Below are 412,263 nucleotides of genomic sequence, written 5' to 3'. Positions count from 1 at the left end.
GGTGGTTCAATCGGTATTTCTCAACCTTTATTAAAGTAAGTGCAGATATCCACACAGCCACAGGCACCCAAGCGCTTCCCGCAATCTTACATTTTTTTTTTGCTCATGGTAGAGTGTGGGGATCTTTTAAAGATTGTACATGAACAAAATAGTTACTGATCTTCCCATGAATGTTGCAAAGCTAACTATCGCTATAAAAAGGGGGAATATAGCATCTGTTCAATTATTTGAACATCTCGGATGGCATTGGAGCTGTAGTCACAACTGAGTTCCCAAATGATCTAAAGTGGGCAATTTGGGCCAATTTATTGAATTCCAGCTAACTAGGGGTTTGTTTCTTTCTAGAGGGGGATTCTCACCATTTTGGGAATGAGCCAAGCATTATTTCATCATGATGATAACATCATGTCCAAGCCACATTTGGTCATTTTATGATGGGGGAGGGAGTTAATTTCTTCTGGTCGTGCACTGGTTAAATAGTTTACTTAAAAACATTTTCTGTGCTACTTTAACACAGCTCTCAACCAGTTTAAAATAAATGGACTCACAACTGCATTAAATAGCTCCAAAAAATTGTGGGTCATGTTAACTGCTGTGCTGCTAGAGGAGATTAAGTCCAGTGTTTCACTGCCATCTCCACATGAACAAATGTTATTGCTCTCAGTATGCAAACTTGATCCCTGGATATGTTTCTTGGGGCTAAAGGGATCAAGGGATATGGGGAGAAGGCAGGGACAGGGTACTGAATTTGGATGATCAGCCATGATCTCATTGAATGGCGGAGCAGGCTCGAAGGGCCGAATGGCCTACTCCTGCTCCTATCTTCTATGTTTTTATGCCCCAAACCTTTCTATGCCATTAGAAGGCTGATAATGCCCTATTAAAGTGCCCCCATTACAGGGTAAGTAACACAATGTCCTGGGTACATGCCTTGTGTTGTGTTCTTTATCCCACTGTTGTTGAGTAAGTAACTGCTCTCTATGATTAGTGCTAGAGCAACAAATGTATTTTAAACAAAAATACTAATTCTTCATTTATTTTATTAGAACGGAGGAAACTCAACTTGTTGGTGATCCTTGATTTTAGTGCGGGCAGTCATCTCTTGGTTGCAATAGCAGCATTTATGTCAAATTCATTGTTACAACATTTCCCCCTTTTAATGTACTTTTCCAAAAACAATCCTTGACAGCCGAGTGGCAGATCTGTGTCTGATTTGTTGGTTCTGATGGTGGATTAGTCAGTGTCAAGTGGAAGAATCTATAATATTGTTGAAGTCTGATCTTTTCAGACCTAGGTCACTAGGTGTTCCTTCTTCATAGTGGGGGTGGAGATAAAGAAAAATGGGAATTATACTAGCAGGGATCAAGCATACAAGGGTCTGTTTTATAGACATCAGGTTTCAGATTCAGAAATACTGAAGGTTTACAAGATTTGATGCTAAAGGTAACACAAAGGTGGTCACCTGTTGAAAATTTCTCTTCTCGGTTTGAAATAGCAAACCTGCTTGGCAATGTGAACACAAAATGAGTTGATTCACAATAGAATTATGAAAATGAATAATGTTCCTCATTTGATATATGAGATGCAGGCACTGAGACCAATACATTTTCAAACTGACATATCACTGTGTCTTTATTCATACATGTCTCTAACTTCAACTTGCACAACCTCCCAGGCTGCTCACTCCAGCTAAATCCATTACTGCAGAGTTCTTTCAAACTTGTGCTGAGATTTTTGCTTCATATCTGGTCCACCTTCTTCTGCTTCCTTTTAGATATGCCCCTATCTCACCCCGCCCATTGAAAGACTAAGCTATGCCTTAAACCATCTCCTCTTCAGCCTCTCTGCCTCCCCTGACTTCAGATAATCCAGAAATATTGTGCCCAAGTCACCTTCTGTAGAAACCCATATGTGTATCAACCTTGCTCTTGAAAAGCTTCACTGGGTCCCTATGCCATAGTGAATTGAATAAGGTTCTTGTTATTTTTGAATCCCGCCACTAACTTCTCCAACAATACATCTCACTCCGCACCCTTCAATTGTCTGACTCTTACTAATGCTCATTCCCTATTCTGTACTATTGAAGGTCACACTATCAGTCACTACAGCCCTCCCTAGAATTTTCTCCAAAAACCCCTATGACTGGTTAACTTTCTCCTCATCCTTAAAAGCCTCCTAAAAAAGCATCTCTTTGACAATGCCATTAGTCTTCTAAATTCCCCCTTTCCTTTCGTAAAGTAGTCAGGCACTCTTCAATATATGAAATGCTACATAAATGTAGTTGTTGTTGTTACTACTGAGTTTATCCCCGAGTTGGGCTTATACTCACTGGAGTTTAGAAGATTGAGAGGGGATCTCATCGAAACCTATAAAATTCTGTCAGGTCTGGACAGACTAGATGCAGGAAGGATGTTTCGGATGGCGGGGGAGTCCAGAACCAGGGGTCATAGTCTAAGGATAAGGGGTAAGCCATTTAGGACTGAAATGAGGAGGAATTTCTTCACCCAGAGAGTGGTGAACCTGTGGAATTCTCTGCCACAGAGGGCGGTGGAGGCCAGTTCATTAAATATATTCAAGAAAGAGTTGGATATATTTCTTGAGGCTAAAGAGATCAAGGGATATGGGGAGAAGGCAGGGACAGGGTACTGAATTTGGATGATCAGCCATGATCTCATTGAATGGCGGAGCAGGCTCGAAGGGCCGAATGGCCTACTCCTGCTCCTATCTTCTATGTTTCTATGTTAAATGGCGGTGACCATGGCCTTAGTGTAGAGAGGCAAGGACAGGAGTACTATTAAGTAATTATGAAACATATAAGATAAGGTTGTACTCCACTGATTGTGGTCATTAATTGTTTGACTGAATTGCTCTTGGCTGATTCTTCAAGCACTTTGTACAGTCATCAATCAAGAATAGACTCAATGTATTCAGATCACTCATCTGCTCTTCTGAGAGAAAGCACTGCAGAAGAGCTTCTAATGAAGTCCACCGCACAATGAATGTAGATTAGACAGGGCTGACTAGAGGGTTTGAGACAACTAAGAATCAATTTGGTGAATTAGGTAAAATGAGCTGAGAACAAATGATGAGTGGTACGATACTGGTACATAGGTCTGTACCCAGGTTTTACCATTGAGCCGAGTTCCCATTCTGTAACTCCAATGGGGGGAAGTGAGTGAAGGACATCTATTAAAGGGCGAGTCATCACTCGGATTCACTTGCGCACCTGCTACAATTCAAGTTCAAAGCAACATGACAGAGTCTTTAGATTAGGCAACCCACCTTTAAGGCCAGCCGTGATAGTACTTACTGGAGGAAACCCATTTGGCAGGAAAAAGGAGCAAGTAACTAAATAGGTGGAGTGTTACCTAAAACGTTCAAGGAGCAAGTAAGCAAACCAATGTATTCCACCAGAATTTGAAAATACTGGGAGAAATAAAAAGATTATTGTAATGATAAAAACCACCTGGCCCGTTTTAATTTATCCAATCAGAAAAATCCCCTGGTCCCTGCTTTGTGGCATCCAATTGTTTCTTAAATAATTCCAGGGTTTTCACTTCTACTACTGCAACTGGAAGTCCATTCTATGCATTGATCAGTCCTTATATGAAGAACTTCCTAACATTAGCCTTTTACTACTTTGAACCTGATTCCCCTTGTCCTACTCTCGTGATTTATTTTGAAGTAATTTTCTGGATTTATCTTTCTCACGCTTTTAAGGCTGAGAAGCCCAAGTTTCTGCAATGTTTCCTTACACCTCAGGCCTCTGGGACGAGGGATCAGTCTCACGTTTCTTCTCTGAACTTTCTCAAACAACTGAGTGTCTCCTTTGTACCTTGATGACCAAAACTGGATACAATACTTAAGATGTGGCCTGATCAAAGCACAACACTGTTTAGGCATGACTTTGTCTGACCAATGCTTTACAGCTTTGGTATTTGCTTCATCATTCCATTTGCTTTGTTGATTGCTGTTCTGCAGTGGGTTGGACATGTTAGGCATCAAATTTGTTAAGACTCCTAGATCTCTTCCAGGGTCATCCATAGCTATTTCATTTTTTAAATTCGTTCGTGGGATGTGGGCATCGCTGGTGAGGCCAGCATTTATTGCCCATCCCTAATTGCCTTTGAGAAGGTGATGATGAGCCACCTTCTTGAACCCCTGCAGTCCGTGTGGTGCAGGTACTCCCAAGGGAGGGAGTTCCAGGATTTTGACCCAGCGATGATGAAGGAACGGCGATTATGTTTCCAAGTCAGGGTGGTGTGTGACTTGGAGGGGAACTTGGAAGTGATGTTGTTCCCATGCGCCTGCTGCCCTTGTCCTTCTAGGTGGTAGAAGTTGCGGGTTTGGGAGGTGCTGCCGAAGAAGCTTTGGTGAGTTGCTGCAGTGCATCTTGTAGATGGTACACACTGCAATCGTGGTGCACCGGTGGTGGAGGGAGTGAATGTTTAAGGAGATGGATGGGGTGCCAATCAAACGGGCTGCTTTGTCCTGGATGGTATCAAGCTTCTTGACTGTTGTTGGAGCTGCACTCATCCAGGCAAGTGAAGAATATACCATCACACTCCTGACGTGCTTTATAAATGGTGGAAAGGCTTTGGGGAGTCAGGAGGTGAGGCACTCACAGCAGAATACCCAGCCTCTGACCTGCTCTTGTAGCCACAGTATTTATGTGTCTGGTCCAGTTATGTTTATGGTCAATGGTGGCCCCTGGGATGTTGATGATGAGGGATTCGGCAATGGTAATGTCGTTGAATGTCAAGGGGCGATGGTTAGATGCTCTCTTGATGGAGATAGTCATTGCCTGACACTCGTGTGGCGCGAATGTTACTTGAGTATGTACACACTCATTTTTTTCCCCCCAATATGCAGTACTCTACACTTTTGTCCATAATTTTCATCTGCTGTTGTTCCACCCACTTACATATTTTGCTCAACTCATTTTATATTTTCTGAACTTCCTCCTCAGATTCAAATGCCCCTTCTATTTGATCAATTTGAGAAAAATGCAAGCACCAGTCTGCTCATTATGTGTTCACATTGGACATAGCGAAAAGGTTTCTCAGAGACTCTTTCTAATGAAATGCAACAGGTTTATGATTTTGCTACAAATAACAATCAGAGTTGTCTCCCTTTGTGTCTACACAGGAGAGGAGACGATAGATGCTTAACAGGTATGTGATGCAAAACACAAGAGAACAGGGGGTCAGAAATAAAAATGCCAAACAATATGTTCTATTATACAATTGTAGTTTGTAAAACAAGAATGTAATTTACACAAAATCTATAAATGTATAATAAATGGTACATCTCGGACCTTTCGCCTGTCATATTTCAGGTATCATGTAAACACACAGGCCTAGAAATTCACTATAGCCCCGTTTGGGGCGCCAGCCTCGCCAGGGCGCTAAAAGTAGTGTCCCGGAAGCATTCGCGGCCGCCTGCCGGAAATTCAGTTGGAGCGCCCCAAAGGGAAGCGCGGCGCTACTGGAGGCGCCTCGCATCCCTCTTGGGGCGCTGCGACTGAATATCGTTGCACAACGTGCCGCAGCGCCACATGCTGCGGCACGTCGCGCTGCGGTACTGCAGGCCTTCCTCCCCTTCTTAAAGGGGAGGGGCCTTGTTCAGCGCGATCTGGGGCCCAGCTGGGCCCCCGAGGATCACGAGTGCCGGCAAAAGAGCCCGGCACCGAGGAGAAGTGCCGGGCTCTTGGAACGCAGCTGGCACTCCGCGGGGGTGGCGGTCAGGAGGCCGGGGACGGCAGCGCTGAGAGGTGCTGGCAGGCGGCCAACAACAAAAATGGCCGCCGCACCTCTCCTTTAATTTGCGCCTCTACCGCCGCAGGTAGGTCCCCCTGAACCGGTCGCACATAGCGTCCGGCGGTAAAGCAGGGGGCGCTTCCAAATATCGTGGCTGGGGCGTCAGTGGGGCGCTGCGCACACCGATGAAGTCATCGGTAGCGGCGCAGCGCTAACGGCTAGCGCCACCACTAGCGTCCCGCTGAATTTAGCGGGAGGCGTGGCCAGTGGCTTCCGACCCACTTAGCGCCCTCTTAAGGCGCTAACGAACTGAATTTCTAGGCCACAGTGTCACACTGGCACCTAATTGGAGCCAAACGGGTAAGGAATGTACCATTCAGCAAGTAGTAAGCAGGAATTAAAACACCAGTCATGATGTTCAAAAAGTTAGCACCAAAAATGGACAGTGAGCAGCAGCTATCAATAAAAAAGGCAAACCAATCAAATAACTCAAAATATTTTTTGAAAATCCCTTTGGCTGCCATCGCGGGTGCTCTGCCAAGCTGAGCACTTATCACTGAAGGTAAGATTCATAACATAAAACAAAAAATACAAAACTTACAAAAAAATGTATTAAACCTACCTAATAGCATTAGGACATTAGACATTTTTGTAATAGTGTTTTCAGTCAGAGACCTGTGCCTAACTGAAAAGCTTGAGTCGGGCAGGATTTTCATTGGGCCGGGGAGGCGGGATTGGAGGCGTGCGGGTGGTTAAAATTGCAACGACCCCGCCTCCACGCAATTTTCAAAAATTCGTGTCTGATGGTCCCGTCCCACCTCCAAGAGGTGGGATAGGCCATTAAGGCCCTTAACAAGCACTAAATTGCCGCTATAATGCCATTTTGAATGGCCATTGCGATTTTAACCCTTTTCCCACGTGAAACACACCTGTTCTGAAACACGACAGTGAAACCTGGCGGGAGCACAATTGGATTGCTGACTATCAGCTGCAGGTCAACCATTAAAGAAGAGATTTGATCAGCCATCATTTGCAGGTGGCAGGACTTTGTAGTCTCAGGTCTGGGGGAACTTTTAGACGGCATAACCACAGCTGTGGAAGTTTGGAGCCTGACACCCATCACCAGTGTGACCTCCTGGGAAACCCCTCTCGCCACCTTCACTGAGCGCTTCCTCAACTGAGGCATCTACCAGAAGCTTGGGAGCCATTTATTTCCTTCCCTTCTGGATATTAGATGAGGCTGAACAACAACAGCAGCCTCAACAGCAGCAGCAACAACAACAGCAGCAGCAGCAACAACAACAGGCGCGCCAAGCTGCTGCTCACCCACCTGAAGATGCACAGGCCAGAAGGGGCCAGCGCATGGAAGCCCGTCGGCGCAGGAGATACCCCCCAAACAGGGTCTACAGACACAGGGTCAGCTATCTCAACATGTCTGAGCAGCAGTGCCAAAGGCGGCTCCGACTTTCGCGAGAGGTAGTGGGTGACATCTGCGCAATGCTGCAACAAGACCTGCAGGCCAGAGGACCAGGTGGACAACCCTTACCAGTGGCCGTCAAAGTCACCACCGCACTCAAACTTTTTGCCTCAGGCTCATTCCAGGGATCAGCAACAGACATCAGCGGCATCTCCCAGGCGGCCGCACACACTTGCATCACGCAGGTAACCGATGCCCTCTTTGCCCTCACGCACAATCACATCCATTTCACCAGGGATCAAGCAAGTGTCACGGCGCGTGCGGTTGGATTAGCTCATCTGGCAGGCTTTCCAAGGGTGCAGGGCGTCGTTGACTGCACACATGTGGCCCTTAAGGCACCCCATCGCAATCCAGGTATTTTTGTCAACCGCAAGGGCTTCCACTCACTTAACGTTCAGCTGGTGTGTGACCACAAGAAGGAAATTTTGCATGTTTGTGCCAAGTACCCTGGCAGTTGCCATGAATCCTTCATACTGCGCCAGTCTAGTGTGCCTCCGCTATTCAGTCCACTAGACCAACTTAACGGATGGCTACTTGGAGACAAGGGCTATCCCCTGAGGACGTGGCTAATGACACCGTTGAGGAGACCATCCAAAGAAGCTGAGGAGAGCTACAACTCCAGCCACATGTCCACCGGAGCCATAATTGAGCAAACCATCAGTTTGCTGAAGATGCGCTTCAGATGCCTGGATAGATCAGGTGGAGCCCTGCAGTACTCAGCAGCCAGGGTCGCCAGAATCGTCGTGGTTTGCTGTGCACTTCACAACATGGCACAACATCGTGGCTTGCAGATTCCTGAGGACCAAGTGGCTCCTCACATATCCTCCTCAGATGAGGAGGAGGAGGAGGAGAGCGAAAACGAACATCCTGCAGAGGCCCATCAACCAGCGGCAGCAGTACGCGAGAACATAGCTGCCTGGGATGCAAGGAACGCACTCATCTTGGCGAGATTTGCTTAGCCTAGCCACTCGAGCACTTTTGCCTCGCATCTTCTTACCTGAGCATCGACAATGGCCACGAACCAGCTGATTCCTAGCAATTTGACCACCATACTGACACTTGCAAGTAATCCTAAGCCCTCAATATGGAAGTCCCATTCACGAAATGACACACGCCACAACTACAGCAGTAGCCATCAGATTTTTTTATGTACATGATTCATATGATGGCTTTTACACACTAAACATCAAATTTCACCCAAGTGACTACCCTTGTGACTGTGCAGTATCTTTCTCTTACGCGTGCTCCTACATGGTGCTTCCCCTGTGGCTTCAGCAGATGTGGATGTCCCTTGCTCAGTTTCTTGCTGCTGCTGTCTCGACACCTTTAACATAAGAACATAAGAAGTAGGAGCAGGAGTAGGCCATACGGCCCCTCGGGCCTGCTCCGCCATTCAATAGGATCATGGCTGATCCAAATCTAGACTCACGTCCACTTCCCTGCCCGCTCCCCGTAACCCCTAATTCCCTTATCTGCTAGGAAACTGTCTATCTCCATTTTAAATTTATTTAATGTCGCAGCTTCTGCAGCTCTCTGGGGTAGCAAATTTCATAGATTTACTACCCTCTGAGTGAAGAAGTTTCTCCTCATCTCAGTTTTGAAAGGGCAGCCCCTTATTCTTAGATTATGCCCCCTAGTTCTAGTCTCACCCATCAGTGGAAACATCCTCACCGCATCCACCCGATCAAGCCCCCTCACAATCTTATATGTTTCGATAAGATCGCCTCTCATTCTTCTGAACTCCAATGAGTAGAGTCCCAACCTACTCAACCTTTCCTCATACGTCAACCCCCTCATCTCTGGAATCAACTGAGTGAACCCTCTCTGAACCACCTCGAGAGCAAGCATATCCTTTCTTGAATATGGAAACCAAAACTGCACGCAGTATTCCAGGTGTGGCCTCACCAATACCCTGTATAACTGCAGCAAGACTTCCCTGTTTTTATACTCCATCCCCCTTGCAATAAAAGCCAAGATTCCATTGGCCTTCCTGATCACCTGCTGCACCTGCATACTAACTTTTTGTGTTTCATGCACCAGGACCCCCAGATCCCTTTGTACTGTAGCATGTTGCAGTTTCTCTCCATTTAGATAATAACTTGCTCTTTGATTTTTTCTGCCAAAGTGCATAACCTCACACTTTCCAACATTATATTGCATCTGCCAAATCTCTGCCCACTCACTTAGCCTGTCTATGTCCTTTTGCAGGTTTTTTATGTCCTCCTCACTCACTGCTTTCCCTCCCATCTTTGTATCGTCGGCAAACTTGGATATGTTGCACTCGGTCCCTTCCTTCAAATCGTTAATATAGATTGTAAAGAGTTGGGGTCCCAGCACTGACCCCTGCGGAACACCAGTAGTTACTGATTGCCAACCCGAGAATGAACCATTTATCCCAACTCTTTGTTTTCTGTTAGATAGCCAACCTTCCACCCATGCCAGTATATTACCCCCAATCCCGTGATTTCTTATCTTGATCAGTAATCTTTTGTGTGGAACCTTGTCAAATGCCTTTTGGAAGTCCAAATACACCACATCCACTGGTTCCCCTTTATCCACCCTGTATGTTACATCCTCAAAGAATTCGAGCAAATTTGTCAAACATGACTTCCCCTTCATAAAACCATGCTGACTCTGTCCTATTAAATTATGTTTATCCAAATGCTCTGTTACTGTTTCCTTAATAATGGACTCCAACATTTTGCCAACCACAGATGTTAGGCTAACTGGTCTATAGTTTCCAGCTTTTTGTCTACTTCCCTTCTTAAATAAGGGTGTTACATTAGCAGTTTTCCAATCTGCCGGGACCTTTCCTGAGTCCAGGGAGTTCTGGAAAATAATCACCAATGCATCCACAATCCCTACCGCCACTTCTCTCAAGACCCTAGGATGTAGGCCATCAGGTCCGGGGGATTTATCCGCCTTAAGTCCCATTATTTTACTGAGTACCATCTCCTTAGTGATTTTAATTGTGTTTAGCTCCTCCCCCCCCATTGCCCCCCATTTGTCCAGTGTTGGGATATTTTTAGTGTCCTCTACTGTAAAGACTGATACAAAATATTTGTTCAGCGTCTTTGCCATCTCCATGTTCCCCACCACTAGTTTGCCGGTCCCATCCTCTAAGGGACCAACGTTCACTTTAGCCACCCTTTTTCTTTTTATATAGCTGTAGAAACTCTTGCTATCTGTTTTTATATTTTTTGCTAGTTTACTTTCATAATCTATCTTCCCTTTCTTAATTAATCTTTTAGTTATTCTTTGCTGGCTTTTAAATGCTTCCCAATCTTCTATCCTCCCACTAGATTTGGCTACTTTATATGCCCTTGTTTTCAGTCGGATACTATCCTTTATTACTTTACTTAGCCACGGATGGCTGTCTTTTCTTTTATTCCCCTTTTTCCTCAGTGGAATATATTTATCTTGAAAGATGTGAAATATCTCCTTGAATGTAGACCACTGTTCTTGTACCGTCTTACACTTTAATCTGTTTTCCCAGTCCACTTTAGTCAATTCTACTCTCATACCTTCATAGTCTCCTTTATTTAAGCTCAGTACGTTGGTTTGAGATCCAACTCTCTCATCCTCAAACTGAATTTGGAATTCAATCATATTATGGTCACTCATTCCAAGGGGATCTTTTACTAGGACATTTTTTATTAATCCTGTCTCATTACACAGGACCAGATCTAAGATTGCCTGCCCCCTGGTTGGTTCAGTTACATACTGCTCAAGGAACCCGTCCCTAATACACTCTATGAACTCTTTGGTGGGCGTCCTCTGGGGTGGCGAACCTGTGAGGGCTCGTCAACAGTCTGCTGCTCCTGTGGCTGTGCAGGGGTTGAGACGCCGATCTCAGTTGGGTGTGGACTCTGGTGGGGCTCTGACCGAGGGCTCTGCAGTGGCATGGAAGTGTGAGCGCTTGGAGAGGAGCCCCCACTTCCTTGATGTCTGCCACCAACTTCCCTCTCATGGGTCAGGTCCCCTTCAGCATTTGCAAGTGGCTTGAGTGCACTTTGCTGCACATCAGGGGGGTCGTGGGGACCCGTATCTGTACTGGCAGTCCTACTCAGAGGGACTGCCATGAAGGTCTGGGTTCTCTGTTCAATAGCTGACCATCGCTCCTCCAAAGATGTCAGTCTATTCTGAACACTCACCATGTTTTCAACACTCTGGCGACTTAGCTCCTCCATGGCCGTAGCCATCCTCTTATCTACTGTAGCCATCCTTTTCATGGAGGTTGCCATCATTTCCGTGGTGATGCGTTCATGCGCCAATGACTCCACAAAGGCTCTGCTCATGTTCGCAATGGACTCCTCCATTCACTCCACACTCACAGCGACCCTGGAGACAAAACCTGCCAGAGGCTCCTGCATCTTTTCCTGGAGTGCCATCACCGCTGATACTGTGGATGGACCCAAAGGCAGAGGGTCGACATGCAGCTGAGCCGAGCTGGCAGAGTCCTGTGCCCTCCGACCAGGACTCTCCACTGCTGTCCCTGTCTCCACAATCTGCTGATGCTCACTTGTGAGCTGTGATACACCAGGTGACAACACTACTCTATGTCCTGAAGGTCCCACCGAGGTGTGAGTGTCTATGCTGGTGCTGGGTGTGCTGAATTCTGCTGACGGTGCACCCTCAGAGGTTGCAGCTTCCTCTGAGGAGTCTGGAGGATCAGCCTGTTCCTCCTGGCTAGTGGGGACGGGTGCTTACGATGGTCCTGTGGGGGAGTAAAGGAAAGAGTCAGAGATGTGATGCCAAGGTTACATGCACATTGCATATTACAGATGATCATTAGTCCATCTGTTAGAGCTTCTGAAACATTATCAGCGACTCATGCAATGTCAACGAGAGAGATGGAAAACTATTCTGTCACCAGCTGGGTGTGATGCACCCGTCTGTCCGTCCCCCCACATGCGCGTCGTCCTCCACTCCTACGATCTCCAGGACCGCCTCCTCCCAGGGGGTGAGGTGGGCTACTGATGGTGGCCCTCCTCCTGTCCTCGCTTGTTCTCTTTTATTGTGACCTCTCTTTTCCTGCAACGAGGGAGACAAGTGGAGGTTGAGTGAGAATGAAGGAGTGAGTGTAGAGAATCCAAAGCATAGATGCTTAGGAGATAAAGATGGAGTGAGGTGGCAAGACCAAGGGCCCTCCCTGTGTGTTGTCAGTAGTTTTCATAGCATCAGGAGTAATAGGGAGTGTGATGGCTGCATAGTCGAATATTTAGGTGAATGTGACCATAGAGAGAGAGGGAATGGGTAAGGGTGCATGGATGTCAGTGTCAAGTGGGATGTGGAGGAAAAGATTGCTAAAGCTGAGTGCTGGTGAGGAAAGGCAATGGGGATCAGATTGAGAGTGATGGGAAATTCATACTCACTTTTCCAGTGCGCTGAAGGTCATGAAATCTCTTCCTGCACTGTATCCAGGTTCTGCGGGTAGCCGATAAGGAGTTGACCTCCTCTGCCACTTGCAGCCACGCAGCCTTTGTCTGCTGGGGAGGCTTCTTCCTCCCTGATGAAGGGAAGAGCACCTTTTTGTGAGCTCTTGCACCCTCCACTAAAGCCTGCAGGGCAACATCGTCAAAACGGGGTGCAGACCTCGGTCTTTCTCTGGCCATTTTGCTTCCAGCTCAGTGCATCAGCAAATGCCAAAAGGTTGGCAGTCTGCAGAAGAAGCAAGGCTTCTTGCAGACCTTAAATGCAGCAGCAATGATAACATCAGAGGCGATTTTCAGACCGGAGAAATTCATTTGCCATGGGTTCCCAAACGCTGGAACTCAATTGGGCAATTTAGTTAAAATAGCATCAATCTCCCACATCGAATTAGATTCGTGTGGATAACACGAAATGCGGATTACACGACACCAACCCGCACCTGAATGAAAATCCAGTCCATATGTCAGTCACCATCTAAATGCAAGTTATTGTATAAACTGAATGGACTAAATGATGATTCAAGTTTAAAGGGAGCTTCTGAATAGAAGTGCTAAATTTGAAATGTTTTATTAAAAGGCTCTGCTGATCCTACTTGGTACTAGTCAGTGCTGTTTGGTAAAGAAGCAAATAAGAAAGGATTGATCTAAAATGTTGTATTTCTTGGCTTTCGTTGTAAAAGACACACCCTAAACAGATGGATGGTAAAAAGCTGCTCCCCTATATTTCATGCAGAGATTTAATTATTCATGCAAGTATAGCATGTGAGAAACAAATGTATTTGTTTATATTTACCTGCAGTTGGTAAAGAATTTGCTATATATTCATTTTTCAGGAACCAGAAAAGTGCTTATTTCACAATTTTTGAGGCGATTTCTTATAAACCTCTTTCCAAATTCCTTCACTGGCTATGCGCAAGCCTTCTCTCCTTGCAATACTGCAACCTCTGACTCATCATGAATCACGACATTCACACAATAAGTACCAGAATAAATACTAACATTTTTACAGATCATTACGGGACACTTATCCATTTTCCTTCTGGATTCAACATAGAGTTCAACAATTTCAGATCATAACCTCGGCCCCATCATATATATTTTTTTTTATCCACACTTTTTGTTTGTCTTTTCTTCTCTCCCACATGGCAGCTGTCTTTCATTCTGCCAGCGCAATTCACACTTCATCGAGAGTCATCCTTTGTTTCTTAACCTGTCCCATTACCATCTCCTTTTGCCTTGAATATCTCTTAATGTCTCTCAACCTCTCCTGCCTTCTATCCTATCAAAGACCTTCCCTATTGTTCTTTCATCCCCTCCCCACTTTCCCAGCCCCTGCACTTGCTTAAAATCTGTTCCATTTACTGCTTTTTTCCAGTTCTGACGAAAGGTCATCGACCTGAAACGTTAACTCTGTTTCTCTCTTCACAGATGCTGCCTGACCTGCTGAGTATCTCCAGCATTTTCTGTTTTTCTTATCCATTTTCCTCGTTAGCTGAGGTGGAGCTGTCCTTAACCTTCTTGTCACTTTAAGACTATTACTTAGACACTCCCTGCGGGCAAGTGACCCAAATCGATAAGTCCTGAAGTCAATTAGAGGGTAATTGTTGAGCAAAGTGTCTGTAGATTGGAAGCTGTTTGTAAATTCCCATTTCTTGCCCTAGCAGAGCAGCCAGGTTAGCAAAGTCAGAGAAACCATCAGGAAATGACTGGCCTTTTTCCTCTTTTAAATATAATACTTTTGACTGTCTGAAATACGGTGGGTGGACACACATAGAAACAAGAATTGTATTTGGCTATAGATATTATAGAGAGTAGCAAAAGTCAGACTCCATATAATTGGAGCTTTAATTATTACCGCCCTCATTCATTATATTGCACTTTAAAATACCAGCACAAAAAGTAGCTTAATTAGCTACAGATCCTTCACTGAGAGTTAATCAAAATAATTCAGATTGGTCTCTTGGGCACATTCTGTCACTGGAATGTTTTAATAGTTCAGAGCACAATGATGTCTTCAGTTCTTTGCAACTTTGTTCCATTGATTGTCCAGTTGATATTGGGATTTGGTATATGGGGCAACATTGCAGCAAAGTTCAATTTTAACTAGTTTATACTTAAAAATAAGCTGAATGATTAACAATAACAAAAATCTTTGCTTGGAACCTGCAATTTAAGCAAGAACATAAATAATTCTAAGTTAATATCAGCTTATGAAAGACAGATCAAATAGATTGATTCCAATCTTTTGGAGGGGCATCATAATTGGTGATGAGAATGTAGCTGATGTACATTTTGACAGGCAGAAAGCACTTAATAAGGTCCCTCATAACTGTCTTGTGGCTAAAATGGGACAAAGGAGGATGGTATAAATTCAATATTGAATTTGCTAGTTAACAGGAAACAGATAGTGATCAGCTCCAATTAGAGAACCCCGACCAAGAGAATATCCCAGGGTTGAGTCCTTAAATGCATACTGTTCATAATCTGTGCATGAATTTGATGTGGATATGGCAATCAAATCTGATTCTACAAATTGTAGAAGTTGTATGGTAAGAGAATTTGGGTGACCATTAATTTATCAAAGCATCAATCAGGAGCTTTCTGACTGGGTCAGTGTAGAGTCGTGTTTAATTTTTGATTACTCTAGTATCTCCACTGTTTATGATACTACTGTTAATGATTAGAAATAACTAATCACATTCCACCAAAAATGTTGTGTTCTGCCTTTGCCCTGAATGCCATTAAACAGGTAGATTATGTTTACATTTTGTTTTTATTTATAAAAGTAATACATTTATTGAAATGACTAAATATAACTTTCAAATTAATATTCTCACCTGACCAACATCCCCTGTGCAGCACACAAACCTATTCTCTTCCCCTGTTGATTGCCTGCTCTTTCCACTCAGTTCCCAGCCTGCTTGGCCACTTGCTGCTACTCTCTCCCTACTCCTCAGCTGACTGTAGCTTCCCCAATAGCCACATGCTATCTCACCACTGCTTCCACACACTGCAAGCAATATGACAGTAGATCTACTAGTAATATTTAATACTGAGAAATTTCCAGAAATGTACATTGGTTATAAAAGCTGCATAAGTTAATATGCAGTAAAAGTATTTCATTAAAAAGAGAATAGGAAACAACCTGGATACGATAATTGCCAATATTGAAGTATCATCACACTGCACAAGAAAGGTTATAAAGTCTGAATTGTTTAAGGAAGTGGTGCTTGCACACGATAAAGCATTGGTGTGACCAGATGTGTCAAATGTGGGTGACTGAATCTACAGCAGTTTTACTGGGTGAACCTCATGGTAATTTCAACTATTGAGTGAATGAAACCTTCAGGTTTGGTTTCTGTCAACACCCACCCATGATTCAAGTGAGTTCTTACCACACAGAAGGTGGATTGCAGCCATTTAAAAACCAATTTCACTTTCAATGTGCAAGATAACTAAAAGAATGATTCGACAGCTAAGATGCACTTCAGTAACTCCTTCAGAGAGTCGTTAATTCATGGAATAGACCGCCACCTAGTGTAGAAAATGACCCAGCTGAAACATTCAAGGTGGGCCTTAGTCAAACTTTTGATTCGGAACAGAGAAATACAGGTATGGAAAAGCAAAATGCTCATCCAGAGTCTGTACAAGAGACTAAATAATATGACAGTTTCAGTCAGTCCTCCTCTTTCCCTTCATTTTTGGGTTCTTCTATGACAATCTGGAGTTTGGACTCCCCTCTTGCTCTCTTTGGGCTTCAATTTCCTAGTTCTTGTGGTAGTTTGATTGCCACCCTTATGTCTGTATGAGGGTTCACTCCTGCAATATTTGATAGAAGGAATGTTACTACATTGCACATTCCTTCTGTACTGGGTAAATGTTTCCACTACTACAACAGTGGCTACACTTTGAAAGTACTTCATTGGTTGTGAAAGGCGCTATAGAAATGCAAGTCTTTCTTCTATTAAGGAGTTGTTTTTCTTCCAATATTCTCCATTTCCTTCCCAGAAACTCAGCGATAAATCTGCAGTACAGTTTCCTAGATGCCAGCAGCCATTTGGTCCTAACCCAGGTGTCCATTTTCCATGCATGAGCTTAGGCATTTGACCATCAGCAGGTTATTTGACCATGGGAAGCATCACAGCTGAGTCTAATTCTGCCCTCCCCCATTATCCACATGCTCCAGCAGGAGTCATTGCTGGAACAATCAAAACAAAACAATTAATAGCAATCAGAAGCAAGATCTGTTGCCAACCCCACCCCCACCTTCCAGGTACAATGGTGCTTATTGCACTCCTGCATCCCTACAGAAAACCGGGATCAAACCCGAGGCCTTCCTGGTCGGTTTGGCTCAGTACTGCACCAAGCTATGCATTTACACACTAAGGCACAAGGCGAGCTCATTGAAATCTTTATTAGTTCTCCAACTGAATTTACTTTGGGTCCTGCTTTTTATCCTGTCCACCACCCAAGTGGTCCCACAAAGGGATCTTATGTTCGCCCTCAGTGAGGGTTGTCAATGTTATATCCCCTCAGTGAGGGTTGTCAATGTTATATCCCCCTCAGTGAGGGTTGTCAATGTTATATCCCCCTCAGTGAGGGTTGTCAATGTTATATCCCCCTCAGTGAGGGTTGTCAATGTTATATCCCCCTCAGTGAGGGTTGTCAATGTTATATCCCCCTCAGTGAGGGTTGTCAATGTTATATCCCCCTCAGTGAGGGTTGTCAATGTTATATCCCCCTCAGTGAGGGTTGTCAATGTTATATCCCCCTCAGTGAGGGTTGTCAATGTTATATCCCCCTCAGTGAGGGTTGTCAATGTTATATCCCCCTCAGTGAGGGTTGTCAATGTTATATCCCCCTCAGTGAGGGTTGTCAATGTTATATCCCACAGATTTTATGGCTTCAAAAGAAGTTATAATCTCTGGAAAAAGTTCCTTATCAACATATTGTTAATGTAGACTTCAATTAGTTGTAATCAAAGGAGCCCTTTGTAGAGGTATAACAACTTGTATTTAGATAACATTTTTAATGTAAAAAAAAATCCCACAGAGCTGAAACAAAAACCAAGCATGTGTGGAAGAAGAGATAACCCAAAGCATTGTTCAAATTCAGAAGCATTTAGGAGAAATGTCTTTACCCAGAGAGTGGTTAGAATGTGGAACATGCTAACACATGGAGTAGTTAAGGTGACTAGCATGGATTCTTTTAAGGGGAAACTAGACAACGACATGAGGGAGAAAGGAATAGAAGCATATACAGATAGGGTTCGATGAAGTAGGGAGGAGGCTGAAACACTGGCACAGAGCAGTTGGGCTGAATGGCCTATCTCTGTGCTGAACATTCTATGTAAAAAGATAAGGTCTGAGGAGAGTTTTTAAAAGGTGGAGAGGGGAGTGGTTTAGGGAGGGAATTCCAGAGATAGGGCCAAGATGGCTGAAAACCTTGCCAATAACAGTGGAGTGGAGGGAATGCACAAGAGGGATGGGTGTTTAATTACTTTAATGCAAAGAATTAGATTTCAACATTAACAACACGGAGGCCTTTTGTTATTTGGGGATGGAGTTCTATCCTTTATATGATGGCAACTAGGATTATGCTATCTTAGTAATTTATTGGAGTTGCATTTAATACTCTCACTTCACGCTTCTGTAGAAGTAAATTTGTTTTGCTGGGATGCTTAAGCTCCCAAAAGACCGGTACAAGCAGTTTCATCTACACCAATAGATGTACAAATAGGAGCCTTTTGAGCATCAGACCTTCACTGTTTCTGTGTGTCACGATATCCATGGTAATGATGTTTATTAAATGTCAATGCTAATTATGGCCCCAAAAATGAGATAATCATGGTTTTGCCAAAGGAAATGTTTCTTTTCAGACCAGCTTGTTCAGTCAAGAATGAATAGATCCAGTGGCACATGCACTGGTGTATTAACGTGCCACAGAACGGTAGAAGGGGTGTTCAGGACTGTGCTTCTTGTTACTGTGAATTCCTTTACTCAGCTAGGCCATTGGAGGGAGTGGTATCCCCACCAGTTCAGGGCAAGGGGTGTGAAGTCAACCTGTGCCACTCATGGACTTGCTGCGCTTACCTCTAGAGTAACATAGAAACATAGAAGATAGGAGCAGGGGTAGGCCATTCGGCCCCTCGAGCCTGCTCCGCCATTCAATGCGATCATGGCTGATCATCCAAATTCAGTACCCTGTCCCTGCTTTCTCCCCATATCCCTTGATCCCTTTAGCCTTAAGAAATATATCCAACTCCTTCTTGAATATATTTAATGAATTGGCCTCTACTGCCTTCTGTGGTAGAGAATTCCATAGGTTCACCACTCTCTGGGTAAAGAAATTCCTCCTCATCTCTGTCCTAAATGGCTTACCCCTTATCCTTAGACTGTGACCCCTGGTTCTGGACTCCCCCACCGGGAACATCCTTCCTGCATCTAGTCTGCCTAGTCCTGTTAGAATTTTATAAGTTTCAATGAGATCCCCTCTCATTCTTCTAAACTCCAGCGAGTACAAGCCCAATCGACCCAATCTCTCCTCATACGTCATTCCTGCCATCCCAGGTATCAGCCTGGTGAATCTTTGCTGCACTCCCTCCATGGCAAGAACATCCTTCCTCAGATAAGGCGACCAAAACTGCACACAATACTCAAGGTGTGGTCTCACGAAGGACCTGTACAACTGCAGCAAGACATCCTTGTTCCTGTACTCAAACTCTCTCGCTACGAAGGCCAACATACCATTTGCCTTCTTAACCGCCTGCTGCACCTGCATGCTTACCTTCAGCGGCTGGTGCACAAGGATGCCCAGGTCTCATTACACTTCCCCTTCTCCCAATCTATTGCCGTTCAGATAATAATCTGCATTCTTGTTTTTGACACCAAAGTGGATAACCTCGCATTTATCCACGTTATATTGCATCTGCCATGCTTCTGCCCAATCACCCAACCTGTCTAAGTCATCCTGGGGTTTCTTGGCATCATCCTCACAGCACAGAGTGGCTGGGAACTAAAGAAGAGGACAACAAAAATAATAATATACTCTCATCCAGAGAGCCTCAATTCAAATTTTAGTAAACTCACACTCAAATGTTATGTTGCTGGACTTTGAAGCGATTGGTAGGTTGCGGTGCAATAAGTAGGGTTTTATATCTATGCACACCTGGTATGAGATAATACAGACACACTAATGGTCCACAGTCCAGACCTCCACCTTCCCAGTTGAAGGAAAGCAGCATGGAGATGGCGGAGAGGGATTGGCTGAATCCACTTCCTCCAAGATTAGCAAGACTCCATTGTATTATAAATAGTAAATTAGAACAAAAGATGTTACACTGAACACTGACTTTATTTTCTGAAAAGATAGATTAACATTAAAGATTAACATTAACGTTTTCAACCGAGGAACAACATTTGCAAACATTCACAGTCACAGCAAAGATTTCAGAGCTTTTCACACTACAACAATTTTTGAAACTGTCATTGTTAAAACTAACAGTTTCATTGCAAATCCATCAAAAGCTGATAACTATCTACAAGTTAACTGACAAAGAGGATCTGGCACAAAGGGTGTATGCGGAAAATCTAAATCGCAAAGTTATTATTACTGTAAAAACACAGTTTCAAAAGTTGTGCTAAATATTCCATTGGGTCTAAATCTTTATTGACCAGTTGTACTTCTGTATAAGTTTGCAAATCTGTCTTTAGATCCCAATTGAAATATTTTTCCAGGAGGGAAGTAACATTCTGACATATCCTGGCTGCTCCTGGGATACCTTCTGCTGAAAGAATCTCCTGAGGCTCTTCTCGCTTGCCCATAGTGAGAATGCCAGTAGCCTGGTTCTCTAAGCCATGAAGAAGGTGGTACAGGCGGCTTTGGAAGGGCTGAGCATTTGTTTCCCTCTTGCCCAGAGTGAGGATGCCAGCTGCATGATTTCCAGTTCCATGCAGAAGATTAATAAGTCGGCAGGAGCAGGTTTGCTGGCGGCAACACTTGGGGACATTGGGAGAGGCAAAGACTAGGGAGCAGAGCAGGACCAGAGCCAGAATTGCACACAGTTTCTGCAAGAAGGATAAAAAGTAAGAACATTTAGTCAGAAGAAGCCATTTTGAGATAGCTCTAAACCCCTGTTACCCAACATGTTAGCTATTAGTCACAAGTGGATAATTAGGAATCAAGATGTGGTGGATTGCATTTGTTAAATTAGTTTCGCTCCCCGCAGATGCTGCCTGACCTGCCGATGTCGCCAGCATTTTCTGTTTGTATTTCAGATTTCCAGCATCTGCAGTGTTTTGCTTTTGTTGTTTGGCTAATTGCACATCCGATTAGTAAACAAAAATGAGCAATAGACACTATCATTGGGCCATGTGATCTCAATACTCGTAGTCGCGTATGCATGTGTACTTTAAGCTTTTTGTACGTTTGTTGGTAAAATAGGGCGATGTAATGTAGGGTGCCCAAGAGTTTTTTGATCATTGTGCTTTACTTTGTTGATTACTGAATGGTGCTAGACATTTGTTCAGTAAATATACACATGTGAAGTACTTTACCTGCATTGTAAGGAAGGCGGTTTCTGCTAAAATTAGTGCATGTGACTAAAACAGTGTCGTCATCGCCACATCTGTGGCTAGTCAGCAATTTCTATTGGACAACACTACACCAATCACTTGTATTTTGTGTCCATATAGTTATGACTGCAAATGCATTGAAATCTTTTTGTTCAAGATTTAAATTGTTCTTTTCAGAAGGGTTAAGTTCAAGCTTTCATCTTTATAATGTTCCCAACAATCGCTCCACTTCCATTATAATGGAATCGTTTTTGGTTGTCATTTGACATTTTCCCTGCGATGAGCACATTCAAGTTGAGTATACCTAATAATAATGTGAAAATCCTTGACTCACTACAACTATGTTATTAATGACAGTGGAGATTAAGCCAAACCAATGGATCGTGGCAGGAATGTGTCATCAACATATATCTCGTGGGGAAAAGGATGAACAAAAATAAGCAAACTGGAACACAGCCAGGGCTAGGAGGGTAAAGAATGACCGCATGAAGATGTAATAATATTTAAACGAGAAAACCAATCTAAATAAAAACAAAGTTCATCGGCACAGACACACAGGAAAATGAGAACTGGACAAATAGTCTCAGAACTGCCGTTACACAGTGGGTGAAGCTTAGAAAGTGAATGATGACAGCATATTACAAATAGAGGAGGAACATTGGAGGGAAAAAATCAGTAAAGAAGCATGCAAGATAAAAGGAAGGGGCAGAACGGCAGGCTGACTGAATAAGTTATGCACAGGGCAAATGATTCATTATCACGTAGATGCGCTCAGAAACTAACATTTTCAGTGCCTCTAGATCTTTTTATCTAAAATTGCAATATTTAGACTACCAGCCATGCTACACACATCTAGCATAGCAATTTATGGGATGCTGTGTTACACCAAATCACTTGCCCCACTCACAACTAATTAAATCGCAAACAAATTATACTCAGTCTCATATCTCACAACTGGTTAGAACACATTCTGGGTATATACATAATTTTATAAAAAGGATTTAAAACTCACTTTTTTTTAAACTAGCTATAAGCTGCGACTTAAATCTTCTGGCGGGGGAGCTATTATGCCCGCTGCCCGCACATGTTAAAAGCAAACTAAGAGAATCAGTTGAAGCTGCTTTGTGATTTCTCACTGGTGGAAATATCATAGAACCTTACAGCACAGAATGGGGCCATTTGGCCCATCTTTGAAAGAGCTATCCAATTAATCTTTCCCCATAGCCCTGCAATTTTCTTTCTTTTCAAAGCATATCTCCAATTCCCTTTCGAAAGTTACTATTGAATCTGCTTCCACCGCCCTTTCAGGCAACGCGTTCCATGATCTTTGTTACCATTGATATTACATCACATTCATGCAGAAAACACGTAAATGTAGGGCAACAATTAAAACGCAAAGATTTTGCTTGTGCTTCCGTGAACAGCCAGTGATTCTTGCCGACATCTTATGCAGTGACCGTCCAGACTCAGCTGGGCTAACTGCAGTCGGTGCTAAGTGGGAGACAGGTGACTTTCCAACAAAAAGAGAGAATGGAAAAATAGGAGGAAGGTTCACGCAGCAGTGATCTCCCAGTGAGTGCTTCTTCAGAGTGGCCTCATCAGAGGCCCAGTGACAGCTCGTCCGCCTGTTCTCATCCTCAGAAGGAGGATTTAGGACATGAGGAACTTAAAAGAAAGACGGGGGTAAAATACATTTTAAACATCTGCAAGGAATTATATTTTAATTCCTGACAAATAAACTGCATAACATAGAGGTGATTCTGACAGCAAAAGGAATCAAGGCAGATTCGGTTCAAACACTTACAGGAATCAATTGTCTGAAAAACTAATAAGGAAAGAAAGAAATGACAGTGACATTGGGCACAAGACCTCGAATAACCACAGGAAAGACGGATCTATTTTGGCAAATGAAGGCAAATGCATTCAAACAAAACATGGTTGAAACTCAAAATGGACAATAAAAATCAAAAATCAAAAAAAAGTTGCTTTCAATTTTCCCTTCGACTCCCTCGTTACACCTGGCTCCTTTCATTTTCTACAAAAGCAAAATTCTGCGGATGCTGGAAATCTGAAACAAGAACAGAAAATGCTGGAAATACTCAGCAGGTCAGGTAGCATCTGTGGAGAGAGAAACAGAGTTAACGTGGGCTTGATTTTAACAGCCCTGAGGAGGCGGGTTTGGAGGTGGGTCGGCAGCAAAAATCGGAAAAACTGGCTTCAGACATCCAACCCGACTCCATCCCGCCCCCACCCAATTTTCGTGAGTGTCGGGTCAGCCGCTCCCAAACTGACCCGACTCCAACCGGAGGGACAGGTAGTTAAGGCAGTTAACAGCCTGTTAACTGCCTTGATAATTCTATTTTGATAGAGGATTCCCATTTTTGTGCTTCTGGCTCCTGTTTCCCGTCTTGTCAGAAACAAGCCAGCTGCAAGGAGATGAGTTGCTGGAGGACATGATTTGTAATCATCGGTGCAGCACTTTAAAAGCGCTCCTGTAACATGGCTGACATTCAAATGCAACAACCTTGTTGTTGGAGGTTTGGGATAAGATTTTGCAGATCTACTGACCTTGTCACTGTTCAAGCTGACACCCATCTGCAGTGTGACCTGATTGGAATAATTTCAGGCCACTTCGACTGTGCACTTGTAAGCTTCTTGCCTCAAATGAAATCTATAGCAACAGGATGGGGACCATTTACATCCTCTCATCCTGGTCTTCAGATTCAGAGGAAGAGCAGCTGCAGCAGCACCACAACCAGCCCCAGCACCAGGAGCGCCAACCTCCTCCTCACCCACCTGATGATGCACAGGGCGGAGGGCCTCAGCGCAGGGCTGCACCTTGCCGCAGGTGATACCCCCAACACAGGGTTTACAGGCAGAGGATCAGCTTCCTCAACATGACTAAGCAGCAGTGCCAAAGGAGGCTGAGACTTTTGAGAGACGTAGTCACTGACATCTGCGCAATGCTGCACCAACACCTGGAGTCCAGAGGAGCGTGTGGACACTCCTTACCAGTTGCTGTCAAAGTCACCACCGCACCCAACTTCCTTGCTTCGGGCTCCTTCCAGGGATCAGCTGCAGACATCAGCGGCATCTCCCAGTCAGCCGCGCACACTTGCATCACGCAGGTCATCGATGCCCTCTTTGCAAAGACGCACAATTACATCCACTTCTCCACGGATGGCCCAAGTGTGATGTCGTGCGCGGTTGGCTTTGCCAATATGGCAGGCTTGCCAATGGTGCAGGGCGTCATAGACTGCACATTAGGGCCGCCTATCACAACCCAGCTGTATTTGTCAACCGCAAGGGATTCCACTCCCTGAACGTCCAGCTGGTGTGTAACCACAGGAAGATTATCATGCATGTTTGCGCAATTGCCATGACTCCTTCATCCTGCACCAGTCTACTGTGCCTTAGCTCTTCCATCCGCCAACCCAACTTTCCAGATGGCTTCTTGGCGACAAGGGCTATTCCATGAAAAAGTGGTTTATGACACAGATGAGGAGGCCATTAAACGATGCTGAGGAGCGGTACAATTTGAGCCACATATCCACCAGAAGCATCATCGAGCAAACCATCGGCTTGCTCAAAATGCGCTTCCGATGCCTAGACAGATCTGGAGGAGCCTTGCAGTATGCACCAGCCAGGGTGTCCAGAATTGTCGTGGTCTGCTGTGCCCTGCACAACATCACACAGCAGCGCGGCTTAGTGCTGCCGGATGACCAAGTGGCTCAGCACACAGCCTCCTCGGAGGAAAAGGAAGAGGACGAGGATGAGGAAGAGGACGGGGAGTGATGCCTTGCGGGACCAGATGTGGCCAATCCAGCAGCAGGCGACCACATTGCTGGCCGTCAGGCAAGGGATGCACTCATCCATGCCAGATTTGCGTAAGCTAAAGCTTCAACCACAGGTGGCTGGCACATGGAGATTAATATAAGTCTGACATTCTCAAAACCCCAGGCATCATCTGTCTATTAAACGGTGGTTTGCGCTCAGTGTCACCACCAACATTCTACATGGAAATCGCCCTGAGCCCTCACTCGTGAACTTCCATTTCCCAGAACACAGAGGCCGCACTTTAGGTGATCTCAGCAGATCATTAAACCTTTTTCGATACTGAACCCATGTGCGTCTGCACACAGACCTCGAACTCACCTCCTCAGCAATTTGCAGCCAAGCTGCCTTGGTTTGCTGAGGAGGCCTCCTCCTTCTGTTTCCATGGAAGAGGAGCTCCTGACGTCCTCTAACTCCCTCCACAAGAGCAGGGAGAGAGCCCTCATTGAATCTGGCTGCAGCCTTAGTTTTTGGGGCTGCCATTCCTGCAGCTCCCAGCACCTTTTAGGGAAAAAAGCATTAATTTTACTAAGCCAATGATTGGAACACATCTGGCATCTTTTTCATTTGTTAGTCACATACTAAATTGATAGATAAAAATGTCTTTCTGGAATAATATGACCAGCAATTTCATTCAATGCATTGTGTTCAGACCAGCTGCCGTCAACTCCCCTTTCTAGATAATACAGCACCAAGCCGTCTCATCTACATTTTTTGCAAAGGGGACATGGCTCCTTTAAATTTTTACTCAAACAACACGTCATCAGAGGCGAGAATCTAACATGCTCCAAGCAATTGCCTGGAGGGACCTGCTCCACATCGGCCATAACGAGGCCAATCAGGCAAAAATCAGAACTGCGGGCCGACGGCATCCGGGAGCGGGTCCGAAAGCTGCCGACCAGCTGACCCGCCCGCATCCCGCCTCCAGAATTAAATTCGTGGCCGGAACGCTTCAGGTCGATGACCTTTCATCAGAACTGAAAAAAGTTAGAGATGTAACAGGTTTTAAGCAAGTACAGAGGCTGGGAAAGGGGGGCGGGGAGGAAAGAACAAAAGGGAAGGTCTTTCATTTTCTACCTTCTGCTCATTTCTTACTTTTCCTCTCTCCGATACCTACGCCCGCTCTTCTTTGCATGGAAATATTAGTCCCTTTTATTCTATTTTTATTTTACTTCCCCCTCTATATCCCAACTCCCCACCCTTCTTGCTTCTCGTGCAAACACACATAAATATTACTTTCACTGCAGAGGTTTCCATCTCCGCGAATTCTTTACAGCACCGAGCAAACGTACAGCATATTCTTGACACGGGTGTTTCAGTCTTTCTGACAAACTGAAGAGGAGCGGGTTTCTAATCCCTTATTTATATTATCTTTGATTCCTAATATATATCAGTATCTTTTGTTCATGGACAATGGTGCTATTGAAACATGCAATGCCACATCAGTGATTCACATCATGTTTCTACAAAGAAAGACTCTCATTAGTTGTTAAGCCATTCATTTAAAAAAAAAGGGAAAAGGGGACAGGAAAACCTGTAAAACTTGGATATTATCTGGAATAACAATGTTACCGGAGAATTTGTGCTGTTAATAGGGTGCCAAGCCTTTGAGGACGGACCCAATTTGTTTCAGCTTTTAGCTTGCCTATTCTTCTCATCAAATTAGTCTCATTTTGCTTTACCTGAATAGACTGTGTCTGTAGCCTGGCACTAATTAGCTTCTGACCACCAAAGGAATGTTCTCGCCTTCCTGGCGACAAGGCTCATTCAGCTTTTTGTATTATTTTTTTTAAACACAACTAGTTATCCAGCATTTGCTGGCAGGGCCTGTGTTTTAGTCCTTTTAATGGCATCTCATTATCCGAAATTTTAATTACAGGCTACATAACAATTTTAGTCCTAATTTAAGTCTAGTCACTTGTTCCCAAATTTCAGTCATATTTTATTCTCAGTCTTGAAAATAATTTTTGTAAAAATTTTGATTTTTGCATTTCCATATTTAGGTTTAATCATTTCAAGGATTTTTTTTTCCAAAATTAGCTTTTAAAAAAAATTGGCTATGTTGACACTGCAGCAACTCGCCAAGGCTTCTTCGGCAGCACCTCCCAAACCCGCGACCTCTTCCACCTAGAGGGACAAGGGCAGCAGGCGCATGGGAACACCACCACCTCCAAGTTCCCCTTCAAGTCACACACCATCCTGACTTGGAAGTATATCGCCGTTCCTTGATCGCCGCTGGGTCAAAATCCTGGAACTCCCTCCCTAACAGCACTATGGGAGTACCTTCACCACACGGACTGCAGCGGTTCAAGAAGGCTCACCACCACCTTCTCAAGGGCAACAAGGATGGGCAATAAATGCTGGCCTTGCCAGCGACGCCCACATCCCAGGAACGAATAAAAAAAAAGTTGTTCTTTCATTTCTCACACAGCTCACGGGGAGCAAGAAGTGTCGAGAAATAAGATACTGGGGCTGGACTGGTAACCGAGGCCCTAAGGCTGATTTTTGCATTTGTGCAGCTGTGGGAGGCAGGGGGAGAGGGATGGTGATGGGCAGGGGAAGCGAGGGAGGGGAGATAATCGAGGCGTGCTGCCCTTGATTTTCAGACATGTTCAGGTATCTGGTGAGGTTCCCTTCCCCCTAACCACCTTGGCAACATGAACTTGGTAAACGAGACCCTTTCTTGGTCCATTTCCAGCATTTGTTCCAAAGGATGTACTATTACCCAGTATGATAGCAAAATACTGCGGATGGTGGAAATCTGAAATAACAACAGAAAATGCTGGAAAAACTCAGCAGGCCAGGCAACATCGTGGAGAGAGAAATAGAGTCAACGTTTCGGGTCAAGACCCTTCTACAGAACTATTACCCAGTGTTGTTCTAGCATTACAGGTAATTGTACTTTTGTCCCTTTATTTCAACGTGTTTTATGCTCCTGCTGAAGCTGAAAGTTTCGCCTTTTATAAACTTAAACAGAGTGTTCTTTTTATAAATGTTTTGGCAAAGTGGCTGTGGAACGGAGTGGATCATGCCTGGAAGCACAAATACTTCGAGCTCTCTCCCAGCAACAGCAATGTGATTCACAGCCAGGTACTTCGACAGGGGCCTTGTTGACTGTGAACCAAACTCTGCACCTACCTGTCTCAGGCTGATAGCACAATATAACAGCAGCACATTGTATAAGCAGAGACAGCAAGGAAGAGAGAGAGAGAGAGAGGTATAAATATTGCAATTGTTATTTTTATGTGCCATTCATAATATTTATATCCCTTATCCTGGCACCCGTAGGCAACAAACTATTTGCAACTTCTGGTTGTGGCTGCTGAAAAGGCTATCTATCTAAAGGAATCCCTTATAACTATTACTTGCCTTTTCTCTGGTCTTTCACTTCTCTCCACTGCTCAGGTAGCCACACGCTCCATGGTGCCATGACGTGGCTTAGGACTTCCCTCCATATCACATCATCTGCATCCCAGGTATGCTGCACATCAGCCAATTTCAGATCTCCAAGAGTTTCCTGCCGTACCTCTTTCAGAGTTTCCCATCTCCCAGTGGCTGGTCACCCACTTCCCTTTCTCTGCTTTTCTCACTGTGGGATGACCATCCCCTGCCAGGTTCAGGTATCCGGTGAGATGCCCTTCCCCCTAACCACCTTGGCAACATGAACTTGGTAAACGAGACCCTTTGTTTAAATTGGGTCTCAATGACCAGTCCAGCCCCAGTTTCTTATTTCTCGACACTTCTTGATCCACCGTGAGCTGTGTGAGAAATGAAAGAACAACTTTTTTTTATCTCCTACCTCCTCCCATGTAATGCAGAGTGTCTCCAACTTGTTACCAAGCTCAGTGAGTTTCAGCTTGAGCGAGTGCACCTGGCAATACTTCTTACACCTGCATTTGCCCCAGACACTGACAGTTCCTGTTGTGTATGTACCTTTAAGAGAAGAACTGATTTTATACTGCAGTACCGGCAGTGACCACACCTGTATAAAAAGCCCTAGCAGGCTTCTGTACTTCAGTCCGACGTTTACCCTCTGTTCAGTAAATACCTGTTTTATTGTTCTCCTGCAGTCCGTGTATTATTGATACTCGGACACTACACTGGCGACGGGCAGGTTCAAACTCACCTACAGTACTGCATCACCTCACAGGGATCTTTCACTGAGAAGAAGCTTCTTGGAGGTCGAAGTCAGGTCAACGGGCGTCGACCGCGGGCAACCACCCAAGGATCCATCGGTGTTCGGAGAATTGCGGGAGAGGCTGTGGAGAGCTGGGCTTGGCTCCCCAGTCAAGGTGTTCCAGCAAATCGTGCTGGTAGCAAGTAGTGCGCTGACCCTTCCGGACTGCGGCGGGCTCGAGCTCGATCGAGCGGCTCTGCAAAGGGGCCGCGCAGCGTCGTCAGGAGGAAAGAGAGAGAGCGAGGGTGGAGCGCACAGGGCGTGGTCGGTGCTCAAGAACCGGGCAGCGTAGAGAAAATAAAACGAGGGGAAGGAAAAGTGAGACGCGCCGAAGCCGCGGGTCGCCGCCATTACCCTGTAGAACGCTAGGAGCAGCGTGGCAGCAAGGGGAAGAAGGAAAAGCACGGGAGGCGCCATTTTATTCCATTGGGGAAGAAGGAAAAGCGCGGGAGGCGCCATTTTATTCTATTGGGGAAGAAGAAAAAGCGCGGGAGGTGCCATTTTAAATCACCCAAGATGCCGAAGAGTGGCAGTGTCACTGCTTTCGACAACGAGGTAGAAGACTGGACCACGTATGTGGAAAGAATTGAAGTGTACTGCAATGCCAATGAGGTGGCCAATGGAAAGAAGGCGTCGGTATTATTAAATTTGATGGGCGCGAGAACGTACGGCCTATTGCGGAATTTAATTACCCCAGCTAAACCAATGGAGCAAAGTTTTGAAGAGATTGTTAATATCTTACAGGAACACCTAAACCCTACACCGCTGCTGATAGCAGAAAGATTCAAGTTCCATAAAAGAAACCAGCACAAAGATGAGAACAATGCTGACTATCTTACGGAACTACGCAAGTTATCGAAGCACTGCCAGTTCGGAGCAGGACTGGCAGACACCTTACGGGATAAGTTTGTCTGCGGGCTCCAGAGTGAAGGAACCCAGAAACGACTACTTTCGGAAAAGGACCTGACGCTAGAACAGGCTTTCAGCGTGGCAGTATCCTACGAAGCAGCAGCACGGGGTGCTGCGGAAATACAACAGAAACCACAAGAATACAGCGCTAACGAAATGGCGTATGGAGCAGAAAAGTGCTATCGCTGCGGCAGAACAACCCATGATCAGAAGGACTGCTGGTTTAAGGACAAAGTATGCAGGCAATGCGGGAAAATGGGACATATAGCAAGAGTCTGCAGGTCGGGAAAGAAAACCAACACTACAAGAACTACTAAGGAAAAGTACAAGAAAGTAAAAAAAATGACAGACAGTAGTTCGGAAGATCAGGAGAGTGATAATGACTCCGGGAGCAGGAGGCTAAGTTGTCTAAAGTTACACAACGTGACCACAAAGGAGGATCACCGAACCATTTGGGTCACCCTCATGATAGCAGGGTCCCAAGTAAAGATGGAATTGGATACAGGAGCAGCCCTAACTGTCATGAATCGACGAGACTATGAGCGGCTATTCTCACACATACCCTTACAGGACACGTCCATTGTATTGAAGACATACACGGGGCAAAAAGTCTACCCCAGAGGAAAAATAAGGGTGCCAGTTAAATACAACGGCAAGGAAACACAGAAACTGTATCTATATATACTACAAGATGGAGGACCACCATTATTGGGATGTGAATGGATCCGAAAAATACAATTGGATTGGCATTCCATTCAGGCGCTAACTGTGACTGACAAAAAGGATGATGACATCACACCTGGACGACTGTCAAAAATTCTAACTGACGCGAAAGAGGTGTTCCAACAAGGACTTGAGACTCTAAAAGGAGTAAAGGCAATGATAAAAATTGAAGATAACGCAAACCCAAAATTTTTTAAGGCCAGACCGGTACCATACGAGATCCGCCCAGCTGTTGAAGCAGAACTGGAGAGTCTGGAGCGTTCGGGTGTGCTGTCCAAGGTGGACTGGAGCGAGTGGGCCACACCCATCATTCCTGTAATGAAGAAATCATTGAGCAGCACGCCTGGGGAGCCGAAGAAGGTTCGCATCTGTAGGGACTTCAAGGTAACTGTGAACCCAGTCCTGCACACAGTACAATATCCACTTCCACAGATAGAAGATATTTTTGCCTCACTATCTGGAGGGAAATGCTTTACGAAGATTGATCTGGCCCAAGCGTATCTACAAATGGAGGTGGAAGAAGCATCTCGGAAATACCTCACGATAAACACTCACAAAGGCCTTTACCAGTACAATCGACTGGTATTCAGGGTAGCATCAGTCCTGGCTATTTGGCAGAGGGCGATGGAACAAGTCCTGCAAGGGATCCCGGGGACCCAATGTTATTTGGATGACATCCTGGTTACAGGCGAAAATGACAGTGAACACCTTGCCAACCTGGAGCAGGTGCTCACTAGATTGCAGGAATATGGGCTACAAGCCAACCGCCCCAAATGCGAGTTCTTCAGGAGACAAATCTCGTATTGTGGCCACATGATTGATGAGGAAGGGTTGCATAAGTCGCCAGACAAGATTGAGGCTGTAGTCAAGGCTCCAGCACCGGAAAATGTGTCGCAACTGAGGTCGTTTCTCGGGTTGGTGAACTACTACCATAAGTTCTTGCCGAATTTATCTACAATTCTGCACCCACTGAATGCCCTGCTGCAAACTGGAGTAACATGGAAATGGAGTGATGAGTGTAAGCGTGCCTTTCAGAAATGTAAATGCCTAATCACTTCAAAACAAGTATTGGCCCACTACAACCCAACACTACCGATTCGGTTGGCATGTGATGCATCTCCCTACGGCATTGGAGCGGTGCTGTCACACAAATTCCTTGACGGTTCAGAGAGGCCAATAGCCTTTGCGTCGCGCTCGTTAACCTCAGCCGAGCGTAACTACGCCCAGATTGACAGGGAGGCCCTCAGCCTGGTGTGGGGGGTGAAGAAGTTCAATCACTACCTGCACGGGCAGAAATTCACCCTACTGACTGATCATCAGCCCCTGGTCTCCATTTTTAACCCAAAGAAGGGCGTTCCGGTGATGACGGCGCAACGGCTGCAAAGATGGTCACTTTTTCTAGGGGCACATCAGTACGACAAAGAGTACAAGGGTACGAAACAGCATGGAAACGCTGATGGGCTGTCGCGCCTACCGTTGCCTATGGTAGAGGAAGCACCTGCAGTGGACCCTGTTGAGATATTCCATGCGACCATAGTCGAATGTCTGCCTGTTACAAACTCAAGTATAGAGAAGGAAACCCGAAATGACCCGACACTCTCTCGGGTCTATAATTTGACGGTGAAGGGATGGCCAGCACATGGCAACTCACTGTTGCCAGCATTCTCGCCAAGGAGAGAACAGCTGTCAGTGTGCCGGGGGACCTTGATGTGTGGATCCCGAGTGGTAATTCCACCCAAGTTGAGAGACAGAGTGCTCAATGAGCTTCATGAGGGTCATCTGGGAGGGGTAAAAATGAAAAGCCTAGCCAGGGCTTATGTGTGGTGGCCGGGAATCGATAAACAAATCGAGGACCTGACCAAGAGCTGCTCAGGATGCCAGAAAGTCCAAAATGCACCACCACAGGCCCCTCTACACCCATGGGAGTGGCCCTCATCTCCATGGCAACGGGTACACATTGATTTTGCTGGTCCATTTATGGACTCAATGTTTCTGATCGCCGTGGATGCCCATTCAAAATGGCCAGAGGTCATCAAAATGTCCTCCACCACCACGGAGAAAACTATTGCAGTCCTACGGACCATCTTCGCCAGGAATGGCTCACCAGAACAGATTTGCTCCGACAATGGGCCACAGTTTGTGTCCGAGGATTTCCGGAGGTTTCTGAGGAATAATGGGGTGAAACATTACACATCTGCCCCATATCACCCAGCCACAAATGGATTGGCTGAGAGGTTTGTTCAGACCTTTAAAAAGGCAATAAACGCGATGTATAACGACGACATACCACTACAACACAAGGTAGATAACTTCTTGTTTGCTTACCGGAATGCGACACATGCAGTCACCAACCAAGCTCCAGCCATAATGTTCTTCAACCGAAGGCTAAGATGTCGCCTGGATTTGCTCAAACCAAACATAAGACGAGATGTTGAGGATAAGCAATTCCAGCACATCAATGAGAAGCCAACCCGGAGCTTCAAGATAGGGCAACCAATCTTGGCCCGCGACTACCGAACAGAAAAATGGCAGCCAGGAATGATATGCACACAGCAGGGACCACTAATGTACACAGTGGACGTTGGAGAGAGCATCGTGAGATGCCATGCTGACCAGATTCTAGAGTCACAGGAACAAGCCAAACCTGTACCACGAGCACGGTAATGAACCCAAAGTACAGATTGCGTCTACCTCAGAAGCAGTGGTATTGGAAGCTGACGAACCAACCAATGACAATGAGCCAGAATCGACTCCGCCGCAAGAACAGGATACTCGAGAAAGGCGCTATCCAGTCAGGATCAGGAAGCCTCCTCAAAGACTGAACTTATAAATAATTATTTCAGTTGATGTATATAGTACAGAGAAAATTGTAATTGTAATTAGTTATTATTTAGTTGTTAAATGAATGTTATGTACTGTTTATCTAAAAGGGGAGGAATTGTTGTGTATGTACCTTTAAGAGAAGAGCTGATTTTATACTGCAGTACCGGCAGTGACCACACCTGTATAAAAAGCCCTAGCAGGCTTCTGTACTTCAGTCCGACGTTTACCCTCTGTTCAGTAAATACCTGTTTTATTGTTCTCCTGCAGTCCGTGTATTATTGATAGTCGGACACTACAGTTTCCAGAATTTCCCAATTCGTGCAAGTTCCATACAGCACTGGTTTCCACTTTCTTGCTATAATAAAAGGATTTGGAAACTCAAATAACTGAAAATAGTTTCAGGCCAAATCCATTTCAGGCCAGACTCGCTCTATTCACTCGACTGCCTTCTCACTGCTGCCCTCTTGCAATCTGATTGTCTCTTGTTTGCACAGTATAATTACATCCATTCAAACACCAGTCAGCACAAACAAACAACCAATTTAAACAAAGGTATGACTTTGAAAACTGCTAATCAATTATAATCACAGCCAACCACCAGCACTTTCACATATAACTAAAGATTAGTTGTCAATCAAACTAGTCCAGTCAGTATTTGCAAAAAATATTGGTCCAGACTTTGCGGTGGTAATGATGGCAAACTGTCAGCGTTCACTGTCATTACCCCTCTGAAACTGACCGTAATTTCAGGATTTAGCACACGTACAGATAAACGCTGAAATCCTGAAGTTGCGATCAGTTATTTACTGCTCAGACACATGCTGCACTGCGGAACTTCCCATAGCCAGCAATTAGTGAAATCAGTTGAACTGGTGGAAACGTAAGCTTTTCCAATCTAATTATATGGTTAAACACCCCATTAAAAGTTATGCCTAGTTGGAATATGTGTACCTGGGGTTTTAATGGCGTATTGACTGCTTAACTATCATTCTGGCCCTTAAAAACAAATTTTATATTTGTGGAATGTCCAATTTCTCCTTACGATAGAAAATTACTAGATTTTAAAAATAATAAAAAGATATATAATTTTTTTTTTAAGTTTCTTTTTGATATTTCAGCTTCTACTTTAACCCCATGTGTATGTCTCAATCTTTATTTCACACTCTGTAAACATTTTAAAAAGTGAATTGAATCAGTGCCTTTTATTTGCTGGTTTGCTGTCTGTGAGAATTCTTCAATGTGATTGGTTACTTAGACAGCTTGATGACATCACTGTTGTTCTATGCTATGAATCCCCTTTTGACAGCGTTACAATCAATTTACAGGAAACTTTCGATTAACCGGCCCCTAAATAACCGGAACGCTCTATCCACTGGCAAAATTCAGGAGTCGGTTCAGATAACTTCTTTTACTTTTATTACTTTTTTTACTCCATTTGTTGCTGTGCAAGGGTATAGCTGAAGCTGTTGCTAAGCTACAGAGATGCTTGCAACTTGTGCCGATTGTTTTGAAGCTGTTGCTACAGGGTGTGTTGCTTTATTTGGAGCTCTGATCTCCGTATCTTTCACTATAGCGTTCGGTTATCCGGAATTGTTGATGAACCGGCACCACGTCGGTCCCGTCCGTGCCGGACACCAGAAAGTTTCCTGTAACATCGAGAAACCTAAAGTTTTCATCACAGAGATCACAAGATCTTTGTGGGCAGCTTTCTTAGAGGTCAACGGCAATTGCTGCTGACCACAAATTCTGGGCCAATGTGTTAACAGATAACATATATAAAATAACGAATATCTATCCACTCACTCACTTTAAGGCCAAACTCTCTCTACTCACTCTCCTGAGCTTTTGCAAATCAATTGTCTCCCACTTGTCCAATCTACTTAAAGTTGGCCGAATTATTTACTTTTATTCTAGCAGAAAGCAAAAATATTACACTAGTTAAATGATTCTTATTAATAAATATTTTAGTGCTATTTACTCTCTAAACAAATTACTCAATTTTATGATAAAAATATTTAAAACAAATTATTTTTTTTTAAACACTCACTCTATATTACAATGATTTCCGAAAAGACTTACGATTATGAATTTCATGAAATCGCACAAGTTCCACTCAACACTGGTTTCCATGGTAACTACACTTCAGTGCAGTACTGAGAGAGTGGTTTTTTTTCATCTGACAACACTCCTGTGAAGTGCCTTGGGACGTTTTACTACGTTAAAGGCGCTATATAAATACAACTGTGGCCCCCATCAGCCAGTTCGGGTGGGTGTTATAGATCTCATGGTACTATTTGAAGGATTTTGATAATCGGGGGGCAGTACTGTGTGGCGGGGGCAGGTTGGTAGAGGACCTTTGTCTTACGGATGTTTAGTGTAAGGCCCATGCTCTCGTACGCTTCGTTGAAGGTGTTGACGATGGTTTAGAGTTCGATCCTCGGGAGCCTACTGTCAACAAGGGCAGACGTTGACAACAAAGTCCAACACCGCCTTCATTGTGCCGGTGCAGCCTTCAGTCGCCTGAGGAAGAGAGTGTTTGAAGACCAGGACCTCAAACCCGGCACTAAGCTCATGGTCTACAGAGCAGCAGTGATACCCGCCCTGCTGTATGCCTCAGAGACATGGACCATGTACAGCAGGCATCTCAAAGCATTGGAGAGGTACCACCAACGCTGCCTCCACAAGATCCTGCGAATCCATTGGCAGGATAGGCGCACCAATATCAGTGTTCTTGCTCAGGCCAACATCCCCAGCATCGAAGCTTTGACCACGCTCAATCAGCTCCGATGGATGGGTCACATTGTCCGCATGCCCGATACGAGACTCCCAAAACAAGCGCTCTACTCGGAGCTCCGGCACGGCAAGAGAGCCCCAGGTGGGCAGAGGAAATGCTTCAAGGACACCCTCAAAGCCTCCTTGAAAAAGTGTAACATCCCCATCGACACCTGGGAATCCCTGGCCCAAGACCACACAAAGTGGAGGAGAAGCATCCGGGAAGGCGCCGAATACCTCGAGTCTCTTTGCCGGGAGCAAGCGGAAGACAAGCGCAGGCAGCGTAAGTAGTGCACGTCAACCCAAGTACCCCACCCACCCGCCCCTTCAACCACCGTCTGCTCCACCTGTGACAGAGACTGTAGGTCCCGCATTGGACTCATCAGTTGTTATGTATTGTGTGTTCTCCTCCCACCTGTGGTGGCGCTGTCGCAGGAGATAAATGGTTGGGTGTTCTCTGTTAAGTTTTGCTCTCTTTGTTCGGAACTTGCCAGAACTTCCTTTCCTTCCAATAAAGCACTTCATGTTTGAATCTCTGAGTTCTGAGTCCTAAATTCTGTCTAGGTAGAAAGGTACCGACACAACAAGTGGCAACGAGGAGCGGATGAATCTGCGTACGTTACGGGTGCAGTGAGTAAACAGAAAATTTAATTTGAAACGTGAGATGGCTACTATATTAGTGATTTTGATGAAAATGTGGAGCAATGGAGCGCATATACGGACTATTTTGTATTGGCGAATGCGGTGGCAAATGAAAAGGTTGTGCCTACCTTTTTGAGTGTAATCGGGCCGAAGACTTTCAATTTACTTCGCAGCCTCGTGCAGCCAGATAAGCCAGGAACTAAAACATATAAGCAACTAGTGGAAATTCTTGGAGCACATTTTTCACCAAAACCTCTGGTTATTGCTGAGAGATTTAGATTTCACAAACGGAATCAAGAGGAGGGGGAATCAGTGACGATGTTTATTGCTGCTTTAAAAAGGTTGTCGGAACACTGACAGTTCAAGGAGGTGCTGAATGACACCATTAGAGACAGGCTGGTGTGTGGTCTGCAAAATGCAGCCACACAGAAGCGCCTTCTTACTGAGGACAACCTTACTCTTGAAAAGGCCATTGAAGTTAGTGTCTCCATGGAGATGGCGGAAAAGGAGGCTCACCAGCTGAGTTCAACAGGGAGAGTTCACAAGGTGTCGTCTGAGCCTAAAGGTGCACGGAACGGCACATGTTACCGTTGTGGGAAAACGGGCCATCACGCTGGTGTACGGAGCTGGAATGCCGAAATTGTGGCAAAAAGGGTCACATTGAACGCGCCTGTAGAGGTAAAAAAAGAACAGACAGAGCTGGGAAGCATGGAAGCAAAATGTCTGTATTTGGACAAGAGAGGAAAAAGAGTGTTCATTCAGTGCAGTATGATGGAACAAGCAAAACAGAGGGGAGCGACACCTCTGAGGAGGAAGAGGTGCACATACTGATGGTTGCAGGTGGTTCAAATGGCTACTGGGTGTCACCACTGGTGGAGGGACAATCAGTGCGGATGGAGGTGGACACAGGCGCGGCTGTGTCCCTTGTTTCAGACACTGTCTACAACAAAATGCTAAAGCATCTTACCCTTCAGCCAACAAACATTGTGCTAAAGACGTATACCGGCGAACCTGTGGCCATGAGAGGCGTCATTGAGGTGACAGTTAAATTGAACGGACAGACTGCAAAACTGCCACTATATATGGTAAAGGGAAATTACCCATCGCTACTGGGACGTGCGTGGCTAGAGAAAATCACGCTGGACTGGCCTGCAGTCCGCATGATGTCAAAAGGGGAGTCAGGTCTGACTGCAGTGTTAAACAAACATGCAGAACTCTTCAATGGGGAACTTGGGAGCATGAAAAAGATTAGCGTGAGACTGGACATTAAACCTGACAGCAAGCCGAAGTTTCACAAAGCCCGACCTGTACCCTATGCAATTAGGCCAAAAGTTGAGGCTAACTTGGAGGCCTTAGTCGAGAATGGAGTCCTGGAGCCCGTGAGCGTGAGCAAATGCGCCACACCCATTGTTCCTGTCCTGAAAAAGGATGGATCTGTTCGAATCTGCGGGGATTTTAAAGTGACTATTAACCTGGTGCTGTCTGTGGAACAGTACCCTCTTCCCCTCATTGATGATCTTTTTACGGGCCTGGCCGGAGGGCAAAAGTTCAGCAAAATAGACTTATGCCAGGCTTATCTACAAATGCATGTCGATGACAAATCAAAGGAGCTGCTGACAATTGTGACACACAAGGGGCTATACAGGTACTGCCGCCTTCCGTTTGGAATTACGTCAGCCCCTGCTCTATTCCAAAGGGCAATGGATCAGATTTTGAGTGGACTGCCAGGAGTCCAGTGCTACCTGGACGACATCCTTGTCACTGGGACAAATGAGGAGGATCATCTTCTGAACCTGGATGCGACACTACAACGACTGAAAGAGTACGGACTCAGAGTTCGTAAAGACAAATGTGAATTCTTTCAGTCTTCAGTTGAGTACCTGGGGCATGTGATTGACGCTACTGGCCTGCATAAGGCACCGCCAAAGGTCAAGGCGATCGTGGAGGCCCCAGCACCCCAGAATGTGAGCCAGTTACGTTCATTTCTGGGGCTACTTAACTACTATGGGAAGTTTATTCCAGACTTAGCAACATTGCTGAAGCCGTTACATCAGTTGCTATGTCAAGGCAAAACATGGAAATGGACTGAACTGTGCAACGAAGCTTTCGCCCAAGCAAAGAAAGCATTGTTGAATTCGGAGGTCCTGACACACTTCGACCCAAAGCTACCCGTGCAGCTAGCATGTGATGCATCACCATATGGTGTGGGAGCAGTCATATCCCACATCATGCCTTCGGGTGAAGAGAAACCTATCGCCTTTGCATCACGCACCTTGAACAAGGCCGAGAGTAACTATGCGCAGATCGAGCGCGAGGCCTTGGGAATCGTTTTTGGAATTCGAAAATTTAATCAGTACCTGTTTGGGAGAAGGTTCACACTCCTGACGGACCACCGTCCATTGACTTCAATCTTTGGGCCCCACATCGGAATTCCGTCTCTCGCTGCAAGCAGGATGCAAAGGTGGGCTTTACTGTTGTCAGGACACACATACGACATCAAATATCGCAAATCAGACTTGCACGGCAACGCAGACGGTCTCTCGAGGCTACCCTTGCCTGTTACTCCCCCAGAGCCTCGTCAGATAGACATCTTCTACTTTAGACAAGTGGAGGGAGCATCTGTCACTGCAGTTCAGGTGCGAAGGTACACCCGCAACGATCCAGTCCTGTCTGAGGTAATGGACGATGTCATTCGAGGGAGAGCGATAGGAGATTCTCCTAGTTTGAAACCTTACGTTTCAAAAAGAAATGAGCTCTCCGTCCAGGCAGGTTGTCTTCTTTGGGGACGCCGTGTCATCATTCCGCCACCTCTGAGGGAACCTATACTGCAACAACTTCATACAGGCCACAGTGGGATTGTTTGGATGAAGGAAATGGCAAGAAGCTACTTCTGGTGGCCAGGTCTCGATGGGAATATTGAGGAGAAAGCCAAAACATGTTCCCCATGTCAAAGGGTCTGGAATGTTCCACAGCTGGCAACCCTACACCCCTGGGATTGGCCTGCAGAAGTGTGGCAGCGAGTACATGTGGACTTCGCCGGCCCTTTCGAAGGGAAGATGTTTATGGTGGTTGTGGACACTCGTAGCAAGTGGCCGGAGGTCGCTGTGATGAGGTCTACCACGGCAGAGAAAACAATTGAGAAACTTGGTGAGATGTTCAGCCGTTATGGCTCACCAGAACAACTCATAAGTGACAACAGTCCACAATTTGTATCACAGGAGTTTGCAACCTTCCTGCATGTGAATGGTGTCTGTTGTGTATGTAATATGTGTGCTACTTTGAACCTATGGACAGGACTGCACTACTTGTTGGGCGTAGTGATACGCAGTACCACTCCTGGCCATAGGGGTATAAATAGTACTGTGGGTACTGATCCCCCTCAGTTCCCGCCTGTGGGCATGAAGTAAAGACCTATGTGTAGTCCCTACCTCCAACCAGTAAAGACCTGTTTGAGTTATACGTTTAAGTCTTTGTGTTAATTGTTCAATACAATACACATACTTAACAGTGTCCAACACATCAGGTCTGCGCCCTATCATCCCTCTACTAACGGCCAGGCAGAAAGGTTTGTGCAAACTTTGAAGCACGCCTTGAAGGCATCGCAAGGTCAGGGCTCAATTCACCAACGTCTGAACAGCTTCCTGTTGTCCTACAGGAACGAGCCGCATGCCACAACCAAAACTTCCCCCGCTTCGCTCATGATGAAGAGGCAGTTGCGGACAAGTTTTGACTTACTCAAACCTCCAAGGGCAGTGAGGCTCAAAGTTAACTGGATAAAACAAGGCTTTTATTAGCAAAGAAAGATGCCTGTGTCTTCACCTAGCTTCACCTAGCATTCTGCTGTTCTGCTGCAAGACAAGCCTGGGCTTGTCTTAAGTAGGGCCAGGTATGGGCGGAGCCGACACACCCAATGGGGAGAAAGGGGACGGTGCACTATATACAATACAAGGTAAAACACCGGAGCAGGCAATACAATATATGTAGTTAAATACAGAGTCTGATGAATGACATATTTCATCACATTCACCCCTTCTACAGATTTAGTCTGTCCGGGGGTGTGATAGTCCTCTGTGACCGACGTAACGGTTGCGGTGCCGCGGGTGCCGGCTGGGTGTCCTGGGTGACCTCCTGGGTCTCTGCCGGGGGCGCCACCGGGGTTGTTGAAGGAGTAGCTGGTGGGGATACCGTTGGCTGGTGTTCTTCCGGGGGTGATGAAAGAATAGTGGGTGGAGTGGGTGGGTAATAGTTGTTGTGGTTGTTGTCGTTGTTGCTGTTGTTGTTGTAGTCATTGTCGTTGTTGCTGTTGTTACCGGCTGGGGCGAGGTCTTTTATGGACACAGTGTCCTCCCGTCCGTCGGCGTGCCGGACATACGCATATTGTGGGTTGGCGTGGAGCAGGTGCACTGGCTCCACGAGAGGGTCCGTCTTGTGGCCCCTCACATGCTTCCGCAAAAGTACCGGACCTGGGGTGGAGAGCCATGATGGTATGGATACGCCTGAGGTGGATTTCCGGGGAAACACAAACATTAGCTCATGAGGCGTGGCATTAGTGGCGGTACACAATAGTGACCGTATTGAGTGGAGCACATCTGGGATGACTTCCTGCCAGCGGGAGATAGGGAGGCCCTTGGTCCTTAGAGTTAGGGTGACTGCCCTCCATACTGTCCCGTTCTCTCGCTCCACCTGACCGTTACCCCGGGGGTTGTAGCTGGTGGTACGGCTCGTGGCATTCCCCTTGGACAGCATGTACTGGCGTAGCTCTTCACTCATGAAGGACGCCCCCCTATCCATGTGGATATAGCTTGGCATAGCGAACAGGCAGAACAGGCTGTTGAGGCATTTAATGACCGTGGCGCTGGTCATGTCTGGGCAGGGGAAGGCGAATGGGAAACGGGAGTATTCGTCCACAATGTTCAGGAAGTAAACATTGCGGTCGACGGACGGGAGGGGGCCCTTGAAATCTAAGCTAAGCCGCTCAAAGGGCCGTATAGCTTTGATTAGGTGGGCTCTATCAGGGCGGTAGAACCGAGGCTTGCACTCAGCGCAAGTGCGGCAGTTCCTGGTCAGGGACCGAACTTCCTCAATCGAGTAGGGTAAGTTGCGGGACTTTATGAAGTGGAACAGCCGTGTGACCCCTGGGTGGCAGAGGTCGTTGTGGAGGGTCTGTAGCCGATCCCCGGTGGCGTTGGCACACATCCCTCGTGCGAAGGCGTCGGGGGATTCGTTAAGGGCCCCCGGCCGGTATATGATGTCGTGCTCGAAGGTGGAGAGCTCGATCCGCCACCTAAGAATCTTATCATTTTTAATCTTCCCCCTCTGTTTATTATTGAACATAAACGCTACCGACCACTGGTCGGTAAGTAGGGTGAAGCGTTTGCTGGCTAGGTAGTGCCGCCAGTGGTGCACTGCCTCCACGATGGCTTGGGCCTCCTTTTCCACGGAGGAGTGTCCGATCTCGGGCCCCTGGAGGGTCCTCGAGAAGAAAGCTACGGGCCGCCCCCCCTGGTTGAGGGCGGCCGCCAAGGCAAAGTCAGACGCATCACTTTCCACTTGAAAGGGAGTGTTCTCGTCCACTGCCTGTAGCGTGGCCCGCTCAATATCCTGCTTAATGCTTTTGAAGGCAGCATAGGCCTCAGCAGAGAGCGGGAAAGAGGATGCTTTCAAGAGGGGGCGGGCTTTATCGGAGTAGTTAGGGACCCATTGGGCATAATACGAGAATAACCCCAGGCACCTTTTCAGGGCTTTGGGAGTGTTGGGCAGGGGCAGCTCCCGTAGGGGGCGCAATCGGTCGGGGTCTGGTCCGATTTCCCCATTCTCCACCACGCTGCCTAGTATGCAGAGGCACGTGGTGTTGAAAACGCACTTGTCCTCGTTGTAGGTGAGGTTGAGTTTTTGTGCGGTTTTCAGAAACCTCGCGAGGTTTGAGTCGTGGTCCTGTTGGTTGTGGCCGCAGATGGTGACGTTGTCGAGATAGGGGAAGGTTGCCTGCAAGTGGTGGTCATCGACCATGCGGTCCATCTCCCTCTGAAAGACCGAGACCCCATTCGTCACCCCAAAGGGGACTCTGAGGAACTGGTAGAGGCGTCCGTTTGCCTCGAAGGCGGTGTACGAACGGTCCTCTGGTCTGATAGGGAGCTGGTGGTACGCTGACTTGAGGTCGATAGTGGAGAACACCCGGTATTGGGCGATTTGGTTCACCATCTCGGATATGCGGGGTAGCGGGTAGGCGTCTAGTTGGGTATAGATGTTGACTGTTTGACTATAGTCAATCACCATCCGCTTCTTCTCGCTACCCCTCACCACCACCACTTGGGCGCGCCACGGGCTGTTGCTGCGTTCAATAATGCGCTCCCTCAGGAGCCTGTCTACCTCGGTCGCGATAAACCGCCTGTCCTCCCAGCTGTACCTCCTGCTTTTGGTCGCTATTGGCCGGCAGTTAGGGGTAAGGTTCGCGAATAGCGAAGGCGGCTTTACCTTCAGGGTAGCCAGACCGCACACTATGAGGGGCGGCTGGGTCCCACCGAAATTGAGCGTGATGCTTTGGTGGTGGCACTGAAAATCCAGGCCCAAGATCACGCTCACACATAAATCCTTCATAATTAACAGTTTAAAATTATTATATACAGTGCCTTTAACGGACAATCGTACCGCGCAGTAACCCGCAATAGTCGATATCTGGGTTTTGTCGGCCATAGAGATCGTGCCCTGAGTAGGGACTATAGTTAGAGAGAGTCGTTGTACCAGATCAGGGTGAATGAAGCTCTCCGTGCTCCCGCTGTCAATTAAACATTTAACCTTGCACCCGTTTACCTCGATGTCCACCATCGATTTGGATAGTGGGTGCGGTCTGGACTGATCCACTGTGATCGACGCCACTGTAGGGCCCTGATCGGGACAAGATGGTGGGCCACACGAGGCCGGGTAAGATGGCGTCCACAATGTCTGCTCGCGAGATGGCGGACCCCACGAGGTCGGACAAGATGGCGTCCAAGATGGCCGCTCCCACGGCGCGCACGCGGCGGTGGCGGGTTTGCCTGCGAGGTTCCCTCTGCACACCTTCCCAAAGTGCCCCTTCTTACCGCACTTACAGCAGGTGGTGCCTTTCGCCGGGCACAGGTTCCTGGTGTGCTTCGGCTGCCCGCAGAAGTAGCATTTGGGGCCCCGATGCGTTGCGGCGGTCGTAGGGCTTCTGGGGGGAGAGCAGGGCCCCGACGGTGTTGGGCTACCGGGCGGGGAAGCAGAGGCGGCGTGGGCCGCGCGGCCTGACGAGTAGGAGTCAGAGTTCTTCTGAGCCACATCCAGCGATCGCGCTGTGTCCACAGCCTGTGTCAGATCTAGGCCAGTTTTCTCTAGCAGTCTCTGCCGGATGTAATTAGAGCTAAGGCCTGCGATAAAGGCATCCCGAATAAGCTCGTCTGTGTATACCGTGGCTTTCACGTCTTTGCAATTGCAGTCTTTGCCAAGCACTTTTAGGGTGACTAGAAAGTCCTCTAGTGACTCTCCGGGTCGCTGTCTGCAGGTAGCAAGCAGATGCCTGGTGTACACCTCGTTGGTAGGCCGCTGATAGTGGGCCTTTAGAATGTTGCAGGCATCCAGGTAGGTGGCGGCGTCTTGGATGAGTGGAAAAACCCGGTGGCTTACCCGATTCTGCAGGATCCCGAGTTTCACATCTCTGGTGGCTTTAGAGGCTGTGACGGCTTCAGAGTTGGCCACAAAAAATTCCAAGCACTGGAACCAGTGTCCAAACCGTGCTGATGCATCCGAAGCATGCGGGTCCAAATCCAAGCGTTCCGGTTTCAAAAGTTGATCCATCGTTAAAAGTTTGCTAATAAAATTGATGCGCCTCAATAACTTCAAGGCTCAAAGTTAACTGGATAAAACAAGGCTTTTATTAGCAAAGAAAGATGCCTGTGTCTTCACCTAGCTTCACCTAGCATTCTGCTGTTCTGCTGCAAGACAAGCCTGGGTTTGTCTTAAGTAGGGCCAGGTATGGGCGGAGCCGACACACCCAATGGGGAGAAAGGGGGCGGTGCACTATATACAATACAAGGTAAAACACCGGAGCAGGCAATACAATATGTGTAGTTAAATACAGAGTCTGATGAATGACATATTTCATCACAGGCAGAACAGATTGTCCATTGTCAACAACAAGCTCAAGTTGAAAAGAGAGAGAAAAGAGCCAAGGAGAGACGGTTTCATCTGGGAGAGCACGTCCTAGCTCGAAACTACAACACTGGACCGAAATGGGTTCCTGCTACGGTGATCGCGCAGACGGGCCCTGTGTCTTACACGGTTGAGACTGCTGAGGACGTCATCTGGAGAAGACACACAGATCAACTGTTGCTAGGAGCAGAGACAGCCACAGAGGCTCCAACGGCTGGTTGGCCTGAACTGTTTCCGGATGATACCGCAAACCAGCATCCTTTGCCACAGTGCTCTTCTCCAACACAGGAAGTCAAAGAGACGGTTCCACCTGTGCAAGCTCCTGACTTTCAACTGACACAGGCACCTTCTCCATCCAGGCCTGTGTCAATGCCTACTGCTGTGGAAGCCAGCGATGACCGCCGGTATCCTGTCAGAGAGCGGCGGCCTCCAAGACGCTTGGATCTGTAGGGTGAGTGACTTACCCACAAGACTGGGGCAGAATAAACCCTAGGGTAAAGTCAGGGTTTGAGGCAGTCTACCTCTACCCTAGGTTCGTTGAGTGCATTGAAAGTAACTTACCTGTTGAGGAATAATGTGGACCTTCCATTTAAGAGGGGAGGAAATGTTATGTATTGTGTGTTCTCCTCCCACCTGTGGTGGCGCTGTCACAGGAGGTAAATGGTTGGGTGTTCTCTGTTAAGTTTTAGCTCTCTTTGTTCGGAACTTGCCAGAACTTCCTTTCCTTCCAATAAAGCACTTCATGTTTGAATCTCTGAGTTCTGAGTCCTAAATTGTGTCTAGGTAGAAAGGTACCGACACAACATCAGTCACCTGCGAACTCATTTTTAATGTGGAAGCAAGTCATCCTCGGTTCCGAGGGACTGCCTAAGAAGAGAGACTATTTGAAGAAATTCAGAGTTCTTCTGGTGTCCTGGCTAAACTTCTTCTCTCACCCAACACTGCCAAAAACAAATGAACTGGTACATCACTGCCTGAAAGGGTGGTAGAGGCAGGAACCCTCACAACATTCAAAAAGCATTTAGATGAGCACTTGAAACGCCATAGCATACAAGACTACGGACCAAGTGCTGGAAAATGGGATTAGAATAGACAGGGCCTGATGGCCGGCACGGACACGATGGACCAAAGGGCCTCTTTCTGTGCTGTATAACTCTATGACTCTATGACTATTATTTCATTTAACATTTTTGAAACTTGCTGTGTACAAATTGGCTGCCACGTTTGCCTACAAAATAATGACCACTCTTCAAAAGGTAATTCATTAATTATGAAGCATTTTGGAACATTTCGAGGACAGGATCAGGCAGTATTGAAATATAGGTTCTTTCATAAATAAAAATGTTGAGATGTTACAGCTTCAGGAGAATTTAGCATGGGACCAAAGAAATATTATCAAAACAGTTAAAAACAAAACATAATTACTGTTCTAATATATGGAAATTGGTGCTGTAGAAAGAGGCAACCTGTCAAATGAAATGAAATGAAGTTATTTTCATCTGTTGAGAATGTAGGTCATAGTGACCAGTGTAAGCTATTGATTGTACCTCACACCCTATCGTTAGATTGTTACACAGCACCCCCTGCTGGATGTGAGCATACACACACACACACACTGACTGCCTGTCAGCGGTGAGAATGATCGCTCCAAACTGAAGGGGGGAAAAATTGAGTCGCGCCCCCTTTGGGGCGCTAACTTCACCGGGGCACTACTTTTAGCGCCCCGGAAAAATTACCGCACCAGCAGCTGAAATTGAGTGGTAGCGCCCCAAGAGGGAAGCGGGGTGCTACTGGAAGCGCCCCGCCTCCCTCTTGGGGTACTGTGAGGGAATATCGCGGTGCTACGTGCCACGGTATTGCAAGCCTTCCTCCCCTTCTTAAAGGGGAGGGGCCTTGCACAGCGTGACCCGGGGCCCAGCTGGGCCACCGGAGCTCTGAGTGCCGGCAAAAGTGCCCGGCACGCAAGAGAAGTGCCGGGCTCATGGAACGCAGCCGCCACTCCCCGGGGGGCGGGTCAGGAGGCCGGGGACGGCAGCGGAGACAGGCGGCCAGCAACAAAAAAGACCGACCGGCACCTCGCCTTTAAATAGCGCCGCCCCGGCCGCAGGTAGGTCCCCCCTGACCCTCTCGGACATAACGTCAGGCGGTAAGTCAGGGGGCGCTACCGAAGATCGTGGCCAGGGCGCGAATGGGGTGCTGTGCACGGCGCTGACTTCATCGCCGGCGGCGTGGGGTGCTAACGGTTAGCGCCACCGCTAACCTCCCGCTGAATTTCGCGGGAGGCGTTGGCAGCACCGCGCCTGGGCGCTAGTTGCTTTGTGCCCCATTAGCGCTGGGCGCTAACGGGAGGCGCAAAGCAACCGAATTGCCCCCCCACAGATTACAATTTTCATTTGTTAAAAAAACCCAGATGGTATCACTACTAACTGAAGCTACCAGCAGTGACTAAATGTGACAGCTTCAACTAGGAGGGTTGAACATTTTTACATTTAGTATTTGCTGAAAATAAATTCTGCTAGTGCTTTGCTTTTTTTTTTAAAAAGAAAATTATTTTACTAATCACTGATCCATAAAAAAAGCAATATTGTCAAACACTCTGATGATGATGGTGGTGCACCATAATCCGGGAACCTGAAGTGTCAGCGTACATGGTATGGCACAACATAGCTTCCAATTACATTTGTCCATGAGGAAGTATAGTCCCTTCCAACATGAGAGAGGAGCTTCCCCAAAGTGAGGGCATTGCAGCATCAGTGTTGTCCTTGTCCCTGGCCAGTGGTGTGTTATAGTACAGGGCTGAGGAGCATAAAAAACAAGGGAGCCTCCACCGGTGATAGTGCAGACACATCACCATTGCTCTGTTACACGCATCTCCTTTTGTTACATCTTTAGCTTCCTGCCCAATAGAACGAATGTAGCCCTGGTGTACCAACTAACCCTAATTATAATAATTTACTTGTAGAATTCTTACAAAGTCTACAGTCTTTCAAAAAAATGGAGAGTACACCAGCGAATTTGGCTAGGATAAATAAAATTAGAGAGTTAAATGCGTGGCTCCAAGACTGGTGTGGGAAAAATGGTTTTTGCATCTTGGGACACTGGCACCAGTACTGGGACAGGAGGGAGCTGTTCCGTTGGGATGGGCTTCACTTGGCCAGTGCTGGGACTAGAATCCTGGCAAATCATATAACTAGGGCTGTAGAGAGGGCTTTAAACTAATTAGTGGGGGGGAGGTTTCTAGAGAGCAAATAATAAAAATGACTACAGAGAAGGTCATAGACTTAGGTAGCAGTGGGGGAATTAAAAAACAGAGCGTGTCAGGAAGGGACAGAAGGTATGGAGTAAAAGGTAAAGTAGTAAAAGGGGAAAAAGCAGGAACTAAGTGTCACAAAACATATTTGAAAGTTCTTTATCTGAATGCACGTAGCATTCGTAACAAAATGGACGAGTTAATGGCACAAATAACTACATATGGGTATGATCTTGTGGCCATTACAGAAACATGGCTGCAGGGTGACCATGACTGGGAATTAAATATACCAGGTTATTTAATAATCAGGAAGGACAGGCAGGAAGGAAGGGGAGGTGGGGTGGCTATGTTAATAAAGGAAGGAATCACTGTAATACAGAGAAATGATATTGGGTCAAAGGATCAGGATAGTGAAACAGTTTGGGTGGAGATACGGAATAATAAGGGGAAAAAAACACTAGTGGGCGTAGTCTATAGGCCTCCGAACAGTTGCAACTCTGTTGGACAGAGTATTAATCAGGAAATAGTTGAGGCTTGTAATAAGGGAACAGCTATAATTATGGGGGATTTTAATTATCATATTAACTGGACAAATCAAATTGGGCAGGGCAGCCTTGAGGATTAGTTCATTGAGTGTATTAGGGATGGGTTTCTTGAGCAGTATGTAACTGAACCGACCAGGGGGCAAGCAACCTTAGATTTGGTCCTGTGTAATGAGACAGGATTAATTAAAAATGTCCTAGTAAAGGATCCCCTTGGAATGAGTGACCATAACATGGTTGAATTCCATATTCAATTAGAGGGTGAGAAGGTTGGATCTCAAACAAGCGTGCTGAGCTTGAATAAAGGAGACTATGAAGGTATGAGAGCGGAATTGATTAGAGTGGACTGGGAAAATAGATTAAAGGGTAAGACGGTACATGATCAGTGGTGTACATTTAAGGAGTTATTTTACAACTTCCAAAAAATATATATTCCACTGAGGAAAAAAGGGTGTAAAAGAAAAGATAGCCATCCATGGCTAAGTAAAGTAATTAAGGATAATATCCGACTAAAAACAAGGGCATATAAGGTAGCCAAATCTAGTGGGAGGATAGAAGATTGGGAAGTCTTTAAAAGACAGCAAAAAATAACTAAAAGATTGATTAAGAAAGGGAAAATAGATTATGAAAGTAAATTAGCAAAAAATATAAAAACAGATAGCAAAAGTTTCTATAGTTATATAAAAAGAAAAAGGGTGGCTAAAGTAAATGTTGGTCCCTTAGAGGATGAGACCGGGAAATTAATGGTGGGAAACACGGAGATGGCAAAAACGCTGAACAATTATTTTGTATCAGCCTTTACGGTAGAGGACACTAAGAATATCCCAACACTGGACAAACAGGGGGCTCTAGGGGGGGAGGAGCTAAATATGATTAAAATCACTAAGGAAGTGGTACTTGGTAAAATAATGGGACTCAAGGCGGATAAATCCCCTGGACCTGATGGCTTACATCCTAGGGTCTTGAGGGAAGTGGTGGTAGGGATTGTGGATGCATTGGTAATAATTTTCCAAAACTCCCTGGACTCAGCAAAGGTCCCGGCAGATTGGAAAACTGCTAATGTAACACCCTTATTTAAAAAGGGTAGTAGGCAGAAGGCTGGAAACTATAGACCGGTTAGCCTAACATCTGTGGTTGGTAAAATTTTAGAGTCCATTATTAAGGAGACAGTAACAGGACATTTGGATAAACATAATTTAATAGGACAAAGTCAGTATGGTTTTATGAAGGGGAAGTCATGTTTGACAAATTTGCTTGAGTTCTTTGAGGAAGTAACATACAGGGTGGATAAAGGGAAACCAGTGGACATAGTGTATTTAGACTTCCAAAAGGCATTTGACAAGGTGCCACACAAAAGATTATTGCTCAAGATAAAAAATCATGGGATTGGGGGTAATATTCTGGCATGGGGGGAGGATTGGCTATCTAACAGAAAGCAGAGAGTTGGGATAAATGGTTCGTTCTCAGACTGGCAATCAGTAACTAGTGGTGTTCCACAGGGGTCAGTGCTGGGTCCCCAACTCTTTACAATCTATATTAACGATTTGGAGGGGGGACCGAGTGCAACATATCAAAGTTTGCAGATGATACAAAGATGGGAAGGAAAGTAGTGAGTGAGGAGGACATAAAAAACCTGCAAAGGGACATCGACAGGCTAAGTAAGTGGGCAGAGATTTGGCAGATGGAATACAATACTGGAAAGTGTGAGGTTATGCACTTTGGCAGGAAAAATCATAGAGCAAGTTATTATCTTAATGGCAAGAAACTGGAAAGTACTGTAGTACAAAGGGATCTGGGGGTCCTGGTGCACGAAACTCAAAAAGTTAGTATGCAGGTGCAGCAAGTGATCAAGAAGGCCAATGGAATGTTGGCTTTTATTGCTAGGGGGAAGAATATAAAAACAGGGAGGTATTGTTGCAGTTGTACAAGGTATTGGTGAGACTGCACCTGGAATACTGCATACAGTTTTGGTGTCCATACTTAAGAAAAGACATACTTGCTCTCGAGTCAGTACAAAGAAGGTTCACTCGGTTAATCCCGGGGATGAGGGGGTGGACATATGAGGAGAGGTTGAGTAGATTGGGACTCTACTCATTGGAGTTCAGAAGAATGAGAGGCGATCTTATTGAAACATATAAGATTGTGAAGGGGCTTGATCGGGTGGATGTGGTGAGGATGTTCCCAGTGATGGGTGAAACTAGAACTAGGGGGCATAATCTTAGAATAAGGGGCTGCTCTTTCAAAACTGAGATGAGGAGAAACTTCTTCACTCAGAGGGTAGTAGGTCTGTGGAATTTGCTGCCCCAGAAAGCTGTGGAAGCTACATCATTAAATACATTTATAACAGAAATAGACAGTTTCTTAGAAGTAAAGGGAATTAGGGGTTACAGGGAGCGGGCAGGAAATTGGACATGAGTCTATGTTCGGAACGGTCATGGCCCTGTGGGTAACGGAGCGGGCCCAGGGGCCGTGTAGCCTGGTTCTGCTCCTACTTCTTGTGTTCTAATTATGTGTTAGATTTCAGGAGATGGTTTTATTCCTGTTACTGGCTGGGGTGGTGATCACCTTTTACAGAAGGTAAGTACTGTAGAAAATATAGGGACAGTGATCTCCTGGACGAGTTTCGATCGCCTAGATGGGTCAGAGAGGAATTTCCCAGATTTTTTTTCTCCCAAATTGGCCATTGGGTTTTTTTATCTGGTTTTTCGCCTCTCCCAGGAGATCACATGGGTTCGGGAGGGATGTAGAGTGATAGTAGATTTGAGGTTAGGATCAGATCAGCCATGATCTTATTGAATGGTGGAGCAGGCTTGAGGGGCCGATTGGCCTACTCCTGCTCCTATTTCTTATGTTCCTATGTTCTTCAAACTAAAACATCTATAAGCAAATTTATTTACAAATAATATTTGACAGCAAGGATATCAGGCAAATAATATACAGCACAAGTATATTAGTAACAAAGGGTTTAAGTCTTTTCAAAAAGAACTCAGTCTAGCAAATACTTCCTTTTGTAAACGTTTCCAGTCTAGAACTGTAGCTAGTTTAATACCTCAGCATCTGCTAATCGGATGACTGTCACACCTTCTGATAACAATCTCACAAAAAACAGTCAAAGATTACACCTAGAATATAGGGTTATGTGACGTAGGTTGGCCATTTTAGATTTTAACTAAGAAAATAGATTCTGGGCCAATATGCTCCTATCAGAGAACTAATTAGGGAATAGCAGTTCAACCCTTTTGCAGCGTAGACCATACAGTGAAAACGCAGAGTTGAGGCGAATCGCATAGATACACTTAAGGGGAAGCTGGATAAACACACGAGGGAGAAAGGAATAGAAGGATATATTGCTTGGGTGAGATGAAGAGGGGTGGGAGGAGGCTCGTGTCGAGCATAAACACCAGCATGGACCAGTTGGGCCGAATGGCCTGTTTCTGTGCTGTAAATACTATGTAACTACGTATGTGTAAATGCATAACCTAATTAACCCCTCGCTAACTATAGCTGCTTTTAGTTTTACACTTTGGAAATTAACTTAGTAAATTTTGTATTTTGTTTCATCCTTTCTTGTAGTGGATTCTTTTTTGCCGTTTTCCATAAATAAACAAAAATTCTGTTCATTGGGGAACTGCACACTTCAGAATAGTCACATAATCCTGAGTGTTATAAAGGGAGATATGAATCCATTTAGCATCTCTGCAACATCCCTTCCTGTCCTATTTTATGCTTTAAAACTGCTGAGAGTCGGCCTGAGAAAAAACATGTTGTATAGAACTTTCCCACTTGTGGCATCATAAAATGGTGTTGCCCTATATTGTGACGGCAGTGTGCAGGCCACTAGGCTGAATTGTAAAGGTACTGTACTGTCATTATTTAAATTGCATGAGAGTTTACAACGTGTGCTATACTAACATAATTTGTGTATTTTTAAACAAAAAACTAGCAGGCCTCCCACGAAACTGCTTTTAACAAGTCAGATAAAGCGATGTGTTGTTTTGTAAGGACAGGGACATTATACCATGTAACAACACAGAGTATTATTCTGCTGCTAAAGGGTGGTTGTGTGTAATTGAAGTGAATCTTGAAGACGATAAAGTGAAATTGTTCTGCATTAATCAAATCAGAAATACACATCTCAGAAGAGCCTCAGATCAATTAGAGGTCTCATACATTTCCAAATCACTAAGAAGGTATTTTCACTGCTCCAGTCAGTTAGTTGGAGGCTGGTTGACTGAAGCAGCTGCTAACACCATTTAGAAGTCAAACTGGCTTTTCTTATACTTTTAAGCATGACACAGAAATCTGTATTTATGTCTGACACAGCCATGTATTAAATACAGCATTTCATAGAATGGTTACAGCACGGAAGAAGGCCATTCGGCCCGTCGAGCCCGTGTCGGCTCTCTGCAAGAGCACTTCGGCTACTCCCACTCCCCCGCCCTTTCCCCATTGCCCTGCAAATTTCTTTCCTTCAGTTACTTAGCCAACTCCCTTTTGAAAGCCGTGATTGAGTCTGCCTCCACCACCCTTTCAGGCTGTACATTCCAGATCTTAACTACTCTTTGCGTAAAAAAGATTTTTCTTACGTCGCCTTTGGTCCTTTTGCCAATTACCTTAAATCTGTGTTCTCAGGTTCTCGCCCCTTCTGCCATTGGGAACAGTCTCCCTCTATCTACTCTGTCCAGACCCCTCATGACTTTGAATGCCTTTATCAAATCTCCTCTCAATCTTCTCTGCTCCAAGAAGAACAACCCCAGCTTCTCCAGTCTTTCAATGTAACTGAAGTCCCGCATTCCTGGAATCATTCTCGTAAATGTTTTCTGCACGCTCTCTAAGGCCTTCACACCCTTCCTAAAGTGTGGTGCACAGAATGGGACACAGTACTCCAGTTGGGGCCAAACTATTGAATCCGTTGATTCTTAAAGTATGATGTTTTCCAATAACTAGACGGAGGCTGTAAATTAACAATCAACAGGTGTTTACTGGAGGAGGGTAGTCTAAAGACTAACAGTACAGAGGCATGCTCAAGGCTTATATACAGGTGTGGTCACTGCCGGTACTACAGTATACAGGAACAGTAAAAGTAGTTCTCTCTTAAAGGTACATACACTACAATTCCTCCCTTTTTAGATTAACAGTACCCATAACATTCAAATAACAGTTAACACTTTAACATGCACATTAAACTGAAATAGTCCATTTATAGATTCAGTCTTGGGGCGGCTTCCTGATCCTTTCTGGATAGCGCCTTTCCTGAGGTTCTTGTTCTTGGTGCGGAGGCGATTCTGGCTCCCTTTCATCGGTTAGTTCATCAGTTTCCGCTGCTACTGTTTCTGGGGTAGATGCTACCGGTATGTCGGGTTCATCCCCAGGTACGCGAGACATGGGGTTGACTCGTTCCTGTGACGCTAGGATCTGGTCGACGTGGCGTCTCACAATGTTCTCCCCGACATCCACTGTGTACATTAGTGGCCCCTGCCGTGTGCAAATCGTTCCGGGTTGCCATTTCTCTGTTCGGTAGTCGCGGGCCAAGACTGGTTGTCCTACATTGAAGCTCCTTGTCGGCTTCTCATTAATGTGCTGGAATTGCTTATCCTCAACATTCCTTCGCACATTTGGTCTGAGCAAATCCAGACGAGATCTCAACCTTCGGTTAAAGAACATCATGGCCGGGGTCTGGTTGGTAACTGCATGTGTCGCATTTCTGTAGGCTAACAGGAAATTGTCCACCTTATGCTGTAGTGGAATTTCATCATCACACATGGCCCTTATCGCCTTTTTAAAGGTTTGTACGAACCTCTCAGCCAATCCATTTGTGGCTGGATGATACGGGGCGGATGTGTAATGCCTTACCCCATTCCTTTTCATAAATTTTCGAAACTCTTCGGACACAAACTGTGGTCCGTTATCAGAGCAAATCTGCTCTGGCAAGCCGTTCCTGGCAAAAATGGTCCGTAGGACTGCAATCGTTTTCTCTGTAGTGGTGGAGGACATTTTGATCACCTCAGGCCATTTCAAGTGCGCATCCACTGCTATTAAGAACATTGAGTCCATGAATGGACCAGCAAAATCAATATGCACCCGTTGCCATGGAGAGGAGGGCCACTCCCATGGGTGTAGAGGGGCATGTGGTGGTGCATTTTGGACCTTCTGGCATCCTGAGCAGCTCTTTGTTAGGTCCTCGATTTGTTGATCGATCCCCGGCCACCACACATAAGCCCTGGCAAGGCTTTTCATTTTCACCCCTCCCAGATGGCCTTCGTGAAGCTCATTGAGCACTCTCTCCCTTAACTTGGGTGGAATTACCACTCGGGATCCACACATCACTGTCCCCTGGCATACTGACAGCTGTTCTCTTCTGGATGAGAATGCTGGCAACAGTGAGTCGCCATGTGTTGGCCATCCCTTCACCATCAAATCATATACCCGAGATAGTGTCGGATCATTGCGGGTCTCCTTCTCTATATCCGCGTTAGTTACTGGCAATCGTTCAATTATCGACGAATAAAATATTTCGATAGGGTCCACTGCTGGTGCTTCCTCCACAGTAGGCAGTGGCAGGCATGATAGCCCATCAGCGTTTCCATGCTGTTTCATGCCCTTATACTCTATTTCATATTGGTTCGCCCCTAGAAAAAGGGACCATCTTTGTAGCCGTTGTGCAGTCATCACCGGAACGCTCTTCTTTGGATTAAAGATGGAAACAAGTGGTTGGTGGTCAGCCAGCAAGATGAACTTCTGCCCATGCAGATAGTGGTTGAATTTTTTTACTCCCCATACTAGGCTGAGGGCCTCCCTGTCAATCTGGGTGTAGTTGCGCTCGGCTGAGGTTAGTGACTGAGACGCAAAGGCTACTGGCCTCTCCAACCCGTCTGGGAATTTGTGCGACAGCACTGCTCCAATACCATAGGGTGATGCATCACACGCCAAGCGAATTGGTAGTGCTGGGTTGAAATGGGCCAACACCTCTTTTGATGTGATCAATTCTTTGCACTTCTGGAAAGCTCGTTTACATTCGTCATTCCACTTCCATGGTACCCCCGTTTGCAGTAGGGTGTTCAGTGGGTGTAATACTGTAGACAAATTTGGTAAGAACTTATGGTAGTAGTTCACCAGCCCGAGGAACGACCTCTGTTGTGACACATTTTCCGGTGCTGGAGCCTTGACGACTGCCTCAATCTTTCCAGGGGACTTATGTAACCCCTCTTCATCAATAACGTGGCCACAATACGAGATCTGCTTCTGGAAAAACTCGCAATTGTGGCGATTAGCTCGTAGTCCATATTCCTTTAATCTAGTGAGCACCTTCTCCAGGTTGGCGAGGTGATCACTGTCATTTTCGCCCGTGAACAGGATGTCGACCAAATAACACTGGGTCCCTGGAATCCCTTGCAGGACTTGATCCATTGCCCTTTGCCAAATAGCCGGAGCCGATGCTACCCCGAACACCAGCCGGTTGTATTGGTAGAGACCTTTATGAGTGTTGATCGTGAGGTATTGTTTCGAGGCTTCTTCCACCTCCATTTGCAGGTACGCCTGGGCCAGATCAATCTTGGTAAAGCGTTTACCTCCAGATAGCGAGGCGAAAATATCCTCAATCCGTGGAAGTGGATATTGTACCGTGTGAAGGACTGGGTTCGCTGTCACCTTAAAATCCCCACAGATGCGGACCTTCTTTGGTTCCCCAGGCGTATTACTCAGCGTCCTCTTTATTACAGGAACGATGGGTGTAGCCCACTCGTTCCAGTCCACTTTGGACAGTACTCCTGAACGTTCCAACCCTTCCAGCTCTGCTTCGACGGCTGGTCGGATCGCATAAGGCACCGGTCTGGCCTTAAAAAACTTTGGGCTTGCATTTTCCTCTATTTTAATCATCGCTGTTATGCCTTTTAGTGTTCCGAGTCCCTCCTGGAACATTTCTTGTGCGTCAGTTAGCATTTTTGACAGTCATCCAGGTGTGATGTCGTCATCCTTTTTGGCCTCAACCTTCAGTGCCTGTATGGAATGCCAATCTAATTGTATCTTCCGGATCCATTCACGTCCTAGTAGTGGTGGTCCTCCATCTGGCAATACATACAGGTCCATTTTGGGTATTTCCTGGCCTTTGTATATCACGTTCACCCTTATTTTTCCTTTGGGGTAGACTTTTTGCCCCGTGTACGTCTTCAAGACAATCTCTGTAGCTTTCAAGGGTATATGTGAGAATAGCCGCTTGTAGTCCCTTTGGTTTATGACTGTTAAGGCTGATCCTGTGTCCAATTCCATTTCCACTTGGACTCCGTCTATCTTGAGCGTGACCCAGATAGTCTGGTGATCCTCCATTTTGATTACCTTATGTAGTTTCAGACAACCCAGCTCCTTGCTTCCGGAGTCTGTATCACTTTTCTGTTCGTCTGAACTACTGTCCATCACCTTATGTACCATTTTGTACTTCTCCTGTGGAGATTTCTTGCTGCTGGTTTTCTTCCCTGACCTGCGGACTCTTGCTATGTGTCCTGCTTTTCCACACTGTCTGCACACTTGGTCCTTGAACCAACAATCCTTTTGGTCGTGTGTTGTTCTGCCGCAGCGATAACACTTCCCTGCTCCATATGACATTTCATTGGTGCCATATTCTTGCAGTCTCCGTTGTATCTCTGCAGCGCCCCGTGTGGCTGCTTCGTGTGATACTGCCATGCTGAAAGCCTTGTCCAGCGTAAGATCCTTTTCTGATAGAAGCCTTTTCTGGGTTCCTTCACTTTGAAGCCCACACACAAACTTGTCCCTTAACGTATCTGCTAGTCCCAATCCAAACTGGCAGTGTTTCGATAGCTTGCGCAGTTCCGTTAAGTACTCAGCATTACTTTCGTCCTTATGCTGGTTCCTTTTGTGGAACTTAAATCTTTCTGCTATCAGCAGCGGTGTGGGGTTTAAGTGATCCTGTAGGATTTCCACTATGCTTTCGAAGTTCTTATCCACTGGCTTCTCTGGGGTTATTAGGTTTTGCAGTAAGCCATAAGTTTTTACACCCATGGAATTTAACAAAACCAGTTCTTTCCTAGCATCTGGCTCTTCATTCGCCTTGCAGTACACCTCAATGCGTTCCACATATGTCGCCCAATCTTCGACTTCATTGTCGAACGCAGTGATACTGCCACTCTTCGACATCCCTGGGTGTGATTAAACTGTCTAAAATGGCGTCTTCCGCGCTCTCCCTTCTTCTCCGCTGGCACAAAATGGCGTCTCCCGCGCTTTCCTTTCTTCCCGCGCTCGCCCCTCTTCTCCGCTGCGGCTTCTAAAATGGCGTCTCCCGTGCTCTCCCTTCTTCTCCGCGGCTCAATGGCGTCTCCTGCGCTTCCTTCTTTTTTTTTTTCCACGGATGCTGTTCAGCCCTTGAGCCCTGGCTGCGCTCTGCGCATTCTCCTGTGCTTTACCCACTCTCTCTTTTTGTTTTCCGTCGACGCCGCTCAGTCTTCAACCCCCCCGGCTGCACCCTGTGCGCTTCACCCTCTCTCTTACCCCGTGGTCGGCTCCAGCCGCCGCTGTCCGGGAAGGGTCTGCGCTGTACCTGTTGCCAGTCTGTTGCTGGATCGTCGTGGCTGGAGAACCAAGCCCAGCCCTCAACAGCCTCCCCTGCGATGTTCACTCTCTGCCAGATGACTGGGCGGTTGCTCGTGGTCGACGCCCGTGCTTCTGGCCTCGACTTTCTTCCACCGTCTTCCCGGAGTGAATCCTTGAAAGGAAATGCAGAGTTGCAGGTAGATTCGAATCGACCTCATCGCCACTATTGAATCCGTTGATTCTTAAAGTATGATGTTTTCCAATAACTAGACGGAGGCTGTAAATTAACAATCAACAGGTGTTTACTGGAGGAGGGTAGTCTAAAGACTAACAGTACAGAGGCATGCTCAAGGCTTATATACAGGTGTGGTCACTGCCGGTACTACAGTATACAGGAGCAGTAAAAGTAGTTCTCTCTTAAAGGTACATGCACTACACAAACTCGTGTTTTATACAGGTTCATCATAATTTCCACACTTTTGTACTTTATGGCCGCGATTGTGCCGACCGCGGCAGGTCCAGGGCGGCCAGGGTCGGTGTTGCGGTCCCAGTCTGCTGCCTACTGCAGCCTGCTCTCTCCAAGTGATTTTATATGTTGATTTGGCTTGTTAAGCCCACCCTGCGAGGTTCCCGGACAATTAAAAGGAACTGGCCCTGCCATCTTCAACGATTTGTGCAAACATACCCCCAGGTCTCTCTGTTCGTGCACCTCCTTGAGGATTGTACCATTTAGTTTATATGTCCTCTCCTCATTCTTTCTAGCAAAATGTATCACTTCACACTTTTCTGCATTAAATTTCATCTGCCACATGTCTGCCCATTTCACTAGCCTGTCTATGTCTTCCTGAAGTATATCACTCTCCTTCTCACTGTTCACTATACTTCCAAGTTTTGTGTTATCTGCAAATTTTGAAATTGTGCCCTGTACACCCACATCCAAGTCATTAATATACATCAAGAAAAGCCGTGGTCCTAGAACCAAGCCCTAGGAAACACCACTGTATACCTTCCTCCAGTCTGAAAATCAACCGTTCACCACTACACTCTGTTTCCTATCACTTAGTCAATTCCATATCCATGCTGCCACTGTGTGAGATCAATCTACAGTATATATTAATCATGCATCTGTACACACTTCCAGTCTACAAAACCTTACTTCCTGTTCTCTTCTATTATAAATTCCTACATCTACATCTATAACAGAAACTACATATGTAAGCTTGTCACACTGTAATTACACTCTGCCACCACTACTGGCACTGTAGCACCTCAGTTCTCCATCTCCCAGCTTCTACTGCAGAGAAACTCTTCTGCTCCAAACAGCTCTACTTCTGTTTTTTTATTCGTTCATGGGATGTGGGCATCGCTGGCAAGGCCAGCATTTATTGCCCATCCCTAATTGCCCTTGAGAAGTTGATGGTGAGCTGCCTTTTTTGAACTGCTGCAGTTCGTGCGTTGAAGGTACTCCCACAGTGCTGTTAGGGAGGGAGTTCCAGGATTTTGACCCAACAACGATATATTTCCAAGTCAGGATGATATGTAACTTGGAGGTGACGGTGTTCCCATGCGCCTGCTGCCCTTGTCCTTCTAGGTGGTAGAGGTCGTGGGTTTGGGAGGTGCTGTCAAAGAGGTCGTGGGTTTGGGAGGTGCTGTCAAAGAAAAACAAGCCTGTTTCCCAAACTGCAGTAAATTTCACTATATGATTACAAATAATATAAAAATCGGAATAGGACTTTCAAATGAAGAGTATTACATTTGCACACCTTTGTTCAGTTATCCCCCCACCCTCTAACTCCACTTCACCCAAAGACTACATTTTATCTTAAATGTCCCATGTGCAACACCGTAGGAGACCAATACATATAATTTGAGAAAGATAATCAAGAAATATTTACAGTAAGTCCCCATAAAGATCAAACAGAGCCCATCTCCTGACTCCGTGTGAGTATGGATCAGGCTTACTTATGTCTCAATGCACTGGAATACTCCAAAAGGCCTCAGTGCAAAAAAAAAATACTGAGTTAGAAGGGGTTTCTCAGCTTTGAAGACATTTTAAATAGTGAAACACTCCTACTTCTGTTCTGCTTACCCAAATGAAATAGTAGGGGTATTGCTACTGAATCTACACATCAGTTTCAGAGATGAGGCAATCAATTCTAGCTATAAGCATCCATTGAATAGAATTGCTAAACAACACTGCACACACACCTGGACTCATTTTGCACTCTGGTCTCATCTGGAATACAAGTGCATGTTGTATTTGCACACAGCAGGCATAACTGGGCATTTTCTATTAGGATTGCTAATTAGATCATTACCACATGAAAAGCCTTTCTAAGGAGTTCTGTATATTTTGTACAATCCAGCCCCACTGGTTTGATTTCTTTCTATCCGGCTCTGGATTTTCTTTTCTTTCCTTCCCCCGCCACTGCCAAGATACATTTAATCAGAAAAATAGTTTGCACGAAGAGCTAATTACATTTAACTGGGTCCAATTACTAATATACAGTTGAAGTCATAATTGTAGCATTTATGTTCTCTTAGACCCATCCAAAAATATCAACTAATAATGAGATTGCTGTTGTCAACTCTTGAGAGAGAAAAAAAAGGTAATTGCTTGACAATATATGAATTGATCAAGAAAATCCAAATAGCAGTTTGAAAAACAACTTTTATAAACCTGGTTTGTTTCTAATCAAGAGAGATTTACGGATCACTGATCGCGAGCCAGACTTCTTAGCAAAGTGAATCATAGCAATTTACAGCACGGAAGGAGGCCATTTCAGCCCATCGGGTCTGCGCCGGCTGACAAAGAGCTTTCCAGCCTAATCCCACTTTCCAGCTCTTGGGGTTACGGCAGTTCAAGTGCACATCCAAGCACTTTTTAAATGTGGTGAGGGTTCCTGCCTCTACCACCCTTTCAGGCAGTGAGTTCCAGACTCCCACTACCCTCTGGGTGAAGAAATTTCCCCTCAAATTCCCTCTAAACCTGCCACCAATTACTTTAAATCTGTGCCCCTTGGATGTTGACCTATCTGCTAAGGGAAATAGGTCCTTTCTATCCACTTTATCTAGGCCCCTTATATTTTTATACACCTCAATAAGGTCTCCCCTCAGCCTCCTCTGTTCCAAAGAAAAAAAACCCAGCCTATTCAATCTTTCCTTGTAGCTAAAATTCCCCAGCCCAGGCAGCATCCTCGTAAATCTTCTCTGTACCCTCTCCAGTGTAATCACATCTTTCCTGTAATGTGGTGACCAGAACTGCACGCAGTACTCTAGCTGTGTCCTAACTAATGTTTTATACAGTTCAAGCATAACCCCCCTGCTCTTGCCTTTATTAGCCGAGGCATAGAATACAAGTATTCCATATGCCTTCTTAACCACCTTATCTATTTGGCCTGCTGCCTTCATGGATCTGTGGACTTGTACTCCAAGGTCCCTTTGTTCCGCTACACTCCTCAGTGTCCTACCATTTAATGTGTATTCCCTTGCCTTGTTAGCCCTCCCCAAATGTATTACCTCACACTTCTCCGGATTGAATTCCATTTGCCACTGCTCTGCCCACCTGACCAGTTCATTGATATCTTCCTGCAGTCTACAGCTTTCTTCTTCATTATCAACCACACAACCGATTTTAATATCATCTGCAAACTTCTTAATCATACCCCTTACATTCAAGTCTAAATCATTGATATATACCACAAAAAGCAAGGGACCTAGTACTGAGCCCTGTGGAAAAAAGAGCTCTAACTTTCTATTCGGTCTCCCTTCGACCTGCATTCAATGGAAGTTATTTATGGAGGAACAGGTGACCTTAGTGGAGTAACATCTAATTAGTCCCTCACAGGATAAAAAATAGTCATGTTATTTAGTTCCCATGCTGTATTGGTGGATTAAATACCAATTAAGATCTGAGCCTTCAGTTGCTAATAGGGACCTCTGGGGTTCACTTTCCTGAACACAGATCCAAAGGTAAGTAATGCTCCATGTTTTTCCCAGTTGCAGTTTTTCCGATTTCAACACTACAAGGAAACAAATGTAATAATAGAACATGGACATGCACAGCGGGAGGATATAGCTTCAATGTCCTGCTCCACTCACTTGCCATATGTCCGTATGCAAGCCACAATTTGCAGAGAGATACCTCCCTGAAATTGAGAGTGAAATATAACAAGATGTCCTAGCTACTGATGTTGAGCAGTAATGGTGATGGTCTTGGAGCAGACCATCTACGCACTCTCTCAGTGGTAGAAGGTGTGTCTCAGGGCAGGATCAATCGTTGATGGGTTTACAATTTAACCAATAGCTGAAACAATATACAGGTTTGTCACAATAAACATGTTTTATTCAGCTGATCCAAAAAAGGTAATGAAAAAATCTGCTAACATTAACCTAAAGAAGGTGCAATTACATAGGAAAGTTTTCTCCCTCCCAATCTTGGTATAAGTGACTTGCAAGACAACATGGAGTGCATGTCACGTTCAAAGACTTAATCAATGTTCTAATTCCTTTAGGCTGATCAATGTTTAATGATCAACTATTCTTAAGCAACACCCTGTAGGCGGTTTGGCGTGTGCCCAGTCAGCTCTGCCCCTGACTGCACCCCCCCTTGCGGTCAGACCTCGCTAAAACCTGGCGCTACGGGTGGTGGTCGCGGGACCTCCTGTTCCTCAACTGGGTCGCCCCTTGACACTACCTGTGGTGTTTGAACCGTTCTCCCCTCGTTCCCTGTGAAATCCGCCTGGCCTGCCTTCGGGCTTATGAGGCACACCATGCCCTTTGCCTTCCTTAGGGCCAGGCTCAGATTTTCTATCTGTTTCTTGCAGGGGCCATGATCTGCGTCTTCAAACCCCTGTTCGCTCGCTAACTTGTAAGCTGCCTTTACTTCCTTTACCTTCTCCTCCTGCTCCCTTACTTGTCTCGCTAGGCGGGCGTTCTTTTCCCGTAACCTCAACTCGTTACCCTTGGCGTCGGTGACTTGGCACTGTAGGTATTCCAACCTGGCCTTATGTTCTCCCATTAACTGAACCCTTTCCTGATTCAGGGCCTGCAATGCTACCAGTAACTTCTCCCCTGCTAGAGCCTTGTCCTGGATCTCCAGGGCTGACTCCTTTATCTCGGCTGCCTGTACCGCAACGAGCCTGTCCAAAAGCTGGACCTGCTTTTTGAAGCACATCAGCCAGACTGCCTTCTCTAGGGACTTCTTGTGCTCCTTTCCTTCTGTCCACTTAGCTGCGGCATCTACCGGACGCCCAGCCTTTAACAGAGTGGTGATCCACTTCTTTGTGATATTCACCTTACTAAACACATAATCAGAAATCCTTTCCTCCATCATGGTTTGCTCTTCCGAACCATTGTCTACTGTATCGCACTCCTGTTGCCGGTGTCCTGCCGTTGTCGCCATTTCTGTAGGGGGTTTGGCGTGTGCCCAGTCAGCTCTGCCCCTGATTGTCTCTGAGCGGTTCGAATCGCTCCCACACCCCCTGGGTTCTAGACACTGGACTTAGGTACAGGCAGCGATACAGAAAAACGAGTAGACAAGTGGTTTGGTGCAAGAAAACCGTAATTTTTATTAAAGGCAAAACAAGATCACAGTACTGAGAATTACTAAGATGATTACAGGCATATAAAAATAATACACTTATTTGGCAATGGGGAACACCCGGCACATCGAGGGAACAAACACATTAAAATCCCCCTATCCTTATCCCACCCCCTATACCTAGCTAGATTAAGCTATGAGAGGCCAGGGATTTATGCTCACCAATTCGAAACCTGTTGACTTTTTAACAGTTGTGAGTTTTGGGGTCCACTCTTGCTGTCCTTTGGGGTATGTTGTTGCCACTGTTCCTGGGACTAGGGACAGTGTCACTGGCAAGGCTTGGAAGCTAAGCAGAGCCAGGCCTGGTTAGTACCTGGAGGGGTGACCATCAGGGAAGACCAGGTGCAGAAGGTCACGGAAGGAGCCCCGAGGAGGGGCGGTTGGTGCGAAGGTCATGGAAGGAGCCACGGGAGGAGCGGCTGGTGAGCAGGCCTGGGCGGTGGGCTGAAGATTGTCGGAATGGTGGAAATGGAATGGCGGCGCGCACTGATGCAGCAGCTTTGCTTCTCCCAGTCATGGGAGCTTGCAAGATCACATTTCATTGTTCATGTACTTGTGCAATGACAATAAAGTTGAATTATTATTAATAATTACAGGGCGCGGCGATGGAGTTGTTTGTGCGAAGCACCCTCCTTTTCCTCAGTTAATGTCTTCGTCGAGTCGCGATGGGTCTTCTTCTTCCTCGGGCGGTTTGGTTGCTGACGGATTTTATAACGGTTGGGGCTCGGTTGGCGGTTTATATTGTCAATATGCTTTTACTACCCATGCTTTGAACGCCAACTTATTCTTCATTGACGCTGCTATCCATGCTTCAAACGCCAACTTATTCAGCAAACGCCAGCTTATAACTAGGCCATTTGTCCCCCAATGTGTCTTTCCAATGACCTTCTCTGCCTTTACTGGTTTACCGTTTTCTTCGTCTCGTCTCGTCTGCCCATTTGTGGCCCTGTATGTCCTGTGTCTTTTCGAATCGGGTCTCGTTCTCCTCCCGTGTTCGGCCCTCGGTGTAGTAATGGGCGTCTTTGGTGTTGAGCGGCGCGGGGAGCGAGAAGAGAGCCCGCCACAAGGCCAGGGCATGAGAGTCGAGAAGCAAGCCAGAGAGGCAAGAGAGAGAGCTTGGCTACCGGTGGGCCTACAATTATACCCAGTTCTTCATCCCTTATCTGCGCGCCAAATCAGGTCAGTCCTTTGTCTAACTTTTGGCGGGCTCGTCCAAAATGATTACAGCCATTTACTTTAACAGCTTTTGGGGCAGTTGTCTCCTGGTTTAATGGCTCTGATATCCTGGCTGTTTGTTATTTATTAAATTTAATTGTCCTTATCCTGGCTTGATGGCTACTGTGAGCTGTTACCGATTATGTATGCAGAAACTTAATGGCCTCGATTAGGCCCATTCTGACTTGATCTGTTCCAAGATGAATGAATGCATATTCTGTGTTTACCTAACTGTCTGGCTTCACAAAGTCTTTCACAGATTCATGCATTTTAGGTTTCGTTTCAGGTTTTGAAAAGTGCCTGCCTTTTTGCAGGACCTTGCTTTTAAAATCCTGTACTTTTGGTCACGAGGTTGCAGAAGCCATTTTGGGTACCCTTTTTTAAAATAACTTGTCCATACAGGGTCCCTTTATCCATAACTTTTGGGGAATGTGGGAATTTTGAGAACCCTACACCCACATCCCTGTGAATGGCCCAAGGAATTGAAATATGATCAGTGTTGTGTCATCGAGCACAGTGCATATTTGCGCAATCATGTTTTGGTGATTCCTTTTTTGGTAGATCCTATTCATCATTGCAATAGTGCAGTTTGAAATTCTGCACACAAACATCAGCAGTAGGGATGGCAGGGGTGGGGCAAATTAGCGTCTGAATCCCAGTGGATCTTTATTGAGCTTTCTACATTTCTAAAACAATATTCTTCTAAGATGTGCTAAAACACACTACCCTCACTTGGCTTGACAGATTATGTTTTTGGATGTAGTTCAATACACTTTCTAATTCAAATTTTCATCCAGCTATTCTCATTCCATGGTAATCTGGTTAATTAAATCTTTAATTTTTCAATTGTTCTAATGAGGAGAATCCATCCATTTTTCCTAATGCCCAGGGCAGGGAGGCTGCTTTCCCTGGTGTTCCAATGAGGTAATGCACTTAATTTTCCTGGCAGACTGGTAGTGGAAATTGATATTTTTCTTTCGTTAGTCTAATGAGGCTATGCCTGGGATCTCTGGAAGACTAATACCGGGGCTGTATATGTATGTAATGGTCTGCAGGATGAGCCTGACTATCTCAACAGTTTGGAAGCCTTACATGACTTTGATATTTGGCTGAATTATCCAAATTCCGAGGGTCCTGAATCCATGTCTTCTTACATAATGAGCAACCTTTTCAAATACTTCTCTGTTTTCCAGTTCTTCATGACTTCTGATCTACTGTCTCATGCTTAGATTAAGGAACAGTGGAGTTATTTCCAATATCCTCATGAGTTCAGATGACCCACTGTTGCTATGGCGTTTGTTAGATGGGGACTGAAGCAAACATGGCACAGTTTCATCAACTTCTAAGTTAGCATCTAATGTACTTACCTAAGGTAGAATGAGAGTCAGTGCCTTCGTGATACCTCACTGATGAAGACCAACTACATTGTTGAATGTTTTTAGCTTGAGGTAATATTTCAGAGGTCTTATGGGATAAGCCAAACATTCCAAACTTTTTAGCTGTCTGTAACATTTTTACAACACATTTAGTTTGCTGTTTATGTGGCAGGCATTTCAGGAACCTGATTTTTATTCTTAAGAAAAAATAGTGGACAAACTTTTCTTTCTTGGCATATATTTTTCTTTTAAAGTTCCCATGTTATCAGCAATATCTTATTCCCTCACAGCGCCCCAAGAGGGAGGCGGGGTGCTTCATGTAGCGCCCCGCTTCCCTCTTGGGGCACTACCACTCAATTTCGGTTGCGGGGGTGCTAATAGTAGCGCCCCGGCGACGTTAGAGCCCTAAAGGGGGCGCGACTCAATTTTTCGCCCTTATTTTATTATTGATGACCCTACTCGTCACTTACCTATACAATGCCTGGTTAACTGTCCCTTAGAAAATTGCAGATGTCAATAGCTATCACCTCACTCCCTCTCCTAATCCACTTAGTTGCTCCAGCTTTCCAGACCAAATCCAGCAGATCTACTTGATCTGCCTTTCCGATCTCCATCGCAATGTAAACATTCAGGTAGCAGCTGCTTGTGCCATCTACCACTCTGTTCGTGTGTTGTATATAGCCATTGCACTAAAAAGGCTACAGACAATGTTGTTTGCTGTAACACTGTCCTGAGCCAATCAACACTTGGCCTGTGTTCCTCGAGTAAAATCTACACAGGATACTTCTACCTGTTGTTCCAGTGGGTTGGCAGCTACAGTGCTCGAAGTGTCAGCCGTGGCTCAGTGGGTAGCACTCTCAAGCCTCTGAGTCAGAAGGTTGTGGGTTCAAGTCCCACTCCAGAGTCTTGAGCACAAAAATATAGGCTGACACTCCAGTGCAGTGCTGAGGGAGTTCGGCACTGGCGGAGGTGCCATCTTTCTTAGGTGGATGTAAAAGATCACATGGCACTACTTCGAAGAAGAGCAGGGGAGTTATCCCTGGTGTCCTGACCAATATTTATCCCTCTATCAACATAACAAAAACAGATTACCTGGTCATTATCACATTGCTGTTTGTGGGAGCTTGCTGTGTGCAATTGGGTGCCTTGTTTCTTACATTACAACAGTGACTACACTTCAAAAGCATTGGCTGTAAAGTGCTTTGGGATGTCCTGAGGTCATGAAAGGATCTATATAAATGCAAGTCTTTCTTTCAAGTATTGGAAGTTTATGGAAGATTCAAAGTTACTATAAAGAAGTACCCAGCCCACATAGGCCGTCACATTCTCCAAGCTCGGATGGTGACATTGTATGAAGAGGTCTGCAAGTAGAGATTTAAAAAATAAACTTTAGTCCTTCCCAGACCTCAGATGGTCCATAGGGCAGTAATAAAGTGACGTAATCCATTTATATTCTGGAATTTTTCATGGCACTTCATCTGCTTTGGAATCCTGACTGTTTATATATCTCAAGATTCAACAGTAGCTAGGCCTAGAAATTGTGTATAGCCTCGCTTGAGGCGTTAGAACTGGCGAAGCGCTAAGTTTATAGCCAGACGAAAGTTATCGCTGCCTGGCGAGATATTGGGTTGCATCGCCCCCAAAGGGTCTTGAGGCGCTAATTCAGCCGTTGCACGGGGCTCCTAAGGCGCAAAAGGTCAGGCGCTACTCAATATCGACGCGGACGGGCGCAGCGCAGGTGAACTCAATTACGGGAAAGCACGAGACCTACAGGCGCCGGCCGGCTCTTAAAGGGGTGGGTCAGTCAGACTGAGCTTCAACACCCAACGCCCTGTAGGCCTCAGATTCGGCGCTCGCCCTTGTCTGGCGGCACAAAGTTGATCATTATGGAGAAGGTTAGGCAGAGAGCAGAGCGCTTCAGCACTGAGGCTCTGGACCACTTGGTGGCTGCAGTTGAACACCGTCGGGAGGTCCTGTACCCGGATAATGGCAAGAGGCCAAATCAGAAGGCTTACCGACGATCTTGGAGGGAGGTTGCTGTGAGGGTGAACTCCAGCAGCATGGCGACCAGGACCCCTGTTCAGTGCAGGAATAAATTCAACGACCTCACACGGATCGTTAGGGTGAGTGATGGTTTACCAAACTTGTGCTTCCCTCCATCTGCAGCTGACTTCGGGCACCCTGCTGCAATGATGCGCCAATGGCCATCTGTCAGTATGCACCCATGGCCCTTTCTGGCCACACACATGGACAGATGTCTCAAGGCCTCATGTAAGGGCTCTTGCACAATGGGGGCATGCGAGGAGGTCTCAAGGCCTCATGTAAGGGCTCTTGCACAATGGGGGCATGCGAGGAGGTCTCAAGGCCTCGTGTAAGGGCTCTTGCACAATGGGGGCATGCGAGGAGGTCTCAAGGCCTCATGTAAGGGCTCTTGCACAATGGGGGGCATGTGATGATGTCTCAAGGCCTCATGTAACAGAACCTCCCCTTCTTTCCCCTGCAGTCCAAGATGGTGCAGATTCGAAAGGAGTAGCGTCGAACCGGTGGCGGATCTGCACAAGTGGTCACTCTCACGGATCTGGAGGAGAGAGTGCACCAGATACTTGGAGGACGTCTTTCTGGTCCAGTGACCACTGCATCTGCCGACCCCATTACCGACAGCGAGGGTAAGACTCTCACCTTTTCCACCTGTTGCCTTCCACTTGGTCCCCTCGCCAGCATGCATCCTCAGTGTGCAGCCATGTCAGAGCCTTGCCGCAATCTGGCATGCCTTTCAGCAAACCTGTCCTTCTGCTAAAGCCACTCTTCCACCTCCCACTTTCAGATGAAGCAGCACCAACTCGGGCTCAACGCGCTGAAGCTGCCAGTGCCAGTGCCACCGGAGGCGAGGACCAGGAGGAATCCGGACCAGCCGTTGCAGAATCCGGGGAGCTGAGGCATCTGCAGACTGGGGATAGTAGTCCCCTGGAGGGGAGGGCTGCGGCTCTGAGGATGAACCAGTTGCCGGACCAAGCGGCATGGAGCAACGCAGGGGGGATAGGCAAGTTCGGCCACCGTCTCCCAGCAGGGCAAGGCAGGTCGTCATGACTGCTGCACAGAGTGCAGATGAGGTCCGTCGCCTGGCAGAGAGGAGCAAACAGGCCCGGGTCAGACACACGGAGCTGATGGCTGCAGTGGAGAAGATGCCTGAGTCAATAGATTCATTGGCTAGGAGTATGCTGGACTTCGGGGCAACAATGGAGAGGACTCTGCAGGGCTTTGGCGCAACAATGGAGAGGACTCTCCAGGTGTTCGGGGAAACAATGGACAGGTCTATCCAGGGCTTCGGGGCCACAATGAACAGGACTATCCAGGGCTTCGACCCAACAATGGAGAGGACTGTCCACGGCTTTGAGTCGGCAATGGAAAGGACTGTTCAGGGCTTCGGACAATCCCTGGAAAGGTCTGTGCAGGGCTTGTCCGAGGCAGTGGAGCGGTCGGCTCCTGCCTTGTCCGAAGCCATGGGAAGAACTGTCCAGGCCTTCTCTGAAGCACTGGCACCTGGCACACAGGTCCTCACTGTTGCCACGCAGTCACTTGCTGGGCTCCTCCACAGCCAGATTGACGCAACGCGATGTCTCACTGCAGCCACCCTCTCTGCATCAGATAGGATCATCCCGGGCCCTTCCACTCCCGTACAATGCCAGGAATCCGTGGAGCCTGCGATTGTGGCGGATGAGCCGAGCCGCTCCCCTCAGATAGCCAGTGTGTCGTCCGACCATGGTGCAGGTGTCCTCTCTCGTCAGGAGACCATTGCACATGCCAGCGCTGGGACGCCTGCATTGCAGCTGCCACCACCTGCAGCCCACACTGCTTCCAGCCATGCTCAAAGCAAGCATCCTGCATCCGCACCCTCCAAGCCCAGAGGTCAGCCAGGCCGTACCTCAGGGGCTCCTGCGCGTCCAGACAGTCAGCAAGCGTCCCCCAGCCATGAGCCCGCCACTGGGGTGCAATTACGTAGGAGCAGCAGGGAGGGAAGGGGCCGGGCGCGAAAGAGAAGTCGTTCTCCCTCAAGGGGCCAGTTGTAGAGGGAGGTGCTGAGATGTTTGTTTGTCCAAATTCAAGGACACCCTCAGCTGCTGTTATAGTTGCAGATTTTTGTTGAGTTTTGCGGCTTGGCCAAACAGGTCACATTTTTTTTGCAAGTTATGGTTTCTGCTCACTTTATGTTGTGTAGCTGTAATGAAAGACTTTTGTGTCAATAAACAGAAGTTTCAATGTTGCTTGGTGCATGTGACTACTTTCAGTGATGCTGGCATGCAGAGGCCCTCAAACATCCAAAGTGCGCATGAGGTAAGACTCTCATCATTCCGCCACAGGGGTGTCGAGACGAGTCCAGAGGAGCCTCTGACGTATGGACCTTCCACTTTCAGCAGCCCTTCCATCTTCCTCCTCCTCCTCCTCCGCCTGCTCTTCCTCCTCCTCCTCCTCCTCCTCCTCATACTCCTCCTCCTCCGCCTGCTTGTGCAGGGTCCGAGGGAAGGTAATGAATGGATGCGTTCGCCTATAAAGGGCATCTGTCACTTGCCGGATGCAACAGCGGACTGCAGCCTGTGCGTCAGTCGCATTGTCCCCAATGGCTGACTGAAAGGATCCGTTGGCATAAAAATGGAGGCCATCAGTCAGTGTAGCCATCACGGACAGAGAGGTTCTGCAGCGTTCACGCGGCTGCAGATCCTGACCAAGCAGGTGGCACAGATCAGTAACAATGTCCCTCCAGATTCAGAGCCTTCGCTAACACTGCTCCTCCGAAATGTCAAGGCTTGTCACCTGCTGCCTAAGGACCCTCGCAGCATCCCGTCGGATTGGCCGACCTCGATTGCCCCTCCTCCTTCTGGCCAATCCCTGCCCTCTCTCCCGCCGTCTCTCTGCCCCTTCACAGTGTTGGGCGATGAGGCCGTCGCCCTCCGAACAAGCTCCCATTCCAATGCCAGTTGGTCAAAAGGCTTTTAGGTGTAGTGGTGCAAGTGCTTCGGACAGGGTTGAAGGTCCCAAGTACTGTGAAGCTCAAATCCCAGAACTCCGCTCCACATTAGCTCGCCAACTCTTTCTAGCAGCGATCGCAATGAGCAGGCCAAGTGGCAGAAGATTCTGCACTAGAGCTGTCCCCTTTAAATAGCGCCGCCCTACTCCAAGAAGGGCCTGTTAGCCCTCCCTCGAACTGTCACTAATAGCGCTGGGCGCTAAGGCTCCGGGCGCCACCCAATATGCGCTCAGGCGCTCCTAAAAGGTGATGCACACTGAAATGACGTCATGAGCTGCTTGCGCGCGCGGGTGCGCGCAAACACTTAGCGCAGGCACTAAATGTATAGTCAATTTCTGAGTCGGCACTATCTTCATAGCGTCCGCCCCAACATAGGGCTTCGCCCCAATTCTAGATCTCTTTAGGCGCTCAGCACCGGCGCTACCAACCCAATTTCTAGGCCTAGATGTCTACTTAAATAAATCTTGTTCTGGCAACCTCAGACCGAGAGATATGACGTAGAGAATAATGAGTAAAAATAATCTTTGCTTGACGTACAATACTGCTATGATAATATCTTGCATTCATCAGGGTAGATGAGTAAGAGGGTTAGCTTCGAGTTACATATTAATAATGTGAAATTTATTTCATAATCTAGTTGATTGTTAGCTCGAAGCAATAACAGAATAAATGTTACTGGATAGCTGCAGCTAGCCTCAACATTTACACTTAATTCACTGGCATCATGTGTATCACATATCCCTCATTAAAACTAACCAACCCTTGTTCTGGTAAGCCCAGGGAAGTCCAATATACAGAAAAAATGGAATATCAACCAAATGGAAAAGAATGTTATGATAAAATGGGGTGGGGAGCTGGCCCTATACTGTATACTGTATGTAAGCATTGTTATGTGGCTCAAGGAGCAATGGGATAAAAGTTTGTTCCTCTGCTGTGTCTATCATTCTAGATCTCAGCCATTTTGCTGCAAGGGAAGATGCTGAGGAGAGGTCTGGTGTATCCTTGCATAATGGAGGAAAAACTGAATGGGATGTCTCTACCCAAGTGTTCTTCTGCACTGCCTAAAAATTAGTCCAGAGTGATATTGACCATGCCCTGGACCAGGCTGCCTGCCCTGACCTCTGGGCCACAGGAGCTATATCACACCGGTAGCCAACGTGGGGAAGAGAATCAGGAAAAAGAGCAGTGCAGATCCTCATCAGTAATGAGACCCAGGGCGCGAAATTCGGTAACTTTTAACTTTTTGAAAAGTTAGCGCTTGGCGAAAGCCATTGAGAAATGTTGCAAAATTGGGTGTTTTCACCCCAGGAGTGAAGCAGGGCGTTAATGAGGCGCTAATGGTCTCAGTGGAGCGCTGCAGGAGGCGCTATTGCCAGAGCGCTATCCAATCTCAGCTGACTTGCGCTCAGCAATCAGCCTTCAAGCCTCGACTCGAGCTTATTCCAGCTCTTAAAAGGGGAAGTCATCTCTGTTGTGTCTGGGTATAATAAGATACAGACTGCAGCAGAAACGGTACAACAGGTGTTTACTCAACGTGGCTCACCGTTGAACTGACTGTACAGATTACTACTCAGGGCTATATACAGGTGTGGTCACTGCCGGTACTACAGTATACATGAGCTGTAAAAAGTAGTTCCCCCCCCTTAAAGGTATATACATTACAATTCCTCCCCTTTTAGATTAACAGTACCATAACACTCATTTAACAATTAAATATCAAACTAATTACAATGAACACTTTTAACATGCAACATTAGCTGAAAATAGTCTATTTATATATTCAGTCTTTGGGGAGGCCTCCTGATCCTTTCTGCATAGCGCCTTTCCCGAGTGTCTTGCCCTTGGTGCGGAGACGATTCTGGCCCCCTGTCGTCGGTTGGTTCATCAGCTTCCGATGCTACTGTTTCTGGGGTAGATGCGACCTGTACGTCGGGTTCATCACCAGGTACGTATGGGCGAGGCATGGGGTTGACTTGTTCCTGTGACTCTAGGATCTGGTCAGCATGGCGTCTCACGATGCTCTCCCCAACGTCCACTGTGTACATTAGTGGGCCCTGCCGTGTGTATATCGTTCCTGGCTGCCATTTTTCTGTTCGGTAGTCGCGGGCCAAGACTGGTTGCCCTACATTGAAGCTCCTTGTTGGCTTCTCATGGATGTGCTGGAATTGCTTACTCTCAACATCTCTTCGTACGTTTGGTCTGAGCAAATCCAGGCGAGATCTTAACCTTCGGTTAAAGAACATCATGGCTGGGGCCTGGTTGGTGACTGCATGTGTCGCATTCCGGTAGGCGAACAGGAAATTGTCCACCTTGTGCTGCAGCAGAATGTTGTCATTGTACATAGCCTTTATTGCCTTCTTAAAGGTTTGTACGAACCTCTCAGCCAATCCATTTGTGGCTGGATGATACGGGGCGGATGTGTAATGCCTTACCCCATTCTTTTTCAAGAACCTCCGGAACTCTTCGGACACAAACTGTGGTCCGTTGTCGGAGCAAATCTGTTCTGGCAAGCCATTCCTGGCAAACATGGTCCGTAGGACTGCAATAGTTTTCTCCGTGGTGGTGGGGGACATTTTGATGACCTCAGGCCATTTCGAGTGCGCATCCACGGCTATTAAAAACATTGAGTCCATGAATGGACCAGCAAAATCAATATGCACCCGTTGCCATGGAGATGAGGGCCACTCCCATGGGTTTAGAGGGGCCTGTGGTGGCGCATTTTGGACTTTCTGGCATCCTGAGCAGCTCTTGGTCAGGTCCTCGATTTGTTTATCGATTCCCGGCCACCACACATAAGCCCTGGCTAGGCTTTTCATTTTTACCCCTCCCAGATGACCCTCATGAAGCTCATTGAGCACTCTATCCCTTAACTTGGGTGGAATTACCACTCGGGATCCACACATCAAGGTCCCCGGCACACTGACAGCTGTTCTCTCCTTGTCGAGAATGCTGGCAACAGTGAGTCGCCATGTGCTGGCCATCCCTTCACCGTCAAATCATATACCCGAGACAGTGTTGGGTCATTTCGGGTTTCCTTTTCGATACAAGCGTTAGTTACCGGTAGGTATTCAACTATAGTCGAATGGAATATTTCGACAGGATCCACTGCTGATGCTTCCTCCGCAGTAGGCAGTGGCAGGCGTGGTAGCCTATCAGCATTTCCATGCTGTTTCGTGCCCTTATATTCAATCTCATAGTGGTGCGCCCCTAGAAAAAGTGACCATCTTTGTAGTCGTTGCGCAGTCATCACCGGAACGCCCTTCTTCGGATTTAAAATGGAGACAAGAGGCTGGTGATCAGTCAGCAAGGTGAATTTCTGCCCGTGCAGATAGTGATTGAACTTTTTCACTCCCCACACTAGGCTGAGGGCCTCCCTGTCAATCTGGGCGTAGTTACGCTCGGCTGAGGTTAGTGATCGTGACGCAAAGGCTATTGGCCTCTCTGAGCCGTCCGAGAATTTGTGCGACAGCACCGCTCCAATGCCGTAGGGTGACGCATCACATGCCAACCGAATTGGTAATGCCGGGTTGTAATGGGCCAATACCTCTTTCGATGTGATTAGTGTTTTGCTCTTCTGGATAGCTCGTCTACATTCGTCACTCCACTTCCATGGCACCCCAGTTTGCAGTAGGGTGTTCAGTGGGTGTAGTATTGTAGACAAATTTGGCAAGAACTTATGGTAGTAGTTTACCAGCCCGAGGAACGACCTCAGTTGTGACACATTTTCCGGTGCTGGAGCCTTGACTACTGCCTCAATCTTCTCTGGGGACTTATGTAACCCCTCTTTATCGATAACGTGGCCACAATACGAGATCTGTTTTCTAAAAAACTCGCATTTGGGGCGGTTAGCTCGGAGCCCATATTCCTGCAATCTAGTGAGCACCTGCTCCAGGTTGGCAAGGTGATCACTGTCATTTTCGCCCGTGACCAGGATGTCGTCCAAATAACACTGGGTCCCTGGGATCCCTTGCAGGACTTGTTCCATTGCCCTCTGCCAAATAGCCGGAGCTGATGCTACCCCGAACACCAGCCGGTTGTATTGGTAGAGACCTTTATGGGTGTTGATTGTGAGGTATTTTTTTGATGCTTCTTCTACCTCCATTTGCAGATACGCCTGGGCCAGATCAATCTTAGTGAAGCGTTTCCCTCCAGATAGCGAGGCGAAAATATCTTCAATCCGCGGAAGTGGATATTGTACGGTGTGAAGGACCGGGTTCACTGTTACCTTAAAGTCCCCACAGATGCGAACCTTCCTTGGTTCCCCAGGCGTGCTGCTCAATGACTTTTTCATCACAGGGACGATGGGTATAGCCCACTTGCTCCAGTCTACCTTGGACAGTACACCTGAATGTTCCAGACTCTCCAGCTCTGCTTCGACGGCTGGGCGGATCGCTTAAAAAAATTTGGGCTTGCATTTTCTTCAATTTTAATCGTCGCTGTCATGCCTTTTAGTGTTCCGAGTCCTTGCTGGAACACTTCTTTCGCGTCAGTTAGGATCTTTGACAGTCACCCAGGTGTGACGTCGTCATCCTTTTTGTCAGCCACAGTCAGTGCCTGTATGGAATGCCAATCCAGTTGTATTTTCCGGATCCATTCACGTCCCAGTAATGGTGGGCCTCCATCTTGCAATTCATACAGGTCTAGTTTTGGTGTTTCCTTATCGTTATATATAACGGGCACCCTTATTTTTCCTTTCGGGTAGACTTTTTGCCCCGTGTACGTCTTCAAAATAATTTTTGTGTCTCTCAAGGGTATGTGTGAGAATAGCCGCTCATAGTCCCGTCGGTTTATGACTGTTAGGGCTGATCCTGTGTCCAATTCCATCTTTACCTGGACTCCTGCTATCTTGAGAGTGACCCAAATGGTTCGGTGATCCTCCGTTGTGACAACTCAGTTCCCTGCTTTCGGAGTCGTTATCACTCTTTTGTTCGTCTGAACTATTCTCAGTCATCTTATGTACCTTCTTGTACTTTCCTTTGGTAGGTTTCTTATTGCTGGTTTTCTTTCCCGACCTGCAGACTCGTGCTATGTGTCCTACTTTTCCACACTGTCTGCACACTTTGTCTTTGAACCAGCAATCATTCTGGTCGTGTGTTGTTCTGCCGCAGCGATAGCACTTCTCTGTTCCATATGACATTTCATTTGTGCCATATTCTTGCGGTCTCTGTTGTATCTCTGCAGCGCCCTGTGCTGCTGCTTCATATGATACCGCAATGCTGAAAGCCTTTTCCAGCATAAGGTCCTTTTCAGATAAAAGCTGTTTCTGGGTTCCTTCACTTTGAAGCCCACACACAAACTTGTCCCTTAAGGTATCTGCCAGTCCCGCTCCAAACTGGCAGTGTTTCGATATTATGTGCAGTTCTGTTAAATAATCAGCATTGCTTTCATCCTTATGCTGGTTCCGTTTGTGAAACTTGAATCTTTCTGCTATCAGCAGCGGTGTGGGGTTTAAATGTTCCTGTAGTATCGTTACTATGTCTTCAAAACTCTTTTCCATTGGCTTCGTTGGGGTTACTAGATTTCGTAATAAACCATACGTCTTTGCACCCATTAAATTTAACAATACCGACGCTTTCTTGTCATCTGACACCTCATTTGCCTTGCAGTACACCTCTATTCGCTCGACATATGTAGTCCAATCTTCGACTTCATTGTCAAATGCGGTGATACTGCCACTCTTCGGCATTTTGGGTGTGGTTTAAAATGGCGTCTCCCAATGGCTTAAAATGGCGTCTCCCGTGCTTTCCTTCCTCCCCCGCTGCTGCCAACACCACACTCGGTGGTCCTCGTGGCAATGGCGGCGCCTCGCGGGTTTCTGCGCATCTCTCTCTCCCTCTCGCCGACGCTGCTCGGCCCCTGAACACCGGCTGCACCCTGTGCGCTCTGCCCTCTCTCTCTCTCTCCCCCGTCGACGCTGCTCGGCCTTTTGCTGTGCCGCTCGGTCGGGCTCTAGCCCGCCGCTGTCCGGGAAGGGTCTGCACACTACCTGTTGCCAGCCCATTTCGCTGGACCACCTCAACTGGAAAGCCAAACCTGACTCTCGACAGCCTCCCCCGCAATTCTCGAGTCTCTGCTGGATGACTGGGCGGTTGCCCGTGGTCGACGCCCGAGTCTCTGGCCTTGACCTCCAATCCACTGATCTCCAGGAACGAATCCCCGGGAGGTGATGCAGAGTTGCAGGTAGGTTCGAACTTTCCTCGTCGTCAATGTTGTGTCTGGGTATAATAAGATACAGACTGCAGCAGAAACGGTACAACAGGTGTTTACTCAACGTGGCTCACCATTGAACTGACTGTACAGATTACTACTCAGGGCTATATACAAGTGTGGTCACTGCCGGTACTACAGTATACATGAGCTGTAAAAAGTAGTTCCCCCCCTTAAAGGTATATACAAAACAATCTCAAGCTTCAGCTGCTCATTATCAGCATTGCTGCACTTGAGTGCGAGCTCTCAGCGACTGAGACAGCTTTGTGCCCTGGCTGCTGCAAAGGAGAGGGAGAGGGCTACTCGATTCAGCGACGTGGAATTGGATATGTTCAGCAGCTTGTCTGACAACGTCTCAGCAGAGTTATGGCCGGCAAAAAAGTTTCCCCAAGATGGCACCTTTAAATAGCTGGCACGGAGCCAAGTCCCGACTGCAACTCGACAGCTGTGCTGTCGTTGTTAGCGCCAGACGGTAAGTGAGGGGGCACGGCCGAATTTTGCATCCGGGGCGCTACGCACGGCGATGACGTTATCATCGCCGGGTGCAGCCGAATAGGGCAGTACCTACAGGAGCGGGGCGCTAATTCTTAGCGCCTCTGCAAAAACTCGGCCCAATTTAGCGCGGGGCGCTAATATCACCGCGCCCAGGCAAAAACCCATTTGTGCCCCATTAGCGCCCCATAGAGGCTAACGGCAGGTGCAAAGCAGCCGAATTTCACACCCATATTCTCACAAAACGCACAGCTTAAATATAATAGTCAATTCTCTTTTAAATTAGAGGTGTAACAGTTACAGCTACAATATTTTTGGGGAATTTCCATTCTTGATCCTATAGTTTCTGATTTAAATTGGCATGAACAATTGTTTTTTACTTTCCTTTTTATAACTTAGATCCATCCAGTTAACCTTCTGCACACACGTACCCCACCCACATTGAGAAGGTCAGATAATGCAAACTGTGGTGGTGAAATTGGTCGTCGGCGAAAGCAGCAATAGCGAAACAGCAGCTCGTTTTACACCACGCCCGATTTACTTTACCCATTGACTTCAATTTTAATAAATATTCACAGCTCCAGGTTCAAATTCCAGCCAGTTCAAGGAAAGAGATGAATGGTCGGAAAGCTCAAGCGATTTATAAACATATTATAATGGCCCAATCTTGTGGAACACCCTCAAATGCATTTGCAACTTTTTAGAGGGGCTTTTTAGAATGAACATTTTTTGTGTTTAAGATTTCCAATTGGAGCTTTCTGCAGGAGCTCATATCTTCCATGATTGGTATGATTTTCCTCACATCTACTAATCTATTGTGTGTATTCATGCCACTGATTAGAATGTTACAATATAACCATTCTAGAGGAGGGCTATGCCAGCATCAAATTACTGCAAGAGCTTTAGAGTGTTTTACTGAGAAACAACATAACATTACAATGGATTACATTGGATATACGGCTCAGAAACAGGCCATTCAACCCAACCAGTCCATGCCGGTGTTTATGCTCCACTCGAGCCTCCTCCCGTCTTTCCTCATCTAAATCTATCAGCATAACCCTCGATTCCCTTCTCCCTCATATGCTTATCTAGCCACCCCTTAAATGTATCTATACTATTCACTTCAACCACTCCCTGTGGTAGCGAGTTCCACATTCTCACCACTCTCTGGGTAAAGAAGTTTCTTCTGAATTCCCTATTTGATTTCTTGGTGACTATCTTATATTGATGGCCTCTAGTTATGCTCTTCCCCACAAGTGGAAACACTCTCTCTGTATCTACTCTATCAAAACCCTTCATAATTTTAAAGACCTCTATTAGGTCACCCTCAGCCTTCTCTTTTCAAGCGAAAAGAGACCCAGCCTGTTCATCCTTTCCTGATAGGTATAACTTCACATTTCTGGTATCATCCTTGTAAATCTTCTCTGCATCCTCTCCAGTGCCTCTATACCCTTTTTATAATATGATGACCAGAATTGTACGCTGTACTCCAAGTGTGGTCTAACCAAGGTTCAATACAAGTTTAGCATAACTTCACTACTTTTCAATTCTATCCCTCTAGAAATAAACCCTAGTGCTTGATTTACTTTTTTGAAAACCTTGTTAACCTGTGTCGCTACTTTTAGTGATTTGTGTATTTGTACTCCAAGATCCCTTTGTTCCTCTACCCCTCCTAGACTCCCACCCTCCAAGTAATATGTGACCTCCCTATTCTTCCTACCAAAATGTAATACCTCACATTTATCTGTGTTGAATTTCATTTGCCAATTATATGCACATTCTGCAAGTTTATTAATGCCTTCCTGTAATTTGTTGCAGTCTTCCTCAGTATTAACTCCCCCTCCCCCCCCAATTCGGTGTCATCTGCAAATGTAGAAATTGTGTTTTTGATTCCAAAGTCTAAATCATTAATGTAAATTGTGAACAACAGTGGTCCCAGCACTGATCCTTGTGGAACACCACTACCCACCTTCTGCCACTGTGAATAGCTACCCCTTACCACTACTCTCTGTTTTCTGTCTTGAAGCCAGCCAGCTATCCATTCTGCTACTTGTCCCCTGACTCCGTATTCTCTGACCGTATTCATTGGTCTATTATGTGGTACTTTATTGAAGGCCTTTTGAAAATCTAGATAAATTACATCTACTGCATTATCCTTGTCTATTCTGTCTGCTACCTCTTCAAAAAATTCAATGAGGTTGGTCAAGCAAGACTTTCCCTTTTGAAATCCATGCTGACTATTCATGATTATATGTTTGGCTTCTAGCTGTTCTTCTATTTTCTCCTTTAGTAGGGATTCCATTATTTTTCCTACCACCGATGTTAAGCTGACTGGTCTATAGTTCCCTGGACATGTTCTATCTCCGTTCTTAAATGTAGGTATTATGTTAGCTATCCACCAGTCCTTGGACACTACACCTTTTTCTAATGAATTATTAAATATGTGTAGCAATGCCTCTGCTATTGCTTCCCTAGATTCTTTTAAAATGCGCGGATGTAATCCGTCTGGACCAGGGTTTTTTTCCTCTTCAAGTTTGATTAGTTTATTTAATATTTCTCCTCTTTTTATTTTAAATGCAGTTATTTCATTACTAACCTCATGATCCATTGGGCTGGATTTAGCCAGCCCTGGGGAGGCGGGTTTGGAGGCGGGACTGCCAGGAAAATGGCAGAATTTGGGGGCGGGTGCCCAACCCGCCTCCATTCTATCTTGCCAGGAGGCGGGTAGCCGACCCATGCCAGGTCCCGCATCCTCGAGGCGGGAAGGGGATTAATGCCAATTAATTGCCTGTTAACAGGTAGTTAACAGGCAGTTTTTTGGCTAATCCCTATTTTGAGCCCTGAAGTGTGGGCTTCCCGACGGCTCCGAACCTCGCCAGGGTCAGCGAGACGGGCCGTCAGTCTGCGGGGGTCGGAGGGGCTGAGATGTCCGGTGTGCAGGTGAGTAATGGGTGCATGTGTGCAGAGGTAAGTGTGTGAGGTGTGTGTAAAGTGTTTTAATAAGTTTTACTTACCTTTACTTCTTCCTGCAGGCTTCCTCCCTTCAGGTCTCGGGAGTCCCTCAGCTCACCGGCACAGAAAGCAGAATGGCCGCTGAACTGTCAAAAGCTGCAGCCTTCTGCTTTCTGGTCAGGAAGGCTTTCTAATTGAGTCTTGAGTAAAGACTCAACTTAGAAGACAGCTTGTCAGTGTTTGACAGCTTCACAGAGCTGTCAAACGATGACATTTCATCTGTCAAAAGCTCTTTTGTACCTGTCACCTGTAACTGGCTTTCCCTTAATTGGCCTGCTGAGCCCGCTGGGCGGGCTTAACAAGGTCAATCAAGGGAAAATAGCGTGGGTTGGCCACAAGTCAATGGAGGCGGGACTAAAACCCGACAAGTGGGAGTCCCGCCTCCAAAAGCTCCCCATTGACAAAATCCAGCCCAATGTCACCAGTTTATGATACTCCAGCACATTTTAAACATGATGCCACATAATCCACAATTGATATCATAGAAGCTTTTAAGGGCCATGGAAATTATTGGATTTAATTCAACATACTGGAACAGCTTAAACTTTATTACAAGATTTAGATAAGTAATGGACATTGTGCAGGTTTTAGTTCTGAAATACACTGTTTTTACAGGAAAACAAAAGTGATACCATCTCTTCAAATTATATACTGCTAAATAAAGGAGTAGTTCACTTGGGGGGGGGGGGGTGGCATCCGTAGGTGAGTTTCTCCATAACTTCAGAGTACATTTGTGTCCACATATTATTCTTTAGCCACTACATTTGCCTACATAACAACAGTCACCACACCTTAAAGAAATCCATTGTATGTCAAGCAGTGAGCGATATAAGGCGCTATGTAGATGCAGGTTTTGCTTTATATCTCTTTGTTACACCAATGTTGTGCAGTAGTTCTAGGCCTACAGTAAAACACAAGAAAGGCTCATCAGTTGTCTAGGGAGCATCTATACTTTGACATTTTTCTGCACTTTGTTGCTGATTCACATTGAGTAAGGACCAAGATCACGTCCGGATTTCATTCACAATGTGGCACTGTGAGGTGACCAGACCTGCTCTTTGAAAGGCCGGAGCTGTAGTCGTACTAGCATTTTGAGCCGAGAGTCCAAAAATCTATCTCAGCCTTGAATATACTCAACGACTCCTCATCAGTTTTATTAGAAATAGTTATGCACATCCAGCTTTGATTTACCTACTTGACTGGATTAACAAAGTAGATACGGGAAAAAAATGATGAATTCTTCAGTTGTAACCTTTGGAATACCAAGTGTTGGGTTTAATAGTGGGAAGTATCTGAGGAAGGGTGTTCTTGCCATGGGAGGGAGTGCAGCGAAGATTCACCAGACTGATACCTGGGATGGCAGGAATGACGTATGAGGAGAGATTGGGTCGATTGGGCTTATACTCGCTGGAGTTTAGAAGAATGAGAGGGGATCTCATTGAAACTTATAAAATTCTAACAGGACTAGACAGACTAGACGCAGGAAGGATGTTCCCGATGGCCGGGGAGTCCAAAACCAGGGGTCACAGTCTAAGGATAAGGGGTAAGCCATTTAGGCCAGAGATGAGGAATTTCTTCACCCAGAGAGTGGTGAACCTGTGGAATTCTCTATCACAGAAGGCAGTGGAGGCCAATTCATTAAATATATTCAAGAAGGAGTTGGATATATTTCTTAAGGCTAAAGGGATCAAGGGATATGGGGAGAAAGCAGGGACAGGGTACTGAATTTGGATGATCAGCCATGATCTCATTGAATGGCTGAGCAGGCTCGAGGGGCCGAATGGCCTACTCCTGCTCCTATCTTCTAAGTTTTCTGTGAAGTATCATTTAGTTCGGTGGAGTGTGAGTTGAAGATAGGTTTGTCAGCTATAAAAGAAATGCTGGTAAGTAACCTGACGTAAGAAAACTACTAGGCACTTGGTCTGAGTATTAAACAAGGCTTTAATCAACTGTTTTTCAACGTGGAGAGCTAGTTGTGTCCTTCACTAGTTCCTGTTAAAGAAGTCCTGAGCAAGCTGGGCCCATGCCCGAGTATTTATACTCTCCCTGGACAGCGCCACCAAGTCTTTCCACATGAATGACAAGATTCATGTCATAACCTTTTGTGCAAGTAGACAGAATGTAAAACAATCACTTTAATGCAAGTTAGTTTTGGTTTCAAATTTGTAAAAGTTTGCTGTAGTCATTTCTAAATTTCAGGAAACCTTCACCAGAAAAGTGAGAACTCACTTTATGTTGATGAAAGTACAGCCTCTCACCATGACCAAATCCTACCTTCGTCACTGTGGAGAAGTGGTCATTAGAAGCTCCAAATGGGTTTCTGACGAATTGGAGACCTTGATTTAACTGGGGGTGAGGGGCTAGGGTGGGGTCAGTGGGACAAGCGTCAGGTTCACTCTGGTTTGGCGACATGAGGTCCAGGCAATTTTAACTCCCGGGGCTCCTGTAAATATACCAGGTCTGACTCCCGCCCGAACTCGACATCAATGATGATGGGCGGGAGTCGGGCGAGTGTGGCAGTAGGCCGCAGGGGTGGTCGCCGGCAGTCAGGTAAGTGGTGGAGGGGGTAGGTTATCGCTATCGGGGAAGGGAGGCCCGGGGCCCTCGGTTTCCGTTTTTTAAAGGTTTCCTTGTGGGGCCCGGAGGAACACTCCTACTCCTCTAGGCCCCACAAGGAAAAAAAAAGTTACCTACTTTTTTGGCCCTCTGCACCTTTAAGACTAATGTTCCTGGCGAGGCTGGTACCGGGCACTGAACAGAGCTAACCAGGGTTAATATATAGTTGGGGTCCGAATCACATCATTGGACACCAACTGTAGTATTTAAGAACATGAGAACATAAGAATTAGGAGTAGCAGTAGGCCCCTCACGTCTGCCCCGCCATTCAATAAGATCATGACTGATCTTCAACCTCAACTCCACTTTCCGACCCATGTCCCTTGATTCCCCTAGAGTCCAAAAATCTATCTATCTCAGCCTTGAATATACTCAATGATTCAGCAACCACTGCCCTTTGTGGAAGAGAACTCCAAAGATTCACAACCCTCTGAGTGAAGAAATTCCTTCTCATATCAGTCTTAAATGGCCGACCCCTTATCCTGAGACTATGGCCTCTAGTTCTTGACTCTCTAGCCAGGGGAAACAACCTCTCAGCATCTACCCTGTCAATCCCCCTCAGAATCTTATATGTTTCAATGTGATCACCTCTCATTCTTCTAAACTCCAGAGAGTATTGGCCCAATCTAAATAGGAGCAGGAGTAGGCTACTTGGCCCCTTGAGCCTGCTCCGCCATTCAATAAGATCATGGCTGATCTTGGGCTCAAAGCCATTTCCCTGCCCGCTCCCCATAACCCTTCACCCCCTTATCTTGCAAAAATCTATCTATCTCCACCTTAAATGTATTTAATGACCCAGCCTCCACAGCTCTCTGCGGCAGAGAATTCCACAGATTTACGACCCTCTGAGAGAAGAAATTCCTCCTCATCTCAGTTCTAAAAGGGCGACCCTTTGTTCTGAAACTATGCCCCCGAGTTCTAGATTTCCCCACGAGGGGAAACATCCTCTCTGCATCTACCTTGTCGAGCCCCCTCAGTATTTTATATGTTTCAATAAGATCACCTCTCATTCTTCTAAATTCCAATGAGTATAGGCCCAACCTATTCAACCTTTCCTCATAAGTCAAACCCCTCATCTCTGGAATTAACCTAGTGAATCGTCTCTGAACTGCCTCCAATGCAAGTATATCCTTAAATAAGGAGACCAAAACTGTAATGCCCTGCTACTACTTCCTTAATGAAGGACTCCAGCAATTTCCCAACGACAGATGTTAGGCTAACTGGTCTATAGTTTCCTGCTTTCTGTCTCCCTCCTTTCTTAAATAGGGGTGTTACATTTTCAGTTTTCCAATCTGCTGGGACCTCTCTAGAGTCTAGGGAATTTTGCTATATTGCAACCAATGCATCCACTATCCCTGCAGCCACTTCTTTTAAGAGCCTGGGATGCAGGCCATCTGGTCCAAGGGACTTGTTATCTTTTAGTCTCATTATTTTACCGAGTACTATTTCCTTAGTGATAGTGATTGTCTTTAGTTGCCCTCTCCCTGTGGCCCCTTGATTATTGGGATGTTGTTAGTGTCTTCTACCGTGAAGACAGATACAAAATATTTGTTCAGAGTCTTTGCCATTTCCCCATTCCCCATTATTAATTCCTCAGTCTCATCCTCTAAGGGACCAATGTTTACTTTAGCTACTCTCTTCCTTTTCATAAACCTGTAGAAGCTCTTACTATCTGTTTTAATATTTCTTGCCAGCTTACTCATAATTCATCTTCTCTCTCTTTATTATTTTTTTAGTCATCCTTTGCTGGTTTTTAAAGATTTCCCAATCCTCTGGTCTCCCACCAATCATGGCAACGTTGTATGTCTTCGTTTTCAATTTGATACCACCCTTTACTTCCTTAGATAGCCATGGATGGTGCTCCCTTCTCTTAAAATCTTTCTTTCTCACTGGAATATATTTTTGTTGAGAGTTATGAAATATCTCCTTAAATGTCCGCCACTGCATTTCAACTGTCTTACCCTTTAATTTATTTTTCCAGTCCACTTTAGCCAGTTCTGCCCTCATGCCATTGTAATTGCCTTTGTTTAAGATCAGGACATTGGTTTGAAATACAACTTTCTCACCCTCCAACTGAAATTGAAATTCAACGATGCTATGATTACTCTTTCCTAGAGGATCCTTTACTATGAGATCATTTATTAATTCTGTCTCATTACACAGTACCAGATCCAAGGTAGCCTGCTCCCTGGTTGGTTCCATTACATACTGTTCTAGGAAAACATCCCGGATGCACCCTATGAACTCCTCCTCAAGGCTACCATAGCCAATTTGATTTGTCCAATCAATATGGAGATTAAAATCACCCATGATTATTACTGTACCTTTTTTACAGGCCTCCATTATTTGTTGATTTATACTCTGTCCAACAGTATTGCTACTGTTCGGGGGCCTGTAGACTACGCCCACCAGAGACTTTTCCCCTTATTATTTTTTATCTCCACCCAAACCGATTCTACATCTTGATCTTCTGAGCCAATATCACTTCTCAGCACTGCACTGATCCCATCCTTTACCAGCAAAGCCACCCCACCTCCCTTTCCTTTCTGTCTATCCTTCCGAATTGTCAAATACCCTGGAATATTCAGTTCCCAGCCCAGGTCACCTTGCAACCATGTCTCTGTAATGGCGATCAGATCATACCCATTTGTATCTATTTGTGCTGTCAACTCATCTATCTTTTTACAAATGTTGCATGCATTCAGATATAGAGCTTTTAACTTTGTCTTTTTACCATTTCTCCTTGTTTTGGCCCCATTTTCTGTTGCACTCTTATTTTTAAACATTCTGGCCTAGAAATTGGGTATAGCCCCGCTTGGGCCGTTAGAATTGGCGCAGCGCAAAGTTTATAGCCAGACGCAACTTATCGCCACCTGGCGCGATATTGGGTTGCATCGCCCCTAAAGGTGATTGAGGCGCGAATTCAGGCATTACACGGGACTCCTAAGGCGCTAAACTTCCGGCGCAACCCAATATCGAAGCGGACGGGCTCAGCGCAGGTGCTCTCAATTACCGATGACCACGAGACTTCCAGGCACCGGCCAGCTCTTAAAGGGGAGGGTCAGTCAGCTTCAGCATCCACACTCTGCGCCTTGCAGGCCTCAGAATCAGTGCAGGCCCTTCTCTGGCGATAAAAACTTGGACCAGATGGAGAAGGTGAGACAGAGAGCAGAGCGCTTCATCAATGAGGCTCTGGAGCAATTGGTGGCCGTAGTGGAGCGCCGGCGAGATGTTCTCTACCCAGACAATGGCAGGAGGCCGAATCATAAGGACTACCGACGAGCTTGGAGGGATGTATGCCAGAGGGTCAACTCCAGCAGCATGGTGACCAGGAGCCCTGTCCAATGCAGAAAGAAATTCAACGACCTCACTCAGGTCGTGAGGGTGGGTGTTGTTCCTGCAAACTTCTGCATCCCTTCATTTGCACCTGACTTTATGGCTACAGGGTGGCCTGTGCCCCATTGGCCATCTGCCAGCAAGCACCCATGGCCCTTTCTGGGCACACACATGCACATTTGACTCAGGGTGTCATGTAAGGGCTCTTGCACCATGGGGGGCATGAGATGATCACTCAGGGCATCAGGTAACATAACTTCCCCTCCTTTCCCCTGCAGTCCAAGCTGGCGAGGATTGGCAAAGACCAGCTTCGCACCGGTCGAGGACCTCCACAAGTGATCACTCTCACGGATCTTGAGGAGAGAGTCCACCAGATTCTTGGAGGACGTCTGAGTGGTCCTGTAACCACTGCAGCTACCGACCCCATTGTCGACAGCGATGGAAAGGTTCTCACCTTTTACAACTGTCTCCTTCCACTTGTTCCCCCCGCCAGCATGCTTTCTCACTGTAGACCCATGTCATAGCCTTGCTGCAATCTGGCATCCCTTGCTGCCAACCTATCCTTTTGCTAAAGCCACTCTTCCACCTCCCTGCTTTCAGATGCTGCATCACCAGCTCGGGAGCCGGGCCCTCAAGCTGCCAGTGCCAGTGCCTCCGAAGGCTCAATGAGAAAATTACTGTCCAACAGAAGGTCAGCAACTCTCTCCAGCAACGATCAGGATGGCCAGCCCAAATGGCTGCAGCTTTTATACTAGTGCTGTCCCCTTTAAATAGTGCCCCCCGAGTCCGAGAAGGGCCTGGGAACGCTCCATCCAACTGTCACTAATAGCGCCAGGCGGAAAGGTTGCGGGCGCCACCGAATATCCGGTCCGGGGCGCAAAAAAGGCGTTGCACACTGAAATGACGTCATGATCTGCCTGCGCCCGCGGGCGCGCGCAAAGAGGTAGCGCCGGCGCTAAGATCATACTCAATATGGGAGGTGGCACTATATTCACTGCGCCCGCCCGAAAATTGGGTAACGCCCCAATTCTCGGGCTCTTTAGGCGCTAATCGCTGGCGCTACCAACCGAATTTCTAGGCCTCTGTCCCTTCCTGTCACACTCTGGTTATTATTTCCCCCATCTCTATCCTGCTCTATTGCTTTCTCATTTCTCATTGACTTTTTAAATTCCCGCTCACCTGGACTCTCCCCCCCCCCCCCCCCCCCCCCCACTATTTAGTTTAAAGCCCTAGTTATTCGATTTGCCAGGACTCTAGCCCCAGCATGGTTCAAGTGAAGCCTGTCCAAGCGGAACAGCTCCCTCTTATCCCAGTACTGGTGCCAGTGCCCCACAAATCAAAACCCATTTCTCCCACACCAGTCTTTGAGCTACTCGTTCATTTCTCTGATCTTATTTACCCTATGCAAAATCGCTCGTGGCTCAGGTAGTAATCCAGAGATTATTACCTTTGTGGTTCTGCTTTTTAATTTAGCCCCTAGCTGCTCATACTCTCTCAGCAGAACCTTTTTTTTGTTCCACCTATGTCATTGGTACCTACGTGGACCATGACAACTGGATCCTCCCCCTCCCACTCCAAGTTTCTCTCCAGCCCAGAGGAGATGTCCTTAACCCTGGCACCGGGCAGGCAACACAGCCTTCGGGACTCATGCTCTCGGCTGCAGAGAACAGTATCTATCCCCCGAACTAGACTGTCCCCTATCACTACAACATTTCTTTTTACTCCCCCCGCCACCGCCCCCCCCCCCCCCCGCCCCGGCCACTTGAATGGCTCCCTGTACCACGGTACTGTGGTCAGATTGCTCATCCTCCCTGCCCTCGTCCACACGGGGAGCAAGAATCTCGTACCTGTTGGACAAGGCCAAGGGCTGAGGCTCCTCCATCACTACCTCCTGGATCCCAATACCTGCCTCGCTTGTAGTCACACCCTCCTGTCCCTGACCATGGGCCAAATTGGAAGTAATTAATCTAGTGGGTGTGACTGCCTCCTGGAACTTAGTGTCCAGGTAACGCTCCCCCTCCCTAATGTATCGCAGTGTCTGAAGCTCGGACTCCAGCTCATCAACCCATCCAAAGATGTAACCCATCCATTCCTTACAGTCATTGCATCACACTCATTCAACCTTCTCTTCTTTCTCTCCTTACAGGAAAAGAGAGCCCACAATAAGAGGGAGAGGGATAGAACCGGAGGTGGAACGCCACCATTGGCGACCCTAACATCAGCAGAGGAGGCTGCCTTGGAAGTTTCTGGAGTCGCTGAGCAGCTGGAGGTGGGAGATGGAGAGAGGGGGACATCTCAGCAACCTGGTGACAGAATTACATCTCATACAGCTACATGACATACATCAGTCAGTCATAGGGGGACTGATGTCAGCAGCCACCGAATGGTCATAATGTGCATAATGGTATGTGTACCCATTCTTCATATGGCATATCTAACTCATCTCTTTACTCTCCCACAGGTCCATCAGCTAATGCCCCACTCACAGAAGCACAAGGTCTCTATGGTGAATAGATGGTAGAGGCGCATGGACCTCCTCTCTAGGAGGGATGTCAATGTAGAAGTGGGTCCTCATGGCCCCACTGATGTGCAGCAAGGTGCTCTCCAGTTCCTTGCTAGCAGGGAAGTGCGGGTGGCCCATGAGAAGGATGATGGTGAGAGGGGACATGGAAGTGGGGGCTCCTCTCAAAGTGCTCACACTTCTCCCTCGTTGCCACCCCCTCAGTCAGACCCCCAGATGCCTCCTCAGATCGCGATGGCCGATTCTGCCCCTGCACAGTTGCAGGAGGAGCAGACTTTAGCGGGACCATCAGAGGCTCCAAAACCCAGAGGACGTCTGTCAAAAGCATCTAAACAGTCGCAGCAGGGAAGTGACCAGGCAGCCTCTACCTTGCTGAGGCCACGGGGTAGCAGCTTGTAGAAGCACGTGTAAGAGAAAGATGACACACAAATAGTTTCACAAGGGCAGCCACTTGGGTGTTTTGTTAAATGATTCTGTAAAGTTCCCATTACTGTAATGTCACACATAAAAATCTTTATTTTCACCACTTTCCGGTCAGGGACAAATTTGTGTGCACCTTTGGAAGTGGCTGAGTGAGTTGGAGTGAATGGTGAGACATAATGTTACCTCCAGCAATGGTGGTCAGTGTAAAAGGAATGGCTTGGTCATTGTAGGAATGCTTTATGGTGTTGCTGTGGAGTGGTGCCAACCTGGCACAGCATGTGGCAGCCATATTGGTGTACAGCGTAAAGTTAAATAAATCTGGCCATGATGAGCCCATCCCTGGCCTCCCGGGCAGCAATGTGCTCGGGTACTGGTGGGACCTGGCTCGCAGTTTTTCCTGCTCCTGCTCCTCCTCCTCTGAAGAGGCTGTGCGTTCAGTGCCTTGCTCCTTGTGCAGCACTAATCCTCGCTGCTGTGCTATGTTGTGCAGGGCACAGCACACCATGACAATTCTGGAGAACCTGGCTGGTGTGTACTGAAGGGCTCCTCCAGATCTGTCAAGGCATCTGAAGTGCATTTTCAGATGTCTGTTCTATGACACATCTAGTGGAAATGTGCCTTTCATTACATCTCTCCCAGGCCTCAGTACTCGACCTCCTCAAGGGTGTCATGAGTCACATCTTCAATGGATAGCCCTTATCTCCAAGCAGCCAGCCGGAAAGTTTGTTTGGAGGAGTGAAGAGCTGAGGGAGGGTGGACTGGTGCAGGACGAAAGAGTCATGGCAGCTGCCAGGGAATTGGCACACACATGCAGGATGCTCTTCCTATAGTTGCAGATGAGCTGCACATTGAGGGAGTGGAAGCCTTTGCAGTTGACAAACGCTCCTAGGTGATGATGTGGTGCCCTAATTGCCACGCGTGCAGTCGATGATGCCCTGCACCCGTGGGAGGCCAGTCAGAGTGGCAAAGCCAAGCGCCCGCTCAGTAACACTGGCTTCATCAGTGACAAAGTTGATATAATTGGCTGACTTGTCAAACAGGGCATCCGTGACATGTGTGATGCATCTGTGGGTGGCCGATTGCGAGATGCCACAAATGTCTGCTGCAGATCCCTGGAAAGTGCCTGAGTCGAAGAAGTTGAGGGCACTGGTGACTTTGACAACCACTGGTAAGGAGTGTCCACCCGGTCCTCTGGGCTGCAGGTCTTGCTCCAGCAATGTGCAAATGTCTGCGACGACCTGAGGCGATAGCCTGAGCTTCCTTTGGCACTGCTGCTCAGTCATGTTGAGGAAGCTCATCCTCTGCCTGTATACGCTGTGTTGGGGGTATCGCCTCTGGCACGGTGCAGCCCTGCGCTGATGCCCTCTGTCCTGTGGAGCATCAGATGGTTGAGGAGAAGGTTGGTGGTGTTGTTGTTGGTGCTGCTGGTGTGCCTGCTGCTACTGGTGTTGGGACTCATCATGGTCCGATTCGGAGGACCAAGGTGAGACAGTATATATGGCACCTATGCTGATGGAATAGATGGCAGGTGACGTTGATATGACAGAAGCAATCTGTCAATGGTGTGATAGGTTCTAACAATGAGTTGAGACTGGATGGTGACTTTGCTGGAAGCACTTGCCACCTGTAGAAAGCTAAATCTGTGCTGGGAATGCAGTCAGCAACAGCTTCTGCCTAAGGAAAGTGATCAGCTGTGAGGTGGGAGTTTTTATTGTACTTTCCATACTGTGGTTGACAGACGTGGTTCCCGAGCTGCGTGATTCCCGTGGTCATCCAGGGAAATTTGAAAAGTAAGGTTAAAAAGACTCGCTAATGATCTGACAAGTACCTAATAATGATTAAAATTAGCTCACCAGCCATGCCGTTCGGGTCGCTGCCCTACCGGCAAACACACCCAAGGGAAAGGCGCGTGGGAGCGGGATGACAGTGGGTGCCCGACCCACTGCAAGATTTTTCAAATTTCCCACCCAACCCAGAGCTTCCTGGATGACGAAAGAGATAGAGAGTAAGTTGAAGCAGAAAAAGGGGGCATATGACAGATGTCAGGTTGAGAATACAAGTGAGAACCAGGCTGAATGTAGAAAGTTTAGAGGTAAAGTGAAAAAGGAAATAAGAGGGGCAAAGAGAGAGTATGAGAATAGATTGGCAGTTAAAATAAAAGGGAATCCAAAAGTCTTCCATAGGCATATAAATAATCAACGGATAGCAAGAGGAGGGGTGGGGCCGATAAGGACCAAAATGGAAACCTACACATGGAGGCAGAGGGCATGGCTGAGGTACTAAATGAGTACTTTGCATCTGTCTTCACCAAGGAAGAAGATGCTGCCAAAGTCATAGTGAAAGAGGAGGTAGTTGAGATACTGGATGGAATAAAAATTGATTAAGAGGAGGTACTAGAAAGGCTGGCTGTAATTAAAGTAGACAAGTCACCAGGACCGGATAGGATGCATCCTAGGATGCAGAGGGATGTAAAAATGGAAATTGCGGACGTACTGGCCATAATCTTCCAATCCTCCTTAGATACAGGGGTGGTGCCAGAGGACTGGAGAATTGCAAATGTTACACCCTTGTTCAAAAAAGGGTGTAAGGATAAACCCAACAACTACAGGCCAGTCAGTTTAACCTCAGTGGTGGGGAAGCTTTTAGAAATGATAATCCGGGACAAAACTAACAGTCACTTGGACAAGTGTGGATTAATTAAGGAAAGCCAGCACGGATGTGTTAAAGGCAAATCGTGTTTAACTAACTTGATTGAGTCTTTTAATGAGGTAACAGAGAGGGTTGATGAAGGCAATGGGGTTGACATGGTATACATGGACTTCCAAAAGGCATTTGATAAAGTGCCACATAATAGGCTTACCAGCAAAGTTAAAGCCCATGGAATAAAAGGGACAGTGGCAGCATGGATACGAAATTGACTAAGTGACAGGAAGTAGAGAGTAGTGGTGAATGGTTGTTTTTCGGACTGGATGAAGGTATACAGTGGTGTTCCCCAGGGGTCGGTACTAGGATCACTGCTTTTCTTGATATATATTAATGCCTTGGGGGGGAATTTTGCCAGCCCTGGGGAGGTAGGTTTGGAGGCGGGACTGCTGGGAAAATGGCAGAATCTGGGAGCAGTTACCCATCTAGCCCTCAACCCGCCTCCGTGCCATCTTCCTGGGAGGCGGGTAGCCGTCCCGCGCTGGGAGCCGCCTCCCTGAGGCGGGAAGGGGATTACAGCCACTTAACTGCCTGTTAACAGGTAATTAATAGGTAGTTAAGAGGATTATCCCCATTTTACCCTGCCAGGGTCACCGAGGCGAGCAGTGGGTCTGCGGGGGTCGGAGAGGTCCAAAAGTGCGCTGTGAAGGTGAGTGATGGGTGCAAGTGTGGACAGGTAAGTGTGTGAGGTGAGTGTAAAGTGATAGAAAATGTTTACTTATCTTTGTTTCTTCCTGCAGGCTTCAAGAGTTGGGTATGCGGAGAGTCTCGCATCTCACCGGCAGAGATGAGATGGCTGCTGCATTCTCCGATGTAGCATCCATCTGATTTCCGCTCACAAGAGAGTTGATGAGTCTTGAATACAAGGATTCATCAAACAACAGAGAATGTCAGTGTTTGACAGCTTCACAGAGCTGTCAAATGATGACAATTCATCTGTCAAAATTTTTGACAGATGAAAAGTCATACGCTGACATTCTCTGTAACCGGCTTTCCCTTAATTGGCCTGCTAAGCCCGCTGGGTGGGCTTAACAAGGTCAATCAAGGGAAAATAGCGTGGGTTGGCCAGAAGTCGATGGAGGCGGGACTGAAACCCGACAAGCAGCAGCCCCGCCTCCAAAAGCTCCCCATTAGCAAAATCCAACCCTTGGACTTGGGTGTACAGGGCACAATTTCAAAATTTGCAGATGACAAAAACGTGGAAGTATAGTGAACAGTGAGAAGGATAGTGATAGACTTCAAGAGGACATAGACAGGCTGGTGGAATGGGCGGACATGTGGCAGATGAAATTTAACGCAGAAAAGTGCAAAGTGATACATTTTGGCAGGAAGAGCGAGAAGAGGCAATATAAACTAAAGGGTACAATTCTACAGGGGGTGCATGAACAGAGAGACCTGGGGGTATATGTGCACAAATCGTTGAAGGTGGCAGAGCAGGTTGAGAAAGCGGTTAAAAAAGCATGCAGGATCCTGGGCTTCATAAATAGAGGCATAGAGTACAAAAGCAAGGAAGTTATGATGAATCTTTATAAAACACTGATTCGGCCTCAACTGGAGTATTGTGTCCAATTCTGGGCACCACACTTTAGGAGGGATGTGAAGGCCTTCGAGGGGGTGGAGAAAAGATTTACAAGAATGGTTCCAGGGAAGAGAAACTTCAGTTATGTGGATAAACTGGAGAAGCTGGGGTTGTTCTCCTTAGAGCAGAGAAGATTGAGAGGAGATTTGATAGAGGTGTTCAAAATCATAAGGGGTCTAGACAGAGTAGATAGTAAGAAACTGTTCCCATTGGCAGAAGGGTCGAGAACCAGAGGACACAGATTTAAGGAGATTGGCAGAAGAACCAAAAGCGACATGAAGTCAAAGCTTTTTTACGCAGCGAGTGGTTAGGATCTGGAGTGCACTGCCTGAAGGGTGGTGGAGGCAGATTCAATTGTGGCTTTCAAAAGGGAATTGGATAAGTACCTGAAAGAAAAACATTTTCAGGGCTACGGAGATGCAGGAAGGATGTTCCCAATGGCCGGGGAGTCCAGAACCAGGGGTCACAGTCTAAGGATAAAGGGTATGCCATTTAGAACAGAAATGAGGAGGAATTTCTTCACCCAGAGAGTGGTGAACCTGTGGAATTCTCTACCACAGAAGGCAGTAGAGGCCAATTCATTAAATATATTCAAGAAGGAGTTGGATATATTTCTTAAGGCTAAAGGGATCAAGGGGTATGGGGAGAAAGCAGGGACCGGGTACTGAATTTGGATGATCAGCCATGATCACATTGAATGGCAGAGCAGGATCGAGGGGCCGAATGGCCTACTCCTGCTCCTATCTTCTATGTTTCTATGAAAGGGCGGGGGAGTGGGACTAGCTGAAGTGCTCTTGCAGAGAGCCGGCACAGGCTCGACGGGCCGAATGCCTCCTTCTATGCTGTAAGATTCTATGATGGTAAGTAGATGAGCCATAGGAACCAGACACACTCAGCTTCAATCCCTATTTGAGGTGATCTCAGCTGGGACAATGGTAAGGGTGCTCCTGTTGGCCACGGGGTTAGGGAGGGGGAAAGAAAAGAAAATTAGCCAGGCTTTTTGCTTCTGATAATCAAACAACGCCAGCTGAAAATGCGCACATGGACATTGGATCAAGACAGGATCAGACCTGGTGGTGATGTCCTCACGCAGGAATAGCCTGCCCATATTCATCGTCAAGGCTCACATTTAAATAACGGGCGATAGCAAAATACTGCGGATGCTGGAAATCCAAAATAACAACAGAATTGGAGCCATCTTTTGTCTCTTTACCTGTCCTACTACTATCTCGTCTTGAATATCTCTTAATGTCTCTTCACCTCCCAGACCTTCCCTTTTGTTCTTTCATCCCCTCCCCCATTTCCCAGCCCCCAAACTGGCCTTTTTAATCTGTTTAATTTCCTGCCTTTTTTTTCTCAGTTCTGAAGAAGGGTTTCGACCTGAAACGTTGACTCTGCTTCTCTCTCTACAGATGTTGCCTGGCCTGCTGAGTTTTTCCAGCGTTTTCTGTTGTTATTTTAAATAACGGGCACTTGGGCAAGGTGCCAAAGGACAATAAGCAGGGCACCCCATAATACTGAATCCCAGCAAGGAACCAACATCTTGATGAGAGCAGGGAAGAAAGATGGCAGAGAAAATTAAGAAAAAAATGATCCTGTGTTTTGTCTCTTAATAATTGGATATTTCCCAACTTTTTAAACCTTCCACTCATTGAGGTCAGGGATACTCTGGTTGGCTCTTTTATTTGTCTATCCAATACACAATGGCCATCCATTACACCCATTAAACAAGCATAATACACTTTCCACTGGAGTAATCAGTGTTAATTCTATGCTGCCCTCAGGCGTATATATTACTATATAAAGATCCTCCTTTTAGAGCACCAGTCCACAGTACAAAGACATGACCACCTTTGATTTTCTATATCTTCATATCAATGAATGTAGTTTTACACCTGCTAATCTGCAAGATACGGAGTAATATAACTCAGAAAACAGGGGAGATATGCATCCAGGAAATGCAGTGATGCCACTAGGATACAGAATGGAGACTGTGGGGATGAAATTGGTCTTTGGCGGTAGCTCAAAATGGGAGATAGCAAATCGGCAGCCCGTCTTACACCTCGCTCGATTTTCTTTTCCACAACGGAAGAGAAAAATAAGACAGAGTATAAAGCGGGCTGCCGATGCACAATCTCCAGTTTTGCGCTCCCACGGAAGACCAATTTCAAGCCTGATAAGCCTACATGAACGTCCAAAACAGAGCAGGAAGTGGTTAAAAGAGCTCTGCAGGAGGTCCATGATATAAGGATGATCTCAAATTCAGAACCAAACCATATTCAGATACATTCAGGTAAACCGTAATTTCTCAGATTTTGTTTCAGAGCCCTTCACGCTCAAGCTTTGTGCAAAAACAGGAATAATCCCATGATTACTGGTTCACACATTAGCCCTTCACAGTTTCTTTTAAATTCTGGTCATCCAAAAATTGAATCAACACAGCTCTGCTCCTCACTTCCAACAAAGACTCTAAATTTATTAGTATGTACTGGAGAGTTCAAGAGCATCCGGCACTAACTTTCTCTGGGAATGATGTTGTGTTGAGCCATATTTATCCAACAATCTGCTGGGTGGCACACATTCCAATTTTTTAAAATTTGTCCATGGGATCTGGGCATCGCTGGCAAGACCAGCATTTATTGCCCATCCCTAATTGCCTTTGAGAAGGTGGTGGTGGTGAACCGCCTTCTTGAACTGCTGCAGTCCGTGTGGTGAAGGTACTCCCACAGTGCTGTTAGGGAGGGAGTTCCAGGATTTTGACCCAGCGACAATGAAGGAATGGTGATATACTTCCAAGTCAGGATGGTGTGTGACTTGGCGGGGAACTTGGAGGTGGCGGTGTTCCCATACGCCTGCTGCCCTTGTCCTTCTAGGTGGTAGAGGTCGTGGATTTGGGAGGTGCTGCAGTGCATCGTGTAGATGGTACACACTGCAGCCACGATACACCGGTGGTGGAGGGAGTGAATGTTTAAGGTGGTGGATGGGGGGCCAATCAAGCGGGCTGCTTTGTCCTGGATGGTGTCGAGCTTCTTGTGTTGTTAGAGCTGCACTCATCCAGGCAAGTGGAGAGTATTCCATCATACTCCTGACTTGTGCCTTGTAGATGGTGGAAAGGCTTTGGGGAGTCAGGAGGTGAGACACTCGCTGCAGAATACCCAGCCTCTGGCCTGCTCTTGTTGACACAGTATTTGTGTGGCTGGTCCAGTTAAATTTCTGGTCAATGGTGACCCCCAGGATGTTGATGGTGGGGGATTCCGGTGATGGTAATGCCGTTGAATGTCAAGGAGCGGTGGTTAGACTCTCTCTTGTTGGAGAGCCACTATAGAAAGGATCAAAACCATCCAATTGGACCACCTGCTGAAACTACGCAAATAAAACATACTAAGATTCTCCCACTATGTCATAAACACTTTTATTGACCACCATCAATGCGATTTCTGAGCGGATTCTCCTGATTGGCCGCTGTAACTTCAGAGGAAGATTGGCAGAAACCCTGCTTACACGGTTTCTCCGCAGTTAATCCCAGGTTTCCTTCGATCTTCCACTGAAGTTATGGCTGCTGACCGGGAGAACCTCCAAGGAAATTCTCAGCGCATATTTTTAAAAACATACTAAAGGTATGTAGGGAAAGAAAGACATAACTGTATCAATCTTTTTCTTTCAAATCCAATACTGAACTTCTGAAGTTGAAATGGAATCTTAGTTTGAGATTTCTAGATCATCGATGTTTGGGAGAATCAATACAGATAAATGGTTCCACCATATAACTTCGAACAGAATGCACAAATGACAGGACCCTTCTTAAGAATCACTTGATAAATAATCTCTACACAGGCTGTCTTTGACACAAGGGTCACTGTCCAGAAGCATCCATTATTCAGATTTCAATCCAGAACCTTTTGCAGATTGAATAACCAATGAGCACAAAAAGCAGAATGCAACTGATGCCTTTCTGCTAGTGTTGACTTGTGCCAAGTATCACACCTCATATAGCTGGAAGAACAGGGTGAAGTAAGATATTAAAAAATTGGGTATAACAGGGCAAGACAACCAGGATTCAATTGCAACACCAATGTACAAGGCGGAGGTAATGGGTTAATTCATACTCTGAGTTGAACAATAGAGGTTTGTATATTGCATTTACCCAGCTAAGTTTTAAACATGATTAAGTGACTTCAAATGCTGAGAGATTAAACTGCAGAACAACTCATGGGAAGATTGAGGAGGATGTGTGTTTGGTCAAGCGGGGCGACACATATGCACCTAAGAATTCGTTTATTGTAAATCACAACAGGGTTCCATTCTTCAAAATATAGTGGGGCTAATTAGAATGTGTTTGCTTTGCAGAGATGACCCGAAGTGAGACCGAAAGTCTGTGCTTTGCCCGCCTTAACAAGGACCGGTATCTTAAGAAAACACTTAACAAGCAAAACCATCTGACTACGGGCAAATGGATGGTTGTAAAGTAATTAAGATGAGGCCCATGGTCACAAGAGGTGACGGGACCAACTGATAACGAAATGTGGGGATTGGGGGCGGCAAGAAGATGAACTGTCACGGTTTTATAATTACAATTTAGCTATAACTCTATATGCTGATAAGCTTATCCCCGCCCCTAGGGCAGGGCCTTAATTTTTGTATAACTGTGTGGACTTTGAGAGGCTCGTTGGAGTTGGGACTCTTGTAGGGACATGAGGAGCTCTCCCCAGGCCTGAATAAACCATTTTGACTTCAATTATTGGGTCTGTCTTTTTTTCAACAAGCCAGTGACGTTGACCTTGTATATCACTTGGTCCGCACTTTGGGGGCTTACATCACAGGGTTAGTAGTAGAACATTGTTACATAGAAATTGAAAGTAAGGAAGTTAGAATGCAGCATCCAGTAGGAGATATGCACACAAACGAAAGAAGAGGCAGCATGACCCAGTATTCAAAAATCGATAATTGGTGTAGTTAATCCGATTGCTCTTCATGGTTTAGAATCAGAGAAACCTACAGCACAAAAGGCGGCCATTCGGCCTGTCGCCCCTGTGCTGGCTCTTTGAAAAAGCAGCTGTGCTTAGTCCCACTGCCCCGCTTTTGTCCGTAGCCCTCATCCACAAGGGCCTGTCCAACTCCCTTTTAAAATTATTGATGGAATCAGCTTCCGCTGCCTTCTCAGGTTGAGCGTTCCAGATCCCGACAACTCTCGGAGAGAAAAAAATTCTCCTCATCTCCTCTCTAGATCTTTTGCTAACGATTTTAAATCGATGACCTCCTGCTTCATTTAATGGTCAATAATAACTCTTCAACCCTTCCCTGGGCAAAAGACAGATTGGGACAACACATTTTTTCACTCAAAATTTGAAAAGAAGCCTCCTGCCTCCATTTTGCAGCCTATGATTTCCATTTCCTTAAATAAAAGTATTTGCATTTTTTCCAACTAATCACAGCACAGTTGGCTGCAGCAGTGACTGCACGGCAATCACTCATTTTTCAACTGATTCCTTTCTGTTAACGTTGAATTGTGCCAAGTATCACACCTCATAGAGCTGGAAGAACAGTTAGTTTATTTATAATGCTTTTTCTTTTATAGCAGCATAATGACATCACTGAGAAACTCAACAAAAAGTACTAAAATAAAATCCTTCTGCCCGTCTTTTTTACACATGGGGAGGGCGGGGAAATATGAGTGCTGTGTCAAGTCCAGAAACATGAACCAGTATTGGAGTTTATTAGTTGCATTAATCGTCACGAACTTTAAAAAGTTCTTGCTTTCGGTGGTAAATGACTTTCTTTCATTCCTGATCAACAGCTGAAGATAAAGAGACAAATTAGTTTTCAAAAAACAATTTATGTAGAAATTTAGAATGAGAAACATAAATATTATTTTGCATGGCTTTATTACACAGACACACATTATCAGGTGGGTGGTAATGAGATTCTATTGTAACTGCCTAGTCACAATAACTGGAAGTGAGACAGTGATTTGGATCTGACAAGTCCCTTTGAAGTGAAGCTAAAATACAGTGACTGTTTTACAGCGAGGGCACGCATTGTTCCGCTTCACTGAAATAATGATTGTTTTACATTACTGGTGATGAAAAGTAGCTTGAATTCCAATCTCAGTTTGGAAGCGACGTAAATATTGGAGGAGTTTGGTGCAAATGTTTGACCTACAATAAAGCGCTCAGCCACAGTCCGGCATCACCACTTGGGCTAGATTTCCACCCATTCACAATCAACAGGCTGAACATGTACCGTGTGTTCTGCGATTTTTAAATCACAGCCGCTCACCTGCTTAATGAAATATGGCTGAAAAATATCCAGAACATTGTGGGGCCCTTGACCTGTGACCTCCAGCAGACTTGCTGTTCCAGGCGTCTCTGGGCCTCCATTCATGGACTGTATCCCAGCTTCCAAACAGCAGGCAAAAGGATTTTGCTAAAATACAACTATTTAACAGAACTATTGATTCTATGGGTATTTTTTTTCTCTCTCTCCCTATAATTAACCTGCACTTGGCAAATGCCCACAGAGGCACAATCAAGATTAGGAGCTCACTGTGTGAGGAACTGCAGGCCTAGATCCACATCCCACCACTACAGCAATCTTGAGAGCAACGCTTGAGCAAGACATTGACTTGGACTGTGGCCCTCAATGAAACGTGTGTGAGGAGCGCTGCTCTAAAGTATTGAGTAGTGATGATTCAGTAAAAGCAGCATTGTTGCCAAGTATGTGACCTTGTTTCTAAAATGAAATGCTATTAGATGACTCTGTCAAATCCAATTCATGTCTAACAAAATGACCTGTCAGTGGCTGAAGGGAGAATGTGTGTGTGTGTGTGTGTGTGTGTGTGTGTGTATTATTTACAACTTCTCGTCATTCCCGCGCCTGCTGGGGTCAGCAAGACCCATTGTCACTTGTGCTTTCACTTTCGGGAATGCTCTGCAGAGTTCCCCGTGTTCTGAGTAGGTCTGGAGATGTTGAGCCGTTCTTACTGATACCACAGGACTGTGCTGCGTAGTGGATCTGTCTCAGGTTATCCAATGCCTCGTTCTTTGCATGCTTCAGGAGATCTGCTTGACCCTGAAAGAGACAAATGCACAGGGGTTACTCACACCGAGATTCTTTACGCTATTCTGTTAATATTACTCCCAATTGCCTCAGCAGAGTCAACACACCAGGCATTTTTAACGCTTAGTGTTGTTGGAGAATGGAAAATCCTGAATGTAAATGCAACAGTCCAGCTGCTACATTCAAGAAAGGTGGTGGACTAGAGTTACAAGATCATAAGAACCATCAAGGATGTGGAAAGGCCAATTAGCCAAATCAATCCTTCTTCCGCTAATACCCTATCTCTCCCAGCCTAGAGCCCAGCTTCATTTTGAACACCCCAATTTTCTTTGTCACCACTCTTACCTAGCAGGTAAATATTTATCATCCTTTGAGTACAGCAATGCAAGTCCACCATAATCTTTTCTATTACAAAAATAAAATACTGCAGATGCTGGAAATCTGAAATAAAAACAGAAAATGCTGGAAATACTCAGCAGGTCAGGCAGCATCTGTGAAGAGAGAAACAGAGTTAACATAACCTCAGCCCCTATTACATTTTTACTTATATATATTTTTTCCACCCCTTTGTTTTGGGTTTTACCTTACCCCCCCCCTTTCCTTTTTTTTCTCTCTCCCACATGGCAGCTGTCTCTCGTCCTGCCAGTACACTTCACACCTAATCCGAGCCGTCTTTTGTCTCCACTGTCCTATTACCATCTCGTCTGGTTTTGAATACCTCTTAATGTCTCTTTACTTCTTTTGTTCTATCGCAGCCTTGCCTTCGATCTATTTCATTTCCTTTCCAGTTTTGAAAAAGGGTTTTGACCCGAAACGTTGACTATAATTTCTCTCCACGGATGTTGCCTGGCCTGCTGAGTTTTTCCAGCATTTTCTGTTGTTATTTCGGATTTCCAGCATCTGCAGTATTTTGCTATCGTAACAGACCTTAACGTTTCGGGTCAATGACCTTTCGTCTGACAGATGCTGCCTGACCTGCTGAGTTTCTCCAGCATTTTCTGTTTTTATAATCTTTTCTATAACTGGCAATTTGGAGGGATTACAGAATATGGTCTTCAAGCAGAAGTAATACCTGTCCATGTATCCCTGGTGTTAGCACCGAGACTGGGGATTACAGATACGATCATGAGGGGAAAGTTGATCGAGTGGATGTGAGAAGTTCCTGGTATTGAATTTGGCCATGATTAATAAGCTAGTGAAGCAGTAAACAACTCATAACTTGAATTCTTAATTGATGAAATAGGCTCGTACCAAGCACAAAAAGAAAGCTGCCTCAGGTGAGGCCTTCAAACGGAAAATGTACAGATGCCAGATTCAGCAGAATAGTATGGGCTTAACATCAAGACTGGAAAGGAGGTGGAAGTAGGCTGTAGGGTCTCAAAGTGTAACTAATGAACGGGAAGAGCTGGATGGACTCAAAGGCCTTTTCATTCATACGAGTGTCTCTTCTTGCATAGAAATCAATGGCTGTATCCTACATGCACTTCCTCCAACATCACTAAATGGAAATCAACTCCTGTGTAACTCATTCTTTCCTAGCAGCTCAAAACTTGAAGTTTTATCTTCTTCAGTCTTTCTTTCCTAGTACAAATCTGCAGGCTTTAAGAACCCCAAGCTTAGTGTGACTTAATCAGTATTTCTGATTTATCTCGTGTTTTCTTCACCTTCTTTTCAATTTTGCTGACGTCCCAGGCTATGGGCCTGTGGCTCTTCACCTCAGCTCCTCAATTAAAACAAGAATTGGAAAAACACTGTTTTCTGGCAGGGAGCGCAAGCAATTCTAGTGCAGCGCTTAAAGTGACTGCAGCTTGCCTGCTCGCTGACACAATATACTGTAAAGCAAGTAATCTCAACAACATGGTTTAACTGCACTGACCTGCAAACCATGAATGGGTCACAGCATCATTCAGGGAGTCACAGACTTCAATGCATTAACCCAATTTATTTTCAGGAGGGTTTATTTTCAGTTTTTCTTTTAAAAAAAATTACGCCCCTACAAAATGCCTTTGGATGTTACATAGAATTTACAGCACAGAAACAGGCCATTCGGCCCAACTGGTCTATGCCGGTGTTTATGCTCCACACGAACCTCCGCCCCCCCTACTTCATCTAACCCTATCAGTATATCCGTCTATTCCTTTCTCCCTCGTGTACTTATCTAGTTTCCCCTTTAATGGTATCTATGCTATTTGCCTCAACTACTCTATGTGGTGGCAAGATCTACATTCCAACCACACTGTGGATAAAGAAGTTTTTTCCTGAATTCTTTATTGGATTTATTAGTGACGATCTCTTTTGTATGGACCCTAGTTTTGGACTCCCCCACAAGTGGAAACATCTTCTCCACGTCTACCCTAACACCCCTCAGCCTTCTCTTTTCGAGGGCGCTATATAAATGCGAGTTGTACGCAGCGTAAATTAAGTGCTCCCCGAATCAACAGGGAGACCAGTCGCTTCAGCGGCATCATTGATATTTCGGAGTTTTATTGGGGTTAACCCAAATTCTGGAATCTACCTTTTGGGAGGTAATTATCACATTTAAATTAAGCCTAACCTTAAAATCAGAAGGCTAGCTCACTCTCAAAGGCTTACGCATAAATAATAGCCAGTTGGGCAAGGTAACCCCACAAAGGGTTAATACCTTAGTAGGGAAAGAGGAGAGAAAAAGAGAGAAAGCTGGAGAGGAAAATATACACTGTCAGCAAGTGAAGTACTTGCCTGGGCATCGTATTAAAGTAACCTTCGAGATACAAGGGCGCCAAAAAGAGAAACCGCACAAAAAGTGTGTCTTGTTAAAACTGACTGAAGGGCAGCAGGACAGAAGCAAGAGGCAAGCAGGGCTGGTGACCAGCATGTTACTTCATTGCCACAGATTGAACTGTGCTCCATTTATTGCAGCAGTAACTCTGCATTTAATAACTCAGTACTGTTCTGTTTATTCCGATCAGTGTATGTTTGCAATGTTTTAGAAACCAGAACATTGTCGCCTGCTTTATTTTAAGCATTGTGGCTTCCTCTTGCTGCTGTAAACAGCCCCACCTTCATTTTAAAAGTACAAACTCAGGAGTGCCAATGTAGGAATGGTCTAATTCCTATCAAGAGACTGAGGTCGTCTCAGGTGATCAATCAAAAGAAGTTTAATGTAAAACTAACTGAGTTTAACAGACAAATGCAAAAGAACTACGGATACAGGTCTTTACAGTTCGAGGGCTCCACGAGCACTGCCAGGGCGGTCCCATGGACGGCGTCATGATGTTTTTGCCGCCGTTGGAGGATCACGTGATTAACGGCATGACGTCATCGCGTTTGCCCGTGCTCTTAAAGGGACCGCGTTCTGTACATGCAAACAGTATATACAAAGATACAGGTTCAGGCTGTAGCTAACAGATTGTTAAAGGGAATTATGTACAGTTGTTCAGAGTCCCTTAGTGGCTCTGCCACACCAATGTATTTTTCACTGGCCTACTTTTTGGTCGAGATGAGACACTTACAACATGCCAGCAAATCTCAACCTTGAAAGTCTCGTGCCTGATGTGTGCTGCTAGAGCAGGGGACTAATTTCACACCTGCCCTTGGCATAAACTCGCTCTGCATCCGTTCCTGAACATGTTAAAAAAAAAAAGCACATTTGATACTGAGCAACAAAGACCAGGAAGTCCCTGGGTTTGAGGCCCAGCCTGTGCAACGCTAGTAGGTCTTGGCCAGGGCAGCAGTAAAGAGTGTTACAACTGGCCTCAATCACCCTTGGGCTAAGGGGCAAAAGGATTTCATCCAAGATTCCCGCTCCTCAGCTGTGATTTCGCCAACCGAGGCGGGTCCAGGGTGGTTGGGGTCAGTAACACGGTTCCAGCCCCCTGCCAGCTCCAGCCCACACTCTCCAAGTGATTTTATGTTGATTGTGCTTGTTAAGCTCGCCTAACGAGGTTCCCGACCAATTAAAAGGAAGCGGGTCTGATGATGTCATTTGATGACGCGTCATCGGTCGGTTTCCTTAAAGGGGCCATGTCCAAATTGATTTTGATAGTTCTGGTGCTGCAAACACTGACAAGCATTGCACAACGGTGCACGGCTGCACCCAGGCTCTCCCAGGACTCCCTCCATATGCTTATGGAGGGAGTCACAGCACACAGGGAAGTTCTCTTCCCTTCCAATATGCGGAAGAGACCTCCCCAGGAGACCAACGCAGCCTGGTTGCACATTGCATAGGAGGACACAAGCAGGGATGTGGTCAGGAGTACCTGGCTGCAGTGGCACAAACCTTTCAATGGTCTCAGTAGATCACGAAACGTTACTGCCAAGCCACACTCAACCTCATCCTGCTGTGCCACTCATCACATCCCCATCACTCTGCCATCCCTACCCTACACCTGCACATCCTTACTCACACCAACTTACCTTGCACATCTACCCATCCCTCTCTATCTACATTATCACTTTCCTATTTCACTAGCCACCCCTCACACTCACCCTCATCCTACTGCAAGCATACCAACTAACACCACACAAGGGTAGGCACTTGGGTGGTTTAGTCAATGTTCATGTGAAGTTTCTGGTAATGTGCTGTCAAACATTGAAATCTTTATTTCAACACTTTGCGTTCTTGGACAGATGTGTGTGCGCCTTTGGAAGTGGCTTAGTGAGTTGCAGTGAATAGTGAGACATAACGGTACCCCCCGCAATGGTGATGAGTGTGAAAGGAATGGCTTGGGCATTGTAGGGATGCTTTATAGTGTTGGTGTGGGGTGCTGCCAACCTGGCACATCAGCCAGAGTGTGCAGCATCAAGTGAAGTAAATCTGGCTATGGTGATGCCATCCCTGGCGTCCCGGACAGCAATGTGGTCGGGTGCTGATGCCCTGTGTCCTTTGCAGTATCAGTTGATTGCAGAAAAGGTTGATGTTGATGTTGGTGCTTCTGGTGTGCCCGGTGATGTTGGATTTGGGGCTGATCGTGGTGGGATTCTGAGGACCAAGGTGAGATTATTTCAAGGGCGCCGATGTTGATGTAATAGATGGCAGGTGAGGTTGAGATGACAGAAGCGGTCTGTCAATGGTGAGAGAGGTTGTTCCAATGAGGTGACACTGGATACAGAGTTGGCTCCAAACACTTGAAAGCTGCATAAAGCTCAGTCTGTCTTACAAATGCATTAAGCAACAGCTTGCTTGGAAAGTAAAGCCCTATGAAATGGGAGCTTTTATAGACCATTTGCAGCTGTCAAGTTAGTAAATGATCCCGTTCTGACACAGTACCCGACCTCCCTAGCAGATGTGATCCCCGAGCAGCGGGGAAGCCGTTGGCAAACTCAAAATCTAAAGGTAAGCTTAAAATAGGACTTAATTACCTCTTAACAAGCCATTTAAAGATCTAAATTGTCTCCCCCGCCGCTTGGTGTCGAGTCTGTTCAGCGCGGACAGACCAGACACCTGAAGACTCGCATGGAGGCGGCTTAACAGCGGGTTCCTGACCCGATGGGGTAGATTTTCATAAAGCTGTCGGGAAGGTTGAAGTCCCGCCTACATCGACGTCCGGCCAATCCGCGCGATTTTCCCTTGATTGACCCAGCGGGCTCAGCAGGCCAATTAAGGGCCACCCGGCAACAGGTGACGTCACAGACTGAAATTTCATCTGTCAAGAGTTTTTGACAGATGAAATATCAGTGTTTCACAGCTGTTTGAAGCTGTCAAGCACTGACAGTCTGACTTCTAACCTGAGTCCTTCTACACAGACTCAGTTAGAACGGTCACCGGCAATGAAAGCTGCAGGCTGTCACTTTTGACAGATCGCAGCCATTCAGCTTTCAGTGCCGGCTGAGTGATGGACCCCCCCACCCCCACCCACCTGAAACCCCGCCTGACGGCTCCAGGAAAATCTACCCCATGTCAATTTTTTCTATTTTGACAGCCGACTCGCCTCCGATCCCTCCCTCCCGGTAAAATTCCGGCCCTCATCACTATCCAATGACCCATAATGGCATGTGTCGTTGGACGAAGATGCAAGATCAGGCACGGCTGTGATGCCCCTGCAGTGGAATAGCCTGCCAACACTCACCATCTAGGCTCACAGGTCAAGAACGGGTATAGGAGTGCTGGCAGCACCCGTGAATCCGTAATCCCTCCGCGCCCCGCCACCCTACTCCCAGTGAGCGCCCTCACCTTGATGTCACAGCGCCCATGGAACCACCTCATGAATCCCCGTCTTCAGCAAGTTAATTCTGCAATGCGCGCATCACCAAAATGTAAATTAAAGTGTCCCCCTCAGGTCCCAGCCACACCCTGCAAAGGATCTAATGTTGGGATTTCACTTTCACTTGCTAATACCCACCTGTCTAGCTGCAATGATTCAATTTCCATTCACACTTTTTAAATCGTGGTGACATGCAACAGCTGGAGTCTTGTCTTATTTTTGTAACTTCATCCATTTGATTCTTCGCATCTTTCCCACAGATTTACACGGACTCCAACTGTAACTGCCACTCCCCATCACAAAACCTCCATCTATATCAGTCTGATATATTGATCAAATTACATCTCTGATTTTCTTCTTCTGTCCTCTTACAGGCTCCCTCTGCCCTATAGTTACCCAGGCAACAGTCTGCACCTGTCGAGGGGGTAGAAATACCTCCCTTTCCTCCCCCCTCTGCCCCCCAGATAACCTGCCCGAGTTCAGCAACTCCTCGTGGAGAGGAGGTGACGGAGGGAAGGGAGAAAGAGAACAGCGAATACACACTCACAGCCTACAGTGCTGTGATACCACACACTCGTGCGCTCCCATCTGCAAGTTGGACCATGAGTCAACTGGAGTGCATTAAATCCGTCCCATTGCCCACAGGCAGTTGTGAAGGAATGGAATAAATGATCAGCCTTGTCGGGGCGGGGGGGGGGGGGCAGCATTTATCTGATCTGCCAGTAACAAAAGCTTTTTGAGGGAAACAAAGTCCACATCCAAACAAATATGTAGGCACACATCTGGAGCACCCGCCTGCCCAGCAGCCTAGTTGTCCAGGCATTTTACTCTGATCTCTCTCTCTCCTGATTTAACAGCTGACAATGGTCATCTGTATTAGTGTTAGTTCGGGGACTTTTGGAGCAATGCTGCTTCGAACTATATTACAGACTGGATGCAGGGCACAGAAGAATGAGAGGTATGGTCTGTAATATGTTAAACTCACCACAGAGGGGCACCACACACACTATAAATTCCCAGTTCTGCACGTCCATCTTCAATTTAAAAAATGATGGATATTTAGAATTTTTCGATTTTCTTTTGTTGCAGCGTTCCGTGTTCCAGCTGCGAACTGGGCCATGGGGAAGCAATAATAACATGGTACACTGTACCTCCGTGTTGTATATGTTGTACAGCTAGAATGATTCTTTTTTCTTATTTTTTTTTCACACAAGTTCCTCACACCCAGGTTTCTTTTACTCAACAGCGAAGGCTGCTGCAGTGCCGACGACGGTCCACCATTCACATGGATCTATGCAAAGCATTTGTTCCATGATTTTCCTCAGTGCAGACCAGGATTTCAGAAAAATAGGGGAGGAAAAAACCCTCAAGTTCCTTGTGAAGCACCCTGGGGATGTTTTACGGTGTTAAAGGCGCGATATGAAAGTTGTTGTTGAATAGATTCCTAAATTAAACAGTAAGCGGGGCCTGCAGGAAATTTATTGATATTGGAAGCCTGCTATCCCCAGGTGTAAAATATTGTTAATTGGACTAAATATTTATTCACCGTCGATACTGCTGCCTTTTAAAAAAAATTATTTGAAAGCTAGAAGAGTCAACTCCCATCCCTCAGGCACCGAGCTCCATGTTCACTCCACTGTGTTCTGTTGTGAAGGAATTGCTGCTTTGCTGCAAATCATATCTTTATTCTTAGCCATCCCTCCACATTCATGGGTAGCTTTGTTCAGATAGCTCCACCATGATGGTGTTAAAGCATTGCCGTCCCCTTCCCTATGATCAGATTCTGTGCTAATTTGGGCATAGATTGAAAGACAGCTTCGTGAGATCCACCCAAATTAGAACATGTGGGAAATTGGACTAGAGTACCATAGTGTAATTCTCTAACCTGTGCAGGATCAGTAAAGTCCAGAGCCAAGAAAGGTCATTTGGTCCAACCATCCAGTCCATGTATAGTTATTCTATTACAGATTCCACCCTCCCCCGCCAGCCCTCCCTCCACCTGCAACCCTCCCCCCACCTTTCCCTCCGTCCCCACCAGACAGACACTATACGATGCTCCACTACTTTAAGGAACACCAAGGCCTAGAAAGTAGTCTCGGCCTGTTGTTGGGCCCAGATTGGAGCTGAGCGACCAGCGATCGCTGCTCAGGAAATCGCTAGCCCCAACTGGCAGAATTTCTGTCCCTCAACGAATGGAAACTCCGACATTGCAAGCCCGTGATTTCTCAGGTACGTAGGAACAGGAGTAGGCCATTCAGTCCCTCAAGCCTGTTCCGCCATTCAATTAGATCATGGCTGGCTCTCTCACACAGCTCCATTTCCTGAATAGCACTCTCTGTGAGCAACACTCCTCACCAGGTACGTCTGATCGGGCGACCAGCCCTCCTTGTATGTTCTCACCTCTGGACTCCAGCAGGATCAGTTCAGAGATTTGCATCCAATCAAAGCCGAGCAGCAGCACGAGCTACAGCTCAGCAAACATGGTTCTAAATGAGGAAAATACTGGGGGAGGGGATTACATTTATTTTATTGTGTGGCAGCACAGCTTTTCTGGTGAATGCGGTGGGTTTAAGTGAAGTTGTGTAAGCTACTCTCCCACGGGTTGGATCGTCTCCCATTTCTGTGTTACATTCCACAGTTTTTTCTTCTTCTCTGGGCTCTTGGAAATGAGCCAAGCAACCCGGACCCCCTGCTCACTAATGTTCTCTCACAAACTTCGCCTCCTCACCCTACCCAAAACCCATACCCCCCCGCCCTGCCCCTCCCTCAGGCATCCTCTGAGAGAAGTATGTAAAGAACGACAAACAGGCACAGCCAGTTACACAAGAGAACAGATAGGCTGAGGTGCAGATACAAAGATAAAGCAAGATACACAGCGATTCATGGGTTAGACAGAAATATATAGATAACAAAGTATAGATAAACAGAGACCACAAACACTGCTATTAGAGGAAGCAATTAGACAAAACACAAGCATATCATTTCCAAATACAAATAGAATAATCTCAAGAGAAAGAATATCAATACTCTTTTTAAAATGATCAATGCTGTAATATCCTTTTCTCATCTGCATTGTATTTGGAACATGGGGGGGGGGGAATTTTCACTTTCACTACCCGATTTAAATAGGATGCAAATTGGGTGGTTTCTATAATGGGCATCAATCTGCTCTGCCAGGTCACCGCCCCTGTGGTGAAAATGAAACTTTACCCGTGGTTTCACAACTAAATGCTGTCAAACAACGCTTTTTGTAAATGACAGTGGCCAGGCTACACTCATTGCCCACCCCTAGTTGCCCCGAGAAGGTGATGGCGGTTTGACCACTGTACTCCTTGAACTGATGGCGTTCCTGCCATGGAGTTAGGTAGGGAATTTATGAGAACCATCGCGATCACCGAAGCATCCTGCTTCACCGCCCGTGTTCCTGTCAACGTTAACTTGGACACAGCCACATCTTCAAATACTGCAGATGCTGGAGACAGAAACACATGTTGGAAACACTCAGGTCAGTCAGCATCCGTGGAGAGATTGGGACCGGTTTACCTTTCGGAAATGTCTGCACCCAAAGCGTAAACTTCGATCTGTTCTCTCTCCACAGATTCTGGCTGACCTGCTGAGTGTTTCCAGCGTTCTCTGTTTTTGTTTCCATTCAAGACAGTTCACCAAGTAACTGAAGCTTATTAACAGAAGGAGTCCTTCTGTCAGAGTTAGTTCACCAATTTAGGTTAGGAGTCGTCTTGCGGAGCAGGCCCGCATCACTACAAGCTGGGTTGTGATTGGTCAAATAAGGTCCTCAGCGCTCGCTATTTAAGTAATAAATTGAAGTATCTAAATCAGCAAAACAAATGAAAAGGATGTTAATCAGAATGCTTTGTAACAGTTGATTTTGAACTTGTGCCCTTTGATGATGAAACTCTCCTTAACTGGAGTCATGGGGGGAAAAATTGGGTCGCTTTGCGCCTCCAGTTAGCGCACGGGGTGGGGGGGGGGGAGCGTTAACGGGGCACAAAGCCCCTAGCGCCCGGGCGCGGCGCCGCTAACGCCTCCTGCGAAATTCAGTGAGAGGTAGAGGTAGCGGTGGCGGTAGCCATTAGCACCCCGCGGCGCTGCGCCTCCAGTGATGACGTCATCGCCCCGGCCGCAAACTTCAGTTGCGCCCCGAGCTACCGCTGGACGATATGTACGACAGGGTCAGGGTGGAGTTTTTGCGCCGTGGCGGTGCAAATTAAAGGGCAGGTGCTGGGCCGCCTACCAGCACCTGCCCCCTTTCGCCGCCTCATACAGGGTGCCGGCTGCGATCGGTCAGCCTGGCACTCCCTGGTGGTGCAGCGGGGACCCGGTGCATGCAGCACTAGGCCACTCCCCTTTAATCAGGGGAGGGAGGCCTGTAATACCGTGACGCGCGTGGCGCTGTTGCACGTAGCGCTGCGATATTGAACAGTAGCATCCCAGGAAGGAGGGGGAGCCCTTCCAGTGGCGCCCCACCTCCTGCTTGGGGTGCCACCACTCAATTTACGTCGCGGGGCGCTAATTTTTTTGGGGCACTAAGGGGTGCGCGATCGAATTTTTCCCCCTAGGTCTCCACAGTTCAGTCCCACTGCGCTCCATGAAATCAACTTGTTCATGCTGCAAACCACTGAAGTGAACCATTGTTTCAATAACAAAAAAATCTCATGTAGCAAATCCAAGGTCTTCACACATTTTCCAATTTGACCACTTTCCAACACCCTATCAGCAGATTGTTATTCCGTACCAGTAACATGTACTACATGCAAAAGTTTTATTAGATAAAAAGCTTAATTCTCTACAGCAAATGATGCATGCAGGTCTCAACAGAGGCTGATATTGTCGCGCTGACAAAGAGGACACCTCAATATTCTCATTCTCCTTTGTAGAGAAATTCCAAGTAATCCCCGGCTGGCTGATTGCATGCCGTATTATAACCAGAGTTGTTCAGTTACATTGCAGTGTTTGGCTTTACAGCAGGCAACTGGACGTGAAATAACTTGGGGATGGGTTGCACAGTGGGTTAGCCACAGGCCTTTCAAATCTGGGACCTAGTTCTAATGCAATCCAGACTGCTAGGATTAAGTCTTCTCTCTCTGTCGGATGAAATGGTCTTTTGTGAAATGAATTTGACCAATCACAACCCAGTTTGAAGTGATGCCGATCTGCACCGCAAAACTGCTCCTAAATTGGCAATTTAGGAGACAGAGGGTCTCCTGTGAAGAAACTGGTAAGATGTGACAGAGGCTCGATCGGAGCCCTTCGAAGGCTGGGACAGAATGGCGAGAGCTTTATTCTGCATTCCATGATACTATACCTGACCTGGGATTGCCTGATGCTATGTCCGAGTGTCAGAAGCATTCCATTCCTCTCCACTGACAATTCCTCATCTCAGCAAGTATATAAAAAAACTCCCCAAAAATACAAGTTTAAAAGTTCTGCTCCGGAATAGTGACTCTCTATATTTTTTTGAAAGTAACGTAGGTTTTGAAATCTATGTAGTGTGTGACATAAGAAAACTACTAGGCACTTGGTCTAAGCGTTAAACAAAGCTTTAATCAACTGTTTTACAACATGATGGTCTAGTTGTGTCCTTCACTAGTTCCTGTTAAGAATGTCCTGCGCAAGCCCGAGTATTTATACTCTCCCTGGACAGCACCACCCGCAGGCCGCTCAGTATTATTTCATAAGTCTTTCTTTCATGAATGACTGATTCATGGCAGTGTGTGAATGTTTCCAGTTATGGGTTAGTTAGTCATGGGTTTGCCCTCGGGGATTCGATGCAGGCCAGGCTCTGGTCACAGCTGTGCCCATAGTGGGAGGAGCCTCTTCAGAGGGAGAATAATAAGAACAAAAATCAGACGAACAGCAACTCTGGATCCTTCTCGCACACAGCTTTCAGCTGCTGCTTCAAAAGCATCATTAGCAGAGGCCCCAAGGATGGCCACAGGTTCACAACATTAAAAGAAAACACACACAAAAATTGATTGTATTAAAACAATGCGAGTTGAGAAATTACTTGAACTTCACTACGCCACTGTCTGGAACTCATTAGTGCGAGGAACCATGAAAAAACATAAAACGTTTGCAGAAGGAGGCCTTTCTGCCCATCCTGCCTGTGCCAGCTCTTTGTGAGGGCAACCCAAAACTAATCTCACTGCTCCACTCTCTCCCCATAGACAATGCTTCAAATGTTTACTCAATTTTCCCTTGAGGCACACTGGTCTCCACCTCATCCACAGCCCGTGGCAAAGCATTTCATACTCCGACAACCTTCTGTGGCATCAAGAGTTTGAGCCATTATTTGCTGCATGATGAAACAGGGCTAAAAGGGAAGACAATTTAATACAATCTCTTTGCCAAACTTTGCAATTGTAAGAAGTCACACGACACCAGGTTATAGTCCAACAGCTTTATTTGAAATCACAAGCTTTCGGAGCGCTGCTCCTTCTTCAGGTGAAGTGGAGAAATGCATAAAGACACAGCTTATATAGTCAGAGAATCATGTCAGATGTTTACAGGTAACCTTTCCAACTGCCATTTATCACACCTCGGCAGAGAGATAATCACAGCAGTCAAAGGTGTGAATGGTGTCCAAACAGGTCAGTCAGGGAAACATTACATCAAAGAACAATGAGGTGGGGTCACAAGGGGTCAAATATTGCAGATGCTGGGGTCTGTATGAAAAACAAAAAAAGACAAAAAACATTTTTTTTGGCTGGAAATCACAGCAGGTCCGGCCGCATCTGTGTAGAGAGAACAAGCCAATGTCGACTCGAGTCTGGATGACCCTGCATCAGGTGGGGTTACATGTAGCGTGACATGAACCCAAGATCTCAGTTAAGGCCGTCCTCATGGGTGCGGAACTTGGCTATCAGTTTCTGCTCGACGATTTTGCGTTGTCGTGTGTCTCGAAGGCCACCTTGGAGAATGCTTACCCGAAGATCGGAGGCTGAATGTCCTTGACTGCTGAAGTGTTCCCCGACTGGGAGGGAACACTCCTGCCTGGTGATTGTTGCGCGGTGTCCATTCATCCGTTGTCGCAGTGTCTGCATGGTCTCGCCGATGTACCATGCTCCGGGGCATCCTTTCCTGCAACGTATGAGGTAGACAACGTTGGCCGAGTCACATGAGTATGTACCATGTACCTGGTGGGTGGTGTCCTCACGTGTGATGATGGTATCTGTGTTGATGATCTGGCATGTCTTGCAGAGGTTGCTGTGGCAGGGTTGTGTGGTGTCGTGGTCGCTGTTCTCCTGAAAGCTGGGTAATTTGCTGCGAACGATGGTCTGTTTGAGGTTAGGCGGCTGTTTGAAAGCGAGTAGTGGAGGCGTGGGGATGGCCTTAGCGAGGTGTTCGTCGTCATCGATGACATGTTGAAGGCTGTGAAGAACATGGCGTAGTTTCTCCGCTCCGGGAAAGTACTGGACGACGAAGGGTACTCTGTTGGTTGTGTCCCGTGTTTGTCTTCTGAGGAGGTCTATGCGATTTTTCGCTGTGGCCCGTCGGAACTGTCGATCGACGAATCGAGCGTCATATCCCGTTCTTACAAGGGCGTCTTTCAGTGTCTGTAGGTGTCCATCGCGTTCCTCCTCGTCTGAGCAGATCCTGTGTATTCGCAGGGCTTGTCCACAGGGGATGGCTTCTTTAACGTGGTTAGGGTGGAAGCTGGAGAAGTGAAGCATCGTGAGGTTGTCCGTGGGCTTGCGGTAGAGTGAAGTGCTGAGGTGTCCGTCTTTGATGGAGATTCGTGTGTCCAGGAATGAGACTGATTCTGAGGAGTAGTCCATGGTGAGTTTGATGGTGGGATGGAACTTGTTGATGTTATCATGTAGTCTTTTCAGTGATTCTTCGCCGTGGGTCCATAGGAAGAAAATGTCGTCGATGTATCTGGTGTATAGCGTTGGTTGGAGATCCTGTGCAGCGAAGAAGTCTTGCTCGAACTTGTGCATGAAGATGTTTGCGTATTGGGGTGCGAATTTGGTCCCCGTGGCTGTTCCGTGTGTTTGGGTAAAGAACTGGTTGTCGAAGATGAAGACATTGTGGTCAAGGATGAAGCGGATGAGTTGTAGGATGGCGTCTGGAGATTGGCTGTTGTTGGTGTTGAGTACTGAGGCTGTCGCAGCGATGCCGTCATCGTGGGGGATACTGGTGTAGAGTGCCGAGACGTCCATCGTGGCGAGGAGTGTTCCTGGTTCAACTGGTCCGTGGGTGCTGAGCTTCTGTAAGAAGTCTGTAGTGTCGCGACAGAAGCTGGGGGTTCCCTGTACGATGGGTTTCAGGATGCCCTCGACATATCCAGAGAGGTTCTCACACAGGGTTCCGTTGCCTGATGCGATAGGACGTCCAGGTGTGTTGGCTTTGTGTATCTTTGGGAGGCAGTAGAAGTCTCCCACGCGGGGAGTACGTGGGATGAGAGCATGTAGGATGCTTTGAAGGTCTGGATCGAAGGTTTTGATCAGTCTGTTGAGTTGGCGGGTGTGTTCTTTGGTCGGATCTGCGGGTAACTGTCTGTAGTGTTCCTGGTTGTCCAGTTGTCAGTATACTTCTTTGCAATAGTCCGTTCTGTTCTGTAGGACGACGGGCCACAGTGAAAAATCGCATAGACCTCCTCAGAAGACAAACACGGGACACAACCAACAGAGTACCCTTCGTCGTCCAGTACTTCCCCGGAGCGGAGAAACTACGCCATGTTCTTCGCAGCCTTCAACATGTCATCGATGACGACGAACACCTCGCTAAGGCCATCCCCACGCCTCCACTACTCGCTTTCAAACAGCCGCCTAACCTCAAACAGACCATCGTTCGCAGCAAATTACCCAGCTTTCAGGAGAACAGCGACCACGACACCACACAACCCTGCCACAGCAACCTCTGCAAGACATGCCAGATCATCAACACAGATACCATCATCACACGTGAGGACACCACCCACCAGGTACATGGTACATACTCATGCGACTCGGCCAACGTTGTCTACCTCATACGTTGCAGGAAAGGATGCCCCGGAGCATGGTACATCGGCGAGACCATGCAGACACTGCGACAACGGATGAATGGACACCGCACAACAATCACCAGGCAGGAGTGTTCCCTCCCAGTCGGGGAACACTTCAGCAGTCAAGGACATTCAGCCTCCGATCTTCGGGTAAGCATTCTCCAAGGTGGCCTTCGAGACACACGACAACGCAAAATCGTCGAGTAGAAACTGATAGCCAAGTTCCGCACCCATGAGGACGGCCTTAACCGAGATCTTGGGTTCATGTCACGCTACATGTAACCCCACCTGATGCAGGGTCATCCAGACTCGAGTCGACATTGGCTTGTTCTCTCTACACAGATGCGGCCGGACCTGCTGTGATTTCCAGCCCAAAAAAATGTTTTTTGTCTGTTTTTTTGTTTTTCATACAGACCCCAGCATCTGCAATATTTGACCCCTTGTGACCCCACCTCATTGTTCTTTGATGTAATGTTTCCCTGACTGACCTGTTTGGACACCATTCACACCTTTGACTGCTGTGATTATCTCTCTGCCGAGGTGTGATAAATGGCAGTTGGAAAGGTTACCTGTAAACATCTGACATGATTCTCTGACTATATAAGCTGTGTCTTTATGCATTTCTCCACTTCACCTGAAGAAGGAGCAGCGCTCCGAAAGCTTGTGATTTCAAATAAAGCTGTTGGACTATAACCTGGTGTCGTGTGACTTCTTACATTTGTCCACCCCAGTCCAACTCCGGCATCTCCACACCAAACTTTGCAATGCACAAGAGGAGCAGATGAATGTTCCACTAAAGCTAACATTTCTGAAACTAACCATGATATTATCAGAGGACTTAAGCCTAACATTTCTAAAATGTCTTGTGTTACTATCATAGGAGTTAAACCTAACATTTCTAAGAACACAAGAACATAAGAAACAGGAGCAGGAGTCGGCCATTCGGCCCCTCGAGCCTGCTCCGCCATTCAATAAGATCATGGCTGATCTGATCTTGGCCTCAACTCCACTTTCCCGCCCACTCCCCATAACCCTGGACTCCCCTGTAGCTCAAATATCTGTCAATCTCCGCCTTGAATATATTCAATCACTCAGCCTCCACAGCTCTCTGGGGTAGAGAATTCCAAAGATTCACGACCCTCAGAGAAGAAATTCCTCCTCATCTCCATTTTAAATGGACAACCCCTTATTCTGAAACTATGCCCCCTAGTTCTAGATTCCCCCACAAGGGGAAACATCCTCCCTGCAGTTACCCTGTCAAGCCCCCTCAGAATCTTATATGTTTCAATAAGATCACCTCTCATTCTTTTAAACTCCAATGAGTAGAGGCCCAACCTTCCGTCATAAGACAACCCCTTCATCTCAGGAATCAACCTCGTGAACCTTCTCTGAACTGCCTCCAATGTAAGTATATTCCTCCTTAAATAAGGAGAGCAAAACTGCACACGGTACTCCAGATGTGGTCTCACCAGCGCCCTGTACAGTTGCAGCAAGACTTCCCTACTTCACCTGACCAGGTTAATGAGAGAGGATTTAAACCTAACATTTTTTAAATTGACCGTGTTAATATCATAGGATTTAAATCAAAAATTTATGAAACTGAACTCCTTAATATCACATGTGGTTCAACAGCACCAAAATGATGTAATCTCCAGGAGGATCGCTGTTTTATTGCAGGGTTTGTATGGAATGACAATTATTTTAGTCTGACTTGTTGTTACTTCAGTTACAATCTGTTACACAGTGACAGCATTATTATTTAATGTTTTATTTGATGAAGTTACTGACCTTGCCACTTCCATTTTGCATCAAAGCAGGATCTTTCAAGCACTAGTTTATTTTTAACTTTGATTGTTAACGGAGCCATTAAGCAAAGAAAATGTAAGCTGACATACTGTTGAAATACCTGAACAAAAAGATTCAACACAGTGTATGAAAAGATTTGCTTCCATGTTTTAATAAAAATAGGTTTCAATTGAAGAGTTTCTGAAAAAGTGAAACAATCTGGTTCATCGTTCACTGTAAGCTGTAAAGGCCATAGCTTCAGTTATTAGTGAGAGGATTCCTACGGATATAGGTTTAAACAGTGCCACAATATCAAATCAATAATAAGGCCCAGCATACATAAGAACATAAGAAGCAGGAGTAGGCCATTCGGCCCCTTGAGCCTGCTCCGCCATTCAATGAGATCATGGCTGATCTGATCTTGGCCTCAACTCCACTTTCCCGCCCGCTCCCCATAACCCTCGATTCCCCGGTAGCTCAAATATCTGTCTATCTCCGCCTTGAATGTATTCAATGACTCCGCCTCCACAGCTCCCTGGGGTAGAGAATTCCAAAGATTCATCACTCTCAGAGAAGAAATTCCTCCTCATCTCAGTTTTTAAATGGGCGACCCCCTTATTCTGAAACTATGCCCCCTAGTTCTAGATTCCCCCACGAGGGGAAACATCATTACACATTACAAGATCTAAAATAGCCTGCTCCCTGGTTGGTTCCACAACGTATTGTTCTAAGAAACCATTCTGAACTCGTCCTCAAGGCTACCCTTGCCAATTTGATTTGTCCAATCTATATGAAGATTAAAATCGTCCATGATTATCGCAGTATCTTTTTCTTACAAGCCCCTATTATTTTGTGATTTATACTCTGTCCTACCGTGTAGCTACTGTTAGGGGGCCTGTTGAGTACTCCTACTAGTGACTCCTTTCCCTTATTATTTCTTATCTCCACCCAAACTGATTCTACATCTGAGCCAATTTCATTTCTCACCACTGCACTGATTTCATCCTTTATTAACAGAGCTACCCCACCTCCTTTTCCTTTATGCCTATCCTTCCTATACATGATATCCTATTATGCCCGTTTCTGATTTTTCTTTACAAAAACTGGTGAAGTGATGAGTGCCAAAATGAAGCCCATATCACCGCAGCACCTGGTAACACGCTGTCCCTTAAAACAGATGTGAACATGGCGCCAGCTTTCGGAATTCACACCAATGTCGGGATATTCCTGTCAGTTTAAAATTGCATCGTTTCTCACTGCTGGCCTAGGTTGCCTCTTTCATCCCTGCTCACTGACTGTGTACATCATCTCACACATGAATATACCTGAAACCACCACCAACAAATGCACATATTAAATATTTTAGCATCAGGGTCAGAAGATATAATGTAAAGTAAAATTAAATCGTACATGGGTGCAATTGCACTGTCCTTGTGTCAAGTAATGTGAGGACTTTTTCAAGTTCTTGTTGAGTAAATATTAAAAGTGAATAGATTTTGAGCTGCAGTGACATGATATCAGCCTCTAAGAGCAAGTGTAGAGGAGGAGTTTAGGGTGGCTCACTGAGATTTTTATTTTAAAGAGGTGCTCTGTTCTATGGTGGTAGTAACAGATTACACAGAATCTTCTGAAACAATCCCGATAGTCAAACATTATTATTTAAGAAAAACAAAGCAGTATCCTTCAGAAAAGGGTGAACTATAGTGGGTACAAATGATCGATTCATTTTTAATTTGTTGGAGCTGAAATTGCTAGTACAATGTGTACTATGCCTGTACGGGAGGTAAAGCAGATCAGACACAATGGCTGTTGGTGCACGCTCCACCAGAAGGTTATGGGAGATCAGTGGAGGCCCAGAGTATGGAAGTTACTTACTTTTAATACAGTGATATTCCATGCAAAGCTCTCAAACGCTTTTTGGAGTTTCCGTCCTTTCAGGCCTTCCTTTGATCCAATTCCATGCAAACCCTCATGGAAATCCAGCCCTGTGCATTTGGATGAATAAAACTCATCAGACATGGAATGTGAGCTTCAGTGTAGATTAAGACATTAAACGAAAAGGAACACAACATTACTTTTCTGATATCACAATGTGAGACTGTCACTTAAAAAAATTTCCCCCCAGCACTTTTCTCCCCTCCTCTCAAACAGCTGAGTCATGTTGGAGTAGAAGAATAAATCGGTAATGGAAGCCTGATGGTACTTCACCCAATCAGCCTTTGTTTGACCCCCTTTTTTCTTCTTCCGTCCCACATGGCAGCTGTCCTTCATTCTGCCAGCGCAATTCACACCCATCTAGAGCCATCCTTTGTTCCTTAACCTGTCCTATTACCACCTCCTCTCGCCTTGAATATCTCTTAATATCTCTCAATGTCTCTTAATCTCTCCTGCTTTCTATCCTATCACTGACATTCCCTTTTGTTCTTTCATCCCCTCCCCCTTTTCCCAGCCCCCAAACCTGCTTTCCATTTCCTGCTTTTTTCCAGTTCTGACGAAAGGTCATCGACCTGAAACGTTAACTCTGTTTGTCTCTCCGCGGATGCTGCCCTGGCCTGCTGAGTTTTTCCAGCGTTTTTTGTTGTTATTTCAGCCTTCATGTTTGACCCGAGACAATGAGGGTTGACAATCTAGTCAACAGTGGGAGTCATCATAGCCAGGCCAGGTGCAAACCGCATTTAACATCTACACACAAGTATTATACACAACAGGCCACTCGATTAGGGATCAAAAGGAAGGTTTGTTGCTAATTTCCCCCCTCCTTAATTCAGGAGCACTGTAGCTTACTGTAGAGTTCTTATTGCTGCCCTAGTTGAATTGCGGACTCTCCTGATCTGCGTGGCTCCAATGCCACATTGGGCCTTGCATTTACCCACTAACCCATTTGGGGCGACTGTTGGGTATCTTTTTATAATATTCATACTGTGCAGATCTGGAGCACAAAATAAAATGGGGGGGGGGGGAAGACAAAGTAGAAGCTTAATGGAAAGGGAACCGCATTCACAACATGTAAGTCTATCCCATTCCTATGACAGAACAGACTTTAAGGAAAGATGAGGAAATAATGGGCCATCATTTTGCTGTCAAAATAACTGAGGCAAATGGCGCTCGCCATTATTCATGCGCAAATGATACAGCGACTTCAGGCAAGGGGCAGGTGCGCGGCTAAACTCAAAATCCAAACGCTGTTGTCCGAGTTGCGCTGCTCCACCGTTAGCTTCGCAAAAACGGCATCTCGCTGCCTGCCTCACCACTGAAATGCATTGAATGGGGAGAAGATGTTGTATTTGCTCTGTAGATATGAATTAAACTCGCCACAGAAAGTTAAGTCTTGTCCAAGTACTCTTTTAATGACGTGATAAGTTTTAATTACTGTCAATCTCGCTGGCACTGATAAGCGTGGAATCTCATTCCTTCAGGTCTTTATTGTTGTTGGAGATTTTAAAAATGTCAAATTTAATTTTTTTTTTAAACTTTCTCTTTCTATCTCTTTTTTCTCTCTCTCTCTGAATCCAATCTTTCTTTCCCTCTCTTTACTTATCTTTCTGCACCTCATTTGGCATTGAAGTCACCCACACTAAGTTAAGTTCACAATCCTACAATCTGATTGGTTGCTTGTCCTGTTCACTCAGATCCCAGATGCCTGGTTTCCTTTGCTGCGACGTTATCAGCTCACACTTTCAGCAACTTCAACAAAAAACTTAAATACCTAAACTTGCAAAGGCAAGTCTAACTAACTTAGATGCCCTGCTACAGCAATTTATGGCCCATTATCTTCACCACAGTAGAAAAATAGTATCTAGCACAACATTACCTTTAAAGCACATGCCTTAAAGAAAGTCACCTCAAGCACAGAACAGGGGAAAATACAGAAAAGGAAGAAAACTTTACCCCAAAACTCATGAGAAAACAGTTGTTCAAAAAAAGTTTGTTAGACGATATGTTGACGAGTCTCATAATGACTGAGAGGACAGAGCGCGAGTCTCAGAGTACATTGTATCCAGTGAGACAACCAGTTACTGAACCAGTCACTGCACTCCCCACATCCCCCCCACTCGCCCCGCCCTGATCAAGGTGCGAGTTTAAGCTCTGGATCTGTCTGTTGCTCCAAGTCACTTCCCGCAGAGTAGTCTGGTCAATCAACAAAGCAGAGTGGCCTGCAGAAGGAAGCAATCAAACAGATCCAGATCTCCCGTCAATTGATTGTGCAGCAGCTCTGACAACAGCTATGGACGAATCGAACAATCTTACATTTTCCCTGATGGCAGAGGGCTTGTGGTGGGAAGCAAGAACACGATCATGAAAAATAGAGGATACATTGGAGGGAAGCACATTATATCGTACAGCAACACGACAAATAGTAAGCATCTCACATCTGCTGTAGTGGAGCATCTGAAAGCAGTTTAATGCATTGGGTGATGGAGGCCGAGAGCTTTATTCAATGCAGGATTTATAGATTAGCATGGATTCTTCCAGTGTCTTATCTTTCAATAAATTGAGAAGGCCCTGTGTATGAAGTTAAAGGTTTCTTTTTTAACTGAAATGAAGAGATTTTTGTAGCGACAGTTTAATCAAAGAATTGTTCTTCAGCTTCATGTACAGAGTATAATCTGCCCCAAGATATTGGAATTAAATGGTAATGTCTCTGAAACATGACATTTAGAGCAAGGTGCTGCTGCAATTTACGGGCATAAATTCAATAAAATATCTCGACACAGGTTGCTGAAAAAAGTGTGAAATTTACAAGCTACCAAGATTTTCATTTAACAGAACCATTCTGCTGGGCAATTGAGCTCTTCTTGAAAGGAGGATATTTAATTACAAACTGTTGGAAGAATAGATCCCAGTAGAAATCAAGTAAAAAAATGAACATGTCTATGCGGCATTTCGAGAAATCCCCAACTACTTATTTTTACATAAGGTTGCCTGGCAGGATATTTTAATGAAAGGATAGGCATGCACCCTAGTAAAAGGGAGATGGCTTAGGCCTTGGTTTTCAAACTTGGATCCCTGAACCCTGGATGCTCCGTGACAGGATTCCAGAGGGTCTCTGAGATCAGCATGTTTCTGTATCATAGAAACATAGAAGATAGAAGCAGGAGTAGGCCATTCGGCCCTTCGAGCCTGCTCCACCATTCAATGAGATCATGGCTGATCATCCAAATTCAGTACTCTGTCCCTGCCTTCTCCCCATATCCCTTGATCCCTTTAGCCTTAAGAAATATATCCAACTCTTTCTTGAATATACTTAATGAACTGGCCTCCACCGCCCTCTGTGGCAGAGAATTCCACAGGTTCACCACTCTCTGGGTGAAGGAATTCCTCCTAATTTCAGTCCTAAATAGCTTACCCCTTATCCTTAGACTATGACCCCTGGTTCTGGACTCCTCGGCCATCAGAAACATCCTTCCTGCATCTCATTTGACCTACTCGATTATTTCCGTTACTGTATATTTTGAGAGTATGGTTTTCCTCAGGGTGGAGGTCTCCAGGTAGAACACTATTGTTGAAGCAAATAAGGAGTGCCTAACAAACAACAACAACTTGCTTTTATATAGCGCTTTCATTGTAGTAAAACATCCGGAGACGCTTCACAGGAGCATAATCAGTTAAAACTTGACGCCGAGCTACACAGAGATATTAGGACAGGTGACCTAAAGCTTGGTCAAAGAGCTAGGTTGTTAAGGAGCGTCTGAAAGGAGGAGAGGTAGAGTGGTTTAGGGAGGGAATTTCAGAGCTTAGAGCTGAGACAGCTGAAGGCACGGCCGCCAATGGAGGGGCAAAGAAACAAATACAAAGGGCAACCAGATTACTTCAGAAGCTACTCCCTCCCTCACCCATATAAAAAAGATCACGACTTTTCTACCTAAACAGCAAATATACCTAACCATCATCTCGCAATTTTAAGCAATCACACAGGTGTGCTCAAACAATCTACATCCATGATTTGGATGAGGGGACCAAATGTATAATATCCAAGTTTGCTGATGATACAAAGCTAGGTGGGAATGTAAGTTGTGCGGAGGATGCAAAGAGGCTTCAAGGGGATATAGACAGGCTAAGTGAGTGGGCAAGAACATGGCAAATGGAATATAATGTGGAGAAATGTGAAGTTATCCACTTTGGTAGGAAAAACAGAAAAGCAGAGTATTTTTTAAATGGTGAGAGATTGGGAAATGTTGGTGTTCAGAGGGACCTGGGTGTCCTTGTACACGAATCACTGAAAGTCAACATGCAGGTACAGCAAGCAATTAGGAAAGCAAAATGGTGTGTTGGCCTTTATTACAAGAGGATTTGAGTATAAGAGTAAAGACATCTTACTGCAATTATATAGGGCCCTGGTGAGACCACACCTGGAGTATTGTGTACAGTTTTGGTCTCCTTACCCAAGGAAGGATATACTTGCCATAGAGGGAGTGCAACGAAGGTTCACCAGACTGGTTCCTGGGATGGGGGGATTGTCCTATGGAGGACAGATTGAGTAGACTAGGCCTATATTCTCTAGAGTTTAGAAGAATTTACAAAATTCTTACAGGGCTTGACAGGATAGATGCAGGGAGGATGTTTCCCCTGGCTGGGGAGTCCAGACCAGGGGTCACAGTCTCAGACTAAGGGGTCGGACATTTTCAACTGAGAGGAGGAGAAATTTCTTCAGAGGGTGGTGAATCTTTGGAATTCTCTACCCCAGAAGGCTGTGGAGGCTCAGTCATTGAGTATATTCAAGATAGAGATCGATAGATTTTTGAATATTATAAAGGGATATGGGGATAGTTCAGGAAAGTGGAGATGAGGTAGATGATCAGCCATGATCTTATTGAATGGCGGAACAGGCTCGAAGGGCCAAATGGCCTACTCCTGCTCCTATTTCTTATGTTATGTTCTTAAGGAAGCTCATCTGGATTCCCAGAATGAGATCGGAATTAACATGAGAAATAACTAACAATTATTTTACTGCTAATTACACCAATGGCACATGAATTGGGTTGTACTAAACACTCATGTATGCTCATGAGGTTCCCTGCTGTGTTATAGGGCAGTGATATTGGTAATGATAACATGGCATTTAATTTCCCAGCACTGCATTTCACACCAGAATTCCCACTCTTGGAATAATCGATTGACTTTCAGGTGCACACATAGTCTTACTATTATACATGACACATGATGTCACCATATTGAAATTAAAACAAAATGGTGGAAACACACAGCAAGTCTAATATGATCTGACGAAGGTTTGATACCGGAGATATTAGCCAATCTATTCCTTTTTTTTCTCCCCAGATGCCAGTGGACCTGCTGATTATTTCCAGCATTTTCTGTTTTTATTTCAGATATTCCACTCGTACAGATTTGACTAGGTTATTCTGTCCGCCAGGTAATGTATGAATCTCCCTCCTGCCTTCCACCCCATCACAGACCTTTCCTTGTGTTCAGTCCTCCCCTCCCCACTTTTCCTGCCTCTGTACTTGCTTAAAACCTGTTACATATCTAACGTTTTCCAGTTCGGATGAAAGGTCATCGACCGGAAGCATTACCATTGTTTCTCTCTCTCCAGGCATGCTGCCTGACCTGCTGAGTATTTCTAGCATTTTCCGTCTATATTTCAGATTTCCAGCCTCCACAGTATTTTGCTTTTGTGTTATGAATATCAACCATCATTTCAGAAAAGAGAAAAAGATCTGGTAAGACTGTGACTAAAACATTTTGCTGTGCTCTGCGTTAATTGAAATAATTTCAAAGACTGTGATGATGCGTGACCTCTGCAACCCTCCAAGCAGTTCATTATACAGGGGGAAATAATGATTCTGCAATAGGGACACAGCCTCTTTAGTGGCCAGGGAGAGTTTTCTAGAACTCATCAGCCAGTCAGACAGCAAAGTCTCCCTTTCTGCAGCAAGAAGTGGTGGCTATGGTTCTTCCACCACCTCACCACCAACTGTACAATATTCTCTGGCACCACAACAATAGAACATCCTGTGTGGAAAAAAATGTGGCACAGATCAACAGGAAGTGTCGTGATATAGAGATAAAGGCCAGGAGGAAAGCAGCCAGGATTATGATTTCCATTATTGCTGATAGTAAACTCCGCCCACTAATCAGTCTGTACAGCACGAGTAACCACAAATCAGAAGCAGAGTTGGAAAATATCCTTTTTGGAAAGCAACCCTGGAACAACCATTATTTGAATTTTAGGGTTCAGAGGTCAAATTCACTTCTTGTGAAATGAGTCAGACAACAAGAGCTTGCATTTATAGAGCGCCTTTAACGGAGTAAAACGTCCCAAGGCGCTTCAGAGGACTGTTTACCAAACAACGTTTGACACCGAAATTTGAAATTTTGAACCAGACTGCTAAAAGAAAAGTGTAAGCCGTGCAAAATCAGGCGGGTCAGTGGGTTAACGTTCATGTCCTTCCGCTTCTTAAATCTGTGCCTGAGTACTGGTCGGATAAACAGGGGTCTCCTGTCTGTAAAGACAAATAGTTGAACCAAGACTGGGACACAAAACTGCTGTTGAATTCTCTTCAAACGGCACTAATTTGCTGCAAGTGCTCATAGGGGCAAAAAAGTGCAAGGAACAGAGTTTGTTTTGGAAATGAAAATTGGAGGGAAGTGTAAAATGGGCTGCCAATTCGCTATCACCCACTTGCGGGAACGTCCAAGACAAATTCCAGAATGCCATACTGGCGCAGCAGGTAATATTCCTCTGAAGCCGGAAGTTACTATAATATCAGGGTGCTGTAGGCAAGTTAAAACCGCCCTGCATTTCATATTCATAACTCAGGAGTGGAAATTTGAGATCGCTCCCCCTCCCAGAATGACCATTCCTCGTGTTTGGTGATCAGTTTGGCGTGAGCCTATTAGTTTAGAACTTAAAACGAAAAAAGAATGCATTCTTGGAAGTCTATGCTGTTCCCTTTGGACACAGTAATGCCCATTGTGGCAGTGACTGGGTAAAATCCCAATAGGAGTAGCAGTCATTTGAATGAGGTGGTGCCATTGCAGCAGAGATGGTGTCACCCACCAAAAAAGAGGTGGCTTCAGGCAGCACATCAGATGCCAGCTGCACTTCCGACAACAACATAAGCACAAAGGTGGTCACCGTGGGGAAATAGAGGCGGTCATATTTTTTTGGCTGCGGGCAACTAGCAGCAGCTGAAGTAGAATTGCCTGCACCATACAGGCCAGTAAATCAGGTTTGCAATCACCGACGTCCATGAGCTTTCCCCAACATGCACGGTTGCTTTGAAGCAGTAATGATTACGGTAGAAATCATCACACAATATTAACCAGGAGCTGGTAATGACGAGCCACTGTAGTAAAGGCGTGCGTTACAAAAATGTAAGAGCACTAGAGAAGTACAAGGTGTTATTAGCATTCTTTTTGAAGTCAGAAAATAAATGAGGTGACTTTGAGGCTACAGTAATTGGTAACAACACATTGACATGTTGGGATATGCAAAACCCACGGCAAGCATAATACTCAATCTTTCCTTGTCATGATAATCAGAATTAACTGCGACAACACTAGATTAAAAATGAGATAGCCTTCTGGTAGTTTGCAGTGAGACCTGAATTGCCTGGTGAACCACTGACATTACAACATTGAATGTTTTTAATTGCTGCTAAATTGATAATGTTACAATCAGTTGGCTGATATTATACAGCAAATGAAGTCACAATTACATAGGATATACAGCACAGAAACAGGCCATTCGGCCCCACCAGTCCATGCTGGCATTTATGCTCCACTTGAGCCTCCTCCCGTGTTCCTCATCTAACTGTCAGCATAACCCTCTATTTCCCTTCTCCCTCATATGCTTATCTAGCCACCCCTTAAATGCATCTATACTATTTACCTCAACTGCTCCCTGTGGTAGCGAGCTCCACATTCTCACCACTCTCTGGGTAAAGAAGTTTCTTCTTAATTCACTATTGGGTTTCTTGGTGACTATCTTATATTGATGGCCTTAATTTTGCTCTTCCGCACAAATGGAAACACACTCTCTGTGTCTACTCTCAAAACCTTCCATAACTTTAAAGACCTCTATTAGGTCACCCCTCAGCATTCTCTTTTCAAGAGAAAAGAGACCCAGCCTGTTCATCCTTTCCAGATGGGTAAACCCTCGCATTTCTGGTATCATCCTTGTAAATCTTTTTTGCACCCTCTCCAGTGCCTCTCTATAAACTTTTCATAAGATGGTGACCAGAACTGTACACAGTATCCCAGGGTCAACCAAGGTTCGCTAAAAGCTTAGCATAACTTCTCTACTTTTCAATTGTATCCCTCTAGAAATAAACCCTAATGCTTGGTTTGCTTTTGTTATGGCCTTAATGACCTGCATCACAACCTTTAGTGATTTGTGTATTTGTACTCCCAGATCCCTTTGCTCCTTTACCCCATTTAGATTCTTATTTTCCAAATAATAAGTGACCTCCTTATTTTTCTTACCAAAATGTAATACCTCACATTTATGTGTTGAAATTCATTTGCCAATTATAAGCTCATTCTGCAAGTTTATTCATGTCCTCTTGTAATTTGTTGCAGTCCTCCTCAGTGTTGATTATCCCTCCCAATTTGCTGTTGTCTGCAAATTTAGAAATTGTATTTTGATTCCAAAGTCTAAATCGTTAATATAAATGATATACATGATATATCTCTCTTTGAATGACAGCAGCACTGAGAACATCAGAAAGCAATAAAATAATGTTAATGTATAACAAAAGTATCATCTGACGTTGCCCAATATCAGAGTGGTTTTAAATTGATTTTGTTCTTTCTTCCCTTCTCAAGGTAGTGATTTATATCATTTCATAGATATTGATAGCCTTCCATTACCTCACCCAACTAGTTTGAACTTAGGCAGTAAGCATTGGTAGGCTATTCAACTTCTAAAAGGAGAGAATCACGTGACCCTGTCCCCTTTCAGTGTCAATACACACACTTTCCAGCAGGGGTCACTGAATCGCGATCAGGAGCGGGAACCCGAATTGATATTTCCCTTCTCTTGACTAGTGACGCCGAAACCAATTTTAACATTCCCACCGCAAACCCGCCCGAGATCAGCTATCTGTACAGACCAGAGATCCAATGTGGGACTTTCCTGGTTTAGCGACCCAGTGCCGCATTCCATTTGCCTTAACCACTGGGGAAGCCCTATACTGGACTTTGTACTGTATTAATATATTAGTCTGAAATTCCAACCACACTGATGAGCTTTGGTCATCAATCTCAACTGATGTGCACTGGCGTAGTGCCAGCGTACTATAGCAGAGGCTCCCTAAAAAGGAACTAGGATGATAGCCTTGTTTACCCGGTAAAAAGACTGTGAGCTGAATCAGAATCTGTATCAACACAACTCATCTAATATGGATGCTGGTTTCACGGGAGTTCTGTGTAAATATTGTTTGCCGCATTCCCTACATTACAACAGCGACTACACTTTAAAAGTACTTCATTGGCTGTGAAGCACTTTGGGATGTCCTGAGTTCCTGAAAGGCGCTACAGAAATGAAAGCATGTTGTTTCTTTCTTTCAATCAGTTGCTGATTGTTGAGGGGGGATCCATTCAATAGTAAATGTATTGCCCTATGTGGACCTTTTGGTACATCAGTAAGCAATAACCTCCTGCTGGAAAGATGACAACAGTAAGGCACCTTCTGGTTCCATCTCCCATGTTTATTAAATCGCTGCCCTCAGAACCTCTCTCAGAAGAGGAGAGTAATTCTGGCAGACCCTTGCCGTCATCCATCTCAGTAAGAATAGGCACAGTTATATCACATTCACAAACCACTCACTCATTGAAGGTCACACCATTAAACCTTGCAAATATCAATAGGCTTTCTCTTTCCCTTTTTTTCCTGCAGAGCTATAATGATAGAATAAATCGCAGCAGATTTTGCAGCCTGTCTGTGAAGCAGTAATGGAAGAAAAAAGACAGATTGTTATCTGTTTAGTAAAAGTGGAGGATAACTCCATGAAATCCTCAGCACAAAACAGGTCTCCAGTTACTTCCTGATCAAACTGGAAATAAAGTAATACATTTGATAGATTTCAAGTGACGTAGCCTACATTAAAATTTAAATAATCCCAAATTAATTCCCAAAATAGACATCAACTGACAAAAAAAGTCTGCCCCATTCCCTTTAGTTGTAGAGATAAATATTGCAAATTATATTTAATTAGCTTTAGAATGGTCAATCAACTCTGGAAAATACAATCCGGGAAGGGGTTCTATAAAAGGACTGTCTTCATTGTTAATACTGAAATATTACTAATATTATTTTGGCACAGATCTAACAAATTTTTTAATGATTCTTTCCAACAATATTCCCAAATGTAGAGGAATTCCCATAATTTTACAGGAAAAAGTGACTTGTGCACAAGTCATAAGAAAAGCTATGAATCTACAAGAGAGGAACAGGAAGAGACAGTCACAGAGACAGCGAGATAAAAAGATTTAAAAGACAGAAAGAGAGAAAAAGTGAGAGAGACTGAGAGAGAGCGAAATGGACCGAGAGTGCAAGAGATGCAGATAAAGGAAAAAAGAAACAGAAAAACAAAAAAGATAGATACTTTCAAAGAAAGGCAGAGGTCTGGGATTTCGTCAGAGCTGCTCCCACTCTGCTATCGTAACTTCACAGGGAGAGCGAAGCTGTGACCCTGGAGTGAGAGCAGCTCTGAGGAAATCTCACTCTCTCATACACATACACACAGGATGCCCCATTAATAGGTTGCAGTGGGCATTACAGGATATAAACGGGTCTTTTTCCGAGTGGCAGGCAGTGACTAGTGGGGTACCGCAGGGATCGGTGCTAGGACCCCAGCTATTCACAATATATATTAATGATCTAGACGAGGGAACTAGATGCAATACCTCCAAGTTTGCAGATGACACAAAGCTGGGTGGGCGTGTGTGCTGTGAGGAGGATGCAGAGAAACTCCAGTATGATTTGGACAGGTTGGGTGATTGGGCAGATGCATGGCAGATGCAGTATAATGTGGATAAATGTGACGTTATCCACTTTGGTGGCAAAAACAGGAAGACAGATTATTATCTGAACGGCAATTGCTTGGGAAAAGGGGCAGTGCAACGAGACCTGGGTGTCATTGTGCACCAGTCGCTGAAGGTAAGCATGCAGGTGCAGCAGGCGGTTAAGGCGGCAAATGGTATGTTGGCCTTCATAGCAAGAGGATTCGAGTACAGGAGCAAGGATATCTTGCTGCAGTTGTACAGGGCCTTGGTGAGACCACACCTTGAGTATTGTGTGCAGTTTTGGTCACCTTATCTGAGGAAGGGTGTTCTTGCCATGGAGGGAGTGCAGCGAAGATTCACCAGACTGATACCTGGGATGGCAGGAATGACGTATGGAGAGAGATTGGGTCGATTAGGCTTATATTCGCTAGAGTTTAGATGAGAGGGGATCTCATTGAAACTTATAAAATTCTAACAGGACTAGGCAGACTAGATGCAGGAAGGATGTTCCCAATGGCGGGGGAGTCCAGAACCAGGGGTCACAGTCTAAGGATAAGGGGTAAGCCATTTAGGACTGAGATGAGGAGGAATTTCTTCACACAGAGAGTGGTGAACCTGTGGAATTCTCTACCACAGAAGACAGTCGAGGCCAATTTATTAAATATATTCAAGAAGGAGTTAGATATATTTCTTAAGGCTAAAGGGATCAAGGGATATGGGGAGAAAGCAGGGACAGGGTACTGAATTTGGATGATCAACCATGATCTTGTGGTAAAACCACCAAAGGAACTCCTGTACAAGTGAATAACTGTCTTTAAAGCAATGTTACAGCACCTAGGTCCGTTTGCCGAGAGTAAACAAGCTTTCTGTAAAAACCCTGAAATAACGCGATGACGTCATCACGTTGGTCACGTGGTGCCCCGAGTGGCGGGAAACGTGGCGACGTCATGACGTCAGAGGTGGGCGGTTCTAAGTTCAGTCCTCGTGGAACTAGCTACTGTACAGACCTGTTTGTGATTTCTCCTGCATATTTTGTTTTGTTCATCAGTTTAATTAAATTCGGTTAATTTACTGAACTGACTTGACCTCAGTGATTTAGATAGGAATCCGCAGATTCCTACAATCTCATTAAATGGCGGAGCAGGCTCAAGGGGCCGAATGGCCTGCTCCTATCTTCTATGTTTCTATAAGAGCACTCTCCCCATGGGTGCCATCTGGTTATTACCAAAACACCCAGTTTTCAACGCATGGGCTCCATTGTGAAATGGACACCTGTGGACTAATGAAGTGTACCCATCTTAACCAAGCATAACTGCTCTTGATCGGTGCCGTTACGTCTAAGGACCCTGGTTTACTTTTTCATGCCAATCATTGTTGTTTAACAAGCCTTAATTCTCCATGGCCATATCTATCCCTCAACTAACATCACTAAAAACAGATTATCTGGTCATTATCTCATTGCTGTGTGCGGGAGCTTGCTGTGCATAAATTGGTTGCCGTGTATCCTACATTACAGCAGTGATTACACTTCAATAACTACTGCATTGGCTGTAAAGCGTTTTGGGATGTCCTGAGGTTGTGAAAGACACGATATAAATGCAAGTCTTTCTTTTTTCTATAAAGCGCAAGTCTGTCCAAGACTTTAACATTGCTCCCATATCTTGGGAAACTTTTCTAGCATCTCTTTCCGTCCTGGGCAGCACGAGAAAAGATTTGCCTGACAGGAGTCTCGTGTCTAGTCCGCTCTCTCCATCGCAACTTCTCTTTAATAACCATACCTCTATGGTCAGTGTTCCTCTTAACGCTTCACCGATTCCCTCTAAGCTACAATTGTACATGTTTTTCCACCCTCTACATTCCCACTGTATTGAAATCAAAACTCACCATACAATCTCCTGTTCAAAACTGATTGTTTCCTGGCACCTCAAAACTCTGGAACTCCCTACGTACCTCAGTCTTTTCTTCCTCCTACAACCGGCAGGCTTCGAAAAGTGAAGTTCATCGTCTAGTTACTCTTGTGGCGGAGACCACATAGGGACAATAACACAATGTATAGCCAATGCTGTTATATGTACCTAAACACAATTCACTTTGTATAGCAATGTTGTGATATGTACATGCTGGGTTGGGTTATTGGTGCAGGGTCCCTTTAAGAGCATCGGGAACGTGATGACGTCATGACGGGGCTGAGCCTTCAGACCTCGTGGAGATTGATTAAAGTAAGACACGTTTTGTTTTTGCTTAAAGAAAAGTCTCAGCCTGTTGATTTCTGTCGACTCCAACACTCTTCCCATTTTGCCTTGACGGTGTTCTATACTATGGGCCTTAGTCATTCACCTTTGTCTCGCCAATTTAAAAATGACAGTGTTTATTATTTAGCATAATGCCCCAACAGGCTCACCATTTCCATTCCCTGTTCAGCACATTTGTGAAAAAAGGAGGAAAAATGCAGGCAGAAAATGGAAAGGACTAGGCATAAACTACAGGGAAAAAGTCTGGTCACAATCTGGGAACGCTGCTTCTAGGGAAGCTGACAGGTCAATTCTTTATTAAATGTGGAAGTTACTCAACATTAGAGAAGCAGTGATACGTTGGCCTGGATCTTGCCAGCCCTGGGGAGGCAGGTATGGATGCGGGACTGCCGGGAAAATGGCAGAATCTGGGGGCGGGTGCCCAACCTGCCCCCAACCCACCTCCATGCCATCTTGCCAGGAGGCTGGTAGCTGTCCCGCGCCGGGTCCCGTCTCCTTGGAGGCGGGAAGGGATTACAACCACTTAACTGCCTGTTAACAGGCAGAAAATAGGATTATCTCCATTTTACCCACACAAGTGTAGGCTTCCCGAAGGCTCCGAAACCCGCCAGGGTCACCGAGGCGAATAGTGGGTCTGCGGGGGTCGGAGGGATCCAAAAGTGTGCTGTGGAGGTGAGTGATGGGTGCAAGTGGGGAGAGGTGAGTTTCTGAGGTAAGTACAAAGTGTTAGAAAAAGTGTACTTCCCTTTGTTTCTCCCTGCAGGCTTCAATCGTTAGGTATGCGGAGAGTCTCGCACCTCCGTGGTAGAGATGACAGATGGCTGTTGCATTCGCCAACGCAGCAACCATCTAATTTCTACAAAAGAAAGGGGTCTTGAATTCAAGACCTCATCAAACTACAGAGAATGTCAGTGTTTGACAGCTTCACAGAGCTGTCCAACGATGACAATTCATCTGTCAAAAATTCTTGGCAGATGAAACGTCATACGCTGACATTCTCTGCAACCGGCTTCCCCTTAATTGGCCTGCTAAGCCCACTGGATGGGCTTAACAAGGTCAATCGAGGGAAAATAGCGTGGGTTGGCCAGAAGTTGATGGAGGCGGGACTAAAACCTGACAAGTGGGAGTCCCGCCTCCAAAAGCTCCCCATTGGCAAAATCCAGCCCATTGAGATATAGAGCTGGACACAACAAAGGCACCTTAGTTAAGGGTCCATACAGGCCTGATGAATTAAATATTCACCATACTACCATACGATTTCTCAACTTACCTGGGGAGAAGTAGCAAAGCAGAATCAAGTTATCCTTAAAAGCACTTTATGATTTAAGATCAATTTGAAACATAAATTTTGTTCTGAGCTACTTAAATATTAGTGTGCTTTAGGGAAAAAATAAGGGCTGTGCATTTGTTCAATGCTCAGTGGAAGTAAGCCAAGTGGCTTCAACTTTGAGACATTTTGATATGCTGCAAAAGAACTACAGTACGTTGTTTATTAAATATTAATATTTGGTTTCTTGATTGATGCAAATGGCCTCGTTTTGTTGTAGTGCATATTTATAAGCTATATAGTTCGTTCAGTTTTATTAAATTTTCATCCATTTGCTTCATTCTCCTCCTGAAACACTAGTCACCATGGTATCTCGTCTAAACTTCGTGTGCGAGTGTCGGCAGTGATCGGCAGCAAGAAATTGGAACACAGAGGGTATCTCAGCCAGCCCCAATGTTCACCCAAAGCTTGCATAGGGGTGCTGAGGCAGAGTGCGACACCCCTCCTGCCAACCTGGCTTGCTCAGCGCAGTGTAGGGATTGAACCTGGGAATTTCTGTCTGTACGACAACTGGGCACCAGATAAATCTGCTGGGCCATTGGAGAAACCGTCCAGTTCCGTTTTTAAAACGTTAAGAGAAATAATGAATGGTTATCTTTATCTGTTACTGTACCATTAGTGGTTAACTTTTGGAGAATGTCCAATTTATGACTTGTTGACAACAAAGAGCTGTTTCTAATAGAAGTGGTTCTGTAATAGCCATACTTACATGACGAGGCAGAATCCACAGCACCAAAACACAAACAGTTGCCCATATATAAAAGTGTTTGAAAGTCGCTATTTATGATTATTTTCTGCTCACCTTCCCAAGGAGACATTTGCAGGGTTTGGGGGAATGAGGAGTGGAGTGGGACTAATTGGATAGTTCTTTCAAAGAGCTGGCAGAGACACGATTAGTCGAATGGACTCCTTCTGTGCTGTATGATTCTATGATTGATTCTATAAACAACCAGAGAAACTGCATCACTGGCCTGTATGAACTGGCCAAGTACTCAGCTCACCCATGGTTAGAAAAGGTGGAGGCCTGCACTGCTGGGGTCAGAGTTTATATTCCTCCTATGGTGCTGTTGCCTCCAGAGGCACCAGCAGAACCTCTCTTTAGGTGAGTTTAAGCAACTCCAGATGCAGCAGCACTGCCTCATTTACCATACACCTTGTGTCAGCTTAGCTCAGTTAGTAGCACTTTCACCTGACTCAGGTGGTCATGGGTTCAAGCCCCATTTCAGGACTTGAGCACATAATCTAGGCTGACACTTCAAAGCAGCACTGAGGGAATCCTGCATTGTTGGAGGTGCCGTCTTTTGGATGATGCACTAAATTGAGGCCCTATCTGCCCACTCAGGTGGATGGAAAAGATCCCATGGCACTATTTAAAGACAAGCAGGGAGTTGCCCTCGTGTCCTGTCCAGCATTCCTTCTTCAACCAACACCACCAAAAACAGATTATCTGATTAGTCAGTCATTTGCTGTTTGTGGGACCTTGCCATGCACATAAGAAGTGAACTTGGAAAGTAATTCATTGGTTGTGAAGTTTTTTGGGATATCCTGAGGACACGATGAGGTGCTGGATTTTCATTGAGGAGGCGAGACTACAACTGTCAGGGTTGTAGTTCCGCCTCCATTGAGTTGTAGCCAACCCACACGATTTTGACTTGATTGACCTTGTTGAGCCCACCCAGCGGGCTCAGCAGGCCAATTAAGGACCACCCAACAACAGGTGACGTCACAGATTGATATTTCATCTGTCAAGATCTTTTGACAGATGAAATATCAGCGTTTCACAGCTGTTTGAAGCTGTCAAACACTGACAACCTGTACTCCAAATTAATTCCTTCCTCTCAGGATTATTTAGAGATCTCTCTGGAACAGAAAGCTGAATGCTGCAATTTTTGACAGATCGCGGCCATTCTGCTTTCTGTGCCGGTGAGATGAGGGACTCCAGAGACCTGAAGGAAGGAAGGCTGTAAAGGTAAGTAAAACTTCTTTAAACACACTTACCTCTGCACTCATGCACCCATCACTCACCTGAACACCGGACATCTCGACCCCTCCAGGCCCTTCAGCCCGATGGCCCGCCTCGCTAACTTGGCGTGGTTTGGAGCTGTTGGGAATCCCACACTTCAAGAATGAAAATAGGGATTAGGCTAAAAACTGCCTGTTAACCACCTGTTAACAGGCAGTTAATTGGCACTGCTCCCCTTCCCGCCTCGGGGAGGCGGCTCCCAGTGCGGGTCGGGTATCCGCCTCCTTTGAAACTGGCATGGAGGCGGGTTGGAGGCGGGATGGATTCGTGCCCCCCAATTTTGGGATTTTAACCCCCCACACACCTCCAATCCTGCCTCCACGGCCCAATGAAAATCCTGCCCGAGTTCTTTCTTTCGTTACAGCACTGTTGCCAATGGCAACCTCAACACCCCCACAGGAATTAAACTGATAAAAAGAAATCCAAGCATTCACTTAGTTTTCAGAACTGGACTGAATCAGAATAGGTGGTATGGTGAGGTACACAAGTGCTACTGGCACCCAAGGAGCTGTACGCCAGTAACAATCATTGACCGCAGGGGAGGAGAGATCAAATCTGAAACTGAGAAAGGGGAAGTATGCTTGTTTGAGGTCAAGGTTAAGGTAACTGTGTCAGTGACTGCTGACACATCAAGTATTACTGAAATTTTTCACAATATGATCTTTAAAAACTTCATACAGATATGTCATCACCATGGTAACTAAGATTTTAACTCACAGATGAAATTGGGATTTTTTTTTCATAAGACTATTTTGTATCATGTTATTGGTCTCCCTCTGCTAAATCAAAATTAAATCCATATATTTCCACGCTTGCGAGAAATCGAGTTTATGTTCATTTAAAGAATGATCCTTAAATGATTCCACTGTTGAGATACCGCGGCAAACGTGGGAGTCGAGACCAGAGCTAGTAAAACGGAACAGCTTTTTATTTCAGCCTCATGGCAAAACAGGAACTGGAAGAGCCCGCGCCTGACTTAAATACTCCCCAGACAGGAAGTGCTCCCGGCAGCCTGTCCCTGTGGGAAACAAGTTGCTGGAGGAAAGGGCCCCCAGTTGGGGGCGTCTGCTTAAACTGTCCGTACCGCCGTGAGCGGATTGTGTCCAGTGGTGGCGTGTCGCCACAGAGCTCCCCCCAGAATCCGCTTAGGAGGAGTGGACGAGTCGTGACGGTGGTCTGATGGTTCTGCTGCAGCGGCTCTGCGTTATCGCCGGTCTAGTTGGCGGGGCCTGGCGGTTCACCGCCGGCTGTGCTGGCTTGCTGGCGGGACGGCCTCTAGTTGGAGGCCGGGCCACGGGGACCTGTTCCCCTGGTTCTGTGTGTGCTGGTTTGAACCGGTCGATGGAGACTGTCTCGACCCTGTCGCCGAGTCGCAGCTTGAAGACCTTGTCCCCGGTTTGTAGTACTTCGTACGGTCCGTCGTACGGGGGTCGCAGGGGTCCACGGTGCGCATCGTGTCGCACGAAGACGAAGCGCGCCTGCTGTAAATTTGGCGGAACGTGAGGTGCGAGTTCGCCGTGTCGGTTGACCGGAAGTGGGGCGAACTGCTGAGCAGAAGAGAAAAAGTTGAGCCGCTGCTGGTCGGCCGACCAAAGCGTGGTAGCCTCCGGAAGGAATTCGCCTGGGACGTGCAGCGGTTGTCCGTAGACTAACTCCGCTGCCGAGGACTGGAGGTCTTTTTTGACCGCGGTGCGTAAGCCTAGTAGTACCCACGGTAGGCGGTCAGTCCAGGTACTGTCCTGCAGGCCGGCGCGGAGTGAAGCCTTGAGTGACCGGTGGAAGCGTTCACAAAGCCCGTTGGCCTGCGGGTGGTACGCCGTGGTTCGTGGAGCGTCACACCGAGGTTGCGTGCTGTGGCCGTCCAGAGTTCGGAGGTGAACTGGGCGCCTCTGTCGGAGGTTATGTCGGCCGGTACGCCGAACCTCGCTACCCAGGTGTTAACGAACGCCCTGGCGATGTCGGCTGTGGTGGTGGAGGTCAGCGGCACTGCCTCAGGCCAGCGTGTGTAGCGGTCGACCATCGTGAGGAGATAAGTCTGGCCTTGCAATGACGGCAGGGGCCCGACGATGTCGACGTGTACGTGGTCGAAGCGGCGGCTGGGTACCTCGAAGTCTCCCAGGGGTGCTTTTGTATGCCGTTGTACCTTAGCCCATTGGCAGGCGAGGCAGGAGGTGGCCCAAGTCCGAACATCTCTGCTGAGGCCGCGCCAAACGAAATGCTGGGAGAGGAGTTTGGCGGACGCGCGGGAACCCGGGTGGGAGAGCCCGTGGAGCGCGTCGAAGACGCGGTGGCGCCAGGTTTCAGGGACGACCGGCCTGGGTTGGCGGAGTGTGATGTCGCAAGTAACTGCCGTGGCTTCGGGCCCGTGCGCGACCTTGGCTAGGCGTAGCCCTGGCAGGCTGGTAGCCGCTGAGAGGAGGTCTGGGTCCGTGAGCTGGGCCGCTGCTAGTTGCGCGTAGTCGACCGCGAGGTGATTCGCGCAGATGGCGGGACGGGAAAGGCAGTCGGCGACAACGTTGTCTCTACCGGAGACGTGCTGGATGTCCGTGGTAAACTCAGACACGGCCGCGAGCTGGCGTTGCTGCCGAGCGGACCAGGGTTCGTGTGCTTGGCCATCGCGTATGTGAGTGGCTTGTGGTCCACGTACGCGGTGAAGGGGCGGCCTTCCAGGAGGAACCTGAAATGGCGGACCGACAGGTGGAGCGCGAGAAGCTCGCGGTCGAAAGTGGAGTATTTGACCTCCGGGGGCGCAGTTGGCGGCTGTAGAAGGCAAGTGGCTGCCACGTGCCATTAACCCACTGCTCGAACACGGCCCCGACCGCGTGGTCGGAGGCGTCGGTGGTGAGCGCGACACGGGCGTCGGCCCTCGGGTGCGCGAGCAGAGTGGCGTCGGCGAGCGCGTTTTTGGTGGCGTCGAAGACGGCTGACGTGTCAGTGGTCCAGGCTACGGCCATCTTGCCGGATTTACCTCGGAGGGAGTCGTATAGGGGCTTCATGAGGGCTGCAGCTCTGGGGATGAACCTGTTGTAGAAGTTCACCATCCCGAGGAACTCCTGGAGGCCCTTGATGGTTGTGGGGTGGGGGAACTGCTGGACGGCCTGCACCTTGTTGGGCAGGGGGACGGCCCCAGTAGGGGTGATGTGGTGACCGAGAAAATCGATCTCGGTTAGGCCGAATTGGCACTTCGCCGGGCTGAGGATGAGCCCGTGTTGGGCTAGGCGCCCGAACAGGACGCGAAGGTGTTCGAGGTGTTCCTGTTTGGAGGAGCTGGCCACGAGAATGTCGTCTAGATAGACGAATAGGAAGTTCAGGTCCCGCAGGACCGAGTCCATAAGGCGCTGGAAAGCCTGGGCTGCATTCTTGAGGCCGAAGGTCATCCTCAGGAACTCGAACAGGCCGAATGGGGTGATGACGGCCGTTTTGGGGATGTCCGCGGGGTGTACGGGGACTTGGTGGTAACCGCGCACCAGGTCGACTTTGGAAAAGACGGTTCGTCCGGCCAGTCGGGCCGAGAAGTCCTGGATGTGAGGCACCGGGTATCGGTCGGGGGTGGTGGCGTCGTTAAGGCGGCGGTAGTCCCCACAAGGGCGCCAGCCTCCGCCGGGCTTAGGGGCGATGTGGAGGGGCGAGGCCCAGGGGCTGCTGGAGCGGCGGATGATGCCGAGTTGTTCCATGGTGGTGAACTCGGCCCGCGCGATTTCCAGCTTGGCCGGGTTGAGCCTGCGGGCGTGGGCAGAAACTGGAGGGCCGGTGGTGGGAATATAGTGCTCCACCCCGTGTTTGGCGGCTTTGGCCGAAAAGGTCGGGTTGGTGAGGGCGGGAAACTCGGCTAGGAGTGCCGAGTAGTCGTCCACGGCCCTGGCGAGGCAGTAGGTCGTCAGGCTGGCCGAACGGTCCAGGGTAAAGGCGCCGGGGATGGTGGCCATAGTGTTGGCGTCGACGAGGCGGTGCCTTGGAATGTCGACAGGGAGGCCGTGGGCGCGTAGGAAGTCGGCGCCGATGAGTGGGCAGAGGACCTCGGCGGTGAGGAACTCCCAGCGGTAGCGGCGGCCCGCGAGGTCGAGCGTGACCATGCGGGTGCCATATGTGCGGATGTCCGAGCCATTGGCGGCGGCCAGCGTGATACCTCATGTGCCGCGTTGGATTTCGAGGGCGGAGGCAGGGGTGATGCTGTGCTGGGCCCCTGTGTCGCACAGAAATCGGCGGTTGGTTCTGTCGTCAGTGACGTACAGTAGAGGCCCCTTTTGCCCCACGGCCATCGCGGGGGCCGGTGCGGGGGGGGAATTGAAGGTACACGGTGGCGTGCAGCGTTGTGCCTTAGTGCCAAAACGGGTGTGGTAGTAACAGTGGCCCGGAGTGGTAGGGCGGGCAGGCCTGGTGGGCCGGGGAGACCGCGTGGTCGTTGCCGCGAGGTCGGGCGTGACGTCGCGCGCGGACTGTGCAGAGAGCAGCCGGTCGGCCTTTTCGGCTATGTCATTCAGGTCCGTGGAGCCGGACTCCACAATGAGCGGACGGATGCTGGCGGGAAGCTGCCGAATGAAAAGCGTGCGAAAGAGGGCGCCGGGGGGCTTGTCGTCCGCGAGGGACAGCATGTGGGAAAGCAGGTCTGATGGTGAAGCGTCACCAAGACCGGGGAGGTCAAGGAGTTGGCAGTGGCGCTGGTAAGAGGACGTTTGAAATTTTTTAAGGAGCGCAGCCTTCAGATGTTCGTACTTGCCAGTCTGTGGTGGGTCCTGCAGCGCTGCCCAAACTTTGGAGATGGTAGCGTACGTGAGCGAGGAGACGAGGTAGTCGTACTTCGTGGTGTCGCCTGTGATGCCTTTCAGCCGGAATCTGGACTCGGCTTGAACGAACCAGGCTTCGGCCAAGTTTTCCCAAAAGTCTGGTAATTTAACCGTGACTGCGTTTGTATCCGCCATGCTAGCTTAGGATTCGTCCTGAGCGTCGGGGTCACCAGTGTTGAGATACCGCGGCAAACGTGGGAGTCGAGACCAGAGCTAGTAAAACGGAACAGCTTTTTATTTCAGCCTCATGGCAAAACAGGAACTGGAAGAGCCCGCGCCTGACTTAAATACTCCCCAGACAGGAAGTGCTCCCGGCAGCCTGTCCCTGTGGGAAACAAGTTGCTGGAGGAAAGGGCCCCCGGTTGGGGGCGTCTGCTTAAACTGTCCGTACCGCCGTGAGCGGATTGTGTCCAGTGGTGGCGTGTCGCCACACCACTGTATTATTACGGGGCTATATATAAGGGAGCACCACGAGCAATCAAACAGTGGAGTAGTTCACATTGCCATTTGCCCACTCTCCCAAACAGAGTCCATTATATGACAATCAGCAGCTTCAGTGGCACAGTGTTTTAACAGCATTGCAGGATGTAGGTCTGAAGACATGATACCCCACAAAATGAGTCTTTGATCGCAGCCAAACTCTCAGATGGCGGGCCAAGTATCAAGAGAAAGAAAGTCAGTCTGGGTCACTCTTCACACACGTCTCCAAGCAGCTGGGTACAGGTTGGCACTTGATAAAGGACCACCAACCTAACCAGGGAATATTGTTCATTAAATAATTTGCACAGGATGCCACCAAGGTTGAAAAGAGTAAAAGAGAAGGCAAGGTAAATCAGACGTAATAACTGAACACCACCAAATCTGGGATTTAAAACTCAAGAGTGTGGGTGGAAGGAAAGATTAGGGAGATAAAGAATTCCACAGGTTTGAAGCCCTGGAAAAGAATTAGAGTAGGACACTAGGCAATCAGTCTTTTTTCAACACAGTGAGAACGTACTAAGGAGGAGGAAGAGCACGTAAAATGATGCTTCGAGAAAACAAGAGAAGTTCACAGGTTCACTGACCAATGTAGTATCAATAAAGTAAACAAAGACGAGAAAAATTACAAAAGATGTTGGAGGCTGCAGGCGAGAGCAGGATAATTTATCAGGCGATGCACTTCTGGGCAGGAAGCAAGAAGCTTAAGTTAAATGTCCTCATATATGGGAACAGTATTCAAGTCTTGGATAGGCTTAGGGTATATACAGAGTTAAGAATTGTTGCGGTGCAAAAGAACGGTTTGGCCCAAAGGAAAGAACACTAATTTCTTGGAGACTATGTTAGCAATGGAAGAAAAGTTCCATTTGACACCAAAGGAGACATCAACATCAATAATGGCAAACAGATGAGGAAGGATTAAGTGTAGAGCCTGTAACAACAATAGGAATTTCTATCTTTAATTTTGCATACGTTCAAATAGCTAGGCTTTTCTCGAAGTACAATACAATGGGCCCGACACACCCAGTCTGCATGAAACAGGCAGGGTACAGTCCCTCAAATTGGCTGAAAAATAGCATTTCCTTGATGGCTGGGGCAACATGTTTAAAATGGTAACAAATGCAGCATTTTTGCCAGATGAAAATGTAACTTCTGATTACTGTCAAAAACAAGCAGGCTATTTTGCTGGGAAATCTGGCAGCTACAAGATGTTACCCTTTTGTTTGCCAACGTATGAAGCCTATTAATATTTTGTTTGTCTGAGTACTTCAAGGGAATTGGCTTTAGAGATGTTCCATGAGATATACATCAGCCCTGGAAAAAACACCAGCTTCGACATCTCTCACATATTCTACATTTAACATCTCCTGTCTAAAGACTGATGGTGCACCAAGGTGAGAGAAGGCTCAGTTGATTTATTCAAGGAATTATGAAGTGGCAGCTTTCTCAAAAGGGCATATAAACCTTTTGTGGACTGATCATAGTTCTCGCATACAGGTATTGTGCTGTTTAATAGTTTGTCTATGTCTTTTGCTTCCAAGTATCATTTTACTTGTAAATAAATCCAGAACAGTAGCTTGTTAAACTAGTCTAAAAGGTGTAATGTTTTTCTGGCATCTAGAAGACAGGAGAGTGGCAGGCATCCAAAATATATTCCAGGGATCAAGTTATCATGATTGGAGTTAATTGTTATGCCTAGTCTATGCTGACCCAAGTACAACAAAGAATAAAGATGCAGGTTTCAGTTGATAAGACACTCGATCCTTTTTATTAAAATTATTGTCAACTGTCATCAGGAAAAGCCCAGACTGTAAAGATGGGGTCAAAGGTTAAAGGTGGTAGCTGTTGGTTTCACCTCGAGAGACACGCATGAAGAAACTGTCTTTGAATAACAAAGAAAGAAGAGCATGGACATTTCTGGAGCTTGCCCTCTTGCCCAAGACTGGAGACCCCCCCGTCCCAAATACCAGGCATGAGGTCATTTGCATACTTGGGGCCAGCACCAACACCTGCCCGAGCCCATCCGCCCTTCTCAGCCACAGTGCAGTCCTCCCAATATCCAAAGCTCCCACTGTGGCTACTCCAACTAGAGAAAGTGTTTGATTGCATACCGACTCAAGAAAATACTTGATTCCACTCCAATCTGAGAAGATAATCGATTCCACTCCAACTTGATTCCTTCGGAGATTAATTATCTTATTCTAGCAAAGATTTTGGGGCCTTCAAGAGCTCTCAAAGGGACTCAAACCAGGTTTAAAGGGAGGAATTTCCTGGGGAAGCTTGGGAAACGCCCTCCCCCTGCCCCCACCCCCAACCCGACAGAGCCAGATTTCAGCCCATATTTTTCACTGGAAATAAAAATTGGGATGTAAAACGGGCTGCCGATTCGCATAAAATGAAAATTTACCCCACAATCTATGAAGGTCATTGTAAACACTGCCAGATTAATTAAAGCAATTCTAAATATCTCGCACTTCCTTAGCTCTCAATCGTGTATGGATTGTAGATCTCATTTGATTCTAGGTTTTTCTGGTATGTAATAAGTGATCCTTTTTCAAAAAATTACAAAGCCATGGCTTATGGCTGGAGCTGGAGCTGGAGCTTCTCATTAGGACAAAGAGCCCATGTAAATTAAAGATAAAATTTTGATAATTTGGGGAAATACACCTCTATCCTCACATGAAGTAAAGAATAAAATTGCACTGTGCCTTTTGTCCCTACAATACACAATATTGAGGTCCAGCTACATCAACTCTTGTGTTCCTGGCATCGACCTAAAAGTATTAGCCTGAGAATGGTAATAATATCCTGGTTGTTAGATGATTTATTGGGCTTTATATATACACATAGCTGCACAGCAAATTCATTCAGAAATGTAGTCTAGATCCATGTATCTTCCACACAATGCTTGATGCACTTAATAGATGCATTTAAGGGAAAACACAATAGAAGGTCATTCTGATAGAGTTAGATGAAGACGGGTGGGAGGAGGCTCCCATCAGCAGAGACCAGTTGGGCTGAATGGCCTATTTCTGTGCTGTAATTCTATGTAACAATATCTACTTACTAGGCACTGACAGTATGTTATTTCATCAAAATATATTTCAGATAAAATTAAAGGTTCAAACAATAAGTTTTATTTCAGTCGCTCAATGATGGAATGTCTAACTGATTTAAAATGTAATGAGGGGAGATACTGTACACTTATTAATGCCTCTCAGTTCTTCCTCGTTCTCATAATCTTAATGTTCTGTATAGGGGGAAAATTCAGTATCGCCCCATTTGGGGCGCGATTATCGGCCGTGCGCAAAGTTTAGCGCCTGGCGCTAATTATCGCCTCCACCTACAAACTTGGCTTTTATCGCCCCTGGAGGTGATTGGAGCGCTAAATCAGGCGCTACACACCTCTCTTAAGGCCGAGGAGCGAGGCGCTACCTCAGAGCACTGGCGAAGCCCATGTGATGTCAGTCAGCAATGGAACACAGACTCAATGGCGCCGGCCAGTTCTTAAAAGGGGAGGGTTGATCTTGCTCTCCATCCACATCCTGCTCATTGCAGACTTGAATCTCAGCCTGGAGAGACCTGTACATCAAATCTGCTGGAAAGAACAATGGAGTGGCCCAGGGAAAGAGCTCAGAGTGCAGCCCCCACAGTCTCTTCTAAATCGAAACAAGGGCAAATCAAAATGAACCAGCAAAGTGCTGCTCAGTACCCAAAACTCCTTCACACAGCGTTGAATCTTTCCAGAAGTCTCTCTCTCTCTCTCAGAATGCGTGCTGCAAAAATGCCACCAACAAAAAAAGGCAGGAAGCGGTCACCTTTAAATAGCGCTCCCTCAGTCCCTTCCTGACTGCAAAACGCTCCCCTCAACCGGTCGTTGCTAGCGGCAGGCGGTAAGGCAGGGGGCGCCACTCAATATCCGGTCCGGGGCGCTACCGGGGCGTTGCACACTTGACTGACATCACGATCTGCCGGCGCAGGAGATCGTGGCGGTAGTGTTTAGGGGCGCCGCAAAATGTCTAGTTAATTTCGTGAGCGGCGCAAACATCGCCGCGCCCGGGCGCTAGTTGCTTTGCGCCCCATTAGCGCCCTCTTAAGGCGCTAATGGGAGGCGCAAACCAACTGAATTTTTCCCCCTATATGTTTGATAGAAGCAGCTGTGTGGAGAATTTTCCCAATCAGTGACACCGTTAAGTTCTATTCCAATAATATCATGAATGCAGAGTGCTGCCACGGCCCATTGTTCCCAATTATGTCACTGCAGTGGTATGTTCTGCACAGATGGTCTATTTCCAGACTGCCACCGACCAATGCTTCGAACTCAAGAAAACAAGCCATGCCTGTTGCCTCCTTTCTAGCAGCAAGATGCAACCGGATTTGTCCTGAAATCCAACTACCTCTCGTCACTGTAAACAACCCAAGCTATGTGGCTCTGATCAGCATTGACCTTAAGGGGCGGGTCTCACCCTGGCAAGGATTCAGCCACATGTGGACGCTCGTTACTATAAACTGACAGCCAGAATCCACATATGTCCCGGCCAGCCCTCCTGTCAATTTAGAGGGCTGGAGTTGCTATAATCATTTCAAAATAAAGCCCTCAAAACCTACCCTGCTTGCACACCCACACATGTGCTCTACACACTCAAGTATGCACATATTCTTGTATTATAGCAGGCTGGACAGGTGCAGCTGTCAGGCTGGGAGAGGCAACAGGCAGAGAGGAGGGTGTGGGTCTGCACTGATGTGATTTTATTTCCACCTCCCCACCTAGTGCGACTGTCCAAAGATGGACTGAATTCCGGCACCAGGTCTCAATATAAATAAGCCATGAAAGATACTCGTGACTGAACAGATTTATCCCAACATAACAGAGGATCATGTGGCAGTTCGGATGAGCACGGTCCCCAACCCCCACATTCTTTGGCAAAAATTGAATATCAGTTTTCTGTTTAAAGGAATATTCCAGGATAAAGCCTCACACTATTCTCATCCTTGTGCTTCCTCTCTAAATATCTGCCTTTCACCTTTTCCTCTCCTGAAGGTGGCGATTCATGCTAGCACCAACAGCCTTCCAGTAGCTTGCCCGAATCACTCTTATTCATGTACAAGTGAAAGTCAGCCATCTATATGACCATGGGAGGCAATCATAGCCAAATCTGATTCCACCCTCATCTGATGTCCACACCGATGTACTTTCTAGCAGTGGTCATTGACACAGGAACCCTGGCTGATTTTCCCAAATCTTGAAGCTAACTGTAGACGCAGCTGTAGATCAGTTAACTCAAAAGAAATGGAACCAGGGCCTTCATGGTCTGTGACTCAGTGCCACACCATGCAGGGTGTTTACCTACTGAGCCTCAAACATTGAGTTCCAACTTTTTTTTTTTAACCTCATGATAGATACCTGGGCCTAGAAATTCGAGTAGGCCGGAAACGTGCCGGTAACAGTGCAGGCCAAGGCTGACAGCCGGCCGCACAAAGAGCACAGGCGGCACCCATATTTAGGTGCTGCCCGTTAATTAACATGAGCGGAGCAGAGAATCTGTTGTGCAACGCGCTCTTCCCGGCGCTAACCTCTGCAGGAGGCTGATGGTTGCATCTCAAGGATTGGTGAGGCGCTCTCGGGCAACGTGCTGTGTCGGATCATTTGGCGACGGCTTCTGGGTTTTGCTATCGAGTCTGTGTTGTGGCAGGTGACGAGCCATTTATTTGTCCACTGCTCCCCTCGTACTTCTGGGTCTTATGTGGGGTCCACAAATGGGTACCAGACTGCCTGGTACTCCCAACTTCGCTGGCTGTCATAGGTCCACAGATGTGTCACCCAGATGGCTGCTATGTGGAGGTTTGTGCTCCACCATGGTGCTGGAGGGGAAGGGGGATGGCAATGCACTGTCTTGCAGCTACCAGTGACCGTTCACTAGCCTGCATATTCACAGGGGATTCACTCCCTGGAGAGAGTGTCTTAAAGCACAGGATCAGATCTGGAGGCACTGTGACTGAAAATGCCACGTAAGACTGTGGCACAGATGTCCTTAAACTGTTGCATGAGACATCAATGGAAATAAATTTTTTAAAAAGGGGAACATGAACTTTCGGTCAGGAGTTTACTAGTGTGAATGGTGCAGAGGAGAGTTCAATAATATTTTTAACAACAGCAGACTTTTGATGAACTCTTGGTGAGAATATGCTGTCAAGCCTTTTAAAAGTAGACTTCCAAATTTTGCATATCATTTTATCAGTTCCTAAATTTTATACATTGGGGTTTTCTAGTTTAAGGAAATGCAGCTTTGATTTTTCCTGAGGTTATTACAACTGCAGTACAGTACAGTTGCTTTAAAAAATATTTATCTCCTATACTATTTGACTGACTGAGGGGGGGAGGGGGTGGCGGGAAGTATTTGATGCATCGCATTGGAAGCAGTTTTCACTCCAATAGCACGCCATACTTAACAGTTATCCCAACAGCTGTTTACTGTACGGGTTCTAGCTCACCGCCGCTTTCTCCTGCCTCTCCACGTTGTCAACGGCTGCACGCAAAGGCATGCTTTGGAGAGGGCGGTAAGAGGAGAGCCCCATGCTGTAATTCGGCATTGCACGCAGATTGACGTCACCCTGCTGCTAATTAAAATACTTGCCATGAACGCAGGCAACGTCAGCACTGCTGACCTGCCAAAAATGGCGACCGCTGCAGGACCCACTGGAAGCGGGCAGAAGTGAGGTGGCCACCATTCTTTCTGCAAAAAACAGGTCTCAACAGCCAGCGCTAACACCTCCAATTTCTAGGCCCTGGTCTCTTAACTGGAGCTGGCATTTTCACACTGTTTGAGTCCAGTTAAGACTTGATATTTCAGTGCCCTCCTTCAGCCTCTCGTGTCCCCCACTTCTCACTGAAACCATTGAGAAACTTTCAGAGAAGCAATTTCTGTCCACTAAGTCAAATGTGGGTTTGAGTGAATTTCCAAGATGTAAATTCCCACATTTTTTTCCTTCACAAGAAATAAAATGAAATGACATAGAAATTACAGCACAAAAACAGGCCGGTGTTTATGCTCCACATGAGCCTCCTCCCACCCTATTTCATCTAACCCCATCAGCATATCATTCTATTCCTTTCTCCCTCATGAACTTACCTAGTTTCCCTTCAAATGCATCTATGCTATTTGCCTCAACTACTCCCTGTGGTAGCGAGTTCCACATTCTAACCACTCTCTGGATAAAGAAGTCTCTCCTGAAATCCCTACTGGATTTATTAGTGACTATCTTTTATTTATGGCCCCTAGTTCTGGTCTCGTCCGCAAGATATGGTGAAGCACATACAAGTGTGTGGGACCTTATCCTGTAGTGTTATCATAATGAGTCTGTTCCGCCTTCAGCTGTATGTCATGTTGAGGCACTGTCGCAGCACTATAGAATAAGGTTCTCTTTAAACATTGGAAAAACTCAGCAGACCAGGCAACATCCGTGGAGAGAAAATAGAGTCAACGTTTCGGGTCAAACCCTTAGTCTTGACAAAGGGTTTGACCCGAAACGTTGACTTTAGTTTCTCTCCACAGATGTTGCCTGGCTTGCTGAGTTTTTCCAGCATTTTCTGTTGTTATTTCGGATTTCCAGCATCTGCAGTATTTTGCTATCGTCTCTTTAAACGTTAATGCTCGGTTTCTAAAATCTTATGAATGATCCAGTTTTCTAACACTATTTCTCAATCCAATGTACTGCTGACCAGCATTCTGCAAACTGGCTGAAGGCAACAGTTGGATCCATTGATTTGCTTCAGACTGGAATATAATTGCAGGTTGAATTGAATCCAATACCGGAGGCAGCCTGGAAAACACCTTGAGGTTTGTGCTTCACTCATGGTCACTGAAATAAATGAATCAGTACACCACCTAAAAATCAAGTGCTGTGTTAGTTAATTCCATCAAAGGAGGGAACTGGGATGTTGCAATAGCCCTCAGAGGCTATGATCAAATAGTTTGATGGTACTCACATGGAACTGTACCCCGATACAAATCAGCATTTTCAGGAGAGGAGTGAAAATAATTGGGGGGTAAAACTATTGTTTTAAAAATTCAAGAAGTGAAGCTTTTCTATATCCGATGGACATTAACAATTGTTCTTAAAATTTATGCAAGGCCATTGCATGTGGTGAAATTACAACTTAACATAAAGAACAATTGCAAACCAAATAGTTACAAATGATCAGGATTTAGCATCCTTTCTTCAGTTGATTTTTGTTTTCAATGCATGAATGTTGGTAAAAGTCTCCAGGGAATCTGCTTCGAACAAGTCACTGCATAATAGTGTGAGGGAGATGAGCCGCTCAAAAGGCAAGTTCTCTAACACCTGGTCTAATGACTGTCTACAGATGCTATTTGAGCTCCCTCATACTGTTGGGCTCAGTGAATCCTGCAAAGCAGCTCCCAATGAGGTTATTGACATTCAGCGATTAAACAAAAAGTGTTTTTTTTTTAAGCGTGTAAAGAAAAGGGGTGTTAATCGTAACTCCTTACTGTTAGTTTATTAAAAGGGAGCCCACTATTGAGAACTGCTCTGTAAATTGAGCAACACAACATATAATTCATGGCAGAAAATTATAGCCCTTTTTAACAAAGAAAATAGCCTTTATCTATGGGACTTTTTGCTGGAGTTTCCCCCATTCAATGCACACTTCCTTTTCAAATGGTAGGGAAAACGTTTTGGGGTAATTTAACCAATGCAGCTTCAGGTTTGGGCAAGAGAAGCTTCCGATCGGAGGAGTCATGCAGGTCCCCAATAGTTCTGTTCTACATGGCTTTAACATGCCCAATCTAGAGGTCCAGTAGGAGCCGGTCAAATGCAAACACACATGCTTAAAGCCAACTGTGAAGGACAATCCAGACTTAGACTTATACTTGGGTCTTCCTAATGGAGTCAAGAGTTAGTTCATGAAGATTTCTGCTCCTTTTTGTCAAAATTCTATCATCTACATGCAGCAAGACCTGGACGACATTCAGGTTTGGGCTGATAAGTGGCAAGTAACATTCGCACCACACAAGTGCCAGGCAATGGCCATCTCCAACAAGAGAGTCTAGCCACCTCCCCATGACATTCAATGGCATTACCATCGCTGAATCCCTCACCATCAACATCCTGGGGGTCACCATTGACCAGAAACTTAACTGGACCAGCCACATAAATACTGTGGCAACAAGAGCAGGTCAGAGGCTGGGTATTCTGCGGTGAGTGACTCCTCTCCTGACTACCCAAAGCCTTTCCACCATCTACAAGGCACAAGTTAGCAGTGTGATGGAATACTCTCCACTAGCCTGGATGAGTGCAGCTCCAACAACACTCAAGAAGCTCAATACCATCCAGGACAAAGCAGCCCACTTGATTGGCATCCCATCCACCATCTTAAACATTCACTCCCTCCACCACCGGCATACCATGGCTGCAGTGTGTACCATCTACAAGATGCACTGCAGCAACTCGCCAAGCCTTCTTCGGCAGCATCTCCCAAACCCGCGACCTCTTACACCTAGAAGGACAAGGGCAGCAGGCGCATGGGAACACCACCACCTCCATGATCCCCTCCAAGTCACACACCATCCTGACTTGGAAACATATCGCCGCTCCTTCATCGTCGCTGGGTCAAAATCCTGGAACTCTCTCCCTAACAGCACTGTGGGAGTACCTTCACCACACGGACTGCAGCAGTTCAAGAAGGTGGCTCACCACCATCTTCTCAAGGGCAATTAAGGATGGGCAATAAATTCTGGCGCTGCTAGCGACGCTAAATTCTTTCTCATGCCATACCAGCGCACATTAGCTCCCCATAGATTCTCAATCTTGGGCAGTGTCTCACCTCCTTCAATAAGTCCCCACCTAAGACCAAGCATTTGCTGGATGAGGAATAGTAGGCACAAACCCACTCACTTTAACTCTGCGTGCACCAGCTTTGCCACATTAATTGAGAATTCAGCATGTAGTCTATGCATGCGATAGAGATGGTAGCACTCACCAGCCTTCTGAGCCTGCATTATCTTCACGTAGACAGCATCAGCAGATTCAATCAGCATCTTGCTGGTCTGAATCATCTGAAAAACAACAACAACCAAAGTGAACAAGTGCATCTGCAGGTCAGATCCTCTCCGGCTTCTGACAGTTTTACATTTTTCTCTCTCCGGGTTGAAGTCACTCTTCAATACCTTGTTTATTGCCCATTTTACACGTGAGCCTCAGTAGACAATTTAAACTGCGAGGGTGGGGTGCACGGCAGCCGATTCTGTCCTTATCCCATAGCCACACATGTACTTCCAGCGGTAGTCGCTGAACAGCCAGCGGTAGTCGCTGAACAGCCAGCGGTAGTTACTCTGGCAGATTTTTTCCTCCCTACTCCAGAGGTGCTGCAACCAATGGTACAAACCCTGCTGCCACCCTAGCCGAGAGCAGCTAACTTAGCACAGACTGGGAATTGAACTTGGGATCAATATGTTCTGTCTGATTCAAATATTCACCATTGGAACCAGCTGAGCCATTGAAAGAAAGCTGATTTTAATAGATTTCCTGAACTTGAAATGTCAGGATAAATCGTATATTAGGAATATCAGCAGATTTACATCTGCTAGCTAATAGGCTTAACAATATTGATATTTTACACAATATTGAGATCCAATTTAAAGTCTCTACTGATTTTATCTTTTGCATTAGAACTCATTATTGTAGCCTGCATATTGTACCGAAAGGTTTCAAAATCATAAATCCACTTAATGGTTTTAGGATTAACCTTTGCGATGCTGGCAATTCCAGAGAATTCTAGACTGTTATTTTACATTTCAACTCACACATTTGGATAGTGAAAAAGCTCATAATACTGCAGTATTAATGCCGAGATACCCGTAACAGTTTTATTCCTATATTATTGCAACATTAATAAAATATACACTATAAAATATCTTATAAACTGCCATGGTGGGGTTTGTAATCACACTCTCGGGGTTATTTGTCCAGGCCTCTAGATTACGAGTTCAGTAACATAACCACTGCACTATCGTAACCATAGTCTAAGCTCTGATCTATTCTGGAGGTGGGAACCAATTTTTTTTTTCCATATACAGGAAACTTTGTTATATCCGGCACCGATGGGACCGAGCTGTTGCCGATCTATCAAATCTGCCGGACATACAAAGTTAATGTTGAAGCATACGGAGGTTTTCATCTCCGTATCTGACAACAAACACTGTTGCTTAGCAACAGCTTGTAAACAGTCGGCCCGTACCTTGGAAGCATTTCTGTAGCTTAGCAACAGCTTCAGAGAGACTTTCCAGAGACTGACTGTTTAAAAAAATGCTAGGAGAAGAAAAAAAACCTAACAAAACGGCTCCTGATTTCTGCCGGTAGATCGAGGTTTCCGGACATACAACCTCCGGATAAACTACCTCCGGATAAACTAAAGTTTCCTGTATTCGCTTATTGGATCTGGGTGTCATTGGCAAGGCCAGCATTTATTGCCCATCCCTAGTTGCCCTCGAGAAGGTGGTGGTGAGCCGCTTTCTTGAACTGCTGTAGTCCGTGTGGTGAAGGTACTTGACCCAGCGACGCTGAAGGATCGGCGATATATTTCTAAAGTCAGGATGGTGTGTGACTTGGAGGGGAACTTGGAGGTGGTGGTGTTCCCATGCGCCTGCTGCCCTTGTCCTTCTAGGTGGCAGAGGCTGGTGTCGGGAGCAGTGAGACCGGAGACCCACTGAGTATTTAAACTCACTTTCGCGGGCTTTCTTACCAATCTCAGACCGGCGGCAGCATTCCAGAGCCATGTCATGATTCAAAATGTGACGCGGGCAGGAGGGAGCAGCTGATTGGGTGAGTATGGCCAGGGAGTACAGCCAGGGAGTATTTATACAACTCTATAGTTTGACAGTTAAGGTTCATAGTTTATAAAGTTTAGAAGGTCTTAATTTTTTTGTGGTTATAGTTTCTAGTACTAGTAACCAAGGGCCCTTGAGTATATCATTTAATTGTAGTGTAATTGGTGGTATTGATTTGATTTAAGTTAATTTAAATTAATTGAAGGGTAAGTCATGGCAGGACAGCTCGGTGCCATGGTATGCTCCTCCTGCACTAGGTGGGAAATCAGGGACACTTCCTGTGTCTCTGACGACCATGTGTGCAGGAAGTGTATCCAACTGCAGCTACTGGCAGACCGCATTGCGGCGCTGGAGCTGCGAATGGATACATACTGGAGCATTCGCGATGCTGAGGATGTCGTGGAAAGCACGTTTAGGGAGTTGGTCACACTGCAGGTAAAGGCTGCACAGGCAGGAAGGGAATGGGTGACCGCCAGGCAGAGTAGTAGGCGCAGGCAGGAAGTGCAGGGGTCCCCTGTAGCCATCCCCCTCTCAAACGGATATACCACTTTGGATATTGTTAGGGGGGGTGGCTTATTGGGGGAAGACAGCAGCAGCCAACTTCCTGGCACCATGGGTGGTCCTGCTGCACAGGACAGGAGGAAAAAGAGTGGGAAAGCTATAGTAATAGGGGATTCTATTATAAGGGGACTAGATAGGCATTTCTGTGGCCGCAAACGAGACTCCAGGATGGTATCTTGCCTCCCTGGTGCAAGGGTCAAGGATGTCTCGGAGCGGCTGCAGAGCATTCTGGAGGGGGAGGGGGAGCAGCCAGTTGTCGTGGGGCATATAGGTACCAATGATATAGGTAAAAACCAGGACGAGGTCCTAAAAGCTGAATATAGGGAGTTAGGAGGTAAATTAAAAAATAGGAGCTCAAAGGTAGTAATCTCAGGATTGCAACTAGTGCCACGTGCTAGTCAGAGTAGAAATAGAAGGATATTGCAGCTGAATACTTGACTAGAAGAATGGTGCAAGGGGGAGGGATTCAAATTCCTGGGACATTGGAACCGGTTCTGGGGGAGGTGGGACCAGTACAAACTGGACCGTTTGCACCTGGGCAGGACCAGGACCAGGACCAATGTCCTAGGGCTGTTGGGGAGGGTTTAAACTAAAATGGCAGGGGGTTGGGAACCTGTGCAGGGAGAGAGAGGAATGGGAAACAAGGATAGAAACAAAAGACAGGAAGGAGAAAAGCAAAAGTGGCAAGCAGAGAAGTCAAGGGTTTAAATCAAACATGGTCACAGTAAATAATAGTTCGAAAAGGTCCAAGAGTGTTAGAAAAAAAGCCTGAAGGCTTTGTGTCTTAATGCGAGGAGCATTCGTAATAAGGTGGATGAATTAGCTGTGCAAATAGATGTAAATGGATATGTTATGATTGGGATTACAGAAACATGGCTCCAGGGTGACCAAGGCTGGGAACTCAACATCCAGGGGTATTCAATATTCAGGAAAGACAGGCAAAAAGGAAAAGGGGCTGGGGTAGCATTGCTGGTTAAAGAGGAGATTAACATAATAGTAAGGAAGGATATTAGCTCTGATGACGTGTAATCTGTATGGGTAGAGCTGAGCAATGCCATGGGGCAGAAAACGTTAGTGGGAGTTGTATACAGACCCCCAAACAGTAATGCCAAGGTTGGGGATGGCATTAAATGGGAAATTAGAGTCGCGTGCAATAAGGGCACAGCAGTTATCATGGGTGACTTTAATCTACATATAGATTGGGCTAACCAAATCAGTAACAATACTGTAGAGGAGGAATTCCTGGAGTGTATACAGGATGGTTTAATAGATAATGGGGAACAAAGAAATACAGACCAATCCTGTCTTCACAAAGGAGGACACAAATAACCTCCCAGAGATGTCGGGGAACATAGAGTCTAATGAGAAGGAGGAACTGAATGAAATCAGTATTTGTAGGGAAATGGTGTTAAGGAAATTGATGGGATTGAAAGCCGATAAATCCCCAGGGCCTGATAATCTACATCTTAGGGTACTTAAGGAAGTGGCCCTATAAATAGTAGATGCATTGCTGGTCATCTTCCAAAATTCTATAGATTCTGGAACAGTTCCCATGGATTGGAGGGTAGCTAATGTTACCCCACTATTCAAAAAAGGTGGGAGAGAGAAAACAGGGAATTATAGACCAGTAAGCCTGACATCGGTAGTGGGGAAAATGCTAGAGTCCATTATAAAAGATGTAATAGCAGAGCACTTGGAAAACAGTGACAGGATCGGACAAAGTCAACATGAATTTACAAAAGGTAAATCGTGCTCGACTAATCTACTGGAATTTTTTGAGGATGTAACTGGTAGAATAGATAAGGGAGAACCAGTGGATGTGGTGTTCTTGGACTTTCAGAAGGCTTTCGATAAGGTCCCGCATAAGAGATTAGCGTGTAAAGTTAAAGCACATGGGGGCAAGGTACTGACTTGGATAGAGAACTGGCTGGCAGACAGGAAGCAAAGAGTTGGAATAAACAGCAGGCAGTGACTAGTGCGTTACCGCAGGGATCAGTACTAGGACCCCAGCTATTCACAATATATATTAATGATCTAGACAAGGGAGCTAGATGTACTATCTCCAAGTTTGCAGACGACACAAAGCTGGGTGGGCATGTGTGCTGTGAGGAGGATGTCGAGAAACTCCAGGATGATTTGGACAGGTTAGGTGATTGGGCAGATGTCATATAATGTGGATAAATGCGAGGTTATCCACTTTGGTGGCAAAAACAGGAAGGCAGATTATCTGAACGGCAATAGATTGGGAGAAGGGGAAGTGCAACGAGACCTGGGTGTCCTTGTGCACCAGTCGCTGAAGGTAAGCATGCAGGTGCAGCAGGCGGTTAAGAAGGCAAATGGTACGTTGGCCTGCATAGCAAGAGGATTTGTGTACAGGAACAAGGATGTCTTGCTGCAGTTGTACAGAGCCTTGGTGAGGCCACACCTTGAGTATTGTGTGCAGTTTTGGTCGCCTTATCTGAGGAAGGATGTTCTTGCCATGGAGGGAGTACAGCAAAGATTCACCAGACTGATACCTGGGATGGCAGGAATGACATATGAAGAGAGATTGGGTCGATTAGGCTTATATTTGCTAGAGTTTAGAAGAATGAGAGGGGATCTCATTGAAACTTATAAAATTCTAACAGGACTAGACAGACTATATGCAGGATGTTCCCGATGGCAGGGGAGTCCAGAACCAGGGGTCACAGTCTAAGGATAAGGGGTAAGCCATTTAGAACAGAGATGAGGAGGAATTTCTTCACCCAGAGAGTGGTGAACCTGTGGAATTCTCTACCACAGAAGGCAGTTGAGGCCAATTCATTAAATATATTCAAGACGGAGCTAGATATATTTCTTAAGGCAAAAGGGATCAAGGGATATGGGGAGAAGGCAGGGACAGGGTACTGAGTTTGGATGATCAGCCATGATCTCATTGAATGGTGGAGCAGGCTCGAGGGGCCGAATGGCCTACTCCTGCTCCTATCTTCTTTGTTTCAATTTTTTAGGTCGCGGGTTTGGGAGCTGCTGCCGAAGAAGCCTTGGCGAGTCGCTGCAGAGCATCTTGTAGATGGTACACACTGCAGCCGCGGTACGCCGGTGGTGCAGGGAGTGAATGTTTAAGGTGGTGGACGGGGTGCCAATCAAACGGGCTGCTTTGTCCTGGATGGTGTCGAGCTTCTCGAGTGTTGTTGCAGCTGCACTCATCCAGGCAAGTGGAGAGTATTCCATCACACTCCTTAATTAGAATCGTAGAATCATAGAATCGTTACAGCACAGTAGGAGGCCATTCAGCCCATCGAGCCCGTGCCGGCTCTCTGCAAGAGCACTTTAGCTAGTCCCACTCCCCCGCCCTTTCTCTGTAGCCCTGCACTTTTTTTCCTTCAGGTACTTATCCAATTCCATTTTGAAAGCTACGACTTGTGCCTTGAAGATGGTGGAAAGCCTTTGGGGAGTCAGGAGGCGAGACACTCGTCGCAGAATACCCAGCCTCTGACCTCTTGTTGCCACAGTATTTATATGGTAACTAATTGGCTAAAAACTCTTTCTGAAGACTGTTTCTCAGTCAGTACATTGAAGTTTCACTTGGTTGTTACCAATGGCCAACCACGTCAAACTTCTGGTCAAGCTCGAGGAACAGCACCTCATCTTCCGATTAGGCACTTTACAGCCTTCTGGACTCAATATCGAGTTCAACAATTTCAGATCATAACCTCGGCCCCCCATTACATTTTTACTTATTTTTTAGCCACACCTTTGTTTTGGCCCTTTCCCCACCCCCCCTTTTTTTCTCTCCCACATGGCAGCTGTCTCCCATTCTGCCAGCGCATTTCACACCTAATCTAGAGCCGTCTTTTGTCTCCACTAATCATATCACAATCTCGTCTCATTTTGAATACCTCTTAATGTCTCTTCACTTCTCTTTTGTTCTCTCCCAGCCCGGCCTTTTAATCTATTTCATTTCCTGTGCTTTTCCAGTCTTGACAAAGGGTTTGACCCGAAACGTTGACTCTATTTTCTCTCCACCGATGTTGCCTGGCCTGCTGAGTTTTTCCAGCATTCTGTTGTTATTTCTGATCTTGTTGTTTGTGGCCTGATACCGAGAGCTCCAAGTGCCCAACATGACAGCATGCTGGTATGCCAAGGAACTTGCTCTGCTGAAGGAATTGCCTTCTTAGTGGGGGCCCGAGGGTTAAAACTTTAGCATTATATTCGTAGACCTGTGCGCATCAGAAAATCTTTACCTTGCGACATCGCTTTAACTCTGTAAACACACGATGGAGCTAGAGGGGGCAACTGAAGCAAATCCTCCTGCGCCATATGCTTTGGGTTTGACCCCACAGAAAGCAATGCCGCAAATTGCTGTCACACTTCAGGGGTTAAGGAGTCCACAGTGGCTTTATACATGCAATCAGGCAAGATGAAAACATAGCACAATCTGCATGTTACTGCGTCCCAGAGGACAAGCTATGCCCAGCTGGAGGTTTTATGTTCCATCAAAAGTTCTTAAACTGTATTTTAAAAAGTTTCATTAATTATATTTACTATGGGCTACAGAGCACACTGCAGTAGGCTGGGGACTGCAACTTAAAGCAGCAAAAAGTAATTGTATTACTTTATGCACCAACTCAGTCAAGAAAAGCCAACATAGTGTCGCACTAAGCCCCTTTAAGATAAATATGAAAAATGTTCAATCGGTCATACATCAAACTGTCAAATGTATTAAAAAAAACTGTCATTGCATGCTGCTTTCGTCTGACCTGAAACCTGGAATTTTCAAGTTTCGATCAAACTGAAAACTTCCCTTTTCAACACCAATTAGCATCAGAATGCTGTTGTGCACAGCAATTAGATTGTGTGGTCTTAAAGGGTAAGTGCATGCTAAACACAGCTGTGTCTTTAAGTGGCAGTCGACATGTGTGGTAAACCACTGTCGTTCACTGTGTTCACTATTGTTGTTGTTGTTGTTGTTGTTGTCATTCACTCTTGTTTCACTGTTATACCTGACTATGCCTCAGCTGACTCCGCCCTTGGCTACCTGGTATAAGGACAGCTGCACGGCAGCTCTCTGCCATTCGGTTGTCCACTAGAGGCATAGTCCTGATCTGTTTGTAGTTGCATTCAGTAGTTAATAAAAGCCTGTTGTTCTGAACTCTACTCGGCCTTTTATTAGAATCGATAGCGCATCAATATGCATTGTGCATTCATGTTCCCATACTTGTAAAACAACTTATTGGCTCAGATTTTGCTGTCAAAATAACAGTGAAGCAAATGGCGCTCGCGGTTATTTATGCGCAAATGGTACAGCAACTTCAAGTGAGGGGCAGGTGCGTGGTTAAACTCAAAAAATCCAAAGTTGCTGTCCGAGTTGCTCTGCTCCACCGTTCGCTTCGTGAAAACGGCATCTCGCTGCCTGCCTCTCCACTGAAACGCATTGAATGGCGCGAAGTTGCTGTATTTGCACAGTAGATACAAACTAAACTCGCCACAGAAAGTTAAATCAATCAGTTCAAGTCTAAGTACCTTTTTAACAACGTGATAAGTATTAATTACTGCCACTCTGCCACTGAAAATGAAGTATTACAAGTGTGGAGTCTCATTTTCAGGTTTTAATTGTTGAAGATTTAAAAAATGTAAAATTTTAAATTAAATTTAAAAAAAAACTTTTCCTTTGTCTCTTTTTTCTCTCTCTCTTACTCCAATCTTTCTTTCTCTCTATTTCTCGTTCTGTACCTGATTTGACATTGAATTCACCCACTCTAATTTACAGTTCAGTCCTAGCGCTGTTAATTTTACAATCCTTCAATCTGATTGGTTAAGGAGATACACAGTTGCTTGCCCTGTTCACTCGGGTCCCAGATGCCCGGTTTCACAGAATCACAGAATCACAGAAACCCCACAGTGCAGATAGAGGCCATTTCGGCCCATCGAGCCTGCACCGACACATATCCCACCCGATCCCCGTAACCCCTACACATATCCCACCCTATCCCCGTAACCCCACGTATTTAATCCCCCTAACACTAAGGGTCAATTTATCATAGCCAATCAACCTAACCTGCACATCTTTGGACTGTGGGAGGAAACCGGAGCACCCGGAGAAAACCCACGCAAACACGGGGAGAATGTGCAAACTCCACACAGACAGTCGCCCGAGGCCGGATTCGAACCCGGGTCCCTGGCGCTGTGAGGCAACAGTGCTAACCACTATGCCACCGTGCTGCCCTCGCTGCGACGTTATCAGCTCGCACTTTCAGCAACTTGCCACGCAAAAAATGTAAAATCCTAAACATGGAAGGACAAGTCTAATGGCAGACGTCATAGGTGCCCTGCTACAGCAAATTACGGCCCATTCTCCTGCTAACTATGAGCAACACCATGGGTAATCTGCTAGTAATCTTAAAAACAATTAAATGACGCCTGTAAAATTTATTGAGAAAGGATTTTGACTGTTTACCAGAGTGAAGTGCAAAACCTTTTTCAGAAAATAATGCATCACAGTACACCATTTCCCAATAATGACTGTACCCACACCTACAGACTTGAGGAAAATATGTTGTAATTAAAATTAATTAGCAAATATAAATGAGAAATTAGCACAGTTCTTTAATAACCCATTCCTAACGGTACGACAGTTATACAAGTGGCATAAAGACCGAACGTAAATTTTCTTACTGAGTTCTAAGGCATTTTCGAATTAGCTGCACAAGTTGGATCAAAGTAGCTGCAATGATTAATAAGTCAGTCTTAATAGGATAATGATTATATGCTTTAATAAGTGAAGACCCATAAATCTCACCGCCAAGATACTTCAGGCAAATGGGAAAAAGTTGGTGGCCTTGCGGGTTCTGCAAGCTCCTGAACTTTGCGGGGAAACGACTCGTCACACATGGAGCAACACAACAACAACTTGCATTTATATAGCGCCATCAACTTAGTAAAATGCCCCAAGGTGCTTCACAGGAGCAATTGGCAAAATTTGACACCGATCCACAAAAGGAGATATTAGAACAGATGACCAGAAGCTTGGTCAAAGAGGTAGGTTTTAAGGAGCGTCTTAAAAGAGAGAGAGAGGTTTACACCGATTTAGTTGCTGTTTTTTAGGTTGGCGGTTGGAATGAGCAGCAGCCGCTGCTGGCAAAATGGTGAATGGTACCAGGGCCGCCACAAATCACACAGCTGCGACATTTGTATGGGGTACAGGCCTCGGCCCTGCAGTGCCAACAAAAAATATACAACTGCAGTCACTGGTACCAAGATTACACTGAGATATACAAAGCAGGAGTTCCAGATTGTTTGAAACCTGAATTCTTTTTGTAAATTTAAAATTGCTGCTCTACTTCTTTTATTTGGAAGCTCAGTGATTTGACTAAAAGACTCGTGTGCTTGGATTTGGTGGCCAAGCATAGCCAGTGCCCAGTACTGATGGCCTGGAAAAGAGGCACAACCATGATATGGTCTCGCGGGACAGCATCACGTGTGCCCTCCCAACTGCCCCCTCAGATGCCCACACGTATTGGCAGTAAACAGCTAGGGCCTGGCTGTTCTTGCAACAATGCAACCTGCAGCAGGTCCTTCTCAGGATTCCGCTGCCCAGAGATGAGAGCCACCTCAGTTTGTAAAGGCTTCTGGAGAAACACAGCATGTTGTGAGAGGACTGAGGGCAGGTTGTTATAGACTTGGCTTGTATTCCCTCGAGTTTAGAAGGTTGAGGTGTGATCTAATCAAGGTATGTAAAATGATTAAGGGATTCGATAGGGTAGATACAGAGAAACCAGCTTCTCTGCTGTGGGAATCCCGAACAAGAGGGCATTAAAATTAGAGCTTGGACATTGAGGATTGAAATCAGGAAGCACATTTTCCACACAAAGGGTAATGGAAATCTGGGACTTGCTCCCTCAAAAGGCTGTGGATACTGGGTCAATTGAAATTTTCAAGACAAACGTGAATAGATTATTAGGTAAGACTACCAGGGTCAAGGATGTCACTGAGCGGCTGCAGGGCATTCTGGAGGGGGAGGGCGAACAGCCAGAGGTCGTGGTCCACATTGGTACCAACGACATAGGTAAAAAGAGGGATGAGGTCCTGCAGCAAGAATTTAGGGAGCTAGGTAGAAGATTAAAGAGCAGGACCTCAAAGGTTGTAATCTCTGGATTACTCCCGGTGCCACGTGCTAGTGAGTATAGGAATAGGAAGATAGAACAGATGAATGCGTGGCTAAAGGGATGGTGCAGGAGGGAGGGCTTTAGTTTCCTGGATCACTGGGTCTGCTTCTGGGAAAGGTGGGACTTGTACAAGTCGGACGGTTTACACCTGAACCAGAGGGGGACCAATATCCTTGCGGGGAGGTTTGCTAGCACTGTTGGGGGGGGTTTAAACTAACTTGGCAGGGGGATGGGATACAGAGTGGAGCTATAGTAGGGGGTGATTTACAGCCAAATACAGAGGAAAAAACAAGTCAGCTGGGAAGGCAGAGCAAATATGTGAAGGCAAAAGGGAATATGGCAAGGCTGGAAGGCATTTATTTTAATGCAAGGAGTCTTGCAAATAAGGTGGATGAACTGAAGTTGTTGTTGAACACATGGGAGTACGATATTGTTGCTATCACGGAGACATGGTTGAGGGAGGGTCAGGACTGGCAGCTCAATATTCCGGGGTATAGAATCTTCAGGCGAGACAGAGGGGGATGTAAAAGGGGAGGGGGTGTTGCAATATTAATTAAGGAGTCAATTACTGCTGTAAGGAGGGATGATATATTAGCGGGTTCCTCTAATGAGGCCATATGGGTAGAACTTAAAAACAAAAAGGGGGCAAGCACTTTGCTGGGAGTGTACTATAGGCCCCCAAACAGTCAGGGGGAGATAGAGGAACAGATATGTAGGCAAATCTCAGAGAAGTGTAGAAATAATAGGGTAATAATAGTGGGGGATTTCAACTTCCCCAATATTAATTGGGATAGTCAGAGTGTGAAAGGCTTAGAGGGTGCAGAATTCTTAAAGTGCATCCAGGAGAGCTTTTTGAGCCAACATGTAGAAAGTCCTACAAGATAGGGGGTGGTACTGGACATAATTCTAGGGAATGTAGCCGGGCAAGTGGTGGAAGTGTCAGTAGGAGAGCATTTTGGCAACAATGACCATAATTCGGTGAGATTTAAGGTGGCCATGGAAAAAGACAAAGACGGCCCGGAAATAAGGGTTCTAAATTGGGGGAAGGCCGATTTTAATATGATAAGGCAGGATCTGGCCAAAGTGGACTGGGAGCAGCTACTTATAGGAAAATCCACATCAAAGCAGTGGGAGACTTTCAGAAGGGAAATAGAGAGAGTACAACGCCAACATGTTCCCGTAAAGGTCAAGGGTGGGACCAACAAGCAAAGGGAACCTTGGATGACAAGGGATATACAAAAATGCATTAGGAAAAAAAGGGGGGCTTTTGGCAGTTACAAAAGACTAAAGACGGAGGAAGCCCTAGAGGAGTATAAAAAGTGCAGGGGCAGACTTAAAAAAGAAATTAGGAGAGCGAGGAGGGGCCATGAAATAACACTGGCGAGCAAAATAAAGGAAAATCCTAAGATGTTTTATAAGTATATTAAGGGCAAGAGGATAACCAGGGAAAGGGTAGGGCCCATTAGGGACCAAAGTGGCAATGTGTGTGTAGAGCCAGATGATGTAGGCGGGGTTTTAAATGAATTTTTTGCATCTGTGTTCACTATGGAGAAAGACGATGTAGACATAGAAATCGGGCAAGGGGACTGTGATATACTTGAACATATTAGCATCGAGAGGGAGGAGGTACTAGTGGTTTTAGCAGGCCAAAAAGTGGATAAATCCCCAGGCCCGGATGAGATGTATCCCAGGCTGCTGTGTGAGGCAAAGGAGGAGATTGCAGGGGCTCCGACACAAATTTTCAGAACCTCTCTGGCCACAGGGGATGTACCAGAGGACTGGAGAACAGCTAACGTAGTACCATTATTCAAGAAGGGTAGCAGGGATAAACCAGGGAATTACAGGCCAGTGAGCCTAACATCTGTGGTAGGGAAATTATTGGAAAAAATTCTGAGGGACAAAATTAGTCTCCACTTGGAGAGGCAAGGATTAATCGGGGATAGTCAGCATGGCTTTGTCAAGGGTAAATCATGTCTGACCAATCTGATTGAATTTTTAGAGGGGGTGACTAGGTGTGTGGATGAGGGAAATGCTGTGGATGTGGTATACATGGACTTCAGTAAGGCTTTTGACAAAGTCCCGCATAGGAGACTGGTCAAGAAGGTAAGAGCCCATGGGATCCAGGGTGCCTTGGATCCTAAACTGGCTGAGTGGCAGGAGGCAGAGGGTGATGGTCGAAGGTTGCTTTTGTGACTGGAAGCCTGTGTCCAGTGGGGTACCTCAGGGATCGGTGCTGGGTCCCTTGCCGTTTGTGATCGACATAAATGATTTGGATGAGAATGTGAAAGGTATGATCAGTAAGTTCGCAGTTGACACGAAAATTGGTGGGGTGGTAAATTGCGAGGAGGAAAGCCTCAGGCTACAGGACGATATAAACGGGTTGGTCAGATGGGCGGAAAAGTGGCAATTGGAATTTAACCCTGAAAAGTGCGAGGTGATGCATTTTGGACGGACAAATAAGGCAAGGGAATACACAATGAGTGGTAGGACCCTAGGAAGTACAGAGGGTCAGAGGGACCTTGGTGTACATGTACATAGATCCCTGAAGGCAGCGGAACAGGTAGATAAGGTGGTTAAAAAGGCATATGGGATACTTGCCTTCATTAGCCGAGGCATAGAATATAAGAGCAAGGAGGTTATGATGGAGCTGTACAAAACGCTGGTAAGGCCACAGCTGGAGTACTGTGTGCAGTTCTGGTTGCCTCACTATAGGAAGGATGTGATTGCTTTGGAGAGGGTGCAGAGAAGATTCACCAGGATGTTACCTGGGATGGAGCGCCTCAGCTATGAAGAAAGACTAAACAGGCTGGGGTTGTTTTCCTTGGAGCAAAGAAGGCGGAGGGGGGACCTGATTGAGGTGTACAAAATGATGAGGGGCATAGATAGGGTAGATAAAGAGGAACTTTTCCCCTTAGTAGGGGGGTCAATAACAAGGGGGCATAGATTCAAGGTAAGGGGCAGGAGGTTTAGAGGGGATTTGAGGAGGAACTTTTTCACCCAGAGGGTGGTTGGAGTCTGGAACTCACTGCCTGAAAGGGTGGTAGAGGCAGGAACCCTCAACATTCAAGAAGCATTTGGATGAGCACTTGAAATGCCATTGCATACAAGGCTATGGACCAAATGCCGGAAAATGGGATTAGATTGGACAGGGCTTGATGGACGGCGCAGACACGATGGGCCGAAGGGCCTCTTTCTGTGCTGTATAACTCTATGACTCTATGACTATCAAGGGATATGGAACAAAGGCAGGCAAATGGAGTTGAAGTACAGATTATCCATGATTGAACTGAATGGCGGAACAGACTTGAGGGCTGAATAGCCTACTCCTGTTCCTATGTGCAATCTCTTTGCTTAAGTTACATCTATAAAATGGGGACCTAGCAGAATTCAAAAGGTGCAGTTGCCTTGTGCTGCCCGTGTAACAGTGTGTCAAACTGGTATTCCCATGGTATCTCATGTCTAAAAGCAGCACAATAACAGACCAATTGTTAATCATGCGAGTGGCTCAAGCGACACCTGCTTGTGTCAATTTCACTTTTCCCTAAATGATGCCCAAGTTTCGAAAAATAGTTTAAAACCGTAAGAAATGAAATAAAATATTGGAGTAATGGGGAAAGAGCAGAAATATAACAAAGCACACTTTAATATAAATTTTTCTTGTTTTAAAGGCCATAAATGAACATTTTTTGTTTACCAATATGGCACAGTGTAAATGGTGCAGGAAGGTAAATGTTGCAGAACTGCTCATTCTTGAACAAAATACTTTAATGAGGCACATTGTGCACGGTGCTGTTGACACCATGCAGACTTGCAGCACCTTTAGGAATATAATAATAGTTGTAGTGATTTTTGTTGAATCACTAAAAGAAAGACAGACTTGCATTTATATAGCGCCTTACATGACCACTGGACGTCTCAAAGCACTTTACAGCCAATGAAGTACTCTTGAAATGGAGTCACTGTTGTAATGTAGACAGGTTTCCTGATATGATGGGATGTATGAGGCAGGAATTTAACTCAGGAGTCGGGTTGGAGGCGGGACTACAACTTTCGGGGTTGTAGTCCCGCCTCCATCGAGATGCGGCCAATCCACGCGATTTTAACTTGATTGACCGTGTTGAGCCCGCCCAGCAGGCTCACCAGGCCAATTAAGGGCCACCCAGCAACAGGTGACATTACAAACTGAAATTTCATCTGTCAAGAGGTTTTGACAGATGAAATATCAGTGTTTCACAGCTGTTTGAAGCTGTCAAACACTGACAGTCTTACTTCTAACCGGAGTCCTTCTCCACAGACTCAGTTAGAAATCTCTCCTGCACAGAAAGCTGCAAGCTGTCACTTTTGACAGTTCGCAGCCATTCTGCTTTCTGTGCCGATGAGATGAGGGACTCCCGGAACCTAAAGGAAGGAAAGCTGAAAAGGTATGTCGAACTTATTTAATCACTTTAGACACACCAAACACACGTACCTTTGCACTCATGCACACATCACTCACCTGAACACAGACATCTCAACCCCTCCAAGTCCATCAACCCGACGGCCCGCCTCCTCTAACTTGGCGTGGTTTGGAGCCGTCGGGAATCCTACACTTCAACATCAAAAATAGGGATTAGGCTAAAAACTGCCTGTTAACCACCTGTTAACAGGCAGTTAATTGGCACTAATCCCTTCCCGCCTCAGGTAGGCGGGTCCCAGTGCGGGGCGGGTACCCACCTCCTTTGAAACTGGCATGGAGGCGGGTTTGGGTGCGGGAAGGGGTCGGGACCCCTGATTTCGGGATTTTAACCCCCCGCACGCCTCCAATCCCGACTCCACGGCACAATGAAAATCCTGCCCATGGTCTCTGCAAAGCAGTTTCTCACTTTCCTCCCTCGAGCCTCCTCAACAGCTAGCTGAGGCCCAACGATTGCGAACCCCTCTCCTAAGTGCAGCACACAGAGGGGCCCAGGCTTATAACGAGACATCCTACTCTCATTAACTAAAACTCTCAGTAACCACTCACCTTTGTCACATTACTGCAACATCTCAGTCGCCTACATTTGTTGAGTATTAAATCACGAATCAGCTATCACCACCAAGGCCCAGCCCTATTCGGTATTAAAATGTTGGCCTGGGAGAAGCATAAGCAGACATGCCGAATATCTGCAACCAATTTGCAGAATGTAGCTGCTTAATTGATTTAGATTTTCCCAGCTGCACGTCACAGTTCCTCTCAGGAATTGCCATCCCTAACAAAAACAAACTAAATATACTGAGCGTACAATTGGCAGCTGATGTTTATTTTATAAAGAGAAATGAAAATAACTTGAAGGAAGTGACTCATGACAGGTCATTTCAGAGGTGGCCCCAATAGGTCAACTGCACATCCGGCATTTGTTTTGGTTTCGGGCCAGAATTCAGATCTCTCTGTACCAAAGCACTGCAAATACGGAAAGGCCGCAGAACATCTAGACAACTTTGCCATTCGTGTACCTGTGTGTGTGTCTTTCTCTCTCTTGTTCTTATTTCCCTTTCTATTCTCCATCTCAATTTGCTCCCGTCTGCTGAGAGATGATTCGTGCTGTGGGATTGATCCCAAGTCCAACAGGCCTCTAATGCCTCACCCAAGTTGCAGTCTTCATTTGTGAGACCAGACGGTTGAGTGTCAACAGATTAGGGTAGCATCATGGATGGGCAAAATCCCATCCATACCTGCAGACATCACAGCACCAGTTAATGGATAGCAAGAAATTTGGCTGATTGTCCTTCGTTTAGGAGGCTTGAGCCTAATCCTAGTATCTCCACTGGAGGGGTGTGTCTTGTTTTAATTTGATGGCAGTTGTTTTGCTCTCTCTCACACACAGGGCTAAAAATTGGATAAGGCCCAAAAACAGGCGCCCGCGCCCAAAGTGGTGCAGGCAACATGCAAAATTCATGCTGCCCGCTGATAATGATTGCGGCACTAATCACAGCGCTAAACGCGCTGCTGATTGGCTTAGCGCTGAACAGGGGTGCCAATGTCGGGTGCAGTCTACTGGCCAATAAAGTTTGGCCGAGGCTCTCTCCACTACTTAAAGGGGAGGTGCATTGTTGCAGAAGCACCTCATTGTCATTGTGAAAAGAGCTATGGCCAAAAAGCCAAGGGAAAGGGCAAAGAGATTTTTGGATGCGGCACTGGAGGCCTTGGTCCTGGGGGTACAAAGATGCCATGAGATCCTCTACCCGCAAGGGGGCAGGAGGCCTTCAAGGCTGAACACCAGTAGGCTTTGGAAGGACATCGCTCAAGCCATCACTGCAATGAGAGTTGTCCCCAGGACCCGAATATAGTACCGCAAAAAGTTTAATGATCTCACACGAGTGGTCAAGGTGAGTGAATGCATTTTCAAATGCCATATCCCACCATCTGCACCACTAGCCTCACACACTGCTCAATGCACCATACCCCCACTCACCTACCAACAATCTCTAGCAATCACCACTCATACCTCACAATCATAGCTTCACTTCACCCTCACACACTTACCACTGCTGCAAGACTCGCACCTTGTACACACTGCCAGCTATTCAACCATGGCAGGCACATCACCCAAACACATTGCACCACACTCCCTGACACACTTCCATTTTTCTTGCAGGCAAAGGTGACACACAACCACCAGTAGCACCAGCAGACGGGTGCAGGGGAAGCCAGGCTTCAGAACCTCATGGAGCTGGAGGAAGCAGTTCTCGAAATGATTGGAGGGGCAGTCACAGAGTCCGTGGTGAGCGGGGAAGTTAAAAGCATTGCTGATATGACGGTATGCTCATAGCTAATCCTTCTTCTCACATCCCACTTCCCCCCTCATCCCACAATTTCTTCTCACATACAAGCAAGCTGCTGATGGTGTGTTTTGCTTTCATTTATCCTCTTGCTGTTTGTATGCAAATTACCTGCCCCATCAGCATACATAACAATATTGACTATTTTTCAAATATAATTCATCGGTTGTGAAGCACTGTGACACCCCGAGGATGTGAGAGACCCTGTATAAAAGCATGTCTTTCTTTCCTTCTCTCCTTTTATACATTAGCCCAAGTCTTTTGTGGGTTCATATCTTTTTGAACGCGGTTAACATTTGTTGCTTGCCACATAGGTTAGTATTAGCAAATTTTGTAGCCTTACAGAATGTGTTCTCCTCTAAGACAATTGTAAAGAATTTGAACAAGAGGAGCCAGGAAGGAGCCCTGTTTTTTTCTGGGTCTCTATGCAATATTCAAAAATGACTTGAAAGGGAGCAGCTTGAGTAATATTTCTGAAATTACCTTTCATGATTCACTTCCTTGTAGTTATTTTTTCCTTGTAGCTATTTTCATTCTCTTTATGAAATGTGCAACCAGCTTCCAAGTGTATGTTCAGTCTATTTAGTTTGTCCTCATTAGGAATGACAACTCCTTAGAAGGACTGTGATTGCGTGGCACTCTCCTGCGCCGTGCCAACTTAGCCCATATGCCTCATCACATTTTGCTTCCAGTTGCCTTGCATATATCATTCTAGCTGGCTAATTTGCCATGCGCTCCAACCAAGTTTCGTATATGGAGCTGATCAAATGTCCTCTGAAAATCCAAGTACGTTAAGCCTGCTGGTGAGCTCTCATCCACCACTTCAGCTACCTGTCCAAAGAATTCCAATAGATTAGTGAGGCATGACCTAAGCTAAATCTATGCAGACTGTGCCTTATTGCCTATGCGCTCTCAAGATGAGCAGTGATAACACAACACTCTTGAGCTTTTTCATCATTACAAATGTTAGGCTAGCTGGTCTCTAATTTCCAGATTCACACCTCACTCATTTTTTGAATATCAAGATAATAATTGCTGTCCTTCAGCTCCTCTGCATATGGAACTCCCAACATTACTAATCAGAGCCTTACCTATTCCTCCCTCTTGTCCTTAAGGACTCCAGGATATAATTAATCAATCAATTATCCCAGGTGCCCAGTGCACAATTTGATTCCTTGTATTTATTATATCACAAGTGCCTTTCTTCCTTAGATCACTCATGTCTTTGTTTCTTATGTTTGCTACTTCCAGTTTTGATTACTTTAGTGCTCCTATGACAGGCCTCCCATAAACTTCACCTGATCTAAAACTCTGCTGGCTTCAATCCATCCTGCACCAAGTCCCACTCACCCATTCCTTGCTGACATACATTGGCTCCCGGTCTCCCAATGCCTCAAAATTAAAATTCCTATTCTTGTGTTTAAATATATCCATAGACTTGCATGTCCCCATCTTTGTAACCTCCGCCAGCCCCATGACACTCCGCCCCCTTCACCACCTGTTCCTTTAAGTCCAGCCTTGTGCGTATCTCTCTTCTTTGCTGCACAATTGGCGATGATACCTTCAGCTGTCCAGGTCACACAATCTGGAATTCCCTCCCTAAGCACCCGGTAATAAATTCAGGTCTGCCACAGATACCTTCTCCGGAGCAATGGAGTCAGTCACTCCCTTAAGTGGATCCCATGCCCTTTACGGGCTCTGAGTGCCTAAGATCTACCTATACGATAGCGCAACCCAGGGCTGATCTCAATCTTCTCCAATCTTTTCAAAGGTGGACTGAAAAATCACCTGGTAAAACAAGGCCAGATATGAATCTTTAAGTTGCTTTATTTAACAAGTGAACATGCAAAAGAATTTAACTTATCAATTAATTCCAAACATATATTCATGTAATAATATAGAATATGCTTCCCGACATCAGTGGGTTCTCTTGCTTGTCTTACCACTAACTATGGCCCTGCTTTCTCCTTCTGAGCCTGGCCAAAGCTTCACTTTGCAGCTTTCTGGTTGAAAACCTGACAGGGCCATAAAAATACAGCCTATGTTCACAAGCAGCAGGGAAGGCCTGCCAATTGCCTGGGACCTTCTTACACAACAGATGTGGGGTGTTACCCATAAAAAAAGCCAGGCCAATGAATTACTTTTCTCCAAAGATTGTAAATTATAAGTAACATTTTAATCACCTATAAATCTCAATGTTTTGTTTTTCAACATTTAACTAACTCTTTTCCCAAAGAGCCGACTGAGACAGCCTCAATATGGAATGTCAAAATATTGTCCAGTGGCCAAGGAACACATTGACTCAAAGACTCGAAGTGTGAAGAGGACGCCTAAAAGCTGGGGAAACATGCATGAAGTTAATATCAATCCACCCATAACTCGAAATTTCTAAAATGTTGAAACTATTTCGATAAACTGACCATCTTTTAAGCCACACTAAATTGCCTTGAATGCCACTTAAAAAAAATTGAAATAACCTCAAACAACTGCACGTGTACCAATGAGACAAACATCTTGATGCCTAGTCTGGCTGTGAAGAAATCAATTTGAAAATACTGGGGCGCCTTATGCAGCAGTTATAGTACACGACCAGTCCGAGACCAGTAGCTGTACCATGTGATCTATAGCCAGCAGCATCTTTAGTCAGCTACTCACCGACTTAGCCAGCTGAACCATTGGCGGAGTCCCTATTTTATTGAAGTAATACAGCAGGAAACCAAATGCCATTTTTGATCTGAATAAAGTCTTTAGAAATCAGCTTGAATTGTTCCAGCAACTGCATTGTGAAAGTTGAAGCTGAATAAAATCTCAGTGACAAACTCCCAGGGCTCGAATTTCATTGGGCCGTTGAGGCGGGATTGGAGGCATGTGGGGGGTTAAAATTGCAAAAACTGGCGGGTGGGCCCAACCCCCAACCCCGCCTCCAAGCAATTTTCATTAAATTGTGTCTTCTGGTCCCGTATCCGTCCCGCCTCCAAGAGGCGGGATAGGCCGTTAAGGCCCTTAACAGGCACTAAATTGCCTCTATGCTGCCATTTTGATAGGCCTTTGTGATTTTAACCCTTTTCCCACGTGAAGCACGCCTGTTCTGGAACACGACGGTGAAACCTGGCGGTAGCACAATTGGATTGCTGACTATCAGCTGCAGGTCAACCATTAAAGAGGAGATTTGATCAGCCATCATTTGCAGGTGGCCGGACTTTATTGTCTCAGGTCTGGGGGAACTTTTAGAAGGCATAACCACAGCTGTGGAAGTTTGGAGCCTGACACCCATCTCCAGTGTTACCTCCTGGGAAACCCCTCTCGCCACCTTGACTGAGCGCTTCCTCAACTGAGGCATCTACCAGAAGCATGGGAGCCATTTATTTCCTTCCGTTCTGGACATCAGATGAGGACGAAGACCAGCCGCGGCACCAGCAGAACCATGAACAACTGCAGCACCAACAGCAGCAGCACCAACAGGAGTGCCAAGCTGCTGCTCACCCACCTGAAGCTGCACAGCCAGAAGGGGCCAGCACATGGAAGCCTGTCGGCGCAGGAGATACCCCCCAAACAGGGTCTACAGACACAGGGTCAGCTACCTCAAGTGGGCTGACAAGTGGCAAGTAACATTCGCACCACACAAGTGCCAGGCAATGACTATCTCCAACAAGCGAGACTCTAACCATCTCCCCTTGACATTCAATGGCATTACCATCGCTGAATCCCCCACTATCAACATCCTGGGGAGTTACCATTGATCAGAAACTGAACTGGACCAGCCATATAAATACTGTGGCTACAAGAGCAGGCCAGAGGCTGGGAATTCTGCGGCGAGTGTCTCACCTCCTGACTCCCCAAGGCCTTTCCACCATCTACAAGGCACAAGTCAGGAGTGTGATGGAATACTCTCCACTTGCCTGGATGAGTGCAGCTCCAACAACACTCAAGAAGCTCGACACCATTCAGGATAAAGCAGCCCGCTTGATTGGCACTCCATCCACCACCTTCAACATTCACTCCCTCCACCACCGGCGCACTGTGGCTGCAGTGTGTACCATCTACAAGATGCACTGCAGCAACTCGCCAAAGCTCCTTCAACAGCACCTTCCAAACCCGCGACCTCTACCACTTAGAAGGACAAGGGCAGCAGATGCATGGGAACATCACCGCCTACAAGTTCCCCTCCAAGCCACACACCATCCTGACTTGGACCTGTATCGCCGTTCCTTCACGGTCGCTGGGCCAAAATCCTGGAACTCCCTTCCTAACAGCATTGCGGGTGTACCTACACCATATGGACTGCAGCGGTTCAAGGCGGCGGCTCACCACCATCTTCTCAAGGGCAATTAGGGATGGGCACTAAATGCAGGCGTAGCCAGCCAGCGACGCCCACATCCCATCAATGAATAAAAAAGTGAGCAGCAGTGCCAAAGGCAGCTCCGACTTTCGCGAGAGATAGTGGGTGACATCTGCACAATGCTGCAACAAGACCCGGAGCCCAGAGGACCAGGTGGACAACCCTTACCAGTGGCTGTCAAAGACACCACCGCACTCAACTCATTCCAGGGATCAGCAGCAGACATCAGCGGCATCTCCCAGGCAACCGATGCCCTCTTTGCCGTCGCGCACAATCACATCCATTTCACCAAGGATCAAGCAAGTGTCACGGCGCGTGCGGTTGGATTAGCTAATCTGGCAGGCTTTCCAAGGGTGCAGGGCATCGTTGACTGCACGTGACCCTTAAGGCACCCCATCGCAATCCAGGTATTTGTGTCAACTGCAAGGGCTTCCACTCCCTTAACGTTCAGCTGGTGTGTGACCACAAGGAGGAAATTTTGCATGTTTGTGCCAAGTACCCTGGCAGTTGCCATGACTCCTTCATACTGCGCCAGTCCAGTGTGCCTCCGCTATTCAGTCCGCCAGACCAACTTAATGGATGGCTACTTGGAGGCGAGGGCTATCCCGTGAAGACGTGGCTAATGACGCCGTTGAGGAGCCCATCCAATGAAGCTGAGGAGAGCTACAACTCCAGCCACATGTCCACCAGAGCCATAATTGAGCAAACCATCGGTTTGCTGAAGATAATAATAATAATAATCAACTTTATTGTCATAGTTAGTGCACAAGTGCAGTACAACGAAATGTAGGCTTGCGGCTCCCGAGAGTGTACATTTAGATTAAGACATTTAAACATTCAACATACATTTGGCTTGTAATACATTAACATAAACATAACCATAATAAAGTGCATTGGCAGATGTGCAGGCTTTAGAGTTTATTTGTGGAGTTCAGTAGGATGACAGCCCTGGGAAAGAAGCTGTTCCTAAGTCTGGTCGTACGGGTGCGAATGCATCTGTAGCATCTCCCAGATGGCAGGAGGGCGAACAGACTGTGGCTGGGGTGGGTAGGGTCTTTGATGATGGTCCGTGACCTCCGTAAACAGCGTTTCTGGTATATGTGCTCTATGGTCGGTAGCCGGGTGCCGGTAATGCGTTGGGCAGTTTTGACTACCCGCTGCAGGGCTTTCCGGTCATCGTGGCTACAGCTGCCATACCATACTGTGATACAGTTTGTCAGGATGCTCTCTATTGTGCAGCGGTAAAAGTTAGAGAGGATCAGGGGTGACAGGTTACATCCCTTCATCCTCCTTAGGAAATATAGGCGCTTCAGATGACTGGATAGATCAGGTGGAGCCCTGCAGTACTCAGCAGCCAGGGTCTCCAGAATCGTCGTGGTTTGCTACACACTTCACAACATGGCACAGTGTTGTGGCTTGCAGATTGCGGAGGACCAAGTGGGGGGAGGGAGAAGGAGAAGGAGCATCTTGCAGAGGCCCATCAACCAACGGCAGCAGTATGCGAGAACATTGCTGCCCGGGAAGCAATGAACGTACTCATCTTGGCCAAATTTGCTTAGCCTAGCCAATCAAGCACTTTTGTCTCGCAGCTTCTTACCTGATCATTGACAATGGCCAAGAACCAGCGGATTCCTAGCAATTTGACCACCATACTGACAATTGCAAATAATCCTAAGCCCTCAATGTGGAAGTCCCATTTGCGAAATGACACACGCCACAACTACAGCAGTAGCCATCAGATTTTTTATTTACAGTAATCATCTGATGGCTTAACATAAAACATCAAATTTCACCCAACTGACTACCCTCGTGACTATTTGTGCAGTATCTTTCTCTTACGCGTGCTCCTACATGGTGCTTCCCCTGTGGCTTCAGCAGATGTGGAGGCCCCTTGCTCGCTTCCTTGCTGCTCCTGTCTCGACACCTTTGGTGGGCGTCCTCTAGGGTTGCAAACCTGTGAGGGCTCGTCAACAGTCTGCTGCTCCTGCGGCTGTGCAGGGGTTGAGACGTCTATCTCAGTTGGGTGCGGACTCTGGTGGGGCTCTGACTGAGGACTTGTCAGTGGCATGGAAGTGAGTGCGCTTGGAGAGGAGCCCCCACTTCCTTGTTCTCTACAAACAACAGCCCTCTCATGGGTCAGGTCCACCTCAGCACTTGCAAGTGGATTGAGAGCACCTTGCTGCACATCAGGGGGGCCATGGGGACCCGTATCTACACTGAAGTCCTACTGAGAAGGACTTCCATGAAGGTCTGGTTTCTGGGTTCAATAGATGACCAGCGCTCCTCCAGAGATGTCATTCTATTCTGAACACTCAGCATGTTTTCTGCACTCTGGCGACTTATCTCCTCCATAGCCGCAGCCATCCTCTCATCTACTGTAGCCATCCTTTCAATGGAGGTTGCCATCATTTGCACGGAGGTTGCCATCCTTTCTCTGGTGATGCGTTCATGCGCCAATGACTCCACAAAGGCTCTGCTCATGTTCGCAATGGACTCCTCCATTCGCTCCACACTCACAGCAACCCTGGAGACAAAACCTGCCAGAAACTCCTGCATCTGTTCCTGGAGTTCCAGCACCGCTATCTTATGGATGGACCCAGAGGCAGAGGGTCGACATGCAGCTGAGCCGAACTGGGAGAGTCCTGCGCCCTCCAACTAGGACTCTCCACTGCTGTCTCTGTCTCCACAATCTGCTGATGCTCACTTGTGAGCTGTGATACACCAGGTGACAACACTACTCTATCTAGCGATGTTCCCTCCGAGGTGTGAGTGTCTGCGCTGGTGCTGGGTGCGGTGAATTCTGCCCTTAGAGGTTGCAGCTTCTTCTGAGGAGTCTTGAGGCTCATGCTCTTCCTCCTGGATAGTGGGGATGGGTGCTTGCGATGGTCCTGTTGGGGAGTAAAGGAAAGAGTCAGAGATGCGAGGCCAAGGTTACATGATCATCTGCAATATGCAATGTGCATAAGTCCATCTGTTAGAGTTTCAGAAGCATTATCATCGACTCATGCAATGTCAATGAGAGAGATGGAAAACTATTCTGTCACCAGCTTGCTGTGATGCGCCCGTCTGTCTGTCCCCCACTTGGGAATCTTCCTCCACTCCCACGATCTCCAGGACCGCCGCCTCCCAGGTGGTGAGCTGGGCTATTGAGGGTGGCCCTCCTCCTGTCCTCGCTCTTTCCCTCTTATTGTGAGCTCTCTTTTCCTGCAATGAGGGAGTCAAGTGGAGTTTGAGTGAGAATGAAGGAGTGAGTGTAGAGAATCCATAGCATAGATGCTTAGGAGACAAAGATGGAGTGAGGTGGCAAGACCAAGGGCCCTTCCTGTGTGTTGTAAGTTGTAATTGCATCACAGTCATAGGGAGTGTGAGGGCTGCATAGTCGAATAGTTAGGTGAATGTGACTATAGAGAGAGGGGGAATGGGTAAGGGTGCATCGATGTCAGTGTCAAGTGGGATGTGGAGGAAGAGATTGTTGAAGCTGAGTGCTGGTGAGGAGAGGCAATGGGGATCAGATTGAGGGTGATGGGAAATTCATACTCACTTTTCCAGTGTGCAGGTCATGAAATCTCTTCCTGCACTGAAGCCAAGTTCTGCAGGTTATTGACAAAGAGTTGACCTCCTCTGCCACCTGGATCCACACAGCCTTGGTTTGCTGGGGAGGCTTCTTCCTCCCTGAAGAAGGGAAGAGCACCTCTTTATTTGCTCTTGCTCCCTCTACTAACGCCTGCAGGGCAACGTCATGAAAGCGGGGTGCAGACCTAGGTCTCTGGCTGGCCATTCTTCCTGCAGGTGCCTCTAACATGCAAGGGCAAAAGCTTGGCAGTCTGCAAAAGCAGCAAGGCTTGTTGCGGACCTTAAATGCAGCAGCAATGATGATATCATCGGAGGCGACTTTCAGACTGGAAAAACTCATTGGCCATGGGTTCCCACACATTCGAATTCAATTGGCCAATTAAGTTAAAATGGCATCATTTTCCCACATTGATTTAGAATCGGATGGCTAACACGAAATGCGGATTACACGACCACAGCCCGCCCCAGTGTCAAAATCCAGCCCCCAGAGTATCATATAAACACTGTAATAAGAAAGGGTCGCGTTTCCCTGAACTCTGTGTTATCAATGTCCCTTTCATTTCACTTGTAGCTTTATTCAATGTAATGACTTTTGATTTATTAATCTTTAACCTTGTAACACCATATCGTCTTTAAAGAAACCAAATTACTAGCTCCGCTAATACATTGTAAACTAAAATGAAATGTTTCGTTCATGTACATAAAAGTGGATAGTTTAAGCAAAACAATTTCAAGAAATATCAGCAGAAATGGTGAGAGGTTATTAATATTGTTCATAATTCTTTCGCATGAAAGACGCCTTTAACTTTTTTCTTAAATCCAAAATTGTGGGGCTTTTTTTTTTTTAAATGCTGGCTCACAAATTTCCTTACTTGGTGAAGTCACTGTAGATTCTGATTTCTGCTTTTAATTTGGTACATTGAGTTAATTAACTTGGCTGTGCATACAAGGTGGGGCATTGCATGCCTAAGGCAATGTGTTTGGTCATAGCCACAGGGAGTTAGTTGGCCCAGGGAGCCTCTCTGCATGCAACACTGGACCTACAGGGTTGGGTTTCCTGGTTCTTTTATTCTGAATCATCCTTCTGCTCAGCCTTAACTAACTTTCTACAACACTCTAGGAGGTCCCAAACAACACAGGAACAATGAGAAATGCTGAGGATTCGTTGCATTTCCTATTAATTAAAGCAGCATAGTGTCTCTGAAAAATGTAATTCCATTGAGACATAAGTAATAATTGTATTGTCGTTCCTCTAACATAGCACCAGTGAATCTGTTGGGTAAATATCTAACCCATGTTAAGGGAAGTCTAACTCAAATGAATCTTTTGTAAGGTTAGTCAGTGCTGGGGAATGAAAGACCTTTTGACTCTTATAGTCAGCCAAAGTGCAATCCCAAGTCAGCTATAGGTCAGTGAAATGCAGGATAGAGCTCCTCCTGCTTAGCCACGACAATGTGCCTTCACTTTGACATCAGAAGAACAGGCCCTACTGCACCAGTGTGAATTGTTCCGTTTCCCCCATTGTACCCCATGTGGAAATGTGTGCAGATTTGTGCTGTGGAATTGTGCCCTTTAGGAACTGGGTGAACATCGTTCACACTCATTTCAGATCGAAACGAATCGAGATAAGACTGAATGAATGGACTCACTGTATCGTAGGCCGCAAGAACCTTCCTGAGGAGATCTGGAACTGGACCCTGGGCCTCCATGGAAGGATACTGTCCACTGAGGTTCAGTGTCACCAACGCCGTGTTGTCACTGTTCAGTAACCATGATGACAACGTCAGAATGCATTGCTTCATGTTTGCCGCAGGGGTCAGACCACACAGCTCTTTAAATGACACCATGGCATTCTGTGTAAAATACAAATCCATGCATAAAATATACTGCAGCACCAGCTTTATACATTTTGAACACTTACAACAAAATTGGTTGCATTATTCAAGCCGGGGTCTTTATAATGCACTAATAATTGAAAACTGTATCATGGAGGAACAAAAAAAAACACATTTTGGAAATGACATGAAATTGGATTCCAACAAATAACCAAAAACTGGATTTCATCAGTAAATTCTACTTATGTACTAACCTGCAGGGATTTCAACCCACGAAAGCTGACAATGTTATTATTGGGAATTCTAATACTCATTTTCAGTGCAGAGAAATGGTGTAATATTGTGGGACATGGGGTGGAGGTTCCTACAAATCACAACGCTGAGTGTACTGATGGTCACCTTGTCTTCCATAGATAGTCCACCACATCAAACGCTGTGGGGAATGGTTGACACAACTCAACGGAGAAGTTTTTGCTTTCCATTCAATTAAGTTTCTGCGCAATATAAATAATGCCATTGCTGATCCATTAGGCAGGAGCCTGGCAATTTTTGCACTGTTGAAAGTATTAGCACTCTGGAGTCCCCCAAGGATCTATCCTTGGCCCCGCTCCTACTTCTAATCTACATACTGCCCCTCGGTGACATCATCTGAAAACACAACATCAGGTTCCACCTGTAGGCTGACGACACCCAGCTCTCTCTCACCACCACCTTTCGACCCCTCCAGTGTCTCTAATTTGTCAGACTGCATGTCCGCCATCCAGTACTGGATGAGCAGAAATTTCCTCCAACCAAATATTGCGAAGACCGAAACCATTGTCTTCAGTCCCCGCCACAAACTCCGTTCCCTGTCCACCAACTCCATCCCTCTCCCTGATAACTGTCTGAGGCTGAACCAGATCGTTCGTAAACTCAGTGTCGTATCTGACCCAGAGATGAGCTTCTGACCACATATCCGCTCCATCACCAAGACCGGCTACTTCCACCTCCATAACATTGCCTGACTCCGCCCTTGCCTCAGCTCATCCGCTGCTGAAAACTTCCTCCACGCCTTTGTTACCTCTAGATTAGACTATTCCAATGCTCTCAAGGCCACCCTCCCATCTACCACCCTCCATAAAATTGAAGTCATCCAAAACTCTGCTGCCCATATCCTAACTCACTGGCCTACATTGGCTGCCAGTCTGGCAACACCTTAATTTTAAAATTCTCATCTTGGTTTTCAAATCCCTCCATGACCTCACCCCTCCTTATCTCTAACCACCTCCAGCCCTACAACCCTCCGAGATCTCTGCACTCCTCTAATTCTGACCTCTTATGCATCCCTGATTTTAATCGCTCCATCATTGACAGCTGTACATTCAGCTGCCTAGGCCCTAAGCTCTGGAATTCCCTCCCTAAACCTCTCCACCTATCTCTCCTCCTTTTAAGATGCTCCTTAAAACCTACCTCTTTGACCAAGCTTTTGGTCTATCTGCCCTAGTATCTCATTATGTGGCATAGTGTCAAATTTTGTTTGATAACACTCCTGTGAAGTGCCTTGGAACCTTTCACTACTTTAAAGGTGCTATATAAATGCAAGTTGTTGTTGATTTTTTTTGCTCTGGGCCATGCGCCGTCCACACTTAAAAGGTATTGGGTGTGCGTGAGTGTACCCACCACTTGACAACTCCTCTATAACGAGCAGGCGGACGTCAGGAGCTCTGCAAAGAGTCGTGGTGGGACATTAAATTCGGCTCGGTTAGCCAGTGGCAGCAGTTGGGGCAGTAAAACATGCCCTAGAGTCCCACAGGCTCTGGGTGGGGGAGGACGTGGGAAAGAAAAATCAGCTAAGATTCCCACAGCCCCTGGTGCAAGTATACGCCTGGACCTGTGTACCTGAACTACAATTGTTCCCCACGATCAAAGAGCTTGGGACGTTCAGTTCACAGGCTCACGGAAAGAATGGCCACTTGGATGAGATACTAGAGGGTCACCACCTCCTATGAAACTGCTCCCTAGCAGGCTGACTTAAGAGGAAAAACAGAAGAGGCTTGGGCTTTTCACCTTTGAAAGAAAGCATCCGAGAGGTGATCTTAATAAGATAGTAAAATGTTACAGGAAAGGTAAATCTGCAAAATTATTTTAAGTTAAATTATGAGAATAGGACAAGGGGACACAGGTGCAAGTAAAAGATAAAGTTAAGAATGTTATCAGGAAATTCTTCACACACAGAGTGATTAACAGATAGAATGGATTATCGGATAGAGTAATGGAGATGAAAAGCCTGGAATCATTTAGAACCCATTGGATGCTGCACTAGAGGGTCTTTAGTGTCTTTGTGGATGGAGGAACTAAAATGGCCTTCCTCATTTGTAATCATCTTGTGACGTTGCGAGAGGAGTGGGTAAGGGAAGAAAGTAGGAGGGAAAAATCAGGAAAACTAGCGGTGCCAAAAACAACTGGTTGTAATATAAACAGTACCTGTACGTTTTCTCGGAAATCCGTTGCTTCACGTAAAGGCTGGGTGGCTGCCCTAAAAACCTCATCTATAACTTTGATCCCTATGGTCTTTGTTGAAGTGTACTCTCTAGCCTTTTTTCCTTTGCGAACAGAAAGACCCCTTTTCTGCGATTTCCCGCCACCTCGGCGATTGGTGATGGCCACATGTATAAATAACGTTGTATGTGGCAGAAATTCGCCCGTCAAAGACTGAAGGGGCACATGCCTATATCCTGCCTGCAGGCATTCAAAGGGAATAGTGTACTGTGCAATGAATTCATCTCCAATGTAGTCATCGTCTAAAACTACAAAACGCAACAATGCAAGCTCAGGTAAATTAATCTGAAACTCAAAGCTTTCATCAAAGATGGGATTATCCTCATTTTGAGTCACTGTCTTAGTCCTTTGTTCTGTACAGTCAGCTGGTATCCCATGTATCTCCACATACACATACGGTTCTACAACATCACCCTTGGCTGCGGAACCTTTGGGTTTCGGCAGATTTTGACCACTGATGATTTTAATGTGAAGCAGTTGTGCCGAGACCCCAGGTAATGAATCCTTTGCATTAGCACTGAAGTAGGACACCTCTTCCCTCATGATGGCAGGACGAAGAACATAACCACAGTTTCCATTCTGACGAAACCAGCCAATATTGAGGTCCATCATTAGCCCAGGAGTCTGATAATTCATGGCCACTATTTGGCAGCCACATTTCCAAAAGTCCTGAGGATTCATATTACTGGCATCTATTCTCATGGGGCTTGGGTACACCCTGGACAAGAACTTCTTATTATAAATTACAAAGTCCTCTGGATATTCATTGGCAAATGTGCCTGCCACTACCTCATTAAATGAACAGATCTCCCAATATTTCTGATTTCTTTTGGAAACGTCAAAGTCCTTAAACTGCACTGATTTACAGAAGCTCACCAGATCAGAAAGTTCTTTGGAAAGCCTTAGTTTTTTCTCAGTGATCACATTCAATTGATCAGCATCGTCTTCACCCATCCTTTGACACATTTCAATTCCTTCATCTTCATCACTAACATCTCCTTCAGAATCAGAACAATTCCTAGGTAACTGTTTACCTTTCAGAAGAATCTTCCCTTTGAGTTGCTCTGGTGATGGGAGATAATTCTCCTCTGGGCCTGGAGGAACCATGTGCAGTCTATCTCCCAGAATCTTCTTTATGTGCTGAGCCATCACTTTCTGCTGTTTAACTGAACAATGAGTCACCAAGCAAAGAATCAGCGGATGCGCAGAAGCTACAAAAGCATACTTATTTATCACATCAATAACACTCCGAAAGGCTATTTGTGTTGTCATCAAATTACCAACATAAATCAAAGGCTCATTATCTGGGCCATCCCAAACCACCAGTTCAATACTACGACATCCCATCTTCAGAGCTCGGATATACCCATTAATATCTGAGGAACCCCAGCAATGGTCCTCCAACAGACAAGCACTATGAGATGCATTAATGTAGTAATGGGACAAAGGCTGAGTCATATCCTGACACACATTTTCATGTTGTAGATCAAAAAGATGGCACTCAAGTGATAGGAGATAATTGGTAAAGCCATCTATGGAAAGGAAACCCTTCTCCTGACCTTCCTGCGACAGTTCATATTTGCGAATGATTTCCAAGCATGTATCTTCCGTGACACCCTCCATCCCTTGCTCTGCATCCAGAAATAGCATAAGGTCCTTGGAGTCAAGGTATTCTTTATTGCTGGAGAACTGTACAAGCAGAAAATATATATCTGGCCTTGTGCAGAGCTCATAGTAAGCCTCGGCAAAGATTTCCAAAGTAACCTCTGTCCCCAGTTTGTCTTTTGCTTTCTGTAATTCTTTGAATTTCAGTTCAGCTTTTGGGGTCTTCATTCCAGGACTCAGGCCTTTAATTAGTTGGACAGCCCTGGCCAGTGGAATGTGGCCTCCTTTTCCTACATCTGCAGCATGAAACACAGATTCCAGCCATGAGGACCGTAAGCTGTTTTGGTTTGACTCCATCATGTGAAGTGTATGTTTTCCATAAGAAACCAGGTACCTCAGTCCCATAACCCAAGTGTTCACTATATCAGCAGAACTAGTCACCAAGTCCAGTGATTCATAGTTTTCCCCATATATTATTGAAAAAGCACATTCATCTGAAAATTGGTCTGAAATCCCATTATTGCGAAGCACAGGGGTCTTCTTTCCCAATCTCACTTCTTTGATGGACCTGATTTCAATTTTTGCTTTCTCAGAGTCTTTTTTAGTTGGCTCCCATCTCAGGGACCTCATGTCAGAATCAAGAATAAAGTAACGGTTGTACACTCTGGAGTTGGAGCGAACCTTTTTCATCTCACATCCCTCCAGCATGAAGGAAATACAGGCTGCGGTGCTGCTAATTTTCCGATCATTGGGCATACTGCTGAAAGAGACCGTTTTCTTCCTGTCCCGCCTTTGATGTGACCCATCCTGAAACAAACAAAAGGGTTATTAAGTAAAACAAATCAGTAAGAGTCAATAAAGCAATTAGCTAACAATGGCCCCCAATAGGAGGTCTGTAAGAAGGTTGTGCTGAAGAAGTCAAATTATTTCATAAATTAAATAACCTTACTTGCCACCTATTTCCCTTCACCACCATCATTGATTATTCTCACCTGCACCTCCCTCTTGAAGCCAGCATATGGGGCAGATCACTTTATATACTGTAGCTCCAAGATACATTTTGCCATTGTAATAAATTTATAACTAGCTAATTCTGAAAAGTAATGGCTTTCTAGCTACCCTTTTTCAAATGCTATTTGTCATAGACATGACATTCACATCTAACCCAAAGCAGATTTCCTGCAGAAAATTGAAAGTCATTTGTAATAATTATTATATAAAAAACAGGTTCTAATAGGTGTCAGTGAAACCCCAGTGTGGTCTGTCCCAATCCATTACTCACTCAACTACAGCTGCAAAATTGCATGTCTGGCAGTCAGCCAAGAAAACACAAATTAATGTTTTTTTTCTGTGAAATGCCATGACCTTAAATACCATTTGCAGTTTTCAAGCATACAGCAGCAATCCAACCAGTGAATGGTCTTAAAATTACTTTCACTAAAATGCAAGAAAAGGCACTCTCAAAATGTCACTGGGATAAGAGGATGAGGAGAAATTTGGACAATATCCCGTTCTATATCCACGATGATCTCTTGAAAAACCTACCCATTTTCACCCAAATGGCCCCGTCTATAGATCTCCAACTATTTTTGTCAGCCAATGATCTCCGAGAAACTGTGTGTTGGGCTGATAGCAAGAAGATAAATTCTTGTAAATTATCAACATCTTTTGATCTGATTTGTATGAAATACCCACAGGAGCCAATAGGAACAGGCGAGCAGTCTGTTGATAAAAACCCACCACCAACTTTGAGATAAGCTCTTTAATATCTTCAGCTAAAATTGGAGAGCAGCAGCCACGATATGGTTATGATCATTTAATAGTAGTTTTAATGTTGTGTCACGAGTCTCCTATCATTGTAAAGGCTGTAGTGATCTAATTTCTCTCTCACAAATGAGCAACTCAAGATTAGAAAAACATTTACATTTAGAAAGAACGAACAAATTTGCATTTTTCTTTTTACGTATAATCACTGTTGTAATGTAAGGAAATGTGGCAGCCAATTTGCAGACAACAAGCTCGCACAAATAAAAATGACCAGATAATCTGTTCCATCTTGGGTTACTCTACATATTGTGTGCCCATCTCAAAATAGCTGAAGGCAACACAGAGGGCTTCAAATTGTTAAATAAAGTAACAACTGTCAAAAAAACTCAGTCAACTAACTGAAAGTGCCTGGCAGCACAGATAAGGAGTTCCAGTTGTTTCAATGTGAACAAAAGGCAGCAGTGGCCATGGCATCACATATTGGGCCATGGCGTGGTCATGTGAGGGTTCACAGCCATGGTCCTCCATATATTAAGTTGCCAATCTCTGCTGTGCCATGATGGGGGAATGCCAAGTAGAAGCCAGGCTAGGTGGGGCAGGGAATGAAAATAAAGACTTCACAATGGTGTTGTGGTAAATGATAGAATATGAATTGATTCAGCTGCATAAATATGAATAAATTGATGGATAATATTGCACTACAGTTTATGCATATCTCTTTCGTAGCCCAGCTGTAATTTCACAATTGAAAACTTATCCATATGCTCATTGTCTCCATACTCAGTACCTATTTTAGTTTATTATTGTAAACAGACTGGTTCAAATTGGTGCCAGATGTTTTCCTGCGACCCTCTAGGTCTGCTATCTTCAACAACAGAACACTGCTCAACTTGAGATGACTTCCTGGTTACAAGGCTGCGACTATGCAAGTACTTCAAAGTGCTTACGCCATTCCTCCCCACACTGCTTGTGTTTACGTGCAGATGGAGCCAACGATACCCTTCACCTCAAACAACTTAAACGAAGGTTGAGGTTCACAACCCATGACACTTAAAAGAGGATGCAATTAAAACATTTTTGAGAAACAACATTTCTTGGTTCGTGGATCTATTTTAAAATGATCACATTCCACATACGTCAGATAAAATCAGTCAATAAAGTAACAACTAGGCTTGAAATAAATGCCGCAGAAGTTCAGCAGAACCTGCAGATCGAAGTGCACTACATTAAACAGTGATTTATCAATGAAAACCAAATAAAAGTGCTCTCCGTATCATATGTACACACTATGTAATGAAGGTGGTTTATACAAGTCTGCCATGCAGCTTATCATGTGCAGCATAATGCAGAGATCAGGAAATTTATTCACTGGTCTACCAAACTAGTCATATCACCACAATCAGTGTGAGATCATTAAATGTATTTGTCTCTGTCCATCAGTCCTATGTTGCTCTGGGAAGGAGGGGTATTACTGTTCAAGATTTTTCCTAATACTCTTTATTCAATGCAAGGCAGCTTCTACAAACAGAACCATGCCTCCTATGACCTGAAACATAACCTTATGAGTGGGTTAGCACATTGCAGGATTAGCAATTACCCTCTTGGTCCTTGGGATACCCAACAGGCACCCTTGGCGCCTTGAATAGGTTAAGAAAAGCTCAATTTAAACAGGTTAATAGTACAAGGCAATATATTAGTGCAATTATATAGGGCCCTGCTGTGTCCACACCTGGAGTATTGTGTACAGTTTTGGGGCTAAAAATTGAGTCGCGCCCCATTTGCGCTAGCTTCACCGAGGCACTACTTTTAGTGCCCCAGAAAAATTAGCACCCCCACGCCGGAGATCGAGTGGTTGCGCCCCAAGAGGGGAGTGAAGCGCTACTGGAAGCGCCCGACATCCCTCTTGGGGCGTTGTGAATTAATGGCACTGCGGCACGTCGTGCCACGGTATTGCAGGCCTTCCTCCACTTCTTAAAGGGGAGGGGCCTTGCGCAGCACGACCCGGGGCCCAGCTGGGCCCTGGGGATCGGGAGTGCCGGCAAGAGCCCGGCACTTGAGAAGTGCCGAGCTCTTGGAGCGCAGCCGGCACTCCGCGGAGGGGGGGGGGGGGGGTTCAGGAGGCCAGGGATGGGAGCAGAGGCAGGTGCTGGCAGGCAGCCAGCAAAAAAAAATGGCCACCCCGCACTTTGCCTTTAAATAGCGCCTCCCCAGCCGCAGGTAGGCCCACCTGACCCCATCGGACATAGCGCCCAGTGGTAAGTCAGGGGGCGCTCCCGAAGATCACAGCCGGGGCATGAGCAGGGCGCTGCACAGAGCGATGATGTCATTGCTGGCGGCGCAGCGCTGTGGGGGCCCTCTTAGGGCACTAACGGGAAAGCACCCCAATTTTTTCCCCTTGGTCTCCTTACCTAAGGAAGGATATGCTTGCCATAGAAGGAACGCAACAAACGTTCACCAGACTGGTTCCTGGGATGGGGGGGATTGTCCGATGAGAGATTGAGTAGACTAGGCCTATATTCTCTGGAGTTTAGAAGAATGAGAGGTGATCTCATTGAAACATACAAAATTCTTACAGGGCTTGACAAGGTAGATACTGGGAGGATGTTTCCCCTGGCTGGGGAGTCTAGAACCAGGGGTCACAGTCTCAGAATAAGGGGTCAGCCATTTAGGACCGAGATGAGGAGAAATTTCTTCACTCAGAGGGTGGTGAATCTTTGGAATTCTCTACCCCAGAGGGCTGTGGAGGCTCAGTCGTTGAGTATATTCACGACAAAGATCGATACATTTTTGAATATTAAGGGAATCAAGGGACATGGGGATAGCGCAGGAAAGTGGAGATGAGGTAGAAGATCAGCCATGATCTTATTGAATGGCGGAGCAGACTCGAAGGGCCAAATGGCCTACTCCTGCTCCTATTTATGTTCTTATGAAAGAAATTCACACAGAAGCAAAAATAATAGAGCTGCACAATATTACAATTACACCCAATTTATTTTTTGACTTGAAAATAATTAAGTTTCCTAGAATCTCAGAGTCCCTTTTCAGAATCTTTCACTGTATATACACATGCCTCTGTGCCCAAGGTGGTCTGTTTCACTGGCATGACATGGAAACACTGTTGAACTGAGTAAACAAACGTCCTACAGCTGCTGCTCAGGCATATCCCTCAATTGCCTTGAAGAAATTTAACAGATTGATGTTCAACATGTCCAGCCATTGTGGAGCAACAATCAGCGAAGGAAGTAGAATGCTGAACTGTATAGTCAAAACAATGGAGTACAAGTCACAGGAAGACCTGCTCAAACTGTAGTGTTCCCGTCAAGTCACATCTTGAATTCTGTGTCCAGTTCTGGTCACCAACACACAAGGGAGACATTTAGGCACTGGAGGCAGTTTAGAGAAGAGCCCCAAGTGACAGGAGGATTGAGTTATATAGACAGACTCGATAAACCTGTCCTTTTACACCTTGAAAGGAAGTGACTTAGTGGTGATCTTGTAGAGTTATTCAAGATAGAAAATGAAAAGGTAGATTCTGAATATTACTATTAGAGGAGAACAAGGTGACGTGGGTTCAAACTAGTAAAAGACAAATTTAGGACTGATGCAAGGAAGCTTCTCTTCACAGAGAGTGAGCAATACATGGCATTGGCCCTCTTTCGCATGATATTAAACAGAGGGCCCACCTGCCCCCTCAGTTGGGGTAAAAGATCCTAAGGCACTATTCAAAGACATGCAGCAGAATTCTCCCAACGTAGTGGCCAATATTTATCCCTCAACCAACATGGCAAAAACATATTATCTGGTCATTTATCTCATTGGTTTGTGGGAGCTTGCGGTGAGTAAATTGGCTGCCACGCTTCCCTACATTACAACAGTGACACCCTGAGGTTGTGAAAGGCGTTATATAAGTCCTTTTTTTCTATTCCTTTCCATTCTTCCCCACCAAGTATATTCCCAGCCACTTATCCATGTGGACTGAGGGAGAGTCAGAGGAGAAGCAACTCTGGCACACTTCCTAGCATCCAGCTCAACAACAGTATTGGCAAGGGTCTGAGAGGATGTTATCTGCTCACCTGCACTGCCGGTCAGTGAAGAGCCAGGAGACTAGGGGAAACAGAAAATATAAGATCGTCTTACAATATTGTGTCTTTTTAAAGGAACTTGCCATCTGGTAATGTGTCTTGCAAGATACACGCTCCAGATTACTGCAGAGCTCTTTCAATCTCCCGCCTATACATATATTACAAAAGCATGTACACAAAGTACTTGAACATGCTTTACACATCCAAAGCCTGCCTTGCCCCCACATCATTAAACATGTCTGACACCAGACACCCCACTGATTTTAAAAAGCCAAACTTAACCCAGTGCCTCAATAAGGGAGATTTCTTGCACGCCATTTGAAAAATGTGGGATGAACAGAGCTTGCTTTAACTCTCAGGTTCTTTATGTCATCAAGGCAAAGATTAGAAGCTTCATTTCCAAGGCGGACATTTTATTTTACAAGAGCACTTCTCATCTCAGGCACTGCTCCTCAATTCTTACAAATAACTCATGTTTTATATACATATAAAAAGGTACAGGTAAATCGCTCAACCTTGGCTGAAAGGTTTTTGGGACACCTTTGGCACAGCGCAACGAGCAGCAGCAGCAGACTCACGACACGCTGCAGCACGTCGGCTGGCAGCTCCATTTCGGGTAACTCGCAGTCCGGATGGGAGGAGGGGAGCCGGGCATGGTGGCCAGAGCGGGAGAAGTAGACCACCACACGTGGAGCCGGCAACGGTGAGGAGGAGGCCGCGGTGAAGAGGAGGACGGAGCGGCTGAGGGACATCGTGCTCCCACTGCCACGGGAAGCCATTGTATTGACTTTGAACGCGGCGCTGTATGTATAGCTGACGCGTCCCTACGGGGAACAAGCATTCCATTGTACTTGTTACATATGGCAAATAAATCTAATCTGAATCTGAATGCGTCAGAACTTCTATCTGCCCCATGGATGTGCCCTTGTCCTTGCTCTGAATCTTGGAATCAGGGACATTAGCATATTTTGGCTGGTGTCTGCATCATTTTCAGCACAACTGGGGAGCCTACCCTAATGCAGGGAGGGAGGGGAATGTAATGGAGCTGGGGATATAGTTGTAGCATGGTCAACCAAGGATTTTTTTTTCGAAACTCTAATTTCAAATTTGCCACTTTCCCAACGGCACCTCATCACTCAGTGATCGATCGCCAGTCACTTGACCTTTGAAATGACATTGAGCCACACTTCCGGACACGTTCGTATGCCTGCTTCATGTAGACATGTGTAGCACTGGGGCAACAAAAGCCGAACTGGTGGGAATTCCAGCAGATCCAGCATTGTCCCACCTCGATTTCCTGTGGTGTCCACCTGAAATGGTGGGTGCAAAAAAAATAGGGCACACCCCCAGTTCCAGCGGAATTTTGCAAGATCAAAAATAGAGGCGACCACCTAGAGTAACTGGTGTCACCCAAAATCCTACCCACTCAGATAACGCTGCCAGGGCCTCGGACTTTCAGCAATCAGATGCTGCTGTTCTTGAAATCCATTTCACCTCATCATGCCAGTCACATAGCCACATGCAAATATGTCCTTTATATCAGTACATATGTTTATGATTTTGTTACAAAGAGCAAAAAGAGGCAAGTCTTCCTCCTGCGAGTACAAATATACTTCCTGTAATTTTGTGCTTTTAAGTGTCTAAGAAAATACCAGACAAACCTACACAATCCTCCAGAAATGTTTTTTCTGGAATGGAAAATATAGGGAAATAATTTGCAATCACTCACAGTACTGAGAACAGCTGCAACCACTTGAGAAAAAAAATCTCTTTACGAAGGGTGAAACAGCCTCACACAGTCAGTGCCTCGTCCTAATGACATCATTGGGAAGAGGTGCCGTACTGAGCCTGCTTCCTTCTGCATAAGGAGGCAGCAAGAGGTAAAGGGACCAATTGCCCAGCTCCCTCGAGGTCTGGGAGTACATCATGCCTAAAGACGACAATGGGGCATAAATTCTGGCGGAGTGCAAAACAGATTGCAGATTCGCTTTCGTCTGTTTTGAGCTACCGCCCAGGATGCATTTATACCCCCAGTGTCTAATGTTATCACACATCCAAAATCTTTCTGCTCCTGTTGCAATCCATCTCAATAGCTTTAAAATTTTTTAACAAACATCTACTTATCTTGCTGCACCCCCCCCCGCCCCCCAGTACATTTCCTGATGTGGTTCCCTGCATCCAGGAATTTCTGGGACTAGGTTGCCTAGTCCTACCGCCATTCTAAGCCCTTCAGGTGCCCAGGAATCTTTGGTGGCAAGTAACTTTAAAAAAAAATTAAAATTGTTGGTGTGGAACCAGGAGAAGCAGGAGTGCTCCTCCTACTCTGCAATATCCCAATCAGTCCCCCTCTCTCCCCTGTTGCCACTCCTCCTGCTCTGGGACTTAAGATCACAATCCCTCCTTGAATTTCTCCAAAGTTCTGCCGTCCACATCCTGTCCTGCACTATGTCCCACTCCCCTATTATACCAGTCCGCACCAACCTTCATTGGCTCCCCATCCTCCAATGCATTAACTTTAAAATCCTTGTCCTTATCTACAGTTCCTCCATGGCTTGCCCCTCAGTACGGATGTAAGCTCCTTGTGCCCCATGTACCAACCCCACATTTCCAACTCTGGCTTCCTTTGCATCCCCCTCCTCCCCTTGTTTGATGACCAGGCCTTCAGCTGTCTTGGCCCCACACTCATGAATTCTCTCCCTAAACCCCTCAACCTTGCTATGTCTCTCCCCCATCTTCAAAAACCGTCTCAAAACCTACCCCTTTGACCATGCCTTTCGACACATGCCCAACTGATTACTGCTCGCCGTTTTTCATCTCGGCAAAATGCCTTCAGACATTTTACAATGTTAAAAGTGCTGTATAAATGCATGTTTTTGTTTGCGATCTCATGAGTAGTCACCATGCAAAAATTCATGTTGGTTCATCCAAACCACAAGATTTAAGTATTAAGAAATTATAAAAGAACAAATCTCAAGATGAAATCACTGGCTTCCTATCTTATATCTAGCGTTTCCATATTATACAGTAAATGATCACGGTTACTATTTATAATTTCCACTGTTGCAATACTTCATGTTAAAGTTCTTATTTTAGTAATCTATTTAGTTTACCAAAGGTCAAAGGTTAGACTGTGTTTAAGCTAAATAAAGACATTTTGAAGAGATCATTTTGTCTTACACAGTAACTTAAAAGTTTGCCCATTGCTATTACAGCTTTTTAATGCCACAAAAATTGTAATTAGCAATCGTCAGGGTTGAAAGAGGAAAAGTCACCCCACTTTAGCTTATGCACGGGGGAGGGGTTTATTAAGTGTCTTTAACCAACACATGTCCCTATGAACTAAAATTGACAAAGGGGACAATTTGAACCTTACCTGCCCGGTGGAGTCCGGGAGGGTGGGCTGTTAAAATCGACCAAGTTACCTACCCGCCCATGAGACACCCAGAAGCCGGTGACTGTGATTATTACACAACTTTCTGGACAGGCAGCTAAGCCACCCGCTCAAAGCCGGTGAGGGGGTGTCCTTTTAAATATGCAAATCAGGGTCCAATGACATCATCGCTAATGAAGCCTGGGAGTTAAATTAGCCCATGCATGATTTCTGCAGCAGCGGGTGAGATTCCAACCCACCATACCACCCACCCAGCCAAAACCTGCCCCCAATTATAATCGGGCCTAAGTCTAAGGCTCAGCTACCAAGATCAGGGAACTTTTAGTAGTGAAATTTATAAATCATATAGGACAGACTAAAAAAATACATAAACAAAGGGAGCTCTGTTTAGTTTTTTTTTAAAAAGAGGCCACTTTTTTAAAACCACAATGCGTGTCACTCCAAATGAATGCGTGTTGGCAGCTCTGCTAATGCAGGTCTCCTGCTTCACAGCCAGAGACAGCTGAGGTCAAGTGATGGAAGTGTTTACTCCGAAAATCAATTGAAGTTATTGACTCACACGCCCCCCCCGCTCCTCTTTGCTAACCCCGGTTTACACTGGGCAAGTTGCTATGATTCTGCTGCAGATTCACAAGAAATGCAAAAACACAATGCACAATAAACTGGGCATGAAGAGCAGTTTTGTAGGCAATCCGTGAGACCCTGGCAGCTGGAAAAGAAAGTCTTCTGTTTCCCCCCGTGTGCTGAATAAATGTATTCAAGCTTCACTAATTTATGCCTTGGAGTTAATTATCCCAAGTAAGAATTCCCTCATTGTAATTGATTAAATTATTCTGCCGAGGACAATTGAATTACTGTGAGCAACTCGCAGGGATCTTGGTCATTGTAAGATTGGAACAGAAGAGGGAGATGAGATAAGGCTAGAAACTGGGACTGTTTATTGTCAAGTCACTTGGAAAAACCATCTCTTTCGTTACTATTGTCGCATGGCTTCCACACATATACCAAAGTAAAAATGATCTTATCTTTGGCCATGCCATACATTAACCAGTGTCACAGAATGCCTCCTATTGTTCCTTTATTACTACTTAGAGAAGGGATTAGAAGCTCTAAAAACTCATAGGACAGGCAAAAGCAAAAATACTGCAGAGGCTGGAAATCTGAAATCATAAACAGAAAATGCTGGCAACAAACACAAACAGCATTTTAAAATCTATTTTATAATGCTGTGCGTTAGCAGTCCTTTGGGCAGCCCCGACGCTCGTACCTCAGCTACAATGAGATTTTTCTTTTGCCATCAAGGGCAAGCTGCCTAAAATAACACAATATGCAACTTTGGACGGGGAGGGTTTGAAAGAAGATGGTTCCTCCGGAAAAATAGTAGTGAGCATTTTTAATTCAAAAAATAAATCCATATACTATTTGAATAGGTTCGTTGCTTTCCATATTTGGGATTTTTAAAAAAAATGCATAAATGGATAAACAAAAAGAAAAACATGGGCACAACGTCAGTGGTACTTTAAAAAAAAGTGATCATTATTCCTGTCGGGTATTTAACAGGAACTCAAACATACACTTCCTACAAGTGTGGAGGAGTTGCACTTCATCTGATCAATGAAAGCAATTATTTTTTTAATCAAATTTTAGCATGGTTGAAGCAGAAGTGTTCTGGAGTCAGGAATCTCCACCTACCACAAATCAGAACTAGAATTGAATTCACTATAGAGTCATAGAGTCATAGAGTTTTACAGCACAGAAAGAGGCCCTTCGGCCCATCGTGTCTGCGCCGCCCATCCATCCCTGTCCAGTCTAATCCCATTTTCCAGCATTTGGTCCATAGCCTTGTATGCAATGGCATTTCAAGTGCTCATCCAAATGCTTCTTGAATGTTGTGAGGGTTCCTGCCTCCACCACCCTTTCAGGCATTGAGTTCCACATTCCAACCACCCTCTGGGTGAAAAAGTTCCTCCTCAAATCCCCTCTAAATCTCCTGCCCCTTACCCTGAATCTATGCCCCCTTGTTATTGACCCCCCCACTAAGGGGAAAAGTTCCTCTTTATCTACCCTATCTATGCCCCTCATTATTTTGTACACCTCAATCAGGTCCCCCCTCAGCCTTCTCTGCTCCAAGGAAAACAACTCCAGCCTGTCCAGCCTCTCTTCATAGCTGAGGCGCTCCATCCCAGGTAACATCCTGGTGAATCTTCTCTGCACCCTCTCCAAAGCAATCACATCCTTCCTATAGTGAGGCGACCAGAACTGCACACAGTACTCCAGCTGTGGCCTCACCAGCGTTTTGTACAGCTCCATCATAACCTCCCTGCTCTTATATTCTATGCCTCGGCTAATGAAGGCAAGTATCCCATATGCCTTTTTAACCACCTTATCTACCTGCTCCGCTGCCTTCAGGGATCTATGTACATGTACACCAAGGTCCCTCTGACCCTCTGTACTTCCTAGGGTCCTACCACTCATTGTGTATTCCCTTGCCTTATTTGTCCGTCCAAAATGCATCACCTCGCACTTTTCAGGGTTAAATTCCATTTGCCACTTTTCCGCCCATCTGACCAACCCGTTTATATCGTCCTGTAGCCGGAGGCTTTCCTCCTCGCAATTTACCACCCCACCAATTTTCGTGTCATCTGCGAACTTACTGATCATACCTTTTACATTTTCATCCAAATCATTTATGTAGATCACAAACAATAAGGGACCCAGCACCGATCCCTGAGGTACCCCACTGGACACAGGCTTCCAGTCACAAAAGCAACCTTCGACCATCACCCTCTGCCTCCTGCCACTCAGCCAGTTTAGGATCCAACGCGCCAAGGCACCCTGGATCCCATGGGCTCTTACCTTCTTGATCAGTCGCCTATGCGGGACTTTGTCAAAAGCTTTACTGAAGTCCATGTACACCACATCCACAGCATTTCCCTCATCCACCCCACTAGTCACCCCCTCGAAAAATTCGATCAGATTTGTTAGACATGATTCAAAACATATTCTAGGGAATATACAGAAAGTCACTGCCAACTCAAACAGAAAAGACGGATAATAAACAGAGGCTTGAGAGATGTTAATCCATAAAACACATGAGGGACAAAAGTATAAGTGAGTCACAAACATACCCCTCACATTCTGTGGAGTACACCACATTCCTCATGAGAATATCACTCCCCCCCCCACCTCCACCACAATACACATTACTACTGAATATTTCACATTTCATATTTCAAAAGCCAAGCTGAGAATGTTTACACTGGGAAGAGAAGGTTCAGGGGTGATCGCAGAGGAGTGTTCGAGATCCTATGGGTACAGACAAGATAAAGTATGTTCAACACAATCACAAGATTGTACAATAGCAAAATACTGCGGATGTTGGAAATCCAAAATAACAACAGAAAATGCTGGAAAAACTCAGGTGGTCAGGCAACATCCGTGGACAGAAATTTGAGTTGACGTTTCGGGTCGAACCCTTCTTCAAAACTGGAAAGAAAAGATAGATCGGAGGCAGGGCTGCGATCAGACAAAAGAATAAAAGAAACAAAAGAAGTAAAAAAGAGACATTAAAAGGTATTAGAAGCTAGACGAGATGGTAATAGGCTGAGATTGGGTGTAAAGTGTACTGGCAGGGCAAGAGGTAGCTGCCAGGTGAGAGAGAGAAACAAAAGGAAAGGGGGGGGGGGGGGAAAGGAGTGGAAAAATTACCAGAAAAAAATGAAATAGGGGCCGAGGTTATGATCTGAAATTGTTGAACTCGATATTGAGTCCGGAAGGCTGCAGAGTGCCTAATCGGAAGATGAGGTGCTGTTCCTCGAGTTTACGTTGAGCTTCCGTGGAACAATACAAGAGATTGTACAGTAAGCCTCAAACTTAGAATGGGAGAGTGTAAAGACTTTACGGCACTACACAGAGGTGGTGAATGTATGATATAGATTGCCCAGGGTAGCACTGCGGACTATTATTACAGCAAATTCAAAAGACACTTGGATAAGTATCTGGAAAAAAAAAATCGATATGAGCGACAGGAACCAGAGAATAGTGCTGGACGATTGTTTTTGGACTGGAGGAAGGTACACATGGGTGTTCCCCAGGGGTCGGTACGAGGACCACTGCTTTTCTTGATATATATTAATGATTTGGACTTAGGTGTATAGGGCACAATTTCAAAATTTGCAGATGACACAAAACTTGGAAGTATAGTGAACAGTGAGGAGGATGGGGATAGACTTCAAGAGGACATAGAATGGGCAGATACGTGGCAGGTGAAGTTAACGCAGAAAAGTGCGAAGTGATATATTTTTGTAGGAAGAACGAGGCAATATAAACTAAAGGATACAATTCTAAAGGGGGTGCATGAACAGAGAGACCTGGGGGTATATGTACACAAATCTTTGAAGGTGGCAGGACAGGTTGACAAAACGGTTAAAAAAGCTTGCGGGATCCTGGACTTCATAAATAGAGGCATAGAGTACAAAAGCAAGGAAGTTGTGATGAACCTTTATAAAACACTTTTTTGGTCACAACTGGAGTATTGTGTCCAATTCTGGGCACCGCACTTTAGGAAGGATGTGAAGGCTTTAGAGAGGATGCAGAAAAGATTTACAAGTCTGGTTTCAGGGAAGAGGAACTTCAGTTACGTGGATAGACTGGAGAAACTGGGGTTGTTCTCCTTAAAGCAGAGAAGATTGAGAGAAGATTTGATAGAGGTGTTCAAAATCATGAGGGGTCTGGACAGAGTAGATAGAGAGAAACTGTTCCCATTGGCAGAAGGCTCGAGAACCAGAGGACACAGATTTAAGGTGATTGGCAGAAGGTCCAAAGGCGACAGGAGGAGAATCTTTTTTACGCAGCGAGTGGTTAGGATCTGGAATGCACTGCCTGAAGGGGTGGTGGAGGCAGATTGAATCATGGTTTTCAAAAGGGAATTAGATAAGCACCCAAAAGAAAATTTTTTGTAGGGCTACGGGGAAAGGGCGGGGGAGTGGGACTAGCTGAAGTGCTCTTGCAGAGAGCCAGCACGGGCTCAACAGGCTGAATGGCCTCCTTCTGTGCTGTTACAATTCTATGATTCTAGGTGTTTTGCGACAGGATATTTCCCAGACACGGAGACAGGCTGATTGACCATATTGGTCTCCTCTGGTCCTGTATATTTCTATGTTCCGTTAGTGTAATGTATGAAAACAGCTGTGCTTACTGTTTCAATTCATTGTGGACAAAGAAATGATGTAATACAATAACTGCATATGACAGGAAATGGGGATAAACTAGGACAGATGTAGTGGGGGGGGGGGGGAATTTTAACATCCAAAAATGGGCGGGTTTGGGTTGGGTGGGAGATTAAAGTGTAAAAAATCTGAATTCCAACCCCAACCCGCCTACATAGGCAGGCGGAGGCGGGATGGGAGTGGGGTGGGCAACCAGCCTGCTCCTAGGAGGTGGGTTGGCACTTTAAATATGATAAATAAGGCTTGAAGACTCAGATTTAATCTGCTTTGCCGCTTTAACTGTGGCTGGCCGGGGTTCCCGGGCCTCAGGAAACCCGCGCAGCTACAGCGAGACGAGGTCAGCCTCACGGAGCACTCCTTGTGGGCCGGGAGGAGCAGGAGTTCTCCCAGAGGCTGTCCTCACCTCCCGGGATCGGTCCTCACCTCCCAGGATCAGACCCCGCCCCCACCCAGGGTAGGGGATCAGACCTACCTGGGGCTGCAGCCTCTTCGCCAGCATTCCCTGCCTAACAGAACATTAACATTTCCCCAAAGAGGACAGTCCGTCCTCAAAAGGAAAGGAGACTCAGCATTAACTGAATAATTTAGTTGCATCACTTAGCGAAGTTACAAGTGTCATGAAAGTTCAGTTTTAGTGCTTTTCTGGCTGATGTGGAGTTCTGTCAGTAGGGAAATGTAAGGCGAACACCACACCGCAATGATACTAAATCACAGCTAACCAGATAGGCCTGCTTGCTGTGACTGGATGTGAAGTAGAAACCTTTCCCATTTCCTAGCACTGAAACCCATACACACAAAGACAAGCCGTCCTGCCGCCATTTAGAGAGAAACCCCAGGTCAGTGAGGTCATTATTTAATATTAGCCTGATATGGATTTAAGTAGCCTAATTCAGGGAGATTTAGCTTATCCTTTTCAGTCACCATGAACAGTGTTAACTTCTCAGATAGCGATTTAGGATGCTAAATATTACCTTTATCAGCCAGTATCAATTTTAATTATTTGAATGAATCACAAAAAATAATTGTTCTTCACACAATCACACAAAGTCCCCGGTTTGTCACAGCGCAATGCATTACATAGAAACCAAACCAGAATGCCAGTACAGGTATAGACTCCAAAACATAGACCTAGTTACATTTTTCCATTGATCAATAAGGTATTCAGACAGGTGAAGCTTTAAAGCTGGTTAATCTTTTGTTGGTTAGGCTATGGCAATTCAGTCCATTGTCGCTCAGGTTTAACTCCAGGATAAACAGTACCACACCAGCAATTATTCTTTTTGATTTATGTTTACCTTTTACATTGAATTTAGTTTTGAAGGACCGGGATAGCAGCCTCCATTATCGGACAAAAGAAAGGAGATGGATTTTATCTGCGACTGAATCCGGTTATACTGATGGGGCAAAATGAAGCAGGGTGGGAGGAGGCTCGTGTAGAGCATAAACACCAGCATAGACCAGTTGGGCCGGATGGCCTACTTCTTTGCTGTAAATGATATGTAAAAAGATATTTTCACATCCGCCTTATTATGGAATCATTATCACAGCTCAATTTTTGCTGCTACTGGGTATCACACATTGAGGGCAAATGATATAAAAAATGTAAACAAACCTTTAAATTGGTTTCGATGAAAGACTCCCAGTAAAAAGTTGCTAATCTTATTTAAAATATAGATTAAAGCAGGTCACTTGGTTTTCATTATCCACAAGCCAACCACATACAGCACCAATACTGCGCTTTGGTAATTATACAAAGGCGCGGTCATACGTTAAGACATGTTTTTATATGGAAACAGTTGCATTGGCCGATTGATGGTATCTTTGCTGTGGTGTATTCCTAAAGGTCTTCGTGGCACCCTGACACTGCCCTACCTCTGTGGAACTCTCGCGTCAGATCACAGGGCCACACAGTCACTCTTCCCTCGCTGTTTAAGGGGAATATTGGGATCCTCGCTGCTACTTATTAACACGGTGATAAAACCACCTCAATACACGAGGAAAGCTTTCGGATCAGGACCAGAGTGTCCCAAGACCAGGGAGACTAGCAAGAACCACAAAAGAAAAACTGCCACAGATCTGTTTCAGAATGGGCATGCATAAACTGCTTTTGAAAAGTGATGGTACTCCGGAGTCGGAGAAAACACTCGTATGAAGTATTGATTCTGTATTGTCTGGTCTTGTTCCAGCTTTGGATCCAATCGGTATTCCCCAGTTTGCCTCAGGCTTAAGTGAAAGGGCCTTCCCTCAGTTCTTTCCTTGTAAACCATATTGATGAACTAATAGCCCCAGGCACTGACTGGAGTTTATTATTTAAAAAAAAAACATTGTGCTCTAATCCCCAGGTTGCAATTTTATTGGAGCTAATAGATGTTGTCTTTTTTTTTCATCCACCCCCCCCCCGCTCCCCCAGTGGCATTACCTCACAATCATGAAAGCCATGCTGTCTGAGCAGCAGTCTCTCATTTGCCAAGCAGCCGGACTGGCTCCTCGCTCGTGTAGCTGCACGTGTGAACTTGGTTAAAATTCAGGAAGTGAATCCTGTTCCCACGGAGCTGCTGTCAGAACGGATCAGTGCAAATATAATCGGCCCTTTATTCTGAGCATCAAATGGCAAAAGGCTGTGACTCTGCCCTAATTATTCTATCTGCAGCTTAAATAACAGTCACTATTTATTTCAGTATATGAAACAAACCTATAAACGCGGGAAGCTTCATTGCCACCTTTAGCGTGTGTTCAAATCTTGCTCATTTCTCACAAATAACGAAGGTTATGTTTTATAGACAATGCAACATTCATTGAAAGTTTTAGCGGAGCTCCCCAAAAGCTCGGTTGTTTAAAACAGTGAAAAGATCAACAATTCAGATCAGGAAGGCCCCTGGTTCCGTCCACAGTCGGTGCCGAGTTAGCTGATCGCAGCCAGAGGATTCACAATTGGCCTCAGTGTCCTGGGATAGAGAGCAAAAAAAAAAATCAGCGAGGGCTGCCATTCACTGGAAAGTGAATGCATGCAGGCACTTGGCAAGAGCATACATGTGATGTCTTGCACAAATAACCCACTAACATTCAGGCCTAGAAATTCATCTCGGGTGGTGACGCTAAACGGGCGGTATCCGATCAGCCGTCCGTTATACGCAGCGCCCGATATTCAGTTCCATCGACGACTCCTCTTCCTCCCTCTGCGCGCATCTTTCCTCTTCTTCGCTGCCTCCGCTCCCTCTCCCGAAGATACTAGAGTGCGAGGGGGACTGCCAGTAGAGCTACCCCCCCACCCCCCCCCCCACGAGTGTGAGCAAGTGTTGCGAGCAAAAGCCTTTAAAGAAGAATGAAGGCTTCTCCACTTACAACAACACTCCCCGTTACCATAGGGAATTGAGATACATTTAGAAAGCTGCAAGAGTTGCAGAAAGTTACACCGAGCCAGTCAAGCTGAAAAAGCATTTCAGCTGCAAGTTGTTGCTGATGATCCCTTTAAATAGCGCTGCTGGAGGCTCCTTCCTGCGTGTGAACGCTTGATCAGCTGGTCGTAATTAACAGAGGCCGGTAAGTGGAGCAGCGAACACGAAAATAGCAGATCGAGCGTCAGGTGAGCGTTGCATACTCACTGATGTCACGATCTGCATAATCTACATATCCCCCCAGTCGAAAATGATGACTGCCACAGGACCTGCCAGCAGCGGGTGGAAGTGAGGCAGCTGCCAGCAGGTCTTAATGGCCAGCGCCAACACTTCAGATTTCTAGGCCACAATCTTCTGACTCAGAGTTTACAGTGCTAACAACTTGTCTTGCAAATGCTGTAATCAATGACCTGCATAAAACCTATACTATCAGCTTTATTATTTAAATGTGAATTAGGGATGAGGGACTTAGTTATGTGGAGAGACTGGAGAAGCTGGGATTGTTCTCCTTGGAGCCGAGAAGGTTAAAGGGAGATTTAATAGAGGTGTTCAAAATTCTGAGTGGTTTCGATAGAGTAGATAAGGAGAAACGGTTTCCACTGGCAGGAGGGTCAGTAACCAGAAGACATTGATTGAAGATAATTGGCAAAAAATCCAGTGGGGCAATGCGGAGTGTTTTTTTTTTACGCAGCGAATTGTTATGATCTGGAATGCACTGCCTGAAAGGGTGGTGGAAGCAGATTCAATAGTAACTTTCTAACGGTAATTGGATAAAGACTTGTAAAAGGAGAAATTTGCAGGGCTTTGGGGAAAGAGCAGGGGTGTGGGACTAATTGGATAGCTCTAATTGGATGGGCCGAATGGCCTCCTTCTGTGCTGTATGATTTGAAGTCATAGGGCAGGGTTTATACAAGAACTCTGAATCCACAGTGATATCAGTTATCCGATGTAATGACAACCCGAGAGGACTAAATAAGTCAGATGATGTACCACACACTTTCCACAAAGCACTGCTATTAGTTATAAGTGGGTACAGTTACGTAAGTTGAGGGCACGAGAGATGAATGGATGTTAGGGTGTTACACAGATCGAGGGTGGCAAGTGGTCAGCAGATCTGGGCAACCGTGTTAAGTGTAATAATTGCAGACAGATAACAAGGATGGTGACCATAACCAACAAGTATTTTAGAGGTTGAATCCACTGAATAAAAATAAACAGCAAGCACGCTGAATTATTCTTGCAGTCCAAGTGAACGCTCTTTTTCTGCAAGAGTCACTCCACTGTAGGTTTAATTGATTAAAAAAAAGATTTTGCCCAATCAAACTTTTAATAATCCAATGTTTCTGCCCATAATGGTTATAAGAAGTTATGGCACGCAAGCACTCCCTGTCCCGTGATCTGCAGCCTAATTATTTTTATGACATTAATAATCAGTACAGAGCGTGCTAAAGAGACAGATAAGAGGCAGCTGAGCAAAGATCACAATAATTAAATGGGGGGAAAAATGTGAGTCATTTCGTGCAAGGCATGACTATACCACTGAGTTTAGTTCCTCATTAAAAGGCTTTTCCGAATGCTCAGGAAAAAAAATTGCACACAGTCCTGCAGCTGTATTCCTGCCTGATTTGGTTAAACCTTTAAACCCACCAGGGGCCGGTCATCATCACCTAGCGACATTCAGCACACTGGTGGGTGCAAAAGTGACAAAGATCAGAATATAGGGAAGATGATTCTGCAGAACATTTTCTTTTTTTTTTTAAACACAGCCTAATACATTGAAATAAACATTCCCATTAATGGCTATCAGGTCTCCAAAGTACTACAAACATGTCAAAGAGTCATAAAAGGCTGCTCAAACATTTACCCACTGCCCATATAGTGTTTTTTACTTTTTACTACCCACTGCTGTATTATTATAGAATATAAATCTTCAGTTAATAAACAGTTTTATCAGTTCATTTAAACCCCATCATGGATTCCTCAGCACTTAGGAGTTATGATATCATATTCCTTTATTATTTATTTCAAAATGTTCCCAGTTTTCACCAATCCCCAAAGGGTACTTCTTAGAATAAATTAGGTCATCAGAACAGTAAAATACCACAAAACTCTAGGCACAAGTTCACAGTAACTGTAAATGATGTGTAATGTGGTGGAATATTATCTTGGGACACTAATAAGCGGTCCAGAATGTTACAATAGAGGTACTTGGCAATGACTCCCACAATAGCAGTTTCAAGCTTCAGTTGTTCTATAAGATGGAGGTACTGGCCAGAGGCCACACCACCCCCCAGAGGGAATCTCAAAGGGAGAGTCCAAAGGCCATTGGTGGGTACCGCTCTAGGGCCAGAGCATGTGATTTAGTCCCCGGCTGCCGACTCACTCTCTTAGTTGGGGAAATGCTGGGAGATCTTCAGGAAGGGGGGTACGAAAACACATTCTTAGTAGCTCTAAATCAATTCACGGATATATATATTGCTCAACAATGAGTTAGTAAAATCCCGAATATAGATGTTGCGAAGAAGCCTTCACAAAAGTCTTTGTCATTGATTGCACAGCTTCTCTAGCTAACCCACGCTGTCATTTTTTCTTCAATGTCAGGTAACATAAAACCGCAAAAGCTAAGAGTACTCGGCAACATATTCAGAGCAAAACTTAGAATCAAAATAATAAAAGGGTCTCCACTGTTTGCTATGGTTTCAATTCAAAGGAATGATACGCATTGGCCTGAAGGCAAAGTAAATGGCTCAGTTTTCCATCTCTTTAAATTAATGTTACATTTATTCAGATGAATCTGTTGATGTCACATTGTGTACGTGTTAATAGATTGCAATTGATATCACTGCACACAGTCTGTTACTTGTATTGGTACCCATAGTCACTCCTCTACAGCGGTACTCAAACACTCCAACTGGTGATACCAAGGAACCTCAGTAAAGACATCCAGGCATTCCTCCCTTTCAAGGGTCAGACAAGAATAATAGCCAAATGAACAGTGCCCATCAAATGGTACCATAGCAAGGAGTCTGTCGGTCAGAGAGCAGGGGAAGGGTAAACATTGGTGAGGAACTTCTTTTATTTTAAATTCAAAACAATAATATACATCTTTTTAAGCAATGCCGTAGACTAGGAATGTCCAAGGCTTTTGTCTTCATGGACTAGATGGGTACATATAAGAGTCATCGTTTTTAAATCTACATTCCTATTAATTTGCATGTATCTCAAGTTCAAATTACAAGATCGAGCTAAGAACAGCCCTTTCCAAACCTTCAGGCCCACAAAGTTCAAACAGAAATTAAAAAGCACAAATAGTACTGAGTTACCCAGACTTTGAAGGCTGGATTGCCAGGGTTCAGGGTCTAATGTGGCCCATAGGCTGCTGTTGGCAAACTTACACAAAATGGCATGTCTTTGCGTTGATTACACTGGGCCTGTGAAAGGTCCTCACCTTGCACAGTAAATGAACCCCACATTTCCTATCCAGGTTGATGGAGTTAGTTTGAAAAATAATTGAAACAAATTAAAGGCTGCTGGCATGTGTGTCTCTCTGTCTTCACAACAAGAACTTTCATAGCTTTGCAAACATCACTCCCAAGTGTTATAAAATATGATTTAGGGCAGAGGACCTTTCTAGACCCAGTTTATCAAATACAGAAAGTTGATATCACCTAACGCAATGGTCTTCAAGTTATCCCCAGTGTCCTCGCCAATACTTATCCTTCAATCAACATCACTAAAACAGATTATCTGGTCATTATCACATTGCTGCTTGTGGGACCTTGCTGTGCGCAAATTGGCTGCCACGTTTCCTACATTACAACAGTGACTACACTTCAAAATTACTTCATTGGCTGTAAAGCGCTTTGGGACATCCTATGGACATAAAAATCTTTCTTTTCTTTTTATTAACTGGCAATGTGGATCAGCTGCCCTCTATACAAACCACCCAATTTTCATTGCCACCATTTTCAATTGAAATGAAATTCGGCTCATTTCTATAATGAGTGGCAGATCCACAACACTCGGTTTACGCCAAAGCAGCAAGTTGAAAATCTATAATGGGGAACAAAGAAATGGCAGACCAATTAAATACATACTTTATTTGTGTCCTCCTTTGTGAAGACAGAACCAAACTCCCAAAGATGTCGGGGAACATAGGGTTGTGGTAAACCACTGTTATACCTGTCTGTACGTGTATGTGTATTCCACTAGGTACAGGTCTGGACATGCCTCGGCTGACTCCTCCCACTATTCCAGGTATATAAGTGACTACCTCCCAGTCCCTTAGTGTTCTGGACGGGTCGACCACTCGAGACTAGACCTTCATTCTTTAGTTAATAAAAGCCTGGTTGTTACTCGCTTAACCTCAGTCTTTTGAGTAATTGATGGCGCATCAATTTTATTAACTAAATTTTTTATAATGGAGAAGATCCTCACACCAGCATGCCTGGACCTGGACAGTCGGGAAGCGGACGCTTCCACCAAGTTTGCTCACTGGCTCATGTGCTTCGAGGCATTCCTGACTGCCTCCACTGCGGTCGCAACGGATGCGGACAAACTGTCTGTCCTGATCTCCAAGGTGAACCACCGAGTGTACTCAGTCATCCGGGACGCGACCTCGTACACAGCCGCCCTCCAGCTCCTCAAGACCCAGTACACGCGTCCTGTGAACGAAGTTTATGCCAGGCACCTCCTGGGGAGTCGCAAGCAACAACCTGGGGAATCGACTTAGGAATACCTCCAAGCACTGTCCGTGCTTGGCCGGGCCTGTGGGTGTAAGGCGGTAACACCCACTAAGTACACGGAGGAACTGATCCGGGATGCCTTCGTAGCGGGCCACAGGTCCAACTACACCCGACAGCGACTGCTGGAGCAGAGTGACCTCACCCTCGACAAAGCCTCCGAAATCGCACTAACGCTGGACGCAGCCTACCGGGGCATGGATGCCTACTCCTCTGCACCGTGGACGCCGCAGGGAACGACAACCTGGGACACGGTAGGACAGCCCCATAGCACCGTACCACCCCAACAACGGCCCAACCACCGCAGAAGTGTCCCAAAGCCAGACAGCAGTATCCCAAGGCCAGAAATGCTACTTCTGTGGCCAGGCCAAACACCCCAGAGCGCGCTGCCCGGCGAAGAATGCGACCTGCTCGGGCTGCGGGAAAAAGGGACACTACGCTAGCGTCTGCAAGGCCAAAGCCACCCCAAATGCCAGCAGCGCCGCGTGTGGGCCGTGCGAGCCGCCATCTTGGGCCCCCAACAGCGCCGCGTGTGGGCCGTCATCTTGGGCCTCCCCAGCCATGTGCGAACCACCGCAGCAGCAGCCATCTTGGACGACTCCAGCCACATGGGAATCATGGACGCCGCCATCTTGGACACCAGCCGGGATGCAGCAGGCCGCCAACCCCCCCCCCCCCCATCTGATACCCGCAGCGACACACCGACCCCTACGCTGGCCTCTGTTACGCTGGACCAAACGAGACCGCACCAACTAGCTCGGTCCAAAATGGACGTTAAGGTAAACGGCTATGCAATAAACTGCCTTTTTGACTCTGGGAGCACAGAGAGCTTCATCCACCCCGACACGGTGCGGCGTTGCTCTCTCCCAGTCCTGCCTGCGCACCAGCAGATTTCTATGGCCGCCGAGTCCCAGTCAGCGGACAGATAGAAATCAGTATTTGTAGGGAAATGGTGTTAGGGAAATTGATGGGATTGAGGGCCGATAAATCCCCAGGGCCTGATAATCTACATCCTAGGGTACTTAAGGAAGTGGCCCTAGAAATAGTAGATGCATTGCTGGTCATCTTCCAAAATTCGATAGACTCTGGAACAGTACCCATGGATTGGCGGATAGCTAATGTTACCCCACTGTTCAAAAAGGGTGGTAGAGAGAAAACGGGGAATTACAGACCGGTAAGCCTGACATCGGTAGTGGGGAAAATGCTAGAGTCCATTATAAAGGATGTAATAGCAAAGCACTTGGAAAAAAGTGACCAGATCAGACAAAGTCAACATGGCTTTACAAAAGGTAAATCGTGCTTGACTAATCTACTGGAATTTTTTGAGGATGTAACTGGTAAAATAGATAAGGGAGAACCAGTGGATGTGGTGCATTTGGATTTTCAAAAGGCTTTCGATAAGGTCCCGCATAAGAGATTAGCGTGTAAAATTAAGGCACGAGATTGGGGGCAAGGTATTGACTTGGATAGAGAACTGGTTGGCAGACAGAAAGCAGAGTTGGAATAAACGGCTCTTTTTCCGAGTGGCAGGCAGTGACTAGTGGGGTACCGCAGGGATCGGTCCTTGGACCCCAGCTATTCACAATATATATTAATGACCTGGACGAGGGAACTAGATGTAATATCTCCAAGTTTGCAGATGACACAAAGCTGGGTGGGCGTGTGTGCTGTGAGGAGGATGCAGAGAAACTCCAGGATGATTTGGACAGGTTGGGTGATTGGGCAGAAACATGGCAGATGCAATATAACGTGGATAAATGCGAGGTTATCGACTTTGGTGTCAAAAACAGGAAGGCAGATTATTATCTGAATGGCAAGAGATTGGGAGAAGGGGAAGTGCAACGAGACCTGGGCGTCCTTGTGCACCAGTCACTGATGGTAAGCATGCAGGTGCAGCAGGCAGTTAAGAAGGCAAATGGTATGTTGGCCTTTGTAGCGAGAGGGTTTGAGTACAGGAACAAGGGTGTCTTGCTGCAGTTGTACAGGGCCTTGGTGAGACCGCACCTTGAGTATTGTGCGCAGTTTTGGTCGCCTTATCTGAGGAAGGATGTTCTTGCCATGGAAGGAGTGCAGCGAAGATTCACCAGGCTGATACCTGGGATGGCAGGAATGACGTATGAGGAGAGATTGGATCGATTGGGCTTGTACTCACTGGAGTTTAGAAGAATGCGGGGGGATCTCATCGAAACTTATAAAATTCTAACAGGACTAGACAGACTAGATGCTGGAAGGATGTTCCTGATGGTCGGGAAGTCCAGAACCAGGGGTCACAGTCTAAGGATAAGGGGTAAGCCATTTAGAGCAGAGAGGAGGAGGAATTTCTTCACCCAGAGAGTGGTGAACCTGTGGAATTCTCTGCCAAAGGAGGCAGTAGAGGCCAATTCATTAATTATATTCAAGAAGGAGTTAGATATATTTCTTAAGGCTAAAGGGATCAAGGGATATGGGGAGAAGGCAGGGACAGGGTACTGAATTTGGATGATCAGCCACGATCTCATTGAATGGCGGAGCAGGCTCGAGGGGCCGAATGGCCTACTCCTGCTCCTATCTTTTATGTTTGTATGTTTACCCGAAGGCTTCTACACAGAATGTAAAATGTCTTTCCAATTTTGGTCAGCTGATGCTCTGTACAGTATCCAAGGAGTACAATGATTTTGCTTAGCAATGGCATTACCCACTGAAAATAGCTGCTCTTCATTTTCATACGAGTTCATCATCACATATGAAGGCACGCTTGCGTTTTGAGTACTATGTCTAATTCTGGTCATTGAGACCCAAGGAAGACGTTTGAGCCCTGGAGAGAGTTCAGAAGAGAGACAAATCGCTAGCGTAGGAGAATTGAGATATGAAGAAAGACTGGAAAAGTCGTGGCTTTCCAGCCTTGAAAAAGTGGTGACATTATGGACATACAAGAGCAGTAACGTCATGGAAACACCATTACCTCCAAGTTTCTCTCTAAGTCATACGCCATATATACAGATATTCCTTCCTCAAAAGCTGGGCCAAAATCCTGGAATTCCCTACCTGACACCATCAAGGATTGCAGCTGTTCTAGAAGGTGGCCCAACCCCATCTTCACAGGGCAACTATGGATGGGCAATAAATGTGGCCTTGCTAGCATCACCCACATTCAGAGACTTAAAAAACCCACTAAATCCATGCTGTTTTAGCAGTCTGCATCTGCGTAGTGTACAAGCATTGCAGAATGGAGCATTCCTTATCCTATTGAAAGATTTACATTGGATTACATAGGATATACGGCACAGAAAGAGGCCATTCGACCCAACCAGTCCATGCCGGCGTTTATGCTTCACATAAGCCTTCTCCAGTCTTTCCTTATCTAAATCTATCAGCATCACCCTCTATTCGCTTCTCCCTCATATGCTTGTCTAGCCTCCCCTTAAATGTATCCATACTATTCGCTTCAACCACTCTCTCTGGTAGCGAGTTCCACATTCTTTGGGTAAAGAAGTTTCTTCTAAATTCCCTATTGAGGCCATCATAAAATAAACACCTAAACTGGTACCAGGGCTTATCTACACTAGCTGCTGCTGAAATTACTCAGATAGTTTGAGGTTTCGACTACAGTTGTGATGTTTAGCTGCTAACCTGGCCTGACTTTTTTTTTAAAGCCACTCCTCAGATACTCCAGAGAGAAGTGATCTAAATAGGTCTGGAGGTCAATAAGCGACTAATGTTTCCCAAGATTGGCAACTGCTTGGCTCCTCTCCAGATTACCTCAAGGTTAGAAGAACTGCATTTTCCATACACTCCTCCTCTCCTCTCCCCCCTCCCCCCCCAAAGCTTTTGCAGTTGTGGTTTGATGTTTTTTTCCCACAAAGTGTGACATCTGGAGTGTGACAGACATTCTCAAAACGTTTATATATAGATAGATGGGTGGCGTAATCTCTTCAAGACAAAGGGAAGATCTGTCTAAAACAAAAACAGTCATCTAGAAATTCTGATTAGGGCAGCAAGAGACACGCCAACAGAAACAGTACGTCGCTCAGCGCGGCTTCTCTCGAAAGGGTAGTACGGTTCCAAAGGTGATGTCTTGATTAGGCTGTTAAACACCGTCAATGAAGTGAAACAAATACATTAAGAAACAGTCCAGTACACACTGAACAACTCATTCTTTTAAAAGTAAAAGTTCAAAACCGTTTTATGTTAACATAATTATCTCTGTTACCCGTATCATTCCTGTTAAGTGAACATTTTTATTCTGTTCAGATTTGACCAGCGTTGTAGTCCATAGTGTGCACTCACTCAAAGTGTTCTGAAAGGCTATTATTCCTGCAGCCTGCCAAATGACAGCAAGTTAAAAACAGAAACACTGAACAAGTAAGAGGCAAGGGAATGGTATTCCTTTAATTAGCAAGACTGACAGCAGAACGGTTAACATTCTGATTCTACCACCAACAACCTCACAACAAAAAATGATGTAAACAACCATTTCTTTTTAAACTAGTTTCAAGCAGAGTTGCATTCCTACTGCCTTGCCAGAGCAGTTATATTCGATGTGAACAAACTGCAGCTGCACATTCCTGGCCACCTGCATAATCCAGGGGCTGGCAGACCTGGTCGTGTCTTTCATTCCAGTTGATCTGAAGGAATGTGCTTCCAAATGCAACTATGACAACTTAAAGAATCAGGGATGTGCAATAAATGCTGGCCTTGCCAGCAACACGCACATCCAGTGAATGAAAAAATACCCAAAAATAAATTTAGAAGTAACCCTCTGGTATATATATTAATGATCTGGACGAGGGAATTGGATGTAATATCTCCAAGTTTGCAGACGACACAAAGCTGGGCGGGAGGGTAAGCTGCGAGGAGGATAAGCTGCGAGGAGGATGTCGGGAAACTCCAGTACGATTTGGACAGGTTGGGTGATTGGGCAGAAACATGGCAAATGCACTATAATGTGGATAAATGTGAGGTTATCCACTTTGGTGGCAAAAACAGGAAGGCAGATTATTATTTGAATGGCAATAGATTGGGAGAAGGGGAAGTGCAAAGAGACCTGGGTGTCCTTGTGCACCAGTCGCTGAAGGTAAGCATGCAGGTGCAGCAGGCGGTTAAGAAGGCAAATGGTATGTTGGCCTTCGTAGCAAAAGGGTTCGAGTACAGGAACAAGGATGTCTTGCTACAGTTGTACAGGGCCTTGGTGAGACCGCACCTTGAGTACTGTGTGCCGTTTTGGTCACCTTACCTGAGGAAGGACGTTCTCGCCATGGAGGGAGTGCAGCGAAGATTCACCAGGCTGACACCTGGGATGGCAGGAATGACGTATGAGGAGAGATTGTGTCGATTGGGCTTATACTCACTGGAGTTTAGAAGATTGAGAGGGGATCTCATCAAAACCTATAAAATTCTGTCAGGTCTGGACAGACTAGATGCAGGAAGGATGTTTCTGATGGCCGGGGAGTCCAGAACCAGGGGTCATAGTCTAAGGATAAGGGGTAAGCCATTTAGAACTGAAAGGAGGAGGAATTTCTTCACCCAGAGAGTGGTGAACCTGTGGAATTCTTTGCCACAGAGGGCGGTGGAGGCCAGTTCATTAAATATATTCAAGAAAGAGTTGGATATATTTCTTGAGGCTAAAGGGATCAAGGGATATGGGGAAAAGGCAGGGACAGGGTACTGAATTTGGATGATCAGCCATGATCACATTGAATGGCGGAGCAGGCTCGAAGGGCCGAATGGCCTACTCCTGCTCCTATCTTCTATGTTTCTATAGCCACACTTAACACTTTTCTTTAAAAAAAACGCATACTGATTAACTGTATGAAGAAATTATACAACAATGAGTACATGGCATTGTGACTCCAGGCTGTAGCGCAATGGATTAATGAGACATGGGTTCCCTCACATAGACCATCATACCATGCTCCTAACCTCAGCCATGTCACCATTGGGAGGTACCAAGTGCTTGCCCTGGAGAGATTTGGAGAAAGGGGAGACAAAAATCAAAGGGTGAGCTAGCCCCAGTCTGCTCGGTACACTTTCGAAAGGCCAGTTTCAAAGTGGGATTAGGGTGGGCTGGGAGCAGGTTGTCCTCTCGTCTATGGTGCGTGGTAACTGAACAGAGGAAAGGGGGGAAAGAAAACAAAAGTTCTATGAGTCGAACTTGTAGAGCGCTGGCACTTCACTTGAATCGACTGTCGGTTGAAAATGAGTCTCCTCCCCCCTCTTTTCTCTTCGCCCGATAAAGCGAGTCATTCAGAGTTTTTGGGTTCAAGCTGTCATCTGGTACCTCCGCCAAGAGGCCATTCTTCTCATGTGAGCCTAAACAGTGAGTGCTGACAGGCTGTTAAACTGGGCTGCATCACAATTGAGCCCAATCCTCTTCTCCCCCTAGAGCCACACACGGACACTTTCCAGCAGGGATCACCAAGCAGCAACTGGGAACAGAATCACGGACTTGAGCTTTTCCCCCTTTCCAGCCCATGGGTGCCGAGGGTCATTACAGCACCCCAACGTAGATCTGCTAATTCATCACTAACCAGAAATAAAGCTTGGGAACTTCCTGGTCGTGTCTGACTCAATAGCACACTACATGGTTTCATTTGTTTAAGACTGTGGTTGTCTCCTTTAATGATTGGTTATTTTCTACTTTCGTTATAGTTTTGTTACTCAATCATATTACACAATACCTTCCTCTCCAACTTCATTTTCCCCCAATCAAATCCCAGTGGGAAAAAAAGCTGCAAGATACGTGTTCCATGCCATATTCTCACCCATCTTACCATATTTATGATGAGTGAGAAATGTTTAAGAATGAATTGTAAAGTTTGAAATCATTTTGTCTACCCCATAGCCTCACTATTTTAGCTCATTTCTTGTTGAGCTTCTTGCAAGTAAACCATTTTTTTCTTTTAAAAACCCAAAACTCTTCTGGCCCCAATGATTTTGGCTTGAGTTAGTCATTTCTACAAGCTAATAAAAGTAGTGCCATATAAACAGCAGTAATGACTTCCTTGGCTCAGTTATGTTTGGATTACATTTGTTCTAGCTCACAATGACCTGGAGATTATACTGCTGGCAACTCTGCCACTTTCAGGACATGTTGGGTCTCCGCCTGAAACTCCAGCAGAAGCTTGAATAGAACCCAGCTCTCTTCACCTTCATTTTGTCAGCCCCCCCTCCTGATCTTGAAGGGCCATTTCAGTTTGGCTTTAATATTTGACAATTAGAAGACCTTCAGCAAAGACAACCAGGTGAACGTTAGAGATTGACCGATCTCTCGTGGCATTGCTTCCTGGGGGCACAGCCTGGGTAGTGGAGCAATCATGTAGGGAAGAGAGGACAGGGAGGGGAATGGACTGAGGATGGAGCAAGACCAGAATCGAAGCAAGAATTAAATGGTGTCAGTTTCCAATGGCCTGGCAATTGGCAATGGAAAAGTACAGGAGATGGATGAAGGTTGTTAAGAGAGCTGTTGTCAAGAATGGAGAACTTCCTTGTTTGAGTTTGGAAGTGAACTCATTTCTGGGCCTTGAGCTTGGGAGCAGAAAATGGCAGAGTTATTTTTATACAACATAAACCATGTTTGCACTGCTGTTATATATTACAAGTCCTTGTATATAGTTAAAGATTCAATAGTAACTTTCAAAGAGGAATTGGATATATACTTGAAATGGAAACATTTGCAAGGCTACAGGTAAAGAATGGGAGTGTAGGACTAATTGGATTGCTCTTTCAAAGAGCCGCCAGTTCCACGATGAGCCAAATTGGCTTTTGTGCTGTATGACTCTATGATCTAAGCCTCAATGTAATAGTCATTCCCTTCTTGATGTTGTCCCCTCTTCTCCCCAGCTAGGGGCTCAGTTAGTAGCATCCTCACCTCTGAATCAGAAGGTTCAAGTCCCACTCCAGAGACTTGAGCACAAAAATCTAGGCTGACGCTCCAGTGCAGTACTGAGGGAGCACAGCACTGTCGGAGGTGCCTTCTTTCGGATGAGATGTTAAACCGAGGCCCCGTCTACTCTTTCAGGTGGACATAAAAGATGCCATGGCACTAGTTCAAAGAGGAGCAGGGGAGTTATCCCCAGTGTCCTGACCAATATTTATCCCTCAATCAACATCACTAAAACAGATTATCTGGTCATTATCACATTGCTGTTTGTGGGAGCTTGCTGTGCGCAAATTGGCTGCTGCGTTTCCTACACTACAACAGTGACGACACTCCAAAAGTACTTCATTGGCTGTAAAGCGCTTTGGGACGTCTGGTGGTCATGAAAGGCGCTATACAAATGCAAGTCTTTCTTTCTTTTCCAGTCTTTCATTTATTTTTCTTCAAAATTCCCATGAATATTTTGCTGCTATTTCTCATTTCTCTGGTCAGAGTGCAACGTTCATTAATACTGGAAAGGCATATTTTTTCCAGCTAAGTATTATGAGTACATTAAATACTTTGAGGGGCTTCGGATTCATCCGCCTGCATTACAACGGTTTTGTTAATAAAATGAGAACGTGATGACTGGGCAGGGTTCACGCAAGAGTCTGTAGTGACGTCAACCATTAACCCCAAATTCAGATAAGACAACCTAAGTGGTGTGAATACACATAGTAGCAAGTGCTGTGGCCATAGGGCTTAGTAAACAACTCCAAAATCTTTACATAGCTAAACAGAGAGAATAGGAAGAGAATAGGGGATAAAATGATCTCACTGCTGAGTTCCACTCCCCTTCAAAAGGAAATTCTTGGCTCAAACATATATTGAGCTCCCAGCACAAATTCATTTCCATCATTTCAGTTATAAATTTGAAAGCTGACATTTTTTTTGACTTATCTGACAGGAGCTGTTATCTGCTTTCGAGAGATCACGAGGAGCCTCTTCAGCACCGTGCTGGCAACACGGAGCTGCACGTTTCGAATTCTTTCCCATCCAGTAGCGTGTAGCCATTAACAGGGAAAATCTTCCTTCGGTTTCACCACTGGCAAAAATTCCACGGGGGGAAAAAAACCCTCTGATGCGAATGTTCATGTTTTAGTTGGTAACAATGGGCAGCCCTATCAACTAGCCACCGAGCAAAACTGGCAATAACCTCTCGCACCCCGCTCTCAGTAAGTGGCTAGCATTCTACTTGAAACTGTGTGGATGGAATGATAAATATATTAGTGGTGCTTGAAACTAAATATGATAGCTGCATACCATGTGGTAAGTACAGGTTGTTTGGAATGGGGGAGTTTGTCATTGTCCAGAGTGCCATTCAAATACAAGATGTTACTGCCTCTGTCAAAGGGCTGATGATAGTACTTAGCTTCAAGAGCAGTAAATGCTAAAATGAGCTGAGTGACAAGTTTACTAATGGCCCATCATTGATTTGGGATTTAGAGCTGTCAAAAATGCCACTGTGCAATTAGATTTTATGCACTAATATTAAAATAACTTTAAAGAGAGTCAGGAGAAAGTCAGTGCAGCAGCAAAGCAGTAAGGCCTCTTTGGTGGTGTTGAGGAATCACATCCCACAGGTGGGTCTTAATCACACAACTACTTAGCAATTAGCTACGTTACACTAACTGCTGACCTGGATACACATTCCTAGAACATCACCATTAGTTGTTAGCACCACAAACCAAGAGTTTTGCATTTACACAGTACCTCATCATGTCTCTCATTATAATAAAAGTGCTGAGATTTTTCTAAGTGCAGTGACTGTAATGTAGGTAGGTGACAACCATTTTGAACACAGCATATCCCACAATGGCAAGGAAATGAACATCTGTTTAGGTTCTTATTCAAGTAGCATCAGAGGAACTTCAACATCCAAGCAGACAGTTTAATGTCTCATCTGTTTCATGACACCTCCGATAACATAGTGCTTCCTCAGAACTGCACTAGTCTGTCAACCTAGATTATATGCTCAAGTCCAAGTGCGGCGCTTGAATCCACAACTGTGGACCTATATTGATATTAAATCAGTGAACTGAAAAATATCCCACATAAGAAGATAGAACGTTGCTAAACTTGCACTGTTGTCCAAACACACTTTGGGATTGCTCGTCCTCCTCCCAGATAGATTGTTGATATGCGGCAGCTGCTCAGCCCAGTGAATCAGATAAAGAAACACAAATAACAACAGAAAATGCTGGAAAAACTCAGCAGGCCAGGCAACATCTGTGGAGAGAGAAATAGAGTCAACGTTTCAGGTCGAAACCCTTTGTCAAGACTGAAAAAGCACAGGGAATGAAACAGATTAAAAGGCCAGTTTGGAGGCTGGGAGAACACAAAAGAGAAAAGTGAAGAGACATTAAGGAGGTATTCAAAACGAGGCGAGATGGTGATAGGACTAGTGGAGACAAAAGACGGCTCTAGATTAGGTGTGAAATGCGCTGGCAGAATGGGAGACAGCTGCCATGTGGGAGAGAAAAAAGGGGGGGGCCAAAACAAAGGTGTGGATAAAAAAAAGTAGAAAAGTAAAAATGTAATGGGGGCCGAGGCTATGATCTGAAATTGTTGAACTCGATATTGAGTCCAGAAGGCTGTAAAATGCCTAATCGGAAGATGAGGTGCTGTTCCTCGAGCTTACGCTGAGCTTCCGTGGAACAATGCAAAAGAAACAAAGGTTGTTTGAAAGCCCAACAACTGAATACTTGAACAAGGCAGTTAACAATACTCAAAGGTGAGAGTACTACCAACTGACCTAATCCAATGCTACAGTGAAGTGCAAGGCACTGGCTTACATTACAACGGACTAACAGACCATTTGTGGCTTGCCGTTTTTGGCAAACTGTTGCATTACACTAACAATTCCAAACTTTTGCCTCTTGTAGATCTCGAGAACAAACTGTACAAAAAATGCTTTACATCCAAAAATGAGTGTGGCTTCCAGATGGAAGTTTGTTGTCCTGGGCTGACCCACTCCCGGATATAATGCAGCAGTTAGAAATACTCACGGTCAGACAGAGGATTAAATACTGGAGTAGGGTGATAGCAGAAGCAAAGACCTTATTTGTGGACCTATATTGATATTAAATCAGTGAACTGAAAAATATCCCACAAAAGAAGGTAGAACGCTGCTAAACTTGCATTGTTGTCCAAACACGCTTTGGGATTGCTTGTCCTCCTCCCAGATAGAGTGTTGATATGTGGCAGCTGCTCAGCCCAGTGAATCAGATAAAGAAACACAGAGGTTGTTTGAAAGCCAACAACTGAATACTTGAACAAGGCATTTAACAATACTGAGGAGGAGTTTTTACCACTTCAAAACTCTCCCAAGGACATCAAACTATTTAACTCTCATAGCAAGTATTAAAATGCTGGGAATAATTGACTCCAGTGCACATTCCAGTTACATAGAAAACATAGAAGATAGGAGCAGGAGTAGGCCACTCGACCACAGCTTGCATGGGAATTACCCTGTGCAAGATTACACAGAACGCAAACATCAATCTCCTGTTTGATGTAAGTCAGCCTCACAAATTAAGAAAGATTACATTCAATTTTTGCTCTTTGTATTATCCTGGGTAAAGTTTTAGAAACAATAATCAAGGAAAAAATTTATGGGCATTTGGAGAGATTTAAGCTAATTAAGGATTTGTAAAAGGCAAATCATGTTTGACTAATCTAATTGAATTTTTTGATGAAGTAACAGAGAGGATTGATGAAGGGAATGCAATGGATGTTGTCTACATGGATGTTTGGAAGACATTTGACAAAGTACCACATAGAAGGCTGGTTAACAAAATTGAGGCTCATGGAATAGGTGGGTCAGTGGCAGCTTGGATAAGGAATTGGCTTAAGGACAGAAAACAGCGAGTTGTGGTAAATTGCTGTTTTTCAGACTGGAGGATGGTAGACAGTGGTGTTCCCCAAGGGTCAGTGCTGGGGCCACTGCTTTTTTTGATGTATATATTTGACCTGGATATTGGAATACAGAGTAGAATTTCTAAATTTGCCGATGACACCTAACTTTGGCGGGGGGGGGGGGGTGGGTGGCAAACAGTGAAGATGATATCAATCGACTGCAACAGGACATTGAAAGGCTAGCAGAATGGGCAGACAAGTGGTAGATGGAATTTAATAAAGAGAAGTGTGAGGTGATGCATTTTGGCAGAAGGAACAGAGAGAGGCAATATACACTTAATGGCACAGTTTTAAAGAGTGTGCAGGGACAGCGGGACCTGGGAGTTAATGTGCATAGGTCCCTGAAGGTGGCAGGATATATTGAGAGAGTGGTTAACAAAGCATATGGGATCTTGGGCTTCATAAATAGAGGTATTGAGTACAAAAGTAGAGAAGTTATGCTGAACCTTTATAAAGCGCTGGTTAGGCCACAACTGGAGCATTGCGTCCAGTTCTGGTCACCACACTTTAGGAAGGATGTGAAGGCCCTTGAGAGGGTGCAGAGGAGATTTACCAGAATGGTTCCGGGGATGGGGGATCTTGGCTACAAGGACAGGTTGGAGAAGCTGGATTTGTTTTCATTAGAGCAAAGGAGGTTAAAGGGCAATTTGATAGAGGTGTACAAGATTATGACGGGTTTGGATAGGTTAGATGGGAAAAGGCTGTTCCCACTAGTTGATGCTACCAGGACTAGGGGACATAGATTTAAGGTTTTGGGCAAGAGATACAGGGAGGATGTGAGGAAAAGCTTTTTTATGCAGTGAGTGATGATAACCAGGAATTCGCTGCCGACGGAAGTGGTGGAAGCGGACACACTCAATGTTTTCAAGGGGAGACTGGATAGGCACTTGAGGGAAATAAACTTGCAGGGCTACGGGGATAGAGCGAGGGAATGGGACTGACTGGATTGCTCTACAGAGAGCTGGCATGGACTCAATGGGCCAAATGGCCTCCTTCTGTGCCATTATGACTCTATGACTTAATTTCCACGCCCAGGGTGTTGCTGAACCATATATGTTGGGCCAAAATTTGGGCATTCTTGATTTCTATGATCCACTGTTGCCAACCCACCAGGATTGGCTTAGAGTCTCCAGGAATTGAAGATTTTAATCTCCAGGACACCGCAGCGAGCAAACCCGGGAGAAAAATCATAGGGGCATTAAAAAAAGTTATTTTCATTTTCTTTGACCATTTTTGTTCATTAGTTATAAAATATTGGAAATGGGTAAAAAGGCTGTTTGGCAAGCATCATCCAATTGGGTAGAGTCTTTTCGCTTTCCAATTGGCATGGGAACACGGTGTGCCGTGAGAATGGACATGTTGGGCGACCAATGGCGGGAGCGTGGGGCGGGTCATGTGATGAAACCGCCAAGAACACATTCAACCAGAGTTGACAATCCTAGGGGATGGGGGCCCCCACTAGCATCACAGGTAAAGCAGGTTCCACTTTGTGTGCAACCAGCTTTTCTTATACAATATTGGCCCAGATATTCCGATCGCAGGCCTCCCGCGGGCAGAGGGCTGCGATCTGGAAAAATCTGCGCCCTTACCTGAGGACTCCCGTGAGGCGCACAGTTCCTCTGCTGGGCCTCTCCAAACTCCAAGTGCGCAGGGCCCACGTATCCCAGAGGCGCAGGCGGTTCGCTGCATCCCTGGGATCACGTGGACCATGGGGAGCCAATCAGAGAAGGGAATCTCCCTTCATACATTTGACAGGAAGACCTGTCAAATATATGAATGGAGATCACCCCCAAAACATAGTAAAACTTCAAATAATTTTTTTTTTTAAATCACAAACATCACAAAACAAATGACTTGAAATTACATAAATTAACTATTTTAAACAAAAATTTAAATTTTTGAAAAAAATTAAAGTTTTTAACGGGGCTAAAAATAAACTTACCTTTCTTTAAAGTATTTTTAAATGATAAATCAGTGGAAATTTTTTAAAAACTTTTTTCAACTCTTATCCTGGTAAAAGCAGGCCTTACACCTGCTTTTACCAGGCGCAAGAATTGTAAGTGTTTTCTGCAGGCGGAGGGTCTCCAAAAAGCAGAACTATCCGCCCGCAGAGGCCCTTCTCCCGGGCAGCCGAAGGATCTGTCGAGAGCTTTCTTGACAGATTGGAAATGCCGGTTTCCAGTGCATGCCTGAAACCGGCATTTCCAATGTCCCTACGGGTGGGTACACCGCGCGTACACACCCGTAGGGATCGGAATATACGGCCCATTTTGTTTTCTAAACTTGGTTCTGCATTTTGTTTTATAAAATATCCGTGTCACACAGTGTGTGTTGCACCATTAGATGGGCATTTATTTTCATAGGTATTAGCCGTGGCTCAGTGGGTAGCACTCTCTCCTCAGAGTCAGAAGGTTGTGGGTTCAATTCCCACATGAAAGACTTGAGCAAAAAAATCCAGGCCGACACGCCAGTGCAGTACTGAGGGAGTGCTGCATTGTCGAAGGTGCCGTCTTTCCGATCAGACATTAAACCGTGCCCCATCTGCCCCCTCAGATGAATGTAAAATCATCCCACAGCATTATTTGGAAGAAATGTTTATCCTTCAATCAACACCTCAAAACAGATTATCTGGTCTGATCACATTGCTGTTTGTGGGAGCTTGCTGTGCGCAAATTGGCTGCTGTGTTCCAACAGTGACTACACTTCAAAAAGGACTTAATTGGCTGCAAAGCACTTTGGGATGTCTGGAAGTCATGAAAGGCGCTATAGAAATGCAAGTCTTTCTTATTTTTCTTTATCTATCATGAATATAACTGAAAAATGTTTTTAAGCTATAAAACTCTGTTCTGTTATGATTATACATCATTTCACACCCGATATCAGAATCTATGGCACATAGACATGCAGGGAAATTTCAGCCACCTGAAGGAAGTTCCTTTAAAATAATGGGAGGACTATATTTTGAGCAGTCCTGCTATATATTGACTGCATGCTCGACTATTCATCATTACTTCGTAGCTATTTAATCATTCTCAGGGAACACCATCACATCAGTGGCTGCAGATCAGACCAACTGTTGGCAAAGATGACACCAAACCTGAATAAATTGACAGAATCAAAACTGCAAGTTTTCTAAGATATAAATGCACTGGAGTAATTTTGAGATTACAACGTCGTGTCAGGGAGTCAGTGCAGCCAGATCTTTGTGCACTTCTTGCAGCACAGGCAGAGGCCTGGGAGCAGCTCCATTCTGCAGTGATCACCGTTGCCTTATGACAGGCTCGCTGCTGGAAGCTGGCAGTCTGCTTGTTCACATGCGCAGCTGAATCATCGGGTTTAAATCTCTGCCAGTCTGGGAAGCTGCCAGGCCCTCTCCCGCAGGCACAGCGCCGAGTCCTGCTGCCCATTTTCTGCAAGTTGTTGCCTACGAATACGGTGTGGTCCCAAGAGACACCAGCAAGGGGAAAGAGAACAAAATAAGGCAAATAATGAACGTCATTAAAAAAAAAAGAAATAACCTTTCTAGACAGTCCACAGTGCTGGCATCTTCAGATAACCAGAAATGCCCCAGCACTCACTCACTTAATTTTACAGGAAAAATGAACCAATCAAGCAAACATTAAAAAACCTGATTGACAGATTCCTGCTCTCCCGTGTCTAACATTTTCAAAAACTTTCCAGCTCCAATGGCCATTGATTGATGCTGGTTTGCCACTTTGGTCTCCTTTGCACACACTGACAGTCTAATACAGCTGCCCCCTCAGCATCACATCGATATTCTCCCCCACACACCTCAATGTAAAACAATAAGCCATAACAAGGCCCCGGCTCATTATCATAAATAAATTAGATGCCAGGAAAGTGTTTCCACACAGCTGAGAACCTGAAGTCGCAGCTACCTTCAGGGAGCCTCCTACACATGTCGCAGCAGACACAAACTCCCACTCCAACCAATGGCAAACAAACACTTTCAGATTTTTTTCTGTTCAAAATCTCAATAGCTAATGCACGATTAAACAGCTTTTGTCTGCTTCATGAATGTTTTATAGTTACATTGTTGTCAGGAATTTTTAGGTTTCCAAGAGAGATTCCACCATTGCAAACATGGCTGTTAATTTGGCATCCACCCTGTGAATCCACCATTATTTCCACAACAATTGTGCTTTTAGAAAGGTGCGACACAGCTCAGTACTTCACAATGAATTGTCTGCGTAGCTTGTAAACATGGTTCTGAGGCAATCACAATATTCACATCAGATGTTGTCCTCTAAAGCTGTTCAGTAAAAAGAAAAAATTACTTCTCAACATTCTGTTGACATTTTTCTCTAAACTATCTCCCCTCCTTTCATACAGCTGTCTCAAGCTGAAGCTTTGGAATTCCCTCCCTAAACCTCTCCCTCCTCCTTTAAGATGCTCCTTAAAACCTACATCTTTGACCAAGCTTTTGGTCACCTGTCCTAATATTTCTTTAGGTGGCTCGCTGTCAAGTTTTGTCTGATAACGCTCCCATGAAGCGCCTTGGGAGGTTTTACTATGTTAGAGGCGCTATAGAAATGCAAGCTGGTGTTGTTGTATAGAATCTTAGAATCTTTATAGCCCAGGAAGTCGTCATTCGGCAGTCGTGTCTTTGCCATCTATCTGGAAGAGCTATCCACTTAGTCCCACTCTCCTGCCCATTCTCCATAACCTTTTAAATTTTACTTCTTCAAATATATATCTATCTCCCACAGCAGCAGCAGCGACGGAGCAGACTTGGGAGGAGCGGCGAGACGGCGGCGGTGGTATAGACACATACAGGGTAGGATAAAGAAAAAAAGGGAGGCGTCTGACAGGTATCAAGGGCTAAATACTCCAGAATCTTTAGAGGAGTACAGAAAGTGCAGGGGTGCAATGAAAAATGATATTAGGAAAGCAAAGAGAGCATGAAAAATTCTTGGCAAGGAAAATCCAAAGATGTTTTATAAATATATTAAGAGTAAGAGGATAACTAAAGAAAGGGTAGGGCCTATTAGAGATCATGAGGGTAATCGGTGTGTAGAGGCGGGAGACGTCGGTAGGGTTCTTAATGAATACTTTGGCCCCGATTTTCGGCTTGTGTGGGAAATGGTCGGATTTCCCCGAATGTGGGGTTTCTGACACACATAAAAAAGTGTCAGCCAGCCCCACGCAATTTTCCCTCAATTGGCCAATTAATTCCCAGCATGTGGGAAGCCTTGCTAATTGTCTAAATCGAGTCAGAAATCCCCACAGTATGATGTCATCATTCATGGTGCTTTCAAGGTCCATGGCAAGCACTGCATCCTCTGAAGGCTTCCAAATGAACCATACAGGATGGCAGAGGAGCCTGCAGCAGCTGTGGCCAGTGCCAGACCCCGAGCTGCCTTCAAATTCGACGAGGCTTCACTGCAGTTATTATTGGATGGGGTTAGGGCCCACAGGGAGGTCCTCTTCCCTAGGTCAGGGAGGAAGAGGCCTCCCACTGAGACCAATGCTGCATGGATGCAGGTGTCAGCAGATGCCAACTCGCTGGGAGTCACCAGAGGAACCTTGGCATTACATCTGTAACTCCTTCCTTTACTCCCCCACAGTACCATCCAGAGCCCCCGTCCTCACTGTGGAGGAGGAAGAGGCTGTGCAGCCAGACTTCTCAGAGGAAGCTCCAACCTCTGAGGGTGCAGTGTCAGCAGAAGTAAGCGCACCCAGCACCAGCGCAGACACTCACACCTCGGGGGGACCTTTGGGACATAGAGTAGTGTTGTCACCTGGTGTTTCACAGCTGACAAGTGAGCCTCAGCAGATTCTGGAGACAGGGACAGCAGTGGAGAGTCCTCGTCGGAGGGCGCAGGGCTCTGCCAGCTCAGCTCAGCTGCGCTGCATCTCGACCCTCTGCCTCTGGGTCCATCCGCAAGAGAAGAGGTGATGGATCTCCATGCACAGATGCAGGAGTCTCTGGCAGGTTTTGTCTCCAGGGTTGCTGCGAGTGTGGAGCGAATGGAGGAGTCCATAGCGACCATGAGCAGAGCCTTTGTGGAGTCATTGGTGCATGAACGCAGCACCATGGAAAGGTTGGCAACCTCCATGGAGGAGATAACTCGCCAGCATACGGAAAACATGGTGAGTGCTCATAAGAGAATGACATCTCTTGAGGAGCGTTGGCCATCTGTTGAACAGAGAAACCAGATCTTCATGGAAGTCCTTCTGAGTAGGACTGCCAGTGCAGAAACGGGTCCCACTGGCCCCCTAAAGCGCAGCAAGGTGCTCTCAAGCCACTTCCAAGCGCTGGCCCCTTCTGGCTTATGCAGCTCCAGGTGAGTGAGCAGCAGCCTGGTGCTCCTGGTAATCATCCTGCTGTTCCTGGTTCTGCTGCTGCCACCTCTGCTGTTGGAGATCCTCTGATGCCAGGAAGGGAAGGTGCCAAAGGCCTCCCATGCTTCTAGCAGATGCCTCGGTTGAGGTCGTCCTGAGTTAGGGTGGTGAGAGGGGCTTCCCAGGAGCTCACACTGAAGAAGTGTGTGAGGCTCCAACTTTCTGCAGCTGCTCCTAAGGCTTCAAATTGTTCCCCCAAGCCTTGATCAACAAGGTCCTGCAGCCTGCAAATGCTGCCTCTTTAAATATCTTCAGCCCTCAGCGACCTGCTGCTGCAAGCAAGCAAGCCAGCTGTTTTCACGCCAGCTCTCATCGGCGGGGTTCCCCGCAGGCGGGTTTCAGGTGGGGATAGCTCCAAAGTCGCAACGGCACGGGAAAATCGTCCTTAACAAGGTGATCATTGGTGATTAGTGTGCCGACGAGCAGTCCCGCCAGCGGCGGGCGGGACTGAAGCAGGGCGTGTGGAAATGGCGGTCCGAAAGTCGGACGGGGTGGGGAATCAGGCGGGGGGGGGGTCCCGACCCGCTTTTTCCCACCCGACAGCGGCCCGAAAATCGGGGCCTTTGCGTCTGTTTTCACAAAGGAGAGGGGCGAAGCAGACATTGCTATCGGTGGGGGGGGGGGGGGGGGGAGGAGGAATGTGAAATATTAGATGAAATAAACATGGTGAGAGAGGAAGTATTAAGGGGTTTAGCAGCTTTAAAAGTGGATAAATCCCCAGGCCCGGATGAAATGTATCCCAGGCTGTTACGCAAAGCAAAAGAGGAAATAACAGAGGCCCTGACCATCATTTTTCAATCCTCTCTGGCTTCAGGTGTGGTGCCGGAGGACTGGAGGACTGCTAAAGTGGTACCCTTGTATAAAAAGTGAGAAAAGGATAGACCGAGTAATTACAGGCCAGTCAGCCTAACCTCGGTGGTGGGAAAATTATTGGAAAGAATTCTGAAGGACAGGATAAATCTTCATTTAGAAAGACACGGATTAATCAAGGATAGTCAGCATGGATTTGTTAAGGGAAGGTCGTGTCTGACAAACGTGATTGAATTTTTTGAGGAGTTAACAAGGAGGGTAGATGAGGGTAGTGCATTTGATGTAGTGTATATAGACTTTAGCAAGGCTTTTGATAAGGTTCCACATGGCAGATTGGTCATGAAGTTAAAAGCCCATGGGATCCAGGGCAAAGTGTCAAGTTGGATTCAAAACTGACTCGGAGACAGGAAGCAGAGGGCAATGGTTGATGGGTGTTTTTGTGACTGGAAGGCTGTTTCCAGTGGGGTGCCGCAGGGCTCAGTACTAGGTCCCTTGCTTTTTGTGGTATATATCAATGATCTAGACTTGAATATAGGGGGTATGATTAAGAAGTTTGCAGATGATACTAAAATCGGCTGTGTGGTTGATACTGAAGGAGGAAGCCGTAGACTGCAGGAAGATATCAATAAATTGGTCAGGTGGGCAGAACAGTGGCAAATGGAATTCAATCCGGAGAAATGAGAGGTAATGCATTTGGGGAGAGCTAACAAGGAAAGGGAATACACATTAAATGGTAGGACACTGAGAAGTGTAGAGGAACAAAGGGACCTTGAAGTGCATGTCCACAGATCCCTGAAGGTAGCAGGCCAAGTAGATAAGGTGGTTAAGAAGGCATACGGAATGCTTGCCTTTATTAGCCGTGGCACAGAATACAAGAGCAGGGGGGGTTATGCTTCAACTGTATAAAACACTAGTTAGGCCTCAGCTAGAGTACTGCGTGCAGTTCTGGTCACCACATTACAGGAAAGATGTGATTGCACTAGAGAGGGTACAGAGGAGATTTACAAGGATGTTGCCGGGAGTAGAGAATCTTAGCTATGAGGAAAGACTGGATAGGCTGGGTCTGTTTTCCTTGGAACAGAGGAGGCTGAGGGGAGACCTTATTGAGGTGCATAAAATTGAGGGGCATAGATAAAGTGGATAGAAAGGACCTATTTCCCTTAGCAGAGGGGTCAAAAACCAGGGGGCACAGATACACACAAAGTAATTGGGGGAAGGTTCAGAGGGGATTTGAGGGGAAATTTCTTCACTCAGAGGGTTGTGGGGGTCTGGAACTCACTTCCTGAAAGGGTGGTAGAGGCAGGAACCCTAACCACATTTAAAAAGTACTTGGATGTGCACTTGGGATGCTCTAACCTGCAGGGCTACGGACCAAGAGCTGGGAAGTGGGATTAGGCTGGATAGCTCTTTGTTGGCCGGCGCGGACATGATGGCCCAAAATGGCCTCCTTCTGTGCTGTAACTTTCGATGATTCTATTTTTAAAACGGTTATGGATTCTGTTCCTACCACAATTTCCAGTAGAGCATTCCATATCCCATCAACCCTCTGGGTAAAAAAAAAACTCTCCTAACCTCTCCCTTTGTTCTTTTGCTGATCTAAACGGTTTTGCCCTCTAGTTACCAGCGCACTGACCAGAGAAACTGTTTTTTCTCTTGAAGATGCAAACTGTTGCTGCTGTACCACAGACACTGGCAGCTCTCCAGTACTTCTCCCAAGTGGTCACGTGTGCTGCAACAGTGACTATTCAACTGCGGAGAGCATCACAGCCAAGCCAGATTCTGTCCTCACCAAATGTCCACTCACGGACACTTTCGGCTTTAGGTAGGAATCAAGGGGGGGGGGGTGGAAAGAGATTTTCTCTTCCCTCGCCCAAGGGTGCTGAGGCCAACTGCTGTCCCAGCAGAGTTCAAGAACTGAATCCAGGACACACTGATCAAGATCTGGGCCTGGGACATATTGGTGCGATACTAGGCAGTGCCTTTACCTACTTGGCCACTGAGAGAGCACAAACTTGCTCATTAATAATGTGGTGATAGGTTTGTGCTGAAGAGCTCAAAAATCTAGCTACAACATCCACCTCTTTTCCAGTTCACAGTGGGCATTGCTCTGACTCTTAAGCCCCAATTTTAACTCCCATCCAGTAGACGTGTGGGCGGGAGCCGAGGCGGATGGCAAACCACCTGGCCTCCCGCAACGCGAGGTCTGGGAGATTTTAACTACCGGCCCTTATCTGCATAGGCCCAGTCAGTATCTCACCCAAACCCAAAGCGGTAGCTGGCCAGCAGAAGGGCGGGGCAGAGGAGGTCCAAGATTTCCTTCTGGGGCCTGTAGGGGGACTCTTGCTTTTCTTATCCATGAGGAAACTAAAAGAAAAATTTAAAAACAACATATTTCTGGGCTTCTTCTAGCCCAGGCTTTCTTGGCCTGGTGGGAAGCCATAATTGCTTGTCCGCTCAAACCTCCAGCTAAAATTGCAGTCGGGCCTAGTTAACATCGGAGCCCGATCTGCATATCTAAAGACCCCACTGCCTTCCAGCGGGCGTCCCTCTCGCCTGCTCCGAGGAGCAGGTTAAGATTGCAACCCGTGAGGGGGCAGCGGGATCCGTGCAGGTAGATCAAATTACAAGACATTAATAAACTTGCAGAATGGGCATACAATTTGCAAATGAAATTCAACACAGATAAATGTGAGGTATTACATTTTGGTAAGAAAAATAGGGAGGTCACATGTTACTTGGAAAATAAAAATCTAAATGGGGTAGAAGAGCAAAGGGATCTGGGAATACCAATACACAAATCACAAAGTATTGACACAGGTTAACAAGGCCATAAAAAAAGCAAACCAAGCATTCGGGGTTATTTCTAGAGGGATGGAATTGAAAAGTAGAGAAGTTATGCTAAACTTGTATCGAGCCTTGGTTAGACCACACTTGGAGTACTGCGTACAATTCTGGTCGCCATATTATAAACAGGATAGAGACACACCGGAGAAGATTTACAAGGATGATACCAGAAATGCGAGGGTACACCCATCAGGAAAGGATGAACATACCAGGTCTCTTTTCTCTTGAAAAGAGAAGACCGAGGGGTGACCTAATAGCGGTCTTTAAAATCATGAAAGGTTTTGATAGAGTAGATACAGAGAGAATGTTTCCACTTGTGGGGAAGAGCATAACTAGAGGCCATCAATATAAGATAGTCACCAAGAAATCAAATAGGGAATTCAGAAGGAAATTCTTTACCCAGAGAGTGGAGAGAATGTGGAACTCGCTACCGCAGGGAGTGGTTCAAGCGAATAGTATAGATGCATTTAAGGGGCGGTTAGATAAGCATATGAGGGAGAAGGGAATAGAGGGTTATGCCGATAGAGTTAGATGAGGAAAGACGGGAGGAGGCGCGAGTGGAGCATAAACGCCGGCATGGACTGGTTGGGCCGAATGGCCTGTTTCTGTGCTGTATATTCTATGTAATCCTATGTAATTGTGACTTCATTTGCTGTATAATATCAGCTAACTGATTGTAACATTATCAATTTAGCAGCAATTATCAGCTTAGCAGCAATTAAAAACATTCAATGTTGTAATGTCAATGGTTCAGCAGGCAATTCAGGTCTCGCTGCAAACTACCAGAAGGCTAGCTCATGTTTAATCTATTGTTGTCACAGTTAATTCTGATCATCATGACAAGGAAAGATTGCGTAAGGGCCATTTTAACGGCCCGCCCGGTTTCCACCGAGCAGGTAGTGTTTAAATTGACACTTTAATCTCTGTTAGTCATGACAACTACAAATTTTTGTTCATTGCTGCACTTTAATCTCCCTACGTCATCTCTACAGGATTTCCACTACTAATCAGATAGTTGGGTGATATTTCACTGCACTCTGTACAATGGACTTTATTCCAATGTTTAAGGAATAGCATAAAGTGTACACAATAAAGCTGGACTAAAATAATCCACTTCTCCTGCCTTTACTGTTTGCACACAGATACAGTGTACTCCAATACATCACAACCCGATGTAACACACGTTTCTTACAGCCTTTACTGAAACTAATATTGAGCTCGTATTGGTATGATGTTGACAATAACGTTACTGAAAGAAAGGTGCGAGACTTGAATAAAAGCATATCTCTGCAGTCTTGGGCTTCAAATCAGCACTGCCTATTGAAAAAATTGAAGTGATGTGGATCAGTTATTGGTATGTCAGTGATCTACTTCTTATCGAGCTGCCCCTAACAAAAGCTTTTTGCTCCCTCAATTGCCATGGTCAGATATGCTGTTCCCTGTAGACTGTGTAAAGAGGGAAACCCTAACTGGGTACTAGAAAGTACCCAAGCGAGGCTAAGATTACTGTCCCTCCAATTTTCCCCTTTTTCTTCTTAGGCAGTCCCTCGGAACCGAGGATGACTTGCTGCCACATTAAAAATGAGTTCTCAGGTGACTGATGAGTCCAATGCGGGACCTACAGTCTCTGTCACAGGTGGGGCAGACGGTGGTTGAAAGGGCGGGTGGGAGGGGTGCTTGGGTTGACATGCGCTGCTTGCGCTTGCTCCCGGTGAAGAGACTTGAGGTGTTTGGCGCCTTCCCGGATGCTTCTCCTCCACTTTGTGCAGTCTTGGGCCAGGGATTCCCAGGTGTCGGTGTGCAGTATGCAGACGATGCTTGCGTCTGTGCACACGGAGGTCGAACTCCAAACCATCGTCAACACCTTCACCGAAGCGTACGAGAGCATGGGCCTTGCACTAAACATCCGTAAGACAAAGGTCCTCTACCAACCTGCCCCCGCCACACAGTACTGCCCCCAGATTATCAAAATCCACAAGGCCTTGGACAACGTGGACCACTTTCCATACCTCGGGAGCCTACTGTCAACAAGGGCAGACGTCGATGACCTTCAGTGTGCCACTGCAGCCTTCGGTTGCCTCAAGAAGAGTGTTTGAAGACCAGGACCTCAAACCCAGCACCCTTTTACCTTTAGGAAAACACCTGACTCAACTCTGAACCGTCACACTAGAAGCTTGACCAAGATGAGGAACTAATTATGTTGGGATTAACGGATGCAAACTCCATCCGACCACTCTGCATAGGGACTTTGCAACCAAAAGAAATGCACCACAAGACCAACATTTTTCCATATTCTTCATATAATTAGCTGTATACAAAGAAAGAAATTCAAATTAAGTGGTCATAAACCCGATACCAACTACACAAAAGATGGAACTCCCAAAAGTTCAAGTTTGAAGTCACATACAACAACTCAAATCAATTACATGCATGGTACTCTGTTGGTTATTGTACTGAATTAGCAATAGCAGAGAGCCTGTCTGGCCTCCACATAACCCTAGTCCACGTCCTTTGGCTGACACTCAACACCCTCTGAAATGCTCCAGCAAGCCACTATATTGCGCAAACAGGAAGGTCCACCATCACCTCAAGCAACAAGGGTGGCAATAAGTGCAGCCTTGACAGTGTTGCCCACATCCTGAGATTTTTAAAAAAAAATCAGGATTCCTAAGTGTATCTTTGATAGCAACAGCTAGGTCTGTAATGTACATTGTGTTGTGTGTCGAACACTGCCTCAGGCCAACCTTGAAAACACTCTTTGAAAGCCTATGAAGTTTACCCTGATAAAGAGAAATTTGGAAGCGAGAATTTATAAAGAATAGATATCCACAATCTAAAATAATAGGCCAAGTGCTTGAATTGTCCACTAAATGCCAAAAATTAGATTATTTTTAAATCACCGCAGTAACATCTGTCTTCTGTAAAATTACATATATATGTCTCTCTGGTTTGCTCAATAATTGAATCTGGCAATGACCACAGACTCAGTCCACTGGCTCTAATGGTAACTTCTCAGTGATCACATTTTACTGACTGGTTAGCTCATTAACAAATCAACTGATTAATTTAAGTTTCAGATAATTAGCAGACTGCTCCAGGATAAGATCCAGCTTTATCCTCAGATATAAATTCCTTCTAAAAATACCAGGAAGGTTCCAGGTTTGCTCTCTGAACCCTCAGCCAATCTCAATTGGCCCAGCCATGGGCAAATGACAATTGCCTTCAGCGTCACCAGGATAGTGGAGTAAAATAAACGAACTAGGGTCAGGCTCCTGATCACGAATGACCCTTGCTGGAAGGTGCACCTCTGTGGATGTGAGAACCTGATCAGGCTCAGTTATGATCCTCCAGGTGATTGAAAAGCCAGGGTCAACCCTGTCCAGGCATACATATCAAGCATGGCTACTTGGACAAGGCCATTATTGCCTTTAGAAGCATACCCTAGTTTAAGTCACTACCTTCAGCAGAGGCCAAATAAGAGGGAAAAAAAACCTTCCATTCTTTATTGCCAAAATATTCCCTTTACTCTCCATCTCTCAACGAGGTGTTAGCTTCTGCTGGAGGACAGTTCCACAGGCACAAGCACTGTCCCTTGCCCAAGTGGACATTTTTCTTGCGTGTGTCCAGGTATCAAATGTTGACAGGCTACTCCATTGTGGGGTAGGGTTACAAACCCTGGTTGGACATATTCCTAGAGGTTTCATCACATGACCTCCTGCCCCCAACAACCTCAACCCAACACTCTCGCCATTGGTCACCCGACATGTCTATACTCGCGGTGCAAGTGAATAGACTCTTCAGCCAGGATTTTCCTAACCTCGGCAGGTCCGGGGCGGGCAATGTCGGTGGCGGGTCGCAGCCCTGCTGCTGGTTTCATCTGGTTCTGGGAAATGAATTTAGGTTGATGGGGCACGTTAAGCCCACCCAGCGCATTTCCTGGGCCAATTAGAAGAAGCAGGCCTCGTGGCGTCATTCATGATGCGTCAGCAGCCGGTATCCTTAAAAAAGGACCATGGCCAACTTTCTTTTGACATTTGTGCTGTCAGTGTTCTACAGCACTGAAGTGCTGCAAACACTGAATCACTGCACAGAGGTGCAGGGCTGCACCCAGGTTCTCCCATGACTCCCTCCATATGCTTATGGAGGGAGTCAGAGCAAGCAGGAAGGTTCTTTTCCCTTCCAATGGGCGGAAGAGACCTCCCCAAGAGAACAAAACAGCCTGGTTGCACATTGCACAGGAGGACACAAGCCGGGATGTGGTCAGGAGGACCTGGTGCAGTGGCGCAAACCTTTCAATGATCTCATTAGATCACAAAACGTTAGTACAAAGCCACACACAACCTCATCCTGCTGTGCCACTCATCACAACCCCATCACTCTGCCTTCCCTACCCTACTCCTGCACATCCTTATTCACACCAACTTACCTTGCACTTCCACCCATCCCGCTCTATCTACATTATCACATCCCCATCTCACTAGCCACCCTTCACACTCACCCTCACCCTAGTCCAATCGTACCAACAAACACCACATAACGGTAGCCGCTTGGGTGTTTGATCTAATGTTCATATAAAGTTGCTGTTAATGTGGTGTCAAACATTGAAACCTTTATTTTCAACTCTTTCCAGTCTTGAACAGATTTGTGTGCACCTTTGGAAGTGGCTTACTGAGTTGCAGTGAATGGTGAGACATAACGTTACATGCCACAATGGTGGGGAGTGTGAAAAGAATGGCTTGGACATTGTAGGGATGATTTATGGTGTTGGTGTGAGGTGGTGCCAACCTGGCACATCATGTGGCAGCCAGGGTCTACAGCATCAAGTGAAGTAAATCTGGCCATATTGAGGCCATCCCTGGCCGCCCGGGCAGCAATGTGCTTGGGTGCTGATGCCCTCTATCCTGTGCAGCAGCAGGTGATTGCAGAGAAGGTTGGTTTTGTTGTTGGTGGTGCTGCTGGTGTGCCTTGTGCTGATTGTGGTCAGATTCTGAGGACCAAGGTGAGACAGTATAAAGGGCACCCATGTTGATGGAATAGATGGCAGGTGAAGTAGAGATATGGTGAGAGAGTTCTTCCAATGAGGCAAGAGTGGATGGAGAGTGGAAAGCCTGCAGAATCTGTGCTGGAAATGAACTGAGAAACAGCTTGTGGCTGAGGAAAGTGAAGATCTGTCAAGTGGGAGCTTTTACGTACATTTGAAGCTGACAAGTAATCAGCTGGAGCAATGGCCACTGAACTCCCGCCTCAGGTTCACAAACATAGTCCCCGAGCAGCGTGAACCCCGTGGACAAACAGTTAAATTGAAAAGATAAGGTTAAAAGCATAATTAAGGGTCTGTCAACAACCCAATAATTGGTTTAATTGAGTCGCCCACCTCTGTGGGTCGGGGTCAGATCAGATCAGAGACCACACACGTACCTTTGGGAAAGGAACGTTGCAGCAGGATAACAGTGGGGTCCCGACCCGCTGTCAAATAAATCAAATTTCCCACCCGACCTGCCACCGATCCCACCCACTGCTGCCCCGGCCTTCATTACCCAATTGGATGGTTCTTGAATGTCAGTCAAACAGCATGATATTTTCACAACTAGTAAACAAAAGTCTTCAAAGACATTTTCTATTTAAGAATACATTTTTTTTTAATGTCCTTATCAGCTTTCTCCAGGGTTGCTTGCAGCAGTGTCCTGGAGATTAGACTTGAATTCCTGGAGACCCCAAGGTAGTCCTGGAGGGTTGACAGCCCTACTGTGGGGAGCATCACAACAGAACCTGATCCTGTCTTCACCGAATCTCCACACACACACGCACTTTCCAGTCAGAATCACTGGTTAGCAATCAGGAACGGGAAATGGCTGATTATCCCTCGCTGTAGCTCAGGGAAGAGGAGGCCAATTAAAGCTATCGCAGCACAGCCTGGGAATCAAGCCTGGGACCTTCTGGTCTGTATGGCTCAGTTGTATGTTGTCTTTATTAACTGAAAAATCAATTAAATAACTCGCTGCCTTGCTGAGCTCGTAATTGGTGCTGCCAGTTCAGTGCTCATCCCAAGACTCATGCTTTTTAATGTGGTTAACAAGATGTATTCCAACCATTAGCCACCTGAGATTTTAAATATTTAGATGCATTTTACACCAGTAATCATCAGATATATGTCAAAGCTTGCCCTCCTCTGAATAAATCTGATACCATGTTGAGTTTTAAGTAATATAATGAAGAGGTCTGTTTTTAAAAAGCACTAGTTACAGAAAGCTACTAAAAAGTGCGAATGTGACGTTCACTAAACAGACTTAAAAGCATCACTGAGGGTTTCTCAGTGGCCCCCCCCCGTGAAAACCCGACCCTTTTTGCATCGGTTTATATTGCTTTATATTACTAAAGGCAGCACTGACTTGGGCTATAATATAAAAAAAGAGAAGGTTTATGCGTTGAGATTCTGATGGAACTTCCTGAGGCAATTTGCCTTTCTATTTTCTTCAGACTGCAAACTTCCCATACATGGCAGCAATGTGGTTTATGCGTTGCTGAATTGTACTGATCTTACCTTGAAGGTGCAGGAGAGCTACAGGCAAAAATTGAGAATGCAACTTTTAACTGATTCTGCAGGCGCAGTTGCTTCAATGCTGCTAACATTGTGTATCTCCCCCTCCGCATCCCTCGCCTTTCCTCTCACACCCCTCTGATGTAAACAATTGAGAATGACCTTTATCTTTTACAGGCAATAAACTGCAACACAGTAAGTCCATGAGAGCAGTGAAAACCTTTTACAGGAAACTCTCGTTTAAACGGCACCTAAATATCCAGAATTCTCTATTAACCGGCAAAATTCTCACTCCGAAAACAACACCTCAATAACCGGCAATGTTGCCAAGTCCGAGTCCGAGTCTCCTGCGGTGGCCGAGTTAGTCAGTGGGGGTAGTTCTCCAAGCTGCCACTACTCGGCTTCTTGGTGCTGTCGGAAGTCGGAACACCTCAATACCCCTGTAACAGGAGTCTGACTCTCCCGTGCTGCCGGTAGTCTCTTCTGATCCGCCATTTTACAGGGGTACTGTGCGTCTCCCACGCTGCTGGTAGTCATTGCATTGCATTACCCTCAACTGGCAGTACTGTACTTTAATCAAGCATCTTCCACCATCCATTTAACACAACATTCTGTAGGTGAGTGCCCAATTACTGTATACTGCACATTTCTTGATTTTTAAAATTTTTCTTTGTTAAAAATAGCCTTGGTAGATAACCCTCTCCGTCATCCGGAATTTCTGATCAACCGGCAACACACCGGTGCCGGATACCAAAGAGTTTCCTGTACTGACTTTAAAAGGCACTAGCCTAGAAATTACTGTTGGTGATACTAGTGACCAAATGCATTCGTATGGCTTTCCTCTGTCTGCTATTTTCGGATGAAACGTTAAAAACCGAGGCCCTGTCTGCCCTCTCAGGTGGATGTAAAAGATCCCACAGCACTATTTCGAAGAAGAGCAGGGGAGTTCTCCCCAGTGACCTGGCCAATATTTATCCCTCAACCAACACCTAAACTGGTCATTATTACATTGCTGTTTGCAGGATCTTGTTGTGCGCAAATTGGCTGTCGCGTTTCCTACATTACAACAGTGACTACACTTCAAAAGTACTTCATTGGCTGTAAAGCACGTCGGGACGTCCAGCGGTCGGGAAAGGCGCTAAATAAATGCAAGTCTTTTTCATACTCCAATTTACTCATTTTAAATGGATTAATACCTCTGCTAAAATGGTGGACGGAAGAACTACCTGCTAATAGTGGCAACAATAATATGAAGTGGCATATTTTAGAAGTTAGAAATAAAAAGAGAGAAAGAAAATACAACTTGGATGGTAGGATTTTAAATGGAGTAAAAGAGCTTGTAGAAAGATTCCTAAATGTGCAGCCAAGTAGATAATACCAAAAAAAATGGCAACAGAATCCTCGATTTTTAATCTAGAAACATAGAATACAAACCAAAAAGAAGTAATCTTGAATTTGTTTACTGGGTTAGTTGGGCTGTAGCTGGGGTACTCTGTGGAATTTTGGGCAATCTATTACTGGAAGGACAGAGTCACTAGGATGTTACCAGGATGAGGGGTTATAGTATGAAAAGTGACTCGAGATGTTGGGGCTCTTTTCAATGGACCAGGGAAGGCGAAAGGAGTGACCTGATAGAGTTCACCAAGATTAAGATGGGTTATGATAAACTAAATAATGATAAGATTGTTCCCATTGGTTGGCAAAATAGTAATAAGTGGGCACAAATTTAGGGTAACTACAAAATATTAAAGTTAAGGTTAAGAAAATATTCAAGAAGGAGTTAGATATATTTAAGGCTAAAGGGATCAAGGGATATGGGAAGAAAGCAGGGACAGGGTACTGAATTTGGATGATCAGCCATGATCTCATTAAATGGCGGAACAGGCTCGAGGGGCCGAATGGCCTACTCCTGCTCCTATCTTCTATGTTTCTATGAAAAGAAAGAGGGTGGCTAGAATGTAGAATTCTCTGCCACAAACTGTTGTCGAAGCAGAGTCCGTAAATACTTTTAAAAGGGAATTGAAAAAGAGGAACATTAACGGGTGTGGGATTAGACTCGGTGGCTCATGTGAAGAAAAGTGCCATAAGCAGAGCTCTTGGGCGGAATGGCCTGTTGCTGTGCTGCAACATTTGATGACTCTGATCACTAGGCCTACAGTAACTGCATTCATTTTCCAATGGCCTGTTATTTTTAGGCTAAATACATTAAAATTTTTAAACAACAGATTCTGTGATCTCAAGAATTCCACCAATAGACACATCTGAGAATAAGCTGCTGACACAAGGTCAAAGGATGCCTTTTAAAATGAGGCAATCATTCTAATTTCAAGCAAACATACTTATTTTCTATCTCTGAAGTTACTGTAACCTCAGTGAGAATCAATAACAGAACTGTTGTAAGGATTCCTTTCTCAGTCCTGTGACTCGGAGATACTGGCAGTGTAGGTGGGTGCCACAGGGCTTCTGCCATATGTTTGTGTATTAGAGCACAACCCACGCTCGGCCCCTGGGACAGTTTGCTTTGTTTGTTTGGTTGGTTCACATCCTTCTCTCCCAAATTCCACCCCCCCCACCCCCCACACCCCACAGCTGCTGGTCCATACCGAGGTGCTGCTCCATGGGAACGAGCCACCCTCCAGTATTCACGCAAGCGGACATTCTGCATGCGTGAGCCTAGACTGTGAATGTCATGCAGGCTACATAATCTCTGGGAACGAGGGAAATAACAGCCAATCCCGTTCTTACCCGACGTCCACACAACTGTGCTCGCTAGGTTAAAAGCAGGAACCCTAGTGGAGTTTCCCCTCCCTAGCCCAGGGACTTGGGTCACGACCCTCCAGGAACTGAAGATTAATCTCCAGGACACTGCTGTGAGCAACCCAGGAGAAAAATCTTAGAGGCATTAATAAAAGATTGTGCGCTTTTTTTCATTTTCTATGAACACTTTCGTTTATTAGTCATAACAGTATTGCCAATGGGAAAAAATGGCTGTTTAACTGACAGTCAAGATTCATCCAATCGGATAGCGAAGAGCCTGCTCACTTTCCAATTGGCGTGGGAAGGCGGAGCATCATGAGGATGGACGTGTCGGGTGACCAATGACGGGATTGAGGGGGTGGGAATGGCGACAAGAGGCCATGTGATGAAACCCCCCTAGAAACACATTCAAACAGAGTTGCCAACCCTATCAGGGACACTGAAGGCCAATTTAAGTACCTCAACCACCACCTTGTCTGAGATCAGGTTAGTCAACACACACCCTAAATCAAACTCAGAACCTTCCTAGTCTGTATGGCTCAGTTCATCACTGGCAGTGTGCTTAGAAACTGAGGGTCTCGGTTTCTTTTAAACCATCAATGAAGCCTCCTCTGGCAATAACACCCTGATACATTTTGAGAAAATTTGCTATGGTGACACGGCCCTGTGCAAATGCAGTTCTCGGTGTTGTAAATGGAATTGTTTTCAACCACATTCCTCTTCACATTTTCTCATAACTTCTGTGTTTCTTGTGAACTTTAAAAAGACTGGAGAGTTATAAACAATGGTGAAGGGTCACTAATCAACAGGGTATAATTTTTCACATTTACTTACAGTAATCAGTCCAACTCTCAAAGAAACTGTTTTAAATCTCAGACTTGTATGTAATACAGAACAAAGGAAGAATAGCACAGTTGCAGCCAGTAAAGGCTTTAAGCAAAGATAAAAAGAAAGACAGACTTGCATTTACATAGCTCCTTTCACGACCTCAGGATGTCCCACAGCTCTTTACAGCCAATGAAGTACTTTTGAAGTGTAGTCACTGTTGTAATGTAGGAAACGCGGCAGCTAATTTGTGCACAGCAAGCTCCCACAAACAGCAATGTGATAATGACCAGATAATCTGTGTGTGATGTTGGTTGAGGGATAAATGTTGGCCAAGATACTAAGAGAATACCTCTGCTCTTCCTTGAAATAGTGTCATGGAATCTTTTACATCCACGAGAGAGGGCAGACGGGGCCTCGGTTTAACGTCTCATTTGAAAGGCAGCACCTCAGACAGTGCAGCACTTCCCCAGCTGTGTCAGCCTAAATGTTGTGCTCAAGTCTCTGGAGTGGGACTTAAACCCATGGGGGGGAAAAATTCAGTATCGCCTCATTTGGGGCGCCATTATCGGCCGTGCGCAAAGTTTAGCGCCTGGCGCTAATTATCGCCTCCGACAGCGAACTTCGCTTTTATTGTCCCTGGAGGTGATTGGAGCGCTAAATCAGGCGCTTCACACCTGTCTTAAGGCGCAAAGGCCGAGGAGCAAGGCACTACCTCAGGGCGCTGGCGAAGCAAGGAAGGGCAAATCAAAATAAACCTGCAAAGTGCTGCTCAGTACTCAAAACTCCTTCACACAGCATTGAATCTCTCCAGAAGTCTCTCTCTCTCACTCTCCGAATGCGTGGTGCAAAAATATCACCGACAAAACGGCAGGAAGCGGTCGCCTTTAAATAGCATCCCCCCAGTCCCTTTCTGACTGCAAAACGCTCCCCTCAACCTGTCGTTGCTAGTGGCAGGCGGTAAGGAAGGGGGCGCCGCTCAGTATCCGGTCCGGGGCGCTAACGAGGCGTTGCACACGCGACTGACGTCACGATCTGCCAGCGCAGATCGTGGCAGTAGTGTTTAGCGCCGCCGCAAAATGCCTAGTTAATTTCGCGAGCGGCACAAACATTGCCGCGCCCAGGCGCTAGTGGCTTTGCACCCCATTAGCGTCCTCTAAGGCGCTAACGGGAGGCGCAAACAACTGAATTTTTCCCCCATGGCCTTCAGTCTCAGATGCGAGGCTAATGTGGTGCCTATATTCAAATAGGGTGACAAGACAATCACAGGTAACTGGAGACCTATTAGTCTCAGATACATCTCATGGGGAAAAAATCATGTATCAGGAGTAAACTTGAGTATTATCTGTACAATAATAACCTCGTATCCAGCAGTCAACAGGGATTCAGAAGGGAACATATCTGTCCGACAAGCCTCCTCAACTTTTGAGGAAATTACATCCCTGGTGGCCTATGGAAAGCCTCACAACATAGCATACTCAGACTTCCAAAAAACATTTAAGGATCATAGAATGATACAGCACAGAAGGAAGCAATTTGGTCCATCATGCATATGCCAGCTCTTTGGTAGAGCTAACCAGTAGGTCCCACTCCCCTGCTCTTCCTCATAGCCCTGTAAACATTTTCCCTTCAAGTATTTATCCAATTCCCTTTTGAAAGTTATTACTAAATCTGCTTCCACCACCTTTTCAGGTAGTGCATTCCAGATCACAACACGCTGAGTAAAAAATGTTTTCCCCATGTCACCTCTGGTTCTTTTGCCAATCACCTTAAAACTGTGTACCTATCCTTCTACCACTAGAAAATTAGTTTCTCCTAATTTACTCTATCAAAACCGTTCATGATTTTGAACACCTCTATCAAATCTCCCTTTAACCTTCTCTGCTCTAAAGAGAACAACTCCAGCTTCTTCAGTCTCTCCACATAACTGAAGTCCCTCATCCCTGGTACCATTCCAGTTAATCTCTTCTGCACCCTCTCTAAGGATTTGACATCCTACCTAAAGTGTGGTGCCCAGAATTGAACACAATACTCCAGCTGAGACCTAACCAGTGATTTATAAAGATTCAGAAAGGTTTAGCACATTAGTTACACTCAAAACTATGGGGATTCATATACATAAATATGGTAAACCCGGAGAGTGGCAATGAATCTGGCCAAAGAGTAGAAAACAACAGTGACTCATTTAAGAAGTAATATTGGGATGGGGAGGGAAATACTAAGTGGGGCACCTCAGGTGTGGTGTCGGGAACAATACTGTTTCCAAATTACTTAAATGGCCTGGATCTAGACACTGAATGCGAAGTGGTCAAATTTACTGATAAGCAGGTCAATGGAATCAGAAGAGGCTGCTCAGAAATGAGAGTTGGACAAAATATGCATATGGTCAGAACAGTGGTCGGTGAAATTTAATGCAGACAATTGCAAGGAAGGGAAAATAAGCAACCCAGCCAAGGATTAAGCTGAAAGAGACCTAGGAGTCTTTGTAGACTCAACACTAAACATGTCCAACCAATGCAATGCAGCAAACAAAGCCAACATAATGTTCAACTATGTAGACAAAACAACAGAATAGATCAGTAAGGTTGACACAGCGACACAATGGAAATGAGTACTGGAGGCAGTTTGGAGAAGAGCCACAAGTCTGATCTCTAGCGTCAAAGGTCTGAGCTGAGGAAAGATGGGGAAAAACTAGGGCTGTTGAGCCTGGAAAGGTGGAGCTAAGAGATGGTCTTACAGAGGTAGAAGAGATCTTTGAGAAAGGCAAAAATAAATCCAGGGAAAATTACTTTAAATTAAATTGCAAGAATTGGACAAGGAGACACAGGTTCAAACTAGTAAAAGGTAAGTTTGGGACCGAGTTCAGGAAATTCTTCTTCACACGGAGAGTGATCAATGGATGGAATAGTCTTCCAAATGGAGTAATGGAGGCAAAAATCCTGGAAGTGTTCAAGAAATAATTGGATGCTACAATGGCTGCAATAGGATCTTTTGGGATGGAGGAATTTAGAGGGGCCGAATGGTCTTCCTCATCGGTAACTATATTATGAACAGCAGAGCCATGCATTATTGACTTAGGATTTGTTGTGGACGTAAAGACATCCAGATACTGGTACCTTCACTGATCCCCCAGTTCACTTCAGAAAGTCCAGCCTTTACCCGTTCCCTATATTGGATTCTCGTTAGTTTTAACACCTCCATATAGAAATCTTGCGCGTTATTTTAAAACTCCAAATAGTTTTATTCCAGAGAAGTCACCACCCAATATAGCTAGTAGGCACCATTCAGAAACACTCAGAGAACTTCGCCTGGCATCTTTTAAAGAGTTTCAGATGAGAATTTGTATGCAAAAAATCATTACAAAAAGTATTTTCTGTACCCAAGGCACGCGCTTGACAATTTACTTTAGGCTCATGAAAGATGCTCAAGCGGCTGTGGCGATCCTCTGGAAGTACCATTGTTGCCTTGTGGTGAGGTGATGTCCTCACATTTTGTGCAGGGCCAGGATTTTTATAGTTTGAGATCCTACACTATCAAAAAGGGAAAAATTATGAAGTTATATGAAGAGAAGTAGATACGACTCCCCTTTCCTGCAATAATGGGTTAATCTATGCTAACCTACCTCTTTTTGGTCACCTGTCCTAATAGCTCATGTGGCTCGGTGTCAAATTTTGTTTGACAAAGCTCCTGTGAAGCGCCTTGGGGCATTTTACTACGTTAAAGGCACTATATAAATGCAAGTTGTTATTGTACAATGCTCCATTTACAGCCTACTTCGGTCTGTATTTACTTATCTTCCAGTCTCTGGGTCTGTACTTCCAAACTGTTTAATGACCTCAATCTAATTAACTACTCTGACAATTTCTACTGGCCCCCCAACATCTATGAAATTACAACTCATTAGAACAATTTTATTTAACTAACACACACACACACACACACACACACACACACACACACACACACACCTTTCTCTCCCCACCTTATGGCTGAAGATCCATTAAATTCTAGAGTTAAATGCTTGGCAGGATTAGCATCAAGATAATGAGCACCTGAATGGAAAAAAAACAGATTAGCAAGTCCCACAGCACCGTTCATAATAAATCTCACCTTCCCTGCAGAAAATAGAACTACTCGAATTGTGTTGGCACGCGTAGGAAGTCCCTAATATGGTTTATATTTCCCAGTTGTTGTTCCAGGTGTGGAGCAACCCTGCAACTGGGTGAAATACCACAACAGCATCTATGGGCTGCTCTCTCCCTGAAGAGGATTTCTCCAAGTTACTTACTATTTTTCTTCCCTTTACACAATTTCCCATTTAAGAGGATGAACAGGCAGCCAATCTGTCCCCTTGGGCAAATTGTGCTCTGGAACTGGTCACCAGGAAGCACATACCCAGGTTGATTCCCTTCACAATTTTCGTTCTCTCCCTCTAGGGGAGTTACTTGTTTCCATTTGCCACCTCCTATTGACAGTGGCAGCTCCATGTGGGAAATTGCAAGCATGAAAACAAGTTGTACCCATCAGGAGTGCAGGAAGCTAGTACAACAATGCATTGTGACATAACACTGCCCTCAGCAGCTTGGTACAGCGTATTATATTTGCAGACAGTCCATTTGTTTTTTGTTTGTGATATCTTCCTTGGGTCTTGTGATGTTCTGCCCCTTTTCAATTCCGCTAGGACTGACTCACAGAGCGACCCTAAAACAGCAGCTGAATCTCCTGCTCCCCATCAAACCTGTCCTGGTAAAGCCCCAGCCCATTAGCCTCAGGAATATTATTTTAAATGTTTCAATTATAAATGGACCCTTTATATAGATGGTTGTTGGAAAGTGACACTTTTTCACAAGAGGTAATGGATGCACGGACAAGATCTTCACTCAGAGATGGATCACTGAAAAGCATCATTGGAAGTATGGATAAAATCAGTCAATGTATTTGAGGAAATTGTCATTCCTCCACCCATCCCCATAGTTGTGCCTAAGCACTACATGACACAATACAATGGTACGGTCATTCGTCATGCCATATCCATGTCTTTAACAGATTCCACAATTCTGTAATCACTGAATTTGGTACAAGCTCATTCTAAAAATTCACAAGTCAAAGGAAAGAGGGGTGATACAGGTCGAGAGGCTGAATGTGAAGGAATTATTTATGGCCTCTCCCTTTCTTGATCCATAACTAAATTTGGAGTAACAACAGAAAATGCTTGAAAAACTCAGCAGGCCAGGCAACATCTGTGGAGAGAAAATAGAGTTGATTATTTTCTCTCCACGGATGTTGCCTGGCCTGCTGAGTTTTTCCAGCATTTTCTGTTATTTCGAATTTCCAGCATCTGCAGTATTTTGTTATCGTACTAAATTTGGAGTAATTGATTGGGAAACCGAATGGCAAAAGGCACTCCAAGTAACTGTAGAATTTCTACATGTTGTATACGTATCAGTACAGACAGAAGTGGAATCCATCTAAAGTATATCGGCATTATATATATTAATATTAATGATATCTAAATAGATAGTTTAATAATGATTAGCATTTTTTTCCACAGATGAAAATGGAAACCTTTTAATCAACTGCATTTTGCACCTAAACTATAGAACAATTGACGTAAATGAAAATCACCATGAAGATATCTTAACAACAGTGTGACTCACTGAGGCACACACAGCCCATCAGACTAACTGCTTTATTTATTTATACTCCCCCTGAACTCCCAGGGTCCATATGAATACATTTCTTCCCACAGCTGAAGGTCTGGGGATGCCCGAGCTGTAGACATCTCTAGATTTGCACTCCACAGGTAGTGTACTGCTGTGTACGGACTGAATGGGCAGAGGGGGAGAGAGCCTGGGCAGTTTATTTTCCTCCCTCTCCCACAATTTCTCTACTGAGCAGCCCAATGAAGAACTGGTGCCTTTCACCCAGCCAGGGCATTCAAACAGACATCGCCATTAGACAACAACAACAACTTGCATTCATATAGCGCCTTTAACGCAGTAAAACGTCCCAAGGCACTGCACAGGAGTATTTTAAGACAAAAAAATGACACCGATCCACATAAGGAAAAATTAGGGCAGGTGACCAAAAGCTTGGTCAAAGAGGTAGGTTTTAAGGAGCGTTTTAAAGGAGGAAAGAGAGGTAGCGAGGCGGAGAGGTTAAGGCAGGGAATTCCAGAGCTTAGGGCCTAGGCAACAGAAGGCACGGCCACAAGGTTGAGCGATTATAATCAGACAACTAAAAGGAATTAAAATTGTACTAAAACAGTTCATTAAAAAATAACCCACAGCACTGGGCCAAATGTTGGTTCCAATTCAGATTCATCTGAATGTGCAAGGTTTGCAAATGTTGGTCTTAACTGAACATCTTACTTTCTACTCAATATTCGCATCTTTTTATATTTCAAGTATGGTGCAATGACATGGTCTACAAAAAAATTGGAACTACAACTTCATAAAAAATAATCCATATTAAGGCCTGAATGTAGATACCATTTTGGCTGCCAGCATTCCTAACCACTAGCTACTTAACTTACAGTAACATGCATCACCTCACATGATCCTGCTCCAAAAAGTAAGCTTATCACCACCTTAATTACTACTTTAAGAGCCAGAAATTCCCAATAAAATGCAGTCTGCAAAATTCTCAAAAAAAGTCATTCAAATCTTTTTATGGGTGTGGTATAGAGTGTAAATCAAAAACAGTGCTTAAATTATGAACGCAAATATTTATATTCGCATGACACTTCTACACGGTTTTCGGGCACTAAATGGCCTCCTAAGCCTCCAATATGTTGACAGGAAGCACACGCTCATTACGAGCTGGAAGTGCACCACCCGCCATACTGGTAAAGGCCACAGAATCAGCATGTAGTGCCAATGCCTGAAACAGGCGTTAGGTTCTTGGCATATGCAAATAAGGGGTATAATGCCTGCTTGAGGCCCCACTGCAAGATTGGTTTGCCCAGAGGGCCTCTGACATTAGAACGAGCCCGATCTCTGATCGCTCTTCGCCGGCGAGTTGCCTACTACTGTCCACAGCTCGCCAGCTCAATGGGAATGAGGCCCGAAACCCAACATTGTGGGTGCCTCGGGCCTCACGGGTAGCGATCCCTGTACACCCACATCCACCGCCCCCACCCACACCCCCCAAACACACCCAAAAAATGGGCATGACCAAAGTTCTAGGCCTAGGGTCTTTTTCCCTAATGCATAAGGCACTTTCCTGCTGTCTCCTTTCTTTTTCTCTGTCTCACCTCCCCCTCCCCAAACTTATCACACTGTGCCATCCGGTCCATCCTAACATTTTCAATCTCTTTAGGTATGAGATAGTGTACAACTGGCGGCATAAGATTCCCATATCGAGATTAATCTGCTGCCAACACATCAGACGCTGCAGCCACTGCACTGCAAAGCTCAATACCAAAAATACTCTGCAGCTTCCTGCTGTTAATATTTTGAATCAATCGAAGGAAGTGGTTTTGACAACTAACAACTGGCAGCCAGAACGCAGCAAAAAGGAAACAAGCAACGTCTTCATAAATAGTAAAACAGCAATTTTTCCGCAGATCACAATTCTGGCTTTGGCAAAATGCTTTACGGCAGACGGGTCATCAGCTTTCATGAAGCATTCGCAGATCAGCGACACGAATAACAAAACTGGACCGCTCCAACAATCACTCCGCTACAGACCTCGTTTCCCCATTCAGTACAAACCAGTGCAGATACTACTTTTTACAGTGGCACAGGCCTGAGCTTTGTATTACAGTATCGACGTAGTAACGGCAAGTTTTCTCTTGAGCACTCTAGTTGTTGATTGTAGTAGAAATCTGGAATTCTCTCCCCCAAAAGGCTGTGGAAACTGGGACGGTTGTAGCCTTCAAGACAGAGATCAATAATTTGTGGTTAGGTAAGGGTATCAAGGGATATGGAACAAAGGCGTGTAAATGGAATTGGAGGTACAGGTCGGCCATGTTCTTACTGAATGGCGGAGCAGGCGCGAGGGCTGAATGGCCTACTCCTGTTCCTATGATTTTAAAAAATCGTTTCTGGGATGTGGGCGTCGCTGGAAAGGCCAGCATTTATTGCCCATCTCTAATTGCCCTTGAGAAGGTGGTGGTGAGCCGCCTTCTTGAACCGCTGCAGTCCGTGTGGTGAAGGTACTCCCACAGTGCAATGTGGAAATGCTCAAAGCAGCAATGGAGGCAGACAGTGTTGCCGAGTGGTTTTATACAAACGACATGCTCCTTTTTTTCTATGAACTGGTGAAACCAGTAGGTTTCTGCACCAGGAGAAGCCAGGAGCCATTGGAGCCCCATCGATACCTGGTCTGGTTGGGCGATTGAAGCACATCGAAACATAGAAGATAGGAGCAGGAGTAGGCCATTCGGCCCCTCGAGCCTGCTCCGCCATTCAATGAGATCATGGCTGATCATCCAAACTCAGTACCTGGTCCCTGCCTTCTCCCCATATCCCTTGATCCCTTTAGCCTTAAGAAATATATCAAACACGAAATTCTCTAAGCGAGAATCATACCCCTAGACCAACGAGCCGCTTAAGTGCACCTTACACTGGCAAATCATGGGGCACATTAGAGGTGCCGTAGAGAGCCCAGTCCATCCCATTTCCCCTTCTCTGACTAAAGGCAAAATGTGGTGGATGATGGTGAGGCAGCTTGGAGTGGAATGTGGGCAGGACACGGCAAAATGCAGCTGGAGGTTTGGATGCAGTTGGAGCAAAACTTGAAAAAGCTACAGATGAGACGGATAAGAAAAAAAAACAGATTCCTTTACATAAAGGGGGAGGGGGAATTTAGAAAATCTGAGTGCAAGCTCTGAAAAACAAAAAAGGACATTTGCCCTGAGTACACTACCTTCAAACAAATGCAATCTGCTGCGAAGAACTTCAAAGCAGTACTGCTTGGACAGACACTGCAAAATTTCTCAAATTTCTTCCACTCCCGGAGATAAAATACACATGAAGGTCACTGTACTCATACCACCTTTTTCCATTAGCTGGAGAGAAAAGAGCATTCCTTAAAAATGTGTATTTTAAAACATTGTTCACACAAAATACTCCTGATCCTCCTTGAAATACAACCGACAATCACAAAGTGCTTTCGAACTGCCGTCCATTTCAGCCCAGCTTGTACGATGGATATGAAAGCTGTTAAATGCATACAAGTTACGATGATATTAGTGCAGCAAAAATTGATTATCCATCAGTGTACTTTGGAACAATTAAATAAATGTCATGATTTAGTGCCGTCGAGACCAGGATAAAAATAATGGATCTCTGGAAGCAAGCTACAAGTCTGTAACCAAATCGGCAGATGATGTTAAAAACCGCAAGAGTTCAGCTCGTCCAATTTATCAGTATCACTTGGATCTAAGCTTTGAATGGGAGGAGGGAGAAAATAGAGATTGGGAAGAAAGATCAGTGCCTGGACATCTTGGTCATTTTACCCCGGGCTATTTAATAATAAAAAATACTTGCTTTTATACAGCATCTTGTATGTTGAAAGGAAACATTTGCAGGGCAATAGGGAAAGAGCAGGGAGTGGGACTAATTGAATAGCCCTTTCAAAGAGCTAGCACAGGCACAATGGGCCGAATGGCCTCCTTCTGTGCAGTAAGGTTCGATGAAATTTCTCATCACACAATTAATTACTTTTCAAAGCACAGTAACTGCTTTACAAGCGAACATGACAGCCATTCTGCACCAGTAATGTCCCAGAAACAGAATGAAATGAACCACCAGTCCATAGTTTTGTTGCCCGAGAGGGGAATGTTGTCCAGGGTTCCAGGAGAATTCCCTGCACTGCTTCACTCAGTGGCATAGGAATGGTCATGTTCGTATCAACCAACAGAACAGGTAGACACTGCGTCAGTTTATGTCTTATCAAAAGGACAGTGTCTCCAATGGTGCAGCACTTCCTCAGTGTTGCAGGAGGGTGCCAGCTTACCATTAAAGCTAAGTACGGAGCTTGAACCCACAATCTCTTGACCCAGAAGCAAGAGTGCTACCAACTGAGCTGTGCTGACATAATGCTGAACTCCCACTGAAGATTAAATTAATTGGGGAAGAGTTTGTAAAATAGGAATTGTATATGGGGTTTTGGATGGAGCAGGGTCCATGAGCGTAACGGTTTCTTCTTCTTGCATGTCTTTCCTTTTGTTTAGCTCGTTAGCCATGGCTCAGTTGGTGAGGAATTGCTCCCCTCCGAGTCAGAAGATTGTGGGTTCAAGTCACATTCCAGAAGCTGGAGCATAAAAGCCTAGGCCGACACTCCAGTGCAGTACTGAGGGAGTGCTGTCCTTTGGAGGAGACATTAAACCGAGACCCCGTCTGCTCTCTTGGGTGGATGTAAAAAAGTCCCATGGCACTGTTTTGAAGAAGAGCAGGCCAATAATTTATCCCTCAATCAACATCACTAAAAAACAAACAGATTATCTGGTTATTATCACATTGCTGTTTGTGGGAGCTTGCTGTGCGCAAATTGGCTGCCATGTTTCCGACATTACAACAGTGACTACACTTCAAAAGTACTTCATTGGCTGTAAAGTGCTTTGGGATGGTCGGTGGTCGTGAAAGGCGCTACATAAATGCAAGTCTTTCTTTTTTAAGGCTTAAACCCACATCCAAATCCCAATGATTTTATATTTTACTAGCAGATGTCCTGTGTCATTTCTCACTGTGTGACTGATGGAGCGGGGGAGGACGACGGGGAGGGAAGAGGGGGACAGAAAACGGGCAGCACTGGGTTTGGCTGCAACAGAATGACCATTACCAGCCACATCTGCAGCAAGAGGTCAGAAAATGGCCACTGCTACAATGAGAATGACACTAGCAACCAAGGCTGCACCAGGGTGCCAGGAAGCAGCCATGCCAAGGGGGTCAGAAAGTGACTCTAGCAAGGGCACCAATAGCAACTGTGTCAGAAGCACAAAACCCACCCACTGCTGCTGATGAATGGGCAATCACAACTGAAGCAAGCTCAAGCCCCAGATCCCTGGGAAATGTGAGGCCTCAGGGGGTAAAACTATTGAGACATATTTCCAACACTAGTTGGTCAATGTTGTGGTTATTTTAAAATATTTTTTGCAATGTATTTAAGCTTTTACATGTTTATGCCAATAAGTTGCCTTTTCACAGGTGTATAGATGGCTGGCTGAGCAAACAACACGGTAGCCAAAAGGATTTTCAAATATATTTTCACTGATATCGCTGGTTCCTCATTTCCTCCTTTGTACTTGTTTTATTGGTAGAAGTCTGCTGACTACTGATTCTTGATTGGTGGTTTTCGAATCTGCTCGTTACTTGTTCCCTACCCGATTAGTCACGGTTTTATGAATGGGATGCTTGGGCCAATCAGACTTGATACCCAAGTGTAACATATATCTTGCGTGTATGACACCTTCAAATGTGACAATCCGAGGTGTGATCAATGCGTGTCAGTGATGGATGGATAAATACACAGTTTCACAAGTAAATTCACTGTTTCTTATCGCGCCTGTCAAATGTGTGTGGGGAGCGGAGTGTTAGTGATAGTGTTCAGAGAGCAACATTATTCCCTGTGTTATATTACTGCTATCACTAGGTTATACTATAATTATATAGAGATACTTACATGGATGCTAAACTTGCTTCACAATTACCCTGTGCAAGAATAGCAGAGTAGCTCAATCATGTCACAAACCCGAACAAATGCACCCCAAAACCAGAAATACGTTTCTTCATCTGCCATTATAAACCTTTTACTTGTCTAATAATCTGACAGCAGCCATCCTTTCCCACTAAGAGGCGAGCCAGAACATTGCATTGTCTGACTCACCATGAGCAACACCACAGTAGGTTCACTGATATTTAGACTTACCAAGTTGCAGTAATCTTTTTACATGATATACACAATAATACTGTTTTATGGTGATACCCTAGAGATGTCCTGACACCCCGCAACAGAATTTCTCCCTCGTTTTTTCCTGCTCTCTCCCCCTACTCAATTGGGTGCTTCACACCACCTTTTTTTTTTAAAAACAGGGTCTTTCCCTCCGCATTACAGGAAACTCTCGATTTACCGGCACCTAAATAACCGGAAATCTCTGTTAACCGGCAAAATTCAGGAGTAGGTTCAGGTAAGTTTTACTTCATATTAGTGGCCGTTCCTGGATCTGTGAACGTGTAACCAGGGTTCCTGCACCTGTGGGACGCCTGGATCGGTGGCCATGTACTGGGCTCTCGTACCTTTTACGATACCTCTCTGTAATCTGGACTTTCTGATAAACCGGCACCACGCCGGTCCTGTCGGTGCCAGATAAAAAAAAAGTTTCCTGCATATCACTCTCTCTCGCTTCTTCCCACTATACCCCACAACAGGGTATTCATCCCTCTTTCTTCTCATTCCCGTTCAAATTGGGTCACTCTCTTCCTCTTCTCCCCCGCCCCAAACCTCAACGGCGTGGCCTGGAATTTCCTGCTCGTTAGCACCCAGGGCCACACATAATGTGGGCGCACATCAAATAGGCGGCCTAAAAGACTGCGGAATTTTGGCCGCAGGCGAGTTACACGTGCAAGTATAACACACCTAAATCTCTGTGATCTTTTGCGATCATCTATCGATCCCTCCGCCAGAACGCACTTTCGCCCATAATAATTGCCCCGCCCCCAATTTATAAAGCCTTGTGTGAGATTCCTGCAATTGCGCTTGCTCGGTGGCTCTCTCCAAATTATGAGCAGGTTTTCAGGCGCAGCACGAAACAAAATCTTTTTTTTTTGGTGTTTCATTGTAATTTTTTTGAGTGTTTTTAAAAAAAAAACAATTATCCTCGCTGAGCCCTGTTCTGTATTTTCTGTTTCTTTTAATGCATTTTTATGGCATAATATGTCACATTAAAAATGGAAAAGCTTCCCCAATTGCAAGTTCATAAGCATGCTGTGCCTAGCCTAACGTGCATGAATGATGGTTAAATGAGTTGATACTTTAATTTTCATACTTAAAGACGAAATATATGGTGTTAGTTCAGTGCTTTTTTTGGGCCGTGATTGTTTCCATTTATTTTATGTTTGGGCATATTCTAATGAGATTCGTAGGAAATTTGAGGGTAACTTGACAACGGCGGAATGGGCCCATTTTCAGGTCCAACTTCCGGGTTGTGCCCAGGGAGGAATATCCAGGCCTGTAAGTGTATCTATATGGCTTGCTCACTGCCCCTTCCCTCAACTGAATGTCCAAGAGGGTCTCTCTCCCTCTTCCTACCCCTCTGCCTCTGAACAGGGTCTTTCCCTTGGCACCCCCAGGAGGTTCTCTCTCTCATGCTCTCTCTCTCCCATCCCCATGTAGCACTGTCTTCCTCCAAGTCCCTTTATTTTCTCTCCTCATTACCAAGGTCACAGCTGAAATAAAGTCTGGAGTTTATTCATTGGAGATGGATGAATGTGAATGCACATATCGCTTGTACTTCACTTTCCTCTGTTCCTTTACTTCTTTTCTCTCCAGTTTCTTTTCACTTTCCCACATTCTAACACTTAACGTGTCTTGATTTCTGCCAAACATTACTTCCAGCAACATTTGCACTGCCACACAGGGAGATTGCAAGGGAAGGGATAGACAATGACTACAAAAAAATGCTTGGTGAGATTAGGGCAGAGAAGGCACAGGAGTCCCGTTGCAAAATTCTCCCAACAATTGTAGTCCTGGGTGTTGGGATCAGGAAGCAGGTTAACAAAATCCAGCACAGGCGCGTGCTAAGGGGAGGAGTGAGAAAGAAGAGGGAAGGAATAGCCGGATGGCAGCTCCTGAAAGTTCATTTACTATGAAGCAGTGATGGCTTCTGCTGACGGTCGCCCTGGATACACTGAACAAGCTTTGCCCAGTTGTTTCTCAGGAGGAGCGTGTACCTGGAGCCCAGGATTTTCGAAGATCTGACAGGATGTGAGATGCTCTTTGTGTAAAGGGGAAGCTTGTTGGAGCAAACACTTGTTATATAATACACAGGACTGTACCTCAGTTAAATGAAGTTTGTTATATAATATGCAGAACTACTTTATCTTGGTAAAAGAGGGTGTATTATATAATACACATGATTACTATAATTCAGTAAATTAGAGTGTTATATAATACGATTACTGCATCTCAACAAAACAGCGTGTTTTTATTTTCAATACAATACTCTCTTCCCAACACATGAAGGTCTCGTTGTTTATTTGCCAGTGAAGCCACCTGATCCAGAAACATTATTTTGTTTCTAATATAAAACCTTTTCTGGTCACCTGAAGCGACCGTGTGCTGAAACTCAGGGCTCATAGCATTGGCCAGGGCAGAGCGCAGGAACTCCAATGCAAAGCTCCACCAGAAAGGCGGCTTGGAAGTCAGAAAAAGGTAAACTACACATAATAAAATATGACCTGCAAGCGTGATCATAATACCTCGAGGTTTTGATGGTTGTATAAACCGCGCAAGCTTCTCATTTACAATAGCTCCTATCGCCACAGTTCCAGCCATCATCTACTTAACGTACCCAGGTTACTTCATTTGCTGGTGTTGCTACTAAAAATTTAATAATTCTTATAAAATAACACATGCAGGATTATTCCTTTACTGATCCCCAACATCCATTGCAATGTTCCATCTCGAATATCTCACACCCATTGTTATTACCCCAACTCTGACCCAACACTGCATATTAAAAATGGAGGAACAACAGTAACAGTCCACAAAATAATGGCTGGTTAGTTGAAGGATTTGTGGAGACAGAGGAAGTCCCTGGTTCATGCTCCTTGGCCGCACGCTGACACCAAATCAACCGGAGATCAGATAGACCTCCGAGTATAATATACCTCAACCACCTGGAACAGATTTAGTACAAATGCTATATAAAGCCGAGCACAAACATAGATACATAGAAGATAGGAGCAGGAGTAGGCCATTCGGCCCTTCGAGCCTGCTCCGCCATTCAATGAGATCATGGCTGATCATCCAAATTCAGTACCCGGTCCCTGCCTTCTCCCCATATCCCTTTAGCCTTAAGAAATATATCCAACTCTTTCTTGAATATATTTAATGAACTGGCCTCCACTGCCCTCTGTGGCAGAGAATTCCACAGGTTCACCACTCTCTGGGTGAAGAAATTCCTCCTCATTTCAGTCCTAAATGGCTTACCCCTTATCCTTAGACTATGACCCCTGGTTCTGGACTCCCCGGCCATCAGAAACATCCTTCCTGCATCTAGTCTGTCCAGGCCTGACAGAATTTTATAGGTTCCGATGAGATCCCCTCTCAATCTTCTAAACTCCAGTGAGTATAAGCCCAATCGACACAATCTCTCCTCATACGTCATTCCTGCCATCCCAGGTATCAGCCTGGTGAATCTTCGCTGCACTCCTTCCATGGCAAGAACGTCCTTCCTCAGGTAAGACTATTGCCACTTTGTTAATTTGGAATCAACGTACATTAGATTGGATTAACTACTGTCAAGCAGCATTGTACAGTCCTCGCTCTAGATACTTTGCTAAAGTCTCCTTTACCAGACAACAATAGGCCTTCAATCAGAAACACTTTCGCGGATCAGCTTATTCATCCGCAGTCCAAATCAGTTCATTTAAAGCTTTCAGAGCTTCAAGCAGGAGACAATCACTGGAAGAGAAATGAAGAGCAGTTTTTCCCCACTGGGCATCACCTGTAGTTTCTGATAAAGCTCAAATCAATCCCAACTCACTCTTACTCCCTGTGTACGTTGCAGCAAGCTGGGCTTGTTTCATCTTCTAACTAACAAGTGAATGCCTGGGAAAGTATAAACTGCGATAAGGCAGATAGAAAATCAAGATCAAAGCTGAAATGCAGCAACTAGAACTGCCTGAAATGAACAATTTAGGTGAAGAGCCAAGGCCTATCATGCAGGATGCAGTCTTACAGTTTGGGCGCTCTCAACAACATTTCTGTCCAGTGCTCCAAACAGACAGGCAGTTTCCACCAGCAGACGAAGAGGTTAATTTTCATGTGCAGCATGGGCAGTGGGTGGAGAATCGCAACACCCATCTGATGAGATCAACGAGAGTCCCGTTCCAATTTCGATGGTCGGGCCTCATTGAAATTTGAGTGGCGAGCTGCCAGTGTTAATCGTGCTGCTCGCAAGCACCTTGCTGTTTGAGGGGGCGGGAAGTTCAATGGGCCTACCACTTCTTAAAGCCAGCCTGGGCTCTTTAGAGGGGTCGTGGAGTGTTGGTGTGCAGAAAAGGGCATCCTGATTTTCCGATGATGCCGTGGAGGTGCTTATTGAACAAGGCAGGGCCAGGAAAGAGGTCCTGTTTCTTCAAATGGAAGACTGGCGCCAAGCCAGTAAGTCAACAGATAGAGAGAGGTGTTATTTAGAAGGTCGGTGCAGGCAGCATCATTCCCAGGACCTGGCCGGAGTGCCAAAATCGCCAAGGTTAAGACTCCTCTTCACATCTCCCTTACCCTGCAACACCACTCTTCTCCCCAGCAATACCAATACAATAGCAAAATACTGTGGATGCTGGAAATCTGAAACAACAGAAAATGCTGGAATCACTCAGCAGGCCAGGCAGCATCCCTGGAGAGAGAGAGAAACCGTTAACGTTTCAGGTCTGGGACCCTTCATCAGAGTAGTTCTGATGAAGGGTCCCAGAGTAGTTCTGATGAAGGGTCCCAGACCGGAAACGTTAACTCCGTTTCCCAATCCTTACCTCCCCGCTGCACAAGATTCTCCTCCAATCACAACGGGACACTTCAGTACACCTTCTGCTCACACTCACACCTGCTACTGCCCTCAAAACTGGCACAAACCATCTTCTGTCTTTATTTTGTTTCATATTGATTTTCAAATTTCTGCTAAATTCTTTGATATTTCACACTGTAGTCACTTTCTTTCATCCAATGATTATGTCCTCTTACACACACGGGCGGTTCTTCCTTTCGGTATGCATTAAGCTGCCTCGGACATTCTCCCAACCCTTTCGCAGGCCGCACACTAACCATTCCCACTCTTTCTGCAGCACAAGCTTGCGCACAACAAAAGAGAGGCTGCAAGAACCGGCGGAGGTGCAACCAAGATGCACACTCATGCTCGTCGTCTGGTTGAAGGTCCTCATCAAATGGTGACTCCACATGCTTCCCCTTTGCAGAGAGAACTTGTGCAGCATGCAGCAAACTAGACCAATACAGAGCATTCTCTCTGGACTGTACAGGAGGAAACTTCCAGACCGGGCCAGGCAGCAGAAGCACTTCTTGGGCACTCCAATGGTCTACCCGATGAGGGTCACAGTCAACCCATGGAGACAGGGGGGGGGATGATACCAGGAACACATTCTAAGCAGTACGAGTTGCCATTATCTCCCTGACCACAATGTTGACACACAAATGATATCCCTCTGAATGATGGTTGCATTGGAATTTAGAAGAATGAGAGGTGATCTTAAGATACTGAGGGGGCTCGACAAAGTAGATGCAGTGAGGATGTTTCCCCTCGTGGGGAAATCTAGAACTCGGGGGCACAGTCTCAGAATAAAGGGTCGCCCTTTTAGAACTGAGATGAGGAGGAATTTCTTCTCTCAGAGGGTCGTAAATCTGTGGCATTCTCTGCCCCAGAGAGCTGTGGAGGCTGGATCATTGAATATATTTAAGGTGGAGAGAGATTTTTGCAAGATAAGAGAGCGAAAGGTTATGGGGAGCGGGCAGGGAAGTGGCTTTGAGCCCAAGATCAGCCATGATCTTACTGAATGGCGGAGCAGGCTCGAGGGGCCAAGTGGCCTATTCCTGCTCCTATTTCTTGGCCTCCAACGAGTACAGATGATGAAGGTCACTATGAAATATGCAAGTGGCTTGGGGTTCTCAGAACTTTTAGTCACAAATTTGTACCAAACTTGGAAGTTAAAGTTATTATAGACTCATGGTTTATAGTTGCAAGAACACAGGATGCCAATCAAGTGTGCCACAGGATGTCAATTAAGGAATATTGGACAAACCAGAGGGAGCCTGGTCACATCATTTACACACATTTGACCTCAGGGCTTCGTACAGGTACTTGAAGGAAAACCAAAAGAAAAACAATTTTACCACGGCAGTTTCAGAGAAAAAAAGAAATATAACAACTGCCGACCATTTCACATGGATTTCAGTGAGTTGCAGGATGTGTAGCAGCAGTGGAGTCTGGGTTATGTGGCTGAGGGCAAAGCTTCTAGAGAGTTCTGAGTTTTTAAGCTATTATCAGTGTCATTTTTTCAAATAAAGTCTACGTCAGCAAAGTTAATTTATTTTCTTTAGCTTTGCTACATTTTTAACTGTTTACAAAAAAAAGCCAGCTGTTATCTTGGTATAATGTGGTTTCTATGTACCTTCTTGCTCGGAGTGCTGTGGTCTCCACTACAGCTCATCAGCTAGTGGCTGTGAGCCAACACCCGTGAAAGAGGCTTATAGGTTTAGATTATTAAATCTCAAAACCAGTTAGACTTAACTGTTCAAATGCCACAATCTGTAGAGTCAGCCCTAATCCAGTCAGACGCCTGTTTTACAACCCATCTAATCTTACACTCCATCAAAGCCAATGGAGCATAAAAATCGGGTGCGGTTCGGTAAAAAAATTGAGACTTATGGGCTGGAAGAATTAAGACTGACGATCTGCACAGTTACCAAATCACAAGATAACAACAACTTGTATTTATATAGCACCTTTAACATAGTAAAACGTCCCAAGAAATGTTACAAGACAAAAAATTTGACACCGAGCCACATAAGGCGAAATTAGGGCAGGTGACCAAAAGCTTGGTCAAAGTATATTCTGGTCGATCGAAATAAATTTGAAAAAAAACTTACTTCTTTACATGCTGAAAATTTTGCCAAAAAAATTTTGAACATAAAAATGTTCTTGTTTTAATTATTGTCGCCTCCTGCCCCAACTTCCCAAAGGTATTACCACAGGAAGATGTTCAATTATTTAACTGCTCTTCCTTTTCTGGGAGTGACTGAATGCAACAACTTGTGCAGACTAGATTGAAAGATGTACAGACAGAAAAGGAGGCAATGATAGATAAGCACCAATAAACTGGATATACATTACTGCAGGATTGCTTTTCCTCTCTCAAAATGGTGATCTGCCATCATCTGAATTACCATCTAAACCCAACCGTTACAAACAGGGATGAATTCCTGCCTCTCAGTCCTTCTACATCATTGTGTTTTCTGCTTTATAAAATGCCTGCTCCGAGGCTGCTTCAAGTAGCTGGTTTTAAAGAATTCCCCTGACACTGACATGATGTTTTGTGGGTTAACACACGTTAATGTGCAATTTACTCTGTTGAAAAAGCTCACTGGAGGGCAGAATCCATACAAAATGTCTGCACCTAGGCTACATCTAACCAGCAATTTAAAACATAAAACACAGAAACATGAGAGGATTGAGAAAGACAACTGAACACATATCTCCATTTAGAATCATGTGGTAATTGAATATCCCACGACATCAAATAATTATATCTCTCTAATTTACATACCCTTTGCATTTACAATACCAGCCCAACACTCGACTATTACCCAATTCGGCAAGATCCTCTCAGTAACCTGTGGCTCGGCAATTTATCCTCTAAACTAATTAATCAGGCAAATCTATAAACAGTTTGGGGTTTGCTTTATTGCCCAATAAAACAACATTAACTGTCAGCAGATCCAATCCGCAGGAAATAAGAAGGGACAAATGGCTCCATATAGCCTTAAATGTGAACAAGAAGCATAGGTTCAGATTCAGAAATCTCGCGCCAACTCCATTAAATGGGAAACATAAATTGGGAGTAAAATATACAGCAAACTTATTAAGTGAACAAGTCAGCATGAAAATAAAGCTTCTGCTTCTGTGATCATAATAAGCCTTTCACAGCCTGAGGTAATACAGTGGGAAAGATTGTTCTGCAAGTAATTTTAAAAAAACATAAAAATTGCGAGAGAGAGAGAGAGATCTCAAAAGGTAATCAAAAGAGAGTTAAAATAAGAGGACAGATTGCATAAAGTTGGTTTGTATTCCCTTGAGTTTAGAAGTTTGAGTGGAGATCTAATCGAGGTGTTTAAAAGGATTCAATATGGTAGATACAGAGAAACGACTTCCTCTGGTGGGGAAACCAGAACAAGGGAGCATCTTAAAATCAGAGCTGGCCGTTCAGGAGTGAAATCAAGAAACACTTTCCACACAAAAGGGTAGTGGAAATCTGGACGTCTCGCTCCCAAAAAGCTGTCGAGGCTGGGTCAATTGAAATTTTTAAGACTGTGAGCAATATATTTTAGTTTGGCAGGAGGTATAAAGGGAAATGGAGCAAAGGCAGATAAATGGAATTGAGGTACAGATCAGCCATGATCTAACTCAAATGGCAGAACAGACTCGAGGGGTTAAATGGCCTAATCCTGTTCCAATGCCCTTCACTTAGATATCCCAATTTAAAAAAAATCACAAATGAAGTCCTAATGTCTTGCAAACTACTTCGAAAGAGAAATCCTACAACCGCTCAATCCAGTTGGTTATGGAGGTCACCAATCTGCTGAAGAATTGAAATCCATACACTCCATGCTGAAATATAATCATCTCAATTCCTGACTTCAAGAGCAAAATCAGACAGACATGGTGTAGTTTCCTTTCCTCTGGTACTGCAATGGTTAATATGTTTGTGGGCTATTTTAGTGAATTTATTAACCGGGTTAATAACTGTCAACACCAACATGGACTGGTTGGGCGGAACGTCAGTTTCCGTATTGTAATTTCAATGTAAAACATAGCTTACAAAAGGAATTTTATGCGAATACATTAATCAGTGTACTACCAGTGGGAACTAAACCCTGTGGGTCAATGAACTGATTAAAAATAAATCATGATTTAGACTTTGATCTGGTAAAGTACCTACCAGCATTCTACAGTAACTCAAATATCAATTTAGTTACTAGACACTCAAATAACCTAACTGGAAACTATGAGCAATCACTAAAAGATACATCCTTGCCAGTGGAAATATTTGTACCAGTTTGAGCAGAGAGGGGAGTTTTATTATAACTCAGCTTCAGCCATCAATCTACAATGTGCATAAATAAGTGAAGTGGGATTACTGTTTATTTGTTGCTGCTTTCCTCAGAGAAAGGCAAGCCCTGATTAAATCAATTGCTGTAAAGCAAGTCACCTACATGGAAACTGTGGGCTGGATTTTGTCACTGGGACAGGCTGGGGTCGTCTAATCCGCTTTTCATGTTAGCCACCCGATTCTAAATCGATGTGGGAGAATGATGCGATTTTAACTTGTGGGCAATTGAGTTCCAGCATGTGGGAACCCATAGCCCAATTAGTTTTTTCAGTCTGAAACTCGCCTCCGATGACGTCATCTGCATTTAAGGTCTGCAACAATTCTAACAGGACCAGACAGACTAGATGCAGGAAAACTGTTCCCAATGGCGGGGGAGTCCAGAACCAGGGATTACAGTCTAAGGATAAGGGGTAAGCCATTTAGGACTGAGATGAGGAGGAATTTCTTCACCCATAAGAACATAAGAAATAGGAGCAGGAGTAGGCCAATCGGCCCCTCGAGCCTGCTCCGCCATTCAATAAGATCATGGCTGATCTGATCCTAACCGCCAATCTACTATCACAGAACCATCTCCTGAATCTAACAGAATTAGACACACGAAATAGAAGCAGGATCAGGCTACACGGCCCCTGGGCCCGCTCCGCTACCCACAGGGCCATGACCGATCCGAACCTAGACTCATGTCCAAATTCCTGCCCGCTCCCCGAAACCCTTTATTCCCTTTACTTCTAGGAAACTGTCTATTTCTGTTTTAAATTTATGTAATGATGTAGCTTCTACAGCTTTTTGGGGCAGCATATTCCATGGACCTACCACCCTCTGAGTGAAGTAGTTCCTCCTCATCTCAGTTTTGAAAGAGCAGCCCCTTATTCTAAGACTATGCCCCCTAGTTCTAGTTTCACCCATCATCGGGAACATCCTCCCCGCATCCACCCGATCCAACCCCTTCACAATCTTATATGTTTCAATAAGATCGCCTCTCATTCTTCTGAACTCCAATGAGTAGAGTCCCAATCTACTCAACCTCTCCTCATATGTCCATCCCCTCATCCCCGGGATTAACCGAGTGAACCTTCTTTGTACTGACTCGAGAGCAAGTATGTCCTTTCTTAAGTATGGACACCAAAACTGTATGCAGTATTCCAGGTGCGGTCTCACCAATACCTTGTACAACTGAAGCAATACCTCCCTATTTTTATATTCTATCCCCCTAGCAATGAAAGCCAACATTCCATTGGCCTTCTTAATCACTTGCTGCACCTGCATACTAACCTTTTGAGTTTCGTGCAACAGGACCCCCAGATCCCTTTGTACTTCAGTACTTTCCAGTTTCTTGCCATTAAGATAATAACTTGCTCTGCGATTTTTCCTGCCAAAGTGCATAACCTCACACTTTCCAGTATTGCATTCCATCTGCCAAATCTCTGCCCACTTACTTAGCCTGTCTATGTCCCCTTGCAGGTTTTTTATGTCCTCCTCACTCACTACTTTCCCTCCCATCTTAGTATCATCTGCAAACTTTGATATGTTACACTCGGTCCCCTCCTCCAAATCGTTAATATAGATTGTAAAGAGTTGGGGACCCAGCACTGACCCCTGTGGAACACCACTAGTTACTGATTGCCAGTCTGAGAATGAACCATTTATCCCAACTCTCTGCCTTCTGTTAGATAGCCAATCCTCTATCCATGCCAGGATATTACCCCCAATCCCGTGATTTTTTATCTTAAGCAATAATAATTTGTGTGGCACCTTGTCAAATGCCTTTTGGAAGTCTAAATACACTACGTCCACTGGTTCTCCTTTATCCACCCTACATGTTACTTCCTCAAAGAACTCCAGCAAATTTGTCAAACATGACTTCCCCTTCATAAAACCATGCTGACTTTGTCCTATTAAATTATGATTATCCAAATGTCCTGTTACTGTCTCCTTAATAATGGACTCCAATATTTTACCTACCACAGATGTTAGGCTAACCGGTCTATAGTTTCCAGCCTTCTGTCTACTGCCCTTTTTAAATAAGGGCGTTACATTAGCAGTTTTCCAGTCTGCCGGGACCTTTGCTGAGTCCAGGGAGTTTTGGAAAATTACCAATGCATCCACAATCCCTACCGCCACTTCCCTCAAGACCCTAGGATGTAAGCCATCAGGTCCAGGTGATTTATCCGCCTTGAGTCCCATTATTTTACCGAGTACCACTTCCTTAGTGAGTTTGATCGTGTTTAGCTCCTCCCCCCCATAGCCCCCTGTTTGTCCAGTGTTGGGATATTCTTAGTGTCTTCTACTGTAAAGACTGATACAAAATATTCATTCAGTGTTTTTGCCATCTCCATATTTCCCACCATTAATTTCCCGGTCTCATCCTCTAAGGGGCCAACATTTACTTTAGCCACCCTTTTTCTTTTTATATAACTATAAAAACTCTTACTATCTGTTTTTATATTTTTTGCTAATTTACTTTCATATAATCTATCTTCCCTTTCTTAATCAATCTTTTTGTTATTTTTTGCTGTCTTTTAAAGTTTTCCCAATCCTCTATCCTCCCACTAGATTTGGCTACCTTATATGCCCTTGTTTTTAGTCGAATACTATCCTTAATTTCTTTACTTAGCCACGGATGGTTGTCTTTTCTTTTACACCCTTTTCTTCTCAGTGGAATATATATTTTTTTGGAAGTTGTAAAATAACTCCTTAAATGTACACCACTGATCATGTATCGTCTTACCCTTTAATCTATTTTCCCAATCCACTCTACTCAATTCCGCTTTCATACCTTCATAGTCTCCTTTATTCAAGCTTAGCACGCTTGTTTGAGATCCAACCTTCTCGCCCTCTACTTGAATATGGAATTCAACCATGTTATGGTCACTCATTCCAAGGGGATCCTTTACTAGGACATTTTTAATTAATCCTGTCTCGTTACACAGGACCAGATCTAAGGTTGCTTGCCCCCTGGTCGGTTCAGTTACATACTGCTCAAGAAACCCATCCCTAATACACTCAATGAACTCATCCTCAAGGCAGCCCTGCCCAATTTGATTTGTCCAATTAATATGATAGTTAAAATCCCCCATAATTATAGATGCTCCCTTATTACAAGCCTCAACTATTTCCCGATTGATACTCCGTCCAACAGAGTTGCCACTGTTCGGAGGCCTATAGACTACGCCCACTAGTGTTTTTTTCCCCCTTATTATTCCTTACCTCCACCCAAACTGTTTCATTATCCTGATCTTTTGACCCAATATCATTTCTCTGTATTAGTGATTCCTTCCTTTATTAACATAGCCACCCCACCTCCCCTTCCTTCCTGCCTGTCCTTCCTGATCATTAAATAACCTGGTATGTTTAATTCCCAGGCATTGTCACCCTGCAGCCATGTTTCTGTAATGGCCACAAGATCATACCCATATGTAGTTATTTGTGCCATTAACTCATCTATTTTGTTACGAATGCTACGTGCATTCAGATAGAGAACTTTCAAATATGTTTTGTGATATGCTATTGCCCTTTTTATTACTTTACGTTTTACTCCATACCTTCTGCCCCTTCCTGACACGCTCTGGTTTTTAATTTCCCCACTGCTACCTAAGTCTATGACCTTCTCTGTTGTCATTTTTATTATTTGCTCTCTAGGAACCTCCCCCCCACTAGTTAGTTTAAAGCCCTCTCTACAGCCCTAGTTATATGATCCGCCAGGACTCTAGTCCCAGCACTGGCCAAGTGAAGCCCGTCCCAACGGAACAGCTCCCTCCTGCCCCAGTACTGGTGCCAGTGTCCCAGGAAGCAAAACCCATTTCTCCCACACCAGTCTTTGAGCCACGCATTTAACTCTCTAATGTTATTTGTCCTAGCCAAATTCGCTCGTGGATCAGGTAATAATCCAGAGATTATTACCCTTGAGGTTCTGTTTTTTAATTTGACCCCTAGCTGCTCATACTCCTTTAACAGAACCAGCTTCCTAGTCCTATCTACGTCGTTTGTACCAACATGGACCACGACAACTGGATCCACCCCCTCCCACTGCAAGTTTCTTTCCAGCCCAGAGGAGATGTCCTTAACCCTGGCACCGGGTAGGCAACACAGCCCTCGGGACTCTCGCTCTCGGCTGCAGAGAACTCTATCTATCCCCCTAATAATACTATCCCCTACCACTACAACATTTCTATTTACTCCCCCCTCTTGAATGGCCCCCCGTTCCACAGTGCTGTGGCCAGGTTGCTCATCCTCCCCTGTAGTCCCTGCTCCTGTCCCCACAGGGAGTAAGAACCTCGAACCTGTTGGTCAAGAGCAAGGGCTGCGGCTCCTCCAGCTCTACCTCCTGGATCCCCGTACCTGCCTCACTCGTAGTCACACTGTCCTGTCCCTGACCATGGGCTACATCTGAATTACTTAACTTCATAGGTGTGACCACCTCCTGATACACAGAGTCCAGGTACTTCTCCCGCTCCCTGATGTGTCGCAGCGTCTGAAGCTCAGACTCCAGCTCATCAACACGGAGCTGGAGTTCCTGTAGCAGCAGACACTTGTCACAGACGTAATCACCGTGAGCCTCAATGGGGTTCACCGGCTCCCACATCTCACAACAGTAACACATCACCTGCTCCATTCTATGTAATTAATTAAATTTTTTATTGTTAGTTATGGACACCCTCTGCCCGATTTTAGATGCTAGTATCCCCTTTAATTAATTGGATTTAAATTAAATCAATCCCTCTAGTTACACCAGTTAAATGGTTTACCAACAGTCACTCTGCACCAGAAAGGCCTTGGTACACCACAGCAACCTTAAAAACTATAAACCACAGACTTAAAGATTTAAAACGAGAGAAATACTCCAACCAATCACCTACCTGTTTTGTGGTGACGTCACACCTTGAATACTTTTTACCTCTCTCCTTGCCTGAGATTGGTGAGGCCTACCTGAGCCTCTGGGGCCTCTTGTAGTTGCTCTGCCACGCTGCTCCGCCTCCACCCGCTGCCGCACTGAGGCCTACCTGAGCCTCTGGGGCCTCTTGTAGTCGCCCAGAGAGTGGTGAACCTGTGGAATTTTCTACCACAGAAGGCAGTTGCAGCCAATTCATTAAATATATTCAAGAAGGAGTTAGATATATTTCTTAAGGCTAAGGGGATCAAGGGATATGGGGAGAAAGCAGGGACTGGGTACTGAATTTGGATGATCAGCCATGATCGCATTGAATGGCGGAGGGGCCGAATGGCCTACTCCTGCTCCTATCTTCTATGTTTCTATGTAACAAGCCTTGCTTCTTCTGCAGACTGCCAACCTTTTGGCCTTTCATGTTAGAGGGACCTGGAGGCAGAATGACCAGTGAGAGACCTAGGTCTGCTCCCAGGTTCGATGACGTTGCCCTGCAAGTTTTAGTTCAGGGAGCAAGAGCCAATAAAGAGGTGCTCTTCCCTTCTTCAGGGAGAAAGAAGCCTCCCCAGCAGACCAAGGCTGTGTGGATCCAGGTGACTCAGGAGGTCAACACTTTGTCAATAACCCGCAGAACCTGGCTTCAGTGCAGGAAGAGGTTTCATGACCTTCTGCGCACTGGAAAAGTGAGTATGACTTTCCCATCACCCTCAATCTGATCCCCATTGCCTCTCCTCACCAGCACTCCGCTTTAGCAATCTCTTCCTTCACATCCCACTTGACACCGACATCCATGCACCCTTACCCATTCCTTCTCTCTCTATGGTCACAGTCACCTAACTATTCGACTATGCAGCCATCACACTCCCCATCACTGTGATGCTATGAAAACAACTTACAACACACAGGGAGGGCTCTTGGTCTTGCCACCTCACTCCAGCTTTGTCTCCTTCTAAGCATCTATGCTATGGATTCTCTACACACTCCTTCATTCTCACTCAAACTCCACTCCTCTCCCTCATTGCAGGAAAAGAGAGCTCACAATAAGAGGGAAAGAGCGAGGACAGGAGGAGGGCCACCCACAGTAGCCCAGCTCACCACCTGGGAGGCGGCGGTCCTGGAGATCGTGGGAGTGGAAGACGATGCGCAAATGGGGGACGGGCAGACGGGTGCATCACAGCAAGCTGGTGACAGAATAATAATAATCGTCCTCCTCCTCTTCCTCCTGTGGTACACAGCAAACCACGATGATTCTGGAGACCCTGGCCGCTGAGTATTGCAGGGCTCCACCTGATCTATCCAGGCGTCTGAAGCGCATCATCAGCAACCCGATGGTTTGCTCGATTATGGATCTGGTGGAAATGTGGCTGGAGTTGTAGCGCTCCTCAGCTTCATTGGATGGGCTCCTCAACAGCATCATTAGCCACATCTTCGGGGGATAGCCCTTGTCTCCAAGTAGCCATCCATTAAGTTGGTCTGGCAGACTGAATAGCAGAGGCACACTAGACTGGCGCAGTTTGAAGGAGTCATGGCAACTGCCAGGGTACTTGGCACAAACATGCAAAATTTCCTTCTTGTGGTCACACACCAGCTGAACGTTGAGGAAGTGGAATCCCTTGCGGTTGACAAAAATACCTGGTTTGCGATGGGGTGCCTTAAGGGCCACATGTGTGCAGTCAACGACACCCTGCACCCTTGGAAAGCCTGCCAGATTAGCTAATCCAATCGCACGCACCATGACACTGGCTTGATCCTTGGTGAAATGGATGTGATTGTGCACGATGGCAAAGAGGGCATCGGTTACCTGCGTGATGCAAGTGTGTGCGGCCGCCTGGGAGATGCCACTGATGTCTGCTGCTGATCGCTGGAATGAGCCAGAGGCAAAAAAGTTGAGTGCGGTGGTGACTTTGACGGCCACTGGTAAGGGGTGTCCACCTGGTCCTCTGGGCTCCAGGTCTTGTTGCAGCATTGCGCAGATGTCACCCACTATCTCTCGCGAAAGTCGGAGCCGCCTTTGGCACTGCTGCTCAGACATGTTGAGGTAGCAGACCCTGTGTCTGTAGACCCTGTTTGGGGGGTATCTCCTGCGCCGACAGGCTTCCATGCGCTGGCCCCTTCTGGCCTGTGCAGCTTCAGGTGGGTGAGCAGCAGCTTGGCGCTCCTGTTGTTGCTGCTGATGTTGGTGCTGCTGTTGTTCCTGGTTCTGCTGGTGCTGCGGCTGGTCTTCGTCCTCATCTGATGTCCAGAAGGGAAGGAAATAAATGGCTCCCATGCTTCTGGTGTATGCCTCAGTTGAGGAAGCACTCAGTCAAGTTGGCGAGAGGGGTTTCCCAGGAGGTCACACTGGAGATGGGTGTCAGGCTCCAAACTTCCACAGCTGTGGTTATGCCTTCTAAAAGTTCCCCCAGACCTGAGACAACAAAGTCCTGCCACCTGCAAATGATGGCTGATCAAATCTCCTATTTAATGGTGGAGCTGCAGCTAATAGTCAGCAATCCAATTGTGCTCCCGCCAGGTTTCACCGTCGTGTTTCAGAGTAGGCGTGCTTCACGTGGGAAAAGGGTTAAAATCACAAAGGCCTTTCAAAATGGGATAATAGAGGCAATTTGGTGCTTGTTAAGGACCTTAAGGGCCTATCCCGCCTCTTGGAGGCAGGACAGAGACGGGAGCAGTAAACACGATTTCTTGAAAATTGCTTGGAGGCGGGATGGAGGCAGGGTTGAGCCCACCCGCCACTTTTTGCAATTTTAACACCCCACACACCTCCATTCCCGTCTCCGAGGCCCTGGGAAATTCGAGCCCTGTGCGTTCCTTCCCTTTTGTGATTTCTCCAATATCACAGCAGAGTCTTCAAGGGGTTCGTCAGTGCCAAGCACGACCTGTATTCTCCAGAGTTTGGTGGCAAGAACACGGTGTTAATACACTATATTAATGCCACTCCTTGGTTGACTGCGCATTTCAATAATATAGTCAGGGGCACCGTGACCAGTTTTCACTCCCTACACAAACAATTCAGCCAAGAATGGGAAATCTAACTTCATGGATAAACCTGAGTGAAGTCGAGCTCTCGCAGAGAATGAAACACTATCACTATGGACCCAGGCTTCCCTTCATTTTTCCATTTACCACTAAAAAAAAAAATTACAAATGGACACAAGATGTATACCTTTATATTTCTCTCTCACACACTTACTAGTGAATCCTCTAGGCTATTGCTCACAAGTGATATGTTACAGGAAACTTTCTGGTATCCGGCACTGATGGGACCGAGCTGGTGCCGGTCGATCAACACTGCCGGAGAAACCAGCGCTAATGTTAAAACATATGGAGCTTCTGAGCTCCATATCTAGCAACAAACCCTGTTGCTTAGCAACAGCTTCAAAACAGTCGGCGCAGCTTGCAAGCGTCTCTGTAGCTAAGCAACAGCTTCAGCTAGACGCTTGCAGAGCCAGGAATGGAAAAGAAAAAGCAACGAAAAGTAAAAAAAGTTACCTGAACCGAATCCTGAATTTTGCCAGTGGATAGAGCATTCCGGAGATTTAACCTCCGTTTAAACGAAAGTTTCCTGTACATTGTTTTATAAGGATAGGGAGTGTTATGCCATAGAACACACAATATAATGGGCCAGATCTTGCTGGAGCAGGGCATTTCGCGGCGTACGCCTTACTTTTCCTGCATTCTCCAGCTCGAAAATATTTTTGCACTGTACATTGCTGGAAAAGCGAGGGCAATGGGGCATCTGGGACCTTCGTAAACAGCAGGACCAACAGTCAATCTCCTTAACCAATGCAAATTAAGGATTGAGAAGGAAACAAAGGAATGACTGAGAAGGAGGGTGAAGTGGAGTCAAATCAGGTGCAGAAAGAGAAATAAAGAGAGGGAAAGAAAATTTGGATTAAGAGAGGGGAAAAAAAGTCAGAAGAGAAAAAATTTGAAATGTAAACTAACATTTTTAAAATCTCTCAACAACAATTGATTACATGCAGGAACGAGATAGAACAGTTTAAATTGTTCCCTTTCTGGGCCAGAGAGGTTGATTGTCATTGCATTAACAATTATTCAGTCATTAAAAAGGTACTTAGGCTGTCAAGTTCCAGCCCTAACTTTCTGCATAGAGTTTAATGGCCAATTAATGTGCAAATCCAGTAAGTTCTTAAAACTAATGGGGAGGATAAGGGCAAGATGCGATTTGTGCAAAGCAAACGGCAGAGTGGCATAAATCGACCAGCAGGTTCTGGAGATTCACAACTCACGCCGTATCTCTTAATCCCCTGAACTTGATTGGACGATGCACACATTAATAACGTGCATCATTAACACACCATTATTTTTCCAGCAAGATTTGGCCCATTATTTTCTTGTTACAATGGAGCTGTGTCCTTTTATCCACTTTGGTGTCAAAAACAGGAAGGCAGATTATCTGAATGGCAATAGATTGGGAGAAGGGGAAGTGCAACGAGACCTGGGTGTCCTTGTGCACCAGTCGCTGAAGGTAAGCATGCAGGTGCAGCAGGCGGTTAAGAAGGCAAATGGTATGTTGGCCTTCGTAGCGAGAGGGTTTGAGTACAGGAACAAGGATGTCTTGCTGCAGTTGTACAGGGCCTTGGTGAGACCACATCTTGAGTATTATGTGCAGTTTTGGTCGCCTTATCTGAGGAAGGATGTTCTTGCCATGGAGGGAGTTCAGCAAAGATTCACCAGGCTGATACCTGGGATGGCAGGAATGACGTACGAGGAGAGATTGGGTCGATTGAGCTTATACTCGCTGGAGTTTAGAAGAATGAGAGGGGATCTCATTGAAACTTATAAAATTCTGACAGGACTAGACAGACTAGATGCAGGAAGGATGTTCCCGATGGCGGGGGAGTCCAGAACCAGGGGTCACAGTCTAAGGATAAGAGGTAAGCCATTTAGGACAGAAATGAGGAGGAATTTCTTCACCCAGAGAGTGGTGAACCTGTCGAATTCTCTACCACAGAAGGCAGTAGAGGCCAGTTTATTAAATATATTCAAGAAGGAGTTGGATATATTTCTTAAGGCTAAAGGGATCAAGGGATATGGGGAGAAAGCAGGAACAGGGTACTGAATTTGGATGATCAGCCATGATCTCATTGAATGGCAGAGCAGGCTCGAGGGGCTGAATGGCCTACTCCTGCTCCTATCTTCTATGTTTCTATGTTATTCAGTAAATAGAGCAACAAGGCCAATCAGAGTGCAATCGTTTAGTAGAGAACTCTGCTGGAGGAGATCAGTGGTTCAAGTCAGGAGCCAGGGTGAAAGGTCTGGCTTTCTTTCGCCCTCTTTTAAACTCTGATTGTTAACATTATTTTTGAGTCATTGAGTCATAGGCTACAAACATTGTTAATAAAAGTTATATTCTGTTGGAGGGAGTGTTTCTCTGTGGATCCCAAATAACAGGCCTTTTAAAAAAAAATTACTAGAAGAAATTTTCATATGAGCCACTCAGATATAAGGTTGCCTTGAATAATTTTATAATTAAATGCAACAGTGAAGTGTGCATGGCATAATAATTTGTATTATTATTAGCAAACCTTCTGCAGTGCTAATCAGAGGAAGTTAAAGGTTGCACTGTTTTAATAGGACAATATTTTAGCATGTAAAGCACAATGTATTAATTTTATACTAACATACATGTTCCTTTTAGGCTACAAAGACTAATTGTTGTTAAGCAAACACTGGACAAGTTCATGGAGTGGTCAATTTAACAGGGTGAGTTCACTCAAATGTCAAGTAAGAGGCTGCAGACATCCTGGCTTTGGCATTTTCTGTTCTCAAAGTTTCTTGGTTTTGTTATACTTTTAAATGCAACACAAATTTGAGCGCGACACTAGAGTTGCCATGTTTTATAGGATTATAAATAAGCAAACACACTCTAAAAAGGCATGAAAACAGCAGAATTATTCTGATGTTTTGCTCAAAGAAAAGCCAGGTGCACTTGGCTGAGATAGGTGAACCTCATCATCCTATCAGAGTGACATCTTAGGCAACAGAAACTGGTGATGCCCGGTGTTTTTTGCAAAGACTTTCATCATCCTCCTTAGGAAGACAGGAAGGCTCCCCGAGACATTTTTTTACTCACCGTTAAAGGAATACAATAGCACACTTGCTTCTCGCTCTTCCCCTCCCCTCCTTTACTGGCATTTTTTTCCCTAACTTACATTTTCCCAGCCTGAATTTTCCCAGAACCTTGATGCGGTCCTTGTGAAGAGCAACTGAGCACTCTGTTTATATCAGACATTGATTAAAAAAGGTAATTTGCTGAAAATGGCTAATAAGTGATGAAGTCAATGTTCCGTGGGTTGGAGCGCATTCATGAAACCAAGCCAAGACTCAAACATGGACACCGTTCCCCTGACAAACCTCTCTCAAGGACACATTTTCTGCAGGGCTCAATAAACAAAGTGAGCTGCCAAAAGGAAAACATCTTCAGATAAATAAACAGGCTGTAAAATCTCTATCATTTTCTCAACGATTTTCCATCCACTCTAAAATTAACCAGGAACTATTAGCACTTAACATAATTAGCAGATTAAATGTCAGAAATTGATGGAGGCCATAATGTGCTTTTACCCAGCAAGTGGAAAAGAGTGAGGCAGAATTACAGAAATTCTAATCAGTCAAAGAAATCAAAGAGATGCCACAAATATTAGCCATCAGATTTGGTTTAAAAAAGAGACACCCTTAATACTGGGAATCTGAGATAAATGTCGACAAAGCACAGTAAATCCATCAGTATCTGAAAGAATAGTTATGTGATTCGTCACCAGAAGGATTCAAACGCAAAGCATTTATCCATGTTTCTCGGTGTTTCAATACAATAGTGTGCATTGATCCCTTTCGTTCCTGAAAACACTGCATCACTAACTCATTTATCATATTGGTCACCAACACATTGCACCCTTGGTTCATCACATCAAATTGCTCACCACTGACAGACCTGTAAATACCAATACATCACCGAGTGTTAAATTGCACAAAGCGCCCTTGCCAGACACAACCTAGATTTGTCCTGCTGGCACGTTTCCAAGATTCAAGTGGACACAGTTTGATGCACAATCATTATGTTTTATTTAAATATTGATTGTCATGGAGCAGTTATAGTGCAAGGGCAAAGTGTTTTTTGCGTCACACAGGCGCACGCTTGGTGGGGAGCGGAGGAAAGAACAAAAGGGAGGGTCTGAGATAGGGTGGAAGGCAGGAGCGATTAAATGACAGGGATGATGGTGCAAGGCAAAAGGGGGTGGTAATGGGACTTGTAGAGAAACAAAAGATATGGGTCTAGCATCATTCCAGCTCCTGCTGTCCGAAAAAATGGAAGCAGTGGTTATGATCTGAAATTGTTGAACTTGATGTTGAGTCCGGAAGGTTGTAAAGTGTCTAATCGAAAGATGAGGTGCTGTTCCTCGAGCTTCCATTGAGCTTCATTGGAACCGTATAGGAGGCCAAGGACAGAGGTCCAAGTGGGAGTGGGATTGAGAATTAAGATGGTGAGCTTCTGGCTCACCGTCACGCTTGCAGACTGAATGGAGGGAGGGGAGGGGTGAAGACGTGGGCGGGCCTTCACATGGTTTCTCTCTCCACAGATGCTGCCTGACCTGCTGAGTATTTCCAGCATTTTCTGTTTATATTTCAGATTTCCAGCATCTGCAGTATTATGCCTTTGTAACCTTGTACTGCTTTGACTGCATAACAGTTGCAGTTATACTACAAACTGGCACGGAATCAAATTTTGAAACACTGATGTTAAAGGCAGTTCAGGGGACTGACTGAACTTTAAAAAAAACTTTCTAATGATACAAAGGAATTGACCCAATAGTCAGCTCTGTTCTAAACTTCAAACATTTCACTAGCAGTTGGAAGCTTGTGGACCAAGCTCTCCACTTGTCTTTCTGTCTGTGTATGGCGCTTCTCTGATTTGAGAGTGTGTAAGCCAGTAGGGTAACTCGGCACGGTCCATTTGCACTGCTCTATAAATCATACCAGTATTAGCAGTATAGTGTTAGCTGTGGCTCTTGCCTCTGAGTCAGAAGGTTATGGGTTCAAGTCCCACTCCAGAGAGGAGCACATAATCCAGACTGACCCTCCACTGCAGTGCTGAGGAAGCGCTGCACTGTCGGAGCAGCCGTCTTTTGGCTGATACGTTAAGCCAAGGTCCCGTCTGCCCGCTCAGGTGGATGTAAAAGATCCCATGGCACTACTTCAAAGAAGAGCAGGGGAGTTCTTCCTGGGGTCCCGGCCAATATTTATCCCTCAATCAACATCACTAAAACAGATTATCTGGTCATTATCACATTGCTGTTTGTGGGACCTTGTTGTGCACAAATTGGCTGCTGCGTTTCCTACATTACAACAGTGACTCCACTTCAAAAAAGTACTTCATTGATTGTAAAGCACTTTGGGACGTCCGGAGGTCATGAAAGGCGCTATATAAATGCAAGTTTTTTCTTTTTCTTTATTACAACAGTAACTACACTTCCGAAAAAAAGTACTTAATTAGCTGTAAAGCACTTTGAGACGTCTCGAGATAGTGAAAGACACTATATAAATGTAACTCTTTCTTTTATAGTCGCACCATTAGTGTAACAAGTGCAGTGACAACTGGTGATTTCCCTGTGACCAAGTTGATGGTTTTAACTCAATAACGAAGGCACATGCTGACCAGAAATGAGACACTTCCATACGAGAAGTGAAGGAGGAAAAAAACCACAGGGCAAGTTATCCACAGGCCAGTTTTGCACACCTCTTAGCAGGTTAGAGTATGGCATTGACAGAAGCCTGGGAGCAAGACACCTGCACACCTCGTCCAAACAATGTTGCACATAGCAGGGGGGGGAAAGAAAGAGGGGAAACCTGGAAGAGGCAAAAAAAAATACAGCTTTATTTTTGTCTTGATGTAATAAAGCTAGAAGCAATCACGGCATAATCTACTCTCGTCAGTAACAGCTGAATATCTGCAAAATAGGTATTAAGAGAATGAGAGCCTCATCAATAGGAATGGGCTCAAGGGATAAACAAACCACCTTCTGGATCAGACGTTGAAGGGAATAAACCTCAGCACAAAATTAAACTGCTAACTACACGGTGCTCCCAGACAGAAATTAATGGTACAACAACAGACAGGATCAATTACTCAGTCCCATATCTATAGCCAAAATAGCAGTTACATTACACCATTTTAAAGAACTATGAACCAGTGTTCAGACATCAAAACAAGAGAAGTTAACTGACTACTGAAATCATAGATGTTCAAGGGTCTGACCGAGGTGACCAGTCTTTTGAAAGGACAAGTGGATTCCTGCAGCCTCAGCTACTCTATTGCGAAGGATAGAGACAGACGTTAAGTTTAGAGACAGCCAGAGCCCCTGTTCTCCATAATTCTCTTCCAAAACTATTTTCCTTACTACCTCTCTCCTGGCTTTCAAAAGCCCTCCGAAACCTTATCTCCTCACCATTGCATTCAGTTTCTCCCCTCCTGCTGCAGATTGTGTCATTTCAAGCTCATTGTGCACCTCCACCTCTACCCCAACCCCTTTGAAAGCACTCAGATGTGCATCGACACGAGTAGTACTATATAATGCAGGATGTTGAGACGGAGGCGAGATTTTTCAACAAAGCCAAACACCATTTGCTTCTTACTACACGCTTCCTCACCGTCTCATTGTATTTTGCTTTTGACTAATTTTTTTTCACAGAAATTCCAATTTATTTGCTTTCAAACTGAGCAAGATTCAGCCTGGCACAATAGCGCACATTGAATTCAAAGCCTTTCCGCCCTGCACTTATGTTCTGTATCCAAGTGCCTCAACACATTGAGTGGCGTGGCAAATTTCCACGCAGAGCGTGTGGCACGCAGCTCTTAACCTGCACTGTATTTTGTTTCAAGGTACCTTGATGCACGATCTCAACATAGGTGCCAGTGGGGATGCTGCAAGAGCACTCAGCATCTCCTGGCTAAAGAAAAATCAGTTGCTGAATATGCGCTGAACGGGCACATGGCTGATATCGGATAAGCAAGAATCAGGCCTTTGGGAGAGGTAGAGGCAGATGGCCATCCCCACTTGGCCAGTCCTTCCTCCCACCTGTGATCTGTGGTCTCCATTTTGAGCTGCCAGTGGTTGGAGGATAAGCCACACCGACCAGTGTAGCTGGCTGGAGTTGCAGCGCCTGGATGATGCATCAGTTGCCAAGCGCAGCTCCATTGCAGGCCTCATCGGACACTTTACACACAAGGAAACATTAAAATCTGCCAAAATTGCTGGAGACTGAAAATCTGGACCGATTCAATTAAAGCAGGTTGGCTGTCGAATATGCAATGGTTCATCTGAAGCTAAAACACGCCTTTCATCTAAAATTTAATCCTGAAGCAATTCTCAAAATAATCCTATTTCACACTAATCAAGTTCCGGCGCCCTTTGAACGATCAAACAACAGCAATGTGAAACATGCGGTCAGTAAACCAGGTGGGCATATCTAGGGCCATGGATTGCACTAAATATTCCACCTCAGCACATGGATGATTCTCATGTAAATGAATGTAATCCATTTCCTTTCACTGTAGCTCAGTGACTGAAAGGAAATGTTTATTTTGCCCAGTTGTTTTTTGTGCACATAATCAGTACTTTCCCCCACCAACTCGCTGATCACGGTGATGACCAAACGCTTCAGGGTTTTTTTGCCTGTTGCTATGGAAGTCACCACTTGACAATCAGAAAACTCGCTCTGAGCATGTACTTGAGCCCCATTTACAAAGCGGCTGCTTTACGTCAGTGCAACTCAGTAGCGTCAGCCTGCTAAAACCGCAGTAAAATATTCTCATCACAGCTTCGCTTATATCATATTTTACTGAGGTGAGACTTTCAGCGAGGTAAAGCTGATCAAGGTTCAAATGAATTTGTAAAATATTCACATATGTTAGGTTGACCATACGTCCCCGTTTTCCAGGGACAGTCCCCAGATGTGGTACTATGTCCCCGGGCAAACAACGTCCCCGGAAGAGTCCCCGGTTCGGGAAACTCATCTCTGAATAGAGCCATATTCATTGGTCCGCTGGTCGGTGGGAGTTAGATTTTAACTTTATTTTTGGATAAACTGGAAAAATTCAATCTTTGTTTTTTTTAAGAACACTGATGTACAGAAACCCTGGGGGGAGCTTCTCGTCCCATTCATGGCCAGTTTGAGCTCAGGAATGGATTCCAGGAGCCAGTTGAACGGAGGCGGCGATGGTTGCCCAGTCTTCCCACAATGCAGCGCGGCGGAGAAAAGGCCCCATCGATAGCTCGGGCTGCACTGCACTCTGGAGGATTGAGTCACCTGACCCCATGTTTCGGCCAATAGTGACTGGCCAGAGGGCGGGACCTTTACAATGCGCAAGAGAAGCCGAGGGCGCGGTGAGAGCTGGTGGGTGAGTGGATTTACTTTACCTCAGAGATCAGCATAGTGCATCGTGTTTTTAAAAAAAAAAGGCAAGCTCTAAATTCTCCCACCGGGAAGATGTTTCTGAACCCTTTTCTGAGACGGAGGGTGTTTCACACCTTCTATGGAAAATCTCAGTCTGTTTGGAACAGATTTAAAATTGAGAAATTAAAGTTTAGGGTATTCGGGAACAAGTATAGATGGCACAGCACCATTGCCAGAACACACGCAAGATTCGAGATTCGGTATAAAGTGAAAATGGCATTGTCTCTACACGTATTCCACTAGCAGAAGCACCAAAGTTTTCATGCCAGTTTTCTTGAAACACATCCTGGCTATTTTGCTGTGCTACCACCCAGTGTGTCCCAAGATTCGATTTAGAAAATATGGTCACCCAAAATATGTAAACCATTTTACCAGAATTATGAGCTGAAACTATCATTTTACCCCGGGCTCGGAAAAACAACGTGTGCGATTAGTGCTATTAATAAACGTGCTGTGATCAATCTTCTCCACCCCACAACATTTTAAGATTAGAATCACCCCACAAGAAGGTTTCATAGACATAAAATCATGACAGAGTGCCAGTAGCAACAGCCTTTTACAGATTGCATTTCTTACACAAAGTTAACATCTAAATTGCAATATGACATAAAATACCATGTACAATTTTAGGTATTACAATGCCGAGAAGTCAGTAAGGAGGACATGGTGCAAATCGCTCATTTGCACCATGTGACTCACTAGCCTCTTAATTCCATTCAAGAAGCGGAGGTGAGGCGCTTTTTTGTTTCATGTCAAAAAGCTGTAGCGATAATTAATTATTAAATAAAGCAGGGCCAGGACTGGAGGAAGCTGGCAGCACGGAGACTTGGCACTGGCAGCAGTTCAAACGGTTTCATCTGAAATACAGTCTGCCGCTCTGTGATCCCTCGAAATAACATCAATCAAGCCAGAGAAAAGCTCGACAAAGCTTGTGTCAGGATGCTCTGCTCCTAATTGTGAAAAGAAACCTCAACGTTTGATGCATCAATGCTGACTTCTTAACAGCCCACTCCCATTACAAGTAGATCCACAGATTTCTGCTGGTCACAGTGTTAGGGAAGAGCAATAACACACAAGTGGAGACCTAAATGAATGCTCCCTTGGCCCATTCTGGAGCAAGTTTTTTTTATATTGGAAATGTGATGGAGTGGGTTCCGATCCAGCTCCAACTGAAGGAGGTCTCAACTCGACACCCATCTCTGGCCTCCTGATCTTCTTATCCACAGCTTCCGCTGTCACTTTCTCCACTTCTTTTACTGACTCTAATCGTTCTTTCTCTCTCTGAACTTGTGTGTGTGTCAGCCTGGTTCAGTAGTAGCATTCTCACCTCAGTCATGAAGTTTGTGGATTCAAGTCCCACGCCAATTGAACTTATAATCTAGACTGACACTTCAGTGCAGTACTGAGGGAGTGCTGCATTGTTGCAGGTGCTGCCCTTTTAATGAAATGTTAAACCGAGGCCTCATCTGCCTGTTCAGCTGCGTGTAAAAGATCCCATGGCACATTTTTTGATGAGGGGCAGGGAGTTCTCCCAGTGTCCTGGTCAACATTCCTCTCTCAACCATCCCCATTAAAACAGATTATCTGGTCATGTATCTCATCGCTGTTTATGAGACTTTGCAAATTGGCTGCCGCATTGGCGTAAAATAGTGATGGCTCTTCAAAACGAATTAATTAGCTACAAAGCACTTTGAGACATCCTGAGAATGCAACACTATATAAATGCAAGTCTTTCTTTCCAACTCTTTCCTACTTTTCTATTAAGCAGTTTTCAGGCCATTCAACCCATTAACTCCCTCTCTGAGTGGAGTATTTGTTGTTCCTCCTTCCCCTTTTTTTTTTGCCCCCAATAAGGGAGCTAGTTTATCTTTCAGTGTTCAGTTCTGACAAAGGGTTATACCCGAAACATTATCCCGGCTTTTCTCTTTCCAGGTGCTGTCTCGGCAAGTTCTATATTTCTATTCGGTTCTGAATATGAATGGAGCATTTTCTTACTGACTGCAGTCAAGACCCAAAGTGATATGGGTTTAGGCAATCTGAGCCCAGTTCAAAGTAAGGACAAGTCCACGAGCATCCTACAACTTGGCTTAACTCCTAAATCGCACTCAAAGTAACCCAGTCATGGCTAGAATGGTATCACTGCTGCAGGAGTGGGCTTCTGAACTGGAAGGAAAGGTATATAGTTGCAGATGGCGCCTGAAGTTGAAGTTAAGGCACATTCTTGACACTGGACGAAAGGGAGCTCTTGCTAGGATTTGAACTGTGCCACTGGGCTCTCGTCCCGATGTTGCCTCCAATTGCAGAAAGTGGAAGATAGAAGTGGCCGCTTCCCTAGTGTTAAGTGGAGTGTTTGTTTTAATCACCTAAATTAAGCTTTATAAATCACAAAAGCTAAACACACTCGTGAACTGACAGAGTCTCAAGTGTATCACTTAGCAACAGTATATGTAAATAAAATAATCCACTGTAGCATTTACATATGGTGAGGTCATTACGAACAACAGTCCAGGACAACCTGAAGTAAGGGAATGGTGCATTTAATTTTTATGGGGGGGGGGGGGGGTAAAAACATACCTTCTACCAAAGCAGGCAAGGCATTGTGTCTCTCAGCTCACTGAACCCAAAAATTAACTCCCCCTTTAAGAACTCATGAGTGGAATATTCCAACACTGATATTTAAAGTGTTATTTAAACTTGCAGTAACCCTTAGAGAGTGTACTCAACTACCCAGAGCTAAATCAAGCAAAGACAGCTTTCTCCTTATTTAAGGTAATTGGCAAAAGACCCAGAGGCGAGATGAGGAGAATTTTCTTTTATGCAGCGAGTGTTTATGATCTGGAATGCGCTGCCTGAAAGGGTGGTGGAAGCAGATTCAGTAATAATTTTCAAAAGGGAATTGGATAAATAAGTGAAGGGGAAAAAATGTGCACGGCTCTGGGACTAATTGGAGAGCTCTTTCAAAGAGCTGGCACAGGTGTGATGGGCCGAATGGCCTCCTTCTGTGATGTATCATTCTATGATTCTCTGATTAGGGGAATGGTAGCAAAGTGGTTATGTTGCTGGACTAGTAATCCAGAGGCCTGGAATAATAGTTCGAGGAGACACGAGTTCAAATCCCAACACGGCAGCTGGGGAATTTAAATTCAGTTAATTAAATAAATTTGGAATAAAAAACTAGTGTCGGTAATGGTGACCAAGAAACTATCGGATTGTCGTAAAAACCCATCTGGTTCACTAATGTCCGTTAGTCTGGCTGACATGATTCCAGACCCACAGCAGTGTGGTTGACTCTTAACTGCCCTCTGAAATGGCCTAGCAAGCCACTCAATTGTACACAACCGCTACGAAAAACAAGAAGAATAATAAAACCGGACGGACCATCGACCTCGGCACCGGCTTCAGACACGTCAACAGCACACCCAGCCAACTCTGCAAAGTCCTCCTCTAACATCTGGGGACTTGTGCCAAAATTGGGAGAGCTGTCCCACAGACTAGTCAAGCAACAGCCTGACATAATCATACTCACAGAATCATACCTTTCAGCCAATGTCCCAGATTCCTCCATCACCATCCCTGGGTATGTCCTGTCCCACTGGCAGGACAGACCCACCAGATTACAGCACAGCGGTATAGAGTCGGGACAGAGTGGCCTTGGGAGTCCTCAACATCGACTCTGGACCCCATAAATTCTCATGGCTTCAGGTCAAGCATGGGCAAGGAAACCTCCTGCTGATTACCACCTACTGCCCTCCCTGAGCTGATGAATCAGTACTCCTCCATGTTGAACACCACCTGGAAGAAGCACTGAGGGAAACAAGGGCACAGAATGTGCTCTGGGTGGGGGACTTCAATGTCCATCACCAAGAGTGGCTCGGTAGCACCACTACTGACCGAGCTGGCCGAGTCCTGAAGGACATAGCTGCCAGACTGGGCCTGCGGCAGGTGATGAGAGAACCAACACGAGGGGAAAAACCTACTTGACCTCATCCTCACCAATCTACCTGTCGCAGATGCATCTGTCCATGACAGCATTGGTAGCAGTGACCACCGCACAGTCCTTGTGGAGACGAAGTCCCTTCTTCACACCAAGGACACCCTCCATCGTGTTGTGTGGCACTACCACCGTGCCTAATGGGATAGATTCAGAACAGATCTAGCAGCTCAAAACTGGGCATCCATGAGGCGCTGTGGGCCATCAGCAGTAGCAGAATTGTATTCCACCACAATCTGTGACCTCATGGCCCGGCATATCCCTCACTCTACGATTATCATCAAGCCAGGGGACCAACCCTGGTTCAATGAGGGGTGCAGAAGAGCATGCCAGGAGCAGCACCAGACATACCTAAAAATGTGGTGCCAACTTGAGGAAGCTGCAACACAGGACTACGTGCATGCTAAACAGTGGAAGCAGCATGCTATAGAAAGAGCTAAGTGATCCCACAATCAACGGATCATATCAAAGCTCTGCAGTCCTACCAGATCCAGTCGTGAATGGTGGTGGACCATTAAACAACTAACAGGCAGAGGAGGCTTCATTAATATCCCCATCCTCAATGATGATGGAGCCCAGCACACGAGTGCAAAAGGCAAGGCTGAAGCGTTTGCAACCATCTTCAGCCAGAAGTGCCAAGTGGATGATCCATATGGGCCTCCTCCTGAGGTTCCCACCATCACCCAAGCCAGTCTTCAACCAATTCGATTCACTCCACGTGATTATCAAGAAACAGTTAAGCGCACTGGATACAGCAAACGTTCCTCAGGGCAGCGTCCTAGGCCCAACCATCTTCAGCTGCTTCATCAATGACCTTCCCTCCATCATCAGAAATGGGGATGTTCGCTGATGACTGCACAGTGTTCAGTTCCACTCACAACTCCTCAGATAATGAAGCAGTCCATGCCTGAATGCAGCATGATCTGGATGAATTCAGGCTTGGGCTGATAAATGGCAAGTAACATTCGCGCCACACAAGTGCCAGGCAATGACTATCGTCAACAAGTGAGTCTAACCACCGCCCCTTGACATTCAACAGCATTACCATCGCCGAATCCCCCACCATCAACATCCTGGGGGTCACCATTGACCAGATACTTAACTGGACCAGCCACATAAATACTGTACCTACAAGAACGGGTCAAAGGCTAGGTATTCTGCGGTGAGTGTCTCACCTCCTGACTCCCCGAAGCCTTTCCACCATCTACAAGGCACAAGTCAGGAGTGTGATGGAATACTCTCCACTTGCCTGGATGAGTGCAGCTCTAACAACACTCAAGAAGCTCGACACCATCCAGGACAAAGCAGCCCGCTTGATTGGCACCCCATCCACCACCTTAAACATTCACTCCCTGCACCACCGGTGTACCGTGGCTGCAGTGTGTACCATCTACAAGATGCACTGCAGCAACTCGCCAAGGCTTTTACAGCAGCACCTCCCAAACCCCCGACCTCCACCACCTAGAAGGACAAGGACAGCAGGCTCATGGGAACACCACCACCTGCAAGCTCCCCTCCAAGTTACACACCATCTTGACTTGGAAATATATCGCCGTTCCTTCATCGTCACTGGGACAAAATCCTGGAACTCCCTCCCTAACAGCACTGTGGGAGTACCTTCACCACATGGACTGCAGCGGTTTAAGGTGGTGGCTCACCAGCACCTTCTTAAGGGCAATTAGGGATGGGCAATAAATGCTGGCCTTGCCAGTGATGCCCACATCCCAGGAATGAATTTTTTTTAATGATCAAAAGCAGTAGAGCACACCACATACATTCCCCGAGGATTATACCCAGCCCATCTGAAAGACATCAAACAATGGCACTGCAGGCAGCGAGGCAAACTAAACAATGTCTTGCATTTACATGGTGCTTTTAAGGAAAGAAACGTCGAAGGTACTTCACAAATAGGCTTAAAGAAATGGATGCCAAGCCAGAAAGGGAGAAATTAGGAAGTGACAAAGCTTGGTCAAATAGTTGGGCTTTCAGAAGGTTTTTAAAAAAGGTAGAGATAGACAGGTGAGGGGGGAGGTTTAGGAGCGAGTTCCCAACAGTAAGGCCAAAGTGGCTGAAGGCTCTGCTACCAATAGTGGAGCAAAAGGAAGGGAAGTTCAGAGAAGGTCCAATGTCAGTGATGAATAGAAAAAAAGACTTGCATTTATATAGCGCCTTTCACAATCTCAGGACGTCCCAAAGAGCCTTACAATCAATGAAGTATTTTGAAGTTGTAATGCAGGAAACGTGGCAGCCAATGTGCGCACAGAAAACTCCCACAAACAGCAATGCGATAATGACCAGATAATCTGTTTTAGTGATGTTGATTAAGGGATAAATATTGGCCAGGACATCAGGGAGAATTCCCCTGCTCTATTTCGAAATAGGGATCTTTTACGTCCACCCGAGTGCGCAGACTGGGCCTCGGTTTAACGTCTCATCTGAAAGACGGCACCTCCGACAGTGCGGCACTCCCCTCAGTACTGCACTGGGAGTGTCGGCCTAGATTTTTGTGCTCAAGGTTCTGGAGCGGGACTTGAACCCACAACCTTCTAACTATTTCCTGCTGAGAGTTTGGCAATGTCACAGTCTGTTTTTCATGTTCCCTGTATAGGGAACCTCTGCCCCGCTGTAGCACCAACCCCCACCCACGGCAAACGCATTGGGCACCAGAAAAAGTTACTAGGGTTGTTCACAGCCCAACCACTATTGTACTCTGCTTGTCAGGATCACATCAAACACAATGTAGGCAATGGTGCAGTGTGTAAAGTAAATCCTTACCAACACACATTGGCCTCGATTTTCATTGAGCCATGGAGTTGGGATTGGAAGGGTGCGGGGGGGTTAAATTCCCGAAATCGGGGGTCCCGACCCCATGCCGCCCCCAACCTGCCTCCATGCCAATTTCAAAGGAGGCGGGTACCCGCCCCCCCGAGGCGGGAAGGGATTAGTGCCAATTAACTGCCTGTTAACAGGCATTTTTTAGCCTAATCCCTATTTTTAAGCTTGAACTGTGGGAATCCCGACTGCTCCAAACCACGCCAAGTTGGAGTCGTCAAGCCGTCGGGTTGAAGGGGTCGAGATGTCGGTGTTCAGGTGAGTGATGTGTGCATGAGTGCAAAGGTAAGTGTGTTTGGTGTGTCTAAAGTGATTAAATAAGTTTTACATACATTTTCTTACCTTTTCAGCCTTCCTTCCCTCATCTCACCGGCACAGAAAGCAAAATGGCTGCGATCTGTAGAAAGTGACATCCTGCAGCTTTCTGTGCAGGAGAGATTTCTAATTGAGTCTGTGTAGAAGGACTCCGGTTAGAAGTAAGACTGTCAGTGTTTGACAGCTTCAAACAGCTGTGAAACACTGATATTTCATCTGTCAAAACCTCTTGACAGATGAAATTTCAGTCTGTGACATTGTCACCTGTTGCCGGGTGGCCCTTAATTGGCCTGAGTCTGCTGGGCGGGCTCAACAAGGTCAATCAAGTTAAAATCGTGTGGATTGGCCGCATCTCGATGGAGGCGGGACTACAACCCCGAAAGTTGTAATCCCGCCTCCTTCCCGACTTCTGAATGAAAATCACCCCCATTGTATCTGTATGTTTGGGGAGAAAAGCACCAGAGATATTAAAACAGGGGGCTGCTGTTTTAAAAGTCTCTTATTAAAGATTTCAATATAAAAAAGGTGCAATGGGGAGGACATCACAGGTTTAAACATGTTTCTAAGCCTCGATAGGGAACATGAAATACAGGCCGTGACATTGCCAAGCTCTCAGCAGGAAATATATTGCAAAACACAGATTAGAAATACATTATGAAGCAGTCATGTAAAATATCAAAAGCATTACTGTGTAGGAATTAACGAATTCCTACGAATAACGGAGATCGACACAAGAGAACAATTAAACAGGTCTTTACTCAACGGAGATGCCACGAGGACTGCCTGGGCAGCCCCGTGGTTTGCGACGTGATGTCATCGCGTTTGCCTGCGTTTTCCCGCGCTCTTAAAGGGGCCACGCCCCGTACATGCAAACTCTATATACAAAACACAGTAATGCCTAACACAATGGTACAGGTTTAGGCTGGTGTTAGAACATCGTTAAAGAGAATTATATACAGTTAGCCAGAGTCATTCAGTGGTTCTGCCACAACTGTATATTTTATTTTGATTTATTCCTTTCACCCACACCCCTTTGAATAGTTGCCCAGGTCTGAAGCATTTGAAACCAAGAGATGGGCTGACTATAGACCATCATCATTTCCACTCTAAAACCAACACCTCAAGGTGCGCAAAAGTGGCAGGGGCTGACTGGCCTTTTGGATTTTCCCTCTTCATGTCACCACATTGGCAATGATTGTGTTTCCAAACTCACCAGGTGTCATTTTGCCTCCTTAAATGTGCCGAGGCGCTGCTCAAAGTGATGGATCCCCTCACGTATGGTCTCTGCCCCTCACTCAAGCATCCCCATGGTTTCCAACACTAATACCACTTAGTTAGTGATTGAAACAATTTTGAAATGCATAAATAATCTTAATTAATATATAAATATGTATAAAATGAGAATTTCTCCAATTTGGATTGAGGACTTTAATTATATTGACCTGTACATATCTTGTGCAAATTAGAGACTCATATGGCCGGAATTTAAATTTGGAGGCAGGGAGGGAACCAGGTGCTTTGGGGGGTGGGGCTGCTGGAAAGCGGTCCTCTGCCAAATTTAATGGCAGGGCCTGATTAGCATCTTCAATCTCTGTGTCCCGCCCGCAGCCAGCCAGGTGGACAGGCAGCCAGGCAGGCTGTCGCACGGGTAGGCCTGCGGCACTAGACCGCAGAGAGGAGGGAGGGTATGAATAGAACTGCGCTTATGTGCTAAACCATAAATGTATTTTGATGCTTTGGCAACATAAGATGTAACTTATCATGCCAATAAAGCGATTTGAATTGCGAATTGTGAATTGGGTGGGATCTGGGGGTGTGGTCAGGGGGCCAGAGGAGGATCGGGGTTGGAGGGGGGAGGCCTGGAAGGAAATCAGGGGCTGGTGTGCGGGGGAAGTCCGGGAAGGCGATCGGAGGCCTTGGGGGGAGGGGTGGTGGGTACGGAGAGGGAGGTCAGTGGCCTCTGGAGATGCTGGGAGATTGGAAGGGTTGGGGAGAAGGAAGGGGGCGGTGCGGTGTTCGATCGTGGGGGGTGGGTGAGGCAGGAACACCGCATCCAGCAGGTAAATGGAAAGGCACTTACCTTCTGGATCTAGCAGTCCTCGCCTCCCTTTAGCCGACGGGTTCCCCGAGGCCAGGAAAACCCACCCGCCCAGAGTTAAAACTGAAACGGTGCATGACCTTGGGGCACGCCAGCCTCATTATACTATTTAAATGGTTGGCTGCCCGCCCCCCGTCCTATCTCCGAGGGTGGGTTAGAGGCGGGCTGGGGTTGGGATTCCATTTAAAAAAAAATTTAACTTCCCACCCGACCCCAACCTACCTGTTTTGAGGTTAAAAACCCCCCCGCCATAGGAACAGGAGTAGGCCATTCGGCTCATCAAGCCTGCTCGGTCACTGTGTTAGCCATGGTAACAACCCTGTTCCCTGTCCTTTCTCCACATCCCTTAATATCCTTACTTTCCAAGTAAGTATCTATGCCATTTAAAAAAATATACCAATTGATTCTGCATCTATAACCTTCTCGCACATTTTAGAACAGGATTATTGCACCAGGCCAGAGATTCTTTTTAATGACATTGGTTGAGGGATAAGACGCTATATAAACGCAAGTTGTAGTTGTTATTGCAGAGAAGCCCCGAGGGAATTCCAGCACGTGTCCCCTTGATGTCGATTCTCCCACGAGAGAAAAGCCGCCAGTTCTTTTAATTATTTTGAACACTCAAAACAAAAAATAAAAAAGCACCAGAGGCAACAAAACATGCAAGAATAGAGTTTGCTTTGTCTCTCATTTTTCAGATTTGAGTCATCTAAATTCACAAACGGTTTGCACACCCCCTGAAATGTAATTCGTAGTCTCCGGGCTCCTTGGTTACACGGGCAGGACAGTCATGTTTACATATGGAAATACTTTGTAGAATATGGAAGTAGCCTCAGCAGGAGGGTGGAGCGATGCTTATGCCCCCCACCTTCAAACATGCAAAAAGCTTAGCGCCATGTTCCTGTGGAAAGGCTGCAGCTGGTCTGCTTTTTGCTTGTCCCTGCGCTAGGCAAGGAAAAGAAACTAAATAGCGATGGGAGGGAAATATTAGTCTTGGTTCTCAGGCCTGAGGCAATAATCCGGTTATAGAGAGTGTCCACGTGTGGAATCAGGCTCGGCCGTGATTCCTTTCCCCTTCCTCTCTGACCCCAATTTTGGTAGAATTAAGACTCAGAAGTGAATAATGGCCACCTTGACAATGTACTAGAGGACAGCCAGGGCCTAGGGAACCGCACCCCTGCATCAGACTGCACCATCAAGAGAAAGTAAGGGAGATAAGGAGGAGAAAATTAAGGATGCTCAATGGCAGTGAAATGTAGGTTCAACCTGCACTCTGCTGCATTCTTAATAACAGACATTTCTCCAAATCTGTGCCTTCAGTAGCCATCAGGGGCAATTTAAAGATATCTGTCCTAATTACAATTGACTTTGGTGCTGTGTGTGGGCGGCCCAATGCACAAATTACAAAGACTTCTCAATATTGAACGTTTTCTGCCAGGTCTCTATAGATCTTCGTGTAGAATGTCCTCTTCGACCATGCACTTTGTTATTATATACATTCCATGTACAAAGTTCTCACAGTGACCATCAATATGTATTATGAGCAGCATGGACTCATTTAAATGGTTCTGACTGCACCATTGGTTCTTTTTTTTAAACTTTTTTTTATTCATTCACAGGATGTGGGCGTTGCTGGCAAGACCAGCATTTATTGCCCATCCCCAATGCCCTCGAGAAGGTGGTGGTGAGCCACCTTCTTCGACCGCTGCAGTCCGTGTGGTGAAGGTACTCCCGCAGTGCTGTTAGGGAGGGAGTGCCAGGATTTTGACCCAGCGACGATGAAGGAATGGCTGGACCAAGACCACGTTTGGACCAAGACTGTAATGAGGTCGGGATCCGAGTGGTCTTGGCATCGGTGAGCAAGTGCCGCTTGATAGCACTGTCGACGACACCTTCCATCACTTTGCTGATGATTGAGAGTAGACTGGTGGGGCATTAATTGGATGGATTTGTGCTCGGAACTGATGGCTTTATTATTTATCTGCAGGAATTATTTTCATTGTGCCAACTTGAAGGCCCTCAGACTACTAAAGAACAATGCCAGTGCCATCACCTCACAGACCTTGCAGTCTTTATTCTTCCACATCTCACCTCTTCGCCATCCTATTGCTCTCCATTTAGGGATGGTTTCTCCCCATTTTCCTCTTTAACACCAGGTTGTGTCCCAGCTGTTCAAAAATCAGCTTCAAGATTCTCTGCCTTTCACCCCATCTCCCACCATCACGCCACAGTACAAAAATAAACCTTGTGGTTGGTATAGGTCTGTAAAACCACTTTACCCCAGCATGCATTAATCTCCATTTCTACCTGCCTCTGCATCAAGTAGTGTAAACATTAAGTGGAAAATACATTTTATACTTTACAACCAAACCTTTTAGAACCCAAAATGTATGAAGTAACAGCAGTGGCCGATGGAAAATTAAACCACAGCATTCAGGCTACTCACGCTACTTGGCATTCAAGGTTGCTTGTTATATGAGCCAATGTCATTCTGTATTTTATCTCCGAGTAAACCATTGCTGGTTAGTTTTGTTCTCAATGAACGTTGCAATCATGGTCCTGATCGCAGTCAGAGCTGTGAAGACAACCCTCGCATTCCCTTTGCCCCATTATGGGTGCCATGCCTTTAGTCACTTAGGCCCCACACTCTGGAATTCCCTCCCTAAACCCCTCCACCTCCCTCTCCTATTTTACAACCCTCCTTAAAACCCACCTCCTTAGACTAAGCTTTTAGGTCACCCCTCCTAGAACATATTCTTCAACTAAGTATCCATTTTTTTCCCCTTATGCCTCTGAAGTGCCTTAGAACACAAGAACATCACCTCCAAGTTCCCCTCCAAGTCACACACCATCCTGGCTTAAAGTATATCGCCGATCCTTCATCGTTGCGGTGTCAAAATCCTGGAACTCTTGCCTTATGAGCACTGTGGGAGTACCTTCACCACACGGACTGCAGCGGTTCAAGGCAGCAGCTCACCACCACCTTCTCAAGGGCAATTAGGGATGGGCAAGAAATGCTGGCCTTGCCAACAACACCTACATCCCATTAACAAATACAGCCCCTCGAGCCTGCTCCGCCATTCAATACGATCATGGCTGATCTTCGACCTCAACTCTACTTTCCCGCCCGATCTCCAAGCAGTATGCTGACCGGTAATCGAACCCAGGACATTTCTTTATTTTGAAGATTTGAGGTAGATTTTTTTCTTCACTTAAATCATGGAATGAAAAAATGGATGGGTTCTGTAAAAGCTGGATGGCCCGCTCCGCCAGATTACCGCCCAGGCTGTGAAGACAAAAGTCTGTCCTGTTTTATCTATCGTTGCTGTTGAACACCAAGTACATACATTTCTCAACCATCACGTGATCCTTTCAAAGTACATTAAAACATTTTTTAAGCTGCAACAACAGTAATTACACTTTTAAAATGCTGCAATTCAAAAGTAATCACTATTTGTCACTATGCCAAAAATGACATACTAGCTTGTAAGGTAACTGGTTGTTCCAGGGAGTGGCAGGTCAATCATTTGTGTTGTGGACAAAAATCACACTGTGCAAAACTCTACATTCTCATATTATATCATAAATAACAATTAAAAATGAACAGGTATAATCCAGTGAGTATTACATATGCATACATAATTAAAATATACTGTGTTATTTTTTCCCTCAGCCACAGTGATGTGTACTCGAATTATTGCATTCCACGGCCAAATCTTTTCTGCTGATCTGACGGAGGAGGTCAATGCAAGAAGTGGAATGCTTTCACTATACCCAATCGCAATATGAAGCACTCCTATCACAGAAGTGGTTTTACCCATGCCAACAGCCAAATATTAGCAATAACTGTTACTAGGCTCTTGGGTAGCTCTGAAACTGCTTTACAAATTGCTTCTATCGTCATCCAATGAATTTCCACAGAAACAGGTATATAGACTTCTGATGTAGCAATCATGCCCAGCTCATTCCTATTGTATAAAATGGGAGCGAAAGATCCAAGCAGAATATTCAAACACAAGATTCACGTCCAAACATAAAACCTTCTCCAATTGTTTTAATTGGTCAGAGCACTACAGAAAATAGGTAAGTTAATGGGGGAAATTTTAAACCCAAAAAATGGGCAGGTAATGTGTTAGAAATTTGAATCCCGACCCCCAACCCGCCCACTTCCAGTTTTAATGGAGGTGGGCAGCCAACCCACTTCAAGGATGCAGGTTGGCACTTTGAACATTATAATAAGGCTGTACGCCTCATTTTGAAGCTCCATTTTAAATCTAACTGTGGGCGTCGGGTTTCCCAGGCCTCAGAAAACCTGGCAGCTAAAGGATGACGAGGACTGCTGGATCCAGAGTTAAGCACCTTTCCACTTACCTGCTGGATCCAGCGTCCCTGCCTCGCCCACCCCCCACGATCAGACCCCCTACCCCGACCTCCCCCATGGGCCTCTGATCTCCACCCCCCGGCCTTCCGATCCCCCACCTTCTAGCCTTCCAATCCCCAGCCCCTGGCCCATGATACCTGCTCCCCACTCCAGCTATCCAACCCCCTCCAATCCCGGCCTCCCAAACCAACGCCCCCCCTCCCCCCGGAATCCTAGCCTTCTGACCACCACCCCCCGATCCCGGCCTCCTCCAATCCCCGCCAGCTCGCTGACCCCCTCCAATCCCAGCCTTCCAACTCCCTCAGATCTCTCCTCTCTGCTCTCCGACTGCAGCTTGGTGCCACAGGCCTACCCGCCCAACAGCCAGCCAGCCTCTCAATCTGGCTGGCTGCCATTAAATTTGCCAAGGCCTGAGGGAAACCAGTTCTCCCGCGTTTCCCGATTGCAGTCCAGCCCCACCATCATACAACCACCCCCCACTCCACCCTGTCCCGCCGCTCCCTACCCACCTCCAAGTTAAACTCCTGCCCAATGTCTCAGGTGTGAACCCTTAGTCAGTTCTGGTGAAGGGTTCACATCTGAAATATTAACTCCTCTCCACAGATGCTGTCTGACCTGCTGAGTGTTTCCAGCACTTTTTGATTTTGTTTCAGATTTCTGCCAGGTTTTGCTTTCTGGTCTTTAACTGTTTGAGATATTAGGATTTCATGTTGACCCTTGTCAAGTTTCACTAAATATAGTAACGTTGAACCTGGAATTGCTAGCTTAAATATACACCAAAATACAAATACACCCATTAAGTCCTCATCAGTGTGTACATTAATCACGCCCCACTCATAAATGGGAGCCATCCCATTTTGCAGTTGTGTTAACGCAGCCAGGTAAATAGCCCCATGGTAGAGCCGCAGTTCCAACAATGTGGCAGATATGGTGGAATGTGGTGTGTGATTTCAGCAGCAGTGGAGTTCAGTTACTCAGGAGTGTGCTGCACTCATTTAAATTAACAAAAAAAGCTGTTTGCAGTGTTGAGAAGATTGGTTTGATGCAAGGGCTGGCTTGTAAACTTGAGTTAATACTCAAACAGTTTAAATGGAACATTACTAAACATATCAGAGCTCACAAGTGACTCAAAGCAGCCTTTCTGTTGCATCACTAATGTGGTTGAGCGCTCAGAAATGACATTTTAAAACTCGCCACCAGAAAACTAAACAACCAGAGTTTCAATCGCCCCAAAGGACACTCATGCAGCTCCTCGCAGCCAGTTCAGGAGAAGCATTGGTAGAAGTACGTCATTGATTGCCTTGTGTGTGCTCTCAAATCAGGTAATGGCGTGTGACATAAAAAGGATCAAAATTGCACTCTTTTGTATTGACTCCACACAATGGGGGTGATTTTCATTCAGAAGTCGGGAAGCAGGCGGGACTACAACCCCGAAAGTTGCGGCCAATCCACGCGATTTTAACTTGATTGACCTTGTTGAGCCCGCCCAGCGGGCTCAGCAGGCCAATTAAGGGCCACCCGGCAACAGGTGACGTCAGACTGAAATTTCATCTGTCAAGACGTTTTGACAGATGAAATATCAGTGTTTCACAGCTGTTTGAAGCTGTCAAACACTGACAGTCTGACTTCTAACATGAGTCCTTCTACGCAGACTCAGTTAGAAATCTCACCAGCACTGAAAGCTGCAGGCTGTCACTTTTGACAGATCGCAGCCATTCAGCTTTCTGTGCCGGCTGAATGATGGACTCCCGAAACCTAGAGGAAGGAAGGCTGTAAAGGTAAGTACAGGTAATTTAAACTTCTTTACACACTTCAGATACACCAAACACACTTACCTTTGCACTCATGCACCCATCACTCACCTGAACACTGACATGTCGACCCCTCCAAGTCCTTCAACCCAACGACTAACTTGGCGTGGTTTGGAGCCGTCGGGAATCCCACACGACAACCTTCAAAATAGGGATTAAGCTAAAAGCTGCCTGTTAACAGGCAGTTAATTGGCACTAATCCCTTCCCGCCTCGGGTCGGCGGGTTCCAGTGCGGGGCGGGTACCCGCCTCTTTTGAAACTTACATGGAGGCGGGTTTTGGGCGGGATGGTGTCAGGACCCCCGATTTCGGGAATTTAAACCCCCGCACGCCTCTAATCCCGACTCCACGGCACACTTAAAATCGACCCCAATGTCTTCCTCACCACCTCCTCTTCCCCCCCCCCCCCACCCCACCATCAGTTAGGGCAATAGCCCGGTTTTCACACTGCAAGTCAATTTGAGAAGGATCCAGTTTGTGCACTGGGACCTCTGCCGCTCCCTCACCTCCAACCCCAACTAATCACAGAGCCACAACCTGGGGAACAAGAGTACGAGTCGACGGCAGAAGGACGCAAACAGCATATTCTCCTGCAAATGTCCAGAAAATTGTTTCTTAGCAACAAAGCTTTTGGTGTGGTGCCAGGGGCATCCATTTTTAAAGAAAACCTCAAACCCTAAATGGGGCGACTAAAAGGAAATGCAGTCACTGTCCAATCCACAAGTTCGCGGCAATGATATGTACCAAATATCAGACCCGTAGCATTTATACTCCAATTCCATTTTAAATGAAGTGAAAAGCAACAAACTGCTCAACTTATAAAATGTTGCCATCAACTGCTTGTATTCCAATTTATGGGATGTTTGCAAGTCATTGAAGCTTAATAATGCCAGTTAGTGAAATTTATATACATAGTGAAACATCTAGCAAAATACCCCAACTTCCATGAACCAGGGTAGGTTTGTCACAGACAGAACACTGTTTTTACAACAACAGCGTGCATTTATATAGCGTCTATAACTTAGTGAAACATCCCAAGGCACTTCACAGGAGCGTTATCAAACAACATTTGAAACGGAGCCACCTAAGGAGATGTGACAGGTGACCATAAGCTTGGTCAAAGAGGTAGGTTTTAAAGGAGCATCTTACAAAGGAGAGAGGTGGCGAGTCAAGAGGTTTAGGGAGGGAATTCCAGAGCTTAGGGCCTAGGCAGCTGATGGCATACACTATAATCATGTAAGATGGACTCATTTGCATACAACAAACATATTAACTGGAAGGTCAATTGAGAGAGAGTTTTTAAAACATTTTCCACAATCATAGATTGCAACCAATGTTCCAAATCACCTACATCCCCAACTGGGATATTTTGGATAAAAGATTTATAACTCGGCTCAATGTGTCCCCCTTTCAATTTTCTTTGGATAGGGCAGAAGCTGCTGAACTACGCCGCACAACCTTGCTAGAAAGGAATACAATGGTTCACGATGTTCCATGCATTAACACAGCCTCCTGTCTAAAGTGCAACTCCTGCAACATTTGATCAGAAACTAAGAAATTTATCTGCTTGATAACCTTATTAACATATGGATACCAAGGCTACGCCCAGCCCAAATTTACCAAACACATTTGAGGATTATTATTGATTGGTGGTATTTGGTTCAGAAGAAATACACAACATATCAAGGATTACCAGATCTACTCACTTATCTAACCAACTCAATGATGTACCACAATGGAATACTCTTCCTTTTATATCATTACCATTTGAAAGATAGTGCGTGTTTTTATGGTCATTATTTTGAAAATACGGAATTGACAGGCAGGAAAAGATCAGCTGGTCCAGCAAGCCGGCCCCACACCATGACAGCCTGACCATCATGACTAAACACTTCTTCCTACCCCCGCCCCTCCCGCAGCCATGTAGTCTCCTGGAACAGGAGGTGTTGAGTATGACTCATTGTAGGAGCATGGTTTATTGTAAGTTCCAATATGATACACATAATATATTTTCTTTTCATTGCTCTATATATCACTTAAACATTGTGACAGTTTTTTTTATTTGTTCCTGGGATGTGGGCATCACCAGTATTTATTACTGGTGATCCCTAATTGACCTTGAGAAGGTAGTGGTGAGCCACCTTCTTGAACTGCTGCAGTCCTTGTGGTGAAGGTACTCCCACAGTACCAGGATTTTGACTCAGCAACAATTAAGGAACAGCAATACCAGATGGGATGCATCCTAAGATGCGGAGGGAAGTAAAAGCTTGAAATTGTGGAGCTACTGGCCATAATCTGCCAATCCTCCTTAGATATGGTTGTGTTGCCAGAGAACTACAAATGTTACACCCTTGTTCAAAAAAGGGCGCAAGGATAAACCCAGCAACTACAGGTCAGTCAGTTTAACCTTGGTAGTGGGGGAGCTTTCAGAAACAATCCGGGACAAAATTAAGAGTCACTTGGACAAGTGTGGATTAACTAAGGAAAGTCAGTTGGATTTGTGAAAGGCAAATCGTGTTTAACTAACTTGATGGAGTTTTTTTGATGAGGTAACAGAGGGTTAATGAGGGCAATGCGGTTGATGTGGTCTACATGGTTTAAGAACATAAGAAATAGGAGCAGCTGTAGGCCAACTGGCCCTTCGAGCCTGCTCCACCATTCAACGAGATCATGGCTGATCTTCTGCCTCAACTGCATTCACCAGCCCAGTCGCCATATCCCTTGATGCCCTTACTAGTCAGAAATCTATCGACTTCTGTTTTGAATATACCCAATGACTGAGCCTCCACAGCCCTCTGGGGTAGAGAATTCCAAAGATTCACCACCCTTTGTGTGAAGAAATGTCTTCTCATCTCAGTCCTGAATGGCCTACCCTTTATCCTGAGGCTGTGGCCCCTGGTTCTAGACTCCTCAGCCAAGGGAAACATTCTCCCAGCATCCACCCAATCAAGCCCTGTAATAATTTTGTATGCTTCAATGAGATCCCCTCTCATTCTTCTGAATTCAAGAGAATACAGGCCTAGTTTACTCAATCTCTTCTCATATGACAGTCCCGCCATCCCAGGAATCAATCTCGTGAACCTTCATTGCACTCCCTCTATGGCAAGTATATCCTTCCTTAGGTAAGGAGACCAAAATTGTACACAGTACTCCAGGTGCGGTCTCACCAAAGCCCTATATAATTGGAGTAAGATTTCTTTACTCCTGTACTCAAATCCTCTTGTAATGAAGGCCAGCATACCATTTTCCAAAAGGAGTTTGATAAAATGCCACATAATAGGTTTGCTAGCAAAGTTGAAGCCCATGGAATAAAAGGGACAGTGGCAGCATGGATACAAAATTGGTTAAGTGACAGGAAACAGAGAGCAGTGGTGAACGGTTGTTTTTTGGACTGGAGGAAGGTATACAGTGGTGTTCCCCAGGGGTCGGTGAACAGTGAGGAGGATCGTGATAGACTTCAAGAGGACATAGACAGGCTGGTGGAATGGGTGGACACGTGGCAAATTAAATTTAACGCAGAAAAGTGTGTAGTGATAAACTTTGGTAGAAAGAACGAGGAGAGGCAATATAAACTAAAGGGTACAATCCTGAACAGAGAGACCCAGGGGTATGTGTGCACAAATCGTTGAAGGTGGCAGGGCAGGTTGAGAAAGCGGTTAAAAAGGCTTATGGGATCCTGGGCTTCATAAATAGAGGCATAGAGTACAAAAGTAAGGAAGTTATGATGAACCTTTATAAAACACTGGTCCGACCTCAACTGGAGTAGTGTGTCCAATTCTGGGCACCGCACTTTAGGAAGGATGTGAAGACCTTAGAGAGGGTGCAGAAAAGATTTACAAAAATGGTTCCAGGGATGAGAGACTTCAATTACGTGGATAGACTGGAGAAGCTGGGGTTGTTCTCCTTAGAGCAGAGAAGGTTGAGAGGAGATTTGATAGAGGTGTTCAAAATCATGAGGGGTCCAGACAGAGTAGAGAGAGAGAAACTGTTCCCTTTGGTGGAAGGGTCAAGAACCAGAGGACACAGATTAAAAAGTGATTGGCAGAAGAACCAAAGGCAACATGAGGGGAAACTTTTTTTTTTTAAACGCAGCGAGTGGTTAGGATCTGGAATACACTGCCTGAGAAGGTGATGGAGGCAGATTCAATCATGGCTTTCAAAAGGGAATTGGATAAGTAAGTGAAGGAAGAAAATTTTCAGGGCTAGGGGAAAGGGCGGGGAAGTGGGACTAGCTGAAGTGCTCTTGCAGAGTGTCAGCACGGGCTCGACAGGCCGAATGGCCTCCTTCTGTGCTGTAACCATTCTATGATTGTGAAACTTCACACGTTGCACCAGTTATGCCTCAGCCACGCAAAACCAAAAAGTGATGTGAAACTATCTCCTTGTGGGGGCCTCACGTTGTTTGATTAAATTAGACTTGGACGACATTGCACTGGGGTTACCCGACACATTTTCACATCAATGTGAAAACTGATTTCATCAAAGTGACATATAATAAACACTGGATGAGCGAAAATAACCCCATCACAGGGTTCAGACAGTAAACACTCAAGCCTCGCTCACATGGTCTATAATCACATTTGATCCACTCTGCGAGGTAATTTTCGTGTAATCATGTCCACTAACCACCCAATATTCTCCAAATCGTTAAATTCACAGTTTCAAACTTTTGCAGACTGTGCACGGGCATTCTCTCAATACTATTTAACGAGCATGTAACATTTGTAGTTTGCGACGCAGAATCTTCAGTATTGTAGTACTTTATTGTTCAAGGCTTTAGAAAACACAAAAAACCGGCACACTTGGCCTCAGGTTGCATTCTTTATTATAAAGTGGCTCCGACGGTCTCCAGTCCTCGCCCAGTGTACCTCTTCCCAGGCACGCAATGGCTACTCTCGTCTGTACTTTAATACATGGATTGTCAAGCCAAGATCCTCAAGGATTTGTAAACCATGAGCTCTGCCCATCTATCATGTAAAAAAAATGCGACGTCTAATTCAATCGGATATTTTCCAGCAATGTTTACCTTGGTGCTGGTGACCTATCTAACTGACCACACACACAGTCACATTTTATACTTCAGCTATAATTACTACTTAGGGTTGTCCAAAAGGAATACAGATGTGCGGAAGTGGTAGGGAGTTGTGTGTGCAAAACAGAAAAAAGACCTTGGAAAGGAATATGGACAGATCTTGAAAGAACAGCGAAGGTAGGTTTTACTTTTCAGTTCAGTTGGTGTCGGAAGCAAAAAGTGAACAAAAATCGGGATACATGGTGCAGGATGCAGACTTACTGTAATAACTCCAGGTCAAGGATCAACTATTGTTCTAGCAGACTTCCATTGTTGAGATATACAGCACAAATCAGACATGACAACATACAACACTTTTGATGTAAAGCACATCTGTCTACACATCCTGTCAACCTTCGAACTCCAGTCAGTTCCTGTTAAGTGTGTAACTGCTGTAGCACTACATGACCCTCAGCAGGAATGAATTCCAGACATGGTCCCATAAAAGATTTCCAAGTTTATTTTTACATAGGGATCAAGGACATCAATTGTGCAATTTACACAGTTAAAGATGGATTGCTGTTTTCCGCTCAATGCCAAGCTCAGAGCTAAGAACTCGGACAAAGGGTGGAGATCAGCGCGCAGTTTCATTTTCAGATTAGTACCCGTGGAATTGAAACATTTTCAGAAACAATTGCATTGGGAGGGTGATACCCCCTCCCCCGCCCCGAGTGATCAGGCTTTATATTTGTAGATGAGAGAGAGAGAAAGAGATCGTGAAACTAATTATTGACATATTATAGGACACTACATCTTCCTTCGCACCCTTTCAAAAGCACTAACTTATGCTGGTATAGAGATTCCCAGGCAAAGGCAATGCCTCACCAAAGTAGTCATTGGCAGCCAGCTATTCAATCGTGCGGGGGTGGGGGTATCTCAGCCAATCCTAATCCTGCCTTCATTTAACATTCATTCATGTGCGGTTTCCAGCAGTAATCACTGATGTAATTAACGGTACTGTCCTGAATGATTCACCAGCCTCCATCACAACCCAAGGATGGTGATGACAATTGTTCCCCCCCCTCACCCCCCCCCCCCCCCCTCCACCGTCGCTGATATCAGGTAATTCCAAAGGACAGCTTCTGTTCATATCAAAGGACAAAAACAGTTACAAATATAGGGCAAGGAATCTAATTCAAAACATATTTTCCCCCCCAAAACATATTTTTCAGTAAACTGGATTGAAAGTTTTCTTGCACACACCCTCCAAATGTTTGTGTAAAGAAGAACGGTGCACAGTATTTAGGGAGAAACAGTGTTGGTACCCTCTGGCACTTTGTTCCTTCTCTCCTGAATGAAGTCTTGCAACACTCGCTGTGCTACGGTCCTCAGCTTCCAAGGTACCATAATAGACAGAATGACGCGTATTCAAGAGGTCACTTAGCACTAAACAGACCTTTCCATTCTGTGTTTATATATCTGTACAGGTAGTTAAATACATCACTCACTATGTGAAGTGAGAAGCGAAGGGAAAGGGTATGAAATGCTGGCCAGTCTGATTCTCTGTCATATGCGAAGCAGAAAGTAGAAATTGCAAATGTTTTAATTTAACCCTCCCCCCACCACCTAGAAATTAAATGACTCCAGAGGGATTTGATACGTTTGGATAGTATGACGCAAATGATTTAGTTTGTGAAGGGGGAAAAGAGAAGCATAATAGAAAATCCACGCTCGTAGCTAACATGTTACGATATTAAACTTGTATGATCTAAATCTATGTGGATGGGGGATAGGATCAAAGTCTAGAGGAGGAAATATAATTGACACTATGGACCAGTGATGGGATTTTATTACACCCAGTGACCTGATTGATTTCCCACAAGCAGCAGTTCACCAGCTCTGAAAATTGCACTGGCCTAGACTAACAATACTATGAAGCAGCAAGGGGGGGGGGGGGGGCAGGGCACGTGTCAGGGGAGTCAACATCTTCAGGATGTAATAAAATTAGGTATAACGCAAGTTCGGAGTTGCATGTGTCACACTAACTGTCAGACATGCTAATTTCCATGTCCTACTTGAAAATAAAATGAGATATATGATGAGAGAGAAGGCCAGTCATTTCTTCAGCAGCACCTCCCAAACCTGAAACTTCTACTACCTAGAAGGACAAGGGCAGCAGGTGTATGGGATCACCACCACCTCCAAGTGCCCCTCCAAGTCACACACCATCCTGACTGGGAAGTGTATCGCTGTTCCTTCATTGTTGATGGATCAAAATCCTGGAACTCCCTCCCTTCACCACACGGACTGCAGCAGTTCAAGAAAGCGGCTCACCACCACCTTCTCGATGGGCAATAAATGCTGGCCTTGCCAGCAATGCCCACATCCCAAGAACAAATATATTTTTTAAATGTGCTATGTAGACAAAAACCTCCCTAGCGACTGGAAATACCGTCATGACTTCATGAATCACATAAAATAAAAGACAGTCTGCCCTCCGATTGACTAGGCAATCCAGCGAAGAACAATAATCTCCCAATTGACCAAGAAAGGCACATCAAATACACCTTGTGGCCTTAAAAGGGATACACTAAGTTCCACAGGGCTGCACGTTAGCAGCAGAGTATTACATTATGCATTACAACGGTATAATGCTCCTGTCCTTATAAGTAAAAGGTGGCCACTAGCTGACTGTGAGCAGCACCACAGTAGATCTGGTGTTCCCAAAAAAAAACTTGCAATCAGGAGGAAATGTTAAGTTTAATATACTGATGGTTACATTAATATTTAATGATATCTGGAAAATACTAAAATAATAGAAAGCCAGTCACAGAATACTCAGTGCTTCTTATATGGAACCTAAAACTTACAAGCATTTTCTACACAATTCCCTCTCAAATAATTAAACTCTGGTTCACCTCAATTTGTGCTTATTTACAATAATTGACTTTGTGGTCTGATGGGACAAGCCAACTTAAACAGAATTAGCAGCAGAATAATGCATCACGTTGTATATGGTACAATGTTCCTGTTATTGAAAAAGTGAATGACATCCAACTTAATCTGAGCAACACTATGGAAGCGCCACTAAAAATATTGTATATACACGGAGATCATTCTAGTGTGGTACTCGTCTACACAACTCCATCGTGTATCAGTAAGATTCATGTAGCTCCTCAGAGAATGAGATCACACCAGTTGTGGAGCCAAGTTAAGCATGAACACCAAATTATTCTCGTTAAAACCGAACAAAACTCTCTGCTATGAAAGTAGAACCATTAACTGTGAACAAGGGAAATTCATTAAATAAAAAGAGAAAATGTTGGAAACACACAGCGGATCAGGCAGCATCTGTGGAGAAAGAGAGAAACAGAGTTAATGTTTCAGGCCAATAACCTATCAAAACTGGGCCATTGACCTGAAATGTTAACTCACTTTCTCTCTCCACAGATGCTGCCTGACCTGGAGTATTTCAGCATTTTCTGTTTTTATTTCAGATTTCCAGCATCCACAGTATTTTGCTTTTGTTTAAGGGAAATTCATTGACTACTTACAGCAAACACAGGGGGATTTTTTTGGTCTAGTAATGGGATATACGAATCATCTGAGGTACTTCCAGAGTGAAGAAGATTGGGATTCAATCACTGAACCTTTGTGCATTATCTTCTTTATATTAAGTCTTCCTTACAGTGTTCACCACGGATAATCTCCAGTCCCCTGGAAGTAGACATAATATCACAAGATGCCCAGCTTTAATCACTGGCCAGCAGCATCAGACTTCTAATCATTTACATGAGCTTTCTTCTATATATTGCCGTGTTGATGTTACTCATTGTTATTCCATTGAATAATCTCTCCTGTTTTCCAAACCTCTCTCTGTGCCACATCAGTTCCCATGGTAATATTCTTTTTTCTTAATTTGCATTGTGACTGGTTTTATGGACATAAATTAATTTGGAGATAAGCACAGCATTTCCTATTAATTATTCCTCACGTCGTACAATGAATAAATCACAGATCTATAGCTGGATGCATTGTTAAATCTTGTCATTTGTTCATCATTACTTTTCTTTAAAAATAAATACTGTGACACTCTTTTGGTTGATATTGTTCACCAAACAGTGTGGTGGCAGAGCCATTTTCAACACTTTCCTTCCACCTGTGGAACCTGAGCTTGAATCTAGTTCAGACTGATGGAGGCCTACTCGCTCACAGTATTCCTAAATAGAAAGTGAGCAATGTCAGGCCAGTCACTCGCGGCCACGGATCCAAGCAAAAGCTCTTTTCCTTCACTACTTTGCTCACCTTTCACCATTTTATTGATACTATTCTGGTCATTGTTCTTTTAAACTCTCCTCTTTCGTTCGTCCTAAACTCCAAGTTTGCCATCCCGCCTACTCTTCTTCCTTCCTGCATTCCCATTGTGTTGTAATGAAGACCCATTGCACACCAACTCCTACTCAAACTCATTCTTTTACAGGACCTCAAAGCTGTGGCAATTAAAAGAAAACCAGAAAACGTTGAAAATCTGAAATAAAAATAGAAAAAGTTGGAAATACACAGGTCAGTCGGCTTCTGAAAGAGGCCTTCGTCAAACCAGCATTTTACTGTCTTCTACGCAAAATGGAAATCTTTATCCCTCTCGGCCTTCCTCTCCTCCTACAATTAAAAGACTTAAAATTCAAGCTCACCATCATCTGACTATTACTGGTTTTACCTCGTCTTCTCTGCTATGTGCCTTGTATCTACTCCAGCAAGATTGGTCAATCCTAGAATGGCCAACAGACTACAGCAAGAGCTTGCATTTACATAGCACTCCTCATGCGAGAGAAAACAGCTTTAGAGCATTTAACATGGCACGGTAGACACCAAGCGGGATAATTTAGAGAAAGTAGGCACGGTCAAAGAGCAAGGTTTTGATGAGGCCTTTGAAGGCTGGAAGCAAAGCAGTGGTCTTGAGAGAGAGAGAGAGAGAGAGAGAGAGAGCGAGCGAGCGAGTTCCAGGTGGCAAGAGTGTACTGGCTGAAAGTGAAGGTTTGTGGGGAACATTCAGCAATCCTGTGCTGGAGGAATTAAGGGTGCATTTAGGGATGTATGGCTGGAGAAAATGTTGAAATAGGGTGCAGTGAGGCTGTGCCAGTCTTCACTCAGTGATAGCACTCTTGCCTTGAAGTCAAAAGGAGGTCAGTTCAAATCCCACTCCTGAACTTCAGCACATAATCTTGGCACTTCAGTGCAGTACTGCAGTGTCGGAGTTGCTGTCTTTCAGATGAGACGTTAAACCAAAGCCCTGTCTGCCTGTTCAGGTGGATGATAAAGAACCACAAGCATTATTCAAATAAGAACAGGAGAGTTCTTCTGGTGTCCTGGCCAACATTTATCCCTCAACCAACATCTCAAACAGATTAACTGCTCAATTAGCTCATTAGCCTACAAAACAAGAGTAGCTACAGTCAATTAATTACTTTTGAAGTGCAAAGTACTTTGGGGTGCCATGAGGATGTGAAAGGCACTATATAAATGCAAGTGAACTGCCCATCCTGAATAGATATGCTACATTTGATCATATAAAAAAATGCAGAGGAGCAATAGCTCAGTTGAGTTCAACCATCCCACACAGACCAATCAGACAGGACCTTGGTCCACAACAACAACTTATATGTCTCCAGTGCTTTTAAATACAAAGACGTCTCACTGCTCTTTACAGAGCAATGGAGCACGTGCGGACACTGAACTGGACAGCGTGTGGACACTGAAATCGGGAGGGGGTGGGGAAAGGATCAAGAAGTGAAAAAAGCCTGGTTGAACAAAAGGTTATAGGAGGTTTTTGAAGACAGGGATGGAGGTGGCAAAGAGGAGTTGATGAGGGAGAAAGTATTTGAAGATGGGGGCAAGGTTGCTGCAGGAGCGGCTACCAATGGTGCAACACAGGGAGTGAGGATGAGAAGCAGACTGGACCAGAGGGTGAGCACGGGGACAGGGGCGAGGCCTTGGAGGGATTTGAAGAGAATTATGAGAACCTTAAAGTGGATTGTCTGGGACACAGGAAGCCAGCGGGACTTGGAAAAGACAGGGGTGATGGAGATGTAGGGTTTAGAACAGGTGAGGACACTGGCTGCGGCATTCTCGATGACTTGTAGTTTACAAATGGCAGAAGCAGGGAGCCTGGGAAGGAGAGCCAGCTGCAAAGTGATAAAGCATGGATTGGGTTGTCGGTGATGGAGGGGTAGCAGAGGTGAAAGGAAACAGCCCTGATGACAGATCAGAAGCCGAGATCAGGGTTGAGCAATACCCCCAGGGCGCCACACCTCTGGACTAAGTCCAAGGTGGCAGCCAGAGAGGGAGATGCCGTCAAGCCTGCAGGTATAGAGGTGTTTGCTGGATGCAAAATGAGCAGCTTCAGTTTTGCTAACTTTAAGCAGGAGGACGTTTTGGCTCATCCAGGTCTTAATGTGGGACAAGTATTCGAAGGAGAAGACAGCAGCTGTGGGACTGAGGAGAGGTGGCGAGGTAACGCTGGACACAGGCAGCATACCTGCGAAAGCTGAAACCGTGCTTCCACAGAACATCGCCAAGGACTAGCATATAAACAAGGAACAGGTGGCAACCCGAGGTTCACCAAAAGGGCAACATATGGGGCAATATAATAATCCAAAAGCAATTCTATTCTCACCTATGATGAAAAACAGAAAGAAAAAATCAATCAATTTTCATTTCCTTCCTAAATCACTATTGAAAGAAGAGAAATGAAAGCAATCTCCTGTCCAAACAAATGAAATCCTGTGCTTGGCTCAGCTGGTCACAATTCCTATCTTGGAGGAAGAGGCAAAGTCAGCTTTTCGTTTCCACTATTAACACAAGCTCAACACTTTACACATCCTGCATGTGAACTGTGGTCGAAACAGGGTAAAGACAAAATATTGTACAAAAAAAACACTAATGGGTTAATTTCTAGAAGCCAAGTCAATTCCCTAAACTGGCTAATGTAGGTTTCCATGTGTACTAACGTAAACACATTGAATGACTGGAATAGTAAAGTTCGACTCCGATCAAAACAATTTCATCACTTGGATATTCGTGAGCTCATTCACTCACTGCCTTGTCAAGATAGTCACTCACTGCATTGTCAGGATAGTCACAGATGATAAAAGTTGCTAGCCAACTGAGCCAAGGTTTGAAACTCAGCATTCCAATAGTTTGATACCCCTGGGCTACCATGTTATTGAGAACCCAGTCCCCATTCCAGTCTGCCTCCTCCTCGCACCCCCAACCATTGCCCAGACCCGAATAGTCGGCTGGCTCCTCGTAGAAGTCGGCCAGTTTCCCACCCCCTCCAACCGGCGAGCTTCATTAGAGCACTGGTTTGAGATGTGCAGCTCGGCAGATCCCTGAATACGAGGCCCGGGCCTCAACGCAGCAACAACTGGTGAGTAGCGAGTGCGCGCCAGCTGCTGAATGTCCAAACTGGCCCCAACGGAATGAAAAGCAGGCAGGTGCTACAATGGATGGGCCAATGGGGAAAATTGCCCCAACTCGGTCTTACAGACTGTATTAATAATCAATCAAGTGTTTTCTGAAACAACAACAAAAAATGCTGGAAAAACTCAGCAGGCCAGGCAACATCCGTGGAGAGAGAAAGAGAGTCAACCTTTCGGGTCGAAACCCTTTTCTGAAGGTTTATACACAGACGATCAATCTAAGTGCATTGAGAGTTGAATGAACCCTGATGACTGTAATGGTCGCTGTTAAACACTAATGTGGTCCACCAGTTTTTCCATAAACCCTTTTAAGTCACATGAGGATATAGGCAAAGACATATTGGTGTTGGATTTTGTGAATGAAGCGCACGTGAAACATTTATCAACTGAACCCTCTTCTAGCTGCTTTGGAACTCATGGTCAGTATCTCCCCATAGGGACAGCCACTTCACTGGAAAATTTGTACATGGGCACTGAATCCACTTGTCAGAGGGAGTGCAGCGAAGGTTCACCAGACTGATTCCTGGGATGGCAGGACTGATGAGGAGAGATTGGGTCGACTAGGCCTGTATTCACTAGAGTTTAGAAGAAGGAGGAGGGGATCTCATTTGAAACGTATAAAATTCTGACAGGGCGAGACAGACTGGATGCAGGGAGGATGTTTCCCCTGGCTGGGGGGTTCTAGAACGAGGGGTCACAGTCTCAGGAGAAGGGGTATGACATTTAGGACTGAGATGAGGAGAAATGTCTTCACTCAGAGGGTGGTGAACCTGTGGAATTCTCTACCACAGAAGGCTGCAGAGGCCAAGTCACTGAAATTAAGAAGGAGATAGATAGATTTCTAGACACAAGGCATCAAGTGGTATGGGGAGAGAGCGGGAATATGGCATTGAGATAGAGGATCAGCCATGATCATATTGAATGGCGGAGCAGGCTCGAAGGGCTGAATGGCCTACTCCTGCTCCTATTTTTTTTCTATGTTTCTAAACCCAGCTCCAAGAGGTAGCAGGTTACTTATCCTCCATCAGTTTTGATAACACAGTGCAGTTTTCAGTCAGTCAGAATACTCCAAAATTAAAATTGACTTTTGAAAACGGAAGTGCCATTTTATTATACTGACAACAAAAATCATTCCTCATCAAATAGTGTACATCACAAATGCAGACCAGGGCATCTTAAGAGTTTTTAAACCTGCTGTTAAGGCAATAAAACACCCAGTAACAAAATTACATGCTATCGCTGCACTGGTTTTTGCTGGGAATCCCCAAAGCAACTGTATAGATTTTTTTGGTTCGTTGAACTGTGAACCTTTACATAACATCTAGGTTTATAGTTTTGGTGCTTTCCACGAGGTCACACACAGACATCTACAAAACAAGTCTTGTGCTGTAGACTGATAAAACTCATTGGTTAAATGGGAAGAGAAAGGGGTCGATATTGGAATATATGCAATAAAGCTACAACAGATAACTAATAAAATAATAAAAACCAAGCCCAAAGTAATTCTTGTAACCGCACCAAGAGTTTCAGGAGGCGGCAATCTGCAACAGTAAAGCTCTAGTAGTTTATTAATATCTGCAGTCCAAGATACGAATCAAGTCTTGAAAATGCCCGCATTTATCAGTTTCTTTTTTAATAAAATATATATAAAGTTCCTGGGCTGTTCAATTCCATTTTGAGTGTCTATTTCTTTAACTCATGGTGGGTGTTACTATGTGAGTCAACTGGTCCATGCACTTACAGTCAGAACATCCACACGAGGGTAAATACTTTTGTTATAATCACTACTATCTGATCAGGTTATAATCAACCATTCATCAGCAGGCAATAATAGTCAATTAATGTACTTACCCGCATGTCAAAGAAAAACCATTAAGAAACAGAAAGGAACTCTCCAAAAATACCAGACCCAGGATGACTACAATCTCTTAATTGGCATTTATATGAATTAACCCAGTGTTTATTTAATAGTAGCGACACTTTATAACTGATGTGCCTCAATAAATCCGAGACTCAATGTTGGCGGAACAAAGCAAGGCTTTTATTAACTTAGAAGGTAACACAGTAGAGAAGTGTCTCCCCATCCAGATGTCTGCTGTACTGGATGCGAGACACGCTGGGCCTGCTTACATAGGGGCCAGGTATGGGCGGAGCCCTACACAATACAATACAAGTGAGGAAACGGAACTGAGGTGAGGGAAATGAAACTGAAACTAAACTACAGTCACAGGCACACAGAGAATACAGATGAGTGATGAATGGCATATTTCATCACATTCACCCCTTCTATAGATTTAGTCTGTTCGGGGGTTTGATAGTCCTCTGTGACCGACGTGGCTGTTGTGGTGCCGCGGGTGTCCCCGGTGGCCTCCTGGGTTGTTGAAGGGGTAGTTGGTGGGGGTACCGTTGGTCGATGTTCTTCCGGGGGTGATGAAAGAGTAGTGGGTGGGTAAGAGTTGCTGTGATCGTTGTTGCTGCTGTTGTCGTGGTTGTTGTCGTTACCGGCTGGGGCGACGTCTTTTATGGACACGGTGTCCTCCCTTCCGTCGGCGTGCCGGACATACGCGTATTGGGGGTTGGCGTGGAGTAGGTGCACTGACTCCACGAGAGGGTCCGTCTTGTGGCCCCTCACATGCCTTCGTACCAATACCGGACCTGGGGTGGAAAGCCATGACGGCATGGATACGCCGGAGGTGGATTTCCGGGGAAAAACAAACATTCGTTCATGAGGTGTGGCATTAGTGGCAGTACACAATAGCGACCGTATCGAATGGAGCACATCTGGGAGGACTTCCTGCCAGCGGGAGATAGGGAGGCCCTTGGTCCTTAGAGCTAGAGTGACTGCTTTCCATACTGTCCCGTTCTCTCGCTCCACCTGGCCGTTACCCTGGGGGTTGTAGCTGGTGGTACAGCTCGTGGCGATCCCTCTGGACAGCATGTACTGGCGTAGCTCTTCGCTCATGAAGGACGCCCCCCTATCCGTGTGGATGTAGCTCGGCATACCGAACAGGCAGAACAGGCTGTTGAGGCATTTAATGACCGTGGCGCTGGTCATGTCTGGGCAGGGGAAGACGAATGGGAAACGGGAGTATTCGTCCACAATGTTCAGGAAGTAAACATTGCGGTCGACCGACGGGAGGGGGCCCTTGAAATCTAAGCTGAGCCGCTTGAAGGGCCGTGTAGCTTTGATTAAGTGGGCTCTATCTGGGCGGTAGAACCGAGGCTTGCACTCAGCGCAAGTGCGGCAGTTCCTGGTCAGAGACCGAACTTCCTCAATTGAGTAGGGTAAGTTGCGGGACTTTATGAAGTGGAACAGCCGTGTGACCCCTGGGTGGCAGAGGTCGTTGTGGAGGGTCTGTAGCCGATCCCCGGTGGCGCTGGCACACATCCCTCGTGAGAGGGCGTCGGGGGATTCGTTAAGGGCCCCGGGCCGGTAAATGATGTCATACTCGAAGGTGGAGAGCTCGATCCGCCACCTGAGAATCTTATCATTTTTGATCTTTCCCTTCTGTTTATTATTAAACATAAACGCTACCGACCGCTGGTCGGTAAGTAGGGTGAAGCGTTTGCCGGCTAGGTAGTGGCGCACTGCCTCCACGATGGCTTGGGCCTTCTTTTCCACGGAGGAGTGTCTGATCTCGGGCCCTTGGAGGGTCCTCGAGAAGAAAGCTACGGGCCGCCCCGCCTGGTTGAGGGTGGCCGCCAAGGCAAAGTCAGACGCATCACTTTCCACTTGAAAGGGAGTGTTCTCGTCCACTGCCTGTAGCGTGGCCCGCTCAATATCCTGCTTAATACTTTCGAAGGCGGCGTGGGCCTCAGCAGAGAGCGGAAAAGAGGATGCTTTCAAGAGGGGGCGGGCTTTGTCAGAGTAGTTGGGGACCCATTGGGAATAATAAGAAAATAACCCCAGGCACCTTTTCAGGGCTTTGGGAGTGTTGGGCAGGGGCAGCTCCCGTAGGGGGCGCAATCGGTCGGGGTCTGGTCCGATTTCCCCATTCTCCACCACGCTGCCTAGTATGCAGAGGCGCATGGTGTTGAAAACGCACTTGTCCTCGTTGTAAGTGAGGTTGAGTTTGTGCGGTTTTCAGGAACCTCTCGAGGTTCGAGTCGTGATCCTGCTGGTTGTGACCGCAGATGGTGACGTTGTCGAGGTAGGGGAAGGTTGCCTGCAAGTGGTGGTCATCGACCATGCGGTCCATCTCCCTCTGGAAGACCGAGACCCCATTCGTCACCCCAAAGGGGACTCTGAGGAATTGGTAGAGGCGTCCGTTCGCCTCGAAGGCGGTGTACGGACGGTCCTCTGGTCTGATAGGGAGCTGGTGGTACGCTGACTTGAGGTCGATGGTGGAGAACACCCGGTATTGGGCGATTTGGTTCACCATTTCTGATATGCGGGGTAGCGGGTAGGCGTCTAGTTGGGTGTACTTGTTGATCGTTTGGCTATAGTCGATCACCATCCGTTTCTTCTCGCTACCCCTTACCACTACCACTTGGGCGCGCCACGGGCTGTTGCTGCGTTCAATAATGCGCTCCTTCAGGAGCCTGTCTACCTCGGTCGCGATAAACCGCCTGTCCTCCCAGCTGTACCTCCTGCTTTTGGTCGCTATTGGCCGGCAGTTAGGGGTAAGGTTCGCGAATAGCGAAGGCGGCTTTACCTTCAGGGTAGCCAGACTGCACACTGAGGGGCGGCTGGGACCCACCGTAATTGAGCGTGATGCTTTGGTGGTGGCACTGGAAATCCAGGCCCAAGATGACGCTCGCACATAGATTCTTCATGATTAGTACTTTAAAATTATCGTATACAGTTCCGTTAACGGACAATTGTACCGTGCAGTAACCCATAATGGTCGATGTGTGTGTTTTATCAGCCATAGAGATGGTACCCAGAGTAGGGACCACCGTTAGGGAGAGTTGTTGTGCTAGTTCAGGGTGGATAAAACTCTCCGTGCTTCCACTGTCAATTAAACATTTAACCCCGCACCCGTTTACCTCGATGTCCACCATTGATTTGGATAGCGGGTGCGGCCTGGTCTGGTCCACTGTGACCGATGCCACTGTAGGGCCCTGATCGAGACAAGATGGCGTCCACGCTGTCTGCTCACAAGATGGCGGACCCCACGAGGTCGGGCAAGCTGGCGTCCAAGATGGCCGCTCCCACGGCACACACGCGGCGGTGGCGGATTTTCCGGCGGGGTTCCTTCTGCACACCTTCCCGAAGTGCCCCTTCTTACCGCACTTAAAGCAGGTGGTGCCTTTCGCCGGGCACAGGTTTCTGGTGTGCTTCGGCTGCCCGCAGAAGTAGCAGTTGGGTCCTCGACGCGTCGCGGCTGTCGTAGGGCTTCTGGGGGGAGAAGCTGCCGGGCGGGGAAGATGCCTTCCAAGATGGCGGCGCCCTTGGTGCACACGTGGCGGCGTGGGCTGAAGAGTAGGCGTCCGAGTTTCTCTAGGCCACATCCAGGGATCGCGCTGTGTCCACAGCCTGTTTCAGGTCCAATCCCGTTTTTTCCAGCAGTCTCTGCCGGATGTAAGTGGAGCGGAGGCCTGTGATAAAGGCATCGCGAACAAGCTTGTCAGTGTACACTGCGGCTTTTACATCTTGGCACTTGCAGTCTTTGCCCAGCGTTTTCAGGGTGACTAGGAACTCATCCAGCGATTCCCCAGGTCGCTGTGTGCGAGTAGCGAGCAGATGCCTAGCATACACCTCATTCGTAGGCTGTTGGTAATGCGCCTTTAAGATGTCGCAGGCGGCCGGGTACGTGTCGGCGTCTTGGATGAGGGGGTAAACCCGGTGGCTTACCCAATTCCGCAGGATTCCGAGTTTCATACTTTCAGCGTCCGTAGCGGCTGTGATGGCTGCGGAATTGTCCAGGAAGAATTCCATACACTTAAACCAGTGTCCGTAGCGTGCCAATGTGTCCGGAGCATGCTGGTCCAAATCCAAACGTTTGGGTTTCAAGAGTTGATCCATTGTGTTGAAAAATAAGTTAATAAAATTGATGTGCCTCAATAAATCCGAGACTCAATGTTGGCAGAACAAAGCAAGGCTTTTATTAACTTAGAAGGTAACACAGTAGAGAAGTGTCTCCCCATCCAGATGTCTGCTGTACTGGATGCGAGACACGCTGGGCCTGCTTACATAGGGGCCAGGTATGGGCGGAGCCCTACACAATACAATACAAGTGAGGAAACGGAACTGATGTGAGGGAAATGAAACTGAAACTAAACTACAGTCACAGGCACACAGAGAATACAGATGAGTGATGAATGGCATATTTCATCACAATAACCTTAAAAGGGAGATAAACTTAGACTTCACCCGGCACAACGTCCTGACCCTATAAAAATGTGTTTTCCAACTGGTTGTGAGCTGTCGCCTTGGGAATCTTGTTAGTATATTAAAGAAAAAGTCTTGCATCTAGCATAACATCCTGAATGCGTGATTTGGGTTTTTCTACTGCCATATTTTTTTGGTGGGGCTGGGGCGTTGGCAAAACCACATTATTTAAATATTACTGCCAATTTCCCGCCTGAGTTGCGCCTGCTGCCATTTTTGAGCGGGCCTTGATTTAGGCAGCCAGCGCTCCCGCCAGAAACATGCAAATCAGGGTCCTCTGACATGGTTAGGATCCTGATGTCATTTTAGTTGCAGGAAAACGTGGCGCCCTCTGGCTACTGGACCCGGCCACTGCACAGAGCAGGAAACGGACAGAAATAGTGTCCTTTAGAGGGGTCACGGTGCGCAACGCTGGAAAGGTTAACCACTTTTTTAAAGAAAAAATTATTCCAATGTCTACCCTTCTCATTCAACTAGGGACCTGTAAAGAACACATTGGCCCGTATTTTCCAATGCCTACGGGTGTGTACGAGCTGTGTACACACCCGTAGGAACCTCGCAAATGCTGGTTTCAGGCATGCGAAGCACGTGCTGAAAACCGGCATTTCCGATCTGTCAAGAATCCTCCGCCTGCCCTGGAGAAGGGCCTCTGCGGGGGGAGAGTTCCACTTTCTGCAGAACCTCCGCCCGCTGAAATCCCTTAAAAATCGTACGCCTGATAAAAGGTCTGCTTTTATCAGCATATGAGTTTTTTTTAAGTTTTTTTTTTTAATTCCCCACTCATTTATAATTTGAAAAGACTTTTTAAAAAAGTTTATTTTTAGCTCTGTAAAAAACTTTTGTTTTTCAATAAATTAAATATATTAAACAAATTTAATTTTATGTAATTTTAAAAACCTGATTTTAATTTTTTTTAATGTTTTGATGTGTTTATTCCGTTGATCTCCATTCATACTTTTGACAGGTTTAAGTTGAGCGACCTATCAAAAGTGTGAAGGGAGATTCCCTTCTTTCATTGGTTCCCCATGGCCCAGATGATCCCAGGGACGCTTGCGAACCGCCTGCGCCCCGGGCCCCTCCATTACTAAATGCGCAGAGGCCCAAGAGTGGAAATGGCTGGACCTCCGGAGCCCTCAGATAAGGGCATAGATTTTTTCCAGGTTGGAGCCTCCGCACGCAGGAAGTCTCCGATCTGAAACTACAGGCCATTATCAAATAACTATAACAATCCTCCCCTTACATACCTTCAGTGCTCCATTAAGTTTATACTGAGTATTGCCTTTAGAAAGAAGCTAAACTTGAAATACTGTAAACCATTTTTTTTAATGCAGTTGCTGGAAATATGAAACAAAAACTGAAAATGCTGGAAACACTGAGCTTGTGAATCAGCACCTATGGAGAGAGAGTAGACAAGTTAAGGTTTTGGGTTTTACTTTTCATCAGAACTGTTCAGAAGGATTATATCTGAAACATTAATTTGTCTGTTTACTCCACAGATGTTGACTGACCTGCTGAGTGTTTCTGGCATTTTCAGTTTTTGAATCATATTTTAATCTTTTGGCAAAACACCAGTTATTAACCAGGATTTGACTGGGAAGAGCATTAAAAGAAATCTCAATCCCTTACTCCAGACCTGCATCTAATTCTCCAATCCAGGTCTTTACAAAAAGGGGATTAAACCAGGATTTAAATCTTAGTTACAACTGACACACGTCCACTGCTGCTTACAACTAAAACTTTTTTTCCTTAAAGTTCATATCAGGAAAATAATGAACAATATTCCGATTTAACAGTTCACTAGCAACCAGAGCTCTAATCAGCTTGTGACAAATATTGGGAGTCCCGTGTTTTTTTAAGATAGTGTGTGTGTGTGTGTGTGTGTGTGTGTGTGTGTATATAGTGTTATGTATGCATGTGCGTGCGCACACAATTTTTAAATGTAAAGGAAACACATTTTACAAAATCATCATGGTCGCTTAATATCTTGCTTAAAGTTATCTTATTAAAGATCTCCACAGATCTGGGTCTCCGGTAATGTGTTTTTGAAGAGTTACAGTTCCTCAAGACTGTCTATATATTAAAGTCTTGCATATTGCAAACACTTTTAAGTGTCACACTTATTTCCTGTAACATTTTCCCATCACATCTTGTGGATAACACTCCTTATATTTGCTATATAAAACAGCATATCCCAAGCTCCGTGAGTAATGCCAAGGGAGATCGGCTAGCCATTACAATAATTCTGCCACAATGTCGATGCATTGGCTCTGTGGAGTTCCAGGAAAGTGAAGAGTTTACAAAGGGAGACTAACGTGGCAATCAGCAGAGCTTTGTATGGATTGGATGAGCCTACCAACCTCATTAACAAGAGGAGGAGAAACAGAGGGGGTGGGGTGGGGGCAGCGAGAATTATAATTTTTTTGGAATACTTTTTACTTCCACTATTTTTTTAAAATGCATTATCTGTATGTTTTAGAAAAACACAGCCATTCTCATCCGAAACATAAGAGCAGTGCTGACTGAGGTCCTCTACTCTGGGTTTACAGTGTGCAAGTTACATCTCACAAGGAACAGGAATTCTTTGCACAATCAATTTCAGATTCTTCTGTGGGATTTCAGTTCACTTTTAGTTCTCAATAGCATTTTCTTTTTTAAAATGCACGTTGTAGTCTATTTGTACATGGTGTCTCTTTCACCCTTGTCTTGTGTGCAAGAACCTCACTCCAAGGATCTGCTGTTGAATTTCCTCCCCCTTCTGAGCCCCAGTAGGATTGGCAATAGTTTGGCTCATTTGGACCTTGAGTAAGCTTCTTAAATACTCAATACTTCAGTTTCAGAAATCCAATGCAAGATATACCACTGATTATGCTACCTGTTAGTTTCCTTACTGAGATTATTGCCAATATCTGACTGGCATTTTGAACGAACCGGATTGACTTCAGTTAACACATTGTTCAGTACAAGTGCCTTTTACAGGGTTATATTATTTTGCCCCCATTTATCAGCCATATGACTGTGGCAGAATTCTGTTAAATTTCAGATGTTGTACCAGTCACAGCTACCAACAACAGTAGTCCTCGAGAACAGAGTACAACCGTAGTTTTAAATGTCCCCCCTTCTCCCCCAAAGGAAGTGAGGTTGCAAAGCACAAACATTGATTTTCAACGTGAATCATTTTTGCAAATAAATGACTTTGCCTCAGTCTATGTATCTCTTTCTGCTCCTCGCCATACAACACCCACACACTAATTACTGTGACACAAACCTGGAGATCTAATGAGTGGCAACCAATAGGATATCTCACACACACACACTTGGAGGAGTTTACACAAAAGGGGGCATTTTAAAAATTATTTTTTCCACCCTATTTCTGCCAATTTTCATCCCTCCTCTACACCATTCCTGAAGGCACTGATTGAGGTTGAGGTAGTTTCAGGTCACCTTTCACCAAGTCACCCAATTGTCCATCCTTAGTAGGTTTATTGACCATGAAGGGCATCACAGCCGAGTTCAACTCTGACCTGAACCAACAACCACACAAGGGCACTTCAAGCAGGGATTACAGGGTAGCAACCTGTTTGACTCCCTCTATAGCCCAAGAGCAATAGCAAGCTTCCTGCTGCTTGCCCAGATAGGACCACCATACCTACTGGGGCAACAGCTTGCACAATTCAGAGTAGGTGACTGGTCTATTCTTCCAGGTTGGCTGGTCTATTCTTCCAGGTTGGCAGGTTAATCATCAGCAGTTCCCTGGAATAAACTACGTCCCAGAATTTTCAGTTGTAATGACACGAAACTGTCAGCATTTGCCGTCATTACTGTGTAAAACTGACAGCAACTTCTGGTGTCCGCACTTGCGCACTTAAATGCGGAAATCCGGAACTGCTGCCAGTGGTACCCTGCTCCTCCACAGGGTGCGCTGTTGCAGTCTTTGCAGATGCAATCAGCACAATCACTGATTTGACATGAACTTCAACTTTTTACACACTTTTCTTGAAAATGATGGAAAAGTTAAGCCTTGTTGAATGAGGTATACCTGAGTTTTTAAACAGTGCACAAAGTCGTAATTACTGAACAACCTCTCTGGCCCTGAAAAACTAATTTTAGAAGTGTGGAGTGTAATTTCCTCCATTTCATGATAAAAATTCCATAAATTTTTAATAATAAAAATTCATTTTTCAATAATAAAAATTCATTTTTTTTTAAGTTTATGATATTTCAGCTTCTATCTTAATCCCATGTCTATGTCAAAATCTTTATTTCTCTGTGAAGTAATTAAGAAGTGAATGATAATCAGTGCTTTTTACTTCCTGGTTTGCTGTCTGAGAATCCTTCAATCTGATTGGCTGCTGAGCCTGCTTGATGACTTCCGTTGTTTCTGGACACCAGAGATCCCCTATAGATGGCGCCAGAATTAAATTGACATCATAATAGGGGAAATCGACACCACAGAACCTGCAAAATCTTCGTGGGCAACTTTCTTCAAGGTCAGTGGCGAGCACCGTCTCTTCGCCGCTGACAGCAAAATCCAAACCACAGACTTGCCTGGCTCGGATATCGAATTACCCAGCATGCCACAGAGGATTGGCTGGGTTCCAATCTTCCATTGTCAAGCATACCACTTTAGTAATTTCTTTTAAAATGAGATGTAAATTATGACTCAATTGAACAGTTACAATAAGGAGACCGAGTGAACAGATGACAAAGCTGCAATTTTTTATAAAAAGATTGATTACCGAGGGGAAAAATTATTTTTGTCCCAAAATAACATTACAGTAACAATTTTTGCTGAATTTATTTCTGATTCCGAGAACACAGGATAATTATGCAATAGTATGTTGCCAGCATTATAATGTGGCTATAGTACTTTATCCATATTGCTTTTATATTATGCAGCAGACATCTTAAATATAGTAAAAATCTTACGCCTGCATGTATTTCCTGTCAACTTTTTCCATTAGAAATTCTGATAGACAATTGACAATTTCCATTAAAATATGGACATGTAAACTTGTCACGCTCTCCCAGGAGAGGAGACAATGCAGCGCCATCACGGGTGGGAGGGTACAATCACAGCATGACAAGTTACATGGCCAACTTCCATTAGAAATGTGCATATTAGGAATTTATAATGAAAATAAAAAAATGGACAAAATGTATGACTTTAAAATGGGGACCGAATTATGTCTACAATCATGCCCTGATCTAATTATCACCTCTTAACCCAAGACTACACTTAGTCTTGACTCTCTGCGGGCAATGCCATAGAAGATTGACTAGTTCCACATAATGACATACAATTCCTTGTCTTTAGAAGTATTAACAGGTGAAGCTTTTCCTCACAGATGTGCTCCAGACTCTAGTAGCTTCAGGCCTGATGTTCAATAAATCTACTCCAATTCCGAAAAGCAGTGCCTGCTCTCAGAGCCCAAGAAGTCGGACCCTGATGTGAAGATTATCAGTGTATACCCACTCAAACAGTGAAACCACCGCCATTTAGAGCAGGTCACTCCCAACTCACGCCACCTTCTCGTGTACATTTCCAAGCAATGGGCAGCAAAGTCTGAATTTAACATTGCATCACGCAATGCTGTTATGTGTACAATAGCAATTATTTGAGAGTGATTTCAAGGCACTAAACTTCAGATGGTATCACAAACCATGAAAGCAAAGCTCGTGTTTCACAAATTTTTCAGCCGACAGCAAGCGTCAAATAGATGCCACATGTTCTGGATGCTTGTTGCCATTTAGATAAAGGGAATTCATGACTGTGACGTCTTAACCCACATAATTAACCAAGAATATTGGTACTTTCTTTTTTACATCCAACATGTTATATGCAACATGCTCAAGCAGCATTTTTTTTTTTTTTTTTTTAAATGTTAAGTGCCAATATATTGTGCAGTGAGGTAATCAAATGTTAAAATTTCTTCATCCATTTCTTGAAAAGGTCACAATTATCCATCTGGGTAAGAGATAGTCTGAAGCTGCACGGTATGAGCAAGCAGAGTTGAAAATGTCCCGGTTACATATTATTTATATATATCTTCCCTGAACAAAGAATTTGGTATTCCCGGGGTCATTTTATATTAAATTGGTCCCTTACTGATTTTGCATTTCTATACATTAAATATTGCATAATAATGTATCTGATGGAAAACCAAGATATTTAGCCTCATTCAGAATGAGCAGCGTCAAAGAAAGAGCAGGAACACTCAGACAGCTCATTTCGATAGTGTTTGATGATAGGTAAGCAACCATGAAAGGACAGGTAAGCAACCATGAAAGGACTTTTCAATTGCACTGTTTAACATTACAGCAAGAAGAATGTTTTCTAATTCGCTGATGAACCCACCACCCAGAAAGAATGCACTATATAAATGTAAGTCTTTATCATATTTCTCTGAAGCATCTCAATCAGTAAATGTGAAGTGCAGTAACAGTTGTTATGTAGGTAAAAGGAAAAGCATTCTAAATGTTTATGGAGAACCCTGTATTGGTCCCAGTTCACCACAATAGAACGTTATTCTTTGCAAAATGAGCTAGGGGCCTCAATGTACATCACACGGTGAACTTCAATTCAGAACTCTGCACACCGTTAGATAATGGGGTTGTTTCATATGGTCTTGCCACCGTTCATTCAGAAGCCAGAAAAAATTCTGCTTAAAGTAACCATGATCATAATGCAGCAGCTACAGGCCGTTAATACAGATCTCACTAACATACAGCTTGCTATTACAAATCTGTTTAATATAGAGTCGAGAAGTATGAACCAGCATTCATTTTCCCTAGTGGTTTTACCCTTAACAATATCAGTAGCAAATGTACTGATAAATTGAGTAAATTAATTTACAAGACAATGCATTCCCTTGAATTATGTTGGTACCCATGGCAACTTGAATCCAATGGGAATCCAGTGTGGTCTCTGGGTCAAAGGTCAGCAGATGACAACCACATGTTTACTAATGCTGTATACATAGCAAAGGGCAGTTATGCCATTACAAAGCAGATTTTAGGAAAAGTGTGGAAGTTCAAACAGTCATCAATTTTAAGTTCCTATGCTCCACTTTCCATTGGAGGAGAATCAAACATATCTCCCTCTCATTGAACACAACAGTTCTTAGTTGTGCCACTAGGGGGAGCGCGGTGTAGCAGCAGAATATCTCCCCCACCCCACATAACTGAAGGAGGAAACAGTGGGTGAAAGCAATTGGGTAGGGATCTAAAATTAGGAAAGCATGAGGAGAAACTTTTGTCATCTACTCATGGGAGATATACTGAAACTTCTGCTCTTCATACTGCAGAAAGCACAGATAGGAAATTGAGCCTGGTACACACACTGTCCAATCAAGCTGCAGGCAGAGCCATGGCAGGGCATGGCTGGAAAAAGAAAACCAGACCCAGGCTATGGGTCAATTTTCTGTTTGCAGTACAGTGACTGGAGGCCGATAGCTGAAATCAGAGATGGGCTAAAAATAGGGCTCGAATCTAGACTGTAGGCATGGCAGTAGAAATTGGACAAAAGAATTTGTGGGCCAGTGCTAGAGTAGGTCATTCTAGTTTATTAATTTAAGGTGATTGGCAGAAGAACCAAAGGCGACATGAGGAAAAACTTTTGCCACACAGCGAGTGGTTAGGGTCTGGAATGCACTGTCTGAAAGGGTGGTGGAGGCAGATTCAATCATGGCTTTCAAAAGGGAATTGGATAAGTACCTGAAGGAAAAAAAATTGCAGGGCTACAGCGAAAGGGCGGGGGATTGTGACTAGCTGAAGTGCTCTTGCAAAGAGCTGACACGGGCTTGACGGGCCAAATGGCCTCCTTCTGTGCTATAACCATTCTATGGTTTCATTACTTACCAAACACTGGATATTTCACATGCAAACTGACAGATATCCCACCTTTAGATGTATCCTACTTAACATATATTGTACTTCGTTTCCTTACTATCCCAGATTTACACCAACATTTTCACTTTTGTCTTCGTAAATTGGAACAAAGAATGACAATAAAGTGGTGAGAAACCTGCGTTGCCCCATAATTCTACACACAATAAATCCTGGGGCAAAGTACATCAAGCACTGGGCTGGGTCAATCCCAGAAAGAGCATCACTGCAGACAGCTACTCCAGACTTCCTCCAGCCAGTGAAAATACATCATTTCCAGAAGCTTGGGAGTGTGAGTCCTGACATTCTCTCTCTCAGATAGAGAATGGTGCAGGGAAAGCTGGAAAGAGGGAGGCATTTGCAATATGATGGTGGCTGCATTGAGCATTAATGCACAGCACCACTGAGTGATGGATCATGGGATGAATCCCTACTTGACAGAGTTCCTGATCTCAGCTGTCCTGCTGTGGGAAGATGGAGGGGATAAAGTGTCTGTGGCAGGGACTTTCTATTAGGCCATTGCTGCCTGCTTGCTGGCAGCCATCTAGCAATGATCTCGACATGGGAACAGTCTACTGACACACTCTGTCAGGTGGATACATATGTGGGACCCGCAAGGGAGGAAAATGGGTAATAAAACAATGTTACATGGCCCATAGGAGGGCATATGCCCAGCACTTGTTAGTCAGAAGTTTGTGGGTTCAAGGCACATATCAGATCTTAAGTTTATAATCTAGCCTGCACTCCAGTGCAGTACTGATGGAGTGCGTTATTGTCCAAGATGCTGTCCTTCCGATGGATGTTAAACCTTCTGCTGGTTTCATTAGTTCAGGTGGGTATGAAAAAAAAATCCTGTGGCATTATTTGCACACAAGAGAGTTCTTCTCCTGTCCTGGACAACATTCCTCCCTCAACCAATGCCACCAAAAGCAGATTAACTACTCATTGACTTCATTACTGTTTGTGGAATCTTGCTGTGCACTACATGGCTGCCAGGTCCCTCTATATAAGAACAATCACTGAACTGCCAAGTCATTCACTGCAATGTGAAGGACTGCGAGATGTTTCTTTGTAGGAGGATTATGTGTTCTTCAAAAATACAAATGCGGCCAAGAAATTCTCATTAAAAACAAATGAGTCGCAAAGATGGGTTCAGCCCTTTGGTACTGATTAGATTCTAATTGGGTTAACAGTACAAGAGGCCACTCCCTTCAGCCATGCCTGGGCATTAAAAAAAGCCACTGTCTTCACAATCTTATTTCTTCCATCGAAGCATATCCTCTGAGAAAGGTTTTATTATGCTGCTCAAAGCATGTAATACTTGGAATTTGCAGATGAGTATGCCCGTTGACGATTCACAAGCTATGAGTTTGGGGAAATTTGACAAGACAGTAGTAGAGTTGTACTGGTAAAGATATTCCTTCATCAGTTAACACTGAATTCTCATCTGCTCGGGCTTCGGTTTCCTTCATGAAACTTAATACAATTAAAGGGGGGTTTCAAAGCACAGTTATTACAACAGCAACAAAAACACACACAATAGCCTGTATAACGGTCACCCTGGTAGATACAGAAAATGCTGCAAATGCCCAGCAAGCTGATCAGCAGCCGACGGAGAAAGATGGGGTAACCCCCTTCTGGGGGACCACCCAAAGTGCTAACCTACTTTTCTCTTTGTAGATGCTGACCGTCTCGCTGTATATTTCCAACATTTTTGTTTAGAGCACTTTTACCACGATAGACGGTTTTCTCCAACGTTAACCAAAAAGCTACCATCATGACTATAGCTGCATTTCCCTTTTCGCCGTATTGACTAACAGAAACAGAGGACAATATACCCCAGCTTGGCCAAATGGATTTTTTCCCTTGACAAGACATTCTTCTAGAAGATGATGCAACCTTTTTTTTTTAAAAAGCCTGTTTGCAAATATTAAAATGCTGGCTTGTACTCTGCATTGCATAGACCACAATCTCTAAGGATTACAGGGCAGTACACAAGTAAAAAAAAAATCCACGTTCGAGTTAAGGAGTTGTGGTACAGCAATATTTAATCAGGTAGTTTATCAATTGTTTTCAACCACTTGCTACACTAACCGCACACGTGGCAGTTTAACTGGTTAAAATAACTTGCGCCGGCAAAAATGCTGAACATCCTTGTGATGTTAAAAAGGGTGCATTGCTTTGCAGTCAAATGCTCACCACATCATATGAGAAAGCTATAAAACATTTCAGTAATATCGGTCTCGTAATCATAGAGCATGAAAGCCAAAAGGGCAATCTCAATGGCTTTGATTAGTGGTTATGGAAAAACTCAACGTTCATGAAAGGGCATAAAGATGTACTAAAATATAAAGAAGAGCTGGGGAATTCCGTGGGTTGACACGAATTCAGGGTTCAGATACAAAAAATGCTTTTAACATTGTTAAAACCTTCAATTGGCCTCCTCCCAACAGCACAGTGGAGTTTGAGAATTTCGACCACAGCACCGTCAGTGTAGTAGAAGATATCTAGAATGGAGTAAGTTGGCTGGCTGATAATGATGTAATGATTTATACTAAATGATCACAGTGGGAATAAAATCTTAAAGGGGCTCTGCCTGCTGCACTGGGTGGAAAAAGACGAGAAAAGGATGAATCTCATGTTTGGCACGGCAAGCATTCTTTTTTGGCGAAGCAGTTACATATTTTGACAGAACCTGCAGCGTCATGTCATACTTCTGGCAAACAAAAAAAGTGTCAAACACCGTGTGAGGACAGCTTTGCTCCTTAAGTTTTTCCAGTAGTATGGACCGACCTTTGTCCTGCAGTTGAAGTCCAAGTTTAATCAGTTCCCAGTCAGTATTCAGGAAGGCACTGGAATACTTTGAAGAAATGTGCAGAGTTCCCCCCTGCAGCACAAAGAACTGCTAACCACTTCGGAACAAGGAATCTAAGAGTGATTTCTTTATTAAATAAAACCCTTGTGTCCCTATCAAACCTTATCAACTGCACCAATTCCGATCCAATTGCTACCTGTTTCTGTTAACAGCATCTTTAATTAATACATTTTTAAAAAAATTTGGTGGAAAGTTCTACCGAGCTGCCCGAGAACAAACTGCTTTCTGACATAATAACAAAAAAACCTGCCCTGCTGATCGGCTCAAACAGAAAAATAACGACACTCCCGGAGGACCGCGCAAGTGACACGATAAACAAGCTTGCCCGCACTCTTCAAACAAACAGTCATCACAGTTGTTGCGATTTCCAATTTCTGTCAGCGCTCACGGTCAGACATACTTTCAAGGGCTGCATTGCGAGCTGGGTTTCTCTTCCCCACCCCAACACTTTCTGTGCATTAACCAGATTCCCTCCCTCCCTCTGTCTGTCCTCGGAAGATACAGCTGGTCCTCTGCTGGTCAGAGTTGATCGATCGGGTTGGACAGTGTTACTTGCAAAATAAAAAACCGTCTTCAAATAGTAACAGACAAGACATTTGTGGAAAGATATTTGCAACTGACCAAACTGGGGTTTTTAATAAATAAAATGCCTCACTTAAACAGATCAAATCAAATAAAGTCAGTTGTTCTGCGGCTTGTAGGGTTTCAATGTGATCTTTACCTTGATGATGCTGCTGCGTGGAGTTGGTGACTGTTTTCTCTCTGCATGTTCACCGCTGACGGACGGGTCACCCGGCTCCGGGCATTTCCCATTCGAGAGAGCTTGGGTTTCGGCTAAGAACACAGCCGAGTCTGGGACGGGGTGGTTTGGAGGCTGCGGATGCGGCAGCCCGGGTTCAGCACCGTCTCTCTGTCCATCCGCCATCATCAATGAAGCGTCCGCGGCACTCAGCACGGCCACATGCTGCAGGGACCTCGGCGACCCGCGCCACCGACCGGTGCAAGTGACCCGAAACTAACCAGCGCACTCAGCCGCTCGGCGCCCGCAATCAGCCCAGCCGATTTCATTGACTTCCTGTGAAATTAACGGATATAATCCGTCACCACACCAGCCCTGGGTGTGTGTTACTTCCTCGTTTCCAACACGTGTTGTGTTGCAAAGAACGCCTCTTTTCCAGCTCACCCCCTCAAAAGAAAACCAGCGGATCTAATGTTGGGGGGGGGGGGGGGGGGGGGGCAAAGATAGATTCTGCTGATGGTCCGCTGTAACCAAGGGCATCTCCACTCACCCTGTTAACACAACAGACGTGACAGCTGTGTTTTAAAAAAACATCAACCTCTTCTCGTCTATTTAAAAATAGGAAGTCACACGCGTCTGTGCACAAGTTCACGGTGTAGCGAATTGGACATTAAGTCGTGTATCAAAAAATCAATTGAAAGGGTTCGCTTCCAGACACTGTCAATGTCCCAAAGCTCAGCGATGTGCACACGCTGGGATGCACCAGATTCCCCACATCCCTGTCTCGGCGAAGACGCACTTTAGAGATTTCTTCGGCTTCGGGGTATAAGTCCGATTAAAACCCATATTTATGTTTGCATTTCAAAAGCCAACTGACAGGTGTCAGTCAAAAAAAAAAACCTACGTTAGTCTCCTTTTAAAGAATTCTGCAAGTCTATTGCACAATTTCGAAATACAATCTGTGTGCGCAGTGGTGGCATTTATTCCTTTGCAATATAAACTCCAGTCCACTTTCAATAGAAGCCGTGCAACGCCGAGCCAGTAAGAGTAAACAGCTTATTTCCCACAAACAGTGTCACTAGCCATTGAGCCGCAGTCTCCCCGCCGTGTCGTACCCGCGGTGTCGGGTCGCCACCTTTTGTCAAGTCTAGAACCAGACAGGGTGCAGACTAATAGCGGCCAGTCAGATCCTGACTGGAGTTCTGATGATACAAATTAATTGGATACCTAAAATAATCGTCAAAAATCATGATTCTCCTACTAACACACAAACGTGCGGGAAATGGACTTCATATATTTTGAAAGAAAGACTTGCATTTATATAGCACGACCACCGGACGTCCCAAAGCGCTTTACAGCCAATGAAGTACTTTTTTGAAGTGGAGTCACTGTTGTAATGTAGGACAGGCGGCAGCTAATTCGCGCACAGCAAGCTCCCACAAACAGCTAATGACCAGATAATCTGTTTTTGTTATGTTGATTGAGGGATAAGTATTGGCCAGGACACCCGGGAGAACTCCCCTGCTCTTCTTCAAAATAGTGCCATGGGATCTTTTACATCCACCTGAGAGAGCAGAGGGCCCTCGGTTTAACGTCTCATCCGAAAGACGGCACCTCTGACCGTGCAGCACTCCCCCAGTACTGCACTGGAGTGTCAGCCTAGATTTTTGTGCTCAAGTCCTATATGTTCATATATTTTGGAAATAAGGCACTTCATGTCTGGTATACATTCTAGAAATTTCCAAAAACAGCCCACTCCAAAAATTGACCCCACCCCAACTCAAAGTGTCGATGAACTTTTCTATTCTGACGCTTCTAAACGTTTACATAAATCAACCGGTTCAAATTTCCATAATTGAGACTATCTTTATTTCATGCAGGGGGAGCCACATTGGGCACAGCTGTCCGTGTCTGTACTTAAATCAGCAGATTAACATCGAGGGAAGTGCCTTCAATATCGAAGGGTCATCAGATGGGGAGGATTCTCACCTCCTGATAACCCCTCAGCATGCAGCGGTGTTGCGTACACCTTAGTCGTGCTCGCCTAATGTTTCGTGCAAGTTGATACCTATGAAAAAAGTTGCTAGGTGAGGCATGTTAACAGCCTAAGAACATGTCAGAAGGTCAAGTTCTGACCAAAGGTCACCGACCTGAAATATTAACTCTGTTTCTCGCTCCACAGATGCTGTCTGGCCTACTGAGTATTTCCAGCATCTTCTGTTTATATCAAAGAACATTGCTTGCCTGATTTCTCATTCTCCACTTTGACAAAGTGCCTGGCATCCACTCACTGCTGAAATGGAGAAGTTGGCCATCGTGGGTATGCACCGAATCCTACCTTCCCAAAGTAGGTTCTTCTCTTTAAAACCCCAAGATGAACAGCCATGCTGCATGTCTAAAGGTAACTCTGTGTGGCTGTAAAGGTCCTTTGTTAAACGGGTCTGGGCAATATCAGTCTAGTACTTGTGGGACTTCCCTCTCTCAACCTCTCCACCTCCCTCTCTTCCTTAAAGACCTCCCTTAAAACCCACTTCTTTGGCCAAGCTTTTGGTCACTCATCTTTATTTGGCTGGCATTGTTTTTTTTCTGGGTCGTTTTACTGCATTAAAGGTGCTATATAAATGAAAGTTGTTGTTTGTCAATGTCCCACAGCAGAAAATTGATCCTAATTTAGGACCAAATTGGAAATCTCACTCAGGGAGGTCACGGGTTGATGCAACAAATAGAAATATGTCACGCTGGTGTAGTAGGGGGTGCTCCTCTGCGGATTGGGTTAGGCATCTTCTGGGGGCAAAGTTTTACTCTGCAACTAACCATCCTGTAACTGGCCTGGGAAGTGCCTGATTCTGATACTGGGTAAATAAAATGAGCATTTCATTCCCCAGTATTGAAATTCCCCATGTTGAGCAGAAAAATTAAAAGCAAAAAAATTAATATAGTGTGGCATAGCCACTGAGGGACTCTGAACAACTGTACATAATTCCCTTTAACGATGTGTTAGCTACAGACTAAATCTGTACCATTGTATACACTGTTTGCATGTACAGTGCGCGGTCCCTTTAAGAGCGTGGGCAAACGCAATGACGTCATGCTGCTAATCACCCAAATGCAGGAAAAACATGATGATGTCATGACGCCATCCACGGGACCGCCCAGGCAGTCCTCGTGGAGCTTCTGACCTGTTAAGACCTGTATTCATAGTTCTCTTGCATCAATCTGTTTAAACTCATTAGTTTGACATTAAAAACCTTTTTGATTGATTGCCTGCGTCGAACTCAATCTCTAGATAGGAATTTGACCATTCCTACAATAGCATTATTATACCCAAATAACAGCAATGTATGTCCCTCTTATAAAGTTACAATGCAGCATATCTATACAAGTATCAATGAATAGTATAGTTTCCCCCGATAGCTTAATGGGTAACTGCATCATGCAATATGGTAATAATTACATGGACCAGGAAGGTCCATGGTTTGTGCTGAATTATCTGATGTTAACAAGAGCACTATTTTTAGCCTCAATCCCCCTGGGCTAAGGAACATGAAAAAACCCTCCAGTCACTGTGAAATGACTGTTGCTGGAAAGTGCATGGACGTGGATATTGGTTGAGGATAGGATCGTATGATGATAGCAACTTGGATGAGATACTGTAGGGCAGTTGGCAGCGACAGAAACAAATGACAGCAGGACCCGTCACCTTCAGGAGAGTAGTGGTGGAATCTGGAGGAGAGAAAAAAGTATTAATTCATCACGAATGAAGTGTGATTCAATTTCTACAACTGTTACTAATGGAATCTACACCAGTTTTTTTTCCCTACGAGATGTTTCCTGTTTACTAAAAGCAAAATATAATCATTGAGAATTTTTTTAAAACATGCTTTGTTGCATGATACAGTGTCCATTCTATATCACAGTCTTTACATGTGTCCATTTTGTACTTTATTCCATATTAACTGAGTCCAGTAAAATTGCACTGACTGTAGAGCAGTTACAGATAGCAAAGATACATTGAGGCAAAGGCCATGCTGAGATGTGCAGTGTTCGCTGTGCATGAACAATGAAGACAACTCCTCTGAATATAATTTACAGAAAACAAAATCCCATGTTTTCATTACAGTCACTAAAAGCCACTAATAAAAGACTTTCATTTACTGACCTGCTTCCAATAGATTATTCCGACTGTATTTGCATAGTACTACATAAGCTAATGTCTAGCCATTTTTCTTCTATTCATATTGGGTCTCCAAATGTTAAAATATATATTTTTTAAAGTAGATGCTGCTTTAACAGTTGTACCTGGCTCCTTGATTGGCCATAAGAATTGGCCTTTTCTGGCTGAGGGGAAGTGCTTGGTTCGGATTGGATGCTCATGGGGGAGAAGAGGGAAATCATGCAGTGAACCCCATCAATCTTTCAAGCCACTGCTCATGGTGACCATACTTACTGTTGTTCATTGAACTATTTTCCTTACTTATAAAATTCTAACTGGACTAGACAGACTAGATGCAGGAAGGATGTTCCCGATGGCCGGGGAGTCCAGAACCAGGGGTCACAGCCTAAGGATAAGGGGTAAGCCATTTAGGACTGAGATGGGGAGGAATTTCTTCACCCAAAGAGTGGTGAACCTGTGGAATTCTCTACCACAGAAGGCAGTTGAGGCCAATTCATTAAATATATTCAAGAAGGAGTTATATATATTCCTTAAGGCTAAAGGGATCAAGGGATATGGAGAGAAGGCAGGGACAGGGTACTGAGTTTGGATGATCAGCCATGATCTCATTGAATGGCGGAGCAGGCTCGAGGGGCCAAATGGCCTACTCCTGCTCCTATCTTCAATGTTTCTATGTTTTCTATGTTACTGCAAAGAAAGGTCATTATACTATTGTGCCTAAATATTAGACCAGGAGCTAACTCTTTCCCATGATACTCCAATTAATTTTTATCACCAGCTGAGTCTAACTTCTGCCTTAACAATATTAGTGGCGCCTTTGAACCTGTCCACACCAAAAGTCTTCTTCCACTTTCAATATGCACACCGCTTCTTCTGTAGAAGATATTTCTGGAAATTTTTGAGAATGGACTAAAGGATTAAATAAATGCACAGAGACAAAAAAGCCTCTCCTGTTCTTGGAATTAACCAAACAGTTGTAAGCTGGATCTCTTTCTGACGCTGTCACGGTCCTCAAAGGGTTCATAGTTACTGTAATCAGTGGTTCATGAGTCACGAACACCCAGCTCTGATGCTGCAGCAACCCTGAACAAATCAGTCCCTAGTGGATAATTAAATCACGTCTGTGATTCCTGAGATATACAGTCTTTCTCAGCCATTATATAAAAAGTAAATTATACAGCAATATATCATGGATTCCATGTGTCTCATTCCAGAATTAACTAGTTCTCAATCAGATTCCTTTTAAAAAAAAAGCTGCATTGCAATACATCTGTTCATCTCAGATATTTTGTATCCTTATGACTGGAAACTACTTAACAGTACATTAACCTGCATTTAATTTCTAGTGAAAAGGGTAGCTGTGTTTCTATGAAGTACTCGGCAAAATGCATACCCTCTGTACTCTGTTTTCTAAATAATTTGTCTGCTAAATGTTTTACTGCTTGTGTTTTCTGGCATGCGCTTGAAATTCTTAACTATAGCATGTAAAATATTTTTTAAGTAATATGCTATGAAATATACAGCACATTAAGGCAGTTTAATAAGCAATTTCTATCTGCAGCACCAATTCAGTGACATCGAATGGTTACAAGCAGCTTTATGCCTGAGCTTAGGGATAGGATTCTGGGGAAGGGATGGGGAATCTGTCAAGCAGAAATGGACACCAGAGAGAGGTGTGGGGAAACAGAAATTTGGTTTTAAGCATTTTCGACCAGCCTTTGGGTGTTGGATAAAGCAGAGAGACAGAGAAAGGTGTGTGGGGTGGGGGATTAAGGAAATGGAATCTATCAACCACAAAAAAACACTTATCACATCGTTAAAAGGGTACATAAACTTGAAATGGCATGACTTAACTTTTTGTGGCGAGTTTAGTTTGTATCTACTTGCAAGTACAGGACCTTCACGCTGCTCAATGCATTTGAATGGGGAGCGAAACAGTGAGGTGCCATTTTCACAATGTTAACGGTGGATCGGCGCATCTTGGACAGCCACGTTTCGATTTCCCCGTTTAATTGTGCCTCTGCCCTTGCCTGAAGTTGTGGCATTTGCACATAAATTATGGTGAGCGTTATTAGCCTTGCCATTATTTAGACAGGCAATTGTTGGGCCAACAACTGCTTTATATCCTTTTTCTAGCTATCTCTAGATTATTGTTGGTGAAACAGTGGGAGAATTGGTGTGGAATCGCCGAGCTTGTGTTTGAAAGAGCTGAGGACAAGTCATTAACCTGCAGTGATTCTGGGAGAAGATCACTATCCGGCCATGTTAATTCAAGGCTTTCACGTGACCAGGCTCAGAAACCTTCCTCTTAAAAAGACGGCCACACTCTAAGGAATTTGTATGACAGCAGTTTATAATTGATTACATGCTCCCTCACTTTCACTGCTCTCCCAGATCATGACTGCGTACTATGTGTTCTATAAATTAGTCACCCTCAGTCCAATATACATGAAATCAGAGAAACAGGGCAAACACAAAGCTGTTGAGCAGATACACAACAGACAGTATAAATACACAGCAAAAGGAACATGATCTGAATAGTGATTAAGGATGCCATGAAGAAGATACAGACCAAGTTGCTTCATGATTATTTGTAATGAGTGGCTTGCAATACTTCAGTTAGATCAAAGGTTAGGAAGTTTACTATCATAGAAACATAGAAACATAGAAGATAGGAGCAGGAGTAGGCCATTCGGCCCTTCGAGCCTGCTCCGCCATTCAATGAGATCATGGCTGATCATCCAAATTCAGTACCCTGTCCCTGCCTTCTCCCCATATCCCTTGAGCCCTTTAGCCTTAAGAAATATATCCAACTCTTTCTTGAATATATTTAATGAACTGGCCTCCACCACCCTCTGTGGTAGAGAATTCCACAGGTTCACCACTCTCTGGGTGAAGAAATTCCTCCTAATTTCAGTCCTAAATGGCTTACCCCTTATCCTTAGACTGTGACCCCTGGTTCTGGACTCCCCGGCCATCAGAAACATCCTTCCTGCATCTAGTCTGTCCAGGCCTGACAGAATTTTATAGGTTTCGATTAGATCCCCTCTCAATCTTCTAAACTCCGGTGAGTATAATCCCAATCGACACAATCTCTCCTCATACGTCATTCCTGCCATCCCAGGTATCAGCCTGGTGAATCTTCGCTGCACTCCTTCCATGGCAAGAACGTCCTTCCTCAGGTAAGGCGACCAAAACTGCACACAATACTCAAGGTGCGGTCTCACCAAGGCCCTGTACAACTGTACAAGACATCCTTGTTCCTGTACTCGAACCCTCTTGCTACGAAGGCCAACATACCATTTGCCTTCTTAACCGCCTGCTGCACCTGCATGCTTACCTTCAGCGACTGGTGCACAAGAACACCCAGGTCTCTTTGCACTTCCCCTGCTCCCAATCTATTGCCATTCAAATAATAATCTGCCTTCCTGTTTTTGCCACCAAAGTGGATAACCTCACATTTATCCACATTATAGTGCATTTGCCATGTTTCTGCCCAATCACCCAACCTGTCCAAATCGTACTGGAGTTTCACGACATCCTCCTCACAGCTTACCCTCCCACCCAGCTTTGTGTCGTCTGCAAATTTGGAGATATTACATCCAATTCCCTCGTCCAGATCATTCATATATATTGTGAACAGCTGGGGTCCTAGGACCGATCCTTGCGGTACCCCACTAGTCATTGCCTGCCACTTGGAAAACGACCCGTTTATTCCAACTCTTTGCTTTCTGCCCGCCAACCAGTTCTCTATCCAAGTCAATCCCTTGCCCCAAATCCCATGTGCCTTAATTTTGCATGCTAATCTCTTATGTGGGACCTTATCGAAAGCCTTCTGAAAGTCCAAATACACCACATCCACTGGTTCTCCCTTATCTATTTTACCAGTTACATCCTCAAAAAATTCCAGTAGATTAGTCAAGCATGATTTACCTTTTGTAAATCCATGTTGACTTTGTCCGATCCTGCCACTGCTTTCCAAGTGCTCTGCTATTACATCTTTTATAATAGATTCTAGCATTTTCCCCACTACCGATGTCAGGCTTACCGGTCTATAATTCCCTGCTTTTTCTCTACCACCTTTTTTGAATAGTGGGGTAACATTAGCTACCCTCCAATCCATGGGTACTGTTCCAGAGTCTATCGAGTTCTGGAAGATGACCAGCAATGCATCTACTATTTCTAGGGCCACTTCCTTAAGTACCCTGGGATGTAGATTATCAGGCATTGGGGATTTATCGGCCTTCAGTCCCATCAATTTTCCCAACACCATTTCCCTACAAATACTGATTTATTTCAGTTCCACCCTTTCATCAGGCCCTATGTTCCCCGGCATCTCTAGGAGGTTATTTGTGTCCTCCTTTGTGAAGACAGAACCAAAGTATGAATTTAGTTGGTCTGCCATTTCTTTGTTTCCCATTATAAATTCCCCTGATTCTGACTGTAAGGGACCTATGCTTGACTTCACCAATCTTTTTCTCTTCACATATCTATAAAAGCTTTTACAGTCAGTTTTTATGTTCCCTGCAAGCTTACTCTCATATTCTATTTTCCCTTTCTTAATTAATCCCTTTGTCCTCCTTTGTTGAATCCTAAACTGCTCCCAATCCTCAGGATTATTGCTTTTTCTGGCCAATTTATATGTCGTCTCCTTGGATCTTATACTATCCCTAATTTCCCTTGTTAGCCACGGTTGAGTCACCTTTTTTGTTTTATTTTTATGCCAAACTGGGATGAACAAATTCTGTAGCTCATCCATTCAGTCTTTGAATGTTTGCCATTGCCTATCCACCGTCAACCCTTTGAGTGCCATTCCCCAATCAATCCTACCCAACTCGCTCCTCAGACCATCGTAGTTTCCTTTATTTAAATTGAGGACCCTAGTCTCTGAGTCAACTACTTCATTCTCCATCTTAATGAAGAATTCAATCATATTATGATCGCTCAGACCCAAGGGGCCTCGTACAACAAGATTGCTAATTAATCCTTTCTCGTTACATAATACGCAGTTTAAGATGGCCTGATCTCTGGTTGGTTCCTCAACATATTGGTCCAGGAAACCATCCCGTACACACTCCAGGAATTCCTACTCCACAGTGTTGTTACTAATATCGCGGATCATATTAAAAAAAAATTAAAAGTTGGTGATTGCAGAAATTTGTACATAGTCTAGATAAACTTTCTTTGTTCAAAGTCTGTAGTGTCCAGGGTTTTAAGTGATTGTAGATTTAGTAGCTGTGCAACATCATTATATCTTTCTGTGTCAATTTTAAAATTTCATTCTATGTAGTTTCCACAGCCTTGTGGGTTTCTTTCATATCATTGAAGTTTTTTTAGAGCTGATTTCAGAAATTAGGGATTGCCAAACCAAATTCCAGCAGTCCCATCCTTTCAGGTAATTTCCAACCAGTAAAAAGCTCAATGCTGTTTTGCTCCAACGTTGGTGAGCCTTTGGGCAGGTTCTGTCACTCACCTTCTTCTCCATTCACAGCTGGATCTTTAATGAGACCAATCCAATTGTCTGGAAGCTGTATTGCTGTAATTAGCTGAGGGAATCAGCCTAAATGGAGATGCTGCGTTACATGATGGGCACTCTACTGATTTGCCCTAGTAAGTGTATTCTGGTACAGAGTCTCCCCCTCATCAAATAACATCTTACCCTTTGATTTATTTTGCAACATGGCCAGTGCTGGGTGGCGATCTCTGGTGTTGGATCAGCCCAGTGATTTCTGAATGTTCAAAAAAAAAAGCCAGAAAAAAAGAAGTGTCTGAAAGTCTGATTAAATAGTAACAATGGGCCTTTGCTTCACTGTGGCTGGAATCATAGACTCATACAGCACAGAAGGAGGCCTTTTGGCCCATCGTGCCTATGCCCGAATTAAGGATAACAGATTAACATAGAGAACTCAGCCTGCCCATCCTCAGCTCCCAGCGGCATTACAGTCTGTCCGTATTCATTTACATGAAGAACAAGCTTTGAAATAATATTAAATCCAAATTTATGTAAATGGGCCCCTCAATTCTACCTGAGGCACTTGGATTTAGACCATTTCTATTTTTTTTTAATTCATTGATGGGATGTGGGCGTCGCTGGCTAGGCCTGCATTTAGTGCCCATCCCTAATTGCCCTTGAGAAGATGGTGGTGAGCTGCCTTCTTGAACCGCTGCAGTCCATATGCTGTAGGTACACCCACAATGCTGTTAGGAAGGGAGTTCCAGGATTTTGGCCCAGTGACAGTGAAGGAACGGCGATACAGGCCCAAGTCAGGATGGTGTGTGGCTTGGAGGGGAACTTGTAGGTGGTGATGTTCCCATGCGTCTGCTGCCCTTGTCCTTCTAAGTGGTAGAGGTCGCGGGTTTGGAAGGTGCTGTTGAAGGAGCTTTGGCGAGTTACTGCAGTGCATCTTGTAGATGGTACACACTGCAGCCACAGTGCGCCGGTGGTGGAGGGAGTGAATGTTGAAGGTGGTGGATGGAGTGCCAATCAAGCAGGCTGCTTTATCCTGAATGGTGTCGAGCTTCTTGAGTGTTGTTGGAGCTGCACTCATCCAGGCAAGTGCAGAGTATTCCATCACACTCCTGACTTGTGCCTTGTAGATGGTGGAAAGGCTTTGGGGAGTCAGGAGGTGAGACACTCGCCGCAGAATTCCCAGCCTCTGGCCTGCTCTTGTAGCCACAGTATTTATATGGCTGGTCCAGTTCAGTTTCTGATCAATGGTAACCCCCAGGATGTTGATAGTGGGGGATTCAGTGATGGTAATGCCATTGAATGTCATGGGGAGATGGTTAGAGTCTCGCTTGTTGGAGATGGTCATTGCCTGGCACTTGTGTGGTGCGAATGTTACTTGCCACTTGTCAGCCCAAGTCTGAATGTTGTCCAGGTCTTGCTGTATATGGACACGGACTGCGTCAGTATCTGACGAGTCTGGAATGGTGCTGAACAGTGTGCAGTCATCAGCGAACATCCCCACTTCTGACCTTATGATGGAGGGAAGGTCATTGATGAAACAGCTGAAGATGGTTGGGCCTAGGACACTGCCCTGAGGAACTCCTGCAGTGATGTCATATGATTGAGATGAATGACCTCCAACAACCACAGCCAACTTCCTTTGTGCTAAGTATGATTCCAACCAATGGAGAGTTTTCCCCTTGATTCCCATTGACTTCAGTTTTGCTAGGGCTCCTTGATGCCACACTCGATCAAATGCTGCCTTGATGTCAAGGGCAGTCACTCTCACCTCACCTCTTGAGTTCAGCTCTTTTGTCCATGTTTGGACCAAGGCTGTAATGAGGTCAGGAGCTGAGTGGCCCTGGCGGAACCCAAACTGGGCGTCAGTTAGCAGGTTATTGCTGAGTAAGTGCCACTTGATAGCACTGTCGATGACAACTTCAGGTAACGACTGCATTAAATGCCACAGATAACACCTGAAGCTTCTTTCATTGCTGTCTGCTTTTGTTTTCTTTTGGTAATTTTACTTACAAGTTAAGTGATCCCAGTTCTTCCTCACACCTTTGCTACCGACCACTCGGAGGTACAATTACCATTCCGATTGAACTAAGCAGCCCAATTTGGCCCCTTACCGGGAAATGCCATAGCTTCCACCCAGTGTCCCCCAGCTAGGCTTGGCTCCAATTAGGAACTCAGTAGAATGGGAGGATCAAGCCAATGTGTTCCCCTTCAATACCACTCGGTCTAATGCTATGCTGCTCAGGGCCAATATGCTGCCATTATTCCACGGTTAAGAAAAAGGAAAAATCAATTTGAACCTCAACACCAAATCGTTACCTCCCCGAACCCAAACGATGGAGCCCAGTTTTCATAATTAATCAGTATGTCAGTATGAGGGAGGGGTATGACGTGATTGAAGTATTTACAATTAATGGACGGAGGTAATGCAGTGACGCTGGAATAGGCCATGAACGGGTAAGTCAATGGCTCACACCAGCAGCTCCCCACACAAAGCTTCTAATTCCAGCCATGCACCAAGATTTTGGTGCAAAGCAGAGGTCACGCTCTCTGCCACGAGGAAACCAGAGTGAGCCACATCCAAGTTGTTGTATCCGTGTGTTAATGGAGACACGGAATGCAGGAGTTGGTTTCATAGGTGTTTACTGAACAAAGTCTGGAGGTGAACTAAAAGATACAAGACACGATACAGGCTTATATAGCCCGAGTGGCCATTACCGGCATTACAGTACATAGGGGGCTCTTAAAGGCACATACACCACAATTCCTCCCCTTTTAGACAACCAGTACATAACATTTTAAGTAATCATTAATGAACATGTTACAAGAACAATAATCTACACATTTGCTGTAGTTAATCAATTTTAAGTCAGTCTCTCTGGAGGCTTCCTGACTCGGTCCGGATAACGCCTCGGTGGTGTCGTAGTTTTTGGTGGTGTAATAGGTTCTTTTGGCAAGGTCGATTCGGCTTGAATGCCAGTGTCGGGTTCATCTGGTTCCAGTATCACCGGATCGGAGGTAGATACTATGGGTATCTCTGCTTCATCATTAGGCGTATAGAGTTGTGGTGTAGGTTGTCCCTTTTCAGATGACTCTATGATCTGGTCAGCATGGCGCCTTATTATGCTTTCTCCAATGTCCACGGTATACATCAGCGGTCCTAGTCGTGTGCAAATAGTTCCAGGCTGCCATTTCTCGGTACGGTAGTCCCGGGCCAAAACTTGTTGACCTATCTGGAAGGTTCTAGTTGGCCTTTCATTCATGCCTTGAAATTGCCGGTTCTCCACGTCCCTTCTGATGTTTGGCTTGATCAAATCCAGCCGGCATCTTAGGCTTCTATTGAAGAACATACTGGCGGGAGTTTGGTTTGTAACCACATGTGTTGCATTCCTGTATGCAAACAAGAAGTTATCTACCTTATGCTGTAGATTTATGTCTTCATTACCCATGGCCTTTATGGCCTTCTTGAAGGTCTGGACAAACCTTTCAGCCAATCCATTGGTGGCGGGATGGTATGGGGCGGACGTGTAGTGCTTAACCCCATTGTTTTTTAAGAACTTCCTGAATTCTTCGGACACAACTTGCGGTCCATTATCAGAACAGATCTGTTCAGGCAGCCCATTCCTGGCAAATATGGTCCTTAATACTGTGATGGTTTTTTCCGTGGTGGTGGAGGACATCTTTATTACCTCCAGCCACTTGGAGTGTGCATCAACCGCGATTAAGAACATTGAGTCCATAAATGGACCAGCAAAGTCGATGTGTACCCTTTGCCATGGAGATGAGGGCCACTCCCATGAATGTAGAGGGGCTTGTGGTGGGGCATTTTGGACCTTCTGGCATCCTAGGCAGCTCTTGGTCATTTCTTTGATGTCTCCATCGATACCTGGCCACCACACAAACGCTCTGGCTAGGTTCTTCATTTTCACTCCACCCAGATGCCCCTCATGAAGCTCCTTTAGCACTTTATCCTGGAGTTTGGGTGGAATCACCACTCTGGATCCACACATCAAGGTTCCTCGGCATACTGACAGCTGTTCCCTTCTTTGCGAGAATGCTGGCAACAGTGGTTCGCCATGTGCTGGCCATCCCTTCACCGTTAAATCGTAGACTCGTGAGAGAGTCGGGTCATTTCTCGTTTCCTTTTCAATGGCAGAATTTGTTACTGGTAGACATTCCACTATGGTTGAGTGGAACATCTCCACTGGGTCCACTGTAGGTGCCTCTTCTACCGTTGGCAACGGTAGGCGCGATAAACCGTCAGCATTCCCATGCTGTTTCGATCCTTTGTATTCTATGTCATATTGGTGTGCCCCTAGGAAAAGGGACCACCTCTGTAGCCTTTGCGCTGTCATAATGGGAACACCCTTTTTAGGGTTGAATATGGAGACGAGGGGTTGATGGTCAGTCAACAAGGTAAATTTTTGTCCGTGTAGGTAATGGTTGAATTTCTTCACTCCCCATACCAGGCTGAGTGCTTCCCTGTCGATCTGGGCATAGTTACGCTCAGCTGAGTTCAATGAGCGTGACACAAAAGCTATCGGCCGCTCCGAGCCATCAGGGAATCTATGCGATAATACCGCTCCTACGCCGTAAGGGGATGCATCGCACGCCAGTCTGATTGGCAGTGATGGGTTATAATGAGCCAAAACTTCCTTGGACGTGATCAAGCCTTTGCATTTATGGAAGGCACGTTTACAGTCTTCGCTCCATTTCCAAATTACTCCCGTTTGTAGCAGTTCATTAAGAGGGTGCAGAACAGTTGACAAGTTCGGTAAAAATTTATGATAGTAATTTATCAATCCCAGGAATTACCTTAATTGTGAGACATTTTCAGGTGCTGGGGCTTTTATGACCACTTCAATTTTTTCAGGTGACTTATGGAACCCTTCCTCGTTAATTATGTGGCCACAATATGATATTTGTTTCTGGAAAAATTCACACTTGGGGCGATTTGCTCATAGGCCCCGTTCTCTCAGCCTAGTGAGCACCTGCTCCAAATTGGCAAGGTGCTCGTTGTCGTTTTCTCCTGTTACAAGGATGTCGTCTAGGTAGCATTGAGTCCCCGGAATCCCTTGCAGGACTTGCTCCATAGCTCTTTGCCAGATAGCTGGAGCTGATGCTACTCCGAAAACCAGTCGATTGTACTGGTACAGGCCTTTGTGTGTGTTTATCGTGAGATACTTTTTAGAGGCCTCTTCAACCTCCATCTGTAGATATGCCTGTGCCAAGTCAATTTTGGTGAAACGTTTCCCTCTGGATAGTGAGGTGAAAATATCTTCTATCCTCGGAAGAGGATACTGTACCGTGTGAAGGACCGGGTTTACAGTCACCTTGAAGTCCCCACAGATGCGAATTTTTCTCTGTTCTTCAGATTTATCATTATTCAACGTTTTCTTCATGACCGGGACGATGGGTGTTGCCCACTCGCTCCAATCTATCTTGGATAATACACCTGCCTTTTCCAAATTCTCCAGCTCTGCCTCGACTGCTGGACGAATTGCGTATGGCACCGGCCTTGCCTTAAAAAACTTGGGAATTGCCGCATCTTCCACTTTTATTGAGGCGGTGATGCCTTTCAAGGTTCCTAGTTCCTGTTGAAACACTTCCTTGGCGTTGGCCAAGATGTCTTTTAATCGTTCAGGTACGACGTCATCATCATTTTTTTTCTTACTGGTCATCGTCGGTGCCTGAATGGAGTGCCAGTCTAAACGTACCTTCCTGATCCATTCACGTCCCAACAGCGGTGGACCACCATCTTGCAGAACGTATAAATACAACTTCTGTATTTCCTTGCCGTTGTATACAACAGGCACCCTTATTTTCCCTTTGGGGTATACTTTCTGCCCCGTATATGTTTTCAAGATAATGGATGTGTCTTTCAAAGGTATATGCGGAAATAGCCGTTCGTAATCCCGTCGACTTATGACGGTCAGAGCTGATCCTGTATCTAGCTCCATTTTAACTGGGGACCCTGCTATTGTGAGGGTAACCCAAATGGTCTGGTAATCTTCTTTGGCAATTATATTATGTAATTTGAGACAGCTTAGTCTCTTGTTTCCTGAGTCGCTATCGCTCTTCTGGTCTTCAGAGCTACTGTCCGTCATCATTTGTACCTTTCTGTACTTTTCCTTATTGATTTTTTTCCTGTCCGTGGATTTTTTTTTCCAGATCGGCATACACGTGCAATGTGTCCAATCTTTCCGCATTTCCTGCATGCTTTGTCCTTGAACCAGCAGTCCCTCTGGTCATGGGTGGATCTGCCGCAGCGATAACATCTCTCAAAACCCTGTGTCATTTCATGGGTGCCGAAGTCCTGTGGCTTTTGCTGTATCTCTGCAGCTCCTCTTGTGGCTGCTTCGTATGATACAGCCACACTGAAAGCCTTGTCCAGTGTCAAATCTTTCTCAGAAAGTAGCCTTTTCTGTGTCCCTTCACTTAGGAGACCGCAGACGAATTTGTCTTGAAGAGAATTTGCCAGTCCTGCCCCGAATTGGCACTGCTTTGACAGCTTCCTTAATTCGGTGAGGTAATCAGCATTACTTTCATTCTTGTGCTGATTCCTCCTGAAGAATTTGAATCGTTCCGCTATCAGCAGCAGTGTTGGGTTTAAGTGCTCCTGTAGGGTATCAACAATCTCCTTAAAATTCTTGTCCATCGGTTTGGCTGGAGTGATTAAGTTTCGTAACAGCCCGTATGTCCTTGCGCCCATTAGATTTAGAAGTACTGATGCCTTTTTATCATCCTCTATTTCATTTGCTGTGCAATATACCTCCACTCTTTCCACATATGTGGTCCAATCCTCTATATCGCTATCGAAAGTAGTAATATTGCCAGTCTTAGGCATCCTGAAAAAAAATGGCGCCTCCCGCGCTTTCCCACCGCTGCTGCTGCTGACAACGCTGTTCTCCACGGTTTTTATTTACACAGGTATTTTTAATAGGTGGAGACTCGTTCCCGCCGGACTCTCTGGGACTTTTCCCTCCCTCTGCTTGGTCCGAACGCCGGCCTGCTTTGCAGCGCCGGCCGTCTCCCGAGTGCTCCACCCTCCGTCTCTGTTTGCCTCTGCCTTCGCTCCTCGGCCCCGCTGCAGAGCCAGCCGAATGAGCCCCAGCCCGCCGCCCAGGAAGGATTATTGCAGTACCTGCCACCAGCTCAGCTAGCTGGTGAAACAACAGTTTTTTTTCTTTCTTGTTTTTCTTCGACTTTCGTCTGAGGAATAGATCTCCTTGAGGTGCTGCCGAATTGCAGGTAAGTCCGTTTCTGATTCGTCGCCACTGTTGTATCCGTGTGTTAATGGAGACACGGAATGCAGGAGTTGGTTTCACAAGTGTTTACTGAACAAAGTCTGGAGGTGAACTAAAAGATACAAGACACAATATAGGCTTATATAGCCCGAGTGGCCATTACCGGCATTACAGTACACAGGGGGCTCTTAAAGGCACATACACCACACAAGTGACCGGGTTCATTGCCAAAGCCAGAGATTGTTGCCAGCGCATCCTCTCAGTGTGGCATCAGAAAGGACAAAAAATAATAAACAAATGGAATCAGATTATCATGGCAAATGAAAGAAAACAAGAGGATACAACTTTTAAAAAAGTGAGAAATCCAGGAAATAAAACCAACTTACAGACAGTGGGATAGGAGGCAGATACAATGGTTTCCACAGGTCCTGTCCATGGGCTGAGCTGGGTGAGCACAGTGGCCTTTCCCAGGACTTGTTGTCTGATGTTCTGAACACAATACTTGGTGATGTTTCATCTGTTAATTTTGGTGTTTTAGTAAGAGGGGTTCACCATGTCTCTTTACAATCTATATTAACGATTTGGAGGAAGGGACCGAGTGCAACGTATCCAAGTTTGCCGACGATACAAAGATGGGAGGGAAAGCAGTGAGTGAGGAGGACATAAAAAACCTGCTAAAGGACATAGACAGGCTAAGTGAGTGGGCAACAATTTGGCAGATGGAATATAATGTTGGAAAGTGTGAAGTTATGCACTTTGGCAGAAAAAATCAAAGAGCAAGTTATTATCTAAACGGAGAGAAACTGCAAAGTGCTACAGTACAAAGGGATCTGGGGGTCCTGGTGCATGAAACAGAAGGTTAGTATGCAGGTACAGCCGGTGATCAGGAAGGCCAATGGAATCTTGGCTTTTATTGCAAGGGGGATGGAGTATAAAAGCAGGGAAGTCTTGCTGCAGTTATACAGGGTACTGTTTTGGTTTCCATATTTAAGAAAAGATATACTTGCTCTCGAGGCAGTTCAGAGAAGGTTCACTCGGTTGATTCCGGAGGTGAGGGGGTTGTCATGAGGAAAGGTTGAGTAGGTTGGGCCTCTACTCATTGGAATTCAGAAGAATGAGAGGCGATCTTATCGAAACATATAAGATTGTGAGGGGGCTTGATCGGGTGGATGCAGTGAGGATGTTTCCACTGATGGGTGAGACTAGAACTAGGGGGCATAATCTTAGAATAAGGGGCTGCCCTTTCAAAACTGAGATGAGGAGAAACTTCTTCACTCAGAGGGCAGTAAATCTATGGAATTTGCTACCTCAGAGAGCTGTGGAAGCTGTGACATTAAATAAATTTAAAACGGAGATAGACAGTTTCCTAGCTGATAAGGGAATAAGGGGTTATGGGGAGAGGACAGGGAAGTGGACGTGAGTCTAAGTTCGGATCAGCCATGATCCTATTGAATGGCGGAGCAGGCCCGAGGGGCCGTATGGCCTACTCCTGCTTCTTATGTGCCATTGTAACAGTCTATATAGTAGAGTAATTACTACAGCCAACCCCTTCAAGCGATGCTATTTTTGTACTGAGATCACTGCTTTCCATGCAATAGCACAGTTCACTGTCATGTTCTTACTCATATTTACTTTCATCTGACAGAGTGAACTGAGAGGCAAATTATTGAACAAATGGCAGCTAATGGAAGGACTCACCCTTAGCTATAACCTAATACTTCATTACTGAGCCTTTCTACTGAAAGGTGCAATTAATATTTAATTGTTCAATCTGCGTGTAATGTCCCTCAGATGTTAAATGTAGCTGAAATTCTAAAAGTTAAACACTGTTATTTAACTGTTTTAATTTTCAAAAAATGAGAGCATTTCTTAAGTTTTGTTTTTTGAAATCCCAGCCATAGTAATATTCAGTCATACAAGTACAGCTAGGGGTGTCACCAGCCACACTTTGCCAGAGATAGTCCCTGTTATTTTTATATCTGTGTGACTCAGGAGGAAAGTACTTTGACATAGCTTTCATGCATGGATTCCCCTGAAGTGAGGAGGCCTATTTTCCATAATTAATTCTCAATCTCATGTTGATTAAAGTAGTTAAAAATAATGAAGGGAGCCACTGTGTTACACAAAGAATATGAAATGGTGGGACTTGGAGAGTGAGCCAATAATTTCAGCCAAGCCATCAAAGGTTAGGTGTAAAGGAGAGGGAGAACACAAAATCAGAGGGTGAGTCACCTCCAAAGGAACATCTTTTTCAGATTCAATCCCACAAGTCTCTGCTGTGACAGCCAATGGTTCAATTGGCAGCACAGTCGCCTCGGAGTCACAAGGTTGTGGGTTCACGTCCCACTCCAGAGACTTGAGCACAAAAAATCTAGGCTGTCATTTCAGTGCGGTACTGAGGGAGTGCTGCACTGTCGGAGGTGCCATCTTTCAGATTAGACGTAAGGCCGTAGGCCCTGTCTGCTCTCTCAGGTGGACGTAAAAGATCCCATGGCACTATTTCAAAGAAGAGCAGGGGAGTTATAGAAACATAGAAGATAGGAGCAGGAGTAGGCCATTCAGCCCTTCGAGTCTGCTCCGCCATTCAACGAGATCATGGCTGATCATCCAAACCCTAACACCCGGTCCCTACATCGACAGCCATCCCACCCAAGCCCTATCCCCGTAACCCCACATATTTAATCCCCCCTAACACTAAGGGCCAATTTTTATCATGGCCAATCAACCTAACCCGCACATCTTTGGACTGTGGGAGGAAACCGGAGCACCCGGAGGAAACCCACGCAAACACGGGGAGAATGTGCAAACTCCACACAGACAGTCACCCGAGGCCGGATTTGAACCCGGGTCCCTGGCGCTGTGAGGCAACAGTGCTAACCACTATGCCACCGTGCTACCCAGTGTCGTGGCCAATATTAATCCCTCAATCAGTGAAACAGATTATCTGGTCATTATCACATTGCTGATTGTGGGAGCTTGCTGAGTGCACGTTTCCTACATTACAACACTTCAAAAAGTACTTCATTGGCTGTAAAGCGCTTTGGGACGTCTGGTAGTTGTGAAAGGCGCTATATAAATGCAAGTCTTTCTTTTTTTGTGTAGACATTATTGGGATTGGCAAAGTGTTGTCCTAAAATTCAAGAAAAAAATGTAATTGGATTTGATTTTAGTGGGATGCTTTTAATTTTTGAAATTTAATGGCCGCAAACCAACGTAAGGAATCAATGTTATCCCTTTTTGAAAAGTATTCTATGATGTTGGTTTAGTTGCTACAGGCGATCGGCATCCCAACATATTGCGGCACTGGTTTGTCCTGAGTTCCTGATATCGGTTGGGTTGTTTAGTAGATATAATACTTAAGAACTTAGCAAGATTGAAATGATAAAACTTATGCAGCTCAGTATCTGAGCCTACCTCGAGTCAGGAGAAGCCATGTTACTGCAGTTTTCACAGGTACATTAAACAAGTTCTACTACTGAAAGATTGGGTTTGGAATTGGGCTGATGATGGATGGTGCAGGGAGGGGGACCTTAGGGAGGAACAAAATACAACCTGATTTTAATTTGTACAGATTGGTGTTAACGGGCCTGTGCCATTCCTGTTCCTCCTGGCCCCAGAAGAATACTGTAAAACTTACCTCTTCGGGGCTTCTTTGGCCTGATTGCCAGTAAAACTGGTAGGAGGATGCATGGCGACCGGTTCTGTCCAACATGGCAATCGGGATCACATATACATCGTAGGACCCTGATATAACCTGGGCCGCTGCCACTCCAGGCTCACCTCTTGGATTTACCTTGCTGCCGGCTGGACGGCATCTGGGCTGCCCGATATTGCGCCGGCCTGAATCTGGTGAGCAGCATCAGGAGGCCTGTTTGGGGCGGAAAGCTCGTTGGCTCTACTTAAATGAGGCCTGGGTTTCAAAATGGCTCCGGCCTCTTCGCTGCTGGAACAGGCGGCCAGATGGCGCATTCCACTGGTCAGCTGCCCAAAAGTTAAAATGGAGCCCATCCAGTCTGTGCTACACAGCAATAGAAATTGAGCCAATTAAGAGGGTTTTACTTTTAATCGTCTGTAATAAGTGAATCGATAATTCCTATGCTACAATCCAGGCCGCAGCTTAAGTTCTTTCAGCTGGCAGCAATGACATTTGATTTTATTGCTCAGCCTTTCATGTTTAAATATGTTTTATAATTTCTCTTTGTTGTATTACCACAGCTCCAAAGCACTGCCGCACAGTTAAAACTCAGTGATTTCCCAATTCTCTGCTGGTCTCCTGCAGAGCTGGACTTCATTCAAAAGGCAAACAGAACGTTAAATCCCAGTGCAGACTCACTGTTGGCAAGGAGCGGAGAGGCCCATTCGCGCTTATTGCCGAGCTTGTTATGTACTGTGGCCTTCCATAGTGTCCTGAACATGGTTTTCAATCCTGGTGGCCCATTCCAACTGATACAACAGCAACATCTTCCAGAGAGAAGTGAGCTGGCACACAGCCCCCACTGGGGGTCCATCATTGAGATATACCATCCACCTTAACCAAAAGGAAACATTCAGACTTTGGAAATGCAGTAGCTTTGCTTATTACAAAAATTGTGTTTTTTTTTTATATAAACAGTCTCCTTTTCATTAGAGAACTGTTTGGGAGGCTGATATTTTGGTTGTGCAAAGTACTCAATAAAAAAAGATTTTTTTTTTAGACCCAGGGTGGCCAGCCTTTCAGAGCTCAAGAGAAATTGTATGCTGACAAAAAGCAGAAGTTTTAATTCTAATACATTAGCATCTTCACTGATGTTCTCACTCGTAAACAAGTATACCGTGTATAATATATTGGTATGTGCAACTGGGTCAGAGTTATTGCCATCTGGTGAACGGAAAGAAGTAGCAGTTTGTAATCTGGGGAGGAAGCGTGAGCACACCAGGGAGCGGGTAGTGGTAGAAAATCCTGTTCAATAATGAGTCGTTGCTCAGAGCTGATTTTGGGAGCGAGAGAAAGACGGGAGGGTGACATGAAAGAAAGCAGGCAGCTGAGAATAAGTGGGAAGAGCATTCTTCCCATTGTGCAGAGCATGTACCTTCCGTGTAAGCTGTCCTTCGGAATGAACGGCTAACTGATTGGAACAAAGCTACCATTGTTAGAACACTCGAAAACCTGAGTTTTATCACCCTGCAGCACGCCGCCTTAATTGTGTCAAAATCAAGGGTTCCTTGCTTGACATTACTGCGCTAGTTTTGGGACACTTTTGCTCTAGTGGTCTCCATGTGGGAGCTTGCTGTGCGCAAATTGGTTGTCGCGTTTCCTACATTACAAGAGTGACTACACTGCAGAAGTACCTCATTGGCCATAAAGCGCTTTGGGACATCCTGAGGTCATGAAAGGCGCTATATAAATGCAAGTTTTTTTTCTTCTGGCTCTCCTTTCCTGCTCATATTTATATTCCACCTCATTCTCTGTCAGGTGTTGGCCAGAAGCAGAGTTATCGAATCTGGCAATAGTTCACAAGACCCATGAAAAAGTCAGTCTCTCCTAGTGCCAGAATAAGGAACATTGGGCAGTTTACAGATCCAAGTACAGCTAGCAGCAGAGTACTGAATGTTTGCCTTTAACTGCAGTTTCATATGCAGAGTGAAAGCTCTTAAATGCTCCAACTGGGTTAGTGTTGTCCATCACAGCTCCACGTAAAATGGATTAGACTGGAATTAGAATACTTGGTCCTGTATAGAACACATGAAAAGAACAGCCTCTATATTTACTTAATTTTAAATTCAATTCCTATCCATCTATATGTTCTCGTGCGCCCTTCAAGGGTGACGACAAAGGATGACCTACCCCTTGACCACTGCCAGTGCAGTTCAATAACCAGTTATAGGAGCTGCAAGAGAGACAATGGCAAGAGAGGAGCGACTCTCCCTTCGATTTTCCTCTCATACTTCCTGAGGTGAATCACTAACTTCCTGTTCAGTCCCTCCCTTCAACAGCCCTGTCATAATCGACAACTTGGCAAGTGGAAAGGCCCAAAACACTAACCAGGTGCACAACGAAGTAACTTATTGCTGAATATAAATCGATTTCTCAAAGCTTGTGTACATTTTTGAACAGAATATATATGAAATTTTAAGTTAAATTTTGCATGCCATCTCAAAATCTTTTTAAAATTCTCAATGTCACAGGATTCAAAAACTAACTGTATTCATGTAATTAAGTACTACACTGCTTCACATTTTTGAGCAGTAGAGAGCTTTCCTTCAAATAATTGTTTATGCATACTCCATAGCATTCCTTCCTTCCTTCATTTATTTATTTATTTATTTTGGTAGAAGATTTATGCTCAAGGTTTTGGATGTCAGAGTTGGCAAATGGAACGTTTTTCCACTTCTGACATCCAGTGTCAGCATCAAGCACCTTATGTGCCGTGCCCCAACTCTGCATCTGCGCCCCAAATGATGAAAAGCAGCTCCCAATGGACCAGTGTGAATTTTCCCAATTTCCACTCTAGTTGAAGTTAATTGAGTGCCACTCTGGGGTAGTTTTGTAATGTGTAGCCCTGCCCATTAAAAACTGTCTGTCTTGATCAATTATATTTAAAAGAAAAATCACAGTAAGGACTGGAGACTTTGCAGATTTGCATTAGTAGTTAGCAATACATGTCTCACAACCGATGGCCGTGATTTAAAATATGTTGCATGAACTAAAAAAAAAACAAACTCATTCATTTCCTGAGAACTTGTCTCATCTTGTAGAAAATTTAAATAAATTACAACATCCTGAAAAACTACTTGCCAATTTCCTGTCTTGAACTAGTCATGTATCTTGTGCTCCCTTTCTTATATAATAAGACTGTGAGTGAACATTTCTCAGTGCAGGAAGCAGCTGGAATTTTGTGAAGCAAAGCAAATGTCTACTGCCCTCCAATTCTTTCCTTAAAAAACCTACAGGGCAACACAGTGGGTGAAGAGGAAAAACAGAAAAGCAATGCAATTTTTTTTTCGGTGAACTTCTGCCAAGTGAAAAAGCTGCCTGTGTGCCAAGTGGAAAATGTAACTCAATCATTTTAATACAGAAAAAAAAGAGACTGCATTTTAAATGACATAAGAAATAGGATTGATACAGTTGTTGTTCTAGCATCTGCAAGCTCCATTGATGGAGCACGACTGAAAAAGTCAGTGCTGCAGTAACAGATTTTGAGTTACATGTGGGAAGGGTAGCGATGGAAATACAGATAATATAATGGTCTGAACAGTATTTGCCCAATGCTTTATATGTAAAGAAAAGGAACAATTTGAGACGCAACTCCACAGGTGTTGAGATTAATTGAGTTGAAGGGCAGCCGACAAATCCTCTTACCACTGCTCATTTCTCACAACGAACCCCAAGATGGAATATAAAATGTTGGCCCCCTCCAACCCACTTTAGAGAGGCAACTTATTCTCAGGCCTCCGCGATGGTAGAAATGACAAGCAATAAGGGATCATGTCAAATGTGAGATGATTTGATTCATATTGGAAATTACATAATACTGTACCATCTTCTGTGTGCCACTGCATCCAAACAGACATGAAGGTAGAGCTTTTACATTGGATTAGTTAACAAGTGAAATATAAAGAACAGCACTACTATCTTGCACATCACACAGGAATAATGGAACGTTATGTGCGGTTTTGGGCATGTTACCCTGAAAAGAACCTTGATGTGTTGGTGTTGCATAGATTCAAAGAACAGCAACAGAAATTATTGCAGGATTTAGAGCTTTTAACTGACCGAGCAGTGTATTTATATATGGAATGACTCCCAGCAAAAGCACTTGTGTGGTATCAAATTCCTCATTTAAAAAGAGTGGATAAATGCACTCTAACGTGGATAAATGCGAGGTTATCCACTTTGGTGGCAAAAACAGGAAGGCAGATTATTATCTGAATGGCAATAGATTGGGAGAAGGGGAAGTGCAACGAGACCTGGGTGTCCTTGTGCACTAGTCGCTGAAGGTAAGCGTGCAGGTGCAGCAGGCGGTTAAGAAGGCAAATGGTATGTTGGCCTTCGTAGCAAGAGGGTTTGAGTACAGGAACAAGGATGTCTTGCTACAGTTGTACAGGGCCTTGGTGAGACCGCACCTTGAGTATTGTGTGCAGTTTTGGTCGCTTTATCTGAGGAAGGATGTTCTTGCCATGGAAGGAGTGCAGCGAAGATTCATCAGGCTGATACCTGGGATGGCAGGAATGATGTACGAGGAGAGATTGGGTCGATTGGGCTTGTACTCGCTGGAGTTTAGAAGATTGAGAGGGGGTCTCATCGAAACCTATAAAATTCTGTCAGGCCTGGACAGACTAGATGCAGGAAGGATGTTCCCGATGGCCAGGGAGTCCAGAACTAGGGGTCAGTCTAATGATAAGGGGTAAGCCATTTAGGACAGAGATGAGGAGGAATTTCTTCACCCAGAGAGTGGTGCACCTGTGGAATTCTCTACCACAGAAGGCAGTGGAGGCCAATTCATTAAATATATTCAAGAAGGAGTTGCATATATTTCTTAAGGCTAAAGGGATCAAGGGATATGGGGAGAAGGCAGGGACAGGGTACTGAATTTGGATGATCAGCCATGATCTCATTGAATGGCGGAGCAGGCTCGGGGGGCCAAATGGCCTACTCCTGCTCCTATCTTCTATGTTTCTAAATAAGATTGAAGATTATAAGGATGCATGTATAGACAATTAAATGTTCCAAAGAACATTATGGCTTCTGTGCTACTGTGACTAAGGGAATGTCATCAGTGAGAAGCAGCCAGCCACAGTTGAATAGTTGAGGTAGCTCGATATTCTGTGAGTTTTGCTCAATTACTTGGAGTAGGGCTGAAATTTTTTTTTATGAAGTAAGACGTATTTATATAGTCTTCAGGACATCCCAAAGTGCTTCACAAATGGATACCAGGAGAACTCTCTTGTTTTTCTACAAATAGTGCCAAGGGATCTTTTACCTTTACTGAGGAGGGCAGGTAAAAGACAGTGCAGCACTCCTTCAGTACTACACTGAAAGGGTCAATCTAGATTTGTGCTCAAGTCTCTGGAGCGGACAACCAACCTGCACACAAGATGGCACAAACAGCAAATTAATTCATGACCAGATGAACAGATTTTTGGTAGTGCTGGTTAAGGGAGGAGTGTTGGCTAGGATAGCAAGAGAACTCCACGTTCTTCAAATAGTGTTGTGGGATCTTATGTCCACCTGAGCAAGCAGCTGGGGCCCTCAGTTTAATGTCTCATCTAAAAGATGGATTTTGACGAACTTTTCCTCAGGTAATAAAATAAATGTACTGGAGGAGTCTGCAGCGGGAAGATTGTACATGTCCCATAGAAGAAATAGGTTTGCTGGCCAGATGTTCTCATTCCATGCTTTCCTGTGTTTAATTAATGCACCTTTCAGCAAGACACTCACTTTCAGATAGATCCATTTTTACTGTCGCCGAGATTATTTTAAAAACAAAGAAGCAACAGGTTATTTTCAGATTGTTTCCTGTATGTGCTAAACTGGAAGCAGCAGAACTCATGGGTTTGTGTATGTTTATTTAAAAAGTTATCGCATATGCAAAGCATAGCTTGAAAATAGAATTACATAGAACTTACAGCACAGAAACAAGCCATTCGCCTCAACAGGTCCATGCCAGTATTTGTGCTCCACACTAGCCTCCCCCCACCCCTCTTCATCTAACCCAATATAACCTTCTATTCCTTTCTCCCTCATGTACTTATCCAGCTTCCGCTTAAATGCATCTATGCTATTAGTCTCAACTACTCATTGTGGTAGCGAGTTCCACATTCTAACCACTCTCTGGGTAAAGACATTTCTCCTGAATTCCTTATTAGATTTATTAGTGACTATCTTATATTTATGACCCTAGTTTTGAACTCCCCACAAGTGGAAACATCTTCTCTACATCTACCCTAACAAACCTCTTCATAACGTTATTAGGTCACCCCTCAGCCTTCTCTTTTCTAGAGAAAAGAGCCCCAGCCAGTTCAGTCTTTCATAATGGTTATAACCTCTCAGTTCTGATATCATCCTTGTAAAATTTCTTTGCACCTTCTCCAGTGCCTCTATATCCTTTTTATAATAAGAGGCCAGAACTGTGCACTGTACTCCAAGTGCGGTCTAACCAAGATTCTATTACCAGTTTAACATAACTTCGCTGCTTTTCAATTATATTCCTCTAGAAATGAACCCTATTTCTTTGTTTATAATTTTTTATGGCCTTGTTAACCTGCATTGCTACTTTTAATGATTTGTGAAGCTGTACCCCTAGATCCCTTTGCTCCTATACCCCATTTAGACTAAATATTGCATTATATCTTCATTATATAATGGGCCGGATTTTCCGATCGGAGGCTTCCTACGGGCGGATGCCTCCAACCGGAAAAAATCTACTCACTTACCTGCTGGCTCTGTAGGTCCAGAGACTTCCGATCCTGGGCCTCTCCTGGTCCGCATGCGCAGAGGCCCAGGTATCCCAGTACCCCTCGTCGGAATATCCAGCCCATTGTTTATACTGGATTATATATTAGAGCCCAATATAATAGTAGTATTTAATCAGGAAAGGATGGTGTGTACATACAATCAATCAGTGGCTTTACTATACCAGGATATGTTTTGTAATGAATCAAAGCAGAATGGTAAAGCAATAATTGATGTGGAAAATAATCTTGATGGATGTATATCTTATTCATTTTTAGTATTACATTACATTATAAACTTGTCTATGTAAAATGATATTATGGGATGCTTTATACAAAATACCAAAACAATTAAAAGCAGAGGAAAAACAAGAGGAAAATAACAAGAGGAAGCAGCTGGAAAATGTTCCCAGCCTTCCCACTAGTTTTCTCCCCTTTACTCCTGAAGGTGCTGAATCCTTGCTGGGGTATAGTTCCACAGGTGATAGCCAATGCCTCGCCCAAACAGTCCCTCTGCATGTGTGAATGTAGACAATGAATAACTAATCACTAATGGGAGATATCAAAGCTGAGCCCAATCCTGACCACACCCACAAACGCAGGCAGGGGTAAAAAAGACTTGCATTTATATAGCGCCTTTCACGACCACCGGACGTCCCAAAGCACTTTAGAGCCAATTAAGTACTTTTGAAGTGTAGTCACTGTTGTAATATCGGAAAGCGGCAGCCAATTTGCGCACAGCAAGGTCCCACAAACAGCGATGTGATAATGACCAGATAATCTGTTTTTGAGATGTTGATTGAGGGATAACTACTGGCCAGGACACCGGGGATAACTCCCCTGCTCTTCAAAATAGTGCCATGGGATCTTTTACATCCACCTGAGAGAGCAGGTTTAACGTCTCATCCAAAAGACGGCATCTTCGACAGTGCAGCACTCCACTCAGCACTGCACCGCAGTGTCAGCCCAGATTTTTGTGCTCAAGTCTCTGGAGTGGGACTTGAACCCACAACCTTCTGACTCAGAGGCGAGGGTGCTACCCACTGAGCCACAGCTGACACTGAATAGCTGGGTAGCTGAATAGTGCTCAGGAACGGAAAGCCTGGCCGATTTTCCCTAGGGGCACTCGGACCCTTTAAAGCACCCCATACTGATGCCTCAGTCGAGATCAGGTAACCAAGCCTGGACCGAGGATTGACTCTGAAACCTTCAGCTCTAATTGATTGCTGACTTCCTTAACTGGCTGAGCCACCAGGGGAGACGTGGTGCATAAGGTTCGGCTAAAATGCACATTTTAAAAGCACGTACTGGGTTTTTATAACGGTGATAAAATACTACCCGGAAAATTCCTCCCCAAGCTGTGGGCTGCTAAACAAGACTGTTAATCCTTGGGTACAAACCAGTATTAAAACCCAGCAACTTGTAGAGTAACTGAGTAAAATACAAAATCTGCCAAATCAATATCTCCATTAGAGGAAACTAATTATAAAGGCTTTAAACTATAGCTTAGTGTGACAATAATTGATGTTAATTTAAGTGGGTACAGCAATGTAGTGGTTCAAATTGCACTATAGCAAAAAGTGGAACTAAATTCAATAAATTTAGTAATTTGTGGGCTGACACCAGATATAATGACCATAAAAGCTTCCGAATTGTCTTCAAACTCAACTGACTGGAAGGAAAAGCTGCGGCCTACAGCAGAGCTTTGGAGGAGCTCAAGTTTATGGAGGGTGGAAGATGAGAGGCCGGCCCGGAGAGTGTCAGAATAGTCAAATTGAGAGATAAAAGCATGGGCGAGGGTTTCAGCAGCAGATGAGCTGAGGCAGGGGTGGAGTTGAACGATGTTACAGAGGTACAAGCGCTGCTTTTTTTACTTGCCTTCATTAGCCGAGGCATAGAATATAAGAGCAGGGGGGTTATGATGGAGCTGTACAAAATGCTGGTAAGGCCACAGCTGGAGTAGTGTGTGCAGTTCTGGTCGCCACACTATAGGAAGGATGTGATTGCTTTGGAGAGGGTGCAGAGGAGATTTACCAGGATGTTACCTGGGATGGAGCGCCTCAGCTATGAAGAAAGACTGGACAGGCTGGGGTTGTTTTCCTTGGAGCAGAGAAGGCTGAGGGGGGACCTGATTGAGGTATACAAAATTATGAGGGGCATAGATAGGGTGGATAGAAAGGAACATTTCCCCTTAGTAGAGGGGTCAATAACAAGGGGGCATAGATTCAAGGTAAGGGACAAGAGGTTTAGAGGGGATTTGAGGAAAAACTTTTTCACCCAGAGGGTGGTTGGAATCTGGAACTCACTGCCTGAAAGGGTGGTAGAGGCAGGAACCCTCACAACATTCAAGAAGCATTTGGATGAGCACTTGAAATGCCATAGCATACAAGGCTACGGACCAAATGCTGGAAAATGGGATTAGATTAGACAGGGCTTGATGGCCGGCGCGGACGCGATGGGCCAAAGGGCCTCTTTCTGTGCTGTATAACTCTATGACTCTAGGTGAACGTAGGCAGTCTTGTTGATGGAGCGGATATGGGGTCGGAAGATCATCTCGGGGTCAAATATGGCGCTAAGATTGTGAACAGTCTACAAACAAAACCCTCTCTCACTCCACTCCTGAAAGCATTGGCTGACATACTGTTCCATGGATGCTGGCAGCCCTCCAAAACCGCATCCAAGCTATTCTGACAAGAGGTTAACTCTGCGTCTCTCTCTCCACAGATGCTGCCTGACCTGCTGAGTATTTGTTACTATTTCAGATTTCCAACATCCGCAGTATTTTGCCTTTGTTCAAGCTATTCTTCGTGTCTGAACCTCAACAGTGAGTGCTGGCAGAGGCACGGCGTACTTGCGCAGAGGACTTAAATGGAGAGATAAACAGGTCAATCATGCTCCAAACTGTCCTGAAGCAATGGCACGGGATTGAAACCACTGGCGGGCTGCCAATGATCTAGAGCAGTTTACAGCTTGCCAGGAAAATATTTAAGCATAAACCATTGTGGCGAGTATCACAGCCAAGCCTGTCCCTGGCCTCACCCAACATCCAAGCAGGATTAATTGGATAGCTCAGTTAATTCCTTCCCTTCAGCCCAAGGATATGGTTATCCTACCTGAGCAGTTTACTCTGTACAAATCAGGAATTGAGCCTGAAGCCTTTCTGGTCTGTGTAATCTCATTACCACACCAGGCTGTGTATTTAATCACTGAGCCAATGGTTGCCCCATTAGTTAACTAGATGATACTCCTGACATAATTACATTTTAACCCAATTATATTGAAAAATGTGAGCTCACACTTTTGTTGTTTTAGCTATCAGTAGTGGAATGTACCTCAATGGTCAATGGAAACCAGTGCTTTTACACAAAAATATTTAATCTCTCTCTCTGGCCTCACTGACTCTCTAAAGTACAGTTCACAGTTCATCTACAGGAAACAGCACATTTCAAACTTTTTTTGACCCTTTAGGTCAGGCTCGCAACTTGAAGTAGAGAATGAGCTCAAGATATTTTCTGGGCTGGGGTCTTGGAATCAAATTTAAGAATTTAGCAATTTCAATTCCATCTTACTGTAACTGAATTTGAACTTTGCGCCTCTTATCTTCATCATGTGGTCAGGCAGACTCTGACCAACTCCAGATACAGTGAACCTCTGTTGTGCCAAACAAGAATCTACTGTATATGTTCCATCAGCAAAACTGGTTTTCTCAAAACTACTGTTTATGCTGATATTAATAAACTGCAGGATAGCCAAAGTCAATTAAGACCCAGAGGAAATATGAATGTAGTTAAGATCTGTTTTGATAGACAATATACATCAGCAGACCTCAGTAGTGTCTGTATCCTCTCTGTCCTTATGGCTGAATGGTATTTGTGCAGTGGTTGAGAACATTTCACACCTAACAGCATCTGAAAATCTATCCATTTCGGTAAAAAGTTTACATTTGAATATTTAAATCAAAAAGAAACAAAATTATAGCTACTGAACAGTTCAAGACTATTATTGATAAACAGTTGAGTCCGCCTAATGATATATTTTGTCAGACCGAACAGAATTGTAGCATTATACGTGCTATAACAACAGGGGAATTTTCCTTATGAACACTTGCAAACACTTCCAGGCTGTTTTGAAAGAGTTATTCTTTAACAAAGTCAGTTATTTTTGGATTGCTTTATCTTTGAAATTGAATCACGAGCGATTTGCTTCTTCAACTTTTGCCACACTAGCCAACATTTTTGAGTCAGTCGCTAGATGAGCATTGCGTGTAATGTTGAATGTCAGAAACTATCTTGAGACGGTGCCAGAGTCGGAGGATCAGGAACAATGTTAGCTTCAAAATTCTCGCTAATTTCATTATTTAATTCCAGTTTTGGATTGGTTCAAAGCTTCGCTAGAGGTTCGGGTGATCAAAGAGTCACTGCCATGTAGTCAGATTGAGGAACTTCAGCAGGGATCAGACCAGCGTGCTGAGGTCGCCCACAAATCTCTGCGGCTCAGGGCCAGTTTCCATTCCTTTCAGCTCCACCAAATTCTCCGCTTCATTACTGACTGTACCCACGTGGCCAAAGCATTTCGCACGGTTGCTCTGCATCACATGATCCCAACTTCCAGCAACAAATTTCTTGGCATCCAGCAAACTGATCGAGAATTCAGCCTTGGTTTCTTCGGCAGCTAATCTTTTTCTAGCCAGAAACGTCTGGTACTGACCCTTGAAAAACTTGCTAACTCCAGCATCCATCGGCTGAAGCTTAGAGGTGGTGTTCTTTTCATAAAATTAGCAGCAGCTATGGGTGCAAAAATATTGCATTTTAACAGCCTTTCTTAAAGAACTGCTGCTTGCAGGGAGCCCGATGCTGTAAGAAGATGGACCAATTATGAGAAAGCAATCTGTTCAGGTCAATCTGTGGTCGTTAAAATTTACACACGCAATGAAAACTTGAGGGTTGAAAGACTGTATAATATTATTCGATCTTTTGTTAATTGGTGTCCTGGCCAATGGTTATCCCTCAAAAACATCTCAAAATAAATAATTTGGTCATTAACACATTGCTGCTTGTGGGACCTTGCCATGTGCAAAATTGGCTGCCATGTTTCCTACATTACAACAGTGACTGCACTTTTAAAAAAAGTACTTAATTGGGTGTAAAGCGCTTTAGGACGTCCTGAGGTCGTGAAAGGCGCTTTACAAATGTGAGTCTTTCTTTTCTTTTTTAATCAGGACCGCAAACATTAGACAATTTATAACTTATACGGCCATAACAATGTGCAAACTCAAATGTGTAAAATAAAAACATACCAAGCATAGCTGGGACCATCCTTCATTATAACAATATGTGGATTATAACAATAGGTCATTTTGCATCATGTGAACTTGACTGTATTTTCAATACAATAAGAACAGTGCATTGTGTGCGCCTGTGTCTGTCACACTTCCAAGGGTCACTCCCTCACACATATACATTTCTGCGTCACACTTTAAAAAGGTATAAAGAAAGCTAGTCATTATAAATGGATACAACGTCTCCCCAGCAATTGAAAATACCTCAATGATACAGGAGTCAGACTGTCTGTAACCTCTGACTGATGTTAACAATCATAATTTAAGAAAATAATTCAGGCTGAAGAGCAAATAAACACTGATCAATTTTACCCAGTGTTTAACTTAACAGCAGTTAGACTTTGCCATCTTAAAGCATCACTTGAGCAGCAGAATAATACATCGTACGATGTAATACATGGTATTATGTTCCTATCCTAATGAAAGGATTTTACAGCGAGAATAGTGCGTAAAAAGTTGAAGTTCACGTCAAATCACCTCCCCTTGCCTTGAATATCTCTCAATGTCTCTCAATCTCTCCTGCTTTCTATCCTATCACTGACCTTCCCTTTTGTTCTTTCATCCCCTCCCCCTTTCCCAGCCCACAAACTTGCTTTCCATTTCCTGCTTTTTTTCCAGTTCTGACGAAAGGTCATCGACCTGAAACGTTAACTCTGTTTCTCTCTCCACCGATGCTGCCTGGCCTGCTGAGTTTTTCCTGTTGTTATTTTGGATTTCCAGCATCCACATTATTTTGCTATCTTACTGATTCTCTGTTGATTGCATCTGCGAAGACTGCAACAGCACACCCGGTGGAGGAGCAGGGTATCACTGACAGCAACTTCCAGATTGCCGCGTTTAATTGCGTACTTGCAATCCCCAGAAGTTGTTGTCAGTTTTACACAGAAATGTCTGCCGTCATCACAACCACAAATTCCGTGCCACCATTTTCTTCTGACTTAGAGTTTTGAGTTCTAGCAATTTGAACTCAGTTACAACTGCCCTCTAATTAACCCCAAGGCCTAGAAATTCAGTTGCTTGCGCCAGCCGGTAGCGCCTTAGGAGGAGGAGATGTTGGGCGCTAGGCGGCTAGCGGCCGGGCGCAGCACGATCTGCACCTCTCCCCAACTTCACTAGAGATTTAGCGTCGGCGCAAAGTCTTTGCGCGCGCTCAGCTGCGCGCGCAGATCCTGACGTCATTTCATCGTGCAACGCCCTTTGTGCGCCCCAAACCGGAACTTCAGTGGCGCCGCCTTTCTTTGCGCCTGGCGCCCCCAGCGACTGGTAGAGGGGGAACGGTTCCCAGTCGCTGCGGGGTGCGGGGAGCGCTATTTAAAGGGGACTCCTCTTGCATTATAAGTGACAGCCATTTTGTGCCAATCCTTCTGTGTGAGAGACAAAGGCAGAGAGCTTTCTGCTTTCACTCAGCGCTCACACAGGTACTTCTGGCTTCAGGCCAGAGCTTTGCACTTGGATTTCACTTTCAGTGCCATAGCCTTGAGTCGCCACATATACTGTAATGGGGACTACAATGGGTGGAAACGTTGGCTTTCTGCATTGCATTCAAAGGGATCAGAGACGCCGTGAGAGAGTGCCAGTCATGGCCAGACGGAGAAGGGCCAACAGGTGTCGGCACAGGAGGCCTTACCCACCCAGGGTATACCGCCAGCAGTTCTCATATCTGAACATGTCTGAGGAGCATTCAGAAGGGAGGTGGTCACTGAGATCTGCCACCTGCTTCACAGAGATCTGCAGCCACAGCTGAGGAGCAGGACGTCTGTGTCGGTGGCAGTGAAGGTGACGGTGGCTCTCAACTTCTATGCCACCGGCTCCTTCCAATCCGCTACTGGGGACATTGCCAACATCTCCCAGTTCGCGGTACATTGCCGCTTCCGACAGGTGAACAATGCCCTTTTCAGAAGGAGATGTCAGTGCATCTCCTTCCCCATGACCCTGGACAAGCAGCAAGAGCGTACAATGGGATTTGGAAGAATAGCGGGCTTCCCCATGGTCCAGGGCGTAGAACTGATGAACCAGCATTGGTCAGGCCTTGCTTCAGGGCTGCAGTGTGCAGGGCATGGCAGCCAGGCAAGTCCACCCTCCCCCTTTAAGAGCTCACCGGCGCCAGAGTGTCTGCCGTCAATCAGCAACTCGCCGCACCTGCGCTGCGCCCGCCCTCGGGGGTATCGCCCCGGACCGCCGGCTTAGCGCCTAATGATAGTCGTGCATCGCCTGTTTTAGCGCAGCAGCAACCTCTTGGGGCGATGCGGCTGAATATCGGCGAAGGTGGCGCGAACTTGCGCTGGGCGCAAACTTTAGCGGCCGCCCGACTGTAGCGCCCCGAACGTGGCTATACTGAATTTCTAGGCCCAAGTGTTTAAAAACAGCTACAATTGTCTGGTTTTGCCTATTTAAACAGTGAGTATTTGTGCACTGGCCATAAAGGGACAGGCCAGGTTAGAAGCTAAACACAACTGTCCTCTAGAGCTTAAAACACTCATAACCTCCATCACTGGGGTGACATTGGTTTAAACTGAAGATGCTCTTCTGTCGGGTTACCATGGTATAACCACCTGATATAACAGTTGGCGGTCTGTCCTGGAAAAATCGCTCAACATCACAACAGTGCAACCGATCACAGGCGAGATTAGTAACTCAAGTGGTTGAGTGGTGACAGCCATCCAAATGACCACAAGTCTGAATTACACAGCTGTGAGTCATTCGCACTTCATGTTGGGTATATCGGATCAGTTCTCAGCGATGCTGAATCAAACAGAGCATCACACAACATCTACTGTTCTAGCCTCCTTACTGTCAGGCATGGATGGAATGGCATTGACTGCAGCTGTAGAGAAAGTTAGTGGCCTACATCTATCCTGGGCGACACAAATAGCAAGCAGTTTGCAAGGGGAGAAACACTGAAATTATAAAATCAAATTGTGCATTAATGTAAGCAAATTCAATCACAGTATATGAAAGGTTATAATCAAAATGGTTTTAATGCAGAAAATAAAAGCATACACAATTATGCAAAGTAATAAACTGATTATTTACAGTAATAATTGATTTCTCTTGAAGCAGTTTCAGTTCAGCAGCTCCCTGATCCCTGTGAGCAACGTTACTCTTACAGGATGTAGAGAGGCAGGAGTTTCAGTTCTTTTGAGCAGGCCCATTTCACTCCTTTCACTGCAGGGGCTACACACACACATCTATATATTGTATTACAAATAAACGGATATTGGCAAAGCTTTTTCCATCAGGGTTGGTTCAGTGTGCCTTTTATACCTGCACAGCCTGACTGTTTCCCAGTGCTGATTTCATGCTTAAATCGCTACAAAAGGTATAAACCAAATCAGTTAGACAAGTCTGGGAATGAACTCATCTATAAAAGGATGGTGGGGTCTTTCTAAATCCTAAGGTACAAAGAATGAATGAGGACAAAAGTGCAAACTGCCAAAAACAAAAATGTATGAGCAAAGGTTTCACGAAATTACTTTTCTTTGAATAAAGTCCAAAAATTCCTTTTTCTTCAGAACACGATGCATTTTAAACTGACTGTCGGAAGTGCCTAAATTTGCAATGATAAAATTCGTTAGCTCTTTGAAGCTGCCTGGTGCCACAATATGAACTCTCACTGGTCCAAGGCTACCCTTGCGTCTAAATGACTGGTACAGCACCGAATCTTCCTGAAGACATTGGTCCAGCTAAAGAGGTAGGAAAGAGGACGTCAGTAAGAATGTAGTTGAAAAAGCGCTGTACAGAGCATATAATTATTATAATGGTGCAACTTATTTTTTGCTAATAACAAATCACATAATAAAGCAAAAATTAACTATAACTCTCCTGTTGGGTTAGTAGGTAAATGCGTCACCCGTTGGGGTCATGAGCCACTCAGAACAGGACAGTGCCAGGTTTTACCCCAGTTTATGCAAAGTTAGCTCATTTCGATGATGATGATCAGTCAGGTTCGCACATCAGCCGCCTGTTTAACCCAACAAGGGAGGTAAAACACCTTCAAGATTAAACAAACATACCTCTCTCCATACAGGACAAGAAGAAATTGCCACTCACCTTGTAGCGCTGTTCCTCTGACAAGTTTCTGACTCCTTTTATCTCCACAAAAACTTCATAATGAGGATCTGAACTGCCACAAAACGGTCCTGCAAGAAGAAGTTTGAATGATCTGTAATATATGGGCACCAGTCAGCAAAGCCCAGTGTTTCAGCACTTCATTTTATAACAGACAGTAAAGCACTTTACAAGAGCTTTAAATTAAAAATCAGGCTCCCTTATATTTGCAGGCAACAGTTTTGCAGATTTATAGTATTTCTAAGTTTGCTGACATCCATCAGCTCCACACAGACTGACAGAAATCAGCCTTTGGAGGTCACAGTGAGGACCAGACTGTAATTACCAATGCGTTAGTTTCCTGTAGTGACATTATACTATTAAACTGCTGAAGATTGTCAGTGTATTAAACTACATTAATTTTCCTTAATAAAAAAGTAGTTACATATATTACTTGACAGTTTGTCATAGTATTTACCCAGAGGAATATATTGGTACATTGAAGGAAAGAAAGAAGAACGAGCTTGCATTTATAGAGTGCTTTATCAGGTCTTGAGGATATCCCAAAGTAATTCATAACCAATTAATTAATTTTGAAGTGCAATCACAGTTATGTGATCAAATGTAACAGTTAATTTACACACAGCAAGGTCCCGTAGACAGTAGATGAGATTAATGACCAACTAATCTGTTTCTGGCGGTGTTGGTTGAGGGAGCAATGCTGACCACCACCATCGTGGTGGCAAATATATCAATATTTTTGTTACAAAGGGAACCTACTTTACAGTATCTAGTCCAGCGATCTCCCTGCTCTTCTTTGAATAGTGTTACGGGATCTTTTACATGCTCCTAAACCACTGAAAAAGGGCTCAGTTTAATGATTAATCAGAAAGACAATAAAATGTTCCTTCAGTACTACAATAAAATGTAGAAAGAAAAGAACTTGCATCGGCCTAGATTAGGCACTTAAGTCCTTGAACCTACAATGTTCTGACCCATAAGCAAGTGCTACTAACTGAGCAAAGCGGACATCAGTGCATTGTTCCTGGGGTTCATCTGAGTCAGTCAGAATGGAAAGTCTCACAAATACCAGGATGGGCCTTATAGGGTTGGTGCATTGTTCACTGTGGAACATTAGAAGATTGGTAGTTTGCGGCTGTCCTGCGACTTTCTTGTGCAGTGCTCTAGGTTTGTGTAGAAGGTGTCTGGCTATGTGGCCCTCCAGGAATGAGTTCTGGACTCCCTGGTAATTCCCGAGTTCCAGGCAAGTCCGCACATCACCATTTCTGACTGGTATTATACCCCATTGATGCTTCATCCACATTTAACTGTGCGGAGAGCTGTGCTTTTTTGTAGACAGAAGAAGCAAGCTCACATTTTTCTGGAATCAACAACAACAACTTGTATTTATATAGCGCCTTTAACGTAGTAAAATGTCCCAAGGCGCTGCACAGGAGTATTTTAAGACAAAAAATTTGACACCAATCCACATAAGGATAAATTAGGGCAGGTGACCAAAAGCTTGGCCAAAGAGGTAGGTTTTAAGGAGCGTCTTAAAGGAGGAAAGAGAGGTAGCGAGGTGGAGAGGTTTAGGCAGGGAATTCCAGAGCTTAGGGCCGAGGCAACAGAAGGCACGGCCACCAATGGTTGAGCGATTATAATCAGGGATCCTAAAGAGGGCAGAATTAGAGAAGCTCAGATACCTCGGGGGGGGGGGGGGGGTTGTGGGGCTGAAGGAGATTACAGAGGTAAGAAGGGTCGAGGTATTGTCTGGATTTGAAAACAAGGATGAGAATTTTGAAATCGAGTCGTTGCTTAACCGGGAGCCAATGTAGGTCAGCGAGCACAGGGGTGATGGGTGAATGGGATTTGGTGCGAGTTAGGACACGGGCAGCCGAGTTTTGGATGATCTCAAGTTTACGTAGGGTGGAATGTGGGAGGCCAGCCAGCACTGTTGGAATAGTCAAGTCTAGAGGTAACAAAGGCTTGGATGAGGGTTTCAGCAGCGGATGAGCTGAGGCAAGGGTGGAGACGGGCGATGTTACAGAGGTGGAAGTAGACGGTCTTTGTTATGCTGCGGATATGTGGTTGGAAGCTCATTTCAGGGTCAAATATGACACCAAGGTTGTGAACAGTGTGGTTCAGCCTCAGACAGATGTTAGGGAGACGGATGGAGTCAGTGGCTAGGGAACGGAGTTTGTGGCAGGGACCGAAACAATGGCTTCGGTTTTTCCGTTTGCATCTCACACACTGATTTTGGCCCCCTGTGTAGTGTATGTACCTTTAAGAGGACCTATGTTTTTGAAGCCCCTGTATACTGTGGTACCAGTAGTGACCACTCGGGTATATAAGCCTGTATAGCGTCTTGTGTAGTTAGTTCACCTCCAGACTTTGTTCAGTAAACACTTGTTAAATCAACTCCTGCATTCCGTGTCTCCATTAACACACGGATCTAACAGTGGTGACGAGTTAGAAACGAATTTACCTGCAATTCGGCAGCACCTCAAGGAGATCGATTCCTCAGACGAAGGTCGAAGCCAGAAGCAAGAAAAAAAAACTGTGATTTCACCAGCTAAACGGGCTGGTGGCAGGTAGTGCACTGATCCTTCCTGGGCTGCGGCGGGCTAGAGCTCGATCGGGTGGCTCTGCAACGGGGCCGGGCAGCGAGTTGGGAAGCAGAAGCAAAGAGAGAGAGAGGATGGAGCACTCAGGGCGCGGCCGGTGCTGCAAAGCAGGTCGGCGTTCGGACCGAGCAGAGGGAGGGGAAAGTCCCAGAGGGTCCGCTCCACGACGGGAACGATTCTCCAAGTAACGGAGAAACTATTGAAGCGATATATAAAAAAAAATAGAAATACCACGAAAAGCTGCAGGTCGCAACGGGAACCGCGGAGAACAGCGTTGGCAGTAGCGGCAGCGGCGGGAAAGCGCGGGAGGCGCCATCTTAACTCGGCGGGGAAGAAAGAAAAGCGTGGGAAGTGCCATTTTAGATTTTCAAGATGCCGAAGACTGGCAATATTACTGCTTTCGATAGTGATATAGAAGATTGGACCACATATGTGGAAAGAGTGGAGGTATATTGCAAGGCGAATGAAGTAGCGGATGATAAAAAGGCATCGGTACTTCTAAATCTGATGGGCGCAAGGACATACGGGCTGTTACGAAACTTGATCACTCCAGCCAAACCGATGGACAAGAATTTTAAGGAGATTGTTGATACCTTACAGGAGCAATTAAACCCAACACCGCTGCTGATAGCGGAACGATTCAAATTCTTCAGGAGGAATCAGCACAAGAATGAAAGTAACGCTGATTACCTCACCGAATTACGAAAGCTGTCAAAGCACTGCCAATTCGGGGCAGGACTGGCAGATTCTCTACGAGACAAATTCGTCTGCGGTCTCCTAAGCGAAGGAACACAGAAAAGACTACTTTCTGAGAAAGATTTGACACTGGACAAGGCTTTCAGTGTGGCTGTATCATACGAAGCAGCAGCAAGAGGAGCTGCAGAGATACAGCAAAAGCCACAGGACTTCGGCACCCATGAAATGACATGGGGTTTCGAGAGATGATATCGCTGCGGCAGATCCACCCATGACCAGAAGGATTGCTGGTTCAAGGACAAAGCATGCAGGCAATGCGGAAAGATGGGACACATTGCACGTGTATGCAGATCTGGAAAGAAATCCGCTGACAGTAAAAAGGTCAAAAAGTACAGAAAGGTACAAATGATGACGGACAGTAGCTCCGAAGACCAGAAGAGCGATAGCGACTCCGGAAACAAGAGACTAAGCTGTCTCAAATTACATAATGTAATTGCCAAAGAAGATTACCAGATCATTTGGGTTACCCTCACGATAGCGGGGTCCCCAGTCAAAATGGAGCTAGATACAGGATCAGCTCTGACCATCGTGAGTCGACGGGATTACGACCGGCTATTTCCGCATATACCTTTGAAAGACACATCCATTATCTTGAAGACATATACGGGGCAGAAAGTATACCCCAGAGGGAAAATAAGGGTGCCTGTTGTATACAACGGCAAGGAAATACAGAAGTTGTATTTATACGTTCTGCAAGATGGTGGTCCACCGTTGTTGGGACGTGAATGGATCAGAAAGATACGTTTAGACTGGCACTCCATTCAGGCACTGACGGTGACCAGTAAGAAAAAAAACAATGATGACGTCATACCTGGACGATTAAAAGAAATCTTGGCTAACGCCAAAGAAGTGTTTCAACAGGAACTAGGAACCCTGAAAGGCGCCACCGCCTCAATAAAAGTGGAAGATGCGGCAATTCCCAAGTTTTTTAAGGCAAGGCCAGTGCCATACGCAATTCGTCCAGCCGTTGAGGCAGAGCTGGAGAATTTGGAAAAAGCAGGCGTGTTATCCAAGGTAGATTGGAGCGAGTGGGCAACACCCATCGTCCCGGTCATGAAGAAAACGTTGAATAATGATAAATCTGAAGAACAGAGAAAAGTTCACATCTGTGGAGACTTCAAGGTGACTGTAAACCCGGTTCTTCACACGGTACAGTATCCTCTTCCGAGGATAGAAGATATTTTCGCCTCACTATCCGGAGGGAAACGTTTCACCAAAATTGACTTGGCTCAGGCATATCTACAGATGGAAGTTGAAGAGGCCTCTAAAAAGTATCTCACGATAAACACACACAAAGGCCTGTACCAGTACAATCGACTGGTTTTCGGAGTGGCATCAGCTCCGGCTATCTGGCAAAGAGCTATGGAGCAAGTCCTGCAAGGGATTCCGGGGACTCAATGCTACCTAGACGACATCCTTGTAACAGGAGAAAACGACAACGAGCACCTTGCCAACTTGGAGCAGGTGCTCACGAGGCTGAGAGAACGGGGCCTACGAGCAAATCGCCTCAAGTGCGAATTTTTCCAGAAACAAATATCATATTGTGGCCATGTCATTAACGAAGAAGGGTTGCATAAGTCACCTGAAAAAATTGAAGCGGTCGTAAAGGCCCCAGCGCCTGAAAATGTCTCACAATTAAGGTCGTTCCTGGGATTAGTAAATTACTATCATAAATTTTTACCAAACTTGTCGACGGTTCTGCACCCTCTTAACGCACTGCTACAAAAGGGAGTAGTTTGGAAATGGAGCGAAGACTGTAAACGTGCCTTCCATAAATGCAAAGGCTTGATCACGTCCAGGGAAGTGTTGGCTCATTACAACCCATCACTGCCAATCAGACTGGCGTGCGATGCATCCCCTCACGGCGTGGGAGCGGTATTATCGCATAGGCTCCCTGATGGCTCGGAGCGGCCGATAGCTTTTGCGTCACGCTCATTGAACTCAGCTGAGCGTAACTATGCCCAGATCGACAGGGAGGCACTCAGCCTGGTGTGGGGGGTGAAGAAATTCAACCATTACCTACACGGACAAAAATTTACCTTGTTGACTAACCATCAACCCCTCGTCTCCATATTCAACCCTAAAAAGGGCGTTCCCATTATGACAGCGCAAAGGCTACAGAGGTGGTCCCTTTTCCTAGGGGCACACCAATATGACATAGAATACAAAGGAACAAAACAGCATGGGAATGCTGACGGGTTATCGCGCCTACCGTTGCCAACGGTGGAAGAGGCGCCTACAGTGGACCTAGTGGAGATGTTCCACTCGACCATAGTGGAATGTCTACCGGTGACAAACTCTACCATTGAAAAGGAAATGCGAAATGACCCGACTCTCTCACGAGTCTACGATTTAACGGTGAAGGGATTGCCAGCATTCTCGCAAAGAAGAGAACAGCTGTCAGTGTGCTGAGGAACCTTGATGTGTGGATCCAGAGTGGTGATTCCACCCAAACTCAAGGATAAAGTGCTAAAGGAGCTTCATGAGGGGCATCTGGGTGGAGTGAAAATGAAGAACTTAGCCAGAGCGTTTGTGTGGTGGCCAGGTATCGATGGAGACATCGAAGAAATGACCAAGAGCTGTCTAGGATGCCAGAAGGTCCAAAACGCCCCACCACAAGCCCCTCTACATCCATGGGAGTGGCCCTCATCTCCATGGCAAAGGGTACATATCGACTTTGCTGGTCCATTTATGGACTCAATGTTCTTAATCGCGGTGGATGCACACTCCAAGTGGCCGGAGGTAATAAAGATGTCCTCCACCACCACGGAAAAAACCATCACAGTATTAAGGACCATATTCGCCAGGAATGGACTGCCTGAACAGATCTGTTCTGATAATGGTCCACAATTTGTATCCGAAGAATTCAGGAAGTTCTTAAAAAACAATGGGGTTAAGCACTACACGTCCGCCCCATACCATCCCGCCACCAATGGATTGGCTGAAAGGTTTGTCCAGACCTTCAAGAAGGCCATAAAGGCCATGGGTAATGAAGACATAAATCTACAACATAAGGTAGATAACTTCTTGTTTGCATACAGGAATGCAACACATGTGGTTACAAACCAAACCCCCGCCATGATGTTTTTCAATAGAAGCCTAAGATGCCGGCTGGATTTGGTCAAGTCAAACGTCAGAAGGGACGTCGAGAACCGGCAATTTCAAAGCATGAATGAAAGGCCAACTAGAACCTTCCAGATAGGTCAACCAGTTTTGGCCCGGGACTACCGTACCGAGAAATGGCAGCCTGGAACTATTTGCACACGACTAGGACTGCTGATGTATACCGTGGACATTGGAGAAAGCATAATAAGGCGCCATGCTGGCCAGATCATAGAGTCATCCGAAAAAGGACAACCTACACCACAACTCTATACGTCTAGTGATGAAGCAGAGATACCCATAGTATCTACCTCCAATCCGGTGATACTGGAACCAGATGAACCCGACACTGGCATTGAAGCCGAATCGACCTTGCCAAAAGAACCTACTACACCACCGAGGCGTTATCCGGACCGAGTCAGGAAGCCTCCAGAGAGACTGAATTTGTAATTGATTAACTTCAGCAAATGTGTATATTATTGTTCTTGTAAAAATGTTATGTACTATTTATCTAAAAGGGGAGGAATTGTAGTGTATGTACCTTTAAGAGGAACTATGTTTTTGAAGCCCCTGTATACTGTAGTACCAGTAGTGGCCACTCGGGTATATAAGCCTGTATAGCATCTTGTGTAGTTAGTTCACCTCCAGACTTTGTTCAGTAAACACTTGTTAAATCAACTCCTGCATTCCATGTCTCCATTAACACACGGATCTAACACCCTGCTTCAGATATTTGGGAATCCCTGGCATAGGGGTGGTATCAGTGTCCCTAATCTCAGCTATGTTTTGGATAAGCTGCATCCGCAAAGGATAGGAACACTGGGTATTCAGGCAGTGCTGTACTTAGGCACCAGTGTCAGGGTTAGGGTGGTAGGTTACTGAAGGTGAGTTGGAGAGTGCATAGTCAGCCAAGGCAGGAATGCTGCAAACACACAATAACATCAGGCTTGAAGTATGAATGACAAAGCGAATCACAAGCTCCTACGCAGCAAGTTCACAATCTCAGCTCTGCACTCTGCCATGGGAAGAGATGTTCTGGGTACTTCCTAGCCCCACCAACTCTCACCTAACTGGAGCGTGGCTCATTTTAGTTTAACAGTGTAACCTAATTTGATTGGTCTCCCTCGTAAATCTCAATAATGTTCTTTCCCTGGTGTTGACAGTCTGACCTGAACCCTAGGTTCCCCAAGCGAAGACGACCAGATGCTTGGTCTTCTCAGCTTCATCTTGGAACATCTTTGAGCGGCATTGCAAATCGAACAGTGCTGCAGAACCAGATGACGAGTGTCATAACCTCATCTCCAGATGACAGATGATAGGGCAAACCAATGTAGCTCTGCATATGGTAAAGATGCACTGCACAAAACAATGTGGTCTTAGTCATCACCCATGATGAGTATCTTGCTCTCAATCCTCTGATTTCACCTCAAACCCTCTCTCAGAACCACAACACTACACTGGCACCTGATGGGTTATCTCAAAAGCATTTCTGAGCTCCCATCATCATCTGTATGCCCGGTCTCTTGCTTTGAGGGAAGGATCACATTGCATATAATGCTTAAAATAAGGCATTTATTAAAAACAATATACATTTTTTGATGAATTGATTTGTGCTCATCAAGGTGAAGAATGTTGATGCTGGGCAATGGAACATTTTTGTTCTTTTGGCATCAAGCACTTCCAGGTCAATTATAGTACAGCCAGACACAGAGCAGAGCTGTTATGTCGAAAGGTCATCAACCGGAAATGTTAACTCTGTTTCTCTCTCCACAGATGCTGCCTGACCTGCCGAGTATTTCCAGCATTTTCTGTTAATATTTCGGATTTCCAGCATCCGCAGAATTTTACCTTTGCACAGAGTAAAGCTTCCTGTCCTCCATACAAACAACGTGCCTCAGTCACAACCTCACATGGCCACCTCCTACTGCACCAGTGTGGAATTTCCATCTCACACACCAGCTGTCCTTGTGGCATCACTGACTGACACTGCCAATTTAATACCAAATTATTGGCAATTGTGGGCTGCAAACTAAAGGACTGGGGCATCCCAAATCTCACTGCATTTATAGCACTAGATCTGTCAGAGGAAGATACTCATCTGTTTTTTCACCCAATCTGGGTGGATTTGTAGCCACATGTCAAAGGTGAAAGGGCAGTTTAACAACTCACTGCACCAGCCAACTCCTTCCCTCTCAAATTCCTTCAAAATAAGTATAGCCCATTACCAAAACCCTGAGGAGGCACGCTTCCATGAACAAATCAAGCCCCAGCATTTCAGACATGAGTAATCATATCAAATCTGACAAATAAGGCATTCTTTATAATTCAAACATCTGTGGTTTTAATATCTTTAACTTTAGCAGTTACCAAGCAGGTAATTTGTTATTTTCTTACCCAAAAGGCCACTCTCTATGCAACAGTAATCAAGGAGTACCGCTCCAGGCCACAGCGTAACAGCTCGCCGCAGCGTTTGATAGAATGTCTCCTCCGTGATTTTCTCTCCTCTGACATTTAATATCTGGTCTTGTCTGACAAAGTAAAAGGAATAAATGTCAAGGTTTTGAAATTTAGTAAAATAATTTACAGAGAACAAATTAAATAGAACAAAGTGATGAAATTAAACCTACACACCTGTACTTAACTTCAACGACTGGGCACTGATTGTGAAAACCCACCACCTTGATAATATCCGCCATCCGGTACCTGAAAAGATCAACAATGTTACACACTTGAAAACACAAGTTGTTTTAGAGCATTGCATGAGTGAATGGGAACTCTTTACAGTTCAGTTTTGAGTCTTGTCCTTCTGCAGTTTAAATGAAAACAAGACTTTAACTATTCTACTCTGGGGGGGGGTCCTGGAATATGGGGTAGTGTCGGTGATGAGAGCAGCTCAGTTGAATGGGGCTTCTTAGCTCAGCAACCAGTTATACAGTGGAATGAGAAGAGCTGGGAGCAGGTCTGTCCTCGGTTACACAGTGGAATGAGAAGAGCTGGGAGCAGGTCTGTCCTCGGTTACACAGTGGAATGAGGAGCGCTGGGAGCAGGTCTGTCCTCGGTTACACAGTGGAATGAGGAGCGCTGGGAGCAGGTCTGTCCTCGGTTACACAGTGGAATGAGAAGAGCTGGGAGCAGGTCTGTCCTCGGTTACACAGTGGAATGAGAAAAGCTGGGAGCAGGTCTGTCCTCGGTTACACAGTGGAATGAGGAGAGCTGGGAGCAGGTCTGTCCTCGGTTACACAGTGGAATGAGGAGCGCTCGGAGCAGGTCTGTCCTCGGTTACACAGTGGAATGAGAAGAGCTGGGAGCAGGTCTCTCCTCGGTTACACAGTGGAATGAGAAGAGCTGGGAGCAGGTCTGTCCTCAGTTACACAGTGGAATGAGAAGAGCTGGGAGCAGGTCTGTCCTCGGTTACACAGTGGAATGAGGAGAGCTGGGAGCAGGTCTGTCCTCGGTTACACAGTGGAATGAGGAGAGCTGGGAGCAGGTCTGTCCTCGGTTACACAGTGGAATGAGAAGAGCTGGGAGCAGGTCTGTCCTCAGTTACACAGTGGAATGAGGAGAGCTGGGAGCAGGTCTGTCCTCGGTTATACAGTGGAATGAGGAGAGCTGGGAGCAGGTCTGTCCTCAGTTACACAGTGGAATGAGAAGAGCTGGGAGCAGGTCTGTCCTCGGTTACACAGTGGAATGAGAAGAGCTAGGAGCAGGTCTGTCCTCGGTTACACAGTGGAATGAGAAGAGCTGGGAGCAGGTCTGTCCTCGGTTACACAGTGGAATGAGAAGAGCTGGGAGCAGGTCTGTCCCCAGTTACACAGTGGAATGAGGAGAGCTGGGAGCAGGTCTGTCCTCAGTTACACAGTGGAATGAGAAGAGCTGGGAGCAGGTCTGTCCTCGGTTACACAGTGGAATGAGAAGAGCTGGGAGCAGGTCTGTCCTCGGTTACACAGTGGAATGAGGAGAGCTGGGAGCAGGTCTGTCCTCGGTTACACAGTGGAATGAGAAGAGCTGGGAGCAGGTCTGTCCTCGGTTACACAGTGGAATGGGAAGAGCTGGGAGCAGGTCTGTCCTCGGTTACACAGTGGAATGAGAAGAGCTGGGAGCAGGTCTGTCCTTGGTTACACAGTGGAATGAGGAGAGCTGGGAGCAGGTCTGTCCTCGGTTACACAGTGGAATGAGGAGAGCTGGGAGCAGGTCTGTCCTCGGTTACACAGTGGAATGAGGAGAGCTGGGAGCAGGTCTGTCCTCGGTTACACAGTGGAATGAGGAGAGCTGGGAGCAGGTCTGTCCTCGGTTACACAGTGGAATGAGGAGAGCTGGGAGCAGGTCTGTCCTCGGTTACACAGTGGAATGAGAAGAGCTGGGAGCAGGTCTGTCCTCGGTTACACAGTGGAATGAGGAGAGCTGGGAGCAGGTCTGTCCTCAGTTACACAGTGGAATGAGGAGAGCTGGGAGCAGGTCTGTCCTCGGTTACACAGTGGAATGAGGAGAGCTAGGAGCAGGTCTGTCCTCAGTTACACAGTGGAATGAGGAGCGCTGGGAGCAGGTCTGTCCTCAGTTACACAGTGGAATGAGAAGAGCTGGGAGCAGGTCTGTCCTCAGTTACACAGTGGAATGAGGAGAGCTGGGAGCAGGTCTGTCCTCGGTTACACAGTGGAATGAGGAGAGCTGGGAGCAGGTCTGTCCTCGGTTACACAGTGGAATGAGAAGAGCTGGGAGCAGGTCTGTCCTCAGTTACACAGTGGAATGAGGAGCGCTGGGAGCAGGTCTGTCCTCGGTTACACAGTGGAATGAGGAGAGCTGGGAGCAGGTCTGTCCTCGGTTACACAGTGGAATGAGGAGAGCTGGGAGCAGGTCTGTCCTCGGTTACACAGTGGAATGAGAAGAGCTGGGAGCAGGTCTGTCCTCGGTTACACAGTGGAATGGGAAGAGCTGGGAGCAGGTCTGTCCTCGGTTACACAGTGGAATGAGGAGAGCTGGGAGCAGGTCTGTCCTCAGTTACACAGTGGAATGTAGAGGCTCAGATGGGAGTAGGTTTGTCAACCCTTTCATTTGTTTAATCTGAACAGTGAATTGGCAATATACTGCAGCTGAGATCTTGCCTCATCACCGTCCCATTGCACTGTGTGAAACCTGACACTCAAAACGCAAGAGGACTACAACAATGACCAACATACTGCAGCATCTTGTATTTATATAGCGCCTTTAGTGTGGGAAATGTCCCACGGTGCAGAGGTCAGAGTCAAAGGAATGGAGAGTTTGGGGGGGGGGGAAGAGGGTTGTGGGGCTAGAGGAGGTTACACAAATAGAAAGGTGCAAAGCCATGAAGAAATTTAAATACAAGAATGAGAATTTTAGGTTTAATGGGGTTGAGGGACCAGGAGCCAATATAGATCAAAATGGACCAGGGGTGATGGGTAAGCAGGACCTAGGATATAAGCAGCAGAGTTTTGGATGAGCTGAAGTTACGGAGGATGGGAAGCCAGCCAGGAGCGCACTGGAAGAGTCAGTTCTGGGAGGTGACAAAGGCATAGGTGGGGGTTTCAGCAGCACATGGGCTGAGGTAAGGGTCAATGTGACAAAGGTGAAAGTAGATAGTCTTTGTGATGGAGAGGATATGGGTTGAGAAATTTAGCTTAGGGTTGAATAGGATATTGGGGCAGCAAACTGTCTGGCTCAGCCTGAGACAGTGGCATGGGAGGGGGATGGAATCAATGTCAAGAGTACAGAGCTTTTGGCAGGAGTGAAAGGGAGTATCTTCAGTCTCATCACTGTTTAGCTGGAGAAAACTGTGACCCTTGCAATACTGAATGTTGCACAGGCAGTCTGACAACCGACATCTGCAATGCTGAAGTATTGAATTACTGCAGTTATGCATACATCTTCGAACCTTGCTGCATAATTGATGACATTCAAAAGTGCTTTTCCAAACACTTAATCTGTACAAGTCCTTTAGCTTCTTTACAGTTTTTATAATAGGTGTTGGGTCCTACATTAAGTCTGCCACTTGCTTCCAATGGCAATTTAAATGCAGGGATTAAGTCATGTGTTCAGTGCAAAACTTCTGCTGTAGTTTTTCAATTTTCTGAAGCCTTTTTTGTGGAATCAGTTTCATTTTTTCTATTTGATAATAATGTGACAGGAATCCCATCTGTTTATAGTGTGTGACATTCTTCATATGAAACTGGCAGTTTTAAAAGTCCCATGGCAGAGGATGGTGCTGTTTTACAACACGATCATGTTGGATCAGAACACTGTTCATATCAGCTGACAGACAAGATTGGGTGTTACTGAAAAATAACATACAATCATCTACTAGGATATAATACTTAGATGCAATATATAGAAGAGCATTAGGCAGTTAGGAGTGTGTCATAAACCTTTAATATGTTGACAGGTTCAGATCAAAAACAGCAAGAGCAAAGCTTAAGCAGCTAATAGTCGCTTGAGCCCCACAATCCATTTTTTTCTATGTAATATATGTCACCAACACTTTAAAAAGCCAGCAGGGATTGGCAGACAATTCTCTTAACAGGGTTGTTTACACAGACTTACTGAATGATGAGTTGTAATTTGTTACATGGAGCAAGATTGCCCTCTCCGCACTGTTTGAGGGTAAACTTTCCCCACTATTGCTCCCCACCACCATCCCCACATTCTCCTCTTTTGGTGGTCCAAATGGTGGCGCAATCAATCCCACTCACTGTCCGCTGCTGATGCTGCTTGGAATCACTCCCCCGGATGTGTGCACGCCGAGTCCTGTAGTGACTCTTGCTCTGATCATTCCTTGTGGGGATGGATCTAGCATCTGCTAGTTCGCTCCCCAAAGCGATACAGCGGATATGTGGAACTGAGCACTTGAGAGACTGAATCTGTATCCCAGCTTCTAAGTAAGTCCCACAAAGGTGCTCCAGTGTTTTGGTTACAAGGAGCTGCGCGTTTGAGAACCTAGCAAATAGACAGTGGCAGTCCAAGCCCCAATGCAGTGAGATCACAGCACACACACTGGGCTAGTATTCCGTTCAATAATACACTGGCCTAGAAATTCAGGCGCACCCATTTTTGAGCCTGGGTGGGGGAGAGGGGGTGTGGGGGAAGAACGATCCTTGTGCTGGAATGATGAGGCGCGAGGCACAACCGATATTGCCATCGAGCCAGGGGAGCTGCAGGCAGCTCGCGGGCGACGTGGAAGCGAAGATCAGGCCGCTGCGACTCCAGCAGTGGATCTCAGGTAAGTGACGAAGGGGGCAACCAGGTCGGGAGGGAAGGGGCTGGGGCAGCTAGCGCTGGCTGGCAGTGGCCAGTGTTCTTTGAACGTGGGTTGGGAGGAGCACTCCCGCTATTCCTGGCTCCACAGTCAGATAAGTATATTTTAAAATCTTACTTTGCTGGTTGCGGCCTAAAGGGCAGTCCCTTTAAGGACCATCTGTTAGGCTGCGAGTAGACCTGGTTTTCCTGAGAGCAGCTAAGCTGTTTCAGGGCAAACCAATCTTGCAGTGGGGGTTTCATCAATGACCTTCCCTCCATCATAAGATCAGAAGTGGGGATGTTCGCTGATGACTGCACAGTGTTCAGCGCCATTCGCATCTCCTCAGATAATGAAGCAGTCCATGCCCACATGCAGCAAGACCTGGACGACATTCAGGCTTGGGCTGATAAGTGGCAAGTAACATTCGCGCCACACAAGTGTCAGGCAATGACTATCTCCAACAAGCATCTAACCACCGCCCCTTGACATTCAACGGCATTACCATCGCCGAATCCACCACCATCAATATCCTGGGGTCACCATTGACCAGAAACTTAACTGGACCAGCCACATAAATACTGTGGCAACAAGAGCAGGTCAGAGGCTGGGTATTCTGCGGCGAGTGTCTCACCTCCTGACTCCCCAAAGCCTTTCCACCATCTACAAGGCACAAGTAAGGCGTGTGATGGAATACTCTCCACTTGCCTGGATGAGTGCAGCTCCAACAACACTCAAGAACCTCGACACGATCCGGGACAAAGCAGCCCGCTTGATTGACACCCCATCCACCACCTTAAACATTCACTCCCTCCACCACCAGCGCACCATGGCTGCAGTGTGTACCATAAGAACATAAGAAATAGGAGCAGGAGTAGGCCAATCGGCCCCTCGAGCCTGCTCCGCCATTCAATAAGATCATGGCTGATCTGATCCTAACTGCCAATCCACTATCACAGAACCATCTCCTGAATCTAACAGAATTAGACACACGAAATAGGAGCAGGATCAGGCTACACGCCCCCTGGGCCCGCTCCGCTACCCACAGGGCCATGACCGATCCGAACCTAGACTCATGTCCAAATTCCTGCCCGCTCCCCGTAACCCTTAATTCCCTTTACTTCTAGGAAACTGGCTATTTCTGTTTTAAATTTATGTAATGATGTAGCTTCTGCAGCTTTTTGGGGCAGCATATTCCATGGACCTACCACCCTCTGAGTGAAGTAGTTCCTCCTCATCTCAGTTTTGAAAGAGCAGCCCCTTATTCTAAGACTATGCCCCCTAGTTCTAGTTTCACCCATCATCGGGAACATCTTCCCCGCATCCACCCAATCCAACCCCTTCACAATCTTATATGTTTCAATAAGATCGCCTCTCATTCTTCTGAACTCCAATGAGTAGAGTCCCAATCTACTCAACCTCTCCTCATATGTCCATCCCCTCATCCCCGGGATTAACCGAGTGAACCTTCTTTGTACTGACTCGAGAGCAAGTATGTCCTTTCTTAAGTATGGACACCAAAACTGTACGCAGTATTCCAGGTGCGGTCTCACCAATACCTTGTACAACTGAAGCAATACCTCCCTATTTTTATATTCTACCCCCCTAGCAATGAAAGCCAACATTCCATTGGCCTTCTTAATCACTTGCTGCACCTGCATACTAACCTTTTGAGTTTCGTGCACCAGGACCCCCAGATCCCTTTGTACTTCAGTACTTTCTAGTTTCTTGCCATTAAGAGAATAACTTGCTCTACGATTTTTCCTGCCAAAGTGCATAACCTCACACTTTCCAGTATTGTATTCCATCTGCCAAATCTCTGCCCACTTACTTAGCCTGTCTATGCACCTACAAGATGCACTGCAACAACTCGCCAAGGCTTCTTCGGCAGCACCTCCCAAACCCGCGACCTCTTCCACCTAGAAGGACAAGGGCAGCAGACGCATGGGAACACCACCACCTCCAAGTTCCCCTCCAAGTCACACACCATCCTGACTTGGAAATATATCGCCGATCCTTCATCGTCGCTGGGTCAAAATCCTGGAACTCCCTCCCGAACAGCACTGTGGGAGTACCTTCACCACATGGACTGCAGCGGTTCAAGAAGGCGGCTCATCACCACCTTCTCGAGGGCAATTAGGGATGAGCAATAAATGCTGGCCTTGCCAACGACGCCCACATCCCATGAACGAATTTTTAAAAACAGGAGCGAGGCCCCTTATTTGTTTCAGGCGTAGGCACTGCACACTGATTTTTTTGTCCTTTACCGCCTGCTCATAATGTGTACACGCTTCCTGCCCACCTTATTAAAGGCTTAGGAGGTTAATTATTGCTCAAAAAACAGGCGACTGCATTTCTTGGCCACTGTATGAGTATAACTAGAAAGAAGAACTGAATGATCTATTGAAACTGGACACAAATACGACACAGCCAACTGTTCCAATCACCCTGAAAATGCCTCGGTTGCCTTCCAATTAAAAAACAGAAGCTTAAGTGAAAACCAAAAAGTCTAGTACAGTAATACATGGTATGTAACTGGGCTTAAAAGGAAAAAACTGTTGCAACTAAGCTTATCAGTGCTTGCTCTCAACTGTTTTATGTTATCAAATACGTTAAAAGTTGTCCAGGGAGTAGCAGACAATATTAACAGTATTGTTCATATACAGTTATTGAATGATGGGACAGATGTAATTTGATGCACGTAGACTCAGGATTCTAGGTAATACTTCAAAATGTGATTAAAACGCAGCAGCAAGCGCTGCCGCAACATAGCTCTTTCCTTCTTTTTTAAACGGCCACTCATAGCTCTGCCAATGGGTCAGTTGGTATGGGTTGACCATTGTGAGGCGAGCCATGCAGAGTAGAAAGGCCCCAGGCTCAAGCTGCCTCAAGAGGCACTTTAGTCTGCCTTAGCAGCCTTGGGCTGCTGGGTGGGGGCGGGGGGGGGGGGGGCGGAGAAAGGGTGGAGAAGAGAGAGAAAAATAACTGGGGATTCTGCTTCTCATAACTCTCCAGCGACCCTGCAGGCGAGGACATTATCCAGCTCAGCTGTGATTTTGTGTATAACACAATAGCTTGCTAACACATACTGTCAAGGCTTACATCCCTTGGACAGAGAACTGAAGGGCTGCTAGCACTGGCAGAACTCCAACATGAGTAAGTGACTTCAGGAGAAAACAGGAAAACACAAAAAATTGAAGCAGTAAAACTGATAAATGATGAGGCAATGGCATTGTCATTGTTTTAACAGCTCTAATTTATCACAATGTTTGCACTGGTTTAGGGAATTCTGTACGCTATGCCTAGGCTTCCTCAGACTACACAAGTGCTGGGTATGACCTTTCACAGGTCCACAGGATGAGACAGAGGGACATTTTACTGTCAGCACACATAATTATCTCACAGCACCATACTGTGGCTAAGTGATGGTACTACACTGTCATACTACAACAATAACGACTTCACAGGATCAAGTCTACTTTCTCAAAGATGATCTCAATATTGGCATTTGATCTCATCAAAAGTAAAACTGGATATGTCGAAAAGATGATCTTAATACAAGCTACAGTTAATCTTAGAGGCTCCAAAATATCAATGACTTCAGATGAAGGAATAGAGAGCCGTATATTTAAGTTTGCTGATGACACTAAGTTAGGTGGCACAGTGTAGTGTATGTACCCGTCTACCTTTAAGAGAACTATTGTATGTAACCGTTCACCTTTAAGAGAACTATTTTAGGTGTGGCACTACTTTGTTTGGCTTCTGTATACTGTAATACCGACGGTGACCACACCAGTATATAAGTGTTGTGTCAGGATTTATTGGGCAGATTCGCCCTGACCTTCGAATAGTAAAGTCCTGTTTTAAGTTACTCTGGTAGTCTGTGTATTAATTAACTAAACAACCTACAGACTTTACAGTGGCGACGAGTCCGATCGTACCCTGCGGCAACAATGCTTCCGAAGCAGTTAACGAGCGTCGAGAAGAGGCAACCGCCCTCGTCGTTCTGCTGGGAGAAAACTCGAGGCTGCAGAACTAGAAAGGAGGAAGAATTTAGAGACAAAGACTTCCATCAGCAACAGGCACTGACTGTCCCTTCTGCCACGGTGAGGAGTGAGCCGATCAGCACGAGAAGCAAGGCGGCCACGGTGATTGTAAGGGAAAGTAAAAAGAATAACCGGAGGATAAGGGCGGTGCACTCGACCACGGTCGAGGGGGAAAGGAGCCGGACAGAAGTCGGGTCCAGAGGCGCTGAGACTGGGGCAGCATGGAGCAAGGAAGCCGCGGTACAGATAGGCTGGGGGACGCAACGGCGTCGTGAGACAGCTAGACCGCGACCGGCGAAAAAGGCCGGGTAGCGACTGAAGCCACGAAGCGCTGCGACCGGGAACGTAGGCGCGGGAAGAGATAAACTCAGCCGCAGCCGGGGAGGGAAGCACCGGACTGCAAGAGGGCTGGGAGGCGCGATTGGGAGCCGAGCGAGCGGGAGAGGCAGAGCCGACCAAGGGAGACTGAGCGAGAACCAGTCCAGCGGCTGAAACTGTTCTCCGTCAACGGGGTGTACCCAGCGCCGGTAGAGCCGAGCGAGCGGGAGAGAGACAGAGCCCGAGCAAGGGAGACTGAGCGAGAGCCAGTCCAGCGGCTGAAACTGTTCTCCATCAACGGGGTGTACCCAGCGCCGGTAGAGCCGAGCGAGCGGGAGAGAGACAGAGCCCGAGCAAGGGGAACTGAGCGAGAGCCAGCCCAGCGGCTGAAACTGTTCGCCGTCAACGGGGTGTACCCAGCGCCGGTTGCCCTGCCGAGAAAAGGGAAAGCACTGAAGCCGACGCGCAGGCTGTGAACCTGAAAGCCAGCGGCCGTCGCCCGTGGGGAAAGTGTATCCCTCCCGCTAGGGAAGAAACGCGGGAAGCCGCCATTCGGCGGGGAAGAAGACAGAAGCGGGAAACCGCCATTGAAGTGGGCGGGGAGAGAAGATAAGCGCGGGAAACCGCCATTTTCGCGGGAACCGCCATCTTGGGAAAAAAAAAAGAAAAGAAAATTTAAAGAAATAATTCGTGGTGTTATCAGGAAGAGAGGAAGATGCCTAAGCGTGGTAACGTCAACGATTTTAATTCCGAGGTAGAAGACTGGGCCACGTATGTGGAACGCATTGAGATCTATTGTGAGGCCAATAAAATAGAAGAAGATGACAAAGCTATAATCTTGCTAAACTCGATGGGCGCGAAGACATACGGGCTCTTGAAGCATCTACTAGCACCAGCTAAACCGGCGGATCAGACTTTCGATGATATTGTGACTGTTCTGAAGGATCACTTGAACCCCACACCGTTGATGTTGGCGGAACGATTCAAATTCTATGCGAGAACGCAAAGGAAAGACGAAAGCAACGCAGAATACTTGGTCGAACTGCGTAGACTAGCGAAACACTGCCAGTTTGGAGGGAATCTGACAGAGGCATTGCGAGACAAGTTCGTGTGCGGATTGGCAAAGGAAGGAACGCAAAAGCGACTACTCGAAGAGAACGACCTTACACTTGACAGGGCTGTCCTTGTTGCAGCATCGCACGAAGCCGCAGCGAAGGGAACTGCGGAAATGCAGCTAAAGACAGCGGCACTCAGTGTGGATCAAATTACCTCGACAACAACAAAATGCTATCGTTGTGGGAAGACAACACACGACCAGAACCAATGCTGGTTTAGGAACCAGGAATGTAGGAAATGTGGCAAACTGGGTCACATAGCTAAGGTATGCCGGTCAGGGAAGAAGACCAACAACCAAAGGACCAACAACCAAAGGAAGCCATCACAGGAAAAGTACAACAAGGTACACAAGGTGGCTGAGAAGAGTTCAGACGAACAGAATTCGGACTCAGACCCAAACGGCCAGGAGCTGGGTAGTCTGAGAATTCACAATGTGAGTAAGGAAGCTGACCTACAAACTATCTGGGTCATGCTAAAAATAGCTGGAGTCCAAGTGAAAATGGAGTTGGACACTGGATCAGCTCTATCAGTCATAAATCGAAGGGATTACCACCAGCTATTCTCACATATACCCTTAAGAGATACCAAGTTCGTATTGCAGACATACACGGGGCATAAAGTATACCCCATGGGAAAGATAAGAGTCAAGGTGAGAGATAGGGGTAAAGAACACCCAAGAATGAACTTATACGTACTACCTGAGGGAGGACCACCACTTCTAGGACGGGAGTGGATCAAGAAAATAGACATGGAATGGCACTATCTAAAAGCCATAACGAGTGAGGACTCGGTGCAGACAATCAGCTCAGATTCTGAATCGGATGACGATAAGACCAACCCAAATGTGAAAGACAAGGCTAAAATGGACTTGCCGACTAAGGTTGGAAAAACGAAGGCATGCAGAAAGGCTTATGCTCCAGAGAAGAACAAAAGTTCAGAACAGATCTCCACCGAACAACGACAACATAGTTTGACAGAGAATTCTGAGTCTGTTCAGTTTAAGGACATATCCATGACGGAAGAACACCGAGCTCGGACTCAACTTTATTTCAAATTACGACAACAATTAGAACAATTGAGTTACCGTCTCGTACAAGAGATGAAAACAATGAAAAAGTTCTATGACACCGAATGGGAGAATCTGGAAAGACAACAGGAGCAGCTAGCTCAAGCAGAGAGCGACCATAGAGCCATCGTGACCAATCACCGATCACATCTCCCTTATGATGTTCAGGAGTTAGAATATTTGCAGAACGAAGCAAATGAAGAGGAATCTTCAGGAAGCCAGGATTTTATTCCAGTTCTTCTCTACGACTCCTTACAAGCAGAGTTTGAGAAGTTGAAGGAACAGTATGAACAGGCCCAGGCTACAATCCTGGAGGGGGTTAACTCGGCAACCTCCGAAAAGCTAGTTTCAGTGGAAGCATATGAGCAACTAAAGGTTGAACATGAACAAGAAGTCCAAAGGCTGCAGGAAATTCTTAATGAGCTCAAGGCCAAGACAGACCCATCGGTAGAAGTTCCATCCATAGATGAGAAATTAGAGGTGAAAGACATGGCAGAACATGAAAGTCAAGATGTCCAAGAACTCATAAAAATATTGAAGGAAACCCAAGACAAATATGAGGTGGCAATGACCGAGGTTCAACAACTTGAAGAACAGATTCAACTGGGAATTCTTTCAGTGAAAGAAAAGGCAACTGTAAGAAACACAGAGACTGTAAGAATGGCCCCTGAACATGAGCTAGAGAGCATCAAGGCGCAACTTCTCCGAGCGCTTAAAGCCAAAGTACAAGAGGAAAAAAAGGTGAAAGCATTGGAGGAAAAGGTGGATGAAATGGAGAAGACTCTGATCCACAGGGTCCCCGTGGAAGAGTTAACGGTCAGCCAACTCCTTCATATGCTGAGAGACAAGACTCTGCAATGGGAACCATTTGAACACGAACTTCAACCTTCAAAGGGAAGGAGTTCGGAGCTCTCAAAAGTTATGGAAATAGCTGAGGTTGCAACACAGATTTTACTGGGATGCCGAAAGTACGCTGAATCACGTCAATGTGAACTACAGAATGTTGAAACAGCTGCTCCAGTAGAAGGATTGAATAGCCCGATCAATCAATCCCCGATGGAAGGGGAAGTATTGGAATCACAAATGAGGTCATTAGTGAAGGATTGGCAGGAAACCCAGGAAGAGCGGGATGAATATGAACGCATGAAGAAGTCTCTTCAGGAAAGATGTCTAGGGAGGGAACAACAGTCGGCTAACGTCCAGTTGGGTAAGGAAGAAGTAGCAGGCCCTCTCGCTAGACTAGCTCAGGACGACACCGAATATTACCATGACCTGTTGAGTGACACGGAATATTACGATGACTTGGTCTGCCCAGCTTGTGATGAAAACTCCCAAAGTGCAGAAATCAGGATGAAGCACTTAAAGTCTAAGGAACATAGGGAGATGGTGGCACTACAGCTGGCAGCGGATAAGGGAGCCCAGAGAGTCTCCAAGAAGCAGAAAAGAAAAAGACGAAGCAGAAGACGATAACCATCTAAATCATTATCACTTCTATCAGATCATGCACGTGGGCCCTACGAAGGGGGCCAAATCAGTTGGAAAGTAGGAAAAATTACCAAGGCAGTCCAGCTGTTTGTAAAAGTCAGCACTGCTGGTTCAGCAGGACGGAAGTTCAAGCTGTTAAGCCAAGGGAAAGACTATTGGATGAGTCACGCTAGAAATGTGAACCGGCTACACCACAGAGATGTTGTTCGGACCGAGTCAAGACCAGAGACTGAATCTGTGAACTGTTCCCGCAGAGACTGAATCTGTGAACTGTTTCCCGCAGAGACTATATTTGTGAATTGTTTTACATGAAGTTGATTATATGTTATGTTTAATGGGGAATAAGTATGTTGTAAGCTAAAAAGGGAGGATTGTAGTGTATGTACCCGTCTACCTTTAAGAGAACTATTGTATGTAACCGTTCACCTTTAAGAGAACTATTTTAGGTGTGGCACTACTTTGTTTGGCTTCTGTATACTGTAATACCGACGGTGACCACACCAGTATATAAGTGTTGTGTCAGGATTTATTGGGCAGATTCGCCCTGACCTTCGAATAGTAAAGTCCTGTTTTAAGTTACTCTGATAGTCTGTGTATTAATTAACTAAACAACCCACAGACTTTACACACAGTAAGTAGTATAAATGGGAGAAGAAAGTTGCAAAGGGTCATTGATAGATTTAAGTGAGTGGGCAAAACTGTGGCAGATGGAGTTCAGTGTGATCATCCACTCTGGACCGAAGAAAAATAGATCAGAGTATCTTCTAAATGGTGAGAAGCTAGGAACTGTGGAGGAGCAGAGAGATTTCGGGATCCATGTGCCAAAGTCACTGAAAACTAGTGGACAGGTACAAATAATGATTTAACAGGCTAATGGAGTGTTAGCCTTTAATTCAAGGGGGCTGGAATACAAAGGGATGGAAGTTATACTAACAAAGTTCTGGTTGGAACACACCTGGACACTGTGTTCAGTTCTGGGCACCTCACCTCAGGGAGGATATATTGGCCTTGGAGGGGGTGCAGCGCAGATTCACCAGAATGATACCCGGGCTAAAACGGTTAAATTATGAGGACAGGTTGCATAGACCAGGCTTGTATTTCCTTGAGTATCGAAGGTTAAGGGGTGATCTAATTGAGGTGTTTAAGTTGATTAAATGATTTAATAGGATAGAGAGAAACTATATACTGTACTCTGATGGGGGAGTCCAGAACAAAGGGGCATAACCTTAAAATTAGAGCTGGGCTGTTCAGGGGTGATGCCAGGAAGCATTTTTTCACACAATGGGTAGTGGAAATCTGGGAACTCTCTCCCCAAAAAGCTATTGAGGCTAGATCAATTGAAAATGTTAAAACTGAAATCGATAGAATTTTATTAGGCAAGGGTATTGAGGGATATGGAACCCAGGTGGGTAAATGGAGTTAAGATACAGATCAGCCATGATCGAATTGAATGGGAGTCCAGAACAAGGAAAACAGTCTAAGGATAAGGGGTAAGCCATTTAGGACTGAGATAAGGAGGAATTTCTTCACCCAGAGAGTGGTGAACCTGTGGAATTCTCTACCACAGAAGGCAGTTGAGGCCAATTCATTAAATATATTCAAGAAGGAGTTGGATATATTTCTTAAGGCTAAAGGGATCAAGGGATATGGAGAGAAAGCAGGGACAGGGTACTGAATTTGGATGATCAGTCATGATCTCATTGAATGGCGGAGCAGGCTCGAGGGGCCGAATGACCTACTCCTGTTCCTGTGTTCCCATATCAATGTTAATGAGAGCTCACACACATTAAAAAGCATGTTGAGTATAAGGCTTTTGAAAACCACATTCTGCTTCTTTAAGTCTGTTCACGCACTGACCCTTGGCATAACTGGAAGTGCTCTCCTAAGATGGCAATTAGAGGAGAGGATAGGGAATAGGCTGCTTTGCCAGATATTGATCTATCCATCATCCTTGGTGTGCAGGGCAACCACAGCTACATTCACGACAGGCTTGTAGTAATGCAGTCTGTCAATTTAAACTGGACAACATTTTCTACACCAATATATCTGAATCATCAGTAATATTTATGAAAAACATTTAGGCTGTATAATTTTAATTTTGCCTTGGATGTACTTTGTACAACATGTTAAAATGAAAAAAAAAATCTTGAGAGCAAAAGTGAAAGAATATAAGTAACTGAGGCTGTCACTTAAATCTTTTTCAACGAACTTATAATTTGTACCTGTACAAACCGGATGCGTTTGTGACAACCAGTTCATATAACTCGCTTTCTTTCACTTCATCCATAAACAGTGTTTGTGGTTGTTCTTCATTGCAGCGATCAACAGGAATAAATTCACAAAACATCGACTGTGGACATAGGAGGTAATGTCGTTCTTCTCTCTCTGGCCACAGATTCACTCCAATGAGGCCTAAGAAAAGATTTTTAAGTTATTACCACCAAAGGATACTCGAGTTTGTTCTGCCTTGGGCTAGGTGAACAAAACAAGAAACAGCCAGCATTCCAACTCCTGACTGCTAGTCAATGGCACGGAATTTGCAGCCGGGGTGTTGGCGAAATGGCAGCGCTCGCCGTCATTCCGCCTTTTGACACCGACCTCAACTTCGGGATTTGGAGCATGTGCATGCAGAAATCCTGAAGTTGCGGTCTGTCGTTGACAGCTCCGAAACAGGCTACGCTGTCCCGCCCCCACACCCACCCCCCCACGAGCCAGCAATCTGTGTAATCAGCCAAATCAATGAAACTGACGAAAACTTCGGCTGTTCCGCAGTAAGTATGCTGTTAAATTCCCCACTGAAAGTTAGACACAAAGGGATTAGGTGTAACTGGGGATTTTAGAGTGTTATTACTGCTAAACAAATGTTAAGGGCCTGCAAAAACCAATTTTAATTTTGTGCAGTGTGAAATTTGTCCATTTTAATAAAAATTAAAATTTTTAAGAAAGTTTTCAAAAAAAATTTAAGTTTGTCCATCTTTATTTCAGGTTTGCCTTTTCCCCATGTGAGTGGCCCAATCTTTGTTTTGCTCGCGCTAACTATTTAAAAAAAGTTACAATTTTAAGAGCTTACCCACTGTCTGTGAGAGTTCTGCCTTTTGATTGGCTGCTTAGGCAGCCTGTTGACGTCACAGCAGCTCGCACAAGGGGATTCCCACTACAGTCCGTTGGTTTGAATTGAAGGTCGGAAAATCCGAAGTTCTTGACACAGGGATCGCGAGATCCTTGTGCGCAGCGTACTTCGGGGCCGGCAGCGAACGCCTTGGCTTCGCCGCTGACCGCAAATTCCGGGCCAATGATTCCTGCTGGAAAGTATTGGGCTCTGATCGAGTAGCCTGTTGACAATCACCGTTTGGTCTCACACGTGAAAACTGACCGTTTTGGGAGAGGCGATGAATGGCTGCCTGCACTTGTGAAACCTGATCTCAGCAGGAGTCAACTCCTTCAGAGGGAATCGGAAACAGCTTACTCCACGCCAGGGTCCATAGAAACACAGAAACATAGAAGATAGGAGCAGGAGTAGGCCATTCGGCCCCTCGAGCCTGCTCCGCCATTCAATGAGATCATGGCTGATCATCCAAATTCAGTACCCTGACCCTGATTTCTCCCCATATCCCTTGATCCCTTTAGTCTTAAGAAATATATCTAACTCCTTCTTGAATATACTTAATGAATTGGCCTCAACTGCCTTCTGTGGTAGAGAATTCCACAGGTTTACCACTCTCTGGGTGAAGAAATTCCTCATCTCTGTCCTAAATGGCTTACCCCCTATCCTTAGACTGTGACCCCTGGTTCTGGACTCCCCCGCCATCGGGAACATCCTTCCTGCATCTAGTCTGTCTAGTCCTGTTAGAATTTTATAAGTTTCAATGAGATCCCCTCTCATTCTTCTAAACTCTAGCGAATATAAGCCCAATCGACACAATCTCTCCTCATACGTCATTCCTGCCATCCCAGGTATCAGTCTGGTGAATCTTCGCTGCACTCCCTCCATGGCAAGAACATCCTTCCTCAGATAAGGTGACCAAAACTGCACACAATACTCAAGGTGTGGTCTCACCAAGGCCCTGTACAACTGCAGCAAGACATCCTTGTTCCTGTACTCCTGTACTTTCTTTAAGATTGAAAATGTGCCTTCAGGTTGTCAACAACTGTACAAGGTTATGACTAGAACACCACACAAGCCAAACAGTCTAGATCGATTCCAGGAACACAACAGCCCCTGCAGCTGCACGTCAATATTTTGAATTAATACAAAAGGACCACACATAGAATTACATAGCAATTACAGCATGGAACCAGGCTGCTTGGCCCAATCAATTGATGTAGGTGTTCACCTGCCACACGAGCAATACAGAATGCTAGTGCTGAGGCTTCAGTCAATGTTACCCCTGCCCCTAAAAAGTTATCTAAATATGACACTTATATTGCAGAATTTCTTCTGCCTGAAACAATTCCAGAATCTGCCATGTTTGCACTGCAGGGCGGAAATCACAACACCAGCTGCACTGGGGAAATAACCACACAAGCTCAGTGTTGATAAGTTGCGTTGGTGATTTAAATCTTCCAGAGGGACTTTGCCCGATGTAGGAAATAGGTCTGTGCAGGCCAGTCATGAGAGAAGCACATTGTTGCCATGTAGATAACAAACAAGTACAAGCAGCCAGAACATGTAATACACACCGAATGGGAGAATCTAGCCCTGCAAAATTGCTTTAACTGAGTACTGTATCTGTTCTTGGATATTATGCGTATTTTGAAGGGCTGTAATTTCTGCCTAGTTTCCCTTGATGTCATAGACATGGTAGAATAAAGATGTCCAGAAGAACCTACAATTGTCAGCTTCATGACTGAAGAGGTGTGTCATGTCACACTGCTGGTTGTGAGTCACACTGCTGGTTGTGATCATTTGTTTATTAAACTTTTTAGGTTTTTAACTTAAAAAAAACGTTATGTCTGAGGAACATCCTGAGACTGCCCTGTGATGTTGTGCTGTGATCGAGCCAATTATCAGTGGAAATATGGTTACTTTCACTACAGTTTTATAATACTATTTGACCACATTTTTGAGACTCAGACATGAGGTGAAATGTCCCTCGATTCTGTGAGTGAGAGAACAATTCAACTTGGGCGAGGCAGTTATAATTTAGACCCTCCTTAAAATCCACCAAGCTTTTGGTCACCCCTTCTAATCGTTCCAGTTTAGGCTTGTCACCCGTTTTTCCTTATGCATTTTATAAAGTGTCTTGGGATGTTTTTCTACGTTAAAAGGCGCTACAGAAATTCAAGTTTCTGTTACCAGGCGGGTACAGGCTCACATTGATGGGGTCTGGGAGCAGGTTGCCTCACTAGCCTGACCCTGGGAAGGCAGCGACCACAAGAAATGCAGAAAAGCAGGTTGGGGCAACATGGTGATACTGAGCGGTCCATTGTTACCTTCAGTGGCTGCATAAACTGGAGAATAAAGAGGAACTCCTTCACAGTAGAATCGTGTCAGGTGACTTCCATACAGTTCATTTGAGCCAGAAGCCACAGCGAGAACCAAGTTGAGTCGGGGCCACACTCGGCGAGCAATCCCACGAAATCCGCTCTCAAACTCTGCGGCCAGTTCGGAGGCCCTTCGAGGATCGGGCTTTAATTGAGCACGGAGCCCGAGACGAACATCATCAGCAATCTTCAGCGTGGGATTTACTCGGCCCAGCCTAATGTCCTCGATTAACTGCTCCCACTTATTCTCCAGAAAAGCAAAACTGTGGTAAACTATGGAAGCAAAGCTAGCCTCCAGCATTCCCACAGTTCGATCTTTCAGGGCAAAAAGTAGATGAACGTACAGTGCCTCAGGTTCAGTAGTGATTTCAAATCCAGCCGCTGGTGTTGAGTACATATTCAACTTGCGCTTGGAAGTCATGGGAGAGGGGCAGTTGGGGCCAATTGGAATCCCCGATTCTGAATTGCTCCAATTAGGAGAGTGGAAAAACTTTGCAGTCCTCTGTAAATTTCCAGTCTCTGGGTAGGCATTAAGCATTGAATTAAAGCACACTCCAAAGCCCTATAATGAGGGAAATAAAACAGTAGTTTTAGTTAGTATTAAAATGAAGCAGTGACAGCAAACAGTTTCAGAATACTGGAGAAATTGCAGCAAATAATGGTTATTTCCATGGAACGTATGCATCATTTTAATTACTGGAACTACAGGAAACTCTCGATTTACCGGCACCTAAACACCGGAAATTTCTGTTAACCAGCAAAATTCAGGAGTAGGTTCAGGTAGGTTTTACTTCATATTAGTGGCCGTTCCTGGATCTGTGGCTGTGTAACCAGGGTTCCTGCAATTGTTGCTATGCAACAGGGACACCTGGATCTGTGGCCGTGTACTGGGCTCTCGTATCTTTTAACTATACCTCTCTGTAATCTGGACTTTTTGATAAACCGGCACCACGCCGGTCCTGTCGGTGCCGGATAAAAAAGAGTTTCCTGTACTTTCTCTTTGAAAATTTGTTTGAAGAAGACATTCAAAGTTGTAGATGTCAGACATGAAATGGCCTAATGAGCATCATCACTGCCTCAAGCTGAATTGGAACGAATCTGCAAAGATTGAACCCTGCCGCAAAACCCTTTTTAACCTATCTACCGAATTAAGATTACCTTGTTTTTAATGTATAGTATAAACAGCATTCAATGTGAAGGCCTGCTGATGTGATTGATATCCCACTCATGGCGCTCAGTTGGAACGACAGCTCTCGTCAGATCAGCTCACGAGTAGGATAATAAATCACATCCCACTGCTTTCAATATCTTCTTCATTTTCCAGTGAGATTTTTTAATTATTGATACAATATAATCAATAATACCTTCATATTGTAATAATCCTTCAGAAGTTTTCCAATACTTTCTGACTAAGTTTTGTTAGATGCCTCACGCATTAAACAGGCCATAAGTCAACTGCAGTCCCTGCAAGCCTCTTTTTGGGGGCTGTGGTCCAGATGCACATATTTCACTCCCATCCGTGTGAGTTTATTGCAGGAGTGACTCGGTCATGGAAAGTCTTTCACAGAAGTATTAAAAACACCTGAATTGTGCAATATGACCACTGTAATGCCTTGTAATTATAAAAAAAAGGAAGTTGACTTATTCAGTCCCCAGCAAACAAATGACCGAATTATAATCAGACAAAATTGTGAAATTTGATCCCCAAAACACCAGCAAACATCCAGGAATCCCTTGTAATCAAATTGGAATTTTACTTCCTCTGTCAGCTTCAACCAATGGCCCTGGTGATGGTTTTATTTGAATTCCAATTTTGTCAATGTTTGATGAAAGTTTCGTGTAAAATCCCCCTGAAACCAATAGCCTTTCCCAAAAATGAGCTGTGAACACAGGGGGTATCCAGTCTTCTTCGCATCAGTGGAGTGCTGGAGCACACACTGAGGAAGCACTGGATGCATTGATCTGATGTGGACTGAAGATATATGCCTTATCACACAAAGAAAGGATGAATCACCTTCTCAGTTGTAAACTGAAGGCGCACACACACACAAACACACACGGACAGGCATCCAGATCCTTTGCTCTGCTATTCAATGAAGAACAGACAATGAAACTGACACACAGGTACTCTGAAATAGACATGTGTAGCCAGAAATACACAGATAAGAGACATGCTCAAAAGAGGAGATTTTGTTCTTTAGGGTTAACTATTTTTAAATGTTATAACCCTGAATGTCATGCTTAAGACCCACCCATGAACCAAGTCCCATACTCTTTCTAGCTTTGGGCTCGACAAAACTCTTTTCCCACCCGATGTTGAGCCAGATAATATGATAAGGTGTGATCAAGGGGTCCACCGACCTTCTGACTCACTGAATATGCAAGTGTACATTGGCCCAGATTTTGCGGTTAGCAGTGAAGGAACAGTGCTCGCCATTCACTAAGCTGACAGCTGCCCAGAGTTTTGCGTTCATCCGGCGTCTGATCCAGTGCGGCGCCCTCTACAGGGAATCTGTGGCATGTGTGAGCAGGTTAAACAACAGCGAGGCTCTTCAACCAATCAGAGTCAAGAATCCTCAGACATACAGGGCTGGATTTTCATTCAGGGGCAGGTTGGTGTCGTGAAATCCGCATTTCGTGTTATCCACACAATATAAATCGATGTGGGAGATTGATGCTATTTTAAATTAATTGTCCAATTGAGTTCCAGCGTGTGGGAACCCTTGGCAAATGAGTCTTTCCAGTCAGAAAGTCGCATCTTATGACGTCATCATTGCTGCTGCATTTAAGGTCTGCAACAAGCCTTGCTTCTTCTGCAGGCTGCCAACCTTTTGACATTTACTGTTAGAGGGACCTGGAGTCACAATGGCCAGCGACTGACCTAGGGCTGCTCCCAGGTTCGATGACGTTGCCCTGCAGGCTCTGGTTGAAGGAGCTAGAGCTCATAAGGAGGTGCTCTTCGCTTCATCAGGGAGGAAGAAGCCTCCCCAGCAGACCAAGGCTGTGTGGCTGCAAGTGGCAGAGGCGGTCAACTCCTTAATGGTTACCCGCAGAACCTGGATACAGTGCAGGAAGAGATTTCATGACTTTCTGCGTACTGGAAAAGTGAGTATGCATTTCCCATCTCCCTCAATCTGATCCCATTGCCTTTCCTCACCAGCACTCAGCTTTAGCAATCTCTTCCTCCACATCCCACTTGACACTGACATCCAGGCACCCTTACCCATTCCCTTTCTCTCTATGCTCACATTCACCTAACTATTCGACTATGCAGCCCTCACACTCCCTATCACTGTGATGATATGAAAACAACTGACAACACACAGGGAGGGCCCTTGGTCTTGCCACCTCACTCCATCTTTGCCTCCTAAGTATCTATGCTATGGAACCTCTACACTCACTCCTTCATTCTCACTCAAACTCCACGTCTCCCTCATTGCAGGAAGAGAGCTCACAATAAAAGGGAAAGAGCCAGGACAGGAGGAGGGCCACCCTCAGTAGCCCAGCTCACCCCCTGGGAAGAGGCGGTCCTGGAAATCGTCAGAGTGGAACAAGATGCGCAAGTGGGGGATGGACAGACGGGTGCATCACACCAAGCTGGTGACAGAATAGTTTTACATCTCTGTCATTGACATTGCATGAGTCGCTGATAATGATTCGGAAGCTCTAACAGATGGACTAATGATCATCTGCAATATACAATGTGCATGTAAACTTGACCTCACATCTCGAACTCTTTCCTTTACTCCCCCACAGGACCATCGAGAGCCCCTGTACCCACTGTCCAGGAGGAAGAGCCTGAGCTCCCAGACTCCTCAGAGGAAGCTGCAACCTCTGAGGGCGCAGTGTCAGCAGAATTCACCGCACCCAGCACCAGTGCAGACACTCACACCTCCGTGGGAACTTCGGGACATAGAGTAGTGTTGTCACCTGGTGTATCACAGCTCACAAGTGAGCATCAGCAGATTGTGGAGACAGGGACAGCAGTGGAGAGTCCTGGTCGGAGGGCGCAGGACTCTGCCAGCTTGGCTCAGCAGCATGTCGACCCTCTGGGTCCATCCACAAGATCAGCGGTGCTGGAACTCCAGGAACAGATGCAGGAGTCTCTGACAGGTTTTGTCTCCAGGGTCGCTGTGAGTGTGGAGTGAATGGAGGAGTCCATCGCGAACATGAGCCGAGCCTTTGTGGAGTCATTGGCGCATGAACGCATCACCATGGAAAGGATGGCAACCTCCATGGAGGTGATAGGTCGCCAGAGTGCAGAAAACATGGTGAGTGCTCAGAATAGAATGACATCTCTGGAGGAGCGATGCGCATCTACTGAGCAGAGAAATCAGACCTTCATGGAAGCCCTTGAGTAGGACTGCCAGTGCAGATACGGGTCCCCATGGCCCCCTTGATGTGCAGCAAGGTGCTCTCAAGCCACTTGCAAGCGCTGAGGGGAACCTGACCCATGAGAGGGAAGTTGGTGGCAGACATCAAGGAAGTGGGGGCTCCTCTCCAAGCGCTCACACTTCCATGCCACTACAGAGCCCTCGGTCAGAGCCCCACCAGAGTCCACACCCAGCTGAGATGGGCGTCTCAACTCCTGCACAGCCGCAGGAGCAGCAGAATTGACGAGCCCTCACAGGTTCGCAACCCCAGAGGATGCCTGCCAAAGGTGTCAAGACAGGAGCAGCAGGAAAGTGAGCAAGGGGCCTCCACATCTGCTGAAGCCACAGGGGAAGCACCACGTAGGAGTACACATAAGAGAAAGATACTGCACAGTCACAAGGGTAGTCACTTGGGTGAAATTTGATGTTTTATGTGAAAAAGCCATCAGGTGAATAATGTTAATAAAAAATCTGATGGCTACTGCTGTAGTTGTGGCGTGTGTCATTTTGCGAATGGGACTTTCACATTGAGGGCTTAGGATTACTTGCAATTGTCAGTCTGCTGGTCAAATTGCTAGGAGTCAGCTGGTTCTTGGCCATTGTCGATGCTCAGGTAAGAAGATACGAGGCAAAAGTCCTTGAGTGGCTAGGCTAAGCAAATCTGGCAAAGATGAGTGCGTTCCTTGCATCCCAGGCAGCTATGTTCTCGCGTACTGCTGCCGCTGGTTGACGGGCCTCTGCAAGATGTTCGTTTTCGCTCTCCTCCTCCTCCTCATCTGAGGAGGATATGTGAGGAGCCACTTGGTCCTCAGGAATCTGCAAGCCACGATGCTGTGCCATGTTGTGAAGTGCACAGCAAACCACGACAATTCTGGAGTCCCTGGCTGCTGAGTACTGCAGGGCTCCACCTGATCTATCCAGGCATCTGAAGCGCATCTTCAGCAAACTGATGGTTTGCTCGACAATGGATCTGGTGGCAATGTGGCTGGAGTTGTCGCGCTCCTCAGCTTCATTGGCTGGCCTCCTCAACGGCGTCATTAGCCACGACCTCAGGGGATAGCCCTTGTCTCCAAGTAGTCATCCGTTAAGTTGGTCTGGCGGACTGAATAGCGGAGGCACACTAGACTGGCGCAGTATGAAGGAGTCATGGCAACTGCCAGGGTACTTGGCACAAATATGCAAAATTTCCTTCTTGTGGTCACACACCAGCTGAACGTTGAGTGGAAGTCCTTGCGGTTGACAAAAATACCTGGATTGCGATGGGGTGCCTTAAGGGCCACATGTGTGCAGTCAACGACGCCCTGCACCCTTGGAAAGCCTGCCAGATTAGCTAATCCAACCGCACGCGCTGTGACACTTGCTCGATCCTTGGTGAAATGGATGTGATTGTGCACAAGGACAAAGAGGGCATTGGTTACCTGCGTGATGCAAGTGTGTGCGGCCGCCTGGGAGATGCCGCTGATGTCTGCTGCTGATCCCTGGAATGAGCCTGAGGCAAAAAGGTTGAGTGTGGTGGTGACTTTGACGGCCACTGGTAAGGGGTGTCCACCTGGTCCTCTGGGCTCCAGGTCTTGTTGCAGCATTGCGCAGATGTCACCCACTACTTCTCGTGAAAGTCGGAGCCGCCTTTGGCACTGCTGCTCAGACATGTTGAGGTAGCTGACCCTGTGTCTGTAGCCCCTGTTTGGGGGGTATCTCCTGCGCCGACGGGCTTCCATGCGCTGGCCCCTTCTGGCCTGTGCAGCTTCAGGTAGGTGAGCAGCAGCTTGGCGCTCCTGTTGTTGCTGCTGCTGTTGGTGCTGCTGTTGTTCATGGTTCTGCTGGTGTCGCAGCTGCTCTTCTTCCTCATCCAATGCCCAGAAGGGAAGAAAATAAATGGCTCCCATGCTTCTGGTATATGCCTCAGTTGAGGAAGCGCTGAGTGAAGGTGGCGAGAGGGGTTTCCCAGGAGGTCACACTGGAGATGGGTGTCAGGCTCCAAACTTCCACAGCTGTGGTTAAGCCTTCTAAAAGTTCCCCCAGACCTGAGACAACAACGTCCGGCCACCTGCAAATGATGGCTGATCAAATCTCCTCTTTAATGTTTGAGCTGCAGCTGATAGTCAGCAGTCCACTTGTGCTCCCGCCAGATTTCACCGTCGTGTTTCAGAACAGGCGTGCTTCACGTGGGAAAAGGGTTAAACACACAAAGGCCTTTTAAAATGGCATTTTAGAGCCAATTTAGTGCTTGTTAAGGGCCTTAAAGGCCTATCCCGCCTCTTGGAGGCGGGATGGAGATGGTACCACTGACACAAATTATTTAAAATTGCTTAGAGACGGGATGGAGGTGGGCTTGGGCCCGCCCGCCAGTTTTTGCAATTTTAACCCCCCCGCACGCCTCCAATCCCGCCTCCATGGCCCAATGAAAATCCTGCCCACAGGGTCTAAACCAGGAAGTATAAATTAGATTTAAGTCATGTACAGAAAGTGAAATAAAGGAAAGAAAGATGCGATTAAGAGAGAGAGAGATAAAAGAGACAGACAGAAAAAGTAAAAATAAAATTCTAAAGGAATGATCCTCCACACTTGTAAAATTAAATTTTCAGTGCCGGAGAAGTTGTTTGGCAATAATTATGATTTATCACACTATTAAAAATTCACTTACACCTGAATGCACCAGCCCTATTTTTTTTGTCGTGTTTAGTGGGTAACAAATGAGTAAGTACCGCAATTTCATGCCCTTACATGGATTTCAATGCCGAGTCTATCGGTGTGGTACTGTTATAGTGCATCCTGTGGAGGTGCAGGGTAACTCAGATGGCAACTTTCGGATTGCCACGTTTAACTGCGCATGCACATAATCCAGAAGTTATTGTCAAATTTACTCCATAACAACGGCGAGTGCTGTTAACATAGACACATAGAAGATAGGAGCAGGAGTAGGCCATTCGGCCCCTCGAGCCTGCTCCGCCATTCAATGAGATCATGGCTGATCATCCAAATTCAGTACCCTGTCCCTGCCTTCTCTCCATATCCCTTGATCCTTAAGAAATATATCCAACTCCTTCTTGAATATGTTTAATGAATTGGCCTCTACTGCCTTCTGTGGTAGAGAATTCCACAGGTTCACCACTCTCTGGGTGAAGAAATTCCTCCTCATCTCTGTCCTAAATGGCTTACCCATTATCCTTAGCTACACTATTATTCGCAACGCAAAATCCCGGCCATTATGTTGACTATTCCACAATGCATCAAGTGTCCTCAGTGTTTTTAAACTATCAGTGGTTACTGAACAAGTGAACTAAATTGGTCTGTGTTTGGTTTATGAAGGTTCCAAGTTGCAAAAGGGGACAATACATCTGTCTCTTTAAACTTCACCTACTAAAGGGATTAGTTAAAGCACAGCCATAGACAGAACAAATTACACAGAAACAGACTCTCAAACACATGCACAACCATTGCAACACACAAATATAGTCAGATAGACAGTCCCACGCACTCCTATTTCTCCTCTTTTTGTTCATTTTCTTAAGTCTTTCCTTGACCTTCCGCAATGTTCAAACTTTCAACTTTATTGTATTGCATTACCTGTATGTTGATTTCTTTTATACAGTGTCATTAGAAGTTAAGATACACAGAAAGAAATACACTTTCCACTCCAACCGCCATCGCCCTTCAGCCAGTGCTAGGAAACATTCCAGTCCCAGAACCCTGCCTTTGCCTTGCTAATACAAGAATACATTCCAGTCTCACACTCCTCTCCCTGGGCAAGGACACATTCTGGGCCCACACTCCTCTCCCTGGGCAAAGACACATTCTGGGCCCACACTCCTCTCCCTGGGCAAAGACACATTCCAGCCTCACACTCCTCTCCCTGGGCAAAGACACATTCTGGGCCCACACTCCTCTCCCTGGGCAAAGACACATTCCAGCCTCACACTCCTCTCCCTGGGCAAAGACACATTCTGGGCCCACACTCCTCTCCCTGGGCAAAGACACATTCCAGCCTCACACTCCTCTCCCTGGGCAAAGACACATTCCAGCCTCACACTCCTCTCCCTGGGCAAAGACACATTCCAGCCTCACACTCCTCTCCCTGGGCAAAGACACATTCTGGGCCCACACTCCTCTCCCTGGGCAAAGACACATTCCAGCCTCACACTCCTCTCCCTGGGCAAAGACACATTCCAGCCTCACACTCCTCGCCCTGGGCAAAGACACATTCTGGGCCCACACCACTCCCCTTGTGCAAGGTCATAGTCTAGTCAACTGCGCTGGCTTTTGCTCAAATTTCAGATTTTTCTGATCATAATTTGCATAGGGAATGGTGCTTGTAGTATACCAAGTTACCTTTTATTTATAATTTATATAAAAATGATTTCCTGGTGTATATATTTTTTTTTATTCGTTCATGGGATGTGGGTATCGCTGGCAAGGCCAGCATTTATTGCCCATCCCTAGCTGCCCTCGAGAAGATGGTGGTGAGCCACCTTCTTGAACTGCTGCAGTCCGTGTGGTGAAGGTGCTCCCACAGTGCTGTTAGGGAGGGAGTTCCAGGATTTTGACCCAGCAACGATGAAGGATCGACGATATACTTCCAAGTCAGGATGGTGTGTGACTTGGAGGGGAACTTGGAGGTGGTGGTGTTCCCATGCGCCTGCTGCCCTTGTCCTTCTAGGTGGAAGAGGTTGCGGGTTTGGGAGGTGCTGCCTAAGAAGCCTTGGCGAGTTGCTGCATTGCATCTTGTAGATGGTATACACTGCAGCCACGGTACGCCGGTGGTGGAGGGAGTGAATGTTTAAGGTGTTAGATGGGGTTCCAATCAAGAGGGCTGCTTTGTCCTGGATGGTGTCGAGCTTCCTGAGTGTTATTGGAGCTGCACTCATCCAGGCAAGTGGAGAGTATTCCATCACACTCCTGACTTGTGCCTTGTAGATGGTGGAAAGGCTTTGGGGAGTCAGGAGGTGAGACACTTGCCGCAGAATACCCAGCCTCTGACCTGCTCTTGTTGCCACAGTATTTATGTGGCTAGTCCAGTTAAGTTTCTGGTCAATAGTGACCCCCAGGATATTGATGGTGGGGGATTCGGCGATGGTAATGCCATTGAATGTCAAGGGGCGGTGGTTAGACTCTCGCTTGTTGGAGATAGTCATTGCCTGGCACTTGTGTGGCGTGAATGTTACCTGCCACTTATCAGCCCAAGCCTGAATGTCGTGCAGGTCTTGCTGCATGCGGGCATGGACTGCTTCATTATCTGAGGAGTTGCGAATGGCACTGAACACTGTGCAGTCATCAGCGAACATCCCCGTTTCTGACCTTATGGTGGTGGGAAGGTCATTGATGAAGCAGCTGAAGATGGTTTGGCCTACGACACTGCCCTGAGGAACTCCTGCAGCGGTGTCCTGGGGCTGTGATGATTGACCTCCAACCACCACAATCATCTTCCTCTGTGCTAGGTATGACTCCAGCCAGTGGAGAGTTTTCCCCCCCATTCCCGTTGACTTCAGTTTTACTAGGGCTCCTTGATGACACACTCGGTCAATTGTTGCCTTGATGTCAAGGGCAGTCACTCTCACCTCACCTCTGGAATTCAGCTCTTTTGTCTATGTTTGGACCAAGACTGTAATGAGGTCTGGATCCGAGTGGTCCTGGTGGAACCTGAACTGGGCATCGGTGAGCAGGTTATTAGTGAGTCAGTGCTGCTTGATAGCACTGTCAATGACACCTTCCATCACTTTGCTGATGATTGAGAGTAGACCGATGGGGCGGTAATTGGCCGGATTGGATTTGTCCTGCTTTTTGTGGACAGGACATACCTGGTCAGTTTTCCACATTGTCGGATAGAAGCCAGTGTTGTAGCTGTACTGGAACAGCTTGGCTAGAGGCGCGGCTAGTTCTGGAGCACAAGTCTTCAGCACGATAGCCGGGATGTTGTCGGGATCCACAGCCTTTGCTGTATCCAGTGCGCTCAACCGTTTCTCGATATCACGTGGAGTGAATCGAATTGGCTGAAGACTGGCTTCTGTGATGGTGGGGACCTCAGGAGTAGGCCGATATGGATCATCCACTTGGCACTTCTGGCTGAAAATTGTTGCAAACGCTTCAGCCTTGTCTTTTGCACTCACGTGCTGGGCTCCACCATCATTGAGGATGGGGATATTCATGGAGTCTCCTCCTCCTGTTAGTTGTTTAATGGTTCACCACCATTCACGGCTGGATGTGGCAGGACTGCAGAGCTTTGATCCGTTGATTGTGGGATCGCTTAGCTCTGTCTATAGCATACTGCTTCCGCTTTTTGGCATGCATGTACTCCTGTGTTGCAGCTTCTCCAGGTTGGCACCTCATTTTTAGGTAAGCCTGGTGCTGCTCCTGGCATGCTCTTCTACACTCCTTATTGAACCAGGGTTGGTCCCCTGGCTTGATGGTAATGGTATAGTGAGGGATATGCCGGGACTGGCAGCAATGTCCTCCAGGACTTGGTCAGTAGTGGTGAGGAAGACTTTGCAGAGTCGACTGGGCTGGGTGTGCCGGGCGGTCCATCCGGTTTTATTCTTATTGCTTTTCGCAGGTTTTTTTTTTACAACTAGGCCATTTTAGAGGGCAGTTAAAAGTCAACCACATTGCTGTGGGTCTGGAGTCACATATAGGCCAGACCAGCTAAAGGACCAGATGGGTTTTTAACAACAATCCGATGGTTTCATGGTCACCATTACTTGACTAGCTTTTTATTCCAGATTTATTTAATTAAATTTAAATTCCCCATAGTGGGATTTGAACTCAGATCATTAGTCCCGGCCTCTAGATTACTAGTCCAGTAACTTAACCACTATGCTACCGTTCCCATGTAATATATTATATATGTATATAAAATTTTTTTTAAAGATAATCTAGTTTATATGTAAATTGCAGATCTCCTATGGCATTGTTCACAGCCAGTTGGATAGAAATGAAAATAAAATTCTGGAGAGATGTAAAATGGGCTGCCGATTCGCTAACATTCATTTTACATTATCACACAGACAAAATCTACTGCACTGTCTCAACTCTCACAAGAAATGGTCACTTGAGCACGGTACCCAGGAGTGAACGGCAATCATGGAAATGCACCCTAAAAAAGAGTCAATTACATCAGAAGAGCTGGGGAGGGGTGGGGAAGAACATTGCCAGAAAAAGGTGGGAGAAGGAGAAGATAAACCTCAGAAATTAGGTTTTGGCTAAGTCAGGAATCAAACACAAACATACTTCATAGAACAAGAGCTGCCAATACCTGATGGAAGTCATTAGCTGTCGCCCTCGTACTCAGTAACATGGCACTGGAGCCTGGAGTTCCTGATGTCATAGAAAGGACACTTGGTCGCTCTGAAATCAACACATTTTCTTCCCCTTTACCAATGCGCCAGATGTAATCTTTGTAATGGTCATATCGTGTCAGTGGGTGAAGGCTGCAGAACGTCTCACGGTCTGTAATTTCAGAGAATCTGTACAATTTGCCATACTCAGTGTTTCTGTTCCTGTGAATCCTGCAGAGAAGAGTGTCGTGCTGCACTTGCTGAATATTTTTGGTGTTCAGTTCGAGCCTCCGTCGCTGCAAAAGGTTCAGGACACTCACAGCCCTGTGAGTCAGGTATTGGTTCCAAAGGCTGAAAAAAGGTCTCTTCTGACCCTGTGACCTGTTGCAGATATCACACCAGAGCAATACCAACAACCACACGCCCAGGATTCCAAAAAGAAAGGCAGCAATGAGAAGCATCTGTCAACAGATAATCACTGTAAATAGACAGCAACATCAGCATACATGAAGTCACACCATTCTCTATATTACTTACTGGTGATTAACATTGCAATTCTACTGCTCATGCCTAAGTAATAACCAGAGTCTTAATACAAATATTCACTTCACAAAAATTTACAATATAGCAAAGTATTAAAAATAATTGCTCGCTTGATAAATCTTTTCCCCAACAGTATCAACTCCCCATTTATGACTCTTCTCAGCTTCCCAGATGGCCCAGTGTGTAAAGACATCATCTGATGTAGCATTGAGCACACAGATTAGGAGTGCCTGCAGGTTAGGGAAGTGAAAGAAATCATCCAAGGCTTCCACTCCTGAGCTCTAACTGATGACTTCTGCCAGAATATGGGGATGTGCAGACTCGAGTTCAACCGTGATGCCTTTCATCATCAAACAGCCAACTAACACTCACTGCCAAGTTCACACGTGAAGAAATGCCATCGCGACAAGATACTGGAGAGCTGCCAATCGCGACTGCTTTCAGAGGGGAGGAGAAAAAATTACAGAGAGGTTATAACACAGAAACTGTTCATTTGGTCCCGCTAGTCGATGTCAGCATTTAACCTCCAATCACTTTTGCCCATCCTATTCCCATATCCCTTCTATTCCTTTATCCGCCAATGTAATCTAATCTGGAAGTTTCTGTCTCAACCACAAACCCTGGATGTGAATTCCAGAGGTTTCTTCTGCTCTCTGTTCTAAATGTCTTACATTTAATCTTGTATCCGTGGTCCGTCATTTTGACAGCTAAACTACTGGAAACAGTCCACTTCTAACTGCACTGTCCCATCCGTTCATAATTTTTAAGACTTTTATATCATCCCCATCGTCTGCATTGTTCTAATGGAACAGATTGAATTTTTCAAATCTTTCTTCCTATTTGTATGTCCTCATACCAAGCAGTGAATGTGCTGTATCTTTTCTAAAGCATCACTATCCTTCCTGTGGTGCGGAGCCCAATACTGCACACAGTACTCGAACTGTGGTCCTGTTAAGGTTTTATATTGGCTCATCATTACCTCTTGGTTTTTATATTCTATGCCTTGTGATAAAACCTAGAAATCAATTAGTTTTTTTTTAAAACAGCTTTATCAACCTGGGGTACATCTACCACCTTTTAGCCTTAACCACACCCCCCCGCCCTCTCACAAGTCCCCCTTTTGAAAACTGAGGAGTGCAAACTGACCCAATTGCTGATGTAATTATTTTATTTTTATTGCCCCCTTAAAAAGAAAAAATGTGGAAGGATCCATTTCACTGGCAGTGTGCAAACCAGAGCTTACCAGAAACTGGTAGCATGCTGGCTTCCAAATATAATAAATGAGCCACCATTACATGGGGAACTGAAGCTGCCCAACAACGCGCGACCAAAACTGTCCTTTGGAAATACAAGAGGGTCAAGTAAAAAAAACCGACTGGTGGTGATGGTGAGATAGGTCACATGTAATTTATAATCGGTGGACATGGTGAGACCTCAGAATATAGTGCAGAAATAACAGGAAATTTGATTTGTTCACAATTCCTGGTCAGCATAACAAATACAAGAGAGTTAGTACCGTTTGTTTCATGATTTTAGGGGAAGGTTTGTGCATCGTATGACAGTGTCATACTTTCACTTTTATTGCAGGTTATTTACATTCTTCATGGAAGAACTTGGCTATATTTTGAAAATATGTTGCACATTTTCTGCAACTTTCAGGAGCGAGTTTAATCATTGCAACAGTTACAACTTCAATACAACAAATGTCGGTCCCGGTCGCGCGCGCCGCGCGACCCGGGGTCAAAACAACCCAAAGTTGGGGGAATTCCGACAGAGCTGAAGAAAGAAATATAATAAAAGCAACGAATTTCCGGAGCGACGCTTTCGAGTTTGCCAGCCCGGCGCCCTGGGCATGTCGCCCTTTCAGCCGCTATTGAAAGAAAGGCTTTCGCTCACCTTCTTCCGCCTTCAGCATCGTCAACAACGGAGCGAGCCCGCACTCGGCGCGCTGACGTAGCTTGAGCGGAACTCAGGAGGAGACGCTTCAGTGGCAGCAGGAGCGCTCAGCCACTCCCTGCTGGGAGATGCTGTGTGAGCCAGTGGGGGAAACTCGCCCCTCTCCTATCTCCAAGTCACCTTGGCACCCATGCAATGGTTTTATTCCTGGTCAATATGCCCCCCCTCCCTTCTCCCATTTCCTTTTCTTTAAATAAAGTGAAACTTGGATTCTTAAGGGTTGCAAATAATTTGCTAACATAGAAGACAGGAGCAGGAGTAGGCCATTCGGCCCCTCAAGCCTGCTCCGCCATTCAATGCGATCATGGCTGATCATCCAAATTCAGTACCCGGTCCCTGCTTTCTCCCCATACCCCTTGATCCCTTTAGCCTTAAGAAATATATCCAACTCCTTCTTGAATATATTTAATGTATTGGCCTCTACTGCCTTCTGTGGTAGAGAATTCCACAGGTTCACCACTCTCTGGGTGAAGAAATTCCTCCTCATTTCTGTCCTAAATGGCCTACCCCTTATCCTTAGACTGTGACCCCTGGTTCTGGACTCCCCGACCATCGGGAACATCCTTCCTGCATCTAGTCTGTCCAGTCCTGTCAGAATTTTATAAGTTTCAATGAGATCCCCTCTCATTCTTCTAAACTCCAGCGAGTACAAGCCCAATCGACCCAATCTCTCCTCATACGTCATTCCTGCCATCCCAGGTATCAGCCTGGTGAATCTTCGCTGAACTCCCTCCATGGCAAGAACATCCTTCCTCAGATAAGGCGACCAAAACTGCACACAATACTCAAGATGTGGTCTCACCAAGGCCCTGTACAACTGCAGCAAGACATCCTTGTTCCTGTACTCAAACCCTCTCGTTACGAAGGCCAACATACCATTTGCCTTCTTAACCGCCTGCTGCACCTGTATGCTTACCTTCAGTGACTGGTGCACAAGGACACCCAGGTCTCGTTGCACTTCCCCTTCTTCCAATCTATTGCCATTCAGATAATAATCTGCCTTCCTGTTTTTGCCACCAAAGTGGATAACCTCGCATTTATCCACGTTATATTGCATCTGCCATGAATCTGCCCAATCACCCAACCTGTCCAAATCATCCTGGAGTTTCTCGGCATCCTCCTCACAGCACACACGCCCACCCAGCTTTGTGTCGTCTTAATCTTAATCCCGACCGCTATGCTTAGCTTGCTTGGGTTGCAGAAGACAAGCAGTTGGTCCTAAAGCTGGTGGAACCATTACTTTATAGGGTATTGGTGCCTGTCTATGTTGCGGCCAGGAAGACAGTGGCATGGCATTATAGGGAGCTATGCTGCTCACGAACCTGCTCATGAAGTTTCTGATCCCTGCTGTCTATCTAATGATATACCCACTCTTATCAGTTGTTTCATGACTAACAACCGTCTTCTTGGAGAGGGGGAAAGAGAGGGTGGGGTGAAGGCAAGGGGCCAAGATGGCTCCAACAATGACTTGCCTGATGATGGAAGACTGAACTCAAGTCAATTTCTGTGACAAATTCAGTTTGAATCTGAACCAATTAGGTTGCTATATTCCAGGCCAATTCTGATTACTGACCAGCCAACTTAATTCATTGTTGAGACATGGGCAGGTAAATCACTGGGGTGGGATTTTTGCAAATCATCTCCACATAATATCCCACTGAGTAGACTGGTACTGTTGGGACAAGCAACTGAAAGCTTACTGGTGTTCTATGCTCGTAAACTGTGATTTTAGCTGGTTACCTGCACAGTACCCCTGCCTACATTTTAGGGCACCTAAGCCTCAGCTCTCGTGAAGCTGACCCTAGACTTTCCAGGACTTGAGTGAGGTGTCCCTCGACGAGGATGAGGGCCTGGATTTTGCGGCGAACGAGCGAACTGCGCTCAGCGTTCATTATGCCGACAGCTGCCCACGGATTTTGTGGGCTTTTGCGCAGCAACTGGCCATTGGGAAGCTGAAACAACGCAGCACTCTCTACAGGGGATCTGGGGCCTATGTGAACAGGACGAGCAACAGTGTGTCTCTTCAACCAGTCAGATTGAAGAATCCTTACTGAGGAACGCAGAGTCTAAACCAGGGAGTGTAAGTTAGAATACTTCATTAAATGTAAAATCATGTACAGTAAGCAAAGTAAAGAGGGGGAAAGAAAGATGGGATTAAGGGAGAGCAATAAACGAGCCAAAGAAAATTTAAAAACAAATTTAATTTCATTTTTTTCCAAATCTCCAACAGTACTTAAGATCTGAAGGAATGAGACTCCACACTTGTGAAAGTAAATACTCAGTACCAAAGAGATTGTTTGGTAGTAATTAAGACCTATCACGCTATTAAAAAATCATTTATAATTGAATGGACAAGCCCGAACCTTTTCTGGAGTGTTTAGTGGGTATCTAGTGGGCAAGTACCGCAACTTCATGCCCTCCATGCATTTGAATGCCAAATCTCTCGGTGAAGTACAAGTGTAGTGAAGCTTGTGGAGGCGCAGGGCAACTTGGACAGCAACTTCCTGATTTCCGTATTTAACTGCGCATGAGCGGTCGCCAGAAGTTGTTGTTCGATTTACTCCTTAATAGTAGTGATCGCTGATAGCCTCACCATTATTCCTAATACAAAATCCAGGACATTGTGTACACTCAATATGGAAGCAGCGCAAAATCTACCCGTGGATTGCTCTGTGGTTTGGTTTGGAGGCTCTTGAGCATTATGGTGGGGTTCTGCACGTATCAGATACCCAGCTAATGAAACGTGCTGACGTACCTGGTGATAACTGTACAAATCAATTTGGGTGTATTCATTCTGTAAATATAAGGAGCCATCAGTCTCATTTTGTGGTAAAACGAATCCAAAATTAACTGTGTGCCTGGCATTTAACTTCCATAAGAATCTGTCATCTCCTCTAAATCGTCAGCAGTAAGTACTTCAGAAGGCTTGGATCTTTGAACTTCCAACTAAATGGCAAGTTGCTTCAGACTACCTTCATAAAATTACAAAGTGTGAGAGATTCATGACTACTATACAGTACTAATAGAATCGGACATTTAAACACTACATGAAGAACTAATCAGTTAAAGACAACCCCAGAGCAGGGGTTGAGAAGTTACTTGTGGGGCAAAATTGGGAAGAGAGGGGATGGGATCCTGGAAAATGTAGCCAAAATAAATGACAAAAATTACACCTAAGGTATTATAGTATGCCCATTGGAGAGAGATATCCTGTTGATTGTGCAGTAACTAGTGAATAATTGAGACTAGAGATAAATTATAATTTAAAACAGAATAATCACAATATTTTGATTAACAGTGGTCCTATTGATTAATTCTACCATGGATTAAAAAAAAACTTTTCTTCTATAGGGAGTACATTTCTGATTTATATAAAAAAGATTTAGTTAAGACTAAATATTGACCAATATTTTCTGTAATCAACTGATCAATATTAACTTGTAGTGACTTAATTGCAGATGGTAGTCCTTCATGTGTTGATGTCATAATGTACCAATGACTGCTAATATCTGTTGTGATGGCTGGTACTAGGTATATAGTCACCAAGAACTTCAGAACATATATTATTAAAAAATAAGCCAACACAGTGCTCTGAAGACTGTAATCTCATTAGGAGATTCAAATGATGACTATAAATTGCTTCATCTTCACTCTGTGGTTTATAATGTGATTGGAGATTACTGCCTTCTGATTACTCCCAAGTATGCATTTATCTTGTGTTAATTGAGATCACCAATAGGAAAATCAAATTAATTAGTTTAAGTCAATGTCTTGTTTGATTTGCACCATAGAACTAAAATTACGAAGCTACTTTAGGGAGATAATATAATATATAGTATAGACTTCATAAAAGTAGTTTTTGCACTTTGTTAACCGTGCTGAGATAAAACAGAAACATTAAGTTGCTCGTACTACAACAACAACTTGCATTTATAAAGTGCCTTTAACGTAGTAAAACATCCCAAGGCGCTTCACAGGAGCGTTATCAAACACAGAGCCACATAAGAAATATTAGGACAGGTGACCAAATGCTTGGTCAAAGAAGTAGGTTTTAAGGAGCGTCTTAAAGGGGGAAGAGGTAGAGGGGTTTAGGGAGGTTATTCAAGAGGTTAGGGAAAGGCAGCTGGATGCACGGCTGCCCATGGTTGAACGATTAAAATCAGGGATGTGCAAGAGACCAGAATTGGAGGAGCGCAGACAACTCAGAGGGTTGTAAGGCTGGAGGAGGCTACAGAGATAGGGAGGGGCGAGGCCGTGGAGGTATTTGAAAACAAGGATGAGAATTTTATAATCGAGGCATTGCCGGAACAGGAACTAATGTAGGTCAGAGAGCTCGGGGTGATAGATGAACAGGATTTGGTGTGAGCTATGATACGGCAAGCAGACTTTTGGATGAGCTCAACTTTATGCAGGGTGGAAGATGTGAGGCTGGCCAGGAGAGCTTTGGAATAGTCAAGTCTAGAGGTAACAAAGACATGGATGAGGGTTTCAGCAGCAGATGAGCTGAGGCAGGGGCGGAGTCTGGCGATGTTACGGAGGTGGTAGCAACTGGTCTTGGTGATGGAGCGGATATGTGGTCGGAAGCTCATCTCGAGGTCAAATACAACACCAAGGTTGCGAATGGTCTGGTTCAACTTCAGACAGTTGCCAGGGAGAGGGATGGAGTCTGTGGCTAGGGAACAGAGTTTGTGGCGGGGACCAAAGACAATGGCTTCGGTCTTCCCAATATTTAGTTGGACGAAATTTCTGCTCAACCAGTACTGGATGTCGGACAAGCAGTGATACAACTTAGAGACAGTGGAGAGAAGTGGCGGAGGTAGAGCTGGGTATCACCAGCATACATGTGGAACCTGACGTCGTATTTTCAGATGATGTCGCCGACAGGCAGCATGCAGATGAGAAATAGGAAGAGGCCAATGATAGATCCTTGAGGGACTCCAGATGTAATGGTGCAGGGCTGAAAGGAGAAACCACAGCAGGTGATTCTCTGGCCACGACTGGATAGATAAGGATGGTACTAGGTGAGGGCAGTTCCACCCAGCTAGACGATGGAGGAGAGGCGTTGGAGGAGGATGGTGTGGTCAACCATCAAAGGCTGCAGACACGTCGAGAAGGATGAGGAGGGATAATTTACCACAGTCACATAGGATATAATTTGTGACCTTGATGAGAGCCGTTTCAGTACTGTGGCAGGGGTGGAAACCTGATTGGAGGGATTCAAACATGGAGTTGCGGGAAAGATGGGCATGGATTTGGGAGGCAGCAAAGGCTGGAGATGGGGTGGTAGTTTGCAAGAACAGAGCGGCCAAGGGTGAGGTTTTTGAGGAGAGGGGTAATGATGGCAGATTTAAACCGCAACAACAAAAGGTAGTACGGGTACACATTTCATACTTGTTGCACAAACATATAGGTCCAGATTTTGCATTAAGAATAACGGTGAGGTTATCAGCGCTCACCGCTATTGAGGAATAAATTGGACAGCAACTTCCGGTGTCTGCACATGCGCAGTTCAATGTGGAAATCAGGAAGTTGCTGTCCGAATTACCCTGCTCCTCCACAAGCTTCGCTACACCGGTACCTCGCCAAGAGAATCGGCATTCAAATACATGAAAGATGTGAAGTTGCGGTACTTACCCACTAGATACGCACTAAACTCACCAGAAAAAGTTAGAAATTGTCCATTCAAGTGCAAGTGAATTTTTAACGGTGTGGTACGACTTACAACCAAACAACCTCTCTGGCACTGAAAATTTACTTTTACAAGTGTGGAGTCTCATTCCTTCAGATTTTAATCACACTGCAACTTCCAAAAAGTCACTTTAAAAAAGACTCTGGGTGCCTCAGTAAGGATCCTTCAATCTGATTGGTTGAAGAGACACGCTGCTGCTTGCTCTGTTCACACAGGCCCAGATCCCCTGTAGAGGGCGTCACGTTGTTTCGGACTCCCGATGACTAAGTTGCTGCACAAAAGCCCACAAAAAGTCTGTGGGCATCTGTAAGCACAATGAACGGGGACCGTCGTTCATTTGGCGCTGACTGCAAAATCCGGGCCATAGAAGCTGTAAGTCTTCTGTTTGCCAAGAATCATCAATCCAAACATACATGGAATTGTTACATACTAGCTACTTGATAAAAAATACTATGGCAATGCTCAAAATCAACTAACTGTATGTAATAAAGAATTAACTTCCTTATATTCAAGACCACCCATACAATCTATTTTTTCCCCTAACTAAATCAAACATGCTATATTGTATCAACAACAACTTGCATTTCTTTAGCACCTTTAACGTGGTAAAACAGCCTTACATGCTATATTGTTACAATATTTGACCACCAAATAACTCACCATAAGATTCAGATTCCTGTTAGAATTGTCTCTCTCCCAACGCTCTTTATGCTTGCAGCAACAGACAAATTCCCAAGACATGCTATGCTGCCTATGAAACAAAACTTAACCTTCTACATGTATTCAATGGGACGTAGCATCTCTCAGGGGTAACAAGCTACACACCACAAACTTTGTTCACTAGCCACCGATTCCCTCCCTCTCCCTGGCCACTGTCTGAGGCCAAACCGTTAGTAATCTTGCCGTCCTATCTGACCCGGAGACAAGCTTCCGACCTTCACCTCTGTAACATCGTCTGTCTCCGCCCCTGCCTCGGCATACAATGCCTTGTAGATGGTGGAAAGACTTTGGGGAGTCAGAAGGTGATACACTCGCTGCAGAATACCTATGGCTGACAAAACCCAGACATCGACCATTCTGGGTTACTGCACGGTACAATTGTGCGTTAACGGAACTGTATATGATAATTTTAAAGTATTAATCATGAAGAACCTATGTGCGAGCGTGATCTTGGGCCTGGATTTCCAGTGCAACCACCAAAGCATCACGCTCAAGTACGGTGGGTCCCAGCCGCCCCTCACAGTGTGCGGTCTGGCTACCCTGAAGGTAAAGCCGCCTTCGCTATTCGCGAACCTTACCCCTAACTGCCGGCCAATAGCGACCAAAAGCAGGAGGTACAGCTGGGAGGACAGGCGGTTTATCGCAACCGAGGTAGACAGGCTCCTGAAAGAGCGCATTATTGAACGCAGCAACAGCCCGTGGCGCGCCCAAGTGGTAGTGGTAAGGGGTAGCGAGAAGAAACGGATGGTGATCGACTATAGTCAAACGATCAACAGGTACACCCTACTAGACGCCTACCCGCTACCCCGCATATCAGAAATGGTGAACCAAATCGCCCAATACCGGGTGTTCTCCACCATCGACCTCAAGTCAGCGTACCACCAGCTCCCTATCAGACCAGAGGACCGCCCGTACACCGCCTTCGAGGCGAACGGACGCCTCTACCAATTCCTCAGAGTCCCCTTTGGGGTGACGAATGGGGTCTCGGTCTTCCAGAGGGAGATGGACCGCATGGTCGATGACCACCACTTGCAGGCAACCTTCCCCTACCTCGACAACGTCACCATCTGCGGTCACAACCAGCAGGATCACGACTCGAACCTCGAGAGGTTCCTGAAAACCGCACAAAAACTCAACCTCACCTACAACGAGGACAAGTGCGTTTACAACACCACGCGCCTCTGCATACTAGGCAGCGTGGTGGAGAATGGGGAAATCGGACCAGACCCCGACCGATTGCGCCCCCTACGGGAGCTGCCCCTGCCCAACACTCCCAAAGCCCTGAAAAGATGCCTGGGGTTATTTTCTTATTATTCCCAATGGGTCCCCAACTACTCCGACAAAGCCCGCCCCCTCTTGAAAGCATCCTCTTTCCCGCTCTCTGCTGAGGCCCACGCCGCCTTCAAAAGCATTAAGCAGGATATTGAGCAGGCCACGCTACAGGCAGTGGACGAGAACACTCCATTTCAAGTGGAAAGTGATGCGTCTGACTTCGCCTTGGCGGCCACCCTCAACCAGGCGGGGCGGCCCGTAGCTTTCTTCTCGAGGACCCTCCAAGGGCCCGAGATCAGACACTCCTCCGTGGAAAAGGAGGCCCAAGCCATCGTGGAGGCAGTGCGCCACTGGCGCCACTACCTAGCCGGCAAACGCTTCACCCTACTTACCGACCAGCGGTCGGTAGCGTTTATGTTCAATAATAAACAGAGGGGGAAGATTAAAAATGATAAGATTCTTAGGTGGCGGATCGAGCTCTCCACCTTTGAGTACGACATCATTTACCGGCCAGGGGCCCTTAACGAATCCCCTGACGCCCTCTCACGAGGGATGTGTGCCAGCGCCACCGGGGATCGGCTACAGACCCTCCACAATGACCTCTGCCACCCAGGGGTCACGCGGCTGTTCCACTTCATAAAGTCCCGTAACTTACCCTACTCGATTGAGGAAGTTCGGTCCCTGACCAGGAACTGCCGCACTTGCGCTGAGTGCAAGCCTCGGTTCTACCGCCCAGATAGAGCCCACTTAATCAAAGCTACACGGCCCTTTGAGCGGCTCAGCTTAGATTTCAAGGGCCCCCTCCCGTCCGTCGACCGCAATGTTTACTTCCTGAACATTGTGGACGAATACTCCCGGTTCCCATTCGCCTTCCCCTGCCCAGACATGACCAGCGCCACGGTCATTAAATGCCTCAACAGCCTGTTCTGCCTGTTCGGTATGCTGAGCTACATCCATACGGATAGGGGGGCGTCCTTCATGAGTGAAGAGCTACGCCAGTACATGCTGTCCAGGGGGATCGCCACGAGCCGTACCACCAGCTACAACCCCCGGGGTAACGGCCAAGTGGAGCGAGAGAACGGGACAGTATGGAAAGCAGTCACTCTAGCTCTAAGGACCAAGGGCCTCCCTATCTCCCGCTGGCAGGAAGTCCTCTCGGATGTGCTCCATTCGATACGGTCGCTATTGTGTACGGCCACTAATACGCCTCATGAACGAATGTTTGTCTTTCCCCGGAAATCCACCTCAGGCGTATCCATGCCGTCATGGCTCTCCACCCCAGGTCCGGTACTCGTGCGAAGGCATGTGAGGGGCCACAAGACGGACCCTCTCGTGGAGCCAGTACACCTACTCCACGCCAACCCCCAATACGCATATGTCCGGCACGCCGACGGAAGGGAGGACACCGTGTCCATAAAAGACGTCGCCCCAGCCGGCATCGACAACAACCACGGCAATAGCGGCAACGACGATCAGAGCAACTCTTACCCACCCACTACTCTTTCATCACCCCCGGAAGAACACCGACCAACGGCACCCCCACCAACTACCCCTTCAACAACCCTGGCGGCACCCCCGGCAGAGATCCAGGAGGCTACCGGGGACACCCAGCCGACACCCGTGGCACCGCAACAGCCACGTCGGTCGCAGAGGACTATCAAACCCCCGAACAGACTAAATCTATAGAAGGGGTGAATGTGATGAAATATTTCCATTCATCACTGCCTGTGACTGAGATCGGTTTCAGTGTCATTTCCCTTCCCCCAGACCTCATTGTATTGTGTACTGGAATGTGCTATATTGTATACTGGAATGTGCTGTGTGTAGGGCTCCGCCCATACCTGGCCCCGTTTGTAAGCTAGCTTCAGTCTAGCCCCAATCTCCAGAAGGACGACATCTCTCTCGCTTACGTGTTTCGTTCTAAGTTAATAAAAGCCTTGTTTTGTTCTGCTACCTTCGAGTCTCGGAATTATTGAGGCACATCACCGAACCTCATCACATTCTGGAAGTCCACTTAGATAATATTCAGACACTCCTGTTGTCCCGAATTCACTGCATCTATTGAGCTAGTAATAAGTAGTCAGCTCAACAATTATGGTTCTTAGTTCAGAGTGTCAAATGTCGGTCGGACTCAATAAGTTGCATACATTCAGTACTTTATTGGTTAACAAGTTGTTTGAATAACTTACAAGGAAAATGACACACGGCCCACTTCCCATGTGTGCTAGCTTAAAATATTACCCGTTTGAAAGTTGATCAGCCTTCGCGCTGGTGTCCTGCAAGAAGTCCCGGACTTGTGGCTCCTCCCTTCTCGAGTGTGATTCCTAGGTTCTCACTGCTAAACTAGCTCTTGGCTCCCTTCTTTTATATCTATATTTTTATTACCTATGTGCCCCCCACCGATATGACCGTTTGCACAAGGTTGCTCTGATCAGTCATGAGACCTCTTGACAGTTAGCTCGCAGCTTCTGTGATCAGCACAACAGAATGGTCAAGGCGTGCTGTGTGCAGATTCAGCCATTTTGTCTGAGATGTGTCCATCCTTAGCCAATCAGTATCCTTGGTTGTTTAGGGAATTCCAGAGGTCCCTTATTATGTGATTTGCCACTGCTCAACCGTTAAGACTAGATTGTCACCTTTATCTTGAGTTAATTATTGTTGTAGACGCGATCATCCTGCAAGCTTGTCATCTCTTGCAGGCCTGTTAACTGTTGTTTAAGCAGCCCTAGGCTCCCAGCTTCAAGGTTTTGTTTATTTGAGATCTCGCTGTGGCTGCAGTTTTCGCAGTCCTCGACCATTTCCTAAAGGCAACCATTTTACACAATTCACCAGTTCATATTTCTACACCGCCCTATCCACCATGCTCGTGACCAGAGAGTATAACTAAATTAGTCAGACATGACCTATCCTTCATAAATCCATACTGGCTCTTTGATCAGCTCATACTTTTCCAAGTGAGCAATCACTAAGTATTTTCAAAAAAATTTATAAGCAACTATTCCTCTTGTTCTTTTAGTGGTAAATTATAAATGAATGCTCATATTTGGTTATTTTTATATGCCCTTAATAGTTTTGCATTGGAAATTTATCAACTTGCTTTTCTTGCATTTGATTTGTACATGCAGTTGTGATTTGCTGCAGTGTTACATAAAATTTGAGCCAGTCAAGAGATGCGAGATTTGGATATATCAGTGATGCTGAACTGTGATCTGAAAATATATTCTAGATGCAACCTGAATTATATATTATGTCCCATGGCAGTGTTCAGTGAATCACACATTTTAAAGGCAGGAGTGTTACGTCAGGTAGTTATCATGGACAGTGATTTATTGAATGGGAGAGCAGGCTCGAAGGGCCAAATGGCCTACTCCTGCTCCTATTTCTTATGTTCTTATGTGTCCTGGCCAACATTCTTCCCTCAACTGATTATACCAAAAGCAGCTAACTGGTCATTTGTCCCACTGGGTGACATTGCTCTGTTTAAATTAGGTGCTATATTTTTGCCAAAGCAAAATACTGCTGGAAATCTGAAATGGTGACAAAATGCTGAAAATACTCAGCAGGTCAGGCAGCATCTGTAGAGAGAAACTTATCGTTTCAGGTCGATTCCCTTTCACCCATTCTGATGCAAGGTCTTTGGTGGCAAAAACAAGACAGATTATCTGAACGGCAACAGATTGGGAAAAGGGGAAGTGCAACGAGACCTGGGTGTCCTTGTGCACCAGTCGCTGAAGGTAAGCATGCAGGTGCAGCAGGCGGTTAAGAAGCCAAATGGTATGTTGGCCTTCATAGCGAGAGGATTCGAGTACAGGAGCATGGATGTCTTACTGCAGTTGTACAGGGCCTTGGTGAGACTACACCTTGAGTACTGTGTGCAGTTTTGGTCGCCTTATCTGAGGAAGGATGTTCTTGCCATGGAGTGCAGCGAAGATTCACCAGATTGATACCTGGGATGGCAGGAATGACGTATGGAGAGGGGTTGGGTCGATTAGGCTTATATTCGCTAGAGTTTAGAAGAATGAGAGGGGATCTCATTGAAACTTATAAAATTCTAACAGGACTAGACAGACTACATGCATTAAGGATGTTCCCGCTGGCGGGGGAGTCCAGAACCAGGGGGTCACAGTCTAAGGATAAGCCATTTAGGACTGAGTTGATGAGGAATTTCTTCACCCAGAGAGTGGTGAACCTGTGGAATTGTCTACCACTAAAGGCAGTTGAGGCCAACTTAAGAAATATATCTAACTCCTTCTTGAATATATTTAATAAGGCTAAAGGGATCAAGGGATATGGGGAGAAAGCAGGGACAGGGTACTGAATTTGGATGATCAGCCATGATCTCATTAAATGGCAGAACAGGCTCGAGGGGCCAAATGGCCTACTCCTGCTCCTATCTTCTATGTTTCTATTCGGGGGGGGGGGGGCGGGTATTGGCTCATTGTATTTGGGAATACTGGGGGTGGGGTGCCAGAGGACCTGGCCATAGTGGGATCGAGACTCAGGGTCTGGCAATACTTTGAAGGCGGGGGGGGGGGGGTGGGGTTTAAAGGGTTCGGATGATTGCAGAGAGTGGTGTTCGGATAATTGGGTCAGGTCCCATGATTTGACATCAATGGAAAAGGAATCATGAAGGCATTGGAGAGGAAACGACCAGTCTGGAAGCATAGGGTGCTACATAGAAGATAGGAGCAAGAGTAGGCCATTCGGCCCTTCGAGCCTGCTCCGCCATTCAACGATATCATGGCCGATCATCCAAACCCTAGCACCCGGTCCCTACACTGACAGCCATCCCACCCAAGCCCTATCCCTGTAACTACGATCGGCATCAAGGAGATAGAGAGGGTGGTATTGAGATTCAGGTGGATAAAGAGGCCTAGGGAAGGGTTCTTGTGGCCCAGGAAGATTTGAAAGCAGGATCTAGCAGCCTAGTACTAGGGCCTCCCAAGAGA

At 45.5% G+C, this 412,263-nt stretch overlaps 3 protein-coding genes and 1 long non-coding RNA gene across 7 annotated transcripts; 2 read left to right on the top strand and 2 right to left on the bottom strand.

Annotated features, from left to right (window-relative positions):
• Window positions 1-47,183: 47,183 nt before the first annotated feature.
• Window positions 47,184-99,459, top strand: LOC147101210 (uncharacterized). Its single transcript, XR_015073459.1, has 2 exons — window positions 47,184-47,394; window positions 99,072-99,459. It is a non-coding gene; the product is annotated as an uncharacterized LOC147101210 (long non-coding RNA).
• LOC147101211 (uncharacterized) lies at window positions 68,415-71,343 on the top strand. The gene is made up of 2 exons (XM_085966715.1): window positions 68,415-69,478; window positions 69,637-71,343. Exon 2 carries the CDS (start codon window positions 69,830-69,832, stop codon window positions 70,877-70,879), a length of 1,050 nt encoding a protein of 349 aa, XP_085822841.1. The 5' UTR covers window positions 68,415-69,478; window positions 69,637-69,829; the 3' UTR covers window positions 70,880-71,343.
• Window positions 99,460-100,252: 793 nt separating the features above from the next.
• On the bottom strand, window positions 100,253-322,033 carry LOC147101209 (inactive phospholipase C-like protein 2). 3 transcript variants are annotated; one of them, XM_085966462.1, is made up of 7 exons: window positions 201,352-201,557; window positions 200,983-201,235; window positions 182,143-184,629; window positions 179,494-179,697; window positions 152,584-152,659; window positions 120,627-120,736; window positions 100,253-101,792 (listed from the first exon to the last, which is right to left on the bottom strand). In XM_085966462.1, exons 3-7 carry the CDS (start codon window positions 184,576-184,578, stop codon window positions 101,607-101,609), a joined length of 3,012 nt encoding a protein of 1,003 aa, XP_085822588.1. In that variant the 5' UTR covers window positions 184,579-184,629; window positions 200,983-201,235; window positions 201,352-201,557; the 3' UTR covers window positions 100,253-101,606. The 3 variants fall into 3 exon arrangements, with proteins under 3 accessions (XP_085822588.1, XP_085822586.1, XP_085822587.1); XM_085966460.1 differs by lacking the exons at window positions 200,983-201,235; window positions 201,352-201,557 and adding an exon at window positions 321,532-322,033; XM_085966461.1 differs by lacking the exons at window positions 100,253-101,792; window positions 200,983-201,235; window positions 201,352-201,557 and adding exons at window positions 113,541-113,796; window positions 321,532-322,033.
• A 35,127-nt stretch (window positions 322,034-357,160) lies between these two features.
• Window positions 357,161-399,677, bottom strand: ghdc (GH3 domain containing). Of its 2 annotated transcripts, none has more exons than XM_085966457.1 (8): window positions 399,574-399,676; window positions 397,113-397,595; window positions 385,443-386,055; window positions 382,232-382,421; window positions 367,367-367,438; window positions 367,130-367,263; window positions 358,257-358,345; window positions 357,161-357,889 (listed from the first exon to the last, which is right to left on the bottom strand). In XM_085966457.1, the coding sequence occupies exons 2-8, from the start codon at window positions 397,593-397,595 to the stop codon at window positions 357,668-357,670; spliced, it is 1,803 nt and encodes a 600-aa protein (XP_085822583.1). In that variant the 5' UTR covers window positions 399,574-399,676; the 3' UTR covers window positions 357,161-357,667. The 2 variants fall into 2 exon arrangements, with proteins under 2 accessions (XP_085822583.1, XP_085822585.1); XM_085966459.1 differs by having other exon boundaries at window positions 357,751-357,889; window positions 358,257-358,368; window positions 399,574-399,677.
• Between the last annotated feature and the right edge of the window lie 12,586 nt (window positions 399,678-412,263).

This window comes from Somniosus microcephalus, chromosome 24 (assembly GCF_052327205.1).
Source record: "Somniosus microcephalus isolate GS21.2 chromosome 24, FLI_Smic_1.0, whole genome shotgun sequence".
NCBI classification, from domain to species: domain Eukaryota; kingdom Metazoa; phylum Chordata; class Chondrichthyes; order Squaliformes; family Somniosidae; genus Somniosus; species Somniosus microcephalus.
This window is presented reverse-complemented; position numbering and strand designations above follow the sequence as displayed.

Coding starts and splice junctions, on each gene's coding strand:
- ghdc (XM_085966457.1), bottom strand. CDS start 397,595: ATGCTTCTCATTGCTGCCTTTCTTTTTGGAATCCTGGGCGTGTGGTTG. Junction 382,422..385,442: donor AGTTTATGCAGCCACTGAAG/GTAACAATGGAC, acceptor ATCTTTTCTTAG/GCCTCATTGGAGTGAATCTG. Junction 358,346..367,129: donor CATAGAGAGTGGCCTTTTGG/GTAAGAAAATAA, acceptor TTCTTCTTGCAG/GACCGTTTTGTGGCAGTTCA.
- LOC147101209 (XM_085966460.1), bottom strand. CDS start 321,738: ATGATGGCGGATGGACAGAGAGACGGTGCTGAACCCGGGCTGCCGCAT. Junction 152,660..179,493: donor TTCTTGCGGCCTACGATACA/GTGAGTCCATTC, acceptor GTTGTTTTTCAG/ATGATTCAGACCAGCAAGAT. Junction 101,793..120,626: donor GGAATATCACTGTATTAAAA/GTAAGTAACTTC, acceptor TGTCTCTTTCAG/GGTCAAGCAGATCTCCTGAA.
- LOC147101211 (XM_085966715.1), top strand. CDS start 69,830: ATGGAGCAACGCAGGGGGGATAGGCAAGTTCGGCCACCGTCTCCCAGC.